At 40.0% G+C, this 518,962-nt stretch overlaps 26 protein-coding genes, 4 long non-coding RNA genes and 1 pseudogene across 40 annotated transcripts; 17 read left to right on the forward strand and 14 right to left on the reverse strand.

Annotated features, from left to right (window-relative positions):
• Positions 1-8,567: 8,567 nt before the first annotated feature.
• On the forward strand, positions 8,568-9,819 carry LOC137136987 (perforin-1-like). The gene is made up of 2 exons (XM_067522819.1): positions 8,568-8,724; positions 9,224-9,819. Exon 2 carries the CDS (start codon positions 9,238-9,240, stop codon positions 9,622-9,624), a length of 387 nt encoding a protein of 128 aa, XP_067378920.1. The 5' UTR covers positions 8,568-8,724; positions 9,224-9,237; the 3' UTR covers positions 9,625-9,819.
• Positions 9,820-12,757: 2,938 nt separating this feature from the next.
• On the reverse strand, positions 12,758-17,654 carry LOC137136977 (zinc finger protein 431-like). The gene is made up of 2 exons (XM_067522803.1): positions 17,376-17,654; positions 12,758-13,939 (listed from the first exon to the last, which is right to left on the reverse strand). The coding sequence occupies exons 1-2, from the start codon at positions 17,652-17,654 to the stop codon at positions 12,932-12,934; spliced, it is 1,287 nt and encodes a 428-aa protein (XP_067378904.1). The 3' UTR covers positions 12,758-12,931.
• A 161-nt stretch (positions 17,655-17,815) lies between these two features.
• Positions 17,816-26,990, forward strand: LOC137136970 (zinc finger protein 665-like). Its single transcript, XM_067522786.1, has 2 exons — positions 17,816-18,615; positions 21,538-26,990. The coding sequence occupies exons 1-2, from the start codon at positions 18,265-18,267 to the stop codon at positions 23,083-23,085; spliced, it is 1,899 nt and encodes a 632-aa protein (XP_067378887.1). The 5' UTR covers positions 17,816-18,264; the 3' UTR covers positions 23,086-26,990.
• A 3,710-nt stretch (positions 26,991-30,700) lies between these two features.
• On the forward strand, positions 30,701-36,878 carry zgc:113176 (uncharacterized protein LOC554708 homolog). Of its 3 annotated transcripts, none has more exons than XM_067522806.1 (11): positions 30,701-31,013; positions 32,193-32,253; positions 32,338-32,355; positions 32,431-32,561; positions 32,686-32,812; positions 32,962-33,095; positions 33,298-33,451; positions 33,556-33,639; positions 33,734-33,904; positions 34,328-34,384; positions 35,701-36,878. In XM_067522806.1, exons 1-11 carry the CDS (start codon positions 30,753-30,755, stop codon positions 35,736-35,738), a joined length of 1,236 nt encoding a protein of 411 aa, XP_067378907.1. In that variant the 5' UTR covers positions 30,701-30,752; the 3' UTR covers positions 35,739-36,878. The 3 variants fall into 3 exon arrangements, with proteins under 3 accessions (XP_067378907.1, XP_067378905.1, XP_067378906.1); XM_067522804.1 differs by having other exon boundaries at positions 30,702-31,013; positions 32,962-33,128; XM_067522805.1 differs by lacking the exon at positions 32,338-32,355 and having other exon boundaries at positions 30,702-31,013; positions 32,962-33,128.
• Positions 36,879-44,263: 7,385 nt separating this feature from the next.
• Positions 44,264-53,228, forward strand: LOC137136968 (zinc finger protein 665-like). The gene is made up of 3 exons (XM_067522783.1): positions 44,264-44,827; positions 48,980-49,915; positions 51,963-53,228. The coding sequence occupies exons 1-3, from the start codon at positions 44,303-44,305 to the stop codon at positions 52,599-52,601; spliced, it is 2,100 nt and encodes a 699-aa protein (XP_067378884.1). The 5' UTR covers positions 44,264-44,302; the 3' UTR covers positions 52,602-53,228.
• Positions 53,229-58,208: 4,980 nt separating this feature from the next.
• Positions 58,209-65,120, forward strand: LOC137136972 (zinc finger protein ZFP2-like). The gene is made up of 2 exons (XM_067522793.1): positions 58,209-58,980; positions 63,017-65,120. The coding sequence occupies exons 1-2, from the start codon at positions 58,354-58,356 to the stop codon at positions 63,923-63,925; spliced, it is 1,536 nt and encodes a 511-aa protein (XP_067378894.1). The 5' UTR covers positions 58,209-58,353; the 3' UTR covers positions 63,926-65,120.
• A 3,258-nt stretch (positions 65,121-68,378) lies between these two features.
• Positions 68,379-73,594, forward strand: LOC137136981 (zinc finger protein 32-like). Its single transcript, XM_067522811.1, has 2 exons — positions 68,379-69,721; positions 72,746-73,594. Exons 1-2 carry the CDS (start codon positions 69,134-69,136, stop codon positions 73,202-73,204), a joined length of 1,047 nt encoding a protein of 348 aa, XP_067378912.1. The 5' UTR covers positions 68,379-69,133; the 3' UTR covers positions 73,205-73,594.
• Positions 73,595-80,913: 7,319 nt separating this feature from the next.
• LOC137136980 (zinc finger protein 239-like) lies at positions 80,914-88,437 on the forward strand. The gene is made up of 2 exons (XM_067522810.1): positions 80,914-81,258; positions 86,286-88,437. The coding sequence occupies exons 1-2, from the start codon at positions 80,956-80,958 to the stop codon at positions 87,072-87,074; spliced, it is 1,092 nt and encodes a 363-aa protein (XP_067378911.1). The 5' UTR covers positions 80,914-80,955; the 3' UTR covers positions 87,075-88,437.
• A 2,468-nt stretch (positions 88,438-90,905) lies between these two features.
• Positions 90,906-98,789, forward strand: LOC137136985 (zinc finger protein 436-like). 2 transcript variants are annotated; one of them, XM_067522816.1, is made up of 2 exons: positions 90,906-91,177; positions 96,697-98,789. In XM_067522816.1, the coding sequence occupies exons 1-2, from the start codon at positions 91,067-91,069 to the stop codon at positions 97,390-97,392; spliced, it is 807 nt and encodes a 268-aa protein (XP_067378917.1). In that variant the 5' UTR covers positions 90,906-91,066; the 3' UTR covers positions 97,393-98,789. The 2 variants fall into 2 exon arrangements, 1 of the variants encoding a protein (XP_067378917.1); XR_010915656.1 differs by lacking the exon at positions 90,906-91,177 and adding an exon at positions 91,184-91,788 and having other exon boundaries at positions 96,697-96,830.
• A 13,629-nt stretch (positions 98,790-112,418) lies between these two features.
• On the reverse strand, positions 112,419-161,880 carry LOC137137009 (GTPase IMAP family member 9-like). Of its 2 annotated transcripts, none has more exons than XM_067522863.1 (2): positions 161,750-161,848; positions 112,419-113,494 (listed from the first exon to the last, which is right to left on the reverse strand). In XM_067522863.1, the coding sequence occupies exons 1-2, from the start codon at positions 161,772-161,774 to the stop codon at positions 112,434-112,436; spliced, it is 1,086 nt and encodes a 361-aa protein (XP_067378964.1). In that variant the 5' UTR covers positions 161,775-161,848; the 3' UTR covers positions 112,419-112,433. The 2 variants fall into 2 exon arrangements, with proteins under 2 accessions (XP_067378964.1, XP_067378965.1); XM_067522864.1 differs by lacking the exon at positions 112,419-113,494 and adding an exon at positions 156,810-158,136 and having other exon boundaries at positions 161,750-161,880.
• LOC137137062 (CD276 antigen-like) lies at positions 135,432-137,928 on the forward strand. Its single transcript, XM_067522947.1, has 2 exons — positions 135,432-135,609; positions 137,579-137,928. Exons 1-2 carry the CDS (start codon positions 135,480-135,482, stop codon positions 137,926-137,928), a joined length of 480 nt encoding a protein of 159 aa, XP_067379048.1. The 5' UTR covers positions 135,432-135,479.
• Positions 137,960-144,242, forward strand: LOC137137004 (butyrophilin-like protein 2). The gene is made up of 5 exons (XM_067522856.1): positions 137,960-138,098; positions 138,327-138,653; positions 139,119-139,448; positions 142,136-142,468; positions 142,762-144,242. The coding sequence occupies exons 1-5, from the start codon at positions 137,975-137,977 to the stop codon at positions 142,851-142,853; spliced, it is 1,206 nt and encodes a 401-aa protein (XP_067378957.1). The 5' UTR covers positions 137,960-137,974; the 3' UTR covers positions 142,854-144,242.
• Positions 161,881-168,296: 6,416 nt separating the features above from the next.
• Positions 168,297-464,605, reverse strand: LOC137136989 (muscle M-line assembly protein unc-89-like). Of its 5 annotated transcripts, none has more exons than XM_067522828.1 (10): positions 419,097-419,378; positions 417,066-417,404; positions 416,232-416,570; positions 415,831-415,938; positions 415,328-415,672; positions 414,913-415,248; positions 414,493-414,816; positions 172,709-173,035; positions 169,481-169,801; positions 168,297-169,404 (listed from the first exon to the last, which is right to left on the reverse strand). In XM_067522828.1, exons 1-10 carry the CDS (start codon positions 419,224-419,226, stop codon positions 169,313-169,315), a joined length of 2,661 nt encoding a protein of 886 aa, XP_067378929.1. In that variant the 5' UTR covers positions 419,227-419,378; the 3' UTR covers positions 168,297-169,312. The 5 variants fall into 5 exon arrangements, with proteins under 5 accessions (XP_067378929.1, XP_067378932.1, XP_067378930.1 ...); XM_067522829.1 differs by lacking the exons at positions 168,297-169,404; positions 169,481-169,801; positions 172,709-173,035; positions 419,097-419,378 and adding exons at positions 283,259-284,300; positions 284,416-284,742; positions 287,471-287,791; positions 464,475-464,605; XM_067522830.1 differs by lacking the exons at positions 168,297-169,404; positions 169,481-169,801; positions 172,709-173,035; positions 419,097-419,378 and adding exons at positions 283,259-284,300; positions 284,416-284,742; positions 287,471-287,791; positions 421,905-422,020.
• Positions 186,823-193,127, forward strand: LOC137137001 (GTPase IMAP family member 6-like). Of its 2 annotated transcripts, XM_067522850.1 has the most exons (3): positions 186,823-186,902; positions 190,548-190,736; positions 192,041-193,126. In XM_067522850.1, exons 1-3 carry the CDS (start codon positions 186,878-186,880, stop codon positions 193,105-193,107), a joined length of 1,281 nt encoding a protein of 426 aa, XP_067378951.1. In that variant the 5' UTR covers positions 186,823-186,877; the 3' UTR covers positions 193,108-193,126. The 2 variants fall into 2 exon arrangements, with proteins under 2 accessions (XP_067378951.1, XP_067378952.1); XM_067522851.1 differs by lacking the exons at positions 186,823-186,902; positions 190,548-190,736 and adding an exon at positions 191,277-191,428 and having other exon boundaries at positions 192,041-193,127.
• Positions 215,181-222,764, reverse strand: LOC137137061 (V-set domain containing T-cell activation inhibitor 1-like). The gene is made up of 3 exons (XM_067522946.1): positions 222,622-222,764; positions 215,561-215,902; positions 215,181-215,481 (listed from the first exon to the last, which is right to left on the reverse strand). Exons 1-3 carry the CDS (start codon positions 222,656-222,658, stop codon positions 215,354-215,356), a joined length of 507 nt encoding a protein of 168 aa, XP_067379047.1. The 5' UTR covers positions 222,659-222,764; the 3' UTR covers positions 215,181-215,353.
• LOC137137014 (uncharacterized) lies at positions 230,716-240,337 on the reverse strand. Its single transcript, XM_067522871.1, has 5 exons — positions 236,050-240,337; positions 235,872-235,970; positions 235,317-235,643; positions 232,496-232,829; positions 230,716-232,202 (listed from the first exon to the last, which is right to left on the reverse strand). Exons 1-4 carry the CDS (start codon positions 236,417-236,419, stop codon positions 232,693-232,695), a joined length of 933 nt encoding a protein of 310 aa, XP_067378972.1. The 5' UTR covers positions 236,420-240,337; the 3' UTR covers positions 230,716-232,202; positions 232,496-232,692.
• On the reverse strand, positions 254,366-263,150 carry LOC137137033 (V-set domain-containing T-cell activation inhibitor 1-like). Its single transcript, XM_067522896.1, has 3 exons — positions 262,546-263,150; positions 258,234-258,569; positions 254,366-256,498 (listed from the first exon to the last, which is right to left on the reverse strand). The coding sequence occupies exons 1-3, from the start codon at positions 262,961-262,963 to the stop codon at positions 256,407-256,409; spliced, it is 846 nt and encodes a 281-aa protein (XP_067378997.1). The 5' UTR covers positions 262,964-263,150; the 3' UTR covers positions 254,366-256,406.
• On the reverse strand, positions 281,244-283,255 carry LOC137137084 (uncharacterized). Its single transcript, XR_010915671.1, has 3 exons — positions 282,850-283,255; positions 282,658-282,756; positions 281,244-282,551 (listed from the first exon to the last, which is right to left on the reverse strand). It is a non-coding gene; the product is annotated as an uncharacterized lncRNA (long non-coding RNA).
• LOC137137063 (CD276 antigen-like) lies at positions 290,216-293,918 on the reverse strand. The gene is made up of 2 exons (XM_067522948.1): positions 293,387-293,918; positions 290,216-290,796 (listed from the first exon to the last, which is right to left on the reverse strand). Exons 1-2 carry the CDS (start codon positions 293,514-293,516, stop codon positions 290,453-290,455), a joined length of 474 nt encoding a protein of 157 aa, XP_067379049.1. The 5' UTR covers positions 293,517-293,918; the 3' UTR covers positions 290,216-290,452.
• LOC137137085 (uncharacterized) lies at positions 330,176-337,511 on the forward strand. Its single transcript, XR_010915672.1, has 4 exons — positions 330,176-330,438; positions 334,935-335,124; positions 335,202-335,263; positions 335,398-337,511. It is a non-coding gene; the product is annotated as an uncharacterized lncRNA (long non-coding RNA).
• Positions 357,100-364,523, forward strand: LOC137137008 (butyrophilin-like protein 2). Its single transcript, XM_067522862.1, has 5 exons — positions 357,100-357,197; positions 357,426-357,752; positions 360,858-361,187; positions 362,971-363,291; positions 363,499-364,523. The coding sequence occupies exons 1-5, from the start codon at positions 357,191-357,193 to the stop codon at positions 363,600-363,602; spliced, it is 1,089 nt and encodes a 362-aa protein (XP_067378963.1). The 5' UTR covers positions 357,100-357,190; the 3' UTR covers positions 363,603-364,523.
• LOC137137020 (uncharacterized) lies at positions 368,187-369,064 on the reverse strand (annotated as a pseudogene).
• On the forward strand, positions 371,516-375,370 carry LOC137137036 (selection and upkeep of intraepithelial T-cells protein 5-like). Of its 2 annotated transcripts, XR_010915658.1 has the most exons (4): positions 371,516-371,950; positions 374,525-374,851; positions 374,952-375,118; positions 375,211-375,370. XR_010915658.1 is itself a non-coding variant. In XM_067522901.1 (3 exons), exons 1-3 carry the CDS (start codon positions 371,542-371,544, stop codon positions 375,041-375,043), a joined length of 828 nt encoding a protein of 275 aa, XP_067379002.1. In that variant the 5' UTR covers positions 371,517-371,541; the 3' UTR covers positions 375,044-375,370. The 2 variants fall into 2 exon arrangements, 1 of the variants encoding a protein (XP_067379002.1); XM_067522901.1 differs by having other exon boundaries at positions 371,517-371,950; positions 374,952-375,370.
• On the reverse strand, positions 378,046-382,731 carry LOC137137088 (uncharacterized). Its single transcript, XR_010915675.1, has 3 exons — positions 382,691-382,731; positions 381,504-381,842; positions 378,046-380,194 (listed from the first exon to the last, which is right to left on the reverse strand). It is a non-coding gene; the product is annotated as an uncharacterized lncRNA (long non-coding RNA).
• On the reverse strand, positions 403,989-408,477 carry LOC137137059 (myelin-oligodendrocyte glycoprotein-like). The gene is made up of 3 exons (XM_067522944.1): positions 408,333-408,477; positions 405,574-405,894; positions 403,989-405,498 (listed from the first exon to the last, which is right to left on the reverse strand). Exons 1-3 carry the CDS (start codon positions 408,475-408,477, stop codon positions 405,407-405,409), a joined length of 558 nt encoding a protein of 185 aa, XP_067379045.1. The 3' UTR covers positions 403,989-405,406.
• LOC137137037 (myelin-oligodendrocyte glycoprotein-like) lies at positions 433,408-435,398 on the forward strand. The gene is made up of 3 exons (XM_067522902.1): positions 433,408-434,487; positions 434,567-434,665; positions 434,894-435,398. Exons 1-3 carry the CDS (start codon positions 434,112-434,114, stop codon positions 435,241-435,243), a joined length of 825 nt encoding a protein of 274 aa, XP_067379003.1. The 5' UTR covers positions 433,408-434,111; the 3' UTR covers positions 435,244-435,398.
• Positions 447,425-454,771, reverse strand: LOC137137007 (butyrophilin-like protein 2). Its single transcript, XM_067522861.1, has 4 exons — positions 454,276-454,771; positions 451,879-452,205; positions 448,647-448,967; positions 447,425-448,564 (listed from the first exon to the last, which is right to left on the reverse strand). Exons 1-4 carry the CDS (start codon positions 454,628-454,630, stop codon positions 448,473-448,475), a joined length of 1,095 nt encoding a protein of 364 aa, XP_067378962.1. The 5' UTR covers positions 454,631-454,771; the 3' UTR covers positions 447,425-448,472.
• On the reverse strand, positions 454,934-460,785 carry LOC137137066 (V-set domain containing T-cell activation inhibitor 1-like). The gene is made up of 2 exons (XM_067522952.1): positions 460,612-460,785; positions 454,934-455,353 (listed from the first exon to the last, which is right to left on the reverse strand). The coding sequence occupies exons 1-2, from the start codon at positions 460,646-460,648 to the stop codon at positions 455,004-455,006; spliced, it is 387 nt and encodes a 128-aa protein (XP_067379053.1). The 5' UTR covers positions 460,649-460,785; the 3' UTR covers positions 454,934-455,003.
• A 6,486-nt stretch (positions 464,606-471,091) lies between the features above and the next one.
• LOC137138039 (uncharacterized) lies at positions 471,092-480,406 on the reverse strand. The gene is made up of 3 exons (XM_067524943.1): positions 480,052-480,406; positions 473,115-473,450; positions 471,092-472,220 (listed from the first exon to the last, which is right to left on the reverse strand). Exons 1-3 carry the CDS (start codon positions 480,404-480,406, stop codon positions 472,129-472,131), a joined length of 783 nt encoding a protein of 260 aa, XP_067381044.1. The 3' UTR covers positions 471,092-472,128.
• A 15,341-nt stretch (positions 480,407-495,747) lies between these two features.
• LOC137138040 (butyrophilin-like protein 2) lies at positions 495,748-510,852 on the forward strand. Its single transcript, XM_067524944.1, has 6 exons — positions 495,748-495,941; positions 504,531-504,869; positions 504,949-505,047; positions 505,276-505,614; positions 510,360-510,680; positions 510,761-510,852. Exons 1-6 carry the CDS (start codon positions 495,905-495,907, stop codon positions 510,850-510,852), a joined length of 1,227 nt encoding a protein of 408 aa, XP_067381045.1. The 5' UTR covers positions 495,748-495,904.
• LOC137137081 (uncharacterized) lies at positions 498,879-499,965 on the forward strand. The gene is made up of 3 exons (XR_010915668.1): positions 498,879-498,938; positions 499,471-499,560; positions 499,655-499,965. It is a non-coding gene; the product is annotated as an uncharacterized lncRNA (long non-coding RNA).
• Positions 510,853-518,962: the final 8,110 nt, after the last annotated feature.

Here is a 518,962-nt window from a genome sequence, read left to right on the forward strand (position 1 = left end):
TAGGATTTTATTTTATTGCTACGTTACCTTCCCACTGTATTGAACTGTGAATTGTTCTTGTACACTAAATAACTGTTTCAGGATATCACTTGTGATCAGTTGCCATTTGCTCCTTAGTGTCACTGCTGGTTTATGCAGGGAGGTTCATTCACTCTGTTATGAGACTCAGAAGCACAGACAGCTTTTGCTTTTATACAGAAACACATGACAAGAGACAACTGATTTTAATTGTATTTATTCTTTTATATATATTTTTTTACCCACTTAACAGGAACTGATCAACATGACCATCACTCCTACACACAACACTTTCCCCCACGGTGCATAAACCACATATAACATAACTAAAACCAATAGCAGAACTAGAACATCTAAACACGCCTACAATCATCAATGCATCACAAATTACACACATTCAACACTTAGACACAACTACTTACACGTTTCTACCCATTGTGCCCTGGGGCCCACTATGTCAGTCTGCTAGCTGGGTAGCTAGCCAGCCTGTTACAATATGTCCTAAAATCTTCACCTCCCATCTTCTTTTCTAAGAAGCTAGTTCTTTACAAGATTTTTTTAAAGTGACTTGTTTTCGTTTTGGACATCATCAAGTTTCTTCTGAAGCAGCTCGATTTCTTTTTTGTTTTCCCCGTTGCCAATGTATCAGCTTCAATGCGCCTTTCAAAACTTTTCAGAAGTTCAGTGTGTTCATCCATTTTTACAGTTAGGATTTGAACTGTGTGTAGAATGGCGGCTCCAGAACTGTCTTCATCTTGCTGTTTCTCACTCTGTGCTTTTATTTTGCTCGGATTAGGGGTTTTTATTGGTGTGAGGTAGGTTGATTTTAAATTATCCACCTCAATTTTCATCAATGACTTCATCACACCTCTGGGAGAGCTGCCCGGTTATAGTTGTGGTCCTCCATGTATTTGCTTTTAATGCTTTTAATGTTCAGATTTTTCTTCACAAATGCATATCAAAGATTTCAGGTTAACTCCAGAGAAGCTTCTTTTAAAGTATGTTTGGTTACTGCATTGAATACAATTTAAAATTGAAGACTAATGAAATATTTGTCTCAGCCTGCAACTTGCTACTGCTGACTCCGCCATCTCGAAACCTCTCTGCCCCAAAATCTTCAGTCTTAAGTTACAGAGCCGTTTTCACACCTTAGCAACAGTAACTAAGGGGGCGGTGTTTAGTGAAGAGACCCCAGCTTCTAGTTAACGCGAGAACACGGAGGTAACGTCTTAGACCCAACGTGACGGCGACAGGGAGACCGGAGAGCTGGTGTATTCATCGACCAGAACCAGAACAAAACGGCAATGAAGAAGGAAAAACAGGACCTAGAGTTTATCGACCAGGACAACTATAGGAGCGAAATGAAACAGGAAAGCCAGGACCTGGACTTAATAACCAGGACGAGTCCAAATCGAGGACCTAAATCTCATCCACCGGGACCAGCTTAAACGCCAAATAAAGGAGGAAAACCAGGACGTGGAAAACCAGGTCCAGTACAAAGTCGAACTGAAGGAGGAGAACAAGGAACCAAATTTCATCCACAACGACCTCGTCGAGAGCGGAGTAAAAGAGGGAAACCAGAACCCGGATTTCATTAATCAGGACCCAGCTGGTCCCAGCGATCAACAGGTCAGTGCTGATGGGTTAATTTAGGTCTTTAAAAGACAGAGCTGTCTCTGTGTGTCCTGGTTTTATGTTGAAGCCAGTGATCCAGGAAACCAGGTCTTTGCTGTTTTGGAGTTTTCCCACGTTGCGAATCCACAGACGTGTTTGTATTTAAGTCTTAAGTTCATCCTGCTTTTCTTCATCTTTTGTTCGTATCAGTGTTAAATCACAGAACAAAAGTGCTACAAGCCTGTTTCAGTCACATGTCAGTGTCACTGAGACATAAATGAATGAATTATTAACTTTATCACAGACTCCATGTTACTTTGGGTAACAAATACATAGGTCACTTAGGCTCCTAGCACTCAGTACTCACTAAACTACTCCCGTGCAAGTATTACCACAACAGCCGTTGAGGACAATGTGACCAAACAAGTCCTCATAGTTATTTAAACACAGCTGCTCCTACACTGAGATTCAGTATCAATGGAAAAACATCAGCACAATAACTGACTTTGTTTATAGATGTGTATTTTTGCATTTCAGGGTTAGATATATGTCACATAATGGTTCTGTCAGAAACTTGGTGTGAAACCAATATAAAAGTGTAGTATTAGACATGAATAAAATACAATAATTTTTTTTTTGGTAAATATTACCTCAGCACTCTGTGTTTGCAGTGTACAGTCTGCTTTTATTTCACTGTGTTCATCGCAGTTATCGATATTCAATAACTAATCAATAACCACTTACCGATGGTGAATGGTGGACCATGGGACAAGCTGGCATAAATATTTTCCATGTATTATTGTTATTTCTTTGTGTCAGGCTTTTCTATTGTAGCAAGCATAGAAGTTATGAAAGTAATTTCTTCTCCCACCTGTGCTGATGCCTCTGTTCTCCTGCTGATGCCTGGATGAAAGCTTAACCCTCAGGTTTAGAAAGGAGGCTGTATAAAATCCTACTATTATCAAACCGCTAATTTACTTTATTGCCATCTTTAGGTGCCAATAAAATTCAAACCATTGAAAACCAGTACAATTGTTAATATTGCTACTCTGATTTACTTCCTCCTCTGCACGAATATACAGTTTCACACTCACACGCTTGTTTGCATTGTACAGCCTGGGCCTGTTATGGTGATTGGTCAGATACCGTCTAGCACTTAATACCTGGGGTTAAGTTAGATGATCTTGCTATGATTGCAGATTGATATGTTGCAGAGTTTAAAAGTACAGGACTTTCACTAAATGGCTTATTAAAGGTTAATTTGGAAAGAATGGATTCAACTAAAGTAACTGGGGATTTTTTTATAGTTTTGGGAGTTTGTAGTATAAAAGCAGTACTAGCTCAAAGTACTACTCTTTCGATTTATAATATGTGTTTTTTTAAGAGACATCATTTCTAATATTAGCATGTTTCAAACTTTATAATTTTATTTTTATTTTTTAACAGCCATTGATTTAGAATGTGGGATCTTGGTATTTTAAACTTTTAGTTTCCACTTTGTAAATTCTGAGCACATTCAATCAATAATGTATCGACTTTTATGTTTAATAATAATGATCAATATATCACAGCCATGTGTGCTGGACAGATGTTCTCAGGAGTGTAAATTTGAAGAAGAATCTCAAAAGCTAACACACAGCACAGAAGAAAATACATTTATTGAAATACTGTACAGTTTTGAAGTACTTGTACTTGACTTGAAAAGCTTAATTTGGAAAGAACTGATCATTCTAAAATAACTGGGGTGATGTTTGCACAAATTACCTGAGCTCTGCAGGGTCCTCTCACACTCACATTTGGGTTAACAACAGTGATGTTTACGCAGTTGAAAATGGAAAATTTTAATTGATCGTTCACCAATAAAACGTGCACATTCAGTTTAGTGTGTCGATCAATATATTACAGCCATGTGTGCAGGACATATTTGCATACATACTTGCATATTTCCAATTTGATAAGTTTGTTGTTACTCCACTGCCATCACAGTTGCTGCACATGAAAGTTCTTAAATGTGTAGATATTGTGAATGTTAATAGATACATTTTCTAATACCAGGACACAAAACTCTATGCCAGAAATATCACAATAAATGTGATGAATAAGCTTCATTAAGGACTAATTTTTCTCACAGAATATAAAGCTCTCTGTGATTCCCTGTATTTTCCTGGCAGATAAACAGTGACGGTCTGTACTGCTGTTCTTATGCCAACTTGGGTCTGTCAGATTTCTGAACAGGTGCATTCGTGACCACTTGTTAAAGTTTGCCATGTCATGCATTTCATTGTACTGAGTGTAATATCAAGCTGATATAAACTTAGAGGACATATTATTAGAAACACATCAGTATCATTTGTAATCAGTCTCAGCAAAAGCTGAACATTAAACCTCGATGACCATCATATTTGACTGCAATAGCTATAACAAGCAGTATCTTTGAATCACTTCTGTGTTTCTGTTAATTTTGTGAACCCACACTGTGCGACTGTGGCGCAGGAAGTAGAGCGGCCGCCTCAGTTGCTGTCGAAGTGTCTTTGAGCAAGACACTGAACCCCAACTTAGTTGTCCCCGGTGAGTGTTGGCCAGCTGGATAGAAGCTCCCCCATCAGTGTGTGAGTGTGTGTGTGTGATTGGGTGAATAAGAAGCAGTGTAAAGAGCTTTGAGTGCCAATAGGTAGAGAATCACTATATAAGTGCAGAACATTTACCATTTATCACAACAGGTGCTACACAACTGCAGGTTGATTATTTACCTGATTAATTTGTTTGTCTGTTCAGAAATGTACCCGTGATAAAATTGCGCAGCTTTCAATAGTGGAAGATTGGTTTCAGGCCACATATGTGAATTACAAATCATTCTTATAATAACAAAGGCACTGAAGGCGAGAAGGGTCAGTTCATCTTTGGACTGAAAAAAAGAGTGTAGATGACATTTAAACCTGATGTAACTGAATGTTAAACCAGTAGAGGACATGAAGTAGTTGGTACCCTACTCTCAAGCGATTAAATTACTCAAATACTTAATACTCAATTATTGTGCTGTTGTGTACAGATGGGACTAAAATACGACCATTTTAAAAAGCTACATCATAAAAATTAATAAGAGTTTAATATATATACTGAAACACTAGTACATTAAGTGCTAAAAGGCCACTGTTGCAAAGGTGCAGGAATTTCACTATTAAGTTGATCATGAATAAATAGCACCCATTTACTGTCTCATCATTTCACTAGCTGCCATTGTGAAAGACCTCTGGGCTTGGACCAGCGGTAGAGGAGAGAAGACTGGGTTGGTTCATTAGAAGTGAGCGACAGTGAGTGAATTAAGTTTAAGATCCAAAAGTATTTGACTGCAGTTCTCTAAACCATAGTTAAAATGACCTGACAGAAGCAAGAGGCAGCAACATGGTAAAGTTCACTTTCTACCTATGTTTACATGCTGCCTCTTCACCAGGACCTGCATGGGCCTGAAACTACAGATACTAATAGTCACACTGGTTAACGGTAGCTTTCTTCTTATACTAAACTTTTCATGATACAGCTTTAACTCACATTTGTGGATTTTACAGCAAACTGTGTTCACATAGAGTGAACAGTTATAACAAGTCATGTTACTGACCTGTTTGATATTAACCTAATTAGTTGTCAAATGCTCCTACATTTGTCTTTGATTTTTGGCAATTATTTTTTTCAGCCTTTTGTTTTACCTCTTCAAACTTTTTTTGAGATGTTTCTGCCATCAAATTCAAAAAGAGCTAATATTTTCCATAAAATGGTAAATTTCTTAGTTTCAACATCTATTACATTGTTTATATTCTATTGTGAATGAAATATGGGTTGATGAGATGTGCAAATCTTTGCATTCTGTTTTATATTTATCCTTTCACATCTTCCAAACTATTTGGGAAATGGGCTGTGGGGAAAAAAAACTGGGCCTCAGGAAGGCTGTGTGTGTCTAATAGAGAAGATTCTTTCATAAGTCAGGCAGTGCTGCTGAGTTTAATTCTCAAACGATTTGAGCACTTTGTTTACTGGTGAAGTCGTAAAAGCACATCTTTCTCATCCACCATATTTCTAGTAAAAGAAAGAATTTAGCTTGCACATACTGCATTGGACGAGTCACATATCCATGAGATATAACTCACTTTCTCTTTTTCTCTCTTTCCTTCACTACAGAAAAAGAAACACACCAGCCAACCCGAACGTCACAGCTTTCAACAACGTGACAAATCTTTCCCAACATCATCACATTTAGAAAAACATCAGAATGTGCACATTGCTGAGAAACCAAGTAGCTGTGACCAACGTGGAAAATACATTGCTGCAAAAAGTTACCAAAAATGTCGAGGGAGATGTATGGGGTTGTATAGTGTATCTATATGTATAGTCTTGACTTATGTATTGTAAATATTCTTGAGATAACCTATTAGCCCATTTTGGCTTTGCATGTCAGCTTTGTCATGTGCGCTGCAATCCCCCTGATGTATTTTTAATTATCAAAATACTATAAATAAATGGCTTCAAAATGTACTAAATAGTGTAACTCTTTCATTAGAAGTTAAATCCCTGCTGGCACTGTTCTAAGAGTCTGGTCTGGGTTTGGACCAAAAAGTGTTTTTAGGAAGCAAAGTGTTACATTAAGTCTTCTTTTGACAAGCTTGTTTAAGAGGCACAGTGTGGCCAACTTGGCAGAAATGTGTGGGTGCTTCTCTTGCTGTACTTTATTCAGAGAGCAGGCTATCAGGCAAGTTTAAACTATAAACATTATATCCCAATGGTTGGGAGTAGTTGGAGGTAACAGGTTAAGGTTGGTACTCTGTTATATGTTTTCGTGATCCTTAGGTATCGTGACCATGGATGGTCATGTACTAAAGATAATACCTGGGTACCTGTGTAGGCTGTGGGCACAACTACCTGATAAACAGCAGACCACTCTGTGTTTTCTGCGACCTCACCCACCCATCTCTGTATAAGTAGTCCCCCTTCACTAAAGTATGCCACTTTCTTGTTGTTGTCTTTTTCAACATACTGAGAATAAATCGTTTGTCTTAAATTTCTGCCCTGGCATTTTTTATTTCTTTTTGGTTGTCTTGTGCTATTGCCCCCACTTGAGGGAGTGTTACACCATTGTGTGGTGGTTGATCAATTCAGTACAAAAAGCAAGAATTGAATCTGGTCTTTGATATTTTCTACACATGTTGGATGTTCCAGTGTTAATTGTCTCTCTTTATTTTTCACTCTGCAGTTCTATCACTCTCCCACTTTCTGAGCTTGAACATTTATATCATGACCCCACTGGATTTATTGCTGTTCCAGTGTTAACCCTACTGAGTTTGTGGCTATTGTTCAGTAATGCTTGAGTTAAACTTTGTTAGCTCCTTCTACATTTAGTTTCTTCTGGTGCTTCATGTGTTGGCTTGTTTCTGTTGTAAAATTCAGCTTTAAAAGAAGCAAGTTTATTTATGCAGGGATGTTTGAAAGTTATTACGATTAAAGTAAGTGATATCAAACAAGTGTCAGAGTGTTTAAACTACAGATTCAAATTTTCTCAGCTTTCCTTAAAAAAAGTTGGCCTCTCAGTAAATTTTCGTTTAGTAATAATGGCTACAACAACATGAAGGTATGAAATGAATGTACATTTTTGTAAATTTTACAATGTGGAGGCCTTCAATCTTCAATATTTCATATTAATGTTGCTACAAGATGTTCTTCAGTCAGACATAGAGACACAATGCCAAGACATATTGAAGCTGTTCTGACCAACACCTTACAAAGTTACTGCCTTTGTTTCTATCACCTTGTTGAATCTATGCCATGAACAATTAAAGCAGTTCCAAAGGCAAAAGAGAGTCCAACCTGGTGCTAGCGAGGTGTACCTAATAAAGTGGCTGGTGAATGTGTTTAGTCTACTCGACAACTACGAGAGTGTTTTGTTATCCCACATGATTTTTTTTTAAATTCACTTATCAACTGACGACCAACAGCAGGATGACAACATCCAACTTGGTTTTCTCTGTCCTGTTTAACGACTGAATTTAAGGCTTTATGCTCACGTAGTGTTAGAAGTAGGAAGTTAAGTAAAAGGAAGGAAAACAGTAACATAAAGCATTTGGTTTATTATTACTGAATTTTCCAAGAGCAGTAATTTACAAATGAATAAAATTGCGAACTAATAAAGTGATTCTTTTCTTGGGTGTGTGATTCAGTTATATTTAAAAGCCATTTACATGAGCTCGGGTTTTGCAACTCTACAAAGATAAGTTAGGACAAGTCTCTAACTATTGAAAACAAAAAACAGGTTAACAACTAAATCAAATTTTAAATCACTTAATCAATAAAAAGATGACAGTTATTTAGTGTGGCAGTAGTTTCAGTCAAGCGGAAAAGATCATTTATGCACTAGTTGTGACAGACTCACAGGGAAAACAGCTTTCCCTTATAAAACTGCTAAACTAAGTCACAAATTCCATTCTGTTCCTACTTTTATGAAGGCCCAACATGTTGTGAATGACTGATGATTGAACTGTGAAATGAACAACAGTCCAAACAATTCCAGGTGTTGTGGAGCTTAGTTTTCACACTCGCTTCTTATCTTACAGAGAAAGGAGCACGTTATGTACAGAAACGTGGGTTTGTTATCTGTAAGTTTGGGGAGATTTTTTTAACTAAGGTGCAAGTGTGAAGAACAAAAACAGCTGCAGCTAGAGGTGGAGTTGATTTTAAGCACTTTATAACAGCTGCTTCAGCCACAATAACACCTCATCATTTATTATATCTACAACTGGATATGCCTACATACTTTGTCTTTGTAATGGAGGAAACAAAATGAAATTCAAACCCTCCAGTTAGGTAAATGTACTCTAACACCTCTGCTCTGAGATTGTACAAATAAAATAAATTTGATGCAGTAACGGCTCAAGTGACCAATGGGCCAAAGAAAGCAGCATGCACCAAAATGTCTAATTCAGTCTTATGTAATATTGAGAGTGGAACATGCTGTTTTGTGGGAGGGTGGGCTGATATGAGCTCTGTTGACCTTTAAAAGCATATGACACAAAAGCCAGTGTGCTGAGACATCAGGCATCAAGACCACAGGTAAGACTTTACACTTTTCTATGAAATGTTGTTCAGCGAAACTTGGGTCTTTTCGTTCTGATCACAGCGCCCAACATTTTTAACATCGAGCTCGCACGTTTGATACAAAAAGTAAAAAAATTATTTGAGTGCATTGGTGTGACTCTGAGTAGGAAATCATATTTATAATTAGTTATAAAGTTCACGGTCCAGTCTTCCTTCCTCCACACACAATGGCCAGAGGAGGCTCAGGTTGAGTGGATCTATGTTTGATAGTGTTCATGATATAAAAGAAAAATGGTAACTTTCACTCTGCTTTGTTTACAATTTGTCCACAATCCCAGGTCTTCTGCTTTTTCTTCCTCTCATACAAACTCAGAACACGCAGTGCAACACGCTTGTTGCCAACATGCACATTGTCTTAACAATGTGTCCACTTGTCATTTGAAATTTCACTTTGTAATTCAGTCGATGCTGTTGCCATGTAAATCCAGATTAAACTGTTGTCCCTCTGCTGCAGCCTCCTGTGAAACCATGGCCTCCTATCTCCCCCTCCTCATTGTGGTCCTGTGTAGTGTGACTGCAACTATAGCCCAGCTGAAGCTGTTTAACCTACGAGCCTCCAAACTTCCCTCCGACATCCTCGGAGTCTCTGACGGCTACGTCAAGGTGTTTTGTGGCTCTGCCTCTCTGGGTCAAACGTCTGTCGTCAACAACAACCCAGACCCTTGGTGGAAGGAGGATTTCACCCACTTCAAGGCCCAGCAGAATGACATCCTGAGGCTTGAAGTTTATGACAGTGATGTGATGTTCGATGATCTGTTGGGGATCTGCCAGAGACAAATCAAGCAGGGAAACCATTCACACGACTGCTACCTGGAGAAAGGTGGAACCCTCCATTACTCCTATACACTTGGCTGAAAAAGTCGTCAGGCTTGTGCAAATGTATGTGACCTCTGACCTTTACAGCTACTCTGTTTTTAAAACAACGTGACTACATCTTGATGTGTGGTGTTAAGAGATTAGTTGTATTGTTCCTGCAATCTGTTCTCCAGGTTATAAACAATATCCAGCCAGATCCAAACTGCTTTATCCAATAAACCCTATAAGCATTTATTTGTTTTGTCTCTTCCTTATTGTTAATCACTCACTGACACGTTAAATGGGCCATAATTACCGACGGCTATTGTGATGTAAAATATTAAGATGTAAAAATTAAAAGTTTTTATTGATATTTTTGATAATGAAATAAAGACTGAAGTGGAATATTTTGATGAGACCTTTTACTAAATAAATTATATATTTGTCAACAACTGAAAGGACCAACATGTGTCTGCAGAACCATGCACTGTAGCTCAGCCGCTTCCTAGGAAATATCTAAGGCTTCAGTTTTATCTTTGTGAGTGTGAATGGTTGTCTGTTTACGTTTGTCTTTTGGTTGGTCCTGAGATAGAGAGGTCCATTGTGTCCCCTGCCTTTCACCCACCTGCGAGAGCTGCGATAGGCTCCATCCACCAGGTGGTAATAAGGTTATGGCGGATGGGAGTACACATGCAGCGCAAGAGCAGGTCAGATAGTTACTGTGGACCAAAGCAGTTTGAAGATTTACAGACGAGGACTAAAGTTTTGGAGTTTATTGTGAAACTGATATAGATATAAGGTTAAGCATTCAATTTCACCTGAACAGAAAAAGGACAGGAAAGAATTTAATTCTACTGACAGAATGAGAAAACAACTTAAATTCTCTGTGGGCACCATCTTTGAGTTCACAAATATGTTTTTGTAACACATGAATGGTCCTGTTACAGCAGGATGTCCTATCTTAACCACCATTATTTAAATTTTCAGATGATCATTCATAAAGAAAGGAGTGAAAGGAGTGTGACTGTAATACAACAAAGGCCAAACCAAACAACTGACTACTTTTGTCCAATTAAAATGGGTTAAATCACTGACATCAACACTAAGATTGTTTTCATCAAATAGGTCAAATTTTATTTGTTGTATTGTTTAAAATAGGTCCAATCAAAAATTAAAAACAAGGTTAGATTTGTGTTTTATTTATTTTTGAAATAGTTTTTCTTTTATTACCTTTGTTTTTGAAATTATTTCAGATACATTTGTGGAGGGGTTCTAACAAATTATGTCTCTAAAAGGAAAACAGTCTTTTCTGCCTCCACATTATCTCTAATTTGGGTTCAGCTTTTATTTTGACAACAGCACTCGAGAGATTGTTCAGTGATGGCAGTTTCCAATCTGGTGTTATTGTCTGAAAAACAATAGAAATTTACTGAGTATTACTCAGCTGTTGATTTTTTTTTTGTTTTGCAGTTAATGACTTAAGACAAACAGCAAAGACATTGTTCAAAAACTGCTGGTCATGTGACAGATGAACAGAGGAGCATTCAAAGAGTTGGAAGGACAAGATTACTTCTGTCTCTTCATCCAACAAGCCATTTCAGAGTTGTTATTCAAGATCAGACAAGATCAGAATCTTGTCATTTCTCCTTGTTCTTCTACCCAGTTTCTGATTCTGCCTGAATGTATTTTGTGGACTCATTACTTTGGTCTGAGGTTTGTTTTACATTTTTTATCTGCCTTGTTGCTTTCTGTGGTGTTTTTCATCTACTGCTTTCCCCCGTACACTTATGTTCAGTAGTTTTCTTGTGTCTGTATCCCTAGTTTATATATTACCATCAAGTTTGGTGTTTTTCAGATTATATAGGGTCCCTAGATTTCAGTTTTTGTAAGCGCCCCCACTGTCTCCTTGGTGTATTGCTTTGTTCTCATTAAATTCTTTCATGTTTTGTTCCCCTATTCAGTTTCTTTGTTTCCATAGCCCTGATTCATGTTTATTTTCTAGTTTCTATGATTGTATTAATGTTCTAAGCCTTTTTATTTTAGTTCTTGCTTATTTTCAAATTTTGATTATTCGGCTTGCCAGCTCCGCCCATCCCTTACTTTGTGTTAGATTCTGTGCCTTGTCCTGTGTCCTAGCATTTATTGTCTATTAATATTTATTTAATTCCTGTTAATCTTCCCTTTTCTTTTTCCCCACTCCCTTTTTTCCCCATGTGTCTCCACTTTTTATAAAAAACCTACAGCTACACCTGATTTCCACAATGTATCTGACACAAATGACTATAACCAATTATCAATCTTAGACACAGTCTGATCTTAACACTCCACTAATTACTGAGATATAATAATCCAATTTTTTAAATCCTACCATGAAACTGAGATATTCGTTTTTCAAATTTGAATTTGACAGGTTTTAAAAAAAGAGCCTTCTCTTAGTGTAACTATAAGTTTTCTGTCTGTTTTCTCTTTTTTCCCCAACCAAGCTTGGGACCAGCGCTCATATATATGCTGCCTTGCACAACCTCCACAGCTGGGGTTGGGCAGTTTCAGGGTTCAATGTCTTGTCCAGAGACAGTGAGCCATGTGGTCAGGTCAGGGTTGAGGGAGCGAGCTGCTGACCCTACAGTTGGACAGCCACTTTGCTAACTGAGCCACTGCAGCCCCCCCCATCTTATTTATTTTTTTTTAACTTTATTCTATTGATCTCGAACTGCCATCAATAAAAATCAGTGCAGGTTGAAAACGAACTGGGATATAATATGTAATATATGCAGTGCTAGGATCTGTTTAATGAATGTCTTTAAATGGACATCCATCTGCTGTCTGCTACAAGACACATTCTGCAGTTTTACTGCTGCATGTAGGTTCTCTATTTCAGATCCACATTCCCGGTCAAATGAGGTAGACCAGAGACAAAATCTGTAATATTTATGAAATATCTTGTGATATTTTCTAAATGTTGTTGATGTTTCTAAAAGCACAATTTTTTGAGGACAGTGGACTTCAAGTCCAACAGCTCATAGTATTAACGTTCAACAACAATTTCCCACTTTATATCATTGTAACTCATTCAAGAACTATTAATTAATCACATAAATTATCATGTCATTCCTCATTGATGTGTTAACTCACATTTCTATTCACCATATCGAACCAAGTTTAAAATATTTTCTTCTTGAAATGAAAGCAAATCTTCTTTTAAAAATGTTTTATTAGGACAATGAATCAGGGAAAAACAGCTAGCGTGCTTAAGACCTATACCTTTCAGGACCCTGTGTCCCAAAATAAAGAAACCATAAATATCAAATGCCTGTATTCTAATTACAAACTTTCAGTAAACATGATGAAATTAAGTTAATGGTAAAGACTAGACATGGAGGTGGATTTTCAGACTTAGGGTTTTTCCACAGTCATTACAGCTGTATTGTTTCTCACCAGTGTGAATACGTTGGTGTACTTTTAAAGTATCTGACAGAGCAAATGTTTTGCCACAATGGTCACAGCGGTGTGGTTTTTCACCAGTGTGAACATGATGTGTTTTTAAGCTATCTAGAGTAGTGTAAGACTTTAAGCCTTTATTACAGGTGTATGGTTTTTCACTGGTGTGAATACACTGATGGATTTTTAAACTCTCTGATGAACTGAAAGCTTTCCCACATTGGTGACAGCTGTTTGGTTTCTCATCAGTGTGAACACGTTTATGAATTTTAAGTGTAGTTAGAGTAAAGAAAGTTTGCACACACTGGTCACAGCTGTATGGTTTCTCACCACCATGAATACGTTTGTGGACTTTAAGTGTATCTAAAGTAGTGAAAGCTTTCTCACACTCGTCACAGCTGTATGGTTTCTCACCAGTGTGCTTACGCTCGTGGATTTTAAGTTTACCTTCACTAGTGAAAGTTTTCATGCACTGGTCACAGCCATAAGGCTTGTCTCCTGTGTGAACATATTGATGGAGTTTTAGGTTACGTAAAGACGTCAAAGCTTTCCCACATTGATCACAGCTGTACGGTCTCTCACTGGTGTGAGTACGTTTGTGATTTTTCAGTAAAGTTAGAGTTGAGAAAGCTTTCATGCACTGGTCACAGCTGTACGGTTTCTCACCAGTGTGAATACGTTTATGGACTTGAAGTTTAGCCACACTTGTGAAAGTTTTCTTGCACTGGTCACAGCTGTATGGTTTTTCTCCAGTGTGTATGTATGAATGGAGATTTAGGTTACGTAGAGTAGTCAAAGCTTTCCCACACTGGGCACAGGTGAACAGTTTCCCCTCAGTGTGTACTCTCTGATGAATCTTTAAATATCGTGATGTTGTGAAGGACTTGTGACAGTGCTGACAGCTGTGCTGTTTGAGTCCCATGCTTCCTTTCAGTTTCTATAGCAAAAGAAAAGAGAGAAATTTAAAGTTAATAAATAATTCATATTAATCCATCTGGAAAAAAATACAGTGGATCCAGAAAGTATTCACAATTCACACTTAACTTTTTCCACATTTTGTTATGTTACAGCCTTATTCCAAAATGGACTACATTCATTATTTTCCTCTAAATTCTACAAACAATACCCCATAATGACGGTGTGAAAGAATTTAGTTTGAAATCTTTGCAAATTTATTAGACATTTTTAAAAAAATGAAAAAAAAGTGACACGTCCCAATGGCACAGTGGCCCCCACCATCCCTAAATGGAAGATGTTTGGAACCACCAGGATTGAGAGAGAAGAGCTTTAGTCTGGCAGGTGACCAAGAACCCGAAGGTCACTTTTTAAGCGCAAAGATCCAATGAGGAGAACCTACCAGAAGAACATCAGTCTCTGCAGCAATCCACCCATCCGGCCGGTATGGTAGAGTGGTCAGACGGAAACCAGTCCTCAGTAAAAGGGACATGACACCCCACCCAAAGAACGTGTTCCTGAGTGCTCTAGACCTGGGGTGATAGTTTATCTTTTAACAGGACAACGAATGTGGCTATGGGAGAACTCTGTAAATTTCCCCGAGTGGCCCAGCCAGAGCCCAGACTTGAACCTGACTGAACATCTCTGGAGACATCTGAAAATAGCTGTGTACTGACACTCCCCATGCAAATTGAAGAAGCTTGAGAGATACTGCAAAGAAAAATGAGAGAAACTGCCCAAAATTAGGTGTATGCTCGTGGAGTCATACTCAAAAAGACTTGACGGTGTTATTGGTGCTAAAGGTGCTTCAACAAAGTACTGAGCAAAGGCTGTGAATACTTATGTACATTTTTTTAAATAAACTGGAAAAGATCTTAAATAAACTTATTTCATGTTGTCATTATTGGGTATTGCTTGTAGAATCTGGAGGAAAATAATGAATTTAATCCATTTTGGAATAAGGCTGTAACATAACAAAATGTGGAAAATGTTATGTGTGAATATATTCTGTATATTCTGCACTGTATACTGTTTTTCACAATAATGACCCAACAACAGGGGAAAGTGAAAAGTAGTTATTACTACAGATGCTCCTCTACACTTCAGTATTAATTGGTCAACACCTCCATTATGAATGGGATGGATTACAGTTCAGGATATTTTGATCTCTGTTGTACAAACAACTTGTCTTAAATCCTGTCTGATTTTTACAGGCAGTTATTTTACTTACGCTGTAGGATCTAATAAAAGTTTTAATCACTTGACTACAATGGCAGTTGAATGATAGAATCATCATCAACATGCCCATTCGCTCGATTTTAACCCTATTGACGATTCGGGACAGAGCAACGTGCTGCACGCAGGAGCTCATGCATATAAAACACATAATATGCTCATAATATGGATTTAATACGAACATTTGTGTTCTCACATATACTCCCCACCCGACAATCTCAGAAGTATGTCAGAATTCCAGTTCATGTGCACTGTCCACAAAGTCTAAAATGAAAAAACCCAAAAGACACAATCATTCTAAAGTGACAACAGACCCCAGAGACAGAGAAAAATTACACAGCCTCTTTCAGCTTGGAGGTCTTTTGCAAGGTTAGGCTTTTATCTATCCAGTGTTTTTCCTACAATTGTACAGGCGGCCCGCCATAACTACACGACAGGCAAAAACATATCTTTAAATCTAGACATGTTATATTCACGACCAATCCTTTTTTTTTTGTTTGTTTGGTTTTTTTTTTTTACATCTCGTGGATAGTTCAGATAGATCTGAGAGCCATTCTTGTTAATATTGCCTGACCTACATCCACTCCCTTTGAGGAGGAGAATGAGGACCAGCCACACACACTGCAGATATACATTACTGACTTACTGAATGCAATATGAATTGTCTGCTGCTCCCCTGAAACGCACCATTTTATGGGCCCTCCTCCCCGGCTCGGTGAGCGCACTGGAATTCTGACAATATCCTGTTTTTGTCAGGAGGGGGTCTATGTGTGTACGCAAATGTCAAACACTGCCGACATTATCCGGACTTTATCCTCTGAGTCCTCTAGTACAACGTCTGTATTATGTGCGTGAGCAGCCCGTTGCTCAGTCCCGAGTCATCAGCAGGATTAAATGCGAGTGAGTGGGCGTGTTTATGATGTTTCAATCACTCAACTGTCATAGTCGAGTGACTGAACCTTTTTTTATTAGATGCACAGCTCGGATCTGATATAAACAAAACACTGTTTCCCACAGCCCAAGTTTTCTACCATGCTGTGCCTCCTTTGATCATGCATGGAAATCGAGCGGATTTTCACACATGATGGCAGTTCTTTCTTAGGCAATCTCCGGTTGTGCGTTACATATCTGAAATGACACTCAGGACAATGAGCGAGGCTAAATTCTCCTAACATTGTCCGGAGTTGATTTATGTAAAACGGGCTAAACTTAATGAAGAGAGGGAGCAGGCTTAGCAAGAAAAAAAAAAATCAGTAAATTGGAGAAAACAAATGTTTTTTTCTGAATGTTACATGTTGTTTAAATTTGAATCTGATGTTTCACATGAAAGGCTCCATTTTGTTGGCCGTATAAACCAAAAATAAGTTGTAAAAATCTTAAATCTTAAACATAAATTTAGTTTTTGATAAGAAATATTTATAAAAAATTTGTTGGCCCAGTTGTACATTGTTTTGCATAACTGATATAATCTTGATTGGTAGAAATCTTCGTTTGTAGAAGAGAAACATCCCAGAGGTCTTTGATTGAGAGAACGAGATACAGGAGAAATTGCACGGATTCAAAAAGTGGCTTTGTTGTAGCTTTTTGCAGCGTGTTTCTTAATGCTATGCCTGTTTAATTTGCTTGCTTTGTTTATTTGAATATGTTCTCTTAAATTGAAGGGCCGTGAGCTCTCAGGGCCACCGTACACGTCTAAAATAAAAAAAATCTTCAGTTGAAGTATCAGGTTATTTTCTGGTATTTTTAAGATTTTAAATAAATTTTTAAAAACGGCATACATTTTTTACAAATGTATAAAATATAAATATATAGTATATACAATTAATACCAATATTTTAGAAAATGTTATAATAAAACACATTAAGCTCGACCTTTTATGGATTTATAAGGTTGAGAAATTAATTATTGTTAATAAAGATTTACCTATGTAAGAAGTCAAAAAGGGCCTACGTCAAGAAAAGTGATTTGGACTTTAATAGTAAAAAACCGCTGTAACACCTCGTTACTGCATGTTACATTATTTCATTCCAAAATCAAAAAAACATCTGCGTGTAATGAGGTTTACAACCTTTCGATTCTCACCTTTAGTCCCAAAGTTTGAGCAAAACCGGAATCACAACCATTAACACTCATCTTTTAAACATATGATACAGGTTTTTACCCGTTAACATATCAAGACTAACCTGTTGATCGCTGGGACCAGCGGGGTCGGGTTGCGTTTCCTCGTTCTCCTCCCGTATTCCGTTCATAGACTGGTCCATCACATCAAAGTCCTCGTTCTCCTCCTTTATTTCGCTCTTGTGCTGGTCGTGGTCGCTAAAATCCGGTTCCTGTTTCTCCTCCTTTATTACGATTTTGTAGTATCCGTGCTCTTTGAAATCCGAGTCCTGGATCTCCTCCTTCATTTCGTTGTTGCAGCCATCCTGAGGAACATAACCCGGATCACGGTCCTCTTCCTTCATTTCGCTCGTGTAGTGGTCCCGCTGGATGAATCTAGACCCAGTTTCTCCTCCTTCAGTCCTTCGTCGTCCCAGTCCTGGTGTATGAAATATGTTTTTTGAACTCTCGGTCTGTCTCCGCCACTTTGTGTCTAAAATGTCGCCTCTGTATTCTCGGAGAGAAATTCTCGCCTTGTCATAGAGTCTCGCGGTAACTAGAATCTCCCTCGAGAAAAACCAGAGTGGGTGAAGAGACAGAGTGACGTCAAGTTAGTTGCCTTTTTTTTTAAACATTCGGTCAAAACATGTAAAAAAAACAAAAAGCTGTCAGTTTTTAATGATTCTAAATTAGGTGTAAACTCCAGAACTACTTCATGGAGGAAAAAGCATGAACAGCTAAGTATTATCAGACCTTTTGGTCTGCGATGAATTTTCTCTTTAATCCCTAAATTATTTGGTCACAGAACCCGGAAGAGTTTTATTCCTCGCTGCTGCAACTCTACTGTCTTTGAAGCTCTGTTTCCGTTACCGCGAGATTTTGTGATAGAGACTGAGGCGACATTTGAGGCGCAACGTGGCGGCTACAGACAGAGAACAAAGGTCCCTCAGCGACCGGGATCAGAACAAGAACGGAATGAAGGAGGAAAACCAGAGCCCAGGTTTTGACGAGCCGGACCAAACTAAAAGCGCAATGAAGGAAGAAAACCAAGACCTGGGTTTTACAGACCAGCACTACGACAAATTTGAGATAAAGGAGGAAAAGCATGACCCGGATTTCTTAGACCAGCACTACGATAAAATTGAGATCAAGGAGGAAAACCAGGACCCGGAATATATAGAACAGGGCTACTACAGGATTGTGATTAAAGATGAGAGCAACGACCTGGATTTCATCGACCAGGACAACTACAAGATTGAATTAAAGGAGGAGGACCAGGAGCCGGACATCCGGACCTCCGACCCCGCTGGTCCCAGCCATCAACAGGTCAGTATCTGTACCTGTTCTAACCGTTCACTTCACCAGTCCGTTCATGTTCTGGATCTGTACACGTACCCAGTTTGCCTGTTGCGGTCTGCAGAACCGTGGAGCACAGTAGCGAAGTGCATTTACTCCGGTGCAGTTCTCAAGCACGACAAGTACTTGCACTTATTTTTGTTTTCTTTTCATGTAGCTTTTCCTCTTCAACGCTTTAGAGTAAAAGTGACGTGTATTTCAAAGCAGATTCAGTTTCTAAGAAAAAGATAGAATCGACCAATAAAAGATCACAGCAGCTCTACATAATTAATACTTTTATAAATTTCTCTATATTTTTTAAAAGTTTTTATTTAACTGTTTTCTGCTGTTTGAATGCAAAAATACATAATATTTTAAGAGCACATTTAGTTGTATTAAACTAAATAACAGTTATGTTATGCCAATTAAGTTATGACCCATCTTCAGACATCCTGATAACACCAGCAGAAATTACAGTCGTGTCCAGTCCTGTCATGTACTACATATGGAGAGTGACTTAGTTTTGATTGTGTCGCCTATGACCACAAAGATTTGCTTAAAGTGTCGATGGGTTTAATGAATTAAAGCAATATTCATTCATTCATTCATTCATTCTTTCATTCCTCTCAGCGCTGAAGCGTTTGCAGGGCATTTTAATGTGAAACTTGGGGTTGAGTTCTTCCTTGACGCTGTGGTTTGGAGTAGGCCCAGGTGCTCAGTTACTACTTTTCTTACAAAGCTTCATTTTCACTTAAAATTAAGAGAAACACATAGAAAGTAATTGTAAAGTCAAATCTACTTTTAAGTGCTGAATCTTAAACCTAAAAACCGTTTTCTGCAAACAGAATTTAAAAAGGTTTTTAATCCATATCATCTTTAGTAGACTATTCACCATTTATGGGATGATGAAGAGATACTGACATGATATAACCAATCACCAATAGCAACATATGAAATAAGTTTACTCATTTAAACCTTAATATTTATATTATAAAACCATGGTATTAATAGGCAATAGTGCAAAATGTACATCAGAAATAAAAGACCTATAACTGTACTAAGTCTAACCACCAGGAGGACACATAAATGAGAGCAAAGACATTGTTGATTCAGTCCACATGACCCACAATATTCATTAAGCCTCATTACACATCCTGTGGTCACACAACTATGAGACCACACACGGTGCTAGATGTGAGCCAGACACATAGGTGGGTCCACACCATTACAGATAGTAGCAGTCTTGAAGATTAGTGGAGCATTTAAAGTCCAGGTTTTAAGGGTGTCTGAAAAAGTATCATTTTCTTTTAAATCTTAAATTTTGTCATAGATTCTCATACTTAATTTCTTAATTTTAACCTGTGCATATTTATGAGGATATATATGTTAAATTACTAAGTACTGTGGTAATGTCCTCTATATGGGAAAGACACTGAACCCCCAACATCCCATTCCCCTCCCGAGCTATGCAATGCCGGTCCAAGCCCGGTAGAAATTGGGGAGGGTTGTGTCAGGAAGGGCATCCAGCGTAGAAACTGTGCCAAATCAACAAGCGGACAATGACCCACTGGTGTCCCTGAACTCACAGGATAAGCCCAAATGGGGGGCGGAAAATAGATAGAGCTATGTATATTCATCATATATAGCTGTAATATATAATTATATATAATTTCTTTTTGTTATTTTTATTTTTTAAAGGGACAAGCTGAAAACTATTGATCTTTTGTGTTATTATGTTTTTGCTTTGTGTGTATTTTTACAGTAAATTACAGGTCCCTCCTAATTCGTTTTTGCTGTACACTGTAGATATAGGTTATAGAGATCAACAGATAGATAATTACATCTTGATATATTGCACAGCATAACAATTAGAACAGTACCTTTCGCATTCACTTACCCAAATTTTAAGTGAGCAAAAGTATTGGAACAGAGTTTTTAAGTAAGCAAAACGTAATATTAGGTTGAATATTATTATTGTTCACGAATATTATTCTTTCACTTCCTCTTTAGCAGGTGAAATCCGTTTTCAGTTGAAATCCATTTTCACCAGAGTTCCTTTGTTTCTCCACAATTGTGTCTTTCCATCACTATGGTAGAGGTTCATCTTGGGTTTTGTCATTCCGAAAAAAATGTTTCAGAACCTTTAGGTATCATCTCTGTAATTTTTTGGCTCATGAAGTTTCCTTCAAATGGTGGCTTGTTTTTTTGCTGATGTCAGTGACAGTTTTTTTCTCTTTACAGTTCTCACAATGTTTCTGTCATCAGCTGTTGTAAGCTTTCCTTGACCTGTTCTTTGTATGTTTGCATCAGACCAGAGTTTTTTTTTCTTTTTAAGGACATTCACAATTGTTATATTGGTTATGACCAACCCTTCATTCCTGAACAGAAAAAGTGGTTACAGATGATGAATGAATGGATGGATGTTTATGACCTAGTTTGCAATGACACTGGTTGATTTTTTGGGAAAATAACAATGTAATGTACCTTATTTGTTTGTTTGTTTTGTCTGGTGTGTGCCACCCGCCATTTTTCCTTATTGGCAGCTTATTATTTTAATTTAATATTCTGTTGTATGTATTGTTTACAAGGCCCAGACCTAGTCTAAACTGTTCTAGCCTCGAACATTATGCTCTTTTATCTGGGATATATGATTATGGTATGTTCTAAAATGTATAGTGTTCATCATTATTTTAATGTAGTGGTGTACAGGGTTGAGAATGGACATTTGGCTACACATACCCATACACAGCATCTGTAATACACTGTGTGTTCTTCTTACAGTGGACACTATTAGATTAAATTTTGAGCCACAACATTAAACCCGATTTAAGCATTGTGGCAGATGTGTATAAAGGGTTGTAGATCACGCACATCAACTTGAAATCTATCTCTGATTCTGTTTGTATTTTGTAGGAAAAGAGAAGGAGAAAGAGACCCAATATTCACCACTGTCAGCAATGTCCCAAAGCTTTCCCAACACGGGCTCGTCTAGAAATTCATCAGAGAAGTCACACTGGAGAAAAACCTTACAGCTGTGATCAGTGTGGTAAAACATTCAATCAGAAGAGTAACTGGAGAAGACATCTACGAATTCACACTGGAGAAAAATCATACATCTGTGACCAATGTGAGAAAGCTTTTACTTGGAAGTGTGATTTAGAAAAACATAAACAACGACATACTAGAGAAAAACGGTATAGCTGTCATCAATGTGGCAAATGGTTTACTCTAAAATGTCACCTAAAAACTCAACAGTTTCATACAGGAGAAAAAGTGTATAGCTGTGAACAGTGTGGAGAAGGCACAGAGAAACTAAATCATCACCGTTGTCAGCAATGTGACAAAACTTTCCCAACACGATCACGTCTAAAGATACATCAAAGAAGTCACACTGGAGAAAAACCACACATCTGTGACCTTTGTGGAAAAGCATTTACTGATATAGGTAATCTAAAAGCCCATCAACTTGTACATACAGGAGAGAAACCATACTGGTGTGACTACTGTGGAAAAACTTTCAATCACAAGAGTAACTTACAGAAACATCTACGAATTCACACAGGAGAAAAACCTTACAGCTGTGACCAGTGTGGCAAAACCTTCACAGGTGTGGGTACATTAAAAGACCATCAACGTGTACATACTGGAGAGAAACCCTTTTGCTGTAGCCAGTGTGGAAAGACTTTTAATCAAAAGGGTAACTTGAAAAAGCATCTACGAATTCACACTGGAGAAAAGGCGTACGTCTGTGACCAATGTGGCAAAGCTTTTACATGGAAGTGTGATCTACAAAAACATACCCTGCGTCATACAAGAGAAAAACTGTACGGCTCTGACAAACGTGGAAAATTGCTTACTCTGAAAAGCAACCTTAAGACAGAGCAACAGTATAACTCACCGCAAAAATTGTTTAGCTGTGACCAATGTGGAGAAGGCACAAAGCGACCCAATCACTACCATTGTCAGCAGTGTGAAAAAGATTTCCCAACACGATCACGTCTAAAGATTCATCAAAGAAGCCACACTGGAGAAAAGCCATACAGCTGTATTCAGTGTGGGAATGCTTTTAGTACTTCAAGTGCACTGGATAAACATAGCCGTGTTCACACTGGAGAGAAACCATACAGCTGTGACCAGTGTGGGAAAGCATTTACTGATACAGGGAATCTAAAAGCCCATCAGCGTGTACATACTGGAGAGAAACCCTACTGGTGTGACTACTGTGGGAAAACTTTTAATCACAATAGTAACTTGAAAAAGCATCTACGAATTCACACTGGGGAAAAACCTTATAGCTGTGACCAGTGTGGGAAAGCTTTTACTCAGAAATGTGATCTCCAAACCCATCAGCGCATTCACTTTGGAGAGAAACCATATAGTTGTGATCACTGTGGAAAATGTTTCACTCAGTCGAATGGCTTAGCAACACATCAGTGTATTCGCACTAGAGACAAAGTGTAAAGCTTTGACCACTGAGATTGAGGTTTCTCTACACCCAAGCTACACCTTACACTGAATCTTTTAAGAGCTCTGAGCTGTTTTCTGCTGCCCTCAGTTTTTACGACCTAAAGTTGTTTTGACTGGCTGAGAATGCTAACAAATCTTCATAACGCATCTCAGGACATAAAGTTTATTTAAATCTTAATTTATTGTGAGACTATGTCATAAAAACAATAGTATTTATAAACGGGAGAGTAATGTAGGTAAGAAATCCAGATTATTTTCACTTATATATTATTCATAAATTTCTTTTTCCAAAATATGAGAACTAATTTGTTTTTGAAATTATGTGGACAGTTTAGGGTTCTACATGTAGTTAAAGTGAAAGTTAGCAGTGTACGACTAATGTATCAAATGCTAATGCTTCTGAATCAAACTACCTCACATTACCACTTAATATTAACATTCTTTGTCAGCTATGTCCTCACAGCAGTGGACACAGCACTTTCTGTGGAATGGCCTAAACACTAACAGCTTTGGAAATAAAACTGGTTAAGCATCTATCTTCAGCTCCCATTATTGTAAATTCCTTTCACTAACCCACATTTATCTTCAACTATCCCTACATTGGCCAGGATCTTGGACAGTATTTCAAATTGACACACAATATAAAGATGAGCTTCATACATTCAGTAGTCTTCTAAAGGAAGAAGAATTTAAATGTATACTGTAACACGTTTAAAAACACACTATACACTAGCTTTCTAACTATACATCATTTTCTAGATTTATTAAAAACTTTCATGTTAAGACGCAGTCAGGTGCTACTGGCCATCTATAAAAGAACTTGCTACCAGAAATGTGATGTTGGCCTTACTGATAAGCTCATAGGTAATAGTCCTTCCGGTTCCCAACAAGACAAATTTATTTCATCACCATTTGAAAGGGACCAGTAGAATAACCCAAACCGACAAAAAATTTAAATTGTTAATTTGTTTGTTTCTTTTTGCCAGTCTTTGCTATAACCTCATCTTTCAGTATATAGGAGAATTCAAACAGAGGCTAATGGGTGAAGCCATTATGTTTCTGCATGCTGCTGAATTTTCCTTTGCTCTGACATGGTTTCTGAGTCCTAGTCTGCTCCTTAACCATTTGTAGCATTATTCATATAACAGTGTAGCTATTTATAAATGTTTGTTGAACCATGTCAGATGTAAGGATTTGCTGTTTTTATATACTTCTACATTCAGTATCTTGGTGTTTAGAACAGATTTAAACAAAACCTGATATTGTTACTGTCATGTTACTACATATCCATTTTGATGTATGTTTGATTTCTTTTTGCCTTTTTATGATTAATTTTTTTTTAAATTTAGTAGTTTCATTTAGATTAACCTTCAGATTCCTGGCCTACATCTAAGCCTCTGGAATTAATTTATATGTTTTGTGATTTTCCGTGTATTTCTGATATATTCAACATATGATTGATTGCTGCTGTGCTTGTAATCCATTACCTTTAGGGGCAAGAACCCACAGGGATAAACAAAGAACCAACCCACACTTCTCAACACAATCCAATGAAACACAAATTATTAATCAGAAAATAGAGAAAAGTCCAAAAATTAATAAGCATTAATCATAAGACCATTTACAAAGAGAAAATAATAATATAAAGTAAATAATAACCTCGTGTCATGAACTTTTTAAAACTAAAGATGTTCAGCTTTTGGTAGCATTTATTTTTCGTGTTTCTCCATTACAATAATTAAGGTGATACCGCTTATGACTGCTCTTATAAATAGAAATAGTTTGCCTGGATAGCGCATTGGTTTGGGATGCAGAAGGCCATGGGATCGAATTCCATCCCACCAGATGTGGCCTAGCCATCAAGTGCCACCTTTGTGCCAGTCCAGAGCCTGCCAAAAGCCAAGTTTTGCTTATCGGTTTTGTGAAAATCAACCTAAGAATTGGGGAAAAAAAACACAGAAGATGGCGACATATGTAGTAAGAACAGTGTTATTTATTTTAAATTACATGTGAAAATGTTGTTTAGACTGACAGAATATTGCTCTTTCTAAATAGCGATAGCGGAGGGCTCGAGTTTTGCAGTATATGAAGCCTATGAAGATTCTGAGGGTATGTTACAGCCAAAACAGTACCATAAATCAAAACTTCACTAATCATAGATACATTATGTAGTTTGCTGGTAATTACTAATGATTTATTAGCTTCATTATAAGCAAAGTCAATATGTTTTTCAATCTGATTTCTCATTAAGTATAATTTGCAGAAAAATATGAGAAACTAAAAAAGTTTTGCTCTTTAAAATATGAACTCCTTTAACGACATTTGACAAGGTCTTATTTATTAGCATTTTGGGGCTGTCATAGGATTTTAAAAATGTTACATGATTAATTCATATAAATCACATCATTTATTTACTGAGAAAATATTAAAATAATTTTGGTAGATGAGTGAAAAAGTTCATTGCAATCCATTCTGAAAGACGGTTAGGTCCGGTCACAGGCTAGACTTGAATTTGTGTCTGAATGCCTGATGGAGTGAGGCTTGACAAGGCCTAACATCTGCAGTGGGCCTGAGCTGGCTTAAAGTTTTTGCTGCTAAATGCTTTGTGTTGAGTTGGGTTAACCGTTCAGTCTGAGTGTTTTTTTTTGTTGTTGTTTTGTTTTTTAAATGTAAAGGTCTTTTCATGTTACAAAGTTACTATGGCCACAATTATTTGACTCATCGGGTCAAAGGACTCCACAGAAGGCAAATAATCAGCATAAATGTTTTTATTTCTTACTGTGATTAATAAAAAGGATTATATTATTTTGAAAGCCCAGTATTGTTAAGTGTTTACATTTGTATTGTACATACAATATTATGAGATAAAGAATTAGGGACAGTTTGTAAATTGATGAATGATTGTGAAAAATACAATGAAACCAAAAAAAATTTGCCTACAAAAATGTATTTGCACTTAGAAAATATACTCAACAAAACAAAACTCATATCTAATATCAAACATGTTACAAATTGTAACCATTAAAGTGTATCATGACCATAAAAATAACTTCTGATTATACTCAAACAACACTGAGTGAGATGTATACCTGTAAATAATGTATATACACATACTATAAAAGTATAAAGCGCCCGGGATTTTGTTTTAATAAATCAATTTTCCAATATTTTATTTAGATTTTACTGTAGATTGAGGGAAAGTGTCCTTGGCTGAGTCCTTGGCTTTATGTGTCAAATATCTCTGGTTGTGACCATTACCATGAAGTTGCTGGTGTGTGCATGGTCACTTGTATAAACCTGTCTGCCAAACGGCTAAATGTAAAAAATTACTAAATTTACTTATAATCATTGGGTTTTCACTGTATTTCTGTGAATTGTATTGCAATGAACAGACATGTCCTGCAAATAAACTGTATATAAAATTGAAATGTCACCCGCTGCTTTGTTCTAGAGCAGATAAGACATAAATCACTCTGTAAACAATATTTCAGTCAATTACATAAGTCGATATCAGAGTTTTTCATGTGGCTAAAATTGAACAATCACAAAGGTTATGTGTGACTGGAAATTATCATTGTCACAAGAAAAGCTGCCTTGTTGGATCTGTGGATTTCTTGACATCCTTGGATTTTTTTTAGCTTTAAACTGCAAGAATAAATGTGAGTTTTTGGAAAAGCCCAATCATGTTGTTAAAGTCTTATAGTCTTATACATGGCACAAAGCATAAACATAAAGGAACTGTTCTGCAAATCCCAAAAAGCCAAATAAAAAAAGAGCCTGAAATGAGATAAAATGCTGTAAAAGCAATTTATATAGCTCATAAGTTTGTATCCACCAGCTGGAAGCTTGAGCCAGAAGTGCTGCTTTATATAGTTTATATATTTTTAAAAATAATTAGGTTAAAGTTTATTTGAATGTTTTCAGCAATGTAGGGACTCTGGTAATTTACCACTAGCTTTGTTTGAAATAAAAGAATATATAATAAATGCATGTTTTATTGGACATTACACAATTTTCAGCGCCCGCGAGTTAGCACTGAGTGTCCCACTTAGGGACACAGCTGGTGTTTGGGCAGGAATTCATTCGGGGATACTTTTGTATTTCAGCGTGAAGCTCTACTCACTGATCCGCCAAGGGCACTGCTGGGATTTGAACCCAGGATCTCGTGTTTACTAGACAGGCCGGCTCCAGCAACTTCTCTACTACTTCTCTTGTATCAAAATCATCGCTCCCCGTTGTTTCTCTGACAACTGAAAAAAAACTTAAAAGGTAAACTACAAAGCCAACCGTCAAAGCCAACTATCAAAGCTATATGATGTCACTAATGACATCACCAGTACACAGAAACAAAACACGACACACAATACAGTACAATTCACAATACACAATACATACTACATAAAACAAAAAACAAAACTTGAGGAGACCGTTGGTTGGCTCATACAGGCGCTTTGACCAACTAAGCCACAGCTGTGCCAGACAGATCAGTTTTCTTCATCACAGGACAGCAACTCTGATTGGACCTCCAAGGTCTTGGTTTCTAAAGCCTTTTGCTGATATAATATTTGAGTCATTAAAAATAAATGGAAACTCCTTTGCCTTGACAGGAAATTCAAAGTGGAAAAATAACTCGCTATAACTAAATGAGGAACCTTGATCACTAAACACTTGTTTTACGCAGATAATGCAATTTTTGTCCAATTATCCGAATAAATAGACCTTATGTATGTTTGAAGAAATCATATAAATTAGTGACCAGGACTGTTTATAGCATCCAGACATTTTGACTGGAACATTTTATGGTTTTACAGCAGTAAAATTCAGGAGCATCAAAAGATAAAAAATAGGATTGGGAACACTGTTACTTATTCATGTGGTATGTTTTAAAGTGCTGCTGTATCCATTCAGACAGATTTTGCATTTGCCATCATCCAGAACATTGGACATGCAAACATAGAAGATGAAATGAGGTACAGTTGCATGTAAGATTAGAGCACTGTTTGCAGTTGACTAGTTTTCTGCATAAATTGGTTGTGAAATGTGATCTGATATTCACCTTACCATTTACCACTTACCAAAGTCACAAATATCACACACAATTAAACACAATCATGACCTTTCATGACTTAATTGAACACACCCATTAAAAATACAAAGTGATTGTGGCTTCTGATGTCACTAAAGGTCAACTTGGGTCAGCAACCTGAAATCTAATAATACAACACTGGAGTTGTTGTTTGGAACTACCTTATAAAAACACTCAATAGTATCAGTGTGCACCGATGTGAGCCATGGCCCACAAACAGAGATCTCAAACCTACGATCAAGAGTTGTTGATTTGCATGTAGCCGAAATGGGTCATAGTGCAATGTCAAAGACGTTTGATAGTAGTCACTCCACAGTAAGACATGTTGCCTACAATTGAAGAAGATATAGTAACAGCTAAAAACTTCATTGGAGTTCGTTTACATCACTGAGTCAACCATATGCAAAACACTGAACAGGCATAGTATCCATGGCAGGAAAACACTAAGGAACCCATTGCTTTTCCAAAACAACATTGCAGCCCTAAAAGTTTGCCGAAGACCATCTTGACACCCCTCAAGACTACTGGGAAAATGTCTTGTGGACAGATGAAACAAAGGTAGATGTGTTTGTTTGCGTGGCATGAAGAGACAATCAACATGAAAGCATCATCCCAACAGTGAAGTACAGTGGAGGGAGCGTCATGATTTGGGGCTACTTTGCTGCCTCTGGACTTGGACTCGTTGTCACTGTGAAAGCAAAAATGAATTCAGGGTTTATCAGGGTCTCCTGCCTGCAAGATGAAACTCAGCAGAAGCTGGGCGATACCACACAAGGATCCTAAACATTAAAGCAAATTTACTACAGAATGGCTATAGAGGCACAAAATTCACCTTTTATAGTGAACCAATCAGAGGCCAGACCTCAACCCGATTAAGACTGACCTCAAGAGAACCATTCACAGCAGACGCCCTAGGAATGTGGCTGAGCTGAAGCAGTTCTGTAAGAAAGAATAGTCCAGAATTCCTCCTGAACATTGTGCAGGTCTAATCCACAGCTACAGGAAATACTTGCTTCAGGTTTTTCCAGTTAATACAATTTCTTACATTTAATCAGTCATTACTTGTTCCACCATCACTTTGTAATTTTAATGGGTGTGTTCAATAAATACACAAAAGATCCTGGTCACATTTCACGACCAATTTATGCAGAAAACCAGGAAGTATAATGCAGGATGTTATAGTAGTAAGTAATAAGTATGTGATATGTGGTATGCTTCCAGATTTATATGACGAAAATGGTTCAGTGTTTTAAAGTGAGGGCAGCATCTGCTGGTAAATCATTGGTATTACATGTGACTGGGCACAGAATTAGAGCAACAATTCATGAGGTCATGTGATTTTTCCGTTTGAAAAACACCTTACATTGTAATAGTTAATGTAAGGTGTTTTATCCTTCCACAGAAAGTCAATGATTCTACAAGTCAGACAGTAACTTGTGGCAGCATAAGTTGAAGACTTGATGAGCCAAAAGAAAAAGATACAGGGAAACACTAAATCTTGCTCCAGCTTTCATTCTAACAGCACTATTACCATTGGAACTTATTCTTTCTCTGGGGGTGGAGAGAAAAAAATGTATCCTCACTTATAACCAGCCATCGTCATGGAAACACCCAACTGAAATGTTTGAATTCACGAGTGTGGTGGGTTGTTGTTTTCAGGCGTAGTTGAACCACGTGCACGTTGTCATATCATTTTCCTGGACTTTTCAGGAACAATAATTAAAGTAAGAACAGTTTTTGGAGCAGGTCCTGCTGTTACATAACACTTGTATGCTCTCTACTGAGTGCAAGACCTCAGGGCATGATGGGAAACACCTGGATCACCTGATCTAAAAGCTGATTGGTTCAAATATTGTAGCAACAGCATGATGCATTATAGAAACTTTGCCTCTTTTATGAACATGAAACATTTCTATTACAGTTTTCACTATAAAGATTCTAAAAACAAAATTATCATTTTCATTTGGCCTAAAAACGAATACACATCTGATTATAATTCACATACTGCAGGGGTTCTGAAGAACCAGATATGAAAACCCCTGCTTTAGACTGCTTACAATCTAGTTCAAGTATGAAATGAATATGGTTAAAAAACTAACTGATATATAAAGATTAAATCAACATCTGCACAGATCTGAAGCCCAGACAGTTTAAAGATCAGATTTTTTTGGTTGATGTATTTTGATTCATCTTTTGCATCAACGTACTTCCATATAAAGTCATTTCCATCATTTATAACCAGCAGCAGATTTTAGGATGGTTTTGAGAATGTAAATCCATTTTAGACTATAAACAGATCACTTATGCAGAATTATAACTCACCCGATGGAAAACCAAAAATATTTATTTAAAATGACGTTTTATTTGATATACTTCAACTTCCTGAACTGAAAGAAGCTTTCAGGTTGTTGGGACAGGTGGAGATGGTCCGGCCAGGCTATTGGGAATTCTGACATCTTGGCAACAGTAACTAAGGGGCGGGTCTTAGCGGGGGTTCATTTCCGTTCTAGCGAGCTATGAATTAGCGCGAGACGTCGGGACGTCGCGAGATCATTGAGCTGACATTTTGGAAATAATGTGGCGGCGAGAAACGGAGAAAAAAACCCTGGATTCCACCGAACAGCAGCCGTGCAAGACCGAAATAAAGGAGGAGAACCAGGAGCATCTCATGGAGGAGAACCCGGAGCCGGACTTAATCGACCAGGACTACAAAATTGAAATGAAGGAGGAAAACCCGGACCCGGATTACATCGACCCATCCATAAGCGGAATTCAGGAGGAAAATCAGGACCCGGACCCCCGGAGCTCAGACCCCGCTGGTCCCAGCGATCACCAGGTTAGTGTTGATTAAATAATGATTTAAAACGGCTTCAGAATGAGACCAAAGACACGAGGACGAGACTCGAGGGGTCCGTGTATGATCCTCTCATTCTGGTTTTAGATCAAATCTGGAAACAACTAAAAAAAAGAAAGAAAACCCGGTCCAGAGTTTGTGTTTAGCAGGGTAGGTCTTTATTTTGGTCGTTAAAAAGACAAAACTGTTGGAATTTCCTGGTTTTATCTTGAAGTCACTAACTTAGGACAAAACCAGGAAATCATGTCGGTTTTTTTTTCTTTTTTCTTTTTTTTTCAATAGGTTTTATTCAGCCAAGAACATATGCGAACAAAACACAGCAGGGGGCTTAACAACAATAACACATAAGAGTACAGACAGGTAACAGCAGCAAAAAAAAAATAAATCAATAAATATTATGACTAGTACTATAACAATCACAGAGCCAATCGAAATATCTTCTAATATCAATTTTGAAGACAATAAACAGTGGTTTATTATTAGTTATTTTACATTCATGAACGAAGATCTGTCACTCTCCTCTTTCTTGTAATTAAAGGTTCCAAAAAAAAGTATTTTAAAGAAAAGCCGAAATTATTGAGCTTTTGATTAGAATGAAAGTAATGTCATCAGACCAAAACACCTCAGTATAATCACAGGTCCAAAACAATTGTCTCAGGACAGGAACCACAGAAAGAGCAGTGGGTGTCCATGAACCTTTCCAGTCCCAAAGGAAAGAGAATGTTTAACTGGGTAGTATTTGTAAGGCAATTTAAAAGAGATTTCTCACTTTATTAGTTAAAATTTATTTTTAAGGTAGAGTCCAAACTTTTTTCCAGGGCAAGTTATGAATAATATCCCAGTAAGACTTCACAAGAGGAACTGATACAATAACCTGTTCTTAACAGACTGGAAAACATATCTTACATTATTTGTCTGGGATCAATATCTGGAAGAACAGGAGCTGAGACAGAAAATGCTGAATAGTATGACCACACCAGGAAGTCAGGTCTTTGTTTTTGAGAACGTGAACTGCTTTGCATGCACAGAAGAACAAAAACAAGGATTGAAGACAAGTTCCCAAAAAGCAGTGACATGTCTCAAGTGCTCAATCTCCTTATGATTCAAATTGTTTACATCAGATCTGAAGAGAGTCATAAATAGTGTGTGTGTGTCTCACAGCTCCACAGATCTTCAGAGGACGACAGCTGCCTTAACTTTGCACTGTCCTGGGAACTGTGCGGTACGTTTTACACTTGTTATGAATGAACTGTTGTTAAAATACGAGCAGCACTAACATGAGTGTTCTCTGTTCTCTCTTCTTTAGGGACAATGGGTCAAAGAGGTGAGTTGTTAACCTGTGTTGTTCTTCAGTGCTCTTTAGTGCTGACTGACTTTCTCTTGATCATTCCCTGACTAGCTAGAACGGTTATAACCGAAGAACAAAGGGAGATCCTGAAATCCTTTTTCCAAGAGGGAATGGCAAGTGTCGGCTCGCCATTGATACCAGCAGCTGCCGAGGCCACTGGGTTGGCCCCAGTTGTCATAGAGGTAACTTTCATTCCATGTGGTCACCACAACACATTTGGACACGCTCCACTACTATGGGATTGGCATTAACGTTGATTCACATCATGACATCCTCTCATCTGTGTTTTTTTTTATGTTAACATAGAACTGGATTGGAAACCACAGAAGGTCTCTGAAATCACCGACTGATCCAAGACCCCTAAAGCCTAAACTTCACACACGGAATCTTTCAGCTTACAATCTTTTTTGCAGAGATCTTCTGCGAAACAAGGGTGAGCGCATTTTTTTATTTTCCAACTATTAGACTATGTGTTCTTTGTTAGTTTAAAACTTGAAAGTACACACTCTAGAACCCTTCTCTGAACTGATGTTTAATAAAAGAAAACCTTCCGTATACTCTAATCTTCTTGTTTCTCCTCAGGCAGACTGAAAGATATCAAGCCAAAGTGGTCCTCGTTGGGGGAGGAACAAAGGAACATCTACTATGAAGAGGCAGCAGCTCTGAAGGCTGAAGGAAAAACACAGCACCTTAGTCCTGAGATGAGAGCACTCAAAGTAAAAAAGCACCTGAAGCAGCTGAAGTTAGAGGTCTGGACCAAAGACTAAGAACTGTTAGGGATATGATGATGTGTTTTAAAAAGTTCAATAACCCTGAATTGTAATCAATCAGTGTAAATGTTTGAATTTGACCAGGTATTGTTGATTTTACTCCTGTTTATTATTTGTGGCTCTAAACTTTCCCTGAACACAATTAAAGGTGTCCAGCCTGGAGGCGCTGGGTGTGGAGACTGCTGTCATTTCATTTGACCGGCACAAAACCAACTTGGAGGTGCATGAAATCTGCAGCAAAGGAGCCTCAGCTTTTCTGGAATCCATGGACATCGCCAACAGTTTTGCTTTGCATTTCAAAGGTTAAAAAAAAACAAAAAAACAAAAAAACGCACTTTCACACAGATAAATGCAAACTCAAGTGTTACTTGATGTCATTAAATCTTTATTTCCATTAAATTTGCAGCTTTCTCGCCACCTGTTTCTTCTACAAAAGAGCCTGTCGATGTCCTGGTCAAGAGGGTGCAGGAAGTTTTCAACCAAAAGTATAGTAAGTACATTCAGAGCTCAGCCATGTTTTACATTCAGATATGGCTCTGTACTATAGGAAAGGTACATTTTCTAAGGTGTGTGTCTAATTTCAGAGGAGGCTGGGGGTGTTGGGCGGCTACCGTACCAATCGCTGCTAAATCAAAGCGTCACCATACATGCTGCTGGACTACCCAACGGCCTAACGCTGAAGAAGCCATCCTTCTATGGACGTAAACAGTTAGAGGAAATACTGAAGGCTGCAGAGCAGATTTCTTTCCAAATAGGTAAGACTCTAAAACATCCTACCGCAGTGCACAGACATGCATAGACATGTACACATGCTTACTGTGAAACATGATGGCAACTCTGGACCGTAGCATCAACTACAAGAAGCTCCTTTGTTTGTTGATTGACGAATTTGACAAAGCGAAAGAAGTAAAACAGTGTGTAAGTGAATAACCTGACATTTTATAAGATCAGTATATGAAATGGTGAAACAACTGATGATAAAATATTTAGCGTCAAACTTGATGTTGTCGACACGACAGAACACCAACCAGAACCCAACCAGGAGAGTGTCCAAAGACGTTTCTTACAAAGTTCTGTGTGACATCTCCTCCTAATACAGAATATCTACAAATAGCTACATTTATGGAAATCAATGTGAGAAATAAAACTACTGACATGTGATGATTTTATGTTTCCAGACAGTGGTGTTGAGACGCAGCCTGTGGAAGAGATGCTAGAGGCTATGTGTGAAAACGGTATGTTTCCTTTGTGTCCTATTTGCCACTGCTGTCCTTTGCCGCTTTGAGGGTGTTTAGGGGGCAGCCCAGCTACTTTACGCATAAAAACACAACTAATAACTAGTGTGGTGCATGTATATCAGTAGCTATTTCTTAAATTCAGGATTTTGTCATTTACAGCATTAACTTAGTGCAGATTTACAGTACATCCTTTGTCTTTGCAACTCTGTTAAAAAAAAACAAACGCACTAACTAGGAACTGCCTTCTGTGATCCAATATGCCAGCCAGTGACACAGGGCAGCGTCACAGCCAGGCTTGTGTGGATAGATACTACTAGTATTACAAGCATTTAGTAGTTACTATTAAAGGCTAGTTCATACATTCCATGTATAAATATCTAAACAGTCTGACTCAAACAAAGAAGCTTCTCATATTTACCAATGTCCATGGTTTCCATCGTTTTTCGCAGTAAGAATGTGTGGGACTTGTACATGTACCCAACTGTAGTATAAATATGTGCAGACATGGGCATGTCAAAAGTATATGATTTGGCCTTAAGCCATGAGTAGTGCTAGTTCACTGAGGATCACTGCTAAAACATCTAGTATTGTGACCGTATAGGCCCACAACCTGATGCATACTTTGGCAAAGCAATGCAGTGATTTGCTTATTCGACCGGAACACTGAATATAAACAGTGGAAAAATGTACTGCATTGGAGGCGCATAAATATAAGTAGTAGAATAACAGTATTACAGAAATACAATTTAATTTATTGATATTTAACTGGGAGAAAGTGGAACAACTGGTTTTCCTGGATACATGGTTTTACTATGTTTTAGGAGGTTTTGGGACTCACCACTCTGATTCTTTAGAGGTGTTACTGCATTTAGACAGTCAGAGTCAGCAGCGTTCAGAGGTGTTTGATACCTCCTACTGCATGTAGTCACTCTTTGGCAACAGTGTTCAAGCCTGTTTTTTCAGAAACCAGCAATATGTTTCAATTGTCTTCAGATTAAATGATGGATTCGATGTTACTGACAAGCAATCGTTTTAAGCGTTAGGAGAAATAGTCCTCTTGTTAATTGATCGCAGATGTTGTCGTTCTCTTGGACAGATTTACAAAAACGAGTGAGCAAATAGACTTTTTTTAAATGTGGGTATGTTCTGATGCCCAATTCCTAAATTGAGATTTAACAATATGATCTGAAGTTTTCTCATCTAAGAAGTGGTTTGAAATCCTAAAATTTACATCATACCTATATGACTTTATAAGGCTTTCACCACCATGAGATCAAACTTTTCTCTCCTTCTTTGTTTGTCTACTTCTGTAGGAAATGGGAGGCACAAAGACCTTCTGCCAAAAATGTGACGAACCTTTCACTTGACCATCAAACCAAAAGACTATTAACGATTTTACGCTGGACACAAACAGTACAGCTGTGAGGTTTTCCAGTGTGAAAAATCTTTTACTCAGCCAGCCACATTTAACCTATACAGCCATTAAGGAAATTATACAGGAGAAAGGCCATACAGGTGCGGGAAACGTGGGAGTACGGTAAAAAGGCACCAGTGAAGGCATACTTGAAAGAGACTGTACAGTTGTGGGATCCTACAGGAGATTTACCTAAAGGTTTGTCAGCATGTTCACACTGGAGACAAACTGTATAGTTGTGGAGACTGTAAGAAAGCTTTTGAGCATGTCAAGTAACCAGTTCAAGCTGGTGAGAAAAAACGTCTTGTGAAATCCTTTCTCTAGTTGCAGTGTTCTTAAAAAAACCACAAGCATTTCACATTGGAGAGAAACTGTACAGCTGTGAGAAATGTTGAAAATAATTTGCTACATCTCTGCTGAAAGGTCACACAGGTGCACACACAGGAGAGAGGCTATAATGGTGTAATCAACATGGGAAAAACAATCACTGTGGTGACTTCACATGTGGAAAACACATAGGACATGAATAAAGAAAGTTTTAACAGTAAACACTCAGTTCAGAAAGATGTTCACTGGCTGGATGATTGCTATTTTATGACCTACTAGATCATTGGCTTGTTATTATTCAGCATTGATCTTTTGTGGTTTTTTATTTTAGTTTTTATTTTATTTTTCAAATAGAACAAGGAAATAATGAATCCACAGTGAAACCTTCACATTGTTTGTTTTGAAAAGCAGGAAATTCTCATAATTTAACAGCTGAAACCATGAAATGTTTAGCATGGTAACATGATCAATTAAAGTCTACTGATATCTTCTTTTATTTATTATTACATGTTTTAATTTATACTCAAGCGTCATATTAAAAGACTTTTAATTATTTATTTGCAATTCTCTTGTCATACAGTGTTATAAGTATTCAGTCATAATCAAAGGTTAACCATAAAATTGTCTTAATAACATGAATTAGATGCAGTTTCAAAAGTAATTTACTGTAAACCCCTGTGACATAAACCTACCTCTGTGGTGTACTGCAGTATCTCTCTTTACATAACAATTACATCTCCTGAAATAACATTTGTCTCTGTGAAATCCTGACTTCATCAAATATGATTGTCTTTTCATTATTTCATTGCATTGTAGCACCTGTTTGTCTTACATTGTTTGCATCATGCCAAATTTGGTGCTTTGATAATACGAGCTGTGTTGGTCGACCCAGAGATTGTTTGACTTCTCATTCATACCTCAAAATTCAATAAACTGTCACATTTACTGTACTAAACATTTTCTGGTACATCAGATGTTAAGATTTGCTGCTTTTGCTGTTTTTATGTATTTATAATACATCAGGTACCATGATGATTGATGCACACACAAACACACACACACACAAAAACACAACCTGGCAAATTGTTTTGAGCAGTTTTCACAATTCAGTTAGTCACGTAACCATTGTGTATTATGTTTGGTTGCTAGTTGCCTTTGTTGTTACACAGATTATAGTTATGAGTGGCTCTTTGATTCCTGACCTTTTATTTAAGCATCTGGACTCAGCTGTATGGACAAAGGTCTACAAGTAGGTTTTTTATGACCTGTAGACACATTTTATTAGTGATTATGTAGTTTTTCTAATAAACATATAAAAATGAGTTCTCTGTAAAAAGAAATGTTATCCATTGTTCTATGATCTATCACCAGTCAGTGAAGAGCTCTAGCTACCGTAAGTCTAAAATGCATGGGACATCATTTGTCCCATAGGAAGAATGACATGGTTATCTAAAAAAAGTTCTTTTTGAGTATTAAGAAATGAATTACGACAGATATCAAGTCTAGTGGTTTAGTGTAAAACCACTTGCACGACCGACTGCAAAATCTCACAGCATGAGGGGAAAAGCCAGGTTCTCACATGATCTAACAGCTAAGTGGTTCATGTGTTGGATCAATTTTTATAGTTACCTCTTTGGTTTAAAGTGAATGAGTTTGATTATTTATTTATTTATTTTTAGTCAGAGTTATAATTAGTAATTAAAGCGTCTGTCAACTAACAGATAAAAGTTAAAAACTAAATACATACATTTTTTTGTCACTCTGGTAACAAAAAGCTGTAGTCAAGACAGATTTTGTAATAAGACGTCCTGACTTCTGTGCCCCCAAGTCTTAGGAAATAATGGTGTCCAATAAATCTTTCCTCCTTCCACAAACAAGTGTTATGCTGGAAACATGTACACACATAATTTGACACCACATCACACACTTCTTTGGACCAACAGGTGTGTTATATGTAAAGGTAAGTTTCTGTACCAACAACACTGGAGAAAATTGTCTGGTCAATATTCCATTTGCTAAATAATCATGGATGTTGGCTAACTTATGAAAACTTCTGCTCCAAATATGACTTTGTTTGCACCCATACTGAATTTGATAGGGCAATCAAAACTATCCATGATTCAGTTAAACAATTAATCCTAACAATGGACAAACAGTCTTTGTAATTGCTATGATTTAATAGATAGAATTTCTCATCTGAAGGAACCTCAAATAAATGGACGCACAGTCAATGAACAACAAACTGTTCCTAATCAGATTAAATACAGACTTCATCATCCAACTGCATTCATTTATTATTTTGCTCCATTTCAGCAAACTATTAACGGTAGTAGTTTGTACTCAGGACAGATACGACAATAATGTCATGGTTTTATGTCCTTTCTTTGTTTCATAGAATAAATAGAATCAGATCATTTTGTTTATAAATGGCATCATGCAAAAATATTCTGAAACTTCAGCATCTTTGAGAACTCGTCACGATTCATTTTGCAGTGATCAAAATTATAAATACGCACCTAAGATTTGGTTACGTTTTCATCATTACACCAAGTGTTTCCAACATTTCACAATTTCACTTATTGTGCAAAATTGTTTCACGTTTTCATCTCCCATCAGCAACACTTCCTTAGTTAAGATCTAAGAAATACAGAGTGTCTAAAGGAAAGAAACACACAAGTCGGAATTTAAAAAATCCCCTTGGGAAGTTAACTTATTAAGACTTGGACAAGGTACTTTGTGTTAGTTACATTGTTTGTTGGACTTTACACAGACTTCATAGTTTCTTCTTTCATTCATTCTTTCAGTTAGCTGCTTGTTTCTATCTGCAGCCTTTTGTTACACACCTGCACAGTTGTATAAAGCCGATTAGAAACCTGGTTACACTCATACATGTCAAAGGAATTTCTGTGCTCAGACCGAAATCTGAGGAAACCACGTTTCTCTACTCCCGAATTCTAAAAGTGCATTTTGCAATGTGAATCCACACACTATAATCTAATATGGCAAATTGAAAGCATTTTTATTCAAAATGCTGCAAATTAATTTAAAATCTAAAACTGACATTTTTCATTTACATATAATTTCAGACCCTTTGTGCACCAGTCAAAATTGTGGTTAGGTAACTTTTGAGTACATTAGAACTTAGTGGCCCATCTGTAGAAAACTGAACTGAATGTTTGTAGTTTAGAAAGGCTCAGACCTGTTTATATATTGTTCCACAATTCACACTGGATGTCAAGACAGAAAACAAGCCACAAAGTCCAAGAAACTCTAGGAACTGCACGTTAACTGCTAATACCTGATACCACTTTGTTTAATACTCAGTCTGAATGATACATTTTAGGCTGACTGACTCACCTTTTTCTCTTTTTAGACCAATGTGTTGTTTTAGCCTGCGTATTAATGAAACCTCTTTCTCCATCTCTGTCTGTCACTTTAGAAAAAAGACAAAGTGAGAGGTCAGCGCTGTCTGCCAAGTGACAAAGCCTTGTTATCCCCAGTGCATCTACAGGCTCATTGTTGTGACCAATGTGGAAAATCGTTTTCTCTTAGAGTAACCTACAGGAGCAACAGCAAATTCATGCTGAAGAAAAACTTTACAGCTTTGACCAATGTGGTAAAGCTTTAGTCAGAAACATCAACTAAATTACCATCAACAGATTCACACTGGCACAAAATCTTACTGCTACGACCGATGTGGTAAAGCTTTGCTTGAGAAACGTAACCTAAAACAGCATCAACTAATTCATACAGTTGAGAAAAAGCACAGAACTCGTCCACCAGACCTTGCTCAGATTTCGGATTTGTAGTAAATTTGGTTACTATTAAATGGTTACTGTACAGTAACCTATGACAATAAGCTTTTGGTTTAACATCTTCACAGTAATTAACAATGAGCCATCAAGTTTGCTGTAATTAACGCTACATGGAGATTACAGGCAGAGATGATTATACTGTTATTGTGAGAGTTTTACTTCTTCAACTTGTGCACTGATAAGATGTTTACTTGTGTCTATTATGCTTAGAGCAATGTATGGTTGTCAAGTTGGTGAAATCTGCTGGATTGACGCCTCCTCCTCTCTGCTCTGTGCGTATGGAGCAGCTCAGCCCCTGTCCTCTGCTAAAAAAGACACACTGAGGAGAGGAGAGATTGCAGCTAAAGTATATTTTCAGGTCTCCTAATCACTGATGTGCCAAAAAAATCTCACCAGGTGCCAAAAAAAGGCACTTGGTTGAGAGACTGAAACTAATTTTCAGTGGCACACATGAGTGAAATGCTTACAGTGTGAGCTGCAGATGTTTTACGGTGACATAATCTGCTCCTAAATTAAAAGTGACAGCATCCCCTACATTTCTAAGCAGCCTAATTTTTATTTAATCTAATTCTATTACATTACACTGACACATTTCTATTATTGAGGCCACCACATATAACAGTGAGGCTAAATAACAGAAATTGTCTGCATGAATAACGGGGCTTAGGACCTGTCTGTACTTGTGAGCAGTGAATAGCAAAATGGAACGATTCACGAAGCACGTTGTAATAAAATAGAACATTGCTAGTTTCACAATGATATGTGTTTACCTGCCTGTGTGGCTGAGCTATTAGCTTGATTTACTGAATTCACATTGTAAAGTGTCCATTTACCATTTACTGTAAGGCTCAACAACCGTGTCTTTCACACTTACCTGTGACTGTGGAGTGAGTTGGGGTCAGCTGAGAGTGATCACACATTTCAACCAATTAGTGTCCAGTATCTATCACACAAATTATTTTTCAGCAGTGAAATATCTCTTTAATATTATGCCTTACAAGAAGGTTCTTTTGAAAGATCTACTATGCCACAGTAGGCGATCACAATTATGAATGAGGTGAACTGTACAGTGCTTTGGATGTTCACAGCCATTCAAAAGATAATAATCTGCTTATTTATCATTTTTAAATGTTTTTAAATGATTTACTTATATTTTTGTGATCATATTTTTGTGTCTGCTTTCGGGTTATCCTGTGAGTTCAGGGCTGCCACAGCGGATCATTTGTTAATGTTAATTTGGGACAGTTTTTTTACGGGGGATGCACTTCCTGAACCAACCCTCGCAAATTTCTTCAGGGCTTGGGACCTGTCTATACTTGTGAGAGAAGAACGTCCAGATGATGTAGCCAAAAATCAGCCTTAATCAGCATGGATACCACTCCGTACTGAAGAGGCATGCCCCTCCCTCTGGACAATGACAGCTGATATTTTAAGACAAGGTCTTGTTAAGTTTTGTGGATCTCTTGTTGTTCAGAGTTGATACAGAGTGATACTTCTTACTGCACTTAGACGATCTTGGTCACAGGAAGCCGCATTGCACACTCCCCTCTGAAAGAATTGGAACAGCTAATTCCTTTATTTTTGCTGTAAACTGAAAACATTTGGGTTTGACATGAAAAGATAAAGAGATCATTTCAGCTTTTATTTCCAGATAGTTACATCTAGATCTGATAACTTGGAAAATAGCTCCTTTTGGCTGATTGTTAAATACTGTGAACATGTTTAACTGACTGCATGTAGGCCTGGGACATGGGGCAGTTTAGTGGTTCACTACTGGTTTCTATATTGTTCATTCTTTTTAAATTTCACTCAGTGACTTTATTGTATTTTGAGTGTTAAGTTTAAGCTGGATTTAGTTCAGGCACATACGCTGGTGTAGAAATGTAGAATTTTCACAGTTTAATTCAAAGTTACTACAATAAATCCTCACTCAATTTAGGTGATAATGATCAGTTTTAGAGGAGTTGTTTAAGCTGCTGTGGGATCATTTTGAAAGATGCTGCTGTTGAACTGTGTCACACAGAGGTGTTTATGTACTTAGCATGTAGTTTCATTATTACACCCATGATAAAATAAATAGCAGACAAAATTCACACTTGAACACATGAACTCTGAATGAGGAATAGAAACGTGTCTTCAGATTCTGACAGAGGGAAACTAGGTTAGGTTTACTATGGTAACTGGTGATGCAGTAGGAAAATAACCCGAAACAATGAAATAAACCTACTACACATTGGCTTCAGACTCCAAATCTATCTTTGCTTCAAATTAATGGACAAAAATTCTCCTCTGAAGGAACCTCAAATAAATGGATGTAACCTGAACATTAACTACTCCCAATTAGATCTAATAGAGACTCCATAATCCATCTTTTTTCAGATTTATTTAAGTAAAAAACCTGAGAACTATTTACACTACGCATCTTGTAAGTCTTAACATTAGACAAAAGAAATCAACTTCAAAATCCTTAACATTATTTATCCATGCAGTGAACTGCCAAGACAAAGATTTAACCTCAATGACAATAACTGTAACTTCTGTGATAATGAAGTTGTGATAATGAGACTACACATCTCTTATTTTTTAATTTTATGTACTTGGAAGCATTTTGGGAAAATGGCAAAATTCAACTACTTTTGCCTCTTAAAAGAGAAAATATTATTTATGATATTACTTTGGAGTATACAGGAAAACCCCTCTTTTCTCCTTTAAAAAGGACCTTGTGGACAGTCACCTCAATGCTTTGAGCCTGATGAAGAGAAGACACAAATCTCTTCTTAGAGGATATGAAGACACAGAAATATTTTGGCGACGTGTAGAGCGATGAAACATACAATCACTGTTTATCTTAGTATTTTGTTATGCAACCATTAAAAGACACAAACAATCCAAAAATAAAGAACCAATGGGCATAGCAAAGATTCATGTAATCTCTAGTAGGACGTCCGATGGAAAGACGGTGGGCTGAGCTACTGGACTTCCTACTAGAGAACTGTTCCTTAATACAATGAAATAATGTATTAAGAACAATAGTTTTAACTATGAATCAAGGGATAATTAGTCTATTGCTAAAAGCAGGTAAAGACATAAAAAATATTGACCACCACACTTTTGAATCTTGATTATAAATTATTTGCTCACGTTTCTGCTAATCCTTTAAAAGAGGGACTAGGAGATAAGTAAGTAGTAAATAAGTAAACTCAATCTGGGTTTATTAAGGGAAGATCAATAGAATCAGATTCAGATTATTTTTATTGTCATTGTACAACAAAATTGAGGCACAGGGTAAAAAAACTGTTTTTTTTAAAAAATGGTTTAAAAAATAGTTTTAAATAGAAAAATAATAATATTAAATTAAATATATCAGAAGCTCAGAATATTTATTCAATATTTATTTATAGAGGTCTAATTAGATCTGCTTTCTTTTTTATGAATACATATATTTTATGTATGTATTCATAAAATCAAATGTATAAATGAACTTATTTTTGCAGCTCTATCTTTATCTTTATCTTTCTTTATGTTTTAATGCCAATTAGCAGTTGTTAAATAAAGATAATTTATTTATAATTTTCCGTATTGCTATAACCCTGATCTATTGATATCTCAGTAATATATCCTAATTTTTGTATCATTATTATTATTATTATTATTATTATTATTATTATTATTATTATTATTATTATTATTATTATTATTAATATTAATATTAATATTATTGTTATTATTACTATTATTATTGTGATATCCATCTGGCTTCTGTACTTTTTGGCGCCTAACTACACCAGCATAATAATAATAATAATAATAATAATAATAATAATAATAATAATAATAATAATAATAATAATAGCTTTATTTCTAAAGCAGTAGAGTACAAATTGCTGTACATTAAAAATAAATAAAATAAAATAAAATCAGGTTAAATATGAAATGAAAGAAAAGGACAAGGTAAAATACATCAAGTGATATAGATAGAACATACTATTTATACTAAAACAAGAATCTCACATCTCAGTCTATAAAAATGCGTTTTCAAACGAGACTTAAAAGATGACACTGAGTCAGGGAGTCTGATTTCCTCAGGCAGGTTATTCCATAGTTTTGGCGCCATGATGGAAAATGCTTATAGACTTTAAAAAATTATTGCCCTTGATGGCGTCATCGATGACGCATTGCATCAAATAACTGCCTTTGAAGTTTTGACTTTGAGGTTTTTAAACCCCAGCTTTTTCCAGCATTCCTTGGAAACTTTTCTCTAAACCGAAGCTTTTCTTTTTGGAAACGTTTTTCTAGTTCAGTTTGTTCTTTAGTGTTTGTTTAATAAAGGCCAAAAAAAAAAAAAAAAAGCAGGAAAAAATGGCGGCGACAGAGAAAAACGGTCCCAATTTTATCATCCAGGATGAGAACAAGAGCGAAATGGACGAGCAAAACCTGGACCTAAGTTGCTTTAGCCAGGACCACTACAGAATCATAATAAAGGAGGAGAACCTGGACCCGGATTTAATCAACCAGGACCAGTACAAACGCGAAGTAAAGGAGGAAAACCAACTTCCGGGCTTAATCGAGCAGGGCCACAACGAGAGCGACACAAAGGAGGAGAACCTGGATCCGGAGTTTGTCGAGCAAAACCGGTACAAGCATGAAGTAAAGGAGGAGAACAAGCTTTCAGGTTTTATCGAGCAAAACCACGACGTGAGCGAAACAAAGGAGGAGAACCAGGACACGGAGTTCATCGACCAGAACCAGTGCAAACTCGAAGTAAAGGAGGAAAACCAGGACCCTTGTTTAATCGAACAGAACCACAGTGAGAGTGAAATAAAGGAGTCGAACCAGGACTCGGGCAACAGGAGCCCGGACCCCGCTGGTCCCACCCATCAACAGGTGAGTATTGAAATGTGTTTTCTGGTTTAGTCGAAGTAGAACTTTGTAAATAATGAGTTCTACTGCAGTGAATTATAACAAACTGATAAGCAGAAAAAAAGGTTTTGGTTGACGAGGGTCCAACAAAATCAGCAACTCACATTGTCGTTTCTACATTTGAAGAGGTTCATTTATTATCTTGATCTGTTTGTGTAAACAGAATATGAACTGTAGTGGTTTGTTTTCAGGACAGATACGACAGTGTCATGGTTTATGTCCCTTATTTGTTTCATGAAAAAAAAAATTAAAACAGAATTAGATTAAATTGTTTATAAATGGCATCATACAAAAATGTTATGAAACTTCAGAATCTTGGAGAAATTGTAACAATTCATTTTGGAGGATCAAAATTATAAATACACACCTAACATTTGATTACATTTTCCAAGTGTGTCCAATGCTTCACTGCACTTCCACAGACACGTCTCAGAAATTGTTGTTCAGTGGCAATGGGACTTTTAGTGTGCAGCAACCTTTCACCTCCCATCTGGAAGGCGTCCGCAGTTCAGATTTAGTTTTTCCAGACAGAACTATTGAAGTCATCTGGATCAAGATTGTCGCTGAACAGCAAATTGTTGGATAACCATGACCTGGATGACAGTTTTGGTGACCGTCAACTTCTTCTGCCAGAACTGTGGTTGGATATTATAACTTCTTTTTATTGGATATGTTTGTATTTGAAGTTTTGGTTCCACCACTTGTTAGTTTGACAGATGTAGGGTTGCGCGATATATTGTTTCAGTTTCATCACTGTGATGTGTGCAAGCACAATATTCAGACAGTAAACCTGCTTATGTGTTTGGTGCTGAAATCTGTTACATAACCAGTGTTGGGTGTAGAATAGGGTTGGGGTGACGCGTTGACATAATAAATTACAAAAACACATGGAATTTATGAAATGTGCGTCGACGCATCACAAGTTAGGCTAGAAATTAATGATAAACAAAGATTTGGTACCTGGGACAATAAATAAATGACCTGACCGTGCACGGATTTAGTTGTTAAAGGTTAACCAGAGCATGAAAATATAAATATTTTTTTCCTGAAATCACTGGTTATGAATTCTTCAAGACACCACAGAGATTAGAGAAAAAGAAAAAAAACTTGTGCAGCAGCTTCTTTTCCCTGTGTATGAGTGAGCTCAATCTAGCGTCCGTGTGCAGCAGAGAGGGAGCAGACAGCTCAAGTGAAGTTGTTGGCTAATCGCTAATTGCTACAACTTGTTAGCTTACATCCACTTCAAACTGGAAGTTACAAAAAGCTGGATGTGCTGCGCTTCATGCACTAACTGTTCAACTTAATGTGCCATGGGGTCTGGTCGACACTGATTACCAGTTAAGACTGGTCTATTTTTGGGTGGAGGAATAATGCCCTGCAGTGGGTAATTTGTATTGTTGTATACTGAAATATAATTGTAATTAATGTATTTAAATGTTTAATTTTATTAAATTAATTGTTATATTGTCATATTATGTTACATTATTGTAGCAAGCCAATGGTTGTGGTTGCTGAGACTGACACTTGTGGGCGCTAGGGATTGTGGGAATTCGGTTGTGTGGGTTATTCTGTTGTGTAGCTATGGTTTAGCCAGTGGGTCACTGTGCCTATTGTGTTGTACTAAAACTAATTTAACCATTGCCAGCTCTTGTTGTAAAGTCTTCAGAATTTCCTTTTTTCGTGCCATGACACACTTCTACAAACTTTTTTGGTAAAGGCCGAGCAGGGCCCCCCAGACTCAAACCTCATTGTTATTTCACTGACTAAAAACAGCTTCTAAATTTTCTTCAAATTAATCGATATAGTCAACATGTAAAGTATTTAGACCATGTTACATTTTTCCAGATAATAAGTAGCAAATTGCAAAAATGTATTTTCAGTATTTTCAGTATGTATTTTATAACCTAAAATGGCAAAATGTTGCAAATGAATTAGAAATCAATAACTGAAGTTTGTCATTTCATAAAACTTCAGACACTGTCCGCCCAGGAGACGGTTTGTAATAATAATATTAGCACAGTGTTTTTCTTTTTAACATATTTTTCTTTGGACTGGTAAAGTCGCCAACAGTCTTAAAATGTAAAAAGGACACTTGTAGTTAGTCCGCTCTGCGGCTCTCCCGCCTCACACCAGGAGTTTCAGCATTCAGTCAAGGCTCAGGTTTGACTTTAGGCCACCTAGTTTTAGGTGGAGCCACCCTGTCCAATACAGTCTGGCAGGTAGAGTGAAAGCAGGTGCTGAGCTCCTCTGTATAGTTGCCCATAGACTCAGGGTGACATAGGTCTGACTGAAAAGGACTGAAAACTGAGTGGCAGTGGAGCTGAGCAGGAGCGCGACTTTTAACCACGTTACAAGGCAAGAAAATGTTAGAAACCACAGGCATATGATCTGAGAATACAGCTTCACAAACCTCCAGATTAAAAACAGGCCATATGATAAAAGCAGATCAAGTGTGTGTCCATGCTCTTGCGTGGGTCCAGACACAGACTGCACCAAATTTAAAGAGTCAATAAGATTTAAAAATTTATAAACCATAGGTTTGTCTGGGCAGCACACGTGAATATTAAAATCCCCAACAAGTAGAACACAATCATATTTGGGCCTGACCTCGGCCATGAAGTCAGCAAAGTCATTTATAAAATCCTTATTGTATTTTTATGGTCTATAGATCACAGCACATAGCACAGGGTGAGAGCAGCCAAGCTCGAAAAAAGAAAGTTCGAAGCTGCTGAAAGAAATGGACAGTGAAAGCTGTTTGCACTTATACACAGTCCGATAAACAGTGGCTATTCCTCCACCTCGACCAGACGTGTGCAGTGAGTTAAAGTAACAACAATCAGGAGGCAAGAGTTCCGTAAATACGCTGGACTGACTGGCATTTACCCATGTCTGTCACACAGAAAAAGTCCAGTCCGCTAGATACAAAGTAATCTTGAAGGACAAAAGTTTTGTTTGCCCGCGATCTGGCCAACCAAGGAGCCCAACCGAGAAATTGCAGGTACCACAGATTCACTCCGCGCTGACGCAGGCGAGGGGAGGATGGGGGGGCGGGGCTAAAACAGCTCATCAGAGACGACGATTGGTACCAACCAAGCGTTGACAGGTTCCAGTGAATGCCGTGAAGGAAATGGGGGATGAACCGCTCCACACTCAGCCAGAGAGGTAACAGCACAGTGAACCAAACAGGCCTTCAGCCTAACCAGCCTCCCACTGAACTTACCACGGCAACGATGGTGTTTGTTTCGTGGAGGTGGCACAGGAGTGCGGCCAAGGTGCGCTGGAATTCCTGATAGTAACGGGGGCAACGTTTTAGGTCAATCCTAAAGAACTACAGTAACTTGAACTGTGAGAGAATGAGAATTTTCATGGGGATTATTATATTTGTTTACCTCAGAGTTTGTAGTTGTCAGGTGTGCGTGCTCCTTTCAGGCTGTCAAATCTGTAACAGTTGGTGGAAACAGTGATTTAATAGCATCTGTCCAGTGTTTGAAAGTCTTGGTCTTCAGGTGTGTCTCCACTACCAGCAGCGTTGGCCCAGTGTCTCTCGTCAGCTTAACTGTACAGTGGATTTATGTGAATCTTTCAGGATATATGTGGAAAACTGCCCATATCCTGGTGTAAAAAGCTTGTAGAGACTTACTCAAGAAGTCCCATATTTACTCCCAAAGGGCTCCTACAAGGTATTGAATAAGGTGAATACCTAAATTAGATATTTCAGTTTTTGGTTTTTATTTTTTAGCAAATTTACAAAAAGTTTTCACTTTGTGATTGTTAGTTATTATGTTTACATAGATGGGGAGAAAACTGATCATTTTAAAATAAATTTACAATAAAGTAAAATATGCAAAAAGTGAATTTCTTTAAAAACATTCCATTGATCACAGTAAATCATCAATGCATGTGTGACTGGATGGTGTTTGCTGTCCTTTAACCATTGAAATGACCTTTTTTCAAAATTCTGCCAACCCCAATAGTACTAAGTTCATAAATCGCTGAACATCAGAAACACTTTAATTTTTTTCTGAACAATAGATTTTAAGCCAAGAAACTAATTTTATGTTTTTTAGGTACCCTGCATCTCAATGAAACCCAATTCTCCTTCTCTTTTTGTTACAGAAAAAAGACAAAGTGACACATCACCACGATCCACCAAGTGACCCAGCACATGCACAGACTCTCCAGACAACGGGGACAGAAGAGAAACCATACAGTTGTAACCAATGTGGAAAAACGTATACTCGGAAATGTAGCTTAATAATCCATCAACGAAATCACACTGGAGAGAAACCGTACAACTGTGACCAATGTGGAAAGTCTTTTAGCTCAACGAGTGCACTACGACACCACACATTTAGTCACACAGAAGACAAACCTTACTGTTGTGATCAGTGTGGAAAATCTTTTATTTCTCCTTATGCCCGGAAAGTTCACCAGCGTTCTCATACTGACAGACCATACGGCTGTGACAAATGTGGAAAATCGTTTTCTCTTGAGACTAACCTACAGGAACATCAGCAAAGTCACGCTGAAGAAAAACTATCCAGCTGTGACAAATGTGGGAAAAGCTTTAGTCAGACATATCTCCTAAAATATCATCAACATAGTCACACTCCCAAGGAATCTTACAGCTGTGACCAATGTGGGAAAACCTTTAATCAGAAATATCGCCTAAATTACCATTACCAACAGATTCACTCCGGCCCAAAATCTTACTGCTGCGACCAATGTGGGAAAACTTTTCTTGTGAGACGGAACCTAAAAAATCATCAGCTAAGTCATAAAGATGAGAAAAAGCACAGATGCGACCAGTGTGGGAAAAGTTTCAACACACCTGGGCAGCTCAAAGGCCACATACGTGTGCACACTGGAGAGAGACCGTACTCGTGTGACGAATGTGGCAAATCTTTCGCTTTAAGTGCCACCCTGAGACTTCACCGGCGTATTCACACTGGAGAAAAGCCATACATGTGTGAGCAATGTGGAAGAGTTTTTGCTTTAAAGATGACCTTAAAAAGACATCTAAACACACACAAAGATGCATCTGCTGTTAAGGTTTGTATATACTAATTTAGTACTCTGAAAACCTTATTATAAACACAGTATACTGCACAACCATAGAGCCAGATGGGCTTTTTTCTCCTGCTTTCAGTGCTTTAAATTTACACTGCAATGAAGTATGATTGATTTAATGTTTTGACTGATATTTATTGTGAAAGTAAATACATTCCCCCTTTTTTTCTATTTCTATTTTGTGCAAAGTAATTCTTAAGTAAAAAACTTGTTTTGTAAATGCAAATCTTCGTTTATGCATATGTGGGTCTTGAGATGCACATTTGTGAATATCGTCCTACAGATACCCTACAGATGTGGGGAAATAACAGCTATTCATATCACTGTTTCCCCAGCCAATCAGAAAGCATTGACATTTAACCTTGTTTAATGTGACAATAATTACTGGGTGAGTTTTAAGAAGAATGAAGAACATAAAAATGTGCCACTATCACTTGACCATCTGCCCTCTTCTCTCTCTCATGTGACTTGCTGAGCAGGTAGTCTAACCCTGGCAAAGGGGTGAGTTTGGGGGTCTGGGCTGTTGTCACACAAGAAGTCAACATGAATTTGCTCAGTTGTAATATATGTAGTCAGTTGGGCTAAATGGTTATTACACAGTAATCTTCACACAGTCAGCTTTTACTTTAGCATGGTCACAGTCATTAACAATTAGCCATCAAGCCTGCAGTAATTAACGCTACATTGAGATCGCAGGCAGAGCTGATATTACTGTTCTGACAGTTTTACTTGTACCACATGCACATCGATACATATTTTACTCATGTCTATTATGCCTAGAGCATTGTACAGTTGTAAATTCAACTTAGTGAAGTCTCAGCAGGACTCCCTCTGTCCATTTTCCTTCCTGCTTTGTGCATATGGAGTAACTCAGCCCTGCCCTTTGTCACAAAGAAGAGAATGCAGCATAAAGTATATGTCCAGGTCCACTTTTCTCAAGTACCCAAACAAATTGAGTTGAGTTTCTGACACTGATCCGTCAAACTATTAAACACTTTAAACCTCTGATGCAGCAACACTGTCATTGGCTGAGCCAGTTATTGTCTATTTCTAACTGAAACAGAGCTTTTTTTTTTATGTAACAGTGAAAACCTTCCTAGTTAGTGTTGTTTGGAGGTTAGTAGTGTCATGCTGATTTAGCTGCTCAGTTGGTGATTTTTTTTTTTTTGCACCTATGGCACATAGATAGATAAGCTGACATGTGGGTGGGTCCTTTCAGCTTATCACGTGAGTTCAGGGTCCCCACATTCAGGGTCGGATCATTGTCCGCATGTTGATTTGGTACAGTTTTTACGCCGGATGCCCTTCCTGACGCAACCCTTCCCAATTTCTACCAGGCTTGGACCGGCACTGCACAGCTGGGGAGGGGAATGGGCTGTTAGGGGTTCAGTGTCTTGCCCAGATACACTTCGGCATATAGCCGGCATATAACCACTGACCTTGTGGTCTGTGGACGACTGCCTTTACCAACTGAGCTACAGCCGCCCCCAGATAGATAGGCTGATGATCAATTTGCAAATATTAACTTACCTGCATATTATCTGCTGTGTTTGTTGAAAGTCTCACTGGCATCTGTTTGCTCCATCTTTACATTGAACGGTCAGAGGTTAAATGTCACTGCATTCTAATTGGCTGGGGGAACAGCTATGTTGCAAACCCCCCTACCCCTCCCCTTTATTACTAGTCAGTAATAAAGGTTTATGTAGAGTTACTACCCTTGAACAAATACGGAATGTTGTAGTTAAAAATGTAATATACTAACAAGGAGAATGTTTAACAACTAAAAGTAAAACCACAACTTGCAACCTGTGCACAAATAACACTAGTAATTAAAACTCATTAAACAAATTCTTTTTATGCTGGTTTTATTCTTAATTGCACATCAAGTACAATCTTTACTGCTTTACCTCTACTGGTGCTAGCACAGAAAACAATAAGATTTTTTACAAGATATCATCAGATTTAAAATCAGATATGGTCTGAATCTAATTCTCTTTTTCCATTTTTCTGTCTTTCACTTTATAAACAGAGAGGACCGAAGAAACCCAAACGTTTTCACTGTCCGCAATGTGACAAAGCCTTCGCCGCACCAACATATCTAAAGATGCATCAGAGAGTTCACACTGAAGAGAGACCTTACAGCTGTGAACATTGTGGGACAAAATACAAACATTTATCAACCCTAAAACTTCACCAACGTGTTCACACTGGAGTTAAACCATACAGCTGTGATCATTGTGGGAGAGCTTTTTTCAGATCAGGTGATCTAAGAATTCATGTACGACGAAAACATACAGAGAATCATATGTACAACTGTAACATGTGTAGGGAAGCTTTCACCTCGCCATATTTTTTACAAATCCATAAACGTCTGCATACTGGGGTGAAACCATACAAATGTGACCAGTGTGAAAAAGGTTACCTCACATTCAAGCTTCTAAAAGTCCATAAAAAACGTATTCACATTCGTGAGCGGCCCTACAGCTGCAGTGAGTGTAAGACAGCTTTCGGAACCTTAAGTGAACTCACTGAACACCAGCGTGGTCACGATAAAGAGAAACTTTACACTTGTGATCAGTGTGGCGACACTTTCTCTGTACTTGGCCACTTACAAAGACACCAGCGTGCCCACACTAGAGAAAAACGTACAAAGGTGACCAAGGTGTGAAAGCTTTCACTACCTTAAAGATCTTAACAGTCTTCAACTTAGGGCCACACGGAGTTCATCCACTGGTTTTAGATTTTGCTTTTGTAAACTCACCTCTCTTATTTGTTGCCTGTTACCTCTTCACAATGTTCTCATTATGCTCCACAATGGTAAAAATACGGCTGTTCCTTCATCCCCTTCTAGGACATGTCTCAGTGTTTTGAGACGTTCTTCAGCGGAGCACAGTGGACTTATTCGTAGTAAAGGAGAAAAACCTGACTATGATTACTGTGAACATATTTGAAATGATTAGTTGTAGGTCAATCTATTGGATTTATTAACACATCTTGCTAAAAATGTTTAAGTCTTAATGCTTTTGTATTTCTTTGCATAGTCCAGATGTATACTGTGTGCTGTAAGTGTGAGCTTTGACGATAGGGGGCTGTTAGAGAGCCAACACCATCAGGGTCCTACCACGTGGGTACCTTTGGGCTTCCCAGAGCTGCGCTAACCACTGAAACATTGGCTTCATTTAAATGAAAAGATTGGATCTATTTTAGTTTTATAGTGATTAAACAAAGACGGTCGCTAAAGACAATGTAGTCTGCAAGGACTGTTTTGAAAAAATAAAGTACAATGGCAACACGACCAACGTGCATGTACATCTTTCTACCCTACGTTAACACTGCAACAGTTACATGGTTACAGCTTCCTTTTTCATAACCAAGCCTCACAGCGGAGTGGAAAATGAAAGTTTTCACTGAACGATGCAAAATGTGAAACCCAGGTATGGTTCCAGAGTCGAAAATATTTCACCCAAAAAGTGATTCCAGCTCTGTACACACAGAGATAAAACTAAGAGAATGTACTCAAAGCTGCTGTGAGAGTTTCCTGCAATTGATGGATGTGAACGGCAATGGAGTTCTATGTGTTAATTATGGTTGATTATATTGACGACAAATGAACGCTATGCCTGATAATTAAGAGATGTTACATACCTTTGCTAAACATAGTTTTGTCACAAACAGTCCTCTCTGGCAGTCTTTTTCTAGTTTAAGGTAGCCTGACAGTTGTGTATGAACTTTTGCACGTATTGTACATTGTATTGTACTCTTTAAAATGGGTATACCATTAATACTTGTACATATTGATACTTTTTTTGAAACTACAGGTATTGTGATTATATTTTGGATCATATGATACATGGTATATCACAGAATCACTGGTGTTTTGCGATATATTGATATTTTGGACAAAATATTGTGATTGTATTGTAAGTTAACCTGTGATTCTCACCCTTTCTTTATAGTATTTTAGAAGTATTACTAGTATTTCAAGGCCAATTTTTCAATAGTGATGCTTAATATTTATACTAGAGTAAAAGTAGTGAATACTGCATTATACTGGAAATCCGTGTTTTTCCTGACCTTCACTACGAATCAGTTATCTGGTACTTACACTTGGCAATACAGTTAGTGTGGCTTTCCAAAACTCTGCATTAGTCTACTTAGGCTTGACATTAGCTCTTGAAACAGAAATTTGTTTTATTACCTAGATTATAGGAAACTATGAGGTTTTTCATGATGACATAATCTGATCCTAAATTAAAAGTGACAACATCCCCTACATTTCTAAGCAGTCTAATTTCAACACTGACACATTTTATTATTTCCTTTATTTGGAGCCCACCGCATGTATGGTGGGCCAACAGCAACATGAAGACGCATGAAGCACGTTTTTAAAAAAATTGAAAAGTAACATTACTACCAATCGACAAATTCAGATAAACCAGTTAAACGTTGGTCCTTGATAAACCTCTGCATTATGTGAAGTAATAACGATAACGTGCTTCAGTGGCTGCATTTTCCGGAGCTGAGCAGAGTTTTGTCTTTGTCCTTGGCTTTGTAAAGGTGTACCATCAAAACAGCAGTCTCTCCTCTGTTTCTTAAAACCCCACCTCGCTATTTCACCCCTCAAACTGCATCACAGTTGCGTGGAGTAGTCCTGTCTGCTGACCGGTGCAGGCCTAACCAGTAACAGCAACTGGGCTGCAGCCTTGGAAATGTTTTAGAGCACGATGCATGATGGGTGTTCTTTACCCATTTGAGTGACAGGGCATAATACAGATTTTTTTTCAATTTTCTGTTGACTTATGATTTCAAATGTGATCACACATTTCAACCAATTAGTGTCCAGAATCTATGATACAACTTGTTTTTCAGCAGTGAATTATCTCTTTAATATTATGCCTTAGCCGCCTTACAAGAAGGTTCCTTTGAAAAATCAATTACAATTATGAATTAGGTGAATTGAATTGTACAGACTTTGGGGGTCCTAAGCCATTCAACACATAATAATCTGCTTATTTGTTATGTTGAAATGATTTTAAATTGTTGACTTACATTTTTGTGATCATATAAAATTATTTAATTAAATGTTTTCAGAGTTACATGAGGCTGTTTAATGTTCTGTTAACAAGAATTTTTGGTGAAGTATATTAATACATTAATAAAACACATGAAACTAGTTTGGTTCTTTTTTCCTCCATTGGCAGTATAAAAACTCAAAATGGCCAAAAAAAAAACTGCTTTTCTTAGAAACTCAGACTATACTTATGAGAAAGAATGTTATTCTAGATATCATTTAGCCAAAACCTTGAAAAGTTTGAACATTATAGTTTTATGGACAGAGTTGCTAAGAATAAAACCCTAGTAAGGTTAGCAAACTGGCACAAACAAGTACTGGAGTTATATCATCATAAATGAATATATGTTGAAATATATAAATAAATGTATCTAATTTGTGGATATCTGCATTGTATTATGTCTACATTCATTTAGTTCTACTTTTCTACGTTTATTTATTTATACATTTCCACATTTATGTATTTCTGTGTCCGTATGCTAATTAAGTGGGTGGTCCTCATCATATGTCAACCTGGAGAACTATGAACATATGAACATATGAGCCTCAGATAATTGATATTGAGCTCGCTGAGGAGAGAGGCCTTCCTAGTGTGTTACACTTAAACAATTCCAAATTCAGTAGAGTACCATGGTCTATACATGCTAATCATTATAAGCCAAATGTTAATGTTTTTACCATTATTACTATGGAAAACTGCTCCAACTCAACGAGAGCAACGAGATTCAAAGAAGACCTTTTCAAACAACATGCAACTGAAAGACCACTAAGGTTTACCATGGAGAAAGTGAAGAGGACAGAGAAAAGAGGGCAAGTGTTGAGTGGACACGTCCCATGTCATGCAAACTTAAGGGTAAAGTGGTTATCCACAAAAGAAAATTGGAGCTTAAGCACTTTGTGATGGTGTGATGCAGCATTTCTTTGCAGCATTTCCAAACTTCAGTATCGTTTTGAAATCACTTTTGTTAAGCAAATTACAATTACATATTTATATCCAATTTTTACATGTGCTTTATGACACACTACTGTTATATCACTGTCGAAAACTAGCAGCAGTTTATTTTGGATTGGTAAAATTTACTTTTTCGAAATTGCTTTTTTATTTCCCCTAAGATTTGTGTCTGATCTGTGCAATTTCCTGGTAGAAAACAGATCTATCTTCCCAGACCGTTGCCATAATCCTAACCTCTAAACTGATTCCCTAAACATAAATGTGACAGTTTAAACAATAGGTGTTCCTCCTGGAACTTGAGAGACACATCATATTTTAGACAACAAAAAGATGGTAAATTAAAGGACAAACATTCAACTCTTCAATTAAGATAGTATGAGGCATTTTTTAAAGTAAGGCTTAATTGATAGGAAGTAGTACTAGAACTAGAAAAGGTTTCTTTTATGGAAAAGGTGAGGTGGGGGTTAGTAACTGAGAGGTCAAGTTGTGCTTACAAGTAAAATTTAGTAATATTTAAATTTTCAGTGTGACCCAAGATCTGTCAGTGCTGTTATTGCCTGATTGGTAATAACTGATAAGTGTGCCAACCCCCAGTGTCCACATCAGATCGCTATGAAATACTGAATCTTGAGAAATTAATAAATTCTTATTTCTAATATTAGCTTGATGGAACAGCACAATTATCATCTGAAGAAAAGCAGATTATGAATGAGCTGGCCCTGTCCTGTGGGTGTCAAGAATTTTTGGGGGCGAAAAAGCTTTTCTGTTAATTTTCCAGGCCATTGGAAGAACTTTCAAGTAAGTCAAGCAACTACGGAGGGGTCTAAAAGAGACATGGATCTGGCCTTTGCTACTTTAACGTTAACAATATAACCCAGAAACATTAATGTAGCCATCATTTCAAGTTCAAGTACAAAATGAGCCATCACAACAAAACTCGCGTGTCCAAATCAAATCTACTTGATTTGATGCAAGTTACAATGTTGTGTTAGCTAATATAGCGAATGCCACGACTGTCTGATTCCATTTCAAAGTAGCAATGTTTCATTCAGCAAACAAAGAGATAACCCCTACAAAATAGCTTGACAGAACTTAGTGGTAAATTTACCTCATCCCATAAAGTGACCTTCTCGGGTGAATTGTTCTCTTGCATACTACAAACAACTGTGCTATGTCCCCAGTGAAGGTGAGCTTCAATTGTATTAGGTGGCGAAAAATGCAATGGAACGTTCAAATGTATAAATTACATAAATAAATAAATGTGGAAAAGTAAATGTAGACATAATGCAATGCAGATATCCACAAATTTCATACATTTTATTTATTCATGTATTTCTGTATTATTTTATTTCTGTATTTATTTATTATTTTATGTAAGCATTTATTTATTTATTCATTCTTTTATTTGTGCATTTATGTATTTATTTCTACATTTATTTGTTTGCTTGTTTATTTCTAAAGAAGTCATTTTTAGTCGTCCATAGGAGTTAACTTTACAGCTGATCTAGTAGCGTGAGGGCAAATAATCCTCTGGTTAATTTATCACAGATTTTTATTTGACAGATTAAGAACATGCCCCCCCACTTATGCACTGAGCCCCCACATTTATATGTCACTATTGCATGAAATTAACTCTATGTCTAGTTTTTCTCTCTGTGGCTCCGTCTGTCTACATTTATGAAGGTGTCCCTGGCTTTGCACTGGTCCTACCAACATTTTCTTTTCTCTGTCCACTTTCCACTGGATTGCCGTCCTGCCTGAGCCTGGTTCTGCTGGAGGTTTCTTTAATAAAATAGTTTTTCCTCCACACTGTTGCTTAGGACTTGCTCAAGGGAGATATATTAAGTTTTTTCTATCTATCTGTATAGTCTTGACTTTATATATGCAAAGTGTTTTGAGAGAAGTCACGTTCTGAACCTGAAATATCCTGAAACCATTAAGAAAACCAGTGTCTTGTTCCCTGTGCTGTGACACCTACATAACAGGTAGCTGAAAAATAGTTCATTTGAATTCGATGCCAGCAACACAACACGTAGTTTCATAAAAGGGGACATTATGTAATTTAATATAATTCTATATAAAGCAAGACTGAAGAAACAAAAAACAACTTCCGGTTCTGTTGCTCGGTGTCAGACGGTCACGAAATAACGTTGTTTCTCTGATGTTCTCTTTGTTCTGTGCGGTGCATTTAAAGACAGCAGGACAAATCAATCTCACTGTGTGTTTAAAGGTTGTAACTCGTCAGCTCTTAGCGCCCGGGGCTCACTCGTTCTCCCTTGTGGACTACATTTAGGACTGACATTCAAATGTGTGCACGACCCTAACGAAGAGTAGATCTCTTCGTTTGTCCATAAGAGACGCTCGAAAGAACCGGATCGTTCGTGAACGTCGCATAACATGATGGAAGAAGGTCTGAGTCACAACATGGCGGCTACAAAGAGCCACCAGAACGTCCTGGAGCAAAACGAAGACGGGATGAAGGAGGAGAACGAGGACTCGGATTTCGTGCCTCAGGACCACTACAACATCATAATAAAGGAGGAGAACCAGGACACGGATTTTATCGACCAAGACCACTACAACATCATAATAAAGGGGGAGGATTCCGACCCGAATTTCATCCAACAGGACCAGTATAAGAGCGACCCGGATGTCATCGACCAGGATCACTATAAAATTGTAATAAAAGAGGAGCACCAGGACCTGTATTCCACTGACCAGAACCAGTACTGTAACGGATTACAGCTGGAGAATTCGGAACCGGGCTTTATCGATCAGAATCGGTACAAGAGCGAAAACGACGACAACCAGGAAACGGATTGTATCGACCAGAACCACTATAGGAGCGAAATAAAGGAAGAAAATTCGGACCCGGTTTTCACTGAGCAGGACCAGTACTATAACGGAATACAGCAGGAGAACCTGCACCCGGATAACATCGACCAGTCAGTGAGCGGAGGACAGGAGCAGGACCAGGACCGTGACCATCGGAGCAGCGACCCCGCTGTTACCAGCGATCCCCAGGTGAGTGTTGATGAGTTAATCGGTAAAAAAAAGGCTTAAGAACCGGACTAAAGACTAATTTCTAATATAGAATCTTCAGCTCGATGCTAACCCATAGTGGTGTTTAGTATTCACCAGTCCCATGTTAGTAGAAGTTAGCATTGGTGGTGGCTGTGGCCCATTGTTGATAATACTGAGGTCTTTTAACCCAGTGGCAAGATAATAATGACACTGTTCACAGTTTCCTGGTTTTCATAAAATCACATCTGGTCAAACACAACACTTCTAAGCTGATAAAACACACGTCCTGATCTCTGTGTCTTTAATAAAGTCACCAATTCAAACACACAAAGTGATTGTGGAAAGTGTGAATTTGTGACCCTGTGACGTCACTAAACGGGGATGATTTAGGAACTAGTTTAACAAACTCTGAGGTTAAATCTGAACGACCAATCTGTCTAACAGCTACACTCTGCGAGACCTCAGAGTCACTTCAGTCAGCTGCATAAAATGGTGGGGTTGTGGCAGGAAGGGCATCCAGCATAAAAACTAATCCCAAATCAACGCGTGGAACCCGTTCTGCTGTGGTGACCCTGATGGGACAAGCAGAAAGTTGAGCAGAAGATCAGCAATTGTGAAATCAATCTGACCCACAAAACTGTAAAGGTCATGGCACAGATGCAGCTGTGGATGCATTTTTCATGAAAATGCATTGAGCTTAAAGGAAAGTGTTTATTATATACTATTAGGCTCTGTAAACTTAAATTGAAATGCTGTTAGACAGATAACCTACAAGCTACAAGCTTCAAACTTTTTTGTATAAAATTTGATTACAGTCGGCTGACGTATGGTAAATATTTCAGTGCAGAATTACTGACAATTTATGTTTATTTACATGCCAGCATTTCACTTGAATACCCTACTGAAAATTAGAGCCTGTATTTGTAAAAACAAAAATATTTGGGATGTTCAGCATCAGTGATTTGTGGTTCTCCAATAGTGACTGCTTTCTATATTGTTCATTCTTTTTAAGTTGCATCCACTGACTTTTATTTTATTTAGGGTGTATTTCTTAGGGTCAGTGGATGCAACTTAAAAAGAATGTTTCTCTTGTTGATTAAGCTGCTCTATGATCATTGTGGAAGATGCTGCTATTGAACTGTGACATACAGAGGTGTTTCTGCACTTGGCATGTAGCCTGATTATGACACATGAAACAATAGATAACAACAGAAAAAAATCTGCATTTGTAAGTGAACTTATTGTATGAGAAAATGAAATGTGCCATTAGACCCTGACAGAGGGAAACTCTGCGACTGGGTAGGCTAGATTTACAGAGTTGGTTACCGTGGTAACTGATTCAGAGTTGAACTGATCACTTTTTCTCAAACTGAAAACCCAGAGTTGCCCTAAGTGCAGGGTGAACAAACTTTTAGTTTTCCCTTAAGCTGCTCCTTAAAATGCTGCCCTGGACTCCAGTCAATATAACAAGAATGGAGCTGTGGTTTAGAACAACTTTTGATTTATACAGTACAACTTTGAGCTTAAAGGGTGCATCATGATTTAAGGCAACTTTGCTGCCTCTGGACTTGGACCACTTGCTATTGTGGTGGGAAAATGAATTCTTAAGTTTATCAAGGTGTCCTACAGGATAATTTCAGAATGTCTGTCTGAGAAGCTGGATAAATGCAGCAGGAAGAAGATCGAAAACACTGTAATACATCTACTACAGAATGCTTTAGAGAAACAAAATCCACCTTTTGGAGTGGACCAGTCAGAGGCCAGATCTCAACCTAATAGAGTGGAATGACCTCTAGAGCGCTGTTCAATGAAGAATTGTCCAAAAGTCCTCCTGAATGCTGTGCAGGTCTAATCGACAGCTACAGGAAGCTCATGCTTGAGTATTTTGCTGCCAAAGGTGGCTCAACCAGTTATTAAAACACTGTTGCCATTGATTTTTCCACCATCACCGTGCGTTTGTAATGCATTTGTTCAATGAAGACATGAAAGATTGTGACTGTGTTTTATCAGATTACAAATAAGGTGTTGATTTGTTTTATGTTTGTGACTCTGGTGAATAGAGAGGAGGGAGAGAGAGAGAGAATGAGACAGATACTTAATTATTGATCTCGAGGGAAACTTAAGATTAAATCAATTTTCATGACAAATTTAATAATATAATAATATTTTATTATTATTAATGTTGCTGTTGTTAATAATCATAACAAAACAAAATCCATTTCATACGTTTTGACACTGTATAAAATGTAGATATAATGCAAATAAAGATAAAAGGAATGTGATTTGCAAATCATTTGAAACTGGTTGTAAACGTTAATGTGAGGATTAACACATTAACACATTATTTTCAAAGCCACAAATTTTTATTAAATTTAATAAAATTTTATTATTATTTAATAAATAAATTAAACAATATTAGCGCACGGAAAGAGTGCACTAAGTTAAAGTAGATGTAAAGGCATAGTTGTACTGCTCATTGTGCAGATTCTCCACTGTCTGCTCTCTGTCTCAGAGCGTGGGTGCAGCTCCTACACCCATACACACAAACAAAACGGAGCTGCAATCTGCATCTAGTAACACAGATCGCACCTGAGGTGAGACGCTGAGGTAGACAACTGTTAATAAGCATACACGCAAAATTGCCTTAATTAAGAACTGTACTACCTCACCTACCAGAATTTCATTGTGCAGGGAAACATGCTTTCTGTCTGTGCATATGACAATAAACACTTTGAACCTTGAATCTTGAAAATGGTAATGTTATGACAGCATATATTTGTTAACTTTAGAGTTTGTCTAACCTCTAATTGCTATGAAAACAACCATGCACAAACCATTTACCCTGGTTTGTAACAGAACTAAATCTAACCTAAACATTAGGTTAGTTCTGCTGGAGTCTCTGTAATAGTCTCCATACTAAACCTGCCCCCCTCCATTTACCACCACCTGCTCGGCAGAGAGAGAGAAGAAAAAGGCATCAGTTAGTGATGTCTAATTTCTACAGTAATTTTAAACTTCACCAAGTGATTGACCAGGATCATTATTTTGTTTTGTTATTTTTATGTTATGCAGATGAAATGATAATATTAGCTATAGATATTCATTCTTTGGCTTTGCAGATTGTAAAAATCACTTAGATCAAATTTTAAATCACCCAGTTGTCAGTATCATTAGTACACTTTGGCCACTCTTATGTGCATAAGAATTTTTAAGTGCATACGATTAAAATCTGATCAAATAAAGAATGTGATTAAATTGCAATAACTACAGTTACAATTGCATTAAAATTTATTGTTTGACAGCCCTATTTGAAACCTATGTTTGATTATAAGCGGTACAAAGAGAACAAACATCAATGTGGGCACTTTTTTTTTCTTTTTTTAACTGCTCATTTTAAATTTGATGCCAGCAACATGTCTCAAGGGTGGGTTGGGACAAACAAAAGACATCACAGACAAGCTAAGAGTTTTATAAGTAAGGATGGGGCTAGGTGTGTGTGTGTGTGGGCAAGTAGTTAGAAGAATTTGGGGTTTTGATTCATTAATTCATTGTCTGCACTTGATAATGTCCTAACGAGCACACATGCACAAGCCTCATTCATTTACAGTGACCGGCAGCCGATAACTTCAGTGATTTTCTAAGTAGAAGTTATTGTTTACAAACACCATTCACGTGACCAAAATTGAATTTTATTTCTAGTAACTTCTGGTTCTCACTCTGCAGCCTTGATTAGCTTGTTCATCCCCTATAACAGTGCCATATACCTTAGATGTTGTTTTAAAACAATTAAAAACACAGCAGCTAAGCTTTTGACAAGCATGTGGTCAACTCCACATCTAAGATCAAGGGTGGAGTTATGCAGTTAGCGCAACTTTGAAAAATACTTATGTTAATATTTAATACTTATGTGACTAGATTAAGTTGCATATTATGGCTGTATGTCTGAAAAGGTCCTCAAAGTTACAGCACACATCTATGGTTTTCCACATTTATGCCACCACAGAATTAAACGGTCTCTATCTTTCTGTCACTTTAGGAACAGAGCAGAACAAGACCCAAACGTCACCGCTGTGAACAGTGTGACAAAGCCTTCACTTCACCATCAAAGCTGAAGACTCATCTGAGAATTCACACCGGAGAGAAACCTTACAGCTGTGACCAATGTGGGGCAGCTTTCACTACATCATACTATCTTAAAGTCCATAAACGTGTACATACGGGAGAGAAACCATACAGCTGTGATCAATGTGGGAAAATATTCTCCTCTTTAAGTCACATAAAAGTGCATCAGCGAATTCATACTGGAACTAGGCCATACAGTTGTGACCAGTGTGGAAAAGCTTTTACTACATTAAGTAGTCTGAAAATCCATAAACGTGTACATACAGGAGAGAAACCGTATAGCTGTGACCAATGTGGTTCAGCTTTCACCTCATCTGGTTATCTTAAAATCCACCAACGTGCTCATACTGGAGAGAAACCGTATAGCTGTGACCAATGTGGGAAAGTTTTCATCAGATTATATTATTTAAAAATCCATCAGCGTGTTCACACTGGAGAGAAGCCATACAGCTGCGATCAGTGTAACAAGGCCTTTGCCATGCCAGATAAATTAAAAATTCACCGATGTGTTCACACTGGGGAGAAACCCTACTGTTGTGATCAGTGTGGAAGAGCATTCTCTCGACATAGTAGCCTACTGTTGCACAAACATGTTCACACTGGAGAGAAACCTTACTTGTGTGATCAATGTGGAAAAACTTTCATAGAACAAAGTAGCTTAAGGAAGCACCAGCGTGTTCACTCCGGCGAGAAACCTTTCTGGTGCAATGAGTGTGGAAAAATTTATTCTCTTCACAGCTCTCTTAAAAGGCACCAGTGTGTACACACTGGAGTAAAAAAGTGTAATTCAATAAATGAACAAATGTATTCAGAAAGATCCTAGAATAAAAAACATTCTGTTCTTAGAATGCAAAGAAAAAAGACAGTTAAAAACAGGAGGATTGGCTTTAGTCTGTGTTTTTAAGTGCTCTGTCTTTTTTCCCCTTGTTCTGTTGCAGACTTGCTTGCTACTGTCAACAGAATAAGAAAAAGGAAAAATTGTAAAAGACTAGATACACACTCTTAAAAATATTTTTCTTTACCATTTTGAAGTCAGATGGGGAATTTGATAAGAACCAAAAAAGATGAGCGGAACTGGAATCTGAATTAATCAAATTCAAACAGTATCCAAACCTACTTGTCTATTAATGCCCGGGTTGGTGGCTTGATTTCCCAGTTCCTGGTATACAGATGTCGAAGTGTCCTTAGACAAGACACTGAACTCCCTTGTTGTAGCGCAATCCTGTGTGCAGCTGTCACCCAGGGATTTACAAATTATTAATTAATTTGCAGCATTTATTTTCATTTTGTTATAACTCAGACCAAGTAATTTAAAGTATCTGAAAAGTTCTTTTTGACACATTTATATATTTACTCTTCATATTAAAGTCCTGTAAAAACAACAATGAACTAGAAGAGGTTTCACAACATAATAGTTAATAGAGGGCACAGAGCCTAACACACTTGCACACCTTAGTCTAAAATTATTGATTGTAGTTGTTACTTATTGTTATTATTAATGCAGGTAGATTTTCTATTTTTCCGAGTGAATTAAAAAAAAAAAAACTATGCCACACTGGCAGGTAAGTCTGTTGTTAGCACGATGCGATCAGGGACAGTACAGAGAGGAGGTCATCTGAATTTCATAAACAACAATTTTGAGTTTCATTCTAGCTAGCAAGTTAAATGTAATTATGAATTAATTATGATTTATTGACTGCTAATGAATATACTAATTAGGCTTAACTTTGGGGGGCTGGGGTCTTCAGTAAATTTGGAACCATTGGAATAGAGAATGAATGGGCATCAGCAACATACAGTGCAGCTTGAAAATTATATGAGATAATTGTTGACTTGACAGTTCAGTTACTTAAGATTAAATTACTGATTTTTTTAAGAATTTTATAAGTGGGTCATTTTCACTCTGTCAGGCTCATCATTTCATATAAAAGTTTATATTCCCTGTATTTTGTGTAATCATCTGTTCTGGTAAATGTAATGAAACAAGTATGAAAATAAATGGATTCAGTTATATCAGATTGGACTATCTTGGTTATTTTCAAAATCCATTCTCTTGTCCACAATCACCACAGAGATACTTGAAAATATAGAATAATTAAAATAAAGATTAAAAAAATATGTCACACAGTGGAGCTGTGTGTCTTGCCGAAGTGTTTTTAATAGTTTTTCCTCAACAGTGAAGGTCTGTAACAAATGAGCGAATCCAGGCTGCAGGCTGACAATAAGCAAACGTGAGTAGAGAAGATTCAGTGTGGATTTAGTATCTGTCCGGTAATTGTGGACAATACAACCATTTTAGATAATGACTCAAAATTGTCCTTTAAGATTTGCTGCTTTCTGTTTTTATTTACTTTTAAATCCTGACGTTGACATTTAGGAAAATTGCAGTGGGCGTCTTTTTATAACTGAAGTTTTGATTTATTAATAATGAAACTTGTATCATACTACTAAGCTCATGAGCGCATGAAAAACACAGATGAGCTTCACTATGTACTGTTCGTGAACATCACTCAAGTTTAACAGAGCAGCTGCTGACAGATGTAACTTCATGTTCTTCACATTCAGACGCAGTGTTGCTTTCCTAACAAAAAGCTTAAAGAAGTGATAGAACGTCTTACACAAGAACAGGGGAGATATCCATTGTTCTGAAAGCTGGAGAAAGCCAGGTGGCAGCCAGTTGAAGCCAGGTGCATCTTGGTTTTGCCTTTTGGAACTGTGACATGAGACTTTGGATGTTTGTGTTGCTGTTTCTGTCTCGGTTTCAGCAGCGTTGAACCCTTTGTTTGTGTTGCCTCTGTAATAAACCAGTAAAACAAACAAGCTCTGCTTTTTCTTTTACTGCAAAACACAATCTGCATTTATTAACATTTTTTATGCACATTTCTTAACGTTAATGTCAACATTTTTAAGTCACATTTATGTCAATAGGAGGTCACACAGAATCTGTGAAGAGCTTTAAATCCACCTGCTGGTTTTCAGAAAAGATGTTTAGTTTGTGTGTCATCTTTTGCTGATTGGGTTTAAGATCAAGAGATGCAAAAAAATAGTTTGTGGACACTGGAAAAGCAAAGACAGCAAACTGGCTTGTTTAGGATTTGGCTTTCCATGTCCAAAATGAAAATGTCCTCCCCAAACGTTTTTACACCCTGTATTACATCCTTGTGGAGGCTGAAATATCTTTGTCATATAATGTAATGACAATTAGTATTTTATTCCTTAAAATGTCTTTGTTTCTATTGCTCGCGGTTCCAGATAAAACTGAATGAATCAGCGATGGAAAAAGATTTATCTGAGTCACTGTCTCAGAAAGCATTTAGTGGGTAACAGGGAAGGGGCCACATTCCTATTCTGCAGAAAGAGAAGAACAGTTTTAAGGTAACTGTGCAGTTCAATCATCACTGCCAGGTGCATTTTGGGGAACAGAGGATATGCTGTCCAATTGTTGCTGCATACAGTAGCACCATCACATTGCCAGTTCAAGCCATGATGTCATATGACAATTTCAAAGTCCTAATAGAGGAATTTCCTCTAGGCCAAGAATTCTCAACAGTGTGGATGTCAAAGGTCTTCATGCAACAGATATAGTTATGGAAGCTGAGGTTTGACTTCAAAAGTTAATGTATAATTTTTTTAGTCAATACATCTCATGGGGATTTTAAAGTTACTCCATGCACAGTCTCATCTAACTGTCAGTGGATCTGTTATAAAGTCAATACTTCAAGTTTAACCAAATAAATGTTCAGCAGTGTCACTACTTTTGTAATAGTTCTAAAGGTCTTAAGAATAAAAGACACTGCCACAGATAGATCTTTTAAATTAGCTTGTGGGTGATGGTCCCAGCCTTCAGTAAAGGAGTGACCCCTTAAGAAAGCAACATATTCCAACCATGTTGATTCATTTTACAACAGTTTTTCTATGCCTAAATTAAAATGTCGCACCACGTCAGTGGCACTTCAGCCACTACTGTACACATACTGTAGCACACAGAAATTACTCACCATCAAGCCTGACTTGAAATCAAGGTCACCTTGCTGTATGTGATTACATTAACACTTTTCAGAAGTAAAACTTGCCCTATCATTTCCTCGCACATTAAACATGAGACAAGAAATGTCAGTGGTCTTCACTCCTTGATCAGCTCTGACCCTTGAATGCAAAAATAAAAAAGAAATAAAATTTACAGTTGCAGTTGCAGAGTTGCAGTGCAATGTGGTGCACGTGATACTGCATAACCTCTTTTAAGTACCACTGAGAGTAAACCATTCCTCTCTCTTGTTCTCAGAGGCAATGAACAAGAGAAGGCCAGGAGATGTTTTATTATTGTTGGGAGGTTCCAAGGTACATGATCTGTACACAAATACAAATAAATTTAATTCAGAACATTGTTAGTCTCACCAGTTGGTAAATCCATTATATGCTACCACATATGGTAGGTTTTATTAAAACTCACTGATAATTATCACTATGACAAAAATAGATAATTTTCTAAATAGATACAGTACCTTTCTGGAGAAGCCATCAATTGTTGTAGAGCTCTCTGTAATTTACAACTAGAATTTAAAAACAAATACCCTTATGAGTTTATGGCTGTTTATTGTATTGTATTGTATTGTATTGTATTAAAATGACAAATTTATTAAGAAAGGAACAGCTAAATGAAGACGAAAAACAGTTACTTGAGGCCCTTGATTTTGCTGGTCCATGTTTGAAGACAAGCTCTAAGGTCACCTGTAGCCGGTAGGTGTCCTGATTTGGAAAAGTATCCGCCCACACAGCGAATGATAATTTCGTTGGTCAGCCACACAGCATGAATACTATTGGCTTGTGAACTTTGATTGGATCATCTTGGGTTATTCACCCAAAAAATCCGAGTGCGAGTGCAGACATTCCGTAAGCGTGCAGCAGTAGCTGAGTGCGGGAGGAAGGTTTGAGGTGAAGCACAGGAAATCTGAGACAGTTTGAAGTGCGAGCAGAGTAAAAATGAATGTGAGCAGGGACATTTTGAGTGTGAGGGCAAAAAAGCTGAACATAAAATAATTTGAGTGTGTTCTCTTAAATAAAAATATGTTTTTGATTTAAGATAGGAAAATCATTTCATATTGGGCTCATCAATCCATAAAACTTTGTTCTAGAACATTTGCAGGTCATCTCTGGACTTTTTTGGCTTTCTGGCTCTTCCTGCTGATGAGGGGTTTCCATCTTGTGGTACAGCCTTTGTAATCTCACTGTTGTTTTTCTGTTTTTCTTCCCAGCTTTCACAGTGTTTCTGTCGTCAGCTCCTGCTTTCCAACGTTGACCTGTTCTGTGGATGTTGCTCATTACACCAGTGGTAAATCTTTATTTTTCAGGATGTTCACAATTGTTGTATCAACTGTGTCCAATTTTTGTGCCGTGTTCCTGATTTGTCTTCACAGGTAAAACTCAACACAAAAACCAGGAGAGGCAATTTAGAGCGATGTATAGTTTAAACAATCAGCATAATGTGATGTAAATACCATCAAATGAACACTTAAATATTAAATGTTGAAACTAAGAAAACACATCACATTTGTGACAATAAGTTGTAAAAACTACAACAAAAGAGGCAGTGAAGTACTGGGCAACTGAAATTCTTCATTAAGCACAAAGTAGGGACAGGACTTTGTTCCAAAGCTAAAATAATTGTTCTCCTCAGTTACCAAACTTTTATTAACCAGACCTGAGACACAGTGACAAATGGCCCCATCCCAACTGTTTTGAAAGGGGTATTTCTACTGTTGAGACCACTTGTGGGTTTGTTAGTTGGGGTCAAACGGTCAAAAGGTAAGTTTGTGTTTCTCTGGTCTTCTCTTTATTCTGAGCGGGTGCGTTTAAAGGATGTAACTCGTCAGCTCGTAGCTCTCGGGTCTCAGTGGTTCCCCTTTCTGGACTGGGTTTAGGACTGACACCTTATGTGAGCCAGAGCTCTTCGTTTGTACCAAAAGGCCGCTGGAAATAACCGGATGGTTCGTGAACGTCACATCACGTGATAGAAGAAGGTCTGAGTCACAACATGGCAGCTACAAACGTCCAGGAGCAGAACAAAGACGGAATGAAGGAGGAGAGCGAGGACCCGGATTTCATGCATCGGGACCACTACAACATCATCATAATAAAGGAGGAGAACCAGGACCCGGAGTTCATCCAGCAGGACCAGTACGAGCCCGACCCAGATGTTATTGACCAGGATCACTACAAACTCGTAATAAAAGAGGAGAACCAGGACTCCGGTATTATAAACCAAGACCATTACAAAAGCAAAATTAAGAGGGAGATCCAGGATCCCGATTTCATAGACAATGTTCAATACAACAGTGAAATAAAGAAAGAAAACCGGGACCCGGATTTTATCAACAAGGAGCAGTACGGCAGAGAAATTAAGGAGGACACCAAGGACCCGGATTTCATAGATGGGAACTACTACAAATTCGTGATAAAGGAGGAAAATCAGGGCCCGTGTTCCGCTGAGGAGAAGCAGTATTTCAGCGGAATACAGCAGGAGAACCCGGACCCCGATTATATCGACCAGTCTGTGAGCGGAGTACAGGACGAGGATCTGGACCTGGGCAACCAAGACCCCGCTGGTCCCAGCGATCGACAGGTCAGTGCTATTAAACCGGCTTAAACAGGGTCCGTTTGCTCTGGTTTTAGATACAAACAGGATAAATTTAAACCGAAACACGATCTGAGCCTAGTTCTAATGTGTTTTGGGGATTTGCAACATATTGTTATTCGCATTTTTGATTAACGAAGGTAATAAATCAAACATTTGTGGCTCAGTGGGTCCAGATTGTGGCCACGCGCTGTCAGACCACCGTAGATGGTTGCTGTGGTTCTAATACTGATGTCAGGTGGCCGCTTTAGATCCGCTCATTAAACGATGCTGCCCGTGTGGACCTGAATCCTGGTGGAGTTGGGATCATTTCATTTGGTTTAAACCCGTGTGTCAAATCAGATTGGAACTAATAAAACAATATTTGAAACGGGTTCTGGCCTGTGGAGCCCTTTGAAACCATTCAATAAAAATGTCATTTAATGCTCAACAAGGAGCAGAACCACCACTTTCCTTCTGGAGGGTTCAAACACTTGTACAGTGACTGAATGTGTGTCAAAGCAGTATTAATAAATGATCCCAGTAAAGCCTCAGTGCTTAAAAAGCACTGTATGAATAGAATGTGTTGTTATTGTTATTATTATTAATATTATATCAACTTCCCCATCAGCCACCTAAATTCCCTTTAACAGCCTTTTTCCGCCCTTGTCACTACGTAACAAGCAGCACACGTGTTGATTTTGACAATTTTACAGCAAACTTTCAAAGCAGCTTCCCATTCAGCTTCAGTTACACATCTTCTCCCCGGTCTCCATTTCAGCTGCTGTGACGATGCAGAACGCATTGTTTTCAGCTCAGTTTTCACTAGTTGGGCACCACAACGTCACCTCCTCAACACACGAGCACACTGACGTACATTTTTAGTGGAAATGTTTAAATAACTTGAAAGTCATTATTTCTCCCTGTACCCCAGTTGCTTCAGTCCATGTAAACCCATTCAGTGTAAATGCTGGAATATGTTTTAACTGTGTGGATACATGTTCTGCAGAGGTCACCGCTCTTTACATTGGAGGACATGACTGCACATTTGTGCTTTGGAAGGAATCAAAATAATAAAAAATTCCAACTATATTGCAAAGTTCTAATAACATAAAGTGCTGTTCCCTCTGTAGAACACGTGACCCCACATTTTTTCAATAAATAAACCATACGCCAGCGGTTTTTGAACACAGAGCCTTAGGCCTTAAGTTTCACATACAAACTTGGGACAATGTTAGGAGGATTCAGCCTCGTTCGTTGTCCAGAGTGGCCTTTCAAACACATAACTAACAGTATATTGCCCGAGTGAGAATAATCCTCACGTGTGATTTCCATACGTGATCAACGCACACAGGAGGCACAACATGGTAGGAAACTTAAGCTGTGGAGAACAGTGTCTTGTTTACAGCACATCAGAGCCCTGCATCTAATAAGAAAAGGTTCTGTCTCCTGGCAAAAACCACAGTTAAGTGATAGAAACGTCATCAACCCACTCGCTTGCTTTTTTCCCCGTTGACAATTTGGGACAGATCAGTGTGTTGCACACACAAGCTCGTGCACCTAATTACACTGGGGGGGGTGTCATAGGATAACTTCCGGGTAATGTCTGCAGCGTCTCACTCGGACACATGCGTTCACACATACACCCCTTCCTAAAAAAAGTCAAAATTCCAGTGCCTGTCTGAACGTGTAGTAATCCATGATTATATGATTATGTTTTATTAACAGGACGCTGGATTCTATTTTTAATATATTTAAAGTTTCTCTCTTCTTAACTTTTTTTATTGAGCACATCTGCTGTTTGTCCAGGTGTTTTCCTCTAGCAGCCTCAATCCCAAACCCAACTCTCCCTTAGACTTGCAGTTTAGCATCGAGTCACATGACAGAGAGACAGAGAGGAGGACAGAGGATCAGTGATAGTGACAGATCTCGATAGCCCTTATTCTTTTTAAACTTTACCCAGTTATTCAAGTCAGGACTATTATTTGTTTATATATATGATGTTTATGCAGGGAGATGTTTTATTGACGCACATGTAGTAAAATAAATAATAGAGACTCCTATTAGTGGAACACAAACTTAAAGAAGTGGATTTATCAGTGTGTATTTTTTAACTTTGTGTAACAAACATAATGTGTTTAATAATTAAAAATTAAAGACGTTTTATCTGATAATACCCCCAAAAGAGCTTCTATTCTAATCCATTCTTAATTCTGCTTGACAAATAATATTTTCAAAATGGAAATTAATTCTAATCCAGTTCTGAATGAATTTAGTTTGCTGAATACTCATGTTTTTTTTATTTTAAATTTCTAGAAATAAATCTGATATTTTTATCAAATGTTTAAGTGGAGCATTTGTTATAAATTAATTGTAATTTATAGAAGAAAAAAGAAAAAAAAACCATACCAACAATAAATATCAGCTATTGGTCTCCCTGCTCTCTTGAAGATCCGCATCAGCCAATTTCAGTCACTAGACACTAGAGAGTCCATTTTTAAACCTCTATGGTGCAGTAGCCTGTTACTCATTGTTAGTATCACTATTCACTATTTTGTGAAAAATATAACTATGTCCAGGCCTAAAGGCCTATATTCTCCACTCACAGGACAACATCTGGACATCAGAAATGTAACAGTACATGAATTCTAAAATCACAAAACATCTTTCCTGTATGTTAAGATTTGTCTTCTTCTCTTTAACTTTAAAAATGAATACATATAAATTACACTTTACATAAATCACTTTCATTTTATTATTCTCATACAGACATTAAAGGAAAGAGGTATCTTAAATACCTTAAAGGTCACCTTGTAGGTGAGTGGGCAACTAAGGGCACAGTACAAAAAACTTTGTCCATTTTTCATTTTACTTGATCAAGATTTCTTGTAACTCAAGAACTCTTGCAAATAGAATGTAACTGAATCCCACGTTGCTAAAGATTCCAACCCCTAAAAGAGGAGTATAACACAGCTAATGCCATGAAATAATCTAACTCTCTCTTTCTCTCTTTGTATATTTGTGTCACTTTAGAAACAGAGTGGAAAAACAAGACTCAAACCTCACTGCTGTCAGCAGTGTGGCAAAACCTTCCCGTCACCGTCAAAGCTAAAGAGTCATCAGAGAGTTCACACTGGTGAGAAACCATACAGCTGCGACCAATGTGGGGCAGCTTTCACACAGTCAGGGCATCTAAAACTTCATAAACATGTACATACAGGAGAGAAACCTTACAGCTGTAATGAGTGCAGGGAAGCTTTCACAACATCAACTAATCTCAAAGTCCATAAACGGGTACATACTGGAGAGAAACCCTACAGCTGTGACCAGTGTGGGGAAGCTTTTACAACGTCAAGTCAGCTCAAAGTTCATACACGTGTGCATACCGGTGAGAAACCGTACAGCTGCCACCTGTGTGGAAAGAAATTCTCTCAACGAACTCATAAAGAAATCCATCAACGAATTCATACAGTAAAAAGGCCGTACCTGTGACATATGTGGACATTTTGAACCATCAGGTGTTTTGGTTCATTACATTAACATATACATGTATACGAAACAAAAACACTTCTCCTAGCACTTTGGTTTATTGGTTATGTTTGACTAAGATTTTTGCTGCCATGTACCTCACTTGTAAGTGTCTGCCAGAAAGTGTCTGTATGGTTGATTTCTTCTTGTCTTTATTGTGGTGTTCTCTTTGAAACTGCTGCATTTTAGAAAAAATGTGAATAACTTTTTGATTCCTCATACTTTCTTTGAGCTGCTGGACTCAACTGTGTGTATATAACCTTATGTAGTTTTATTTCGGAGACAATTAACTTTTAAAATATTTTTTTCAAGCTGTATTTATGTTGTGTTTTCAATAAATCTGTAGAAATCTCTGCTTCTTGTTTTACTTGTCATTATAGGAAGACGTTACTACAATCTAGTAATTCCAGCATTTGAAAAACATCTGTGTCCTAATCCTTCCACCATGAATTTGTAATCCATGCCAACACCATATGCACTTTGCCTGATTTTCACTTGCATTAGGTTAAACTTGTCTGATATTAGAATTTAGTTTTTGCTAGACTTATTCATTGCAGTTTGGTCCTGGACCTGTCGCGATTCATCAGCTGAAACTTTAACCATCCTCTGACATATCAGAACGTTTGGTTGGGTGACCTGAAGTGTGAGCAGTTCCAGAGTCCACATGTTCTGTATGAATGCCCTCAAAATATGGTATAATGTGGAGTGAGCTGGTTTTGAAACTATTAGTTTCTACTCAACCAGCAGGAGCTTTTATTGTTGTGGAGGATTGTTGTATAGACCAAACATAGAAGGAAAGTAGAAGGTCAATAGTTTGAAGCTCAGCCAGCCCACAGGGATATAAAACATTGTATATTTTTTCCATTTAAATTTTAAATAACACACCAGCTATTTTTCTAGATCAAAAGGTAATTCAAGAAAGTGCAGTGAAACAATGTATATGGAAAGTCTTAATTTGTTTAAAATGTCAGAATTGATTATGGAATTTGATGTGAAGCCTTAAATTCTGTCACTGGTGTTACTCATTTCACAGCTCCAGGGGTGAAAATTTGTTCATAAAAATTGGCTACAATTAATGATTTGATATGGCTGTGTGTGGTCTGGCACAAATAAGGTATATTGTTAAAACTGTTTTTTCTTCAGATCATCTGGGTGCAACTATTCTAGTTGGTAACACTGGTGAATGTGTTACTGGTATGGACAGACTCTCTTTGAATGAGTCCATCCCAGCCAAAACTTGTCTGCAGCCCTAACTAAGCATGTACCAGAAAACTAAACTCAACTTGTTTTAATTCCCTGACACTGTTGCTACTGTCCATCATTGCCATCATGTGTGGAACATGTCTGTGTCCATATGCCCCAACTGTAGTATGAATAGGAAAGCCTGCATGTCCATCTCTCGACAAGATTATGTGGAAAGTAAGATGGGACCTTAACATGAAAAATGATGAAGATAATTGTCTTGGATTGCCTGCCTGTCTTTCACAGATTGATGAACTTTCTCTGAGAGGCTCCTTAACACCCAGTCACGATAATCATCTGTAAAACTCATTAGTTTTGAGATGCTCTGTTTGAGCTTTTTATTTAGCATTGCAGAATATTCCCAGCTTTTTTTCCTTTGGCTCAACTTTTTTGGTGAATCTTGCCAGCATCAAATTCAAAATTAGCAGATATATTTTTTTAAGATACTTTAGTACTGCTACTTTGGATGCTTTAATTGTAATTAGTAAATGATGCTCATTCTGTGTTTGAAGCATCAGTTAATGTGTTGACATCTGCAGCTTAAATAAATCAAACTGAATTTTGAACCAGTACCAGTGAGTTGAACAAGTTAATTTGTTACTCAGCACCGTTGTTGCTCGTCCATAGTCTGAAATGTCAAGTTGCAAATCTAAACTTCAAACTTTGAATTTATGTTAATAGTTAAAAAAAAGGTCAAACATTGGTTAGAGATCATGTTGAGGTTGGAAAGACACCACTGTTTACAATTGTAGGGAGCCATGTTTTCATACCTTTGTAACAGTAACTAAGGAAGCGGGGAAATTTAGGATCAAAAAAGGGATGATGTCTTCGTGGACTCGTTGAGGTAGTGACAAGGTGTGACAGCACAGGTGGGGTCGTCCAACGTCATTTACATGGATTTAGTTTGCAAAGCTGTACAGTCATCATAAATGGTTGTTTACTGCTAAATCTGGCTTTTCAATAATCAATCAATCTACAAGAGCGAGATAAAAGAGGGGAATCAGGACCCAGATTTCACGGATCAGGACTGCAGGATTTAGGAGGAGAACCAGGACCCAGACCGCCACCCCACTGGTCACAGTGATCACCAGGTCAGTGTTGATGAGGTAATGGATAAAAGTGGCTTTAGAATGAGACTAGACTCAAGTCTTTCTGGATTTAGATCCAATCTGGGAACAGATTGGATCTAAATCCAATTTAGATCCAAATGAGGTAAAACCCGGTCTGGAGTTTGTGTTCAGGTTTTACTTAGGTCCTCAAAAAGACAGAAGTGTCTCTGTGTTTCCTGGTTTCATCCTGAGATTAGAAACCAAAGAGAAAACCAGGAAATGTGTTTTTTGTCGATGAGTTTTCCTGCGCAGTGCATGCGCTGAAGAACAGAAGCGATAAGACCTAATAGAGATCTGTGAGGAGGATTTACTGCCATGTATTGACAATATCTGAGAATCAGTTCAACATTTGATTTCTATTTTTCAGCAATTATTAATCATCAAGATCTAAACACTAGTGATGGCTAAATTAAGGTTTCTAAAATACTGAAGCTTTTATCAAAAAAGGGTTCATTGCTCAAAGCTTTCCAACACAGTCCTCCTTGGTGTCATCTGGTGGCCAAAAGTATTAAGTGCAACTTGAAATGTAAATGTAAATGAATGTAATTAAACATAATCTACAGAACCACAGATAAATTGAAGTATAAAAAGGAAATAAAAATCTAACAACCAATTTAAAACTAATACATCTAACTAAAATAATTTAGATGCCCAGTCTAAATACTATAGGACAGAAAAGAGGACACAAACCAATCAATAAATAGAAAGACATAAATAGATGAAGGAATAAGTAAAAACACTTAATCACTACACGCCCACACAAAAAAACACAAACTGCACTTTAAGTTCAAAAGTAATTGTGTGATGAACTGCCACACACACTGTACAGCTGGGCACGACTTCTTTAGGCCATTCTTACGTTGTCCGTAGTTTTTCCCATTTCATGTTGTCGGTATTGTTTCTCCTTGAACAAGTCCTAAAGAGGAACCAATGACTGAGGCAAATTCCTTTTGTGCGTTGGCAAACTTGGCCAATTGGATTCTGATTTGTATAGTTTATTTCTTATGAATTTCTTTGACCTAGTGGGTAGAAGTTCATACAAACTGGTAAAACAAACACGTAACGCATATAAGGTTTTTATTTTATTTGTTTTGTATTTAGGAAGAGGATGTCTCGCACAAAGTCATCACCAAAAACATAAAAAAATCCCATCAATGATGCAAACAGCACGTACGCAGCCTCGGCCACCTGGACAATGCTCTTCTTCAAAAACGATCAAGGAGAGTATCCAGAAGATCCAACAAGACATACAGAAAATCAAGTGACAGATGTTTTCCTTCCAGTTGTTGTCTTTCTTCTTCTTTTAATTGTTGTTGTATTTTATTTCTCTTTTGTTTTTGCAGAAATTCTCTCCATTCAATAGCTGAGCAAACCCATGAATGCAGCTGTCAGTCGATGAAGAGGCATCACTCACTCAGTCCAGAAAACAAGTCTCGGCAAAGGTGAATTTATGTTATAGGACTCAGTCACATCCATGGACTATAGTATCTGTAATTTAGTTTTTTAAAAAGATGTGCTTAGACATTTGAGAGTTAACATGTCAGTCAGAAAGAGAATTTAAATTAACAACCCAGTTCTGACCAACACAGGCACCGTGGACGTGGCTGTCATGTTGAAATAGGGCTTAAATTATTTATTTGAAGTTTTTTATTTCACTGAGGAAGAACAATTGTTTAACATACACCTTTAATAAATGAAAACCCCACGAATTTGGTGCACAGGGTTGAATTTTTTTGAGGTTTTCTGACCTCAGCACAGGGTCAAAACTACACAATCACTATTAAATCACTAGTGTTGAAAGTTCTGAAATGTCTAAATTTGCCAGGTCTACACACTTAACTTCCTGTTAGTCATCATGATTGGCTACAGCTAGTAGCTTGTTTGGGTTTGTTTGACAGCACTTACTGGACTGACTACCATAGTCCTAGGAGCCCAGTGCAGATCTGAAAATAATTATTATAATTGTTATATGCTACACATTATTATTAATGTGTAGATTTACAGATGGCAGGAATGTAGATTGGAGCCATTTCTGCACAAGTTCTGTTTCCATTATCGACATCAAACAGTTGTTCATAAATACACATTTTTCAGAAGTGGAGCCTCTTTCCAAGTTTAATTCGACTTTATTTAAATCAATTCAACTTTATTTATATAGCACCAATTCACAACAGAGTGATCTCAAGGTACATAATAATGTCTATAAAGATATCTAGGGAAAACCCACCAAATCCCCCTTGAGCAAGCCCTAGGCAACTGGAGAAACTCTTTTTAATGGAAGAAACCTCCAGCAGAACCAGGCTCAGGGTGGACGACCATCTGCCTTGACGGGTTGGGGTGAGTGGAAAGTGAAGAGAGAAAAGAAAAAGAGCAACAAAAAGCAACAACAAAACATCGGGCAGGTTGGTAGGACCAGTATTTGCACACCTGCAGAAAGGGCAGAGAGAGGGAGACAGAGAGGGAGACGGACAACTACGGGAGAAAAAAAAGACACAAAGTTAATGTTATGTGGTGGTGACAAATAAACTATGAAAGAATCAGGGTTTTAAATTCTATTCTAGATTTTAAGGGAAGCCAATGGAGAGAAGCTAGTGAAGGTGAAATATGATCTGTCTTGCTAGTTCCAGTCAGCACTCTTGCTGCAGCAGTTTGGATTAATTGCAGGCTCTTTAGTTACTGGGGCATCCTGAAAGTAGGGAATTACAGTAGTCCAACCTAGAGGTAACAAATGCATGGACCAGTTTTCCTGTCCTGAGACAGGATGCTCCTAACCTATGTGGAATAAGCCTGTTGTAGATTTGTTTTAAATGTGAGGTAAAGGTATCGAGGTAAAGATGACAAAAAGATTGAGTTATTCAACTAGAGTGACTAGAGATATGTTTGGAAGAATGGAATGGATAAAGCAGGCTAACAGCTGTAGAAAGAGTCTTTGCAAATTCCTGACCTTAACCATATAGAAAATATGTGAATTGTATTCTAGTCAGGCCTGTGCCACAAAACCAACAGATGTAATAGAGCTCCACCAATTCTATCAAGAAGAAAAGTGGTCAAATTTCAACCCAAGATCTGCTAGAAGCACATTGATGGCTAATAGAAGCATCTGCTATATTTAGAAACTAAATATCTATTGAGCTGTGTTGGTATCAGAAAATCACAGGATACAAATATACTAATGACCATAGGTGGGAGCTGAAGAAGAACTGGGCTTTAATTGGAGAAATTGTTCAGAAATGTAACTAGTTTTCCCCACATTTTTATTGTTATTTTGATGTGGCAGATTTTCTCTGACATTTTAATCATCCTGGGTTCAGAGCTACTCCACAGACAGCCTCTGGACATCCTTTGTCCACAGTACCAGCAGGAAAGTACCAACTTCTTGCTCTTTTGTTTGTAGCTCACTGAGACCCAAAGTTACTCAACTTCCCATCAAAGTCAAAATAAATAATCCCAAAGTGCTGTACCACGTTTTGCACATCAGATGGCAGCAAAGACGCACTATAGGAAGATGCCGTTCAGAGTCAACTGGACTTAGCTTGAACCTTTTATGTAAAGGACATTATCAGTTTTGACTAACTGGATTGAAGTCGCAGGCTAATAAAGTCTGTCAGTTGCTGTCCCACCTGGCAGGACCACAGGTGACCATCGAAATATCAACTCTTTAAAGACTCTACAGAGTTTACATGTCTGTCTTTCTAGGTCAGTTAGCCGAAGTGATTAAACCTTTCAGATGAGAAGTGAAACAAACTTTATGACAAGTAGAGTTTCCACTGAGCAGCACTGTTGGGTTAACCATCGTCACAAAACCCATAGATGGGACAGTGAGTCTTTGTCTTTCTGTTGGTAACTTAAGTTAAGGTGAATGTGCTTTTTATCTTTGTTCTATAACATTAATGCTTTGATTCGTCTCTGTAGGTCTTGATACCATAATGGGTCACACCAAGGAACCCTTCTTGTTTACAGACCACCATGTAAGTACCACCCTGATGCAGGGAGACAAGTTTGAATTGTACAAGAGGAAATTGAACATCACCCTGAAGGTCTACCCAATGCTCAATGGTGGCAAACTTAGGACGGACTTTACTAACATCTACAGGAAGAACTAGTTCAAAGCCTGTCGTGCGATTGTGGCCCTATTCAAAGTGTTTAAACTGATCTAAAGCACTGTCAATGTAATAATTTGTTAAGCTTTGAATAACAGCACTGACTTACAGCTGCAGTTTATACCAAAGTATGAGTACAAACTTTTATCCAACAGACATTGCTGTCTAAGACGTTCTTGTTCCATTCAGGTTCTACAGAGCTCTACAGCCACCTGCTGGGACTGGGTTGCCTTTGTGACCTCTGAAGTCAGATCTTAGTCACTTGTTTCTGCCAGAGGAAAATTTCGTGCAGACAACATAAACATGTTTAGATAGAGACACGGAATTTTTATATATCATATTTACAACATGAGCAACAAATACAAACTAGCAAAAAACCTGGACATTACTACTAACAGTAATTATCTTGTTTCTCTGGTCATGACTTCTTAATTATTTCAATGTTCACACCAGCACCCTGCAACCTGGGAAGACCCTACTTTTTTCTTTTTCATTGAATGTTTAGGAGCTTTAATTTCATTATCTATTTAAAGGTTTTTATAACAGAGTTTGGACTGAATACAGGCAAAAATAAGTTTAAAGCCAAAGGAGACGTAATGTTCCAGTATCTCACACTGACAACTGACCCAGTGTCAATCAGTCACAGAATCCCAGAGACCTAACTATTAAAATACGTTACAGTGAATCACATCAGGAGACACCTGTAGTTAGCTGAGCAGAGCTGAGCTACATTACAGTACAGCTGGACACAGCTGCTGGTGAATATCCACTGGACAGGACAGGGATGGAAAAAAGATCATTCCCCTCTAACACATTAAAAGCAAAGTATGAGCCTGTTTTGAAAATGTGAGGAAGAGAAAGTTTCGATATTTGTGTTAAAATGTAGGGAGGAAAAGTAAAAAGCTGTATAAAGTACAGTTACCAAGTATGTGTACTTTGTTTCTTTTCATCTGTATTTAGGGATAAATAATAGTTTTTCTCAGTGTGAATTTGAACTTTTACACGTTTGAACTGGTGAAGTCCAGAAAATTTAAATACATTTTGTGTTTCCTTTCTGTGAATATGTTTCTTTTGTGGCGTTGTACATTTAATAACCGTCTATTATAATTAGTTTTTAAGCAGCTCACGGGGCAAATTATAATGAAGCGAACAGACGAGCTCATCTGACACCTTGGCAACAGTAACTAAGGAGGGCGGGGCTTCAGTTCGTCTTCAGCGAGTTTCATGTTATCGCGAGACTTCTGCGAGATCGAGGGGGCAGAACATGGCGGCGACAGAAAACCACAATAATAATCCGGATCATAGCGACCAAAACCACTACAGCAACGGAATCAAGGAGGAGAACCAGGAGTCGAGTTTCGTCGACTATGACTACTGCAAAATCGAGGTGAAGGAGGAGAACCAGGACCCGGATTTTACCGGCCACGACCTTAACCAGAACCAAGTGAAGGAGGAGATCCAGGACACGGATTCTGTTGACCCGGACCATTATAGCAGCAGAGTAAAGGAGGAGAACCAGGACCCGGACCCCCGGAGCAGCGACACCGCTGGTCCCAGCGATCAGCAGGTCAGTGTTGATGAGCTAATGGGTAAAAACTGCTTCAGAGGGAGACTGAAGACACAAAGACAAGACCGTGTTTCAGTCCAGGATTCACTGCGGTAAAGTGAGCCATCGTTTATGGAACACGGTAAAACCAACGGGCGCTAAAGTTTTGTTGCTCTTTTTCCCCGTACTTACGGTATTGGGTCTAGCAATGGCCAAAAAGGATCCGTAAAAGCTCCGGGATTGTTGCAAGTCAGCATTGGAACTAACGGGGTTCTCATATTTGGATGCTCATAAAAAGTTACCGAGAAATGTCAATGCATTCTGGTTTAGAGTCGTGTACTATAACCATACTAATGTTTAGTTTAATAAATTAAAGGCAAATGTTTTCATGTTGGAATCTTTATAGAGGTGAAACGTTCCGTGCATTCTGGTTTAGACTCATGTCTGCTATAACCATATCACCTTTGAAGCATTTTTACTGCACATTTTGTTTTATAAAGTAAAGGGAAAATTCCCCCGTCAGCATTAAAACTAACAAAGTCCTCATGTTTGGATGCTCATTAAAAGGATTTTTTCAGAAGTTACCAAAAAACTTCAGTGCATTCTCTTTTAGAGTGATGTATATTCTGATCCTGACAATTTTGAAGCAGTTTTAGTGTAAATTTTTAAATATATTTTTAGATTTTGATGAGAATTTGGTGTGTGAAGTAGTCTTAACCTTCCTTGCGATGGATGAAAGGGCAGCGTGAAAAGTGGGAAACAGATTGTGCCTGAGGCCTCCTCTTCTGTTGAGAGAAATATTCTCCTTTTGATGATAGTTCTACTCGCTGTTTATAATTGAGGTCGAAGTAATTAGTGGAGATGAACAGGAGTGTTTTGCCCACCTCATTCATTGTAAATGGGTTTAAACACAGTGGAATTGTCACCTTTCTGACAGTTTCAACTTAAAAAAGGAGAAATTATAGTAGTAAAAGGTAAAAGTAGAATTGATGGCAGAGCTGCTGTATTGCATTGCATTAGATAAAAAATGGTATGGAATGATATGAAATGTAAAGACTTTTCTGATTGGACTTTGCTTTGATGTTTTCTCCTTGACTCAGATTTTTGATGCCTTGGACCTTACTTCTAATTCGCTTTGGATAAAATCGTCTGACAAATGATTAAATGTAAATGTGTGGTTATAGCAGACATCAGTCTAAACCAGAATGCATTGAAAGTTTCAGGTAATCTCTGAAGAAAAGCTTTTTTATAAAGGTTTGAACATGAGAACGTTGTTATTTATAATCGTGTCGGGGGGAACTTTCCCTTTATTTTATTTCAAAACAGTAATGAAAAAATGAATAAGGTTATAGCAGACATGAGTGTAAACCAGAATGCATTTTTATGAGCATGCAAACATCAGGCCTCTGTTAGTTACAAGTAAAACTGTACGTGACAATTGCTTCATATTTGTTACAGTAATAGTTTTTCTTTAACCTCTAAAGCCACCAATGAAAGTTTCAGGTAAACTTTAATGAAAAGGTTTGTTATCAGAATGAAAACATGAAGAAACTTTGTGTTATGGTGTACCTGCCAATATCTTTCACTTTTCTAAACATATTAGTTGAAAAAAAAGTTTCATTATGCATAGGAAACATTACAACTTTCAGCCAAATTTTTATATATAATTATTTTATTTTATTTCAAATACTGTCGGCATCCGGTATAAAAACTGTGCCAAATCAACATGCGGAAACTGAACCGCTGTGGCCCTGAACTTACGGGATAAGCCGAAAAGACAAAAAAACAAACAAACAAAGAAAAAAAAACTGTATTATAATAATAAGGAAGGAACATCATTTTTTTTCACATTTTACATTCTTTTACTGCTTTCAGTAAAAGATGTGAATTAATGCATTAATTGATCGATAATAGCTAGGTGGAAAATTAACATGTATTGCATTTTTCAGTGTGAAACAATCCCAGAGCCTCAGCTTGTCCTAGTACCCACACAGTAAGTACAGGGGAAAGGCCGCAACAAAGCTAAAGCGGTGGGTGGCTTGACCGTGTTCTAAGAAATGACGGCTCACTTTACCGCAGCAGTTTCAAGTGGGTCTGATTGAGACCAGAGAACTTGTTAGATCTGATCCATGTGTTGGAGCCACTGGTTGAGTTTTGGAAAGTATTAAGTTCGTCAGAGGCTTTAATGCGGATATTTTCTGAGAGACGAGTACTCAGTTTATCAAAATACTAAATCAATTCTGATGTTCACGTAGTGCTTCACCTTACTAAGACACCCTGTGCTGTTTTTTCCTTTGATTCGTCAACAATCTGTATGTTGGAGAACAGATGACACTATAACAACCACTATGATTTGTAAGGTCTGGGTTTTAGTTTACTTCAACTCAGTCCTTTGTTTTTTTTTGGGAGAATTTCTTAATCTATCAGATTTTATCAGTAGATAAAACCAAACCCTAAGCAGTTACCTCTGCCTAGTATGGTGGTGCATTAAGGGCTTTTGTGTTTCTCCAACAACGTAGGTCTGACCACACTTGACCTTGTTTGATACCAAATCCCTGACCGCAATCAATACCTTGATGTAGATGATGCACAACAGCTTCTTTATTCACACACAGGTAGTAAAGATCCAAGATGAGCAACACCTCCACAGTAAAGCTGTATCTTCAAGATTAAGTGTCTCTAAATTGTTGTCCATGTCTCTTTTATTTCTTTTATTTATGTTTAGCACCACATGTGCTGTTAGAAGGCTGCCAGTTTGAATGGGACTATGGGAATAGACAAATTAAAATCTGTAAAAATTATAGTATTTTTATAATTATTTTATAATCATTTTAAGAAATGTTTTATGTTTGAACTTCACCTGTATCACATAGTTTGTAGTGCATATGTGCCACCTATTGGTAGAAAAAAAGTCAGTAATCTTCATAGGCATGAGGGAGTAAAGACAGTTGGTCTCAATAGTGTATGACTCAGAGGACTCTGTGGTCTGTGGTAGCCAGCTCCACCTTCTATGCTGTGGTTTGCTGGGGCAGCAATATGAAGGGCCGATAGTAACAGACTGAACAAACTAGTAAGGAGGACCGGTTCTGTTCTGGGGGAGAAGCTGGACCCTCTGCAGGTTGTGGCTGAGAGGAGAATGTTGTCTAAAATCCTCTCAATCCTGGACTTTCCCTCCCACCCAGTCCACTGTGTGCTGGTTGCACAGAGGAGACTGATCACAATCAAGTGCTTCACAGAACACAGGAGATCCTTTCTCCTAGTGGTCATTAAAGTGTTTAACTCACCCCTTTCTGTAAAAAGGAGGGGGACTGAATGGTCCAAACGGACAAACTATTATTGATTTTATCTGTCTTATTTTATTTACCTTATTTATCTTATTTTGTTTTTAGTTGTAATTCAGTAGTTTCTATTTGTTGATTGTCTGTGTGGTTTCTCCTTGGTTTGGTTGAGATGCTTTTTCTTTCTTTTCTACTTTTCCTGCAGAAAGCAGCTGTCACAAGGCAACATAATTTCCTTATGGGATATATGAAGTTCTTTAAATCTTTAATTTACCTTGAAGCTGTCAGTTTGGTACACTGATATTCAACCTTATGCAGTAACTGGTTAAGTTTTATAAATATTTACAGCTTAAACATTGGTTACATGTTTTTATTCTAGTACAATTTCTGTATGATACAGTTGGTTAATTTAGCATTTTCCATTAAGTTCTTAGTCATTGCTGAGCAGCTGCAATGTTTGATTAAGCCACAAGGCGTCACTGTTGCTTTCTTCATTCAGTTGACTTTGAAAGTAGTTATTTAGGTCTTATTTGTTTACTTTTCATTTAACTCCACTTTTGGTCGAAGTACCCATAACAATAGCTGATGTATTGGTAATATCATTACTTCCAGTGATTTCAGTTAGTATTTTATATTTGTTTTCTTTTCTATTTGCCTCTGCAGAACCACACATAGATAAACACCAACCATCGTCCCAAAGTTTTACAAGTTCATATGTCCTCTTCATCAACCTCCGATAAAGTGGACTTAAAGCACATTCAAGTCTTGACTTTTGTGTCCCGTTTGAAACCCAGCAGCAGGCATCAATATTAGGCACCTCATACTAAGACTCTGGCCCTCACTTAAATGTGCTCGCACAATAAATGCAGACCCTTTTTCTAAATGACAAGTAATGAAAAATATTAGAGTACAGTTCACACCCCTTTAGTGGCAACAAAATATGTTGTAGATATTAGGGAAGAGGGGCTCGAATCCATATGACCTGTATCCCACCTGACATCCTGTTCTCACCTGGGCTGATGTCATACAGTGACACGTATCAGGACCACAGGCTGATTTCTACGTTTTGATTCTAAAGGAAGTGGACATTTTTGTGATGTGACACAATTTATTTGAGATCACAGCATCATATAGCTGTTAACTCATCCAGTTTAGTAAATAACTATAAGCTAGATAGACCAGCATGATGAGCTGGAAGTCTGTGTCACAGAAATAGTGCAGAAAAGTTAAACATACAACTTTATGTTACTAATATTTCTGCTTTACACTACTACACCAGTAATGAGTGTAGTGATTAACTTGGCAAACTCTAAAGAGAATTTTGGAATTGCTTAAACTGCTGTTTTAACTTTTTCTCCCACTCTTCACATTCTTTATGTTAAGTACCGGGGTTCTGAAATCAATGTATCCAAAGGCTACGACACAAAAATATTGATCCTGTCATTAGTACAGCTCCTTGTGTATGTCTTTTTCAGAAATCATAACTTAAATCTAAGGAAATGTTCAGTGTCTCACCAAACTGAAAAGAATTCTTACTTCTTATTACTTGTCCATGTCCAAGTCCATAAGACATTTTTAACAAGTTATGGTCAAGTCTGGTTTGGGTCAAATTAGAAATTTATTTCTGCAAAATATGAGTACCCATCTCTGCTGAGAACAGATGTCTGGGTTGTCCTGAATTTGACATATGGGGTAAGATATGCTTTTAGACAGTTTGCTCCACCATGATGTCTTAACTCTGTTTTTCTATCTTTCTGTCTGGTACTTTAGAAACCGAGAGGAACAAAGAGACCCAAACGACACCGCTGTCAGCAATGTGACAAAGCCTTTACCACACCATCAGCACTCAAAATTCACCAAAGAGGGCACACTGGAGAGAAACCCTACAGGTGTGACCAATGTGGAAAGGCATTTGTCCACACAAGTAGCTTAAATATTCATCTACGAATTCACACGGGAGCGAGGCCATACAGCTGTGAACAGTGTGGGGCAGCATTCACCACACTGTATCGTCTAAAAATCCATCACCGTGTTCACACTGGAGAGAAGCTGTACAAATGTGACCAATGTGGCAAAGCCTTCAGTACAGCACGTAGCTTAAAAAGACACAAACATATTCATGCGGGTGAGAGACCGTACAGCTGTGATCAGTGTAAGAAAGCATTCACCACGTCAGGGGAACTAAATCTGCACCAACGTGTTCACACCAGAGAAAAACCGTACTGGTGTGATCAGTGTGGAAAAACTTTCATTCAACACAGTCACCTAAAAATGCACCAGCACATTCACACTAGACAGAAGCCTTACTGGTGTGATCAGTGTGGAAAGATGTTCTCTCAGAACAGTGATCTAAAGAGGCACAAGCGTGTTCACACTGGAGAAAAACCGTACTGGTGTGGTGAGTGTGAAAAAGCTTTCATTCAACAGAGTCACCTAAAAAGGCACCAGCATATACATGCTAGAGAGAAACTTTACTGGTGTGATCAGTGTGGAAAAACCTTTACAACTTTAAGTTTCTTAACAGCCCACCAACACATTCACACAGGAGATGAAATGTAAAGCTGTAAAATAAAAGCACATTGCGTAACACATTACGCTGAACATGGCCAGGCCAGCTGTTGTCTTCCACCTTTAACCTTTATGCTAAATGTTTCCCGACTGAAAAAACAGGCCTGGTAAGTAACTGTATTAAACACAATGCTGTATTAGTAGGCTATTAAATAAGGCCAGTGTTATTATATAAGTAGAAGCTCAGTTTTTCAGCACTGTGTACATCTGGTGTACTAGATGTACACAATTCACATTTTCATATTTTGATTTAACATTTTATCTAACATGAGGTTTCTAGCTTTTTGCCTTTGATGTAACAGATGGTGACCATAGAACCATAAATGTTTAACTATTATAAACACCTTCCAGTTAAATGCTCTCTTTTTGCTCATTTAAACCTGGACAGGCATGTTTCTTCCCATTCACTTACCTTTATAACAGAATATCCAGCTCCACTGCTTCCACTTTTATTTTAAGTAATCTTTACTCTGCAAGTCTCTAAAACTTTGAGCTTTATTCGATTCCTCGTACCCGAGTACTGAGGACCTATGTATTATTTGCTGAGTATGATGTACCGTGATACTTGAGGGTACACAAAAACAACAAGGATGAAGTAGTGGTAAATTCAATACTAGTAAGTCAGTATTCTGTGTAAAAGGAGTAAATAAAGTTCAGGTAACCATGAACTAATGAGTGCCTTCTTAGTAGTTGATGTTACTGCAGTTTGCGCCGCCCAACAGCATATTCTGATTTTAAAAAAAGAAAAGCAGGCTTCATTCGGTTTCAGACACTGGCTTATGAACTAATCATTAACTACTGTTAAGATAATAATTCAGATTTTGTCACCTGTTGTCTGTTGTGTAATAACTTATCATCATCTATTTATTCTCTATTCTGACTTAATGGCTTTACCATACATTCATTATCAGGCAGTTCCTGATATAGTTCTCAGTAACTAGTGGCGTTTTGTGTTAATTGTTAGTTTGCCTAGAAATTCATTAGTCAGCTGAAGATAAAGTTAGAGGATGAACTGATTAATTTGACTATAAAAGATGTTGACTGACCTCAGTGTGAACTATGTGATTACATTGTAATAATTTAATATATTTAATTTAATGTTATTAAATCTAAATAATAATTATTTTTTCTCTTCTAGTGACTGTAAAGATGTTAGCATGTAGATACTCCATTGTCCTACATGTTTGATATTTTGTTGCTTTCATTGTGATGTTTTATTTTTTAAATAAAACAGTAGTGTAACTCTGACTAACTCATTTTCTAGCTACTGGACTTTCATCATGTTATTTTACATGTGAAACGGACTATCTGTGACATTCATTCAGCATTAAATAGTGTTTGTGTTTATAATAAATCTTCGTCTGCTTCGTCTGCTTTTTGAAATGACTGATAAGAATAAAATAGTTTAGGAAAAGCAGCTGTAACAAGGCAAAACAGTTGTGATTAAATCGACTTTGCCATTTTACACCTGTTGGAGCCAGTTATATATGTAGTAGGATGTATCATTTATTGTGTTCTTTGTTTTACTGTGCTGTGTTTGACTTGCTAAGAATTTTGTGCTGCAAGAAGAAGGTTTCAGTAAAATAAAAACACAGAACACACATTTAGAGTTTTTTTTTAAAGCTGGCATCAGCTACATGCTCGGACTCTATGTTTAAATAAACAAAATAAACGGAACCACAGTAATTACACCCAGAGCCAGACATAACAAATTGCCGTGATTTGTTGTAGTTTTTGGAAAGATTTATATATTTTTTAAAAACAATGACAAACTGAAATGCTGAATTCAGTAACTTGAAAATCATGAAAATCGTCATCATCTTTATAAAAAACATAAGCTGATTTATACCAGTTATTTTTCTGCAGGATTTTATTGTCTGTGAAAGTATTAATTTATCACAGATTTGTCATTTAAAATCAAATGTTAATGCTTTAACAGCACTTCCGATTCAAGTGTTCTCTGTGTCTGGGGTGATACATTTTAATGTGTGTGCCATGCATGACCCTACAAACCTCAGTTAAACCAGTGATTTGCCTAAATGAAACTTGTTTATCTTTACTAAAAATAAATGAATATCATCGGTGGTGCTCGTAAAGCAGTCAACTTTGGTTTATGTAAGAACCCAAATCAGCGATATTCTTACTGTTAGTTTCTTTCTGTGGTTTCTTTGTCCACCGTGTGTCTCTCTTGGTATTGCATTTATTATTTTATTAAGTCTTAACCCAAACTAAAACAGGCACCTTTTAGTGTGTCCTGTATAGAAAATACACTAAACTACACATGTAGTGTTGCAAGGGTTTTACATTTTCAGAAGAAATTTCAGACTTTGAATTCATTCTGTGGTTACTAGTGGTGGGAGGATGACGCTTTGTGAATTTTCAAATTTTGCTTCTACTAGTGTGGAAAATTGAGTCACACTTTTGAAGCTTTAAACCAAGAAAGTCTGGCAACATCTTGCTATAATCTTGTTCTATTTTAGGTCAGGTACTTCCCTTTTCCCCCAGGCTGCATCTTTCAGTTTTCACTTCTTCATGATCTAATTTACATGCACACATTGCAGTTGTGTCAAAAATACATTTTTTAATTCTTTTTAAAAATGATTCACTCTAAAGTTAATACTATATAATCAAGATTCATTATATCTGTTTAAAATAATTCCATGGAGTAAATTGTAATAATGTAATATTGTACTGCGTTAATGATTAACCTTTTTATCACAAATTTGTTTCAATCAATATTTAAAAATCACCCATCTATCTAATCTCCATCTCCTCTTGTCCAGTCTGATCCAGAGGTTTGCTCCTCTTCATCCTTTTTCCTCCCTTCTTCTCTTGTTTGATTCGTCCCTGCTGTAATAAATTACCAGTTCTGGCTCATCAGTTGTAGACTTGGCCTGTTTAGGCTCCTCTCTGTCTTCTGTTATTTTAACCCTTTGACTTGAGCCGACTTGCTCTCCTTTCTCTGCACAAGCATAAGAACTTATGATAAAAAAATATATGCAGTAAATCAGCAGAGACAGTTTCACAGTCTGTCAGTGTGAAACAAACACCTCTCCCCTCTGAAAGACCAAACCCTTCTGCTATGCCTATGGATGTCCTGAAGTACTTTACAATAAAATGCCACTGGGGTACCACAACTGTGGTGCCACCATTAAACAGTCGTTTTTTCTTTTTATCATCAATAAAACAGACTCTTATTACATTAAAAGATCATAAATATCACGTGAATCTAATAATAATAAGCAGCCTAGTAAATGTAGAAATACTTTTACTTTGCTTGGTTGTGAGATGAACTGATGACAAAAACACAGCAACTTTCAAATGGTGTCAACTTCACCAAAACCTAAAACCTCCAGAAATCATTATTATTATTATACATTTTTTTTACCAGTTTGATGAAAATGCTGAAACTATTCAAACTTTACTCTGAATTTACTGATCTCTGTAACAAGGAAAACGTTGTGTTAAGAATGATGTAGTTTCTTTTCCTGTTGAAAAAATCTCTTAAATTCACAAACTTACTGTGGGCTCCATTTAATTTAGATATAATAAAAGGGTGTAATAACACTCCTGCCTGTATTTATTATTATGCATTGTTAAGCATTATAAGTTTTAAGCTGCAAAACAAAATCTGTGAATCAGGCTGTTCAGTATTTGGATCAATTAGCCTGTTAAATATAAGGTGTAAAGTCAGACTGCAGTACAGCTGTTTTTTCAATGTGTCAGATTCACATTTAAAGAACTGATTGTGAGTCACACATCACTGACTTTGTTCTGCCTATATTATAGTAAAGAGCACACAGGAAACATCAGGGTATTAGAGAGGGCGTGACCTGCAACGTATGTCTGGGTATTGCTGGTTTAGAACAAGGAAACTTTAAGACCAGCTGTGCTGATCGCAGTAATTCACTGAGTAGGACCGTAACAAAACGGGCAGAACCAAGGCCGGGACTCCATCCACCAGCGTCTCCTACAGGTACCACATGGAGGAGCAGAACCAGACCCCGGATTGTGGAAACAAGAACATCTGCAAAGGGACCAAATCAGGTTCGTCCTCTGGTCCCAGCGATCAACAGGTCAGTGTTGATATGTTAGTAAGTAAAATTTTAATTGATGAAGACTTTAAATGAATGTTTATGATTTTACGCAATAAATAGGAGCTGGACCATTTGAAATCAATATTTAACTGAACGCTACAATAACATGGCTCCCTCCGTGGCAGACGTGTCGAATGTCGCCTTTCCCTCCTTTTTTGTGTGTTTCTTGTTTTTTCTGCAGTGCACAAATGTCATGCACTGCTAACATACAACTGACAGGCATTACTGAACATCACCAACTCACAACACACTGACTTTGCTAGTTTTATTCCGCTGGAGCTACAACTCATTGTTCGCTCCCAGAGTCACCACCGTAACCACCCCGGAGGCCATGAAGCACCGGGCTCGAGTGAGTTAGCTGATCCCGGAAAGCGCTTCGGAGACGGCGACGCAAGCGAGGCAAGAGGGGAGGGCTCCATGCTAGGCTAAAAGCTCGCGCTAGCCGACCACGCTAGCGAATGTGCGGGCCAGGATTACAACCCAACGGGAAATCAGAGAGTGCTGCGCCCTGATTTTCACCGAGACCTGGCTCTCAGACAAAGTCCCAGAGGACGCCATTCAGGTACAGACTCACTCTCTTCACCGAGGCGATCGAACGGCCGCGTCCGGTAACGCTAAAGGGGGAGGTGGGTGTTTGTATGTTAACAACTCGTGGTGTGGAGATATACAGACTGTGGATGAACACTGTTTTTATTGCTGAAGTGCCTCCTTATTATCTACCAAGGGAATTTACTGCTGTGTTTTTGGCCGCTGTTTACATCCCCCGCGAGCTACGTCCACCGCAGCATCAGCAAACTCCATGACGTCATCAGCGCGTTAGAAACCGCTCATCCTGACGCTGTTTTTATTGTTGCTGGCAACTTCAACCAGTGTAGTTTACGGACTGTTTTCCCCAAATACCACCAGCATGTGGACATTCCCCCCGTGATAACAACACTCTGGACCATGTTTACAGCAACATACGTGGTGCATACAGGGCTGCACCCCGCCCCCACTTCGGACACTCAGACCACATCTCTTTGTTCCTGTACCCTGCTTACAGACAAAGACTGAAACAAACACACCCTGTCACCAAACAGGTTAAACTCTGGACCCCAGAGACCGAGAGCACCCTGCAGGACTGTTTTGCTCTGACAGACTGGGATGTGTTTAAAGCTGCAGCCACTCTGGAGGACTCTTCCATCAGCGTACTGGATTATGCTGAGTATGTGACTGGGTACATCAGCACTTGTGTCGATAACATTGTGCCCACCATACAAATCAGGAAGTTTCCAAACCAGAAGCCCTGGATAAACAGTCAGGTACGTCACATGCTGCGTACTCGCTCTCTTGCATTTAGATCAGGCAATGAGACCGAGTACAAAGCTGCGAAGTACGGACTGAGAAAAGCCATCACAGCGGCCAAGAGGCAGTACAGAGAGAAGCTGTACAGCTTCTACTCTACTGCTGACTCAGGGCGGATGTGGCAAAAACTGCGGCACATCACAGACTACAGGAACAACAACACCTCCAACCCCCTCCCCTCCACCAACTGTCTCAACAACCCAGGTACACAAAGCTCTGAGGAAGATCAACCCCCGCAAAGCAGCAGGTCCTGACAACATTCCTGGGCGGGCCCTCAGAGCATGTGCCAACGAGCTGGCTGACATTCTCACCTCCATCTTTAACCTCTCCCTCAGCCAGTGCACTGTTCCTTTGTGCTTCAAGACCACGACCATCGTCCCCCTGCCTAAGAAGAGCCCACCTACCTGCCTGAATGACTACAGGCCAGTGGCACTCACACCAATCATCATAAAGTTATTTCGAGAGAGTGGTGCTGGCCCACATTCAGAGCAGCATACCTGACACTATTGACCCCCTGCAGTATGACTACCGGCCCAACAGGTCCACCTCGGATGCCATTGCTGCTGCCATCCACTACTCCCTCTCTCATCTAGAAAATAAGGACTCATTGTCAAAATGATAGTGGACATGAGAAAGGAGAGGAGAACGCATCAGCCACTGTTCATCCGGGAGCTTGAAGTGGACAGGGTGAGCAGCTTTAAATACCTGGGTGTCCACATCACTGAGGACCTCACTTGGACACCTCACGTCACGCAGCTGGTCAAGAAGGCCCAACAGCGGCTGTATTTTCTGAGGAGGCTGAGGAAGTTTGGCATGTCGCCTAAGATCCTCAGCAACTTCTACAGCTGCGTCATTGAGAGTGTTCTGACCAACTGCATCACTGTGTGGTACGGCAGCACTACTGCCATGGACCGTAAACGCCTGCAGAGAGTGGTGAAGACTGCACAGAAGATCACCAGGACTCCACTGCCCTCTCTGCAGAGCATCTACCACCGCAGAGTCCACAGGAGAGCTGCGTCCATCCTCAAAGACCCCTCCCACCCCCAGCACGGACTGTTCACACTTCTACCCTCAGGACGGAGGTACAGAAGTGTGAAATGCAGAACCTCCAGACTGAAGAACTCTTTCTTCCCCTCTGCCATCAGACTCCTAAACAGCTGACAGGAGTTTGCAACCATGAACATAACATAACATAACATAACTGTTACACGGACACAACTGACACATGGACACAACTGCTCACGAATCACATTTTGTATTTGCACATAAATTGTTTTTTGAATTGCACTACCGCACTGAGAACGCCACTACCTCACTTTATTGCCTACTCAGAACTGCACTACCTCACCTTTATTGCCTTATTGCTCTTATTTGTTTGCTCTTATTATTTTTTTTACTTTTTTATTTTATTTGTATTTAATTTTATTTCTATTTTTTGTAAATTCTCATTTTACTTACTGTGTGACATTCAGAGTGGAGGGCAAAGTAAGAATTTCATTGTACAGGGAAACATGCGTTCTATCTGTGCATATGACAAACACTTTGAATCTTGAATCTTGAATGGGAGAAGCGTCTTCACAGGTTTCACCTGCAGAGACCTGTCCTCTTCCACCTCCAAAGGAAGTGAGTGAGAGTGGGTGAAGAAAGTTTAAGACACAAATAAGTTTAAAGCTGTTGTTTCTAACTGTAGGGAAATGGCCTCAGTAAAACAGTGAAGTCACATTGATCATTTGGATAGATTTTGATTTTAAACGAAAGGGTGTGTGGCAAGAACTTTTGGGCTGAAGTGATGAGGCGAGGTGACCCCAAAAAATGTCCTCCATCAGGCTGTGTTGTCAAGTTTATGATTAAAATCGTGTTTGATAATTCAATGTCCAAACGCTACGTGGATCAGCTGACAGAGGTCAGTGGCCCAAGTGTGTTATAGCACCACTTCCAATTGGATGAAAACACAGAGATAATTTTATGTAGTTTATTGTCAAAGATTACTGTCTGTGTAAAAGAGAGGAGTTAGTCAGCTTCACTCACGACCACATGTTTGCATGTTATTGTTGGTATTTCCTGTTTTTTATACATCAACTAATGTGTAAGGGACAGAGGAGGAAGTGGGGAGAAGAGAGAGAACATCTGTCATTCCCCACTCAGGAAACACACGTTTTTTTCACAGATTTCTGCAGGCACTAGTGGTTGCAAATAAAACCACATCATGGTAGAATTTGAATTAAACACTTGAAAAGTAGTTGTATATAAGTAAAAAGCGTGATTGTTATTTAAGACTTCAGCTAAAGTCTTAAGTCTGTCTGGCAGAAACAGAGACACAACAAGAGAAGTTAGTTATTTGAGAAAGAAAGAGAGAGATACAAATCTTCTATAAGCTTCTAGCCTTGCTACCTTTTCACCCGTTCTCCTGCACACACAGTTATTACACCCTTTTATTATATCTAAATTAAATGGAGCCCACAGTAAGTTTGTGAATTTAAGAGATTTTTTCAACAGGAAAAGAAACTACATCATTCTTAACACAACGTTTTCCTTGTTACAGAGATCAGTAAATTCAGAGTAAAGTTTGAATTGTTTCAGCATTCAGACTACTGAGGGTTTTGGGTTTTGGTAGAGTTGAGTACTCTCCAAGTAGGAGTAGGAGTTATCCTGAAAGAGGAGTTTGTGAGGAATGTTCTAGAGGTGAAAAGAGTATCAGACAGGTGGATTAGAGTGGTGCAGGACATGTATGAGAGCTGTAAGACCGTGGTGAGGTGCTGTAGGTGTGACAGAGGAGTTCAAGGTGGAGGTGTGGCTGCATCAAGGATCGGCTCTGAGCCCCTTCTTGTTTGCTCAGGTGATGGACAGGCTGACAGATGAGGTTAGACAGGAATCTCCATGGACTATGTTTGCAGATGACATTGTGATTTGTAGTGAGAGCAGGGAGCAGGTGGAGGAAAATCTAGAGAGGTGGAGGTCTGCTCTGGAAAACAGAGGAATGAAGCTTAGCCGCAGCAAGACAGAATACATGTGTGTCAATGAGAGGGACCCAGGGGGAACAGTGAGGTTACAGGGAGCAGAGGTGAAGAAGGTGCAGGACTTTAAGTACTTAGGGTCAACGGTTCAGAGCAACGGTGAGTGTGGAAAAGAGGTGAAGAGGCGAGTGCAGGCAGGTTGGAACGGGTGGAGAAAAGTGTCAGGTGGGTTGTGTGATAAAAGAGTATCAGCGAGAATGAAAGGAAAGGTGTTCAAGACGGTGGTGAGACCAGAGATGTTGTTCGGCTTAGAGACAGTGGCACTGAAGAAAAGACAGGAGGCAGAGCTGGAGGTAGCAGAGCTTAAGATGTTGAGGTTCTCTTTGGGAGTGACGAGGATGGACAGGATCAGGAATGAGGACATCAGAGGGACAGCTCATGTTAGATGTTTGGAGATAAAGTCAGAGAGGCCAGATTGAGGTGGTTTGGACACGTTCAGAGGAGAAACTGTGAATATATCGGTAGAAGGATGCTGAGGTTGGAGCTGCCAGGCAGGAGGTCTAGAGGAAGACCAAAGAGGAGATTTATGGATGTAGTGAGGGAGGACATGAAGTTAGTTGGTGTGAGTGAAGAGGATGCAGAGGATAGAGTTAGATGGAGGCAGATGATTGACTTTGGAGACCCCTGAAAGGCCACAGCCCAAAGGAAAAGACGAAGAAGATTAAAGAATGTCCGAGCTTATGACATCCAGCATGTAGCAGTACCAATATCAGTGTACAAGTGTACACATGTAGAAGCCATCAAAAATCTATGATTACAAAAATGATAAATATTCCCACCTCTCACATAGTGCTAAGGTCCTCTGAATAGTAGAGCATCTGTCATCGCCCACACAGGAAACACATGACCTCTTTCATAGATTGCTGAACGCAACTGCACAGTCACATGACTAGTGGTTGCAAATACGTCAGAATTGGATTCAAATTAAACACATAAAAATATGTATATATGTATGTAACTGAAAGGTTTGATTGCTATTTAAGGCTCCAGCTAAAGGCTCAAGTCTGTCTGGCAGAAACTTGAATTGCACAGAGAAGAGCTAAGTCCTACTGAACTGGGTCAAAGGGCTTTTGTCCATTCTGCATCTTTTGTGTGGAATAAATTATAGTAAGACTGGAAACTAACGGATCTAACTCTTTTCTCCATCTGTCACTTTAGAAACTGAGACTTCACCGCTGTCAGCAGTGTGACAAAGCCTTCACCAGACCATCACTGCTAAAGATTCATCTAAGAATTCACACTGAAGAGAATCCATACAGCTGTGAACAGTGTGGGCATATATTTACTAGGTTATATCATCTAAAAATACATCAATTAATTCATTCGGGAGAAAGGCCACACAGCTGTGATGAATGTGGGGCAGCTTTTGCTAGATTGGATGTTCTAAAAAACCATCAGCGTCTCCATATTAGAGAGAAACCGTACAGCTGTGACCAGTGTGGGGCAGCGTTCACTACATTAACTTATCTAAAAATCCATCAGCGTGTTCATACTGGAGAAAGACCATACAGCTGTGATCTGTGTAAGCAAGCTTTCAGTGCAATAGGTGACCTAAATAACCACAGACGTGTTCACACTGGAGAGAAACCTTACCCATGTGATCAGTGTGAAAAAGCTTTCGCTCAGCGGGGTACCCTAAATCGACACCGACGTATTCACACTGGGGAGAAACCTTACAGTTGTGGTAACTGTGGTAAATCTTTCAGTCGGCTCACTACCCTAAGCGCACATCAGCGTCTTCACACCGGATGGAAACCTTACTGGTGTGACCAGTGTGGAAAAACATTCACAGCAAACAGTGGCCTGAAACATCATCAGTGTGTTCATACTGGAGAGAATCCTGTACAGCTGTGACCAATGTGTGAGACGAAAAACAAAGTTCATATTTCACTCTTGGACAGACAGTAAACAAAGCATAAAATAATGTCTATATTTAATATACAGTATCTGCTTATCCATACGTACGTAGTCCCCTTCAAAAGTATTGGTACACTGAAGAAAGTTGGATTTATGATCAAAACATTGAAGTCAGATCAAAAAATCTAAATCTTAGCTTTTCTACAGACGTAGCAGCTCAGAATTGCTGTTGTCAGCCAGTTTTGAACTAATTGTCAGCCAGCTTTCAGCCGCCCCCCTTCTCCTGTTGCATAATAAGAGCTGTATAAGTTGAGTTTAAATATGTTCTGGTTATTGAAGCTACAGATACACAGCTGCACTTGTCTTACTCAGAGTTACAACAGTTACATACTGCAGGTACTGGACAATGTGAAATTATTAGAAACTGGCACTGATCAATTCTCCCACCTCCCTGACCCAGTGAGTAAGACAGAGACTAAATGAAGAGAGGGAGCAGTGGTAGCAAGAACAAAGCAGTAAATCTGAGGGATAAAATGTTATTATCTGATGGTTTCACTGCAATTATGTCCTTAAGTCACGACTCCACCTCTCTGCTCTGCTGGTTGACCTGAATATAAATTCATATGGATTCACACACACTGCTCCACCTGGTGGAACAAAAGCTGCAGTGCCACTGATTTGCCTCTGATTCTCAGAGTAATGATGATTCATGTGTGTAAGAACTTTTATATCATCTCCATGGTTGATTCAAAACTCTTCTTCTTTATTGATTATCTAATTACAAACTAGATTTTTTACCTCCTCCTTACATTTATATTAGTTATTGTGTTATGAGTTTGTCACTTGGTATTATGGACAATAAATGAGTGTAAACCTGAAATTGAACTTTTATGTTTTCGGATTCTCACAGCTCACTTAACCTAAAATTCTGTACCTGGCAAACAACATCTGCCCAAAAAGGGAGAAACGCTTTACGCTGACAGACGAAGATAGAAGATGATTAATGATAAATATAATATAAATATAACTAAAATATTTTTAAATCCCCAATTGACAATTTGGAAATAATAGTGACAGGATACATAAATGAACAATAGCATCAGATTCAGGAGGTTGGATATTTAAAAAAGGGGATTTTAATGGGCTCAAGATGAGAAGGAGCCCAATGAAAGGTTTAAAATGCTGTGCACAGCTCAGACCTGTTCAGACCAGCCTGCACTTTTTCTTTTCTATTCACAATAAATCATTTTGCACTTAGCTTTTTGTGAATCAGCCTGCTGTTTGAAGACATTATTAAGAAGAAGACATAGACTCCATCTGGCCCTGAACTGTTCTCATGTCAGACACCAAAACTGTCTTGACCTCCAAAAAAAAAAAAAAAGAGACCACCTCAACTGGAGCTGTACACTCGTTTTCAATGCCAGATTGACATTTAATTGTGTCTAATTGTTTTAGCATCTGTTCTCACAAACCAAAGTTTACCGGACAAATAACAATTATAAAGTCATTAAAACCTCTTGTCCTCTAAAAGTATCATTATGGTCTCAAACTGACCCCCATACAGATGCAGTGTCAATGATTTGGCTGCACCGCTGTGACACACATGGGGCTACTTTCAGTAGAATAGGTCTTAAAATCCACCAACGTCTTCATACTGGAAAAAAAACGCACAGCTGTGACCCGTGTAGGGCAACTTTCATCACATTAGGTCAAACAGTGGAGCAGCTTCAGCTTCTTCTCCAGAGGCTTCTTCAGCTCTGCTGTGACAGAGAACAGAACAAGAGCTAATTCCTGCCAACAGCCATAAGTCTGTACAATGACTCTCTCTGGTGTTGGGCGACAGATCTTCATGACTTCAATCCACCTCACTAAAATGCAGCATTTACTGTGTTTTTGTTTTTACTTCATTGATAACTTATTACTTAGTGTATATATTAATATCTGTAACAGCTGCTGCAACACACAAATTTCCCTTCGGGGAATAATAAAGTATCTCTCTTTTGCATGTACATTTTGTAGGTGGATTGTGAAGTGACCTTTTTAAAATACTAAAACGCACTTTTCTGCATATTGTGGAAGAAAATGGGAGAGTGAAAGAAAGGAAAAGTTTGAAAGTCTTCATGTGAATTGGTCACTGACCATCAGTGGCCACTTTATGCACATTTGCACTTACATTTGTTATTTAGCAGATGTTTTAATGCAAAGTAATCATTAAATAAATAGGAAGAAAGAAGGAACTATTTTTTCTGCTGTTCTTAGCGTAAGATTAGGTTAAAAAAAATGACTTGAGTAAACATCAAGGAAGTGTGATCCCAAAAACATGGAATTGTGACTTGTTTGCCACAAATAATGCAGTTACAAAATCACATGGCACAGTTCTGCAAACAGAATTTTTCATTTATTACCATTGAAATTGCTCAACATCTATTGGGAAATAATTTACAGTGTTACCATGACATTCATTTTTTCCATTTTTTTGTTTCATGGCATGAGACAAAAAATATTTTTAAAATAAAAAGAAGTGTTATCTAATTGTCTGAGGACCTCACTGACATAATAACCTTTGTCCATGATTACAATCATCCCCCTTTGTCACCAGTTTCAGTGACAATGGATTTTTTTTTCTCCACTTCAGAAAATGCAACACAACGAAAATTGTTATGTCTAAAGTAGTAAATAGTGGAAGACAGTGGGGAAATAAAACCAAAGCCAGAGAACTGGTTCTATGGGTTTAGTTTACATTATTTCTCAGTGACCCATTTTAAAATGTCATATTTACTGTTGTTTTTTTTTGCTTTAGGTCTAAGTAACATATCACTTCTCTTGTCTTTCAGAATAAAATAAAATAAAAATAAAAGAAACAACTATTTACATTTTGCCAGACAGCCAGTCTTGGAAATCCTCCCAAAGGGCTTCAGAGCACATGCAGTAAAAAATAAGTCATCTGTAGTGGCAATTTCATTATTACTGAATTTCAGTTTAAAAAGAAAAACTTTTCTCTTCAGGCTGAAACTCAGCAGCCATTGGCTAAGAGTTTCTGGAGGGAAATCGGACACCTTAGCAACAGGAGAACTATGTTGGGCGGAGCTTTGTCAGTTTGCAGTTACCGCGAGACTCTGCGATAAATAGTGTGGCGGCAGCGGGAAGAGTTTAAACATTTTTGACTACACAGATCAGGACCACAGCAAGAATGACAAGAAGGAGGAAAACCAGGACCTGCATTGCATTGAGCAAAAACACTACAAGGCAGAAACAAAAGAGGAAGACTAGGACTGCTCCAACAATCAAACAAAGGAAGAAAAACCAGGACCCATATTTTATTGACCAGGATCACTACAAGACTGAAACAAACGAGGTAAACCAAGACCCGGATTCATCGACACCGTCTACAGCGAGACGAGGGGAGAGGATGAGGACCAGGACCCCCAGACCAGCGAACCCTCTGGTCCCAGTGATCAACAGGTCATTGTTGATGAGTTAATGAGTAAATGAGAAAACATCTGAACTAAAACCTGATCCAGAGTTCGAGTTCAGGTCTTTGTTTTGGTCTGTCTCAGTGTTTCCATAGACTGGAGTTTGAGCTGATTTCCACAGATCTCAACCTCAGCCTAATGTATCTTATGCAAAGTGTCCAAGTACAACATTTTCTCTTCTCTCAATTTCTTACTTTTCTTTACTTATAAACACTGCAGCTACAACTTAGACTTTCAACTTGTGTTTCATTATGTTTTCAACTTCAAGAGAGCTCAGCTGCTTCCAGCTAATTATATCAAAAGTATGATCCGGTTTGTGGAGTTTCTGATGACAAGGCAAGTTGATGATCAGGACTTCAGGAGCAGCTGTGAGTCCTACAGATTGATGCTGCTGCTGCAGACCCTGAGAACACCAGTAGCAGACGCAAACGGCAAAGTCATCAGGTTAGTATTTGCCTACCAATCCTTTCAATAAGGACTGGTTTCAGTTTAATGATGCTGCTGTGCTGAAGGACTGTGGTTCAGAGACGCCTCTGATTTATTATTGCTGTGTTTCAACCTTCTAGGTGTGAATCTTTTGTGGAGGGGCAGAAAAGTCTTGCAGAGTGCCAGAGAGTTTTGTGTGAATCAAGGAAGAACATGCTGGGGATTTTGGCGAACCTTCAAGAAGACAAGTGTCTGCGGAAGAAAAGACCTTGTTCCGCTATTAGTGTGAAGCTGTCCTTCTTTTTGGGACACGTCCAGAGGCCAGAAGTAGTAGAGGGGATGACTCTAAGTTCTATCTCCACAATAATTTCTCTCTCAGCACACAATGTTACATGTAGACAGACTTGGACTCAGGTAGAACCATGAATTCATGATGTGTCCGCGGTCACACAATGGCTCAACAAGAAACTGGTGAATCTGAGTGTGTGTTGGAGTCAGCCAGCACCAGACCACCACTGTACAGTTGGCCCCATTTGCACTGACGATAAAGGAGTCTGCTGTAAGTTCTGTAGCAAAGTCAAGTTGCTCAAAAAATATTAACTCCTTTCATGCTATGCTTCTACAGATGCTGGATGTTTCATTATTTCATTTCATTGTCAAGTTGGTGAAGTAGTTTTTGTATTTCATTTCGTTGTTTCATTACTTATTACATGCACATCCGCCCCGATTATTTGCAGGAGGATGTTGACAACAATTGGAGGTTTTTCATCAACGCCAGTGAACAACCCATTAGCAGCGCCACTAATGACATTTGCCATCTGCAAGCCCAGTCAGTTAGTATTATTATGTTTAGTGAGGAGACAAGGATGAAGATTAAATTGTTTTTACTTTTTACTGCAGCTGCAAACTGGCCAACATCACCAGCCAGGAGATCAGGAGAGTTGTGGAAACAGAGGTTTCCAAATACTTGTCAGCTGAGCAAAAAGACCATGGCGCTCACTACATGGCCGAGCACATGAAGATCCAGCAAGCTGCTGTAACTGCTGCTAACATCCTGTCCCGCTTAGCAGGGTGCGTGTCGGAATCAGAAACACACCACATTTTGATCCACTTGTATCAAATCTACAACTGCACTGTTTCGGGTTGTCTGTTTGTAGGAAACTGTCTGTGTTTCAGCTTTTCTGATGAATCAGGTGATGATGGGAGGGGCAGGGCACAGAAGAGGAAGAGAAACCGAGGAAGAAGACAGTGGTTTGATGTGATGTGTCTCCAGCGTCTCCTCTCCGCCTTCACCAAGTGCTTTCTCAAGTGCCTTGACATGACTTTAAAACTGAAACCGAACTGAAATTTAATACTCTCAGTAGATGTCTCAGTCTTCAGTTTTCTTAGAATAAATACAATAAACATGCACATCACTTATATTTGCAGATTTTCATGTTAGATGGCACTCTGACCACAAATAACTTCAAATACTACACATATTTCAACCTTTCTTTGTTGAAACGTGCTTATAAGTTGTCAAATACAATCCAGTCCAATCTTACGGGTTGAGAAAACATATGCAAATAGACAAAACACAAGCAAATATACAAAAACTACTTCACCAACTTGACAACACAGGTGCAGCAAAAAGCCACAACTCAACAGAAATGGGTCCAGGAGAAACTAAAAATACTTTTTAGGAATCTAAATATTCATCACTTTTCAGTGACCCCCTGGAAACATTGCTGTGATAATTGTCTACGACGGTTCTGGGGGACACTAAAGTGTTGTGGCTTTTGCAGCCCGTTTTGTCAGTTGGTTGTGTTGTGGCTTTCAGGAACGAATCTGAGTTTACACTAGTGAGGATGTGAATGTGGACTGGCCCTGTTGTGAGGCATTTAAAATTTGTCTTGTCCCATTAGTGACCTAAAAAGTATTAACTACATTCACGCCTTGTGTCTACAGATGCTGGATGCTTATTACCTGCAGGACCTGACAGGACTCCACCTCCTCTGCTTTAGGTACTTTTACAATCTGTGTCATTATTCCACAGAAAGCTGCTCACTTGTAATGTTTCTCAGTTCAGGAACAGTAGGTCAGTTCTCTGGTGGTAATGACAGGAAAGTTGGTCCTTGACTCCTTCTGCTCTCACCAGCTAAAGACGGCAGTGACTCGCCACGAGTTATATTGTTTGCTTGGTTTTTAACAGTCTACAAAGCTCCATGTCTTGCTGCTTGTGAGATCTTAGATTTCAGTAACTCTTGTTTCAACAAATACTTTCAATCTACATCAATCAGACTGAATCCATTTTAGAACAGTGGTAGAGATGTAAAGTTCAAATCTGGGAACAGACTGTTGTTGTTTGGGAGCCACTATGGATCTTGCCATGACAAAGGCTTCTCCACATCCACACATGTGTTCCAGGTTCACACCACAGCTTTTGGACAGTAACTGTGTTTAATTCATTATTAGATTCAATTGGTTTTTCCCAAAATGTAAATAAACCCACTCACTGTTTTAGTCACACGTTAGACCTTGTCCTTACGTATGGAATTGAAACTGATAATTTAATAGTATTTCCTCATAATTCTCTTCTGTCTGACCATTTTTTAATAACATTTGAATTTACAATAACGGACTATATAGCAGTTAGGAAAAAATTCCACTATAGCAGACGCTTAAGTGAAAAAGCTGTCAACAAATTTAAAGAAATTATTCTTTCATCATTTGCTTCACCATATGTTAATACAATGTAAAGTAGCCACCTTTACATTACTTCTGCACAAGTTAATTATTTTTATGATAATTAGTGTTGTCCCTCTGAAAAAGAAGGCAGTAAACCAGAAGAGGTGATCTCCATGGTATAGTTCACAAACACACAACTTAAAACAGGCAACACGAAAGTTAGAAAGGAAGTGTTGTTCCAGAAATTTAGAAGAATCTCATTTAGCCTGGAAAAATAGTTTAAATATGTATAAAAAAGCTATGTGATGCCAGAACAACATATTCTATCTATCATTAATAGAAGAAAACAACAACAACCCCCGGTTTCTGTTCAGCACTGTAGCCAGGCTGACTAAGAGCCATAGTTCTGTTGAGTCTAGTTTTCCCTTAACTCTGAGCAGCAATGACTTCATGACTTTCTTTATGAATAAAATTGTAGCTATTAGAGAAAGAATTCACCAGATCCTCCCCCCAAATATTACAGATAGATCTTCATGTACAGAAGTGCTAGAGTCATCGATAAGGCCCCACTCCCTGTTAGACTGCTTTTTACCCATAGATCTCTCTGAGCTAACTTCAATTATTACCTCATCTAAACCAACAACCTGTCTGCTAGACCATATTCCAACTAAGCTGCTCAAGGAAGCTTTACCCTTAATAGATACGTTCATATTAGATATCATCAGTCTATCTTTAGAAACAGGCTATGTACCACAGGCCTATAAGGTAGCTGTAATTAAACCACTACTTAAAAAACCCTGTCTTGACCCAGGTGTTTTAGCCAATTACAGACCAATATCTAATCTCCCCTTTATTTCTAAAATCATTGAACCCTTGGTTCCTGCCACCAGGTGAAAAGAAGTACAGGTGTCCCATGTCATTGTCTCTGGACTCCTGCATCTTCGTGCCCTCTTTTGCTGTGATTTACATTCTGTGATAATCACAGATTATTCATCCTTTTGGGAACATCTTGGTGCCAGCAACCCCAGTGGAAAAGAGGAAGATGTCATTACAATTATCTTTACCAATTAACTCTGCCACCTTCTTCAGAGTCAGGGGACGTCTGTTACGTTTGCTGTCACAGAGAGTCTTGTCCACACATGAAACGTTATTTACAGGAAGATTGAATCATTCATTCAATCAATGTTCTGGCCCTGTATTTACTTGGTGTCGGATCGATTCCAAATCTTGCAGTATCGCCCATCACTACTGTGTTCTCACGATACCTCAGAGTCTCGCAGTTACATTGGAGATGAACTCTTTTACTTCAGCTCTGCCCTTTGGTTACTGTTGCTGAGCTATTGAAACACGACTCCATCAGCTGAAGTCACCCCTGTGACTGAAACAACCCACTTCCTGCCCAGTGACAGCTGAGACCAACCCTGGATAAGAGGTTACAGATATTAGATGGATGATAATCCGGCTCTTATTCCTACTTATTCATTTGATGTACTCTAGTAGTACTTTTGTGACAATGCTGGTCCAAAACACACACACACACACACACACACACACACACTGGATCTTGTAGTCTGACTACTGACTAACAAATGTAGAACAACATGAATATGATGTACCACACCCTGGATGTCCTCCACACTCTTCCTGTGTCCACACTCACTAAATGTGAGACAGCAGGTCTCCTACTGGACACAAAAGGCATCAAATAAAGCCTCTGAGGTAACTCACCTCTGAGTATCAGTGTGTTTGTAGTAAATGATTAGTTGGACTGTTTTGCTGTTATATAATTTATACTTTTCAATGAGCTTTTTAATGTTAGATCTTGTCACAAAAGTCTGACTTATGCCCAGTTTGTGCTGTATCTTTTGGAGTATAACATGTGCAGGAATCAGAAGCCAGAGAGAGCAGACTTAAAGGTTCAAAGTAATTTTATCAAATCTGTTTGTGTGAACTGACAGAACTGGTGACAAAATTAACAAGGTAAAAACCAAACGCATCAAAATGTGATCATACATGTAAATAACATAGAAGAACAGATTTAAATGCTTTTAAAATACAACAACCATGAGCTGATTAACCATTTGAAGAAGCCAAACTAACTTGGTAAACACCTGATCAATCAGTCAAATTAACCAGACAGTGACCAATCACAGAAATGATAAGTTAATGAATAATTCAGTGTAATTTAGGGCTGATCAGTAAACATTTACTAAACATAATATGAGCAGGTCATTATCGAGGATTTAGAAGCAAATCATTAAAGGAATAACAGGCATAAGAGACAAGCAGTTGCTTAAGACAGAATAAATTCAATTAAAGACAGAATCCGCTATAAAACAAATATAAATGTCTTCAAATCAAAATTTGAATGTAATAGGATGAAAAGGTCAAAGGGCGAGCCGGAGGCCAATGGGAAGAGGAGTCTAGTACTGGATTAGCATACAGCATTGTTATCTTTTGGTTAGTTCACAGATTTCAGGGTCAGTAGTTCAATTCCCGTTCCCTCGTGGCTACATGTTGAGGTGTCCTTAGGATCAGGATCAGCCGCATCACAATAAAACAAATCCTACACTTCAGATATTGCATTCAGAAATCTTTCTGCTCTTGATAGACAAATAGCCACTAGAAATGCATCACAAACATGATCTGGAAAGATTGTTACTACATGAACCCTGTTAGATTTTCATATAACAAGTCTGCTTCAAACTTGTTTTCTTTTTATGGACTTGAATCCTGCTCAGCCTGTTTCTTCACATTCCAACAGCTGCTTCTCTGGAAACAGGTGAAAGTGAAAGCAACGTTTTCTCTGAGTGTCAGTAGATTATCAGGAGGAGGACAGAGACAACTGGCTGTGGACTGATGTCCTGAAGCTGTTTGTGAAGATGAAGATGTTTGTGGTGTTTGTGATCCTCGTACACGGTAAGATCACCTTCCTCCCTCTGATCTGACTGATCCAACGTCTTTAATCTTGATTTGATTCCTCTTGAACTGATCCATGTGTTTGTTGGATGAAATCCTCCTGGATGTGTCATACTGTCCTCAGTTGTCCTCTTCAGGATTCTGTCCCTGTAGCTTCTTCATATTCTCACAGCTTGTGTTCCCAGCAGTAACAATGATCCTTTGCTGTGGTCTTTTTGCTGACAGCAGCATCAGATGTGGATGGAAATGTTGGGCTTCATTCAGACAAATGTTGAGTTTCCAGGCTGCTCACACTGCAGAGGACACATTCACTTTGTCCCAGTCCTTCAACACCTGTCCAACCACAACACCTTCACATCACTTCTTACAAGATTGAAACAAACCAAATCAAAGCTTTGATTTCTTCTACTCACTGAGAGAAACACATGAAGTGTCTCCACGTCTCCATCAGTCCTGTCTTTTCTCTGAGTATTAGTCCTCCTGCTGAAGACGTGATGGACAGATGGAAGGACAAGATGTGAGGAAAGAGGAGTTCAGACATTTTAAAGCCCTGTAGAGTGGATTTCATAAGGCCACTTCCTAATTCTCAAGTCAGGGAACAGGTCGGGAAGTGTCCTTGAAGCTTACCACCTTTCTGTTTCCTGCTGAAACACTCAAACTCACAGGTGGAGCAGATGGTGTAAGGAGACGGGGCAGACTATGGATGTTTTTGGCATTTTATTCCAGCAATGCCCCAAACATTACCATCCTTGGTTTCTCCCAAAGGTAATTGTGCAGCAGCATGCAGGACTTTCCAATCACATCCGTTGACCGTTGTAACATTGGTTCTCTTGAACTGTGATTCATCTCCACGGAATAAGTCAGAATGCAATAGTTGGTTGTAACATTGTGAGCTGTTGAAGAGAACAGACATTGCCAGCAGAAGAGGTCTGGCAGCTGCACACATCACACAAGATGAATTTGTCACTGTTTTGGCTGTAAAGTTCATATAAGTCAACCACAGCTTTTCCGTGGGATTCTTTATTTATCCCCTTCTTCACGGCTTGGGGACTCAGAGTGCAGGCACAGCCAATTGCGCTCGTCCTCCTTATCACCGGGAGAACCTTAAGTGTGAGTAAATTAGTTAGTGTTCTCCTCCGACTGGCTCCCTGGAGGCTATTGCCCTCCAGTGAGCGTCGTGCACAGCCGGGGAGAAGTCGTCCACGTGGCTCTCTCTGCGACTTTCACTGCACTGTGGATGGTCAGAAGCACCTGGAATGGGCCGTTCCACTTTCTTGACTTCCAGTGTTTTGGACGAAGTTCCCTCACAATCACCCAGTCTCCAGGCCTGAATGGATGCAGCTTGGTCTCCGCTGGAGATGGAAGGGCTGCTTTCACCTGTTGAGATATCTGAGACACAACCGTAGACAGAGATTTACAGTATTGTAACATGTCATTCTCACACAGAGTGCTGGAAGGAGGGAGCCTGGTTTCTGGGTTTAGACCCACATGAGGAGGATGTGCAAACAGAATTTCAAATGGGCTCAGATTACTGTTATGTCTGTCTCTCATCCTCATGTACATTAGGACCACAGGCAGGGCTTTTGACCATGTTCAGCCTGTTTCCTCACAACATTTTTTCTATTTTTGTTTCAGAACCCCATTCATTCGTTCTATGCCCCCCCCCCCACTGGCTGGGTGATATGCACAATGTCTTTTCAAGTTTATTCCCAAGAACTCACCAACCTGGGAATTAGCTTCATTTACAAAATGTGACCTGTTATCACGTTACCCCAGCGAGGGACTATCTCAGTTAGGAATGCTTTTGCCACTGTGGCACTGTTTGCATGTTTTGCAGGAAATACTCCCAACCACTTACTCCACATGTCGACCATCGTCAAGCAATATCTCTTCCCTTCTGATGGAGTGAGTTCAATGAAATCCATCATCAAGTGTTCAAATGGTCTTGTAGGCTGTGGATGTGCAGCCTGCTGTTGCGTGTGTGCATCTAGTGTTATGTGTGGCACAGATCATACATGACTGACAAAACTTTTGTGCATAAGAAGTAAAACCTTTTGTGAACCAATGCTTCGTGAGTGCCAAGACCATCCCTCCTTTTGACACGTTATGAAGACCATTTGTCAACTTAGCAAAATGTGAGAAGAAGTGTTTTGGAAGGCAAGGTTTGTTATCAGGCCCCCACCAAACGCCATCCTTGAATACAGATCACAAGCTTTCCAATGTCTCCTCTCCTGCGGAGTAGAGAAAGATTGCATAGCAGTGAGACACACAGGAGGAGAGTCAACAGAGTCATCACAGAAAAGTGCAACTTCCTGAGGAAGTGGCAAGCGAGCCGCAGCCCTAGCAGCAGCATCAGCTCTACCATTGCCCAGAGAAACAGGATCAGTGCCATTGGTGTGAGCGGCACATTTACAGACATCAATAGCCGCTAGTAAAAGGATCACATCCAGAAGTGCTGCCACCTTGTCATGGTGAAGGATGGGTTTTCCATCGGATTTTAAGAAGTCCCTATGTCGCCATAGGGCACCAAAGTCATGTGTTACACCAAAAACATAACACGAGTCAACATATATTGTCACTGACTTACCCGCGGCCAGTTTACATGCCTCCGTTAAGGCTATGAGTTCAGCTGCCTGGGCTGAGTAATGTGATGGTAAAGGACCTGAGGTTAAAACGTCATGTTCAGAACAAACTGTATAACCCACATGTGCTGTACCAGTGGTGGGATCCTTAAATGCAGAGCCGTCTGCAAACAGAACAAGATCAGGGTTAGTCAGTGGCGTTTCTTGAGATCAGGTCTAGGGGTACAGACCTGTTGAAGAGAAGCAATACAGTTATGAGGTTCACCATAATCAGGAGTAGGCAGAAGTGTGGTAGGATTAAGCACAGTGCATCGCTTTACTGTTATGTTAGGCATGTCTAAAAGCACAGTATTATATCTCAGCCAGCGGGCTGTAGACAAATGTGAAGTGTTTTGTTCCAAAAGAATAAAGGAAACAGCATGTGGAACAAGCAAAGTAAGGTCAGAATATCCTACAATGTCACGTGATGCAAGAACAGCTTTTTCTGCTGCTGCCACAGCTCTCAAACAGCGAGGAAGACCAGCAGCCACCGGATCAAGTTTAGAAGAAAAATAGACCACAGGCCTCAGTTTACCACCATGTTGTTGCAAGAGAACAGAAGTCATACAGCTGCTTTTCTCATGCACAGTTTGCACAAACGGCTGTGCAGGATCAGGCAGACCAAGAGTGGGAGCTGACTGCAAGATAAGTTTCATAGCAACTCTCTCCGTAAACTAAAGTTTAGACAAAGTCGCTTTATGGCCTTCATCCTCCTACTGTTTAAGCAGAGCGAATGTATCCGCCTCACACTGTTCACGTGTGGGAGTGAAGATCATTATGTCATCAACATACTGCAACAAGACTTCTGCATAAAGCTTCATTGTATATTTGTGGAGATTCACAGTAACCCTGCCATCCGGCTCCAGGTCCACATACGATCACCAAACCAAAACGCAAACCAGAACTGACTGTCAGGATGAACAGGCTCACTGAAAAATGCATTCGCCAGGTTTACAACTGAGAACCATTGAGCATCCACTGCGGGGTCCAAGCCCCTTTACTTCCCTGGTTTCCCATGGGACTCCGTGCACGGAATTCAACACAGACGTCTCTGTGAGGTAGAGGGTATCTTTTATAAGCTCCCGTTACACAAGCTTTATGACTATCACTTAAAGTCCCTAATCACTGAGACCTGTTGGCCCCTATGTCCAACTTGGTTAATGACACTTACAGACACCCGGTATCTGTATGTATTGACCATTGTTAATTTTGAGTTCATAGATCTGGCGGCACCTAGCAGGGGGCAGTGTCCAGGTTGAGGCTGGATTTTTTTTCTTCCAGGGTGGGCGCTGACCACTGTCCACTGTCCAAGAAGCTTCTACACCCAATATGTCTTTTAGGGGTTTATTATCTTGCAAGAGAGAAGAACATCAACAGAGTTTCAGTTCTCCATCCTATGCAGTTCTAAACTTAATACATCACACATTAGTTTTAGAAGCTTCTGTTGCTGGGCAGAACATTCTCCACCCTCGGGCTACTGGTCCCAGCACTTTTCTCCTTTTCTGGAAACCTTTTCCCTTTTCAGCACTTTGATAAGCACCTGTGAGCATGAAGTGACTCTGGGTCACTACAGTGTGTGATGGTCTGCTGTTAGACAATAACTGACCTTGGAGCAGTTCTGCAAACAATTCAAGACAAAACATATATGTGAGACAAAGTTTGAACAACATAATATCTTTTAAACATTCTTCAAAAGTACACTGAGAACAAGTTGTTATTATAACTAGGTAAAATGCTAAGGATTAAATTTAATCATCATTTAATAATACTTGATTTTCCATCACACGTCACTAAGACTGAGAAGGTCTCATCAACATGGTTCTGGTCTCACTGAAACACTGACTCTGGAATCAAGTCCACACCTGCACAGATCACTTGTGAGGAAAGAGGAGCAGCTTGACTTTCCTCATATTTTCACACCTGTTGATCTACTCTCTTCACACACTCAGCTCTGTCTTCCCTAGTTCCTCATGAGTCACTGACAGACTCAGCTCTGATTGGACACAAACCAGTGTAGTTGTTGATGACAGCTGGTGTCTGCAGCTCCATCAGGAAATAAAGCAGCAGCTCAATCAGTTGATGATAGAGAAGAACAAAGAGTGTGTTTGTGTTCAGATTGGACTGAGTTCTGACTCACAAAGAGAACAAACTTTGTATTTGTGTTTTTCCCTATTGTAGCTGGTAAATTGAGTCCATTTAGTTTGAGTGATTAAAGGGCCTCTTGGTTTGAACAGTGGAGCTGGTGCAGACCTGTAAAGTGCTTTATTACATTCAGAGTAATATACTCAATACCTTTTGACCTTTTGATTTCCTGTCAACACAGAAATAATTATATCCATCACTCTGAGAAAACCAGGTTCACTGAGGACAGAAGTATCAGGAAGACCTTCATTATTTAAACTATGTCCAAAATCTAGTTGAAGTAGGAGACTCCTAATGTTTAAATGGAATAACTTCAGATGATGATTTGGATTTTGAACTGGTGCATTAATGCTCTTAAAATCCACAGAGCACAGACTGGATGTTTTACAGTGTTGATGATGACATAGTTACAGTATATTATGAAGCACATAGCATCGTTTTTTACAATCCACTAATCTGTAGGGACATTGTCTCATCTTCTTCACCCTCATATTGACACATTTGTACAGTTCATTAAGAAAAAGGAGGCTGCTTTCAAAGACTTCATGCTGCAGATAAACACAGACTGAGGTTTTTGGACAGAAAGATTAGTTGGTCTCCAGTGTGGGAGAGGCCTTTGTGAAAACTACAACATGTGACATGTAACAACATGTAATTTGAATCTTAGGACTTGTAGGAAAAAAGTTGAGTTTTATTTGAAGACAAAAATGTCAAACTCAGTTTTTTAAACATGTTTGATTTCAATAAATGAAAACTAAGAACATGTTTTACTGTTTTACATGTGTCATGATTAAGATGTAAAAGCAGTTGGACCAGGTGGGATTTCAAGTCCTTCTGTGTCTCCATCTCTTCCCATCTCCTCCTTTAATGTGTCTGTCTCCATCTTGTCCTCATTCCTCTCTCCATCACTCTCATTGTTGTCTGTCTCTCCCTTCATGTCTTTGTCCTCCTCCCTGTGTTTCCTCTTCTTCATTTCCTCCTGTTTCTCAGCCTCCTGTGGTTTTTCTGTTTGCCTTCCACTGTCTTCTGTCTCATTCTTTGTGTCGTCCCTGTGATCATCTTTCATAGCTTCCCCCTGATTCCTTTGCTGTGTCTCTTTATTCTTCCTCCATCTTTCTTCATCTCCTCTCTCTTCTGCACTGTTTCCTTCTTCATCTCTGTTTCCCTGTGATGATACATTTTCTTTGGAACGATCATCTAAAAGGTTGCAAACCTTTTTCAGAGGGGCAGGTATCAAGGAAAACCACCATGATGGAGCAACTTTCCTCTGATAAAAGTGTTGTCCTCCATTTGAGATGACATCTATTTTATCAAACAGCTGTTGGACCTGATCTCTGTTTCCCATCTGTCTGTTGTTGAACACGTGGTACTGCCCGCTGCATTTGTTCAGCAGCTTCTGCAGGTTCTGGTCCTCTCTGATAAACTGATTTATGTCAATGTCTTCCAGTCTGTCTCCATAGGTGAACAGCACCATGGTGTGTTCACAGACATCAGGACTCAGCATCTTCTCCAGAGTCTTCAGCACTTTCTGTTCCTGTTCAGTGAATCTACCAAGCTGGATGGTGAGGAGGAAGACATGAGGACCTGGACAGCTCAGATCTACAGCTTTTACCAGCTCTGCTTTCAGCTCCTCTTCAGACAGCTGAGTGCTGAAGAGTCCAGGGGTGTCCACCACAGTCACTCTGAGGCCCAGAACATCTTCTTCTCTCTTGTCACTGCTTAGTGTCTGAGGGATGGAACTCATCTTACTCTCAAACACTTTCTTTCCCAGGATGGTGTTTCCTGCTGAACTTTTCCCCACTTTCTCATGACCCACCAGCACCACTCTCCGCACAGAGCTGAGTCCTGAGCCTGAAAACAACAAAGGTTATTAGGGGTGTAATTAAAACACTGTGTAAACATCAGCTATTTTCAAGACGTTAGCACACTTTTATTTTCATTTTCCCATATCTTTACAAAAAGGTGACATTTAGCCTTTTTCCTACAACCACAGAGGTTTGTATGTTCTGCTGCATTTTTGTGCTTGAGATAATTGTGTTGGACAATAAAGGTCTTGGTTCACATGATCATTTCTCAAATATATTTATTGATGTTACATGTTTTCCACAGTCTTCAAAATGTTCCCTCTTTCAACATCAACCTCTGACGGCACAAGAAAAGCTACTTTGTTCTAGATGTTGTTTCCTCTTTTTCATTCATGATGCGAAATTCAACTATGCTGTGTGTCCACACTGTTCTACAACTTTCTAATGACTCAATTTGTTTTGGACTAAAACTTAAAACGTTATCATTAATCACATGATCAGTAATCAATAATGATTAGAAAATGAAGATGCACATTGCTGCTAAAAATACATTGTTTGGATGATCAGGAAAATTAAAAAATGTGATCAAATGAACGCATCACTTTTTCCATCTATCTCCGTTATAATATTATAGTTGTAATTCGGAAATATTTACTATTGTATGTCACAGAGCATTTCTACTGAATGTTCTACTGAACAGATTCTGTTTGTGTCATTTGTCATTCACAAATATCCCTGAATAAATATTTACTCCTTTACTGTGATTTTTTTCTATGACTGTTATGTTATAAAGTTCACTGTTATTCAATAATCATCATTTTAAGGATAATAAAATTAAAGGATTATTAAATTACGTATGAAAGATAAAGTTTAAGAACCGAAAGTATGTGGTGAGTAAAAATTAAAGTGGAAAGTACCTGGGAGGACAAGAACCCATAGAAAGGGGAAGTACAGAGACCAAACAGGATGTCAGTGCTATAAAAAAAGGTGTTTATGAGAATTATGGTTGAATAGTTGTCATGTAATCAGTTATGAAACCATTTGTAAAGTTTAGGTGTGAGTTGTTTCTCATAGATGACCTGCTCTCGTCTTTTCTTGTCTTGTCCCCATTTTTACCAAGGTTGTGTCTTAGGATTTTCTATAGTTTTTTGTGTTGATTGTCCTTTTATGTTGAGTCGGCTGTGTGTTTTGTATAGGAGCCATTGTCTCCTATTAATATCAAATAGAGTCAGTCTTTAATTTACAGCAGGGAACAGAAATGTACCTAAGCTGTTGACCCTGATGTCTCTGAGCTTCTGAGCCATGTAGGACTGGATGTCTCATGCAGATAAATGTCATGTTGCTCTTCACCCCAAAGTCAGTAACCAGCAAACTGGTTTGAGCCGGTTGTACAAACTGTGGTCAGAGAGCAACTACTACAGTTTCCTATGAAAGATTTTTCTACTGCAGCTTTTCTTTTCAGATGCTCTGCAGACACTCTGTTACACTCTGGTTCATTTTCATTTATTTCAGACTCACCAACAAATATAACACAGAAGTGGACACTTCTATGTAAGTTACAAATGATTAGTTTTTTAAAGTACTTTGAGTTTTTATCTACCTAAGAGAGATCACATTATTAAAAACACAAAAGAGGGAAATGCAGTGAACAGTCAGAAAGTTTCTATAAATAAAACAACATTATTAAAAAGTCTTTAAATTATTAACTAGTAAGTCTGTAGCACAACAGCGGAAAAAGTCTAAGACCCCACAAAAAACCTGTTCTGGTCTTGGAAATCTGTCTCTAGTCAACATGCTGCTGTTAATATTGTTCTTCTGATAGAAATGTATGTCACAGAGTGTAACATGTCTTCAACATTATCCTGTAATAACCATTCACAAAGTAACACACAGTGACTTTCTATATGTTCCTACACATTACATCACTCTTTGGATGCAGTACTGACTTTACTGAGCAGATGTGGATGTTTTGTGTTCTGCTTCACTTCTTTTCTGTTAGGAGTTAACACCAGAACCAGTTCTTTACTGATTTTGAGACTCAGAGACAGGAGTCTGCCTCACCCATTCACCCATCTGCTGGAGAGTCCACAGTGGTCCTGCAGCACCACCAGGTAAGGACCCCCCTAAAGAAGGTCAGTGGAAGCAAAGCAGCTGGTCCAGATAAAGTACTTGGCTGGGTGCTGTAGCAGGGGGCAGCCAGCTCCCAGATGAAAATGTTTAACCTTTCATTCCAACAGGCTGCTGGTCCAACATGTGTAAAATCATCCACCATCATTCCTCTGCCTAAAAAGATCAGGTGTGAAGTGTGTGAACGACTTTCGCCCAGTGGCTCCAACACCCATAATCATAAAATACTTTGAGAAACTAGTGCTGTCACACAAACATCCTCCCACCTGACCTGGATAAGCATCAGTCTGTCCACTCGTGCTTCACAAAGGACATGTCATAACTACAGCTCTCTGTACTGCTGGGACTCACTTAAAGGAAACTTATGTTAGGATATTATATCATTTTATAACGTTATATTATATAATGTCCATGAACCTGGAAATCCTGGGACTCACCATATCACAACATTTACATTTAGTCATTTAACAGACGCTTTTATCCACATAGAACAGAGCAGGACATTGTTTTAAGTGCATAGGAAGTTTTTTGAAGTGAGGCTGCTGAGCCTGCAGAGTTTAGTAGCTCGTTCCACCATTGTGAGATCACTGAGCTGAAGAGTTTTGTTGTTTTGTTTGTTTCTTTTTGTTGCTGATACACTAGCAGCAGTTAGCTAACGTGAGTTAGTATTATATTTAATCCTTATTATCTTCACTGCTCCACTCACCACTATCTTGCTTTTTTCTCCTCTTATCTTTTTTTCTCTCCCAGAATAATAACTCTTGCTCATGTTCTTCAGCTGGTTGTCCTTGCTTCATTAGACCTGTTTGTTTACATTGAATCATGTCCTACTTGCTGTGGAGGGTCACATGAAAAGTCACTTTAAGAATAATTTTGCTGCTACTGCTTAAAACCATCAGTGAGTTCATCCTCATCCTTCATACAAACTGGCAGCAGTGGATGAAATCAAACCTATGACACATAAGATCTATGTTTAGATCTCAGAGTGTGACCTCAGTCTGACCTAAAAACTGATGGAGGCAGCTGGTTCCAGCAGGGGGCGCAAACTAAATAATCTACATTTATAACGTTTATCAGTTATGAAAAAAGTTTGTAAAGAGAGAAAAGAAACACAAGAATCCATTTTCCTTATTGATATGTCACATACTGAGACTGTCATAGCTAAAACATCTGTGCAGATGTTGTTAGTAGGATCTTCACATCCCACTTTTAAAACATTTCAGTTGAGTCCAGTCCAGATTTGTTCCACATTTGCCTCATAAGTTTCTGCAGACATCTGAAATCCTCACATCTTGTTCATTTTAATTCATTTATAGATTCAAGGATTCAGAACCTGATTTCTGTCAAAAATTACATTCATTTCATTTCTTTTATTCATTAACTGATCATGTAGTTTAGTAGCAATAAAAAAATCAAATGTTGGAAGCTACAAACCAGAGGAAACAGAGTAAAGTCAGTGTGTTTAAGGCACCAAATGACCCACAGCAGCTCTGAGTCTGTTCAACTGCACAAAAACTACTTTATCTGGATGTTTTTTAATAAATGATGGAACATTCTAAACACAATGTGCAACAGTGAATGACATTATCCTTCAGGCCTGGATCCATGATAACAAATATGATCTAGTGTAGATCTGGATCTGTGGAGGACCAACAACAACACACAGCTCACCAACCATCTCAATTAGATTCATGACAAAAATCTCTGAATGTACAATTAAACAAACACAGAAAAAACACGTCATCACAAACTAGTGGACACAGAGAATCTGGGAACAAATAAATGTCTCAAACAGAAAAAAGGAGACAATTACCAGCTTATTGAAAACAATACATGACAAAAGTAGAACGTAGATATGATCTCAACTCAACAACTGTCATTCAAATCATCTGATAAGAAAAGTGTGAAGCCTCTAAGTTCACCAGCATCTACTCTGTGTCCAACAGTCTTCTTCTGTCTGATCCAGTGTGTCTGTGACGTGTCCTCCTCCAGACGACATGTGGACATGTTCAGTAGCTGTAAAACCTGATGTAGCTACTGATCCATGATCAGTTCTCATGTAATGACGGATCAGAGCAAAGTCTTCTTCTTCTGTCTTCTGTTCTGCAGAGTGTAACTTTAAATCTGTGTTTGTTTAGACGTGAGTCACATGTGAGCGTATAGATTATTATTATGTTAGTGATGCTGCAGTTTATAAAGCTTTTAATGTCAAATGTTTGACCAGTGTTTGAACTTTTTAAATCCATGCAGCTGCACTACAATCATTCTCACTCATCTCCAATATGATCCATAACTATGACAGGACTCTTCTGTCTGTGGGACTAAACATGAGACAGGATCCTTCATATATCACTAAAGTCGTCTCTACAACTGAGAACTCAGGCTTAACTGAGGCTAACACACACACACACACACACACACACACACACACACACTGTTTTTTTTATCACTGTGGTCATAATAAACACAAACCAGGTGACTGTTAATAAATGATCACAATTTCTCCATGCAGCATGTGATGTCATATCCTGTGTGTGATGTCATGTCCTGTGGAGCAGATGCAGGTCAGTGGTCAGTTTAATGTCAAAGTAAAAAGTGAAGAAGAAAAAGTCCATCATGTGTCAGTGAAAGGTGTGGACGTCTGACAGAGACGGCTCAGGTTCACAAACACCACTGTTTAGGACTAAGATTTGGAGTTGGACTTGTCTGTCCTTTCTTCTGTAGTCATATTAATGTTAGAATGTCTCTTCCTGTCCATCAGATCATCTGACCCATTAAAAAACAGACTGACGTTTGTGAAATTTGATGGACGTCATTGTGGTGCTAATGACAGGATTTTACTGAGAAACTACAGACACAGAGACACTTCCTGTGGACAATAGTTGGACATGTAATTGTGATCAGAGTGATGCTCTTGATGATGATGGAGTTGAATGTAAAGAGGGACAGATGTCTTTTTCAGCACAAGCACAGAGGAGACAGTGAGCTGGTGATTGTAGTAAATGTTTCAGAAAATGTGTTGAATCAACTGATTAAAACTGTCACATGTTGAATGTGAGAAGAAAACAAAGATTCAAAGTGTCGAGAGTTTTAGAAAGAGTGAGACGTCTGTCCGAGTTCAGAGGATCTAAAGCAGAAGTCTCCAAAAGACTACATGTGACATCACAGATCAACACTGATCAATAGTGAGTGTGTGAGAGTCAGGAGGAGTCAGGGTGTAGAACAAGAAGACAAAGTGTCCTCCTGTCTTCATCCATCAGCTCCTTCACTTCCATTTTGTCTCTGATCCAAAGTCAGATCAGATCAATAATCAAAGATTGATCAACAGACTGATCAAACTGATTGATCAGCCATCAGAGGAGTTGGATCAGTGGAGCTGCTTCTGTTCCTGATGTCCACTGTCTCATCTTTGTCCTGAGTTCTCTCTGCAGAGGAGACAGAAGACAGTCAGACAGAGAGAGACAACAAGAGAAAAATAAACCGAAACAAATATAAGGAAACTCACTTTTGACCTTGAGCAGCACTGTTTTCATTCTCCAGATGTTCCTGCCAGAGATTCTGCAGACATATGTCCCTGTGTCTCTGACTGTGGGGTGTTTCAGGGTCAGACTGAGGTCTCCAGTTTTCAGCAGGTCTTTCTTCATCTCTGTTCGGTCTCTGTAAATCTGGTTCTGATCTTCAGGCTGGTCAGAACCATTCTGATATATGTGGACAGTCCTGTTGTTCCTGTCCCACCACTGCACTGTAGCGTCCTCAGGCAGGTGGAAACCAGATACAAGCAAAAAGAAACAGAACATAAATCTAAAAACTGGCAGCCTGTTCTCAAAAAGCTCTGCTTTGTCAAGACCTTCTGTGTTATATGCTGACGCTTCAGTTAGTAAATTAATAAATAAATTAAAATATCACGGTAAAAAAATCATAGAAGTTCAAAAGCAGATCTGGACCTGAGCCTCTGGATGAAGTGTCTGTTAATATCACTCAAGTCTATTCAACGAGCACAAAAAGATGCTAAAGGTGTAAAAATAGACATCAAACAGCCACAAAGGACATAAGGAGTCTGACTGGAACCAAAATGACAAGAGAACAAGCACAAAGAGTCTTTGTCCACATTCAGAGTGGGTCTGACTCCTATATGAAGAAGGACTTGAGGACCTTGTCCATTGTCTCATAATCCATCCATGGTCAGTTATCTGATCATTGATCATCATTTGGTGACTGGACTTAGTTTGTTGTGGACTGTGATATGAAATGTGTTTCTGATCCAGGAAAGAACAGAAATAGATGTTGATGTGCAGCTGTTTTTATTTCCTGTATTGTTGCAGTTCAAGCTCCAGTGTGGAACTGGTTTGAATAGATTTGTTAGTAGTAGAAGTCTGCTCCATCTTAATGTGGACAGGTGCTGTGGAAGCTTTCTGGGACATAGAATCATTGACAAGTCTGACAGCAGAGCAGAGACATTCACACTGAGCAGAGATAAGTGTCTTGATTTGGACTTTCATGTTTCCACCTTCAATCCTCCAAGTTGCACATTGCAGCATTAATTTCAAAGTAATTCAACAACCACTCTCTGTTGGACAGAACATTATGCAGTGATGGACATGCTTGGGTGAGTGAGAGGAGGGAGGCGTCCAAAGTTTCTCTCTGTCACAAATATTTACATTACACTGAAATGAAAGTTTGGTTCCAGGAAAATTCATTTCAATTCACTGTTAGAGTCATGAAATAAAGTGAAATACGTTCATAGAAACATACTAACAGTAATACTGCAGTTTCTCTTAGTATAAAGATTAACAACAGTTAGCTTAGCATAAAGACTTTAAACTGACCTTTGACCTGGAGCTTCACATCTTTCTTCATCAGGATGTTTCCCTCCCTGTTGTAGACGGTGCAGCTGCAGGCTCCTCTTTCTTCATCTGTGGGGTATTTCAGGGTCAGACTGAGGTCTCCAGTTTTCAGCAGCTTTCTCTTCATCTCTGTTCGACATCTGTAAAACTCATCCTGTTCTCCAGGCTGGTCAGAGCCGTTCTTATACACATGTATCATACATTCTTCACTGTTCTTCCACTCCACTTTGGCGTCTACAGGCAGACAAACTGTGGTTTTGCAGGGCAGCTGGACAGACTCCACCCCTGAATCCACCTCCACCTGGTAGCCTGAGAGGACAACAAAGCACAGCATCATGTGGACAGACAGCAGCAGCAGCTCTGATGGTAACAGGACCTCACTGTCCCATGAAGACACTCAGGAACTACTTATTGTGACTGATTCTCAGTTTGGTTCTGATTTGTTCCTCACTCTCAGTCTGTCTCAACAGTCAAGGAGCAACAAGAGTAAAGATGTGAACCATCAGCATTATGGGTAATGTAGTAGTAGAGACATACCTGACATGAAATAGTGACGGAAATGTACTAAAAGACCCCCAGCAACAATCAGAAGAAGAACCAGGAGAACCAGGAGAACTTTGGCCCAGGATGGAAATCGTTCTGTGGAGAACATGAATAACAACATGACCTCTGACCTCTGACCTGTATCTACAGCACTGACCTCTGACCTGTCACTGACCTTTGACCTGCAGCTGTACGTCTGTCACTCTCTCTTGTCCTATCATAAACTCTCTGACGGAGCAGGTGTAGATTCCACTGTCAGACAGTTGCAGTTCTGTCAGATTCAGACTGAGGTCTCCAGTTTCCAGAGCATCAGGCATCATCGATGTTCGGCCGCTGTAAAGCTGGTTCTGGTTTTTAAGTTCATCACCTTCCTGCTGACGCTGGTGGACGGTTGAAGGACTGAGATCAGAGCGGCTCCACACCACTGTGGGATTGTTCACGTCAAAAGTGGGAAACTCACAGTGCAGCAGGACAAACTGGTCCCCCTCATACATGTCCACAGCTGAGACATGTTGGGAAACTGTGAGGACACACAGACAGAATGGGTCCATTTGGGAAAATGTTTTGGTCTGTGGCACAAAGACTTCAGCTTCCTACCAGTGACCCATGAGTCAGACAAACCCGAACCAACTGTGTTCTGGTCTGATCTGCTGCTTAAAGGACCAGCAAACCTACAGTACATTCAAAAGGCAAAATACTGCAGTAAACATATCAACATAAATACCCACAGGTAATTTACAGGCCACACCCATAGAATGAACAGAAATACTGAGAGCCATTGAGACTAAAATGTAACTGCTGTATGTCCAGAATATTTTTACTGAGCCAGAGAAACCAGAAATGAGATTGTTGCTTCGTGAACCTAAGCTTTGGATATAAGCAGAGCATTCACCAAAAACAACTTTATCACTCTCCTTCCCTTTTATTCAGCATTAACTTTATAATAAAAGGAAGGACACTTTGTTACTGTGTGGATTCTACCATATTAGTTTTTCCACAGAAATAATCAGAAATGCTGTCATATGATTAAACAGACTTTCTAACCATTGCTGCATAGTGTAACTCCAAGGACACAAAATGATACTTGAGTAAATCAAGTAAACAACTGTACATATCTATTATATTTTCATAGTAAATTACAAAGACAATGCAACTGCAAGGTGACACAAATCGTTGTCTTCTTGTGCCAGTCCCAAGTCTGGATAAATCCAGAGGGTTGTGTCAGGAAGGGCATCCAATATAAAACACATCTGACTTCCATACCGGATCGGTCGGGGCCCAGGTTAACAACGACCTCCACCGGTGCTGTTGACCTACAGGGTACCGGTGGAAATTGGACTACTGTTGGTCGAAGACGAAGAAGAAGAGGAGGAAAGTGTGTTCGTAGGCAGAGAGAGAAGAGGAAAGCTAAGAATGTAGGACTGACAGTAGGGACTTTGAATGTTGGTACTATGACAGGGAAGACCAGGGAGTTGGTTGACATGATGCAGATAAGGAAGGTGGACACACTGTGTGTCCAGGAGACCAGGTGGAAAGGTAGCAAGGCTAGAAGCTTAGGAGCAGGGTTCAAGTTGTTCTACCATGGGTCAGATAGGAAGAGAAATGGAGTAGGAGTTATCCTGAAAGAGGAGTTGGTGAGGAATGTTCTAGAGGTGAAAAGAGTATCAGACAGGTTGATGAGTCTGAAGCTGGAAATTGAAGGCGTGATGTTTAATGTTGTCGGTGGTTATGAACCACAGGTAGGATGTGAGTTAGAAGAGAAGGAGAAATTCTGGAGTGAGTTAGATGAAGTGATGCAGAGCATCACCAGAGGTGAGAGAGTGGTGATTGGTGCAGATTTCAATGGACATGTAGGTGAAGGGAACAGAGGTGATGAGAATGTGATGGACAGGTTTGGTCTTCAGGACAGGAACGCAGAAAGACAGATGGTGGTAGACTTTGCAAAGAGGATGGAAATGGCTGTAGTGAACACTTTCTTCCAGAAGAGGCAGGAACATAGGTTGACGTACAAGAGCAGAGGTAGAAGCACTCAGGTGGACGACATGTTGTGTAGACGTTGTAATCTGAAAGAGATCAGTGACTGTAAAGCATTGGTAGGGGAGAGTGTAGCCAGACAACACAGGATGGTGGTGTGTAAAATGATGCTGGTGGTGAGGAAGATGAAGAGGACTAAGGCAGAGCAGAGGACGAAGTGGTGGAAGTTGAAAAAGGAAGAATGTCGAGTAGTTTTCAGGGAGGAGCTGAGACAGACTCTGGGTGGTTTGGAGGTGCTTCCAGATGACTGGACCACTACAGCTAATTTGATCAGGGAGACAGGTAGGAGGGTACTCGGTGTGTCATCTGGAAAGAGGAAAGTGGACAAGGAGACTGCATCAAGGATCAGCTCTGAGCCCCTTCTTGTTTGCTCTGGTGATGGACAGGCTGACAGATGAGGTTAGACAGGAATCTCCATGGACTATGATGTTTGCAGATGACATTGTTATTTGTAGTGAGAGCAGGGAGCAGGTGGAGGAAAATCTAGAGAGGTGGAGGTCTGCTCTGGAAAACAGAGGAATGAAGCTTAGCCGCAGCAAGACAGAATACATGTGTGTCAATGAGAGGGACCCAGGTGGAACAGTGAGGTTACAGGGAGCAGAGGTGAAGAAGGTGCAGGACTTTAAGTACTTAGGGTCAACGGTTCAGAGCAACGGTGAGTGTGGAAAAGAGGTGAAGAGGCGAGTGCAGGCAGGTTGGAACGGGTGGAGAAAAGTGTCAAGTGTGTTGTGTGATAAAAGAGTATCAGCAAGAATGAAAGGAAAGATGTTCAAGACGGTGGTGAGACCAGAGATGTTGTTCAGCTTAGAGACAGTGGCTCTGAAGAAAAGACAGGAGGCAGAGCTGGAGGTAGCAGAGCTTAAGATGTTGAGGTTCTCTTTGGGAGTGACAAGGATGGACAGGATCAGGAATGAGGACATCAGAGGGACAGATCATGTTAGATGTTTTGAAGATAAAGTCAGAGAGACCAGATTGAGGTGGTTTGGACATGTTCAGAGGAGAAACTGTGAATATATCAGTAGAAGGATGCTGAGGTTGGAGCTGCCAGGCAGGAGGTCTAGAGGAAGATCAAAGAGGAGATTTATGGATGTAGTGAGGGAGGACATGAAGTTAGTTGGTGTGAGAGAAGAGGATGCAGAGGACACAGTTAGATGGAGGCACATGATTCACTGTGGAGACTCCTGAAAAGGAACAGCCCAAAGGAAAAGAAGAAGTAAGAGAAAGTATGTGAAGACTCTGGGTGGATTAAGTTTATGTATGTGGCTGCTCCGATTCACTGGTTCCTTTTTTGACAGATCTGAAATTTCATCAGCAAATCTCTTCCGCTGGCAGTGATGAATTATTTCTACCTCTGCTTCCTGAAGCTCATCCACAGTTAGGTTCTTCTTTCTTGTTTTGTAGTTCAGCTTTTTCAGCCCGCGTGTCCATGATGAGTAGTACCCGGTCAACCTTTGCATTATATAAGTTCTTTCTTCAACTGAAAACATTCACTGTGACATTTCTTTTCACCTCAGGATCGGCTACTTCAATTTCTTGCAAGTCTGGATTCCTTGGCCAATTCTCGACTTCCTGTGTAAGGAAGTCAGGTCCGGATACCCACTTCTTATTACGCAGAAAGGCTTTCACGTTCTGCCCCCTTGATGCACCATCTGAGAGTTAACATAGTGCCACTGTGAGACTGTTGAAGTCTGCTGAATCGCAGACACCCTATTAGCTACAAACGTGTGAAACCTTAATGTCTCGTTGCTGATGTATTTTAGCATCGCTGTACTGTCAGTCCAGTACACAGTCCTCCATTGGTAACTCCAACTCCTTCCTTAGCATTTTATCCATACGAACCGCTAAGGTTGCTGCAGTAAGCTCCAAATGAGGGATAGTCATGGGTTCTAAGGGGGCAACCCTTGGCTTTCCCAACACAAAGGCACAGTGAGCTTGGTTACTGATGTTTTGCTGGACTAAGTATGTTACTGTCCCATAGCCGTCGTCGCTAGCATCTGCAAAGTGATGCAGTTGAGCAGACACGGTCTGACCAAAGCCTTTTGGTTTGTAACATCTATCAATTCCAAGGGGATTTAACTGCTCTAGACTTTGTACCCAAAGAGGCCACCTTTGGGCAAGATGTTCAGGCACTGTCTCATCCCATCCCAATCTCATCCTACAAAGCTCCTACATAATTTTCCTAGCATATAAATTCACAGACGCAAGCATTCTGAATGGATCATACACACCCTGAACATGAACTGATTTGACTGAATGCACCATTGCACGCCCAATAACCTTTTCCATTGGAAGTGCATTTTGATCCAGATCCAGATCCATTATTTCTATCGCCTTCTCCTCCTATGGAATGGCTGCTAACACCATCCAATCATTGCTGATCCATTTGTTTAATCTGAAGCCACCCATCTGACATACAGTCTTCAAACTGTGGTAAAGAGACTCGGCCTTTTCAACAGTGTCAACTGACTTTAGACAGTCATCTACATAGAAGTTTTGCAGCACTGTATTTACTGTGCAGGCATCAAACAGATGTGTGTTGTCTTCTGCACATCGCCTGAGAGCATAGCTAACACAACTGGGTGATGAAGTGGCTCCGAACAGATGCACCTCCATCCTGTATTCTGCCATCGGCTGATTAAAGTCACCATCTGGCCACCACAAGAATCTGAGTAGGTCACCGCCTTCTGACCTTTACCTGGTGGAAGATTGCCTTCTAGTCGGAACATCAATTATTGTGCTAGTAAGATTAGGTCCTTGAAGGAGTTGCTCATTTAATGAGGTTCCCTGATAAGACGCGCCACAGTCAAACACAAAATGAAGCTTAAGCTTTTTAGGGTGTTACACCCCATGATATGGAATATACCAAACCTTCCCATCACTGCGGCCAAGGTCCTTATCTGGAACCCTCACTGCATATTTTTTTGTGATCGTATCAATTATGAAGGCAAGATAATCCATCCTAATTGAGGGATTCCTGAGAAACTTCCTCTTCAGAGTTGTAGCACGTTGTTCTGCTAAGGCCTGATTTTTTGGCATTTTAATGTCCAAATCCTTCAATGGGAGACTAAGGCAGTGGTGTCCATCTACCAATTTAGCAGATTGTGACACTCTCTCCATGACCAGACGATCTGCCTTAGCCATCTCATACTTCTTCTCTTGACCACCCTCAGGAAAGTCATACTTAATCTGTTGATTCCACAGGTCTTCCAGCTTGGCAACGGATATACGATTTGACGCAACTTGCGTTATTTCATCTCTGGTTATGTTGTAACCAGATTCTTTCAGTGGCCCATTGACCGTCCAACCCAGTATGGTTCTGACTGCATAAGGCCCCTTGTTGATGCCAGGAATGACTAAGGGTTCCATCACTTCTGCAACATTAGTTTCAATCAACAGCCCTATGTCTGTGCTGATGAAGGGTATTCGCACTCCTTTAAGGTGTGGCAAAGTAGGGTGCGTCCCTGAGCAGAACTGACAGTTTACCTCCTCATATGTCCTGGCTTCAGACATCTGAACCATAAGCCTTTGCTCTTGTGAAAGTCTATCTTATCCTTGTAAGAAGAATTCTGTAGTTTTTTACAGTGTTTAAAAGTATGCCCCTAATGCAGGGGTGGGCAAACTTTTTGACGGGCCACATTGGGTTCTAAAATTTCACAGACTGGGCCAGGATATATATATATATATATATATATATATATACATATATTACATTAGAGATTTGGCCTGTAACATGTAGCAAAGCATGAACATGCAAGGCTCATTGTACAAATTGTTTTCCAAATGCATTAATTAAATAATTTAATTATTTATTAAATTTCAGTTGAATAAACACAGCAGAAAAACTCAAAACTCAAGTTTAGTGGGAACAGTGTTGAAACTCCTTGTTTTGCCAGTTCATCAAAGTCTGGAGTAAGTTTTGTTGTGGCAATTCTCAGGATAGACCCAAGGTGTTGGTCAGTTAACCTGGATCTGTGAGAGGCTTTGTTGATGTTCATGACGCTGAATGTCCACTCACATACGAAGGTCGAACCAAACAAAGTCAGCATCTTCTGTGCCGTCCTCCGGAGGTTTGGAAACATGGCTTCGTTAAGTGAAGCATAAAAGTCATTCAGTTTAAGAGAGCTGAACTTCTCCTTTAATACGGAGTCAGACTGAAGATTGATCAGTTCCTATTGCACTTCTTGTGGTGTGGTTGCAGGGTCTTGTGACAGGGGACAGGACACCAGCTGAAGTGACTTTTCAATGTTTTCAAAGTCAGAGAAGCGATGGCTGAATTCTCCGTGCAGGTCATCCAGTAATTTGCTGTATTTGTTTACGTTTCACGTCGCCTCTTTCTGCAGGCCAAGTGTGGCGAAATGAGTGAAAGATGTGTTTGCAATTTGTCTGGAGAATAAAGTTAGCTTAGATTTGAAGGCTGTAACATGTTTGTACATGTCGTGCACAAACTGATCTTTCCCCTGTGTGAAAATATGTCCACAGCAAACGCAAAATCACAAATCCAGTTCTTGTTGCTTAGCTCAGGAAATTCGTCAGATTTCCCCACCGACTCCAAAAATACACCAATCTACTCTTTCAGGTCCCACACTCGTTGAAGCACTTTGCCCAAACTCAACCAGCGGACACGAGAGTGGTACAGCAACTCCTGATGATCCGCATCAGTTTCCTCTAGGAACTTGATGAACTGACGATGCTGAAGTCCCCGTGCGCGTATAAAGTTGACAAGTTTTACGACTGGATTCACGACATGATTAAGCTGCAATGTAGACTTGCAAAGCGATTCCTGATGGAGGATGCAGTGAAGGAAAATAAATCCTCTCCCCAAGTTGTTCCCTTCAGGGACTCAATGCTCAAAAATTCGTCCGTTATGTCAAAACTATCATTAATCCCTCGGATGAAAATTAATAGCTGAGCAGTGTCTTTTAAGTCGTTGCTTTCATCCAGTGCTAGTGAATATAACTTGAAGGACTCAGCTTTTTTGTTTATTTGTTGGCTATATCTTCGTCAATCAGTTCCACACGGCGAGTCACAGTTCTGCGTGATTTTTTTAAACTTGCCTTGGCTCTCCGGACACAAGACACCTGCTGCCCCTACCATGCATTCTTTTAAAAACTCGCCTTCGGAGAAAGGCTTGCTAGCTTTTGCTAATTTGAATGCCAGCAAAAACTTGCCTTGGTACTTGACTCTTGAATTGTTGTTTGGCGGTGAAAAAAATGTTGCTGAATCTGTAAATTGGCTGCCAACCTCTGAGCCGTAGCCGCCGTTCCTGCGTTGACTGCTTGCTAGCTTAGTTAGCATGCTTCGTAGCAAAGTGAGGCTGATATTGTACTCTTTAAAAACCGCAACAGTTTCTTGGCATATTAGGCCTACAGCCTTTGATCGGACTTCAGTGAAAAAGTATTTTGTTTTCCACTCTGTATTAAACACTCGGTGCTCGCTATCCACTTTTCTTTTCTTTGACAAGCTCATTTTTGCAGGAGGGCTCATAAGAGAAGAAGAGAGTAATACACGCAAACAAGGTTAATGTAGCTGAAGTGCGCCATCTTTTGGAGAAAACGTGGGCATTGTAGGGGAAAGGTAAACTGAACAAGGTTTACCCACACCCATTTTAATATAATTTGGTCACGATCGGTGGGCCGGATTAATAAGCCCAACGGGCCTTAGTTTGCCCATGTCTGCCCTAATGGCAAAAAAGACACCACCTTGTAGTCAGTTCCTCTGCTCCAGTTATCGTGTCACGTCTGCTCCCTTCAGTAGCTGAGCTGAATGCATCTCTTGTAACAAACCTTGCTATGCAATGTTCCCTTGACCACTGACAACTAAACATAAAAGTTAAACTACAAAGGCAACTATCAAAGCCATATGGTGTCACTATTTAAATACCTTGTTTAACTTTTGTTAAACCTGCTTGTTAGGTCTCAGTTTATTGCTGAGGTTTTGATAATTTGTCTGTCACTGTTTGTTGGTTTTCTGTTTTCTCACAGTTCTCATTAGTTTCCTATTATTCTTTGTTTTAACTATTTAGTCTCAATTCATAGTTCCCCTAGTTTATTTTCTCCTGTCCTCCCTTTTGGAGTAAGTTTCTGTTTCTCATTCTTCTTTTCAATTCACTCTCCTCTTGCTGTCTCTGCCTTCTGGGAACTAATACACAAACCACATTGACAGCAGTGGGAGGTGGTTGTTGTAGTTTAGCCAACAGCTGACAGCAGCTTTCATCTTTCAAAATCACTCATTCTCTGGCAGAGAGGTCTGCATCAAAAACTCAACACAGCGTCAGTCCTGGGATGAAAATTCAACATCTTTGAACCTCAAAGACTCAGACCCTGAGAAGACCCAGACCCATACTGAGTCTTGCACTTGTCCTGCCAGCGGGGCAGCAGACTGAGATCTCTGCTGGCAGCGTGGATCTCACTGGGCTGAAATCTTCAGGTCAAATTTATGGACCCAATTTTGATAAAGTGATATAATCAAACCTACAGCATGTTCAGGTCAGATCTGCAGTTTTAGAGGCCGACTTGCGAACTGTGATCACTTCAGGATAAGAGACGCTTTTAAGTGAATTCTAATACTAAAGTATAAGGAAAATAACTGCATAAGTATTTGTTTAGAAATCATTGTGTCATTGTGTGGAAAAGTCAGTGCAGTACATGTTGAGATGAGAAAGGAGGAGCTGCTAATTCATGTAACATTTAACAATATTTACACACAAACATTTCCACTGCAGCATTTGTGCAGTTTGTATAACACTGGTGATCTGTAGACCTGTGCTTACAACTAGAGGAAGAGAGGAGAACTTATTTTAATAAATAATGAAAAGACTTTAAAACTGATCATTGGTTATGTTTTTGTCATGGAACAACGTTCGAATTAAACTCACAAATCTGACATTAAAGCACATCACTTTACCAGTTCACCACTCTGGTAGAGTGATGGACAAATGTTCACATGTCTGTAGATAAATGTATCAGGTTATTTGTTAAAGACATGTTGCAGTGAGCTATAATCTAAATATCAAATGTTCCCTTCAAAATGATTTTACAGTTTAGATGCTTATGAACCTTTTAGGAAACAGGTTGACTGAACATGTATGAAACAGTAATGTAATCTCATCATGACCCACGTTAAAGGGACAGAGACACAATCTATAAAACATCTTATGTCCATCACATCATCTGACAAAGTCACATAAACAAAGTTATGACAGCAGCTGTGTGACAGATCAGATTTAAAACTAGTTGTCAGTACTAGTTGTTACTGTATCCAGAGACATTAGGATTCATTACTGTGGACTGATGACGAGGACGACACTTTGTGACACCTGGTGGCTGAAACGATGAACTGCATGTTGGATTTAATGAACCTTTTTCTGAATTAAACAGCATTCCTGACAGAACAACACCAGTAGGGTACAGCAGACATACAGCACACAGAAACCATAACACTTTCAATACATCTGTATCAAAAATCTGTGTTTTCATCTGGTATTTTGCCACTTGCTGCTGAAACTGGACAGTGTCTCAGTTTAGTGTGTTCTCTGAATGATAAAGAAAATGAGTTTTTGTTTAGTTTGTTATTGGCCTTTTTATTAGGAACTACACAAACTGTTGTGGTTGGACAGGTGTTGAAGGACTGGGACAAAGTGAATGTGTCCTCTGCAGTGTGAGCAGCCTGGAAACTCAACATTTGTCTGAATGAAGCCCAACATTTCCATCCACATTTGATGCTGCTCTCAGCAAAAAGACCACAGCAAAGGATCATTGTTACTGCTGGGAACACAAGCTGTAAGAATATGAAGAAGCTACAGGGACAGAATCCTGAAGAAGACAACTGAGGACAGTCTGACACATCCGGGAGGATTTCATCCAACAAACACATGGATCAGTGAGTGCTTTCATTTTCATTTGTAGTTGCTGTACTTTTGACCTTGGACCTGTTAATGATCTACCAGCTTCACCCATTTGGACGTGTTTACCTGGACTGTACAATAAAAAGCTGAATAACATCTGTTGCTTTTTATCACTTTATTTTAACATCCTGGACAGAGTCATTGCTGAAACTGAAAATCTGATTTCAAAGTAAAGTCCGGACCTGATGAAGACAGTGCTGTAAACTGTATTTTCTCTCACGTTTCAAACATCAGCCTCTGCTTCCAGACAAAATGCACCGACAATCTGCAAAAATACATGTTTGTTCATCACAGAGGTCTCTCCTCCCCATCCCCTCCCCTCTATCTCCTTACAGTATCAAAAGCCTTTGGAAAACATGGCATATTTTACAGGTGAGTTCTTTTATACAGTCCTATTTTACAATGTATTACTTAAGCCTATATTTAAAAAAAAAAAATAAAGATTTTTCTTTAACAAATTAAAAACTATAATAAGAAAAGTAAAATGTGTAAAATCTACATTTTTGCTAAAGGCCTTGTTCAACAGGAAAGTTCGGTTGCGTAGCGGACACTTTCAAGAAAAAAACAAATACTTTAAAATAGTTGAATAGAGATTCAACTACTTCAGTTATTAGCACTATATTGTTTATATTAATGAATCTTTTATGACAAGTTATTATAGACATTAGGTAACAATGGTGCACTTATGGAAGACTATGATGACAATAAATACATGAAGTATTTGTGAATCCATGTTTATTATGCACAGTATCTGCTGACATTCAAAAACCTATAGTCTAGATTTTTGTGACCTAGTGAGAACTTGATAAGTGTCACAGTGTGTGACGCCTGTGCAAACAGAGGAGACGAGCAGGAAGCTGTCAAACTGTCTCTGTACTGTGACGAGTGCAGAAACACACTGAAACACTACCCAACTTGTTGTATTGTAAGAACTAATTTCTCTAAAAAATGTGTTTAAGAATAGGACGAGAAAGATTCTGAGAAATTGGACTGTGGCTACTGGGTGTGGATAGATCTGAGCTGCTTTTTTAAAAACAGGTTTAATAAGTAAAGAGAGCTGTAGGGAAAACACCCATTTGCACAGAGTGGTTGAGAATAATTAAAACCTCATCAGACAATGAAGGAAAAATGAATAAAAATGTTTTGAAAAGCAGAGGAGGGAATTGGGTTAAAAGCATAGATGGCAGACCACCAGATTTAGGACCTTCTATGTGTTTATTCATGTTTAAAATGTTCTCCATCATGTTAAAAAGCTGTTGTTCTAAATGACACTTTTGATCTGGATCATGGTCCTGTATGAATCATCAGCTGCTGCTTTATGTCATGAAGTGGAAAAACAAGGTGAAATGTGACTTTTGATGGAGCTTTATAAACAGCTACACTTAGTGTGTGTGTGTGTTTTTGTGTGTGTCTATTTAACCAGTGTCACCTCTACTCTACAGTGTGTTTGTATAAAGCCGGTTCACCTGAAGCATGATTGTGTAAATTAACCATGTGCTAAACGTTAAACTGAAGTTTTCACTTTAAGTGTCAGTAGATTAGACCCATTGTGAACCTGCAGTTAGTTTAGGAAGAAGCTGATTTAAGGAGGATTTGTTGCAGTTTTAGCAGGAAGATGAAGATGTTTGTGGAGTTTGTGATCTTCATACACGGTAAGAGAAACTTCCTTTGTCCCACACAACTGACTTTAGTGGACTGTCTGCAGTCATCTGGAATGGAAGCACAGCCTTTGTCATCTGAAGTAACTGCAGCTCTGTGGCTGCTGATGAAGCTTCAGAAAAGAAACATACATATATCTGATCTGTGGGAAGCAACAACTGTTTTTGAAGCAGAAATGGGACAAGCTGCTGGAAACATCCAGAAAATGGGGAAAGTAGATGATCTATTGAAGAATGAAGGTCAGGGACATTGATCAGAGGGGACACAGAGAACCAGTCTGTCAGGTTTGGTATTTAGGGTGGAACCAAGTGCGACAAGGCGAGAGGGGTTTGGTGAGAAGATAAGTTTTAGGCACACACACATTACAGGACTAAACAGGGGTTGAGCTGAAGAACCAGAAGGAAAAGTAAACATGGACTAAACAGATGAGGCAAAAACTAAAACTGAGTCACAGACACTATATATATATATATATATATATATAAATATATATATATATACATGTATATACACAAATATATATATATATATATATATATATATATATATAGTTGCAGTATAGTAGATATAGTGCAGTCTGGCAATACAACATGTCATTTTCCCAAACAATTTTATTATTATTTTTTCCTCTTATCCCCATGTTCATTACAACAACCAGAGAAACCTCAGTCCAAGGAGACTTTCTTCTTCGTACTTATTTAGTTTTGAGTACATGTCAGTTGCTGTAATAAATCAACATTCCCCCTTTGGACACATAGTTTAACCTGTGTGTCAACTTTAGCAGTGTTTAGGAAAACTTTTTTTAAAAAAATTTTACGTTTCTTTCTCAGAGATAGAAAATTTTTGCACTGCAGTGAGTGATGATAAAATGTCTGAGACTGTGTGTGTGTGTGTGTGTGTGTGTGTGTGTGTGTGTGTGTGTTTGAGATACTTCCTGTTGGGCAGCTTCCTTACAGCATCCACTTGCATGTTTCCTGCTGAAGCTAAGTCAGTGTTAGTTTTTATTAAGTTTGAACAACATTTAAACATCCTTCAAAAGTACAAGTTGCCATTATAACCAAGTAAAATGCTGAGAGTCAAATGCATCATTTAATCAGACTTGATTTTCCATCACAAATACATGAATGTTAAAGTCACTATAATGACTTTATCTGTACTAAGCACTAAATTCAATCATAAACTCTGAATAAGGGACTGGAGGACGGTACATGATGATCGTTTATTAAGTCATTTACTAACAGAGATTTAGAAGAGAGAGATCTGATATTTAATAATCCACATTTAATAGTTTTGGGTTTTGGTTCAGACATAGTCTCTATAGGACAAAGAGCAGTGTGGTTAAGATCATAACATTCATTAAAATAATAAAATTCTCTGGGTGAAAAGTTAAAATCCATAACAGCTGCATTTTGTCTGTTGGTAACATCAGATTCTATAAGTATCTCAGACTGTTTATACCTGTGGATGTTGTCGGGTGTTGGAGCTGAGGATGCAGGAGACTGAGTCGCTGTGGACAATGTTCTCAGTCCACATCCGTGATCCCAAGAAGTTCAGGTGCAGTCCATCTTGTTTGAAGTTCTGAGGACGATCCCAGAAAATATTGAAATTATCAATGTCAATGAGTCTGTGTGTGGTTCTTGTGGTTGAAGCCATGTGTGCAGACTGAGGAGTCTGGAGAACCAGCCAACACCCAACCCAGCGTGGGAACTGATGAAGAACCATCTGTGGTGGAGCATCATGTGGATTCCTCTCTGGAGACACGGTGGTGGTGGTGGTGGCGTTTCAGTTCTGGCTCGGCCCCAGCAGCATGTCCTGACCGTGCTGCCCACGGGAGGTGGAGCAGACACCTGTGGGGGTCGAGCCTTCTAGCATCTCATGGGGCAGGCAGTCGGAGGGAACCGCTGCAGGGGAAGTTGGCCTTTCCAGCTTCTCAGTGAACAGTGAACCGGTTCTCCACCTGGACCAGGGAAGTGGTCTGATGGAGCTTTAAGCTGCAGCAGGTGTCGTCCGATGTCTTCTTTTAGCCGGGATCCAGGCCTCCTGTGTCAGGGCAGGACATTGGTCGTCCGACAGGGCCAGAGGATTCCACCAGATGCAGCCGTTTTCCCATTGGAGGCTAATGTATGACATTGTTGTATAGCTGCCAGTTATATTATGGAGGCGTGTGACAACCAGGGGCCCAAGAGTTTGTGTGTGTGTGTGAATATATTTTTAAATCAACATCTGCACCTGTTACACTTGGTGCAGATGGTAGAAGACGTCTTTTTTTAGGTCTTTGCTGTCCACTCACTGTATTTTCAGGAAGCTCAGTGTCCTCTCCACTTTCAGAGGAAGGGTCAGAGCCAAGTGGAGGACTCCAGTGAGCATTCTGTGTCAGACTCCCACTGGAAGCTTGTGTCTTATTCAGATGAGTCCTGCTGCTTGCAAAATGTTGTTGTAAGATGATTTAATAGTAAACACACCAAAGTAGAAATAAACACATGCAGCCTCAAGTCTTCCAAAGATGTGGGGTTTCTGGACATTTTAGTGCAGAAATGTAGATTAAACCACTAATTTATTCAAACTTCTTCAGTAAAGACACTGTGATGAACAAACATGTATTTTTGCAGATTGTCGGTGCATTTTGTCTGGAAGCAGAGGCTGATGATGAAACGTGAGAGAAAATACAGTTTACAGCATCATCAGGTCCAGACTTTACTTTGAAATCAGATTTTCAGTTTCAGCAATGACTGTGTCCAGGATGTTAAAATAAAGTGATAAAAAGCAACAGATGTTATTCAGCTTTTTATTGTACAGTCCAGGTAAACACGTCCAAATGGGTGAAGCTGGTAGATCATTAACAGGTCCAAGGTCAAAAGTACAGCAAGTACAAATGAGAATGAAAGCATGAAGCAGCAGAGACATGTCTGCAGGGATCAGAGATGGTTGCTAGTGGAACTGACACTGTGTCTACACAGACAGTAAAACATGAGCAGCACGTCAGCAGAACTGATGTCCTGAAGCTGTTTGTGAAGATGAAGATGTTTGTGGTGTTTATGATCCTCGTACACGGTAAGATCACCTTCCTCCCTCTGATCTCACTAATCCAACGTCTTTAATCTTGATTTGATTCCTCTTAAACTGATCCATGTGTTTGTTGGATGAAATCCTCCTGGATGTGTCAGACTGTCCTCAGTTGTCTTCTTCAGGATTCTGACTGACCTGACTGAAACATTTCTAACTTGTTGGTTGTGTTAAGAAAATTGCTAGTTATGTAAAAACTAGTTTTCTTCAAAATGGGACATTGGAAATAGGTCTGTAGCTACTGGGTGTGGATGGATCTGAGCTGCTTTTTTAAAAACAGCTTGAACAAGTGCACTTTTAAGAGCTGCAGGGAAAAGTTGGTAACAATAGTTAAAACCTCATCAGAGATTTTTAAAAAGGAGGTGGGAATTGGGTGAAGAGCACAGGTGGAAGACTTCAGTTTAGATAAAACCTTCCTGAGTGTTTCAGCATCAACCAGAACAAAACTGTCCAGTGTGTCTTCACATTGTCCACATGTCTCTGTAATGGGACTGTGTGCTTGGCTGATGTCAGACCTGATGGTGGCTGTTTTCTTTTGGAAGTCGTCTGCAAAGTCCTCAGATTTAAGACCATCTGTGGTTCATATGGTTTTTGATTGGATTTAAAATGTTCTCAGTTGTTTAAAAAGCAAAAACACACCAACATAGATATATTTCTGTGACCACAAACACAGAATGATGCACAGGACTCACACAAGCTTAGAAAATGTGGAGTATGTCTGAAAACTCCCATCTATGGCATCATTATTGTAGCCTAAGCATTTGTCTACATGTGTGGAGAGTTTGTGTAACTGTGTCTTAATCAGTGTGTCTGTGCTGTGACTTGAATTTCAGTCAGTTTGTGTGTCTACACAAATCTGTAACTGTAAATAATTTAAATTGTTTATATGTAAAATCCACTTCCACTCAAAAAACTAAATATCTTTAATTATTTGTGAAAACTCTTAGTTTTTAGCTAAAAGTGCTGGAAAGCTTCACAATTGGGAGATTTGTCTGCATTTGATAAATCGTCTCTGCCCTCAGCTTGGGCTCACAGGCTCACGCTTACAGGCTGTGTACAGTTTCAGCTCAAAATGTGCCTTTAGGCAGAATTATACTTCTCTGCCAGTATGTGTAACTGTTGTTACTTACGCAGAGAAAGGAATTGTGTGTAGCTTGTAATTGCAGAGGCCCCGGTGTGCAAACCTCCCAAATCCCAACAACGCCTTGGGTGGAGATGTGCGTTGAACAAGAATTAGATAAAGTCGGGATTGAAACTGGAATAGAAGCAGAAAAAAGAAGAATGGTAAAGAAAAGGAAAATAAGAAAACTCGGTTTGATAACATACTGTTCTTCACATGGGACACAAACTATTTCGTTAATGAAAACTGAAATAGTTTTACAATTTACCATTTGGTCTTTGAAATGACTTCCTGTTATCTCTTAAAATATTCACAGGTTTCTTCAAAAACAACAAAGGACAGAACATTGCTGTCTATCAAATCCATCACATCCTCATCTGAGCAATGACTGCAGGAAACAAGGGAACTCCAGAGGCTTCACATACTTTCTCTTGTCTTTGTAATTGATTACTATGAAAATATAATAGATATGTTTAGTTGTTTATTGGATTTACTCAAGTATCATTTTGTGTCCTTAGAGTTACTCTATGCAGCAATGTTAGAAATCTGTTTAATCGTATCACAGCATTTCTGATTATTTCTGTGGAAAACTAATGTGGTTCAGTTCACACAGTAACAAATTACTTGTGGGTATTTATATTGATATTTGTACTGCAGTATTTTGCCTTTTGAATGTACTGTATGTTTGTTGGTCCTTTAAGTAGCAGATCAGACCAGAACAAACACAGTTGGTCCAGTTTGTCTGACTCATGGGCCACTGGTAGGAAGCTGAAGTCTTTGTGCCACAGATCAAAACATTTTCCCAAATGGACCCTCTCTGTCTGTGTGTCCTCACAGTTTCCCAGCATGTCTCAGCTGTGGACATGTATGAGGGAGACCAGTTTGTCCTGATGCACTGTCAGTTTCCCACTTCTGAACTGGACGACCCCACAGTGATGTGGAGCCGCTCTGATCTCAGTCCTTCAACCGTCCACCAGCGTCAGCAGGAAGGTGATGAACTTAAAAACCAGAACCAGCTTTACAGCGGCCGAACATCGATGATGCCTGATGCTCTGGAAACTGGAGACCTCAGTCTGAATCTGACAGAACTGCAACTGTCTGACAGTGGAACCTACACCTGCTCCGTCAGAGGTTTTAGATTTCAACAGAGAGTGACAGACGTACAGCTGCAGGTCAAAGGTCAGTGACAGGTCAGAGGTCAGTGCTGTAGATACAGGTCAGAGGTCAGAGGTCATGTTGTTCTTCATGTTCTCCACAGAACGATTTCCATCCTGGGCCAAAGTTCTCCTGGTTCTCCTGGTTCTTCTGATTGTTACTGGGGGTCTTTTAGTACATTTCCGTCACTATTTCATGTCAGGTATGTCTCTACTACTACATTACCCATAATGCTGATGGTTCACATCTTTACTCTTGTTGCTCCTTGACTGTTGAGACAGACTGAGAGTGAGGAACAAATCAGAACCAAACTGAGAATCAGTCACAATAAGTAGTTCCTGAGTGTCTTCATGGGACAGTGAGGTCCTGTTACCATCAGAGCTGCTGCTGCTGTCTGTCCACATGATGCTGTGCTTTGTTGTCCTCTCAGGCTACCAGGTGGAGGTGGATTCAGGGGTGGAGTCTGTCCAGCTGCCCTGTAAAACCACAGTTTGTCTGCCTGTAGACACCAAAGTGCAGTGGAAGAACAGTAAAGACTGGATGATGCATGTGTATCAGAACGGCTCTGACCAGCCTGGAGAACAGGATGAGTTTTACAGATGTCGAACAGAGATGAAGAGAAAGCTGCTGAAAACTGGAGACCTCAGTCTGACCCTGAAATACCCCACAGATGAAGAAAGAGGAGCCTGCAGCTGCACCGTCTACAGCAGGGAGGGAAACATCCTGATGAAGAAAGTAGTGATGCTCCAGGTCAAAGGTCAGTTTAAATGTTAACATGATGTGATCGTCACTATATCAACTAGTTAAACTAGAGCTACAGTAACTAACACTGTGCACCTTTGTGCAACTTTTGTTACTAGTTTCATCTTTCAGAGAAAAAAAAAGACACAGTCAGGATGCTACAGAAACATGGAGAAAGTAAAGACAGTCAACAGAAAATGTTCAGGTCCAACTTAGTGATGTTTGACTTCATATCATTTACTGAGTGTTAGTGAAGTCAGATGATGGGACAGTGATTCTCTGTCAGAGACAGGAAATAAAGGTTTAACAACCAAACTGAGGGACTGAAGACAAAGACAACACTGTCTCTGTTACATGGAGACATGGAGACATTTCAGACTGGAACCATTCAACATGTTTTCACTTCATCCACTCAAAGAAAATGTGTCAGAGCTGCTGCTGCTGTCTGTCCACATGATGTTGAGCTTTGTTGTCCTCTCAGTCACACAGGTGGAGGTGGATTCAGAGATGGAGTCTGTCCAGCTGCCCTGTAAAACCACAGTTCACCTGCCTGAAGACGTCAGAGTGGAGTGGAGACTAAGTCCATATACCTTTAAAGTCCATGTGTATGAGAACGGCTCTGACCAGCCTGAAGAACAACACAATCGTTACACAGGTCGAACAGAGATGAAGAGAAACCTGCTGAAAACTGGAGACCTCAGTCTGACCCTGAAATACCCCACAGACTGGGACAAAAAGACCTACACCTGCACCGTCTACAGCAGGGAGGGAAACATCCTGATGAAGAAAGATGTGAAGCTCCAGGTCAAAGGTCAGTTTAATGTCTTTATGCTAAGCTAACTGTTGTTATACTAAGAGAAACTGCAGTATTACTGTCAGTATGTTTCTATGAATGTATTTCACTTTATTTCATGACTCTAACAGTGAATTGAAATGAATTTTCCTGGAACCAAACTATCATTTCAGTGTAATGTGAATATTTGTGACAGAGAGAAACTTTGAACTGAGCTCCACCAGAAGTAGATCAGGTCCAGGTAACAACAGGTCCTTGATCATGTGAAGCTGCAGACAGAACTTGAGACAAGTGTTGGGATGAACTAGATTGTTGGTCTAATTGGAGACAAAGGTGGAAAAGGTGAGTTTGCTCTGGCTGGATGTCTTTGACATTTTCTGTCTCTCTACCTTATTTCAGTGACAATGAAAATGTCCATCACCACATGAGAGCAGAAAACAAGAAGCTGGGATTAGTTTCAAAAGCTGAAATTGTGTTTAGGTGGACAGATAAGACATGGAGCTGTCCTCTAATGTCTCCACAGACATTGTTCTGTCCTCTCTGACACTGAGAATGTTGCTGTGATCAGGCACTGAAATCAACTGATTCAACAGAGCAAAGTCCAGAGTTTGGTTTTTAAAAAGAGGACAATAGTTAGTGGACACTGGTGACTAGGGTTGTCTCCTTCAATGTGGACAAATATTGAAGCTCTGTCCATGTCTAGAAGGACTTATCAGTCTATAGAGAGTGTGAGCTTTGAATTGACACTGAACTGGACAGAATCTAAATCCAGCAGCAGACATATTAGGATCTTTTTCCTTCATTGGATCTTTGTGTAATAAAATTCTGTAGCTCTGACTGACAGGAATCACAGACTTTGGGTGAATTATTCTCATTTCTGATGAAACCACAGCAGAAAACAAAGCTATGGACCATAACATTACAACAATAGGGAAACTCAGACAAGTGTCCTGTTGTCTTCTGTCCACCTGTTAGACTGGTTGGACTGGACTGGAGCTGTGGTCCTGAATCCACTCTGCTCTGCTCCTCCTCTCTGTTGTCTGCACAGTTACTGCTGCTACATCAACACTTTGAAGCATTTGGATGTTTCTGGAGTCAAACTTCTTCTTCACCTTCATCTTTTTAAACCTTTGTTACTGATGTAAAGTGAGTCAGTATCAGTCCACTGCTGATACAAACACACACATCAGGGTCAGAGGGTGGATGGAGCTGCACTTAGTTCTGGAGGAGACAGACTGAGATGATCGTCCCACAGAACCACAGTGGACATGAATCAGGGACATGCAGGCTTTCATTCCCACAAACACAGTCACTTATCACTGATTGGCTGAAATAAATCTTTTTGGTGGATGATACAAGCAGAGACCTAAAGAGAATTCACTAAAGATCATTTCCTCAGATTTGTTGATTGTTCTGCTGAGACTGTTCTCTAACATGAGCCTAATAGATGTGTCCACAGGGGGATTTAGAACCATGTCCAAACACTTTGGTTTAAAAAGCAAACATCAGCCTGAGAGAGAAACAGTTACTGACCTCAGTGAGCTCATAGCGACTGCAGCTCTGAAGGGACTTGAGTGAAAATCTACCAGTCAAAACATTTCCAGAAGAATTTATTAACATTTGATGTTTGGAGATGGAGGATGGAGTTGCTATGGCAACAGCTTCTAGCTGCTGTTGTTAGTCCACACAGTGAAATGTTTGTGACACAGCTCGTCATCAGTCTGTGTCTGACAGATAAAGACAAAGACAAAGTCCATCCAGCCCCAGGTTCTAAAGAGGCCAAACAGAAGACCAGGTCCTGTCTGTTTCAGAGAGCAACATTTCAGATCCAGATCAGCTGGAAGAACAATGATCAGTCTGAGAGTCTGAAAGCATCAATATTTCCTGATCATCTGATGATTTCTTGAATCATCAGGTCAATATCATGGCAGTTATTGGACATGAAGTCCTGCTCTTTGGACTGATCAGTTCTCTACAGTCCACAGAGATCAGACATGAAAACATCACATCCATCACAAATACTGATCCTCCACAACTTTTCAGATTCACTGGGGATCAATCAAAAGAGGAAGTGACCAAAGAAGAAGACAGGAGCTCATTTCCAAGTAACAATACAAACTGATATCAATAAGTTGATTGATGAGCAATCAGAGTGTGACAGTATTGATCAGGAAGAAGCTGAAAGCAGAAAGAAAAGCAGCTTTAATAGTTTGTATCAGTGAAAATCTTCCAGTTGTGTTGAAGAATGTGAAGAAAACACGGCTGATAGTCGACTGAGTTCTTGTTGCTGCAGAAGAAAAACAGAAAAGAAAAGTTGATCAAAGTCCAGTTGAAGTTTGGAGAAGAAGTGAAAGAGAAGAAATCTTTCACCATCACATGAGGGAATTTCTCTTCTTCCACTTCCTGTACTGACTCTGATCCTCATCTGTTGATCCATCACTGGATCAATGATTGGCTCCATCTTTGCACAGAGACACAGTCACAGATGATTGTGTGAGATGAGACATTACTGTGAAGCAGCACATGGACAAAACATCCCAACAGCATCAAGACTCTGATCAAAAGCTACTTTTAGTTTCTAGATTTCTGTCCCCTGTTACCTTCTGCTCTGATCTGGTTCTGTCCTTCAGCTTTCTCTACAACTGTGTCCTCTAAACTGCTGCTGCTGTCTGTCCAACTGATGTTATGCTTTGTTGTCCTCTCAGACTGTCAGGTGGAGGTGGAGGAGGGAGTGGAGTCTGTCCAGCTGCCCTTCAGGACCATTGGTGACCTGCCTGAGGACGCTACAGTGGAGTGGGAAAAAAAAGAAGGCACACGATGGGTGATGGTGCATAAGATTGTGAACGGCTCTGACCAACCTGACAGTCAACGGAAAAGTTATAGAGGCCGAACAGAGATAAAGAAAGACCTGCTGAAGACTGGAGACCTCAGTCTGACCCTGAAACACCCCACAGTCAGAGACACAGGAACATACAGATGCGACGTCATTTGTGACGTCACTATGCTGAGAAGAAAAACTGTGTTGCTCAAAGTCAAAGGTCAGTTTTCACTGTGTTATCTGTGTTTGGTTTTGTTTTTTTGTCTCTTGTCTTCTGTGTTAAGTTCCACATATTAATATGTGTTCTGGTCTCATGTATGTGTGAATGCAATGTTTGCATTAAGTTCTGCTGCTCAAATAACTTCCCACAGGAAGTAAAAGCTCTTATTCTGAAGAGAGTGGAAGGGAAGTGTGAATGTTGTTGTTGTCATCAATGAAGTCTTTAGTAGTTTCAAAGTGTTTTTGTTGAGTAACACGCTGTTTCTGTCTGACTGTATTCTGTCTCCTCTGCAGAGAGAATTCAGGACAAAGATGAGACAGTGGACATCAGGAACAGAAGCAGCTCCACAGATCCAACTCCTCTGATGGCTGATCAATCAGTTTGATGAGTCTGTTGATCAATCTTTGATTATTGATTTGATCTGACTTTGGATCAGAGACAAAATGGAAGTGAAGGAGCTGATGGATGTAGACACTTTGTCTTCTTGGTCACTCTGACTCTCACTGATGAAGACAGGAGGACACTTTGTCTTCTTCTTCTTGAGTCTGACTCCTCCTGACTCTCTCACACTCACTATCGATCAGTGATGATCAGTGATGTCACATGTCAACCTGTCTGTGGTGAGGAAGAAGAAGATGAAAAGGAAGTGACAGTGAACAGCCTCAGTAAGAGCAGGAGACATAAGGTCCAATGATTAAAGTCCTGTTTGTTTGGGTAAAGTTTTTGTAATTAGTACTTTAACTTGAGTAAAATATTTGAAGTGATACTTGTAGTAGAGTGTTTTTAAGGTAAATACTTATGTACTTCTACAACCTCTGTAAGTATTTTATAAATTAATTAATCAATCAATAATTTAATTAAGCACAATTCATACAAAAGAAGATCTCAGAGTATTTTACAGGTATAAAATCATAATAAAAGTCAAAAACAATGGAGGGACATGAAGAAATGTTTAATACAATGACAAGTTAAAAACAACCATTTAATTACAAGCTGAGGTATAAAGACAGTACTGAGGTTCCTGTTTGATGTCTGCTGGTGGACTAAAGAACTGGATGCTGTTGATAACATGAAGGTACAAGTTTAGTCCAGATTTGTGCCACATGAGCCTCATAAATACAGTTTCTGCAGAAATCTGCTTCAGTTTAATTCATGGACAGATTTAAGGAGAGAACCACTTCAAAATGGAGAATCATCAACATTCTGTGGTTCAGACCTGGACCAGATGAGTCCAAAAATGCATTGTGCAGAGAATCTAAAGAACAAACAATAAATGTTGATGCTGATTCCAGGTGGAGCAGAGCTTGTCTGTTTATACACTTGTCATGTTTCCTCCCACGGTGGAGCTGAAGCCTTTTCATTAGCTCCAGATGCCATCGTTTATTCCTCTTCCTCTGTCATCAGTGTATGACATCAAAGTTTATTCCTTTTTCCTGTCACTGTTACTTCCAAACCCCCACAGGATTCAAATAAAACATGTATTTGTGCAGCTTGTATTCTTCTTTCAGTCTTTACACATGTGGACGTGGTTTTTTCTACTGTTACTTTAGCAGTGAGCTCCTCCTCACAGCAGACCACCCTCCCACATGTTCATGTTACTGTTAGTTGATGACATGACTCCCATTAGAAACTCAACAACCCTGTAATCTTCATCAGTCTGACACACACACAACAGATACACACATGTACTGATTCATAACTTGTTGTCAGAATTTATTCTATTGACTAATTGACTCTTTAATTAGCAGCAATAAAAAAACATGTTTTAACCAAATATTTGTCGGTTTATTTCACATTAGTGCTGTGAATTACAAATAAACTTTTTACATAAATATTTCACCTTTCAATCACTGTGTACCTTCTTTTTCAGATTCTTCACTGGTTAGCACTGAAAGCTCTTATTCTGAAGAGTTCAATGGTTCGATTCCCCGCTGGACAGGACTTTTCTATGTGGAGTTTGCATGGTCTTCCCATGTTTGCATAGGTTTCCTCCGAGTGCTCCAGAGTACGTGTTAGGGACCAGGTCAGGTTGGCTCATAGTGGCAGCGCACTCAGGACTAACCCTCCAATTGAGCATGTGATGTAGGTTTGTTGTACGTAGAATGACAAATAAAGCACTTTACCTTTAACTTAAAAATACTCTATTACCAGTGAACACTACAAACCTGACACCTTAGCAACAGTAACTAAGGGGGTGAGACTTAACAAAGATTTCAAAAGTTTCTGCAAAGCTACAAGAAAACTGTTACAAAATGGCGGCTACACTCAGAGTGGTGCTGCAGGATTTCATGAAGCAGGAACAGAACAAGACCAGAATGAAGGAGAACAACAGTTTGGGCTAATTGTTTTCTTTTCAACATCTAATAGACCAACTGTTTGTAGGTTTGTTGGTTGTCTTTGTCTTTCAGTTTCCCCTGTGTTTTTATTGGTCTGATCAGCCATTACAGCACCTTCTCATTCCCAAGACCTCAAAATGCATCACTTTGTCCAGTTCTCTGGCGTCACATGCTGATGCTCTGTGTCAGTCAAGTACAGTGGAAACCCCGGTACTTGGAAGTAATGACGTGGTACATGAAGTGAAAAGTCATCATAGGGAGGAGGATGGAGTGGTTGGCTGGTACAACACAAAACACAGGAGTTTACCCCAGAAGACCAGGGTTCAACTCCAGAGTGAGATGTTGTGCGATATAATGATGATTGTTACATACTTAAGAAAGTTGTGACTGCAAATTAGTTTTTATGGATTTTATCTTTAAACTTATCTTGACCCTGAAGTTTTTATGCCTCAACCTTATGCAGTTGTGTGTGTTTGTGTGTAAAATCTTTCCTGGGGTGTCCAGCAGTGACATTAAAGGGTACTTGTGGCATCCACATGAGACGTCAAAGAACATGTATATGTTCCCCTTTTCCCCTGTTCATTTTGTTGAGTTTTGTTTTGTTGACGTCTTTTAGTTTAGTACGACATACTTATTTATAAAAAAGTTGTTATTGTTTTGTTGTTTTTTATTTCGGGGGAATAATTAAAACCATCCCTCTGCAACCTCACCTGTTGTCCACTTGTCCGTCTGCTCGGTCCCTCACAATAGTAAATATCATGATCATGAGACAGAAAACAGGATCAAAGGTCAGTTTTCCACACATTTGTCTCTGGTCGTCTTTTTCTAGGCGGCTGTAGCTCAGTTGGTAAGACAGTTGTCCACGGACCACAGGGTCAGTGGTTCGATCTTCAGAACTCAGACAGCCGTCTCACTCTGGAAGAAACTCTCGACTCTTTGTTTTCTTCTCACACTCAACATGTGACAGTTTTAATCAGTTGATTCAACAGATTTTCTGAAACATTTACTACAATCACCTGCTCACTGTCTCATCTGTGTTTGTCCTGGAAAAGACATCTGTCCCTCTTTACATTCAACTCCTTCATCATCAAGAGCATCACTCTGACCACAATCACATGTCCAAACTATTGTCCACAGAAAGTGTCTTTGTGTCTGTAGTTTCTCAGTAAAGTCCTGTCTGCAGCACCAATGTGACGTCCATCAAATCACACAAACGTCTCACAAAGTCTGTTTTTTAATTGGTCAGATGATCTGATGGACAGGAAGAGACATTCTAACATTAATATGACTACAGAAGAAAGGACAGACGAGTCCAACTCCAAATCTTAGTCCTAAACAGCAGCACAGTGGTGTTTGTGAACCTGAACCGTCTCTGTCAGACGTCCACACCTTTCACTGACACATGATGGACTTTTTTTCTTCTTCACTTCTTACTTTGACATTCAAATGTCCATTCAGCTCCATCTGCTCCACAGCTTGTAGGACTGTTAAAGGTGGTTTGATGATGAACAGGACTGAAGTCATTTCTTCAAATCAAAAACATTTCTGAAAACACGTTTGGCTCTTTGTTGTTATGGGTCAATAAGTGGAGATTGATGGACAACAGTGGTCATTTGACCTATTTCAAATAAAATGAACAACACAGTGAAGTTTGTAAAAGGTTAAAGGAGTTGAAACGTTACAGATTTGATTAAATAATGAAATCATCAGAGGAAGATACTGAATTATAAAGGTCACTTCAGAGCTGTATCCTCTAAAGCACAAGACATGTCCTGTAAAATATGAAATATCTACTGTCTGTCAGCTTCACACAGAGAAAAGCTTTATGTATTAAAGTTCTCCTTCTCTAATGGAGGTTATATTATAAATAAAGTTTTATCTCATAACAAATTCAAATAAAGGCATCTATTGAAATACTGCAGTTTCACTTTGCTGTAACCATGACGACATCTGCAGGGTCTGTGCTCTGGTTCCATTGTTCCTACATGTGTCTGCTTTTGCAAACAAACATGATCCATGTTGCCCAAATGCATCAGTCCGAGCGACGTCTAAGATAAAGCGAGTGCACATAGATGATGGTGAACAAGAGGATCTAAAGAAACTAAACACACATCATTGTAAAAGTCTGCTGAGTAGAGCTGGGTACTGAACTATTACAAACTGTACATCTCATTTGGAGAAAAACAATCCTGGTTCCTCCATAACTTGAAGTGATGTTGAGCACCTTGTATGATGGCAGCTACTGACATCGGTGTGTGAGTGTGTGACTGGGAAAATTAGAAGTGTTTTGGATAGAAGAGCTATATAAGCAGAGCATTTCTAAGATTTCAGTGATGTACAGCACAATGTGACAATGTATCTGATGCCTGATGAAATGTGAAGAATTAGAACAGAATGAGTGGTTAAGATGAGGGAAGGTGCTCATCTGGGTTCAGTTACTCAGAGAGTAGGGTCAGCGTTAGCCATAAACCTGGAATAGTTACTTTTAGGAAACAGTGTTGGTTGAAGCTAGTTGTGTTCTAACCAGATCTCAGTTAGAGTTAGACACTAAATTCAAATAAAAGAGATGCAGGTCAGAGTTAGTTACATTTTAATGAGGTTATAGTTTGGATTAGGCTTTAAATTCAGATTCAAGTTGCCTTTCAGTGTCACAGTGGTTAAGAGAAAAGGTGATGGTACATTTATTCTGAGGAGATGAATGAATTAGAGATTAGTTCAATTGGTTGGATTTTTAGATCTGAAAAGTTTGTGGGACACATGATCAATAGTGCATATCAGTGAATGTAGGATGGTTTAGAGTATTAACATCTGACAATGTTAATGAGTTTGTAAGAAGATCAAATGATGAGGAGCTTGTTTGATGCAGGAGCTCAACTCTGCTGGTTCGGTTTTCTGTTCCATGATGCACGTAGCAAGTGACCCCCCCCCCCAAAAAAAGAAAAATAATTTCTGTTCCCTGCTGTAAATTAAAGACTGACTCTATTTGATATTAATAGGAGACAATGGCTCCTATACAAAACACACAGCCGACTCAACATAAAAGGACAATCAACACAAAAAACAATCTAAAATCACAAGACACAACCTTGGTAAAAATGGGGACAAGACAAGAAAAGACAAGAGCAGGACGTCTATGGGAAACAACTCAATTCAATTCAATTCAACTTTATTTATATAGCGCCAATTCACAACAAAGTCATCTCAAGGCACTTTACAGAATAAAGTCAACATTATAAAGATGTATAAAGAGAACCCAACAATTCCCCCTTGAACAAGCCATAGGCAACAGTGGAGAGGAAAAACTCCCTTTACCGGAAGAAACCTCCAGCAGAACCAGGCTCAGGGTGGACGACCATCTGCCTCGACCGGTTGGGGTGAGTGGAAAGTGAAGAGAGAAAAGAACAGAGCAACAAGAAGCAACAACAAAACATCGGGCAGATTGGTAGGACCAGTAGCTGCACGCTGGAAGACACACAGCTTCAAAGCCGGGGACACCTGCAGAAAGGGACAGAGAGAGGGGGACAGAGGAGGACAAAGACAACTACGGGAGAGAACACACAGAGTTAATGACATACAGTGGTGACAATTGCGGGGTGAGGTGAGAGGAGAGATGGTCAAGAGGAGGAAAGGAGCTCAGTGCATTGGGGGGTGGGTCCCCCAGCAGTCTAAGCCTATGGCAGCATAACTATAACTAACTATATGCTTTATTAAAGAGGAAGGTTTTAAGCCTAGACTTAAAAGTACAGAGGGTGTCTGCTTCCCGAATCTGAACTGGGAGCTGGTTCCACAGGAGAGGAGCTTGATAGCTAAAGGCTCTACCTCCCATTCTACCTTTGGAAATTCTGGGAACCACAAGTAGGCCTGCATTCTGAGAGCGAAGTGGTCTACTGGGATGATATGGTGCTATGAGGTCTTCTATATATGATGGAGCCTGACCACTCAGAGCTTTATATGTAAGAAGCAGGGTTTTAAATTCTATTCTACATTTAATGGGAAGCCAATGGAGAGAAGCTAGTGAAGGTGAAATATGATCTCTCTTGCTAGTTCCAGTCAGCACTCTTGCTGCAGCATTTTGGATTAATTGCAGGCTCTTTAGGGAGTTACTGGGGCATCCTGAAAGTAGGGAATTACAGTAGTCCAACCTAGAAGTAACAAATGCATGGACCAGTTTTTCGGCATCACTTTGAGACAGGATGCTCCTAATTTTGGCAATGTTCCGTAGGTGGAAGAAGGCTGTTCTATAGATTTGTTTTATATGTGACTTAAAGGACAGATCCTGATCAAAAATAACTCCAAGGTTCCTTGCAGTAGTACTGGAGGCCAGACTTATGCCATCTAGTGTAACAATATGGTATTGTACATATTTCTGAGATTTTTGGGCCCAAATACTATGACTTCAGTTTTGTCTGAGTTTAAAAGTAAAAAATTGTGGGACATCCAGGCCTTTATGTCTTGTAGGCATGAAGCTTTATTAACTGATTATTTTCATCTGGTTCCATAGATAAATATAGCTGGGTATCATCAGCATAACAGTGGAAATTTATGGAGTGTTTTCTAATAATGTTGCCTAAAGGACACATATATAAAGTAAAAAGTATTGGTCCTAACACAGAGCCTTGTGGAACTCCATAGCTAACCTTTGTGTGCATGGAGGATTCATCATTAACATGAACAAATTGAAATCTATCAGACAGATAAGATTTAAACCAACCTAGTGCTGTTCCTGTAATCCCAATTTCATCTTCCAGTCTCTGTAATAAAATGTTATGATCAATGGTATCAAATGCAGCACTAAGATCTAACAGAACAAGTATAGAGATGAGTCCATTATCTGAGGCCATGAGAAGATCGTTGGTGACTTTTACCAGTGCTGTTTCTGTACTATGATGAACTCTAAATCCTGACTGAAAGTCTTCGTACAAATTATTCCTATGAAGGTGATCACATAATTGTTTTGCGACTACTTTTTCAATTATTTTAGAAATAAAGGGGAGATTAGATATTGGTCTGTAATTGGCTAAAACACCTGGGTCAAGACAGGTTTTTTTAAGTAATGGTTTAATTACAGCTACCTTATAGGCCTGTGGTACATAGCCTGTTTCTAAAGATAGATTGATGATATCTAATATGAACGTATCTATTAAGGGTAAAGCTTCCTTGAGCAGCTTAGTTGGAATAGGGTCTAGCAGACAGGTTGTTGGTTTAGATGAGGTAATAATTGAAGTTAGCTCAGAGAGATCTATGGGTAAAAAGCAGTCTAACAGGGAGTGGGGCCTTATCCATGACTCTAGCACTGCTGTACATGAAGATCTATCTGTAATTTTTGGGGGGAGGATCTGGTGAATTCTTTCTCTAATAGCTACAATTTTATTCATAAAGAAGGTCATGAAGTCATTGCTGCTCAAAGTTAAGGGAAAACTAGGCTCAACAGAACTATGGCTCTTAGTCAGCCTGGCTACAGTGCTGAACAGAAACCGGGGGTTGTTCTTGTTTTCTTCTATTAATGATGAATAATATGCTGTTCTGGCATCACTGAGAGCTTTTTTGTACGTTTTTAAACTATTTTTCCAGGCTAAATGAGATTCTTCTAAATTTCCTTTTTAACTTTTGTGTTTCCTGTTTTAAGTTGCGTGTTTGTGAACTATACCATGGAGATCACCTCTGCTGGTTTAATGCCTTCTTTTTCAGAGGGGCAACAGTATCGAGTATTGTACGTAGTGAGGCTGCAGAATTGTCAACAAGATAATCAACTTGTGCAGGAGTAACATTAAGGAGACTACTTTCCATTGTATTAACATATGGTGAAGCAAATGATGAAGAAATAATTTCTTTAAATTTGTTGACAGCTTTTTCACTTAAGCATCTGCTATAGTGGAATTTTTCCCTAACTGCTATATAGTCCGTTATTGTAAATTCAAATGTTATTAAAAACTGGTCAGACAGAAGAGAGTTGTGAGGAAATATGGTTAAATTATCCGCTTCAATTCCATACGTAAGGACAAGGTCTAACGTGTGACTAAAACAGTGAGTGGGTTTATTTACATTTTGGGAAAAACCAATTGAATCTAATAATGAATTAAACACAGTTACTGTCAGCATCTACATGAATGTTAAAGTCACCCACTATAATGACTTTATCTGTACTAAGCATTAAATCAGATAGAAAATCAGAAAATTCTATCAAAAACTCTGAATAAGGGACTGGAGGACGGTACACGATAACAAATAATAGTGGTTTTTGAGTTTTCCAGTTTGGGTGTGAAAGGCTAAGAGTAAGACTCTCAAATGAGTTATAACTATGTTTAGGTCTAGGAATTATTGATAAGCTACAATGGAAGATTGCTGCTACTCCTCCACCTCGGCCTGTGCTTCTAGGAACATGATCATTAATATGACTCATTTAAACTGACATATTCTTCCTGCTGCAACCAAGTTTCAGTGAGACAAAATAAATGGAATTGATGATCGATTATTAAGTCATTTACTAACAGAGATTTAGAAGAGAGAGATCTGATATTTAATAATCCAGATTTAATAGTTTTGGGGTTTTGTTCTGTAAGAGGAGTAGTCTTAACTTTTATTAGGTTATTATGATTAACTCCTCTTGTTGTCGTTTTTAGTTTATGTAATTTAGGTCGGGGAACAGACACAGTCTCTATAGGTATGTGGGAGTTGTGGGGTGGTGACGGTTGTAAGGACACTGCAGAGAGGCGTGTAGGACTGGATCTCTGTATCCTAGGATCAACTCTGGATTGTCATACTTCTACTACATATTTCTGGATAAGAAAGCTGCACCATCTAAAGTAGGATGGATGCCATCTCTCCTAATCAGCCTAGGTTTTCCCCAAAAACGTTTCCAATTGTCTATGTAGCCCACATCGTTTGCTGGACACCACCTAGACAGCCAGCGGTTGAATGACGACATGCGGGTGTACATGTCGTCACTGGTCAGATTTGGCAGGGGACCAGAGAAAATTACGGTCCACAGCTGAGACATGCTGGGAAACAGTGAGGACACACAGACAGAGAGGGTCCATTTGGGAAAATGTTTTGGTCTGTGGCACAAGGACTTCAGCTTCCTACCAGTGGCCAATGAGTCAGACAAACTGGACCAACTGTGTTTTTTCTGGTCTGATCTGCTACAGGCTGGAATTTGGGGTGGATCCATCAAACTTACAGTACATTCAAAAGGCAAAATACTGCAATACAAATAAAATAAACATAAATAACTACAAGTATTGACAGGCCACACTCTTTTTAAATAACATATCACACTTTGTTTTTCACATTAACACATGAACACACGTTAATCTGTGTATATTTGTTCATTGTAGGTGGTGAAAACATATCAAAGTATTTTTTTAAAGTATCCGGTGAGTTGACACAGGGCTCAGTGGGACGTGACACATTCTGATTTATTTTTTAATTTTTTTGTGTGCAGGCCGAGCCGCAGCCTGTTGCAGTTGCTCTCCTTTTCTTTTAATGTATTCTTCCTTTTTCATATTTTTTATGTATTATTTTAGTATAGTAAAGTATCCAGTTTGCTGTGTAGAGCTTACCGTCTCTGATCATGCGGTTGGAGGAGTTTATATCTTAGTTTTTATCATTGCAAAACTTTTTCTGCTTCAAGCTGTGACCAGCGAGCAACAGCTGTATGGAGCTGTTTAAAGTCGAGAACAGCTGATCGGGCTGCAGCAGACCGGCACCATGGATTTAAGTTTCGTTAGGACTTTAAACATCCCGGACAAAATAAGGAGGAAAACAGAGAGAGGTCGCAGAGCTGCTAAAAAGCGGAAGGTGGAAAAGAAAACAGGCAGGTGAGGGTGACATCCCTGATTATGGGCAATGTGAGGTCTCTGGAGAACAAGGTGGATTTGACTGCACTGGTGAGGAAGGAAAATATATTTCTAGAGTGTAGACTAATGTGTTTCATGGAGACAGGGCTGCGGGACAGTATGTCCGACACATGCATCAGTATTGATGGCTTCAGCACAGTGCGGGCGGATCGGAGGAGAGAGGAGAGAGGAAAGGAGGGAATCACAAATGCCCTGCAGAGATGGTTTGAGGCCACGGATTGGAAAACACTCTGTGACACACATGGTGAGGACATTGATGGACTGACAGGCTGCATTACAGATTACAGCAACTTCTGTGTTGGCATCTGTGTACCAACAAAAACTGTCAGCTGCTTCCCAAACAACCAGACATGGGTCACGAAAGACATAATAATCCTGAATGAGAAGAAGGCAGCGTTCAGATCAGGTGACAGGGCAGCAGTGAGGGAGGTCCAAAGACGGCTGTTGGTAAAGATCAAAGAGGGGAAGGAGTCTTACAGGAGGAAGCTTGAACAGAGACTCCAACAGAAGGATACCAGGGCAGTTTGGACTGACATGAAAAGCATCACTGGATATAAGACATGCAGCCAGAGGACAGAGGGGACTGTGGTTAGAGCTTTTAACACATTATTGAATAGATTTGATGTGCCTCATATCCACCCCCCTAAGGAGCTTCCCCACGTCTCACCCCTTCATGACTCAGACACCACTCCTGTCTCTGCAGCAATGACCATCTCAGCAGAGCAGGTGAGGAGAGAGCTATGCAGGCTTCACCCCACAAAGGCTGCAGGTCCTGATGGAGTCAGCCCCAGGGTACTGAAAGCCTGTGTCCCACAGCTATGTGGCATCCTTCAGCACATCTTCAACCTGAGCCTGCAGCTGGAGAGGGGGCCTGTGGGATGGAAAACATCATGCCTGGTGCCAGTACAGGAAGTTGCCCGTCCCAGTGTCACCAGTTAATACAGACCTGTGGCCCTAACCTCCTACACCATAAAAGTTTTTAAATTTAATTTATGTTTACTCCTCTAGCTGGGTTTTTTTCTTACTTGATCAGCAGTTTGTAATTAAACGTGTTCATTGTCATGGTTTGGTGGAAGTTCTTTTTTCCTTTCTTTTCTAGTTTCACTTTCACTTTTCTACTTTCTACTTTCACTTTCACTGAGAGCAGCTGAAACAAGGCTACACAATTTCCCTATGGATCAATAAAGTTGTTTGAATCTTGAATCTTGAATCTTGATGGACTAAAATGTAACTGCTGTATGTCCAGAACATTTTTACTGAACCAGAGAAAATAGAAATGAGATTGTTGCTTTGTGAACCTTCAATATTCCTCAACCTGAAACAGAGACAACATCTGTGTTCACATGTTGATGAATGGTGTAAAAATGCAGTTTGTTTATTGGCAAAAATAAACTGAAATAATTCACTTCACGACTTCCTCTTCATCTATAACATTTATCAGTTTAAGGTTGGATCATATAACCTGAAGTTTGCAGATTCATATCAATATTTAGGTTTTTATATTGATGAAAATGTGAATGTTATGTTTTCTGCTGAATCAGCAGGTGGAGCTTTGAGAGGATCAGTGGTCAAAGTAAAAACCTCAAAGACATAAGTTAATATAGCAGCTTCATTATTTGTCCACATGTGTGTCAGTCTGTGTGTCTGTGCTGGGATTTGTATTTCAGTCTGTCTGTTTGTCTGTACATACATTTGTAAATATCTACATTTAATATGTGTGTACATGTAAAATAATGTACAAATGTATTCACTCAAAAACTGAATGTAAATGTCTTTAATTCTTTGTGTTTTTAGCTAAAAGTGCTGGAAAACCTCACAATTGGCTCTTTGTAAGTCACGGGTGGGTCACAGCTCACAGTGGGCTACAATAATGATGCCATAGATGGGAGTTTTCAGACATACTCCACATTTTCCAAGCTTGTGTGAGTCCTGTGCATCATTGTGTGTTTGTGCTCACAGAAATATTTCTATGTTGGTGTGTTTTTGCTTTTTAAACAACTGAGAACATTTTAAACCCAATCAAAAACCATATGAATCACAGATGGTCTTAAATCTGAGGACTTTGCAGACGACTTCCAAAAGAAAACAACCACCATCAGGTCTGACATCAGCCAAGCACACAGTCCCATTACAGAGACATGTGGACAATGTGAAGACACACTGGACAGTTTTGTTCTGCTTGATGCTGAAACACCAAGAAAGGTTTTATCTAAACTGAAGTCTTCCACCTGTGCTCTTCACCCAATTCCCACCTCCTTTTTAAAAATGTCTGATGAGGTTTTAACTATTGTTACCAACTTTTCCCTGCAGCTCTTAAAAGTGCACTTGTTCAAGCTGTTTTTAAAAAAGCAGCTCAGATCCATCCACACCCAGTAGCTACAGACCTATTTCCAATGTCCCATTTTGAAGAAAACTAGTTTTTACACAACTAGCAATTTTCTTAACACAACCAACAAGTTAGAAATGTCTCAGTCTGGTTTCTGTCCTCATCACAGTACAGAGACAGTCCTAGTCAAAGTAGTTAATGACATCATGTTTAATCTAGATAACAATAAACCCTCAGTTTTATTACTGCTGGACTTAAGTGCTGCTTTAGATCCAGTCGACCATCAGATTCTTTTAAATAGACTGAGGGAACATGTTGGACTGTCTGGAACTGTTTTACCTGGTTTTCTTCTTGTCTTTCCAGCAGACAGTTCTTTCTTGAAACTAGTGAAAACATATCAAGAACCTCTGAAATAAAGAACGTGTTCCCCAGGGATCAATTTTAGGACCATTACTTTTTAACCTGGATCTGTTAACTCTAGGTGGTGTCATCAGGAGACATGGCATCTCATTCCACAACTATGCTGATGACACTCAGCTTTATGCATCTGTGTCTCCTGATGACACTGGGCCTCTTGATGTCCTTTTAAAATGGATCTTAGACATTAGTGGCTGGATGTCGCAAAATTTCTTGCAGCTTCACCAGAACAAAACTCTCTCAGTGAGGAGAAGAAATCAAAGCTTTGATTTGGTTTGTTTCAATCTTGTAAGAAGTGATGTGAAGGTGTTGTGGTTGGACAGGTGTTGAAAGACTGGGACAAAGTGAATGTGTCCTCTGCAGTGTGAGCAGCCTGGAAACTCAACATTTGTCTGAATGAAGCCCAACATTTCCATCCACATCTGATGCTGCTGTCAGCAAAAAGACCACAGCAAAGGATCATTGTTACTGCTGGGAACACAAGCTGTGAGAAGATGAAGAAGCTACAGGGACAGAATCCTGAAGAAGACAACTGAGGACAGTCTGACACATCCAGGATCCAGGAGGATTTCATCCAACAAACACATGGATCAGTTCAAGAGGAATCAAATAAAGATTAAAGACGTTGGATCAGTCAGATCAGAGGGAGGAAGGTGATCTTACCGTGTACGAGGATCACAAACACCACAAACATCTTCATCTTCACAAACAGCTTCAGGACATCAGTCCACAGCCAGTTGTCTCTGTCCTCCTCCTGATAATCTACAGACACGCAGAGAAAACTTTCCTTTCACTTTCACCTGCTTCCAGAGAAGCAGCTGTTGGAATGTGAAGAAACAGCCAAGAAACCTATTTTGTTGCAGTGGACACAGTTCAGGTGTCCACTATGTCAGAGAGACACATGAGACTAATATAACCGCTGTCACTTGAAAATGTAAGTTGTCTTCTGAATTCCAGAGACCAATTTATAAGGTTTGGAACATTCCATTGTGTATGTAGATCCAGATCTATCAGCTGGATTATTTTTAGGTTTCTCTAATATTTCTTTGCAGAGCTGGACATAGTTTGTACTGTTGACAGCTGTTTTCTGTTTTAAATGTCTAACAAGTCTTTGACTTCCTGTAATTAACCAGTTGTGGTTCATGTGTGTTTTATATAGTTGCGTTTCACAAACTTCAGCTGCACATCTTTGAATCTGTATTGTGGATTGAGACACTGGTTATGTATTTAGATGGAAGTCATATCAGTTAAACAGAAAAAGCAGAAATGAAGACTTTTAGGATCATGTGCATGTGTGTGTGGTGTCATGAATCCCCTCTGGACTCTGTTTACTCTCACTTTTGACCATCTCTGCCCCCTTCTGCACACTCATCTCTCACCTTTAGCCTTTTTCCTACAACCACAGAGGTTTGTATGTTCTGCTGCATTTTTGTGCTTGAGATAATTGTGTTGGACAATAAAGGTCTTGGTTCACATGATCATTTCTCAAATATATTTATTGACAAGTTACATGTTTTCCACAGTCTTCAAAATGTTCCCTCTTTCAACATCAACCTCTGACAGCACAAGAAAAGCTACTTTGTTCTAAATCTTGTTTCCTCTTTTTCATTCATGATGCACAATTCAACTAAGCTGTGTGTCCACACTGTTCTACAACTTTCTAATGACACAATTTGTTTTGGACTAAAAACTTCAAATGTGTTTCATTAATCACCTGATCAATAATCAATAATGATTAGAAAATGAAGATGCACATTGCTGCTAAAAATACATTGCTTGGATGATCAGGAAAATTAAAAAATGTGATCAAATGAACACATCACTTTTTCCATCTATCTCCATTATAATATTATAGTTGTAATTCGGAAATATTTTCTATTGTATGTCACTGTAAAATGCATTTGTCAGCAAGCATCACTCCCGCTGCTGCTCCTGCTGCAGTTCCCACTGGTCCTCCAAAACTTCCCAAAAATCCTCCAGCTAATGCTCCACAAGTGGCTGCAGTCCCCATAACAAAGGCCCTGATATAAGAGTTGTCTTTCTCTGCCTTTTTTCTTGCCTCTTCTTGCCCCATATTGGGATTTTCTTTCTGAAGACGAGTCATTTCTTCTCTTATAGCTCTCTCAGCCTCTTGGAACATTTCATGGGTGTAGTAGTTTCCTCCATTTCTCTGAACCATTGCGTTGATCTTCTTCAGCAGCTCTCTGACTTGAGATGGATCCTTGTCTCTGTTGTCAAGAACATGATAACCTCCATGGAATTCTTTGAGAAAGCCACTGAGATCTGAACTTTGACCAATTAATTCTTCTATGGAGACGTCTTCCTCCTTCAGATCATCTCCATGGGTGAACAAGGCCATAGTGTATGATGCTGCTTTGTCTCCAAACATTTTCTGATGGATTCTTACTGTTTCTTGCTCTTCTTTTGTGAATCTGGTCGGCTGCAGCACAACCAGGAACACATGAGGACCAGGAGCAGCAAATGAGATTGATCTTGCGATTTCTTTCTTCACCTCATCTTGAGTTTTTTTGGTGTCATACAGACCTGGAGTATCAATAACAGCCACCATCTGACTCTCAAACGTTCCTGTTTCCTTCTGACAGTGTCTAGTCGTTGAGGAAGGAGACAACTTTGATTGAAAAGCCTTCCTTCCTAAGATGGTATTTCCTGTTGCACTCTTGCCAGTTCTAGTTTTCCCAACAAGTGCAATTCTGAGCTCTGGCCTCTCTGTGTCTGTTGGAAAAATAAAAGTTTATTTAATAAAATAATACACAATAAAAATGCAGGCAAAGTCCTATTTGTGATGGACAGCATATGAGCACATATCACTTTACAACTGAAGAGAAAAGTTACTCCAGCCACTTGACATTGCAGTAATCCAAACATTTAAGACTTTACTTTGTCACCTTTATAAATAACACATGGTGGATGAAGAGCACAGCTTCACAGCAACATCATCCTGTCAGGATTCACAAAGTCTGCACTAATTGGGACTGATACTCATAATCAGTCTGATGACAACAGAATGGAGGATGACATTCCGATGACATAACCGAATAAACAAACTACAAACATAATGATGGAGTGCATCCTTTTAGAATTTCATTCAAAAATCATCTAAAGGGACTTTGCATAATGAGCAGCCATAGGCAACAGTGGAGAGGAAAAACTCCCTTTAACAGAAGAAACCTCCAGCAGAACCAGGCTCAGGTGAGCAGCCATCTGCCTTGACTGGTTGGGGTGAGTGGAAAGTGGAGAGAGAAAAGAAAAGAGCAACAAAAGAACTACTTGGTCCCACTCTGACAGACAAGTAGTCTATAAGGATAATACAGTAATATGAGGTCTTTAAGATTTGATGCTTGACCATCAGGGGCTTTTGTACCAAACAATTCTTTGCCAATGTTTTCATGTCATTCTCAATTAATTAACTCAATTAATAAACCTGATATGTACATGGAGTCATGCTGATGAGACAAGGTTACTGTACTTTTACTTAAAAATATTGTTTCTTCTAACCATCAGTTCTTTCTTCCACACATGAGCATCTGGGCTGTGTACCCCTCCCCACTTTCTCTCCGTTTGTTTTCCATGTATAATAGAGGAGCTCGTGTGTCCAAGACAATATGTGCTGGTGGTACCAGGAAGTAGTTCATCGCCTCCCAAATGATATGTTTTTCATTGCTTTGCTTCCTGTTGCTCTGTAACTTTTTTCTCTTCACTCTCCACTCACACCGACCAGTCCATACAGATGCTCCCACCCAGAGCTTGGTTCTGTTGGATATTTCTTCTCTTAAAGGGAGTTTTTGGTCTCCACTGTCACCAAGTGCTACTCGAGGGGGATTTGCTGGGTTTCTCTACAATTCTCTATTTCTAATTCTCAAGGCACTTTACATTTTTGTCATTGTTATTTGGCCTCTAACAATGAAACTGAATTGAATTGAATGTAAAGTGGAGGATTTTAAATTCCATTCTGGACTTTGTGGGGAATCAATGCAGACAATATAAGTTTTATGGGGTGAGAGAAGTAACATAACAACCATATGTTACAGCAGTTAACAAACAAAAACCCCACTAGCCTTCACTTCCGTTTGCTGGAAGGTGGGAGTTCACAATGAAATACATGCAGAAGGGAATCAGACTCCAAACCCAAAGGCTGCTGACAGAGAAAACACTTTGAAAGGAGAAATACGTCAGCAAAAATAAAAACTTAAAACTCTTTGACACGTCCTTCATAAGTAAACTGAGTACAAGTTACCATTACAACTAGATAAAACACAAGCAGTAAAATCTAATCAAGCTTGATTTTCCATCACAGTTAGGTCAAAGGTGGAAATGCTCAGTGATCATTAAGATGAAACTAACACCAACAACAACAACAGACCAAATATCCACTTCAGCAGAAGAGCTGAACATTCTACCTACAGTTCTTAACACTGAAAAAACAGACTTAAGTCCCTTTCAGACAAGCACTAGAATTGTGACCTTCTCCTGACTTTTTCAGGAGGTGGTGTATGTGTTCGAGTGAGACACTTCTGAGATGATCCGGACTTTATCCTTGGAGCCCGCTAGTGCAATGTCTGTATTATGTGTGTGAGCTTGTGCAGCATTCTGATCTGTCCTGAATCATCGGGAGGATTAAAAGCGAGCGAGTAGGCATGTGGATGATGTTTGAAGTTTTTTACCATGTTGTGCCTCCAGTGTTCGCTGATCGTGCACGATTTTCACATGCGAGTGTGGTTCTTATGCAGACGATCTCCTGCTGTGAGTTACATGTCTGAAACATCACTCCAGATAAAGTCCGAGACTGAATTCTCCTAACGTTGTCCGGAGTTTATATGTGACACAGGCTTCAATCAGCAGAGAGAAATGACAGGCACTTACTTGTTCAGTGTAGCTCGTGTCCCAGTTGCTGGTAATAATTTATCACAGAAATGATCCAATATCACATCACAGGATGCAAAATGGGCAGTGTGATCTTTGAATATTCATTGGATGTAATGTTCTCTGAATAATATTTCTCTATTTTTGTGCTTGTTAGTACAGACGAGCTTGAAGAAAAATACAAAAGTGATCAGAAATTGCAATTTCTATGTTGACAGTTATGGCAACATTAAGACCTCTGCAGAAAACCAGATTCAGACCCTTTATATGTGTGGGACCAGTAACATGCTGTCTGAACTCAAATGAGTCCAACAGGCTGAGAAAAGATTTCATTTCAGAGCTGGTGCTGTTGTCAAGGTGAACAATGACGTCTCACTGCCTGCATGTCGGCTCGTGTGCCACTCATGATACATGTATGGAAATTCAAGTGTGTGTTTCTGTGTTTACATGTGGAACCACTGTGATTGTGTTTTGGACTTAGATCACTTCCAGAACATGGTTCCCTCTGTGTTCTACTGGATTGGAACGTCTCCTTTGAGACACATATGCAAACCTGAAGCTGCAGCTGTTGCTGTGTTCACATGCTGCTCACGCTACATAGCTGACTAGTCTCTGTCTTTTGTGTCTCCATCATTACTGGACTTTGGCCTTTTGTTCATTACTTCAATTATTCCAAATATATCAGCATCTATCAGTGCATTAGATTTTGGTTTAATAATCTGCCATCTGCAAAGTAACTAACCCCACAATTCCAGTGGGACTGGCTGTGTCACATTCTGGTTTCTGTTTTTCTTGTTAGTCAGGGATGATCAGGTCAGAGTTTGCCCTCTAGAGCATCACACTACACCAGACTCTAGGTGACAGAAAGTACAAGGAAGGATGTGAATTATGGTCAAAAGCAAATCTAGCTCAGCTGGTCAGCTGCTCATGTGACAGTGGACTGTTGCTAATTTTGTGAAATAAATGTAAAAATTTATAAATTAATGTGAAGTAATCAATGATTTAAAACAGGAAATAAACCACATCAGTATTTTTATTACATAATTATAATCCCACCTGATGACCATGAGTTTCAAAGAGACTAAATGCACTGGTTCCAACATTGTTAGGAATAAACTGTTCCATTTTTACCATGAGAAAAAGGATTTAGGACAGATTATAAAGTAGAGAAATGATGCTATGGGATATGTGAGTAAGAGGAGCTTGAGTTGGAGAGTTGCATAAAAGAAGACAAAGAAAATGACCAGTTAACCTGCAGACTAAAGCTCACTGACTAATGCAGCACAGATGTTACTTATCTGCTCGTACAATATTATTATTTAGTTAATAAGTAAATTAGAACCTTCTAACCCTTCAGTCTAACAGATACAAAAGTTTCTGCTACAGTATTAAGAAACAAGCTGTTGGTCTGCAGGTTTTAAATCTTGAATGCTGCCATGAATATGAGAGATGCAAATGTACTTACATGTTGGAAAAGGTTCACTGGCCATATCTGTATTTTACAGGCAGTTGATCTATGAAGTCTTGTCACTGTCAAGGTCTGTTGTTGAAGAGTTGGATTTTCAGTTCATCTCTGAATTATAGTCTGTACATTGTCTCCTCCTCCAGTGGCTCAGTTGGTAAAGTGGCCGCCCACTGGCCATGTTATGAAATAGAGAAATAAAATTCATGATGCAGTAGATAATCTTTAAAGGATCATTGTGGTTTATATTTCTTAGTGGTTTTCCAAAGTTATGATCCACATTTTCTGAGAAGAGACCCTCACATTATGATGTGATGCACCTCACTTTAAAGACGTGGCAGAGCTGCAGCTTTTGACAGAATCAGATGCTATGTGGTGTTTCTTTAATGTAAAACTGGATTTTAAGGTATTAAGCTACAGATGAATATTCATTCAGCTGTTTGCTCGCTGATTAATGTATAATTATTCCTCATGTTCATATAATGTAAAAATTACGCAAGATTCAACATTTTCATGATGTCAAAACTTCAATCCATCCATTAGGCTGGAGCCTAACCCAGCTGTCACTGGGCAAGAGGCAGGGTCCACCCTGGACAGGTCTCCAGTCTCAGGGCCAACACAGAGAGACACACACAGACAGACAAACATCCACAACTACGGGGAATTTGGAGTCAGCACTGAATATGTTTGGACTTTGTTTAGTGCCATGCAGAGCATTTCTACTGAATGTTCTACTGAACAGATTCTGTTAGTTTCATTTGTCATTCAAAAATATCCCTGAATAAATATTTACTCCAAGAAATGTGATTTTTTTTCTATGACTGTTATGTTATAAAGTTCACTGTTATTCAATAATCATCATTTTAAGGATAATAAAATTAAAGGATTATTAAATTACGTATGAAAGATAAAGTTTAAGAACCGAAAGTATGTGGTGAGTAAAAATTAAAGTGGACAGTATCTGGGAGGCCAAAAAGACATAGAAAGAGGAAGTACAGAGACCAAACAGGATGTCAGTGCTATAAAAAAAGGTGTTTGTGAGAATTATGGTTGTATAGTTTTCACATAGTCAGTTATGACTGAAACCATTTGTAAAGTTTATGTGAGAGTTGTTTCCCATAGACGTCCTGCTCTTGTCTTTTCTTGTCTTGTCCCCATTTTTACCAAGGTTGTGTCTTGTGATTTTAGATTGTTTTTGTGTTGATTGTCCTTTTATGTTGAGTCGGCTGTGTGTTTTGTATAGGAGCCATTGTCTCCTATTAATATCAAATAGAGTCAGTCTTTAATTTACAGCAGGGAACAGAAATGTACCTAAGCTGTTGACCCTGATGTCTCTGAGCTTCTGAGCCATGTAGGACTGGATGTCTGAATAATGTTAACTGCCTAAACACCTGCTCTTGCAGATAAATGTCATGTTGCTTATCACCCCGAAGTCAGTAACCAGCAAACTGGTTTGAGCCGGTTGTACAAACTGTGGTCAGAGAGCAACTACTACAGTTTCCTATGAAAGATTTTTCTACTGCAGCTTTTCTTTTCAGATGCTCTGCAGACACTGTTACACTCTGGTTCATTTTCATTTATTTCAGACTCACCAACAAATATAACACAGACGTGAGGACTGGAGTTGGAAAAAGCTGGAATAATACTGTGATACTGAAATTTTCCCTCTTGGAAGAATTGTAGACAGAACTCAGCGTGATGAACCATCTCAGTTTAATACATGCCGGCATGGAGAAGACCACATGGATGTTGGGGTCTTCTGACTTGTATCTCTCAAACCCCTTCTATTTATACTTAAACCCAAGAAAGGAACCACCCTCACAAAACATGAATGAAGAAACAGGTGCAGGCAGTTGACAATCATCACTCTTGTATTTTTTTAGGTTATTTGTTAATTACAGTTGTGAAGCAATAAAACCCTTTCATTGCACCTTCTTGTAGATTCTTGTAGAGGACTCACTATCTACTACACTGCTTTGGGCCTTGTAGCAACAAAGGGCTTACGGTGATCTTGAGCAGTCCTCTAAACATGACACAACCTGCGACTTCTTGTCCACATTGTGACTTCTTCAATAAGCCCATCTTGGCTGAGTGTTTGCTAATTATCCAACCTTATGACTAAATTTACTCTATTCCCCCACATTTGCCCCTTTTGGCACGAAGTGTCAACATGGTAAATTTAGGAATCTCAAAAATATGTAGTGTTCCCTCTTTAGCAGGCTATTTAAACAAAACATAAAAAAATAGGCAAAATTAAATGTAAACAGTATTATAGGAATTATGGTGTTCTGTGATCTAAATCACCATCAGTGTGAGGGTCTCCTGGGGGCCAGTCAGACATGGGATCCAATGTTAGTTCCTTTGTGTGTATTGGGTTGGTTGGTATTTTAACATACAGTGATGTCTGTTCACCACCAATGATTCCCTCTATCCATTTATATATAAGAGCCTGCATCATGTAATAGCACATGTAAAAAACCGTAACATATGAGAATACTTACAATATTCACTACATCATTTACATCTGTATATCTCACAAAGGTCTGTACTAGACTAATAACAGGATCTAAGCATGGACAATGTTTTGTTTCTAGTTTAAATAGTGAATGTCAATTTGACGGTGGACCCTGAATTGTCACAGTTCTGTCCCCGTGTTTAAGTTATCTGGCTTTATTTCCTGTTTTGGCTTTTATTTTATTGATCCTCTTGTGTCTCTTCCACGTTTTGTCCTGGTTTGTTTCACCTGTTCCTCTGACCTTTTATACCCTGCTCTCCCCACTGTTCTCTGCTGGTTTGTGTTATGTGTAAGTGTGTGTTAGTACTCTGTCTGTGTTTGTCACAAGTGTGTATCCTGCCTGATCCCTGTCTGGACTGTCAAGGTTTTGGTCCATGGTTTGGTCTCTCGTTATGTGGTTTTGTATTCCTTGTTATATGGTTTGGTTATTTCTAGTTATAGTGGTTTGGTTCTCAACTCTGTTAGGTTATTATTAATTTATTAGTTGATTTATTTACTTTCCCCTGTTCCCTGTATTAATTACCCCTGTTAATTTCCCATTGCCTCTAGTTTAGTTTGTTTAGGTTTTATTCCCTTCTGTCTATTCCTGTTTAGTTAACTTGTCCCTGTTAATTTACCCTCTTACCTGTGTATTAGAATTAGTTAAGGTCTAGTCTGGTGTCTGAATGTACCTGCTGCCTTGTGTTATTCTTGTATGTTTGCACCCCGTTGTTTGAATAGCTGTCGATTACCCTGTATGTGTTTAGTTGTAGTTTTGTTACCTTTTAGTTCAGTAAGTCTTTACCCTCCTGTTTCTTTATAAATAAATACCCTTTTCTTTATACCTCCTCTTGCCGTCTCCTTACTTGGGTCCTTGCTAAAGTACTTATACTAACCGTAACATGGATAACCAGGATGTTAGACTGTGGTCCATACAACCTGGTCTTGTGCCACTTTAGTAAGAATACCAACTATTAGCATAAACAGAATTTTTGTGATAAAACTAAACCGATGTCAAATTCCCAAGGTTTCCATTCAGATTGTTCAAACAATTGTCCTCTGCATCTTTCTTTCGGGCATTGTGAGTTCATCTTTTTCAGGTGATAAGTCACTATCACTTTTTCATTCATTTGACTCCTCAGTCTTTCCTGTTGGTAGAAAGTGTATGGCTCTTCCTTCTCTGTTGCTGTTCCTTGATGCAACAGTGGATGTGGATTGGTAGATGCCAACCATTTCTATCATTCTGATGATGAAAGCTGCAGTCAGGAACATCCAGGAAAGCTCCTTTCAGCTCCCAGCCACCGCTTTATTGGAGCCATCATTTCTACAAAGATCTACACTGGTATCCCTCTCAACAACCTGGACTGTGGGTGGAGTGGTCAGCAACACACATACTGTGTTATCCCGTCCAACAGGGCTGGTGCCAAAATCCAGTCTTTTGGCTTGATGGGGTAGAGTTGCCCAACTGCAGGCTCAGGAAGGGCAGTTTTTACCTCAGGGAAAATGAGCTTTAAAGTATGGTTTGGTGCACAACAATATCTTAACATCTCATCATCCACTCGTATTAGGCTCAACCCTATTTTATAGGAAGGATGTATTAGTCACATGAGTTTTGTTTTCAGTGTTTGATTTGCTCTTTCCACTGCACCTCCACTGGCTGGATGGTAGGCAACAGTGTGTTTTTAGATTTACCTGAAGACTTTCTGAAAGACAGTGTATTACATTATTTACAAAATGTGAACCATTATCACTACTTAGTTTTGAAGGGAGTCCCCATCTTGGGATTAACTCTCAAAGTAACGTCTTTGTTACTGAGACAGCAGAAGCATTTCTGCAGGGAAAACATTCAATCCTCTTTAAAAACCTGTCTATTATCATTAAACAACATCTATAATCAGAACATGGGGTTAATTCGATAAAATCCATCATTAAATATTCAAAAGGGCCTTCAGGTTTTGGTTGTGCTGACATGGACATTTCTGTTGTCTTGCCAACATTATTAGTAGCTCAAATCACACATTTTTACAGAACCTCTCAGCCTTGTAACAACAAAGTGCCTACGGTGATCTTAAGCAGTCCTCTAAAGATGACCCAACCTGTTTTCTTTGTGTGACTTCTTCAATAAACCCATCTTGGTTGACTGTTTGCTAATTATCTAACCATATGACTAAATTTAATCTATTCCCCCACAAGTCTAAATACAAAAAGCGAATTGAAGAACAGTTTGACAGAAACAGCTACTACAGCATGTAGAATGGGATCAAGGCACTGACTGATAAAACCAACCATCTGCCATCCACTGACCACACCACACTGCCTGAGGTCCTAAGATATAGTACTTGGCTGGGTACTGTAGCAGGGGGGCAGCCAGCTCACAGAGGTGTTTACATAAATGTTCAACCTTTCATTCCAACAAGCTGCTGGTACAAAATCTGTAAAATCGTCCACCATCATTCCTCTGCCTAATAAAATCACGTGTGAAGTGTGTGAACGACTTTCGCCCAGTGGCTCTAACAGCCATAATCATAAAATACTTTGAGAAACTAGTGCTGACACACAAACATCCTCCCACCTGCTTTCACAATTAGTGCAGGTGGACCCAAGTGAGGAGACTGAACTAATAAACACGTTTATTGGTTAAAAGTCGCTCCTAACGGGAGGATACAGAGGAAAACGTAACTGACAATAGAAATATGCTGAGCAACACGGATCCCAGGGAAACAACCTTGAACACAAAACCCGAATGAAAACAAGACAAATTATAAGAAACTAAAATACATTCAACGAAACCTAAATTACTGACCGAGAAACCCAACTAACACTAAAAACTAAGGGGACAAAATGAGCATAAAGCACAACTAACAAAATAAGACACAGATGAGAAAACAAACTACTAAACCAGAATGAACACACGGGAAAAGACTAAGGGAACTAATAAACAGAAACACACCTAACAAAATAAGACATGAACAAGAAGCACAAACTACCAAACCAGAGAGTGGGTGCAAACATCAACGCTGGGACACCATCTTAACTGAAGAACCTAAAACACTAATGTACATGTATAAACACAAAGAACTAGCAGCACTGAACATCAATCTGCAGAGTAAATCGGGAAATAAAATACACAATACAGAAGCAACTAGGTTTAAATGCAAACAATGAACTAAAAGATGTATGCAACAAAAATATGGAGCAAACAATAAAGAGGGATAATGAAGGGTAAAGCTAAAAAACAGGACTAGGAACAGGAAGTGGGGAATAGGGCTACAAAATAAAAGTCCAAAGGGAGGAAGTGTAACAGGAGTGATGCTCAGTCAACCTGAACTAGCTCCTACTTAAGATGCTGTAGGTTTAGAGTGTTGGGAGACTCCTGCAAGTGCAATGAGCTCCTCTCCTCTTTTTCACTATACATTTATTTGTCACCACTACATGTTATTAATTTTGTGTCCTACCAACCTGTATAATGTTGTTGTTGCTTTTTGTTGCTCTTTTCTTTTCTCTCTTCACTTTCCACTCACCCCAACCGGTCAAGGCAGATGGTCGTCCACCCTGAGCCTGGTTCTGGAGGTTTCTTCCATTAAAGGGAGTTTTTCCTCTCCACTGTTGCCTATGGCTTGTTCAAGGGGGAATTGTTGGGTTGCTTCTACATACTTGTGTAGTCTGGACTTTATTATGTAAAGTGCCCTGAGATGACTTTGTTGTAAATTGCTCTGGAGGGACAGTCGGGGTCCTCTTAAGGAGGTCTGGGACTGCTTTGCACACCTTCAGTGCTGTACATAGTTTAACTTTACTGAGCAGTTACCTGCTCTTCCTGCTGGCACAGAGCACCTCTGGCAGCATGGAGAGCATCTTCACAAACTGTGCCACTGTCTGGTTCACCAGCTGCTCAGAAACATCTGCACCGGGTGGTGATGGCAGCACAGCATGTTGTAGGGATGAAGCTCCAAAGACTGAGGAGCAGCTTCTCTGCATCACACCTCTTCCTGTCCTACCACAGAGCAGAAAACAGAATCTGTGCAACACACAAGCTCACATGAAGAAGACTTTGTTGTTTTATTGTTCTGCATTGAGAGAAGTCACATGAAAAGTCACCTTAAGAATAATTTTGCTGCTACTGCTTAAAACCATCAGTGAGTTCATCCTCATCCTTCATACAAACTGGCAGCAGTGGATGAAATCAAACCTATGACATATAAGATCTATGTTTAGATCTCAGAGTGTAACCTCAGTCTGACCTAAAAACTGATGGAGGCAGCTGGTTCCAGCAGGGGGCGCAAACTAAATAATCTACATCAGTTTTCAAAAAAGTTTGTAAAGAGAGAAAAGAAACACAAGAATCCATTTTCCTTATTGATATGTCACATACTGAGACTGACATAGCTAAAACATCTGTGCAGATGTTGTTAGTAGGATCTTCACATCCCACTTTTAAAACATTTCTGTTGAGTCCAGTCCAGATTTGTTCCACATTTGCCTCATAAGTTTCTGCAGACATCTGAAATCCTCACATCTTGTTCATTTTAATTCATTTATAAATTCAAGGATTCAAAATCTGATTTCTGTCAAAAATTACATTCATTTCATTTCTTTTATTCATTAACTGATCATGTAGTTTAGTAGCAATAAAAAAATCAAATGTTGGAAGCTACAAACCAGAGAAAACAGAGTAAAGTCAGTGTGTTCAAGGCACCAAATGACCCACAGCAGCTCTGAGTCTGTTCAACTGCACAAAAACTACTTTATCTGGATGTTTTTTAATAAATGATGGAACATTCTAAACACAATGTGCAACAGTGAATGACATTATCCTTCAGACCTGGATCCATGATAACAAATATGATCTAGTGTAGATCTGGATCTGTGGAGGACCAACAACAACACACAGCTCACCAACCATCTCAAGGAGGAGTCAGACTCAAGAAGAAGAAGAGTGTCCTCCTGTCTTCATCAGTGAAAGTCAGAGTGACCAAGAAGACAAAGTGTCTTCATCCATCAGCTCCTTCACTTCCATTTTGTCTCTGATCCAAAGTCAGATCAGATCAATAATCAAATATTGATCAACAGACTGGTCAAACGGATTGATCAGCCATCAGAGGAGTTGGATCAGTGGAGCTGCTTCTGTTCCTAATGTCCACTGTCTCATCTTTGTCCTGAGTTCTCTCTGCAGAGGAGACAGAAGACAGTCAGAGAGACAACAAGAACAACAACAAAAAAGAAACAAATATAAGGAAACTCACTTTTGACCTTGAGCAGCACTGTTTTCATTCTCCAGATGTTCCTACCAGAGATTCTGCAAACATATGTTCCTGTGTCTCTGACTGTGGGGTGTTTCAGGGTCAGACTGAAGTCTCCAGTTTTCAGCAGGTCTTCTTTAATCTCTGTTCGGCCTCTGTAAAAGCCGTCCTGTTCTTCAGGCTGGTCAAAACAGTTGTCATATTTGTGGACCATCCTGTTGATACTGTCCCTCCACCACACTGTAGCGTCCTCAAGCAGGTCACCAATGGTCCTGAAGGGCAGCTGGACAGACTCCACTCCCTCCTCCACCTCCACCTTACAGTCTGAGAGGACAACAAAGCACAACATCACTGGATGAACAGATGAGGATCAGAGTCAGTACAGGAAGTGAAAGAAGAGAAATTCCCTCATGTGATGGTGAAAGAACTTGTAAAGTTGTCTGGGGATTTCTTCTCTTTCACTTCTTCTCCAAACTTCAACTGGACTTTGATCAACTTTTCTTTTCTGTTTTTCTTCTGCAGCAACAAGAACTGTGTGGATCAACAACAGCAGCTAGAAGCTGTTACCATAGCAACTCCATCCTCCATCTCCAAACATCAAATGTTAATAAATTCTTCTGAAATGCTTTGACTGGTAGATTTTCACTCAGGTCCCTTCAGAGCTGCAGTAACTATGAGCTCACTGAGGTCAGTAACTGTTTCTCTCTCAGGCTGACGTTTGCTTTTCTAAACCAAAGTGTTTGGACATGGTTCTAAAGCCCCCTGTGGACACATTTATTAGGCTCATGTTAGAGAACAGTCTCAGCAGAACAATCAACAAATCTGAGGAAATGATCTTTAGTGAATTCTCTTTAGCTCTCTGCTCGTATCATCCACCAAAAAGATTTATTTCAGCCAATCAGTGATAAGTGACTGTGTTTGTGGGAACCAGAGCCTGCATGTCCCTGATTCATGTCCACTGTGGGTCTGTGGGACCATCTTCAAAGGCAGCTCTGGACCTGAGCATCAAACAGCCACAAAGGACATAAGGAGTCTGACTAGAACCAAAATGACAAGAGAACAAGCACAAAGAGTCTTTGTCCACATTCAGAGTGGATCTGACTCCTATATGAAGAAAGACTCAAGGACATTGTCCATTGTCTCATAATCCATCCATGGTCAGTTATCTGATCATTGATCATCATTTGGTGACTGGACTTAGTTTGTTGTGGACTGTGATATGAAATGTGTTTCTGATCCAGGAAAGAACAGAAATAGATGTTGATGTGCAGCTGTTTTTATTTCCTGTATTGTTGCAGTTCAAGCTCCAGTGTGGAACTGGTTTGAATAGATTTGTTAGATTTGTTACATTTACATTTACATTTCATCATTTAGCAGACGCTTTTATCCAAAGCGACTTACAAGTGAGGTACAAGGCAGCAAAAATCTAAGTCAAGGAGAAAACATCAAAGCAAAGTCCTATCAGAAAAGTGTTCACAGTTCACGAGATACAAGTGCAAGAGAGCAGAAAGGGGTTTTTTTTTTTTTTTTTTTTTTTAGAGATTTAAGTGCATAGGAAGATGCGGAAGAGTTCAGTTTTCAGCAGTTTTTTGAATATTGGGAGAGAGTCAGCTGAGCGTGCAGAGTTTGGTAGCTCGTTCCACCATCGTGGGATCATTGCACTGAACAGTTTTGCTTGGTGTCTTCTATGCGGTGCAGGGACCACCAGACGTTGTTCGTTGGCAGACCGCAGCGGGCGAGAAGGATTGTAAACTTGAATGAGTGAGTTGAGGTAGGCGGGAGCTGTCGAGTTAACCACCCTGTAAGCAAGAGACAGAGCTTTGAACCGGATGCGAGCAGCTACAGGAAGCCAGTGTAGAGATCTAAAAAGTGGTGTGACATGGGTCTTTTTTGGCTGATTAAAAATTAGGCGAGCTGCCGTATTTTGGATCATCTGCAAGGGTTTGATTGTGGATATCGGTAACCCCATCAACAAAGCGTTGCAGTAATCAAGACGAGATGTGACCAGCGCCTGTACAATGAGTTGGGTTGTATATTCCGTGATGCAGGGTCTGATCTTCCTGATGTTGTAAAGAGCAAATCTGCTGCTCTAGAGACTGAGGAGATGTTGGTCGTTGTCAGTTGGTCGTCGATGATGACCCCCAGATTTTTGGCCGAATTAGTGGGGACAATCACTGTAGATCCAATGTTGATGCTGATGTTGTGTTGCATCAAAGGTCTGGCTGGGAAGACAAGGACTTCGGTCTTGGAGACGTTGAGTTGAAGGTGTCTCTCACTCATCCAGGCTGAGATGTCTGAGAGACAGGCAGAAATGCGCGATGAGACAGTGGAGTCGTCCGGTGGAAAGGACAGGAATAGCTGTGTGTCATCAGCGTAGCAGTGATAGGAAAGACCATGTGAGTGAATGATGGCACCTAGGGATGAAGTATAGATAGAAAAGAGCAGAGGACCAAGAACTGAGCCCTGCTGCACACCGGTAGAGAGGCTATGAGAGTGAGAAAGATGCCCCCTCCAGGACACCTTGAAGGTTTGTCCCGATAGGTAAGACTGAAGCCAGTTTAGAACTGATCCAGAGATGCCCAAGTCAGAGAGTGTGGACAAGAGTATCTGATGGTTCACAGTGTCAAAGGCTGATGATAGATCAAGTAGAATTAAGACAGATGATTGACCTGTGGCTTTTGCAGCTCGAAGATATTCCACAACAGTCAGGAGTGTTGTTTCTGTGGAGTGACCCCTCTTGAAGCCAGACTGGTTGACATCGAGGAGGTTGTTCTTGGAAAGGAAGTCTGAGAGTTGTTTGAAGACTGCTCGTTCCATAGTCTTGGCCAGAAAAGGAAGGAGGGAGACAGGTCTGTATTTCTCCACTACAAAGGGATCAAGAGAAGGCTTCTTGAGCAGTGGGGTAATCAATGCCTGCTTTAATGAGGTTGGAAAGGTCCCTGTTTTGAGAGATGTGTTGATGACTTGTGTAATAGCTGGCATTAGTGCGGACAGGTGTTGTGGAATCTGTGGACAGGTGTTGTGGACGCTTTCTGGGACACAGACTCATTGACCAGTCTGACAGCAGAGCAGACACATTCACACTGAGCAGAGACAAGTGTCTTGATTTGAGATTAGAGAAGATTAAATAAAGTGAAATACATTCATAGAAACATACTAACAGTAATACTGCAGTTTCTCTTAGTATAAAGATTAACAACAGTTAGCTTAGCATAAAGACTTTAAACTGACCTTTGACCTGGAGCTTCACATCTTTCTTCATCAGGATGTTTCCCTCCCTGCTGTAGACGGTGCAGGTGAAGGTCATTTTGTCCAAGTCTGTGGGGTATTTCAGGGTCAGACTGAGGTCTCCAGTTTTTAGCAGGTTTCTTTTCATCTCTGTTCGTCCTCTGTAAAACTGGTCTTGTTCTTCAGGCTGGTCAGAGCCGTTCTGATACACATGGACCTTCCTGCAGTTACTGTCCCTCCACTCCACTGTGACGTCTTCAGGCAGGTGAACTGTGGTTTTACAGGGCAGCTGGACAGACTCCACCCCTGAATCCACCTCCACCTGTTGGACTGAGAGGACAACAAAGCTCAACATCATGTGGACAGACAGCAGCAGCAGCTCTGACACATTTTCTTTGAGTGGATGAAGTGAAAACATGTTTGATTGGTTCCAGTCTGAAATGTCTCCATGTCTCCATGTAACAGAGATAGTGTTGTCTTTGTCTTCAGTCCCTCAGTTTGGTTGTTAAAACTTTATTTCCTGTCTCTGACAGAGAATCACTGTCCCATCATCTGACTTCACTAACACTCAGTAAATGATATGAAGTCAAACACATGTTTGTTTCCTATCAGTGAAAGTTACAAACTAAATGTTGACAGGATCAGATTTGATGGAGGATCTGGGAGCAGATTGATAGATATGAAATGAAACAAAGCTTTCAGACATTTCTAGGAGAATCTGGATCAATCTGATCACTCTAATCATTTCTAAATCAGCCTGATCTTTGTAAGATCTCAGACGACTGAAATCTTTCAAACTAAATCCCTCTGAAATATCAGAGACCATAGAGGCTTTAAATGCTGCTGCTGCAGCAGGACCACACTGTCTGTCAGCTGACAACACGTCCTCTTTTGGACATGGATCAGGACTCATATGAGAGCCGCTGCCTTCTGAATTCACTGAGAACTTCCTGATCATGTTCCTGCCAAAGCCTGGTCAAACTAATACACAGTGTGACAACAGGAGTCTGATCAGAAAATGCTGTGTGAGACTCTGACAAAGAGGCTGGAGGTTGGATTAGTCTGCCTGCTGGGACAATACCAAGGTGTCTTTAGATGGAAGAGACGAGGATGTCCTACTGTGAGAATTCATCATGTGGACAGAAAATCAATGTCTCCAAATCATCAGTGATGTTAACATCTGAAAGAAGAAAAAGCCTCCTCTGCTTCAGACCTTCTGACAATGTGGACATGACTCTGAGGAGCTGGAACTGAACCAGTGTCAGGACCTAAACAAAGATGGACGTCTTTCCCTTTGTCTCTAACTGGCAGCTCAAATGTAGTGAAACTGAAGATTGTGTCTAATGTCTTCAACTGGATCTATTTCACCATGTTCCTTCAGCTCCACCACAGGGACACTTTAAGACATGAAGACAAATATGGACTAAGCTTTTAGAGAATAACAGGCCTCATTTCTCACTGTCTTCTATTGGACACAGGGGGTTAAAGTGTCCAAACCTCCAGTTGTTTTCTCAGGTGGCACTTTGAGACATATAATGATTTATTTGGAATCACATGTTATATTCAGTCCAACCCAGTCTCACCTCAGATCCTACAAATAAAACACAACAGCTTTGTTCCAAATCCTGTCCACTGTCTCAGTTGGTGTCAGAGGTTAGAAGAACAGGATCAGTGCTGGACTTCACACCTAACACCACTGATATCAGCTGAGATTTGGTAGAAAACTTTGCTTTGATACAGATGTTCTCAAAGGTCATTTTCCTGTTCTGTCCCTACAGCTGATATGTTGTCTGTTGCCATAGTAACCCTGAAGCTAGTCCCATGGTAAATCTAGTCCAATGAGAGCTTTAGAAATGAACCAGGACACTTGTTTTCAGTGAATGTGATCTTTATCTCAGTGCAGAGGATCAGTGGATCCTGAAGCTGCTGATTTGACCAGGACTGGCTACAGTAGAGACAGAGCATGTTGATCCAGGATCTGTTGGAAGTGCAGTGAAAAAGGAAAATGTATCTTTTTTGTAGTTGGATGCTTCTGTCAACATTTTCACACTTGTGTCTTTTATCCTCAAAATCAATGTAGAAAAAGCTTTTTAAGGCTGATGGAAATTTTTTGTTGCATCATCATGCATGTCCACTAGATAAACTTGTCTGAAGTGTATCCAGTTCTCTGAATACATCCATGTTCCCTTCACTGTGGTCAGCTGCCAGTTCTCCTTCATCCTGCTTCTCCACCATGGTTTACTCTGTCTATGACGTGACCAGACCAGGACCACACGAAGCGTAGGTCAGTTGTGGTTTATAAGAGTCAAACGGCTGATGTCACAGAAGCTGCAGCCACCAACCCAACATACATGCTAGTGTAATTTAACAGACAGTGGTTTACATGATGTAGTGGACTTGAACATTAAATGATAAACTGTGTTTGGAGCATGAAGGAAACAAAACAACCAAATACTTTAACAGACGACTGAAAGACTGGAAACAGTTCTTAAAGATTTTAACTGACCTTTGACTTGCAGAATCACTACTTTCTTCATCAGGATGTTTCCCTCTCTGCTGTAGACGGTGCAGCTGCAGGCTCCTTTGTCTCTGTTTGTGGGGTATTTCAGGATGAGACTTAGGTCTCCAGTTTTCAGCAGGTTTCTCTTTATTGTTGTTCGACCTTTGTAATGATAGTACTGTTCTTCAAAATGGTCAGAGCCGTTCTGATACATGTGGAGCTCATTGTCAGTATCATTCTTCCACTGCACTTTGGCGTCTACAGGCAGACGGACTGTGGTTTTGCAGGGCAGATGGACAGACTCCACCCCTGAATCCACCTCCACCTGGTAGACTGAGAGGACAACAAAGCACAGCATCATGTGGACAGACAGCAGCAGCATCTCTGATGGTAACAGGACCTCACTGTCCCATAAAGACACTCAGGAACTACTTATTGTGACTGATTCTCAGTTTGGTTGTGATTTGTTCCTCACTCTCAGTCTGTCTCAACAGTCAAGGAGCAACAAGAGTAAAGATGTGAACCATCAGCATTATGGGTAATGTAGTAGTAGAGACATACCTGACATGAAATACTGACCGAAATGTACTAAAAGACCCCCAGCAACAATCAGAAGAACCAGGAGAACCAGGAGAACTTTGGCCCAGGATGGAAATCGTTCTGTGGAGAACATGATCAACAACATGACCTCTGACCCCTGACCTGTATCTACAACTTTGACTTCTGACCTGTCACTGACCTTTGACCTGCAGCTGTACGTCTGTCACTCTCTGTTGAAATCCAAACCCTCTGACAGAGCAGGTGTAGGTTCCACTGTCAGACAGTTGCAGTTCTGTCAGATTCAGACTGAGGTCTCCAGTTTCCAGAGCATCAGGCATCATCGATGTTCGGCCGCTGTAAAGCTGGTTCTGGTTTTTAAGTTCATCACCTTCCTGCTGACGCTGGTGGACGGTTGAAGGACTGAGATCAGAGCGGCTCCACATCACTGTGGCGTCGACCAGTTCAAAAGCTGGAAACTGACAGTGCATCAGGACAAACTGGTCCCCTTCATACATGTCCACAGCTGAGACATGCTGGGAAACTGTGAGGACACACAGATAGAGAGGGTCCATCTCAGCACCTTATTTCATGTCTCAATACTCGTCCGTCCTCAGGTGAGTCAGAAACCAACCTGGTCCTGTTTGTGATTGGACGCTGCAGCTGATCAGGCTGCTTTGAAACCACATCACCACAGTTTAACATCAACAACACTGACAAACACCAGAACCAACTCAGGATCCTGGTTCTCACTGGTTGAAGGTTTTCAGTGGGATTTTTAAATAACATATCACACTTTGTATTTCACATTAACACATGAATGTGTATGTTTGTTCATTGTATAAAAGTTATGGGTTATATTTCCTGCTGAATCAGCAGGTGGAACTTTGAGGATCAATGGTCAAAGTAAAAACCTCAAAGACATAATAATATATGAATATGAATATGTTAATATAGCAGCTTCATTATTTGTCCACATGTGTGTCAGTCTGTGTGTCTGTGCTGGGATTTGTAAATATCTACATTTAATATGTGTGTACATGTAAAATAATGTACAAATGTATTCACTCAAAAACTGAATGTAAATGTCTTTAATTCTTTGTGTTTTTAGCTAAAAGTGCAGAAAACATGCAAGTGGATGCTGTAGCTAAGGAAGCTGCCCAACACGGAGTATCTCAAACACACAGACAGATGTTGAACAGTCTCAGACATTTTATCATCACTCACTGCTGTGCAAAAATTTTCTATCTCTGAGTAAGAAATGTAATGAAAAGTGTAAATTGCAAAAGTTCCAAAAGTTTTCCTAAACACTGCTAAAGTTGACACACAGATTAAACCATGTGTCCAAAGGGGGAATGTTGATTTATTACAGCAACAATGGTTTAACAAGGGCTGTGTATCATATGCATAGAAATATTGTCCATCTTGTTTTATCTGTGTGACATTACTAAAACCACAGGGAGCAAATCCTCCATCTGATAAACCATCTGACCATGTGATGATTGATTTCATTGAGTTGATGCCCAATTGAGACAGGAGACATTGTGTTGTTATGACTGATGTACTCAAAACTAAACTGGGACGAAGAAGAAGAAAGTCTCCTTGGACTGAGGTTTCTCTGATTGTTTTAATGAACATGGGGATAAGAGGAAAAAAAAATAATAAAATTGTTTGGGAAATCTACAAATTTGGGAAAATGACATGTTGCAGTATTGCCAGACTGCACTATATCTACTATACCGCAACTATATATATATATATATATATATATATTTGTGTATATACATGTATATATATATATATATATTTATATATATATATATATATATAGTGTCTGTGACTCAGTTTTAGTTTTTGCCTCATCTGTTTAGTCCATGTTTACTTTTCCTTCTGGTTCTTCAGCTCAACCCCTGTTTAGTCCTGTAATGTGTGTGTGCCTAAAACTTATCTTCTCACCAAACCCCTCTCGCCTTGTCGCACTTGGTTCCACCCTAAATACCAAACCTGACAGACTGGTTCTCTGTGTCCCCTCTGATCAATGTCCCTGACCTTCATTCTTCAATAGATCATCTACTTTCCCCATTTTCTGGATGTTTCCAGCAGCTTGTCCCATTTCTGCTTCAAAAACAGTTGTTGCTTCCCACAGATCAGATATATGTATGTTTCTTTTCTGAAGCTTCATCAGCAGCCACAGAGCTGCAGTTACTTCAGATGACAAAGGCTGTGCTTCCATTCCAGATGACTGCAGACAGTCCACTAAAGTCAGTTGTGTGGGACAAAGGAAGTTTCTCTTACCGTGTATGAAGATCACAAACTCCACAAACATCTTCATCTTCCTGCTAAAACTGCAACAAATCCTCCTTAAATCAGCTTCTTCCTAAACTAACTGCAGGTTCACAATGGTTCTAATCTACTGACACTCAGTGAAAACTTTAGTTTCACTTTTAGCTGAAGGGAGGAGTTTAATTACACAATCATGCTTCAGGTGAACCGGCTTTATACAAACACACTGTAGAGTAGAGGTGACACTGGTTAAATAGACACACACAAACACACACACACACACACACACACACACACACACACACACACACTAAGTGTAGCTGTTTGTAAAGCTCCATCAAAAGTCACATTTCACCTTGTTTTTCCACTTCATGACATAAAGCAGCAGCTGATGATTCATACAGGACCATGATCCAGATCAAAAGTGTCATTTAGAACAACAGCTTTTTAACATGATGGAGAACATTTTAAACATGAATAAACACATAGAAGGTCCTAAATCTGGTGGTCTGCCATCTATGCTTTTAACCCAATTCCCTCCTCTGCTTTTCAAAACATTTTTATTCATTTTTCCTTCATTGTCTGATGAGGTTTTAATTATTCTCAACCACTCTGTGCAAATGGGTGTTTTCCCTACAGCTCTCTTTACTTATTAAACCTGTTTTTAAAAAAGCAGCTCAGATCTATCCACACCCAGTAGCCACAGTCCAATTTCTCAGAATCTTTCTCGTCCTATTCTTAAACACATTTTTTAGAGAAATTAGTTCTTACAATACAACAAGTTGGGTAGTGTTTCAGTGTGTTTCTGCACTCGTCACAGTACAGAGACAGTTTGACAGCTTCCTGCTCGTCTCCTCTGTTTGCACAGGCGTCACACACTGTGACACTTATCAAGTTCTCACTAGGTCACAAAAATCTAGACTATAGGCAGATACTGTGCATAATAAACATGGATTCACAAATACTTCATGTATTTATTGTCATCACAGTCTCCCATAAGTGCAACATTGTTACCTAATGTCTATAATAACTTGTGCATAAAAGATTCATTAATATAAACAATATAGTGCTGATAACTGAAGTAGCTGAATCTTTACATTTCACCAAGTGTGTGTCTGTGTGTGTGTGTATGACACCTGTCAGTCATGAGCCATGCGCTCGGTCAGAAAGTAAGTCTGTTCTGAGTCTCAGATGATCAGGGGTCTTAGCTTTAAAGTCTATGAACAGATTCCCGTAAGCAGGACTTGTAGCATCGTTAAAAGTGTCCAGGAGAAATCTGCTATTACCAGGAACATTTGTCCAGCCAATAACATGATTCTGTGTTTGTCACGTGGGAATTTAAATAACACTAAATAGTTTGTGTTTAAACTGATGGTTCTACTTGATTTACCCTGAATAAAAAGATTCTGAACCAGGTACAAACAGCTAAGATTTCTATGATGAACATATTTAGTGAAAACATTTTGTACTTCTACATTGTTGCTGGCATCGTTCATTAAATCATCTATAATTAGTAATATTTCTGGTGTGTGGGGAGAAACACATCGTCACATAAAGAGTCTGTCAGTTCTCTTATTCTCAACAGCTGGTTATAAAGAAGCTGTCAGCGCGAATATATGTACACAACATTATCTATATCCTCTGAAATGAGGCGTGAAGCATTTTCAATAACGCAAAGAAAGTCTTTCCACAGTTTGAAGGGCCGCTCACCACCATACTAAACAGATGTTCCAACCTGGGATCGAATGTTTCTGGCTGATCAGTAGCCATAAGGGAGGGTTGAATAATCAGGCAGCACTGTCCACTTAGTGTCAACAACCTGCACGACGGGAAAGTGTCGAATTTTTTAGAGTAAAGGCCTTTTTATTCTGAACACTGTTTCAGAGTGTTTTCCTCAGGCAGCTCACACACATCACCATCATTAATCTCATCGGTTAGATCACCCAGGTACCAACCCAGTGGTGGGATCCAGTCTCCGTTTTTAGAGGTAAAAACTACGCTGTCAGTGTCACAATTTGTCCATAACATCATATAACATGAGTCTCGCGTGTGCTGTCGTCACGGCTCCTATGAAGACATTGACATCATTAGTTTTAGAAGCTCGTTTGTCAGCATGATGCCATTGAACCAGTGCCACATGTTCTGAGATGAAGCAAAACTGACGCACATCATAGTGGTGGCTGAACATTAGCTGTGTGAATTGAGATTGTTCGAATGTTAATTCATAATTGGCCAAATCACTTCTCATGCTAAACCGACCCCAGAGGGAGTTAAGGAGCAGTTTATTACAGCTTCAAACAGCTTTGTTCACGTTGATATTCATCGGGTCTTATACCATCTTTTTCATAATAGTCATCAATGTATTTTTGTCTCGCTGTGTCGTCATTCACATGTCATATTCCCTAAACAGGTTGTCTGTCTGCTGTGGAAAGTGTCAAACCTCATCAATGCTCATCACTACGTATCAGCCTTTTGAAACTCAAATGACACCCACACCCCTGACAACTGTCTCTCACTGTCTCCGTGACAACACCTGCTAGTCTGATTCAGGGCATCTGCACACGTCCTACAAAGAGGAAACATCAGCTTCTTGTGGGCTCTGTAGGGAAGGACCAGGTGGTACAAGCCACGTGGTGGGAGAACAGTGCATTTCACAAATCCAAAATAATTATTGACGGAATCAAAATCCCTAAAGATAACCTGAGAAAAAAATCTTTACACACTCAAGACCAGTAGCAAACATTTATTCCCCTCATAATCCATAGCACACACAAAGTTAGCCTCGTGTCTCCCATCGTGAATTCTAGTTTCAGAGTCATCAAAGATGTAGGTTCTCTGAGTCTTCTTTTTTTAATAGGCTGTATGAAGCAGCTATGTGGGTCGTCTCCACTAAGCTTTTCCTGACAGTGCAAACATTTAGCAGGCTGACAAACATGACCCCCACTCTTACTATAGGTGTACAGCTTCCCACACTCTGTCACACGGGACTGTGTTGTGTGTGGGGTCATGTTGTTTGTGTCTTTGATGGCACTGAGTAGATTTACAGATGCACTTACAGTCTGTGCACAGTAGCACCAGAACGGTCACACACACATATGGTGTGTAACAATAATTAGAAATATAGGATGAACCAGAAAAGCCTCTGATTCAATATCAAATGGTAGTGGTCACCATGTAAATAGAGCCACACTGTCTGGGGGTGAGGGGCATCAATTGTCTGGAATAAGTCTAATTTTGTACTGTGATTATGATGGAACACTATAATTTTAATCCCCAGGTGTTTTTCAAACTTGGAAATATCTGTTAGAGTTACGTTATGTTTGCTATCAAACCTGTGAAAAGCACAAGTTGTTTTTAAGGGTAGAATCTGGGTGTGAAGAGAAAACATGTTTTCTTCCTAATTATGTCTTCATATGGGATGTTTCCTAACTTTAGACGCCCAACTCTGCTTTTATTAAATCAGCTTAAATCAGCTTCTTCCTAAACTAGGGGACAAGTGCTACTAATCTTAGAGCAGCTCCAAGAAAAGTCAAAGAGCAGTTAGTGTAATCCAACAGTAAACCCACCAGAAACAGGATCTCTGTGTAATTCATTGTTCATTCATCAAGTCTAAATGAGCTCTTGTTCCCTTATTGGACTCATTATTAAAACTGAGCTCCACATATTCATCTGGTCTGAGAGAGAGCAGTGGTCTCACACTATGGGACTGAAACTAAATGGATTATTCTGGTTCATCAGGTGCATTTGATTCACAGGCTGGATGGAAACGTGCACATATTATTTTACTCCACAAGATGGTGACAAACACGAGTCCAATAATTACAGAAATACAAAATCAATGATCACAGCAGATTCACATTATTAAAATCCTATTTCAGTTTCTTTTAGAACAAACTCTTTTGAACTTAATTCTTTTTCTCTCTGCATGTGATAGTGGTAGTAATATGATGCACCACACGTTGAACCAAAGTTAATAGAAAGTTACTTGTTCCTTCATCTACAAAGTTGGATTCATTTCATGAATTAACTGATTTGCTTTGTGCTTCAAGAAATCAGTGTCTCAGAGACAAGTTTGCTTGTTGCTTGTTGCTCGAGATGCTGCTTTACAAATACGATGACAAAGCAGCCGTCAGTACAAGCTGAGCCAACCTGTCACTTGGTACAAAGGAAAACTTCCTCCCTCATCAGTGTGATATCTGACCTCAGCAGAGAATTAACACCTGCAAGGCTGCAGGCCTGGTTAATACACCTGAGCACATTTTTACTAAGGGCCTCAGAATCATACTGAAGGTTACTGTACTGTAGTACTAAAATACTCAGCCTCTTTTAAAACTTAGGGAACAGAAGATGGAATAATTAAAAGTTTATGTGCTTAACAAGTTTCTGATTCCTGTGTGTGAATGGTGAAGTGTTGATAACCATGTTTCTGACTCTGAATCACATCTTCATATCTGTTGAAATCCAACAGATAGTTAAACTTTTAGAACACAGCTCTGTCCTTTGTCTTTCTCTGTCCTCTGAGGCCAAGTACAACAGAGCAACATGCTCAGTCTGTGGGGAGGAGACCACAACTTGTTTAACTAGTTTTTATGTTTTCGGTTTCAGAATCACATCACAGACGTTACAACTGTGTAAATGTTTTCTGCTTAAAACACTGAAAACCAGCATCCTGGTTCTAGAGGCACAAAGGACAAATATCTTCCTCTGATTAAATGTGATAGTTGTTCAAAGCAGCCAGAAAACATTAAACGTTACAGTGAAGCTATTTGAAGATGTGCGGAGTGTTGAGATTTGTCTGCTGGTGGTTTGGATGAACAAGCTGAGCAGTTTTACTACCTGTTGTACAGCAAAGCACTGACAGTTTATTCCAGTATTACTGGATATGATGGGGCCTCCAGCTGTGGGTGTGGTTGCTGGGCTGGGGTTCACATATATTGCTGTCTTCTTCTTTTCCTTTAATGTTTGTTCTTTGCTTTTTAATTAACAGTTAACCCACAATGGTTGTTGAAGCCCCTGTGTTTCATACACACATTTAATATTGATTAAGTATCTCAAGATGCTGATGTTACATAAAGAAAAAAGCAGTTAATGTGATCATCACAGTTTAAAGACCTAAACTCATTCATGATCACAGTAAAATCTGAAATCTTAATTTATAAAGGGGGATTCAAACTTTTGCACTATAATCATTTTCATTATTTTATCCATTTTTGTTACTTCTAATGATAAAAGAACATTTGTACCAGCTGAATGTGCAACATATATTTTGTGTTTATTAAGTTCTGTGTTCTGTTCACCACCAACCTGAATTTGAAATCAAAATACTGGAGGTGTTTGACAAGTGTGTGACATTAACCATCAGGAATCAGAGCTACTTTCCTACTTTTTGTTGGCTCCTAAATGTTGGACATAATGTCTGACAGGCAGTCACACACCACTGGTAACACTCAGGAACAGAAAACATCTAAAAAGAATCATTATGGGAAGTGGAAAAATATGAAGAGGCAGTGTCAGGACATGGTCATGTACTGCTGCCAAAGTAACCAGGTCACTGGCATTGATGAGCTGACTGCTAATAAAAGGAGCAGGATGGAGTCATAAGTGTGTAGGACTATACTCTGTGTGACAGTATTGATCAGGAAGAAGCTGAAAGCAGAAAGAAAAGCAGCTTTAATAGTTTGTATCAGTGAAAATCTTCCAGTTGTGTTGAAGAATGTGAAGAAAACACGGCTGATAGTCGACTGAGTTTTTGTTCCTGCAGAAGAAAAACAGGAAAGAACAGTTGATGAAAGTCCAGTTGAAGTTTGGAGAAGAAGTGAAAGAGAAGAAATCCCCAGACAACTTTACAAGTTCTGTCACCATCACATGAGGGAATTTCTCTTCTTCCACTTCCTGTACTGACTCTGATCCTCATCTGTTGATCCATCACTGGATCAATGATTGGCTCCATCTTTGCACAGAGACACAGTCACAGATGATTGTGTGAGATGAGACATTACTGTGAAGCAGCACATGGACAAAACATCCTAACAGCATCAAGACTCTGATCAAAAGCTACTTTTAGTTTCTAGATTTCTGTCCCCTGTTACCTTCTGCTCTGATCTGGTTCTGTCCTTCAGCTTTCTCTACAACTGTGTCCTCTAAACTGCTGCTGCTGTCTGTGCAGCTGATGTTATGCTTTGTTGTCCTCTCAGATTGTCAGGTGGAGGTGGAGGAGGGAGTGGAGTCTGTCCAGCTGCCCTTCAGGACCATTGGTGAACGGCCTGAGGACGCTAGAGTGGAGTGGAGGGACAGTAACTACAGGACTGTCCACAAATATGAGAACAACTCTGAACAGCCTGGAGAACAGGACCAGATCTACAGAGACCGAACAAAGATGAAAGAAGACCTGCTGAAGACTGGAGACCTCAGTCTGACCCTGAAACGCCCCACAGTCAGAGACACAGGGACATATGTCTGCTATGTAATCGGCAGGAACATCTGGAGAATGAAACCAGTGCTGCTCAGGGTCAAAAGTGAGTTTCCTTATATTTGTTTGAATGAAAGGTTGAACATTTTCATCTGGGAGCTGGCTGCACCCTGCTACAGCACCCAGCCAAGTACTTTATCTGGACCAGCTGCTTTGCTTCCACTGACCTTCTTTAGGTCCTTACCTGGTGGTGCTGCAGGACCACTGTGGACTCTCCAGCAGATGGGTTAGACTCCTGTCTCTGAGTCTCAAAATCAATAAAGAACTGGTTCTGGTGTTAACTCCTAACAGAAAAGAAGTGAAGCAGAACACAAAACATCCACATCTGCTCAGTAAAGTCAGTACTGCATCCAAAGAGTGATGTAGTGTTTAGGAACATGTAGAAAGTCACTGTGTATTACTTTGTGAATGGTTATTACAGGATAATGTTGAAGACATGTTACACTCTGTGACATACATTTCTATCAGAAGAACAATATTAACAGCAGCATGTTGACTAGAGACAGATGTCCAAGACCAGAACAGGTTTTTGTGGGGTCTTAGACTTTTTCCGCTGTTGTGCTACAGACTTACTAGTTAATAATTTAAAGACTTTTTAATAATGTTGTTTTATTTATAGAAACTTTCTGACTGTTCACTGCATTTCCCTCTTTTGTGTTTTTAATAATGTGATCTCTCTTAGGTAGATAAAAACTCAAAGTACTTTAAAAAACTAATCATTTGTAACTTACATAGAAGTGTCCACTTCTGTGTTATATTTGTTGGTGAGTCTGAAATAAATGAAAATGAACCAGAGTGTAACAGAGTGTCTGCAGAGCATCTGAAAAGAAAAGCTGCAGTAGAAAAATCTTTCATAGGAAACTGTAGTAGTTGCTCTCTGATCACAGTTTGTACAACCGGCTCAAACCAGTTTGCTGGTTACTGACTTTGGGGTGAAGAGCAACATGACATTTATCTGCATGAGACATCCAGTCCTACATGGCTCAGAAGCTCAGAGACATCAGGGTCAACAGCTTAGGTACATTTCTGTTCCCTGCTGTAAATTAAAGACTGACTCTATTTGATATTAATAGGAGACAATGGCTCCTATACAAAACACACAGCCGACTCAACATAAAAGTCAATCAACACAAAAACAATCTAAAATCACAAGACACAACCTTGGTAAAAATGGGGACAAGACTAAAAAAGACAAGAGCAGGACGTCTATGGGAAACAACTCTCACCTAAACTTTACACATGGTTTCAGTCATAACTGACTATGTGACAACTATTCAACCATAATTCTCACAAACACCTTTTTTTATGGCACTGACATCCTGTTTGGTCTCTGTACTTCCCCTTTATATGTCTTCTTGTCCTCCCAGGTACTTTCCACTTTAATTTTTACTCACCACATACTTTCGGTTCTTAAACTTTATCTTTCATACGTAATTTAATAATCTTTTAATTTTATTATCCTTAAAATTATGATTATTGAATAACAGTGAACTTTATAACATAACAGTCATAGAAAGAATCTCATTTCTTGGAGTAAATATTTATTCAGGGATATTTGTGAATGACATATGAAACAAACAGAATCTGTTCAGTAGAACATTCAGTAGAAATGCTCTGCATGAGCACTAAACAAAGTCCAAACATATTCAGTGCTGACTCCAAATTCCCCGTAGTTGTGGATGTTTGTCTGTCTGTGTGTGTCTCTCTGTGTTGGCCCTGAGACTGGAGACCTGTCCAGGGTGGACCCTGCCTCTTGCCCAGTGACAGCTGGGTTAGGCTCCAGCCTAATGGATGGATTGAAGATTTAATATGGTGAAAATGTTGAATCTTAATTTTTACATTATATGAACATGAGGAATAATTATACATTAATCAGCAAACAAACAGCTGAATGAATATTCATCTGTAGCTTAATACCTTAAAATCCAGTTTTACATTAAAGAAACACCACATAGCATCTGCTTCTGTCAAAAGCTGCAGCTGTGCCACGTCTTTAATGTGAGGTGCATTCAGGGACACTACAAAGTGTAGGTGTGTGAGGTGTTCAGGCACTTCAGGTACAGTAATACTGTGCTACACTGATTGTAGGATGTACTGCATTGAAAGGTGAAGGGGGTCTATTCTCAGAAAATGTGGATCATAACTTTGGAAAACCACTAAGAAATAGAAACCACAATGATCTTTAAAGATTATCTACTGCATCATGAATTTTATTTCTCTATTTCATAACATGGTCAGTGGGCGGCCACTTTACCAACTGAGCCACTGGAGGAGGAGACAATGTACAGACTATAATTCAGAGATGAACTGAAAATCCAACTCTTCAACAACAGACCTTGACAGTGACAAGACTTCATAGATCAACTGCCTGTAAAATACAGATATGGCCAGTGAACCATTTCCAACATGTAAGTACATTTGCATCTCTCATATTCATGGCAGCATTCAAGATTTAAAACCTGCAGACCAACAGCTTGTTTCTTAATACTGTAGTAGAAACTTTTGTATCTGTTAGACTGAAGGGTTAGAAGGTTCTAATTTACTTATTAACTAAATAATAATATTGTACGAGCAGATAAGTAACATCTGTGCTGCATTAGTCAGTGAGCTTTAGTCTGCAGGTTAACTGGTCATTTTCTTTGTCTTCTTTTATGCAACTTTCCAACTCAAGCTCCTCTTACTCACATATCCCATAGCATCATTTCTCTACTTTATAATCTGTCCTAAATCATTTTTCTCATGGTAAAAATGGAACAGTTTATTCCTAACAATGATGGGGAACCATTGCATTTAGTCTCTTTGAAACTCATGGTCATCAGCTGGGATTATAATTATGTAATAAAAATACTGATGTGGTTTATTTCCTCTTTTAAATCATTGATTACTTCACATTAATTTATAAATGTTTACATTTATTTCACAAAATTAGCAACAGTCCACTGTCACATGAGCAGCTGACCAGCTGAGCTAGATTTGCTTTTGACCATAATTCACATCCTTCCTTGTACTTTCTGTCACCTAGAGTCTGGTGTAGTGTGATGCACTAGAGGGCAAACTCTGACCTGATCATCCCTGACTAACAAGAAACACAGAAACCAGAATGTGACACAGCCAGTCCCACTGGAATTGTGGGGTTAGTTACTTTGCAGATGGCAGATTATTAAACCAAAATCTAATGCACTGATAGATGCTGATATATTTGGAATAATTGAAGTAATGAACAAAAGGCCAAAGTCCAGTAATGATGGAGCCACAAAAGACAGAGACTAGTCAGCTATGTAGCGTGAGCAACAGCTGCAGCTTCAGGTTTGCATATGTGTCTCAAAGGAGACGTTCCAATCCAGTAGAACACAGAGGGAACCATGTTCTGGAAGTGATCTAAGTCCAAAACACAATCACAGTGGTTCCACATGTAAACACAGAAACACACACTTGAATTTCCATACATGTATCATGAGTGGCACACGAGCCGACATGCAGGCAGTGAGACGTCATTGTTCACCTTGACAACAGCACCAGCTCTGAAATTAAATCTTTTCTCAGCCTGTTGGACTCATTTGAGTTCAGACAGCATGTTACTGGTCCCACACATATAAAGGGTCTGAATCTGGTTTTCTGCAGAGGTCTTAATGTTGCCATAACTGTCAACATAGAAATTGCAATTTCTGATCACTTTTGTATTTTTCTTCAAGCTCGTCTGTACTAACAAGCACAAAAATAGAGAAATATTATTCAGAGAACATTACATCCAATGAATATTCAAAGATCACACTGCCCATTTTGCATCCTGTGATGTGATATTGGATCATTTCTGTGATAAATTATTACCAGCAACTGGGACACGAGCTACACTGAACAAGTAAGTGCCTGTCATTTCTCTCTGCTGATTGAAGCCTGTGTCACATATAAACTCCGGACAACGTTAGGAGAATTCAGTCTCGGACTTTATCTGGAGTGATGTTTCAGACATGTAACTCACAGCAGGAGATCGTCTGCATAAGAACCACACTCGCATGTGAAAATCGTGCACGATCAGCGAACACTGGAGGCACAACATGGTAAAAAACTTCAAACGTCATCAACATGCCTACTCGCTCGCTTTTAATCCTCCCGATGATTCAGGACAGATCAGAATGCTGCACGAGCTCACACACAGACATTGCACTAGGGGGCTCCAAGGATAAAGTCCGGATCATCTCAGAAGTGTCTCACTCGAACACATACACCACCTCCTGAAAAAGTCAGGAGAAGGTCAGAATTCTAGTGCTTGTCTGAAAGGGACTTAAGTCTGTTTTTACAGTGTTAAGAACTGTAGGTAGAATGTTCAGCTCTTCTGCTGAAGTGGATATTTGGTCTGTTGTTGTTGTTGGTGTTAGTTTCAGCTTAATGATCACTGAGCATTTCCACCTTTGACCTAACTGTGATGGAAAATCAAGCTTGATTAGATTTTACTGCTTGTGTTTTATCTAGTTGTAATGGTAACTTGTACTCAGTTTACTTATGAAGGACGTGTCAAAGAGTTTTTAGGAAGGAAGAGTTTTTAGGTATCTCGGCCCAAACCTGACTTTTTTATACCACAGGTTTTTATTTTTGCTGACATATTTCTCCTTTGAAAGTGTTTTCTCTGTCAGCAGCCTTTGGGTTTGGAGTCTGATTCCCTTCTGCATGTATTTCATTGTGAACTCCCACCTTCCAGCAAACAGAAGTGAAGGCTAGTGGGGTTTTTGTTTGTTAACTGCTGTAACATATGGTTGTTATGTTACTTCTCTCACCCCATAAAACTTAGATTGTCTGCATTGATTCCCCGCAAAGTCCAGAATGGAATTTAAAATCCTCCACTTTACATTCAATTCATTTCAGTTTCATTGTTAGAGGCCAAATAACAATGACAAAAATGTAAAGTGGCTTGAGAATTAGAAATAGAGAATTGTAGAGAAACCCAGCAAATCCCCCTCCGGCAGCACTTGGTGACAGTGGAGAGCAAAAACTCCCTTTAAGAGAAGAAATATCCAACAGAACCAAGCTCTGGGTGGGAGCATCTGTATGGACTGGTCGGGGTGAGTGGAGAGTGAAGAGAAAAAAGTTACAGAGCAACAGGAAGCAAAGCAATGAAAAATATATCATTTGGGAGGCGATGAACTACTTCCTGGTACCACCAGCACATATTGTCTTGGACACACGAGCTCCTCTATTATACATGGAAAACAAACGGAGAGAAAGTGGGGAGGGGTACACAGCCTGGATGCTCATGTGTGGAAGAAAGAACTGATGGTTAGAAGAAACAATATTTTTAAGTAAAAGTACAGTAACCTTGTCTCATCAGCATGACTCCATGTACATATCAGGTTTATTAATTGAGTTAATTAATTGAGAATGACATGAAAACACTGGCAAAGAATTGGTTGGTACAAAAGCCCCTGATGGTCAAGCATCAAATCTTAAAGACCTCATATTACTTTATTATCCTTATAGACTACTTGTCTGTCAGAGTGGGACCAAGTAGTTCTTTGGTTGCTCTTTTCTTTTCTCTCTCCACTTTCCACTCACCCCAACCAGTCAAGGTAGATGGCTGCTCACCCTGAGCCTGGTTCTGCTGGAGGTTTCTTCTGTTAAAGGGAGTTTTTCCTCTCCACTGTTGCCTATGGCTGCTCATTATGGAAAGTTCCTTTAGATGATTTTTGAATGAAATTCTAAAATGATGCACTCCATCATTATGTTTGTAGTTTGTTTATTCGGTTATGTCATCGGAATGTCATCCTCCATTCTGTTGTCATCAGACTGATTATGAGTATCAGTCCCAATTAGTGCAGACTTTGTGAATCCTGACAGGATGATGTTGCTGTGAAGCTGTGCTCTTCATCCACCATGTGTTTTTCCAAAGTGACAAAGTAAAGTCTTAAATGTTTGGATCACTGCAATGTCAAGTGGCTGGAGTAACTTTTCTCTTCAGTTGTAAAGTGATATGTGCTCATATGCTGTCCATCACAAATAGGACTTTGCCTGTATTTTTATTGTGTATTATTTTATTAAATAAACTTTTATTTTTCCAACAGACACAGAGAGGCCAGAGCTCAGAATTGCACTTGTTGGGAAAACTGGAACTGGCAAGAGTGCAACAGGAAATACCATCTTAGGAAGGAAGGCTTTTGAATCAAAGTTGTCTCCTTCCTCAACGACTGGACACTGTCAGAAGGAAACAGGAACGTTTGAGAGTCAGATGGTGGCTGTTATTGATACTCCAGGTCTGTATGACACCAAAAAAACTCAAGATGAGGTTAAGAAGGAAATCGCAAAAGCAATCTCATTTGCTGCTCCTGGTCCTCATGTGTTCCTGGTTGTGCTGCAGCCGACCAGATTCACAAAAGAAGAGCAAGAAACAGTAAGAATCCTTCAGAAAATGTTTGGAGACAAAGCAGCATCATACACTATGGCCTTGTTCACCAATGGAAATGATCTGAAGGAAGAAGACGTCTCCATAGAAGAATTAATTGGTCAAAGTTCAGTTCTCAGTCGCTTGCTCAAAGAATTCCATGGAGGTTATCATGTTCTTGACAACAGAGACAAGGATCCATCTCAAGTCAGAGAGCTGCTGAAGAAGATCAACGCAATGGTTCAGAGAAATGGAGGAAACTACTACACCCATGAAATGTTCCAAGAGGCTGAGAGAGCTATAAGAGAAGAAATGACTCGTCTTCAGAAAGAAAATCCCAATATGGGCCAGAAAGAGGCAAGAAAAAAGGCAGAGAAAGACAACTCTTATATCAGGGCCTTTGTAGTGGGGACTGCAGCCACTTGTGGAGCATTAGCTGGAGGATCTTTGGGAAGTTTTGGAGGACCAGTGGGAACTGCAGCAGGAGCAGCAGCAGGAGGAGCAATAGGAGCAGCAGCAGGAGTGATGCTTGCTGACAAATGCATTTTACAGTGACATACAATAGTAAATATTTCTGAATTACAACTATAATATTATAACGGAGATAGATGGAAAAAGTGATGTGTTCATTTGATCACATTTTTTTAATTTTCCTGATCATCCAAACAATGTATTTTTAGCAGCAATGTGCATCTTCATTTTCTAATCATTATTGATTATTGATCAGGTGATTAATGAAACACATTTGAAGTTTTTAGTCCAAAACAAATTGTGTCATTAGAAAGTTGTAGAACAGTGTGGACACACAGCTTAGTTGAATTGTGCATCATGAATGAAAAAGAGGAAACAACATCTAGAACAAAGTAGCTTTTCTTGTGCTGTCAGAGGTTGATGTTGAAAGAGGGAACATTTTGAAGACTGTGGAAAACATGTAACATCAATAAATATATTTGAGAAATGATCATGTGAACCAAGACCTTTATTGTCCAACACAATTATCTCAAGCACAAAAATGCAGCAGAACATACAAACCTCTGTGGTTGTAGGAAAAAGGCTAAATGTCACCTTTTTGTAAAGATATGGGAAAATGAAAATAAAAGTGTGCTAACGTCTTGAAAATAGCTGATGTTTACACAGTGTTTTAATTACACCCCTAATAACCTTTGTTGTTTTCAGGCTCAGGACTCAGCTCTGTGCGGAGAGTGGTGCTGGTGGGTCATGAGAAAGTGGGGAAAAGTTCAGCAGGAAACACCATCCTGGGAAAGAAAGTGTTTGAGAGTAAGATGAGTTCCATCCCTCAGACACTAAGCAGTGACAAGAGAGAAGAAGATGTTCTGGGCCTCAGAGTGACTGTGGTGGACACCCCTGGACTCTTCAGCACTCAGCTGTCTGAAGAGGAGCTGAAAGCAGAGCTGGTAAAAGCTGTAGATCTGAGCTGTCCAGGTCCTCATGTCTTCCTCCTCACCATCCAGCTTGGTAGATTCACTGAACAGGAACAGAAAGTGCTGAAGACTCTGGAGAAGATGCTGAGTCCTGATGTCTGTGAACACACCATGGTGCTGTTCACCTATGGAGACAGACTGGAAGACATTGACATAAATCAGTTTATCAGAGAGGACCAGAACCTGCAGAAGCTGCTGAACAAATGCAGCGGGCAGTACCACGTGTTCAACAACAGACAGATGGGAAACAGAGATCAGGTCCAACAGCTGTTTGATAAAATAGATGTCATCTCAAATGGAGGACAACACTTTTATCAGAGGAAAGTTGCTCCATCATGGTGGTTTTCCTTGATACCTGCCCCTCTGAAAAAGGTTTGCAACCTTTTAGATGATCGTTCCAAAGAAAATGTATCATCACAGGGAAACAGAGATGAAGAAGGAAACAGTGCAGAAGAGAGAGGAGATGAAGAAAGATGGAGGAAGAATAAAGAGACACAGCAAAGGAATCAGGGGGAAGCTATGAAAGATGATCACAGGGACGACACAAAGAATGAGACAGAAGACAGTGGAAGGCAAACAGAAAAACCACAGGAGGCTGAGAAACAGGAGGAAATGAAGAAGAGGAAACACAGGGAGGAGGACAAAGACATGAAGGGAGAGACAGACAACAATGAGAGTGATGGAGAGAGGAATGAGGACAAGATGGAGACAGACACATTAAAGGAGGAGATGGGAAGAGATGGAGACACAGAAGGACTTGAAATCCCACTTGGTCCAACTTCATTTACATCTTTATCATGACACATGTAAAACAGTAAAACATGTTCTTAGTTTTCATTTATTGAAATCAAACAATGTTTAAAAAACTGAGTTTGACATTTTTGTCTTCAAATAAAACTCAACTTTTTACCTACAAGTCCTAAGATTCAAATTACATGTTGTTACATGTCACATGTTGTAGTTTTCACAAAGGCCTCTCCCACACTGGAGACCAACTAACTGAAGAATGTGGAATCTTTCTTTCCAAAACCTCAGTCTGTGTTTATCTGCAGCATGAAGTCTTTGAAAGCAGCCTCCATTTTCTTAATGAGCTGTACAAATGTGTCAATATGAGGGTGAAGAAGATGAGACAATGTCCCTACAGATTATTGGATTGGAAAAAATTAAATCAAAAGGTGGTTTCTCTGTAATGTCAAGAGGTATTGAGTATATTGCTCTGAATGTAAGAAGCACTTTACAGGTCTGCACCAGCTCCACTGTTTAAACAAAGAGGCCCTTTAATCACTCAAACTAAATGCATTCAATTTACCAGCTACCAGCTGTCATCAACAACTACACTGGTTTGTGTCCAATCAGAGCTGAGTCTGTCAGTGACTCATGAGGAACTAGGGAAGACAGAGCTGAGTGTGTGTGAAGAGAGTAGATCAACAGGTGTGAAAATATGAGGAAAGTCAAGCTGCTCCTCTTTCCTCACAAGTGATCTGTGCAGGTGTGGACTTGATTCCAGACCCACAAAGGCCTCTGTTGCAGTGGTTCATATTATGTGGATGAGTCACCATCAGGAGAACAGTGAACAACAATGGTGTGTGTGGTTGAGCTGCAAGGAGCAGTGACTCCTCTCCAAAAGAACACAAATGTCCATTTAGAGAACAAGTGAATTCTTTTCAAGTAGTTTGTTCACTTTGTTTCCTTTATCTACTTTTTGGGCTTGTGACAATCTGAGCACATTGTTGGTCTGATTTATGCAGAAATACACTGCAGGAAAAAGTTTAAGAAGGTTTTAAAAAAACAGAAATAAGTCTTTTTCTTTTGAATAGGAACAATCTTGTCAAAATTGTTATTAAAAAAATAATTAGAAAAATAATTAGAAAAATAATCTCATTTTAAGAATATCTGTATAATATGATGTGATCCAACTAATACTGAGCCAGATTTAACCAGTAACAAGCTACAACAATGGTCTGACTAACATCACAGCAGAGGAACAAGCGTTTTCCTTATTTGGAGAATTAAAGCAGTTCAATAAGTTTCTTTGAGGAAACTCAGTGTCTGCAGTCATTAAGTTAGAGAAGAAAACCTGCTGCTTCATATTTCACATTGTTACTATTAAGACAATACACACACAGCATAATATGAATGTCTCATGTTTATGATCTGTACACATTAACCTGGCTATAATACACTTTGACCAGCTCTGAGAGACAGAGGCAGAGACAGAGACAGAGACAGAGACGGAGACAAAGAGATGGCAGAAAGTAGTTGTTGTTCTGTTACAGTAGCAGGTAAAAACTAGGGAACAAGGAGTTCATGGGGAGAATTACAGCGAGGATTTAGCAGGGAATGAATCCTGTGGGGGAAAACAAGGCTGAGGAGAGACAGCAAGTGTGAGAGGTGAGTGGGCAGAAGGGGGCAGAGATGGTCAAAAGTGAGAGTAAACAGAGTCCAGAGGGGATTCATGACACCACACACACATGCACATGATCCTAAAAGTCTTCATTTCTGCTTTTTCTGTTTAACTGATATGACTTCCATCTAAATACATAACCAGTGTCTCAATCCACAATACAGATTCAAAGATGTGCAGCTGAAGTTTGTGAAACGCAACTATATAAAACACACATGAACCACAACTGGTTAATTACAGGAAGTCAATGACTTGTTAGACATTTAAAACAGAAAACAGCTGTCAACAGTACAAACTATGTCCAGCTCTGCAAATAAATATTAGAGAAACCTAAAAATAATCCAGCTCATAGATCTGGATCTACATACACAATGGAATGTTCCAAACCTTATAAATTGGTCTCTGGAATTCAGAAGACAACTTACATTTTCAAGTGACAGCGGTTATATTAGTCTCATGTGTCTCTCTGACATAGTGGACACCTGAACTGTGTCCACTGCAACAAAATAGGTTTCTTGGCTGTTTCTTCACATTCCAACAGCTGCTTCTCTGGAAACAGGTGAAAGTGAAAGGAAAGTTTTCTCTGGGTGTCTGTAGATTATCAGGAGGAGGACAGAGACAACTGCTGTGGACTGATGTCCTGAAGCTGTTTGTGAAGATGAAGATGTTTGTGGTGTTTGTGATCCTCGTACACGGTAAGATCACCTTCCTCCCTCTGATCTGACTGATCCAACGTCTTTAATCTTGATTTGATTCCTCTTGAACTGATCCATGTGTTTGTTGGATGAAATCCTCCTGGATCCTGGATGTGTCAGACTGTCCTCAGTTGTCTTCTTCAGGATTCTGTCCCTGTAGCTTCTTCATCTTCTCACAGCTTGTGTTCCCAGCAGTAACAATGATCCTTTGCTGTGGTCTTTTTGCTGACAGCAGCATCAGATGTGGATGGAAACGTTGGGCTTCATTCAGACAAATGTTGAGTTTCCAGGCTGCTCACACTGCAGAGGACACATTCACTTTGTCCCAGTCCTTCAACACCTGTCCAACCACAACACCTTCACATCACTTCTTACAAGATTGAAACAAACCAAATCAAAGCTTTGATTTCTTCTCCTCACTGAGAGAAACACATCAAGTGTCTCCACGTCTCCATCAGTCCTGTCTTTTCTCTGAGTATTAGTCCTCCTGCTGAAGACATGATGGACATGTCAAGATTTTGGTTAGGGATGGACCCAAGAGAGGAGGCACGGATAAAAATGACCACCAAACAGGAGAGATAAAAACTAAAGCAAATGACACGGATAACAATAACTACAAAACTAGTATGAACACATGGGACCCGACAAGAAAACTAATAAAAATGGAACATGACAAACTAAATAGGAGATGGGTAAGAAAATAAACTACTAAAACAATGAACCAACAAGGAAACACTAAGAAACAAATCAAACCCCAAACCTCAGACCGTCCAAAACCAGGAAGTATGCTGTTACCATGACAGGACAAATGTAAGGAAAAGAGGTCTTTGTGCTGTGATGAGGACAGAAACCAGACTGAGACATTTGTAACTTGTTGGTTGTGTTAAGAAAATTGCTAGTTGTGTAAAAACTAGTTTCTCTAAACTTTTTCTTCAAAATGGGACATTGGAAATAGGTCTGTAGCTACTGGGTGTGGATGGATCTGAGCTGCTTTTTTAAAAACAGCTTGAACAAGTGCACTTTTAAGAGCTGCAGGGAAAAGTTGGTAACAATAGTTAAAACCTCATCAGACATTTTTAAAAAGGAGGTGGGAATTGGGTGAAGAGCACAGGTGGAAGACTTCAGTTTAGATAAAACCTTCCTGAGTGTTTCAGCATCAACCAGAACAAAACTGTCCAGTGTGTCTTCACATTGTCCACATGTCTCTGTAATGGGACTGTGTGCTTGGCTGATGTCAGACCTGATGGTGGCTGTTTTCTTTTGGAAGTCGTCTGCAAAGACCTCAGATTTAAGACCATCTGTGGTTCATATGGTTTTTGATTGGATTTAAAATGTTCTCAGTTGTTTAAAAAGCAAAAACACACCAACATAGATATATTTCTGTGACCACAAACACAGAATGATGCACAGGACTCACATGGCATCATTATTGTAGCCCACTGTGAGCTGTGACCCACCCGTGACTTACAAAGAGCCAATTGTGAGGTTTTCCAGCACTTTTAGCTAAAAATACAGACATTTACATTCAGTTTTTTGAGTGAATACATTTGCACATTATTGTACATATTAAACATATTAAATGTAGATATTTACAAATGTATGTACAGACACACAGACTGACACACATGTGGACAAATAATGAAGCTGCTATATTAACTTATGTCTTTGAGGTTTTTACTTTGAACACTGGTTTCTGACTCACCTGAGGACGGACGAGTATTGAGACATGAAATAAGGTGCTGAGATGGACCCTCTCTGTCTGTGTGTCCTCACAGTTTCCGTGCATGTCTCAGCTGTGGACATGTATGAGGGGGACCAGTTTGTCCTGATGCACTGTGAGTTTCCCACCTCTGAACTGGTCGACCCCACAGTGGTGTGGAGCCGCTCTGATCTCAGTCCTTCAACCGTCCACCAGCGTCAGCAGGAAGGTGATGAAGTTAAAAACCAGAACCAGCTTTACAGCGGCCGAACATCGATGATGCCTGATGCTCTGGAAACTGGAGACCTCAGTCTGAATCTGACACAACTGCAACTGTCTGACAGTGGAACCTACACCTGCTCCGTCAGAGAGTTTATGATAGGACAAGAGAGAGTGACAGACGTACAGCTGCAGGTCAAAGGTCAGTGACAGGTCAGAGGTCAAAGTTGTAGATACAGGTCAGAGGTCAGAGGTCATGTTGTTGTTCATGTTCTCCACAGACGATTTCCATCCTGGGCCAAAGTTCTCCTGGTTCTCCTGGTTCTTCTGATTGTTGCTGGAGGTCTTTTAGTACATTTCCGTCACTATTTCATGTCAGGTATGTCTCTACTACTACATTACCCATAATGCTGATGGTTCACATCTTTACTCTTGTTGCTCCTTGACTGTTGAGACAGACTGAGAGTGAGGAACAAATCAGAACCAAACTGAGAATCAGTCACAATAAGTAGTTCCTGAGTGTCTTCATGGGACAGTGAGGTCCTGTTACCATCAGAGCTGCTGCTGCTGTCTGTCCACATGATGCTGTGCTTTGTTGTCCTCTCAGTCTACCAGGTGGAGGTGGATTCAGGGGTGGAGTCTGTCCATCTGCCCTGTAAAACCACAGTTTGTCTGCCTGTAGACGCCAAAGTCGAGTGGAAGAATGATACTGACAATGAGGTCCACATGTATCAGAACGGCTCTGACCATTTTGAAGAACAGTACTATCATTACAAAGGTCAAACAACAATAAAGAGAAACCTGCTGAAAACTGGAGACCTAAGTCTCATCCTGAAATACCCCACAAACAGAGACAAAGGAGCCTGCAGCTGCACCGTCTACAGCAGAGAGGGAAACATCCTGATGAAGAAAGTAGTGATTCTGCAAGTCAAAGGTCAGTTAAAATCTTTAATAACTGTTTCCAGTCTTTCAGTCGTCTGTTAAAGTATTTGGTTGTTCTGTTTCCTTCATGCTCCAAATACAGTTTATCATTTAATGTTCAAGTCCACTACATCATGTAAACCACTGTCTGTTAAATTACACTATCATGTATGTTGGGTTGGTGGCTGCAGCTTCTGTGACATCAGCCGTTTGACTCTTATAAACCACAACTGACCTACGCTTCGTGTGGTCCTGGTCTGGTCATGTCATAGACAGAGTAAACCATGGTGGAGAAGCAGGATGAAGGAGAACTGGCAGCTGACCACAGTGAAGGGAACATGGATGTATTCAGAGAACTGGATACACTTCAGACAAGTTTATCTAGTGGACATTCATGATGATGCAACAAAAAATTTCCATCAGCCTTAAAAAGCTTTTTCTACATTGATTTTGAGGATAAAAGACACAAGTGTGAAAATGTTGACAGGAAGCATCCAACTACAAAAAAGATACATTTTCCTTTTTCACTGCACTTCCAACAGATCCTGGATCAACATGCTCTGTCTCTATTGTAGCCAGTCCTGGTCAAATCAGCAACTTCAGGATCCACTGATCCTCTGCACTGAGATAAAGATCAAATTCACTGAAAACAACTGTCCTGGTTCATTTCTAAAGCTCTCATTGGGCTAGATTTACCATGGGACTAGCTTCAGGGTTACTATGGCAACAGACCGCATATCAGCTGTAGGGACAGATCAGGAAAATGACCTTTGAGAACATCTGTATCAAAGCAAAGTTTTCTACCAAATCTCAGCTGATATCAGTGGTGTTAGGTGTGAAGTCCAACACTGATCCTGTTCTTCTAACCTCTGACACCAACTGAGACAGTGGACAGGATTTGGAACAAAGCTGTTGTGTTTTATTTGTAGGATCTGAGGTGAGACTGGGTTGGACTGAATATAACATGTGATTTCAAATAAATCATTATATGTTTCAAAGTGCAGCCTGAGAAAACAACTGGACATTTGGACACTTTAACCCCCTGTGTCCAATAGAAGACATTGAGAGACGAGGGCTGTTATTCTCTAAAACCTTAGTCCATATTTGTCTTCATGTCTTAAAATGTCCCTGTGGTATAGCTGAGGGAACATGGTGAAATAGATCCAGTTGAAGACATTAGACACAATCTTCAGTTTCACTACATTTGAGCTGCCAGTTAGAGACAAAGGGAAAGACGTCCATCTTTGTTCAGGTCCTGACACTAGTTCACTTCCAGCTCCTCAGAGTCATGTCCACATTATCAGAAGGTCTGAAGCAGAGGAGGCTTTTTCTTCTTTCAGACGTTAACATCACTGATGATTTGGAGACATTGATTTTCTGTCCACATGATGAATTCTCACATTAGGACATCCTCGTCTCTTCCTTCTAAAGACACTTTGCTATTGTCCCAGCAGGCAGACTAATCCAACCTCCAGCCTCTTTGTCAGAGTCTCACACAGCATTTTCTGATCAGACTCCTGTTGTCACACTGTGTATTAGTTTGACCAGGCTTTGGCAGGAACATGATCAGGAAGTTCTCAGTGAATTCAGAAGGCAGCTGCTCTCATATGATTCCTGATCCATGTCCAAAAGAGGACGTGTTGTCAGCTGACAGACAGTGTGGTCCTGCTGCAGCAGCAGCATTTAAAGCCTCTATGGTCTCTGATATTTCAGAGGGATTTAGTTTGAAAGATTTCAGTCGTCTGAGATCCTACAAAGATCAGGCTGATTTAGAAATGATTAGAGTGATCAGATTGATCCAGATTCTCCTAGAAATGTCTGAAAGCTTTGTTTCATTTCATATCTATCAATCTGCTCCCAGATCCTCCATCAAATCTGATCCTGTCAACATTTAGTTTGTAACTTTCACTGATAGGAAACAAACATGTGTTTGACTTCATATCATTTACTGAGTGTTAGTGAAGTCAGATGATGGGACAGTGATTCTCTGTCAGAGACAGGAAATAAAGGTTTAACAACCCAACTGAGGGACTGAAGACAAAGACAACACTGTCTCTGTTACATGGAGACATGGAGACATTTCAGACTGGAACCAATCAAACATGTTTTCACTTCATCCACTCAAAGAAAATGTGTCAGAGCTGCTGCTGCTGTTTGTCCACATGATGTTGATCTTTGTTGTCCTCTCAGTCCCACAGGTGGAGGTGGATGCAGGGGTGGAGTCTGTCCAGCTGCCCTGTAAAACCACAGTTCACCTGCCTGAAGACGTCAGAGTGGAGTGGAAATATAGTTTATATGCTGATAAAGTCCATGTGTATGAGAACGGCTCTGACCAGCCTGAAGAACAGGATGAGTTTTACAGAGGTCGAACAGAGATGAAGAGAAACCTGCTGGAAACTGGAGACCTCGGTCTGACCCTGAAATACCCCACAGACATGGACAGATACACCTACACCTGCACCGTCTACAGCAGGGAGGGAAACATCCTGATGAAGAAAGATGTGAAGCTCCAGGTCAAAGGTCAGTTTAAAGTCTTTATGCTAAGCTAACTGTTGTTAATCTTTATACTAAGAGAAACTGCAGTATTACTGTTACTATGTTTCTATAAATGTATTTCTCTTTTTTTCATGACTCTAACAGTGAATTGAAATGAATTTTCCTGGAACCAAACTATCATTTCAGTGTAATGTGAATATTTGTGACAGAGAGAAACTTTGAACTGAGCTCCACCAGAAGTAGATCAGGTCCAGGTAACAACAGGTCCTTGATCATGTGAAGCTGCAGACAGAACTTGAGACAAGTGTTGGGATGAATTAGATTATTGGTCTAATTGGAGACAAAGGTGGAAAAGGTGAGTTTGCTCTGGCTGGATGTCTTTGACATTTTCTGTCTCTCTACCTTATTTCAGTGACAATGAAAATGTCCATCAGCACATGAGAGCAGAAAACAAGAAGCTGGGATTAGTTTCAAAAGCTGAAATTGTGTTTAGGTGGACAGATAAGACATGGAGCTGTCCTCTAATGTCTCCACAGACATTGTTCTGTCCTCACTGACACTGAGAATGTTGCTGTGATCAGGCACTGAAATCAACTGATTCACCAGAACAAAGTGTTTGGTTTTTAAAAAGAGGATAATAGTTTCTCTTGAATCTTGAGTTACTGACCTTGTTGTTGTGTTGAAGAATGCGAAGAAAACACAGCTGATAGTCGACTGAGTTCTTGTTGCTGCAGAAGAAAAACAGAAAAGAAAAGTTGATGAAAGTCCAGTTGAAGTTTGGAGAAGTAAAAGGTCAAAAGTGAGTTTCCTTATATTTGTTTCATTTTTTTTATTTCTTGTTGTCTCTCTCTGTCTGACTGTCTTCTGTCTCCTCTGCAGAGAGAACTCAGGACATCAGGAACAGAAGCAGCTCCACTGATCCAACTCCTCTGATGGCTGATCAATCAGTTTGATCAGTCTGTTGATCAATCTTTGATTATTGATCTGATCTGACTTTGGATCAGAGACAAAATGGAAGTGAAGGAGCTGATGGATGAAGACAGGAGGACACTTTGTCTTCTTGTTCTATACTTTGACTCCTCCTGACTCTCACACTGTCTACACACTCATTATTGATCACTATTGATCAGCGTTGATCAGTGACAGCTCATCTAGTTTTTTGGGGACAGACGTCTCACTCTTTATAAAACTCCCGACTTTGAATCTTTGTTTTCTTCTCACACTCAACATGTGACAGTTTTTATCAGTTGATTCAACACATTTTCTGAAACATTTACTACAATCACCAGCTCACTGTCTCCTGTGTATATCCTGAAAAAGACGTCTGTCCCTCTCTACATTCAACTCCTTCATCATCAAGAGCATCACTCTGACCACAGTCACACGTCCAAACTATTGTCCACAGGAAGTCTTGCACCTTGCAGTGCTCACCTGACCCACCGGGAGCAACTTGGGGTTCAGTGTCCAAGGACACTTCAACTTGTAGCCAGGAGTGAGGATTGAACCACTGACCCTGTGGTCCATGGTCAACTATTATGACTACAGTGATAAAAACACTGTGTGTGTGTGTGTGTGTGTGTGTGTGTGTGTGTGTGTGTGTGTTTTAAAGTTACACTCTGCAGAACAGAAGACAGAAGAAGATGACTTTGCTCTGATCCGTCATTACATGAGAACTGATCATGGATCAGTAGCTACATCAGGTTTTACAGCTACTGAACATGTCCACATGTCGTCTGGAGGAGGAGACGTCACAGACACACTGGATCAGACAGAAGAAGACTGTTGGACACAGAGTAGTTTTGTAGAGTTTCTGAGCTTCACACTTTTCTTATCAGATGATTTGAATGACAGTTGTTGAGTTGATCATATGGACGTTCTACTTTTGTCATGTATTGTTTTCAATAAGCTGGTAATTTTCATGTGACTTCTATCAATGCAGATCAATAAAGCAACAAAGTCTTCTTCATGTGAGCTTGTGTGTTGCACAGATTCTGTTTTCTGCTCTGTGGTAGGACAGGAAGAGGTGTGATGCAGAGAAGCTTCTCCTCAGTCTTTGGAGCTCCATCCCTACAACATGCTGTGCTGCCATCACCACCCGGTGCAGATGTTTCTGCATCTGAGCAGCTGGTGAACCAGACAGTGGCACAGTTTGTGAAGATGCTCTCCATGCTGCCAGAGGTGCTCTGTGCCAGCAGGCAAAGCAGGTAACTGCTCAGTAAAGTTAAACTATGTACAGCACTGAAGGTGTGCAAAGCAGTCCCAGACCTCCCTAAGAGGACCCCGACTGTCCCTCCAGAGCAATTTACAACAAAGTCATCTCAGGGCACTTTACATAATAAAGTCCAGACTACACAAGTATGTAGAAGCAACCCAACAATTCCCCCTTGTACAAGCCACAGGCAACAGTGGAGAGGAAAAACTCCCTTTAATGGAAGAAACCTCCAGAACCAGGCTCAGGGTGGACGACCATCTGCCTCGACCGGTTGGGGTGAGTGGAAAGTGAAGAGAGAAAAGAACAAAGCAACAAAAAGCAACAACAAAACAACAACGAAAAGCAACAACAACATTATACAGGTTGGTAGGACACAAAATTAATAACATGTAGTGGTGACAAATAAATGTATAGAGAAAAAGAGGAGAGGAGCTCATTGCACTTGCAGGAGTCTCCCAACACTCTAAACCTACAGCATCTTAAGTAGGAGCTAGTTCAGGTTGACTGAGCATCACTCCTGTTACACTTCCTCCCTTTGGACTTTTATTTTGTAGCCCTATTCCCCACTTCCTGTTCCTAGTCCTGTTTTTTAGCTTTACCCTTCATTATCCCTCTTTATTGTTTGCTCCATATTTTTGTTGCATACATCTTTTAGTTCATTGTTTGCATTTAAACCTAGTTGCTTCTGTATTGTGTATTTTATTTCCCGATTTACTCTGCAGATTGATGTTCAGTGCTGCTAGTTCTTTGTGTTTATACATGTACATTAGTGTTTTAGGTTCTTCAGTTAAGATGGTGTCCCAGCGTTGATGTTTGCACCCACTCTCTGGTTTGGTAGTTTGTGCTTCTTGTTCATGTCTTATTTTGTTAGGTGTGTTTCTGTTTATTAGTTCCCTTAGTCTTTTCCCGTGTGTTCATTCTGGTTTAGTAGTTTGTTTTCTCATCTGTGTCTTATTTTGTTAGTTGTGCTTTATGCTCATTTTGTCCCCTTAGTTTTTAGTGTTAGTTGGGTTTCTCGGTCAGTAATTTAGGTTTCGTTGAATGTATTTTAGTTTCTTATAATTTGTCTTGTTTTCATTCGGGTTTTGTGTTCAAGGTTGTTTCCCTGGGATCCGTGTTGCTCAGCATATTTCTATTGTCAGTTACGTTTTCCTCTGTATCCTCCCGTTAGGAGCGACTTTTAACCAATAAACGTGTTTATTAGTTCAGTCTCCTCACTTGGGTCCACCTGCACTAATTGTGAAAGCAGGTGGGAGGATGTTTGTGTGTCAGCACTAGTTTCTCAAAGTATTTTATGATTATGGCTGTTAGAGCCACTGGGCGAAAGTCGTTCACACACTTCACACGTGATTTTATTAGGCAGAGGAATGATGGTGGACGATTTTACAGATTTTGTACCAGCAGCTTGTTGGAATGAAAGGTTGAACATTTATGTAAACACCTCTGTGAGCTGGCTGCCCCCCTGCTACAGTACCCAGCCAAGTACTATATCTTAGGACCTCAGGCAGTGTGGTGTGGTCAGTGGATGGCAGATGGTTGGTTTTATCAGTCAGTGCCTTGATCCCATTCTACATGCTGTAGTAGCTGTTTCTGTCAAACTGTTCTTCAATTCGCTTTTTGTATTTAGACTTGTGGGGGAATAGATTAAATTTAGTCATATGGTTAGATAATTAGCAAACAGTCAACCAAGATGGGTTTATTGAAGAAGTCACACAAAGAAAACAGGTTGGGTCATCTTTAGAGGACTGCTTAAGATCACCGTAGGCACTTTGTTGTTACAAGGCTGAGAGGTTCTGTAAAAATGTGTGATTTGAGCTACTAATAATGTTGGCAAGACAACAGAAATGTCCATGTCAGCACAACCAAAACCTGAAGGCCCTTTTGAATATTTAATGATGGATTTTATCGAATTAACCCCATGTTCTGATTATAGATGTTGTTTAATGATAATAGACAGGTTTTTAAAGAGGATTGAATGTTTTCCCTGCAGAAATGCTTCTGCTGTCTCAGTAACAAAGACATTACTTTGAGAGTTAATCCCAAGATGGGGACTCCCTTCAAAACTAAGTAGTGATAATGGTTCACATTTTGTAAATAATGTAATACACTGTCTTTCAGAAAGTCTTCAGGTAAATCTAAAAACACACTGTTGCCTACCATCCAGCCAGTGGAGGTGCAGTGGAAAGAGCAAATCAAACACTGAAAACAAAACTCATGTGACTAATACATCCTTCCTATAAAATAGGGTTGAGCCTAATACGAGTGGATGATGAGATGTTAAGATATTGTTGTGCACCAAACCATACTTTAAAGCTCATTTTCCCTGAGGTAAAAACTGCCCTTCCTGAGCCTGCAGTTGGGCAACTCTACCCCATCAAGCCAAAAGACTGGATTTTGGCACCAGCCCTGTTGGACGGGATAACACAGTATGTGTGTTGCTGACCACTCCACCCACAGTCCAGGTTGTTGAGAGGGATACCAGTGTAGATCTTTGTAGAAATGATGGCTCCAATAAAGCGGTGGCTGGGAGCTGAAAGGAGCTTTCCTGGATGTTCCTGACTGCAGCTTTCATCATCAGAATGATAGAAATGGTTGGCATCTACCAATCCACATCCACTGTTGCATCAAGGAACAGCAACAGAGAAGGAAGAGCCATACACTTTCTACCAACAGGAAAGACTGAGGAGTCAAATGAATGAAAAAGTGATAGTGACTTATCACCTGAAAAAGATGAACTCACAATGCCCGAAAGAAAGATGCAGAGGACAATTGTTTGAACAATCTGAATGGAAACCTTGGGAATTTGACATCGGTTTAGTTTTATCACAAAAATTCTGTTTATGCTAATAGTTGGTATTCTTACTAAAGTGGCACAAGACCAGGTTGTATGGACCACAGTCTAACATCCTGGTTATCCATGTTACGGTTAGTATAAGTACTTTAGCAAGGACCCAAGTAAGGAGACGGCAAGAGGAGGTATAAAGAAAAGGGTATTTATTTATAAAGAAACAGGAGGGTAAAGACTTACTGAACTAAAAGGTAACAAAACTACAACTAAACACATACAGGGTAATCGACAGCTATTCAAACAACGGGGTGCAAACATACAAGAATAACACAAGGCAGCAGGTACATTCAGACACCAGACTAGACCTTAACTAATTCTAATACACAGGTAAGAGGGTAAATTAACAGGGACAAGTTAACTAAACAGGAATAGACAGAAGGGAATAAAACCTAAACAAACTAAACTAGAGGCAATGGGAAATTAACAGGGGTAATTAATACAGGGAACAGGGGAAAGTAAATAAATCAACTAATAAATTAATAATAACCTAACAGAGGAGAACCAAACCACTATAACTAGGAACAACAACACACATAACAAGGAACACAAAACCACATAAGGAGAGACCAAACCATGGACCAAAACCTTGACAGTCCAGACAGGGATCAGGCAGGATACACACTTGTGACAAACACAGACAGAGTACTAACACACACTTACACATAACACAAACCAGCAGAGAACAGTGGGGAGAGCAGGGTATAAAAGGTCAGAGGAACAGGTGAAACAAACCAGGACAAAACGTGGAAGAGACACAAGAGGATCAATAAAATAAAAGCCAAAACAGGAAATAAAGCCAGATAACTTAAACACGGGGACAGAACTGTGACAATTCAGGGTCCACCGTCAAATTGACATTCACTATTTAAACTAGAAACAAAACATTGTCCATGCTTAGATCCTGTTATTAGTCTAGTACAGACCTTTGTGAGATATACAGATGTAAATGATGTAGTGAATATTGTAAGTATTCTCATATGTTACGGTTTTTTACATGTGCTATTACATGATGCAGGCTCTTATATATAAATGGATAGAGGGAATCATTGGTGGTGAACAGACATCACTGTATGTTAAAATACCAACCAACCCAATACACACAAAGGAACTAACATTGGATCCCATGTCTGACTGGCCCCCAGGAGACCCTCACACTGATGGTGATTTAGATCACAGAACACCATAATTCATACTGTTTCCATTTAATTTTGCCTATTTTTTTATGTTTTGTTTAAATAGTCTGCTAAAGAGGGAACACTACATATTTTTGAGATTCCTAAATTTACCATGTTGACACTTCGTGTCAAAAGGGGCCAATGTGGGGGAATAGAGTAAATTTAGTCATAAGGTTGGATAATTAGCAAACACTCAGCCAAGATGGGCTTATTGAAGAAGTCACAATGTGGACAAGAAGTCGCAGGTTGTGTCATGTTTAGAGGACTGCTCAAGATCACCGTAAGCCCTTTGTTGCTACAAGGCCCAAAGCAGTGTAGTAGATACTGAGTCCTCTACAAGAATCTACAAGAAGGTGCAATGAAAGGGTTTTATTGCTTCACAACTGTAATTAACAAATAACCTAAAAAAATACAAGAGTGATGACTGTCAACTGCCTGCACCTGTTTCTTCATTCATGTTTTGTGAGGGTGGTTCCTTTCTTGGGTTTAAGTATAAATAGAAGGGGTTTGAGAGATACAAGTCAGAAGACCCCAACATCCATGTGGTCTTCTCCATGCTGGCATGTATTAAACTGAGATGGTTCATCACGCTGATTTCTGTCTACAATTCTTGCAAGAGGGAAAATTTCAGTATCACAGTATTATTCCAGCTTTTTCCAGCTCCAGTGTTCACGTCTGTGTTATATTTGTTGGTGAGTCTGAAATAAATGAAAATGAACCAGAGTGTAACAGTGTCTGCAGAGCATCTGAAAAGAAAAGCTGCAGTAGAAAATCTTTCATAGGAAACTGTAGTAGTTGCTCTCTGACCACAGTTTGTACAACCGGCTCAAACCAGTTTGCTGGTTACTGACTTTGGGGTGAAGAGCAACATGACAGATTTCTCTGCAAGAGCAGGTGTTTAGGCAGTTAACATTATTCAGACATCCAGTCCTACATGGCTCAGAAGCTCAGAGACATCAGGGGGAAGCTGAGATCACTAACAGTCTGTTACAGGTGATTTGATGATGAACAACATTCATTTCTTTCAAATCAAAAACATTTCTGAAAACACGTTGTCACTTTGTTGTTATGGGTCAATAAGTGGAGATTGATGGACAACAATGGTCATTTGACCTATTTCAAATAAAATGAACAACACAGTGAAGTTTGTAAAAGGTTAAAGGAGTTGAAACGTGACAGATTTGATTAAATAATGAAATCATCAGAGGAAGATACTGAATTATAAAGGTCACTTCAGAGCTGTATCCTCTAAAGCACAAGACATGTCCTGTAAAATATCAAGTATCTACTGTCTGTCAGCTTCACACAGAGAAAAGCTTTATGTATTAAAGTTCTCCTTTAATACATCTCCTGCTGTAAATTAAAGACTGACTCTATTTGATATTAATAGGAGACAATGGCTCCTATACAAAACACACAGCCGACTCAACATAAAAGGACAAACAACACAAAAACAATCTAAAATCACAAGACACAACCTTGGTGAAAATGGGGACAAGACAACAAAAGACAAGAGCAGGACGTCTATGGGAAACAACTCTCACCTAAACTTTACACATGGTTTCATAACTGACTATGTGACAACTATCCAACCATAATTCTCATAAACACCTTTTTTTACATCCTGTTTGGTCACTGTACTTCTTCTTTCTATGTCTTCTTGTCCTCCCAGATACTGTCCACTTTCATTTTCACTCACACACAATTTCAGTTTTTAAACTTCATCTTTTATACATATTTTCATAATCTTTCATTTTCATCCTTAAAATGAGGATTATTGAATAACAGTGAACTAGAAAGAATCACATTTCGTGGACTAAATATTTACTCAGTGATATTTTTGTATGACAAACGAAACTGAATCCCTGTAAACATTCAGTTAAAATACACTTACTGCATGAGCACTAAACACCTCAACCCATAAACTTTAAGGAATATCCAGCTACTTCCTGTCTTTTCTTAACTGATGCAAGTGAATAAATTAAGACTGAGGCCTCCAAGAAGGTTAGTGATCCACTATCTTTTGTGTCTCCTGCGTATTTGTTGTTTTAGCCATTTTTCCACGTCTTTCTAGCTTCAGTGTCACTTACAGAAATCAAGTGGATGTTTCAAAGCTCAACAACATTCTGTCTATGTGATGAGTAGACTGTAAATCATGTTAAAACAATTCAGCTTGCTTATCTCCAGATCCCCAGCTGCAATAAATGTGACCAGACTTTTGGCACATTGACATTATGGAAGAAATTGTTTTAAATTATTTATCACTTTTAAAAATGTACATGAGTTATTTTTATTAACTAATGAAAAAATTCAAATGGCCTTAAAACATTTAACATATACTTAAAGTTTTGAGGACAGCACAGCAGTGGAGTGGTTAGACCTCACACCTCACAGCTAGAAGGTCTGTGGTTCGAATCCTCGGTTGGTTTTGGCCTTTCTGTCTGCAGTTTGCATGTTTTCCAGTGCTTGTGTTTGTTTTCTCAGTTAAAAATAATGGATGGATTGAAGTTTTGACATTATGAACATTTTGAATCTTGTGTAATTACATGTGTAGCTACATGTGTAGCTACATGAAGCCATATTACACAATACAATTCTACATTTTTTGTCATTACTTTACTCTGAGGACTTGCACTGAACAGAATCAGCCAGGGCTGCATAGTCAGGACAGTAGCTGCTTCCAAATGATCATCAGTCATGGTGGACGGTACTTGGATTTAATGATCTTCATGTGGGAAAAGGCTGACTCACACAAATATGTGGAGCCGAATAATGCATTCAAGGATGTAGCACGTGAGTAAGTTCCAGAACTGTCCATGAGCTCTGGACTTCAGCTGAATGGCAGATGAGGCAAACACACTTCAAAAATGACCGAGTGAAACAAAAGTCCACCTCCCACTTCGTATGGAAGTGGTAAGTTTTTGACTTCTTACTTTGTCCAGCTCCCCCACTCATTTTCATACCTTTAGTTAAGTTTAATAGAAATTAATTGGAGGCTATGTCGCTAGCTTGCTAGAGTTTGGCAGCACTTGGAGCTGTTGTATACATGCGCATGTGCAGTGAACCATGTGTCAGAAAAGGTCACATGTCAGACTGGCTGCTCTGTACATCAATCAAGTGACAAATGTCATAGTGAGGACAGATGATGGGTTGACGTCTACTTTGTTAATTCCATGAGATCTACCCACACTACCTTTGCGATCGACCGGTAGATGGCGATATAGTATTGGGCTCCCCGTGTTTTAAAGATCTATTCAGAGAACAGAATGAAAAATGTGACATCAGAGCCTGAATACATGAGTTTATATTACAGATAGTTTACATACTGTGTTCTACTCATATTACTAACTACAGGTAACAAAGGGGTTTAGATATAGAACTTTTTAACAATCATGCTTTTACTTTTATTACCTCAAAGCATAAAAACAACAATTTAAAACAGATCCAAGTGTTGGTTGATCAGGTTAGATTCTTCTTTGATTTCATGGGAAAAGACGTCCTGCATAGAGGTGAAAAGACTTGTGTTGCATTGATATGCAGCTTGATGAGCTGCAATGCTGTTTAAACAGAACTGGAGAAGAAGAAGAAAACATGTGTGTTTCATACAATAAGCAATTATATACCTATGTGATATTTAAGAAGTTCCCTTAACTACCAAATACTTCCACTGTAGGTATTTTTCTTCTTCCCCAAAGTTTGATTCTTGTTATCAAGTAACAACTAATATGTATCTCTAGGTTCTGTGGTGGTTCACCGTTGTTACTAATAAGTTCACAGTAAGTTCACTGTACTTCCCCTGTAAGTCGTGGACTGAAATCTAAAGCCTGACAGAGATTTCATCTATGAACTGGACCCAGAAAAGGAACCAGAAGAACAGAAAGAACCAGAACAGCAGCAGTTAACAAAGGGAAACAGAATCAGGACGTTTGATTCAGTGTTGTAGGACAAAATCAGCTGTTCTGGAGACAGTGTTGACCTCACAGAAACATCCTGCTTTAGTCTTTGTTGCTTGTTCCTCTTGTCCACTGTCAGATTCCAGATCTGGTTCCTGCTCCAACATGTGTCTGGATTTCAAATGAGGAAGCAGCTGCAGTTTGTTTCTGTGGCCTCCACAGCCAGACGGGTGGTGCTCAGTCACCGTGTGTTTGGTTCCAGGAGAAGGTGGTTACAGACAAAGATGGTGGAGTTTTTCTGATCGATCAATGATTTACTGATGAACTTTAATCAGTCGACCTTATGTCTCCTCCTCTTACTGAGGCTGTCCACTGTCACTTCCTCTTCATCCTCTTCTTCCTCACCACTGACAGATCGACATGTGACATCATTGATCAAGTGAGTGTGTTAGAGTCAGGAGTGAACAAGAAGACAAAGTGTCCTCCTGTCTTCATCCATCAGCTCCTTCACTTCCATTTTGTCTCTGATCCAAAGTCAGATCAGATCAATAATCAAAGATTGATCAACACACTGATCAAACTGATTGTTCAGCCATCAGAGTGGATCAGTGGAGCTGCTTCTGTTCCTGATGTCCACTGTCTTATCTTTGTCCTGAGTTCTCTCTGCAGAGGAGACAGAAGACAGTCAGAAAGAATTTTCAGAGCAATATTGTGATTTAAAATGTGATTTTTTTCTAAAGTTTCTCTTCTTCTGTAATGTTCAGTGCAAAAAGCCACAAATGATCAAACCCGAGGACAGAATGTCCCATAAACTACTTTTTCATGTTGGCTGTGCAAGAGACAAATGTATTAATTTAACATCTCTGTCTCTCAGTCGTCCTCCTTCTTGCTCACAACATTGTAGAATGTTTTGAGCAGGAAGGAGGTAGAAATAACTGGAACAACAACATGCAACATGTCAAGGTCTCTCTCCCCCTCTCGCTCTCTCTCTCTCCCTCTGAATGTCTCTCTCTCTGTCTCCCTCTCTCTCTCATTCATTTCAATTCACTGTTAGAGTCATGAAATAAAGTGAAATACATTCATAGAAACATACTAACAGTAATACTGCAGTTTCTCTTAGTATAAAGATTAACAACAGTTAGCTTAGCATAAAGACTTTAAACTGACCTTTGACCTGGAGCTTCACATCTTTCTTCATCAGGATGTTTCCCTCCCTGCTGTAGACGGTGCAGGTGTAAGTGTCTTTGTCCCAGTCTATGGGGTATTTCAGGGTCAGACTGAGGTCTCCAGTTTTCAGCAGGTTTCTCTTCATCTCTGTTCGACCTCTGTAAAAACTGTGCTGTTCTTCAGGCTGGTCAGAGCCGTTCTGATACACATGTATCGTCCAGTCTATACTGTTTTTCCACTGCACTGTGACGTCTTCAAGCAGGTGAACTGTGGTTTTACAGGGCAGCTGGACAGACTCCACCCCTGAATCCACCTCCACCTGTGTGACTGAGAGGACAACAAAGCTCAACATCATGTGGACAGACAGCTGCAGCTGCTCTGACACATTTTCTTTGAGTGGATGAAGTTTGGTTGTTAAACCTTTATTTCCTGTCTCTGACAGAATCACTGTCCCATCATCTGACTTCACTAACACTCAGTAAATGATATGAAGTCAAACACATGTTTGTTTCCTCTCAGTGAAAGTTACAAACTAAATGTTGACAGGATCAGATTTGATGGAGGATCTGGCAGCAGATTGATAGATATGAAATGAAACAAAGCTTTCAGACATTTCTAGGAGAATCTGGATCAATCTGATCACTCTAATCATTTCTAAATCAGCCTGATCTTTGTAGGATCTCAGACGACTGAAATCTTTCAAACTAAATCCCTCTGAAATATCAGAGACCATAGAGGCTTTAAATGCTGCTGCTGCAGCAGGACCACACTGTCTGTCAGCTGACAACACGTCCTCTTTTGGACATGGATCAGGAATCATATGAGAGCAGCTGCCTTCTGAATTCACTGAGAACTTCCTGATCATGTTCCTGCCAAAGCCTGGTCAAACTAATACACAGTGTGACAACAGGAGTCTGATCAGAAAATGCTGTGTGAGACTGAAATCAGCTGAGATTTGGGAGAAATCTTCGCTTTGATACAGATGTTTTTAAATTAATTATCTATTCTAATGCTATTCTCACTATACCTTCTCCCATTGGGCTCTATTCTGGAAAAACACAGCTTCTTCTTCCACTGTTATGCAGATGATATTCAAATCTATCTCCCACAGGATCGATTTGAAGATTTTAACTTTGGTTTTTAAGGCACTGAAAGGTCTCGCTCCACCTTATTTATCCGACCTCCTAAACCCACATAGACAATCTAGATCATTGTGCTCACAGGAGCAGAGCCTGCTGGCAGGTCCCTCACAGCAGATAAAGAGATGGGGGGACTGTGCTTCCTCTGTAGTAGCAGCTACTCTCTGGAACAATCTTCCATTACAACTGTGTGTGACTCCAGATTTAATGTCTTTTAAATCAGAACTCAAAACACAGCAGTAAGACGCCATATTTATTCATTTATTCATCTACTTATGTCTTTTTATTTATTGATTGGTTTGTGTCTTTTCTCTTACAGTATTTTAATGGTACGTTTTATTTAGACTGAGCAGCTCAATTATTTTATTCATGTAATAGTTTTAAATTGGTTGTTAAATTTTTATTTCCTTTTAATACTTCAAGCATTTATCTGCAGTTCTGTAGATTATGTTTAATGACATTTCTGCATTTTTTACATTTTAAATCTATTATTATTTTTACTGTAAAGCAGTTTGATCAACCTGCTGGTTGTTGGAAAGTGATTTACAGACGTCTCTTTTATCATCAGAGTCAATGAAGAAAAGGTTTTTGGGCCCCACCTGGATTTTTTTATTGCAGTAACATGAGTGAGCAGCTGTTTTTTCTAAGAGTGAAATGGTCTCTGACAGTCACAGGAGCTGCAGCCCCCTCAACCCCACATCAGTGACACTGTGATATAAACAGGCAGAGTTCAAATAATATTCATTCTAATTTATATTTCAGTGATTCATTCATATCAATCTGATGAGTTGACACCTAATAACTCTTGTTATTTCTAAGCTGCTCACAACTAAAACTACCTGATCATTTTACTGTTGTGATGACAAACTGATGAAATGAACAGTTGTTAGTGTTTGTTCCTGTTTCATTGTATCTGTCAGTTATTATACAGCAGCTTTCAATCTTTGACATTAAACTCGTTTGATTCCAACTTTAAAAACCATCACTAAGTTGGACCTGAACATTTTCTGTTGACTGTCTTTACTTTCTCCATGTTTCTGTAGCATCCTGACTTTGTCTTTTCTTTCTCTGAAAGATGAAACTAGTAACAAAAGTCAAAGGTGCACAGTGTTAGTTACTGTAGCTCTAGTTTAACTAGTTGATATGGTGACGATAACTAGCTGTGAAGTTACTAACAAGAAGATGAGCTGAACTGTTCAAATCACATCATGTTAGCTCACTTTAGACTCACTTAAAGACTCACAACAAACTATTTGGTCTCAGTTTTGGATCTTTCCAGTTCACTCTGATTGGCTCTGTGCTCCATGACACCAGACCCTGCAGTGTTTCCAGCCTGTTAGTTTGACCATGAAGTCTACGTTTGTTTTAAAGTCCTCGTAGCACAAGTGGGCAGTGAATTAGTAGCTCGTGTTAACAGAAAACGTGGTTCTGAGGCAGGATGAACTGGTACAAAAACGAGTGCTCCTACAATCTGCTGGAGGTCTCAGGTCTCATGGTTTGTGCTTCCTGTTCTACATGTGTGAACTGGATTTCTTGAGGTGATGTGACTAAAATAACCAGTCCAACCAGAATTTAAGAAATTTTAACAGTTTTTAAGGACCTGCAGACACAGTGCAAGACTGAAAACAGCTTATCGTAAACATTTAAACTGACCTTTGACCTGGAGCATCACTACTTTCTTCATCAGGATGTTTCCCTCCCTGCTGTAGACGGTGCAGCTACAGGCTCCTCTTTCTTCATCTGTGGGGTATTTCAGGGTCAGACTGAGGTCTCCAGTTTTCAGCAGGTTTCTCTTCATCTCTGTTCGTCCTTTGTATTCCTCATCCTGTTCTTCAGGCTGGTCAGAGCCGTTCTGATACACATGTATCATCCAGTCTTCACTGTTCTTCCACTCCACTTTGGCGTCTACAGGCAGACGAACTGTGGTTTTACAGGGCAGCTGGACAGACTCCACCCCTGAATCCACCTCCACCTGGTAGACTGAGAGGACAACAAAGCACAGCATCATGTGGACAGACAGCAGCAGCAGCTCTGATGGTAACAGGACCTCACTGTCCCATGAAGACACTCAGGAACTACTTATTGTGACTGATTCTCAGTTTGGTTCTGATTTGTTCCTCACTCTCAGTCTGTCTCAACAGTCAAGGAGCAACAAGAGTAAAGATGTGAACCATCAGCATTATGGGTAATGTAGTAGTAGAGACATACCTGACATGAAATAGTGACGGAAATGTACTAAAAGACCCCCAGAAACAATCAGAAGAACCAGGAGAACCAGGAGAACTTTGGCCCAGGATGGAAATCGTTCTGTGGAGAACATGAACAACAACATGACCTCTGACCTCTGACCTGTATCTACAGCGCTGACCTCTGACCTGCCACTGACCTTTGACTTGCAGCTGTACGTCTGTCACTGTCTGTTGAAATCTAAAACCTCTGACGTAGCAGGTGTAGGTTCCACTGTCAGACAGTTGCAGTTCTGTCAGATTCAGACTGAGGTCTCCAGTTTCCAGAGCATCAGGCATCATCGATGTTCGGCCGCTGTAAAGCTGGTTCTGGTTTTTAAGTTCATCACCTTCCTGCTGACGCTGGTGGACGGTTGAAGGACTGAGATCAGAGCGGCTCCACACCACTGTGGGGTCGTCCATGTCAAAAGTGGGAAACTGACAGTGCATCAGGACAAACTTGTCCCCCTCATACATGTCCAAAGCTGAGACATGCTGGGAAACTGTGAGGACACACAGACAGAGAGGGTCCATCTCAGCACTTTATTTCATGTCTCATTACTCGTCCGTCCTCAGGTGAGTCAGAAACCAACCTGGTCCTGTTTGTGATTGGACGCTGCAGCTGATCAGGCTGCTTTGAAACCACATCACCACAGCTTAACACCAACAACACTGACAAACACCAGAACCAACTCAGGATCCTGGTTCTCACTGGTTAGAGGTTTTCAGTGGGATTTTTAAATAACATACTTAATAATAATGTAATGTGTGAAATAATACTTATTTCACACATGAAGATCAGAGCTCTACATTGGAGAAAGCAAACAGTCTCTACACAAGAGGATGGTCCAACACTGGAGAAGCAACATCTCAGGAACAGAATCAGCAGTGTGCCTACACCTGAAGGACAAAGGACATTAGTTTGAGAATGACAATGTCCATATTGTGGACAGAGAACACAGATAGTGTGAGAGAGGAGTACGTGAATGCATTTATGTTCACATGGAGAATTCTTCTCTCAACAGAGCAGGAGGCCTCAGGCTCAAACTGTCTCCCATTTTTCATGCTGCCTTTTCATCCATCTCCAGGAAGATTAAGACCACTTTACACATCCAATAGGAGTCACAACTAACGACCCCCATCTTAGGGGTTTAGGGATTTAGGGTCGTAATAGTTACATCTTGATGACTCCACCCTGTTCCCACCTCCCACGTTAATGAGCCTTTAGAAACCAGGGTAGAACAAAGGCCTAATCTGGAGGATATCACTGGGTTCCCCAGCTACTTTATCCAGACTGAAGAAGCTGCTTGGATAAGTACCGAAACGTTTCTTACCAAAAAGTAAAAAGTCCAGTTGACATGATTCAATCTTGAGATTTTGGTACTGGGGGGAAGTGAACAAGTAATTAAACCAGGGAGGTGAAAACAAGGTAACTGGGTTTGAGCCGACTGGACTCCTGACTCAAAAAACACATTTCCTGAACAAGAAAACACATTTAGGGTGAACTGGGACTAATGATTCTAGATCAACTGAAGAACGATCTTCACACAGGGAAAAAAGCACAAGAACCAAGAGTGGAGAAAACTAAATCTGAGGGTATCAGAGGAAAATCCAAAACAGAGTTTATACAAACCAACAGGAATAAACAATGAATCAAACTGTGAACACATAGAGCAACATAGGAAACCAAGCCTCAGACCAAAGAAATCAGGTAACAGAGTCCTTGAAACAGAATCAGGCAGAATCAGGGACTGAGCATATAGCAGGGAGGAACAACGAGAATCTGTGGGGAGAGCTGGCTACAAGATTTCTTTAAGAAACACTACTTTTGTTTCTTTATTTTCCCAATTTAATCATTATATTTTGGGACATAGTTGTATGTTTGTGTTTAATATTGGTGAACCAGTAATAACTCACAACAAGCTGAATGAGGTGAAATAAAACCTTTAACTGCAACATTAAAACTGACATTTAAAAGAGGAGGTTTCATAAATCAACCAGAGGACAATAAGTCTCTGAACTCAGGGCTCTGTCCTGTGTTTAAAGGACAAAAACTGCCCTACAGTAGTTTTTCTTATGTTTATTATTTTGATAAATTAATTAGGATGATGTGATTTTTGTCTTGTGTAATTATTTGTAACTAAGAATATTTGTAATCTCATTTTGGATGATACACATGTTTTGGTTTGACACCAAAAAAATCTATTTATAACTTTTTAACATTAAGTCAATATATTTAATTTCTGTGTAATAACTTCATATCATGTTTCACTGCTGCTGTGTCTTGGAGTTTGTTCTGTGGATCTTTAAGAATTTTTTTTATTCTTGCTCATCTTCACCTGAGATTTAATCTCCTAAAGTCCAGACCAGGAAAATCACAAACTCAAACCATTTCTGCTTCAACATCCACTTCAAATGACTGCTGACTGTCTGAACTCCTCTTTCCTCACATCTTTTCCTTCCATCTGTCCATCACGTCTTCAGCAGGAGGACTAATACTCAGAGAAAAGACAGGACTGATGGAGACGTGGAGACACTTCATGTGTTTCTCTCAGTGAGGAGAAGAAATCAAAGCTTTGACTTGGTTTGTTTCAATCTTGTAAGAAGTGATGTGAAGGTGTTGTGGTTGGACAGGTGGACTGGGACAAAGTGAATGTGTCCTCTGCAGTGTGAGCAGCCTGGAAACTCAACATTTGTCTGAATGAAGCCCAACATTTCCATCCACATCTGATGCTGCTGTCAGCAAAAAGACCACAGCAAAGGATCATTGTTACTGCTGGGAACACAAGCTGTGAGAAGATGAAGAAGCTACAGGGACATAATCATGAAGAAGACAACTGAGGACAGTCTGACACATCCGGGAGGATCCAAGTCTCATGTAGTGTTGTAAAACACTAACAGCTGAATAACATCTGTTGCTTTTTCTCACTTTATTTTAACATCCTGGACACAGTCATTGCTGAAACTGAAAATCTGATTTCAAAGTAAAGTCTGGACCTGATGATGCTGTAAACTGTATTTTCTCTCACGTTTCAAACATCAGCTTCTGCTTCCAGACAATCTGCAAAAATACATGTTTGTTCATCACAGTGTCTTTACTGAAGAAGTTTGAATAAATTAGTGGTTTAATCTACATTTCTGCACTAAAATGTCCAGAAACCCCACATCTTTGGACGACTTGAGGCTGCATGTGTTTATTTCTACTTTGGTGTGTTTGTGTAATTCAGCTGTGACATTAACAGTCATTAACCCACAAAGCAACAAGCTTTAATCCTTAGTATTTAATTAGTGCAGCACTTGCTCTTTAATTCTGCCCCATGAGAAGAAGTTCAGAGAATCTGCTGGAAGATGAACTTGTGCAAAAAAAGTTTCTCATTCACTTCAGTACAGTCAGTTTGATCAGAGCAGCATCTGGTGGAGATCAGAGGAACTGCAGATCCATGTGCTTTAACCCTTGTGGCCTCCTCACATTTACTACCCTCTGGACACCTCAGTGGCAACAATGTACACGTACAAACAACTATTACATCATCCTACAACAACATTTTGCTTCTGTTTTTTAAATAAATCACCTAAAGAAATTCACAGTTGTTCCAAACTAGCAAAAATTTAAATCATTTTGAGGGATGTGTGTCATGTGCCTCCTGCCCAACAACTGTTAGTGTTTCACAGCCAAAGATAAACCTGCAGCTTGGCTGAGGGGTCATTTCATCAGTGAGCAGAGAAGGAGAAAAGCAGCAAAAATGAAGAGGCATTTTAGAAATGCTCATGCAGCCTTTATCTAGCAACAAGCAGCAGGACTCATCTGAATAAGACACAAGCTTCCAGTGGGAGTCTGGCATAGAATGCTCACTGGAGTCCTCCACTTGGCTCTGACCCTTCCTCTGAAAGTGGAGAGGACACTGAGCTTCCTGAAAATACAGTGAGTGGACAGCAAAGACCTAAAAAAAGACGTCTTCTACCATCTGCACCAAGTGTAACAGGTGCATTTGTAGAGAGCAGCAATTTCCAAGCTGCAGGACAAGAACTTAACTAAACACACACACACACACACACACACACACACACACACACACACACACACACACACACACACACACCTAGGGTTTTTGTTGGCATGTAACTTTTACCTGATAAGTGAACCATCACAACATCCACCACGTGGAGGGAGGAGCAGGGGGTTTGGGGTCTAACGTCACATACACACTCAATACCACCAGTGTTATACTACTGCTGAATGAATCTAAAGATCTAGTTACTAACAGTCTTACTCATGTTTCTCAAGAAGAAAACCTTTAATATTTGCGACTGACATCTGTAACAACAAGGGTTTTATAACTAGAACGTTACATGAAGTTCACCATGTTTTTCAAAGTTCTTTTACCTTCATATTCCTGTTTAGACTCTACAGTCCATGTTGTCCACACTTTTCCACCAGGATCTCACATTAAATCTGTGCTTTGTTTCTCTTTTTACCTTTGCTTTTTGTTATTTTCAGCAAAAGTTGCTCCATTTATTAAACACCTGTCACCGCCATCTTTGATTTGTCAGAGGAATCCATGACAATTTCTGTTGTTGTGGGATTTGTTTAGTTGATGGACGAGCATTTACTGTGCAGCAACTCATACTGGAAGGAAATCAGTTGTAACAGTACTCAGTATTGGCAATGACTAAAATGTAAGTATCTGTTCCTGGTACTTGAAATCTCCACCCCTGATATCCTAAAAACCTCAAGCTGGTGGTTCCCAGAATTTCCAAAGGTAGAATGGGAGGTAGAGCCTTCAGCTATCAAGCTCCTCTCCTGTGGAACCAGCTCCCAGTTCAGATTCAGGAAGCAGACACCCTCTCTACTTTTAAGTCTCGGCTTAAAACCTTCCTCTTTGATAAAGCTTATTGTTAAAACTGCCCATTCACTCTGAACCAGCTCCTAGTTCTGCTGCTGTACACTAAGACTCCTTGGGGAAAATTTAAATATAAATTTTAGATGATTTATGAAGTGAAAAGACTCAAGGATTTTACTGGTCTGTTTAGTGTTTTACTTAATGCTCTGTTCACTCTACTGCGAACAAATGATTGGATCCTGGTGAAGCTGTAGTTCTGTGGTGGTGTTGTGTTGAGCATGTTTCTTTACGTATCCACCACCTTCACTCACCAACCAGGTCAGTGGTTTTTTTCATGTCTCTGCTTCAGTTTCTCCTGAACCAACACACTGGTGATTGGCTCTCAATCGCTCCATCACAGCACTGAAGTTGAGCTTTTCTAAACTTTTCCTTCACCTCATTAGAGTCTGTTGGTCTCTGTCTCACACAGCAGGGGACACTGGCAGCTGACCAACACATATATCTGCATTAGTATGAATGCAGAGTTAGAGAATCTACAAAATCTCCATGTTTAGAGCTTGGTCACCATCATTTATGGCTATGAGCACATTAACGTTAGTTTGCTGCCACGACACAGTGAAAATACACAAACTATAGCACAATTGGTACAAGTTGTACCTCAGTAAGTGGCTGTTTAACTGGCTCTATCCAACACCAGATCCATGTCCATCATTCAAAGTCCAGATCTAACTCCCTTCAGCTACTGACCTGTTAGTGGGCTCCTGTCTCTGGAGGTTGTTTCAGTCATGACTCATAATAATTTAACCTCATAGTTGCCTTTAAATATTCCTTCTTTTATTATCCAGTGCAAACTAACATGTCAAGGTTTCAGGAAATGTACAAAATACTTTTTCAAAAAGTGTACGTGAAGAATAAGAGGTTTTTCATAACCACATAGTTTGTGTAATAGCAAGTTGACATGATGTTTAGATGTTTGAACAAAAAAGAAGCTGTGAAACTTCTTCTATGTTCATCCACCACTATTCACTGAAAGAATTAGAGATCAGAGATTTTTTTCCTGCCACATATCCTGTAGTGGTCTTTCTGTGTGCAGTGGTGGCCAAAGTACACACATTCTTTACTCAAGTAGAAGTAAAAATACCTTTAAATTAAAGTACTGATTAAACTTCTGTACTCAGGTGAAAGTGATAAATGAAATGTAACAAAATGATTAAAGTAAAAAGTACATTTCTATCAGCTAATTCTGTGTAACTGGACCTGATGTCATATAAATAATTTCATTTTAATATTGTTAGACCAACTCACTTGTAATGATATTAAATATGTATATTCTGAAAATACTGAGCATTAACTCAGCTCCAATGTGCCAATCAGTTTTTAGTGTCAGTAACTTTGTGACCAACACATGTCAGAGACCACAGAGACCACAACCACAACCAACAGGTGAAAACAATGACTTTGTCTTTATGCAGTGAATTTCTAAGAGCATTTATTTGATAAAGCAAAATATTCTGCTGTGTTTTGGACAAGACCCCCTGGCTGTATGCACACACACACACACACACACACACACACACACACTGGAACAAAGTCACTATAGGAAACAAACTAACCAGTGTTACAGTTTCTCTTCTACCAACACTACTGACAACAGTCAGACACTTTTATCCAAAGTGACTTACAACTAAGCAGCAGACACTAGGGACAACTGTGATGTTCAGTGTCTTACCCAGGGACACTTGGACTGGGAGTCGAGCCACTGACCCTGTGGTTTGAACTACATGTGGAGAGTAAACTCATTCTATGTTCATACAAACATGTAGGGAGGGTCCTGTAGTTACTGAGCTAACGTTAGGACACAGCTGGACTGTTGAGATAACACACTGCATGAAGCTGCTGGTGTGATGAACTGTTCCTGAGAAACAGCCGAGCAGAGCTGAAGAACAACACTCCATGTTTCCCCTCAAACACAATAGAACAAGTAAGCAGCCTGTTTTGAAGAGGTAACGAGTAGAAAGTTATTTGTGTTCAAATGTAGGAAAAGTACGAAATACTCAAGTACAGAGGTCTGAAAAATCTACTTAACTACAGTGAATGGTGGTCTGTCTGTGTGTGTCTGTCTGTGTGGACACGGAGACAGACTGGAGACCTGTCCAGGGTGGACCCCATTTTCTGGATGTTTCCAGCAGCTTGTCCCATTTCTGCTTCAAAAGCAGTTGTTGCTTCCCACAGATCAGATATATGTATGTTTCTTTTGTGAAGCTTCATCAGCAGCCACAGAGCTGCAGTTACTTCAGATGACAAAGGCTGTGCTTCCATTCCAGATGACTGCAGACAGTCCACTAAAGTCAGTTGTGTGGGACAAAGGAAGTTTCTCTTACCGTGTATGAAGATCACAAACTCCACAAACATCTTCATCTTCCTGCTAAAACGGCAACAAATCCTCCTTAAATCAGCTTCTTCCTGCAGGTTCTAACTGCAGGTTCAGAATGGTTCTAATCTACTGACACTTTAGTTTCACTTTTAGCTGAAGGAGGTGGTTTATTTGAAGCCTTTTGACCTGCTTCAGGTCAAACAGCTTTATACAAACACACAGTAATGTAGAGGTGACACCGATTAAATAGACACACACACAGTTTGCATTTTAGATTTTTCTTGTGTGCGTCACTAAACTATGATTTAGTTGTGTATTAATTGTGCCATTTTTAAATTATTGATTTATCTCTACATTTTACCAAGTATTTGTTTTTACTTGAATGTGTCAGTTCAATCCAGCACATTTATAAAAACAAATTCATCTCAAGGCACTTTACATTGTAAGTTCAAGACCCTAAAGAATTATAGAGACCCCCCCAGTGGAGTGGAAAAAGTTGCTTTAACAGAAGAAACCTCCAACAGAACCAGGATCAGGGTCCAAAGTAAATGTGGGTAAAGAAAGGCTGTCGCTTATTTCTACAGGGAACAAGTGAAGACTGTGAGAAGAAAACTGATAGGTCCGCGCTGTATTGGCAGAGTGAATTAAAGGTGGTTTAAACTGTAGTGTTTGACATGTTTCTTGCTAAGATGAGTTCAATGTGTGATGGCTCCAGCAGCAGACTGGCTACTATGCTGTTACTGCCCTAGTTGCCTGGTTTCTGGCTAACTTGAACTAACAGAAGCAGTTTGGCTGGTTTCTTTAAAGGTTTGTGGGCTCAGGCAGCTGTTTGGGTGACTGCTTGTTAGCAGGCAGGAAAACAACTTGGCCAAGATGGAAGAGGCACTAATGAAACATCAATACTTCCATAGGAAATGTCCTCAGAATTTTCACATGATTGATCAAGTGTCTTTGTGCCTTTGTTTCTCAGTAACATCAGGTTTCCAGCCACACGTGATGATCATCAATCAATCAAAGATCTCACACAATCTTTTTATTGGAGGAAATTCTAAGATGAATATAAGTGAAGAAAAGTCAAAGAGCAGTTACTATAATACAACTGTGGTAAACCACAAACAAAAATTGCCCGCCACTTGTTGACACACACTGAAATTGAACATATTTTATACCTTCCTAAAAAGTCAAAAGAAGGCAGAAGGCTACTGGAAAAACTGCGAAATCAGGGAAACTTCAAACACAACAATGCAGTTTTACGGAGTGGAACAGGATCCCTCAAGGTCAAAAGAAAAACAAAGACCAGCAGTCCAGCTGGAAGACTTATTCACTGCCATGAAAAGCCAGATGATGATGAAGGAAATGAACCTGGTTAAAAAAAAAAGTATTGGGTTTGGGTGCCGCTGTGGAGACCTCGGTTTTTCATGTATCATTTCTGTCTCCTCTGCAGAGAGAACTCAGTACAAAGATGAGACAGTGGACATCAGGAACAGAAGCAGCTCCACTGATCCAACTCCTCTGATGGCTGATCAATCAGTTTGATCAGTCTGTTGATTAATCTTTGATTATTGATCTGATCTGACTTTGGATCAGAGATAAAATGGACAAGAGGAACAAGCTCAGCAACAAAGACTAAAGCAGGATGTTTCTGTGAGGTCAACACTGTCTCCAGAACAGCTGATTTTGTCCTACAACACTGAATCAAACGTCCTGATTCTGTTTCCCTTTGTTAACTGCTGCTGTTCTGGTTCTTTCTGTTCTTCTGGTTCCTTTTAGCAAACACTTGTTTTTCTCCCTTTTCTCTTGAATCTGTTAAATCCAGTTTCCTTCTGTAGTAAAGAGTTGGTTGGTTGGATTGGGACTTTTAGAAGAGGGACATTGTCTCCTGGTGATGTCAATAATCCAGGACTGTGTGTGTCTGGGTCCAGTTCATAGATGAAATCTCTGTCAGGCTTTAGATTTCAGTCCACGACTTACGGGTTGTCTTTTCACCTCTATGCAGGACTTTTCCCATGAAATCAAAAGAGAATCTAACCTGATCAACCAACACTTGGATCTGTGTTTATTGTATCGATAAGTTGTTTAGAAAACTAAAGTTCAACTGATTTAAATTGTTATTTTTATGCTTTGAGGTAATAAAAATAAAAGCATGATTGTTAAAAAGTTCTATATCTAAACCCCTTTGTTACCTGTAGTTACACAGTCAGTACAACAAATGACGGCTTCTAATAAATGTGGTAATAAAAAAAAAAAGCACAAACCACAAAGAACATTCTTTTAAAATATAAGTATTTACTGATTACAAAATAAAAAACTAATTATATGTATTTATTAACTATTATACAATTATAAAGTAACTCAAACTCAAACCAACTTAACGATTTTAAAACTATAAAACAGGAAACATTAACATCATAAAACAATATACAGAAAATCTAAGAACAAGACAGAATTTTTAAAACCATGAAAAATAAATTAGACATTAAAATAAATCAGTGTCTGAATGAGTTTTGTTCTTTTTCATTTCCATGATGTTTTTCTGTAGTAGAGGACGTCCTTCAAGAAATACTTTAAGGGTCTTAACATACTGCTGAAGGTCATGTCTGCAGTGTATGTGGACACTTGAAGACACAGGTGGACATGGATCAGAGGGTCTGATCCATGTCCACCTCTGTCCACAAAGAGGACAAAGTCATTAGTTTGTTGAATCTTAAAAAAAGTTAGAGTTGCTCAAATAGGTCTTTAACAAATTAGCTGCAGTTTTTTTACGTCTTTCATTTTTGTTTCAGTTTCATCAAACACTACAAGTCCTGTTTAACAACAGTTAACAGTGTCAGCAGATTCTTATTAAAGATCCTCAGTCTTCAGAACTTTGATCTGTGTGTGCTTCTATCTGACAGACACATTTCAAGTGATATGCAGGTCATCTTTGTATATGCTTTAACCTCCATATGACTCATATATTAACATCAGTGCAGTCATCATATCAGTTTGCTGCTCTGTGTAAATGATCTGACTGATGGGAAATGAAACCACATACATGCTGAACAACACACAGGGAGAAAAAAAGACATTTTCATTATTGATCTGTCAGATATTTAGACTGTCAGGGCTTCACATCTGTGCAGATGTTACTTTAAGAGTCTTCACCTTCCACTTATCAACACAGTCTGTGTCATTTAATACTTAAAGACTTGGTCAGTGAGCGGAGAAAAAGAAAGTTACAGGAAAATAATGAACATCAGTGCAAAGGTTTGTGTCCCTTCATGAAATGTTCTATAATACTCCTCCAACCTCTGAGCAGTGTTTGTGTTCTGTCACGTGATCTTTTAGCCTTAATGGCAGAATTGTTCCAAGTCCACCAGTTGCTTGGTTTTCTGTAACATACAGTCCATAGGTTTTTAATGATATTTAAGTGTGGACACTGGAAAGATCGTGATCACACATTCACCTTATATTTTAGCTTTTTGACTGACGGTAGAAGGTGAATCATTAATGTTTCTATTCTCTACAAATAGACAAATATGAGTAGAACACAGTATGTAAACTATCTGTAATATAAACTCATGTATTCAGGCTCTGATGTCACATTTTTCATTCTGTTCTCTGAATAGATCTTTAAAACACGGGGAGCCCAATACTATATCGCCATCTACCGGTCAATCGCAAAGGTAGTGTGGGTAGATCGCATGGAATTAACAAATTAGACGTCAACCCATCATCTGTCCTCACTATGACATTTGTCACTTGATTGATTTACAGAGCATCCAGTCTGACATCTGACCTTTTCTGACACATGGTTCACTGCACATGTATACAACGGCTCCAAGTGCTGCCAAACTCTAGCAAGCTAGCGACATAGCCTCCAATTAATTTCTTTTAAACTTAACAAAGGGTATGAAAATGAGTGGGGGAGCTGGACAAAGTAAGAAGTCAAAAACTTACCACTTCCATACGAAGTGGGAGGTGGACTTTTGTTTCACTCGGTCATTTTTGAAGTGTGTTTGCCTCATCTGCCATTCAGCTGAAGTCCAGAGCTCATGGACATTTCTGGAACTTACTCACGTGCTACATCCTTGACTGCATTATTCGGCTCCATATATTTATGTGACTCACCATTAAGTCCAACTACCGTTGGTGGACGGTGACGTCCACCATGACTGATGATCATTGGAAGTGTGATTGAGGCTGCTATCAGCAGCTACCGTCCAGATTATGCAGCCCTGGCTGATTCTATACTGTGCAAGTCCTCAGAGTAAAGTAATGAAAACAATGTAGAATTGTATTGTGTAATATGGATTCATGTAGCTACATATGAAGAATTCTCAATATATTCATTAATAAATATGTTTTGTATTTTTACAGTAGGTAGATTATTTTGATTTGTTCATTTTATAAGTAGCTCACAAGCCAAAAAAGTGTGGGCACCTCTGGTTTAAACTGTAAATTAAATAGACGTTTCCCATCATGTCCTGAGGTTTTGTAGTTGGTGTAGAGCAACTGTGGCGCCTGGATCCAAAAACTTGATGTCACGAGTTTACTGTTGTTTATGTTTGTGTGACATCAGAGAAAGTCGAACAAAAATCTAATCAGCATGTAAAAGTCTGTGTTTACATGTGGAACCACTGTGATTGTGTATTGGACTTAGATCACTTCCAGAACATGGTTCCCTCTGTGTTCTACTGGATTGGAACATCTCCTTTGAGACACATATGCAAACCTGAAGCTGCAGCTGTTGCTGTGTTCACATGCTGCTCACGCTACATAGCTGACTAGTCTCTGTCTTTTGTGGCTCCATCATTACTGGACTTTGGCCTTTTGTTCATTACTTCAATTATTCCAAATATATCAGCATCTATCAGTGCATTAGATTTTGGTTTAATAATCTGCCATCTGCAAAGTAACTAACCCCACAATTCCAGTGGGACTGGCTGTGTCACATTCTGGTTTCTGTGTTTCTTTGTGGAAAAGCAGAGATGTTAGTCAGGGATGATCAGGTCAGAGTTTGCCCTCTAGTGCATCACACTACACCAGACTCTAGGTGACAGAAAGTACAAGGAAGGATGTGAATTATGGTCAAAAGCAAATCTAGCTCAGCTGGTCAGCTGCTCATGTGACAGTGGACTGTTGCTACTTTTGTGAAATAAATGTAAACATTTATAAATTTACTTCCTACGTGCATCATGGAACAGAAAACCGAACCAGCAGAGTTGAGCTCCTGCATCAAACAAGCTCCTCATCATTTGATCTTCTTACAAACTCATTAACATTGTCAGATGTTCATACTCTAAACCATCCTACATTCACTGATATGCACTATTGATCATGTGTCCCACAAACCTTTCAGATCTAAAAATTCAACCAACTGAACCAGTCTCTAATTCAGTCATGTCCTCAGAATAAATGTACCATCACCTTTTTTCTTAACCACTGTGACACTGAAAGGCAACTTGAATTTGAATTTAAGGCCTAATCCAAACTATGACCTCATTAAAATGTAACTAACTCTGACCTGCATCTCTTCTATTTGAATTTAGTGTCTAACTCTAACTGAGATCTGGTTAGAACACAACTAGCTTCAACCAACACTGTTTCCTAAAAGTAACCATTCCAGGTTCATGGCTAACGCTGACCCTACTCTCTGAGTAACTGAACCCAGATGAGCACCTTCCCTCATCTTAACCACTCATTCTGTTCTAATTCTTCACATTTCATCTGGCATCAGATACATTGTCACATTGTGCTGTACATCACTGAAATCTTAGAAATGCTCTGCTTATATAGCTCTTCTATCCAAAACACTTCTAATTTTCCCAGTCACACACTCACACACCGATGTCAGCAGCTGCCATACAAGGTGCTCAACATCACTTCAAGTTATGGAGGAACCAGGATTGTTTTTCTCCAAATGAGATGTACAGTTTGTAATAGTTCAGTCTCAGCTCTACTCAGCAGACTTTTACAATGATGTGTGTTTAGTTTCTTTAGATCCTCTTGTTCACCATCATCTATGTGCACTCGCTTTATCTTAGACGTCGCTCGGACTGATGCATTTGTGCAACATGGATCATGTTTGTTTGCAAAAGCAGACACATGTAGGAACAATGGAACCAGAGCACAGACCCTGCAGATGTCGTCATGGTTACAGCAAAGTGAAACTGCAGTATTTCAATAGATGCCTTTATTTGAATTTGTTATGAGATAAAACTTTATTTATAATATAACCTCAATTAGAGAAGGAGAACTTTAATACATAAAGCTTTTCTCTGTGTGAAGCTGACAGACAGTAGATATTTCATATTTTACAGGACATGTCTTGTGCTTTAGAGGATACAGCTCTGAAGTGACCTTTATAATTCAGTATCTTCCTCTGATGATTTCATTATTTAATCAAATCTGTAACGTTTCAACTCCTTTAACCTTTTACAAACTTCACTGTGTTGTTCATTTTATTTGAAATGGGTCAAATGACCACTGTTGTCCATCAATCTCCACTTATTGACCCATAACAACAAAGAGCCAAACGTGTTTTCAGAAATGTTTTTGATTTGAAGAAATGACTTCAGTCCTGTTCATCATCAAACCACCTTTAACAGTCCTGCAAGCTGTGGAGCAGATGGAGCTGAATGGACATTTGAATGTCAAAGTAAAAAGTGAAAAAGAAATAAAGTCCATCATGTGTCAATGAAAGGTGTGGACGTCTGACAGAGACGGTTCAGGTTCACAAACACCACTGTGCTGCTGTTTAGGACTAAGATTTGGAGTTGGACTCGTCTGTCCTTTCTTCTGTAGTCATATTTATGTTAGAATGTCTCTTCTTGTCCATCAAGTGGACAACAGGTGACGTTGCAGAGGGATGGTTTTAATTATTCCCCCGAAATAAAAAACGACAAAACAACTTTTTCATAAATAAGTATGTCGTACTAAACTAAAAGACGTCAACAAAACAAAACTCAACAAAATGAACAGGGGAAAAGGGGAACATATACATGTTCTTTGACGTCTCATGTGGATGCCACAAGTACCCTTTAATGTCACTGCTGGACACCCCAGGAAAGATTTTACACACAAACACACACAACTGCATAAGGTTGAAGCATAAAAACTTCAGGGTCAAGATAAGTTTAAAGATAAAATCCATAAAAACTAATTTGCAGTCACAACTTTCTTAAGTATGTAACAATCATCATTATATCGCACAACATCTCACTCTGGACTTGAACCCTGGTCTTCTGGGGTAAACTCCTGTGTTTTGTGTTGTACCAGCCAACCACTCCATCCTCCTCCCTATGATGACTTTTCACTTCATGTACCACGTCATTACTTCAAAGTACCGGGGTTTCCACTGTACTTGACTGACACAGAGCATCAGCATGTGACGCCAGAGAACTGGACAAAGTGATGCATTTTGAGGTCTTGGGAATGAGAAGGTGCTGTAATGGCTGATCAGACCAATAAAAACACAGGGGAAACTGAAAGACAAAGACAACCAACAAACCTACAAACAGTTGGTCTATTAGTTGTTGAAAAGAAAACAATTAGCCCAAACTGTTGTTCTCCTTCATTCTGGTCTTGTTCTGTTCCTGCTTCATGAAATCCTGCAGCACCACTCTGAGTGTAGCCGCCATTTTGTAACAGTTTTCTTGTAGCTTTGCAGAAACTTTTGAAATCTTTGTTAAGTCTCACCCCCTTAGTTACTGTTGCTAAGGTGTCAGGTTTGTAGCGTTCACTGGTAATAGAGTATTTCTAAGTTAAAGGTAAAGTGCTTTATTTGTCATTCTACGTACAACAAACCTGCATCACATGCTCAATTGGAGGGTTAGTCCTGAGTGCGCTGCCACTATGAGCCAACCTGACCTGGTCCCTAACACGTACTCTGGAGCACTCGGAGGAAACCTATGCAAACATGGGAAGACCATGCAAACTCCACATAGAAAGGTCCTGTCCAGCCCGGGAATCGAACCATTGAACTCTTCAGAATAAGAGCTTTCAGTGCTAACCAGTGAAGAATCTGAAAAAGAAGGTAGACAGTGATTGAAAGGTGAAATATTTATGTAAAAAGTTTATTTGTAATTCACAGCACTAATGTGAAATAAACCGACAAATATTTGGTTAAAACATGTTTTTTTATTGCTGCTAATTAAAGAGTCAATTAGTCAATAGAATAAATTCTGACAACAAGTTATGAATCAGTACATGTGTGTATCTGTTGTGTGTGTGTCAGACTGATGAAGATTACAGGGTTGTTGAGTTTCTAATGGGAGTCATGTCATCAACTAACAGTAACATGAACATGTGGGAGGGTGGTCTGCTGTGAGGAGGAGCTCACTGCTAAAGTAACAGTAGAAAAAACCACGTCCACATGTGTAAAGACTGAAAGAAGAATACAAGCTGCACAAATACATGTTTTATTTGAATCCTGTGGGGGTTTGGAAGTAACAGTGACAGGAAAAAGGAATAAACTTTGATGTCATACACTGATGACAGAGGAAGAGGAATAAACGATGGCATCTGGAGCTAATGAAAAGGCTTCAGCTCCACCGTGGGAGGAAACATGACAAGTGTATAAACAGACAAGCTCTGCTCCACCTGGAATCAGCATCAACATTTATTGTTTGTTCTTTAGATTCTCTGCACAATGCATTTTTGGACTCATCTGGTCCAGGTCTGAACCACAGAATGTTGATGATTCTCCATTTTGAAGTGGTTCTCTCCTTAAATCTGTCCATGAATTAAACTGAAGCAGATTTCTGCAGAAACTGTATTTATGAGGCTCATGTGGCACAAATCTGGACTAAACTTGTACCTTCATGTTATCAACAGCATCCAGTTCTTTAGTCCACCAGCAGACATCAAACAGGAACCTCAGTACTGTCTTTATACCTCAGCTTGTAATTAAATGGTTGTTTTTAACTTGTCATTGTATTAAACATTTCTTCATGTCCCTCCATTGTTTTTGACTTTTATTGTAATTTTATACCTGTAAAATACTCTGAGATCTTCTTTTGTATGAATTGTGCTTAATTAAATTATTGATTGATTAATTAATTTATAAAATACTTACAGAGGTTGTAGAAGTACACAAGTATTTACCTTAAAAACACTCTACTACAAGTATCACTTCAAATATTTTACTCAAGTTAAAGTACTAATTACACAAACTTTACCCAAACAAACAGGACTTTAATCATTGGACCTTATGTCTCCTGCTCTTACTGAGGCTGTTCACTGTCACTTCCTCTTCATCTTCTTCTTCCTCACCACAGACAGGTTGACATGTGACATCACTGATCATCACTGATCGATAGTGAGTGTGAGAGAGTCAGGAGGAGTCAGACTCAAGAAGAAGAAGACAAAGTGTCCTCCTGTCTTCATCAGTGAGAGTCAGAGAAGACGCTGTCAAGAAGACAAAGTGTCTACATCCATCAGCTCCTTCACTTCCATTTTGTCTCTGATCCAAAGTCAGATCAAATCAATAATCAAAGATTGATCAACAGACTGATCAATCTGATTGATCAGCCATCAGAGGAGTTGGATCTGTGGAGTTGCTTCTGTTCCTGATGTCCACTGTCTCATCTTTGTCCTGAATTCTCTCTGCAGAGGAGACAGAAGACAGTCAGACAGAAACAGCGTGTTACTCAACAAAAACACTTTGAAACTACTAAAGACTTCATTGATGACAACAACAACATTCACATTTCCTTTCCAGTCTCTTCAGAATAAGAGCTTTTACTTCCTGTGGGAAGTTATTTGAGCAGCAGAACTTAATGCAAACATTGCATTCACACATACATGAGACCAGAACACATATTAATATGTGGAACTTAACACAGAAGAGAAGAGGCAAAAAAACAAAACCAAACACAGATAACACAGTGAAAACTGACCTTTGACTTTGAGCAACACAGTTTTTCTTCTCAGCACAGTGACGTCACAAATGACGTCGCATCTGTATGTTCCTGTGTCTCTGACTGTGGGGTGTTTCAGGGTCAGACTGAGGTCTCCAGTCTTCAGCAGGTCTTTCTTTATCTCTGTTCGGCCTCTATAACTTTTCCGTTGACTGTCAGGTTGGTCAGAGCCGTTCTCATATGTGTGGGCCGTCACCCATCGTGTGCCTTCTTTTTTTTCCCCACTCCACTGTAGCGTCCTCAGGCAGGTCACCAATGGTCCTGAAGGGCAGCTGGACAGACTCCACTCCCTCCTCCACCTCCACCTGACAGTCTGAGAGGACAACAAACCACAACATCAGCTGGACAGACAGCAGCAGCAGTTTAGAGGACACCGTTGCAGAGAAAGCTGAAGGACAGAACCAGATCAGAGCAGAAGGTAACAGGGGACAGAAATCTAGAAACTAAAAGCAGCTTTTGATCAGAGTCTTGATGCTGTTGGGATGTTTTGTCCATGTGCTGCTTCACAGTAATGTCTCATCTCAGACAATCATCTGTGACTGTGTCTCTGTGCAAAGATGGAGCCAATCATTGATCCAGTGATGGATCAACAGATGAGGATCAGAGTCAGTACAGGAAGTGGAAGAAGAGAAATTCCCTCATGTGATGGTGAAAGAACTTGTAAAGTTGTCTGGGGATTTCTTCTCTTTCACTTCTTCTCCAAACTTCAACTGGACTTTCATCAACTTTTCTTTTCTGTTTTTCTTCTGCAGCAACAGGAACTCAGTCGACTATCAGCCGTGTTTTCTTCACATTCTTCAACACAACTGGAAGATTTTCACTGATACAAACTATTAAAGCTGCTTTTCTTTCTGCTTTCAGCTTCTTCCTGATCAATACTGTCACACTCTGATTGCTCATCAATCAACTTATTGATATCAGTTTGTGTTGCTACATGGAAATGAGCTCCTGTCTTCTTCTTTGGTCACTTCCTCTTTTGATTGATCCCCAGTGAATCTGAAATGTTGTTGAGATCAATATTTGTGATGGATGTGATGTTTTCATGTCTGATCTCTGTGGACTGTAGAGAACTGATCGGTCCAAAGAGCAGGACTTCATGTCCAATAACTGCCATGATATTGACCTGATGATTCAAGAAATCATCATCAGAAATATTGATGCTTTCAGACTCTCAGACTGATCTTTGTTCTTCCAGCTGATCTGGATCTGAAATGTTGCTCTCTGAAACAGACAGGACCTGGTCTTCTGTTTGGCCTCTTTAGAACCTGGGGCTGGATTGACTTTGTCTTTGTCTTTGTCTGTCAGACACAGACTGATGACGAGCTGTGTCACAAACATTTCACTGTGTGGATCAACAACAGCAGCTAGAAGCTGTTACCATAGCAACTCCATCCTCCATCTCCAAACATCAAATGTTAATAAATTCTTCTGGAAATGTTTTGACTGGTAGATTTTCACTCAGGTCACTTCAGAGCTGCAGTAACTATGAGCTCACTGAGGTCAGTAACTGTTTCTCTCTCAGGCTGACGTTTGCTTTTTTAAACCAAAGTGTTTGGACATGGTTCTAAATCCCCCTGTGGACACATCTATTAGGCTCATGTTAGAGAACAGTCTCAGCAGAATAATCAACAAATCTGAGGAAATGATCTTTAGTGAATTCTCTTTAGCTCTCTGCTCGTATCATCCACCAAAAAGATTTATTTCAGCCAATCAGTGATAAGTGACTGTGTTTGTGGGAATGAAAGCCTGCATGTCCCTGATTCATGTCCACTGTGGTTCTGTGGGACTATCATCTCAGTCTGTCTCCTCCAGAACTAAGTGCAGCTCTGTCCACCCTCTGACCCTGATGTGTGTGTTTGTATCAGCAGTGGACTGATACTGACTCACTTTACATCAGTAACAAAGGTTTAAAAAGATGAAGGTGAAGAAGAAGTTTGACTCCAGAAACATCCAAATGCTTCAAAGTGTTGATGTAGCAGCAGTAACTGTGCAGACAACAGAGAGGAGGAGCAGAGCAGAGTGGATTCAGGACCACAGCTCCAGTCCAGTCCAACCAGTCTAACAGGTGGACAGAAGACAACAGGACACTTGTCTGAGTTTCCCTATTGTTGTAATGTTATGGTCCATGGCTTTGTTTTCTGCTGTGGTTTCATCAGAAATAATAATAATCAAGTCTATTCAACGAGCACAAAAAGATGCTAAAGGTGTAAAAATAGACATCAAACAGCCACAAAGGACATAAGGAGTCTGACTAAAACCAAATGACAAGAGAACAAGCACAAAGAGTCTTTGTCCACATACAGTGTGGGTCTGACTCTTATTTGAAGAAAGACTCGAGGACCTTGTCCATTGTCTCACAATCCATCTATGGTCAGTTATCTGATCATTGATCATCATTTGGTGACTGGACTTAGTTTGTTGTGGACTGTGATATAAAATGTGTTTCTGATCCAGGAAAGAACAGAAATAGATGTTGATGTGCAGCTGTTTTTATTTCCTGTATTGTTGCAGTTCAAGCTCCAGTGTGGAACTGGTTTGAATAGATTTGTTAGTAGTAGAAGTCTGCTCCATCTTAATGTGGACAGGTGCTGTGGAAGCTTTCTGGGACACAGACTCATTGACCAGTGTGACAGCAGAGCAGAGACATTCACACTGAGCAGAGACAAGTGTCTTGATTTGAGATTAGAGAACATGAAATAAAGTAAAATACATTCATAGAAACATACTAACAGTAATACTGCAGTTTCTCTTAGTATAAAGATTAACAACAGTTAGCTTAGCATAAAGACTTTAAACTGACCTTTGACCTGGAGCTTCACATCTTTCTTCATCAGGATGTTTCCCTCCCTGCTGTAGACGGTGCAGCTGCAGGCTCCTCTTTCTTCATCTGTGGGGTATTTCAGGGTCAGACTGAGGTCTCCAGGTTTCAGCAGGTTTCTCTTCATCTCTGTTCGTCCTTTGTAAAACTCGTCCTGTTCTTCAGGCTGGTCAGAGCCGTTCTGATACACATGTATCATCTTGTCTTTACTGTTCTTCCACTGCACTTTGGCGTCTACAGGCAGACGAACTGTGGTTTTGCAGGGCAGCTGGACAGACTCCACCCCTGAATCCACCTCCACCTGGTAGACTGAGAGGACAACAAAGCACAGCATCATGTGGACAGACAGCAGCAGCAGTTCTGATGGTAACAGGACCTTACTGTCCCATGAAGACACTCAGGAACTACTTATTGTGACTGATTCTCAGTTTGGTTCTGATTTGTTCCTCACTCTCAGTCTGTCTCAACAGTCAAGGAGCAACAAGAGTAAAGATGTGAACCATCAGCATTATGGGTAATGTAGTAGTAGAGACATACCTGACATGAAATACTGACGGAAATGTACTAAAAGACCCCCAGCAACAATCAGAAGAACCAGGAGAACCAGGAGAACTTTGGCCCAGGATGGAAATCGTTCTGTGGAGAACATGAAGAACAACATGACCTCTTACCTCTGACCTGTATCTACAGCACTGACCTCTGACCTGTCACTGACCTTTGACCTGCAGCTGGACGTCTGTCACTCTCTGTTGTCGTCCAAATCCATCTCTGACGGAGCAGGTGTAGGTTCCACTGTCAGACAGTTGCAGTTGTGTCACATTCAGACTGAGGTCTCCAGTTTCCAGAGCATCAGGCATCATTGATGTTCGGCCGCTGTAAAGCTGGTTCTGGTTTTTAAGTTCATCACCTTCCTGCTGACGCTGGTGGACGGTTGAAGGACTGAGATCAGAGCGGCTCCACACCACTGTGTCTAGTGCAAAAGCTGGAAACTGACAGTGCAGCAGGACAAACTGGTCCCCCTCATACATGTCCACAGCTGAGACATGCTGGGAAACTGTGAGGACACACAGACAGAGAGGGTCCATCTCAGCAGCTTATTTCATGTCTCATTCCTCGTCCGTCCTCAGGTGAGTCAGAAACCAACCTGGTCCTGTTTGTGATTGGACGCTGCAGCTGATCAGGCTGCTTTGAAACCACATCACCACAGTTTAACACCAACAACACTGACAAACACCAGAACCAACTCAGGATCCTGGTTCTCACTGGTTAGAGGTTTTCAGTGGGATTTTTAAATAACATATCACACTTTGTATTTCACATTAACACATGAATGTGTATGTTTGTTCATTGTAGGTGGTGAAAACATATCAAAGTATTTTTAAAGTATCAGTGAGTTGACACAGGTCTCAGTGGGATGTGACATATTCTGATGGACTAAAATGTAACTGCTGTATGTCCAGAACATTTTTACTGAGCCAGAGAAACTAGAAATGAGATTGTTGCTTTGTGAACCTTCAATATTCCTCAACCTGAAACAGAGACAACATCTATGTTCACATGTTGATGAATGGTGTAAAAATGAAGTTTGTTTATTGGCAAAAATAAACTGAAATAATTCAGTTCACGACTTCCTCTTCATCTATAACATTTATCAGTTTAAGGTTGGATCACATAACCTGAAGTTTGCAGATTCATATCAATATTTAGGTTTTTATATTGATGAAAATGTGAATGTTATGTTTCCTGCTGAATCAGCAGGTGGAGCTTTGAGAGCATCAGTGGTCAAAGTATGAAATATCTATGTTGGTGTGTTTTTGCTTTTTAAACAACTGAGAACATTTTAAACCCAATCAAAAACCATATGAACCACAGATGGTTTTAAATCTGAGGACTTTGCAGACGACTTCCAAAAGAAAACAGCCACCATCAGGTCTGACATCAGCCAAGCACACAGTCCCATTACAGAGACATGTGGACAATGTGAAGACACACTGGACAGTTTTGTTCTGGTTGAAGGTTTTATCTAAACTGAAGTCTTCCACCTGTGCTCTTCACCCAATTCCCACCTCCTTTTTAAAAATGTCTGATGAGGTTTTAACTATTGTTACCAACTTTTCCCTGCAGCTCTTAAAAGTGCACTTGTTCAAGCTGTTTTTAAAAAAGCAGCTCAGATCCATCCACACCCAGTAGCTACAGACCTATTTCCAATATCCCATTTTGAAGAAAACTAGTTTTTACACAACTAGCAATTTTCTTAACACAACCAACAAGTTAGAAATGTTTCAGTCTCCATTTCTCTGTCTGAGTGACACAGAGACTAATGCAGGCTCTTAAATCCAGCAGACTGGACTATTGTAATGCTGTCTCCTCTCTGGTCGACCCAAATACCTCATAAACCAGTTACAGTTGATTCAGAGTCCTGACAGGAACCAGAAGGAGAGAACACATTACACCTGTTTTAAAGTCCTTACACTGGCTGCCTGTCAGCTTCTGTACTGATTTTAAAATTCTCCTCCTTGTTGTTAAAGCTCTTCATGGTCTTACACCAGCCGACTTGTCTGACATGCTTCCAGTGTATGAACCAGTCTGTGCTCTCAGATCCTCTGACTCCAGTCTTTGAGTTGTTCCAAAGTGAAGGACAAAGAGTTTTTGGTGAAGCAGCTTTTAGCCTGGATTTGATTCAAATATTGTATGTGCAATATTCATGTTAGGGTTTGTTAATTGTTTCCAACATTAAATGTAATGTAATGTATGTTTATGATGTGTCTATGCACTGATGATGTCATTAGTGACACCGTGTAGCTTTGATAGTTGCCTTTGTAGTTTACCTTTAAAGTCTGTTGACCAGGGGTCAAGGAAACAATGCAACGCTATATTATCATTATGTGATAATTTCATTTTTCATTGGCCTATTACTTATAAGGAGTTGTTTTTCTGCATTGAACTGTATCTGCTTTGATCTCTGTTTTCCAATAAATAGTGTGGACAAGGAAGAGCCCGGTGGAGTTGGCTGAGTTCGGGTGAAGTGTTAAGTCACTAAGACCCCGCCGGGCTCCCCTTGTGCAAGTAAAAGACTAAAGTCGACTCGTTTTGTTCTTTCACCGTTGTTGAACTGTATCTCCAGGTGTAATCAATTACATTTATTAACACAAAATTTATTTTATCTTTTATTCTCTTTTGTAGTGTAGCCCCTAGAATGACCATGCTACTAAATATAGTTCACTAGTTCATTTAAAATGTATAAGTAGCCCTTTCTGTTACGTTAAATGTATGCAGGTCTATTCTGTTCATTTTTTGTGTTTTGGTTTTTACAGATGATTTATTTTATTCTGCTTTAAGTAGTTTGGTTGAAATGAACCGTGTGCATGTTCTTATGTTGAGTACAACCAATGTTGTTCCCTTTGTCAGCGGCTTTTGTCTTGTCCCTTCAGGGGTCACCACAGTGCAACGTCGATTTGGCATTAGTTGTTTTTTTCCCTTCCTGCCACAACCGGGCTTGGGACTGGCACCAGGGTGGCTGCAGCCCCTTGCATCTGAAGCCAATGCTCTACTCATTGAGCTACCAGATCCCCAACATCACTTGTTGTAAGTTATTGGGAAATTAAGACGTCATGTCTGCGCTCAGACACTGACTGACTGACTTTTATTTCTGCTTGTTTAAGTGAAAGGGCCTCAATATTTGTGGCCACCATGTTTCCAAGCGTCGTTCAGGCCTGAAACAGGGTTTGTTTTATTATTTCTATTTAATTTTCACTAATTAATTCCTGCTTGAATTGAAGTTTAATGGTTCTTTTGCAATTCATTTGAATGTCCTCAACGAGAATCTGTGGGGAGAGCTGGCTAGAAGATTTCTTTAAGAAACACTACTTTTGATTCTTTATTTTCCCAATTTAATCATTATATTTTGGATCATAGTTGTATGTTTGTGTTTAATATTGGTGAACCAGTAATAACTCATAACAAGCTGAATGAGGTGAAATAAAACCTTTAACTGCAACATTAAAACTGACATTTAAAAGAGGAGGTTTCATAAATCAACTAGAGGGGAAGAAGTTTCTGAACTCAGGGCGCTGTCCTATGTTTAAAGGACAAAAACTGTCCTACAGTAGTTTTTCTACTGTTTTATTCTTCATTGTCTTTATCTGTTTTACCTAAATGTTTATTTATTTTCAATTTGTTTTATTGTGTTCTTACCATTTTTGAAAATTACTTTTTATTAATAACCACATAAAACTTTGTTCTTTCATTAAAACACAAATAGGTTTTTGAATATGAATGATGCACAGACTTAATTTACATATAAAACATTTAAATTAGATATTTGCAGGAAGCCTGGGAGAAAAGCGAAAAGCTCTTTATAATGAAAGTTTGTTGATAAATGAAATAGAGGATGTTGTAATGTTTATCTTGTGTGTCTATGTGTAACTAAGAACATTTGTAATCTCATTTTGGATGATACACATGTTTTGGTTTGACACCAAAAAAATCTATTTAGCATCTTTCTAACATAAAGTCAATATATTATCCAATTTCTGTGTAATAACTTCATATCATGTTTCACTGCTGCTGAACTCTTCTATCCTCACATCTTTTGCACTCCATGCACTTTATTATAGCTTGTGTTGTTTGTAGCACCTTGGTTCTTGGAGGAACGTTATCTCGTTTCTACTGTGTACTGTGTACCACTGTGTATAGTAGAAATGATAATAAAAGCCACTTGACTTGATCTTTTCCTTCCATCTGTCCATCAAGTCTTCAGCAGGAGGACTAATACTCAGAGAAAAGACAGGACTGATGGAGACGTGGAGACACTTGATGTGTTTCTCTCAGTGAGGAGAAGAAATCAAAGCTTTGATTTGGTTTGTTTCAATCTTGTAAGAAGTGATGTGAAGGTGTTGTGGTTGGACAGGTGTTGAAGGACTGGGACAAAGTGAATGTGTCCTCTGCAGTGTGAGCAGCCTGGAAACTCAACATTTGTCTGAATGAAGCCCAACATTTCCATCCACATCTGATGCTGCTGTCAGCAAAAAGACCACAGCAAAGGATCATTGTTACTGCTGGGAACACAAGCTGTGAGAAGATGAAGAAGCTACAGGGACAGAATCCTGAAGAAGACAACTGAGGACAGTCTGACACATCCAACAAAAAAAAAAAAAAAAAAAAAAAAAAAAAAAAAAAAAAAAAACGTGGCGTCTAACGATGTGATGAGGCTGCTGCTCAAGGAGCCACGTCACATTTCTGTTAGTGTGTCTGCTACCTGCTGTGTAGTGGAATCTCATGTACAGATTTTCGAAATGTCGGTCTGTTCAAACTGTGTACACGTTTTCACGCAGTTGCAAGAAACCATCACACTTTTGGAAAACGAACTAAGAAAAAAAAATGAACTTATCTTGGGGTTTTCCAACGTTGCCGCCACACAAGCGAAGCACCTCGCAGCTCTTAATACCTCGAGCTACATGGAACAAACAGTTTCTATCCACCCAGCTGTTTGTTCAGTGACCCAGGACACCGATGACACGCTGCCGTGGTCTGGCCCTGTTGCTACTGCTGGAATAGCGATGCCAACCCGCGGCCTTCTGGCCCTGTCGGATGACCAACGGCCTGTCCCGACACGGGCCTGCTCCTCGCCGCTGACACAGGAGGCCTGGATTACGGCTAAAAGGAGACATCGGACGACACCTGCTGCAGCTAATCTTGTCAACCAATCCATTGGACCACCTTCCCCGGTCCAGATGGAGAACAGTTTTACTGTTCTTGAAGAGCTGGAAAGTCCGACTTCCCCGGCGGCGGTTCCCTGTGACTCCCTGCCTCGTGAGATACCACACGGCTCCACCTCCCGCGGGCAGCGCGGTCGGGGCCTGCTGCCGGGGCCTCGCCAGACCAGACGTGCCACCACCACCAACACCATGCCTCCAGAGAGGAATCCACATGCTCCTCCTCGGCGCACCTCTCCACCGCACCGTCCTCCCGGTCCGACCATGCTAATTATTGGCGACTCCATCGTTAGAGAAGTCCGCTTAAAATCAGCTAAAACGTTTTGCTTTCCTGGAGCCACAGTCACTGACATAGCGGAGAAAATTCCAAACCTGATTGAAAGACATCCTACAGCAACAAAAGTAGTGATACACGTTGGCACAAATGACACCAAACGCCAACAGTCTGAGTTGCTGAAACGTGACTTCGTGTCATTTTTCAACTCACTGGAGAATTTCCACGACAGACGGTTCTTCATTTCCGGCCCAATTCCCACGCTGGGTCGCGGTGTTGGCTGGTTCTCCAGACTCCTCAGCCTGCACACATGGCTTCAACCACAAGTCTCCGCACACGGACTCTTCTACGTAGACAATTTCAATCTTTTCTGGGATCGTCCTCAGTACTTCAAGCAAGATGGACTGCACCCGAACTTTCTGGGATCACGGATGTTGACTGAGAACATTGTCCACAGCGTCTCAGTCTCCGGAGACTGACTGACCATTGAAAACACCTGTGGCTCTGATGTGCTCACCTGTCCTGCATCCTCCGCTCCAACACCCGACAACATCCACAGGTATAAACAGTCCGAGATATTTATAGAATCTGACGTTACCAGCAGACAAAATGCAGCTGTTATGGACTCTAATTTTTCACACAGGGAATATTATTATTTTGCTGAATGTTATGATCTTAACCACACTGCTATTTGCCCCATAGAGACTATGTCTGCTCCACGACCAATTAAACTTTTTAAACCAACAATGAACACAAGGAGTTAATCATAAAAATCTAATACAAGTTAAGACTAATGCTCATACTGAACCAAAACCCAAAACTATTAAATGTGGATTATTAAATATTAGATCTCTCTCTTCTAAATCTCTGTTAGTAAATGACTTAATAAATGATCATCAAATTGATTTACTTTGTCTCACTGAAACTTGGTTGCAGCAGGAAGAATATGTCAGTTTAAATGAGTCATATTAATGATCATGTTCCTAGATGCACAGGCCGAGGTGGAGGAGTAGCAGCAATATTTCACTCTAGCTTATCAATAATTCCTAGACCTAAACATAGTTATAACTCATTTGAGAGTCTTACTCTTAGCCTTTCACACGCAAACTGGAAAACTCAAAAACCACTATTATTTGTTATCGTGTACCGTCCTCCAGTCCCTTATTCAGAGTTTTTGATTGAATTTTCTGATTTTCTATCTGATTTAGTGCTTAGTACAGATAAAGTCATTATAGTGGGTGACTTTAACATCCATGTAGATGCTGACAGTAACTGCCTGAGCACTGTGTTTAATTCATTATTAGATTCAATTGGTTTTTCCCAAAATGTAAATAAACCCACTCACTGTTTTAGTCACACATTAGACCTTGTACTTACATATGGCATTGAAACTGATAATTTAATAGTATTTCCTCATAACTCTCTTTTGTCTGACCATTTTCTAATAACATTTGAATTTACAATAACGGACTATACAGCAGTTAGGAAAAAATTCCACTACAGCAGATGTTTATCTGAAAATGCTGTGAATACATTTAAAGAAATTATTTCTTCATCTTTTTCACCACCATGTGTCAATACTATGGTGAGTAGCCATCTTACTCCTGTACAAATTGATTACTTAGTTGACGATTCTGCAGCCTCATTGCGTATGATACTAGATACAGTTGCCCCTCTGAAAAAAAAGGCAGTGAATCAGAGGAGCCGACCTCCATGGTACAATTCACAAATGCACAGCTTAAAGCAGGCGTCACGAAAATTAGAGAGGAAGTGGTTCCACTAATTTAGAAGAATCCCGGTTAGCCTGGAAAAACAGTTTAAAAGTGTACAAAAAAGCTCTCCGTGATGTCAGAACAGCATATTATTCCGCACTAATAGAGGAAAACAAGAACAACCCCCGGTTTCTGTTCAGCACTGTAGCCAGGCTGACTAAGAGCCATAGTTCTGTTGAGCCTAGTTTTCCCTTAACTTTGAGCAGCAATGACTTTATGACTTTCTTTACTGATAAAATTGCAGCCATTAGGGAAAAGGTTCACCAGATCCTCCCTACAAATATTACAGATAGATCTTCATGTACAACAGCTCTAGAATCCTCAATAAGGCCCCAATCCATCTTAGACTGTTTTTCACCCATAGATCTCACTGAGCTAAGTTCAACTATCGCCTCCTCAAAACTAACAACATGTCTTTTAGACCCTGTTCCAACCAAATTGCTTAAAGATGTTCTACCTTTAATAGACACTTTCATATTAGATTTGATTAACCTATCTTTAGAAACTGGCTATGTACCAAAGGCTTATAAAGTTGCTGTAATCAAACCATTACTTAAAAAACCCTGTCTTGATCCAGGTGATTTAGCCAACTACAGACCAATATCAAATCTCCCGTTTATCTCTAAAATCCTGGAAAAAGTAGTTGCAAAACAATTATGTGATCACCTTTACAGGAATAATTTGTATGAAGACTTTCAGTCAGGATTCAGAACTCATCACAGTACAGAAACAGCACTGGTAAAAGTCTCCAATGATCTTCTCCTCGCTTCAGATAATGGACTTGTGTCCGTACTCGTCTTACTAGACCTTAGTGCCGCATTTGACACCATTGACCACAACATTTTATTACAGAGACTAGAACATGGATTTGGGATTAAAGGAACCACATTACATTGGTTTAAATCTTATCTGTCAGACAGATTCCAACTTGTTCATGTTAATGATGACTCTTCTTTATGCACCAAAGTTAGCTATGGAGTTCCACAGGGCTCTGTGTTAGGACCAATACTTTTTAATCTGTACATGTCACCTTTAGGCAAAATTATTAGGAAACATTCCATAAACTTCCACTGCTATGCAGATGATACCCAGCTCTATTTATCTGTGAAACCAGAAGATACTAACCAATTAGTCAAACTTGAAGCATGTCTAAAAGACATAAAGACCTGGATGTCCTACAATTTCCTACTTCTAAATTCAGACAAAACTGAAATCATCCTCTTTGGGCCTAAAAACATGAGAAATATGCTGTCTAACAATATAGTTACTTTAGATGACATAACTTTGGCCTCCAGTACTGCGGTGAGGAACCTTGGAGTTATTTTTGACCAGGATTTGGCATTTACGTCACATATAAGACAAATCTCTAGAACAGCCTTCTTCCACCTACGGAACATTGCTAAAATTAGAAGCATCCTGTCTCAAAGTGATGCCGAAAAACTGGTCCATGCATTTGTTACTTCTAGGTTGGACTACTGTAATTCCCTACTTCTGGGGTGTCCTAATAACTCCCTAAAAAGCCTTCAATTAATCCAAAATGCTGCAGCAAGAGTGCTGACTGGATTAGGAAAGAGAGATCATATTTCACCTTCACTAGCTTCTCTTCATTGGCTTCCCATAAAATCTAGAATAGAGTTCAAAACCCTCCTCCTTACATACAAAGCTCTTAATGGTCAAGCTCCATCATATTTAAAAGATCTCATAGTTCTGTATCGCCCGATTAGACCACTTCGATCCCAAAATACAGGCCTACTTGTGGTTCCCAGAGTTTGCAAAAGTAGAATGGGAGGCAGAGCCTTTAGCTATCAAGCTCCTCTCCTGTGGAACCAGCTTCCAATCCAAATTCGGGGAGCAGACACCCTCTCTACTTTTAAGACTAGGCTTAAAACCTTCCTTTTTGATAAAGCTTATAGTTAAACTGCTCACTCAACCTGAACTAGCTTTTCTCTATACATTTACTTGTCACTACTGTATACCATTAATTCTATATCCTACAACCTGCACGATGCTTTGTTGTTGCTGTTTTGTTGTTGCTTTTTGTTATTGCTTTTTGTTGTTTTGTTGTTGCTTTTTTGTTGTTTTGTTGTTGCTTTTCGTTGTTGCTTTTCGTTGCTCTTTTCTTTTCTTTCTCCACTTTCCACTCACCCCAACCGGTCAAGGCAGATGGCCGCCCACCCTGAGCCTGGTTCTGCTGGAGGTTTCTCCCATTAAAGGGAGTTTTTCCTCTCCACTGTTGCCTATGGCTTGCTCCAGGGGGAATTGTTGGGTTGCTTCTACATACTTGTGTAGTCTGGACTTTATTCTGTAAAGTGCCTTGAGATGACTTTGTTGTAAATTGGCGCTATATAAATAAAGTTGAATTGAATTGAATTGAACAAACACATGGATCAGTTCAGGAGGAATCGAATCAAGATTAAAGACGTTGGATCAGTCAGATCAGAGGGAGGAAGGTGATCTTACCGTGTATGAGGATCACAAACAACACAAACATCTTCATCTTCACAAACAGCTTCAGGACATCAGTCCACAGCAGTTGTCTCTGTCCTCCTCCTGATAATCTACTGACACTCAGAGAAAACTTTCCTTTCACTTTCACCTGTTTCCAGAGAAGCAGCTGTTGGAATGTGAAGAAACAGGCTGAGCAGTTTCCACAGAATCACTTTGTTCTGATGTCAATCACAGACCTGAACTTCATCCAATCAGAGAAGAGAAACAAACAAATGTGAAGGATCAAACTTCGTTTACATCTTGATAAAAACTGGATAAAGAGATGATTCATATGTAACTAGGGAAAGTGGATCCTGACCCACTGTCCTTAGTCTTCAGGCTTCCAAAAGAGAAAAGAGTTGAATTATTACAGATCAGGTGTCCACTCTGTCAGAGAGACACATGAAACTAATATAAATGCTGTCACTTGAAAATGTATTTGTATTTGTCCTCTGATTTGTGACTGTTCTCACTCAGTGTTTGTCACTTGGCTCCTTTTGATTCCCTGTATCCACAGTCCTTTTTCTACACACTGTTTTCTGACAGAATTGGGTTTTGACTGTATGTTCACTCCCTTCATTGTACATTATATTTGTCCCTGTTAGTCCCCCATGTGTCCACACTGTCAGCGTCCCTTCTAGAGACTCTTGTCACTGTCATGTTTTACTTTGGACGTCACCAACCACTTTTTTCTCCTGCATATTTATTGACATAGATTTTATATTTGTTTCTGGTTTGAATGATTTTCCCAGTTGTCTTTTATTTTTAGTTTCACTCTATTTTGCTACTTTCCACGTTACCACATTAACTATACTGATGACTGGGGGGAGGAGTGGTCCAATAAAGGGGTGGCTGTAGCTCAGTTGGTAAGGCAGGATCAGTGGTTCGACCCCCGCTCCTGGCTACATGTCAAAGTGTCCTTGGGCAACACACTGAACCTCAATTTGCTCCCGGTGGATCAGGTGAGCACCTTGTCACTGCCATCGGTGTGAGTGTGAATGGGAATCAACATTGTAAAGCACTTTGAAAAAAGTACTATATAAGTGGCCATTTACCAATTGATCTGTGACATCAAACACCATCATCAGACCAAACAAAATGAACCACACAGTATAAAAACCACCAGAATATGAAGTGAAGCAGTTACTTCCAGCTACAGAGACAAACAGACTCCAGTAACGTTAGTGTCTCACTACAACTTCCTGTAGCTACTGTAACATCACAGCAACTACTTTCTGCCATCTCTCTGTCTCTGTGTCTGTCTCTTTGTCTCTGTCTCTGTCTCTCAGAGCTGGTCAAAGTGTATTATAGCCAGGTTAATGTGTACAGATCATAAACATGAGACATTCATATTATGCTGTGTGTGTATTGTCTTAATAGTAACAATGTGAAATATGAAGCAGCAGGTTTTCTTCTCTAACTTAATGACTGCAGACACTGAGTTTCCTCAAAGAAACTTATTGAACTGCTTTAATTCTCCAAATAAGGAAAACACTTGTTCCTCTGCTGTGATGTTAGTCAGACCATTGTTGTAGCTTGTTACTGGTTAAATCTGGCTCAGTATTAGTTGGATCACATCATATTATACAGATATTCTTAAAATGACATTATTTTTCTTATAACATGTTTGACAAGATTGTTCCTATTCAAAAGAAAATACTTATTTTCCAGAAACAAGTGTTTTTTAAACTTTACTTAAACCTTTTTTCTGCAGTGTATTTCTGCATAAATCAGACCAACAATGTGCTCAGATTGTCACAAGCCCAAAAAGTAGATAAAGGAAACAAAGTGAACAAACTACTTGAAAAGAATTCACTTGTTCTCTAAATGGACATTTGTGTCCTTTTGGAGAGGAGTCACTGCTCCTTGCAGCTCAACCACACACACCATTGTTGTTCACTGTTCTCCTGATGGTGACTCATCCACATAATATGAACCACTGCAACAGAGGCCTTTAGTTTCCTAGACGTTACCCTGGGTTCCATTTATTCATTTACACAAACTGCACATTTAATACAAAATAACACAGGGAACACAACTAAACAGTTACACTGCAGAATAATACTGCTGATAGTAATTATTATAGTAGTAGTAGTAATAGTTATATGTGGTAGAAGTAGTAGTAGGTCTGTGCTCAGGTCCAGATAGTTCAGTACCCTCTGGTTCCTTGTGACCTCCCAGACTATTCCACCCCTGATCTTGATGTGATCTCTGTTGGTGGACCACTCCTGGGGAGGGGAACAGTGGTGTTGAGTGGTCTCCATTTGTACACGATCTGCCTGACAGTCCACTCCTGGACTCCAAACTCTTTAATAATTGTCTTGTAACTCTTTTCAGCCTGGTGGGTATCAACAACTTGTGTTCTAAGGTCTTCAGAAATGTCCTTGTATGAGCCAACCAATGGGGCTAGTTTAGTTACTTGTTTTATGTAATGTTTGCTTGTGATGTGTCTATGTACTGAAGATGTCTTTAGTGACATCGTATGGCTTTGATGATGGTTGCCCTTGTAGGGTCTGATTGCCATCCACTGACTGAAACACTGACTCTGGAATCAAGTCCACACCTGCACAGATCACTTGTGAGGAAAGAGGAGCAGCTTGACTTTCCTCATATTTTCACACCTGTTGATCTACTGTCTTCACACACACTCAGCTCTGTCTTCCCTAGTTCCTCATGAGTCACTGACAGACTCAGCTCTGATTGGACACAAACCAGTGTAGTTGTTGATGACAGCTGGTATCTGCAGCTCCACCAGGGAATAAAGCAAAAATACATGTTTGTTCAACACAGTGTCTTTACTGAAGAAGTTTGAATAAATTAGTGGTTTTGACTTTGTAGAGAGAAGTTTCTCATTCACTTCAGTACAGTCAGTTTGATCAGAGCAGCATCTGGTGGAGATCAGAGGAACTGCAGATCCATGTGCTTTAACCCTTGTGGCCTCCTCACATTTACTACCCTCTGGACACCTCAGTGGCAACAATGTACACGTACAAAAACTATTACATCATCCTACAACAACATTTTGCTTCTGTTTTTTAAATAAATCACCTAAAGAACTTCACACTTGTTCAAAACTAGCAAACATTAAATCATTTTGAGGGATGTGTGTCATGTGCCTCCTGCCCAACACAGACCTAAAAAAAGACGTCTTCTAACATCTGCACCAAGTGTAACAGGTGCATTTGTAGAGAGCAGCAATTTCCATGCTGCAGGACAAGAACTTAACTAAACACACACACACACACACACACACACACACACACACACACACACACACACCACGTATTCAAAGTGTGGACATTTCTGTTTCAAATTTGTTCATATTTCGTCTTATCCCTCTTGTTGCAGTTTGCACAATAAATCTTCACACTGATGAATCAGATGTTGTTGAAAAATATATTCACACACACAAGCGTGCGCACGCACATGCACGCTCATCTCAATCTATGCTTTGTTCTTCTTTTTACCTTTGCTTTTTGTTATTTTCAGCAAAAGTTGCTCCATTTATTAAACACCTGTCACCACCATCTTTGATTTGTCAGAGGAATCCATGACAATTTCTGTTCTTGTGGGATTTGCTTAGTTGATGGACATGCATTTACTGTGCAGCAACTCATACTAGAAGGAAATCAGTTGTAACAGTACTCAGTATTGGCAATGATTAAAATGTAAGTATTTGTTCCTGGTACTTGAAATCTCCACCCCTGACATCCTAAAAACCTCAAGCTGGTGGTTCCCAGAATTTCCAAAGGTAGAATGGGAGGTAGAGCCTTTAGCTATCAAGCTCCTCTCCTGTGGAACCAGCTCCCAGTTCAGATTCAGGAAGCAGACACCCTCCCTACTTTTAAGTCCAGGCTTAAAACCTTCCTCTTTGATAAAGCTCATAGTTAGAACTGCTCATTTACTCTGAACCAGCTCATAGTTCTGCTGCTTTTCATAACCACATAGTTTGTGTAATAGCAAGTTGACATGATGTTTAGATGCTTTAGGAAAAAAGAAGCTGTGAAACTTCTTCTATGTTCATCCACCACTATTCACTGAAAGAATTAGAGATCAGAGATTTTTTTCCTGCCACATATCCTGTAGTGGTCTTTCTGTGTGCAGTGGTGGCCAAAGTACACACATTCTTTACTCAAGTAGAAGTAAAAATACCTTTAAATTAAAGTACTGATTAAACTTCTTTACTCAGGTGAAAGTGATAAATGAAATGTAACAAAATGATTAAAGTAAAAAGTACATTTCTATCAGCTAATTCTGTGTAACTGGACCTGATGTCATATAAATATTTTCATTTTAATATTGTTAGACCAACTCACTTGTAATGATATTAAATATGTATATACTGAAAATACTGAGCATTAACTCAGCTCCAATGTGCAAATCAGTTTTTAGTGTCAGTAACTTTGTGATCAACACATGTCAGAGACCACAGAGACCACAACCACAACCAACAGGGGAAAACACTGACTTTGTCTTTATGCAGTGAATTTCTAAGAGCATTTATTTGATAAAGCAAAATATTCTGCTGTGTTGGGGACAAGCCCCCCTGGCTGTATGCACACACACACACACACACACACACACACACACACACACACACACACACACACACACACACACACACACACTGGAACAAAGTCACTATAGGAAACAAACTAACCAGTGTTACAGTTTCTCTTCTACCAACACTACTGACAACAGTCAGACACTTTTATCCAAAGTGACTTACAACTAAGCAGCAGACACTATGGACAACTGTGATGTTCAGTGTCTTACCCAGGGACACTTGGACTGGGAGTCGAACCACTGACCCTGTGGTTTGAACTACATGTGGAGAGTAAACTCATTCTATGTTCATACAAACATGTAGGGAGGGTCCTGTAGTTACTGAGCTAACGTTAGGACACAGCTGGACTGTTGAGATAACACACTGTATGAAGCTGCTGGTGTGATGAACTGTTCCTGAGAAACAGCCGAGCAGAGCTGAAGAACAACACTCCATGTTTCCCCTCAAACACAATAGAACAAGTAAGCAGCCTGTTTTGAAGAGGTAACGAGTAGAAAGTGATTTGTGTTCAAATGTAGGAAAAGTACGAAATACTCAAGTACAGAGGTCTGAAAAATCTACTTAACTACAGTGAATGGTGGTCTGTCTGTGTGTGTCTGTCTGTGTGGACACTGAGACAGACTGGAGACCTGTCCAGGGTGGACCCCATGTTCTGGATGTTTCCAGCAGCTTGTCCCATTTCTGCTTCAAAAACAGTTGTTGCTTCCCACAGATCAGATATATGTATGTTTCTTTTCTGAAGCTTCATCAGCAGCCACAGAGCTGCAGTTACTTCAGATGACAAAGGCTGTGCTTCCATTCCAGATGACTGCAGACAGTCCACTAAAGTCAGTTGTGTGGGACAAAGGAAGTTTCTCTTACCGTGTATGAAGATCACAAACTCCACAAACATCTTCATCTTCCTGCTAAAACTGCAACAAATCCTCCTTAAATCAGCTTCTTCTTAAACTAACTGCAGGTTCACAATGGTTCTAATCTACTGACACTTTAGTTTCACTTTTGGCTGAAGGAGGTGGTTTATTTGAAGCCTTTTGACCTGCTTCAGGTCAAACAGCTTTATACAAACACACAGTAATGTAGAGGTGACACCGATTAAATAGACACACACACAGTTTGCATTTTAGATTTTTCTTGTGTGCGTCACTAAACTATGATTTAGTTGTGTATTAATTGTGCCATTTTTTAATTATTGAATCTCTACATTTTACCAAGTATTTGCTTTTTACTTGAAGGTGTCAGTTCAATCCAGCACATTTATAAAAACAAAGTCATCTCAAGGCACTTTACATTGGAAGTTCAAGACCCTAAAGAATTATAGAGACCCCCCCCCCAGTGGAGCGGAAAAAAGTATCTTTAACAGAAGGAACCTCCAACAGAACCAGGCTCAGGGTCCAAAGTAAATGTGGGGAAAATAAGGTTCTCCCATAGTTCCACAGGGGACACGTGCTACTAATCTTAGACCAGCTCTGTGTGATTCTGGCTTATGTGACCCAGGTTACCAGGTAAAATATCCTCTGATTTCACAACATACTCAAAGAGCAAGAGACGTCCAAAAGTCACAGAAGATGGGTTTATTAACATATACATTGAATGTGAAGGCAGAATAAATAGTATCCTGCTATCGTGCAATGTTTGGATTCTTTAAGTCAATTTAAGCATTTAAATGTAGGCAAATAAATCACCTACTAACTGGAAGGGCCCACTGCAGGAAGACCCCACACTAAGCCCCAATAAACCCCAACCACACATGCTGAAAAGAACCGACAACACTGCAAACTTGGTTCTGTTCTTTAATTATTGTTAATTACAGTATTGTGTATGTTTATCACTCAGTCTTACCAACATGCAATGAAGAGGGGCTAAGGTCTGGTGTGCCCCCCACACTTCCTTCCTGGATTCTACAAAACAACAGAAGTACAATTGTTAGTATTGTAAGTGCAGCTTACAGAATAGAAATAATAAGAAATAAATATATATATATAATACATTCAAGTAAAAAATACACATTCATTTAACACATTGCTCAGCTGGACAGTTGGTTCCAAACTTCGGCATAAGCAGAACAGTAGACTCGCATTAAGTCCTCCTCAAAGGCTTTTCAGCCTAGGACATGGGACAGGACTGGCTCCACACAGAACTGCACCTGAAGACCAGAGCATTAAAACAACCATTTATCAAATGCAGCCAGAGAACAGCTCCTACAATGTGCAGTGTGCTCAAACAAAGAGAAGCCTTAAGAAGGGCAGCACGACTACTCTGAAGGCCCAGCAATGGCTGGTGCTCTCTGTACTCTATGGAGTACTACCCAGAGTACTAGCCTTCACACTAAGATGAGGTCAGTGTGTGATGGCTCCAGCAGCAGACTGGCTACTATGCTGTTACTGCCCTAGTTGCCTGGTTGCCTGCACATTCAGCAAATGCACATGTTATTAATATTTTACTCTAACTTTTTACACCTCTTGGCTATTTTGTTACTACTTATGAAGAAAGAACATTTGTACCAGCTGAAAGTGGAATATTACATGTTCCCCTCAAAGTCCTCCCCTTCACACTAAAACACTGACAGGAAGTTGTTACTAAAAATTACAAAAACAAACAAAAAAAACTGTAAGAAAATTAATGAGGATTGTCATAAAAAATTTAAAAAGAATAAAAACTATTAAAAAAATGAATAAAGCTATAACCACACAATGAAAATGAACAAATGACAACTTTCAAACTTTGTCTCATCTCCATGTTTAGTCTTGAAGTGTCAGTTATTGTCTAACAGCAGACCATCAGACACTGTAGTGACCCAGAGTCACTTCATGCTCACAGCTGCTTATCAAAGTGCTGAAAAGGGAAAAGGTTTCCAGAAAAGGAGAAAAGTGCTGGGAGCAGTAGCCTGAGGGTGGAGAATGTTCTGCCCAGCAAGCTTCTAAAACTAATGTGTGATGTATGAAGTTTAGATCATTTAATGGTCATTTTTGCCATGACACAGGATCCAGCCGGTGAGCCACAGAAGGTGAAGCTGAGGGATGAGAAGTGTATTGCAGAGGCTGTCCATGGCTGCATCTGCATCGAGGGTGGAGAGGTCCTGTGTTGGGGGCAGAGTTGCAGAGACCAGTGAAGAGAACTGGTCCAGGTTGAGAGACCTGAGCTTACGGCAAAATGTTCCAAGTGTGGTGGGAGAATGAAGGTCTAGGGATGAAGACTGAGAGTTGAATGAAGAAGTGATCTGATACATGCAGAGCAGTGACCAAGATGCTGTCTGTGGTGCAGTTCCAGGTGAGAATGAGTTCAGTTCCACCCCCCGACCTGATGAGCGAGGACTGTGAGAGAAGGACCAATTGTTGGAGACTGCAGTAATCCAAGTTTGTGAACAGCAGACTGGCAGTTCACCAGGGCAAGAGACAAAGAGGCTGGTGACAAAGTGGTCTGGGTGATAGTGGGAAACATGTCCTGTCCTAGTTTGGTGTTTGTCCTGGATACGGACATTTGGACATGTATGGACTCTATTTCCATGAACTGCTGTCAAACAAAAACCCTGAATAGCTGTTACTAAGTTAGCAGTTGTACCAGTCACCAAACATGTTCATTCACCTTTGTTTGGATTCTAGTGAGGACACCAGAGCAGGTCTTCCATCAGTAGAAGAAACTGCTGATGTCTTACAGAAAGTTGAAGAGCGTGTCTGAAACCATGCAAAGACACAGGGTGGATTATAGCAGAGGTGTGTTTAAGACACTAGAAATGAACTGTTACTATCACAGTACTTCAGTATCAATCCTCTGTAACACATTTGCCTTTAAAAATAAATAAAATAACTAATAAAAATAACTCTGGATTTATTATTGAGGATAACAGTTCTTTCTGTCTGATGGAGCACATGTCCACAGCAATAGAACCTCTAGAACCCAAATGAATAATGATGGCAGAGCCTCCCAAGCTGAGCTCATACACTAACATCACACAATGTGTTTAATCACTTTTGAAACCTTCCATATTCAGTAAGAGATAGTAGGTTTAATATGAGGCTAGTTTGAAGTTCTGCACAGATTTGATTGACACACAGTACATGCTGACTCGATTTTTGTCCGACTTTCTCTGATGTCATACAAACAGAAACAACATTGACCTCGTGAGATCAAGTTTTTGGATCTAACAGCTGATTGAATCAACAACAGGATGTTTTCTCTTTGTTTAATGTGAAATGGTTTTATTTGGACAGTTTACTGGAACAATTCTGCCATTAAGGCTAAAATATCACGTGACAGAACACAAACACTGCTCAGAGGTTGGAGGAGTATTATAGAACATTTCATGAAGGGACACAAACCTTTGCACTGATGTTCATTATTTTCCTGTAACTTTCTTTTTCTCCGCTCACTGACCAAGTCTTTAAGTATTAAATGACACAGACTGTGTTGATAAGTGGAAGGTGAAGACTCTTAAAGTAACATCTGCACAGATGTGAAGCCCTGACAGTCTAAATATCTGACAGATCAATAATGAAAATGTCTTTTTTTCTCCCTGTGTGTTGTTCAGCATGTCTGTGGTTTCATTTCCCATCAGTCAGATCATTTACACAGAGCAGCAAACTGATATGATGACTGCATTGATGTTAATATATGAGTCATATGGAGGTTAAAGCATATACAAAGATGACCTGCATATCATTTGAAATGTGTCTGTCAGATAGAAGCACACACAGATCAAAGTTCTGAAGACTGAGGATCTTTAATAAGAATCTGCTGACACATGATTTAATAGATGGGACCTCACAGGCTCTTTAAATAGAGAAGCTTTACTGTCTCACAGAGTTGGGAAAGTGTCGTCTTGACTGCAGCTTTTAGTCAATATATCTGTAATTATTATTAAACAGGACTTGTATTGTTTCATGAAACTGCAACTGGACATAAAAATGAAAAACTTAGAAAACTGCAGCTATTTTCTTAAAGACCTATTTCAGCACCTCTAACTTTATTCTTTAAGATTCAACAAACTAATGACTTTGTCCTCTTTGTGGACACAGGTGGACACTGCATCAGAGGAGTCTTCAAGTGTCCACATACACTGCAGACATGACCTTCAGCAGTATGTTAAGACCCTTAAAGTATTTCTTGAAGGACGTCCTCTACTACAGAAAAACATCATGGAAATGAAAAAGAACAAAACTCATTCAGACACTGATTTATTTTAATGTGTATTTTATTTTTCATGGTTTTAAAAATTCTGTCTTGTTCTTAGATTTTCTGTATATTGTTTTATGATGTTAATGTTTCCTGTATTATAGTTTTTAAGTTGGTTTGAGTTTTAGTTACTTTATACTTGTACAATAGTTAATAAATACATATAATTAGTTTTTTATTTTGTAATCAATAATGTGGTTTTTTTATTACCACATTTATTAGAAGCCGTCATTTGTTGTACTGACTGTGTAACTACAGGTAACAAAGGGGTTTAGATATAGAACTTTTTAACAATCATGCTTTTATTTTTGTTGCCTCAAAGCTTGAAAAACAACTTATTAATAAAATATTCACAGATCCAAGTGATTTCATGGGAAAAGACGTCCTGCATAGAGGTGAAAAGACAACCTGTAAGTCGTGGACTGAAATCTAAAGCCTGACAGAGATTTCATCTATGAACTGGACCCAGACACACACAGTCCTGGATTATTGACATCACCAGGAGACAATGTCCCTCTTCTAAAAGTCCCAATCCAACCAACCAACTCTTTACTACAGAAGGAAACTGGATTTAACAGATTCAAGAGAAAAGGGAGAAAAACAAGTGTTTGCTAAAAGGAACCAGAAGAACAGAAAGAACCAGAACAGCAGCAGTTAACAAAGGGAAACAGAATCAGGACGTTTGATTCAGTGTTGTTGGACAAAATCAGCTGTTCTGGAGACAGTGTTGACCTCACAGAAACATCCTGCTTTAGTCTTTGTAGCTGAGCTTGTTCCTCTTGTCCACTGTCAGATTCCAGATCTGGTTCCTGCTCCAACATGTGTCTGCATTTCAAATGAGGAAGCAGCTGCAGTTTGTTTCTGTGGCCTCCACAGCCAGACGGGTGGTGCTCAGTCACTGTGTGTTTGGTTCCAGGAGAAGCTGGTTACAGACAAAGATGGTGGAGTTTTTCTGATCGATCAATGATTTACTGATGGACTTTAATCAGTCGACCTTATGTCTCCTCCTCTGACTGAGACTGTCCACTGTCACTTCCTCTTCATCCTCTTCTTCCTCACCACTGAAAGGTCGACATGTGACATAACTGATCAAACTGATTGATCATTCATCAGAGGAGTTGGATCAGTGGAGCTGCTTCTGTTCCTGATGTCCACTGTCTCATCTTTGTCCTGAGTTCTCTCTGCAGAGGAGACAGAAGACAGTCAGAAAGAATTTTTAGAGCAATATTCTAATTTAATATGTGATTTTTTTTCTAAAGTTTCTCTTCTTCTGTAATGTTCAGTGCAAAAAGGCACAAATGATAAAACCTGAGGACAAAATGTCCCATAAACTACTGTTTCATGTTGGCTGTGCAAAAGACAAATGTATAAATTTAACGTCTCTGTCTCTCACTCGTCCTCCTTCCTGCTAACAACATTAATCGATGTAGAAAAAACTGGTAACAACAACAACAACATGCAACATGTCAAGGTCTCCCTCTCTCTCTCTCTCACTGTCTCTCTCACTCTCTCTCTATGTCTCCCTCTCTCTCCCTCTCTCTCCCTCTCTCTCTCTCTCTCCCTCTCTCCCTCTCTCTCTCCCTCTCTCCCTCTCTCTCTCTCTCTCTGTCTCTCTGTTTCTGTCTCTGTCTCTCTCTCTCTCTCTCTCTTTCCCTAACTCTCTCTCCTTCTCTCTCTCTCTCTCTCTCTCTCTCTCTCTCTCTCTCTCTCCTTCTCTCTCTCTGTGTCTCTCTCTCTCTCTCTCTCTTCCTCTCTCTAACCCCTCTCTCTCCCCCTGTCTCTCTCTCTCTCTCTCTCTCTCTCCCTCTCTCTCTCCCTCTCTCTTTCTCTCTCTCTCTCTCTCTCTCCTTCTCTCTCTAACCTCTCTCTCTCTCCCTCTCTCTCTCCCTCCCCCTCTCTCTCTCTCTATGTCGCTCTCCCTCTCTCTCTCTCTCTGTCTCTCTCTCTCTCTCCCTCTCTCTCTGTCTCTCTCTCTCTCACTCTCTCTCCCTCTCTCTCTCCCTCTCTCCCTCTCTCTCTCTCTCTGTCTCTCTCTCTCTCTCCCTCTCTCTCTCTCACTCTCTCTCTCACTCTCTCTCTATGTCTCCCTCTCTCTCTATGTCTCCCTCTCTCTCTCTCTCTCCCTCTCTCCCTCTCTCTCTCCCTCTCTCCCTCTCTCTCTCTCTCTCCCTCTCTCTCTCTCTCTCTCTCTCTCTGTCTCTCTGTTTCTGTCTCTGTCTCTGTCTCCCTCTCTCTCTCTCTCACTCTCTCTCTATGTCTCCCTCTCTCTCCCTCTCTCTCCCTCTCTCTCTCTCTCCCTCTCTCCCTCTCTCTCTCTCTCTCTGTCTCTCTGTTTCTGTCTCTGTCTCTCTCTCCCTCTCCCTCTCTCTCTCTCTCCCTCTCTCCCTCTCTCTCTCTCTCTCTGTCTCTCTGTTTCTGTCTCTGTCTCTCTCTCTCTCTCTCTCTCTCTCTCTCTCTCTCCAGGACACAGACAGTGAACTTTGACCTTAAACTCCATGAAATCAAAGTTCATTTGAAGTGATGCTCTCACACACTTCAGCCACTGATCTCTGTCAGCTGATACCTGGATCAGCATTTAGAGGCTGCATTAGCAGATGGGTTTTAATCATGAACTTGGTTTTTGAAATGCTGGATTTGTGCTGTTATCTTGTGTGGTCACTTCAGCACAACACCTGTTCCTGCCAAACATCGTCTCATTTAAAACCTAAATATGTCCAAACACCCAAAATGACTTCACTGTTTCACTTTGGCTGTTTGTCCACATCTGGGTTTGTTTCTGCTGATTTAATAATTATTATTCATTCAGCCCTAAACCAGAGACTAACAGCCAGAGACAGATGGTTAGAGACTAACAGCCAGAGACAGACAGAAACAGATAACCAGAGAAGAACGAGACAAATAAAAAAATAATCTGACCTTTGACCTTGAGAATTACTGTTTTCTTTCTCAGCACTTTTTTCTGTGTGTTGTAGACTCCACAGACATATGTCCCTGTGTCTCTGACTGTGGGGTTTTTCAGGGTCAGACTGAAGTCTTCAGTTTTCAGCAGGTCTTTATTTCTCTCTGTTCGGTCTTTGTAAGATTTGTTCTGATTTTTAGGCTGGTCAGAGCCGTTCTGATACAAGTGGGCTGTCACTTTTGGTTTAGGTTCCTCACGTTTCCACCACACTTTAGCGTCCTCAGGCAGGTCACCAATGGTCCTGAAGGGCAGCTGGACAGACTCCACTCCCTCCTCCACCTCCACCTGACAGTCTGAGAGGACAACAAAGCACAACATCAGCTGGACAGACAGCAGCAGCAGTTTAGAGGACACAGTTGTAGAGAAAGCTGAAGGACAGAACCAGATCAGAGCAGAAGGTAACAGGGGACAGAAATCTAGAAACTAAAAGCAGCTTTTGATCAGAGTCTTGATGCTGCTTCACAGTGTGGAAAATATTATTTGAATGTGCCTTCATATTTTTGTTTTATTTGTATTAATAACTTAGTCTCATATGTAACATGTGTTATTATATCTAAGAGAAGCTCACAGAATATAACATGAGTAGAATGATGTATAAATAATAGTCAAACTGAGCACAGTAGTGTGTGAGTTAGACATATAGGGTGAAGAATGTATGGGAGTTGTTTTGCAGATGGAAGAGCAGGAACCAGCCTTAATGTAAAGTGTCCTAATAAGGAAGACAACCTGGAAAGAGACACTGTAGGAACAGCAAACAGACTGTCTATATAAGATTGGGTCAAGGGAGAGACAGTCAGTCAGACTTCTGCCCTGACACTCTGTGTTGTTAGGTAGAAAAACTCTGACCCGGAGCTCCGCCTCTGTTTTCACATCTGTTCATATTATTCATATTTAGATTACTTGTAACCAGACTTGAACTAAAATAATTAAATCTCGTTTTGAGAATAAAGTCATAGGCCGTCTCATCTATTTTGAACACGCTACAACAGTAATGTTTCATCTCAGTGTTGACCTGCTGTCTGTCGCTTTTCTTTGGGACAAATGAGTCTTAGTTCCACACATCATTTCAAACACATGTCCAACATGGATCCACAGAAACCTTCATCACATCAGTGTCTCAGTGTTTGTGGAGCAGGATTCACTCAGCTCACTTGTCCATTTGTTGGATCAGCAGAAAGTCAAACTCTGGGACTTTGTTGTTAAAGGATCAGTTCCTGTTTTCAGAGGGTTTATCATGAGGACTGGTGGCTGATGGAGCCTGAGTCTGATGGAGCTCTTCTTCTTCCACTTTCTCTCTTTACATTGATCCCATTCAACACTCAGCATCAACCTGATGCAGCTGCTGCCAAACCAAACTCCATGAAGAACTGACTGGATTAAAGCCAATGAGCCTCTTTATGGACTGAGAGCAGATACTGATACAAACTATTAAAGCTGCTTTTCTTTCTGCTTTCAGCTTCTTCCTGATCAATACTGTCACACTCTGATTGCTCATCAATCAACTTATTGATATCAGTTTGTGTTGCTACTTGGAAATGAGCTCCTGTCTTCTTCTTTGGTCACTTCCTCTTTTGATTGATCCCCAGTGAATCTGAAATGTTGTGGAGGATCAATATTTGTGATGGATGTGATGTTTTCATGTCTGATCTCTGTGGACTGTAGAGAACTGATCAGTCCAAAGAGCAGGACTTCATGTCCAATAACTGCCATGATATTGACCTGATGATTCAAGAAATCATCAGATGATCAGGAAATATTGATGCTTTCAGACTCTCAGACTGATCTTTGGTCTTCCAGCTGATCTGGATTCAAAATGTTGCTCTCTGAAACAGACAGGACCTGGTCTTCTGTTTGGCCTCTTTAGAACCTGGGGCTGGATGGACTTGTCTTTTTCAAGGACGGTTTTTCCTCATGTAGGGTGAGCTCAGGAACTTTGACTGCGTTTGAACTTAAACCCATTTCATTGTGTTTGAATTGACCTTCTTCTGGTGCTAAGGGACAGTTTGTTTCTGAATTCAGTGACTTTTTAGCCTCTATAATTACATTTGATTGGTGACTTTAATGTGCCTGTAAATGACGTCACTAATAGCTTTGCTGGTCATTTTTAAAGCTTTGCTGAAGCCTTTAACTTCTGTCAGCAGGTCCGTGGCCCTACACACATTAAGGGGAACACCCTGAACCTGGTTTTTACTTTTGGACTCCAAACTGACTGTGACCGATCGTGGTTGTAGCTGGTAAACGTGTTATATGTTCACTATGTTAAATGAGGTCTCTGCTGAAAAGTTTTCTTCTGTTTTTAATAACTACTGTGTGGCCCTGTGATGATGAGAGTCATGTTCATTCCCCACTTGGATCCTTCAACTCAAATTGTTCTGCTGTTCTAGACGACATTGCTCCTTTGAAAACTGCACTGTTTCCACTGCTATTTCCAATCCTTGGATGAACGAGACTTTCCCAGTTTCAGAAGTAAATGTGGACAGATAGAGCGTCTGTGGAAATCCACTAAGTTCCAGGTCCTTTGCATCTATTCTAAAGATCTTTTAACCGAACTCACCTCCATGGTTAAAGCTGCTGGGGCCTTATTTTGCAGATCTTATTGTCTCTAATAAGCAGAATCCTAAAATTGTTGTTTATGCTATTAACATCCTGGTTTCCTCTCACATATCTATTCCTGTTTTTTCAGTTGATGATTGCAAAGCTTTCTGTCATGTTTCATTGACAGAATTGTTAGTGTTAGGGCAAGTATAACCCCTCATCTCTCACTTCCCCAACTGGTTCTAAACAGCAGCCAATATTAGATTGTTTTGAACTCATTTCCTTGAACTAACTAACTAAATTGATGAGCAGACTGAAGATCTCTTCCAGCCCACTTGATGTTTTACCCACACTTTTTTTAAAAAAATGTCTTGTATCATCACGTCTTGATTATTGTAATTCTCTTTTCACATTTCTCAGTAAAACATCAATAGACTCTCCAGCTGGTGCAGAACACTGCTGACAAAATCACATAAACATTCTCACATCACCCCCATTTTTGCTTCCTCACATTGGCTCCTGTCAGTTTTAGAAATAACTTTAAAGTTCTGGTTGTTACATATAGACCCTTCACGGTCAGACACCTGAGTACCTGTGACTTGCTTCATGCTCCTTGCAGAGATCTCAGCTCTGCCAACCAGAATCTGTTGGTTGGGCCTCACACCAGCCTTAAAACCAAGGGGCACCAGGCTTTAGTTGCACCAAGATTGTGGAATGTTCTTCCACAACAGTTAAGATCTGCTGCTTCAGTAGATATTTTTAATAAACTTCTCACAACATACTTGTATAAACAGGCTTTTCCCAACTCTGACCATAAATTGAACGATAATCAGCTACTTTGACTGATGTTGTACATTTGTCTTTGTTCTCAATATTTGATGTGTTCTATTTTTGTCTGTTCTTATTTTATGTCCTATGGATTTATTGTTTTCATGTGAAGCACTTTGTGAGCTCTTCTCTGTGAAAGGTGCTGTACAAATACATTTTACTTACTTACTAATTAGTCCTTCTAGACATGGACAGATTACTGACTGGGCCACTCAGGCTCAGAGCTTCAAAAGCAGATCTGGACCTGAGCCTCTGGATGACGTGTTAATATCAATCAAGTCTATTCAACGAGCACAAAAAGATGCTAAAGGTGTAAAAATAGACATCAAACAGCCACAAAGGACATAAGGAGTCTGACTAAAACCAAATGACAAGAGAGCAAGCACAAAGAGTCTTTGTCCACATACAGTGTGGGTCTGACTCCTATATGAAGAAAGACTCGAGGACCTTGTCCATTGTCTCAGAATCCATCCATGGTCAGTTATCTGATCATTGATCATCATTTGGTGACTGGACTTAGTTTGTTGTGGACTGTGATATGAAATGTGTTTCTGATCCAGGAAAGAACAGAAATAGATGTTGATGTGCAGCTGTTTTTATTTCCTGTATTGTTGCAGTTCAAGCTCCAGTGTGGAACTGGTTTGAATAGATTTGTTAGTAGTAGAAGTCTGCTCCATCTTAATGTGGACAGGTGCTGTGGACGCTTTCTGGGACACAGACTCATTGACCAATCTGACAGCAGAGCAGAGACATTCAGACTGAGCAGAGACAAGTGTCTTGATTTGAGATTAGAGAACATGAAATAAAGTGAAATACATTCATAGAAACATACTAACAGTAATACTGCAGTTTCTCTTAGTATAAAGATTAACAACAGTTAGCTTAGCATAAAGACTTTAAACTGACCTTTGACCTGGAGCTTCACATCTTTCTTCATCAGGATGTTTCCCTCCCTGCTGTAGACGGTGCAGGTGAAGGTGTCTCTGTCTATGTCTCTGGGGTATTTCAGGGTCAGACTGAGGTCTCCAGTTTTCAGCAGGTTTCTCTTCATCTCTGTTCGACCTATGTAAAACTCGTCCTGTTCTTCAGGCTGATCAGAGCCGTTCTCATACACATGGACTTTATTGTCATATAAACTTACACTCCACTCCACTCTGACGTCTTCAGGCAGGTGAACTGTGGTTTTACAGGGCAGCTGGACAGACTCCACCCCTGAATCCACCTCCACTTGTGGGACTGAGAGGACAACAAAGCTCAACATCATGTGGACAGACAGCAGCAGCAGCTCTGACACATTTTCTTTGAGTGGATGAAGTGAAAACATGTTTGATTGGTTCCAGTCTGAAATGTCTCAATGTCTCCATGTAACAGAGACAGTGTTGTCTTTCTCTTCAGTCCCTCAGTTTGGTTGTTAAACCTTTATTTCCTGTCTCTGACAGAGAATCACTGTCCCATCATCTGACTTCACTAACACTCAGTAAATGATATGAAGTCAAACACATGTTTGTTTCCTATCAGTGAAAGTTTCAAACTAAATGTTGACAGAATCAGATTTGATGGAGGATCTGGGAGCAGATTGATAGATATGAAATGAAACAAAGCTTTCAGACATTTCTAGGAGAATCTGGATCAATCTGATCACTCTAATAATTTCTAAATCAGCCTGATCTTTGTAGGATCTCAGACGACTGAAATCTTTCAAACTAAATCCCTCTGAAATATCAGAGACCATAGAGGCTTTAAATGCTGCTGCTGCAGCAGGACCACACTGTCTGTCAGCTGACAACACGTCCTCTTTTGGACATGGATCAGGAATCATATGAGAGCAGCTGCCTTCTGAATTCACTGAGAACTTCCTGATCATGTTCCTGCCAAAGCCTGGTCAAACTAATACACAGTGTGACAACAGGAGTCTGATCAGAAAATGCTGTGTGAGACAGAAATCAGCTGAGATTTGGGAGAAAACTTCGCTTTGATACAGATGTTTTTAAATTAATTATCTATTCTAATGCTATTCTCACTATACCTTCTCCCATTGGGCTCTATTCTGGAAAAACACAGCTTCATCTTCCACTGTTATGCAGATGATATTCAAATCTATCTCCCACAGGATCGATTTGAAGATTTTAACTTTGGTTTTTAAGGCACTGAAAGGTCTCGCTCCACCTTATTAATCCGACCTCCTAAAGCCACATAGAAAATCTAGATCATTGCGCTCACAGGAGCAGAGCCTGCTGGCAGGTCCCTCACACCAGATAAAGAGATGGGGGGACTGTGCTTCCTGTGTAGTAGCAGCTACTCTCTGGAACAATCTTCCATTATAACTGTGTGTGACTCCAGATTTAATGTCTTTTAAATCAGAACTCAAAACACAGCAGTAAGACGCCATATTTATTCATTTATTCATCTACTTATGTCTTTTTATTTATTAATTGGTTTGTGTCTTTTCTCTTACAGTATTTTAATGGTACGTTTTATTTAGACTGAGCAGCTCAATTATTTTATTCATGTAATAGTTTTCAATTGGTTGTTAGATTTTTATTTCCTTTTAATACTTCAAGCATTTATCTGCAGTTCTGTAGATTATGTTTAATGACATTTCTGCATTTTTTACATTTTAAATCTCTGATTATTTTTACTGTAAAGCAGTTTGATCAACCTGCTGCTTGTTGGAAAGTCATTCACAGACATCTCTTTTATCATCAGAGTCAATGAAGAAAAGGCTTTTTGGGCCCCACCTGGATTTTTTTATTGCAGTAACATGAGTGAGCAGCTGTGTTTTCTAAGAGTGAAATGGTCTCTGACAGTCACAGGAGCTGCAGCCCCCTCAACCCCACATCAGTGACACTGTGATATAAACAGGCAGAGTTCAAATAATATTCATTCTAATTTATATTTCAGTGATTCATTCATATCAATCTGATGAGTCCCACTAATCTAGAGGTCTCACGGCCCAGTGTGACGGCAGGACTCACACACCTCATCAGTCTTTGGTTTCTTTAGTCATTTTAGAGACAGACAAATAAGACCAGTTACATTTAACCAAGTTGATCAAAGGTTCCATAAGTGATTCATTTGACCAGAGCTGCTGCTACTACAGCTGACACCTAATAATTCTTGTTGTTTCTCAGCTGCTCACAACTAAAACTACCTGATCATTTTACTGTTGTGATGACAAACTGATGAAATGAACAGCTGTTAGTGTTTGTTCCTGTTTCATTCTGTCTGTCAGTTATTATACAGCAGCTTTCAATCTTTGACATTAAACTCATTTGATTCCAACTTTAAAAACCATCACTAAGTTGGAGCTGAACATTTTCTGTTGACTGTCTTTACTTTCTCCATGTTTCTGTAGCATCCTGACTTTGTCTTTTCTTTCTCTGAAAGATGAAACTAGTAACAAAAGTCAAAGGTGCACAGTGTTAGTTACTGTAGCTCTAGTTTAACTAGTTGATATGGTGACGATAACTAGCTGTGAAGTTACTAACAAGAAGATGAGCTGAACTGTTCAAATGACATCATGTTAGCTCACTTTAGACTCACTTAAAGACTCACAACAAACTATTTGGTCTCAGTTTTGGATCTTTCCAGTTCACTCTGATTGGCTCTGTGCTCCATGACACCAGACCCTGCAGTGTTTCCAGCCTGTTAGTTTGACCATGAAGTCTACGTTTGTTTTAAAGTCCTCGTAGCACAAGTGGGCAGTGAATTAGTAGCTCGTGTTAACAGAAAACGTGGTTCTGAGGCAGGATGAACTGGTACAAAAACGAGTGCTCCTACAATCTGCTGGAGGTCTCAGGTCTCATGGTTTGTGCTTCCTGTTCTACATGTGTGAACTGGATTTCTTGAGGTGATGTGACTAAAATAAGTCAGATCTGTCCAACCAGAATTTAAGACATTTTAAGGACCTGCAGAAACAGTGCAAGACTGAAAACAGCTTGTCGTAAACATTTAAACTGCCCTTTGACCTGGAGCATCACTACTTTCTTCATCAGGATGTTTCCCTCCCTGCTGTAGACGGTGCAGCTGCAGGCTCCTCTTTCTTCTTCTGTGGGGTATTTCAGGGTCAGACTGAGGTCTCCAGTTTTCAGCAGGTTTCTCTTCATCTCTGTTCGACCTTTGTATTCTTCATCCTGTTCTTCAGGCTGGTCAGAGCCGTTCTGATACACATGTATCATCCAGTCTTTACTGTTCTTCCACTGCACTTTGGCGTCTACAGGCAGACGAACTGTGGTTTTACAGGGCAGCTGGACAGACTCCACCCCTGAATCCACCTCCACCTGGTAGCCTGAGAGGACAACAAAGCACAGCATCATGTGGACAGACAGCAGCAGCAGCTCTGATGGTAACAGGACCTCACTGTCCCATGAAGACACTCAGGAACTACTTATTGTGACTGATTCTCAGTTTGGTTCTGATTTGTTCCTCACTCTCAGTCTGTCTCAACAGTCAAGCAGCAACAAGAGTAAAGATGTGAACCATCAGCATTATGGGTAATGTAGTAGTAGAGACATACCTGACATGAAATAGTGAAGGAAATGTACTAAAAGGCCCCCAGCAACAATCAGAAGAACCAGGAGAACCAGGAGAACTTTGGCCCAGGATGGAAATCGTTCTGTGGAGAACATGAAGAACAACATGACCTCTGAGCTCTGACCTGTATGTAAGCATTGACCTCTGAGCTCTGACCTGTCACTGACCTTTGACCTGCAGCTGTACGTCTGTCACTCTTCGTTGTCGTCCAAATCCATCTCTGACGGAGCAGGTGTAGGTTCCACTGTCAGACAGTTGCAGTTCTCTCAGATTCAGACTGAGGTCTCCAGTTTCCAGAGCATCAGGCATCATCGATGTTCGGCCGCTGTAAAGCTGGTTCTGGTTTTTAAGTTCATCACCTTCCTGCTGACGCTGGTGGACGGTTGAAGGACTGAGATCAGAGCGGCTCCACATCACTGTGGGATTGTCCAAATCAATAGTGGGAAACTGACAGTGCAGCAGGACAAACTGGTCCCCTTCATACATGTCCACAGCTGAGACATGCTGGGAAACTGTGAAGACACACAGACAGAGAGGGTCCATCTCAACACCTTATTTCATGTCTCATTACTCGTCCGTCCTCAGGTGAGTCAGAAACCAACCTGGTCCTGTTTGTGATTGGACGCTGCAGCTGATCAGGCTGCTTTGAAACCACATCACCACAGTTTAACACCAACAACACTGACAAACACCAGAACCAACTCAGGATCCTGGTTCTCACTGGTTAGAGGTTTTCAGTGGGATTTTTAAATAACATATCACACTTTGTATTTCACATTAACACATGAATGTGTATGTTTGTTCATTGTAGGTGGTGAAAACATATCAAAGTATTTTTTAAAGTATCAGTGAGTTGACACAGGGCTCAGTGGGATGTGACAGATTCTGATGGACTAAAATGTAACTGCTGTATGTCCAGAACATTTTTACTGAACCAGAGAAACTAGAAATGAGATTGTTGCTTTGTGAACCTTCAATATTCCTCAACCTGAAACCGAGACAACATCTATGTTCACATGTTGATGAATGTTGTAAAAATGAAGTTTGTTTATTGGGAAAAATAAACTGAAATAATTCACTTCACGACTTCCTCTTCATCTATAACATTTATCAGTTTAAGGTTGGATCACATAACCTGAAGTTTGCAGATTCATATCAATATTTAGGTTTTTATATTGATGAAAATGTGAATGTTATGTTTCCTGCTGAATCAGCAGGTGGAGCTTTGAGAGGATCAGTGGTCAAAGTATGATATATCTATGTTGGTGTGTTTTTGCTTTTTAAAAAACAACATTTTAAACCCAATCATGAACCATATGAACCACAGATGGTCTTAAATCTGAGGACTTTGCAGACGAATTCCAAAAGAAAACAGCCACCATCAGGTCTGACATCAGCCCAGCACACAGTCCCATTACAGAGACATGTGGACAATGTGAAGACACACTGGACAGTTTTGTTCTGGTTGATGCTGAAACACTCAGGAAGGTTTGATCTAAACTGAAGTCTTCCACCTGTGCTCTTCACCCAATTCCCACCTCCTTTTTAAAAATGTCTGATGAGGTTTTAACTATTGTTACCAACTTTTCCCTGCAGCTCTTAAAAGTGCACATGTTCAAGCTGTTTTTAAAAAAGCAGCTCAGATCCATCCACACCCAGTAGCTACAGACCTATTTCCAATGTCCCATTTTGAAGAAAACGTTTAGAGAAACTAGTTAAATATCTCATAAACCAGTTACAGTTGATTCCTGACAGGAACCAGAAGGAGAGAACACATTACACCTGTTTTAAAGTCCTTACACTGGCTGCCTGTCAGCTTCTGTACTGATTTTAAAATTCTCCTCCTTGTTGTTAAAGCTCTTCATGGTCTTACAGCAGCCGACTTGTCTGACATACTTCCAGTATATGAACCAGTCTGTGCTCTCAGATCCTCTGACTCGAATCTTTGAGTTGTTCCAATGTGAAGGACAAAGAGTTTTTGGTGAAGGAGCATTTAGCCTGGATTTTGATTCAAGTATTGTATGTGCAATATTCATTTATTGCATTTATTAACATGTCGTTTATTTTATCTGTTACTTTCTTTTATTCTCTTTTGTAAATTTTCTCATGTTTTATTCATCATTGTCTTTATCTATTTTCAATTTTTTAAATTATTTGTCTTTATTATTTTGCCCTTTATATTAGCAACTACACAATTTAAAAACTCAAATAGATTTTTGAATATGAATGATGCACAAAGACTTTTTTACATGTAAAACATTTAAATTAGACAGATATTTACAGAAAACCTGGGAGAGAAGAAAATTAATTCTTCTTTATCAATTAAATAGAGAATGTTCTAATTTTTGTATATGTGTAACTCAGAGAAGTATCTTTGTGATCTTATTTTAGATGATACACAGGTTTTGGTTTGACACCAAAAAAATCTATTTACCAACTTTCTAACATAAAGTCAATATATTATCCAATTTCTGTGTATTAACTTCATATCATTTTTCACTTCTGCTGAACTCCTCTATCCTCACATCTTTTCCTTCCATCTGTCCATCACGTCTTCAGCAGGAGGACTAATACTCAGAGAAAAGACAGGACTGATGGAGACGTGGAGACATTTCATGTGTTTCTCTCAGTGAGGAGAAGAAATCAAAGCTTTGATTTGGTTTGTTTCAATCTTGTAAGAAGTGATGTGAAGGTGTTGTGGTTGGACAGGTGTTGAAGGACTGGGACAAAGTGAATGTGTCCTCTGCAGTGTGAGCAGCCTGGAAACTCAACATTTGTCTGAATGAAGCCCAACATTTCCATCCACATCTGATGCTGCTGTCAGCAAAAAGACCACAGCAAAGGATCATTGTTACTGCTGGGAACACAAGCTGTGAGAAGATGAAGAAGCTACAGGGACAGAATCCTGAAGAAGACAACTGAGGACAGTCTGACACATTCAGGAGGATTTCATCCAACAAACACATGGATCAGTGAGTGCTTTCATTCTCATTTGTACATCCTGTACTTTTGACCTTGGACCTGTTAATGATCTACCAGCTTCACCCATTTGGACGTGTTTTTAAGTTGGTTTGAGTTTTAGTTACTTTATACTTGTACAATAGCTAATAAATACATATAACTAGTTTTTTATTTTGTAATCAATAATGTGTTTTTTTTATTACTACATTTATTAGAAGCCGTCATTTGTTGTACTGACTGTGTAACTACAGGTAACAAAGGGGTTTAGATATAGAACTTTTTAACAATCATGCTTTTATTTTTATTGCCTCAAAGCTTGAAAAACAACTTATTGATAAAATAAACACAGATCCAAGTGTTGGTTGATCAGGTTAGTTTCTCTTTTGATTTCATGGGAAAAGACGTCCTGAGTAGTATAAGACCGATACCAAAGCGCGTGCACGTGCGTATGCATGAGTGTGCATGTATCGTGCGTGTAGTGCATGAGTGTGCATGAGGCCTATTGACCGTTAGTAACCCCATAACCCCTCCTCCTCCTTCCTAATCACATGAAGGTGCATGTACCACCACTAGGGTTGTTCGCGTGCTGGTTCATAGTAAAATGACATCTGTCAGTTACAATAAAATCTTTGGGTCCAATCAACTGTTTTCAACGTCACATGTTAAAGGGAAACACCTCTTTTAAAACTTGTATATAGTTTAAGAAGTATCCTCATTATTATCGACCTAGCAATTGTTGCCGCTAATATTTTTCTCCACACAAGATCAAAAAATTGCATACGGACCTACAGGTATGTCTCACGGAGATCTGTCTACTATCGAACCTGTTTTAGATGCTGTGCGCCGCGTAAAAAGAGACGCGTTGAGAAGCGTACAACTCCCGTGGAGTTAAATCTAGAACATCGGGGAAATCAGGGGTATGTTTACAATGTTAAATACAATTTGGGAGATATTGAGCTAAGTGTTGCTAACTGTATTGATGGAGATGATTGTTCATCATGCGTTTTTCGGTAAAAGACTGGAGACTCTTCCGTACATCAGTGTGCACCGACCTGAATCAACCCGGCTTCCCAGAGTCGATGTATGTAGTGCAATGGCTCAGTGCCACAATGCCTGTGATGTACAGAATTGAGACCGATCGTTTTAACAAACCACGTGAAGGATTTATATTTTTTCGTATATGTGAGGATGTGGATGGTATGATAGCCGCCAGAGGCCGTTCAGATTGGCTGGAACGCCCATACCCCATTTCATTGGAGGAATGTGACACATGGTTTGAAACTGTGTTTTTTATACAGTGGAGCGACTGGCGAACCCTGCAACAACTGTTTGGTTATATTGATAACGCGATACAGAAAGACACGGTCTACACGTATTATGAAGCTGTTAGAAAACGTCTTTTTCTCACTACTAATCCGAGCACTGCGCAGCATGGGCTGCCTACCCTCAGTTGTCTGTCTATGCCCCGAATCATCAGGCACGTTGACTACTACTGAAAATTAAATGGTAATTATTGACTTGTTTATACTTTAATGTATGTAATGTGTGTGTGTGTGTGTGTGTGTATTGACCAAAATGTTATATTTTTTTATAGAGAGGCTGTATTATGAAGAGGAGACAGCCCGAAGTGGTTTTATGGATGACGCTGTGGTACCCATCACCCCTACGCTAACAGATCCTTCACCCGTGTATAATGTATATACTGACGACCAACCGGATGATCAACAGGAGGTCTATTTAGCATTCAGACGTGGGTGCGTGGAAGAAGAAGAACTCCCCCCAAACATGAACGAATCATCCGAGAGGCCTACGATCTCTGGCGTCGTTGAAAATAAATAAAATAAATAAATAAATAAAAGAGATATTATTGTGTGTGTGTGTTATAGTATAGGATATAAAAACAATTGTATTAATCTTTTAGTTATAATGTTGATGACGTGAAGAAATTGTTCTCTAAGTGACAGTTGTTGAAGTATGAACGATAAACGCAATTGTTTGTGTCATCGTTGAAATAAAAGAGGTGTTAAAAGAATTATTAGTTCATTTATGTTTTCTGAAGCGATCATGGAAAGCACTCTGGATAAAATATATTATGATCCATCCCACCCCGGAGGTTTAGGCAGTATACAGAAATTGTATAATGCAGCGAGAGCAAACACAGAGGAACAGCCATCTCTCTCAGAGGTGAAACAGTATTTACTGAAACAGGATGTGTTTACTCTTCACGCCAATGCAGCCAGACATTTTCCAAGAAACAGAATCCTGGTCAGTGGTATAGACAAACAGTTTCAAGCTGACCTGGTGGACATGAGTGCCTATGCCACACAGAATGACAACGTGAGGTACCTGTTGACATGTATTGATGTTTTCTCCAAGTTTGCTTGGGTGAGGTGTCTTAAAGATAAATCGGGGGCTTCTGTAACGAATGCATTTCGGGACATACTCAGAGAGGGGAGGATTCCTCATACTCTGATGACAGATTCTGGTAAAGAATTCTATAATAAAACTTTCCAGAGAATGTTAAAGTCTTTTAATATTCGTCATTTTTCAACTAAAAATGAGACCAAAGCATGTGTTGTTAAACTGCTCACTCAACCTGAACTAGCTTTTCTCTATACATTTACTTGTCACTACTGTATACCATTAATTCTATATCCTACAACCTGCACGATGCTTTGTTGTTGCTTTTTGTTGTTTTGTTGTAGCTTTTCTTGTTGTTTTGTTGTTGCTTTTTGTTGTTGCTTTTTGTTGTTTTGTTGTTGCTTTTTTGTTGTTTTGTTGTTGCTTTTCGTTGTTGCTTTTCGTTGCTCTTTTCTTTTCTTTCTCCACTTTCCACTCACCCCAACCGGTCAAGGCAGATGGCCGCCCACCCTGAGCCTGGTTCTGCTGGAGGTTTCTCCCATTAAAGGGAGTTTTTCCTCTCCACTGTTGCCTATGGCTTGCTCCAGGGGGATTTGTTGGGTTGCTTCTACATACTTGTGTAGTCTGGACTTTATTCTGTAAAGTGCCTTGAGATGACTTTGTTGTAAATTGGCGCTATATAAATAAAGTTGAATTGAATTGAATTGTTGCAGAGCGGTTTAATAGAACTTTACACACCAGAATGTGGCGCTATTTCTCTTCTGTTAATTCGCAGCGATACAAAGAAATCATACAGGATCTTGTTGGCGGATATAATAACTCTCACCACAGATCGATAAAGATGGCTCCTGTAGACGTTAATAAGAGTAATGAGTCTATGGTCTTTAAAACTCTTTACAAAACAAAGCCCAGGAGCATTGTCTGTTTCAAGTACAATGTGGGAGACACTGTGAGGATATCGAAACAGCGCACTGTTTTTAGGAAAGGATATGAACAGACATTCAGCGATGAATATTTCACAATATATGAATGTATAGCTCGAGAGCCACCGGTGTACAGATTAGCAGACTGTACTGGCGAAATATTGCAGGGGACATTTTATGAAAAGGAGCTGCAGCGTGTGATTGTCGATAAAAATAAGGTTTATAAAATTGAGAAAATTTTGGAGAGAAAAAAAGTAGGATGTGAAAATTATGTTTTGGTAAAGTGGTTAGGATGGCCTGAAATGTTTAACTCTTTAATACCTGAAAAGGATATAATTGATCTGCATTGAAGTGCTTAACAGCAGGACACGCCAGTCCAACTGAGCATTACATAGCGTACAGTTGTGAGGAGCAGATCATTGTTTAACCATCATGGATAAAAATGGATTTTACATCACACTCCCGAGCAACTCATCATCACATATATACCCAAACAATAAAATATGGAATTACAGAACAAAACTCGCTAGACCCATAGTTCTTAAGGAACCCCACGAGGTGGGGCTTATCGAGGTGCAGTTTCCTCGGGTCTGGAACACCTTTTTACGCAAGGATGCCGTTATAAATATCTATAACACCGAAACAAGAGAGGTGTACCACATTACACTGTCTGTGGGATTTTACGAAACCGTCACTAAAATAGTGAAAGAATTTAACGCTCGTGTTACTGAGAACCCATCTACAGCCAGAGTGTCCATGCAGTATAACAATATTACAAATCATGTCTACTTCATGGGGGCTAACGGTCTAACGTTCATATTCAAGGGAAAACTCGCTCAGATATTGGGATTCAAACCGGGAGTAGCTTTTATCATCCCCGTAGATGCCGAAAAGAAAAAGATCCATATAGCTCCTTACCCTGCAGACATCCACGGTGGTGAATATAATATATTTATTTACAGCGACATTGCGGATTACCAGCTGGTGGGGGACAGTCACGTCCCACTCCTAAGAAGTATAAACATATGCGACGACGAGCGTAGGATGCCCACTCTGAGTTATGATAAGCCGCACTACACATCTCTCTCCAAATCAGTCATAGACGACATAGAAATTTCTTTAAAAAACGATCAGAATCAATATATACCATTTACATATGGAAAAGTAATCGTTAAACTCCATTTTAGACCTTTAAAACAATATTTCTGAAACACAGAGGGGTTAAAATGACCTATAATCCATATACACACGAGGATGGGCGATACACGGCTTATTATCTAAATCAGGCAGGTGGTGAGTTACCAGGATTTATAGGTAGTAGTGCTCAATACGGTAATGGACTTGGAGGTGTTTTCCGGAGTCTCTTCAGAATGGCCATGCCTTTACTAAGACGGGGATTCAGTCTTGCCACTCCTCATCTGAAGAAAGCAGCGACGGGGATTTTCGCCAAACCCTACACATAGACCAGTATTGAAAAAGCCACATATGTTGAAATACCGCCAGTCTCCGCGATCACTCCCCACGGGCCTCTGGAATTCTACATTTCATCAAGTGGAGAAGACTATCTAGACCTAAATAATACATACCTGTACACCCGCGTCAAAATCACCAACCCTGACGGGTCAAATATTGCAAATGCTGCAAATGTGGGATTTGTGAATTATCCGGGAGCATCACTTTTTTCACAGGTGGATGTAACGTTAGGAGATCGTTTGATTACTCAGGCATCAAATACATATCCATACAGAGCCATTCTGGAACTGCTTACAAACTATGGAAGAGACACTCTACACACACAATTCAGCACGGCTCTGTTTTGCATGGATACAGCTAACAACATGGACGATTCATCGATAGATGGCGACAATGAGGGCCTTGCATTGAGGGCTGATTACACCCGAGAGAGCCGTATCGTGGAATTATTAGCACCGATACACGCTGATCTGTTCTTTCAAGAGAAACTATTATTGAACAGAACTGATATAAAGATAAAATGTATACGTTCAAAAAACGAATTCTGCCTAATGACGTCTACAGACACTCAGTTCAATGTCAGCATTGTGTCCGCGAGTTTATTCATCAAGAAAGTAGCAGTCTCCCCCAGTGTGAGACTGGCTCACAGCAGGGCCCTGCAACACACTAATGGGAAATATGCTATAGACAGAGTGTGTGTAAAAACCTTTTCAGTACCTGCTGGTACAAGAGTGTGCAACCAGGAAAAACTTTATAAAGGTCAAATCCCTAAATTTGTCATAATAGCGTTTGTTGACAACGAGGCTTTCACAGGGAGTTATGCTCACAATCCTTTTAATTTCCAGCATTACGATGTTGAATTTATGAGTCTTTACGCCGACGGGGTGCGGTATCCAGCCAAACCTTTACAACCGTTATTTAATAGGGGCCAGTGTGTTTGCGAATACTACCAGCTGATACAGACAACGGGGAGACACCTAAAAGACCGTTCGCTGGCGATATCACGTCAGGATTTTGCTAGAGGATACACCCGCTTTTGTTTTAATATGGATCCGGACGAGGGATGCGCCAGTCACGTGTCTCTGGTTAGAAGCGGAAATGTCAGACTGGAAGTACGCTTTAGACAACCTCTGCCTCGCACAGCTACAATTTTGGCCTATTCTGTGTACGACTCGATTCTGGAAGTGTCTGCAAGAAGGCAGATTTTGATGGACTTTTATTAGACATCATGAATACTATAGAGTTGACGAGTATTCTTAAAAGAATAACCAGCAAAGAAACTGATTTCTTAGGCGTCTTTCCATGCAACCACTTAAAGGATAAGAAAATAAGCAGATTACCCGCCATGCTGGTTGTGAACACACACCCTTCTCATATGCCTGGAGAACATTGGTTAGGAGTCTATTTTACAAACAAAGGACGCTGTTATTTTTTTGACAGCTTTGGTAACCCTCCCACACACGTTCAATTCCCACCTGTTATTAACAAATTTCTTAAACAGAATTGTACAGAGGTGTTTTACTCTACAAAGCAGGTGCAGGATAATAATTCGACGGCTTGTGGTCAACACACAGTGTTTTTTCTGTATCATATGCAGAGAGGGGTGTCTTATGACTTTATGGATAAATATGGCTCAAATCTGAATTGTAATGATGTTATGGTTTATAAATTTCTCAACAAAATACGACCTGGTATTTGTCAAAAATATGACTTTACCTGTGTTCAGTGTGTAAAACCTCACATGTGAATGATTGTTTTATATCTGTATCCATGTTCGTTTGCAATTGTATTGGTTTTATTGATAATGTATTTCTCAATGACAATAAAGTATACAATACAAAACATAATGTGTAAATAAAGACTCTTTATTCATACATTGTGTGTTTATACATATTGTTATAATCACAGATTTTAAAAACATGTATTAGATACAATAAGTAATATCAAAAGCTGTATATAAACATTATTAGATGGGAAAATAACAAAACACATTAGAAATTGGTCACAATAAACAAAATGTTGAAAAATTAAACAAAAAGACACAATGTAATACAAATAAATCAATAATATCTACATGAAATTAAAAATTAATCCATACATTTGACTTCCTTTTACGCCTTGGGGTATGACTTAATGCAGGGTTATGCTCACTCAAGGACATTTTAGAAGGTGTTTGACAATCACCCATTTTAATCCCTGTAATGAGCCGTCTAACCTGAGTGTTTGGGATAGACGATAACGGCACATTGAGTGTGGCCATGACCTGCAAAAACTTGTCCCAACCCAGAGGTCTTTTGTCATCAGACACACCCTGAGGTTGTGTAATGCTTTTCACTAGATCGTATATGTGCGATCCCTTTAAAACCTCCCCGTCGACAATAAGCTCCCCCTGACCAGTCCATGAGACAGAGTTTTTAGCCATAGTGTCTAATACGTGCTGTGCATGTCTCTCATGTTTAACGGGCATGTGTTTAAGAATGTCCTCCAACATTAAGTCAGAGGTGCCGTAGGCACCAGCATCATAGACTTGCGTGACCTTAGGATGTACAACGTCGCTGGGTTCACCACCAGATAGTGTCAAGTTGATCACACCTTTTTCACGATCACCGTGTTTCACTAGTGACAAGTACCGTTGTAAAACACTAGAGTACTTTTTGGCCTTTTCATACAAATCTGTGTCAGGTAGACTCAAAATATTGGCCATAGCTTTATCTAGCTCATTTTCCACCGACTGTCTGATAGAACCCGTATTTTGATTCTGCTGATGCTGTTTTAAAGCATCCAGCTGGTGCTGTGGGATCAAATACATTTTCTGGGCATGCTCCATTACTTCAGAGTAAAAAAAGACACTCAGCTACGCGTAATGAGACTGGCGATGAATGGAATAGCGGCTCCTAAAAGAGCCGGTAAGAAGCCTCCACTCTGATTAATTGTTTTTTTCTTTTGTGAAATCCCTGCTTTCTTGTTTGCCACTAATCTAACACCGGCTTTGTTCCTCTTGAGCGGTATTGTTTGTCCGACAGCGGAATGTTCCCCCGTAACACGTTGACGGCAATTTCACACAGAGCATTAATAAAGTCAGTCCCTGCATTGTTCACAATGGCTAATCTGACCCTAGGAGGTGCTTTATATAAAGCCTCCAAAAGAACCAGATTTCTACGCATGCGCGCTGACATTATCAGGATCTCCGGCTTTTAGACATGTATATGACTTGACAATCAGAAAGCAAGTCTGTTCTGAGTCGTAGATGATCAGGGGTCTTGGCTTTAAAGTCTATGAAAAGATACCCGAAGGCAGGACTTGTAGCATCGTTAAAAGCATCCAGGAAAAATTTGCTATTGCCGGGAAACATCTGTCTAGCCAATAATGTGATTTGGTATTTGTCACGTGGGTTTTTAAATAACACTAAATAGTTTGTGTTTAAACTGATGGTCCTACTTGATTTACCCTGAATAAAAAGATTCTGAACCAGGTACAAACAGCTAAGATTTCTATGATGAACATATTTAGTGAAAACATTTTGTACTTCTACATTGTTGCTGGCATTGTTCATTAAATCATCTATAATTAGTAAATTTTTCTGGTGTGTGGGGAGAAGCACATCGTCACATAAAGAGACAGGCAGTCCGTTTACAAAATGAATTTCTCTTATTCTCAACAGCTGGTCATAAAGAGGTTGCCAGCATGAATAAACGTACACAACATTGTCTATATCCTCTGAAATAAGGCGTGAAGCATTTTCAATAACACTCTTGACAAAGAAAGTCTTTCCACAACTTGAAGGGCCGCTCACGACCATGCTAAACGGATGCTCCAGCCTTGGATCGAATGTTTCTAGCTGATCAGTAGCCATAAGGGAGGGTTGAATAATCAGGCAGCACTGTCCACTTAGTGTAAACAACCTGTACGCGACGGGATAGTGTAGAATTTTTTAGAGTAAAGGCCTTTTTATTCCGAACAATAGTCTCAGATTCGGTGGTCAGGTGATCACCATCTGAAACCCCATTGGCCACGTATGACCTAACAAGACTCTGCAGTGACTGGGGTGTGACGATAGAGGCGTTTTTAGCATTTAGAGTGACACCTTTGCATTTCACCTGCGTCTTCCCACGTTTGGTGACATATGCGTAACACTTAGGACGTCCCGAAACAAACTCTGTGATAAAGTCTTCCTCAGCCAATCCACACACATCACCATCATTAATCTCATCGGTTAGGTCGCCCAGGTATGGACCTAGTGGTGGGATCCAGTCACCGTCTTTAGATGAAAAAACTACGCTGTCAGTGTCACAATACAACACCCGCTCCTGCAATTTGTCCATAAGATCATATAACATGAGTCTCGCGTGTGCAGTGGTCATGGCTCCTATGAAGACATTGACATCATTCGTTTTGGAAGCTCGTTTTTCAGCATGACGCCACTGAACCAATGCCACTTCTTCTGAAATAAAAAAAAACTGACGTACATCATAGTGATCGCTGAACATTAGCTGAGTGAATTGAGAGGACTCAGTTATTAATTCACAATGGGGCAAATCACTTCTCATGCTAAACCGACCCCAGAGGGAGTTAAGGAGCAGTTTATTACAGCTTTGTACAGCTTTACTCACTTTTATATTCATCGGATCTAGTCTTATACCCTCTTTTTCATAATAGTCATCAATGTATTTTTGTCTCGCCGTGTCGTCATTCACATGCCCCGGGTAGCCCGATGCCTCTTGTTTACACTTCAGAAAAGTCTTGACATATTCCCTAAACAGGGTGTCTGTCTGCTGTGGAACCTGTGAAACCTCATCAATACTTATCACTACGTAACCTTTTTCAACAGCCTTCTGAAGCTCAAATGACACCCACACCCCTGACAACTGTCTCTCACTGTCTCCATGACAACACCTGCTAGTCTGATTCAAGGCTTCTGCGCATGTCCTACAAACATCAGCTTCTTGTGGGCTCTGTAGGGAAGGACCGGGTGATATAAGCCTCGTGGTGGGAGAACAGTACATTTCACAAATCCAAAATAATTATCGATTGAATCAAAATCCCTGATAACCTGAGGGTGTCCTACCGGGTACGGCTTTTGCGATTGCACAGTCGGGTACAGACTTGTAAAGTCGTAGTACCTGATTTTCTCACCCTCTTCAGCTTTGTGATAAAGCTTCATGGCGTTTGTGCACCCGCCAAACAATGCTTGTCGTGGGTCGAGACGTTCGGGCATTTTGTATCCCGCCATAAATTCTTGCACTCTGGAGTCTCGTTTTTTAAGCATCTCCCTTTCACATTCCCACATCACAACAACATGCACACAGTGCCGTCTCCTCAAGACCATAAGCTTCTCATTAAATTGATGGTAGAGCACGCTGTTTGGGATCTTACTGAGAGGGTTCAACTCTGCGTGATTTGTACACTTTGTACAACCATGAAACAGGCATCCTGCAAACTCATAACACGTGTTTGAGTGTGCGTGGTAACCATCTACATAATAACACCCAAACTTCTGTTCGCCGTGATTTAGAGCGTGTCTGATTTCTATTTGTTTCACATGCGCAACATACTCCAACCACTGTATGGAGACACTCGAATATGTTTTATGTTGATTTGTGTAGGCACCGTCATATGTCAGAGCTACTGTGTCTTTGGGGAGAAAGTGTGTCTTGAACACTCCCATGCAACTGGATGCCAGTGTGGTGAAGTTAAATGGATCCAGTTCTGTACACTTGATAAAAGTGTTGCGATATATCAGACATGCCTGACGCAACACTTCCACGTCATTCACACCATAAAGTCTCAGCTCTTTTTGAAAATCAAACACCCCATCACTGACAGAACCGTAACACTCCATGAAGCTTTTCTTTTCACTCTCATTCATCCTATCATAACCATAAAAACTCGCATCTGGATATGGACCCACATAGTGTTCGTTTTCCCTGGTGTTAAATTTATGAGGGAAGTTACCTTTTGCTAGTTTATCGCTAAACCCTAGTGATTCAGGCGTTTTGGATAAACGCATTGGTAGAAAACTGAAACTATCGATCCACCGCTGTTTGTAAGCGGCATCGTGCATTATTATGACTCTGCTCCCTCTCATGGTCAGAGTGGGTGTGATACCCTGTTTGACCAAATACTCCACCACAATGTAAGAATCAAATCCTGAAGCATTATGCGCAATAAATGTGTAGCCTTTGTATTTAGGACGCCTGTAATGCTCTAAAAAAATCTTTACACACTCAAGACCAGTAGCAACCATTTATTCCCCTTAAAATCCATAGCACACACAAAGTTAGCCTCGTGTCTGCCATCGTGAATTCTAGTTTCAAAGTCATAAAAGATATAGGTGTTCTGAGACTTCTTTTTTTTAACAGGTTGTATGAAACAGCTATGCGGGTCGTCTCCAATAAGGTTTTCCCGACAGTGCACACATTTAGCAGGCTGACAAACACGCCCCCCATTCTTACTATAGGTGTACAGCTTCCCACACTCTGTGCAATATTTTAACCTATCACACGGGACAGTGTTGTGTATGGGGTCGTGTTGTCTGTGTCTTCGATAACATTGACTAGATTTACAGATGCGCTTACAGTTTGTACATTGCACGGTAGCACCAGAACGGCCACACTCTGTAAAACACACATTACAGAGATGTCTACAATTATGACGCAGTGGCTTCTCATATGGTGTGTAACAATATTCACAAATATAGGGTGAACCAAAAAAAGCCGTCTTATTCAATATCAAATGGTAGTGGTCACCGTGTAGATAGAGCCACACTGTCTGGGGGTGAGGTGTGTCAGTTGTTTGGAATAAGTCTAATTTTTTACCGTGATTATGATGGAACACTATAATTTTAATTCCCAGGTGTTTTTCAAACTTGGAAATATCTGTCAGAGTTACCCTATGTGTGCCATCAAATCCCACATCAATGTGTAGCTTTTTTGCAGTTGCCAATCTTTCTGTGGGGGTTTGTGTGGGAAATACATAATATGCCAGACAATGTGAAAAGCACAAGTTGTTTTCAACTGTTGGATCTCTAGGTGTGAAGAGAAAACACGTTTTCTTCATAATTATATCATCATATAGGATGTTTCCTAACTTTAGACGCACGCCACCGCTTTTATTACGAGCTACTGTAACAACGAATTCCAACGCATCGTCAGTCAGCGTAGTGTCATTACTCTGCATCACCTGTGCAATATGTTCCAGAAACATGTCTGCATTATACTGATCGCTGGCGCGTAAAACAGTTTGAACATCACTCGCCAGTGAAGGTCCTGTCAACACCACATTTAGACAACTATCTGCTGGTGAAATCTGCAACGCTCTGTTTATCACTTCTGTTAACATGTTTCTAATCCTGTCTGGTTCATCCTGCAGATTAGTTAAATCAATATCACGCAAGTCCACATGCTGACGCAGCTCGACAGAATTAAATGTTGGTATCTCTCGAATGTTTATCTGATTACCTAGCTGCGTGTTAGAACCCCCAGCTCCCCCTCACTGGGTGATATTTACTCTATCAGGATTATCACTCTCATACTGTCTCACACACTCTGTTAATTGACTATCTGACACATCAACATCGGCGTCGTTCTCAGTAACCATAGCATTCAATGATGTTTCATACTGTCTCACACACTCTATTAATTGACTATCTGACAACCCCGCGATACTTCCCCTGGAATAATCACGCAAAACAGCGGTCAGCAGATCATGATAAACTCTGCTCTGATTAAGCGATCGCTCCCCCGCGGCATCAGAGTCGACACCCTGTAGCAATGTAGGCATATTTAACTCCGCCTCTCTGTGCCACTCAGAGATACTCGTGGGTGTAATTTCATCATCATCATCGCTGGGGGGGCGATCACGTGAAACGGCATTAGGCAGCGGATGAAATTTTTTTCGCGGTGGTGCCATTTCACTGACTATTTAGGATTATTTATTTAACAGATATAATCTCCCTCAACTTCTTTAACTCACTATGTATCATGGACGATATGTAAAGATGTGTCTTGTGGTCCCGTGTAAGGTCATTTATGCATTTAGCATGATGGTTTATAGCATCTGTGGTGTTTTTATATATTTCATTAGTGTTTTTATTTATTTCACTCTGTTTCTGAATGAACTGGTTTAGGGTGCTTACCATCTGATCACATACTTGTAATTGTGATCGTTTAAAAAGTGCCAGGGATCTCGACAGCGTAAAAACAGCTTTAAGCACAATGTGATCATCTGAGTTTACAGTGGTGCTATCATTAGCATAACCACTATGACCGTCATCGCTAGGGCCCGAAAAGTCTATAGCATCTGTCTGAACAGACGCATCTACAACCCTCACATTCACGCTAGCTTCCCTGTCTGTCGGAAGACCCTCCTCGTGGTTATCAGTAGGTGTTAATACATCAAAGATCTCATCCAAGCCAAGCTGGTACTCACTGTCTACTGCCCAGTTTTGGAGATAGATGCTGATGAATTGGTCAGCTCCTAGATCCTCGAAGTCCGCGGTTGTGAACCCTGTGTCGCCTTGTAGATCGTTAAAGTGTGTTGTTGGTAATATGTCATTCATGAAGATTTCTGAAGGAATCAACGGTACAGCATATGCTAGCGGATCGTCTCCATCGTTTCTTCTCCTTTTAGCACTGGGTAGCCCTTCGCCATGTTGGAGGTTTTCTATTTAAAAACAAAAACAACAAATATCACATTACCATATATCCTACTAATGACACTGTATTAATAATCTGATAAATAATATTATTTATTTAAGATATACACACACCGTTTTCACACTCCTGTCTATGAACTAAAACATTCCTGAATTCATGTAATGGGGATTCTGTAATAGGCGGGTCGGCCCGTATCTCTTCAGCTTCTTCAGCTAGAGACATAAAAACCCAACATAATATAAATGTTAAAAATAAATAAATAAAATATCCGACCAACTTCTAAATATGTTATGAGTATTACACACCTGTCGTAATGACACACGCCAGCGACTCGTCCGCTACGTATCCGTACTGCCCTGTTGAAGGAGGCCTTTAGCAAGAACGCATATAACACTTTTAAACATTTCTTAATATAGTTTTAAATATATATGTATAAGTACTATATTGTATATGGCTTATTAAAAACAAACAAAAACAAAAAAAACTTACCCGTAATGTATGCCATTTTTTGATCTTGTGTGGAGAAAAATATTAGCGGCAACAATCGCTAGGTCGATAATAACGAGGCTACTTCTTAAACTATATACAAGTTTTAAAAGAGGTGTTTCCCTTTAACATGTGACGTTGAAAACAGTTGATTGGACCCAAAGATTTTATTGTAACTGACAGATGTCATTTTACTATAAACCATCACGCGAATAACCCTAGTGGTGGTACTAACGGTCAATAGGCCTCATGCACACTCATGCACTACACGCACGATACATGCACACTCATGCACACGCACGTGCATGCGCTTTGGTATCGGTCTTATACTACTGTCCTGCATAGAGGTGAAAAGACAACCTGTGAGTCGTGGACTGAAATCTAAAGCCTGACAGAGATTTCATCTATGAACTGGACCCAGACACACACAGTCCTGGATTATTGACATCACCAGGAGACAATGTCCCTCTTCTAAAAGTCCCAATCCAACCAACAAACTCTTTACTACAGAAGGAAACTGGATTTAACAGATTCAAGAGAAAAGGGAGAAAAACAAGTGTTTGCTAAAAGGAACCAGAAGAACAGAAAGAACCAGAACAGCAGCAGTTAACAAAGGGAAACAGAATCAGGACGTTTGATTCAGTGTTGTAGGACAAAATCAGCTGTTCTGGAGACAGTGTTGACCTCACAGAAACATCCTGCTTTAGTCTTTGTTGCTGAGCTTGTTCCTCTTGTCCACTGTCAGATTCCAGATCTGTTTCCTGCTCCAACATGTGTCTGGATTTCAAATGAGGAAGCAGCTGCAGTTTGTTTCTGTGGCCTCCACAGCCAGACGGGTGGTGCTCAGTCACTGTGTGTTTGGTTCCAGGAGAAGCTGGTTACAGACAAAGATGATGGAGTTTTTCTGATCGATCAATGATTTACTGATGAACTTTAATCAGTCGACCTTATGTCTCCTCCTCTGACTGAGACTGTCCACTGTCACTTCCTCTTCATCCTCTTCTTCCTCACCACTGACAGGTTTACATGTGACATCACTGATCAATAGTGAGTGTGTGAGAGTGAGGAGGAGTGAACAAGAAAACAAAGTGTCTTCATCCATCAGCTCCTTCACTTTCATTTTGTCTCTGATCCAAAGTCAGATCAGATCAATAATCAAAGATTAATCAACAGACTGATCAAACTGATTGTTCAGCCATCAGAGGAGTTGGATCAGTGGAGCTGCTTCTGTTCCTGATGTCCACTGTCTCATCTTTGTCCTGATTTCTCTCTGCAGAGGAAACAGAAGACAGTCAGAGACAGAATGTTAAATACTTTATTGACAGACGACCAGAGACAAACAACAAGAGACAGATAATTAAGAGAAAATTACGAAGAAAACTAACCTTTGATCCTGAGCTGAACTGTTTTCTTTCTGAGTATGTTTCCCTCCTTGTTCCAGACTCTGCAGACATATGTCCCTGTGTCTCTGACTGTGGGGTGTTTCAGGGTCAGACTGAGGTCTCCAGTTTTCAGCAGGTCTTCCTTCATCTCTGTTCGGTCTCTGTAAATCTGGTTCTGATCTTCAGGCTGGTCAGAACCATTCTGATATTTGTGGACAGTGCTGTTGTTAGTGTTCCACCATGTCACTGTAGCGTCCTCAGGCAGGTCACCAATGGTCTTGAAGGGCAGCTGGACAGACTCGACTCCCTCCTCCACCTCCAACCGACAGTCTGAAAGGACAACAAACCACAGAATCAGCTGGACAAACAGTGGCAGCACTTTAGAGGAAGGTGAAGGACAGAACCAGATACAAGCAAAAAGAAATGGAACAGAAATCTAGAAACTGGTAGCCTGTTCTCATTCCTGAGGTGTCAAAAAACTCTGCTTTGTCAAGACCTACTGTGTTAGATGGTGATGCTTGAGGTCTTGACACCTACATCAATAACATAAAATATGAAGTGAAAAAGTTTCACAGTGAGGTGGATGAGGTGGTGGATGGTACAACAAGAAACTGAGGTTCTGCTCTAGTGCGAGATGTGCATTTTAGTGATGGTTGTCTCTGAAACAGACAGGACCTGGTCTTCTGTTTGGCCTCTTTAGATCCTTGTACTGGATGGACTTTTTCTTTGTCCTTTTCTGTCAGACACAGACTGATGACGAGCTGTGTCACAAACATCATGTCATGTCATGTCGTGGCAAAAACTGTAAGGCAAGTTAGGAGGCAAAAGGCAACTCACAAGTGAATGATAATGGTGAATTTAATCAGCAAATAGAGAAACATGCAGAGCAGAACAGAGCTACACTCATGAGTGGGTCAATCTGATTGACCCAGATGTGTAGGTTGTTCAGCCTTTTATACATTTAACTCAACAGCTGGGTTCACACAAAGAACAAAGGGATGAGTCAATGCAAATCAACCTTCATACAATGTGGTCAGGAGTCTTAATTAGCAAGTTCATGTTACTTTGTCCTTTTGTCTTCATTGTCTTTTAAGTCCTTGAGATTGATGATTTGTGCTGGTTCCCGTGGGCTCCCTTCTGGGAAGCAAATGTTCAGGTGTAGGTAGTTTTATAGTTGATATCTACCTAACACACTTCTTTGTGTGGCCAGAGACATGATGTCTTGCTGGGGAGCAAAAGGTGAGGAGGCACTGGTGTAAGCAAGTTTGATAGTGGGTCTGTGAGAAGTGTGAAAACAGTGAAACAGTGTTACCTAGATCTTGAAATTTCCCTCACATCTCACAAACATTTCACTGTGTGGATCAACAACAGCAGCTAGAAGCTGTTACCATAGCAACTCCATCCTCCAGCTCCAAACATCAAATGTTAATAAATTCTTCTGAAATGTTTTGACTGGTAGATTTTCACTCAGGTCCCTTCAGAGCTGCAGTCGCTATGAGCTCACTGAGGTCAGTAACTGTTTCTCTCTCAGGCTGACGTTTGCTTTTCTAAACCAAAGTGTTTGGACATGGTTCTAAATCCCCCTGTGGACACATCTATTAGGCTCATGTTAGAGAACAGTCTCAGCAGAACAATCAACAAATCTGAGGAAATGATCTTTAGTGAATTCTCTTTAGTTCTCTGCTCGTATCATCCACCAAAAAGATTTATTTCAGCCAATCAGTGATAAGTGACTGTGTTTGTGGGAACCAGAGCCTGCATGTCCCTGATTCATGTCCACTGTGGTTCTGTGGGACCATCATCTCAGTCTGTCTCCTCCAGAACTAAGTGCAGCTCCGTCCACCCTCTGACCCTGATGTGTGTGTTTGTATCAGCAGTGGACTGACACTGACTCACTTTACATCAGTAACAAAGGTTTAAAAAGATGAAGGTGAAGAAGAAGTTTGACTCCAGAAACATCCAAATGCTTCAAAGTGTTTATGTAGCAGCAGTAACTGTGCAGACAACAGAGAGGAGGAGCAGAGCAGAGTGGATTCAGGACCACAGCTCCAGTCCAGTCCAACCAGTCTAACAGGTGGACAGAAGACAACAGGACACTAGTCTGAGTTTCCCTATTGTTGTAATGTTATGGTCCATAGCTTTGTTTTCTGCTGTGGTTTCATCAGAAATGAGAATAATTCACCCAAAGTCTGTGATTCCTGTCAGTCAGAGCTACAGAATTTTATTACACAAAGATCCAATGAAGGAAAAAGATCCTAATATGTCTGCTGCTGGATTTAGATTCTGTCCAGTTCAGTGTCAATTCAAAGCTCACACTCTCTATAGACTAATAAGTCCTTCTAGACATGGACAGATTAGTGACTGGGCCTATCAGGCTCAGAGCGTCAATATTTGTCCACATTGAAGGAGACAACCCTAGTCAGCAGTGTCCACTAACTATTGTCCTCTTTTTAATAACCAAACTCTTGACTTTGTTCTGTTGAATCAGTTGATTTCAGTGCCTGATCACAGCAACATTCTCAGTGTCAGTGAGGACAGAACAATGTCTGTGGAGACATTAGAGGACAGCTCCATGTCTTATCTGTCCACCTAAACACAATTTCAGCTTTTGAAACTAATCCCAGCTTCTTGTTTTCTGCTCTCATGTGCTGATGGACATTTTCATTGTCACTGAAATAAGGTAGAGAGACAGAAAATGTCAAAGACATCCAGCCAGAGTAAACTCACCTTTTCCACCTTTGTCTCCAATTAGACCAACAATCTAATTCATCCCAACACTTGTCTCAAGTTCTGTCTGCAGCTTCACATGATCAAGGACCTGTTGTTACCTGGACCTGATCTACTTCTGGTGGAGCTCAGTTCAAAGTTTCTCTCTGTCACAAATATTCACATTACACTGAAATGATAGTTTGGTTCCAGGAAAATTCATTTCAATTCACTGTTAGAGTCATGAAATAAAGTGAAATACATTCATAGAAACATACTAACAGTAATACTGCAGTTTCTCTTAGTATAAAGATTAACAACAGTTAGCTTAGCATAAAGACTTTAAACTGACCTTTGACCTGGAGCTTCACATCTTTCTTCATCAGGATGTTTCCCTCCCTGCTGTAGACGGTGCAGATGTAAGTGTCTTTGTCCCAGTCTGTGGGGTATTTCAGGGTCAGACTGAGGTCTCCAGTTTCCAGCAGGTCTTTCTTCATCTCTGTTCGACCTCTGTAACGATACAACTCTTTTCTAGAGCCGTTCTGATACACATGCAGTTTACTGCTATATAAACTTCGTCTCCACTCCACTCTGACGTCTTCAGGCAGGTGAACTGTGGTTTTACAGGGCAGCTGGACAGACTCCATCCCTGAATCCACCTCCACCTGTGGGACTGAGAGGACAATAAAGCTCAACATCATGTGGACAGACAGCAGCAGCAGCTCTGACACATTTTCTTTGAGTGGATGAAGTGAAAACATGTTTGATTGGTTCCAGTCTGAAATGTCTCCATGTCTCCATGTAACAGAGACAGTGTTGTCTTTGTCTTCAGTCCCTCAGTTTGGTTGTTAAACCTTTATTTCCTGTCTCTGACAGAGAATCACTGTCCCATCATCTGACTTCACTAACACTCAGTAAATGATATGAAGTCAAACACATGTTTGTTTCCTATCAGTGAAAGTTACAAACTAAATGTTGACAGGATCAGATTTGATGGAGGATCTGGGAGCAGATTGATAGATATGAAATGAAACAAAGCTTTCAGACATTTCTAGGAGAATCTGGATCAATCTGATCACTCTAATCATTTCTAAATCAGCCTGATCTTTGTAGGATCTCAGACGACTGAAATCTTTCAAACTAAATCCCTCTGAAATATCAGAGACCATAGAGGCTTTAAATGCTGCTGCTGCAGCAGGACCACACTGTCTGTCAGCTGACAACACGTCCTCTTTTGGACATGGATCAGGAATCATATGAGAGCAGCTGCCTTCTGAATTCACTGAGAACTTCCTGATCATGTTCCTGCCAAAGCCTGGTCAAACTAATACACAGTGTGACAACAGGAGTCTGATCAGAAAATGCTGTGTGAGACTGAAATCAGCTGAGATTTGGGAGAAAACTTCGCTTTGATACAGATGTTTTTAAATTAATTATCTATTCTAATGCTATTCTCACTATACCTTCTCCCATTGGGCTCTATTCTGGAAAAACACAGCTTCTTCTTCCACTGTTATGCAGACGATATTCAAATCTTGCTTTCTCTGTAGTAGCAGCTACAATCTGATGAGTCCCACTAATCTAGAGGCCTCACGGCCCAGTGTGACGGCAGGACTCACACACCTCATCAGCCTTTAGTTTCTTTAGTCATTTCAGAGACAGACAAATAAGACCAGTTACATTTAACCAAGTTGATCAAAGGTTCCATAAGTGATTCATTTGACCAGAGCTGCTGCTACTACAGCTGACACCTAATAACTCTTGTTGTTTCTCAGCTGCTCACAACTAAAACTACCTGATCATTTTACTGTTGTGATGACAAACTGATGAAATGAACAGCTGTTAGTGTTTGTTCCTGTTTCATTCTATCTGTCAGTTATTATACAGCAGCTTTCAATCTTTGACATTAAACTCGTTTGATTCCAACTTTAAAAACCATCACTAAGTTGGACCTGAACATTTTCTGTTGACTGTCTTTACTTTCTCCATGTTTCTGTAGCATCCTGACTTTGTCTTTTCTTTCTCTGAAAGATGAAACTAGTAATAAAAGTCAAAGGTGCACAGTGTTAGTTACTGTAGCTCTAGTTTAACTATTTGATATAGTGACAATAACTAGCTGTGAAGTTACTAACAACAAGATGAGCTGAACTGTTCAAATGACATCATGTTAACTCACTTTAGACTCACTTAAAGACTCACAACAAACTATTTGGTCTCAGTTTTGGATCTTTCCAGTTCACTCTGATTGGCTCTGTGCTCCATGACACCAGACCCTGCAGTGTTTCCAGCCTGTTAGTTTGACCATGAAGTCTACGTTTGTTTTAAAGTCCTCGTAGCACAAGTGGGCAGTGAATTAGTAGCTCGTGTTAACAGAAAACGTGGTTCTGAGGCAGGATGAACTGGTACAAAAACGAGTGCTCCTACAATCTGCTGGAGGTCTCAGGTCTCATGGTTTGTGCTTCCTGTTCTGGATGTGTGAACTGGATTTCTTGAGGTGATGTGACTAAAATAACCAGTCCAACCAGAATTTAAGAAATTTTAAGAGTTTTTAAGGACCTGCAGACACAGTGCAAGACTGAAAACAGCTTATCGTAAACATTTAAACTGACCTTTGACCTGGAGCATCACTACTTTCTTCATCAGGATGTTTCCCTCCCTGCTGTAGACGGTGCAGCTGCAGGCTCCTGTTTCTTCATCTGTGGGGTATTTCAGGGTCAGACTGAGGTCTCCAGTTTTCAGCAGGTTTCTCTTCATCTCTGTTCGACCTTTGTAACGATAGTACTGTTTTCCAGGCTGGTCAGAGCTGTTCTGATACACATGTATCATCTTGTGTTCACTGTTCTTCCACTGCACTTTGGCGTCTACAGGCAGACGAACTGTGGTTTTGCAGGGCAGCTGGACAGACTCCACCCCTGAATCCACCTCCACCTGGTAGACTGAGAGGACAACAAAGCACAGCATCACATGGACAGACAGCAGCAGCAGCTCTGATGGTAACAGAACCTCACTGTCCCATGAAGACACTCAGGAACTACTTATTGTGACTGATTCTAAGTTTGGTTCTGATTTCTTCCTCACTCTCAGTCTGTCTCAACAGTCAAGGAGCAACAAGAGTAAAGATGTGAACCATCAGCATTATGGGTAATGTAGTAGTAGAGACATACCTGACATGAAATAGTGACGGAAATGTACTAAAAGACCCCCAGTAACAATCAGAAGAACCAGGAGAACCAGGAGAACTTTGGCCCAGGATGGAAATCGTTCTGTGGAGAACATGAACAACAACATGACCTCTGACCTCTGACCTGTATCTACAGCACTGACGTCTGACCTGTCACTGACCTTTGACCTGCAGCTGTACGTCTGTCACTCTCTGTTGAAATCTAAAACCTCTGACGGAGCAGGTGTAGGTTCCACTGTCAGACAGTTGCAGTTCTGTCAGATTCAGACTGAGGTCTCCAGTTTCCAGAGCATCAGGCATCATCGATGTTCGGCCGCTGTAAAGCTGGTTCTGGTTTTTAAGTTCATCACCTTCCTGCTGACGCTGGTGGACAGTTGAAGGACTGAGATCAGAGCGGCTCCACATCACTGTGTCCAGTTCAAAAGGTGGAAACTCACAGTGCAGCAGGACAAACTGGTCCCCCTCATACATGTCCACAGCTGAGACATGCTGGGAAACTGTGAGGACACACATACAGAGAGGGTCCATTTGGGAAAATGTTTTGGTCTGTGGCACCAAGACTTCAGCTTCCTACCAGTGACCCATGAGTTAGACAAACTGGACCAACTGTGTTTGTTCTGGTCTGATCTGCTGCTTAAAGGACCAGCAAACATACAGTACATTCAAAAGGCAAAATACTGCAGTACAAATATCAATATAAATACCCAAAGTAATTTACAGGCTACACTTATAAAATGAACAGAAATATTGACTTTTTTAATATTATATCACACTTTGTATTTCACATTAACACATGAATGTGTATGTTTGTTCATTGTAGGTGGTGAAAACATATCAAAGTATTTTTTTAAGTATCAGTGAGTTGACACAGGACTCAGTGGGACGTGACATATTCTGATGGACTAAAATGTAACTGCTGTATGTCCAGAACATTTTTACTGAAACAGAGAAACTAGAAATGAGATTGTTGCTTTGTGAACCTTCAATATTCCTCAACCTGAAACAGAGACAACATCTATGTTCACATGTTGATGAATGGTGTAAAAATGAAGTTTGTTTATTGGCAAAAATAAACTGAAATAATTTACTTCACTTCAAGTTTTGGACAAAAGCTTTTTATAAGCAGAGCATTCATCAACACATTGTAATCAAACATTGCCTTTATGACTCTCTAATTGTTTTTATTCAGCATAAACCAAGATTCCATTCTAATAAAAGGAAGGACACTTTGTTAATGTGTGAACTGAACCACATTACTTTTTCCTCAGAAAATATCAGAAATGCTGTGATATGATTAAACAGACTTTCTAACTATTGCTGCATAGAGTAACTCCAAGGACACAAATTGAAACTTGAGTAAATCCAATAAACAACTGTACATATCTATTATATTTTCATAGTATTCAATTACAAAGACGAGAAAGTATGTGAATTTCTGCTTCTATTCCAGTTTCAATCCCGACTCCCGACTTTATATAATTCTTGTTCAACGCACAAGGCGTTGTTGGGATTTGGGAGGTTTGCACACCGGGGCCTCTGCAATTACAAGCTACACACAATTCCTTTCTCTGCGTCAGTAACAACAGTTACACATACTGGCAGAGAAGTATAATTTTGCCTAAAGGCACATTTTGAGCTGAAACTGTACACAGCCTGTAAGCGTGAGCCTGTGAGCCCAAGCTGAGGGCAGAGACGATTTATCAAATGCAGACAAATCTCCCAATTGTGAAGCTTTCCAGCACTTTTAGCTAAAAACTAAGAGTTTTCACAAATAATTAAAGATATTTAGTTTTTTGAGTGGAAGTGGATTTTACATATAAACAATTTAAATTATTTACAGTTACAGATTTGTGTAGACACACAAACTGACTGAAATTCAAGTCACAGCACAGACACACTGATTAAGACACAGTTACACAAACTCTCCACACATGTAGACAAATGCTTAGGCTACAATAATGATGCCATAGATGGGAGTTTTCAGACATACTCCACATTTTCCAAGCTTGTGTGAGTCCTGTGCATCATTCTGTGTTTGTGGTCACAGAAATATTTCTATGTTGGTGTGTTTTTGCTTTTTAAACAACTGAGAACATTTTCAACCCAATCAAAAACCGTATGAACCACAGATGGTCTTAAATCTGAGGACTTTGCAGACGACGTCCAAAAGAAAACAGCCACCATCAGGTCTGACATCAGCCAAGCACACAGTCCCATTACAGAGACATGTGGACAATGTGAAGACACACTGGACAGTTTTGTTCTGGTTGATGCTGAAACACTCAGGAAGGTTTTATCTAAACTGAAGTCTTCCACCTGTGCTCTTCACCCAATTCCCACCTCCTTTTTAAAAATGTCTGATGAGGTTTTAACTATTGTTACCAACTTTTCCCTGCAGCTCTTAAAAGTGCACTTGTTCAAGCTGTTTTTAAAAAAGCAGCTCAGATCCATCCACACCCAGTAGCTACAGACCTATTTCCAATGTCCCATTTTGAAGAAAACTAGTTTTTACACAACTAGCAATTTTCTTAACACAACCAACAAGTTAGAAATGTTTCAGTCAGGTTTCTGTCCTCATCACAGTACAGAGACATCTTTTCCTTCCATCTGTCCATTACATCTTCAGCAAGAGGACTAATACTCAGAGAAAAGACAGGACTCATGGAGACGTGGAGACACTTCATGTGAAGAAATCAAAGCTTTGACTTGGTTTGTTTCAATCTTGTAAGAAGTGATGTGAAGGTGTTGTGGTTGGACAGGTGTTGAAGGACTGGGACAAAGTGAATGTGTCCTCTGCAGTGTGAGCAGCTTGGAAACTCAACATTTGTCTGAATGAAGCCCAACATTTCCATCCACATCTGATGCTGCTGTCAGCAAAAAGACCACAGCAAAGGATCATTGTTACTGCTGGGAACACAAGCTGTGAGAAGATGAAGAAGCTACAGGGACAGAATCCTGAAGAAGACAACTGAGACTGACAACTGACAGTCTGACACATCCAACAAACACATGGATCAGTTCAAGAGGAATCAAATCAAGATTAAAGACGTTGGATCAGTCAGATCAGAGGGAGGAAGGTGATCTTACCGTGTACGAGGATCACAAACACCACAAACATCTTCATCTTCACAAACAGCTTCAGGACATCAGTTCTGCTGACGTGCTGCTCATGTTGTACTGTCTGTGTAGACACAGTGTCAGTTCCACTAGCAACCATCTCTGATCCCTGCAGACATGTTACTGCTGCTTCATGCTTTCATTCTCATTTGTACTTCATGTACTTTTGACCTTGGACCTGTTAATGATCTACCAGCTTCACCCATTTGGACGTGTTTACTTGGACTGTACAATAAAAAAGTTTGATCATAAGTGTTATAAAACACTTATGATATGTCAGGTCTGCATTTACACACAACACCAGTATCCAGATGTAAATGTTACGAAACCTGTTAGTTGTATCCAGGTGTCATATGCTTTGTATTTAGACTTGGCTTCATAAAAGCTCTGGTACTCTTTGTTTTTTTGTTCTCTGTAGGAGAAAGAGATCAGAAACGGATCAGATAAACTAGAAATTAAAATGAGGCTGAAATGAGAATCTCAGTTTAGTCTCAGAGCAGAACATTTCTCTCTGATTAACTCTACAGCAGGAAGTACACAAACTACAACGTCACCTGTTTGACAGCCTCCTTCACCACATGTTTCAAATGCTTAGCTGGACTCTAAGCTGACTGTGGGTCAGTGTTCTCCACTGGAACAAAGACCGTGGCTGTAGGAGCAAAGCTCACAGGAAAGAAAGTGAAAAGCTGGGAGTTTCAAACTTCAGCTTCTCTGAAGTTATCTGCAGTTATCGAGTTATCTCTTCTGTTATGTGTTTTTTGGGGGATTTTGTATTTATTCTCCAAGTATCTGAGTTTCTGTTTGTTTTTGACACTTTGTTGCCTCCCTGCCCGGTGGTTGTGTTCCCGAGGATGCCTGTCTATTTTTCAGGAAGTGACTTTTGTACTCTCTGCATGCAGATTAAGAACTTTGTGGACTAATTATTTAAGAAGAGGATTTTTGCGCAAGTCTATGAATCAGGGTTTGAGTTTCCTTCTCCCCTGCATTTTTTCAGTTGATACTTTCCTTTATTTTTCCTTTATTTTCCTTTATCTTTGTCTTTTAGTTGTTACTTTGTTAGCATCCTTCTGTGTTTTGTCTCCCTGGTTTCTTCCAGTCGCTTTTAGTTGCACTTCCCACCCAGAACCACCACCTCTCTTCCAAGACGAGTAAGAGATTTAACCCTTTAGAATCATCCCGATTATTATTCACCTGACCCCTTGTCCTTAGTCTTCAGGCTTCCAAAAGAGAAAATAGTTTTCTCTTTTGGAGAGTTAGAGTTTACATTTGTTTCTGGTTTGAATGATTTTCCCAGTTTTCTTTTATGTTTAGTTTCACTCTATTTTACTACTTTCCATGTTACCACATTAACTATACTGATGACTGGGGGGAGGAGTGGTCCAATAAAGGGGTGGCTGTAGCTCAGTTGGTAAAGCAGGATCAGTGGTTTGACCCCCGCTCCTGGCTACATGTCAAAGTGTCCTTGGGCAAGACACTGAACCTCAATTTGCTCCCGGTGGGTCAGGTGAGCACCTTGTCACTGCCATCAGTGTGTGTGAATGGGAATCAAAGCTTTATATAAGTGGCCATTTACCAATTGATCTGTGACATCAAACAGCATCATCAGACCAAACAAAATGAACCACACAGTGTAAAAACCACCAGAATATGAAGTGAAGCAGTTACTTCCTGCTACAGAGACAATCAGACCCCAGTAACGTTAGTGTCTCACTACAACTTCCTGTAGCTACTGTAACATCACAGCAACTACTTTCTGCCATCTATCTGTCTCTGTCTCTGTCTCTGTCTCTGTCTCTCAAAGCTGGTCAAAGTGTATTACAGCCAGGTTAATGTGTACAGATCATAAACATGAGACATTCATATTATGCTGTGTGTGTATTGTCTTAATAGTAACAATGTGAAATATGAAGCAGCAGGTTTTCTTCTCTAACTTAATGACTGCAGACACTGAGTTTCCTCAAAGAAACTTATTGAACTGCTTTAATTCTCCAAATAAGGAAAACACTTGTTCCTCTGCTGTGACGTTAGTCAGACCATTGTTGTAGCTTGTTACTGGTTAAATCTGGCTCAGTATTAGTTGGATCACATCATATTATACAGATATTCTTAAAATGAGATTATTTTTCTAATTATTTTTCTAATTATTTTTTTAATAACAATTTTGACAAGATTGTTCCTATTCAAAAGAAAAAGACTTATTTCTGTTTTTTTAAACTTTCTTAAACTTTTTTCTGCAGTGTATTTCTGCATAAATCAGACCAACAATGTGCTCAGATTGTCACAAGCCCAAAAAGTAGATAAAGGAAACAAAGTGAACAAACTACTTGAAAAGAATTCACTTGTTCTCTAAATGGACATTTGTGTCCTTTTGGAGAGGAGTCACTGCTCCTTGCAGCTCAACCACACACACCATTGTTGTTCACTGTTCTCCTGATGGTGACTCATCCACATAATATGAACCACTGCAACAGAGGCCTTTAGTTTCCTAGACGTTACCCTGGGTTCCATTTATTCATTTACACAAACTGCACATTTAATACAAAATAACACAGGGAACACAACTAAACAGTTACACTGCAGAATAATACTGCTGATAGTAATTATTATAGTAGTAGTAGTAATAGTTATATGTGGTAGAAGTAGTAGTAGATCTGTGCTCAGGTCCAGATAGTTCAGTACCCTCTGGTTCCTTGTGACCTCCCAGACTATTCCACCCCTGATCTTGATGTGATCTCTGTTGGTGGACCACTCCTGGGGAGGGGAACAGTGGTGTTGAGTGGTCTCCATTTGTACACGATCTGCCTGACAGTCCACTCCTGGACTCCAAACTCTTAATAATATAATTGTCTTGTAACTCTTTCCAGCCTGGTGGGTATCAACAACTTGTGTTCTAAGGTCTTCAGAAATGTCCTTGTATGAGCCAACCAATGGGGCTAGTTTAGTTACTTGTTTTATGTAATGTTTGCTTGTGATGTGTCTATGTACTGATGATGTCTTTAGTGACATCGTATGGCTTTGATGATGGTTGCCCTTGTAGGGTCTGATTGTCATCCACTGACTGACACATCTGACTCTAATTCCCCCTTCAAACGTACTGAGAATCCTAGAGGTTTATTCCCCACACAAATATTTAAGATGAGATAATTTTCCTTAATTAATGAAGGGACAAGTGTCTCATTAGTTTAACTGGTTTCCCTTTATTCAGTTTCAGTTGCCACTGTATGTCTTTGGTGTCATGACACTGATAGTAAATGATTGTGTTTCTTCTTAGTGTTACACCTGACAGCTCCACCTTTCACCTTTCTTGTTAGTGTCCATTGACCTTTTTACTCTGCTTGATATTTGGCTAAGCTGTCTCACTGTTAACACCACATACAACTACTACTTTTGAGGTACTACTACTACTAACTAGTGTTTTCAACAAAGACACATTTTGTTTCCATGTGTAAAATCTAAAATCCACACACACAATCACATTACTGTTCACAAACATCATCAGACACATTAACATGGTGGTTTTAATGTTGTGGTGGACAGAGGTCAGGACTCCAAATGTGAAGTGTCCCAGGACCATAACACTGTCTGAGTGAGCATGTAGTTAACAGAGGTCATGGTCTCTACTTGGTTTTCTTCATCAGCTCTAGAAGCCATTTGTCCAGGTGTCCCCGAGTGTGGGGTCTTTGTAAGAGACAATGACTTTGTCTTTGTCACGTCACTAAGACTGAGAAGGTCTCATCAACATGGTTCTGGTCTCACTGAAATACTGACTCTGGAATCAAGTCCACACCTGCACAGATCACTTGTGAGGAAAGAGGAGCAGCTTGACTGTCCTCATATTTTCACACCTGTTGATCTACTGTCTTCACACACACTCAGCTCTGTCTTCCCTAGTTCCTCATGAGTCACTGACAGACTCAGCTCTGATTGGACACAAACCAGTGTAGTTGTTGATGACAGCTGGTATCTGCAGCTCCACCAGGAAATAAAGCAAAAATACGTGTTTGTTCATCACAGTGTCTTTACTGAAGAAGTTTGAATAAATTAGTGGTTGAATCTACATTTCTGCACTAAAATGTCCAGAAACCCCACATCTTTGGAAGACTTGAGGCTGCATGTGTTTATTTTTACTTTGGTGTGTTTGTGTAATTCAGCTGTGACATTAACAGTCATTAACCCACAAAGCAACAAGCTTTAATCCTTAGTATTTAATTAGTGCAGCACTTGCTCTTTAATTCTGCCCCATGAGAAGAAGTTCAGAGAATCTGCTGGAAGCTGAACTTGTGCAAAAAAAGTTTCTCATTCACTTCAGTACAGTCAGTTTGATCAGAGCAGCATCTGGTGGAGATCAGAGGAACTGCAGATCCATCTCTGTTAGTAAATGACTTAATAAATGATCATCAATTCGATTTATTTTGTCTCACTGAAACTTGGTTGCAGCAGGAAGAATATGTCAGTTTAAATGAGTCAACTCCCCCAAGTCATATTAATTATCATGTTCCTAGAAGCACAGGCCGAGGTGGAGGAGTTGCAGCAATCTTCCATTGTAGCTTATCAATAATTCCTAGACCTAAACATAGCTATAACTCATTTGAAAGTCTTACTCTTAGCCTTTCACACCCAAACTGGAAAACTCAAAAACCACTATTATTTGTTATCGTGTACCGTCCTCCAGTCCCTTATTCAGAGTTTATGATTGAATTTTCTGATTTTCTATCTGATTTAGTGCTTAGTACAGATAAAGTCATTATAGTGTGTGACTTTAACATTCATGTTGATGCTGACAGTAACTGTCTCAGCACTGCGTTTAATTCATTACTAGATTCAATTGGTTTTTCCCAAAATGTAAATAAACCCACTCACTGTTTTAGTCACACGTTAGATCTTGTCTTTACTTATGGAATTGAAGCGGATAATTTAACCATATTTCCTCACAACTCTCTTCTGTCTGACCATTTTTTAATAACATTTGAATTTACAATAACGGACTATACAGCAGTTAGGGAAACATTCCACTATAGCAGATGCTTAAGTGAAAAAGCTGTCAACAAATTTAAAGAAATTATCCCTCCATCATTTACTTCACCATATGTTAATACAATGGAAAGTAGTCTCCTTAATGTTACTCCTGCACAAGTAGATTATCTTGTTGACAATTCTGCAGCCTCACTACGTACAATACTCGATAGTGTTGCCGCTCTGAAAAAGAAGGCAGGCATCTCCATGGTATAGTTCACAAACACGCAACTTAAAACAGGAAACACGAAAGTTAGAAAGGAAGTGGTTCCAGAAAGTTAGAAGAATCTCATTTAGCCTGGAAAAATAGTTTAAAAACGTACAAAAAAGCTCTCAGTGATGCCAGAACAGCATATTATTCATCATTAATAGAAGAAAACAAGAACAACCCCCGGTTTCTGTTCAGCACTGTAGCCAGGCTGACTAAGAGCCATAGTTCTGTTGAGCCTAGTTTTCCCTTAACTTTGAGCAGCAATGACTTCATGACCTTCTTTATGAATAAAATTGTAGCTATTAGAGAAAGAATTCACCAGATCCTCCCCCCAAATATTACAGATAGATCTTCATGTACAGCAGTGCTAGAGTCATCGATAAGGCCTCAAACCCTGTTAGACTGCTTTTTACCCATAGATCTCTCTGAGCTAACTTCAATTATTACCTCATCTAAACCAACAACCTGTCTGCTAGACCCTATTCCAACTAAGCTGCTCAAGGAAGCTTTACCCTTAATAGATACGTTCATATTAGATATCATCAATCTATCTTTAGAAACAGGCTATGTACCACAGGCCTATAAGGTAGCTGTAATTAAACCAGTACTTAAAAAACCCTGTCTTGACCCAGGTGTTTTAGCCAATTACAGACCAATATCTAATCTCCCCTTTATTTCTAAAATAATTGAAAAAGTAGTCGCAAAACAATTATGTGATCACCTTCATAGGAATAATTTGTATGAAGACTTTCAGTCAGGATTTAGAGTTCATCATAGTACAGAAACAGAACTGATAAAAGTCACCAACGATCTTCTCATGGCCTCAGATAATGGACTAGTCTCTATACTTGTTCTGTTAGATCTTATTGCTGTATTTGATACCATTGATCATAACATTTTATTACAGAGACTGGAACATGAAATTGGGATTACAGGAACTGCACTAGGTTGGTTTAAATCTTATCTGTCTGATAGATTTCAATTTGTTCATGTTAATGATGAATCCTCCATGCACACAAAGGTTAGCTATGGAGTTCCACAAGGCTCTGTGTTAGGACCAATACTTTTTACTTTATATATGTCTCCTTTAGGCAACATTATTAGAAAACACTCCATAAATTTCCACTGTTATGCTGATGATACCCAGCTATATTTATCTATGGAACCAGATGAAAATAATCAGTTAATAAAGCTTCAAGCCTACAAGACATAAAGGCCTGGATGTCCCACAATTTTTTACTTTTAAACTCAGACAAAACTGAAGTCATAGTATTTGGGCCCCAAAATCTCAGAGATATGATGTCCAACCATATTGTTACCTTAGATGGCATAAGTCTGGCCTCCAGTACTACTGCAAGGAACCTTGGAGTTATTTTTGATCAGGATCTGTCCTTTAAGTCACATATAAAACAAATCTCTAGAACAGCCTTCTTCCACCTACATGCATTTGTTACTTCTAGGTTGGACTACTGTAATTCCCTACTTTCAGGATGCCCCAGTAACTCCCTAAAGAGCCTGCAATTAATCCAAAATGCTGCAGCAAGAGTGCTGACTGGAACTAGCAAGAGAGATCATATTTCACCTTCACTAGCTTCTCTCCATTGACTTCCCATTAAATCTAGAATAGAATTTAAAACCCTGCTTCTTACATATAAAGCTCTGAATGGTCAGGCTCCATCATATATAGAAGACCTCATAGCACCATATCATCCCAGTAGACCACTTCGCTCTCAGAATGCAGGCCTACTTGTGGTTCCCAGAATTTCCAAAAGTAGAATGGGAGGTAGAGCCTTTAGCTATCAAGCTCCTCTCCTGTGGAACCAGCTCCCAGTTCAGATTCGGGAAGCAGACACCCTCTCTACTTTTAAGTCTAGGCTTAAAACCTTCCTTTTTAATAAAGCATATAGTTAGTTATAGTTATGCTGCTATAGGCTTAGACTGCTGGGGGACCCACCCCCCAATGCACTGAGCTCCTTTCCTCCTCTTAACCATCTCTCCTCTCCTCTCATCCAGCAATTGTCACCACTGTATGTCATTAACACTGTGTGTTCTCTCCCGTAGTTGTCTTTGTCCTCCTCTGTCCCCCTCTCTCTGTCCCTTTCTGCAGGTGTCCCCCGGCTTTGAAGCTGTGTGTCTTCCAGCGTGCAGCTACTGGTCCTACCAATCTGCCCGATGTTTTGTTGTTGCTTTTTGTTGCTCTGTTCTTTTCTCTCTTCACTTTCCACTCACCCCAACCGGTCGAGGCAGATGGCCGTCCACTCTGAGCCTGGTTCTGCTGGAGGTTTCTTCCGTTAAAGGGAGTTTTTCCTCTCCACTGTTGCCTATGGCTTGCTCCAGGGGGAATTGTTTGGTTCTCTCTATACATCTTTATAATCTTGACTTTATTCTGTAAAGTGCCCTGAGATGACTTTGTTGTGAATTGGCGCTATATAAATAAAGTTGAATTGAAAAATTGAATTGAAAATGTGCTTTAACTCTTGTGGCCTCCTCACATTTACTACCCTCTGGACACATCAGTGGCAACAATGTACACGTACAAAAACTATTACATCATCCTACAACAACATTTTGCTTCTGTTTTTTAAATAAATCACCTAAAGAACTTCACACTTGTTCAAAAGTAGCAAACATTAAATCATTTTGAGGGATGTGTGTCATGTGCCTCCTGCCCAACAACTGTTAGTGTTTCACAGCCAAAGATAAACCTGCAGCTTGGCTGAGGGGTCATTTCATCAGTGAGCAGAGAAGGAGAAAAGCAGCAAAAATGAAGAGGCATTTTAGAAATGCTCATGCAGCCTTTATCTAGCAACAAGCAGCAGGACTCATCTGAATAAGACACAAGCTTCCAGTGGGAGTCTGACACAGAATGCTCACTGGAGTCCTCCACTTGGCTCTGACCCTTCCTCTGAAAGTGGAGAGGACACTGAGCTTCCTGAAAATACAGTGAGTGGACAGCAAAGACCTAAAAAAAGACGTCTTCTACCATCTGCACCAAGTGTAACAGGTGCATTTGTAGAGAGCAGCAATTTCCATGCTGCAGGACAAGAACGTAACTAAACACACACACACACACACACACACACATACACACACACACACACACACACACCTAGGGTTTTGGTTGCCATCTAACTTTTACCTGATAAGTGAACCATCACGATATCCACCACGTGGAGGGAGGAGCAGGGGGTTTGGGGTCTAACGTCACATACACACTCAATACCACCAGTGTTATACTACTGCTGAATGAATTTAAAGATCTAGTTTCCAACAGTCTTACTCATGTTTCTCAAGAAGAAAAGCTTTAATATTTGCGACTGACATCTGTAACAACAAGGGTTTTATAACTAGAACGTTACATGAAGTTCACCATGTTTTTCAAAGTTCTTTTACCTTCATATTCCTGTTTAGACTCTACAGTCCATGTTGTCCACACTTCTCCACCAGGATCTCACAGTAAATCTGTGCTTTGTTTCTCTTTTTACCTTTGCTTTTTGTTATTTTCAGCAAAAGTTGCTCCATTTATTAAACACCTGTCACCACCATCTTTGATTTGTCAGAGGAATCCATGACAATTTCTGTTCTTGTGGGATTTGCTTAGTTGATGGACGAGCATTTACTGTGCAGCAACTCATACTAGAAGGAAATCAGTTGTAACAGTACTCAGTATTGGCAATGACTAAAATGTAAGTATCTGTTCCTGGTACTTGAAATCTCCTGTTTCTTTACGTATCCACCACCATCACTCACCAACCAGGTCAGTGGTTTTTTTCATGTCTCTGCTTCAGTTTCTCCTGAACCAACACACTGGTGATTGGCTCTCAATCGGTCCATCACAGCACTGAAGTTGAGCTTTTCTAAACTTTTCCTTCACCTCATTAGAGTCTGTTGGTCTCTGTCTCACACAGCAGGGGACACTGGCAGCTGACCAACACATATATCTGCATTAGTATGAATGCACAGTTAGAGAATCTACAAAATCTCCATGTTTAGAGCTTGGTCACCATCATTTATGGCTATGAGCACATTAACGTTAGTTTGCTGCCACGACACAGTGAAAATACACAAACTATAGCACAATTGGTACAAGTTGTACCTCAGTAAGTGGCTGTTTAACTGGCTCTATCCAACACCAGATCCATGTCCATCATTCACAGTCCAGATCTAACTCCCTTCAGCTACTGACCTGTTAGTGGGCTCCTGTCTCTGGAGGTTGTTTCAGTCATGACTCATAATAATTTAACCTCATATTTATCTTTAAATGTTCCTTCCTTTATTATTCAGTGCAAACTAACATGTCAAGGTTTCAGGAACTGTACATCACACTTTTTCAAAAAGTGTACGTGAAGAATAAGAGGTTTTTCATAACCACATAGTTTGTGTAATAGCAAGTTGACATGATGTTTAGATGTTTTAACAAAAAAGAAGCTGTGAAACTTCTTCTATGTTCATCCACCACTATTCACTGAAAGAATTAGAGATCAGAGATTTTTTTCCTGCCACATATCCTGTAGTGGTCTTTCTGTGTGGAGTGGTGGCCAAAGTACACACATTCTTTACTCAAGTAGAAGTAAAAATACCTTTAAATTAAAGTATTGATTGAACATATTTACTCAGGTGAAAGTGATAAATGAAATGTAACAAAATGATTAAAGTAAAAAGTACATTTCTACCAGCTAATTCTGTGTAACTGGACCTGATGTCATATAAATATTTTCATTTTAATATCGTTAGACCAACTCACTTGTAATGATATTAAATATGTATATACTGAAAATACTGAGCATTAACTCAGCTCCAATGTGCAAATCAGTTTTTAGTGTCAGTAACTTTGTGACCAACACATGTCAGAGACCACAGAGACCACAACCACAACCAACAGGTGAAAACAATGACTTTGTCTTTCTGCAGTGAATTTCTAAGAGCATTTATTTGATAAAGCAAAATATTCTGCTGTGTTGGGGACAAGCCCCCCTGGCTGTATGCACACACACACACACACACACACACACACACACACACACACACACACACACACACACACACACACACACAGAGAGAGAGAGAGAGAGACTGGAACAAAGTCACTATAGGAAACAAACTAACCAGTTTTACAGTTTCTCTTCTACCAACACTACTGACAACAGTCAGACACTTTTATCCAAAGTGACTTACAACTAAGCAGCAGACACTAGGGACAACTGTGATGTTCAGTGTCTTACCCAGGGACACTTGGACTGGGAGTCGAACCACTGACCCTGTGGTTTGAACTACATGTGGAGAGTAAACTCATTCTATGTTCATACAAACATGTAGGGAGGGTCCTGTAGTTACTGAGCTAACGTTAGGACACAGCTGGACTGTTGAGATAACACACTGTATGAAGCTGCTGGTGTGATGAACTGTTCCTGAGAAACAGCCGAGCAGAGCTGAAGAACAACACTCCATGTTTCCCCTCAAACACAATAGAACAAGTAAGCAGCCTGTTTTGAAGAGGTAACGAGTAGAAAGTTATTTGTGTTCAAATGTAGGAAAAGTACCAAATACTCAAGTACAGAGGTCTGAAAAATCTACTTAACTACAGTGAATGGTGGTCTGTCTGTGTGTGTCTGTCTGTGTGGACACGGAGACAGACTGGAGACCTGTCCAGGGTGGACCCCATTTTCTGGATGTTTCCAGCAGCTTGTCCCATTTCTGCTTCAAAAACAGTTGTTGCTTCCCACAGATCAGATATATGTATGTTTCTTTTCTGAAGCTTCATCAGCAGCCACAGAGCTGCAGTTACTTCAGATGACAAAGGCTGTGCTTCCATTCCAGATGACTGCAGACAGTCCACTAAAGTCAGTTGTGTGGGACAAAGGAAGTTTCTCTTACCGTGTATGAAGATCACAAACTCCACAAACATCTTCATCTTCCTGCTAAAACTGCAACAAATCCTCCTTAAATCAGCTTCTTCCTAAACTAACTGCAGGTTCAGAATGGTTCTAATCTACTGACACTTTAGTTTCACTTTTAGCTGAAGGAGGTGGTTTATTTGAAGCCTTTTGACCTGCTTCAGGTCAAACAGCTTTATACAAACACACAGTAATGTAGAGGTGACACCGATTAAATAGACACACACACAGTTTGCATTTTAGATTTTTCTTGTGTGTCTCACTAAACTATGATTTAGTTGTGTTTAATTTTGCCATTTTGAAATTATTGAATCTCTACATTTTACCAAGTATTTGTTTTTACTTGAATGTGTCAGTTCAATCCAGCACATTTATAAAAACAAAGTCATCTTAGACCCTAAAGAATTATAGAGACCCCCCGAGTGGAGCGGAAAAAAGTCCCTTTAACAGAAGAAACCTCCAACAGAACCAGGCTCAGGGTCCAAAGTAAATGTGGGAAAATAAGGTTCTCCCATAGTTCCACAGGGGACACGTGCTACTAATCTTAGACCAGCTCTGTGTGTTTCTTGCTAAGATGAGTTCAGTGTGTGATGGCTCCAGCAGCAGACTGGCTACTATGCTGTTACTGCCCTAGTTGCCTGGTTTCTGGCTAACTTGAACTAACAGAAGCAGTTTGGCTGGTTTCTTTAAAGGTTTGTGGGCTCAGGCAGCTGTTTGGGTGACTGCTTGTTAGCAGGCAGGAAACAACTTGGCCAAGTTTCCAGCCACACGTGATGATCATCAGTCAATGAAACATCTCGCACAATCTGTTTCTTGGATTGGTCAGCTGATCCCATGGATCACAAAAGGAAATTCTAAGATGAATATAAGTGAAGAAAAGTCAAAGAGCAGTTAGTGTAATCCAACAGTAAACCCACCAGAAACAGGATCTCTGTGTAATTCATTGTTCATTCATCAAGTCTAAATGAGCTCTTGTTCCCTTATTGGACTCATTATTAAAACTGAGCTCCACATATTCATCTGGTCTGAGAGAGAGCAGTGGTCTCACACTATGGGACTGAAACTAAATGGATTATTCTGGTTCATCAGGTGCATTTGATTCACAGGCTGGATGGAAACATGCGCATATTATTTTACTCCACAAGATGGTGACAAACACGAGTCCAGTAATTACAGAAATACAAAATCAATGATCACAGCAGCTTTAACTTAATTCCTTTTCTCTGTGCATGTGATAGTGGTAGTAATATCATATGCGCCACATGTTGAACCAACCTGTTAAAAGAAAGTTACTTGTGCCCCATCTACAGCTGCTGACACTGAGCAGCAGAAAGAGGCTGTGAACTAACATCCTGAAGCTGTTGGTGAAGCCTCAGGTTAGAAGAAGCAGATTCAAGGAGACTTTGCTGCAGTTTTTAAAGGGAGATGAAGAGATTTGTGGTGTTTGTGATTCTCCTGCACATTAAGATCACGTCTTTAATCTCTGTTCAACTGCACCATGAGCATATTTTCACGAGATACAAATTCTTATATAATGTGTGGAACCTATTGGCCTTTGTGTGTTATTACTTGTGTGGTCCATGACAAATAGAAGGGGGGTATAATTGTTTACAGCACATTCACTGACGCTGGTGCTGGGTCACATGTTCATCCAGATTTTACCCGAGCGGAAATTCTCCCAGATCACCTTAAAAACTGTCAAATCATTTACAGTACTGTACTGTAGTGTTTGATCTGCTCAGTCCACACTGACTCTGATCTCTGTCCTCAGAACAAGCAGCTGGACACAGTATGTCTGTATTTTATCACAAAACCTATTTCCTGTGCAGTTATTCACATACATGTAAGACCAGACAAATCAACTTAATAAAGCAACATGGCTGAAGAAATCCTGACATTACAATCATAGGATGAGGTTAAGTTGGAAAGACATGATAAACTTAGACGTACAGTAACACCAGTGTCTGGTCTGTGATTGGATGAAGTTCAGGTCTGTAGTGATTCTGTGGAAAATGCTCAGCCTGTTTCTTCACATTCCAACTGTCATGAACCCACACGCTTCCAGTCCTTGGACTTTTATTTTGTGGCCCCTTCTCCCCACTTCCTGTGCCTGGTTCTTTTCCCCAGCTTTACCTTTGTTGTCCCTTATTGTTTGCACCTGTTCCCCCCACTTCTCTGCCAGATCCTTGTCGTTGTCATTAACTAACCTACAGACTGTGTGAACGCTTGGAAAATCTGGACTCTTGTATCCTGGACTCTGTGTTTCTGTATCATTTGGTTTGAGGTTTGGTATTATCTTGTTTAGTAGTTCATGCCGATCCATTTGTCATTTGTTTGGTGTATCTCTGTTTTATTAGTTTCCTTAGTTTCTCCCCGTGTCCCCATTTAGATTTAGTATAAGTTTCAGATCCCTGTTTTCTCTCCCCTATGGAACACCCTGCCTTCTGGTTTGCCTCGTGTTATTTGTACCCTGTCTGCCTGTGTATCTTTGGTCTGAGGTCTGGTGGTCGTGTTCTGTATTGTCCTCTGTTTAGTGTGTCTTAGTTAGCTGTTTCCCTGTTTGTCCTGAATGTTCATCTACCTTATCTGGTTTGTTTTTCTGTAATCCCCTTTGGAAATTCTAGTCCCACCTTGTGTTAGGTTCCCTCTTATTTGTGTTGTATTTGTTATTTTCTTACAACCGGGTCAGTTTTACCCTCCTCTCAGGAGTGAATTTTAGTTCTATCTTGTGTTCCAATCCATACTAGCCCTTTCAAAGTTTTGTTAAGTTTCCCGGTCATCTGTTGTATTCCTGTCTATTGTGTTTTTGAGTATCTGATTAAAGACCCCTTCTTCCCACTCAGTCTCATCTCTGGGGTCTTCCCTAACCAAAATCCTGACCTCAACAGCTGCTTCTCTGGAAACCGAGAAGCAGTGAAAGTAAAGACCTGCTGAAAACTGGAGACCTCAGTCTGACCCTGAAACACTCCACAAACAGAGACACAGGGACATATGTCTGCAGTGTCTTCAGCAGGGACATCAGGAGAAACCAAACAGTGCTGCTCAAGTTAAAGGAGAAGAAGGTATTTATACCATGTCAGATGTGAGGACTTGACACTTGCAGCGATGGCTTCCTAAAAAGTGATGTGTGTGGTGACTCTGCTGACTCTGCTGACACCAGGTAAGAACCTCCTCACTGTCCACATCTGAACCAATCAGGTTTCAGATCTACTTACTGCTGTGTGAGGGAAACACTGGGGAACAAGTAAAACCTCTTAATCAAGTAAAATACTAGGTGCAATACTAATGTTTCTTTAGATCAAAGTGAGGACAGAAGGGAATAAAAACTGTCCAAACTGAGTCACATTTTAAATTCTGTCAATTATTTATTGATTCATTCATCTACTTAAAAATAATTTGAATTAAAATAATGCTTATACTTCTGAAGCAAAAATGTAGTTATTCAATTCATTTAGATTAACAAAAAAATTTCCATGTTGTCCATGTTTTGTCTTGAAGTGTTTGCAGAACTGCTCCAAGGTCAGTTATTGTCTAACAGCAGACCATCCCACACTGTAGTGACCCAGAGTCACTTCATGCTCGCAGCTGCTTATCAAAGTGCTGAAAAGGGAAAAGGTTTCCAGAAAAGGAGAAAAGTGCTGGGAGCAGTAGCTTGAGGGTGGAGAATGTTCTGCCCAGCAACAGAAGGTTATAAAACTAATGTGTGATGTATTAAGTTTAGAACTGCATAGGATGGAGAACTGAAACTCTGTTGATGTTCTTCTCTCTTCCTGGATGTTGAAGCCATGACACAGGATCCAGTCGGTGAGCAGCGGATTAGAAGCTGAGGGATGAGAAGTGTATTGCAGAGGCTGTCCATGGCTGCATCTGCATCGAGGGTGGAGAGACCTGAGCTTACGGCAGAATGTTCCAAGTGTGGTGGGAGAATGAAGGTCTAGGGATGAAGACTGTTGAATGAAGAAGTGATCTGATACATGCAGAGCAGTGACCAAGATGCTGTCTGTGGTGCAGTTCAAGGTGAGAATGAGTTCAGTTCCACCCCCCAACCTGATGAGTGAGGACTGTGAGAGAAGGACCAATTGTTGGAGACTGCAGTAATCCAAGTTTGTTCACTGCAGACTGGCAGTTCACCAGGGCAAGAGACAAAGAGGCCGGTGACAAAGTGGTCTGGGTGATAGTGGGAAACATGTCCTGTCCTAGTTTGGTGTTTGGCTGTGCTTTTCTACAGCTTCAGTTAACAATATAGTTGTGGTTCAATTATGGCAGAGCCTCCCAAGCTGAGCTCATACACTAACATCACACAATGTGTTTAATCACTTTTGAAACCTTCCATATTCAGTAAGAGATAGTAGGTTTAATATGAGGCTAGTTTGAAGTTCTGCACAGATTTGATTGACACACAGTACATGCTGACTCGATTTTTGTTCAACTTTCTCTGATGGAGGAGTATTATAGAACATTTCATGAAGGGACACAAACCTTTGCACTGATGTTCATTATTTTCCTGTAACTTTCTTTTTCTCCGCTCACTGACCAAGTCTTTAAGTATTAAATGACACAGACTGTGTTGATAAGTGGAAGGTGAAGACTCTTAAAGTAACATCTGCACAGATGTGAAGCCCTGACAGTCTAAATATCTGACAGATCAATAATGAAAATGTCTTTTGTTGTTGTTCAGCATGTATGTGGTTTCATTTCCCATCAGTCAGATCATTTACACAGAGCAGCAAACTGATATGATGACTGCATTGATGTTAATATATGAGTCATATGGAGGTTAAAGCATATACAAAGATGACCTGCATATCATTTGAAATGTGTCTGTCAGATAGAAGCACACACAGATCAAAGTTCTGAAGACTGAGGATCTTTAATAAGAATCTGCTGACACATGATTTAATATAGATGGGACCTCACAGGCTCTTTAAATAGAAAAGCTTGCAGCAGCTGCATCACAGCAAATATCTGTAATTAATATTAAACAGGACTTGTAGTGTTTGATGAACATGTAAAAAAACTGCAGCTATTTTGTTAAAGACCTATTTGAGTAACTTTTTTTTAAGCTTCAACAAACTAATGACTTTGTCCTCTTTGTGGACACAGGTGGACACTGTATCAGAGGAGGAAAGTCTAAAAGTGTCCACATACACTGCAGACATGACCTTCAGCAGTATGTTAAGACCCTTAAAGTATTTCTTGAAGGACGTCCTCTACTACAGAAAAATATCATGGAAATGAAAAAGAACAAAACTTATTCAGACACTGATTTATTTTAATGTGTATTTTATTTTTCATGGTTTTAAAAATTCTGTCTTGTTCTTAGATTTTCTGTATATTGTTTTATGATGTTAATGTTTCCTGTTTTATAGTTTTAAAATTGTTAAGTTGGTTTGAGTTTCAGTTACTTTATAATTGTATAATTAATAAATACATATAATTAGTTTTTTATTTTGTAATCAATAAATACTTATATTTTAAAAGAATGTTCTTTGTGGTTTGTCCTTTTTTTTTTATTACCACATTTATTAGAAGCCGTCATTTGTTGTTCTGACTGTGTAACTACAGGTAACAAAGGTGTTTAGATATAGAACTTTTTAACAATCATGTTTTTATTTTTATTGCCTTTAAATCAGTTGAACTTTAGTTTTCTTAACAACTCACTGATAAAATATCCACAGATCCAAGTGCTGGTTGATCAGGTTAGATTCTCTTTTGATTTCATGGGAAAAGACGTCCTGCATAGAGGTGAAAAGACAACCTGTAAGTCGTGGACTGAAATCTAAAGCCTGACAGAGATTTCATCTATGAACTGGACCCAGACACACACAGTCCTGGATTATTGACATCACCAGGAGACAATGTCCCTCTTCTAAAAGTCCCAATCCAACCAACAAACTCTTTACTACAGAAGGAAACTGGATTTAACAGATTCAAGAGAAAAGGGAGAAAAACAAGTGTTTGCTAAAAGGAACCAGAAGAACAGAAAGAACCAGAACAGCAGCAGTTAACAAAGGTAAACAGAATCAGGACGTTTGATTCAGTGTTGTAGGACAAAATCAGCTGTTCTGGAGACAGTGTTGACCTCACAGAAACATCCTGCTTTAGTCTTTGTTGCTGAGCTTGTTCCTCTTGTCCACTGATTCCAGATCTGGTTCCTGCTCCAACATGTGTCTGGATTTCAAATGAGGAAGCAGCTGCAGTTTGTTTCTGTGGCCTCCACAGCCAGAAGTCTGTCTTTAACTATTGTCCATCAGCTCCTTCTCATCTATTTTATCTCTGATCCAAAGTCAGATCAGATCAATAATCAAAGATTAATCAACAGACTGATCAAACTGATTGATCAGCCATCAGAGGAGTTGGATCAGTGGAGCTGCTTCTGTTCCTGATGTCCACTGTCTCATCTTTGTACTGAGTTCTCTCTGCAGAGGAGACAGAAATGATACATGAAAAACCGAGGTCTCCACAGCGGCACCCAAACCCAATACTTTTTTTTTTAACCAGGTTCATTTTCTTCATCATCATCTGGCTTTTCATGGCAGTGAATAAGTCTTCCAGCTGGACTGCTGGTCTTTGTTTTTCTTTTGACCTTGAGGGATCCTGTTCCAATCCGTAAAACTGCATTGTTGTGTTTGAAGTTTCCCTGATTTCGCAGTTTTTGCAGTAGCCTTCTGCCTTCTTTTGACTTTTTAGGAAGGTATAAAATATGTTCAATTTCAGTGTGTGTCAACAAGTGGCGGGCAATTTTTGTTTGTGGTTTACCACAGTTGTATTATAGTAACTGCTCTTTGACTTTTCTTCACTTATATTCATCTTAGAATTTCCTTTTGTGATCCATGGGATCAGCTGACCAATCCAAGAAACAGATTGTGTGAGATGCTTGATTGATTGATGATCATCAACCTGATGTTACTGAGAAACAAAGGCACAAAGACACTTTGTGTTGATCAATCATGTGAAAAATATGAGGACATTTCCTATGGAAGTATTGATGTTTCATTAGTGCCTCTTCCATCTTGGCCAAGTTGTTTTCCTGCCTGCTAACAAGCAGTCACCCAAACAGCTGCCTGAGCCCACAAACCTTTAAAGAAACCAGCCAAACTGCTTCTGTTAGTTCAAGTTAGCCAGAAACCAGGCAACTAGGGCAGTAACAGCATAGTAGCCAGTCTGCTGCTGGAGCCATCACACACTGAACTCATCTTAGCAAGAAACATGTCAAACGCTACAGTTTGAAGAACCTTTAATTCACTCTGCCAATACAGGGGGGTCTCTATAATTCTTTAGGGTCTTGAACTTACAATGTAAAGTGCCTTGAAATGACTTTGTTTTTATAAATGTGCTGGATTGAACACGTTCAGGTAAAAAACAAATACTTGGTAAAATGTAGAGATTTAATAATTTAAAAATGGCACAATTAACACACAACTAAATCATAGTTTGGTGACGCACACAAGAAAAATCTAAAATGCAAACTGTGTGTGTGTCTATTTAATCGGTGTCACCTCTACATTACTGTGTGTTTGTATAAAGCTGTTTGACCTGAAGCAGGTCAAAAGGCTTCAAATAAACCACCTCCTTCACCTAAAAGTGAAACTAAAGTGTCAGTAGATTAGAACCATTCTGAACCTGCAGTTAGTTTAGGAAGAAGCTGATTTAAGGAGGATTTGTTGCAGTTTTAGCAGGAAGATGAAGATGTTTGTGGAGTTTGTGATCTTCATACACGGTAAGAGAAACTTCCTTTGTCCCACACAACTGACTTTAGTGGACTGTCTGCAGTCATCTGGAATGGAAGCACAGCCTTTGTCATCTGAAGTAACTGCAGCTCTGTGGCTGCTGATGAAGCTTCAGAAAAGAAACATACATATATCTGATCTGTGGGAAGCAACAACTGTTTTTGAAGCAGAAATGGGACAAGCTGCTGGAAACATCCAGAAAATGGGGTCCACCCTGGACAGGTCTCCAGTCTGTCTCCGTGTCCACACAGACAGACACACACAGACAGACCACCATTCACTGTAGTTAAGTAGATTTTTCAGACCTCTGTACTTGAGTATTTGGTACTTTTCCTACATTTGAACACAAATAACTTTCTACTCGTTACCTCTTCAAAACAGGCTGCTTACTTGTTCTATTGTGTTTGAGGGGAAACATGGAGTGTTGTTCTTCAGCTCTGCTCGGCTGTTTCTCAGGAACAGTTCATCACACCAGCAGCTTCATACAGTGTGTTATCTCAACAGTCCAGCTGTGTCCTAACGTTAGCTCAGTAACTACAGGACCCTCCCTACATGTTTGTATGAACATAGAATGAGTTTACTCTCCACATGTAGTTCAAACCACAGGGTCAGTGGTTCAATTCCCAGTCCAAGTGTCCCTGGGTAAGACACTGAACATCACAGTTGTCCCTAGTGTCTGCTGCTTGTTTGTAAGTCACTTTGGATAAAAGTGTCTGACTGTTGTCAGTAGTGTTGGTAGAAGAGAAACTGTAACACTGGTTAGTTTGTTTCCTATAGTGACTTTGTTTCAGTGTGTGTGTGTGTGTGTGTGTGTGTGCATACAGCCAGGGGGGCTTGTCCCCAACACAGCAGAATATTTTGCTTTATCAAATAAATGCTCTTAGAAATTCACTGCATAAAGACAAAGTCAGTGTTTTCCCCTGTTGGTTGTGGTTGTGGTCTCTGTGGTCTCTGACATGTGTTGATCACAAAGTTACTGACACTAAAAACTGATTTGCACATTGGAGCTGAGTTAATGCTCAGTATTTTCAGTATATACATATTTAATATCATTACAAGTGAGTTGGTCTAACAATATTAAAATGAAATTATTTATATGACATCAGGTCCAGTTACACAGAATTAGCTGGTAGAAATGTACTTTTTACTTTAATCATTTTGTTACATTTCATTTATCACTTTCACCTGAGTAAAGAAGTTTAATCAGTATTTTAATTTAAAGGTATTTTTACTTCTACTTGAGTAAAGAATGTGTGTACTTTGGCCACAACTGCACACAGAAAGACCACTACAGGATATGTGGCAGGAAAAAAATCTCTGATCTCTAATTCTTTCAGTGAATAGTGGTGGATGAACATAGAAGAAGTTTCACAGTTTCTTTTTTGTTAAAACATCTAAACATCATGTCAACCTGCTATTACACAAACTATGTGGTTATGAAAAGCAGCAGAACTATGAGCTGGTTCAGAGTGAATGGGCAGTTTTAACAATAAGCTTTATTAAAGAGGAAGGTTTTAAGCCGAGACTTAAAAGTAGAGAGGGTGTCTGCTTCCTGAATCTGAACTGGGAGCTGGTTCCACAGGAGAGGAGCTTGATAGCTAAAGGCTCTACCTCCCATTCTACCTTTGGAAATTCTGGGAACCACCAGCTTGAGCTTTTTAGGATATCAGAGGTGGAGATTTCAAGTACCAGGAACAAATCCTTACATTTTAGTCATTGCCAATACTGAGTACTGTTACAACTGATTTCCTTCTAGTATGAGTTGCTGCACAGTAAATGCTCGTCCATCAACTAAGCAAATCCCACAAGAACAGAAATTGTCATGGATTCCTCTGACAAATCAAAGATGGTGGTGACAGGTCTTTAATAAATGGAGCAACTTTTGCTGAAAATAACAAAAAGCAAAGGTAAAAAGAGAAACAAAGCACAGATTTAATGTGAGATCCTGGTGGAGAAGTGTGGACAACATGGACTGTAGAGTCTAAACAGGAATATGAAGGTAAAAGAACTTTGAAAAACATGGTGAACTTCATGTAATGTTCTAGTTATAAAACCTTCATTTTTACAGATGTCAGTCACAAATATTAGAGGTTTTCTTCTTGAGAAACATGAGTAAGACTGTTGGAAACTAGATCTTTAAATTCATTCAGCAGTAGTATAACACTGGTGGTATTGAGTGTGTATGTGACGTTAGACCCCAAACCCCCTGCTCCTCCCTCCACGTGGTGGATATCGTGATGGTTCACTTATCAGGTAAAAGTTAGATGGCAACCAAAACCCTAGGTGTGTGTGTGTGTGTGTGTGTGTGTGTGTGTTTAGTTAAGTTCTTGTCCTGCAGCATGGAAATTGCTGCTCTCTACAAATGCACCTGTTACACTTGGTGCAGATGGTAGAAGACGTCTTTTTTTAGGTCTTTGCTGTCCACTCACTGTATTTTCAGGAAGCTCAGTGTCCTCTCCACTTTCAGAGGAAGGGTCAGAGCCAAGTGGAGGACTCCAGTGAGCATTCTGTGTCAGACTCCCACTGGAAGCTTGTGTCTTATTCAGATGAGTCCTGCTGCTTGTTGCTAGATAAAGGCTGCATGAGCATTTCTAAAATGCCTCTTCATTTTTGCTGCTTTTCTCCTTCTCTGCTCACTGATGAAATGACCCCTCAGCCAAGCTGCAGGTTTATCTTTGGCTGTGAAACACTAACAGTTGTTGGGCAGGAGGCACATGACACACATCCCTCAAAATGATTTAATGTTTGCTAGTTTTGAACAACTGTGAAGTTCTTTAGGTGATTTATTTAAAAAACAGAAGCAAAAGGTTGTTGTAGGATGATGTAATAGTTTTTTGTACGTGTACATTGTTGCCACTGAGGTGTCCAGAGGGTAGTAAATGTTCTGGACATTTTAGTGCAGAAATGTAGATTAAACCATTACTTTATTCAAACTTCTTCAGTAAAGACACTGTGATGAACAAACATGTATTTTTGCTTTAATTCCTGGTGGAGCTGCAGATACCAGCTTCTCAGTCTTAGTGACGTCACAAAGACAAAGTCATTGTCTCCTACAAAGACCCCACTCTCTGGGACACCTGGACAAATGGCTTCTAGAGCTGATGAAGAAAACCAAGTAGAGACCATGACCTCTGTTAACTACATGCACCTCTGTTAACTACACTTCACATTTGGAGTCCTGACGTCTGTCCACCACAACATTAAAACCACCATGTTAATGTGTCTGATGATGTTTGTGAACAGTAATGTGACTGTGTGTGTGGATTTTAGATTTTACACATGGAAACAAAACGAGTCTGTGTTGAAAACACTAGTTAGTAGTAGTAGTACCTCAAAAGTAGTAGTTGTATGTGGTGTTAACAGTGAGACAGCTTAGCCAAATATCAAGCAGAGTAAAAAGGTCAATGGACACTAACAAGAAAGGTGAAAGGTGGAGCTGTCAGGTGTAACACTAAGAAGAAACACAATCATTTACTATCAGTGTCATGACACCAAAGACATACAGTGGCAACTGAAACTGAATAGGAACAATATTGTCAAACATGTTATTAGAAAAATAATCTCATTTTAAGAATATCTGTGTATGATGTGATCCAACTAATACTGAGCCAGATTTAACCAGTAACAAGCTACAACAATGGTCTGACTAACATCACAGCAGAGGAACAAGTGTTTTCCTTATTTGGAGAATTAAAGCAGTTCAATAAGTTTCTTTGAGGAAACTCAGTGTCTGCAGTCATTAAGTTAGAGAAGAAAACCTGCTGCTTCATATTTCACATTGTTACTATTAAGACAAAACACACAGCATAATATGAATGTCTCATGTTTATGATCTGTACCTGGCAATAATACACTTTGACCAGCTCTGAGAGACAGAGACAGAGACAGAGACAGAGACAGAGACAGAGAGATGGCAGAAAGTAGTTGTTGTGATGTTACAGTAGCTACAGGAAGTTGTAGTGAGACACTAACGTTACTGGGGTCTGATTGTCTCTGTAGCAGGAAGTAACTGCTTCACTTCATATTCTGTTGGTTTTTATACTGTGTGGTTCATTTTGTTTGGTCTGATGATGGTGTTCGATGTCACAGATCAATTGGACCCCAGAGTCTCTAGGAGGGACACCGACAGTGTGGACACATAGGGGACTAACAGGGACAAATATAATGTACAATGAAGGGAGTGAACATACAGTCAAAACCCAATTCTGTCAGAAAACAGTGTGTAGAAAAAGGACTGTGGATACAGGGAATCAAAAGGAGCCAAGTGACAAACACTGAGTGAGCACAGTCACAAATCAGAGGACAAATACAAATACATTTTCAAGTGACAGCATTTATATTAGTTTCATGTGTCTCTCTGACAGAGTGGACACCTGATCTGTAATAATTCAACTACTTTCTCTTTTGGAAGCCTGAAGACTAAGGACAGGGGGTCAGGATCCACTTTCACTAGTTAAATATGAATCATGAAGTTGGATCCTTCACATTTGTTTGTTTCTCTTCTCTGATTGGATGAAGTTCAGGTCTGTGATTGACATCACAACAAAGTGATTCTGTGGAAACTGCTCAGCCTGTTTCTTCACATTCCAACAGCTGCTTCTCTGGAAACAGGTGAAAGTGAAAGGACAATTTTCTCTGAGTGTCAGTAGATTATCAGGAGGACAGAGACAACTGGCTGTGGACTGATGTCCTGAAGCTGTTTGTGAAGATGAAGATGTTTGTGGTGTTTGTGATCCTCGTACACGGTAAGATCACCTTCCTCCCTCTGATCTGACTGATCCAACGTCTTTAATCTTTATTTGATTCCTCTTGAACTGATCCATGTGTTTGTTGGATGTGTCAGACTGTCCTCAGTTGTCTTCTTCAGGATTCTGTCCCTGTAGCTTCTTCATCTTCTCACAGCTTGTGTTCCCAGCAGTAACAATGATCCTTTGCTGTGGTCTTTTTGCTGACAGCAGCATCAGATGTGGATGGAAATGTTGGGCTTCATTCAGACAAATGTTGAGTTTCCAGGCTGCTCACACTGCAGAGGACACATTCACTTTGTCCCAGTCCTTCAACACCTGTCCAACCACAACACCTTCACATCACTTCTTACAAGATTGAAACAAACCAAGTCAAAGCTTTGATTTCTTCTCCTCACTGAGAGAAACACATGAAGTGTCTCCACGTCTCCATCAGTCCTGTCTTTTCTCTGAGTATTAGTCCTCCTGCTGAAAACGTGATGGACAAATGGAAGGAAAAGAGGTCTCTATACTGTGATCAGGACAGAAACCAGACTGAAACATTTCTAACTTGTTGGTTGTGTTAAGAAAATTGCTAGTTGTGTAAAAACTAGTTTCTCTAAACGTTTTCTTCAAAATGGGACATTGGAAATAGGTCTGTAGCTACTGGGTGTGGATGGATCTGAGCTGCTTTTTTAAAAACAGCTTGAACAAGTGAACTTTTAAGACCTGCAGGGAAAAGTTGGTAACAATAGTTAAAACCTCATCAGACATTTTTAAAAAGGAGGTGGGAATTGGGTGAAGAGCACAGGTGGAAGACTTCAGTTTAGATAAAACCTTCAACCAGAACAAAACTGTCCAGTGTGTCTTCACATTGTCCACATGTCTCTGTAATGGGACTGTGTGCTTGGCTGATGTCAGACCTGATGGTGGCTGTTTTCTTTTGGAAGTCGTCTGCAAAGTCCTCAGATTTAAGAACATCTGTGGTTCATATGGTTTTTGATTGGGTTTAAAATGTTCTCAGTTGTTTAAAAAGCAAAAACACACCAACATAGAAATATTTCTGTGACCACAAACACACAATGATGCACAGGACTCACACAAGCTTGGAAAATGTGGAGTATGTCTGAAAACTCCCATCTATGGCATCATTATTGTAGCCCACTGTGAGCTGTGACCCACCGTGACTTACAAAGAGCCAATTGTGAGGTTTTCCAGACCTTTTAGCTAAAAACACAAAGAGTTTTCACAAATATTTAAAGACATTTACATTCAGTTTTTTGAGTGAATACATTTGCACATTATTGTACATGTACAAACATATGAAATGTAGATATTTACAAATGTATGTACAGACACACAGACTGACACACATGTGGACAAATAATGAAGCTGCTATATTAACTTATGTCTTTGAGGTTTTTACTTTGAACACTGGTTTCTGACTCACCTGAGGACGGACGAGTATTGAGACATGAAATAAGGTGCTGAGATGGACCCTCTCTGTCTGTGTGTCCTCACAGTTTCCCAGCATGTCTCAGCTGTGGACATGTATGAAGGGGACCAGTTTGTCCTGCTGCACTGTCAGTTTCCAGCTTTTGAACTGGTCGACCCCACAGTGATGTGGAGCCGCTCTGATCTCAGTCCTTCAACCGTCCACCAGCGTCAGCAGGAAGGTGATGAACTTAAAAACCAGAACCAGCTTTACAGCGGCCGAACATCGATGATGCCTGATGCTCTGGAAACTGGAGACCTCAGTCTGAATCTGACAGAACTGCAACTGTCTGACAGTGGAACCTACACCTGCTCCGTCAGAGGGTTTGGATTTCAACAGAGAGTGACAGACGTACAGCTGCAGGTCAAAGGTCAGTGACAGGTCAGAGGTCAAAGTTGTAGATACAGGTCAGAGGTCAGAGGTAATGTTGTTCTTCATGTTCTCCACAGAACGATTTCCATCCTGGGCCAAAGCTCTCCTGGTTCTCTTGGTTCTTCTTCTGATTGTTGCTGGGGGTCTTTTAGTACATTTCCGTCACTATTTCATGTCAGGTATGTCTCTACTACTACATTACCCATAATGCTGATGGTTCACATCTTTACTCTTGTTGCTCCTTGACTGTTGAGACAGACTGAGAGTGAGGAACAAATCAGAACCAAACTGAGAATCAGTCACAATAAGTAGTTCCTGAGTGTCTTCATGGGACAGTGAGGTCCTGTTACCATCAGAGCTGCTGCTGCTGTCTGTCCACATGATGCTGTGCTTTGTTGTCCTCTCAGGCTACCAGGTGGAGGTGGATTCAGGGGTGGAGTCTGTCCAGCTGCCCTGTAAAACCACAGTTTGTCTGCCTGTAGACACCAAAGTGCAGTGGAAGAACAGTAAAGACTGTATGATACATGTGTATCAGAACGGCTCTGACCATTTTGAAGAACAGTACTATCATTACAAAGGTCGAACAACAATGAAGAGAAACCTGCTGAAAACTGGAGACCTAAGTCTCATCCTGAAATACCCCACAAACAGAGACAAAGGAGCCTGCAGCTGCACCGTCTACAGCAGAGAGGGAAACATCCTGATGAAGAAAGTAGTGACTCTGCAAGTCAAAGGTCAGTTAAAATCTTTAAGAACTGTTTCCAGTCTTTCAGTCGTCTGTTAAAGTATTTGGTTGTTCTGTTTCCTTCATGCTCCAAACACAGTTTATCATTTAATGTTCAAGTCCACTACATCATGTAAACCACTGTCTGTTAAATTACACTATCATGTATGTTGGGTTGGTGGCTGCAGCTTCTGTGACATCAGCCGTTTGACTCTTATAAACCACAACTGACCTACGCTTCGTGTGGTCCTCGTCTGGTCACGTCATAGACAGAGTGAACCATGGTGGAGAAGCAGGATGAAGGAGAACTGGCAGCTGACCACAGTGAAGGGAACATGGATGTATTCAGAGAACTGGATACACTTCAGACAAGTTTATCTAGTGGACATTCATGATGATGCAACAAAAAATTTCCATCAGCCTTAAAAAGCTTTTTCTACATTGATTTTGAGGATAAAAGAGACAAGTGTGAAAATGTTGACAGGAAGCATCCAACTACAAAAAAGATACATTTTCCTTTTTCACTGCACTTCCAACAGATCCTGGATCAACATGCTCTGTCTCTACTGTAGCCAGTCCTGGTCAAATCAGCAACTTCAGGATCCACTGATCCTCTGCACTGAGATAAAGATCACTTTCACTGAAAACAAGTGTCCGGGTTCATTTCTAAAGCTCTCATTGGACTAGATTTACCATGGGACTAGCTTCATGGTTACTATGGCAAAAGACAACATATCAGCTGTAGGGACAGAACAGGAAAATGACCTTTGAGAACATCTGTATCAAAGCAAAGTTTTCTACCAAATCTCAGCTGATATCAGTGGTGTTAGGTGTGAAGTCCAGCACTGATCCTGTTCTTCTAACCTCTGACACCAACTGAGACAGTGGACAGGATTTGGAACAAAGCTGTTGTGTTTTATTTGTAGGATCTGAGGTGAGACTGGGTTGGACTGAATATGACATGTGATTCCAAATAAATCATTATATGTCTCAAAGTGCCACCTGAGAAAACAACTGGAGGTTTGGACACTTTAACCCCCTGTGTCCAATAGAAGACAGTGAGAAATGAGGCCTGTTATTCTCTAAAAGCTTAGTCCATATTTGTCTTCATGTCTTAAAATGTCCCTGTGGTGGAGCTGAGGGAACATGGTGAAATAGATCCAGTTGAAGACATTAGACACAATCTTCAGTTTCACTACATTTGAGCTGCCAGTTAGAGACAAAGGGAAAGACGTCCATCTTTGTTTAGGTCCTGACACTGGTTCACTTCCAGCTCCTCAGAGTCATTTCCACATTGTCAGAAGGTCTGAAGCAGAGGAGGCTTTTTCTTCTTCCAGATGTTAACATCACTGATGATTTGGAGACATTGATTTTCTGTCCACATGATGAATTCTCACATTAGGACATCCTCGTCTCTACCTTCTAAAGACACTTTGGTATTGTCTCAGCAGACAGACTAATCCAACCTCCAGCCTCTTTGTCAGAGTCTCACACAGCATTTTCTGATCAGACTCCTGTTGTCACACTGTGTATTAGTTTGACCAGGCTTTGGCAGGAACATGATCAGGAAGTTCTCAGTGAATTCAGAAGGCAGCTGCTCTCATATGATTCCTGATCCATGTCCAAAAGAGGACGTGTTGTCAGCTGACAGACAGTGTGGTCCTGCTGCAGCAGCAGCATTTAAAGCCTCTATGGTCTCTGATATTTCAGAGGGATTTAGTTTGAAAGATTTCAGTCGTCTGAGATCCTACAAAGATCAGGCTGATTTAGAAATTATTAGAGTGATCAGATTGATCCAGATTCTCCTAGAAATGTCTGAAAGCTTTGTTTCATTTCATATCTATCAATCTGCTCCCAGATCCTCCATCAAATCTGATCCTGTCAACATTTAGTTTGTAACTTTCACTGATAGGAAACAAACGTGTTTGACTTCATATCATTTACTGAGTGTTAGTGAAGTCAGATGATGGGACAGTGATTCTCTGTCAGAGACAGAAAATAAAGGTTTAACAACCAAACTGAGGGACTGAAGACAAAGACAACACTATCTCTGTTACATGGAGACATGGAGACATTTCAGACTGGAACCAATCAAACATCCACTCAAAGAAAATGTGTCAGAGCTGCTGCTGCTGTTTGTCCACATGATGTTGAGCTTTGTTGTCCTCTCAGTCCAACAGGTGGAGGTGGATTCAGGTGTGGAGTCTGTCCAGCTGCCCTGTAAAACCACAGTTCACCTGCCTGAAGACGTCACAGTGGAGTGGAGGGACAGTAACTGCAGGAAGGTCCATGTGTATCAGAACGGCTCTGACCAGCCTGAAGAACAGGACCAGTTTTACAGAGGACGAACAGAGATGAAGAGAAACCTGCTAAAAACTGGAGACCTCAGTCTGACCCTGAAATACCCCACAGACATGGACAGATACACCTTCACCTGCACCGTCTACAGCAGGGAGGGAAACATCCTGATGAAGAAAGATGTGAAGCTCCAGGTCAAAGGTCAGTTTAAAGTCTTTATGCTAAGCTAACTGTTGTTAATCTTTATACTAAGAGAAACTGCAGTATTACTGTTAGTATGTTTCTATGAATGTATTTCACTTTATTTAATCTTCTCTAATCTCAAATCAAGACACTTGTCTCTGCTCAGTGTGAATGTGTCTGCTCTGCTGTCAGACTGGTCAATGAGTCTGTGTCCCAGAAAGCGTCCACAACACCTGTCCACAGATTCCACAACACCTGTCCGCACTAATGCCAGCTATTACACAAGTCATCAACACATCTCTCAAAACAGGGACTTTTCCAACCTCTTTCAAACAGGCCTTGATCACCCCACTGCTCAAGAAGCCTTCTCTTGATCCCTCTGTAGTGGAGAACTACAGACCTGTCTCCCTCCTTCCTTTTCTGGCCAAGACTATGGAACGAGCAGTCTTCAACCAACTCTCAGACTTCCTTTCCAAGAACAACTTCCTCGATGTCAACCAGTCTGGCTTCAAGAGGGGTCACTCCACAGAAACAACACTCCTGACTGTTGTGGAATATCTTCAAGCTGCAAAAGCCACAGGTCAATCGTCTGTCTTAATTCTACTTGATCTATCATCAGCCTTTGACACTATGAACCATCAGATACTCTTGTCCACACTCTCTGACTTGGGCATCTCTGGATCAGCTCTAGACTGGCTTTGTTCTTACCTATCAGGACGAAGCTTCAAGGTATCCTGGCGGGGGCATCTTTCTAACTCTCATAGCCTCTCTACCGGTGTGTCGCAGGGCTCAGTTCTTGGTCCTCTCCTCTTTTCTATCTATACTTCATCCCTAGGTGCCATCATTCACTCACATGGTCTTTCCTATCACTGCTACGCTGATGACACACAGCTCTTCCTGTCCTTTCCACCGGACGACTCCACTGTCTCATCGCGCATTTCTGCCTGTCTCTCAGAGATCTCAGCCTGGATGAGTGAGAGACACCTTCAACTCAACCTCTCTAAGACCGAAGTCCTTGTCTTCCCAGCCAGACCTTCGATGCAACACAACATCAGCATCAACATTGGATCTACAGTGATTGTCCCCACTAATTCGGCCAAAAATCTGGGGGTCATCATCGACGACCAACTGACAACGACCAACATCTCCTCAGTCTCTAGAGCAGCAGATTTGCTCTTTACAACATCAGGAAGATCAGACCCTACATCACGGAATATACAACCCAACTCATTGTACAGGCGCTGGTCACATCTCATCTTGATTACTGCAATGCTTTGTTGATGGTGTTACCAGTATCCACAATCAAAGCTTTGCAGATGATCCAAAATGCGGCAGCTCGCCTCATTTTTAATCAGCCAAAAAAGACCCATGTCACACCACTTTTTAGATCTCTACACTGGCTTCCTGTAGCTGCTCGCATCAGGTTCAAAGCTCTGTCTCTTGCTTACAGGGTTGTTAACTCGACAGCTCCCGCTTACCTCAACTCACTCATTCAAGTCTACAATCCTTCTCGCCCGCTGTGATCTGCCAACGAACGACGTCTGGTGGTCCCAGGACCGCACAGAAGACACCAAGCAAAACTGTTCAGCGCAATGATCCCACGATGGTGGAACGAGCTACCAAACGCTGCACGCTCAGCTGATTCTCTCCCAATATTCAAAAAACTGCTTAAAACTGAACTGTTCCGCATCTTCCTATGCACTTAAATCTATTTTAAAAAAAAAAACAAAAAAAAAAACTTTCTGCTCTCTTGCACTTGTATCTCGTGAACTGTGAACACTTTTCTGATAGGACTTTGCTTTGATGTTTTCTCCTTGACTTAGATTTTTGCTGCCTTGTACCTCACTTGTAAGTCGCTTTGGATAAAAGCGTCTGCTAAATGACTAAATGTAAAATGTAAATGTAACAAATCTAACAAATCTATTCAAACCAGTTCCACACTGGAGCTTGAACTGCAACAATACAGGAAATAAAAACAGCTGCACATCAACATCTATTTCTGTTCTTTCCTGGATCAGAAACACATTTCATATCACAGTCCACAACAAAGTAAGTCCAGTCACCAAATGATGAACAATGATCAGATAACTGACCATGGATGGATTATGAGACAATGGACAATGTACTTGAGTCTTTCTTCATATAGGAGTCAGACCCACACTGTATGTGGACAAAGACTCTTTGTGCTTGTTCTCTTGTCATTTTGGTTCTAGTCAGACTCCTTATGTCCTTTGTGGCTGTTTGATGCTCAGGTCCAGAGCTGCCTTTGAAGATGGTCCCACAGAACCACAGTGGACATGAATCAGGGACATGCAGGTTCTGGTTCCCACAAACACAGTCACTTATCACTGATTGGCTGAAATAAATCTTTTTGGTAGATGATACGAGCAGAGAGCTAAAGAGAATTCACTAAAGATCATTTCCTCAGATTTGTTGATTGTTCTGCTGAGACTGTTCTCTAACATGAGCCTAATAGATGTGTCCACAGGGGGATTTAGAACAATGTCCAAACACTTTGGTTTAGAAAAGCAAACGTCAGCCTGAGAGAGAAACAGTTACTGACCTCAGTGAGCTCATAGCGACTGCAGCTCTGAAGGGACCTGAGTGAAAATCTACCAGTCAAAACATTTCAGAAGAATTTATTAACATTTGATGTTTGGAGATGGAGGATGGCGTTGCTATGGTAACAGCTTCTAGCTGCTGTTGTTGATCCACACAGTGAAATGTTTGTGACACAGCTCGTCATCAGTCTGTGTCTGACAGAAAAAGACAAAGACAAAGTCCATCCAGCCCCAGGTTCTAAAGAGTCTAAACAGAAGACCAGGTCCTGTCTGTTTCAGAGAGCAACATCTCAGATCCAGATCAGCTGGAAGAACAAAGTATATTATTATTAATATTTCCTGATCATCTGATGATTTCTTGAATCATCAGGTCAATATCATGGCAGTTATTGGACATGAAGTCCTGCTCTTTGGACTGATCAGTTCTCTACAGTCCACAGAGATCAGACATGAAAACATCACATCCATCACAAATATTGATCCTCCACAACATTTCAGATTCACTGGGGATCAATCAAAAGAGGAAGTGACCAAAGAAGAAGACAGGAGCTCATTTACATGTAGCAACACAAACTGATATCAATAAGTTGATTGATGAGCAATCAGAGTGTGACAGTATTGATCAGGAAGAAGCTGAAAGCAGAAAGAAAAGCAGCTTTAATAGTTTGTATCAGTGAAAATCTTCCAGTTGTGTTGAAGAATGTGAAGAAAACACGGCTGATAGTCGACTGAGTTCTTGTTGCTGCAGAAGAAAAACAGAAAAGAAAAGTTGATCAAAGTCCAGTTGAAGTTTGGAGAAGAAGTGAAAGAGAAGAAATCCCCAGACAACTTTACAAGTTCTGTCACCATCACATGAGGGAATTTCTCTTCTTCCACTTCCTGTACTGACTCTGATCCTCATCTGTTCATCCAGTGATGTTGTGCTTTGTTGTCCTCTCAGACTGTAAGGTGGAGGTGGAGGAGGGAGTGGAGTCTGTCCAGCTGCCCTTCAGGACCATTGGTGACCTGCTTGAGCACGCTACAGTGTGGTGGAGGGACAGTATCAGCAGGATGGTCCACAAATATGAGAACTGCTCTGACCAGCCTGAAGAACAGGACGGCTTTTACAGAGGCCGAACAGAGATTAAAGAAGACCTGCTGAAAACTGGAGACTTCAGTCTGACACTGAAACACCCCACAGTCAGAGACACAGGAACATATGTTTGCAGAATCTCTGGTAGGAACATCTGGAGAATGAAAACAGTGCTGCTCAAGGTCAAAAGTGAGTTTCCTTATATTTGTTTAATTTTTTTTATCTCTTGTTGTCTCTCTCTGTCTGACTGTCTTCTGTCTCTTTTGCAGAGAGAACTCAGGACAAAGATGAGACAGTGGACATCAGGAACAGAAGCAGCTCCACTGATCCAACTCCTCTGATGGCTGATCAATCAGTTTGATCAGTCTGTTGATCAATCTTTGATTATTGATCTGATCTGGCTCCTCCTGACTCTCACACACTCACTATTGATCAGTGATGTCACATGTAGTTTTTCGGGACTTCTGCTTTAGATCCTCTAAACTTGGACAGACATCTCACTCTGGAAGAAACTCTCAACACTTGATTCAACACATTTTCTGAAACCTTTATTACAATCACCAGCTCACTGTCTCCTCCATGCTTGTCCTGAAAAAGACATCTGTCCCTCTCTACATTCAACTTCTTCATCATCAAGAGCATCACTCTGAACACAAATACATGTCCAAACTATTGTCCACAGGAAGTGTCTTTGTGCCTGTAGTTCCTCAGTGAAATCCTGTCATTAGCACCAATGTGACGTCCATCGAATCACACAAATGTCTCACAAAGTCTGTTTTTTAATGGGTCAGATGATCTGATGGACAGGAAGAGACATTCTAACATTAATATGACTACAGAGAAAAGGACGGACGAGTCCAACTCCAAATTTTAGTCCTAAACAGCAGCACAGTGGTGTTTGTGAACCTGAACCCTCTCTGTCAGACGTCCACACCTTTCACTGACACATGATGGACGTCTTTTCTTTTTCACATTTTACTTGGACATTAAACTGACCACTGACCTGCATCTGCTCCACAGGACATGACATCACACACAGGATGTGACATCACATGCTGCGTGGAGATTATTTATTAATTATTGTTTATTATTGTTTATTATGACCACAGTGATAAAAACACAGTGTGTGTGTGTGTGTGTGTGTGTGTGTGTGTGTGTGTGTGTGTGTGTGTCTGTGTGTGTTAGCCTCAGTTAAGACTCAGTTAAGTCTGAGTTTTCAGTTGTAGAGACAACTTTAGTGATTTATGAAGGATACTGTCTCATGTTTAGTCCCATAGACAGAAGAGTCCTGTCATAGTTATGCATCATATTGGAGATGAGTGAGAATGATTGTAGTGCAGCTGCATGGATTTAAAAAGTTCACTAAATGTTGTGTAACAGTGAGTGTTTTCACTAGAACTGGTCAAACATTTGACATTAAAAGCTGCAGCATCACTAACATAATAATAATCTATACGCTCACATGTGACTCACGTCTAAACAAACACAGATTTAAAGTTACACTCTGCAGAACAGAAGACAGAAGAAAGAGACTTTGCTCTGATCCGTCATTACATGAGAACTGATCATGGATCAGTAGCTACATCAGGTTTTACAGCTACTGAACATGTCCACATGTCGTCTGGAGGAGGAGACGTCACAGACACACTGGATCAGACAGAAGAAGACTGTTGGACACAGAGTAGATGCTGGTGAACTTAGAGGCTTCACACTTTTCTTATCAGATGATTTGAATGACAGTTGTTGAGTTGATCATATGTACGTTCTACTTTTGTCATGTATTGTTTTCAATAAGCTGGTAATTGTCTCCTTTTTTCTGTTTGAGACATTTATTTGTTCCCAGATTCTCTGTGTCCACTAGTTTGTGATGATGTGTTTGTTCTGTGTTTGTTTAATTGTACATTCAGAGATTTTTGTCATGAATCTACTTGAGATGGTTGGTGAGCTGTGTGTTGTTGTTGGTCCTCCACAGATCCAGATCTACACTAGATCATATTTGTTATCATGGATCCAGAACTGAAGGATAATGTCATTCACTGTTGCACATTGTGTTTAGAATGTTCCATCATTTATTAAAAAACATCCAGATAAAGTAGTTTTTGTGCAGTTGAACAGACTCAGAGCTGCTGTGGGTCATTTGGTGCCTTAAACACACTGACTTTACTCTGTTTCCTCTGGTTTGTAGCTTCCAACATTTTTTTATTGCTACTAAACTACATGATCAGTTAAAGAATAAAAGAAATGAAATGAATGTAATTTTTGACAGAAATCAGGTTTTGAATCCTTGAATCTATAAATGAATTAAAATGAACAAGATGTGAGGATTTCAGATGTCTGCAGAAACTTATGAGGCAAATGTGGAACAAATCTGGACTGGACTCAACAGAAATGTTTTAAAAGTGGGATGTGAAGATCCTACTAACAACATCTGCACAGATGTTTTAGCTATGACAGTCTCAGTATGTGACAGATCAATAAGGAAAATGGATTCTTGTGTTTCTTTTCTCTCTTTACAAACTTTTTTGACAACTGATAAATGTTATAAATGTAGATTATTTAGTTTGCGCCCCCTGCTGGAACCAGCTGCCTCCATCAGTTTTTAGGTCAGACTGAGGTCACACTCTGAGATCTAAACATAGATCTTATGTGTCATAGGTTTGATTTCATCCACTGCTGCCAGTTTGTATGAAGGATGAGGATGAACTCACTGATGGTTTTAAGCAGTAGCAGCAAAATTATTCTTAAAGTGACTTTTTATGTGACTTCTCTCAATGCAGATCAATAAAGCAACAAAGTCTTCTTCATGTGAGCTTGTGTGTTGCACAGATTCTGTTTTCTGCTCTGTGGTAGGACAGGAAGAGGTGTGATGCAGAGAAGCTGCTCCTCAGTCTTTGGAGCTTCATCCCTACAACATGCTGTGCTGCCATCACCACCCGGTGCAGATGTTTCTGAGCAGCTGGTGAACCAGACAGTGGCACAGTTTGTGAAGATGCTCTCCATGCTGCCAGAGGTGCTCTGTGCCAGCAGGAAGAGCAGGTAACTGCTCAGTAAAGTTAAACTATGTACAGCACTGAAGGTGTGCAAAGCAGTCCCAGACCTCCCTAAGAGGACCCCGACTGTCCCTCCACAGCAAGTAGGACATGATTCAATGTAAACAAACAGGTCTAATGAAGCAAGGACAACCAGCTGAAGAACATGAGCAAGAGTTATTATTCTGGGAGAAAAAAAAAGATAAGAGGAGAAAAAAGCAAGATAGTGGTGAGTGGAGCAGTGAAGATAATAAGGATTAAATATAATACTAACTCACGTTAGCTAACTGCTGCTAGTGTATCAGCAACAAAAGAGCCCGAGCAAAACTCTTCAGCTCAGTGATCTCACAATGGTGGAACGAGCTACTAAACTCTGCAGGCTCAGCAGCCTCACTTCAAAAAACTTCCTATGCACTTAAAACAATGTCCTGTTCTGTTCTATCTGTTAAATGACTAAATGTAAATGTTGTGATATGGCGAGTCCCAGGAATTTCAGGGTCATGGACATTATATAATATAACATTATAAAATGATATAATATCCTGACATGAGTTTCCTTTAAGTGAGTCCCAGCAGTACAGAGAGCTGTAGTTATGACATGTCCTTTGTGAAGCATGAGTGGACAGACTGATGCTTATCCAGGTCAGATGTCATGATCCGACACTCAATTCTATTCAACTTTATTTATATAGCGCCAATTTACAACAAAGTCATCTCAGGGCACTTTACATAATAAAGTCCAGACTACACAAGTATGTAGAAGCAACCCAACAATTCCCCCTTGAACAAGCCATAGGCAACAGTGGAGAGGAAAAACTCCCTTTGACGGAAGAAACCTCCAGCAGAACCAGGCTCAGGGTGGACGACCATCTGCCTCGACCGATTGGGGTGAGTGGAAAGTGAAGAGAGAAAAGAACAAAGCAACAAAAAGAAACAACAACATCATACAGGTTGGTAGGACACAAAATTAATAACATGTAGTGGTGACAAATAAATGTATAGAGAAAAAGAGGAGAGGAGCTCATTGCACTTGCAGGAGTCTCCCAACACTCTAAACCTACAGCATCTTAAGTAGGAGCTAGTTCAGGTTGACTGAGCATCACTCCTGTTACACTTCCTCCCTTTGGACTTTTATTTTGTAGCCCTATTCCCCACTTCCTGTTCCTAGTCCTGTTTTTTAGCTTTACCCTTCATTATCCCTTTTTATTGTTTGCACCTCTTCCCCTCAGTATTTACGTCCAGCCTTCCCCACAGTTCCCTGCCAGATCCTCATCATCTCACTCCCAGCCAATGTGCTGAACTCTTGGTTAGATTCTTCTTTGATTTGATGGGAATAGACGTCCTGCATAGAGGTGAAAAGACTTGCATTGATATGCAGCTTGATGAGCTGCAATGCTGTTTAAACAGAACTGGAGAAGAAGAAGAAACGTGTTTAAATGCCATAAATATTATTTATGTAATTTTCTATGTCGTTTACATATTATTTAAATGTTTGTGTGATTTATTTAATTGTTGTAGGTAGGAACTATAGGTCTTCTCTTTGTTGCACACGGACACTTTTTTAAGACAAGTGCTCGATAAATAAGAACATGTGGAGCGGTAATTTAAAGAGCTGAAGTTATGGTGTCTTACGTGATGTGTTGAGTTTTATAAGTTGTTTTTGTTTGTTATTTGATTGATTTGAATTCATTCTCTCCTGGATGTGCAGCCAGCGAGGTATGTGTAATAAGTTTGCATCCCGTTTTACATTTTATTTACGTATTTGATGTTTATGTTATCCACTTCGTGTACAAACGTGATTTGTCTATATGATGTTTTATATGTTTAATAGTTCGACGGTGGATATACAGTACCTAAAGCAAGAGCAACAAGTGCTAATTAAGAGGGAATAAATCCATCAGTTGCAAAGAGCTTCGGTGTTGTGTATTTCCTGGAGGGAGTGATAACGTGTGTTTCATAAAATAAGCAATTATATACCTATGTGATATTTAAGAAGTACCCTTAACTACCAAATACTTCCACTGTAGGTATTTTTCTTCTTCCCCAAAGTTTGATTCTTGTTATCAAGTAACAACTAATATGTATCTCTAGGTTCTGTGGTGGTTCACCGTTGTTACTAATAAGTTCACAGTAAGTTCACTGTACTTCCCCTGTAAGTCGTGGACTGAAATCTAAAGCCTGACAGAGATTTCATCTATGAACTGGACCCAGACACACACAGTCCTGGATTATTGACATCACCAGGAGACAATGTCCCTCTTCTAAAAGTCCCAATCCAACCAACCAACTCTTTACTACAGAAGGAAACTGGATTTAACAGATTCAAGAGAAAAGGGAGAAAAACAAGTGTTTGCTAAAAGGAACCAGAAGAACAGAAAGAACCAGAACAGCAGCAGTTAACAAAGGGAAACAGAATCAGGACGTTTGATTCAGTGTTGTAGGACAAAATCAGCTGTTCTGGAGACAGTGTTGACCTCACAGAAACATCCTGCTTTAGTCTTTGTTGCTTGTTCCTCTTGTCCACTGTCAGATTCCAGATCTGGTTCCTGCTCCAACATGTGTCTGGATTTCAAATGAGGAAGCAGCTGCAGTTTGTTTCTGTGGCCTCCACAGCCAGACGGGTGGTGCTCAGTCACCGTGTGTTTGGTTCCAGGAGAAGGTGGTTACAGACAAAGATGGTGGAGTTTTTCTGATCGATCAATGATTTTCTGATGAACTTTAATCAGTCGACCTTATGTCTCCTCCTCTTGCTGAGACTGTCCACTGTCACTTCCTCTTCATCCTATTCTTCCTCACCACTGACAGATCGACATGTGACATCATTGATCAAGTGAGTGTGTTAGAGTCAGGAGTGAACAAGAAGACAAAGTGTCCTCCTGTCTTCATCCATCAGCTCCTTCACTTCACAACAAGATGAGCTGAACTGTTCAAATGACATCATGTTAGCTCACTTTAGACTCACGTAAAGACTCACAACAAACTATTTGGTCTCAGTTTTGGATCTTTCCAGTTCACTCTGATTGGCTCTGTGCTCCATGACACCAGACCCTGCAGTGTTTGCAGCCTGTTAGTTTGACCATGAAGTCTACGTTTGTTTTAAAGTCCTCGTAGCACAAGTGGGCAGTGAATTAGTAGCTCGTGTTAACAGAAAACGTGGTTCTGAGGCAGGATGAACTGGTACAAAAACGAGTGCTCCTACAATCTGCTGGAGGTCTCAGGTCTCATGGTTTGTGCTTCCTGTTCTACATGTGTGAACTGGATTTCTTGAGGTGATGTGACTGAAATAATTAAGATCTGTCCAACCAGAATTTAAGACATTTTAAGAGTTTTTAAGGACCTGCAGACACAGTGCAAGACTGAAAACAGCTTATCGTAAACATTTAAACTGACCTTTGACCTGGAGCATCACTACTTTCTTCATCAGGATGTTTCCCTCCCTGCTGTAGATGGTGCAGCTGCAGGCTCCTCTTTCTTCATCTGTGGGGTATTTCAGGGTCAGACTGAGGTCTCCAGGTTTCAGCAGGTTTCTCTTCATCTCTGTTCGACCTTTTTAACGATAGAACTGTTCTTCAGGCTGGTCAGAGCCGTTCTGATACACATGTATCATCCAGTCTTTACTGTTCTTCCACTGCACTTTGGCGTCTACAGGCAGACGAACTGTGGTTTTACAGGGCAGCTGGACAGACTCCACCCCTGAATCCACCTCCACCTGGTAGCCTGAGAGGACAACAAAGCACAGCATCATGTGGACAGATAGCAGCAGCAGCTCTGATGGTGACAGGACCTCACTGTCCCATGAAGAAACTCAGGAACTACTTATTGTGACTGATTCTCAGTTTGGTTCTGATTTGTTCCTCACTCTCAGTCTGTCTCAACAGTCAAGGAGCAACAAGAGTAAAGATGTGAACCATCAGCATTATGGGTAATGTAGTAGTAGAGACATACCTGATATGAAATAGTGACAGAAATGTACTAAAAGACCCCCAGCAACAATCAGAAGAAGAACCAGGAGAACCAGGAGAGCTTTGGCCCAGGATGGAAATCGTTCTGTGGAGAACATGAACAACAACATGACCTCTGACCTCTGACCTGTATCTACAGCGCTGACCTCTGACCTGCCACTGACCTTTGACTTGCAGCTGTACGTCTGTCACTCTCTGTTGAAATCCAAATATATCTCTGACGGAGCAGGTGTAGGTTCCACTGTCAGACAGTTGCAGTTCTGTCAGATTCAGACTGAGGTCTCCAGTTTCCAGAGCATCAGGCATCATCGATGTTCGGCCGCTGTAAAGCTGGTTCTGGTTTTTAAGTTCATCACCTTCCTGCTGACGCTGGTGGACGGTTGAAGGACTGAGATCAGAGCGGCTCCACACCACTGTGGGGTCGTCCATGTCAAAAGTGGGAAACTGACAGTGCATCAGGACAAACTTGTCCCCCTCATACATGTCCAAAGCTGAGACATGCTGGGAAACTGTGAGGACACACAGACAGAGAGGGTCCATCTCAGCACCTTATTTCATGTGTCATTACTCGTCCGTCCTCAGGTGAGTCAGAAACCAACCTGGTCCTGTTTGTGATTGGACGCTGCAGCTGATCAGGCTGCTTTGAAACCACATCACCACAGTTTAACACCAACAACACTGACAAACACCAGAACCAACTCAGGATCCTGGTTCTCACTGGTTAGAGGTTTTCAGTGGGATTTTTAAATAACATACTTTATAATACTTATTTCACACATGAAGATCAGAGCTCTACATTGGAGAAAGCAAACAGTCTCTACACAAGAGGATGGTCCAACACTGGAGAAGCAACATCTCAGGAACAGAATCAGCAGTGTGCCTACACCTGAAGGACAAAGGACATTAGTTTGAGAATGACAATGTCCATATTGTGGACGGAGAACACAGATAGTGTGAGAGAGGAGTACGTGAATGCATTTATGTTCACATGGAGAATTCTTCTCTCAACAGAGCAGGAGGCCTCAGGCTCAAACTGTCTCCCATTTTTCATGCTGCCTTTTCATCCATCCCCAGGAAGATTAAGACCACTTTACACATCCAATAGGAGTCACAACTAACGACCCCCATCTTAGGGATTTAGGGATTTAGGGTCGTAATAGTTACATCTTGATGACTCCACCCTGTTCCCACCTCCCACGTTAATGAGCCTTTAGAAACCAGGGTGGAACAAAGGCCTAATCTGGAGGATATCACTGGGTTCCCCAGCTACTTTATCCAGACTGAAGAAGCTGCTTGGATAAGTAGCGAAACGTTTCTTACCAAAAAGTAAAAAGTCCAGTTGACATGATTCAATCTTGAGATTTTGGTTATTGGTTCAAAGGCTCAGAGAGACAAACTGTCCACAAAATTAAATTGTCTTGGACTATCCCAATGCCAACAGACCAGAAACCTTGGTGTCATCCTTGATTCAGAGCTGATCTTTAAGGCTCATGTGGGCTCTGGCACCAAATCAGCTTTTTATCACCTCAATAATATTGATAAAATTCGATCATTTCTCTGTCTGAGTGACACAGAGACTAATGCAGGCTCTTAAATCCAGCAGACTGGACTATTGTAATGCTGTCTCCTCTCTGGTCGACCCAAATACCTCATAAACCAGTTACAGTTGATTGAGAGTCCTGACAGGAACCAGAAGGAGAGAACACATTACACCTGTTTTAAAGTCCTTACACTGGCTGCCTGTCAGCTTCTGTACTGATTTTAAAATTCTTCTCCTTGTTGTTAAAGCTCTTCATGGTCTTACAGCAGCCGACTTGTCTGATATGCTTCCAGTGTATGAACCAGTCTGTGCTCTCAGATCCTCTGACTCCAGTCTTTGAGTTGTTCCAAACTGCAGGACAAAACTTTTAGAGAGGCAGCTTCTAGCCTGGATTTTGATTCAAATTCTTTATGTGCATTATTCATTTATTGCATTTATTAACAAGTCATTTATTTTATCTTTTATTCTCTAAATATAGTTCACTAGTTCATTTAAAATGTGTAAGTAGCCCTTTCTGTTATGTTAAATGTATGCAGGTCTATTCTGTTCATTTTTTGTGTTTTGGTTTTTACAGATGATTTATTTTGGTGTAAAATTCCTTTATCTGTTTTAAGTAGTTTGGTTGAAATGAACCGTTTGCATGTTCTTATGTTGAGTACAACCAATGTTGTTCCCTTTGTTTGTCAGCGGCTTTTGTCTTGTCCCTTCAGGGGTCACCACAGTGCAACGTCGATTTGGGACGAGTTGTTTTTTCTCCCTTCCTGCCACAACCGGGCTTGAGACCGGCACCAGGGTGGCCCTTGGTGGGTCAGGATTCAAACGGCCCCTGCCCCTGCTGCCCCTTGCGTCCCAACCCAATGCTCAACTCATTGAGCTACCAGATCCCCACCATCACTTGTTGTAAGTTATTGGGAAATTAAGACGTCGTTTTTGTGCTCGGACACTGACTGACTGACTTTTATTTCTGCTTGTTTAAGTGAAAGGGCCTCAATACTTGTAGCCACCACGTTTCCAAGCATCGTCCAGGCCATCAAACGGGGTTTGTTTTATTATTTCTATTATTATTATTTCACTAATTATTTCCTGCTTGAATTGAAGTTTAATGGTTCTTTTACAATTCATTTGAATGTCCTAAGGATTTCTTGTGATTTTGTCATGTTTTGTATTAAATAGGAACCGAGTGTAACAGGCAAAGAAAACTTTAAGCACAAGGGAGAAAAAGGAAACTAACAAAATCACATCAAGGAGCAGAAATGAAACAGAGCAGACAGCAATCGACTAGAAGCTTAACGGAAGACAGAAACTGCACATATTGCTATAATAAGGGAGTTAGTTTGATAGAAGAATCAGTATAAAAAGGCACAAATACAACTAACTGGGGGGGAAGTGAACAAGTAATTAAACCAGGGAGGTGAAAACAAGGTAACTGGGTTTGAGCCGAATGGACTCCTGACTCAAATAACTTGAACAAGAAAACACATTTAGGGTGAACTGGGACTAATGATTCTAGATCAACTGAAGAACGATCTTCACACAGGGAAAAAAGCACAAGAACCAAGAGTGGAGAAAACTAAATCTGAGGGTATCAGAGGAAAATCCAAAACAGAGTTTATACAAACCAACAGGAATAAACAATGAATCAAACTGTGAACACATAGAGCAACATAGGAAACCAAACCTCAGACCAAAGAAATCAGGTAACAGAGTCCTTGAAACAGAATCAGGCAGAATCAGGGACTGAGCATATAGCAGGGAGGAACAACGAGAATCTGTGGGGAGAGCTGGCTACAAGATTTCTTTAAGAAACACTACTTTTGTTTCTTTATTTTCCCAATTTAATCATTATATTTTGGGACATAGTTGTATGTTTGTGTTTAATATTGGTGAACCAGTAATAACTCACAACAAGCTGAATGAGGTGAAATAAAACCTTTAACTGCAACATTAAAACTGACATTTAAAAGAGGAGGTTTCATAAATCAACCAGAGGACAATAAGTCTCTGAACTCAGGGCTCTGTCCTATGTTTAAAGGACAAAAACTGCCCTACAGTAGTTTTTCTTATGTTTATTATTTTGATAAATTAATTAGGATGATGTGATTTTTGTCTTGTGTAATTATTTGTAACTAAGAATATTTGTAATCTCATTTTGGATGATACACATGTTTTGGTTTGACACCAAAAAAATCTATTTATAACTTTTTAACATTAAGTAAATATATTTAATTTCTGTGTAATAACTTCATATCATGTTTCACTGCTGCTGTGTCTTGGAGTTTGTTCTGTGGATCTTTAAGAATTTTTTTTATTCTTGCTCATCTTCACCTGAGATTTAATCTCCTAAAGTCCAGACCAGGAAAATCACAAACTCAAAACATTTCTGCTTCAACATCCACTTCAAATGACTGCTGACTGTCTGAACTCCTCTTTCCTCACATCTTTTCCTTCCATCTGTCCATCACGTCTTCAGCAGGAGGACTAATACTCAGAGAAAAGACAGGACTGATGGAGACGTGGAGACACTTCATGTGTTTCTCTCAGTGAGGAGAAGAAATCAAAGCTTTGATTTGGTTTTTCAATCTTGCAAGAAGTGATGTGAAGGTGTTGTGGTTGGACAGGTGTTGAAGGACTGGGACAAAGTGAATGTGTCCTCTGCAGTGTGAGCAGCCTGGAAACTCAACATTTGTCTGAATGAAGCCCAACATTTCCATCCACATCTGATGCTGCTGTCAGCAAAAAGACCACAGCAAAGGATCATTGTTACTGCTGGGAACACAAGCTGTGAGAATATGAAGAAGCTACAGGGACAGAATCCTGAAGAAGACAACTGAGGACAGTCTGACACATCCAGGATCCAGGAGGATTTCATATAACAAACACATGGATCAGTGAGTGCTTTCATTCTCATTTGTTGTTAATGATCTACCACCTTCACCCATTTGGACATGTTTACCTGGACTTTACAATAAAAAACTGAATAACATCTTATTTTAACATCCTGGACACAGTCATTGCTGAAATTGAAAATCTAATTTCAAAGTAAACTCTGGACCTGATGAAGACAGTGCTGTAAACTGTATTTTCTCTCACGTTTCAAACATCAGCCTCTGCTTCCAGACAATCTGCAAAAATACATGTTTGTTCATCACAGTGTCTTTACTGAAGAAGTTTGAATAAATGAATGGTTTAATCTACATTTCTGCACTAAAATGTCCAGAACATTTACTACCCTCTGGACACCTCAGTGGCAACAATGTACACGTACAAACAACTATTACATCATCCTACAACAACATTTTGCTTCTTTTTTTTTTAATAAATCACCTAAAGAACTTCACAGTTGTGTGTCATGTGCCTCCTGCCCAACAACTGTTAGTGTGTATATGCACCTGGCTGCTTTCACAGCCAAAGATAAACCTGCAGCTTGGCTGAGGGGTCATTTCATCAGTGAGCAGAGAAGGAGAAAAGCAGCAAAAATGAAGAGGCATTTTAGAAATGCTCATGCAGCCTTTATCTAGCAACAAGCAGCAGGACTCATCTGAATAAGACACAAGCTTCCAGTGGGAGTCTGGCATAGAATAACTCTAACTCTTCTGCATCTTCATATGCACTTAAATCTCTTTAAAAAAAAAAGAAAAGAAAAATAAATCCTTTCAGCTCTTTCTCACACTTGCATCTCGTGAACTGTGAACACTTTTCTGATAGGACTTTGCTTTGATGTTTTCCTCCTTAGATTTTTGCTGCCTTGTACCTCAGTTGTAAGTCGCTACAATGGTTTAACAAGGGCTGTGTGTCATATGCACAGAAATATTGTCCATCTTGTTTTATCTGTGTGACATTACTAAAACCACAAGGAGCAAATCCTCCATCTGATAAACCATCTGACCATGTGATGATTGATTTTATTGAGTTGATGCCCAATTGAGAGAAGAGACATTGTGTTGTTATGACTGACATCTACGAAGAAGAAAGTTTCTTTGGACTGAGGTTTCTCCGATTGTTTTAATGAACATGGGGATAAGAGGAAAAAAAAATAATTGTTTGGGAAATCTCCAAATTTGGGAAAATGACATGTTGTATTGCCAGACTGCACTATATCTACTATACCACAACTATATCTCCTGTCCTAGTTTGGTGCTGGTCCTGTGCTGACTGGAATTAGCAACATCATATTTCTCCGTCACCAGCTTCTCTCCATTTGTTTCCCATAAAATCTAGAATAGAATTTAACTTTCATTTTCTCCACTTCCTGTCCCCAGTTCCTTTCTCCACCTTTACCACTCATCAACGTTCACAATTGTCTTCACCTGTTCCTGCCTTTGTAAACCCAGCTCTCCCCTTGGTTCCCTGTCACATCATTGTCTCTGTGGTCCATGCCACACCCTGTCTTCAAGTTTACCCGTCTCATGGTTTTTAGACTCCTGACTCTTGTTCATCTGTGTCTTGGTCTGAGGTTTGGTTTGGTTTGCATTCGTTGTCTTAGTCCCCTTTTCTGTGCTCGTGTTCTGTTTTGGAGAATCCTTGTTTCCTTGTTCATGATTCGTCTCTCTAATGATTTCACATTGATGTTTTAGTTTTAGGTTCTATTCCCTTATTGAGTTCTGCAGTTTCTTGAGCCTTTGTTCATGTTTAGGTCCTAGTTTTCCTGTGTTAATATTAAGGTTTATGTTTTTGTTCCATGGTCCCTAGTAATGGTTGTCTTCTGGTTTCTAGTGTCTGTGACTCACTTTTAGTTTTTGCCTCATCTGTTTAGTCCATGTTTACTTTTCCTTCTGGTTCTTCAGCTCAACCCTTGTTTAGTCCTGTAATGTGTGTGTGTGTGTGTGTGTGTGTGTGTGTGTGTGTGTGTGTGTGTCTATGGCAGAGTTAATTTCTCGTCTTTAGTTTAATTGTCTCCTTCTGAAATGGTCCCAGTTTAGTCGTCCTTGTGCAGTGAATTAGTGTTAGTAGTTCTTATTGTCTTTCTTTATAATTATTAATAAAACTTATCTTCTCACCAAACCCCTCTCGCCTTGTCGCACTTGGTTCCACCCTAAATACCAAACCTGACAGACTGGTTCTCTGTGTCCCCTCTGATCAATGTCCCTGACCTTCATTCTTCAATAGATCATCTACTTTCCCCATTTTCTGGATGTTTCCAGCAGCTTGTCCCATTTCTGCTTCAAAAACAGTTGTTGCTTCCCACAGATCAGATATATGTATGTTTCTTTTCTGAAGCTTCATCAGCAGCCACAGAGCTGCAGTTACTTCAGATGACAAAGGCTGTGCTTCCATTCCAGATGACTGCAGACAGTCCACTAAAGTCAGTTGTGTGGGACAAAGGAAGTTTCTCTTACCGTGTATGAAGATCACAAACTCCACAAACATCTTCATCTTCCTGCTAAAACTGCAACAAATCCTCCTTAAATCAGCTTCTTCCTAAACTAACTGCAGGTTCACAATGGTTCTAATCTACTGACACTTAAAGTGAAACTTCAGTTTAACGTTTAGCACATGGGAGGAGTTAATTTACACAATCATGCTTCAGGTGAACCGGCTTTATACAAACACACTGTAGTGTAGAGGTGACACTGGTTAAATACACACACACACACACACACACACACACACACACACACACACACACACACACACACACTAAGTGTAGCTGTTTATAAAGCTCCATCAAAAGTCACATTTCACCTTGTTTTTCCACTTCATGACATAAAGCAGCAGCTGATGATTCATACAGGACCATGATCCAGATCAAAAGTGTCATTTAGAACAACAGCTTTTTAACATGATGGAGAACATTTTAAACATGAATAAACACATAGAAGGTCCTAAATCTGGTGGTCTGCCATCTATGCTTTTAACCCAATTCCCTCCTCTGCTTTTCAAAACATTTTTATTCATTTTTCCTTCATTGTCTGATGAGGTTTGAATTATTCTCAACCACTCAGTGCAAATGGGTGTTTTCCCTACAGCTCTCTTTACTTATTAAACCTGTTTTTAAAAAAGCAGCTCAGATCCATCCACACCCAGTAGCCACAGTCCAATTTCTCAGAATCTTTCTCATGTCCTATTTTTAAACACATTTTTTAGAGAAACTACTTCTTACAATACAACAAGTTGGAAGTGTTTCAGTGTGTTTCTGCACTCGTCACAGTACAGAGACAGTTTGACAGCTTCCTGCTCGTCTCCTCTGTTTGCACAGGCGTCACACACTGTGACACTTATCAAGTTCTCACTAGGTCACAAAAATCTAGACTATAGGTTTTTGAATGTCAGCAGATACTGTGCATAATAAACATGGATTCACAAATACTTCATGTATTTATTGTCATCACAGTCTCCCATAAGTGCAACATTGTTACCTAATGTCTATAATAACTTGTGCATAAAAGATTCATTAATATTAACAATATAGTGCTAATAACTGAAGTAGTTGAATCTCTACATTTTACAAAGTGTGTGTCTGTGTGTGTTTGTATGACACCTGTCAGTCACGAGCTATGCGCTCGGACAGCTGGAGAGAGACGGGTCGACCCACGTGTCACAGAAGATTCAGGAATGTGGTATTTCATAGACAGGTGTGTGTATATCTTACATGAATAATAATCTTTTATCAGATTATTAATACTGTGTCAGTAGTAGGATAGTTCAGACACACAGGGAAGCTAGTGGGGGTGAGGAGTTTCCCTGTAAACCGGAGGTTGCAGATGCGTGTGTTCAGACAGATGCTATAGACGGCTCTGGTCTTGTGATGACAGTCATAGTGGTTATGATAATGATATGAATATTGTAAACTCAGAGAGACACATTGTGCTTAAAGCTGTTTTTACGCTGTCGGCACTTTTTAAACGATCGTATTCACATGCACATGGTCAGTTGGTAAGAACCCAAAACCAGTTCATTCAGATGTCCATGATACAGAGTTTTCAGCCATGGTGTCTAATATGTGCTGTGCATGTCTCTTATGTTTAACGTGCACGTGTTTTACAATGTCCTCCAACATTACGTCAGAGGTGCCGCTGGCTCCAGCATCATAGACCTGTGTGACGTTAGGAAATACACTGTCGCTGTTTTCATCATCAGATAGTAACAAGTTGATGATATTTGTTTTCATGATCATCCTGTTTCACCAGTGACAAGTACAGCTGTAAAACACCTGCGTACTTTTTGGCCTTTTCATACAAATCGGTGTCAGACAGGGTTAAAATATTGGCCACAGCTTTATCCAGCTCATTTTCCACAGACTGTCTGATAGAACCTGTATTTTGATTCTGGTGAAGCTGTTTTAAAGCATCCAGCTGCTGCTGTGGGATCAAACACATTTTCTGGAAAGTCAGGTCCTGCATTGTTCAATGTGGCTAATCTGACCCTAGAAGGTGCTTTATATAAAACCTCCAAAAGAATCAGATTTCTACGCATGCACGCTGTTCTGAGTCTCAGATGATCAGGGCTCTTAGCTTTAAAGTCTATGAACAGATTCCCGTAAGCAGGACTTGTAGCATCGTTAAAAGTGTCCAGGAAAAATCTGCTATTACCAGGAACATTTGTCCAGCCAATAACATGATTCTGTGTTTGTCACGTGGGAATTTAAATAACACTAAATAGTTTGTGTTTAAACTGATGGTTCTACTTGATTTATCCTGAATAAAAAGATTCTGAACCAGGTACAAACAGCTAAGATTTCTATGATGAACATATCTAGTGAAAACATTTTGTACTTCTACATTGTTGCTGGCATCGTTCATTAAATCATCTATAATTAGTAATATTGTGGGGAGAAGCACATCGTCACATAAAGAGTCTGTCAGTTCTCTTATTCTCAACAGCTGGTCATAAAGAAGCTGTCAGCGCGAATATATGTACACAACATTATCTATATCCTCTGAAATGAGGCGTGAAGCATTTTCAGTAACACAAAAAAGTCTTTCCACAGTTTGAAGGGCCGCTCACCAACATGCTAAACAAATGTTCCAACCTGGGATTGAATGTTTCTAGCTGATCAGTAGCCATAAGGGAGGGTTGAATAATCAGGCAGCACTGTCCACTTAGTGTCAACAACCTGCACGACGGGAAAGTGTCGAATTTTTTAGAGTAAAGGCCTTTTTATTCTGAACACTGTCTGAGAATGTTTTCCTCAGGCAGCTCACACACATCACCATCATTAATTTCATCGGTTAGATCACCCAGGTACCAACCCAGTGGTGGGATCCAGTCTCCGTCTTTAGAGGTAAAAATCTTTTGATAGTTTTAAGATTATATATATATATATATATATATATATATATATATATATAAACGTGTACAGAGGTGAACTGACCAACAGGAGTGTGAATATAGACAAAGTCTGTTCATGTTTGAATTCACATTTAACAGGAAACTGGTGCATATAAAGTATCAACACAAATGACATGATGGTTTGTTTCAGTAGAAAATTTCCATTAATTAAATGGTTGTTTTCATAGCACTGATGCAGCTAAAGAAGATGGGTCTCATGGTAAACTTGTAAATGATGATCACATTACTCCAAATGCCAAGATGAAATGTATAACAACAAAGCTGCCACATATACAGAAAACACATGCAAAACAATTGTATATTAACATGAGTAGAACATGGTTTGTAGAACAACTGTGTGTTAAGACATTTTTTGAATTTGCTTTTTAAACTAATTCATAAAAAATCATTGTGTTTCTTTAAGAAATGTAAGATGTGGATTGTGACAAGTGTGGTAAGTGAGAAAGCCGTCGACAGAATGCTGGATGCATAATTCTGAAACTGGTGTTTATGATCGAGGTTGTTCAGCAAACCTGTCATGAAGCACAGATACAGGACTTTTGACAGCAAGTAACGGTGAGACTGTTAAATCAGTTCTGTCCTGGGGTTCACTCATGTCCTGTAGAGATTAGGTACATGTTCCTTATCACACACTAGTATCACCAGTTCTATTAGTTTTAATACATCCTCTAAAAGCCCTTATTTCTCTGATGCTTAGCAAATGTTCACCTGGGCTCCACTACATCTACCAACAGGTCACAAACAGGAAGTGGGTCTGAAATGTTTTCATAGCAGGGGGAACTGGGCTGTACCATCCAGAGATGAAATGGGGAGTTTTCTGATTTTATTGGGAAAATAATCTTAAAGGTGCTCGTACTGATATTTAATGTTAACCTTCCCCTATGGGATGAATTGAGTGAACGTACATAAGACATTTATATAGTTTTCTATAGAAAGAACTAATAGATTGACTTAATAGTAGCAATGGCCCAGCTTAGTTTTTCTTTTCTGGTGTTTAGTTTTCTTATTTGTTTGATCAGTTTTTGGTTTATTTTGTTGTTTTTCTTTTATGTTTTGTATATAATTTTCCATAAAATCAGTTTGAGCTGCTGTTTTTGGGTTCACGGTGAATAAATCCCACACTGAGTGAAGTTTTATCTCATGTCATTATCGTTTCTTTAGCAGAATCTGGATGAGGAGATGCCTCAGAAAGTTTCCGGAGCCTCAGACTCCCAACCTACAATTCCAGTTCCAGAAGAGCTGCAGAATTTCTTGATGCAAGTGGTTGTTCAGAAATCAGTTGCACTGAACAACAGGCTCACATTATAATTCAGTGAGGGAGGGATGTAGTTTCATAAAATCATAGTAAATAAAATGATAAACTTGCAGACTTATTGTGTGTAAGTATCAATTTAATGGATTTCAGTGTCATTTAATTGTAACGAGCATAACTTCAGAATTATGTAATGTGTGTATCCTGGTGAACTAACTAATGTGTGTTTTTCATCATCAGAACCCATTTTAAAATCAGATGTTTCTTTATTTTATTATTCTTTCTACTATTAGTATTTTCAATTTCCAGGCGATGAGCTACAGGATTATAACACTGCAGATGAAGATCAGTATTCATCCGATAAAGAATAAATTGCAGAGTCTGAAGACGATGCTGATTCAGGTACAAGTGTCCCTCCTATTCCTACCATGTCTAATAATGGAGCGACTCATTCAGAAGCACCACCTCCTAATGCTACTGTGAAACTGGCAAATAATCTAGATGTGAGCAGCACTGTAGACTTTGTGCCAAGTGCTGCTGAAACATCTGATTCTTTGTGGTGTTTCCATACATGTAGTGAGGGTGCAGGACCTATCAGTCCTCTGTATGCCTGGATGAGAGGGCAACGATTCAGCCCAGCTTTCCTAAGCTGCCTGATGAAGTATAGTTGCTGCTGGGAAGCTCAGGACAGATGTCACCTACAAGCCCAGGACCTTGTGGCCTTTTGATGATCAGAGGCTGCAGAGGGGAAGAGTTCTTCCTAAAGTCTATTATTTCTTTTGTCTTGATTATAATGAGGATGAGGTCATTCTCCTCCCCAAAGACAAGTATGTGGTTCACCTGGCCTCTGTAACCCGTCTCGTCCCCTCCTTGATGAGGCCCAGGATGGTGTTGTTGTCCTGGGAGGAGACACCGTCATAGTTATACATGGTGAAAGGTTTGGGCTGAGACAGCAGCCCTGCAGTCATCCTGTGCTGATTGTGAGCTCGGCAGATACCTGCCCTCCCATTCTTACCACTTGTGGGGTCTTTCAGTCAGGAAGTGACTTTACAGCTTTTTGAAATTTCGGGGACTGCTGCCTGGGTTAAAGACAGGTTGAAGATGTCTGCATATACACTAGCAAGATGATCCCCACAGGCTTTCAGAAGTCTAGGAGAGACTCCATCTGCTCCTGAAGCATGTGAGGATTTACCTGTTTTGGGACCTGTGAGTGTGTCACCTGAGCTCCAGGGTGCAGGGGGATTTTGAAGGGTATCTATGTTCAGCCTGTCAAATCTGGCAAAGAAGGAATTAAGACTGTCAGGGAGGGTGACGTCTCAAGAGACCATTTGTTGGCTTAGTCCTGTAGTTTGTGCTGCCTGGATTCCCTGGATCTGCAAGTTTGTTGGTGCCATAGATATCAGTTTAAAAGCACTTTAGCCAGACACTGCTCAACCGGGTGAGGTGTTTCTTCAGTCCGAAAACCAAAACTCTTGCACTCATTGGAGCGTCAGTAGTTTCACATAACTATTGCACATGTGCAGTTCAATAGCCACAATACAGGAAATGCTGAATTGTAGCATATGAAACATTGGTTAAAAATGAAGCTTGCTGCTTTGGGATTGAAAAAGCATCATCCAGTGGAGTTGTGGGTCTAGAGGATGTACTTTAACTAGCATTAGTACAGCAATGGAATTGTGGCACAAACAAATGAGTGAATCCAGGCTGATAAGTAACCAAACATGAGTGCAGAAGATTAAAACCATACATTTAGAAAATGACTGAAGTTATCTTTTAGTATTTGGGTATCGTCAGTATTTAAATGTCGTCATACGTCATGTTTTATTTTAGCTTAGGCATTTTCATTTTTGTACTGTGGATAATTTTTAGATGTTGCTGCAGACAAACATTCCAGCAGAGCACCAAGGAGAACATGGTCTAAGGCTGAGATGACACTTCAGAGCTCACATTCTTAAAGGAAACTGGCCACACAAAATGAATGCAAACAGTGTGAGCTGGCAGAAGGTGCAGCTTGAAGGAGGAACCTTGCAAAATCTACGGGACTGTGACTAAAAAGACACTCACAGAAACACAAGCCATAAACCTGATGTGTTGACCCCCCAAATGTTGATATCCTGGCAGCTCGTGTTGTTCCACTCATGCATAATGTTCAAAATGATGTGCGACAGCTTTAAGGCTTTAGTTGTGTTGCATTTGCAGGCTGCTGTGTAAATGTTGTGTTAAGTCAATGTGAGTATTAGTTGTATTAAAGCTCACTCAGCACTGAGTTTTTATTGTAAGTAAAGTGAGATCAAGCACAGAGCTGGTTAATCACCATCACCAGCAACTGTTTGGGTTGTATTTTTTGTTTTAAGCCCTTTTTAAATCAACCATGCTTCAAATAGACACTCAGTAGATAATAATAATAATAATAATAATAATAATAATAATAATAATAATAATAATAATAATAATTCATTTTATTTATAAAGCACTTTACATTTGCTAACACATTTCAAAGTGCTACACAAGCGGATTAAGACCAAGAATAAAACATAATAAACATGTAAAGCCTAAAAACATATAAAACAAAGAATAAGACAGCAATGATCACTTTAAAATGTTTTTCTAAACAAAATAATAAACATAAAAGTCATCTGTAGTTTAAATTGATGGCTTCTGTGTTGTGTAGCAGGCTGCTCCTGTAATACAGTAACACAGTTTTTTGAGTTTTGATTATGGCTGTGGTTTATTTATGACCAGGGGCTTTTTTTGTTGTTGTTGTAATACTGTGTGTTGTTTTGGAAGCAACATAAGGGCAGTTTGATTGTTAATTAAATGACTGTGTTCTATCAGGTTTGTGTATATATGCAAATGAAGTCCAATTTAAAGACCCAACAATGTTTATTTGGACCATGTAAACCACATAATCAGCCGTCTGTACAAACCACTGTAGTGTCAGGTTGGTGTGTATGAGCTTCTGTAGGTTGTATCTAAAATTGTTTCAGATTTTTTGCAGCGTTTTAATTTTACTTCCATGTCTCTACGATATCTAAAAGTATTAGTCTGTAGAAACCACCACTGGACAGGTTTTTCAAGACCTGATCTTGAAGTTCATGTATATCTGTGTGTGTGTGTGTGTGTGTGTGTGTGTGTGTGTGTGTGTGTGTGTGTGTGTGTGTGTGTGTGTTTAATCTGCGTCACCTCTACACTACAGTGTGTTTGTATAAAGCCATTTCACCTGAAGCAGGATTGTGTAATTAAACTCCTCCCTTCAGCCAAAAGTGAAACTAAAGTGTCAGTAGATTAGAACCATTCTGAACCTGCAGTTAGTTTAGGAAGAAGCTGATTTAAGGAGGATTTGTTGCAGTTTTAGCAGGAAGATGAAGATGTTTGTGGAGTTTGTGATCTTCATACACGGTAAGAGAAACTTCCTTTGTCCCACACAACTGACTTTAGTGGACTGTCTGCAGTCATCTGGAATGGAAGCACAGCCTTTGTCATCTGAAGTAACTGCAGCTCTGTGGCTGCTGATGAAGCTTCAGAAAAGAAACATACATATATCTGATCTGTGGGAAGCAACAACTGTTTTTGAAGCAGAAATGGGACAAGCTGCTGGAAACATCCAGAAAATGGGGAAAGTAGATGATCTATTGAAGAATGAAGCTCAGGGACACTGATCAGATGGGACACAGAGAACCAGTCTGTCAGGTTTGGTATTTAGGGTGGAACCAAGTGCGACAAGGCGAGAGGGGTTTGGTGAGAAGATAAGATTTATTAATAATTATAAAGAAAGACAATAAGAACTACTAACACTAATTCACTGCACAAGGACGACTAAAGTGGGACAATTTCAGAAGGAGACAATTGAACTAAAGACAAGAAATTAACTCTGCCAACTGTGCCACTCTGACACACACACACACACACACACACACACACACATTACAGGACTAAACAAGGGTTGAGCTGAAGAACCAGAAGGAAAAGTAAACATGGACTAAACACGTGAGGCAAAAACTAAAAGTGAGTCACAGACACTAGAAACCAGAAGACAACCATTACTAGGGACCATGGAACAAAAACATGAACCTTAATATTAACACAGGAAAACTAGGACCTAAACATGAACAAGGGCTCAAGAAACTGCAGAACTCAATAAGGGAATAGAACCTAAAACTAAAACATCAATGTGAAATCATTAGAGAGACGAATCATGAACAAGGAAACAAGGATTCTCCAAAACAGAACACGAGCACAGAAAAGGGGACTAAGACAACAAATGCAAACCAAACCAAACCTCAGACCAAGACGCAGATGAACAAGAGTCAGGAGTCTAAAAACCATGAGACGGGTAAACTTGAAGACAGGGTGTGGCATGGACCACAGAGACAATGATCTGACAGGGAACCAAGGGGAGAGCTGGGTTTACAAAGGCAGGAACAGGTGAAGACAGTTGTGAACGTTGATGAGTGGTAAAGGTGGAGAAAGGAACTGGGGACAGGAAGTGGAGAAAATGAAAGTTAAATTCTATTCTAGATTTTATGGGAAACAAATGGAGAGAAGCTGGTGACGGAGAAATATGATGTTGCTAATTCCAGTCAGCACAGGACCAGCACCAAACTAGGACAGGAGATATAGTTGTGGTATAGTAGATATAGTGCAGTCTGGCAAAACTGCAACATGTCATTTTCCCAAACAATTTTATTATTATTTTTTCCTCTTATCCCCATGTTCATTACAACAACCAGAGAAACCTCAGTCCAAGGAGACTTTCTTCTTCTTCGTACTTATTTAGTTTTGAGTACATGTCAGTTGCTGTAATAAATCAACATTCCCCCTTTGGACACATGGTTTAACCTGTTTGTCAACTTTAGCAGTGTTTAGGAAAACTTTTAAAAAAAAATTTTACGTTTCTTTCTCAGAGATAGAAAATTTTTGCACAGCAGTGAGTGATGATAAAATGTCTGAGACTGTGTGTGTGTGTGTGTGTGTGTGTGTGTTTGAGATACTTCCTGTTGGGCAGCTTCCTTACAGCATCCACTTGCATGTTTCCTGCTAAAACTAAGTCAGTGTTATTTTTTTTAAGTCTGAACAACATTTAAACATCCTTCAAAAGTACAAGTTGCCATTTTAACCAAGTAAAATGCTAAGAGTCAAATGCATCATTTAATCAGACTTGATTTTCCATCACAAATACTTAAGCATCTACATGAATGTTAAAGTCACTATAATGACTTTATCTGTACTAAGCACTAAATCAGATAGAAAATCAGAAAATTCTATCAAAAACTCTGAATAAGGGACTGGAGGACGGTACACGAGAACAAATAATAGTGGTTTTTGAGTTTTCCAGTTTGGGTGTGAAAGGCTAAGAGTAAGACTCTCAAATGAGTTATAACTATGTTTAGGTCTAGGAATTATTGATAAGCTAGAATGAAATATTGCTGCTACTCCTCCACCTCAGTCTGTGCTTCTAGGAACATGATCATTAATATGACTCATTTAAACTGACATATTCTTCCTGCTGCAACCAAGTTTCAGTGAGACAAAATAAATCGAATTGATGATCGTTTATTAAGTCATTTACCAACAGAGATTTAGAAGAGAGAGATCTGATATTTAATAATCCACATTTAATAGTTTTGGGTTTTGGTTCAGACATCGTCTCTATGGGACAAAGAGCAGTGTGGTTAAGATCATAAAATTAAAATAATAAAATTCTCTGGGTGAAAAGTTAGAATCCATAACAGCTGCATTTTGTCTGTTGATAACGTCAGATTCTATAAATATCTCAGACTGTTTATACCTGTGGATGTTGTCGGGTGTTGGAGCTGAGGATGCAGGAGACTGAGACGCTGTGGACAATGTTCTCAGTCCACATCAATGATCCCAAGAAGTTCGGGTGCAGTCCATCTTGTTTGAAGTTCTGAGGACGATCCCAGAAAAGATTGAAATTATCAATGTCAAAGAGTCCGTGTGCGGAGACTTGTGGTTGAAGCCATGTGTGCAGGCTGAGGAGTCTGGAGAACCAGCCAACACTGCGACCCAGCGTGGGAACTGATGAAGAACCATCTGTGGTGGAGCAGCATGTGAATTCCTCTCTGGAGGCACGGTGGTGGTGGTGGTGGAGTTTCAGTTCTGGCGAGGCCCCGGCAGAATGTCCCGACCGCGCTGCCCACGGGAGGTGGAGTGGACACCTGTGGGGTCGAGCCGTCTGGCATCTCACGGGGCAGGCAGTCAGAGGGAACCGCTGCCGGGGAAGTTGGCCTTTCCAGCTTCTCAGTGAACAGTGAACCGGTTCTCCACCTGGACCAGGGAAGTGGTCTGATGGAGCGTTAAGCTGCAGCAGGTGTCGTCCGATGTCTTCTTTTAGCCGGGATCCAGGCCTCCTGTGTCAGGGCAGGACATTGGTCGTCCGACAGGTCCAGAGGATTCCAGCAGATGCAGCCGTTTTCCCATTGGAGGCTGATTTATAACATTGTTGTATAGTTGCCAGTTATATTATGGAGGCGTGTGACAATATGTGTTATTATGTATTACAATATATATTTTTAAATCAACATCTAATTCATCAATGTGAACATTTATTGTGCAAACTGCAAATAGAAAAGAGAACAGAAGAGTGTGTGTGTGTGTGTGTGTGTGTGTGTGTGTGTGTTTAGTTACGTTCTTGTCCTGCAGCTTGGAAATTGCTGCTCTCTACAAATGCACCTGTTACACTTGGTGCAGATGGTAGAAGACGTCTTTTTTTAGGTCTTTGCTGTCCACTCACTGTATTTTCAGGAAGCTCAGTGTCCTCTCCACTTTCAGAGGAAGGGTCAGAGCCAAGTGGAGGACTCCAGTGAGCATTCTGTGTCAGACTCCCACTGGAAGCTTGTGTCTTATTCAGATGAGTCCTGCTGCTTGTTGCTAGATAAAGGCTGCATGAGCATTTCTAAAATGCCTCTTCATTTTTGCTGCTTTTCTCCTTCTCTGCTCACTGATGAAATGACCCCTCAGCCAAGCTGCAGGTTTATCTTTGGCTGTGAAAGCAGCCAGGTGCATATACACACTAACAGTTGTTGGGCAGGAGGCACATGACACACATCCCTCAAAATGATTTAATGTTTGCTAGTTTTGAACAAGTGTGAAGTTCTTTAGGTCATTTATTTAAAAAAAGTTGTTGTTGTAAGATGATTTAATAGTAAACACACCAAAGTAGAAATAAACACATGCAGCCTCAAGTCTTCCAAAGATGTGGGGTTTCTGGACATTTTAATGCAGAAATGTAGATTCAACCATTATTTATTCAAACTTCTTCAGTAAAGACACTGTGATGAACAAACATGTATTTTTGCAGATTGTCGGTGCATTTTGTCTGGAAGCAGATGCTGATGTTTGAAACGTGAGAGAAAATACAGTTTACAGCATCATCAGGTCCAGACTTTACTTTGAAATCAGATTTTCAGTTTCAGCAATGACTGTGTCCAGGATGTTAAAATAAAGTGATAAAAAGCAACAGATGTTATTCAGCTTTTTATTGTACAGTCCAGGTAAACACGTACAAATGGGTGAAGCTGGTAGATCATTAACAGGTCCAAGGTCAAAAGTACAGAAAGTACAAATGAAAATGAAAGCATGAAGCAGCAGTGACATGTCTGCAGGGATCAGAGATGGTTGCTAGTGGAACTGACACTGTGTCCACAAAGACAGTACAACATGAGCAGCACGTCAGCAGAACTGATGTCCTGAAGCTGTTTGTGAAGATGAAGATGTTTGTGGTGTTTTTGATCCTCGTACACGGTAAGATCACCTTCCTCCCTCTGATCTGACTGATCCAACGTCTTTAATCTTGATTTGATTCCTCTTGAACTGATCCATGTGTTTGTTGGATGTGTCAGACTGTCCTCAGTTGTCTTCTTCAGGATTCTGTCCCTGTAGCTTCTTCATCTTCTCACAGCTTGTGTTCCCAGCAGTAACAATGATCCTTTGCTGTGGTCTTTTTGCTGACAGCAGCATCAGATGTGGATGGAAATGTTGGGCTTCATTCAGACAAATGTTGAGTTTCCAGGCTGCTCACACTGCAGAGGACACATTCACTTTGTCCCAGTCCTTCAACACCTGTCCAACCACAACACCTTCACATCACTTCTTACAAGATTGAAACAAACCAAGTCAAAGCTTTGATTTCTTCTCCTCACTGAGAGAAACACATGAAGTGTCTCCACGTCTCCATCAGTCCTGTCTTTTCTCTGAGTATTAGTCCTCCTGCTGAAGACGTGATGGACAGATGGAAGGAAAAGATGTGAGGATAGAGGAGTTCAGCAGCAGTGAAACATGATATGAAGTTATTACACAGAAATTTGATAATATATTGACTTTGTTAGATATTTGATAAATAGATTTTTTTGGTGTCAAACCAAAACATGTGTATCGTCCAAAATGAGATTACAAATATTCTTAGTTACACATAGATACACAAGATAAACATTACAACATCCTCTATTTCATTTATCAACAAACTTTCATTATAAAGAGCTTTTCCCTTTTCTCCCAGGCTTCCTGCAAATATCTAATTTAAATGTTTTATATGTAAATTAAGTCTGTGCATCATTCATATTCAAAAACCTATTTGGGTTTTAATGAAAGAACAAAGTTTTATGTGGTTATTAATAAAAAGTAATTTTCAAAAATGGTAAGAACACAATAAAACAAATTGAAAATAAATAAAAATTTAGGTAAAACAGAGAAAAACAATGAAGAATAAAACATTAGAAAAACTACTGTAGGACAGTTTTTGTCCTTTAAACATAGGACAGAGCCCTGAGTTCAGAGACTTATTGTCCTCTGGTTGATTTATGGAACCTCCTCTTTTAAATGTCAGTTTTAATGTTGCAGTTAAAGGTTTTATTTCACCTCATTCAGCTTGTTGTGAGTTATTACTGGTTCACCAATATTAAACACAAACATACAACTATGTCCCAAAATATAATGATTAAATTGGGAAAATAAAGAAACAAAAGTAGTGTTTCTTAAAGAAATCTTGTAGCCAGCTCTCCCCACAGATTCTCGTTGTTCCTCCCTGCTATATGCTCAGTCCCTGATTCTGCCTGATTCTGTTTCAAGGACTCTGTTACCTGATTTCTTTGGTCTGAGGTTTGGTTTCCTATGTTGCTCTATGTGTTCACAGTTTGATTCATTGTTTATTCCTGTTGGTTTGTATAAACTCTGTTTTGGCTTTTCCTCTGATACCCTCAGATTTAGTTTCTCAGTTTTCCCATTGTGTCTTGGCTTTGTACTTTGTTTTCCTCATTTCTGGTTAGTGCTTTGTGTTTCTTTTGGTTTAATACCTCATTAGTGTTTATGAGTTTACATTGTTACTCAGATCATTTTGTTTTGCCAATTGTGGTTCACATTTATTTCCTAGCATAGCTGTTAGTATTCACATTCTGATTTAGGTTTCTCCACTCTTGGTTCTTGTGCTTTTTTCCCTGTGTGAAGATCGTTCTTCAGTTGATCTAGAATCATTAGTCCCAGTTCACCCTAAATGTGTTTTCTTGTTCAAGTTATTTTGAGTCAGGAGTCCAGTCGCTCAAACCCAGTTACCTTGTTTTCACCTCCCTGGTTTAATTACTTGTTCACTTCCCCCCCAGTTAGTTGTATTTGTGCCTTTTTATACTGATTCTTCTATCAAACTAACTCCCTTATTATAGCAATATGTGCAGTTTCTGTCTTCTGTTAAGCTTCTAGTCGATTGCTGTCTGCTCTGTTTCATTTCTGCTCCTTGATGTGATTTTGTTAGTTTCCTTTTTCTCCCTTGTGCTTAAAGTTTTCTTTGCCTGTTACACTCGGTTCCTATTTAATACAAAACCTGACAAAATCACAATAAATCCTTAGGACATTCAAATGAGTTGTAAAAGAACCATTAAACTTCAATTCAAGCAGGAAATAATTAGTGAAAATTTAATAGAAATAAGAAAACAAACCCTGTTTCAGGCCTGAACGACGCTTGGAAACATGGTGGCCACAAATATTGAGGCCCTTTCACTTAAACAAGCAGAAATAAAAGTCAGTCAGTCAGTGTCTGAGCGCAGACATGACGTCTTAATTTCCCAATAACTTACAACAAGTGATGTTGGGGATCTGGTAGCTCAATGAGTAGAGCATTGGCTTCAGATGCAAGGGGCTGCAGCCACCCTGGTGCCAGTCCCAAGCCCGGTTGTGGCAGGAAGGGAAAAAAAACAACTCATACCAAATTGACGTTGCACTGTGGTGACCCCTGAAGGGACAAGACAAAAGCCGCTGACAAAGGGAACAACATTGGTTGTACTCAACATAAGAACATGCACACGGTTCATTTCAACCAAACTACTTAAAGCAGAATAAAATAAATCATCTGTAAAAACCAAAACACAAAAAATGAACAGAATAGACCTGCATACATTTAACGTAACAGAAAGGGCTACTTATACATTTTAAATGAACTAGTGAACTATATTTAGAGAATAAAAGATAAAATAAATGTTGTGTTAATAAATGTAATTGATTACACCTGGAGATACAGTTCAACAACGGTGAAAGAACAAAACGAGTCGACTTTAGTCTTTTACTTGCACAAGGGGAGCCCGGCGGGGTCTTAGTGACTTAACACTTCACCCGAACTCAGCCAACTCCACCGGGCTCTTCCTTGTCCACACTATTTATTGGAAAACAGAGATCAAAGCAGATACAGTTCAATGCAGAAAAACAACTCCTTATAAGTAATAGGCCAATGAAAAATGAAATTATCACATAATGATAATATAGCGTTGTATTGTTTCCTTGACCCCTGGTCAACAGACTTTAAAGGTAAACTACAAAGCTACATGGTGTCACTAATGACATCATCAGTGCATAGACACATCATAAACATACATTACATTACATTTAATGTTGGAAACAATTAACAAACCCTAACATGAATATTGCACATAAAATACTTGAATCAAAATCCAGGCTAAAAGCTGCTTCACCAAAAACTCTTTGTCCTTCACTTTGGAACAACTCTGACTGGAGTCAGAGAATCTGAGAGCACAGACTGGTTCATACACTGGAAGCATGTCAGACAAGTCAGCTGGTGTAAGACCATGAAGAGCTTTAACAACAAGGAGGAGAATTTTAAAATCAGTACAGAAGCTGACAGGCAGCCAGTGTAAGGACTTTAAAACAGGTGTAATGTGTTCTCTCCTTCTGGTTCCTGTCAGGACTCTGAATCAACTGTAACTGGTTTATGAGGTATTTGGGTCGACCAGAGAGGAGACAGCATTACAATAGTCCAGTCTGCTGGATTTAAGAGCCTGCATTAGTCTCTGTGTCACTCAGACAGAGAAATGGAGCTTTTTCTTCAAAATGGGACATTGGAAATAGGTCTGTAGCTACTGGGTGTGGATGGATCTGAGCTGCTTTTGTAAAAACAGCTTGAACAAGTTCACTTTTAAGAGCTGCAGGGAAAAGTTGGTAACAATAGTTAAAACCTCATCACATTTTTAAAAAGGAGGTGGGAATTGGGTGAAGAGCACAGGTGGAAGACTTCAGTTTAGATAAAACCTTCCTGAGTGTTTCAGCATCAACCAGAACAAAACTGTCCAGTGTGTCTTCACATTGTCCACATGTCTCTATAATGGGACTGTGTGCTTGGCTGATGTCAGACCTGATGGTGGCTGTTTTCTTTTGGACGTCGTCTGCAAAGTCCTCAGATTTAAGACCATCTGTGGTTCATATGGTTTTTGATTGGGTTTAAAATGTTTTCAGTTGTTTAAAAAGCAAAAACACACCAACATAGAAATATTTCTGTGAGCACAAACACAGAATGATGCACAGGACTCACACAAGCTTGGAAAATGTGGAGTATGTCTGAAAACTCCCATCTATGGCATCATTATTGTAGCCCACTGTGAGCTGTGACCCACCGTGACTTACAAAGAGCCAATTGTGAGGTTTTCCAGCACTTTTAGCTAAAAACACAAAGAATTAAAGACATTTACATTCAGTTTTTGAGTGAATACATTTGTACATTATTTTACATGTACACACATATTAAATGTAGATATTTACAAATGTATGTACAGACACACAGACAGACTGAAATACAAATCCCAGCACAGACACACAGACTGACACACATGTGGACAAATAATGAAGCTGCTATATTAACTTATGTCTTTGAGGTTTTTACTTTGACTATTGATCCTCTCAAAGCTCCACCTGCTGATTCAGCAGGAAACATAACATTCACATTTTCATCAATATAAAAACCTAAATATTGATATGAATCTGCAAACTTCAGGTTATGTGATCCAACCTTAAACTGATAAATGTTATAGATGAAGAGGAAGTCGTGAAGTGAATTATTTCAGTTTATTTTTGCCAATAAACAAACTTCATTTTTACACCATTCATCAACATGTGAACATAGATGTTGTCTCTGTTTCAGGTTGAGGAATATTGAAGGTTCACAAAGCAACAATCTCATTTCTAGTTTCTCTGGTTCAGTAAAAATGTTCTGGACATACAGCAGTTACATTTTAGTCCATCAGAATATGTCACGTCCCACTGAGCCCTGTGTCAACTCACTGATACTTTAAAAAATACTTTGATATGTTTTCACCACCTACAATGAACAAACATACACATTCATGTGTTAATGTGAAATACAAAGTGTGATATGTTATTTAAAAATCCCACTGAAAACCTCTAACCAGTGAGAACCAGGATCCTGAGTTGGTTCTGGTGTTTGTCAGTGTTGTTGGTGTTAAACTGTGGTGATGTGGTTTCAAAGCAGCCTGATCAGCTGCAGCGTCCAATCACAAACAGGACCAGGTTGGTTTCTGACTCACCTGAGGACAGATGAGTAATGACACATGAAATAAGGTGCTTAGATGGACCCTCTCTGTTTGTGTGTCCTCACAGTTTCCCAGCATGTCTCAGCTGTGGACATGTATGAGGGGGACCAGTTTGTCCTGCTGCACTGTCAGTTTCCTACTTTTCGACTGGACGACCCCACAGTGATGTGGAGCCGCTCTGATCTCAGTCCTTCAACCGTCCACCAGCGTCAGCAGGAAGGTGATGAACTTAAAAACCAGAACCAGCTTTACAGCGGCCGAACATCGATGATGCCTGATGCTCTGGAAACTGGAGACCTCAGTCTGAATCTGACAGAACTGCAACTGTCTGACAGTGGAACCTACACCTGCTCTGTCAGAGATGGATTTGCATTTCAACAGAGAGTGACAGACGTACAGCTGCAGGTCAAAGGTCAGTGACAGGTCAGAGGTCAGTGCTGTAGATACAGGTCAGAGGTCAGAGGTAATGTTGTTCTTCATGTTCTCCACAGAACGATTTCCATCCTGGGCCAAAGTTCTCCTGGTTCTCCTGGTTCTTCTGATTGTTGCTGGGGGTCTTTTAGTACATTTCCGTCACTATTTCATGTCAGGTATGTCTCTACTACTACATTACCCATAATGCTGATGGTTCACATCTTTACTCTTGTTGCTCCTTGACTGTTGAGACAGACTGAGAGTGAGGAACAAATCAGAACCAAACTGAGAATCAGTCACAATAAGTAGTTCCTGAGTGTCTTCATGGGACAGTGAGGTCCTGTTACCATCAGAGCTGCTGCTGCTGTCTGTCCACATGATGCTGTGCTTTTTTGTCCTCTCAGTTTACCAGGTGGAGGTGGATTCAGGGGTGGAGTCTGTCCAGCTGCCCTGCAAAACCACAGTTCGTCTGCCTGTAGACGCCAAAGTGCAGTGGAAGAACAGTAAAGACTGGATGATACATGTGTATCAGAACGGCTCTGACCAGCCTGAAGAACAGTTCTATTGTTACAAAGGTCGAACAGAGATGAAGAGAAACCTGCTGAAAACTGGAGACCTCAGTCTGACCCTGAAATACCCCACAGAAGAAGAAAGAGGAGCCTGCACCTGCACCGTCTACAGCAGGGAGGGAAACATCCTGATGAAGAAAGTAGTGATGCTCCAGGTCAAAGGTCAGTTTAAATGTTTACGATAAGCAGTTTTCAGTCTTGCACTGTGTCTGCAGGTCCTTAAAATGTCTTAAAATGTCTTAAATTCTGGTTGGACAGATCTTCACTATTTTAGTCACATCACCTCAAGAAATCCAGTTCACACATCCAGTAGAGGAAACACAAACTATGAGACCTGAGACCTCTAGCAGATTGTAGGAGCACTCGTTTTTGTAACAGTTCATCCTGCCTCAGAACCACGTTTTCTGTTAACACGAGCTACTAATTCACTGCCCACTTGTGCTACGAGGACTTTAAAACAAACGTAGACTTCATGGTCAAACTAACAGGCTGGAAACACTGCAGGGTCTGGTGTCATGGAGCACAGAGCCAATCAGAGTGAACTGGAAAGATCCAAAACTGAGACCAAATAGTTTGTTGTGAGTCTTTAAGTGAGTCTAAAGTGAGCTAACATGATGTGATTTGAACAGTTCAGCTCATCTTGTTGTTAGTAACTTCACAGCTAGTTATCGTCACTATATCAACTAGTTAAACTAGAGCTACAGTAACTAACACTGTGCACTGTGCAAGAAACAGGAACAAACACAAACAACTGTTCATTTCATCAGTTTGTCATCACAACAGTAAAATGATCAGCTAGTTTTAGTTCTGAGCAGCTGAGAAACAACAAGAGTTATTAGGTGTCAACTGTAGTAGCAGCAGCTCTCGTCAAATGAATCCCTTATGGAACCTTTGATCAACTTCGTTAAATTGGACTATGATGTTTGCAGATGACATTGTGATTTGTAGTGAGAGCAGGGAGCAGGTGGAGGAAAATCTAGAGAGGTGGAGGTCTGCTCTGGAAAACAGAGGAATGAAGCTTAGCCGCAGCAAGACAGAATACATGTGTGTGAATGAGAGGGACCCAGGTGGAACAGTGAGGTTACAGGGAGCAGAGGTGAAGAAGGTGCAGGACTTTAAGTACTTAGGGTCAACGGTTCAGAGCAACGGTGAGTGTGGAAAAGAGGTGAAGAGGCGAGTGCAGGCAGGTTGGAACAGGTGGAGAAAAGTGTCAGGTGTGTTGTGTGATAAAAGAGTATCAGCGAGAATGAAAGGAAAGATGTTCAAGACGGTGGTGAGATCGGAGATGTTGTTCGGCATAGAGACAGTGGCACTGAAGAAAAGACAGGAGGCAGAGCTGGAGGTAGCAGAGCTGAAGATGTTGAGGTTCTATTTGGGAATGACAAGGATGGACAGGATCAGGAATGAGGACATCAGAGGGACAGCTCATGTTTGATGTTTTGGAGATAAAGTCAGAGAGGCCAGATTGAGGTGGTTTGGACATGTTCAGAGGGGAACCAAAGAGGAGATTTATGGATGTAGTGAGAGAGGACATGAAGTTAGTTGGTGTGAGAGAAGAGGATGCAGAGGACAGAGTTAGATGGAGGCACATGATTCACTGTGGAGACACCTGAAAGAGAACAGCCCAAAAGGAAAAGAAGAAGAAGATCAATGTAACTGGTCTTATTTGTCTGTCTCAGAAATGACAAAAAAAACTAAAGGCTGATGAGGTGTGTGAGTCCTGCCGTCACACTGGGCCGTGATGCCTCTAGATTAGTGGGACTCATCAGATTGATATGAATGAATCACTGAAATATGAATTAGAATGAATATTATTTGAACTCTGCCTGTTTATATCACAGTGTCACTGATGTGGGGTTGAGGGGGCTGCAGCTCCTGTGACTGTTAGAGACCATTTCACTCTTAGAAAACGCTTGTTTTCCAAAAAAGGTTGAGCCTGATCGAGTACAAGCTAAAACTGCTGACATATCAGCTGTAGGGACAGAACAGGAAAATGACCTTTGAGAACATCTGTATCAAAGCAAAGTTTAATACCAAATCTCAGCTGATATCAGTGGTGTTAGGTGTGAAGTCCAACACTGATCCTGTTCTTCTAACCTCTGACACCAACTGAGACAGTGACCCTGTCTGTCCAATGGAAGATAGGACAGTGAGAGACGAGGCCTGTTATTGTCTAAAAGCTTAGTCCACATTTGTCTTCATGTCCCTGTGGTGGAGCTGAGGAACATGGTGAAATAGATCCAGTTGAAGACATTAGACACAATCTTCAGTTTCACTACATTTGAGCTGCCAGTTAGAGACAAAGAGAAAGACGTCCATCTTTGTTTAGGTCCTGACACTGGTTCACTTCCAGCTCCTCAGAGTCATTTCCACATTGTCAGAAGGTCTGAAGCAGAGGAGGCTTTTTCTTCTTTCAGATGTTAACATCACTGATGATTTGGAGACATTGATTTTCTGTCCACATGATGAATTCTCACAGTAGGACATCCTCGTCTCTTCCTTCTAAAGACACTTTGCTATTGTCCCAGCAGGCAGACTAATCCAACCTCCAGCCTCTTTGTCAGAGTCTCACACAGCATTTTCTGATCAGACTCCTGTTGTCACACTGTGTATTAGTTTGACCAGGCTTTGGCAGGAACATGATCAGGAAGTTCTCAGTGAATTCAGAAGGCAGCTGCTCTCATATGATTCCTGATCCATGTCCAAAAGAGGACGTGTTGTCAGCTGACAGACAGTGTGGTCCTGCTGCAGCAGCAGCATTTAAAGCCTCTATGGTCTCTGATATTTCAGAGGGATTTAGTTTGAAAGATTTCAGTCGTCTGAGATCCTACAAAGATCAGGCTGATTTAGAAATGATTAGAGTGATCAGATTGATCCAGATTCTCCTAGAAATGTCTGAAAGCTTTGTTTCATTTCATATCTATCAATCTGCTCCCAGATCCTCCACCAAATCTGATCCTGTCAACATTTAGTTTGTAACTTTCACTGATAGGAAACAAACATGTGTTTGACTTCATATCATTTACTGAGTGTTAGTGAAGTCAGATGATGGGACAGTGATTCTCTGTCAGAGACAGGAAATAAAGGTTTAACAACCAAACTGAGGGACTGAAGACAAAGACAACACTGTCTCTGTTACATAGAGACATGGAGACATTTCAGACTGGAACCAATCAAACATGTTTTCACTTCATCCACTCAAAGAAAATGTGTCAGAGCTGCTGCTGCTGTCTGTCCACATGATGTTGAGCTTTGTTGTCCTCTCAGTCCCACAGGTGGAGGTGGATTCAGGGGTGGAGTCTGTCCAGCTGCCCTGTGAAACCACAGTTCACTTTCCTGAAGACGTCACAGTGGAGTGGAGACTTATTTCATTTCTAAGTAAACTGCATGTGTATGAGAACGGCTCTGACCAGCCTGAAGAACAGGACAGGTTTTACAGAGGTCGAACAGAGATGAAGAGAGACCTGCTGAAAACTGGAGACCTCAGTCTGACCCTGAAATACCCCACAGACAGAGACAGAAGAATCTTCACCTGCACCGTCTACAGCAGGGAGGGAAACATCCTGATGAAGAAAGATGTGAAGCTCCAGGTCAAAGGTCAGTTTAAAGTCTTTATGCTAAGCTAACTGTTGTTAATCTTTATACTAAGAGAAACTGCAGTATTACTGTTAGTATGTTTCTATGAATGTATTTCACTTTATTCATGTTCTTTAATCTCAAATCAAGACACTTGTCTCTGCTCAGTGTGAATGTCTCTGCTCTGCTGTCAGACTGGTCAATGAGTCTGTGTCCCAGAAAGCGTCCACAGCACATGTCCACATTAAGATGGAGCAGACTTCTACTACTAACAAATCTATTCAAACCAGTTCCACACTGGAGCTTGAACTGCAACAATACAGGAAATAAAAACAGCTGCACATCAACATCTATTTCTGTTCTTTCCTGGATCAGAAACACATTTCATATCACAGTCCACAACAAACTAAGTCCAGTCACCAAATGATGATCAATGATCAGATAACTGACCATGGATGGATTATGAGACAAGGTCTCATAGGTCCTCGAGTCTTTCTTCATATAGGAGTCAGACCCACACTGTATGTGGACAAAGACTCTTTGTGCTTGTTCTCTTGTCATTTTGGTCCCTGTCAGACTCCTTATGTCCTTTGTGGCTGTTTGGTGTCTATTTGATGCTCAGATCCAGAGCTGCCTTGGACATGAATCAGGGATATGCAGGTTCTGGTTCCCACAAACACAGTCACTTATCTCTGATTGGCTGAAATAAATCTTTTTGGTGGATGATACGAGCAGAGAGCTAAAGAGAATTCACTAAAGATCATTTTCTAAGATTTGTTGATTGTTCTGCTGAGACTGTTCTCTAACATGAGCCTAATAGATGTGTCCACAGGGGGATTTAGAACCATGTCCAAACACTTTGGTTTAGAAAAGCAAACGTCAGCCTGAGAGAGAAACAGTTACTGACCTCAGTGAGCTCATAGCGACTGCAGCTCTGAAGGGACCTGAGTGAAAATCTACCAGTTAAATCATTTCCAGAAGAATTTATTAACATTTGATGTTTGAAGATGGAGGATGGAGTTGCTATGGTAACAGCTTCTAGCTGAAATGTTTGTGACACAGCTCACAATATTGATCAGGAAGAAGCTGAAAGCAGAAAGAAAAGCAGCTTTAATAGTTTGTATCAGTGAAAGATTCTCAGTTTCAATGATCCAGTTTTCTGTGGGCTTTTGCCCCAAACTCTTCATTTGGAAAGAAGAAGGAAAAGAAAAAGAAAAAGAAGAAAGATCATCTTCTGCTTGAAATGAGCTTCAGCTGCTCTCAGTCCATAAAGAGGCTCATTGGCTTTAATCCAGTCAGTTCTTCATGGAGTTTGGTTTGGCAGCAGCTGCATCAGGTTGATGCTGAGTGTTGAATGGGATCAATGTAAAGAGACAAAGTGGAAGAAGAAGAGCTCCATCAGACTCAGGCTCCATCAGCCACCAGTCCTCATGATAAACCCTCTGAAAACAGGAACTGATCCTTTACAACAAAGTCCCAGAGTTTGACTTTCTGCTGATCCAACAAATGGAGAAGTGAGCTGAGTGAATCCTGCTCCACAAACACTGAGACACTGATGTGATGAAGGTTTCTGTGGATCCATGTTGGACATGTGTTTGAAATGCTGTGTGGAACTAAGACTCATGGACAAAACATCCCAACAGCATCAAGACTCTGGTCAAAAGCTGCTTTTAGTTTCTAGATTTCTGTCCCCTGTTACCTTCTTCTCTGATCTGGTTCTGTCCTTCAGCTTTCTCTACAACTGTGTCCTCTAAACTGCTGCTGCTGTCTGTCCAGCTGATGTTGTGCTTTGTTGTCCTCTCAGACTGTCAGGTGGAGGTGGAGGAGGGAGTGTATTCTGTCCAGCTGCCTTTCAGGACCATAGGTGACCTGCCTGAGGACTCTAAAGTGTGGTGGTGGGACAGTAACTACAGGATGGTCCACAAATATGAGGAGGGCTCTGACCGACCTGAAGAAGAGCACCAGTTTTACAAAGGCCGAACAGAGATGAAGACAGACATGCTGAAAACTGGAGACCTCAGTGTGACCATTAAAAACCCCTCCGTCAACGACACAGGGACATATGTCTGTCATGTAAATAGCAGAAACATCTGGAGAATGAAAACAGTGCTGCTCAAAGTCAAAAGTGAGTTTCCTTATATTTGTCTCGTTGTTGTTGTCTCTCTCTGTCTGACTGTCTTTTATCATTTGTCGCTTTTTGCACTGAACATTACAGAAGAAGAGGAACTTCTTCTGTAATGAAGAAAAAAAAATCACAACATTGTTCAAAAAATCTGAATTTGATTGTTTTCATGTATCATTTCTGTCTGACTGTCTTCTGTCTCCTCTGCAGAGACAACTCAGGACAAAGATGAGACAGTGGACATCAAGGACAGATGCAGCTCCACTGATCCAACTCCTCTGATGGCTATGAACACTTTGTCTTCTTCTTCTTGAGTCTGATTCCTCCTGACTCTCACACCCCCACTATTGATCAGTGTTGGTCAGTGATGTCACATGTCGACCTGTCTGTTGTGAGGAAGAAGAGAATGAAGAGGAAGTGACAGTGGACAGCCTCAGTCAGAGGAGGAGACATAAGGTCGACTGATTAAAGTTCATCAGTAAATCATTGATCGGTCAGAAAAACTCCACCATCTTTGTCTGTAACCAGCTTCTCCTGGAACCAAGCACACAGTGACTGAGCACCACCCGTCTGGCTGTGGAGGCCACAGAAACAAACTGCAGCTGCTTCCTCATTTGAAATCCAGACACATGTTGGAGCAGGAACCAGATCTGGAATCTGACAGTGGACAAGAGGAACAAGCTCAGCAACAAAGACTAAAGCAGGATGTTTCTGTGAGGTCAACACTGTCTCCAGAACAGCTGATTTTGTCCTACAACACTGAATCAAACGTCCTGATTCTGTTTCCCTTTGTTAACTGCTGCTGTTCTGGTTCTTTCTGTTCTTCTGGTTCCTTTTAGCAAACACTTGTTTTTCTCCCTTTTCTCTTGAATCTGTTAAATCCAGTTTCCTTCTGTAGTAAAGAGTTTGTTGGTTGGATTGGGACTTTTAGAAGAGGGACATTGTCTCCTGGTGATGTCAATAATCCAGGACTGTGTGTCTGGGTCCAGTTCATAGATGAAATCTCTGTCAGGCTTTAGATTTCAGTCCACGACTTACAGGTTGTCTTTTCACCTCTATGCAGGACGTCTTTTCCCATGAAATCAAAAGAGAAACTAACCTGATCAACCAACACTTGGATCTGTGTTTATTGTATCGATAAGTTGTTTAGAAAACTAAAGTTCAACTGATTTAAATTGTTGTTTTTATGCTTTGAGGCAATAAAAATAAAAGCATGATTGTTAAAAAGTTCTATATCTAAACCCCTTTGTTACCTGTAGTTACACAGTCAATTCAATTCAATTCAACTTTATTTATATAGCGCCAATTCACAACAAAGTCATCTCAGGGCACTTTACAGAATAAAGTCAAGATTATAAAGATATATAAAGAGAACCCAACAATTCCCCCTGGAGCAAGCCATAGGCAACAGTGGAGAGGAAAAACTCCCTTTAACGGAAGAAACCTCCAGCAGAACCAGGCTCAGGGTGGACGGCCATCTGCCTCGACCGGTTGGGGTGAGTGGAAAGGGGAGAGAGAAAAGAACAGAGCAACAAAAGGCAACAACAAAACATCGGGCAGATTGGTAGGACCAGTAGCTGCACGCTGGAACACAGCTTCAAAGCCGGGGGACACCTGCAGAAAGGGACAGAGAGAGGGGGACAGAGGAGGACAAAGACAACTACGGGAGAGAACACACAGAGTTAATGACATACAGTGGTGACAATTGCGGGGTGAGAGGAGAGGAGAGATGGTCAAGAGGAGGAAAGGAGCTCAGTGCATTGGGGGGTGGGTCCCCCAGCAGTCTAAGCCTATGGCAGCATAACTATAACTAACTATATGCTTTATTAAAAAGGAAGGTTTTAAGCCTAGACTTAAAAGTAGAGAGGGTGTCTGCTTCCCGAATCTGAACTGGGAGCTGGTTCCACAAGAGAGGAGCTTGATAGCTAAAGGCTTTACCTCCCATTCTACTTTTGGAAATTCTGGGAACCACAAGTAGGCCTGCATTCTGAGAGCGAAGTGGTCTACTGGGATGATATGGTGCTATGAGATCTTCTATATATGATGGAGCCTGACCATTCAGAGCTTTATATGTAAGAAGCAGGGTTTTAAATTCTATTCTAAATTTAATAGGAAGCCAATGGAGAGAAGCTAGTGAAGGTGAAATATGATCTCTCTTGCTAGTTCCAGTCAGCACTCTTGCTGCAGCATTTTGGATTAATTGCAGGCTCTTTAGTTACTGGGGCATCCTGAAAGTAGGGAATTACAGTAGTCCAACCTAGAAGTAACAAATGCATGGACCAGTTTTTCGGCATCACTTTGAGACAGTATGCTCCTAATTTTGGCAATGTTCCGTAGGTGGAAGAAGGCTGTTCTAGAGATTTGTTTTATATGTGACTTAAAGGACAGATCCTGATCAAAAATAACTCCAAGGTTCCTTGCAGTAGTACTGGAGGCCAGACTTATGCCATCTAGGGTAACAATATGGTTGGACATCATATCTCTGAGATTTTTGGGCCCAAATACTATGACTTCAGTTTTGTCTGAGTTTAAAAGTAAAAAATTGTGGGACATCCAGGCCTTTATGTCTTGTAGGCATGCTTGAAGCTTTATTAACTGATTGTTTTCATCTGGTTCCATAGATAAATATAGCTGGGTATCATCAGCATAGCAGTGGAAATTTATGGAGTGTTTTCTAATAATGTTGCCTAAAGGAGACATATATAAAGTAAAAAGTATTGGTCCTAACACAGAGCCTTGTGGAACTCCATAGCTAACCTTTGTGTGCATGGAGGATTCATCATTAACATGAACAAATTGAAATCTATCAGACAGATAAGATTTAAACCAACCTAGTGCAGTTCCTGTAATTCCAATTTCATGTTCCAGTCTCTGTAATAAAATGTTATGATCAATGGTATCAAATGCGGCACTAAGATCTAACAGAACAAGTATAGAGATGAGTCCATTATCTGAGGCCATGAGAAGATCGTTGGTGACTTTTACCAGTGCTGTTTCTGTACTATGATGAACTCTAAATCCTGACTGAAACTCTTCATACAAATTATTCCTATGAAGGTGATCACATAATTGTTTTGCGACTACTTTTTCAATTATTTTAGAAATAAAGGGGAGATTAGATATTGGTCTGTAATTGGCTAAAACACCTGGGTCAAGACAGGGTTTTTTAAGTAATGGTTTAATTACAGCTACCTTATAGGCCTGTGGTACATAGCCTGTTTCTAAAGATAGATTGATGATATCTAATATGAACGTATCTATTAAGGGTAAAGCTTCCTTGAGCAGCTTAGTTGGAATAGGGTCTAGCAGACAGGTTGTTGGTTTAGATGAGGTAATAATTGAAGTTAGCTCAGAGAGATCTATGGGTAAAAAGCAGTCTAACAGGGATTGGGGCCTTATCCATGATTCTAGCACTGCTGTACATGAAGATCTATCTGTAATTTTTGGGGGGAGGATCTGGTGAATACTTTCTCTAATAGCTACAATTTTATTCATAAAGAAAGTCATGAAGTCATTGCTGCTCAAAGTTAAGGGAATAGTAGGCTCAACAGAACTATGGCTCTTAGTCAGCCTGGCTACAGTGCTGAACAGAAACCGGGGGTTGTTCTTGTTTTCTTCTATTAATGATGAATAATATGCTGTTCTGGCATCACTGAGAGCTTTTTTGTACGTTTTTAAACTATTTTTCCAGGCTAAATGAGATTCTTCTAACTTTCTGGAACCACTTCCTTTCTAACTTTCGTGTTTCCTGTTTTAAGTTGCGTGTTTGTGAACTATACCATGGAGATCGCCTCTGCTGATTTACTGCCTTCTTTTTTAGAGGGGCAACACTATCGAGTATTGTACGTAGTGAGGCTGCAGAATTGTCAACAAGATAATCTACTTGTGCAGGAGTAACATTAAGGAGACTACTTCCCATTGTATTAACATATGGTGAAGCAAATGATGGAGAAATAATTTCTTTAAATTTGTTGACAGCTTTTTCACTTAAGCATCTGCTATAGTGGAATTTTCCCCTAACTGCTATATAGTCCGTTATTGTAAATTCAAATGTTATTAAAAAATGGTCAGACAGAAGAGAGTTGTGAGGAAATATTGTTAAATTATCCGTTTCAATTCCATACGTAAGGACAAGGTCTAACGTGTGACTAAAACAGTGAGTGGGTTTATTTACATTTTGGGAAAAACCAATTGAATCTAATAATGAATTAAACGCAGTGCTCAGACAGTTACTGTCAGCATCTACATGAATGTTAAAGTCACCCACTATAATGACTTTATCTGTACTAAGCACTAAATCAGATAGAAAATCAGAAAATTAAATCAAAAACTCTGAGTAAGGGACTGGAGGACGGTACACAATAACAAATAATAGTGGTTTTTGAGTTTTCCAGTTTGGGTGTGAAAGGCTAAGAGTAAGGCTTTCAAATGAGTTATAGCTATGTTTAGGTCTAGGGTTTATTGATAAGCTACAATGGAAGATTGCTGCAACTCCTCCACCTCGGCCTGTGCTTCTAGGAACATGATAATTAATATGACTCATTTAAACTGACATATTCTTCCTGCTGCAACCAAGTTTCAGTGAGACAAAATAAATCGAATTGATGATCGCTTATTAAGTCATTTACTAACAGAGATTTAGAAGAGAGAGATCTGATATTTAATAATCCACATTTAATAGTTTTGGGGTTTTGTTCTGTAAGAGGAGTAGTCTTAACTTTTATTAGGTTATTATGATTAACTCCTCTTGTTGTCATATTTACTTTATGTAATTTAGGTCGGGGAACAGACACAGTCTCTATAGGTATGTTGGAGTTGTGGGGGGGTGACGGTTGTAAGGATACTGCAGAGAGACGTGTAGGACAGGATCTCTGCATCCTAGGCTTAACTCTGGATTGTCATACTTTTGGTTGTTTAATAAAACCAGCCATATTTCTGGATAAGAAAGCTGCACCATCTAAAGTAGGATGGATGCCATCTCTCCTAATAAGCCTAGGTTTTCCCCAAAAACGTTTCCAATTGTCTATGTAGCCCACATCGTTTGCTGGACACCACCTAGACAGCCAGCGGTTGAATGACGACATGCGGGTGTACATGTCGTCACTGGTCAGATTTGGCAGGGGACCAGAGAAAATTACGGAGTCCGACATTGTTTTTGCAAAGTTACACACCGATTCAACATTCATTTTAGTGACCTCCGATTTACGTAATCGGGCGTCATTAACTCCCACGTGAATAATAATCTTACTGTATTTACGTTTATCCTTAGCCAGGAGTTTCAAATATGATTCAACGTCTCCCACTCTGGGCCCAGGAAGACATTTGACTACGGCCGCTGGAGTCTCTAACTTCACGTTTCTGACTATGGAGCTGCCAATTACCAGAGTTGGTTTCTCAGCGGGTGTGTCGCTGAGTGGGGAAAATCGGTTAGAAACGTGAACCGACTGGTGGTGAACCTCGGGCGTCTGTTTAGCATTAGATCTCTTACGAACCGTCACCCAGCCGGACTGGCTTCCCGGCTGCTCGGGAACTGCCGGGGGACAGCTAGCAGGGGCTACGCTAGGTCGGCCCGCACCAGTTACCAGCCCAGACTATCTGAGTTATTTTCCATGGTGCGGAGCCGTGCTTACAATTCCGTGAGCTTCGCCTCCAAAGCTGCAAAAACCTTACACTTGTTACATAAACCATTATCACTAAAGGAGGCAGAGGAAAAACTGAACATGAGACACACCGAGCAAGTGAGAGAAGGAGAGACAGAGGGAGACAGAGAAGCCATTGCTAACGGATAACTGCTAAACTAACGAAGATAATATAGGTGAAATCTGGAATTTGTAAACTTTAGCTGGTTATGTTTTACAAGAGCAGGTGCTTGTGTAATACAAGCGTATGTTACGACTCAAGTATTAATTCTTGTGTGAAGAAATCAATTATTTAAGTAAAAATAACAGCTACTGATGAAATGTGTCTTCCACATCCAGGATGTCTTTAAGGGTTTTATTTTCTTGCAAGAGAGAGGTGCACCAACAGAGTCTCAAGCCTTCGTCCAGTGCAGTTCCAAGGACTTAACATGTCAAACATGAATTTATATCTTGCTGTTGCTGGGTAGAATAGTCTTCACCCCCCCAGGCTGCTGCTTCCAGCTTTTCCCTTTCATGGTAACTTTTACAACAACAAGACCTTTCAGACTAGGTAATGTTTGTCTAATCTTCTGTCATGGAATTGTAGTGAGCCTTTGTGAATTGGAGCATCAACCTCCATCTGGTTTGGTTTTCTGCTCCTGTAGCTCATCTGCTTAAAGGTTTGACGCATTGTGCATTCAGAGATGCTCTTCTGCATACTGTACCTCAGTTGTAACAAGTGGTTGTTGGGTTACTTTTTCTTTTTTATGAGCTTGAACCGAGCCTGGTCATTCTCCTCTGACATCTGGCATCAACAAGCATTTTTGCCCTGCTGCTGCTCAATGGATATTTTCTCTTTTTCAGACCATTCTCTGTAAGTTATGCATTAAAATCCCAGTAGATCAGCAATTTCTGAAATCCTTAGACCAGCCTGTCTGACACCAACAACCATGCCACGTTCAGAGTCCTTTAAACCATCTTCCCCATTCTGATGCTAGGTTCTAACTTCTAAGGGTTTTAGGATAGGACCCAAACGCTGAGGGAGACGGCTTGACAGGCTACAGGTCAGATAGATAGAATATAATTTACTAAGAGGCCGATGGGCAAATAGATAGTTTTATTTAACAAAAAACTAAAATATCAGCGGGCCAAGTCATCATGGGGAGAGCTACATCAAATAAAACTATAGGGTTTGAGTGTGAATAAAAGTTTAATGAATGAAAACACTGAGACAAGCAGGTAGTGACGGAAAAGGAGAGAGCAAAAGAAAGCAGGTATCAGCTGTAGGGACAGAACAGGAAAATGACCTTTGAGAACATCTGTATCAAAGCAAAGTTTAATACCAAATCTCATATCAGTGGTGTTAGGTGTGAAGTCCAGCACTGATCCTGTTCTTCTAACCTCTGACACCAACTGAGACAGTGGACAGGATTTGGAACAAAGCTGTTGTGTTTTATTTGTAGGATCTGAGGTGAGACTGGGTTGGACTGAATATGACATGTGATTCCAAATAAATCATTATATGTCTCAAAGTGCAGCCTGAGAAAACAACTGGACATTTGAACACTTTAACCCCCTTTGTCCAATGGAAGATAAGACAGTGAGAGGCCTGTTATTCTCTAAAAGCTTAATCCATATTTGTCTTCATGTCTTAAGTGTCCCTGTGGTGGAGCTGAGGGAACATGGTGAAATAGATCCAGTTGAAGACATTAGACACAATCTTCAGTTTCACTACATTTGAGCTGCCAGTTAGAGACAAAGGGAAAGACGTCCATCTTTATTTAGGTCCTGACACTGGTTCAGTTCCAGCTCCTCAGAGTCATTTCCACATTGTCAGAAGGTCTGAAGCAGAGGAGGCTTTTTCTTCTTTCAGACGTTAACATCACTTATGATTTGGAGACATTGATTTTCTGTCCACATGATGAATTCTCACATTAGGACATCCTCGTCTCTTCCTTCTAATCACACTTTGGTATTGTCTCAGCAGGCAGACTAATCCAACCTCCAGCCTCTTTGTCAGAGTCTCACACAGCATTTTCTGATCAGACTCCTGTTGTCACACTGTGTATTAGTTTGACCAGGCTTTGGCAGGAACATGATCAGGAAGTTCTCAGTGAATTCAGAAGGCAGCTGCTCTCATATGATTCCTGATCCATGTCCAAAAGAGGACGTGTTGTCAGCTGACAGACAGTGTGGTCCTGCTGCAGCAGCAGCATTTAAAGCCTCTATGGTCTCTGATATTTCAGAGGGATTTAGTTTGAAAGATTTCAGTCGTCTGAGATCCTACAAAGATCAGGCTGATTTAGAAATGATTAGAGTGATCAGATTGATCCAGATTCTCCTAGAAATGTCTGAAAGCTTTGTTTCATTTCATATCTATCAATCTGCTCCCAGATCCTCCACCAAATCTGATCCTGTCAACATTTAGTTTGTAACTTTCACTGATAGGAAACAAACATGTGTTTGACTTCATATCATTTACTGAGTGTTAGTGAAGTCAGATGATGGGACAGTGATTCTCTGTCAGAGACAGGAAATAAAGGTTTAACAACCAAACTGAGGGACTGAAGATAAAGACAACAGTGTCTCTGTTACATGGAGACATGGAGACATTTCAGACTGGAACCAATCAAACATGTTTTCACTTCATCCACTCAAAGAAAATGTGTCAGAGCTGCTGCTGCTGTCTGTCCACATGATGTTGAGCTTTGTTGTCCTCTCAGTCCAACAGGTGGAGGTGGATGCAGGGGTGGAGTCTGTCCAGCTGCCCTGTAAAACCACAGTTCACCTGCCTGAAGACGTCAGAGTGGAGTGGAGACGAAGTTTATATAGCAGTAAACTGCATGTGTATCAGAACGGCTCTAGAAAAGAGTTGTATCGTTACAGAGGTCGAACAGAGATGAAGAGAGACCTGCTGGAAACTGGAGACCTCAGTCTGACCCTGAAATACCCCACAGACTGGGACAAAGACACTTACAGCTGCACCGTCTACAGCAGGGAGGGAAACATCCTGATGAAGAAAGATGTGAAGCTCCAGGTCAAAGGTCAGTTTAAAGTCTTTATGCTAAGCTAACTGTTGTTAATCTTTATACTAAGAGAAACTGCAGTATTACTGTTAGTATGTTTCTATGAATGTATTTCACTTTATTTCATGACTCTAACAGTAAATTGAAATGAATTTTCAATGGAACCAAACTATCATTTCAGTGTAATGTGAATATTTGTGACAGAGAGAAACTTTGAACTGAGCTCCACCAGAAGTAGATCAGGTCCAGGTAACAACAGGTCCTTGATCATGTGAAGCTGCAGACAGAACTTGAGACAAGTGTTGGGATGAATTAGATTGTTGGTCTAATTGGAGACAAAGGTGGAAAAGGTGAGTTTGCTCTGGCTGGATGTCTTTGACATTTTCTGTCTCTCTACCTTATTTCAGTGACAATGAAAATGTCCATCAGCACATGAGAGCAGAAAACAAGAAGCTGGGATTAGTTTCAAAAGCTGAAATTGTGTTTAGGTGGACAGATAAGACATGTAGCTGTACTTTAATGTCTCCACAGACATTGTTCTGTCCTCACTGACACTGAGAATGTTGCTGTGATCAGGTACTGAAATCAACTGATTCAACAGAACAAAGTCCAGAGTTTGGTTTTTAAAAAGAGGACAATAGTTAGTGGACACTGCTGACTAAAGTTGTCTCCTTCAATGTGGGCAATTATGGACCCCCCACTTTCCACAGCACCTTTCCACATTAAGATGGAGCAGACTTCTACTACTAACAAATATATTCAAACAAGTTCCACACTGGCTCTTGAACTGCAACAATACTGGAATAGAAACATCACACACATCAACATGTATTTCTGTTAACAATTAACAATTTAACATTTTTAGGATTCTGCTTATTAGAGACAATAACATCAGCCAAATAAGAGACCCCAGCAGCTTTAACCATGGAGTTGAGTTTGGTTAAAAGATCTTTAGGTGTGATGGACCTGGAGCTTAGTGGATTTCCACAGACGCTCTATCCGTCCACATTGACTTCTGAAACTGGGAATGTCATCGTTCATCCAAGGACTGGAAATAGCAGTGGAAACAGCTGCTTTTGAAGCTCTGAGCCTGAGAGGCCCAGTCACTAATCTGTCCATGTCTAGAAGGACTTATCAGTCTATAGAGAGTGTGAGCTTTGAATTGATACTGAACTGGACAGAATCTAAATCCAGCAGCAGACATATTATGATCTTTTTCCTTCATTGGATCTTTGTGTAATAAAATTCTGTAGCTCTGACTAACAGGAATTACAGACTTTGGGTGAATTATTCTCATTTCTGATGAAACCTTAGCAGAAAACAAAGCTATGGACCATGTCCTGTTGTCTTCTGTCCACCTGTTAGACTGGTTGGACTGGACTGGAGCTGTGGTCCTGAATCCACTCTGGTCTGCTCCTCCTCTCTGTTGTCTGCACAGTTACTGCTGCTACATCAACACTTTGAAGCATTTGGATGTTTCTGGAGTCAAACTTCTTCTTCACCTTCATCTTTTTAAACCTTTGTTACTGATGTAAAGTGAGTCAGTATCAGTCCACTGCTGATACAAACACACACATCAGGGTCAGAGGGTGGATGGAGCTGCACTTAGTTCTGGAGGAGATAGACTGAGATGATGGTTCCACAGAACCACAGTGGACATGAATCAGGGACATGCAGGCTCTGGTTCCCACAAACACAGTCACTTATCACTGATTGGCTGAAATAAATCTTTTTGGTGGATGATACGAGCAGAGAACTAAAGAGAATTCACTAAAGATCATTTCCTCAGATTTGTTGATTGTTCTGCTGAGACTGTTCTCTAACATGAGCCTAATAGATGTGTCCACAGGGGGATTTAGAACCATGTCCAAACACTTTGGTTTAAAAAGCAAACGTCAGCCTGAGAGAGAAACAGTTACTGACCTCAGTGAGCTCATAGCGACTGCAGCTCTGAAGGGACTTGAGTGAAAATCTACCAGTCAAATCATTTTCAGAAGAATTTATTGACATTTGATGTTTGGAGATGGAGGATGGAGTTGCTATGGTAACAGCTTCTAGCTGCTGTTGTTGATCCACACAAATGTTTGTGCCACAGCTCGTCATCAGTCTGTGTCTGACAGAAAAAGACAAAGACAAAGTCCATCCATCCCCAGGTTCTAAAGACGCCAAACAGAAGACCAGGTCCTGTCTGTTTCAGAGACTATAATCAATAAAATGCACATCTCGCACTAGAGCAGAACCCCAGTCTCTTGTTGTACCATCCACCACCTCATCAACCTCCCCTGTGAGACTTTTTCACCTCATAGTTTATGTTATTGATGTAGGCATCAAATATTGAAGTGCTAATGTTTATAACGACCTACACTGAAAGCCCATCGATCACCAACATGAACAGGTACCTCAAGTTTCAGCATGTAACACAGTAGGTCTTGACAAAGCAGAGCTTTTTGACACCTCAGGAATGAGAACAGACTGCCAGTTTCTAGATTTCTGTTCCATTTCTTTTTGCTTGTATCTGGTTCTGTCCTTCACCTTCCTCTAAAGTGCTGCCACTGTCTGTCCAGCTGATTCTGTGGTTTGTTGTCCTCCCAGACTGTCGGATGGAGGTGGAGGAGGGAGTCAAGTCTGTCCAGCTGCCCTTCAAGACCATTGGTGACCTGCCTGAGGATGCTAAAGTGCAGTGGCAGGACAGTCACAACAGGACTGTCCACAAATATCAGAATGGCTCTGAACAGCCTGAAGATGACAACCAGATTTACAGAGACCGAACAGAGATGAAAGAAGACCTGCTGAAAACTGGAGACTTCAGTCTGACCCTGAAAAGCCCCACAGTCAGAGACACAGGGACATATGTCTGCAGAGTCCGGAACAAGGAGGGAAAAATACTGAGAAAGAAAACAGTTCAGCTCAGGATCAAAGGTCAGTTTTCTTTGTATTTTTCTCTTGTTGTTTGTCTCTGGTCATCTGTCAATAAAGTCTTTAACATTCTGTCTCTGACTGTCTTCTGTTTCCTCTGCAGAGAGAACTCAGGACAAAGATGAGACAGTGGACATCAGGAACAGAAGCAGCTCCACTGATCCAACTCCTCTGATGGCTGATCAATCAGTTTGATCAGTGATGTAACATGTCGACCTGCCAGTGGTGAGGAAGAAGAGGATGAAGAGGAAGTAACAGTGGACAGCCACAGTCAGAGGAGGAGACATAAGGTCGACTGATTAAAGTTCATCAGTAAATCATTGATTGATCAGAAAAACTCCACCATCTTTGTCTGTAACCAGCTTCTCCTGGAACCAAACACACAGTGACTGAGCACCACCCGTCTGGCTGTGGAGGCCACAGAAACAAACTGCAGCTGCTTCCTCATTTGAAATCCAGACACATGTTGGAGCAGGAACCAGATCTGGAATCTGACAGTGGACAAGAGGAACAAGCTCAGCTACAAAGACTAAAGCAGGATGTTTCTGTGAGGTCAACACTGTCTCCAGAACAGCTGATTTTGTCCTACAACACTGAATCAAACGTCCTGATTCTGTTTCCCTTTGTTAACTGCTGCTGTTCTGGTTCTTTCTGTTCTTCTGGTTCCTTTTAGCAAACACTTGTTTTTCTCCCCTTTCTCTTGAATCTGTTAAATCCAGTTTCCTTCTGTAGTAAAGAGTTGGTTGGTTGGATTGGGACTTTTAGAAGAGGGACATTGTCTCCTGGTGATGTCAATAATCCAGGACTGTGTGTGTCTGGGTCCAGTTCATAGATGAAATCTCTGTCAGGCTTTAGATTTCAGTCCACGACTTACAGGGGAAGTACAGTGAACTTACTGTGAACTTATTAGTAACAACGATGAACCTCCACAGAACCTAGAGATACATATTAGTTGTTACTTGATAACAAGAATCAAACTTTGGGGAAGAAGAAAAATACCTACAGTGGAAGTATTTGGTAGTTAAGGGAACTTCTTAAATATCACATAGGTATATAATTGCTTTTGTATGAAACACACGTTTTCTTCTTCTTCTCCAGTTCTGTTTAAACAGCATTGCAGCTCATCAAGCTGCATATCAATGGAAAACAAGTCTTTTCACCTCTATGCAGGACGTCTTTTCCCATGAAATCAAAGAAGAATCTAACCTGATCAACCAACACTTGGATCTGTGGATATTTAATCAATACGTTGTTTAGAAAACTAAAGTTCAACTGATTTAAATTGTTTTGTTTTTTTTATGCTTTGAGGCAATAAAAATAAAAGCATGATTGGTAAAAAGTTTTATATCTAAACCCCATTGTTACCTGTAGTTACACAGTCAGTACAACAAATGAGGGTTTTTAATACATTTAGTAATAAAAAAGGCACAAATACAAAGAACACAAAATAAAGTAAAAAAAAAAAGTAAAAGTATTTATTGACTACAAAATAAAAACACTTATATGTATTAACGATTACACAATTATAAAGTAACTCAAACTAACTTAAAAATGATTTTAAATCTATAAAATAGGAAACATTAACATCATAAAACAATATACAGAAAATCTAAGAACAAGACAGAATTTTTAAAACCATGAAAAATAAATGACACATTAAAATAAATCAGTGTCTGAATGAGTTTTGTTCTTTTTCATTTCCATGATGTTTTTCTGTAGTAGAGGACGTCCTTCAAGAAATACTTTAAGGGTCTTAACATACTGCTGAAGGTCATGTCTGCAGTGTATGTGGACACTTGAAGACTCCTCTGATGCAGTGTCCACCTGTGTCCACAAAGAGGACAAAGTTTGTTGAATCTTAAAAAATAAAGTTAGAGTTGCTCAAATATGTCTTTAACAAAATAGCTGCAGTTTTCTACGTCTTTAATATTTGTTTCAGTTTCATGAAACACTACAAGTCCTGTTTAACAACAGTTAACAGTGTCAGCAGATTCTTATTAAAGATCCTCAGTCTTCAGAACTTTGATCTGTGTGTGCTTCTATCTGACAGACACATTTCAAATGATATGCAGGTCATCTTTGTATATGCTTTAACCTCCATATGACTCATATATTAACATCAATGCAGTCATCATATCAGTTTGCTGCTCTGTGTAAATGATCTGACTGAAAAAAAGACATTTTCAATGTCCATCAAATCTGTGCAGAACTTTCTCAACACTGTGGTTCTGATGGTTCTGACAGGGTGTGTTTTGGATGTTAGTGTATGAGCTCAGCTTGGGAGGCTCTGCCATCATTATTCATTTGGGTTCTAGAGGTTCTATTGCTGTGGACATGTGCTCCATCAGACAGAAAGAACTGTTATCCTCAATAATAAATCCAGAGTTATTTTTGGCTAAATCCACCTAAAGGCAAATGTGTTACAGAGGATTGATACTGAAGTACTGTGATAGTAACAGTTCATTTCTAGTTTCTTAAACACACCTCTGCTATAATCCACCCTGTGTCTTTGCATGGTTTCAGACACGCTCTTCAACTTTCTGTAAGACATCAGCAGTTTCTTCTACTGATGGAAGACCTGCTCTGGTGTCCTCACTAGAATCCAAACAAAGGTGAATGTACATGTTTGGTGACTGGTACAACTGCTAACTTAGTAACAGCTATTCTGGGGGATTTTGTTTGACAGCAGTTCATTGTCATGGCAAAACTGTAAGACAAGTTAGGAGGCAAAAAGGCAACTTACAAGTGAATGAACTCAACAGCTGGGTTCACACAAAGAACAAAGGGATGAGTCAATGCAAATCAACCTTCATACAATGTGGTCAGGAGTCTTAATTAACAAGTTCATGTTACTTTGTCCTTTTGTCTTCATTGTCTTTTAAGTCCTTGAGATTGATGATTTGTGCTGGTTCCCGTGGGCTCCCTTCTGGGAAGCAAATGTTGAGGTGTAGGTAGTTTTATGGTTGATATCTACCAGAGACATGATGTCTTGCTGGGGAGCAAAAGGTGAGGAGGCACTGGTGTAAACAGGTTTGATAGTGGGTCTGTGAGAAGTGTGAAAACAGTGAAACAGTGAAACAGTGTTACCTAGATCTTGAAATTTCCCTCGCATTCATGAAAATGTCCATACACGTCCAAATGTCTGTATCTAGCACAAACACCAAACTAGGACACGACATGTTTCCCACTCTCACCCAGACCACTTTGTCACCAGCCTCTTTGTCTCTTGCCCTGGTGAACTGCCAGTCTGCAGTGAACAAACTTGGATTACTGCAGTCTCCAACAATTGGTCCTTCTCTCACAGTCCTCACTCATCAGGTCGGGGGGTGGAACTGAACTCATTCTCACCTGGAACTGCACCACAGACAGCATCTTGGTCACTGCTCTGCATGTATCAGATCACTTCTTCATTCAACAGTCTTCATCCCTAGACCTTCATTCTCCCACCACACTTGGAACATTCTGCCGTAAGCTCAGGTCTCTCAACCCGGACCAGTTCTCTTCACTGGTCTCTGCAACTCTGCCCCCAACACAGGACGTCTCCACCCTCGATGCAGATGCAGCCATGGACAGCCTCTGCAATACACTTCTCATCCCTCAGCTTCTAATCCGTGGCTCACCGACTGGATCCTGTGTCATGGCAAAAATGACCATATCTGGTCTTAGACACATCAATCGAAGCTTTTGCTGCTGGGCAGAACATTTTCTGGAAACCTTTTCCCTTTTCAGCACTTTGATAAGCAGCTGTGAGCATGAAGTGACTCTGGGTCACTACAGTGTGGGATGGTCTGCTGTTAGATAGTAACTGACCTTGGAGCAGTTCTGCAAACACTTCAAGACTAAACATGGACAACATGGACATGGCAACACAAAAAATAATCATTACATATATTTTTTTGTTGAATAACTACATTTTGCTTCAGAAGTATAAGCATTATTTTAATAAAATGTATTTTTAAGGAGATGAATGAATCAATAAATAATTGACAAAGTTTAAAATGTGTCTCAGTTCGGACACTTTTTATTCCCTTCTGTCCTCACTTTGATCTAAAGAAACATTAGTATTACACATAGTATTTTACTTCATTAAGAGGTTTTACTTGTAGATCTGAAACATGATTGTATCACGCTTTAATGAGGGTTTTAGATTGGACCCAGAAAAGAGCAGAGGACAAAGGACTTATTTATGGGGAATGAAGGTAACCGGGGGAGAAGACTCGGGACCGGAGAGGGAGGTGGAAGTGGCTGGGAAGTGTTAGGGAACTCTGGGGAGAATGGAGACAGAGGTGAATGACAAATAGCACGAGGAAAAATAGGCAGGATAAGACTTACTGTGGGCGGAGGTGCAGAGCTACGACGTAGGGCAGGAGATGAGCACAGTAGGAGACCAGGAAGCGGGGGAGGACAACTTAAGGTGGCTGGCAGAAACCAGGAGGACAAAAACGGGAAGACCCGAACAAAGTACAACTAAAAAACAAAGTGACAACTAAGGGAAGTGGCAACAGAAGAGACGCAGGGAAGCAGACAATAACTCAGACCCTGATTAAAAGGTTAATACAAAAAATCTTCTTCATAAATAATAAATTCACCAGCTAGGAAACAGATGTTCAAAAGCACTGGTTAAACAGACTTAAACAGACGTCCACTGGGACACTGTCATCAGGCAAGCGGGTAACAGAGTAGCAACACAACATAGACTCTCAAAAACTAACATAGGAATCTCAGAACAGAAGAGCAGACAGAAACTCAAACTAGACCTTTAGCGAGGATTGTTTCAGGACCAGGGATAAGCTTGTCACTAGGAAGGTAGGAAAGACAATCTGGCAGAGAGGGACAGGTGAATGGAATGAGGCTGATTGGACATCAGGAGAGAGAGAAACAGAGCAGAGGAGAGAGTGCTGATCACCAGGGCAACAGGAGCCTGTCTCACAGCTGTGACAGATTGGTTCAGGTGTGGACAGTGAGGAGGTTCTTACCTGGTGTCAGCAGAGTCACCACACACATCACTTTGTAGGAAGCCATTGCTGCAAGTCTCAAGTCCTCACATCTGACATGGTATAAATACCTTGTTCTCCTTGACCTTGAGCAACACTGTTTGGTTTCTCCTGATGTCCTTGATGAAGACACTGCAGACATATGTCCCTCTGTCTCTGACCGTGGGGTTTTTCAGTGTCAGACTGAGGTCTTCAGTTTTCAGCAGCTCTTCCATCATCTCTGTTCAGTCTCCATAAACCTGGTTCTGTTCTTCAGTCTGGTCAGAGCCATTCTGATACACGTGGTTGATCATTGGTGGCTTTGGTTCCTCACGGCTCCACTATAGCATCCTCATGCAGGTTCCCTGTGGTTCTGAAGGGCAAATGGAAAGACTCCACCAGTAATAACACACAAAGGCCAATAGGTTGCACACATTACACAAGTACTCTGATGTACTCAAAGTATAAACAGAGTTAAAATGTGCATTCATATATGGAACACACTTAGGGGGGAAGTGGCTGCAGCTGCAGCCTGATTGACGCATTCCTCAATAATTCCTATTATTTTTTGGACACTTGCCAAAGTGCTGCATTAGACAGGTTTGTAGTTCACGGACAGAGAACTGTAGGGATGTCAGCGTTTTGTAGGCCAACGCAGAAGTTAGCTTCTTCCTGATTCCCTGAACAAAAAGATAACAGTCTTTTTTCATTGGCTTTTGGATTTTAGTGGAAAGAAGCTCCATGACAAACAACATTCTAAAATATTCATAATATCTTTCAGCAACATAAACTTCACAGATGAAACTGCTTTTATGTTACTGAAACTAAAGTACAATCACCACAAGTAAAGAGCTGCTGTTAGGCTGAAAACAAATCACACCATGGGCATGTGACCACTACACCTCTAACTTCTAATTTGATTTAGTTCACTTTCGCCTTCTTCTTATCGTGATCTGGTAAAGACAGTGACAAACAAGGTTGTAAAGAGTAGTTGAGTCCTATGCTATGACTAATTCAAAAAGCTTTTAGACAGAGACATTTCCCACAGTTATTTCACCTTTTCTCTTAATGACATTTTTGAATCGTTTGGGAACTGAGGATACCAACTGTTGCCATTCTGTGCCTTAACCCTGGGCACTTTCAGGATGTATTTCTGGAGACCATGGCAGTTTCAGTTAAACTGGCCTTTTCACACTTTCACATAACATTTAACGCACAATTGTTATTACTGTTATTATTACAATTATAGAAATGAGGTCATTTTTAAATAATTTATCAAGCTGCACATGGGATCATCTTTCCCTGAAGTCTGTTACTGGTCTGACACACATCTCACTCCTATTTGTTGAAAATCTGCAGGTGATCAAACTAATACGAAACCACAGTATGGACAGTTTTCTTTACTTAAATAAATGAATATTGATTGAATAGAATTAAGACTCCCGGACTCTCTGTGCCTATGATGGTAACTGCACAGTCTAATTTTCTGACGTATAATTTTTAGAACTTTCTTTTATTGCACAATGTGCATATGGGCAAATATAAACTCTGAATGTCACCTCAGTAAAGTCTGACTGACAGCTGAACCAGAAACTGATATTACTGCACATTTTGTTATTGTCACCTCATCTTATGCTCTGAGCAGTCCAACTACTTAAAGCTACAGTAATGTAGGTGCTGACCTTTGACCTCCAGCTGTTCTTCTGTGAGTGTCTGTTCTTCTCCATACATTCTAGCGATGCAGGCATATGTTCCACTGTCAGAGGGTCTTGGTTTCCTCAGGTTCAGGCTGAAGTCTCCACTTGTCAGAGCGTCTTTCCTCATTGATGTTCAGCTGCTGTAAAGCTGGTTTTGGTCTTTAAGATCATCACCGTTCTCCAAACGCTTGTGGATAGTTCAGGGATTAAGATCCTTGCGACTCCACATCACTGTGGTGCCCTGAGGAACAAAAGAGGTCCTACAGGACAGCAGGACAGACTCCTCTCCTGCATTCACCTCCACAGTGAAGACCTGCTGGGAAACTGTGACGACACAGACAGAAACATGAGTCACCTTTGTGCTGTGTCCTAATGTCCAGTGTGAACTGCAGGTCACATGATTATAGAGTGAGAATAGTGACTTTAAAAGTTAATTGAAAATGTCATTGAAATCAAAGCCTCAATTGAAAAAAGAAAAACTGACACAACTGTATTTCATAAAAGTTGTATGGTGCTGAAGAAATAGTTTGTGTAGACAAAAGCTGCATTAAAGAATAAAACATATTTTTAAAAAGATCCAATTTTAAAAATATTTAAAAAATGTCATTGTGTGGTTATAGTCTTATTTGTTTCTTTAATAATTTTATTCTTTTGAGGTTTTTTATGACAATCCTCATTATTTTCTTTCAGTTTTTTTTTTTTTCTTTTTGTAATTTTTAGTCATAACTTCCTGTCAGTGTTTTACTGTGAAGGGGGGGACTTTGAGTGGAACATATAATATTCCACTTAAAAGTCAGTGTAAAATATTAATAACATGTGCACTTGCTGAATGTGCAATAAATGTTATGTTGATGAAAAGAGCTTTTCCTTTTTTTGACAATTTAAAATAAATCAAACTTCAAACTTCAAAAGCAGATGCTTTTATCCAAAGTGACTTACAAGTGAGGTACAAGGCAGCAAAAATCTAAGTCAAGCAGAAAACATCAAAGCAAAGTCAGAAAAGTGATCACATTCTCTGAGATGTAAGTCGAGAAAGAGCAGAAAGGACGTTTTTTAATAGATTTAACTGCACAAATTTGCACAAGTTCTTAGTTTCCATCTGAATAAGAATTTGTATCTCGTGAAAATATGCTCATGATGCAGTTGAACAGAGATTAAAGACGTGATCTTACTGTGCAGGAGAATCACAAACACCAAAAATCTCTTCATCTCCCTTTAAAAACTGCAGCAAAGTCTCCTTGAATCTGCTTCTTCTAACCTGAGGCTTCACCAACAGCTTCAGGATGTTAGTTCACAGCCTCTTTCTGCTGCTCAGCGTCGATACTTTAGTTTGTATTTGTGAGAAAACCTTGTGCTACTTTCACTTTAACCTGATGCAGCTGTTGGAAACACTTGATGCAGGTTTCCTCACATGTATTTGATATATTTCTTCATAACTTAAACACCAGAAATGCAACAATCACGACTTCAAATACCAAAACTTTAACTCTTCACTGTTTCTGGCTGCTCCACACAACTATCACATCATATCATCAAGGTAAAACATTTCACTCAACAGCACATATTTGGCCTTTGTGTCGTTACAGTATCATCAATCAGATCCAGATCCACCTCCAGGCTCCAGAACCAGGATGTATTGTGACCAGCTGTTTCTCACTGTGGTTTATGAGCTTAAGCAGAAACTAGATCTATACACACATGAACACAAAGAACGTATTATGATTCCAAAGCTAAAATATCAAAATATAAAAAGCAGCCAAACAGACTGAGCTGCTAAATGAGCATGTTGCTCTGTTGTAGTTTGCTCAGAGGGGAAACAAAGACAAAGAGCAGAGCTGCCAGTTCAACCATCTGTTGGTTTTTTGGTATTTCTGTAATTATTGGACTCGTGTTTGTCACCATCTTGTGGAGTAAAATAATATGCGCATGTTTCCATCCAGCCTGTGAATCAAATGCACCTGATGAACCAGAATAATCCATTTAGTTTCAGTCCCATAGTGTGAGACCACTGCTCTCTCTCAGACCAGATGAATATGTGGAGCTCAGTTTTAATAATGAGTCCAATAAGGGAACAAGAGCTCATTTAGACTTGATGAATGAACAATGAATTACACAGAGATCCTGTTTCTGGTGGGTTTACTGTTGGATTACACTAACTGCTCTTTGACTTTTCTTCACTTATATTCATCTTAGAATTTCCTTTTGTGATCCATGGGATCAGCTGACCAATCCAAGAAACAGATTGTGTGAGATGTTTGATTGATTGATGATCATCAACCTGATGTTACTGAGAAACAAAGGCACAAAGACACTTTGTGTTGATCAATCCTGTGAAAAAATGAGGACATTTCCTATGGAAGTATTGATGTTTCATTAGTGCCTCTTCCATCTTGGCCCAGTTGTTTTCCTGCCTGCTAACAAGCAGTCACCCAAACAGCTGCCTGAGCCCACAAACCTTTAAAGAAACCAGAACCAACTGCTTCTGTTAGTTCAAGTTAGCCAGAAACCAGGAAACTAGGGCAGTAACATCATAGTAGCCAGTCTGCTGCTGGAGCCATCACATATTGAACTCATCTTAGCCAGAAACACACAGAGCTGGTCTAAGATTAGTAGCACGTGTCCCCTGTGGAACTATGGGAGAACCTTATTTTCCCACATTTACTTTGGACCCTGAGCCTGGTTCTGTTGGAGGTTTCTTCTGTTAAAGGGACTTTTTTCCGCTCCACTGGGGGGTCTCTATAATTCTTTGGGGTCTAAGATGACTTTGTTTTTATAAATGTGCTGGATTGAACACGTTCAAGTAAAAAACAAATACTTGGTAAAATGTAGAGATTCGATAATTAAAAAATGGCAAAATTAATACACAACTAAATCATAGTTTAGTGACGCACACAAGAAAAATCTAAAATGCAAACTGTGTGTGTGTCTATTTATTAATCGGTGTCACCTCTACATTACTGTGTGTTTGTATAAAGCTGTTTGACCTGAAGCAGGTCAAAAGGCTTCAAATAAACCACCTCCTTCAGCTAAAAGTGAAACTAAAGTGTCAGTAGATTAGAACCATTCTGAACCTGCAGTTAGTTTAGGAAGAAGCTGATTTAAGGAGGATTTGTTGCAGTTTTAGCAGGAAGATGAAGATGTTTGTGGAGTTTGTGATCTTCATACACGGTAAGAGAAACTTCCTTTGTCCCACACAACTGACTTTAGTGGACTGTCTGCAGTCATCTGGAATGGAAGCACAGCCTTTGTCATCTGAAGTAACTGCAGCTCTGTGGCTGCTGATGAAGCTTCAGAAAAGAAACATACATATATCTGATCTGTGGGAAGCAACAACTGTTTTTGAAGCAGAAATGGGACAAGCTGCTGGAAACATCCAGAAAATGGGGTCCAGTCCCTGGACAGGTCGCCAGTCTGTCTCAGTGTCCACACAGACAGACACACACAGACAGACACACACAGACAGACCACCATTCACTGTAGTTAAGTAGATTTTTCAGACGTCTGTACTTGAGTATTTCGTACTTTTCCTACATTTGAACACAAATAACTTTCTACTCGTTACCTCTTCAAAACAGGCTGCTTACTTGTTCTATTGTGTTTGAGGGGAAACATGGAGTGTTGTTCTTCAGCTCTGCTCGGCTGTTTCTCAGGAACAGTTCATCACACCAGCAGCTTCATACAGTGTGTTATCTCAACAGTCCAGCTGTGTCCTAACGTTAGCTCAGTAACTACAGGACCCTCCCTACATGTTTGTATGAACATAGAATGAGTTTACTCTCCACATGTAGTTCAAACCACAGGGTCAGTGGTTTGACTCCCAGTCCAAGTGTCCCTGGGTAAGACACTGAACATCACAGTTGTCCCTAGTGTCTGCTGCTTAGTTGTAAGTCACTTTGGATAAAAGCGTCTGACTGTTGTCAGTAGTGTTGGTAGAAGAGAAACTGTAACACTGGTTAGTTTGTTTCCTATAGTGACTTTGTTCCAGTGTGTGTGTGTGTGTGTGTGTGTGTGTGTGTGTGTGTGTGTGTAAGCATGTCCTCATTGCAGTGTGTGTGTGTGTAAGCATGTCCTCATTGCAGTGTGTGTGTGTGTGTGTGTGTGTGTGTGTGTGTGTGTGTGTGTGTGTGTGTGTGTGTGTGTGCATACAGCCAGGGGGGCTTGTCCCCAACACAGCAGAATATTTTGCTTTATCAAATAAATGCTCTTAGAAATTCACTGCATAAAGACAAAGTCAGTGTTTTCCCCTGTTGGTTGTGGTTGTGGTCTCTGTCTAACGCACTTTAAAGCTCAGTTAGACCTGACAGTGAATAGTGGTGGATGAACATAGAAGAAGTTTCACTGCTTCTTTTTTGTTAAAACATTTAAACATCATGTCAACCTCACATGTAAGTCACTTTGGATAAAAGCTTATGACAAATCACTTAATGTAAATGTTAAATAGAATCATGACTAAAATGAAACAGATGACATCAGGGGGTCACCCAGGAGTCTTAGTGTACAGCAGCAGAACTATGAGCTGGTTCAGAGTGAATGAGCAGTTTTAACAATAAGTTATTAAAGACGAAGGTTTTAAGCCTGGACTTAAAAGTAGAGAGGGTGTCTGCTTCCTGAATCTGAACTGGGAGCTGGTTCCACAGGAGAGGAGCTTGATAGCTAAAGGCTCTACCTCCCATTCTACCTTTGGAAATTCTGGGAACCACCAGCTTGAGCTTTTTAGGATATCAGGGGTGGAGATTTCAAGTACCAGGAACAAATACTTACATTTTAGTCATTGCCAATACTGAGTACTGTTACAACTGATTTCCTTCCAGTATGAGTTGCTGGACAGTAAATGCTCGTCCATCAACTAAGTAAATCCAACAACAGCAGATATTGTCATGGATTCCTCTGACAAATCAAATATGGCGGTGACAGGTGTTTAATAAATGGAGCAACTTTTGCTGAAAATAACAAAAAGAGAAACAAAGCACAGATTTAAGGTGAGATCCTGGTGGAGAAGTGTGGACAACATGGACTATAGAGTTTAAACAGGAATATGAAGGTAAAAGAACTTTGAAAAACATGGTGAACGTCATGTAACGTTCTAGTTATAAAACCCTTGTTGTTACAGATGTCAGTCGCAAATATTAAAGGTTTTCTTCTTGAGAAACATGAGTAAGACTGTTAGTAACTAGATCTTTAGATTCATTCAGCAGTAGTGTATGAGCCAAACAAGGGGGTTAGTTAGTTACTTTTTTTATGTAATTTTTGCTTGTGTGTGTAGTGTAATTGTTTATGTAATGTGTGTTTGTGATGTGTCTATGTACTGATGATGTCTTTAGTGACATCATATGGCTTGATAGTTTGCCTTTGATGATTGCCTTTAAGTTTGTTGACCAGTGGTCAAGGAAACAATGCAATGCTAAGGGTTTGTTAAGGACAGATGCAGTTTTTAGCTCAGCTACTGAAGGGTGCAGACGTGACACAGTAACTAGAGCAAGAAAGGTGTGGACTGCAACAAGGTAGAAGAAAAGGGTTCTGTGTTTAGCTGTGGAGGCACATGGTTTCTTACCGAGTTCTACGAGTCCTGCAAGTCCTGTCAGTTCAGACATACTTTGGGAAACTTGTTTGATGAAACAGTGAGTGAACGTGCTTGTGAGATCACTGTGCTTAAAGTTGTATGTACAATTGATCCGTCATCGGCTAAGTTGAGAAGCAAGTACAATAAATGTTTGTCTAACAACGATCTCTGGAGTGAAGTATGTGCTGAAGAGTCAGGAGCGTCAGATTCGAGTAAGATCACCTCTACAAGTAGTATAACACTGAACGTGCGTGTAGAGCATCGTGACTGTTAGACAGTTAGACAGCCCTAACCCCCTCCTCCTCCCCTCCACGTGGTGGATGTCATGATGGTTCACTTATCAGTTAACAGTTAGATGGCAACCAAAACCCTAGGGGGGGGGGGGGGTGTGTGTGTGTGTGTGTGTGTGTGTGTGTGTGTGTGTGTGTGTGTGTGTGTGTGTGTGTGTGTGTGTGTGTGTGTGTGTGTGTGTGTGTGTGTGTGTGTGTGTGTGTGTGTGTGTGTGTGTGTGTGTCACCTGTCAGTCACGAGCCATGTGCTCGGGCACCCCCACTGCTACAGCGATTGTTGCTGCTGCATTTAAAAAAACGACCTCGGTTATTATCATACGTGCTATTGCTGCTACTGCTCCTTACAATATCAAATATCTTTGGAAAAAATGGCATATTTTACAGGTGAGTGTTTTTCCAGGCTAAATGAGATTCTTCTAAATCTCTGGAACAACACTTCCTTTCTAACTTGTGTTGCCTGCTTTAAGCTGTGAACTTGTGAATTGTACCATGGAGATCATCTCCTCTGATTCACCACTTTCTTTTTCAGAGGGACAACTGTATCTAGTATCATACGCAGTGAGGCTGCAGAATCGTTGACTAGATAATCAAGTTGTGCAGGAGTAACATTAAGGTTGAAAGATGATGATAATGAGGAAAGAATCAATTCTTTAAATTTGTTGACAGCTTTTTCACTTAAGCATCTGCTATAGTGGAATTTTTCTATAACTGCTGTATAGTCCGTTATTGTAAATTCAAATGTTATTAAAAACTGGTCAGACAGAAGAGAGTTGTGAGGAAATATGGTTAAATTATCCATTTCAATTCCATACGTAAGGACAAGGTCTAACGTGTGACTAAAACAGTGAGTGGGTTTATTTACATTTTGGGAAAAACCAATTGAATCTAGTAATGAATTAAACGCAGTTACTGTCAGCATCTACATGAATGTTAAAGTCACCTACTATAATGACTTTATCTGTACTAAGCACTAAATCAGATAGAAAATCAGAAAATTCAATCAAAAACTCTGAATAAGGGACTGGAGGACGGTACATGATAACAAATAATAGTGGTTTTTGAGTTTTCCAGTTTGCGTGTGAAAGGCTAAGAGTAAGACTCTCAAATGAGTTATAACTATGTTTAGGTCTAGGAATTATTGATAAGCTAGAGTGAAATATTGCTGCTACTCCTCCACCTCGGCCTGTGCTTCTAGGAACATGATCATTAATATGACTCATTTAAACTGACATATTCTTCCTGCTGCAACCAAGTTTCAGTGAGACAAAATAAATCGAATTGATGATCATTTATTAAGTCATTTACTAACAGAGATTTAGAAGAGAGAGATCTGATATTTAATAATCCACATTTAATAGTTTTGGGTTTTGGTTCAGACATAGTCTCTATGGGGCAAAGAGCAGTGTGGTTAAGATCATAACATTAAAATAATAAAATTCTCTGGGTGAAAAGTTAGAATCCATAACAGCTGCATTTTGTCTGTTGGTAACGTCAAATTCTATAAGTGTCTCAGACTGTTTATACCTGTGGATGTTGTCGGGTGTTGGAGCGGAGGATGCAGGAGAGGTGAGCACATCAGAACTACAGGTGTTTCCAATGATTCAGTTCTGGCGAGGCCCCGACAGGTCCAGAGGATTCCACCAGATCCAGCCGTTTTCCCATTGGAGGCTGATTTATAACATTGTTGTATAGCTGCCAGTTATATTATGGAGGCGTGTGACAACCAGGGGCCCAAGAGTTTGTGTGTGTGTGTGTGTGAATATATTTTTAAATCAACATCTGATTCATCAATGTGAACATTAATTGTGCAAACTGCAACAACAAAAGAGAACAGAAGAGTGTGTGTGTGTGTGTGTGTGTGTGTGTTTAGTTAAGTTCTCGTCCTGCAGCATGGAAATTGCTGCTCTCTACAAATGCACCTGTTACACTTGGTGCAGATGGTAGAAGACGTCTTTTTTTAGGTCTTTGCTGTCCACTCACTGTATTTTCAGGAAGCTCAGTGTCCTCTCCACTTTCAGAGGAAGGGTCAGAGCCAAGTGGAGGACTCCAGTGAGCATTCTGTGTCAGACTCCCACTGGAAGCTTGTGTCTTATTCAGATGAGTCCTGCTGCTTGTTGCTAGATAAAGGCTGCATGAGCATTTCTAAAATGCCTCTTCATTTTTGCTGCTTTTCTCCTTCTCTGCTCACTGATGAAATGACCCCTCAGCCAAGCTGCAGGTTTATCTTTGGCTGTGAAACACTAACAGTTGTTGGGCAGGAGGCACATGACACACATCCCTCAAAATGATTTAATGTTTGCTACTTTTGAACAACTGTGAAGTTCTTTAGGTGATTTATTTAAAAAAAGTTGTTGTTGTAGGATGATGTAATAGTTGTTTGTACGTGTACATTGTTGCCACTGAGGTGTCCAGAGGGTAGTAAATGTGAGGAGGCCACAAGGGTTAAAGCACATGGATCTGCAGTTCCTCTGATCTCCACCAGATGCTGCTCTGATCAAACTGACTGTACTGAAGTGAATGAGAAACTTCTCTCTACAAAGTCAGTGCAGTTTTTCCACAAGTTCAGCTTCCAGCAGATTCTCTGAACTTCTTCTCATGGGGCAGAATTAAAGAGCAAGTTCTGCACTAATTAAATACTAAGGATTAAAGCTTGTTGCTTTGTGGGTTAATGACTGTTAATGTCACAGCTGAATTACACAAACACACCAAAGTAGAAATAAACACATGCAGCCTCAAGTCTTCCAAAGATGTGAGGTTTCTGGACATTTTAGTGCAGACATGCAGATTAAACCATTGATGTATTCAAACTTCCTCAGTAAAGACACCAACCTCTGTGATGAGCAAACATGTATTTTTGCAGATTGTCTGGAAGCAGAGGCTTCATCAGGTCCAGACTTTGACTACTTTGAAATCAGATTTTCAGTTTCAGCAATGACTGTGTCCAGGATGTTAAAATAAAGTGAGAAAAAGCAACAGATGTTATTCAGCTGTTAGTGTTTTACAACACCACATGAGACTTGGAGGTAAAACTTATTTATTGTACAGTCCAGGTAAACACGTCCAAATGGGTGAAGCTGGTAGATCATTAACAGGTCCAAGGTCAAAAGTACAGGAAATACAAATGAAAATGAAAGCACTCACTGATCCATATGTTTGTTGGATGAAATCCTCCTGGATGTGTCAGACTGTCCTCAGTTGTCTTCTTCAGGATTCTGTCCCCGTAGCTTCTTCATATTCTCACAGCTTGTGTTCCCAGCAGTAACAATGATCCTTTGCTGTGGTCTTTTTGCTGACAGCAGCATCAGATGTGGATGGAAATGTTGGGCTTCATTCAGACAAATGTTGAGTTTCCAGGCTGCTCACACTGCAGAGGACACATTCACTTTGTCCCAGTCCTTCAACACCTGTCCAACCACAACACCTTCACATCACTTCTTACAAGATTGAAACAAACCAAATCAAAGCTTTGATTTCTTCTCCTCACTGAGAGAAACACATCAAGTGTCTCCACGTCTCCATCAGTCCTGTCTTTTCTCTGAGTATTAGTCCTCCTGCTGAAGATGTGATGGACAGATGGAAGGAAAAGATGTGAGAAAAGAGGAGTTCAGACAGTCAGCAGTCATTTGAAGTGGATGTTGAAGCAGAAATGGTTTGAGTTTGTGATTTTCCTGGTCTGGACTTTAGGAGGTGAAACCTCAGGTGAAGATGAGCAAGAATTAAAAAAATTTGTAAAGAGCCACAGAACAAACTCCAAGACACAGCAGCAGCAGTGAAACATGATATAAAGTTACGTTACACAGAAATGGGATAATATATTGACTTTATGTTAGAAAGTTGGTAAATAGATTTTTTTGGTGTCAAACCAAAACCTGTGTATCATCCAAAATAGGATCACAAAGATACTTCTCTGAGTTACACATATACACAAATGAAAACATTCTCTATTTAACTGATAAAGAAGAATTATTTTCTTCTCTCACAGGTTTTCTCTAAATATCTGGCTAATTTAAATGTTTATATGTAAAAAAAAAAAAGTCTCTGTGCATCATTCATATTTAAAAATCAGTGTAGTTCCTAATAAAAAGGCCAATAACAAACCAAACAAAAACTCATTTTCTTTATCATTCAGAGAACACAGTGAACAAATTTGCTTTTCTTCTTCTAAACTGAGACACTGTCCAGTTTCAGCAGCAAGGGGCAAAACAGCAGATCTGAGCTGAAAACACAGGAACTTTTTCTCTTTAATACAGGTGTATTGAAAGTGTTATGGTTTCTGTGCTGTATGTCTGCTGTACCCTACTGGTGTTGTTCTGTCAGGAATGCAGTTTAATTCAGAAAAAGGCTCATTAAATCCAACCTGCAGTTTGTGTTTTCAGCCACCAGATGTCACAAAGTGTCGTCCTCATCCTCAGTCCACATCAATGAATCTTAATGTCTCTGGAGACATTAACAACATCTTGGTGAAAACTAGTTTTAAATCTTATCTGTCACACAGCTGCTGTCATAACTCTGTTTATGTGACTTTGTCAGATGATGTGATGGACAAAAGATGTCTTATAGATAGTGTCTCTGTCCCTTTAACGTGGGTCATGATGAGATTACATTACTGTTTCATACATGTTCAGTCAACCTGTTTCCTAAAAGGTTCATAAGCAACTAAACTGTAAAATCATTTTGAAGGGAACATTTGATATTTAGATTATAGCTCACTGCAACATGTCTTTAACAAATAACCTGATACATTTATCTACAGACATGTGAACATTTGTCCATCACTCTATCTGAGTGGTGAGCTGGTAAAGTGATGTGCTTTAATGTCAGATTTGTGAGTTTAATTCGAACGTTGTTCCATGACAAAAACATAACCAATGATCAGTTTTAAAGTATTTTCATTATTTATTAAAATAAGTTCTCCTCTCTTCCTCTAGTTGTAAGCACAGGTCTACAGATCACCAGTGTGATGAAATGCTGCACTGTAAATGTTTGTGTGTAAATATTGTTAAATGTTACATGAATTAGCAGCTCCTCCTTTCTCATCTCAACATGTACTGCAGTGACTTTTCCACACAATGACACAATGATTTCTAAACAAATACTTATGCAGTTATTTTCCTTATACTTTAGTATTAGAATTCACTTAAAAGCGTCTCTTATCCTTAAGTGATGACAGTTCGCAAGTCGGCCTCTAAAACTGCAGATCTGACCTGAACAGTAGGTTTAGGTTTGAGTATATCACTTTATCAAAATTGGGTCCATAAATTTGACCTGAAGATTTCAGCCCATTGAGATCCACGCTGCCAGCAGAGATCTCAGTCTGCTGCCCCGCTGGCAGGACAAGTGCAAGACTCAGTATGGGTCTGGGTCTTCTCAGGGTCTGAGTCTTTGAGGTTCAAAGATGTTGAATTTTCATCCCAGGACTGACGCTGTGTTGAGTTTTTGATGCAGACCTCTCTGCCAGAGAATGAGTGATTTTGAAAGATGAAATCTGCTGTCAGCTGTTGGCTAAACTACAACAACCACCTCCCACTGCTGTCAATGTGGTTTGTGTATTAGTTCCCAGAAGGAAGAGACAGCAAGAGGAGAGTGAATTGAAAAGAAGAATGAAAAACAGAAACTTACTCCAAAAGGGAGGACAGGAGAAAATAAACTAGGGGAACTATGAAGTTAAAACAAAGAATAATAGCATTATAATAGTATTAATAATAATAGCAAAAACATCATAGTCCATGGAGATTCCTGTCTAACTTCTTTTGTCAGCTTGTCCATCACCAGAGCAAACAAGAAGGGGCTCAGAGCTGATCCTTGATGCAGTCTCCTTGTCCACTGTCCTCTTTCCAGATGACACACCGAGTACCCTCCTACCTTTCTCCCTGATCACATTATCTGTAGTGGTCCAGTCATCTGGAAGCACCTCCAAACCACCCAGAGTCTGTCTCAGCTCCTCCCTGAAAACTACACAACATTCTTCCTTTTTCAACTTCCACCACTTCGTCCTCTGCTCTGCCTTAGTCCTCTTCATCTTCCTCACCACCAGAGTCACTTTACACACCACCATCCTGTGTTGTCTGGCTACACTCTCCCCGACCAACACTTTACAGACACTGATCTCTTTCCGATTACAGCGTCTACACAAGATGTCGTCCACCTGAGTGCTTCTACCTCCACTCTTGTACGTCACCCTATGTTCCTGCCTCTTCTGAAAGAAAGTGTTTACTACAGCCATTTCCATCCTCTTTGCAAAGTCAACCACCATCTGTCCTTCTGCGTTCCTGTCCTGAAGACCAAACCTGCCCATCACATTCTCATCACCTCTGTTCCCTTCACCTACATGTCCATTGAAATCTGCACCAATCACCACTCTCTCACCTCTGGAGATGCTCTGCATCACTTCATCTAACTCACTCCAGAATTTCTCCTTCTCTTCTAACTCACATTCTACCTGTGGTTCATAACCACTCACAACATTGAACATCACCCCTTCAACTTCCAGCTTCAGACTCATCAACCTGTCTGATACTCTGTTCACCTCAAGAACATTCCTCACAAACTCCTCTTTCAGTATAACTCCTACTCCATTTCTCTTCCTATCTGACCCATGGTAGAACAACTTGAACCCTGCTCCTAAGCTTTTAGCCTTGCTACCTTTCCACCTGGTCTCCTGGACACACAGTATGTCCACCTTCCTTATCTGCATCATGTCAACCAACTCCCTGGTCTTCCCTGTCATAGTACCAACATTCAAAGTCCCTACTGTCAGTCCTACATTCTTAGCTTTCCTCTTCTCTCTCTGCCTACGAACACACCTTCCTCCACTTCTTCTTTGTCTTCGACCAACAAGTAGTCCAATTTCCACCGGTACCCTGCAGGTCAACAGCACCGGTGGCAGTCGTTGTTAACCCGGGCCCCGACCGATCCGGTATGGAAGTCAGATGTGTTTTATATTGGATGCCCTTCCTGACACAACCCTCTGGATTTATCCAGACTTGGGACTGGCACAAGAAGACAATGACTTGTGTCGCCTTGCGGTTGCATTGTCTTTGTAATTTACTATGAAAATATAATAGATATGTTTAGTTGTTTACTGGATTTACTCAAGTATCATTTTGTGTCCTTGGAGTTACTCTATGCAGCAATGGTTAGAAAGTCTGTTTAATCATCTCACAGCATTTCTGACTATTTCTGTGGAAAAACTAATGTGGTTCAGTCCACACAGTAACAAAGTGTCCTTCCTTTTATTATAAAGTAACTTTGGTTACTTTAGCAACAATGTCATTTCTAGTTTCTCTGGCTCAGTAAAAATATTCTGGACATACAGCAGTTACATTTTAGTCTCAATGGTTCTCAGTATTTCTGTTCATTCTATGGGTGTGGCCTGTAAATTACTTGTGGGTATTTATGTCGATATGTTTACTGCAGTATTTTGCCTTTTGAATGTACTGTATGTTTGCTGGTCCTTTAAGCAGCAGATCAGACCAGAACAAACACAGTTGGTCCAGTTTGTCTGACTCATGGGCCACTGGTTGGAAGCTGAAGTCTTTGTGCCACAGATCAAAACATTTTCCCAAATGGACCCATTCTGTCTGTGTGTCCTCACAGTTTCCCAGCATGTCTCAGCTGTGGACATGTATGAGGGGGACCAGTTTGTCCTGCTGCACTGTCAGTTTCCCACTATTGATTTGGACAATCCCACAGTGGTGTGGAGCCGCTCTGATCTCAGTCCTTCAACCGTCCACCAGCGTCAGCAGGAAGGTGATGAACTTAAAAACCAGAACCAGCTTTACAGCGGCCGAACATCGATGATGCCTGATGCTCTGGAAACTGGAGACCTCAGTCTGAATCTGACAGAACTGCAACTGTCTGACAGTGGAACCTACACCTGCTCTGTCAGAGATGGATTTGGACGACAACGAAGAGTGACAGACGTGCAGCTGCAGGTCAAAGGTCAGTGACAGGTCAGAGGTCAGTGCTGTAGATACAGGTCAGAGGTCAGAGGTCATGTTGTTGTTCATTTTCTCCACAGAACGATTTCCATCCTGGGCCAAAGCTCTCCTGGTTCTCCTGGTTCTTCTGATTGTTGCTGGGGGTCTTTTAGTACATTTCCGTCACTATTTCATGTCAGGTATGTCTCTACTACTACATTACCCATAATGCTGATGGTTCACATCTTTACTCTTGTTGCTCCTTGACTGTTGAGACAGACTGAGAGTGAGGAACAAATCAGAACCAAACTGAGAATCAGTCACAATAAGTAGTTCCTGAGTGTCTTCATGGGACAGTGAGGTCCTGTTACCATCAGAGATGCTGCTGCTGTCTGTCCACATGATGCTGTGCTTTGTTGTCCTCTCAGGCTACCAGGTGGAGGTGGATTCAGGGGTGAAGTCTGTCCAGCTGCCCTGTAAAACCACAGTTTGTCTGCCTGTAGACGCCAGAGTGGAGTGGAAGAACTTTAAAGACAAGATGATACATGTGTATCAGAACGGCTCTGACCAGCCTGAAAAACAGTTCAGTCATTACAAAGGTCGAACAGAGATGAAGAGAAACCTGCTGAAACCTGGAGACCTCAGTCTGACCCTGAAATACCCCACAGATGAAGAAACAGGAGCCTGCAGCTGCACCGTCTACAGCAGGGAGGGAAACATCCTGATGAAGAAAGTAGTGATGCTCCAGGTCAAAGGTCAGTATAAATGTTTAAGATAAGCTGTTTTCAGTCTTGCAGGTTCTTAAAATGTCTTAAAATGTCTTAAATTCTGGTTGGACAGATATTAATTATTTTAGTCACGTCACCTTAAGAAATCCAGTTCACACATGCAGAACAGGAAGCACAAAATATGAGACCTGAGACCTCCAGCAGATTGTAGGAGCACTCGTTTTTGTAACAGTTCATCCTGCCTCAGAACCACGTTTTCTGTTAACACGAGCTACTAATTCACTGCCCACTTGTGCTACGAGGACTTTAAAACAAACGTAGACTTCATGGTCAAACTAACAGGCTGGAAACACTGCAGGGTGTGGTGTCATGGAGCACAGAGCCAATCAGAGTGAACTGGAAAGATCCAAAACTGAGACCAAATAGTTTGTTGTGAGTCTAAAGTGAGCTAACATGATGTGATTTGAACAGTTCAGCTCATCTTGTTGTTAGTAACTTCACAGCTAGTTATCGTCACTATATCAACTAGTTAAACTAGAGCTACAGTAACTAACACTGTGCATCTTTGACTTTTTTTGTCATCACAACAGTAAAATGATCAGGTAGTTTTAGTTGTGAGCAGCTGAGAAACAACAAGAGTTATTAGGTGTCAGCTGTAGTAGCAGCAGCTCTGGTCAAATGAATCACTTATGGAACCTTTGATCAACTTGGTTAAATGTAACTGGTCTTATTTGTCTGTCTCTGAATTGACTAAAGAAACCAAAGACTGATGAGGTGTGTGAGTCCTGCCGTCACACTGGGCCGTGAGGCCTCTAGATTAGTGGGACTCATCAGATTGATATGAATGAATCACTGAAATATAAATTAGAATGAATATTATTTGAACTCTGCCTGTTTATATCACTGTGTCACTGATGTGGGGTTGAGGGGGCTGCAGCTCCTGTGACTGACTTTATTCAGCTGTTGCTATGGTGACTCACACAATCTGAGATCTGCTGATTAACTCAGAATGAGAAACTCAGAATGAGAAAAATAAAGTTCACTGAACTGAAAACAGTTTCTCTCTCAGGGTTTGTCAAAACTGCTTTCTGAAATATCAACTTTAGATCCTCAGTAAAACCTGGATCCTGTCAACATTTAGTTTGTAACTTTCACTGATAGGAAACAAACATGTGTTTGACTTCATATCATTTACTGAGTGTTAGTGAAGTCAGATGATGGGACAGTGATTCTCTGTCAGAGACAGGAAATAAAGGTTTAACAACCAAACTGAGGGACTGAAGACAAAGACAACACTGTCTCTGTTACATGGAGACATGGAGACATTTCAGACTGGAACCAATCAAACATGTTTTCACTTCATCCACTCAAAGAAAATGTGTCAGAGCTGCTGCTGCTGTTTGTCCACATGATGTTGATCTTTGTTGTCCTCTCAGTCCCACAGGTGGAGGTGGATTCAGGGGTGGAGTCTGTCCAGCTGCCCTGTAAAACCACAGTTCACCTGCCTGAAGACGTCACAGTGCAGTGGAAAAACAGTATAGACTGGACGATACATGTGTATGAGAACGGCTCTGACCAGCCTGAAGAACAGTTCTATCTTTACAAAGGTCGAACAGAGATGAAGAGAAACCTGCTGAAAACTGGAGACCTCAGTCTGACCCTGAAATACCCCACAGACTGGGTGGAAGACACCTACACCTGCACCGTCTACAGCAGGGAGGGAAACATCCTGATGAAGAAAGATGTGAAGCTCCAGGTCAAAGGTCAGTTTAAAGTCTTTATGCTAAGCTAACTGTTGTTAATCTTTATACTAAGAGAAACTGCAGTATTACTGTTAGTATGTTTCTATGAATGTATTTCACTTTATTTCATGACTCTAACAGTGAATTGAAATGAATGAGAGAGAGAGGGAGACAGAGAGAGAGAGAGAGAGAGAGAGAGAGAGAGACAGAGAGAGAGAGCGAGAGGGGGAGAGAGACCTTGACATGTTGCATGTTGTTGTTCCAGTTTTTTCTACCTCTTCCTGCTCAAAACATTCTACAATGTTGTGAGCAGGAAGGAGGACGAGTGAGAGACAGAGACGTTAAATTAATACATTTGTCTTTTGCACAGCCAACATGAAACAGTAGTTTATGGGACATTCTGTCCTCAGGTTTTATCATTTGTGGCTTTTTGCACTGAACATTACAGAAGAAGAGAAACTTTAGAACAAAATCACATATTAAATTATAATATTGCTCTTAAAATTCTTTCTGACTGTCTTCTGTCTCCTCTGCAGAGAGAACTCAGGACAAAGATGAGACAGTGGACATCAGGAACAGAAGCAGCTCCACTGATCCACTCTGATGGCTGAACAATCAGTTTGATCAGTGTGTTGATCAATCTTTGATTATTGATCTGATCTGACTTTGGATCAGAGACAAAATGGAAGTGAAGGAGCTGATGGATGAAGACAGGAAGACACTTTGTCTTCTTGTTCACTCCTGACTCTAACACACTCACTTGATCAATGATGTCACATGTCGATCTGTCAGTTGTGAGGAAGAAGAGGATGAAGAGGAAGTGACAGTGGACAGTCTCAGTTAGAGGAGGAGACATAAAGTCGACTGATTAAAGTTCATCAGTAAATCATTGATCGATCAGAAAAACTCCACCATCTTTGTCTGTAACCAGCTTCTCCTGGAACCAAACACACAGTGACTGAGCACCACCCGTCTGGCTGTGGAGGCCACAGAAACTAACTGCAGCTGCTTCCTCATTTGAAATCCAGACACATGTTGGAGCAGGAACCAGATCTGGAATCTGACAGTGGACAAGAGGAACAAGCTCAGCAACAAAGACTAAAGCAGGATGTTTCTGTGAGGTCAACACTGTCTCCAGAACAGCTGATTTTGTCCTACAACACTGAATCAAACGTCCTGATTCTGTTTCCCTTTGTTACCTGCTGCTGTTCTGGTTCTTTCTGTTCTTCTGGTTCCTTTTAGCAAACACTTGTTTTTCTCCCTTTTCTCTTGAATCTGTTAAATCCAGTTTCCTTCTGTAGTAAAGAGTTGGTTGGTTGGATTAGGACTTTTAGAAGAGGGACATTGTCTCCTGGTGATGTCAATAATCCAGGACTGTGTGTGTCTGGGTCCAGTTCATAGATGAAATCTCTGTCAGGCTTTAGATTTCAGTCCACGACTTACAGGTTGTCTTTTCACTTCTATGCAGGACTTTTCCCATGAAACCAAAGAAGAATCTAACCTGATCAACCAACACTTGGATCTGTGGATATTGTATCATTAAGTTATTTAGAAAACTAAAGTTCAACTGATTTAAATTGTTGTTTTTATGCTTTGAGGTAATAAAAGTAAAAGCATGATTGTTAAAAAGTTCTATATCTAAACCCCTTTGTTACCTGTAGTTAGTAATATGAGTAGAACACAGTATGTAAACTATCTGTAATATAAACTCATGTATTCAGGCTCTGATGTCACATTTTTCATTCTGTTCTCTGAATAGATCTTTAAAACACGGGGAGCCCAATACTATATCGCCATCTACCAGTCGATCGCAAAGGTAGTGTGGGTAGATTTCATGGAATTAACAAAGTAGACGTCAACCCATCATCTGTTCTCACTATGACATTTGTCACTTGATTGATGTACAGAGCAGCCAGTCTGACATGTGACCTTTTCTGACACATGGTTCACTGCACATGCACATGTATACAACAGCTCCAAGTGCTGCCAAACTCTAGCAAGCTAGCGACATAGCCTCCAATTAATTTCTATTAAACTTAACAAAAGGTATGAAAATAAGTGGGGGAGCTGGACAAAGTAAGAAGTCAAAAACTTACCACTTCCATACGAAGTGGGAGGTGGACTTTTGTTTCACTCTGTCATTTTTGAAGTGTGTTTGCCTCATCTGCCATTCAGCTGAAGTCCAGAGCTCATGGACAGTTCTGGAACTTACTCACGTGCTACCTCCTTGAATGCATTATTCGGTTCCACATATTTGTGTGAGTCAGCCTTTTCCCAAATGAAGATCATTAAATCCAAGTACCGTCCACCATGACTGATGATCATTTGGAAGCAGCTACTGTCCTGACTATGCAGCCCTGGCTGATTCTGTTCAGTGCAAGTCCTCAGAGTAAAGTAATGACAAAAAATGTAGAGCTGTATTGTGTAATATGGCTTCATGTAGCTACACATGTAATTACACAAGATTCAAAATGTTCATAATGTCAAAACTTCAATCCATCCATTATTTTTAACCGAGGAAACAAACACAAGCACTGGAAAACATGCAAACTGCAGACAGAAAGGCCAAAACCAGCCGAGGATTCGAACCACAGACCTTCTAGCTGTGAGGTGTGAGGTCTAACCACTCCACTGCTGTGCTGTCCTCAAAACGTATATGTTAAATGTTTTAAGGCCATTTAAATTTTTTCATTAGCTAATAAAAATAACTCATGTACATTTTTAAAAGTGATAAATAATTTAAAACAATTTCTTCCATAATGTTAATGTGCCAAAAGTCTGGTCACATTTATTGCAGCTGGGGATCTGGAGATAAGCAAGCTGAATTGTTTTAACATGATTTACAGTCTAATCATCACATAGACAGAATGTTGTTGAGCTTTGAAACATCCACTTGATTTCTGTAAGTGACACTGAAGCTAGAAAGACGTGTAAAAATGGCTAAAACAACAAATACGCAGGAGACACAAAAGATAGTGGATCACTAACCTTCTTGGAGGCCTCAGTCTTAATTTATTCACTTGCATCAGTTAAGAAAAGACAGGAAGTAGCTGGATATTCCTTAAAGTTTATGGGTTGAGGTGTTTAGTGCTCATGCAGTAAGTGTATTTTAACTGAATGTTTACAGGGATTCAGTTTCATTTGTCATTCAAAAATATCACTGAGTAAATATTTAGTCCACGAAATTTGATTCTTTCTAGTTCACTGTTATTCAATAATCCTCATTTTAAGGATGAAAATGAAAGATTATGAAAATATGTATAAAATATGAAGTTTAAAAACTGAAATTGTGTGTGAGTGAAAATGAAAGTGGACAGTATCTGGGAGGAAAACAGGAAAACACAAACAGGATGTAAAAAAAGTGTTTATGAGAATTATGGTTGTATAGTTGTCACATAGTCAGTTATGAAAACATTTGTAAAGTTTAGGTGAGAGTTTTTTCTCATAGACGTCCTGCTCTTGTCTTTTGTTGTCTTGTCCCCATTTTTACCAAGGTTGTGTCTTAGGATTTTCTATAGTTTTTTGTGTTGATTGTCCTTTTATGTTGAGTCGGCTGTGTGTTTTGTATAGGAGCCATTGTCTCCTATTAATATCAAATAGAGTCAGTCTTTAATTTACAGCAGGACATGTATTAAAGGAGAACTTTAATACATAAAGCTTTTCTCTGTGTGAAGCTGACAGACAGTAGATACTTCATATTTTACAGGACATGTCTTGTGCTTTAGAGGATACAGCTCTGAAGTGACCTTTATAATTCAGTATCTTCCTCTGATGATTTCATTATTTAATCAAATCTGTAACGTTTCAACTCCTTTAACCTTTTACAAACTTCACTGTGTTGTTCATTTTATTTGAAATAGGTCAAATGACCACTGTTGTCCATCAATCTACACTTATTGACCCATAACAACAAAGTGACAACGTGTTTTCAGAAATGTTTTTGATTTGAAAGAAATGAATGTTGTTCATCATCAAATCACCTGTAACAGGGGGACTGTTAGTGATCTCAGCTTCCCCCTGATGTGTCTGAGCTTCTGAGCCATGTAGGACTGGATGTCTGAATAATGTTAACTGCCTAAACACCTGCTCTTGCAGAGAAATCTGTCATGTTGCTCTTCACCCCAAAGTCAGTAACCAGCAAACTGGTTTGAGCCGGTTGTACAAACTGTGGTCAGAGAGCAACTACTACAGTTACCGATGAAAGATTTTTCTACTGCAGCTTTTCTTTTCAGATGCTCTGCAGACACTCTGTTACACTCTGGTTCATTTTCATTTATTTCAGACTCACCAACAAATATAACACAGACGTGAACACTGGAGCTGGAAAAAGCTGGAATAATATTGTGACACTGAAATTTTCCCTCTTGCAAGAATTGTAGACAGAACTCAGCGTGATGAACCATCTCAGTTTAATACATGCCAGCATGGAGAAGAACACATGGATGTTGGTGTCTTCTGACTTGTATCTCTCAAAGCTTTCTATTTATACTCAAACCCAAGAAAGGAACCACCCTCACAAAACATGACTGATGAAACCAGGTGCAGGCAGCTCACATCACTCTTGTCCCTTTCTAGGTTATCTGAAGATTGTTGAGCTTCTCAGTTGAGAAGCAATAAAACCCTTTTTTTGCACCTTCTTGTAGATCTTGTGACCCCAGGACTCAGTATCTACTACATTGTTTTGGGCCTTGTAACAACAAAGTGCCTACGGTGATCTTGAGCAGTCCTCTAAAGATGACACAACCTGTGTCCTCTTGTCCTCTTTGTGACTTCTTCAAAAAGCCCATCTTGGTTGAGTGTTTGCTAATTATCCAACCATATGACTAAATTTACTTTATTCCCCCACAAGTCTAAATACAAACAGCGAATTGAAGAACAGTTTGACAGAAACAGCTACTACAGCATGTAGAATGGCATCAACGCACTGACTGATAAAACCAACCATCTGCCATCCACTGACCACACCACACTGCCTGATGTCCTAAGATAAAGTACTTGGCTGGGTACTGTAGCAGGGGCAGCCAGCTCACAGAGGTGTTTACAAAAATGTTCAACCTTTCATTCCAACAAGCTGCTGGTCCAAAATGTGTAAAATCGTCCACCATCATTCCTCTGCCTAATAAAATCACGTGTGAAGTGTGTGAACGACTTTCTCCCAGTAGCTCTAGCAGCCAGAATCATAAAATACTTTGACCTAAGTCTGACCTAAAAACTGATGGAGGCAGCTGGTTCCAGCAGGGGGCGCAAACTAAAAAATCTACATTTATAACATTTACCAGTTGTCAAAAAAGTTTGTAAAGAGAGAAAAGAAACACAAGAATCCATTTTCCTTATTGATCTGTCACATACTGAGACTGTCATAGCTAAAACATCTGTGCAGATGTTGTTAGTAGGATCTTCACATCCCACTTTTAAAACATTTCAGTTGCGTCCAGTCCAGATTTGTTCCACATTTGTCTCATAAGTTTCTGCAGACATCTGAAATCCTCACATCTTGTTCATTTTAATTCATTTATAGCTTCAAGGATTCAAACCCTGATTTCTGTCAAAAATTACATCATTTGATTTCTTTTATTCATTAACTGATCACCACTGTCTGGTTCACCAGCTGCTCAGAAACATCTGCACCGGGTGGTGATGGCAGCACAGAAGACTTGGTTGTTTTGTTCCAACTGCATTGACAGAAGTCACATGAAAAGTCACCTTAAGAACAATTTTTCTGCTACTGCTTAAAACCATCAGTGAGTTCATCCTCATCCTTCATACAAACTGGCAGCAGTGGATGAAATCAAACCTATGACACATAAGATCTATGTTTGGACCTCAGAGTGTGACCTCAGTCTGACCTAAAAACTGATGGAGGCAGCTGGTTCCAGCAGGGGGCGCAATCTAAATAATCTACATCAGTTATCAAAAAAGTTTGTAAAGAGAGAAAAGAAACACAAGAATCCATTTTCCTTATTGACCTGTCACATACTGAGACTGTCATAGCTAAAACATCTGTGCAGATGTTGTTAGTAGGATCTTCACATCCCACTTTTAAAACATTTCTGTTGAGTCCAGTCCAGATTTGTTCCACATTTGCCTCACAAGTTTCTGCAGACATCTGAAATCCTCACATCTTGTTCATTTTAATTCATTTATAGATTCAAGGATTCAAAACCTGATTTCTGTCAAATATTACATTCATTTCATTTATTTTATTCATTAACTGATCATGTAGTTTAGTAGCAATAAAAAATCAAATGTTGGAAGCTACAAACCAGAGGAAACAGAGTAAAGTCAGTGTGTTTAAGGCACCAAATGACCCACAGCAGCTCTGAGTCTGTTCAACTGCACAAAAACTACTTTATCTGGATGTTTTTTAATAAATGATGGAACATTCTAAACACAATGTGCAACAGTGAATGACATTATCCTTCAGGCCTGGATCCATGATAACAAATATGATCTAGTGTAGATCTGGATCTGTGGAGGACCAACAACAACACACAGCTCACCAACCATCTCAAGTAGATTCATGACAAAAATCTCTGAATGTACAATTAAACAAACACAGAACAAACACGTCATCACAAACTAGTGGACACAGAGAATCTGGGAACAAATAAATGTCTCAAACAGAAAAAAGGAGAAAAATACCAGCTTATTGAAAACAATACATGACCAAAGTAGAACGTACATATGATCAACTCAACAACTGTCATTCAAATCATCTGATAAGAAAAGTGTGAAGCCTCTAAGTTCACCAGCATCTACTGTGTCCAACAGTCTTCTTCTGTCTGATCCAGTGTGTCTGTGACGTGTCCTCCTCCAGACGACATGTGGACATGTTCAGTAGCTGTAAAACCTGATGTAGCTACTGATCCATGATCAGTTCTCATGTAATGACGGATCAGACCAAAGTCTTCTTCTTCTGTCTTCTGTTCTGCAGAGTGTAACTTTAAATCTGTGTTTGTTTAGACGTGAGTCACATGTGAGCGTATAGATTATTATTATGTTAGTGATGCTGCAGTTTATACTAAGACTAATCTCTCCTTTAACACTTTTGTAGTCATATTTATGTTAGAATGTCTCTTCCTGTCTATCACATCATCTGACCCATTAAAAAATAGACTTTGTGAGATTGTGTGATTTGATGGACGTCATAGTGATGCTAATGACAGGATTTTACTGAATTTACTACAGACACAAAGACACTTCCTGTGGACAATAGTTTGGAAATGTCATTGTGATCAGAGTGATGTTCTTGATGATGAAGGAGTTGAATGTAGAGAGGGACAGATTTCTTTTTCAGGACAAACACAGAGGAGACAGTGAGCTGGTGATCGTAGTAAATGTTTTTCTCAAAATGTGTTGAATGAACTGATTAAAACTGTCACATGTTGAGTGTGAGAAGAAAACAAAAATTCAAAGTGTCGAGAGTTTTATACAGAGTGAGACGTCTGTCCAAGTTCAGAGGATCTAAAGCAGAAGTCCCCAAAAAACTACATAGTGAGTATGTAGACAGGGTGAGTCAGGAGGAGACAGAGTGTAGAACAAAAAGACAAAGTGTCCTCCTGTCTTTATCCATCAGCTCCTTCACTTCCATTTTGTCCCTGATCCAAAGTCAGATCAGATCAATAATCAAAGATTGATCAACAGGCTGATCAAACTGATTGATCAGCCATCAGAGGAGTTGGATCAGTGGAGCTGCTTCTGTTCCTGATGTCCACTGTCTCATCTTTGTCCTGAGTTCTCTCTGCAGAGGAGGCAGAAGACAGTCAGACAAAGACGGACGACAAGAGACAAAAGGGGGGAAAAAAATGAAACTCACTTCTGACTTTAAACATAACTGTTTTTTCTCTCCAGATGTTACTGCTGTAGACACAGCAGACATATGTCCCTGTGTCTCTGACTGTGGGGTGTTTCAGGGTCAGACTGAGGTCTCCAGTCTTCAGCAGGTCTTCTTTCATCTCTGTTCGGTCTCTGTAGATCTGGTTCTGTTCTCCAGGCTGTTCAGAGTTGTTCTTATATTCGTGGACAGTCCTATAGTTACTGTCCAACCACTCCACTGTAGTGTCCTCAGGCAGGTCACCAATGGTCCTGAAGGGCAGCTGGACAGACTCCACTCCCTCCTCCACCTCCACCTGACAATCTGAGAGGACAAAAAAGAACAACATCAGCTGGACAGACAGCAGCAGCAGTTTAGAGGACATAGTTGCAGAGAAAGCTGAAGGACAGAACCAGATCAGAGCAGAAGGTAACAGGGGACAGAAATCTAGAAACTAAAAGCAGCTTTTGATCAGAGTCTTGATGCTGTTGGGATGTTTAGTCCATGTGCTGCTTTACAGTAATGTCTCATCTCACACAATCATCTGTGACTGTGTCTCTGTGCAAAGATGGAGCCAATCATTGATCCAGTGATGCATCAACAGATGAGGATCAGAGTCAGTACAGGAAGTGGAAGAAGAGAAATTCCCTCATGTGATGGTGAAAGAACTTGTAAAGTTGTCTGGGGATTTCTTCTCTTTCACTTCTTCTCCAAACTTCAACTGGACTTTCATCAACTTTTCTTTTCTGTTTTTCTTCTGCAGCAACAAGAACTTCAGTCAAGTCGACTATCAGCCGTGTTTTCTTCACATTCTTCAACACAACTGGAAGATTTTCACTGATACAAACTATTAAAGCTGCTTTTCTTTCTGCTTTCAGCTTCTTCCTGATCAATACTGTCACACTCTGATTGCTCATCAATCAACTTATTGATATCAGTTTGTGTTGCTACATGGAAATGAGCTCCTGTCTTCTTCTTTGGTCACTTCCTCTTTTGATTGATCCCCAGTGAATCTGAAATGTTGTGGAGGATCAATATTTGTGATGGATGTGATATTTTCATGTCTGATCTCTGTGGACTGTAGAGAACTGATCAGTCCAAAGAGCAGGACTTCATGTCCAATAACTGCCATGATATTGACCTGATGGTTCAAGAAATCATCAGATGATCAGGAAATATTGATGCTTTTAGACTCTCAGACTGAACTTTGTTCTTCCAGCTGATCTGGATCTGAAATGTTACTCTCTGAAACAGACAGGACCTGGTCTTCTGTTTGGCCTCTTTAGAACCTGGGGCTGGATGGACTTTGTCTTTGTCTTTGTCAAGAACGGTTTTTCTTCATGTGAGCTCAGGAACTTTTACTTCGTTTGAACTTAAAACCATTTCACTGTGTTTTAATTGACCTTCTTCTGGTGCTAATGGACAGTTTGTCTCTGAATTCAGTGACTTCTTAGCCTCTATAATTACATTTGATTGGTGACTTTAATGTGCCTGTAAATGACGTCACTAAGAGCTTTGCTGGTCATTTTTGAAGCTTTGCTGAAGCCTTTAACTTCTGTCAGCAGGTCTGTGGCCCTACACACATTAAGGGGAACACCCTGGACCTGGTTTTTCTTTTGGACTCCAAACTGACTGTGAGCGATCATGGTTGTAGCTGGTAAACGTGTTATATGTTCACTATGTTAAATGAGGTCTCTGCTGAAAAGCTTTCTTCTGTTTTTTTACTGTGTGGCCCTGTGATGATGAGAGTCATGTTCATTCCCCACTTGGATCCTTCAACTGAAATTGTTCTGCTGTTCTAGACGACATTGGTCCTTTGAAAAATCGCACTGTTTCCACTGATATTTCCGATCCGTGGATGAACGATGACATTCCCAGTTTCAGAAGTAAATGTCGACAGATAGAGCGTCTGTGGAAATCCACTAAGTTCCAGGTCCACTGCATCTATTATAAAAATCTTTTAACCGAACTCACCTCCATGGTAAAAGCTGCTGGGGCCTCGTATTTTGCTGATCTTATTGTCTCTAATAAGCAGAATCCTAAAATTGTTGTTCATGCTATAAACAGCCTGGTTTCTAGATTTCCAACTGTTTCTAAACAGCAGCCAATATTAGATTGTTTTGAGCCCATTTCTTTGAACTAACTAAATTGATGAGTAGCCTGAAGATCCAGCCCACTTGATGTTTTACCCACACTTTTTTTGAAAAATGTCTTATGGTGCATCAGCCCTGCTCTACTGCATATTGTTAATTGTTCTCTGGTCTCCAGCTGTTTTCCCTCCAACTTTAAGTAAGCAGCTGTTCACCCTCTCCTTAAAAAGCCCAATCTCAACCCCTCTATTTCAAACAATTTTAGACCTATTTCAAAACTTTGTAACAACTCAGCTGCTCACTGTTTTGAACAGACATAATATTTTTGATCAATTTCAATCTGGTTACCGTCAGAAGCCCAATTAGACCAACAATGTAATTCATACCAACACTTGTCTCAAGTTCTGTCTGCAGCTTCACATGATCAAGGACCTGTTGTTACATGGACCTGATCTACTTCTGGTGGAGCTCAGTTCAAAGTTTCTCTCTGTCACAAATATTCACATTACACTGAAATGATAGTTTGGTTCCAGGAAAATTCATTTCAATTCACTGTTAAAGTCATGAAATAAAGTGAAATACATTCATAGAAACATACTAACAGTAATACTGCAGTTTCTCTTAGTATAAAGATTAACAACAGTTAGCTTAGCATAAAGACTTTAAACTAACCTTTGACCTGGAGCTTCACATCTTTCTTCATCAAGATGTTTCCCTCTTTGCTGTAGACGGTGCAGGTGTAGGTCTTTTTGTCCCAGTCTGTGGGGTATTTCAGGGTCAGACTGAGGTCTCCAGTTTTCAGCAGGTTTCTCTTCATCTCTGTTCGTCATGACGTCATTTCCGTAGTTTCGAAATGGCGGTCTGTTCAAACTGTGTACACGTTTTCACGCAGTTGCAAGAAACCATCACACTTTTGGAAAACGAACTAAGAAAAAAAAATGAACTTATCTTGGGGTTTTCCAACGTTGCCGCCACACAAGCGAAGCACCTCGCAGCTCTTAATACCTCGAGCTACATGGAACAAACAGTTTCTATCCACCCAGCTGTTTGTTCAGTGACCCAGGACACCGATGACACGCTGCCGTGGTCTGGCCCTGTTGCTACTGCTGGAATAGCGATGCCAACCCGCGGCCTTCTGGCCCTGTCGGATGACCAACGGCCTGTCCCGACACGGGCCTGCTCCTTGCCGCTGACACAGGAGGCCTGGATTACGGCTAAAAGGAGACATCGGACGACACCTGCTGCAGCTAATCTTGTCAACCAATCCATTGGACCACCTTCCCCGGTCCAGATGGAGAACAGTTTCACTGTTCTTGAAGAGCTGGAAAGTCCGACTTCCCCGGCGGCGGTTCCCTGTGACTCCCTGCCTCGTGAGATACCACACGGCTCCACCTCCCGCGGGCAGCGCGGTCGGGGCCTGCTGCCGGGGCCTCGCCAGACCAGACGTGCCACCGCCACCAACACCATGCCTCCAGAGAGGAATCCACATGCTCCTCCTCGGCGCACCTCTCCACCGCACCGTCCTCCCGGTCCGACCATGCTAATTATTGGCGACTCCATCGTTAGAGACGTCCGCTTAAAATCAGCTAAAACGTTTTGCTTTCCTGGAGCCACAGTCACTGACATAGCGGAGAAAATTCCAAACCTGATTGAAAGACATCCTACAGCAACAAAAGTAGTGATACACGTTGGCACAAATGACACCAAACGCCAACAGTCTGAGTTGCTGAAACGTGACTTCGTGTCATTTTTCAACTCACTGGAGAGTTTCCACGACAGACGGTTCTTCATTTCCGGCCCAATTCCCACGCTGGGTCGCGGTGTTGGCTGGTTCTCCAGACTCCTCAGCCTGCACACATGGCTTCAACCACAAGTCTCCGCACACGGACTCTTCTACGTAGACAATTTCAATCTTTTCTGGGATCGTCCTCAGTACTTCAAGCAAGATGGACTGCACCCGAACTTTCTGGGATCACGGATGTTGACTGAGAACATTGTCCACAGCATCTCAGTCTCCGGAGACTGACTGACCATTGAAAACACCTGTGGCTCTGATGTGCTCACCTCTCCTGCATCCTCCGCTCCAACACCCGACAACATCCACAGGTATAAACAGTCCGAGATATTTATAGAATCTGACGTTACCAACAGACAAAATGCAGCTGTTATGGACTCTAATTTTTCACACAGGGAATATTATTATTTTGCTGAATGTTATGATCTTAACCACACTGCTATTTGCCCTATAGAGACTATGTCTGCTCCACGACCAATTAAACTTTTTAAACCAAAAATGAACACAAGGGGAGTTAATCATAAAAATCTAATACAAGTTAAGACTAATGCTCATACTGAACCAAAACCCAAAACTATTAAATGTGGATTATTAAATATTAGATCTCTCTCTTCTAAATCTCTGTTAGTAAATGACTTAATAAATGATCATCAAATTGATTTACTTTGTCTCACTGAAACCTGGTTGCAGCAGGAAGAATATGTCAGTTTAAATGAGTCAACCCCCCCAAGTCATATTAATTATCATGTTCCTAGATGCACAGGCCGAGGTGGAGGAGTAGCAGCAATATTTCACTCTAGCTTATCAATAATTCCTAGACCTAAACATAGTTATAACTCATTTGAGAGTCTTACTCTTAGCCTTTCACACGCAAACTGGAAAACTCAAAAACCACTATTATTTGTTATCGTGTACCGTCCTCCAGTCCCTTATTCAGAGTTTTTGATTGAATTTTCTGATTTTCTATCTGATTTAGTGCTTAGTACAGATAAAGTCATTATAGTGGGTGACTTTAACATTCATGTAGATGCTGACAGTAACTGCGTTTAATTCATTATTAGATTCAATTGGTTTTTCCCAAAATGTAAATAAACCCACTCACTGTTTTAGTCACACGTTAGACCTTGTCCTTACATATGGAATTGAAGCGGATAATTTAACAATATTTCCTCACAACTCTCTTCTGTCTGACCATTTTTTAATAACATTTGAATTTACAATAACGGATTATACAGCAGTTAGGGAAAAATTCCACTATAGCAGATGCTTAAGTGAAAAAGCTGTCAACAAATTTAAAGAAATGATTCTTTCATCATTTGCTTCACCATATGTTAATACAATGAAAAGTAGTCTCCTTAATGTTACTCCTGCACAAATAGATTATCTTGTTGACAATTCTGCAGCCTCACTACGTGCAATACTCAATAGTGTTGCCCCTCTGAAAAAGAAGGCAGTAAACCAGAAGAGGTGATCTCCATGGTATAGTTCACAAACACGCAACTTAAAACAGGAAACATGAAAGTTGGAAAGGAAATTTAGAAGAATCTCATTTAGCCTGGAAAAATAGTTTAAAAATGTACAAAAAAGCTCTGTGATGCCAGAACAGCATATTATTCATCATTAATAGAAGAAAACAAGAACAACCCCCGGTTGCTGTTCAGCACTGTAGCCAGGCTGACTAAGAGCCATAGTTCTGTTGAGCCTAGTTTTCCCTTAACTTTGAGCAGCAATGACTTCATGACCTTCTTTATGAATAAAATTGTAGCTATTAGAGAAAGAATTCACCAGATCCTCCCCCCAAAAATTACAGATAGATCTTCATGTACAGCAGTGCTAGAGTCATCGATAAGGCCCCACTCCCTGTTAGACTGCTTTTTACCCATAGATCTCTCTGAGCTAACTTCAATTATTACCTCATCTAAACCAACAACCTGTCTGCTAGACCCTATTCCAACTAAGCTGCTCAAGGAAGCTTTACCCTTAATAGATACGTTCATATTAGATATCATCAATCTATCTTTAGAAACAGGCTATGTACCACAGGCCTATAAGGTAGCTGTAATTAAACCACTACTTAAAAAACCCTGTCTTGACCCAGGTGTTTTAGCAAATTACAGACCAATATCTAATCTCCCCTTTATTTCTAAAATAATTGAAAAAGTAGTTGCAAAACAATTATGTGATCACCTTCATAGGAATAATTTGTATGAAGAGTTTCAGTCAGGATTCAGAGTTCATCATAGTACAGAAACAGCACTGGTAAAAGTCACCAACCATCTTCTCATGGCCTCAGATAATGGACTCATCTCTATACTTGTTCTGTTAGATCTTAGTGCTGCATTCGATACCATTGACCACCATTAGAAAACACTCCATAAATTTCCACTGCTATGCTGATGATACCCAGCTATATTTATCTATGGAACCAGATGAAAATCATCAGTTAATAAAGCTTCAAGCCTACAAGACATAAAGGCCTGGATGTCCTACAATGTTTTACTTCTAAACTCAGACAAAACTGAAGTCATAGTATTTGGGCCCAAAAATCTCAGAGACATGATGTCCAACCATATTGTTACTCTAGATGGCATAAGTCTGGCCTCCAGTACTACTGCAAGGAACCTTGGAGTTATTTTTGATCAGGATCTGTCCTTTAACTCACATATAAAACAAATCTCTAGAACAGCCTTCTTCCACCTACGGAACATTGCCAAAATTAGGAGCATCCTGTGTCAAAGTGATGCCGAAAAACTGGTCCATGCATTTGTTACCTCTAGGTTGGACTACTGTAATTCCCTACTTTCAGGATGCCCCAGTAACTCCCTAAAGAGCCTGCAATTAATCCAAAATGCTGCAGCAAAATCTAGAAAATCTAAATCTAGAATAGAATTTAAAACCCTGCTTCTTACATATAAAGCTCTGAATGGTCAGGCTCCATCATATATAGAAGACCTCATAGCACCATATCATCCCAGTAGACCACTTTGATCTCAGAATGCAGGCCTACTTGTGGTTCCCAGAATTTCCAAAGGTAGAATGGGAGGTAGAGCCTTTAGCTATCAAGCTCCTCTCCTGTGGAACCAGCTCCCAGTTCAGATTCAGGAAGCAGACACCCTCTCTACTTTTAAGTCTAGGCTTAAAACCTTCCTCTTTAATAAAGCATATAGTTATTTATAGTTATGCTGAGCCTGGTTCTGCTGGAGGTTCTACTGTTGCCTATGGCTTGCTCCAGGGGGAATTGTTGGGTTCTCTTTATACATCTTTATAGTCTTGACTTTATTCTGTAAAGTGCCTTGAGATGACTTTGTTGTGAATTGCCGCTATATAAATAAAGTTGAATTGAATTGAATTGAAGATTCAGGTGTCTGTTACCAGTAATTGTCGAATATTTCATCACCTCTCCAAATGTCCACAGTTAAAACTAGTTTCCCTCCCTGTAACCTTTTTCTCACATCTGTTTTTATTTAGTTCTTTAACACTTGCACACACAAATCTGAAACGCACCTCTTCTGACTGCTTATCACTGAATTCACAACCATTAAATAAAGGACTCACACACACTCAGTCTGCACTAAAATAAAGAATAAAGAAGCAGCAAAAGAAAGAGCAGGTTAATGTGTCAGTTTGAACTCCGTGATCACTCAGTGCAACATAAGCAGGGGATGATGATGAAGGAAGCAGTAGGTGCTGGTGCTGGTTTCTATTAGAAACTCAATGTCACTTCGTGGAGGTGGTTATGAACAGGGTGAGGTGGACTTGGAATGAGTTTTTGGCACTACAGCAGTTTGTGCTGGGTGGGTGTGGTTTCTGTTCCATCCATCGGCACATAACATGGAAAGTCCTGCTTGTGCCGACGTGAAGTCGCCTGCACCATTAAACTGTACATATTGTCCTCTCATCTGTCGAAGGAAGAGGAACTAAAACTGGACAGTCGTGTTTTCCTGTCAAATTTTTGTGTCACATCATCATAATTATTACTGATGTCATCCTACATCACTGCTCGTTCATTATATGCCCTGCATACCACTTGTTTTTTTGTTTTTTTATATCTTCAGAAGTTTTATACTTTTCTGTTGATGTAATTATTTTTCTTTCTTTTGGAGCAGTGATAAACTGCAAAACAATGTCCCTCTGGATTAATACAATTTTTACTTAATTCTTCATCTAGAGTCTAAAACAATAATTTGACATCTTTTGCTTTAAAAAGTAAATAATTAGCTTTCTGAGCCGTAGAGGAAGCTATTGCAGCTTGTGAGCTCCAGCTGTCAAGTTGCTGATCCAACACCACATACATACACAGAAGCATTATTAAGAAAAGATCATATCAGTCACACTGACAGAACTAAATCAAATGCACACAGCACCTGGTGAGGAGCATCTTCCCTCACAAACTCTGTCTGAGTACAAACACCAGCTACAAAGTGACTTTACAACGAGTTCCTCACAGAATTCATGTTCATTAGTGAAGCAGAAACCACATTTTTTTTAAGTTGAACCAGTAAATGCAGCATCAGCACTGGTTAAACATGAAAGGCTGCTGCTAAATATCTTCTACTCATTTGATCAGGGATCAGTAGAGTTTAGTGAATCCATGTATTTTAACAGAATTAGTGTCTGAATTCACCCGTTGCTGTTTCACATTGACACCCTCTAATGTGGACTTTGCAGCAGGAAGCTGCTCTGTAGATCTCTGCTCTGAAGGAGAGCAGCAGCAGGTTGACACTGAATACATTCAAGTTCAGTCCAGAAAGAATCAGATTCTGATCTGGTTGGTTTGAGCTGATACTGATCAGTTCGCTTATGCCCAACACCATGAGACTGATCCTTAACATTAGCTCAGGAAAAGAGCTCTCTAATAGAAAACTAGATGAGTGATGTTAATGATGTACTGGATGAAGCTGTTGATACTTGATCAGTGCCATAAACACATCAGTACCAGATGTCAACATTTGGATAAAAATGTTAAGAATTTAAGAAGTTAAAATTATTATTATTATTATTTTTTTTTTTTTTACGTTGATTTAACTTCAAACTGACCTTTGATGCAGAGCTTCACTTTCTTCTTCAGGATGTTTCCCTCGCTACTGAAAACGGTGCAGGTGTACGTTCTGTTGTCCCAGTCTGTGGGGTATTTCAGGGTCAGACTGAGGTCTCTACTTTCAAGCAGGTCTCCCTTCATTTCTATTCGGCCTTTATAAACCTGGTTCTGTTGGTCAGGCTGGTCAGAGCCGTTCTGATACACACTGATATTCCTGTGGTTACTGTCCTCCCACTTCATTGTGACGTCTTCAGGCAGGTGAACTGTGGTTTTACAGGGCAGTTGGACAGACTCCACCCCTGAATCCACCTCCACCTGTTGGACTGAGAGGACAACAAAGCACAACATCAGCTGGACAGACTGATCTGTATCTACACCACTGACCTTTCACCTTTTCACCATGAATGTATGTCACTGACCTCTAACATGTAGCTGCACTTGTTGCTTCATCAGGATTTCTTCATCCCTAATGACAGTACAGGTGTAGGTTTTTTCATCACTGTTACAGGGGTATTTCAGGGTCAGACTGAGGTCTCCAGTTTTCAGAAGGTCGTTTTTCATCTCTGTTCGTCTTCTGTAAAACCTGTGTTGTTGCTGCGGCTGGTCGGCTCCATTCTCATACACATGAATCTTTGTGGTCTTGGGTCCACAGTGCTTCCACACTACTGTAGCATCCTCAAGCAGGGGAATTCTGCTCTGGCATGGCAACTGGACAGACTGAACTCCCTCCTCCACCACCACCTCCTCCTGGCAGACTGAGAGAACAAAGACATTGTATTAAAAAAGGGTATTTACAAAAATATTGAACATGTGATTTGTTTCTGCAGAACTGACCTCTGACCTGAAGCCTTATTACTTTCTGTACCAGGACATTCTTCTTCCTGTAGACGGTGCAGATGTAGGTGCCACTGTCAACATAGCTGGGATTAGTCAGGGTCAGACTGACATCTCCAGTTTGCAGTGGTTTTATTTTCATATGTGTCCGGTTGTGGAAGAACTCATCCTGTTTGTCTGGGTCGTCGCGTTCATTTTGATGCACGTGGACCATCATGAGTCTGGGTTCAGAGCACTTCCACTCAATTCTGGCATCCTTAGGAAGCTTTACTATGGTTGTGTAAGGTAACACAACACAGTCCACACCTTCCTGGACCTCCACCTCCTCCACCTCTATCTTAGAGCCTGAGAGAACAACAAATAATATCAGTTTGTACAGAGAGCAGCAGCAGTGACATGTCTGAAGTGATCACACAATATTAAAAAAAAATGCTGTGTAAAGCGTAAATGAGACAAAGGTAAATTCTGCACTAAACCCACTGAATCACACACCAAACTTTTACCTTTGATGACATACAACCAGAAATAAGTTGCCAGGCCTCCAAACAGCAAAACAACTAGACCCAGAAGAACCAGAAGAACTCTGGCCTCAGTTGGGAAGATGTATGGTTCTGTGGGAAACATAAAATACAATCTTTATATGGCTCCTAAAACTCCACAACACATTCAGATTCATTCATTCACTTTAAGAGATTTCTGAAAAACAGTCATTAGACGTTTCAACAGGAAACATAATGTAGTCTAAGTTTTCATTTCCTGTCAAATAACTAATCAATTAACTGATTCATCTATTATTATTTTAGCTTTTCCATCTCTCATAGAGGCTCCTTTACTTCATTTTGTTGTAATATTTCTACACCTTTACACATTCCAAGCTTTTATCCTGTTTCTCAGCAGCACTGACCTTTGACCTGAAGCTGTACATCTGTCAGTCTTGGTTCTTCTCCAAAAGGCCTGATGGTGCAGGTGTAGTTGCCATTGTCACAGGTTTGGGGTTTTATCAAAGTGAGGCTGAAGTTTCCAGTTTCTAGAGCGTCAGGCATCATCGATGTTCTGCCGACATAACGCTGGATTTGGTTTTTAAGTTCGTCACCTTCTTCCATAAGCTGGTGGATAGTTGAAGGGTTGAGATCAGAACGGCTCCACACCACTGTGGTGTCCTCGGGCACAAAAGGGATTTGACAGGGCAGAAGGACTGACTCCAACCCCTCATACACCTCCACAGTGAGGAATTGCTGGGAAACTGAGAACATACAGACAGAAACATCCATCAGCTTTGCGCTGTGCTGAACCACAGGTCACATGACCCACTGGGAAGCCAGGATTGTAGTGAAGAGTCAGTATAGTCACATACCATGAATGTTGCTTAGTAATTGGTTTTATTGCAAAATGCCAGATTTTTCAAAATAAAAGTAGTTCGTTTCTGTTATAATTCATGTGGGTGTCTTTATTTTTGAAATGGATAAGCAGGAAATAGACTGGGGCATTGCACAAAACTGAAATTCAAATGTTCCAGTCATCAAATCAATGCTCTCACAGAATACATGTGACTATGAAAATGTAGAGAGAGGCTGTTTGAGATGGTCTTAAATAATTTCTAGCTTTTTTTAGAGAAAACCACATAGTCTGAAGTCAGCAGAGATGTTACTAACATTTTTTAGAGACTGGAGCTCAGAAAACCGATGTAAAGAACCTGATCTCTACACATCTACAGTAGGTGTTGAAGTTTGTTGTTGACCTTTGACCTGTAGCTGTACGTCTGTCAGTCTTTGCTCATTTCCAAATGCACTGATGGAGCAGGTGTACTTTCCACTGTCAGAGAGTCTGGGTTTTCTCAGAGTCAGGCTGAAGTCTCTAGTCCCCAGAGCGTCAGGCATCATTGATGTTCGGCCGCTATAAAGCTGGTTCTGGTTTTTAAGTTCATCGCCCTTCTGCTGACGCTGGTGGACAGTTGAAGGACTGAGATCAGAGCGGCTCCACACCACTGTGGGTAATGCAGGAACATAAGAGGTCTGACAGGGCAACAGGACCAACTCTGCCCCCTCATACACCTCCACACCCAAGACGTTCTGAAAAACTGAGAGGACAAAGAGACAGAAACATGAATTATCTTTGTGCTGTGTCCTGGTGTCCAGTGTAAACCACAGATCTATTAAGACTTGTATAGAGTTATGTGAGAACACCGACTACGTCATTTGTTCAGAAAAATGATCATAAAAAAGTGTTAAAAGTCTGATTATTACATTCCAAAGTGGCTTGTTGCTTTTTGTTGCCATTTTAATATAACTGTTATAATGTTAAACTGGATTATCACAGAATAAAGTTAATGATATGTTATTGATACTGGTTTAGAAAGACAGGAGAAGAGAAGGCAGTCACACAAAAGAATGGACAGTTTATGTTGAACTGCTTGATGAGCCACAGCTAATCAAAGTTAACAAAGAAGAGCTTGATGGCAGTAAACCACAGGAGTATTTCAGTCACCAGGAACATGAACGATACTGCAAGGAGGGAAAACTACAAGACCAAAATGAAATGAATGTGCCAGAGAAGGAGAATATTTATCTCTTTCCCAGATGTGATGAAGGACCTGGCTAACAGGAGAAACGTTTCTGAAGTTGGAGGAAACTTTCCCTACTATTCTACAGGCTTCATGTTCATCATTGGCCTTGATCCCTGAGGAGCCCACATGGCCCCGATAATATATGATAAATATATTTCTGAGCGGTTTAAACTACTATAAACCCAACAGTGCTTGAAAATTTGTGAAACCCTTGAAACTTTTCTCTGTTATATATATATAAATGACCTAAAACATGATCAGACATTCATTATATAGACAATGTTGTAATTTTTGTCTTTTGTATTTACATGTGTAACTCAGAGTAGTAGTATATTTGTAATCTTTGGATGTTTTGGTACGACCCAAAGCAATTTACCAATATAAAGTCAATATACAATAATATTTCATTTCTGTGTAATAACTTCATATCATGTTTCACTGCTGCTGCTGTGTCTTGGAGTTTGTTCTGTGGATCTTTAAGAATTTTTTTTAATTCTTGTTCATCTTCACCTAAAGTCCAGACCAGGAAAATCACAAACCCAAAACATTTCTGCTTCAACATCCACTAAAAATGGTAAATGTTCTGTGCTTTTCTACCTATTGGCACTCAAAGCACACAGTGCTCCTTATTCACACTCACAATCAAACACACACACATACACCAATGGGGGAGCTGCTATGCAGCTGGCCAATGCTCACCAGGAGCAACTCAGTTGAGGTTCAGTATCTTGCTTAAGGACACTTCGACGTGTGACCAGAGGAGCCGGGGATTGAACTAACAACTGCGAGATTGGTGGACAACCACTCTACCTTCCTGCGCCACAGTCGCAGGAAATGACTGCTGACTGTCTGAACTCCTCTTTCCCCACATCTTTTCCTTCCATCTGTCCATCATGTCTTCAGCAGGAGGACTAATACTCAGAGAAAAGACAGGACTGATGGAGACGTGGAGAAGCCCAACATTTCCATCCACATCTGATGCTGCTGTCAGCAAAAAGACCACAGCAAAGGATCATTGTTACTGCTGGGAACACAAGCTGTGAGAATATGAAGAAGCTACAGGGACAGAATCCTGAAGACAACGGAGGACAGTCTGACACATCCAGGAGGATTTCATCCAACAAACACATGGATCAGTTCAAGAGGAATCAAATCAAGATTAAAGACGTTGGATCAGTCAGATCAGAGGGAGGAAGGTGATCTTACCGTGTACGAGGATCACAAACACCACAAACATCTTCATCTTCACAAACAGCTTCAGGACATCAGTTCTGCTGACGTGCTGCTCATGTTGTACTGTCTGTGTGGACACAGTGTCAGTTCCACTAGCAACCATCTCTGATCCCTGCAGACATGTCACTGCTGCTTCATGCTTTCATTCTCATTTGTACATCCTGTACTTTTGACCTTGGACCTGTTAATGATCTACCAGCTTCACCCATTTGGACGTGTTTACCTGGACTGTACAATAAAAAGCTGAATAACATCTGTTGCTTTTTATCACTTTATTTTAACATCCTGGACAAAGTCATTGCTGAAACTGAAAATCTGATTTCAAAGTAAAGTCTGGACCTGATGAAGACAGTGCTGTAAACTGTATTTTCTCTCACGTCTCAAACATCAGCCTCAGCTTCCAGACAATCTGCAAAAATACATGTTTGTTCATCACAGTGTCTTTACTGAAGAAGTTTGAATAAATTAGTGGTTGAATCTACATTTCTGCACTAAAATGTCCAGAAACCCCACATGTTTGGAAGACTTGAGGCTGCATGTGTTTATTTCTACTTTGGTGTGTTTGTGTAATTCAGCTGTGACATTAACAGTCATTAACCCACAAAGCAACAAGCTTTAATCCTTAGTATTTAATTAGTGCAGCACTTGCTCTTTAATTCTGCCCCATGAGAAGAAGTTCAGAGAATCTGCTGGAAGCTGAACTTGTGCAAAAAAAGTTTCTCATTCACTTCAGTACAGTCAGTTTGATCAGAGCAGCATCTGGTGGAGATCAGAGGAACTGCAGATCCATGTGCTTTAACCCTTGTGGCCTCCTCACATTTACTACCCTCTGGACACCTCAGTGGCAACAATGTACACGTACAAACAACTATTACATCATCCTACAACAACATTTAATAAATCACTTAAAAACCTTCAGACTTCCAAAACTCTAATTCTTCTGCATCTTCCTATGCACTTAAATCTGTTTTTTTTAAAAAAGAAAAGAAAAAAAAAAATCCTTTCTGCTCTTTCTCACACTTGCATCTTGTGAACTGTGAACACTTTTCTGATAGGACTTAGATTTTTGCTGCCTTGTACCTCAGTTGTAAGTCACTTTGGATAAAAGCTTCTGCTAAATGACTAAATGTAAATGTAAATGTGTCCAAAGGGGGAATGTTGATTTATTACAGCAACAATGGTTTAACAAGGGCTGTGTATCATATGCACAGAAATATTATCCATCTTGTTTTATCTGTGTGACATTACTAAAACCACAGGGAGCAAATCCTCCATCTGATAAACCATCTGACCATGTGATGATTGATTTCACTGAGTTGATGCCCAATTGAGAGAAGAGACATTGTGTTGTTATGACTGACATCTACGAAGAAGAAAGTTTCCTTGGACTGAGGTTTCTCCGATTGTTTTAATGAACATGGGGATAAGAGGAAAAAAAAATAATTGTTTGGGAAATCTCCAAATTTGGGAAAATGACATGTTGTATTGCCAGACTGCACTATATCTACTATACCACAACTATATCTCCTGTCCTAGTTTGGTGCTGGTCCTGTGCTGACTGGAATTAGCAACATCATATTTCTCCGTCACCAGCTTCTCTCCATTTGTTTCCCATAAAATCTAGAATAGAATTTAACTTTCATTTTCTCCACTTCCTGTACCCAGTTCCTTTCTCCACCTTTACCACTCATCAACGTTCACAATTGTCTTCACCTGTTCCTGCCTTTGTTAACCCAGCTCTCCCCTTGGTTCCCTGTCAGATCATTGTCTCTGTGGTCCATGCCACACCCTGTCTTCAAGTTTACCAGTCTCATGGTTTTTAGACTCTTGACTCTTGTTCATCTGTGTCTTGGTCTGAGGTTTGGTTTGGTTTGCATTCGTTGTCTTAGTCCCCTTTTCTGTGCTCGTGTTCTGTTTTGGAGAATCCTTGTTTCCTTGTTCATGATTCGTCTCTCTAATGATTTCACATTGATGTTTCAGTTTTAGGTTCTATTCCCTTATTGAGTTCTGCACTTTCTTGAGCCCTTGTCCATATTTAGGTCCTAGTTTTCCTGTGTTAATATTAAGGTTCATGTTTTTGTTCCATGGTCCCTAGTAATGGTTGTCTTCTGGTTTCTAGTGTCTGTGACTCACTTTTAGTTTTTGCCTCACGTGTTTAGTCCATGTTTACTTTTCCTTCTGGTTCTTCAGCTCAACCCTTGTTTAGTCCTGTAATGTGTGTGTGTGTGTGTGTGTGTGTGTGTGTGTGTGTGTGTGTGTGTGTGTGTGTGTGTGTGTGTGTGTGTGTGTGTGTGTGTGTGTCTATGCAGAGTTAATTTCTTGTCTTTAGTTTAATTGTCTCCTTCTGAAATTGTCCCAGTTTAGTCGTCCTTGTGCAGTGAATTAGTGTTAGTAGTTCTTATTGTCTTTCTCTATAATTATTAATAAAACTTATCTTCTCACCAAACCCCTCTCGCCTTGTCGCACTTGGTTCCACCCTAAATACCAAACCTGACAGACTGGTTCTCTGTGTCCCCTCTGATCAATGTCCCTGACCTTCATTCTTCAATAGATCATCTACTTTCCCCATTTTCTGGATGTTTCCAGCAGCTTGTCCCATTTCTGCTTCAAAAACAGTTGTTGCTTCCCACAGATCAGATATATGTATGTTTCTTTTCTGAAGCTTCATCAGCAGCCACAGAGCTGCAGTTACTTCAGATGACAAAGGCTGTGCTTCCATTCCAGATGACTGCAGACAGTCCACTAAAGTCAGTTGTGTGGGACAAAGGAAGTTTCTCTTACCGTGTATGAAGATCACAAACTCCACAAACATCTTCAGCGTCCTGCTAAAACTGCAACAAATCTTCCTTAAATCAGCTTCTTCCTAAACTGCAGGTTCAGAATGGTTCTAATCTACTGACACTGAGGGAAAACTTTAGTTTCACTTTTAGCTGAAGGAGGTGGTTTAATTACACAATCCTGCCTCAGGTGAAATGGCTTTATACAAACACACTGTAGTGTAGAGGTGACACTGGTTAAATACACACACACACACACACACACACACACACACACTAAGTGTAGCTGTTTGTAAAGCTCCATCAAAAGTCACATTTCACCTTGTTTTTCCACTTCATGACATAAAGCAGCAGCTGATGATTCATACAGGACCATGATCCAGATCAAAAGTGTCATTTAGAACAACAGCTTTTTAAAATGATGGAGAACATTTTAAACATGAATAAACACATAGAAGGTCCTAAATCTGGTGGTCTGCCATCTATGCTTTTAACCCAATTCCCTCCTCTGCTTTTCAAAACATTTTTATTCATTTTTCCTTCATTGTCTGATGAGGTTTGAATTATTCTCAACCACTCTCTGCAAATGGGTGTTTTCCCTACAGCTCTCTTTACTTATTAAACCTGTTTTTAAAAAAGCAGCTCAGATCCATCCACACCCAGTAGCCACAGTCCAATTTCTCAGAATCTTTCTTGTCCTATTCTTAAACACATTTTTTAGAGAAATTAGTTCTTACAATACAACAAGTTGGAAGTGTTTCAGTGTGTTTCTGAACTCGTCACAGTACAGAGACAGTTTGACAGCTTCCTGCTCGTCTCCTCTGTTTGCACAGGCGTCACACACTGTGAAACTTATCAAGTTCTCACTAGGTCACAAAAATCTAGACTATAGGCAGATACTGTGCATAATAAACATGGATTCACAAATACTTCATGTATTTATCGTCATCACAGTCTCCCATAAGTGCAACATTGTTACCCAATGTCTATAATAACTTGTGCATAAAAGATTCATTAATATTAACAATATAGTGCTAATAACTGAAGTAGTTGAATATCTACATTTTACAAAGTGTGTGTCTGTGTGTGTGTGTATGACATATATATATATATATATAAACCTTATGTCATTTGTGTACAGAGGTGAACTGACCCAACAGGAGTGTGAATATAGACAAAGTCTGTTCATGTTTGAATTCACATTTAACAGGAAACTGTGCTGGTGCATATAAAGTATCAACACAAATGACATGATGGTTTGTTTCAGTGGAAAATTTCCATGAATTAAATGGTTGTTTTCATAGCATTGATGCAGCTAAAGAAGATGGGTCTCAACAACAAAGCTGCCACATATACAGAAAACACATGAGAAATAATGGTATATTAACATGAGTAGAACATGGTTTGTAGGACAACTGTGTGTTAAGACATTTTTCGAATTTGCTTTTAAAACTAATTCATAAAAAATGTTTGTGTTTCGTTAAGAAATGTAAGATGTGGATTGTGACAAGTGTGGTAAGTGAGAAAGCCGTCTACAGAATGCTGGATGCATAATTCTGAAACTGGTGTTTATGATCGAGGTTGTTCAGCAAACCTGTCATGAAGCACAGATACAGGACTTTTGACAGCAAGTAACGGGGAGACTGTTAAATCAGTTCTGTCCTGGGGTTCACTCATGTCCTGTAGAGATTAGGTACATGTTCCTTATCACACACTAGTATCACCAGTTCTATTAGTTTTAATACATCCTCTAAAAGCCCTTATTTCTCTGATGCTTAGCAAATGTTCACCTGGGCTCCACTACATCTACCAACAAACAGGAAGTGGGTCTGAAATGTTTTCATAGCAGGGGGAACTGGGCTGTACCATCCAGAGATGAAATGGGGAGTTTTCTGATTTTATTGGGAAAATAATCTTAAAAGTGCTCGTACTGATATTTAATGTTAACCTTCCCCTATGGGATGAACTGAGTGAACGTACATAAGACATTTATATAGTTTTCTATAGAAAGAACAAATAGATTGACAGAATAGTAGCAATGGCCCAGCTTAGTTTTTCTTTTCTGGTGTTTAGTTTTCTTATTTGTTTGATCAGTTTTAGGTTTATTTTGTTGTTTTTCTTTTATGTTTTGTATATAATTTTCCATAAAATCAGTTTGAGCTGCTGTTTTTGGGTTTACGGTGAATAAATCCCACACTGAGTGAAGTTTCATCTCATGTCATTATCGTTTCTTTAGCAGAATCTGGATGAGGAGATGCCTCAGAAAGTTTCCGGAGCCTCAGACTCCCAACCTACAGTTCCAGTTCCAGAAGAGCTGCAGAATTTCTTGATGCAAGTGGTTGTTCAGAAATCAGTTGCACTGAACAACAGGCTCACATTATAATTCAGTGAGGGAGGGGATGTAGTTTCATAAAATCATAGTAAACCAAAGCATATATCTTTTGGCTGAACATATCAAATTAGTGTCTTTAGTGTTAGTTTTTGCAGTGTTGTGGCCATTCACACATCCTAGTGTCCCTAAAATGACTGTGTCTCCTCAAACTGTGCTGCACAAATCATTTTTTTAGTAATATTGTTCCAACAGCCTCAAAGACACAAGCTACTGTGCACAACATCATCGTCTTTGGAGAAGAGTATTCAGTGTGTAGGACCTGCTTCTACTTTCAAGGGGCTTGACTCTAAATGTCCAGGTGAGTGTTTTTAGTTTACAGTGTGGTGACAGAGACAGAAGGTGCATATTTGTGTCATATTTTAAGGTTTTTGTGGTAGTTTTTAAATCATGTCTTAAACTCATTTTTATTCTCTGGCTTTTAAAAAACAAAAGCTTTGCGTTTTATTTATTTCATTTATATTATATTGTTTGTTAAAAACAACTGTGTTACGAGAGTCAAACCATCCTAGAGGAAGGACCTGATTGACACAATGGGCCTGACAAACCACATTAGGGTTGTTTTGAGTGTCACTTAACAGCCAGGTTTGGTTTTAAGCCAAGATAAATGTTTTGAGGTGGATTTTGTAGATCTTGCAAAAGCATTTAAGAACAGCTTGAAGTTTGGGTTGTGATGAAGCTTCGAGGAAAAAAAATTGCAGATTTCAGGAAACAAGTTGGATCAACATGGAAAAGCCATAATCCAGTTTATACTAAAATGTGTTACAGTGTGCTCAGGGGTCTGACACAAATCCTGCCTCAGACGAATTGGAAATGATGAACTTGCAGACTTATTGTGTGTGTAAGTATCAATTTAATTATTTTAATTTAACTTCAGAATTATGTAATGTGTGTATCCTGGTGAACTAACTAATGTGTGTTTTTCCATCATCAGAACCCATTTTAAAATCGGATGCTATTCTTTCTACTATTAGCATTTTCAATTTCCAGGCGATGAGTTACAGGATTATAACACTGCAGATGAAGATCAGTATTCATCCGATAAAGAATAAATTCCAAAGTCTGAAGATGATGCTGATTCAGGTACAAGTGTCCCTCCTATTCCTACCCTGTCTATTAATGGAGCGACTCATTCAGAAGCACCACCTCCTAATGCTACTGTGAAACTGGCAAATAATCTAGATGTGAGCAGCACTGTAGACTTTGTGCCAAGTGCTGCTGAAACAGCTGATTCTTTGTGGTGTTTCCATACATGTAGTGAGGGTGCAGGACCTATCAGTCCTCTGTATGCCTGGATGAGAGGGCAACGATTCAGCCCAGCTTTCCTAAGCTGCCTGATGAAGTATAGTTGCTGCTGGGAAGCTCAGGACAGATGTCACCTACAAGCCCAGGAACTTGTGGCCTTTTGATGATCAGAGGCTGCAGAGGGGAAGTGTTCTTCCTAAAGTCTATTATTTCTTTTGTCTTGATTATAATGAGGATGAGGTCATTCTCATCCCCAAAGACAAGTATGTGGTTCACCTGGCCTCTGTAACCTGGCTCGTCCCCTCCTTGATGAGGCCCAGGATGGTGTTGTTGTCCTGGGAGGAGACACCGTCATAGTTATACATGGAGAAAGGTTTGGGCTGAGACAGCAGCCCTGCAGTCATCCTGTGCTGACTGTGAGCTCGGCAGATACCTGCCCTCCCATTCTTACCACTTGTGGGGTCTTTCAGTCAGGAAGTGACTTTAAAGTTTTTTGAATTTCGGGGACTGGGTTAAAGACAGGTTGAAGATGTCTGCATATACACTAGCAAGATGATCCCCACAGGCTTTCAGAAGTCTAGGAGAGACTCCATCTGTTCCTCAAGCATGTGAGGATTTACCTGTTTTGGGACCTGTGAGTTTGTCACCTGAGCTCCGGGTTGCAGGGGGATTTTGAAGGGTATCTATGTTCAGATTGTCAAATCTGGCAAAGAAGGAATTAAGACTGTCAGGGAGGGTGACGTCTCAAGAGACCATTTGTTGGCTTACTCCTGTAGTTTGTGCTGCCTGGATTCCCTGGATCTGCAAGTTTGTTGGTGCCATAGATATCGGTTTAAAAGCACTTTAGCCAGACACTGCTCAACCGGGTGAGGTGTTTCTTCAGTCCGAAAACCAAAACTCTTGCACTCATTGGAGCGTCAGTAGTTTCACATAACTATTGCACATGTGCAGTTCAATAGCCACAATACAGGAAATGCTGAATTGTAGCATATGAAACATTAGGTAAAAATGAAGCTTGCTGCTTTGGGATTGAAAAAGCATCATCCAGTGGATTGGTGGGTCTAGAGGATGTACTTTAACTAGCATTAGTACAACAATGGAGTTGTGGCACAAACAAATGAGTGAATCCAGGCTGATAAGTAACCAAACATGAGTGCAGAAGATTAAAACCATATATTTAGAAAATGACTGAAGTTATCTTTTAATATTTGGGTATCGTCAGTATTTAAATGTCGTCATACATGTTTTATTTTAGCTTAAGCTTTTTCATTTTTGTACTGTGGATAATTTTTAGATGTTGCTGCAGACAAACATTCCAGCAGAGCACCAAGGAGAACATGGTCTAAGGGTGAGATGACACTTCAGAGCTCACATTCTTAAAGGAAACTGGCCACACAAAATGAATGCAAACAGTGTGAGCTGGCAGAAGGTGCAGCTTGAAGGAGGAACCGTGCAAAATCTACGGGACTGTGACTAAAAAGACACTCACAGAAACACAAGCCATTAACCTGATGTGTTGACCCCCCAAACGTTGATATCCTGGCAGCTCGTGTTGTTCCACTCATGCATAATGTTCAAAAAGATGTGCGACAGCTTTAAGGCTTTAGTTGTGTTGCATTTGCAGGCTGCTATGTAAATGTTGTGTTAAGTCAATGTGAGTATTAGTTGTATTAAAGCTCACTCAGCACAGAGCTGGTTAATCACCATCACCAGCAACTGTTTGGGTTGTATTTTTTGTTTTAAGCCCTTTTTAAATCAACCATGCTTCAAATAGACAGTCAGTAGATAATAAACATAAAAGTCATCTGTTGTTTAAATTGATGGCTTCTGTGTTTTGTAGCAGGCTGCTCCTGTAATACAGTAACACATTTGTTTGAGTTTTGATTATGGCTGTGGTTTATTTATGACCAGGGGCTTTTTTTGTTGTTGTTGTAATACTGTGTGTTGTTTTGGAAGCAACATAAGGGCAGTTTGATTGTTAATGAAATGACTGTGTTCTATCAGGTTTGTGTATATATGCAAATGAAGTCCAATTTAAAGACCCAACAATGTTTATTTGGACCATGTAAACCACATAATCAGCCGTCTGTACAAACCACTGTAGTGTCAGGTTGGTGTGAATGAGCTTCTGTAGGTTGCATCTAAAATTGTTTCAGATTTTTTGCAGCGTTTTAATTTTACTTCCATGTCTCTACGACATCTAAAAATATTAGTCTGTAGAAACCACCACTGGACAGGTTTTTCAAGAACTGACCTTGAAGTTCATGTATATCTGTGTGTGTGTGTGTGTGTGTGTGTGTGTGTTTCATCTGCGTCACCTCTACACTACAGTGTGTTTGTATAAAGCCATTTCACCTGAAGCAGGATTGTGTAATTAAACTCCTCCCTTCAGCCAAAAGTGAAACTAAAGTGTCAGTAGATTAGAACCATTGTGAACATGCAGTTAGTTTAGGAAGAAGCTGATTTAAGGAGGATTTGTTGCAGTTTTAGCAGGACGCTGAAGATGTTTGTGGAGTTTGTGATCTTCATACACGGTAAGAGAAACTTCCTTTGTCCCACACAACTGACTTTAGTGGACTGTCTGCAGTCATCTGGAATGGAAGCACAGCCTTTGTCATCTGAAGTAACTGCAGCTCTGTGGCTGCTGATGAAGCTTCACAAAAGAAACATACATATATCTGATCTGTGGGAAGCAACAACTGTTTTTGAAGCAGAAATGGGACAAGCTGCTGGAAACATCCAGAAAATGGGGTCCACCCTGGACAGGTCTCCAGTCTGTCTCCGTGTCCACACAGACAGACACACACAGACAGACCACCATTCACTGTAGTTAAGTAGATTTTTCAGACCTCTGTACTTGAGTATTTCGTACTTTTCCTACATTTGAACACAAATAACTTTCTACTCGTTACCTCTTCAAAACAGGCTGCTTACTTGTTCTATTGTGTTTGAGGGGAAACATGGAGTGTTGTTCTTCAGCTCTGCTCGGCTGTTTCTCAGGAACAGTTCATCACACCAGCAGCTTCATACAGTGTGTTATCTCAACAGTCCAGCTGTGTCCTAACGTTAGCTCAGTAACTACAGGACCCTCCCTACATGTTTGTATGAACATAGAATGAGTTTACTCTCCACATGTAGTTCAAACCACAGGGTCAGTGGTTCGACTCCCAGTCCAAGTGTCCCTGGGTAAGACACTGAACATCACAGTTGTCCCTAGTGTCTGCTGCTTAGTTGTAAGTCACTTTGGATAAATGTTTGCTAGTTTTGAACAAGTGTGAAGTTCTTTAGGTGATTTATTTAAAAAACAGAAGCAAAATGTTGTTGTAGGATGATGTAATAGTTTTTTGTACGTGTACATTGTTGCCACTGAGGTGTCCAGAGGGTAGTAAATGTGAGGAGGCCACAAGGGTTAAAGCACATGGATCTGCAGTTCCTCTGATCTCCACCAGATGCTGCTCTGATCAAACTGACTGTACTGAAGTGAATGAGAAACTTCTCTCTACAAAGTCAGTGCAGTTTTTGCACAAGTTCATCTTCCAGCAGATTCTCTGAACTTCTTCTCATGGGGCAGAATTATCTTTAATTCAAGTGCCGTATCTTTAGTGCAAGTGCTGCACTAATTAAATACTAAGGATTAAAGCTTGTTGCTTTGTGGGTTAATGACTGTTAATGTCACAGCTGAATTACACAAACACACCAAAGTAAAAATAAACACATGCAGCCTCAAGTCTTCCAAAGATGTGGGGTTTCTGGACATTTTAGTGCAGAAATGTAGATTCAACCACTAATTTATTCAAACTTCTTCAGTAAAGACACTGTGATGAACAAACACGTATTTTTGCTTTATTTCCTGGTGGAGCTGCAGATACCAGCTGTCATCAACAACTACACTGGTTTGTGTCCAATCAGAGCTGAGTCTGTCAGTGACTCATGAGGAACTAGGGAAGACAGAGCTGAGTGTGTGTGAAGACAGTAGATCAACAGGTGTGAAAATATGAGGACAGTCAAGCTGCTCCTCTTTCCTCACAAGTGATCTGTGCAGGTGTGGACTTGATTCCAGAGTCAGTATTTCAGTGAGACCAGAACCATGTTGATGAGACCTTCTCAGTCTTAGTGACGTGACAAAGACAAAGTCATTGTCTCTTACAAAGACCCCACACTCGGGGACACCTGGACAAATGGCTTCTAGAGCTGATGAAGAAAACCAAGTAGAGACCATGACCTCTGTTAACTACATGCTCACTCAGACAGTGTTATGGTCCTGGGACACTTCACATTTGGAGTCCTGACCTCTGTCCACCACAACATTAAAACCACCATGTTAATGTGTCTGATGATGTTTGTGAACAGTAATGTGACTGTGTGTGTGGATTTTAGATTTTACACATGGAAACAAAACGAGTCTGTGTTGAAAACACTAGTTAGTAGTAGTAGTACCTCAAAAGTAGTAGTTGTATGTGGTGTTAACAGTGAGACAGCTTAGCCAAATATCAAGCAGAGTAAAAAGGTCAATGGACACTAACAAGAAAGGTGAAAGGTGGAGCTGTCAGGTGTAACACTAAGAAGAAACACAATCATTTACTATCAGTGTCATGACACCAAAGACATACAGTGGCAACTGAAACTGAATAGGAACAATATTGTCAAACATGTTATTAGAAAAATAATCTCATTTTAAGAATATCTGTGTATGATGTGATCCAACTAATACTGAGCCAGATTTAACCAGTAACAAGCTACAACAATGGTCTGACTAACATCACAGCAGAGGAACAAGTGTTTTCCTTATTTGGAGAATTAAAGCAGTTCAATAAGTTTCTTTGAGGAAACTCAGTGTCTGCAGTCATTAAGTTAGAGAAGAAAACCTGCTGCTTCATATTTCACATTGTTACTATTAAGACAAAACACACAGCATAATATGAATGTCTCATGTTTATGATCTGTACCTGGCAATAATACACTTTGACCAGCTCTGAGAGACAGAGACAGAGACAGAGACAGAGACAGAGACAGAGAGATGGCAGAAAGTAGTTGTTGTGATGTTACAGTAGCTACAGGAAGTTGTAGTGAGACACTAACGTTACTGGGGTCTGATTGTCTCTGTAGCAGGAAGTAACTGCTTCACTTCATATTCTGTTGGTTTTTATACTGTGTGGTTCATTTTGTTTGGTCTGATGATGGTGTTCGATGTCACAGATCAATTGGACCCCAGAGTCTCTAGGAGGGACACCGACAGTGTGGACACATGGGGGACTAACAGGGACAAATATAATGTACAATGAAGGGAATGAACATACAGTCAAAACCCAATTCTGTCAGAAAACAGTGTGTAGAAAAAGGACTGTGGATACAGGGAATCAAAAGGAGCCAGGTGACAAACACTGAGTGAGCACAGTCACAAATCAGAGCACAAATACAAATACATTTTCAAGTGACAGCATTTATATTAGTATCATGTGTCTCTCTGACAAAGTGGACACCTGATCTGTAATAATTCAACTACTTTCTCTTTTGGAAGCCTGAAGACTAAGGACAGGGGTCAGGATCCACTTTCACTAGTTAAATATGAATCATGAAGTTTGATCCTTCACATTTGTTTGTTTCTCTTCTCTGAATGGATGAAGTTCAGGTCTGTGATTGACATCAGAACAAAGTGATTCTGTGGAAACTGCTCAGCCTGTTTCTTCACATTCCAACAGCTGCTTCTCTGGAAACAGGTGAAAGTGAAAGGAAAGTTTTCTCTGAGTGTCAGTAGATTATCAGGAGGACAGAGACAACTGCTGTGGACTGATGTCCTGAAGCTGTTTCTGAAGATGAAGATGTTTGTGGTGTTTGTGATCCTCGTACACGGTAAGATCACCTTCCTCCCTCTGATCTGACTGATCCAACGTCTTTAATCTTTATTCGATTACTCTTGAACTGATCCATGTGTTTGTTGGATGAAATCCTCCTGGATGTGTCAGACTGTCCTCAGTTGTCTTCTTCAGGATTATGTCCCTGTAGCTTCTTCATCTTCTCACAGCTTGTGTTCCCAGCAGTAACAATGATCCTTTGCTGTGGTCTTTTTGCTGACAGCAGCATCAGATGTGGATGGAAATGTTGGGTCTTCATTCAGACAAATGTTGAGTTTCCAGGCTGCTCACACTGCAGAGGACACATTCACTTTGTCCCAGTCCTTCAACACCTGTCCAACCACAACACCTTCACATCACTTCTTACAAGATTGAAACAAACCAAGTCAAAAATTTGATTTCTTCTCTTAACTGAGAGAAACACATGAAGTGTCTCCATGTCTCCATCAGTCCTGTCTTTTCTCTGAGTATTAGTCCTCCTGCTGAAGACGTGATGGACAGATGGAAGGAAAAGATGTGAGGATAGAGGAGTTCAGCAGCAGTGAAACATGATATGAAGTTATTACACAGAAATTGGATAATATATTGACTTTATGTTAGAAAGATGCTAAAGGCCAATGAAAAATGCAATTCATCACATAATGATAATATAGCGTTGCATTGTTTCCTTGACCTCTGGTCAACAGACTTTAAAGGTAAACTACAAAGGCAACTATCAAAGCTACATGGTGTCACTAATGACATCATCAGTGCTTAGACACATCATAAACATACATTACATTTAATATTGGAAACAATTAACAAACCCTAACATGAATATTGCACATACAATATTTGAATCAAAATCCAGGCTAAAAGCTGTTTCACCAAAAACTCTTTGTCCTTCACTTTGGAACAACTCAAAGACTGGAGTCAGAGGATCTGAGAGCACAGACTGGTTTCCACATACTGGAAGCATGTCAGACAAGTCGGCTGCTGTAAGACCATGAAGAGCTTTTACAACAAGGAGGAGAATTTTAAAATCAGTACAGAAGCTGACAGGCAGCCAGTGTAAGGACTTTAAAACAGGTGTAATGTGTTCTCTCCTTCTGGTTCCTGTCAGGACTCTGAATCAACTGTAACTGGTTTATGAGGTATTTGGGTCGACCAGAGAGGAGACAGCATTACAATAGTCCATTTAAGAGCCTGCATTAGTCTCTGTGTCACTCAGACAGAGAAGTGGAGCTAACAGATACAAGTTAAAAACTATTGGTCCTAAAATTGATCCCTGCAGAACACCGTAAGTTATTTCAGAGGTTTTTGATTTGTAATACTAGTTTCAACAAAGAACTGCTGGAAAAATAAGAAGAAAACCAGTTACACTGACCGTTCCAGACAGTCCAACATGTTCCCTCAGTCTATTTAAAAGAAGCTGATGGTCGACTGTATCTAAAGCAGCACTTAAGTCCATCAGTAATAAAACTTAGGGTTTATTGTTATCTAGGTTAAACATGATGTCATTAACTACTTTGACTAGGACTGTCTCTGTACTGTGATGAGGACAGAAACCAGACTTAGACATTTCTAACTTGTTGGTTGTGTTAAGAAAATTGCTACTTGTGTAAAAACTAGTTTTTCTAAACGTTTTCTTCAAAATGGGACATTGGAAATAGGTCTGTAGCTACTGGGTGTGGATGGATCTGAGCTGCTTTTTTAAAAACAGCTTGAACAAGTGCACTAAGAGCTGCAGGGAAACGTTGGTAACAGTAGTTAAAACCTCATCAGACATTTTTAAAAAGGAGGTGGGAATTGGGTGAAGAGCACAGGTGGAAGACTTCAGTTTAGATAAAACCTTCAACCAGAACAAAACTGTCCAGTGTGTCTTCACATTGTCCACATGTCTCTGTAATGGGACTGTGTGCTTGGCTGATGTCAGACCTGATGGTGGCTGTTTTCTTTTGGAAGTCGTCTTCAAAGTCCTCTGTGGTTCATATGGTTTTCGATTGGGTTTAAAATGTTCTCAGTTGTTTAAAAAGCAAAAACACACCAACATAGATATATTTCTGTGACCACAAACACAGAATGATGCACAGGACTCACACAAGCTTGGAAAATGTGGAGTATGTCTGAAAACTCCCATCTATGGCATCATTATTGTAGCCCACTGTGAGCTGTGACCCACCCGTGACTTACAAAGAGCCAATTGTGAGGTTTCCAGCACTTTTAGCTAAAAACACAAAGAATTAAAGACATTTACATTCAGTTTTTGAGTGAATACATTTGTACATTATTTTACATGTACACACATATTAAATGTAGATATTTACAAATGTATGTACAGACACACAGACTGACACACATGGGGACAAATAATGAAGCTGCTATATTAACTTATGTCTTTGAGGTTTTTACTTTGACCATTGATCCTCTCAAAGCTCCACCTGCTGATTCAATAGGAAACATAACCCATAACTTTTATACAATGAACAAACATACACATTCATGTGTTAATGTGAAATACAAAGTGTGATATGTTATTTAAAAATCCCACTGAAAACCTCTAACCAGTGAGAACCAGGATCCTGAGTTGGTTCTGGTGTTTGTCAGTGTTGTTGGTGTTAAACTGTGGTGATGTGGTTTCAAAGCAGCCTGATCAGCTGCAGCGTCCAATCACAAACAGGACCAGGTTGGTTTCTGACTCACCTGAGGACGGACGAGTAATGAGACATGAAATAAGGCTGCTGAGATGGACCCTCTCTGTCTGTGTGTCCTCACAGTTTCCCAGCATATCTCAGCTTTGGACATGTATGAGGGGGACCAGTTTGTCCTGCTGCACTGTCAGTTTCCCACTTTTGACATGAACAATCCCAAAGTGATGTGGAGCCGCTATGATCTCAGTCCTTCAATCGTCCACCAGCGTCAGCAGGAAGGTGATGAACTTAAAAACCAGAACCAGCTTTACAGCGGCCGAACATCGATGATGCCTGATGCTCTGGAAACTGGAGACCTCAGTCTGAATCTGACAGAACTGCAACTGTCTGACAGTGGAACCTACACCTGCTCTGTCAGAAATGGATTTGGACGACAACAGACAGTGACAGACGTACAGCTGCAGATCAAAGGTCAGTGACAGGTCAGAGGTCAGTGCTGTAGATACAGGTCAGAGGTCAGAGGTCATGTTGTTGTTCATATTCTCCACAGAACGATTTCCATCCTGGGCCAAAGTTCTCCTGGTTCTCCTGGTTCTTCTGATTGTTGCTGGGGGTCTTTTAGTACATTTCCGTCACTACTTCATGTCAGGTATGTCTCTACTACTACATTACCCATAATGCTGATGGTTCACATCTTTACTCTTGTTGCTCCTTGACTGTTGAGACAGACTGAGAGTGAGGAACAAATCAGAACCAAACTGAGAATCAGTCACAATAAGTAGTTCCTGAGTGTCTTCATGGGACAGTGAGGTCCTGTTACCATCAGAGCTGCTGCTGCTGTCTGTCCACATGATGCTGTGCTTTGTTGTCCTCTCAGGCTACCAGGTGGAGGTAGATTCAGGGGTGGAGTCTGTCCAGCTGCCCTGCAAAACCATAGTTTGTCTGCCTGTAGACGCCAAAGTGCAGTGGAAGAACAGTAAAGACTGGATGATACATGTGTATGAGAACGGCTCTGACCAGCCTGAAGAACAGGACGAGTTTTACAAAGGACGAACAGAGATGAACAGAAACCTGCTGAAAACTGGAGACCTCAGTCTGACCCTGAAATACCCCACAGATGAAGAAAGAGGAGCCTGCAGCTGCACCGTCTACAGCAGGGAGGGAAACATCCTGATGAAGAAAGTAGTGATGCTCCAGGTCAAAGGTCAGTTTAAATGTTTACGATAAGCTGTTTTCAGTCTTGCACTGTGTCTGAGGGTCCTTAAAAAGTCTTCAAATGTCTTAAATTCTGGTTGGACAGATCTTAATTATTTCAGTCACATCACCTCAAGAAATCCAGTTCACACATGCAGATCAGGAAGCACAAAATATGAGACCTGAGACCTCCAGCAGATTGTAGGAGCACTCGTTTTTGTACCAGTTCATCCTGCCTCAGAACCACGTTTTCTGTTAACACGAGCTACTAATTCACTGCCCACTTGTGCTACGAGGACTTTAAAACAAACATAGACTTCATGGTCAAACTAACAGGCTGGAAACGCTGCAGGGTCTGGTGTCATGGAGCACAGAGCCAATCAGAGTGAACTGGAAAGATCCAAAACTGAGACCAAATAGTTTGTTGTGAGTCTAAAGTGAGCTAACATGATGTCATTTGAACAGTTCAGCTCATCTTGTTGTTAGTAACTTCACAGCTAGTTATCGTCACTATATCAACTAGTTAAACTAGAGCTACAGTAACTAACACTGTGCATCTTTGACTTTTGTTACTAGTTTCATCTTTCAGAGAAAGAAAAGACAAAGTCAGGATGCTACAGAAACATGGAGAAAGTAAAGACAGTCAACAGAAAATGTTCAGCTCCAACTTAGTGATGGTTTTTAAAGTTGGAATCAAACGAGTTTAATGTCAAAGATTGAAAGCTGCTGTATAATAACTGACAGATAGAATGAAACAGGAACAAACACTAACAACTGTTCATTTCATCAGTTTGTCATCACAACAGTAAAATGATCAGGTAGTTTTAGTTGTGAGCAGCTGAGAAACAACAAGAGTTATTAGGTGTCAGCTGTAGTAGCAGCAGCTCTGGTCAAATGAATCACTTATGGAACCTTTGATCAACTTGGTTAAATGTAACTGGTCTTATTTGTCTGTCTCTGAATTGACTCAAGAAACCAAAGACTGATGAGGTGTGTGAGTCCTGCCGTCACACTGGGCCGTGAGGCCTCTAGATTAGTGGGACTCATCAGATTGTAGCTGCTACTACAGAGAAAGCAAGATTTGAATATCATCTGCATAACAGTGGAAGAAGAAGCTGTGTTTTTCCAGAATAGAGCCCAATGGGAGAAGGTATAGTGAGAATAGCATTAGAATAGAAAATTAATTTAAAAACATCTGTATCAAAGCGAAGATTTCTCCCAAATCTCAGCTGATTTCAGTCTCACACAGCATTTTCTGATCAGACTCCTGTTGTCACACTGTGTATTAGTTTGACCAAGCTTTGGCAGGAACATGATCAGGAAGTTCTCAGTGAATTCAGAAGGCAGCTGCTCTCATATGATTCCTGATCCATGTCCAAAAGAGGACATGTTGTCAGCTGACAGACAGTGTGGTCCTGCTGCAGCAGCAGCGTTTAAAGCCTCTATGGTCTCTGATATTTCAGAGGAATTTAGTTTGAAAGATTTCAGTCGTCTGAGATCCTACAAAGATCAGGCTGGTTTAGAAATGATTAGAGTGATCAGATTGATCCAGATTCTCCTAGAAATGTCTGAAAGCTTTGTTTCATTTCATATCTATCAATCTTCTCCCAGATCCTCCATCAAATCTGATCCTGTCAACATTTAGTTTGTAACTTTCACTGATAGGAAACAAACATGTGTTTGACTTCATATCATTTACTGAGTGTTAGTGAAGTCAGATGATGGGACAGTGATTCTCTACAGCAGGGAGGGAAACATCCTGATGAAGAAAGATGTGAAGCTCCAGGTCAAAGGTCAATTTAAAGTCTTTATGCTAAGCTAACTGTTGTTAATCTTTATACTAAGAGAAACTGCAGTATTACTGTTAGTATGTTTCTATGAATGTATTTCACTTTATTTCATGACTCTAACAGTGAATTGAAATGAATGAGAGAGAGAGAGGGAGACAGAGAGAGAGACATTCAGAGGGAGAGAGAGAGAGAGAGAGAGCGAGAGGGGGAGAGAGACCTTGACATGTTGCATGTTGTTGTTCCAGTTATTTCTACCTCCTTCCTGCTCAAAACATTCTACAATGTTGTGAACAGGAAGGAGGACGAGTGAGAGACAGAGATGTTAAATTAATACATTTGTCTCTTGCACAGCCAACATAAAACAGTAGTTTATGGGACATTCTGTCCTCGGGTTTTATCATTTGTGGCTTTTTGCACTGAACATTACAGAAGAAGAGAAACTTTAGAAAAAAGTCACATATTAAATCACAATATTGATTTAAAAATTCTTTCTGACTGTCTTCTGTCTCCTCTGCAGAGAGAACTCAGGACAAAGATGAGACAGTGGACATCAGGAACAGAAGCAGCTCCACTGATCCAACTCCTCTGATGGCTTATCAATCAGTTTGATCAGTGTGTTGATCAATGTTTGATTATTGATCTGATCTGACTTTGGATGAGAGACAAAATGGAAGTGAAGGAGCTGATGGATGAAGACAGGAGGACACTTTGTCTTCTTGTTCACTCCTGACTCTAACACACTCACTTGATCAATGATGTCACATGTCGATCTGTCAGTGGTGAGGAAGAAGAGGATGAAGAGGAAGTGACAGTGGACAGCCTCAGTAAGAGGAGGAGACATAAGGTCGACTGAGTATCTGGGAGGACAAGAAGACATAGAAAGAAGAAGTACAGTGATCAAACAGGATGTAAAAAAAGGTGTTTATGAGAATTATGGTTGTATAGTTGTCACATAGTCAGTTATTAAAACATTTGTAAAGTTTAGGTGAGATTTGTTTCCCATAGACGTCCTGACGCTCTTGTCTTTTGTTGTCTTGTCCCCATTTTTACCAAGGTTGTGTCTTAGGATTTTCTATAGTTTTTTGTGTTGATTGTCCTTTTATGTTGAGTCGGCTGTGTGTTTTGTATAGGAGCCATTGTCTCCTATTAATATCAAATAGAGTCAGTCTTTAATTTACAGCAGGACATGTATTAAAGGAGAACTTTAATACATAAAGCTTTTCTCTGTGTGAAGCTGACAGACAGTAGATACTTCATATTTTACAGGACATGTCTTGTGCTTTAGAGGATACAGCTCTGAAGTGACCTTTATAATTCAGTATCTTCCTCTGATGATTTCATTATTTAATCAAATCTGTAACGTTTCAACTCCTTTAACCTTTTACAAACTTCACTGTGTTGTTCATTTTATTTGAAATAGGTCAAATGACCACTGTTGTCCATCAATCTACACTTATTGACCCATAACAACAAAGTGACAACGTGTTTTCAGAAATGATTTTGATTTGAAAGAAATGAATGTTGTTCATCATCAAATCACCTGTAACAGGGGGACTGTTAGTGATCTCAGCTTCCCCCTGATGTGTCTGAGCTTCTGAGCCATGTAGGACTGGATGTCTGAATAATGTTAACTGCCTAAACACCTGCTCTTGCAGAGAAATCTGTCATGTTGCTCTTCACCCCAAAGTCAGTAACCAGCAAACTGGTTTGAGCCGGTTGTACAAACTGTGGTCAGAGAGCAACTACTACAGTTACCGATGAAAGATTTTTCTACTGCAGCTTTTCTTTTCAGATGCTCTGCAGACACTGTTACACTCTGGTTCATTTTCATTTATTTCAGACTCACAAACACATATAACACAGACGTGAACACTGGAGCTGGAAAAAGCTGGAATAATACTGTGATACTGAAATTTTCCCTCTTGGAAGAATTGTAGACAGAACTCAGCGTGATGAACCATCTCAGGTTAAAACATGCCAGCATGGAGAAGACCAGATGGATGTTGGTGTCTTCTGACTTGTATCTCTCAAACCCCTTCTATTTATACTTAAACCCAAGAAAGGAACCACCCTCACAAAACATGAATGAAGAAACAGGTGCAGGCAGTTGACAATCATCACTCTTGTATTTTTTTAGGTTATTTGTTAATTACAGTTGTGAAGCAATAAAACCCTTTCATTGCACCTTCTTGTAGATTCTTGTAGAGGACTCACTATCTACTACACTGCTTTGGGCCTTGTAACAACAAAGTGCCTACTGTGATCTTGAGCAGTCCTCTAAACATGACACAACCTGCGACTTCTTGTCCACATTGTGACTTCTTCAATAAGCCCATCTTGGCTGAGTGTTTGCTAATTATCCAACCTTATGACTAAATTTACTCTATTCCCCCACATTTGCCCCTTTTGACACGAAGTGTCAACATGGTAAATTTAGGAATCTCAAAAATATGCAGTGTTCCCTCTTTAGCAGACTATTTAAACAAAACATAAAAAAATAGGCAAAATTAAATGTAAACAGTATTATAGGAATTATGGTGTTCTGTGATCTAAATCACCATCAGTGTGAGGGTCCCCTGGGGGCCAGTCAGACATGGGATCCAATGTTAGTTCCTTTGTGTGTATTGGGTTGGTTGGTATTTTAACATACAGTGATGTCTGTTCACCACCAATGATTCCCTCTATCCATTTATATATAAGAGCCTGCATCATGTAATAGCACATGTAAAAAACCGTAACATATGAGAATACTTACAATATTCACTACATCATTTACATCTGTATATCTCACAAAGGTCTGTACTAGACTAATAACAGGATCTAAGCATGGACAATGTTTTGTTTCTAGTTTAAATAGTGAATGTCAATTTGACGGTGGACCCTGGATTGTCACAGTTCTGTCCCCGTGTTTAAGTTATCTGGCTTTATTTCCTGTTTTGGCTTTTATTTTATTGATCCTCTTGTGTCTCTTCCACGTTCTGTCCTGGTTTGTTTCACCTGTTCCTCTGACCTTTTATACCCTGCTCTCCCCACTGTTCTCTGCTGGTTTGTGTTATGTGTAAGTGTGTGTTAGTACTCTGTCTGTGTTTGTCACAAGTGTGTATCCTGCCTGATCCCTGTCTGGACTGTCAAGGTTTTGGTCCATGGTTTGGTTCTCCTTTGTTCGGTTTGCATTAGTTTATTAGTTGATTTATTTACTTTCCCCTGTTCCCTGTATTAATTACCCCTGTTAATTTCCCGTTGCCTCTAGTTTAGTTTGTTTAGGTTTTATTCCCTTCTGTCTATTCTTGTTTAGTTAATTTGTCCCTGTTAATTTACCCTCTTACCTGTGTATTAGAATTAGTTAAGGTCTAGTCTGGTGTCTGAATGTACCTGCTGCCTTGTGTTATTCTTGTATGTTTGCACCCCGTTGTTTGAATAGCTGTCGATTACCCTGTATGTGTTTAGTTGTAGTTTTGTTACCTTTTAGTTCAGTAAGTCTTTACCCTCCTGTTTCTTTATAAATAAATACCCTTTTCTTTATACCTCCTCTTGCCGTCTCCTTACTTGGGTCCTTGCTAAAGTACTTATACTAACCGTAACATGGATAACCAGGATGTTAGACTGTGCTCCATACAACCTGGTCTTGTGCCACTTTAGTAAGAATACCAACTATTAGCATAAAGAATTTTTGTGATAAAACTAAACCGATGTCAAATTCCCAAGGTTTCAGTTCAGATTGTTCAAACAATTGTCCTCTGCATCTTTCTTTCGGGCATTGTGATGTCATCTTTTTCAGGAGTCTTTGACCTTACATAGGTGATAAGTCACTATCACTTTCTTTCTCATTTGACTCCTCAGTCTTTCCTGTTGGTAGAAAGTGTATGGCTCTTCCTTCTCTGTTGCTGTTCCTTGATGCAACAGTGGATGTGCATTAGTAGATGCCAACCATTTCTGTCATTCTGATGATGAAAGCTGCAGTCAGGAACATCCAGCAAAGCTCCTTTCAGCTCCCAGCCACCGCTTTATTGGAGCCATCATTTCTACAAAGATCTACACTGGTATCCCTCTCAACAACCTGGACTGCGGGTGGAGTGGTCAGCAACACACATACTGTGTGATTGAAGAGAGTCCCCATCTTGGGATTAACTCTCAAAGTAATGTCTTTGTTACTGAGACAGCAGAAGCCTTTCTGCAGGGAAAACATTCAATCCTCTTTGAAAACCTGTCTATTATCATTAAACAACATCTATAATCAGAACATGGGGTTAATTCGATAAAATCCATCATTAAATATTCAAAAGGGCCTTCAGGTTTTGGTTGTGCTGACATGGACATTTCTGTAGTCTTGCCAACAATATTAGTAGCTCAAATCACATATTTTTACAGAAACTATCAGCAAAAATGGAAAAATCTGCATACCACAATCTATTTACAATGTCCATCATACCCCCTTTTGAGACATGGTCAGAACCATGAGTCAATTTAGAAACTCAATAGGAATTTTGGTGGTACTGGGAGACCTAGTAAAGCCACCCAGACTCCAGAAGAAAGGTTAGTGCACCCTTCTTCCAGGTAGTTTGCTCACCTACATGAACTCCTGCTTGTTACAAGGAGACATCATTTAAGGGAAAAAACATTGTTCTCGACAGACAGACATTTGTAAAATTGGGGAAAGAGCAGCCGACTGCTGTGCAGCTCCTAAAATGAAAACACAGGTTAGAGCAACCGAGTCTGCTACATAAGAGAGTGACAACTGGCATAAGCCACACAAGGTGAGACATTTGAGGGAGTCCACATTGTAGATCTATCTACAAAAAACACAGTCAGGTCATTAAATGAATAGGAATGTGGTTCTCCATCTTCAGCTGTAGGGAGTAAAGTTGAAGTAAAGTTTAAGGACAGTACAATGTAATATAAGACATTGTTAGTAAGACATTTTACCAGTGCAGTAACTTAGATGCTGTTAGATGAATAACATGCACTGTCAGCAGACACATAATAGCAATGGTAGTTGTAGACAAAACACCTTTCAGTAGCAACTGCTACAGCTCGTAAACCTGCAACCATACATGTTGAGAGGTGGTTTGAATAATATCCTATAAGTATTTGATCATTTGCTATGGTCTGATAGTCCTAAGCACAGGGTGCTTGACAGAATCTTACTTAAGTCAGTAAAGTCAGTAAAAGTCAGTCTCTGCTTCTACAGACCAAGTCAGATAGTCACTCAGTCACACATGTTTTTCCCCATGTGTGATGTCATACAGGGGTTGGGAGATTTTCACATAATTATAATCATGGACAGCAATAACTTGCTAAACCTTAAAATACATCAATTATTTTTTCAATTTTCTTTTTCTTTTTCTTTTTTTTTTGCACATCCAGAAGTGATTGGATGTGTGTAGGACCCAATTATGAACCTCCAGAGTTATGATGTGGCCAAGATAGCACACAGATTGTGAGACAAGTTGTAACTTGTCTTTCAAAACCTTGTGGCCATTTTCTGCCAGAAAAAGTAGAGACACTCTGTCGGTTTGGCCATCTGAGTTTGTGAACAAACTAACAAGTCATCAACATATTGAACTACTACATGGGAGCTCCCTATGTGATATTTTCTACCACTGCCACAGAAAATACTGTAGGACTGGAAGAAAAACCCTGCACCAACCATGTCCAACTATACCCAGTGAAAGTGAAAGTAAACCAGAATTGTGAATCAGGATGGACAGGAATCATAAAATATGCATTAGCTAAATCAATAACGGAGAAACAGCAGGCATTTCCTGGAACCTGACACATCAGAGTTTGTTATATTAGGCACTGTTGGACCCGGATGGTGAACTGCTTCATTTACAGCCTGATGGAGACCAGGTCTTGGACTGGTCTCCATCCCCCATTTGGTTTCTTTACAGGCAAGACGGAGATGTTGCATGGGATCATTCCACTACGGCACCTTTATCTATTAATGATTGAATGAATGCTTACATGGTCTAAAATTAAACTTTGTCTGTACAACAACAGGAGTTTTACCCTGAATATCTTCGAATCTAATTTGCTTATAGCCCACAATTTGTCAGGTACGATGTAAAGCATAAACATCTTCTCAGCTGTCAGTGTCATAAGTGTTATGCTTAGTTCTGATTGAGAATATAAGCTATGAATACATCTAACTTGTATGTTGAGTTATTCAAGGTTTTGTAATCTGATGTTAACTGTAGATATCGATTATATGTGGTAACTCACTAAAAATCACTAAAAGATTGTTCCTTTGAATGTGTCAACATGCTGCTTAATACTCTAACCTACCTCCCCTGTCTCCTATGGTTGGGAGGCCTGCAGTCCTGGAGAATGAACAGCAAGTCCCTGAGGAGGTGCCTGTGGCCAAAACTCCTCTGTGCCTCCTCCCTCTTGTTGGTTTGTCCTTGTGAGACAGACTTGAGACTTGTCCATAGCCATCACAGATGTAATAGCAATGGTTGACTTACTCCCCAACCTGGTGGTGTCCATGAAGCCAGTTATGGTGTTGAATGTTTGCAATCCCATGGTGCAGTCTTGGACCAGTTAGCAGGTCAGATGTTGGGCCTTCGTAGCTTGAAAAATCTACAACACACTGCTTCCACCTCCTGCAAAGTTGGGTTATACATAGCAAGTAGTTGTCGCATTGCTGCAACCTACTTCCCACCACCAGTTCTTTGGGGATCAGGTAATTCCTCTATCACCTCCTTCAGTTCATCCGGCTGCCACAGTCTGTAGACGAGCCCTTGTGCTTGAGGATTTTGTGGCAGTAAATTCTCTGCCTTGCTTTCCTAATTTTGAAAGAGTGCCAATCTGTTTTGTTCTTCCCTACTTTCTTTCCCTTTCTTTTTACTTCCTCTTCTCCTTCTTATAACATTACTTTACGGCATTGTAAACAGTCTGTACTTAGTGTAGCATACAAGGGAAACACTTGTTTTATATGGTGCCAAAGTGGAACATCCTTAATCACACTTTCTCCCCATTTATCTGCTATTTCATTAGCAGGGCCTGTAAGAGGATCAGATCATTTTTCTAATTTCCCCATTTTTTGACTCACTTTGGTTTGTGCTTAAACTTTCAATGGGCTTATCAATTACACACAACTTACTCTCTCATACTGATCTTCCCATCTCATCGTAGGGTTGGATCTTATCACACATACACTAACTTCAACTTCAGCCAGGAAGTTTGTATGAAACATTCGTTCCGAGCAACTACCTTATAGTTAGCACAGTGGGTTGTGCACACTAGACACTGAAGGAGTCATCACAAAGCTCATATATATTTTTTCCTGTATTGTCTCAGTCATATGCCCATTGTATTCAAATGGAACCTAAATCAAACTTTATACTTTCATATATCTAAGATAACATATCTAGGTATTTATTTATTTACATGTATCATATGTATTTTTGATTCATTTATTTACTTATTCAGGATGGTACTTCTTAGTAGTATACATGTATCTATTTCCCTGACTTCACCTTTTTACTTTATTTTTCCTTTTTCTTTCAGAATACATGGAATTACACAGACAATTGTTCGTTACCACACAGGCTTTACACGAATCTAAATGTATATTCTAGACCACGCAGTCTTTACACAACCTCAGTGACCTACTACTAAAAAGAAATGGTTCATAACGCTGTACTCACTTTATTTATTTCTTTTTTTTTTTTTGAATGGAGCATTCTCTGTCCACCACCTGTCCCTGACATCAGGCAAGATCCAGACCTCCGTTTGTCAGAGCAGAACTTTCCCAGTAACCTTCAGTCTGGACTCAGGCAATGATCAGCAGAATGTCCATCCCATCCTCGTCGCCAAATTGTGATAGAAATTTTCCTTCTTGGAAGAATTGTAGACAGAACTCAGCGTGATGAACCATCTCAGTTTAATACATGCCAGCATGGAGAAGAACACATGGATGTTGGTGTCTTCTGACTTGTATCTCTCAAAGCTTTCTATTTATACTCAAACCCAAGAAAGGAACCACCCTCACAAAACATGACTGATGAAACCAGGTGCAGGCAGCTCACATCACTCTTGTCCCTTTCTAGGTTATCTGAAGATTGTTGAGCTTCTCAGTTGAGAAGCAATAAAACCCTTTTATTGCACCTTGTTGTAGATCTTGTGACCCCAGGACTCAGTATCTACTACACTGCTTTGGGCCTTGTAACAACAAAGTGCCTACGGTGATCTTAAGCAGTCCTCTAAACATGACACAACCTGTGACCTCTTGTCTTCTTTGTGACTTCTTCAATAAACCCATCTTGGTTGAGTGTTTGCTAATTATCTAACCATATGACTAAATTTACTTTATTCCCCCACAAGTCTAAATAGCGAATTGAAGAACAGTTTGACAGCAACAGCTACTACAGCATGTAGAATGGCATCAACACACTGACTGATAAAACCAACCATCTGCCATCCACTGACCACACCACACTGCCTGATGTCCTAAGATAAAGTACTTGGCTGGGTACTGTAGCAGGGGCAGCCAGCTCACAGAGGTGTTTACAAAAATGTTCAACCTTTCATTCCAACAAGCTGCTGGTCCAAAATGTGTAAAATCGTCCACCATCATTCCTCTGCCTAATAAAATCACGTGTGAAGTGTGTGAACGACTTTCGCCCAGTGGCTCTAACAGCCATAATCATAAAATACTTTGAGAAACTAGTGCTGTCACAAAAACATCCTCCCACCTGATATCACAATTAGTGCAGGTGGACCCAAGTGAGGAGACTGAACTAATAAACACGTTTATTGGTTAAAAGTCGATCCTAACGGGAGGATACAGAGGAAAACGTAACTGACAATAGAAATATGCTGAGCAACACGGATCCCAGGGAAACAACCTTGAACACAAAACCGAATGAAAACAAGACAAATTATAAGAAACTAAAATTCATTCCACGAAACCTAAATTACTGACCGAGAAACCCAACTAACACTAAAAACTAAGGGGACAAAATGAGCATAAAGCACAACTAACAAAATAAGACACAGATGAGAAAACAAACTACTAAACCAGAATGAACACACGGGAAAAGACTAAGGGAACTAATAAACAGAAACACACCTAACAAAATAAGACATGAACAAGAAGCACAAACTACTAAACCAGAGAGTGGGTGCAAACATCAACGCTGGGACACCATCTTAACTGAAGAACCTAAAACACTAATGTACATGTATAAACACAAAGAACTAGCAGCACTGAACATTAATCTGCAGAGTAACTCGGGAAATAAAATACACAATACAGAAGCAACTAGGTTTAAATGCAAACAATGAACTAAAAGATGTATGCAACAAAAATATGGAGCAGGAATTAACAACTAAACAAAATTGCACTCAGACCTAAAGGACTAAGAACAAAGCCTATCAAAAAATGCACACACAGAAAAATAACTAGGAGACAGGATGAAAAAACAGACCACACCTCAGATCAAAAGTTGCTAGAAAACAGAGTCCAATATACAGGATTGCTACAATCAGCTAAACCAAGAGTTCAGCACATTGGCTGGAAGTGAGATGATGAGGATCTGGCAGGGAACTGTGGGGAAGGCTGGACGTAAATACTGAGGGGAAGAGGTGCAAACAATAAAGAGGGATAATGAAGGGTAAAGCTAAAAACAGGACTAGGAACAGGAAGTGGGAAATAGGGCTACAAAATAAAAGTCCAAAGGGAGGAAGTGTAATGAGACTGATGCTCAGTCAACCTGAACTAGCTCCTACTTAAGATGCTATAGGTTTAGAGTGTTGGGAGACTCCTGCAAGTGCAATGAGCTCCTCTCCTCTTTTTCACTATACATTTATTTGTCACCACTACATGCTGTTAATATTGTGTCCTACCAACCTGTATAATGTTGTTGTTGCTTTTTGTTGCTCTTTTCTTTTCTCTCTTCACTTTCCACTCACCCCAACCGGTCAAGGCAGATGGTCGTCCACCCTGAGCCTGGTTCTGGAGGTTTCTTCCATTAAAGGGAGTTTTTCCTCTCCACTGTTGCCTATGGCTTGTTCAAGGGGGAATTGTTGGGTTGCTTCTAAATACTTGTGTAGTCTGGACTTTATTATGTAAAGTGCCCTGAGATGACTTTGTTGTAAATTGCTCTGGAGGGACAGTCGGGGTCCTCTTAGGGAGGTCTGGGACTGCTTTGCACACCTTCAGTGCTGTACATAGTTTAACTTTACTGAGCAGTTACCTGCTTTGCCTGCTGGCACAGAGCACCTCTGGCAGCATGGAGAGCATCTTCACAAACTGTGCCACTGTCTGGTTCACCAGCTGCTCAGATGCAGAAACATCTGCACCAGGTGGTGGTGGCAACACAGCATGTTGTAGGGATGAAGCTCCAAAGACTGAGGAGCAGCTTCTCTGCATCACACCTCTTCCTGTCCTACCACAGAGCAGAAAACAGAATCTGTGCAACACACAAGCTCACATGAAGAAGACTTTGTTGTTTTATTGTTCTGCATTGATAGAAGTCACATGAAAAATCACTTTAAGAATAATTTTGCTGCTACTGCTTAAAACCATCAGTGAGTTCATCCTCATCCTTCATGCAAACTGGCAGCAGTGGATGAAATCAAACCTATGACACATAAGATCTATGTTTAGATATCAGAGTGTGACCTCAGTCTGACCTAAAAACTGATGGAGGCAGCTGGTTCCAGCAGGGGGCGCAAACTAAATAATCTACATCAGTTGTCACAATAGTTTGTAAAGAGAGAAAAGAAACACAAGAATCCATTTTCCTTATTGATCTGTCACATACTGAGACTGTCATAGCTAAAACATCTGTGCAGATGTTGTTAGTAGGATCTTCACATCCCACTTTTAAAACATTTCTGTTGAGTCCAGTCCAGATTTGTTCCACATTTGCCTCATAAGTTTCTGCAGACATCTGAAATCCTCACATCTTGTTCATTTTAATTCATTTATAAATTCAAGGATTCAAAACCTGATTTCTGTCAAAAATTACATTCATTTCATTTCTTTTATTCATTAACTGATCATGTAGTTTAGTAGCAATAAAAAAATCAAATGTTGGAAGCTACAAACCAGAGAAAACAGAGTAAAGTCAGTGTGTTCAAGGCACCAAATGACCCACAGCAGCTCTGAGTCTGTTCAACTGCACAAAAACTACTTTATCTGGATGTTTTTTAATAAATGATGGAACATTCTAAACACAATGTGCAACAGTGAATGACATTATCCTTCAGACCTGGATCCATGATAACAAATATGATCTAGTGTAGATCTGGATCTGTGGAGGACCAACAACAACACACAGCTCACCAACCATCTCAAGGAGGAGTCAGACTCAAGAAGAAGAAGAGTGTCCTCCTGTCTTCATCAGTGAGAGTCAGAGTGACCAAGAAGACAAAGTGTCTTCATCCATCAGCTCCTTCACTTCCATTTTGTCTCTGATCCAAAGTCAGATCAGATCAATAATCAAATATTGATCAACAGACTGGTCAAACGGATTGATCAGCCATCAGAGGAGTTGGATCAGTGGAGCTGCTTCTGTTCCTAATGTCCACTGTCTCATCTTTGTCCTGAGTTCTCTCTGCAGAGGAGACAGAAGACAGTCAGAGAGAGATAGACAACAAGAACAACAACAAAAAAGAAACAAATATAAGGAAACTCACTTTTGACCTTGAGCAGCACTGTTTTCATTCTCCAGATGTTCCTACCAGAGATTCTGCAGACATATGTTCCTGTGTCTCTGACTGTGGGGTGTTTCAGGGTCAGACTGAAGTCTCCAGTTTTCAGCAGGTCTTTTTTAATCTCTGTTCGGCCTCTGTAAAAGCCGTCCTGTTCTTCAGGCTGGTCAGAGCAGTTCTCATATTTGTGGACCTTCCTGTTGATACTGTCCCTCCACCACACTGTAGCGTCCTCAAGCAGGTCACCAATGGTCCTGAAGGGCAGCTGGACAGACTCCACTCCCTCCTCCACCTCCACCTTACAGTCTGAGAGGACAACAAAGCACAACATCACTGGATGAACAGATGAGGATCAGAGTCAGTACAGGAAGTGAAAGAAGAGAAATTCCCTCATGTGATGGTGAAAGAACTTGTAAAGTTGTCTGGGGATTTCTTCTCTTTCACTTCTTCTCCAAACTTCAACTGGACTTTGATCAACTTTTCTTTTCTGTTTTTCTTCTGCAGCAACAAGAACTGTGTGGATCAACAACAGCAGCTAGAAGCTGTTACCATAGCAACTCCATCCTCCATCTCCAAACATCAAATGTTAATAAATTCTTCTGAAATGCTTTGACTGGTAGATTTTCACTCAGGTCCCTTCAGAGCTGCAGTAACTATGAGCTCACTGAGGTCAGTAACTGTTTCTCTCTCAGGCTGACGTTTGCTTTTTTAAACCAAAGTGTTTGGAAATGGTTCTAAAGCCCCCTGTGGACACATCTATTAGGCTCATGTTAGAGAACAGTCTCAGCAGAACAATCAACAAATCTGAGGAAATGATCTTTAGTGAATTCTCTTTAGCTCTCTGCTCGTATCATCCACCAAAAAGATTTATTTCAGCCAATCAGTGATAAGTGACTGTGTTTGTGGGAACCAGAGCCTGCATGTCCCTGATTCATGTCCACTGTGGGTCTGTGGGACCATCTTCAAAGGCAGCTCTGGACCTGAGCATCAAACAGCCACAAAGGACATAAGGAGTCTGACTAGAACCAAAATGACAAGAGAACAAGGACAAAGAGTCTTTGTCCACATACAGTGTGGGTCTGACTCCTATATGAAGAAAGACTCAAGGACATTGTCCATTGTCTCATAATCCATCCATGGTCAGTTATCTGATCATTGATCATCATTTGGTGACTGGACTTAGTTTGTTGTGGACTGTGATATGAAATGTGTTTCTGATCCAGGAAAGAACAGAAATAGATGTTGATGTGCAGCTGTTTTTATTTCCTGTATTGTTGCAGTTCAAGCTCCAGTGTGGAACTGGTTTGAATAGATTTGTTAGATTTGTTACATTTACATTTACATTTCATCATTTAGCAGACGCTTTTATCCAAAGCGACTTACAAGTGAGGTACAAGGCAGCAAAAATCTAAGTCAAGGAGAAAACATCAAAGCAAAGTCCTATCAGAAAAGTGTTCACAGTTCACGAGATACAAGTGCAAGAGAGCAGAAAGGGTTTTTTTTTTTTTTTTTTTTTTTTTTTTAGAGATTTAAGTGCATAGGAAGATGCGGAAGAGTTCAGTTTTCAGCAGTTTTTTGAATATTGGGAGAGAGTCAGCTGAGTGTGCAGAGTTTGGTAGCTCGTTCCACCATCGTGGGATCATTGCACTGAACAGTTTTGCTTGGTGTCTTCTATGCGGTGCAGGGACCACCAGACGTTGTTCGTTGGCAGACCGCAGCGGGCGAGAAGGATTGTAAACTTGAATGAGTGAGTTGAGGTCAGCGGGAGCTGTCGAGTTAACCACCCTGTAAGCAAGAGACAGAGCTTTGAACCGGATGCGAGCAGCTACAGGAAGCCAGTGTAGAGATCTAAAAAGTGGTGTGACATGGGTCTTTTTTGGCTGATTAAAAATTAGGCGAGCTGCCGTATTTTGGATCATCTGCAAGGGTTTGATTGTGGATATCGGTAACTCCATCAACAAAGCGTTGCAGTAATCAAGACGAGATGTGACCAGCGCCTGTACAATGAGTTGGGTTGTATATTCCGTGATGTAGGGTCTGATCTTCCTGATGTTGTAGAAGGCAAATCTGCTGCTCTAGAGACTGAGGAGATGTTGGTCGTTGTCAGTTGGTCGTCGATGATGACCCCCAGATTTTTGGCCGAATTAGTGGGGACAATCACTGAAGATCCAATGTTGATGCTGATGTTGTGTTGCATCAAAGGTCTGGCTGGGAAGACAAGGACTTCGGTCTTGGAGACGTTGAGTTGAAGGTGTCTCTCACTCATCCAGGCTGAGATGTCTGAGAGACAGGCAGAAATGCGCGATGAGACAGTGGAGTCGTCCGGTGGAAAGGACAGGAAGAGCTGTGTGTCATCAGCGTAGCAGTGATAGGAAAGACCATGTGAGTGAATGATGGCACCTAGGGATGAACTATAGATAGAAAAGAGCAGAGGACCAAGAACTGAGCCCTGCTGCACACCGGTAGAGAGGCTATGAGAGTGAGAAAGATGCCCCCTCCAGGATACCTTGAAGGTTTGTCCCGATAGGTAAGACTGAAGCCAGTTTAGAACTGATCCAGAGATGCCCAAGTCAGAGAGTGTGGACAAGAGTATCTGATGGTTCACAGTGTCAAAGGCTGATGACAGATCAAGTAGAATTAAGACAGATGATTGACCTGTGGCTTTTCCAGCTCGAAGATATTCCACAACAGTCAGGAGTGTTGTTTCTGTGGAGTGACCCCTCTTGAAGCCAGACTGGTTGACATCGAGGAGGTTGTTCTTGGAAAGGAAGTCTGAGAGTTGTTTGAAGACTGCTCGTTCCATAGTCTTGGCCAGAAAAGGAAGGAGGGAGACAGGTCTGTAGTTCTCCACTGCAGAGGGATCAAGAGAAGGCTTCTTGAGCAGTGGGGTAATCAAGGCCTGTTTGAAAGAGTTTGGAAAAGTCCCTGTTTTGAGAGATGTGTTGATGACTTGTGTAATAGCTGGCATTAGTGCGGACAGGTGTTGTGGAATCTGTGGACAGGTGTTGTGGACGCTTTCTGGGACACAGACTCATTGACCAGTCTGACAGCAGAGCAGACACATTCACACTGAGCAGAGACAAGTGTCTTGATTTGAGATTAGAGAAGATTAAATAAAGTGAAATACATTCATAGAAACATACTAACAGTAATACTGCAGTTTCTCTTAGTATAAAGATTAACAACAGTTAGCTTAGCATAAAGACTTTAAACTGACCTTTGACCTGGAGCTTCACATCTTTCTTCATCAGGATGTTTCCCTCCCTGCTGTAGACGGTGCAGGTGAAGGTCATTTTGTCCAAGTCTGTGGGGTATTTCAGGGTCAGACTGAGGTCTCCAGTTTTTAGCAGGTTTCTTTTCATCTCTGTTCGTCCTCTGTAAGAACTGTGCTGTTCTTCAGGCTGGTCAGAGCCGTTCTGATACACATGGACCTTCCTGCAGTTACTGTCCCTCCACTCCACTGTGACGTCTTCAGGCAGGTGAACTGTGGTTTTACAGGGCAGCTGGACAGACTCCACCCCTGAATCCACCTCCACCTGTTGGACTGAGAGGACAACAAAGCTCAACATCATGTGGACAGACAGCAGCAGCAGCTCTGACACATTTTCTTTGAGTGGATGAAGTGAAAACATGTTTGATTGGTTCCAGTCTGAAATGTCTCCATGTCTCCATGTAACAGAGATAGTGTTGTCTTTGTCTTCAGTCCCTCAGTTTGGTTGTTAAAACTTTATTTCCTGTCTCTGACAGAGAATCACTGTCCCATCATCTGACTTCACTAACACTCAGTAAATGATATGAAGTCAAACACATGTTTGTTTCCTATCAGTGAAAGTTACAAACTAAATGTTGACAGAATCAGATTTGATGGAGGATCTGGGAGCAGATTGATAGATATGAAATGAAACAAAGCTTTCAGACATTTCTAGGAGAATCTGGATCAATCTGATCACTCTAATCATTTCTAAATCAGCCTGATCTTTGTAGGATCTCAGACGACTGAAATCTTTCAAACTAAATCCCTCTGAAATATCAGAGACCATAGAGGCTTTAAATGCTGCTGCTGCAGCAGGACCACACTGTCTGTCAGCTGACAACACGTCCTCTTTTGGACATGGATCAGGAATCATATGAGAGCATCTGCCTTCTGAATTCACTGAGAACTTCCTGATCATGTTCCTGCCAAAGCCTGGTCAAACTAATACACAGTGTGACAACAGGAGTCTGATCAGAAAATGCTGTGTGAGACTGAAATCAGCTGAGATTTGGGAGAAAACTTTGCTTTGATACAGATGTTTTTAAATCTCCCACAGGATCGATTTGAAGATTTTAACTTTGGTTTTTAAGGCACTGAAAGGTCTCGCTCCACCTTATTAATCCGACCTCCTAAAGCCACATACACAATCTAGATCCTTGTGCTCACAGGAAAAGATCCTACTGGCAGGTTCTTCACACCAGATAAAGAGATGGGGGGACTGTGCTTCCTGTGTAGTAGCAGCTACTCTCTGGAACAATCTTCCATTATAACTGTGTCTGACTCCAGATTTAATGTCTTTTAAATCAGAACTCAAAACACAGCAGTAAGACGCCATATTTATTCATTTATTCATCAATTTATGTCTGTTTATTGATTGTCTTTGGTTCTTTATACATTTCAGAGACAGACAAATAAGACCAGTTACATTTAACCAAGTTGATCAAAGGTTCCATAAGTGATTCATTTGACCAGAGCTGCTGCTACTACAGCTGACACCTAATAACTCTTGTTGTTTCTCAGCTGCTCACAACTAAAACTACCTGATCATTTTACTGTTGTGATGACAAACTGATGAAATGAACAGCTGTTAGTGTTTGTTCCTGTTTCATTCTGTCTGTCAGTTATTATACAGCAGCTTTCAATCTTTGACATTAAACTCGTTTGATTCCAACTTTAAAAACCATCACTTAGTTGGACCTGAACATTTTCTGTTGACTGTCTTTACTTTCTCCATGTTTCTGTAGCATCCTGACTTTGTCTTTTCTTTCTCTGAAAGATGAAACTAGTAACAAAAGTCAAAGGTGCACAGTGTTAGTTACTGTAGCTCTAGTTTAACTAGTTGATATGGTGACGATAACTAGCTGTGAAGTTACTAACAACAAGATGAGCTGAACTGTTCAAATCACATCATGTTAGCTCACTTTAGACTCACTTAAAGACTCACAACAAACTATTTGGTCTCAGTTTTGGATCTTTCCAGTTCACTCTGATTGGCTCTGTGCTCCATGACACCAGACCCTGCAGTGTTTCCAGCCTGTTAGTTTGACCATGAAGTCTACGTTTGTTTTAAAGTCCTCGTAGCACAAGTGGGCAGTGAATTAGTAGCTCGTGTTAACAGAAAACGTGGTCCTGAGGCAGGATGAACTGGTACAAAAACGAGTGCTCCTACAATCTGCTGGAGGTCTCAGGTCTCATAGTTTGTGTTTCCTCTACTGGATGTGTGAACTGGATTTCTTGAGGTGATGTGACTAAAATAATTAAGATCTGTCCAACCAGAATTTAAGACATTTGAAGACTTTTTAAGGACCTGCAGACACAGTGCAAGACTGAAAACAGCTTATCATAAACATTTAAACTGACCTTTGACCTGGAGCATCACTACTTTCTTCATCAGGATGTTTCCCTCCCTGCTGTAGATGGTGCAGCTGCAGGCTCCTCTTTCTTCATCTGTGGGGTATTTCAGGGTCAGACTGAGGTCTCCAGTTTTCAGCAGGTTTCTCTTCATCTCTGTTCGACCTTTGTAACAATAGAACTGTTCTTCAGGCTGGTCAGAGCCGTTCTGATACACATGTATCATCTTGTCTTTATTGTTCTTCCACTGCACTCTGGCGTATACAGGCAGACAAACTGTGGTTTTACAGGGCAGCTGGACAGACTCCACCCCTGAATCCACCTCCACCTGGTAGCCTGAGAGGACAACAATGCACAGCATCATGTGGACAGACAGCAGCAGCAGCTCTGATGGTAACAGGACCTCACTGTCCCATGAAGACACTCAGGAACTACTTATTGTGACTGATTCTCAGTTTGGTTCTGATTTGTTCCTCACTCTCAGTCTGTCTCAACAGTCAAGGAGCAACAAGAGTAAAGATGTGAACCATCAGCATTATGGGTAATGTAGTAGTATAGACATACCTGACATGAAATAGTGACGGAAATGTACTAAAAGACCCACAGCAACAATCAGAAGAAGAACCAGGAGAACCAGGAGAACTTTGGCCCACGATGGAAATCGTTCTGTGGAGAACATGAAGAACAATGTGACCTCTGACCTCTGAACTGTATCTACAGCACTGACCTCTGACCTGTCACTGACCTTTGACCTGCAGATGTACGTCTGTCACTGTCTGTTGAAATCCAAACTCTCTGACGGAGCAGGTGTAGGTTCCACTGTCAGACAGTTGCAGTTCTGTCAGATTCAGACTGAGGTCTCCAGTTTCCAGAGCATCAGGCATCATCGATGTTCGGCCGCTGTAAAGCTGGTTCTGGTTTTTAAGTTCATCACCTTCCTGTTGACGCTGGTGGACGGTTGAAGGACTGAGATCAGAGCGGCTCCACATCACTGTGGGGTCGACCAGTTCAGAAGTAGGAAACTGACAGTGCATCAGGACAAACTGGTCCCCTTCATACATGTCCACAGCTGAGACATGCTGGGAAACTGTGAGGACACACAGACAGAGAGGGTCCATCTCAGCAGCCTTATTTCATGTCTCATTACTCGTCCGTCCTCAGGTCAGTCAGAAACTAACCTGGTCCTGTTTGTGATTGGACGCTGCAGCTGATCAGGCTGCTTTGAAACCACATCACCACAGTTTAACACCAACAACACTGACAAACACCAGAACCAACTCAGGATCCTGGTTCTCACTGGTTAGAGGTTTTCAGTGGGATTTTTTAATAACATATCACACTTTGTATTTCACATTAACACATGAATGTGTATGTTTGTTCATTGTAGGTGGTGAAAACATATCAAAGTATTTTTTAAAGTATCAGTGAGTTGACACAGGGCTCAGTGGGATGTAACATATTCTGATGGACTAAAATGTAACTGCTGTATGTCCAGAACATTTTTACTGAACCAGAGAAACTAGAAATGAGATTGTTGCTTTGTGAACCTTCAATATTCCTCAACCTGAAACAGAGAAAACATCTATGTTCACATGTTGATGAATGGTGTAAAAATGAGTTTGTTTATTGGCAAAAATAAACTGAAATAATTCACTTCACGACTTCCTCTTCATCTATAACATTTATCAGTTTAAGGTTGGATCACATAACCTGAAGTTTGCAGATTCATGTCAATATTTAGGTTTTTATATTGATGAAAATGTGAATGTTATGTTTCCTGGTCGAGCTTTGGTCAAAGTATGATATATCTATGTTGGTGTGTTTTTGCTTTTTAAAAAACTGTGAACATTTTAAACCCAATTAAAAACCATATGAACCACAGATGGTCTTAAATCTGAGGACTTTGAAGACGACTTCCAAAAGAAAACAGCCACCATCAGGTCTGACATCAGCCCAGCACACAGTCCCATTACAGAGACATGTGGACAATGTGAAGACACACTGGACAGTTTTGTTCTGGTTGATGCTGAAACACTCAGGAAGGTTTTATCTAAACTAAAGTCTTCCACCTGTGCTCTTCACCCAATTCCCACCTCCTTTTTAAGAATGTCTGAGGTTTTAACTATTGTTACCAACTTTTCCCTGCAGCTCTTAAAAGTGCACTTGTTCAAGCTGTTTTTAAAAAAGCAGCTCAGATCCATCCACACCCAGTAGCTACAGACCTATTTCCAATGTCCCATTTTGAAGAAAAAGTTTAGAGAAACTAGTTTTTACACAACTAGCAATTTTCTTACTCCTCTCATCGTCATGGGAGACCTGAATATTCACCCAGAGAAACCACATGCAGCTGATGTGTTTGCTCTTGTAAACACATTTTACCTGAGTCTGGTCTCCACTCCTCCGACCCACAAAGCTGGCAACAACCTCGACCTCATCCTCACCCGGAACTGCACCACAGACAACATCTTGGTCCCTGCTCTGCATGTATCAGATCATTTCTTCATTCAACTCACAGTCTTTATCCCCAGACCTTCCCACACTTGTAACATTCCGGCGCAACCTCAGGTCTCTCAACCCGGATCGATTCTCCTCGCTGGTCTCCGCAACTCTGCCCCCAACACAGGACCTCTCCATCCTCAATGCAGATGCAGCCACAAACAGCCTTTGCAATACAGTTTCATCATGTCTGGATTGTCTCTGTCCCATGTCTTCGAGACCTGCTCGTCTCTCACCTTCTAATCCGTGGCTCACTGACAGGATCCGTGAACACCACAACACGCTCAGGAGTGCTGAGAGGAAGTGGCGCAAATCCAAGACTCCATCTGCCCTTGCTGAGTATCAGAATCTGCTTGTACCTTTTTCTCACAGTGTCACCAGGGCAAAGATTAATTACTACCAGGAGAAGCTCAGCAACACCACGGACACCAGAAAGCTGTTCTCCACTTTCAAATCACTCATCTACCCACCTTCACCTCCACCATCTACCTCTCTCACTGCTGACAACTTTGCCAACTTCTTTACCAACAAGGTGGCAGCCATCAGCTCACAGTTCTCTCCTCCAGATGATGACATCCATCTAACCTCTTCCAACACTGCATTGCTCTCATCATTTGCAATTCTGACTGAGGATGACGTATCCACCCTCCTCCTCTCTAATCATCCGACCACCTGCACTCTGGATCCAATCCCTTCCACTCTTCTTCAAGCAGTTGCACCTGCACTAATGTCAGCTATTACACAAGTCATCAACACATCTCTCAAAACAGGGACTTTTCCAACCTCTTTCAAACAGGCCTTGATTACCCCACTGCTCAAGAAGCCTTCTCTTGATCCCTCTGTATTGGAGAACTACGGACCTGTCTCCCTCCTTCCTTTTCTGTCCATGACTATGGAACGAGCAGTCTTCAACCAACTCTCAGACTTCCTTTCCAAGAATAACCTCCTCGATGTCAACCAGTCTGGCTTCAAGAGGGGTCACTCCACAGAAACAACACTCCTGACTGTTGTGGAATATCTTCGAGCTGCAAAAGCCACAGGTCAATCATCTGTCTTAATTCTACTTGATCTATCATCAGCCTTTGACACTGTGAACCATCAGATACTCTTGTCCACACTCTCTGACTTGGGCATCTCTGGCATCGAGATGAACCTTCAAGGTGTCCTGGCGGGGGCATCTGTCTCACTCTCATAGCCTCTCTACCGGTGTGCCGCAGGACTCAGTTCTTGGTCCTCTTCTCTTTTCTATCTATACTTCATCCCGAGGTGCCATCATTCACTCACATGGTCTTTCCTATCACTGCTACGCTGATGACACACAGCTCTTCCTGTCCTTTCCACCGGACGACTCCACTGTCTCATCATACATTTCTGCCTGTCTCTCAGACATCTCAGTCTGGATGACTGAGAGACATCTTCAGCTCAACCTCTCCAAGACCGAAGTCCTTGTCTTCCCAGCCAGACCTTCAACGCAACATCAGCATCAACATTGGAGCTACAGTGATTGTCCCCAAAAATCTGGGGGTCATCATCGATGACCAACTGAGCTTCAAGGACCACATCTCCTCCGTCTCTAGGGCAGCAGATTTGCTCTCTACAACATCAGGAAGATCAGACCCTACATCACGGAATATAGAACCCAACTCATTGTACAGGTGCTGGTCACATCTCGTCTCGATTACTGCAACACTTTGTTGATGGGGTCAACACCGGACAGAAGACACCAAGCTAAACTGTTTAGCGCAATGATCCCACGATGGTGGAACAAGCTACCAAACTCTGCACGCTCAGCTGACTCACTCCCAATATCCAAAAAACTGCTGAAAACAGAACTCCTCTGCATCTTCCTATGCACTTAAATCTATTTTAAAAAAAATAAAATAAATAATAATAATCCTTTCTGCTCTTTCTCGCACTTGCATCTCGTGAACTGTGAACACTTTTCTGATAGGACTTTGCTTTGATGTTTTCTCCTTGACTTAGATTTTTGCTGCCTTGTACCTCACTTGTAAGTCACTTTGGATAAAAGCGTCTGCTAAATGACTAAATGTAAATGTAAATGTCTTAACACAACCAACAAGTTAGAAATGTCTCAGTCTGGTTTCTGTCCTCATCAAAGTACAGAGACAGTCCTAGTCAAAGTAGTTAATGACATCATATTTAACCTAGATAACAATAAACCCTCAGTTTTATTAATGATGGACTTAAGTGCTGCTTTAGATACAGTCGACCATCAGCATCTTTTAAATAGACTGAGGGAACATGTTGGACTGTCTGGAACGGTCAGTATAACTGGTTTTTCTTCTTATTTTTCCAGCAGTTCTGTCTTGAAACTAGTATTCCAAATCAAAAACCTCTGAAATAACTTACGGTGTTCTGCAGGGATCAATTTTAGGACCATTAGTTTTTAACTTGTATCTGTTAGCTCCATTTCTCTGTCTGAGTGACACAGAGACTAATGCAGGCTCTTAAATCCAGCAGACTGGACTATTGTAATGCTGTCTCCTCTCTGGTCGACCCAAATACCTCATAAACCAGTTACAGTTGATTCCGAGTCCTGACAGGAACCAGAAGGAGAGAACACATTACACCTGTTTTAAAGTCCTTACACTGGCTGCCTGTCAGCTTCTGTACTGATTTTAAAATTCTCCTCCTTGTTGTTAAAGCTCTTCATGGTCTTACACCAGCCGACTTGTCTGACATGCTTCCAGTGTATGAACCAGTTTGTGCTCTCAGATCCTCTGACTCGAGTCTTTGAGTTGTTCCAAAGTGCAAGACAAAAACCTTTAGAGAGGCAGCTTCTAGCCTGGATTTGATTCAAGTATTTAATGTCCACTATTCAGTTATAGCATTTATTAACATGTCGTTTATTTTATCTTTTACTTTCTTTTATTCTCTTTTGTAAATTTTCTCATGTTTTATTCATCATTGTTTTTATCTATTTTCAATTTTTTAAATTATTTGTCTTTATTATTTTTCCCTTTATATTAGCAACTACACAATTTAAAAACTCAAATAGATTTTTGAATATGAATGATGCACAAAGACTTTTTTACATGTAAAACATTTAAATTAGCCAGATATTTACAGAAAACCTGGGAGAGAAGAAAATAAATTCTTCTTTATCAATTAAATAGAGAATGTTCTAATTTTTGTATATGTGTAACTCAGAGAAGTATCTTTGTGATCTTATTTTGGATGATACACAGGTTTTGGTTTGACACCAAAAAAATCTATTTACCAACTTTCTAACATAAAGTCAATATATTATCCAATTTCTGTGTATTAACTTCATATCATTTTTCACTTCTGCTGAACTCCTCTATCCTCACATCTTTTCCTTCCATCTGTCCATCACGTCTTCAGCAGGAGGACTAATACTCAGAGAAAAGACAGGACTGATGGAGACGTGGAGACATTTCATGTGTTTCTCTCAGTGAGGAGAAGAAATCAAAGCTTTGACTTGGTTTGTTTCAATCTTGTAAGAAGTGATGTGAAGGTGTTGTGGTTGGACAGGTGTTGAAGGACTGGGACAAAGTGAATGTGTCCTCTGCAGTGTGAGCAGCCTGGAAACTCAACATTTGTCTGAATGAAGCCCAACATTTCCATCCACATCTGATGCTGCTGTCAGCAAAAAGACCACAGCAAAGGATCATTGTTACTGCTGGGAACACAAGCTGTGAGAAGATGAAGAAGCTACAGGGACAGAATCCTGAAGAAGACAACTGAGGACAGTCTGACACATCCAGGAGGATTTCATCCAACAAACACATGGATCAGTTCAAGAGGAATCAAATAAAGATTAAAGACGTTGGATCAGTCAGATCAGAGGGAGGAAGGTGATCTTACCGTGTACGAGGATCACAAACACCACAAACATCTTCATCTTCACAAACAGCTTCAGGACATCAGTTCTGCTGACGTGCTGCTCATGTTATACTGTCTGTGTAGACACAGTGTCAGTTCCACTAGCAACCATCTCTGATCCCTGCAGACATGTCACTGCTGCTTCATGCTTTCATTCTCATTTGTACTTCATTTGTTGTATGAACCAACCAATGGGGCTAGTTTAGTTACTTGTTTTATGTAATGTTTGCTTGTGATGTGTCTATGTACTGATGATGTCTTTAGTGACATCGTATGGCTTTGATGATGGTTGCCCTTGTAGGGTCTGATTGTCATCCACTGACTGACACATCTGACTCTAATTCCCCCTTCAAACGTACTGAGAATCCTAGAGGTTTATTCCCCACACAAATATTTAAGATGAGATCATTTTCCTTAATAAATGAAGGGACAAGTGTCTCATGAGTTTAACTGGTTTCCCTTTATTCAGTTTCAGTTGCCACTGTATGTCTTTGGTGTCATGACACTGATAGTAAATGATTGTGTTTCTTCTTAGTGTTACACCTGACAGCTCCACCTTTCACCTTTCTTGTTAGTGTCCATTGACCTTTTTACTCTGCTTGATATTTGGCTAAGCTGTCTCACTGTTAACACCACATACAACTACTACTTTTGAGGTACTACTACTACTAACTAGTGTTTTCAACAAAGACACATTTTGTTTCCATGTGTAAAATCTAAAATCCACACACACAATCACATTACTGTTCACAAACATCATCAGACACATTAACATGGTGGTTTTAATGTTGTGGTGGACAGAGGTCAGGACTCCAAATGTGAAGTGTCCCAGGACCATAACACTGTCTGAGTGAGCATGTAGTTAACAGAGGTCATGGTCTCTACTTGGTTTTCTTCATCAGCTCTAGAAGCCATTTGTCCAGGTGTCCCAGAGTGTGGGGTCTTTGTAGGAGACAATGACTTTGTCTTTGTGACAAAGACTGAGAAGGTCTCATCAACATGGTTCTGGTCTCACTGAAACACTGATTCTGGAATCAAGTCCACACCTGCACAGATCACTTGTGAGGAAAGAGGAGCAGCTTGACTTTCCTCATATTTTCACACCTGTTGATCTACTCTCTTCACACACACTCAGCTCTGATTGGACACAAACCAGTGTAGTTGTTGATGAGAGCTGGTGTCTGCAGCTCCACCAGGGAATAAAGCAAAAATACATGTTTGTTCATCACTTACTCTGTCTTTACTGAAAAAGTTTGAATAAATTAGTGGTTTTGACTTTGTAGAGAGAAGTTTCTCATTCACTTCAGTACAGTCAGTTTGATCAGAGCAGCATCTGGTGGAGATCAGAGGAACTGCAGATCCATGTGCTTTAACCCTTGTGGCCTCCTCACATTTACTACCCTCTGGACACCTCAGTGGCAACAATGTACAAGTACAAACAACTATTACATCATCCTACAACAACATTTTGCTTCTGTTTTTTAAATAAATCACCTAAAGAACTTCACACTTGTTCAAAAGTAGCAAACATTAAATCATTTTGAGGGATGTGTGTCATGTGCCTCCTGCCCAACACAGACCTAAAAAAAGACGTCTTCTAACATCTGCACCAAGTGTAACAGGTGCATTTGTAGAGAGCAGCAATTTCCATGCTGCAGGACAAGAACTTAACTAAACACACACACACACACACACACACACACACACACACACACACACACCACGTATTCAAAGTGTGGACATTTCTGTTTCAAATTTGTTCATATTTCTTCTGATCCCTCTTGTTGTTGCAGTTTGCACAACAAATCTTCACACTGATGAATCAGATGTTGTTGAAAAATATATTCACACACACAAGCGTGCGCACGCACATGCACGCTCATCTCAATCTATGCTTTGTTCTTCTTTTTACCTTTGCTTTTTGTTATTTTCAGCAAAAGTTGCTCCATTTATTAAACACCTGTCACCACCATCTTTGATTTGTCAGAGGAATCCATGACAATTTCTGTTGTTGTGGGATTTGCTTAGTTGATGGACGAGCATTTACTGTGCAGCAACTCATACTAGAAGGAAATCAGTTGTAACAGTACTCAGTATTGGCAATGACTAAAATGTAAGGATTTGTTCCTGGTACTTGAAATCTCCACCCCTGATATCCTAAAAACCTCAAGCTGGTGGTTCCCAGAATTTCCAAAGGTAGAATGGGAGGTAGAGCCTTCAGCTATCAAGCTCCTCTCCTGTGGAACCAGCTCCCAGTTCAGATTCAGGAAGCAGACACCCTCTCTACTTTTAAGTCTCGGCTTAAAACCTTCCTCTTTAATAAAGCTTATTGTTAAAACTGCCCATTCACTCTGAACCAGCTCCTAGTTCTGATGCTTTTCATAACCACATAGTTTGTGTAATAGCAGGTTGACATGATGTTTAGATGTTTTAAGAAAAAAGAAGCTGTGAAACTTCTTCTATATTCATCCACCACTATTCACTGAAAGAATTAGAGATCAGAGATTTTTTTCCTGCCACATATCCTGTAGTGGTCTTTCTGTGTGCAGTGGTGGCCAAAGTACACACATTCTTTACTCAAGTAGAAGTAAAAATACCTTTAAATTAAAGTACTGATTAAACTTCTTTACTCAGGTGAAAGTGATAAATGAAATGTAACAAAATGATTAAAGTAAAAAGTACATTTCTATCAGCTAATTCTGTGTAACTGGACCTGATGTCATATAAATATTTTCATTTTAATATTGTTAGACCAACTCACTTGTAATGATATTAAATATGTATATTCTGAAAATACTGAGCATTAACTCAGCTCCAATGTGCTAATCAGTTTTCAGGGTCAGTAACTTTGTGATCAACACAAGTCAGAGATCCCAGAGACCACAACCACAACCAACAGGTGAAAACAATGACTTTGTCTTTATGCAGTGAATTTCTAAGAGCATTTATTTGATAAAGCAAAATATTCTGCTGTGTTGGGGACAAGCCCCCCTGGCTGTATGCACACACACACACACACACACACACACACACACACACACACTGGAACAAAGTCACTATAGGAAACAAACTAACCAGTGTTACAGTTTCTCTTCTACCAACACTACTGACAACAGTCAGACACTTTTATCCAAAGTGACTTACAAACAAGCAGCAGACACTAGGGACAACTGTGATGTTCAGTGTCTTACCCAGGGACACTTGGACTGGGAGTCGAACCACTGACCCTGTGGTTTGAACTACATGTGGAGAGTAAACTCATTCTATGTTCATACAAACATGTAGGGAGGGTCCTGTAGTTACTGAGCTAACGTTAGGACACAGCTGGACTGTTGAGATAACACACTGTATGAAGCTGCTGGTGTGATGAACTGTTCCTGAGAAACAGCCGAGCAGAGCTGAAGAACAACACTCCATGTTTCCCCTCAAACACAATAGAACAAGTAAGCAGCCTGTTTTGAAGAGGTAACGAGTAGAAAGTTATTTGTGTTCAAATGTAGGAAAAGTACGAAATACTCAAGTACAGAGGTCTGAAAAATCTACTTAACTACAGTGAATGGTGGTCTGTCTGTGTGTGTCTGTCTGTGTGGACACTGATACAGACTGGAGACCTGTCCAGGGACTGGACCCCATTTTCTGGATGTTTCCAGCAGCTTGTCCCATTTCTGCTTCAAAAACAGTTGTTGCTTCCCACAGATCAGATATATGTATGTTTCTTTTCTGAAGCTTCATCAGCAGCCACAGAGCTGCAGTTACTTCAGATGACAAAGGCTGTGCTTCCATTCCAGATGACTGCAGACAGTCCACTAAAGTCAGTTGTGTGGGACAAAGGAAGTTTCTCTTACCGTGTATGAAGATCACAAACTCCACAAACATCTTCATCTTCCTGCTAAAACTGCAACAAATCCTCCTTAAATCAGCTTCTTCCTAAACTAACTGCAGGTTCAGAATGGTTCTAATCTACTGACACTTTAGTTTCACTTTTAGCTGAAGGAGGTGGTTTATTTGAAGCCTTTTGACCTGGTTCAGGTCAAACAGCTTTATACAAACACACAGTAATGTAGAGGTGACACCGATTAAATAGACACACACACAGTTTGCATTTTAGATTTTTCTTGTGTGCGTCACTAAACTATGATTTAGTTGTGTAATAATTGTGCCATTTTTTAATTATTGAATCTCTACATTTTACCAAGTATTTGCTTTTTACTTGAAGGTGTCAGTTCAATCCAGCACATTTATAAAAACAAAGTCATCTTAGACCCTAAAGAATTATAGAGACCCCCCCAGTGGAGCGGAAAAAAGTATCTTTAACAGAAGGAACCTCCAACAGAACCAGGCTCAGGGTCCAAAGTAAATGTGGGGAAAATAAGGTTCTCCCATAGTTCCACAGGGGACACGTGCTACTAATCTTAGACCAGCTCTGTGTGTTTCTGGCTTATGTGACCCAGGTTACCAGGTGAAATATCCTCTGATTTCACAACATACTCAAAGAGCAAGAGACGTCCAAAAGTCACAGAAGATGGGTTTATTAACATATACATTGAATGTGAAGGCAGAATAAATAGAATCCTGCTATCGTGCAATGTTTGGATTCTTTAAGTCAATTTAAGCATTTAAATGTAGGCAAATAAATCACCTACTAACAAATAAACAAAAAAAAAAAACTGTAAGAAAATTAATGAGGATTGTCATAAAAAATTTAAAAAGAATAAAAACTATTAAAAAAACGAATAAAGCTATAACCACACAATGAAAATGAACAAATGACAACTTTCAAACTTTGTCTCATCTCCATGTTTAGTCTTGAAGTGTCAGTTATTGTCTAACAGCAGACCATCAGACACTGTAGTGACCCAGAGTCACTTCATGCTCACAGCTGCTTATCAAAGTGCTGAAAAGGGAAAAGGTTTCCAGGAAAGGAGAAAAGTGCTGGGAGCAGTAGCCTGAGGGTGGAGAATGTTCTGCCCAGCAAGCTTCTAAAACTAATGTGTGATGTATGAAGTTTAGATCATTTAATGGTCATTTTTGCCATGACACAGGATCCAGTCGGTGAGCCACGGATTAGAAGCTGAGGGATGAGAAGTGTATTGCAGAGGCTGTCCATGGCTGCATCTGCATCGAGGGTGGAGAGGTCCTGTGTTGGGGGCAGAGTTGCAGAGACCAGTGAAGAGAACTGGTCCGGGTTGAGAGACCTGAGCTTACGGCAGAATGTTCCAAGTGTGGTGGGAGAATGAAGGTCTGGGGATGAAGACTGTTGAATGAAGAAGTGATCTGATACATGCAGAGCAGTGACCAAGATGCTGTCTGTGGTGCAGTTCCAGGTGAGAATGAGTTCAGTTCCACCCCCCGACCTGATGAGCGAGGACTGTGAGAGAAGGACCAATTGTTGGAGACTGCAGTAATCCAAGTTTGTGAACAGCAGACTGGCAGTTCACCAGGGCAAGAGACAAAGAGGCTGGTGACAAAGTGGTCTGGGTGATAGTGGGAAACATGTCCTGTCCTAGTTTGGTGTTTGTCCTAGATACGGACATTTGGACATGTATGGACTCTATTTCCATGAACTGCTGTCAAACAAAAACCCTGAATAACTGACACTAAGTTAGCAGTTGTACCAGTCACCAAACATGTACATTCACCTTTGTTTGGATTCTAGTGAGGACACCAGAGCAGGTCTTCCATCAGTAGAAGAAACTGCTGATGTCTTACAGAAAGTTGAAGAGCGTGTCTGAAACCATGCAAAGACACAGGGTGGATTATAGCAGAGGTGTGTTTAAGAAACTAGAAATGAACTGTTACTATCACAGTACTTCAGTATCAATCCTCTGTAACACATTTGCCTTTAGGTGGATTTAGCCAAAAATAACTCTGGATTTATTATTGAGGATAACAGTTCTTTCTGTCTGATGGAGCACATGTCCACAGCAATAGAACCTCTAGAACCCAAATGAATAATGATGGCAGAGCCTCCCAAGCTGAGCTCATACACTAACATCACACAATGTGTTTAATCACTTTTGAAACCTTCCATATTCAGTAAGAGATAGTAGGTTTAATATGAGGCTAGTTTGAAGTTCTGCACAGATTTGATTGACACACAGTACATGCTGATTAGATTTTTCTCTGATGTCACACAAACAGAAACAACATTGACCTTGTGAGATCAAGTTTTTGGATCTAACAGCTGATTGGATCAACAACAGGATGTTTTCTCTTTGTTGTTGTTCCAGTTTACTGGAACAATTCTGCCATTAAGGCTAAAAGATCACGTGACAGAACACAAACACTGCTCAGAGGTTGGAGGAGTATTATAGAACATTTCATGAAGGGACACAAACCTTTGCACTGATGTTCATTATTTTCCTGTAACTTTCTTTTTCTCCGCTCACTGACCAAGTCTTTAAGTATTAAATGACACAGACTGTGTTGATAAGTGGAAGGTGAAGACTCTTAAAGTAACATCTGCACAGATGTGAAGGCCTGACAGTCTAAATATCTGACAGATCAATAATGAAAATGTCTTTTTTTCTCCCTGTGTGTTGTTCAGCATGTATGTGGTTTCATTTCCCATCAGTCAGATCATTTACACAGAGCAGCAAACTGATATGATGACTGCATTGATGTTAATATATGAGTCATATGGAGGTTAAAGCATATACAAAGATGACCTGCATATCATTTGAAATGTGTCTGTCAGATAGAAATGCAACCGCAAGGGGGCACAAGCCAGTGTCTTCTTGTGCCAGTCCCAAGTCTGGATAAATGCAGAGGGTTGTGGCAGGAAGGGCATCCGACGTAAAACACATGCCAAACCAAACATGCGAATCATGACAATGACTTCCATACCGGATCGGTCGGGGCCCGGGTTAACAACGACCGCCACCGGTGCTGTTGACCTACAGGGTACCGGTGGAAATTGGACTACTGTTGGTCGAAGACGAAGAAGAAGAGGAGGAAGGTGTGTTCGTAGGCAGAGAGAGAAGAGGAAAGCTAAGAATGTAGGACTGACAGTAGGGACTTTGAATGTTGGTACTATGACAGGGAAGGCTAGAGAGTTGATCGACATGATGCAGAGAAGGAAGGTGGACATACTGTGTGTCCAGGAGACCAGGTGGAAAGGTAGCAAGGCTAGAAGCTTAGGAGCAGGGTTTAAGTTGTTTTACCATGGATCAGATAGGAAGAGAAATGGAGTAGGAGTTATATTGAAAGAGGATTTTGTGAGGAATGTTCTAGAGGTGAAAAGAGTATCAGACAGGTTGATGAGTCTGAAGCTGGAAGTTGAAGGGGTGATGTTCAATGTTGTGAGTGGTTATGCCCCACAGGTAGGATGTGAGTTAGAAGAGAAGGAGAAATTCTGGAGTGAGTTAGATGAAGTGATGCAGAGCATCCCCAGAGGTGAGAGAGTGGTGATTGGTGCAGATTTCAATGGACATGTAGGTGAAGGGAACAGAGGTGATGAGACAGTTATGGGCAGGTTTGGTGTTCAGGACAGGAACGCAGAAGGTCAGATGGTGGTTGACTTTGCAAAGAGGATGGAAATGGCTGTAGTAAACACTTTCTTTCAGAAGAGGCAGGAACATAGGGTGACGTACAAGAGCGGAGGGAGAAGCACTCAGGTAGACTACATCTTGTGTAGACACTGTAATCTGAAAGAGATCAGTGACTGTAAAGCATTGGTAGGGGAGAGTGTAGCCAGACAACACAGGATGGTGGTGTGTAAAATGATGCTGGTGGTGAGGAAGATAAGGAGGACTAAGGCAGAGCAGAGGACAAAGTGGTGGAGGTTGAAAAAGGAAGAATGTCGTTTAGTTTTCAGAGAGGAGCTGAGACAGACTCTGGGTGGTTTGGAGGTGCTTCCAGATGACTGGACTACTACAGCTAATGTGATCAGGGACACAGGTAGGAGGGTACTCGGTGTGTCATCTGGAAAGAGGAAAGCGGACAAGGAGACTTGGTGGTGGAACGAGGAAGTTCAGGAGTGTATACAGAGAAAGAGGTTAGCTAAGAAGAAGTGGGACACTGAGAGGACTGAAGAGAGTAGACAGGAGTACAGGGAGATACAGCGTAAGGTGAAGATAGAGGTGGCAAAGGCCAAACAAAGAGCATATGAGGACTTGTATGTTAGGTTGGACACTAAAGAGGGAGAGGTGGATTTGTACAGGTTGGCCAGACAAAGAGATAGAGATGGAAAGGATGTGCAGCAGGTTAGGGTGATTAAAGATAAGGATGGAAATGTATTGACAGGTGCCAGGAGTGTGATGGGAAGATGGAAGGAGAACTTTGAAGAGTTGATGAACGAGGAAAATGAAAGGGAACGAAGAGGAGAAGAGGTGACTGGTGTGGAGCAGGAAGTAGCAAAGATTAGTAAGAGTGAAGTGAGGAGGACATTGAAGAGGATGAAGAGCGGAAAGGCAGTTGGTCCTGATGACATACCTGTGGAGGTATGGAAGTGTCTAGGAGAGGTGGCAGTAGAGTTTCTGACTAGTTTGTTTAACAAGATCTTGGAGAGTGAGAGGATCCCAGAGGACTGGAGGAAAAGTGTACTGGTACCAATTTTTAAGAACAAGGGAGATGTGCAGAGCTGTGGCAACTACAGAGGAATAAAGCTGATGAGTCACACAATGAAGTTGTGGGAAAGAGTAGTGGAAGCTCGGCTAAGGACAGAGGTGAACATTTGTGAGCAGCAATATGGTTTCATGCCTAGAAAGAGTACAACAGATGCAGTATTTGCTTTGAGGACGCTGATGGAGAAGTACAGAGAGGGTCAGAGGGAGTTGCATTGTGTCTTCGTAGATTTAGAAAAAGCGTATGACAGGGTGCAGAGAGAGGAGCTGTGGTATTGTATGAGGACGTCTGGAGTGGCAGAGAAGTATGTTAGAGTGGTGCAGGACATGTATGAGAGCTGTAAGACAGTGGTGAGGTGTGCTGTAGGTGTGACAGAGGAGTTCAAGGTGGAGGTGGGTCTGCATCAAGGATCGGCTTTGAGCCCCTTCTTGTTTGCTCTGGTGATGGACAGACTGACAGATGAGGTTAGACAAGAATCTCCCTGGACTATGATGTTTGCAGATGACATTGTTATTTGTAGTGAGAGCAGGGAGCAGGTGGAGGAAAATCTAGAGAGGTGGAGGTCTGCTCTGGAAAACAGAGGAATGAAGCTTAGCCGCAGCAAGACAGAATACATGTGTGTCAATGAAAGGGACCCAGGTGGAATGGTGAGGTTACAGGGAGCAGAGGTGAAGAAGGTGCAGGACTTTAAGTACTTAGGGTCAACGGTTCAGAGCAATGGTGAGTGTGGAAAAGAGGTGAAGAGGCGAGTGCAGGCAGGTTGGAACGGGTGGAGAAAAGTGTCAGGTGTGTTGTGTGATAAAAGAGTATCAGCGAGAATGAAAGGAAAGGTGTTCAAGACGGTGGTGAGACCAGCAATGTTGTTCGGCTTAGAGACAGTGGCACTGAAGAAAAGACAGGAGGCAGAGCTGGAGGTAGCAGAGCTTAAGATGTTGAGGTTCTCTTTGGGAGTGACGAGGATGGACAGGATCAGGAATGAGTACATCAGAGGGACAGCTCATGTTAGATGTTTTGGAGATAAAGTCAGAGAGGCCAGATTGAGGTGGTTTGGACACGTTCAGAGGAGAAACTGTGAATATATCGGTAGAAGGATGCTGAGGTTGGAGCTGCCAGGCAGGAGGTCTAGAGGAAGACCAAAGAGGAGATTTATGGATGTAGTGAGGGAGGACATGAAGTTAGTTGGTGTGAGTGAAGAGGATGCAGAGGATAGAGTTAGATGGAGGCACATGATTCGCTGTGGCGACTCCTGAAAGGGAGCAGCCGAAAGGAAAAGAAGAAGAAGAAGAAGATAGAAGCACACACAGATCAAAGTTCTGAAGACTGAGGATCTTTAATAAGAATCTGCTGACACATGATTTAATAGATGGGACCTCACAGGCTCTTTAAATAGAGAAGCTTTACTGTCTCACAGAGTTGGGAAAGTGTCGTCTTGACTGCAGCTTTTAGTCAATATATCTGTAATTATTATTAAACAGGACTTGTATTGTTTCATGAAACTGCAACTGGACATAAAAATGAAAAACTTAGAAAACTGCAGCTATTTTCTTAAAGACCTATTTCAGCACCTCTAACTTTATTCTTTAAGATTCAACAAACTAATGACTTTGTCCTCTTTGTGGACACAGGTGGACACTGCATCAGAGGAGTCTTCAAGTGTCCACATACACTGCAGACATGACCTTCAGCAGTATGTTAAGACCCTTAAAGTATTTCTTGAAGGACGTCCTCTACTACAGAAAAACATCATGGAAATGAAAAAGAACAAAACTCATTCAGACACTGATTTATTTTAATGTGTATTTCATTTTTCATGGTTTTAAAAATTCTGTCTTGTTCTTAGATTTTCTGTATATTGTTTTATGATGTTAATGTTTCCTGTATTATAGTTTTTAAGTTGGTTTGAGTTTTAGTTACTTTATACTTGTACAATAGTTAATAAATACATATAAATAGTTTTTTATTTTGTAATCAATAATGTGTTTTTTTTATTACTACATTTATTAGAAGCCGTCATTTGTTGTACTGACTGTGTAACTACAGGTAACAAAGGGGTTTAGATATAGAACTTTTTAACAATCATGCTTTTATTTTTATTGCCTCAAAGCATAAAAATAACAATTTAAATCAGTTGAACTTTAGTTTTCTAAACAACTTATTAATAAAATATCCACAGATCCAAGTGTTGGTTGATCAGGTTAGTTTCTCTTTTGATTTCATGGGAAAAGACGTCCTGCATTGAGGTGAAAAGACAACCTGTAAGTCGTGGACTGAAATCTAAAGCCTGACAGAGATTTCATCTATGAACTGGACCCAGACACACACAGTCCTGGATTATTGACATCACCAGGAGACAATGTCCCTCTTCTAAAAGTCCCAATCCAACCAACCAACTCTTTACTACAGAAGGAAACTGGATTTAACAGATTCAAGAGAAAAGGGAGAAAAACAAGTGTTTGCTAAAAGGAACCAGAAGAACAGAAAGAACCAGAACAGCAGCAGTTAACAAAGGGAAACAGAATCAGGACGTTTGATTCAGTGTTGTAGGACAAAATCAGCTGTTCTGGAGACAGTGTTGACCTCACAGAAACATCCTGCTTTAGTCTTTGTTGCTGAGCTTGTTCCTCTTGTCCACTGTCAGATTCCAGATCTGGTTCCTGCTCCAACATGTGTCTGGATTTCAAATGAGGAAGCAGCTGCAGTTTGTTTCTGTGGCCTCCACAGCCAGACGGGTGGTGCTCAGTCACTGTGTGTTTGGTTCCAGGAGAAGCTGGTTACAGACAAAGATGGTGGAGTTTTTCTGATCAATCAATGATTAACTGATGAACTTTAATCAGTCGACCTTATGTCTCCTCTTCTTACTGAGACTGTCCACTCTCACTTCCTCTTCATCCTCTTCTTCCTCACCACTGAAAGGTCGACATGTGACATCACTGATCAAACTGATTGATCATCCATCAAAGGAGTTGGATCAGTGGAGCTGCTTCTGTTCCTGATGTCCACTGTCTCATCTTTGTCCTGAGTTCTCTCTGCAGAGGAGACAGAAGACAGTCAGAAAGAATTTTTAGAGCAATATTGTGATTTAATATGTGATTTTTTTCTAAAGTTTCTCTTCTTCTGTAATGTTCAGTGCAAAAAGGCACAAATGATAAAACCTGAGGACAAAATGTCCCATAAACTACTGTTTCATGTTGGCTGTGCAAAAGACAAATGTATAAATTTAACGTCTCTGTCTCTCACTCGTCCTCCTTCCTGCTAACAACATTAATCGATGTAGAAAAAACTGGTAACAACAACAACAACATGCAACATGTCAAGGTCTCTCTCTCCCTCTCTCTCTCTCTCTCTCTCTGTCTCTCTGTTTCTGTCTCTGTCTCTCTCTCTCTCTCTCTTTCCCTCTCTCTCTCTCCCTCTCTCTCTCTCTCTCTCTCTCTCTCTCTCTCTCTCTCTCTCCAGGACACAGACAGTGAACTTTGACCTTAAACTCCATGAAATCAAAGTTCATTTGAAGTGATGCTCTCACACACTTCAGCCACTGATCTCTGTCAGCTGATACCTGGATCAGCATTTAGAGGCTGCATTAGCAGATGGGTTTTAATCATGAACTTGGTTTTTGAAATGCTGGATTTGTGCTGTTATCTTGTGTGGTCACTTCAGCACAACACCTGTTCCTGCCAAACATCGTCTCATTTAAAACCTAAATATGTCCAAACACCCAAAATGACTTCACTGTTTCACTTTGGCTGTTTGTCCACATCTGGGTCTGTTTCTGCTGATTTAATAATTATTAATCATTCAGCCCTAAACCAGAGACAGATGGTCAGAGACTAACAGCCAGAGACAGATGGTTAGAGACTAACAGCCAGAGACAGACAGAAACAGATAACCAGAGAAGAACGAGACAAATAAAAAAATAATCTGACCTTTGACCTTGAGAATTACTGTTTTCTTTCTCAGCACTTTTTTCTGTGTGTTGTAGACTCCACAGACATATGTCCCTGTGTCTCTGACTGTGGGGTTTTTCAGGGTCAGACTGAAGTCTCCAGTTTTCAGCAGGTCTTTATTTCTCTCTGTTCGGTCTTTGTAAGATTTGTTCTGATTTTTAGGCTGGTCAGAGCCGTTCCGATACAAGTGGGCTGTCACTTTTGGTTTAGGTTCCTCACGTTTCCACCACACTTTAGCGTCCTCAGGCAGGTCACCAATGGTCCTGAAGGGCAGCTGGACAGACTCCACTCCCTCCTCCACCTCCACCTGACAGTCTGAGAGGACAACAAAGCACAACATCAGCTGGACAGACAGCAGCAGCAGTTTAGAGGACACAGTTGTAGAGAAAGCTGAAGGACAGAACCAGATCAGAGCAGAACGTAACAGGGGACAGAAATCTAGAAACTAAAAGCAGCTTTTGATCAGAGTCTTGATGCTGCTTCACAGTGTGGAAAATATTATTTGAATGTGCCTTCATATTTTTGTTTTATTTGTATTAATAACTTAGTCTCATATGTAACATGTGTTATTATATCTAAGAGAAGCTCACAGAATATAACATGAGTAGAATGATGTATAAATAATAATCAAACTGAGCACAGTAGTGTGTGAGTTTGACATATAGGGTGAAGAATGTATGGGAGTTGTCTTGCAGATGGAAGAGCAGGAACCAGCCTTAATGTAAAGTGTCCTAATAAGGAAGACAACCTGGAAAGAGACACTGTAGGAACAGCAAACTGTCTATATAAGATTGGGTCAAGGGAGAGACAGTCAGTCAGACTTTTGCCCTGACACTCTGTGTTGTTAGGTAGAAAAACTCTGACCCGGAGCTCCGCCTCTGTTTTCACATCTGTTCATATTATTCATATTTAGATTACTTGTAACCAGACTTGAACTAAAATAATTAAATCTCGTTTTGAGAATAAAGTCATAGGCCGTCTCATCTATTTTGAACACGCTACAACAGTAATGTTTCATCTCAGTGTTGACCTGCTGTCTGTCGCTTTTCTTTGGGACAAATGAGTCTTAGTTCCACACAAACACATGTCCAACATGGATCCACAGAAACCTTCATCACATCAGTGTCTCAGTGTTTGTGGAGCAGGATTCACTCAGCTCACTTCTCCATTTGTTGGATCAGCAGAAAGTCAAACTCTGGGACTTTGTTGTTAAAGGATCAGTTCCTGTTTTCAGAGGGTTTATCATGAGGACTGGTGGCTGATGGAGCCTGAGTCTGATGGAGCTCTTCTTCTTCCACTTTCTCTCTTTACATTGATCCCATTCAACACTCAGCATCAACCTGATGCAGCTGCTGCCAAACCAAACTCCATGAAGAACTGACTGGATTAAAGCCAATGAGCCTCTTTATGGACTGAGAGCAGATACTGATACAAACTATTAAAGCTGCTTTTCTTTCTGCTTTCAGCTTCTTCCTGATCAATACTGTCACACTCTGATTGCTCATCAATCAACTTATTGATATCAGTTTGTGTTGCTACTTGGAAATGAGCTCCTGTCTTCTTCTTTGGTCACTTCCTCTTTTGATTGATCCCCAGTGAATCTGAAATGTTGTGGAGGATCAATATTTGTGATGGATGTGATGTTTTCATGTCTGATCTCTGTGGACTGTAGAGAACTGATCAGTCCAAAGAGCAGGACTTCATGTCCAATAACTGCCATGATATTGACCTGATGATTCAAGAAATCATCAGATGATCAGGAAATATTGATGCTTTCAGACTCTCAGACTGATCTTTGGTCTTCCAGCTGATCTGGATTCAAAATGTTGCTCTCTGAAACAGACAGGACCTGGTCTTCTGTTTGGCCTCTTTAGAACCTGGGGCTGGATGGACTTGTCTTTTTCAAGGACGGTTTTTCCTCATGGAGGGTGAGCTCAGGAACTTTGACTGCGTTTGAACTTAAACCCATTTCATTGTGTTTTAATTGACCTTCTTCTGGTGCTAATGGACAGTTTGTCTCTGAATTCAGTGACTTTTTAGCCTCTATAATTACATTTGATTGACTTTAATGTGCCTGTAAATGACGTCACTAAGAGCTTTGCTGGTCATTTTTGAAGCTTTGCTGAAGCCTTTAACTTCTGTCAGCAGGTCCGTGGCCCTACACACATTAAGGGTAACACCCTGGACCTGGTTTTTCTTTTGGACTCCAAACTGACTGTGACCGATCATGGTTGTAGGTGGTAAACGTGTTATATGTTCACTATGTTAAATGAGGTCTCTGCTGAAAAGCTTTCTTCTGTTTTTAATAACTACTGTGTGGCCCTGTGATGATGAGAGTCATGTTCATTCCCCACTTGGATCCTTCAACTCAAACTGTTCTGCTGTTCTAGACGACATTGCTCCTTTGAAAACTGCACTGTTTCCACTGCTATTTCCAATCCTTGGATGAACGATGACTTTCCCAGTTTCAGAAGTAAATGTGGACAGATAGAGCGTCTGTGGAAATCCACTAAGCTCCAGGTCCTTTGCATCTATTCTAAAGATCTTTTAACCGAACTCACCTCCATGGTTAAAGCTGCTGGGGCCTTATTTTGCTGATCTTATTGTCTCTAATAAGCAGAATCCTAAAATTGTTGTTGATGTTATAAACATCCTGGTTTCCTCTCACATATCTATTCCTGTTTTTTCAGTTGATGATTACAAAGCTTTCTGTCATGTTTCATTGACAGAATTGTTAGTGTTAGGGCAAGTATAACCCCCTCATCTCTCACTTCCCCAACTGGTTCTAAACAGCAGCCAATATTAGATTGTTTTGAACTCATTTCCTTGAACTAACTAACTAAATTGATGAGCAGACTGAAGATCTCTTCCAGCCCACTTGATGTTTTACCCACACTTTTTTTAAAAAAATGTCTTGTATCATCACGTCTTGATTATTGTAATTCTCTTTTCACATTTCTCAGTAAAACATAAATAGACTCTCCAGCTGGTGCAGAACACTGCTGACAAAATCACATAAACATTCTCACATCACCCCCATTTTTGCTTCCTCACATTGGCTCCTGTCAGTTTTAGAAATAACTTTAAAGTTCTGGTTGTTACATATAGACCCTTCACGGTCAGGCACCTGAGTACCTGTGACTTGCTTCATGCTCCTTGCAGAGATCTCAGCTCTGCCAACCAGAATCTGTTGGTTGGGCCTCACACCAGCCTTAAAACCAAGGGGCACCAGGCTTTAGTTGCACCAAGATTGTGGAATGTTCTTCCACAACAGTTAAAATCTGCTGCTTCAGTAGATATTTTTAATAAACTTCTCACAACATACTTGTATAAACAGGCTTTTCCCAACTCTGACCATAAATTGAACGATAATCAGCTACTTTGACTGATGTTGTACATTTGTCTTTGTTCTCAATATTTGATGTGTTCTATTTTTGTCTGTTCTTATTTTATGTCCTATGGATTTATTGTTTTCATGTGAAGCACTTTGTGAGCTCTTCTCTGTGAAAGGTGCTGTACAAATACATTTTACTTACTTACTAATTAGTCCTTCTAGACATGGACAGATTACTGACTGGGCCACTCAGGCTCAGAGCTTCAAAAGCAGATCTGGACCTGAGCCTCTGGATGACGTGTTAATATCAATCAAGTCTATTCAACGAGCACAAAAAGATGCTAAAGGTGTAAAAATAGACATCAAACAGCCACAAAGGACATAAGGAGTCTGACTAAAACCAAATGACAAGAGAACAAGCACAAAGAGTCTTTGTCCACATACAGTGTGGGTCTGACTCCTATATGAAGAAAGACTCGAGGACCTTGTCCATTGTCTCAGAATCCATCCATGGTCAGTTATCTGATCATTGATCATCATTTGGTGACTGGACTTAGTTTGTTGTGGACTGTGATATGAAATGTGTTTCTGATCCAGGAAAGAACAGAAATAGATGTTGATGTGCAGCTGTTTTTATTTCCTGTATTGTTGCAGTTCAAGCTCCAGTGTGGAACTGGTTTGAATAGATTTGTTAGTAGTAGAAGTCTGCTCCATCTTAATGTGGACATGTGCTGTGGACGCTTTCTGGGACACAGACTCATTGACCAATCTGACAGCAGAGCAGAGACATTCAGACTGAGCAGAGACAAGTGTCTTGATTTGAGATTAGAGAACATGAAATAAAGTGAAATACATTCATAGAAACATACTAACAGTAATACTGCAGTTTCTCTTAGTATAAAGATTAACAACAGTTAGCTTAGCATAAAGACTTTAAACTGACCTTTGACCTGGAGCTTCACATCTTTCTTCATCAGGATGTTTCCCTCCCTGCTGTAGACGGTGCAGGTGAAGGTGTCTCTGTCTATGTCTCTGGGGTATTTCAGGGTCAGACTGAGGTCTCCAGTTTCCAGCAGGTTTCTCTTCATCTCTGTTCGACCTATGTAAAACTCGTCCTGTTCTTCAGGCTGATCAGAGCCGTTCTCATACACATGGACTTTATTGTCATATAAACTTACTCTCCACTCCACTCTGACGTCTTCAGGCAGGTGAACTGTGGTTTTACAGGGCAGCTGGACAGACTCCACCTCTGAATCCACCTCCAACTGTGGGACTGAGAGGACAACAAAGCTCAACATCATGTGGACAGACAGCAGCAGCAGCTCTGACACATTTTCTTTGAGTGGATGAAGTGAAAACATGTTTGATTGGTTCCAGTCTGAAATGTCTCCATGTCTCCATGTAACAGAGACAGTGATGTCTTTGTCTTCAGTCCCTCAGTTTGGTTGTTAAACCTTTATTTCCTGTCTCTGACAGAGAATCACTGTCCCATCATCTGACTTCACTAACACTCAGTAAATGATATGAAGTCAAACACATGTTTGTTTCCTATCAGTGAAAGTTACAAACTAAATGTTGACAGAATCAGATTTGATGGAGGATCTGGGAGCAGATTGATAGATATGAAATGAAACAAAGCTTTCAGACATTTCTAGGAGAATCTGGATCAATCTGATCACTCTAATCATTTCTAAATCAGCCTGATCTTTGTAGGATCTCAGACGACTGAAATCTTTCAAACTAAATCCCTCTGAAATATCAGAGACCATAGAGGCTTTAAATGCTGCTGCAGCAGGACCACACTGTCTGTCAGCTGACAACATGTCCTCTTTTGGACATGGATCAGGAATCATATGAGAGCAGCTGCCTTCTGAATTCACTGAGAACTTCCTGATCATGTTCCTGCCAAAGCCTGGTCAAACTAATACACAGTGTGACAACAGGAGTCTGATCAGAAAATGCTGTGTGAGACAGAAATCAGCTGAGATTTGGGAGAAAACTTTGCTTTGATACAGATGTTTTTAAATTAATTATCTATTCTAATGCTATTCTCACTATACCTTCTCCCATTGGGCTCTATTCTGGAAAAACACAGCTTCATCTTCCACTGTTATGCAGATGATATTCAAATCTATCTCCCACAGGATCGATTTGAAGATTTTAACTTTGGTTTTTAAGGCACTGAAAGGTCTCGCTCCACCTTATTAATCCAACCTCCTAAAGCCATATAGAAAATCTAGATCATTGCGCTCACAGGAGCAGAGCCTGCTGGCAGGTCACTCACACCAGATAAAGAGATGGGGGGACTGTGCTTCCTGTGTAGTAGCAGCTACTCTCTGGAACAATCTTCCATTACAACTGTGTCTGACTCCAGATTTAATGTCTTTTAAATCAGAACTCAAAACACAGCAGTAAGACGCCATATTTATTCATTTATTCATCTACTTATGTCTTTTTATTTATTGATTGGTTTGTGTCTTTTCTCTTACAGTATTTTAATGGTACGTTTTATTTAGACTGAGCAGCTCAATTATTTTATTCATGTAATAGTTTTCAATTGGTTGTTAGATTTTTATTTCCTTTTAATACTTCAAGCATTTATCTGCAGTTCTGTAGATTATGTTTAATGACATTTCTGCATTTTTTACATTTTAAATCTCTGATTATTTTTACTGTAAAGCAGTTTGATCAACCTGCTGCTTGTTGGAAAGTCATTCACAGACATCTCTTTTATCATCAGAGTCAATGAAGAAAAGGCTTTTTGGGCCCCACCTGGATTTTTTTATTGCAGTAACATGAGTGAGCAGCTGTGTTTTCTAAGAGTGAAATGGTCTCTGACAGTCACAGGAGCTGCAGCCCCCTCAACCCCACATCAGTGACACTGTGATATAAACAGGCAGAGTTCAAATAATATTCATTCTAATTTATATTTCAGTGATTCATTCATATCAATCTGATGAGTCCCACTAATCTAGAGGTCTCACGGCCCAGTGTGACGGCAGGACTCACACACCTCATCAGTCTTTGGTTTCTTTAGTCATTTTAGAGACAGACAAATAAGACCAGTTACATTTAACCAAGTTGATCAAAGGTTCCATAAGTGATTCATTTGACCAGAGCTGCTGCTAATACAGCTGACACCTAATTAGTGTTAGCTCACTTTAGACTCACTTAAAGACTCACAACAAACTATTTGGTCTCAGTTTTGGATCTTTCCAGTTCACTCTGATTGGCTCTGTGCTCCATGACACCAGACCCTGCAGTGTTTCCAGCCTGTTAGTTTGACCATGAAGTCTACGTTTGTTTTAAAGTCCTCGTAGCACAAGTGGGCAGTGAATTAGTAGCTCGTGTTAACAGAAAACGTGGTTCTGAGGCAGGATGAACTGTTACAAAAACGAGTGCTCCTACAATCTGCTGGAGGTCTCAGGTCTCATGGTTTGTGCTTCCTGTTCTACATGTGTGAACTGGATTTCTTGAGGTGATGTGACTAAAATAAGTCAGATCTGTCCAACCAGAATTTAAGACATTTTAAGGACCTGCAGACACAGCACAAGACTGCTTGTCGTAAACATTTAAACTGACCTTTGACCTGGAGCATCACTACTTTCTTCATCAGGATGTTTCCCTCCCTGCTGTAGACGCTGCAGCTGCAGGCTCCTCTTTCTTCATATGAGGGGTATTTCAGGGTCAGACTGAGGTCTCCAGTTTTCAGCAGGTTTCTCTTCATCTCTGTTTGACCTTTGTATTCTTCATCCTGTTCTTCAGGCTGGTCAGAGCCGTTCTGATACACATGTATCATCCAGTCTTCACTGTTCTTCCACTGCACTTTGGCGTCTACAGGCAGACAAACTATGGTTTTGCAGGGCAGCTGGACAGACTCCACCCCTGAATCCACCTCCACCTGGTAAACTGAGAGGACAAAAAAGCACAGCATCATGTGGACAGACAGCAGCAGCAGCTCTGATGGTAACAGGACCTCACTGTCCCATGAAGACACTCAGGAACTACTTATTGTGACTGATTCTCAGTTTGGTTCTGATTTGTTCCTCACTCTCAGTCTGTCTCAACAGTCAAGCAGCAACAAGAGTAAAGATGTGAACCATCAGCATTATGGGTAATGTAGTAGTAGAGACATACCTGACATGAAATAGTGACGGAAATGTACTAAAAGACCCCCAGCAACAATCAGAAGAACCAGGAGAACCAGGAGAACTTTGGCCCAGGATGGAAATCGTTCTGTGGAGAACATGAAGAACAACATGACCTCTGAGCTCTGACCTGTATGTAAGCATTGACCTCTGACCTGTCACTGACCTTTGACTTGCAGCTGTACGTCTGTCACTGTCTGTTGAAATCCAAATATATCTCTGACGGAGCAGGTGTAGGTTCCACTGTCAGACAGTTGCAGTTCTGTCAGATTCAGACTGAGGTCTCCAGTTTCCAGAGCATCAGGCATCATTGATGTTCGGCCGCTGTAAAGCTGGTTCTGGTTTTTAAGTTCATCACCTTCCTGCTGACGCTGGTGGACGGTTGAAGGACTGAGATCAGAGCGGCTCCACATCACTGTGGGATTGTTCAAATCAATAGTGGGAAACTGACAGTGCATCAGGACAAACTGGTCCCCTTCATACATGTCCACAGCTGAGACATGCTGGGAAACTGTGAGGACACACAGACAGAGAGGGTCCATCTCAGCACCTTATTTCATGTGTCATTACTCGTCCGTCCTCAGGTGAGTCAGAAACCAACCTGGTCCTGTTTGTGATTGGACGCTGCAGCTGATCAGGCTGCTTTGAAACCACATCACCACAGTTTAACACCAACAACACTGACAAACACCAGAACCAACTCAGGATCCTGGTTCTCACTGGTTAGAGGTTTTCAGTGGGATTTTTAAATAACATATCACACTTTGTATTTCACATTAACACATGAATGTGTATGTTTGTTCATTGTAGGTGGTGAAAACATATCAAAGTATTTTTTAAAGTATCAGTGAGTTGACACAGGGCTCAGTGGGACGTGACATATTCTGATGGACTAAAATGTAACTGCTGTATGTCCAGAACATTTTTACTGAACCAGAGAAACTAGAAATGAGATTGTTGCTTTGTGAACCTTCAATATTCCTCAACCTGAAACAGAGACAACATCTATGTTCACATGTTGATGAATGGTGTAAAAATGAGTTTGTTTATTGGCAAAAATAAACTGAAATAATTCACTTCACGACTTCCTCTTCATCTATAACATTTATCAGTTTAAGGTTGGATCATATAACCTGAAGTTTGCAGATTCATATCAATATTTAGGTTTTTATATTGATGAAAATGTGAATGTTATGTTTCCTGGTTGAGCTTTGGTCAAAGTATGATATATCTATGTTGGTGTGTTTTTGCTTTTTAAAAAACAACATTTTAAACCCAATCATGAACCATATGAACCACAGATGGTCTTAAATCTGAGGACTTTGCAGACGACTTCCAAAAGAAAACAGCCACCATCAGGTCTGACATCAGCCCAGCACACAGTCCCATTACAGAGACATGTGGACAATGTGAAGACACACTGGACAGTTTTGTTCTGGTTGAAGGTTTTATCTAAACTGAAGTCTTCCACCTGTGCTCTTCACCCAATTCCCACCTCCTTTTTAAAAATGTCTGATGAGGTTTTAACTATTGTTACCAACTTTTCCCTGCAGCTCTTAAAAGTGCACTTGTTCAAGCTGTTTTTAAAAAAGCAGCTCAGATCCATCCACACCCAGTAGCTACAGACCTATTTCCAATGTCCCATTTTGAAGAAAACGTTTAGAGAAACTAGTTAAATATCTCATAAACCAGTTACAGTTGATTCCTGACAGGAACCAGAAGGAGAGAACACATTACACCTATTTTAAAGTCCTTACACTGGCTGCCTGTCAGCTTCTGTACTGATTTTAAAATTCTCCTCCTTGTTGTTAAAGCTCTTCATGGTCTTACAGCAGCCGACTTGTCTGACATGCTTCCAGTATATGAACCAGTCTGTGCTCTCAGATCCTCTGACTCGAATCTTTGAGTTGTTCCAATGTGAAGGACAAAGAGTTTTTGGTGAAGGAGCATTTAGCCTGGATTTTGATTCAAATATTGTATGTGCAATATTCATTTATTGCATTTATTAACATGTCGTTCATTTTATCTGTTACTTTCTTTTATTCTCTTTTGTAAATTTTCTCATGTTTTATTCATCATTGTCTTTATCTATTTTCAATTTTTTAAATTATTTGTCTTTATTATTTTGCCCTTTATATTAGCAACTACACAATTTAAAAACTCAAATAGATTTTTGAATATGAATGATGCACAAAGACTTTTTTACATGTAAAACATTTAAATTAGCCAGATATTTACAGAAAACCTGGGAGAGAAGAAAATAAATTCTTCTTTATCAATTAAATAGAGAATGTTCTAATTTTTGTATATGTGTAACTCAGAGAAGTATCTTTGTGATCTTATTTTGGATGATACACAGGTTTTGGTTTGACACCAAAAAAATCTATTTACCAACTTTCTAACATAAAGTCAATATATTATCCAATTTCTGTGTATTAACTTCATATCATTTTTCACTTCTGCTGAACTCCTCTATCCTCACATCTTTTCCTTCCATCTGTCCATCACGTCTTCAGCAGGAGGACTAATACTCAGAGAAAAGACAGGACTGATGGAGACGTGGAGACATTTCATGTGTTTCTCTCAGTGAGGAGAAGAAATCAAAGCTTTGACTTGGTTTGTTTCAATCTTGTAAGAAGTGATGTGAAGGTGTTGTGGTTGGACAGGTGTTGAAGGACTGGGACAAAGTGAATGTGTCCTCTGCAGTGTGAGCAGCCTGGAAACTCAACATTTGTCTGAATGAAGCCCAACATTTCCATCCACATCTGATGCTGCTGTCAGCAAAAAGACCACAGCAAAGGATCATTGTTACTGCTGGGAACACAAGCTGTGAGAAGATGAAGAAGCTACAGGGACAGAATCCTGAAGAAGACAACTGAGGACAGTCTGACACATCCGGGAGGATCCAAGTGTCGTGTAGTGGTTTAAAACAATAACAGCTGAATAACATCTGTTGCTTTTTATCGCTTTATTTTAACATCCTGGACACAGTCATTGCTGAAACTGAAAATCTGATTTCAAAGTAAAGTCTGGACCTGATGAAGACAGTGCTGTAAACTGTATTTTCTCTCACGTTTCAAACATCAGCCTCTGCTTCCAGACAATCTGCAAAAATACATGTTTGTTCATCACAGTGTCTTTACTGAAGAAGTTTGAATAAATTAGTGGTTGAATCTACATTTCTGCACTAAAATGTCCAGAAACCCCACATGTTTGGAAGACTTGAGGCTGCATGTGTTTATTTCTACTTTGGTGTGTTTGTGTAATTCAGCTGTGACATTAACAGTCATTAACCCACAAAGCAACAAGCTTTAATCCTTAGTATTTAATTAGTGCAGCACTTGCTCTTTAATTCTGCCCCATGAGAAGAAGTTCAGAGAATCTGCTGGAAGCTGAACTTGTGGAAAAACTGCACTGACTTTGTAGAGAGAAGTTTCTCATTCACTTCAGTACAGTCAGTTTGATCAGAGCAGCATCTGGTGGAGATCAGAGGAACTGCAGATCCATGTGCTTTAACCCTTGTGGCCTCCTCACATTTACTACCCTCTGGACACCTCAGTGGCAACAATGTACACGTACAAACAACTATTACATCATCCTACAACAACAACTTTTTTTAAATAAATGACCTAAAGAACTTCACACGTGTTCCAAACTAGCAAACATTAAATCATTTTGAGGGATGTGTGTCATGTGCCTCCTGCCCAACAACTGTTAGTGTGTATATGCACCTGGCTGCTTTCACAGCCAAAGATAAACCTGCAGCTTGGCTGAGGGGTCATTTCATCAGTGAGCAGAGAAGGAGAAAAGCAGCAAAAATGAAGAGGCATTTTAGAAATGCTCATGCAGCCTTTATCTAGCAACAAGCAGCAGGACTCATCTGAATAAGACACAAGCTTCCAGTGGGAGTCTGACACAGAATGCTCACTGGAGTCCTCCACTTGGCTCTGACCCTTCCTCTGAAAGTGGAGAGGACACTGAGCTTCCTGAAAATACAGTGAGTGGACAGCAAAGACCTAAAAAAAGACGTCTTCTACCATCTGCACCAAGTGTAACAGGTGCATTTGTAGAGAGCAGCAATTTCCAAGCTGCAGGACAAGAACTTAACTAAACACACACACACACAGACACACACACACACACACACACACACACACACACACTGGAACAAAGTCACTATAGGAAACAAACTAACCAGTGTTACAGTTTATCTTCTACCAACACTACTGACAACAGTCAGACACTTTTATCCAAAGTGACTTACAACTAACCAGCAGACACTAGGGACAACTGTGATGTTCAGTGTCTTACCCTGGGACACCTGGACTGGGAGTCGAACCACTGACCCTGTGGTTTGAACTACATGTGGAGAGTAAACTCATTCTATGTTCATACAAACATGTAGGGAGGGTCCTGTAGTTACTGAGCTAACGTTAGGACACAGCTGGACTGTTGAGATAACACACTGTATGAAGCTGCTGGTGTGATGAACTGTTCCTGAGAAACAGCCGAGCAGAGCTGAAGAACAACACTCCATGTTTCCCCTCAAACACAATAGAACAAGTAAGCAGCCTGTTTTGAAGAGGTAACGAGTAGAAAGTTATTTGTGTTCAAATGTAGGAAAAGTACGAAATACTCAAGTACAGACGTCTGAAAAATCTACTTAACTACAGTGAATGGTGGTCTGTCTGTGTGTGTCTGTCTGTGTGGACACGGAGACAGACTGCAGACAGTCCACTAAAGTCAGTTGTGTGGGACAAAGGAAGTTTCTCTTACCGTATATGAAGATCACAAACTCCACAAACATCTTCATCTTCCTGCTAAAACTGCAACAAATCCTCCTTAAATCAGCTTCTTCCTAAACTAACTGCAGGTTCAGAATGGTTCTAATCTACTGACACTTTAGTTTCACTTTTAGGTGAAGGAGGTGGTTTATTTGAAGCCTTTTGACCTGCTTCAGGTCAAACAGCTTTATACAAACACACAGTAATGTAGAGGTGACACCGATTAAATAGACACACACAGTTTGCATTTTAGATTTTTCTTGTGTGCGTCACTAAACTATGATTTAGTTGTGTATTAATTTTGCCATTTTTTAATTATTGAATCTCTACATTTCACCGAGTATTTGTTTTTTACTTGAAGGTGTCAGTTCAATCCAGCACATTTATAAAAACAAAGTCATCTTAGACCCTAAAGAATTATAGAGACCCCCCCGAGTGGAGCGGAAAAAAGTCCCTTTAACAGAAGGAACCTCCAACAGAACCAGGCTCAGATTGTCCAAAGTAAATGTGGGAAAATAAGGTTCTCCCATAGTTCCACAGGGGACAAGTTCTACTAATCTTAGACCAGCTCTGTGTGTTTCTTGCTAAGATGAGTTCAATGTGTGATGGCTCCAGCAGCAGACTGGCTACTATGCTGTTACTGCCCTAGTTTCCTGGTTTCTGGCTAACTTGAACTAACAGAAGCAGTTTGGCTGGTTTCTTTAAAGGTTTGTGGGCTCAGGCAGCTGTTTGTGTGACTGCTTGTTAGCAGGCAGGAAAACAACTTGGCCAAGATGGAAGAGGCACTAATGAAACATCAATACTTCCATAGGAAATGTCCTCATATTTTTCACATGATTGATCAACACAAAGTGTCTTTGTGCCTTTGTTTCTCAGTAACATCAGGTTGATGATCATCAATCAATCAAGCATCTCACACAATCTGTTTCTTGGATTTGTCAGCTGATCCCATGGATCACAAAAGGAAATTCTAAGATGAATATAAGTGAAGAAAAGTCAAAGAGCAGTTAGTGTAATCCAACAGTAAACCCACCAGAAACAGGATCTCTGTGTAATTCATTGTTCATTCATCAAGTCTAAATGAGCTCTTGTTCCCTTATTGGACTCATTATTAAAACTGAGCTCCACATATTCATCTGGTCTGAGAGAGAGCAGTGGTCTCACACTAAATGGATTATTCTGGTTCATCAGGTGCATTTGATTCACAGGCTGGATGGAAACATGCACATATTATTTTACTCCACAAGATGGTGACAAACACGAGGCCAATAATTACAGAAATACAAAATCAATGATCACAGCAGAGTCACATTATTAAAATCCTATTTCAGTTTCTTTTAGAACAAACTCTTTTGAACTTAATTCATTTTCTCTCTATAAAAAATAATGAATTTTCCTCAAAATGTGTAACTTTCTGCTTCAGCCTTAGGTCTCTAAGACCATTTTAACACACACCTGAATGGTTTTATAGATGTCTGCAGATCTGCTGCCAACTTTTGAACATGACTGTAAGAAAAAGAAACAGTTTCAGTCATTAAGCTTCTGAAACCCCAAAACTATTAAATGTGGATTATTAAATATCAGATCTATCTCTTCTAAATCTCTGTTAGTAAATGACTTAATAAGTGATCATCAATTCGATTTATTTTGTCTCACTGAAACTTGGTTGCAGCAGGAAGAATATGTCAGTTTAAATGAGTCATATTAATGATCATGTTCCTAGATGCACAGGCTGAGGTGGAGGAGTAGCAGCAATATTTCATTCTAGCTTATCAATAATTCCTAGACCTAAACATAGTTATAACTCATTTGAGAGTCTTACTCTTAACCTTTCACACCCAAACTGGAAAACTCAAAAACCACTATTATTTGTTATCGTGTACCGTCCTCCAGTCCCTTATTCAGAGTTTTTGATAGAATTTTCTGATTTTCTATCTGATTTAGTGCTTAGTACAGATAAAGTCATTATAGTGGGTGACTTTAACATTCATGTAGATGCTGACAGTAACTGCCTGAGCACTGCGTTTAATTCATTATTAGATTCAATTGGTTTTTCCCAAAATGTAAATAAACCCACTCACTGTTTTAGTCACACGTTAGACCTTGTCCTTACGTATGGAATTGAAGCGGATAATTTAATAGTATTTCTTCACAACTCTCTTCTGTCTGACCATTTTTAATAACATTTGAATTTACAATAGCGGACTATACAGCAGTTAGGGGAAAATTCCACTATAGCAGATGCTTAAGTGAAAAAGCTGTCAACAAATTTAAAGAAATTATTTCTTCATCATTTGCTTCACCATATGTTAATACAATGGAAAGTAGTCAACTTAATGTTACTCCTGCACAAGTAGATTATCTTGTTGACAATTCTGCAGCATCACTACGTACAATAGTCGATAGTGTTGCCCCTCTGAAAAAGAAGGCAGTAAATCAGCAGAGGCGATCTCCATGGTATAGTTCACAAAAACGCAACTTAAAACAGGAAACACGAAAGTTAGAAAGGAAGTGGCGTTTCAGAAATTTAGAAGAATCTCATTTAGCCTGGAAAAATAGTTTAAAAATGTACAAAAAAGCTCTCAGTGATGCCAGAACAGCATATTATTCATCATTAATAGAAGAAAACAAGAACAACCCCCGGTTTCTGTTCAGCACTGTAGCCAGGCTGACTAAGAGCCATAGTTCTGTTGAGCCTAGTTTTCCCTTAACTTTGAGCAGCAATGACTTCATGACCTTCTTTATGAATAAAATTGTAGCTATTAGAGAAAGAATTCACCAGATCCTCCCCCCAAATATTACAGATAGATCTTCATGTACAGCAGTGCTAGAATCATCGATAAGGCCCCAATCCCTGTTAGACTGCTTTTTACCCATAGATCTCTCTGAGCTAACTTCAATTATTACCTCATCTAAACCAACAACCTGTCTGCTAGACCCTATTCCAACTAAGCTGCTCAAGGAAGCTTTACCCTTAATAGATACATTCATATTAGATATCATCAATCTATCTGTAGAAACAGGCTATGTACCACAGGCCTATAAGGTAGCTGTAATTAAACCATTACTTAAAAAACCCTGTCTTGACCCAGGTGTTTTAGCCAATTACAGACCAATATCTAATCTCCCCTTTATTTCTAAAATAATTGAAAAAGTAGTTGCAAAACAATTATGTGATCACCTTCATAGGAATAATTAGTATGAAGACTTTCAGTCAGGATTTAGAGTTCATCATAGTACAGAAACAGAACTGGTAAAAGTCACCAACGATCTTCTCATGGCCTCAGATACTGGACTGGTCTCTATACTTGTTCTGTTAGATCTTAGTGCCGCATTTGATACCATTGATCATAACATTTTATTACAGAGACTGGAACATGAAATTGGAATTACAGGAACTGCACTAGGTTGGTTTAAATCTTATCTGTCTGATAGATTTCAATTTGTTCATGTTAATGATGAATCCTCCACGCACACAAAGGTTAGCTATGGAGTTCCACAAGGCTCTGTGTTAGGACCAATACTTTTTACTTTATATATGTCTCCTTTAGGCAACATTATTAGAAAACACTCCATAAATTTCCACTGCTATGTTGATGATACCCAGCTATATTTATCTATGGAACCAGATGAAAATAATCAGTTAATCAAGCTTCAAGCCAACAAGACATAAAGGCCTGGATGTCCCACAATGTTTTACTTCTAAAAACAGACAAAAGTGAAGTCATAGTATTTGGGCCCAAAAATCTCAGAGATATGATGTCCAACCATATTGTTACTCTAGATGGCATAAGTCTGGCCTCCAGTACTACTGCAAGGAACCTTGGAGTTATTTTTGATCAGGATTTGTCCTTTAACTCACATATAAAACAAATCTCTAGAACAGCCTTCTTCCACCTACGGAACATTGCCAAAATTAGGAGCATCCTGTCTCAAAGTGATGCCGAAAAACTGGTCCATGCATTTGTTACTTCTAGGTTGGACTACTGTAATTCCCTACTTTCAGGATGCCCCAGTAACTCCCTAAAGAGCCTGCAATTAATCCAAAATGCTGCAGCAAGAGTGCTGACTGGAACTAGCAAGAGAGATCATATTTCACCTTCACTAGCTTCTCTCCATTGACTTCCCTTAAAATCTAGAATAGAATTTAAAACCCTGCTTCTTACATATAAAGCTCTGAATGGTCAGGCTCCATCATATATAGAAGACCTCATAGCACCATATCATCCCAGTAGACCACTTCAATCTCAGAATGCAGGCCTACTTGTGGTTCCCAGAATTTCCAAAAGTAGAATGGGAGGTAGAGCCTTTAGCTATCAAGCTCCTCTCTTGTGGAACCAGCTCCCAGTTCAGATTCGGGAAGCAGACACCCTCTGTACTTTTAAGTCTAGGCTTAAAACCTTTCTTTTTAATAAAGCATATAGTTAGTTATAGTTATGCTGCCATAGGCTTAGACTGCTGGGGGACCCACCCCCCAATGCACTGAGCTCCTTTCCTCCTCTTGACCATCTCTCCTCTCCTCTCATCCCGCAATTGTCACCACTGTATGTCATTAACTCTGTGTGTTCTCTCCTGTAGTTGTCTTTGTCCTCCTCTGTCCCCCTCTCTCTGTCCCTTTCTGCAGGTGTCCCCCGGCTTTGAAGCTGTGTGTCTTCCAGCGTGCAGCTACTGGTCCTACCAACCTGCTGATGTTTTGTTGTTGCTTTTTGTTGCTCTGTTCTTTTCTCTCTTCACTTTCCACTCACCCCAACCTGTCGAGGCAGATGGCCGTCCACCCTGAGCCTGGTTCTGCTGGAGGTTTCTTCCGTTAAAGGGAGTTTTTCCTCTCCACTGTTCCCTATGGCTTGCTCCAGGGGGAATTGTTGGGTTCTCTTTATACATCTTTATAATCTTGACTTTATTCTGTAAAGTGCCCTGAGATGACTTTGTTGTGAATTGGCGCTATATAAATAAAGTTGAATTGAATTGAATTGAATTGATTAAAAATAGATAAATCTGTTTCTGCTACTTAAATATTTCAGCCAGAGCTGCATCAAGCTGTGAAAAAGCATTATATTCTCAACTGGCAATATGACTAAGACCATATAGATCAGTTATTTGATTGTTATTAAAAGTTAAACAAGCCTAATGTGTGAAACCAATCCGACTAGTCTCTATACTCCCTGTTATTCTAGTTCTTGCCGTCACAGAAGCATCTGTCACACACATCTTTTCAACAACTTTCATCCAAAAGAAGGAGTCTGGGGTTCAGTGGGAGATGGCCAGTTTTTTTTTCACTTGGAATGTGGAATCCTATAGTATTAATACTTTCCTGTCAAAACTGTTGCAGTGAGACAGGTCAGACTCTATAGCTTAGTGGTAGAGAGCAGAAACAACAAGCTGTGTAAAGCCACACAAAAAACTAGCATGTGGTCCTGTACGACCAAAGAGACAGATGCATTGTGATAATAGTGGCAAGATTCAGTGATACTGTGATTAAATTGATATGCAAACTAATAATCTTGTAGATTTCCAGTGTATTAAACATTAGAGACATGTTGGTGCTGCTCCGTGATGCACTGTCACCATCTGCTGGTGTTGCTCAGTACTTCACTCTGAAGTCACAACTCACTCACTGTCAATCATTCTTGTGTTATAGACATGTTGAAGCAAAGATGATGTGAATTAAACATTGTATTGCACATGTCATTATTTTCTTTGAAGACTGAGGAAATGATTATCAATGGCACAAGAACATTGTGACCAGGGAAGCGAATAGAACCATTTTTCAACAGTCATAAAGAGCTTTCCAGGAAGTAAAATATGAAATAAATGCATTCACTTTATTTGATGTTGAAAGTTTGTGCATTGAAGGATCAATTAACATTTTAATACAAAACACAAGTGAACATTTGGGGTCTGTATTGAATGAGCCGTTTTGTAATAGTTGCCTCATCAATAATGAATATGAATGAGAAGAAATTGTTACAGAGACCAAAAAACATGGAGTGAATATTGTTGAAATAAAATTGAAAAATGTCAACCTACTTTAGAAATTCATCTTCCCACCTTTCAGTTTTATTATTACTGAATAATAAAACTGCAACTTAATCACATGATTTAAAAAAAATCTTAAATTACAGACGACACTCATTCTCCTTGTTTGTGAGTTGGAAGTTACAATAAATCACACTTTCTCTAGTTAATTTTTAGACTGTGATCAGCTTCTAAAAATCATGCTCATACATGCACATCTTTAAGTTTTAAGCTCAGCTCAAAGAAATGTTTCTTAGAGTCAACATCAGCAAAGAATCACACAGGGAATGATCAAAGAAACAGTTGAGGGTCTTTAAAACTAGAATCAAAATTCTTTAGAACATTAAATCCATAAAGCCTTAACTCTCCATCGTTCTCTTATCTCTCAGTAACAGTAGTAAGAAAGTAGCATTTTACCAGTGATGTCATGTTTTTGTTCACATTAAATATTCTAGTGATTAACACGTTTTCTATTTTTCCATCAGAATAGAAAGGATCTGGACAGATGTTCACCTGACAGTATTTGATCTCTTCCACACCATCTTTACCCACCAAGGCCCAGTCAGACCCTTTACAGGTAACTGTACTTTTACTTTGAGGTTCCTGCTGTACCTGGTGTCATTACTCAGATGTTGTCCAGTGTTCTCATAACCTGTTGAAGTGGGACATTATGATAGAGGCTGTGTGTATAATATATATAAGAGGGACTTTCAGTTAAGGTGTTGCTACAATTATTTTGATCAAACAAGAACTGTAAAATATTACTGCGTTTGCTTCTGCAGAATTGTAGACTAACTGATACATTGTGCTGTGCAGATGTTTAAAGGACACTGATGAAATCTGACATAATAAAACAAGTGATATATGTGGATAAAGCTGCTGGTAACCTTCCATTAACCAGCTGATAAAACCAGCAAAACTAATTTAGAAAAAAATATATACAAATCTGAGTTGCTATTGAGTTGATGATTGAATCAGCTGAATATTATTAAAAGAAATGACACTGGCTCAGACATATTTATTAGGAAAGATCACACATAACTGAATTAATTATATTTCAATCTGTTTCCTATAGTTAGAGTCACACATCTTCAATCTTGCAATCATTCACTAACCTGTTTAAATGGGTAGAAAGCACCTACTCCATTGTTTGATTTCACCTTTGTTGTATTATTCCAAATATTTTTTCTTATGTTTTCTTTCCTTTTATTACTTTTTCAGTTTTAACTTATTTCAGAGAAAATATATGTACATTTTAATTCTTGGAATGGTACCAACTATTTCACCTACATCTATTTCAAACTACGTTCTGTAAATGGAAGAAAGTCCTTTGAGATAACTTATTGTTTTGCACAGATATTTGAGACACAACTGAAAAACTGAATCTTTTTAACACAGGTCACAGGTTGACATGGAGTATGGAGTTCATTGGTTTGGACCATGTGGCCATCATCAACCCTGTGATCCCTGAAGTTCAGTTACATCGTTCACTGATTGAGCAGGAAACTAAATGTCTTCCAGACCTCGACGGCCGTGTTCAAACTTTGAGTTTATCTGAACTGCTACAGTAGATTCCTGCTTAAAAAGCTGTGTTCACTTTGTAGATCATTGATGTTCTAGGCCTTTGCACTTCTGTTACCAGAGTTGAATTATGATATTTATGATTTAGCACTTAGTAATTTAAACACCAACATAAAAACAGAATTAAAACATTTGCAGACACATTTTCTATGGATTGATTTCCATCTTTTTTATTAAATAAAAATCTTCGGGTCTAAACATTGGAAAACCTTATGGTTATGTAACAAAGTGAAAGTCATAAATCAAATGTTTATTTGCCATGTGTGCATCTTCTATCAGAACCAAGTCATGAACAAAGAATTGTCACAGTTCTGTCCCTGTGTTTAAGTTATGTAGATTTATTTCCTGTTTTGGCTTTTATTTTGTTGATCCTCCGGTGTCTCTTCCTGTGAGTCTGTTTGTTCTTTACCTTCCTCGTCCTGATTTGTTTCACCTGTTCCTCTGACCTTTTATACCCTGCTCTCCCCACTGTTCTCTGCTGGTTTGTGTTATGTGTTAGTGTTTGTTAGTGCTCTGTCTGCATTTGTCACAAGTTTGTATCCTGCCTGATCCCTGTCCGGACTCTGTCAAGGTTTTTGGTCTATGGTTTGGTCACTCGTTGTTACCTGGTTTTGTTATTCCTCATTATAGTGGTTTGGTTCTCCTTTGTTAGGTTATTAGTTTATTAGTTTATTTATTTACTTTCCCCTGTTCCCTGTATTAATTACCCCTGTTTATGGTTTATTCCCTTCTGTCTATTCCTGTTTAGTTTATTTGTCCCTGTTAATTTACCCTCTTACCTGTGTATTAGAATTAGTTAGAGTCTAGTCTGGTCCCTGGCTGTACATTGTGTTAGTCTTGTATGTGTGCACCCCCTTGTTTAAATAGCTGTCATAGTCTGTCACTTACCCTGTGTGTGTTTAGTTTGTTGTTACCTTTAGTTAACTAAGTCTTTACCCTCCTGTTTCTTTTTCAATAAATAGCCTTTTCTTTATACCTCCTCTTGCCGTCTCCTTACTTGGGTCCTTTCTAAAATACTTATACTAACCGTAACAAGAATAGCAACAGCGTCCTAGTAATTAAAACAACTGAACAACTGGATTAAACATAAGCAAATTGTATTGAAGAAGTTATTACATTTGTCCAATCGAACATTTAATTTTATTGAAGTAGTGCTGCACAAAGAACTAAACACCAGTTAATCATTTTGTCTGGGCAGGTCAATGAGCGGTGTACTGGGTGATATCTGCATTACAGTCTCCTTAGAGTAGATCCAAACCCTGACAGGGCTCCAATGGCAGCAAGCAATTCTCCTTCAAAAAGCCTGTATTCTATGTAATGCCCCAAGTTTCCCAAGCAGATTTGGAGATGCTGAAAAATAAACAATAAATATTCTGTAATTGCTTGATCTCACTTAGTAGCATAATAATGTGAAATGAATTTTATACTTTGACTTGTATTTGTTACTGACCAACATCATGTTCTTCAGTTAAACTAACAGTAACAATTAAAGTGAAAAACAATTTTGCCATTCTCAGTATATGTGTGAAGGAATCCTGTGGTCCTACATGTGTCCTCCAAAGACATTTTCTTTGTCTCTGTTCTGTGTTGGTCACTTTAACTTGTCCATGACCATCTGACAGGACAATTTCTTTTCAACACTCAGTTTTTAATAAAGCCTGGACATAATAAAACACAAGAAAATGAGACCATAGTCGCTTGACTTGCTTGGAGGTTCTTCCAGTTTCCTGCTAAATTATCAGTAAAACCCAGCAGATTTAATAATCTTAAACCTTTTTGGCCCAAACAAGTCTTGACAGCAACAACCATGTTTGAGGTATTTCACAAAAAATGCAATTTGAAAGTGTGAAAATCTTTTTTTAAATTTTATCTTATTACTGATTAGTCAGGCTGATAAAAGGCTTTATGCATGAAAAGGGACCTGCTCTCTACACATGATACATTTCTTAGGTGGTCAGTCATGTTAGTTAATCTATTAATGTTCATTAATGTTTAAACTGTTTACTAATTATATGTTTATAATGTTATGGTGTTGGCAGGTCGTCTTCTTTTCCTTTCAGCTGCTCCTGAATCATGTCACCTTCATCTGCCTCGTTCTAACCCTGTCCTCTGCATAAATCTCCTCTTTGCTCGTCCTCTACACCTCCTGCCTGGCAGCTCCAACCTCAGCATCCTTCTACCGATATGGTGTCGACAGGTTTGGCAGCCAAAATGAATCCGGTTCATTAGAATTCTTAAGTGTTTAAAGTTCTCTGCTTAGATTCAACCAAATGCTTCGAAACTCACTGATCAGTGCTTCACAGTGTAGATGCACAATGACACGAGAAAAGACTTTTTAAGACAAAACACTAGACTGATATTTACATATGGACAAATCAGCTGGTATATGTTATTTCTACATGGTCATTTTAATTATCCAACTTTTAAAGGACATAAAATTAACAATAATGTGTTTGTGTTTTCTAAATTTACAGCTGATGGAGACAGAAGCTCTAATTTCAAATGTGTGCAGTTAAGTTAAAGCTAGAATTTGCATGATACTCGGAATCAATCCACTCTCCTCCACCTGTCCCTGCTCTGCTACACTCTATGAACAAATTACAATAAATGAGAGCGATCATTGTTAATCAGGGACAAATTGAAATCCTCAGATTTTTGCTTTGTGCTGCGCTTATAAAAACGGGACCTTTATTTTGAAATGTGTAACGTGAAGCTTGATGATTTTTCCTCACATAGAGGAGACGTCCTGTTAAAATCGAAAGTTAACGTTTCTTTGTGCATCAGTGTTTCATCAGGAGGAAGAAAGATAAAAGTGTCTGTAAAGTGACTTAGTGAAGCCGTTTCTGAATCTTCAGGTCAATAAGCAGCAGATTTAAGGAGAATCTGCGGATGTAGTTTGTACTGAAGATGAAGATGTTGGTGGTGGTTGTGATTCTGCTACACGGTAAGAAAACGGCTCCAATGTGGGTTAAGACTCTTTTATGTTTCACACACAGCTTCAACACTGGGACACGGTCCTGTAAAAACTACAAAACAGTGAAAATGATCACGGACATCATGACATTAGCGGACCGTTACATCAGCTCCTGTTTCTCTGCTTCAAGTTGGGCGGATTCCCGCAGTTTCAACGGGTCAGTGTTGGTCACGTGTTTAACATCTGTTAATAATTAGTCATATTACATGGTGTTTGTTGGGATATGATTAATTCAAAGTACACAAAGAGTAAAAACGATAATAATTTCTTGAATAATAATTTCGCTTGAATCACGTACCAATATAACTATACAACATTTATGTTGGGGTTACTGTTAAAGACATAATATAAATTAATAATCAGAAGTCAATGAATGTCACTTCAGTGTTAGTTTATTATCAGTTTATTATAACCACGTCTTTTCAGCAGCGGGAGACGTCACTTGCCGCTGCTTTGATCATGTTCTTCCTCTTTCTTCTTCATCTTCATCATCCTTTGGGGCACGTTCCTCCTCTGTAATCCTCAGGCTGTTCTCTCTATTTTCCACCTTATTCCTGCACAAGCTTCATGTCTTTTACCTTTGCTGGCATCAATGAACTAAAATTCAGTTGACAAGTAAACACATTTACAACATCTACATTAATAAAACAATAACTATAACTGTCATTATATAAAACACCAGCATCTAGGTTGTAAACTACAATTCAGATATGGACCAGACTATAATGTAATATTAATTATTTGGCTGATGTAAAAATGTGGGTGGGGCCATGTGTAAATAAAGAAATGAGCTCAGATATTAGTGAATAAGAAAATAAACTGCTGATGATATGAATATGGTCAAACTTATATTTTAGCGTGTTTACTGAGGAAACATAGATGCATCACATTCCTTTAACTTGAATGGAAAAAGCTTTTGCTTTAATTACATTGTGCAGAGACTAAATATCCATTAGGTGCAACATATCTAAACATCAAATACCATGAAGGCTGAATAATTCCATTACTTCAGTGAGCAGGGATTTATTGAAACTTAGTAGGTGGTTATGATTTTTACAAAAAGAATTTATAAAGCAACAGAGTAAGTGCCAAAGAAGTTATACATATGACGAGAGGATGATCTGTAATAACCTCTACACAGAATCACAACAGCTTATAGTAGTACAGCCCTCAAAAGGAAAAGTATAACAAATGACTTTATATTATAATGATATATTTGAAGTTGTGTGTGGTCCTTTACCTCCTGTTGTCTGACACATTTGAAAAAACAGTGAGGACGGAGCTCAGCCAAGTGTCTCTGTCTGCAGCAGAGAGGGACACAGCTCAGGTGAAGTCAAAGTTCCTCCTTAACTCGAGCAGACATCAGTGCTTGTTCCACAAATTAACAATCTATAAGAGGAAATGATCCAAACTCTGGTTAAACGATCAGAAACGTGGAGAAAAGTGATCATTTCAGCTGTGCTCACAGTTCCCATCCACCCACATATCTTCACAGGGTTTCTGTGGGGCATTAAAAAGCATTAAAAGACATTAAATTTGATTCTCACTAGCATAAAAATTCTTTGACTACACACAGAAAAAAAATGGTTCTGAAACGGTTCTTCAGAAGCCTGGATGGTTCTTTGAAAATCCATGCAGGCTTAAAGAACCATTTTTGTTGGTCAGTGGTTCTTTGGCTCCTACAAATGGTTCTTTGAAGAAGTAAAGTTCTTCATTCTTAGCTATTTGGGTTATTTGATGGTGGACAATGGTATAAACATTCACTGAACGTTTAATACTTTATCTAGCTACCTAAAAGTGGAATTTAACACTAAAAAAAAAAAAAAAAAACCTCCTTGGAAAAAAATCCTTGGAAATTCATAGGCCATCCAGCAGTATTTAAAGTAATAATCAGCTTATCTCTATCATTGCCAGCTGACATATTAATGAACCAATAATGTTATTCCAATAAAACAACATTCATTTATATGATGTCTAATGTCACAAAAGTAGTTTGAGCTAATAATATTGTGCTTTTACTTAAGTAGCATTTTGAATGCAGGACTTTTCCTTATAGTATTTATATACTGTGGTATTGCTACTTTTACTAAAGTAAATGATCTGAGCGCCTCTCCAGCCACTAATTCATGATTAAGTGTACTGCCAGAGAGAGAGAGGGATTACATCATACCCAGGCTGCGCACGCGAAAAAAAAAAGGAAGAGGCGCGCACACGCAGAATGTCAGCGAGCTACGAGAACTTTCTTCCAAATTAAATTTCTTGGTGACGGCAGTTACTGTCATCGGTATTTGTACTGCGGTTTTTCCACTGCTCGTCTTCATCTCTGGATTCCGAGATAGATAAGGTAAAGTATTTTCACACAAACGTTTTTACGTGTTGTTGTTAATACAAGTATTTTGAATAGCTAAGATTCATTGGTTCTTAACCCTGGTCCTATCTTCTAGTTTCTGATTGACATAAAACAGCAAATTCAATAAAATTAATAGCATAATTGTTTTTATCACCTAATCTTTTTACCCTGGATGCCCTTCCTGACACAACCCTCCCCAATGTCTTCTGAGCTTGGACCGGCTCTGCACAGCTGGGGAGTGGAATGGGCTGTTAGGGGTTTAGTGTCTTGCCCAGAGACACTTCAACATATAGCTGGGACCGGGGATCGAACCACTGACCCTGTGGTCAGACAGTACTAGGGTCAACAAACACAAAGGCATTACATGACTGAGTTTTTGTATAAATATTAATTGATGTTTGAAATTATGTATTTTTTAATTTTTGGTACTATTTTGCTACTGCATGATATTATGGTAGAATCCTAATATATTATTTTTATTTTAGGTTCTTGAAGAGGCATCAACTTTGCCTAAAACGGCTGTGGACAAAACAGTCAGAGGATTCAGTAAGCTGGCAAACTCAAACGTCTCTGCCTACAGTCAGTTGACAACAGCCAAACAGACACAGAAAGAAATGGTCAGCAAATATGTTAATAACATCCTAGAATGATTTTTCAGCTTCATCCCAAATGCCACTTTTTACGGCTCTGACATGAAGATCTGATAGGAAACGTCTTTTAATTTGCCAGCCCCAAGGCCTCTTAATCATGATCTGTAACAGGAAGTTGACAGGCTAACACTAATCTTTTGGATTGTTTTTCCCAAATTCTCGACTTTAAACCTATTGAAATAATGTTGATCATGCTTAAGAATCACGTCTGTGCCACAAAAGCAACACATTTTATTTAGCTCTACCAAAAGAAGAGTTGTTAAATATCTAACCAGAGTTCTACCACAAGCTTGGTTATGGCTACATATTAAACATGTTTGTTGTATAACTCATCTTCATAGCATAACTCCTCAAAGAAATAATTTTAAATCCTAATGTTGTCATGACAGTCATGCCCATGATGATAGTATGTAAACTTTCATTCACAACTGTTTACAGTATCCAAAATGTGTAAAGGCTCTTCTCCTGCCCTGTGATCTCTACATTGGTTCATCTTTAGGTCAGATGGTGAACACAGCGATACTTTTCTTGCCTTCTGTTTTCAAAGAGACTGCCTGCCATCTGTTTGTCATTAATTGAATTTTTCAAGGTGATTTTTAATAATTAAAAAAAATAATAATTATGATTTCTAGAAAATTATATTCTATGGAGCTATGAGTGTGATTTGTCATTTATTGTTTCAGGATCCACTCAGCCCAGTGCCCACAATTGTCCTTAGCACCAGTGATGGCAAGACCCAGAATGACTGCACTGAGCTCAATGTCCAGATGGATGGACACAAAATGATATTGGACAGTGGGGAAGTAAACATTTCTCTGGCTCTGAGTATTGCGTTGTCCCTTTTACTATGTCTACAATGTTGCCTATCCAGGTCCGCTGAAAAATACTTTTTGGAAGTATTTGTTCTGAAGCTTGAAACTTTGACGACAACTGCACCAATAGCTGTGCAAAGAGTGGCACATGCACTTAATGTGTCCTAGTCTCCTAGTGCCAGCAAATTGTCCTGAAATGGACTTATCTTGAACAATAATTCAAACATGAAAGTCTTGATACAGAAAAGCTGTGATATATAATTAATTGATTGGTAAGTCCATCTTTAGATAATAATTCTGCAACTGTTTTAATTTTCATATTAAAGTTGATGTTTAAATTGGCATAGAAAATGAAATTTTATATTTTGCTGTTTCTTAAACTGTTTTGTTTAACAAAAGAAATATTTGTGGAGGCCACATTAGATTCCAGGATGTATTTTTTGTTAATTTATTTATTGTTAAAAGGTGCTAGACAGATTAACCTAAAATATAAATTCTTGTTTTAGTACTAAATAAGTTTTATATTATACTCATGAGATCTTACATTATTTGTATGTGGTACATTTTAAAAAAATATATATAAAAGGGTTTGCATATAAAAAAAACAGTGCAAGCCAAAGTTGAAAATGTGTTCTGTCATGTTTTACTGTGAATTTATGAATTCCCTGTATATGACAGCTTGGACTGCCAATATGTTAATAGCTGTGCTGAGGGTGGAAATTGTTTTATTGTTTCTGTGTATGCTAAGTCTGGTCAGTAAACTTTTTACATCAATGTTCTTGTACTTATTTTCCCTGACAGATTAATTCATGATATATTTTATTTTGAAAGGTTTCTTAAAATTGGTTCTTCAAAGAACTATTTTTAGAAAAGTTATTTAAGCAACCATATAAAGTTCCTTAAAGAACCTGTTTTTGGTAGTTCTTTGAGGCACCATTAGGGGTTCTTTGAAGAACCATCTTCTGAAAGGTTCTTAATGGCACCATTTATGGTGCCTCACAGAACTATTGTTGGATGGTTCTTTGAGGCACTTTTAAGGGTTCTTCAGTGAACCACTGAAAAAAAATGGTTCTTCAAAGAACCATTTTCTAAAAGGTTCTTTGTGGGACCAAAAATGGTTCTTCTATGGCATCAGTCTCAAGAACTATTTTTGGTTCCAGTTAGCACCTTTATTTTTCTGTGTGTAGCTTTCAAGAAAAAACATTGATCCATTGTCTGCTGCTTATCCAGGGGAGAATAATACTTAATAAGCTCTGGTTCTCTCATGATTTGATCTGTACATTAGCGTAGACATTCAGAACTCAACACGTGGAACCATTGTCTACAGCCGTACAATGCAGAATTATCAGACAACCAGATGTATTTAGTGAGTTTTCAGACCCGTCTAGCAACTCTGTTTTTTATTAAAGCGACTAGCGACTTTTTCTGGTGTTACTGGAGACTTTTGGAGACTCTGACGTGAAAGCATGTATCATTCTTATTCTCCTAAACATGATGATATGACAGTGGATGCTGTCAAAGGCCCCTCTCAGGTGTCTCCACACTCCTCATGCAGCTGCTGTCTGATTCTGATGTAAATGTAAAAATGTCTTTTCGAAAATAAATAACTCTTGGATCACTTTGCCTGAATAAAGGAGGACGGTTGGAATTGTGACATAAAAAAACAACAATCAACAGAAGAAAGTTAATTTGTAGTTCTAAACATATTTAGGGTGAATTTTACTCACTGCCTGTTTCTCCCACATGTTATTCTTCTGTCTTACAGCACAATACAATGACATGCAAATGACTAATTATGCAACTAAAGTGATGACACAATTTAGTGACTTCTAGAAACCAATAGCTACTTTCCCTACTGAGGATTTGCAACTCTGAGTGGCAGGCAGGCTGGTTGGAGCAGGAGGAGGAAAACTTAAACCGGCATAAGCAAATTCCAGCATAAGTGGAATTCAGGGCATAGCTGCAGCTCGTTGATGGTCAAGATGGAGAAAGGTTTTGGAGAGTTTGTAGAAACTAACAATGTAAGTTGGTACAATGGGTGTCAGTGCTGTGAAATCTCAGCAGCCACAAATCAGCAGTTAGAGGCAGATAGCAGTTTCCTGTGCTTAGTTACTTTTCTGTGACCAATGACGTATCATCTTCAGCATCTACAGTGACGGCTGCTTCAAGCGGAGCTGCCACCATCACAAAAATGAACAGTCTTCAAGTATCTTTTGGATCGAATGCAATTCTCCGGTGCCTGAATACTGCAGCACCACTCATACTCATCCATCGAAGGTGTTTCACAGTTGTTTCCAGATTCATAAATAGCCAAATCTTTCATCTGTGGAAAGGACAAAACTAGCATTAAAGTTTGAAATTGTCACACACTTCAGAAGTTTCATTCCGCACCTTCTGCTCTTATCTCATGGGCAAGATATGATAAGATGAGATGAGGCCCAGATACTAGTCTGTGACCATTAGAGCCTGTGGGGGGGTTTTCAAAGTGCCCCTCACAAAGGAACTACTGGCTTTGTAGCCTCAGCTAGGACCAGATTCAGGATCTACCTTGATGAAAGCGACGGTAAAGACAGGGTGTGATGATGAGCTGAGAGAACAGAAAAAGAACAAGGAGGTTGATTGTTGATGGGGGTGTGTGACAGCCTTCAGAAGGATGCTGATCAACTAGATGAGCTGGCTGAAAAAAAAATCCAGCACACTCATCGCTCAAATGATTAGAAAATCTAATATTCTAAGGAAAAGATACAGGGACAAATGCATGAACAGAAAAATGTCAAGTCAGAATTGGAATCAAGTTTGTGAACTAAGACACATAAAATCCATGAGTGTGCTGGATCTTGCATGTTCCCCTGGGGAACATCAGAGGTTCAGAGGTTCCTGATATGTTTTCACTAGTTTCAAGAAAGAACTGTCTGCTGGAAAGACAAGAGAAAACCAGGTAAAACAGTTCCACACAGTCCAAAATGTTCCCTCAGTCTATTTAAAAGAATCTGATGGTCGACTGTATCTAAAGCAGCACTTAAGTCCAGCAGTAATAAAACTGAAGGTTTATTGTTATCTAGGTTAAACATGATGTCATTAACTACTTTGACTAGGACTGTCTCTGTACTGTGATGAGGACAGAAACCAGACTGAGACATTTCTAACTTGTTGATTGTGTTAAGAAAATTGCTAGTCGTGTAAAAACTAGTTTTCTTCAAAATGGGACATTTGAAATAGGTCTGTAGCTACTGGGTGTGGATGGATCTGAGCTGCTTTTTTAAAAACAGCTTGAACAAGTGCACTTTTAAGAGCTGCAGGGAAAAGTTGGTAACAATAGTTAAAACCTCATCAGACATTTTTAAAAAGGAGGTGGGAATTGGGTGAAGAGCACAGGTGGAAGACTTCAGTTTAGATAAAACCTTCAACCAGAACAAAACTGTCCAGTGTGTCTTCACATTGTCCACATGTCTCTGTAATGGGACTGTGGGCTTGGCTGATGTCAGACCTGATGGTGGCTGTTTTCTTTTGGAAGTCGTCTGCAAAGTCCTCAGATTTAAGACCATCTGTGGTTCATATGGTTTTTGATTGGGTTTAAAATGTTCTCAGTTGTTTAAAAAGCAAAAACACACCAACATAGAAATATTTCTGTGACCACAAACACAGAATGATGCACAGGACTCACACAAGCTTGGAAAATGTGGAGTATGTCTGAAAACTCCCATCTATGACATCATTATTGTAGCCCACTGTGAGCTGTGACCCACCGTGACTTACAAAGAGCCAATTGTGAGGTTTTCCAGCACTTTTAGCTAAAAACACAAAGAATTAAAGACATTTACATTCAGTTTTTGAATGAATACATTTGTACATTATTTTACATGTACACACATATTAAATGTAGATATTTACAAATGTATGTACAGACACACAGACAGACTGAAATACAAATCCCAGCACAGACACACAGACTGACACACATGTGGACAAATAATGAAGCTGCTATATTAACTTATGTCTTTGAGGTTTTTACTTTGACCACTGATCCTCTCAAAGCTCCACCTGCTGATTCAGCAGGAAACATAACATTCACATTTTCATCAATATAAAAACCTAAATATTGATATGAATCTGCAAACTTCAGGTTATGTGATCCAACCTTAAACTGATCAATGTTATAGATGAAGAGGAAGTTATGAAGTGAATTATTTCAGTTTATTTTTCCCAATAAACAAACTTCATTTTTACACCATTCATCAACATGTGAACATAGATGTTGTCTCTGTTTCAGGTTGAGGAATATTGAAGGTTCACAAAGCAACAATCTCATTTCTAGTTTCTCTGGTTCAGTAAAAATGTTCTGGACATACAGCAGTTACATTTTAGTCCATCAGAATATGTCACGTCCCACTGAGCCCTGTGTCAACTCACTGATACTTTAAAAAATACTTTGATATGTTTTCACCACCTACAATGAACAAACATACACATTCATGTGTTAATGTGAAATACAAAGTGTGATATGTTATTTAAAAATCCCACTGAAAACCTCTAACCAGTGAGAACCAGGATCCTGAGTTGGTTCTGGTGTTTGTCAGTGTTGTTGGTGTTAAACTGTGGTGATGTGGTTTCAAAGCAGCCTGATCAGCTGCAGTGTCCAATCACAAACACGACCAGGTTGGTTTCTGACTCACCTGAGGACGGACGAGTAATGAGACATGAAATAAGGCTGCTGAGATGGACCCTCTCTGTCTGTGTGTCCTCACAGTTTCCCAGCATGTCTCAGCTGTGGACATGTATGAGGGAGACCAGTTTGTCCTGCTGCACTGTGAGTTTCCACCTTTTGAACTGGACACAGTGATGTGGAGCCGCTCTGATCTCAGTCCTTCAACCGTCCACCAGCGTCAGCAGGAAGGTGATGAACTTAAAAACCAGAACCAGCTTTACAGCGGCCGAACATCGATGATGCCTGATGCTCTGGAAACTGGAGACCTCAGTCTGAATCTGACAGAACTGCAACTGTCTGACAGTGGAACCTACACCTGCTCTGTCAGAGATGGAGTTGGACGACAATGGAGAGTGACAGACGTACAGCTGCAGGTCAAAGGTCAGTGACAGGTCAGAGGTCAGTGCTGTAGATACAGGTCAGTGGTCAGAGGTCATGTTGTTGTTCATGTTCTCCACAGAACGATTTCCATCCTGGGCCAAAGTTCTCCTGGTTCTCCTGGTTCTTCTGATTGTTGCTGGAGGTCTTTTAGTACATTTCCGTCACTATTTCATGTCAGGTATGTCTCTACTACTACATTACCCATAATGCTGATGGTTCACATCTTTACTCTTGTTGCTCCTTGACTGTTGAGACAGACTGAGAGTGAGGAAGAAATCAGAACCAAACTTAGAATCAGTCACAATAAGTAGTTCCTGAGTGTCTTCATGGGACAGTGAGGTTCTGTTACCATCAGAGCTGCTGCTGCTGTCTGTCCATGTGATGCTGTGCTTTGTTGTCCTCTCAGTCTACCAGGTGGAGGTGGATTCAGGGGTGGAGTCTGTCCAGCTGCCCTGCAAAACCACAGTTCGTCTGCCTGTAGACGCCAAAGTGCAGTGGAAGAACAGTGAACACAAGATGATACATGTGTATCAGAACAGCTCTGACCAGCCTGGAAAACAGTACTATCGTTACAAAGGTCGAACAGAGATGAAGAGAAACCTTCTGAAAACTGGAGACCTCAGTCTGACCCTGAAATACCCCACAGATGAAGAAAGAGGAGCCTGCAGCTGCACCGTCTACAGCAGGGAGAGAAACATTCTGATGAAGAAAGTAGTGATGCTCCAGGTCAAAGATCAGTTTAAATGTTTATGATTTTTGTGCTCGTTGAATAGACTTGAGTGATATTAACAGACACTTCCAGAAGCTCTGAGCCTTACTAACCATTACTTAAAACCATTACTTAAAAAACCCTGTCTTGACCCAGGTGTTTTAGCCAATTACAGACCAATATCTAATCTCCCCTTTATTTCTAAAATAATTGAAAAAGTAGTCGCAAAACAATTATGTGATCACCTTCATAGGAATAATTTGTATGAAGACTTTCAGTCAGGATTTAGAGTTCATCATAGTACAGAAACAGCACTGGTAAAAGTCACCAACGATCTTCTCATGGCCTCAGATAATGGACTCATCTCTATACTTGTTCTGTTAGATCTTAGTGCCGCATTTGATACCATTGATCATAACATTTTATTACAGAGACTGGAACATGAAATTGGAATTACAGGAACTGCACTAGGTTGGTTTAAATCTTATCTGTCTGATAGATTTCAATTTGTTCATGTTAATGATGAATCCTCCATGCACACAAAGGTTAGCTATGGAGTTCCACAAGGCTCTGTGTTAGGACCAATACTTTTTACTTTATATATGTCTCCTTTAGGCAACATTATTAGAAAACACTCCATAAATTTCCACTGCTATGCTGATGATACCCAGCTATATTTATCTATGGAACCAGATGAAAATAATCAGTTAATAAAGCTTCAAGCATGCCTACAAGACATAAAGGCCTGGATGTCCCACAATTTTTTACTTTTAAACTCAGACAAAACTGAAGTCATAGTATTTGGGCCCAAAAATCTAAGAGACATGATGTCCAACCATATTGTTACTCTAGATGGCATAAGTCTGGCCTCCAGTACTACTGCAAGGAACCTTGGAGTTATTTTTGATCAGGATCTGTCCTTTAAGTCACATATAAAACAAATCTCTAGAACAGCCTTCTTCCACCTACGGAACATTGCCAACATTAGGAGCATACTGTCTCAAAGTGATGCCGAAAAACTGGTCCATCCATTTGTTACTTCTAGGTTGGACTACTGTAATTCCCTACTTTCAGGATGCCCCAGTAACTCCCTAAAGAGCCTGCAATTAATCCAAAATGCTGCAGCAAGAGTGCTGACTGGAACTAGCAAGAGAGATCATATTTCACCTTCACTAGCTTCTCTCCATTGGCTTCCCATTAAATTTAGAATAGAATTTAAAACCCTGCTTCTTACATATAAAGCTCTGAATGGTCAGGCTCCATCATATATAGAAGATCTCATAGCACCATATCATCCCAGTAGACCACTTCAATCTCAGAATGCAGGCCTACTTGTGGTTCCCAGAATTTCCAAAAGTAGAATGGGAGGTAGAGCCTTTAGCTATCAAGCTCCTCTCTTGTGGAACCAGCTCCCAGTTCAGATTCAGGAAGCAGACACCCTCTCTACTTTTAAGTCTAGGCTTAAAACCTTCCTCTTTAATAAAGCATATAGTTAGTTATAGTTATGCTGCCATAGGCTTAGACTGCTGGGGGACCCACCCCCCAATGCACTGAGCTCCTTTCCTCCTCTTGACCATCTCTCCTCTCCTCTCACCCCGCAATTGTCACCACTGTATGTCATTAACTCTGTGTGTTCTCTCCCGTAGTTGTCTTTGTCCTCCTCTGTCCCCCTCTCTTTGTCCCTTTCTGCAGGTGTCCCCCGGCTTTGAAGCTGTGTGTCTTCCAGCGTGCAGCTACTGGTCCTACCAATTTGCCCGATGTTTTGTTGTTGCTTTTTGTTGCTCTGTTCTTTTCTCTCTTCACTTTCCACTCACCCCAACCGGTCGAGGCAGATGGTCGTCCACCCTGAGCCTGGTTCTGCTGGAGGTTTCTTCCGTTAAAGGGAGTTTTTCCTCTCCACTGTTGCCTATGGCTTGCTCCAGGGGGAATTGTTGGGTTCTCTTTATACATCTTTATAATCTTGACTTTATTCTGTAAAGTGCCCTGAGATGACTTTGTTGTGAATTGGCGCTATATAAATAAAGTTGAATTGAATTGAATTGAATTGAGAGGCCCAGTCACTAATCTGTCCATGTCTAGAAGGACTTATTAGTAACTAAGTAAAATGTATTTGAATAGCAATTTTCAAAAAGAAGAGCTCACAAAGTTAAAACAATAAAAACAATAGGACATAAAATAAGAACAGACCAAAATAGAACACATCAAATATTGAGAACAAAGACAATGATATTATGATCACGATTTATATCCTGATCAAAAACAACAGCAATACTTCTCAGGGAGGAAAGTACATTTGAGCTTAGAGACCCAATACAGCAGGACACCTTAGAGACAGTACTATTAGGGGCCACAATGAGAACTTCAGTTTCAGCTGTGTTTAACTGTAAGAAGTTATTGACCAACCAGGCTTTAACTGCTGACAGACAATTATACAGCAAAGTGAGATTGTCAGTTTTGTTAAGGTTGAAATAATAATATAGCTGGAGATCATCTGCATACATGGGATGTGATACAACTTTAACCTTTAACCTTAAACCTTGCTGATGATGCCTCCAAGGGGCAGCATATAAAGTGCAAACAAAATATGTCCTACAACTGAAGCTCCCCACAATATAGGAGGCCAAAGCGGACATGAAAGAACCAATAGCTACAGAACAGGATCTACCTGAGAGGTATGAAGTGAACCAGTCAAGTGCAATACCTGAGATGTCCACATGGCTGCTAAGTCTGTCTAATAAAATACTGTGGTCAATAGTGTCAAAGGCTGCACTAAGATCAAACAGGACCAGGACAGAGCATTAACCACTGTCAGAAGACATTGGATACTCTGAGGACAACAGGTTCGGCACAGTGCTTCTGACGGTAACCAGATTGAAATTTATCAAAAATATTATGTCTGTTCAAAACAGTGAGCAGCTGAGTTGTTACAAAGTTTTGAAATAGGTCTAAAATTGTTTGAAATAGAGGGGGGGGTTGAGATGGGACTTTTTAATTAACAATATGCTGTAGAGCAGGGCTGATGCACCATAAGACATTTTTCAAAAGAAGTGTGGCTAAAACATCAAGTGGGCTGGAAGAGATCTTCAGGCTGCTCATCAATTTAGTTAGTTAGTTCAAAGAAATGGGCTCAAAAGGATCTAATATTGGCTGCTGTTTAAAAACAGTTGGAAATCTAGAAACCAGGCTGTTTATAGCATGAACAACAATTTTAGGATTCTGCTTATTAGAGACAATAAGATCAGCAAAATACGAGGCCCCAGCAGCTTTAACAATGGAGGTGAGTTCGGTTAAAAGATCTTTAGAATAGATGCAGTGGACCTGGAGTTTAGTGGATTTCCACAGACGCTCTATCTGTCGACATTTACTTCTGAAACTGGGAATGTCATCGTTCATCCAAGGATTGGAAATAGCAGTGGAAACAGTGCGATTTTTCAAAGGAACAATGTCGTTTAGAACAGCAGAACAGTTTGAGTTGAAGGATCCAAGTGGGGAATGAACTTGACTCTCATCATCACAGGGCCACACAGTAGTTATTAAAAACAGAAGAAAGCTTTTCAGCAGAGACCTCATTTAACATAGTGAACATTTAACACATTTACCAGCTACAACCATGATCGCTCACAGTCAGTTTGGAGTCCAAAAGTAAAAACCAGGTCCAGGGTGTTACCCTTAATGTGTGTAGGGCCACGGACCTGCTGACAGAAGTTAAAGGCTTCAGCAAAGCTTCAAAAATGACCAGCAAAGCTCTTAGTGACGTCATTTACAGGCACATTAAATTCACCAATCAAATGTAATTATAGAGGCTAAGAAGTCACTGAATTCAGAGACAAACTGTCCATTAGCAACAGAAGAAGGTCAATTAAAACACAGTAAAATGGGTTTAAGTTCACACAAAGTCAAAGTTCCTGAGCTCACATGAGGAAAACCGTTCTTTAAAAAGACAAGTCCATCCAGATTTATTGAATCATCAGGTCAATATCATGGCAGTTATTGGACATGAAGTCCTGCTCTTTGGACTGATCAGTTCTCTACAGTCCACAGAGATCAGACATGAAAATATCACATCCATCACAAATATTGATCCTCCACAACATTTCAGATTCACTGGGGATCAATCAAAAGAGGAAGTGACCAAAGAAGAAGACAGGAGCTCATTTCCATGTAGCAACACAAACTGATATCAATAAGTTGATTGATGAGCAATCAGAGTGTGACAGTATTGATCAGGAAGAAGCTGAAAGCAGAAAGAAAAGCAGCTTTAATAGTTTGTATCAGTGAAAATCTTCCAGTTGTGTTGAAGAATGTGAAGAAAACACGGCTGATAGTCGACTGAGTTCTTGTTGCTCCAGAAGAAAAACAGAAAAGAAAAGTTGATGAAAGTCCAGTTGAAGTTTGGAGAAGAAGTGAAAGAGAAGAAATCCCCAGACAACTTTACAAGTTCTTTCACCATCACATGAGGGAATTTCTCTTCTTCCACTTCCTGTACTGACTCTGATCCTCATCTGTTGATCCATCACTGGATCAATGATTGGCTCCATCTTTGCACAGAGACACAGTCACAGATGATTGTCTGAGATGAGACATTACTGTGAAGCAGCACATGGACAAAACATCCCAACAGCATCAAGACTCTGATCAAAAGCTGCTTTTAGTTTCTAGATTTCTGTCCCCTGTTAACTTCTGCTCTGATCTGGTTCTGTCCTTCAGCTTCTCTACAACTGTGTCCTCTAAACTACTGCTGCTGTCTGTCCAGCTGATGTTGTGGTTTGTTGTCCTCTCAGACTGTCAGGTGGAGGTGGAGGAGGGAGTGGAGTCTGTCCCCCTGCCCTTCAGGACCATTGGTGACCTGCCTGCGTATGCTACAGTGTGGTGGTTGGACAGTAACTACAGGACTGTCCACAAATATGAGAACAACTCTGAACAGCCTGGAGAACAGGACCAGATCTACAGAGACCGAACAAAGATGGAAGAAGACCTGCTGAAGACTGGAGACTTCAGTCTGACCCTGAAACACCCCACACTCACAGACACAGGGACATATGTCTGCTATGTAATCAGCATGAACATCTTTAGAAAGAAAACAGTGCTGCTCAGGGTCAAAAGTGAGTTTCCTTATATTTGTTTCGGTTTATTTTTCTCTTGCTGTCTCTCTCTGTCTGACTGTCTTCTGTCTCCTCTGCAGAGAGAATTCAGGACAAAGATGAGACAGTGGACATCAGGAACAGAAGCAGCTCCACAGATCCAACTCCTCTGATGGCTGAACAATCAGTTTGATCAGTCTGTTGATCAATCTTTGATTATTGATTTGATCTGACTTTGGATCAGAGACAAAATGGAAGTGAAGGAGCTGATGGATGTAGACACTTTGTCTTCTTGGTCACTCTGACTCTCACTGATGAAGACAGGAGGACACTTTGTCTTCTTCTTCTTGAGTCTGACTCCTCCTGACTCTCTCACACTCACTATTGATCAGTGATAATCAGTGATGTCACATGTCAACCTGTCTGTGGTGAGGAAGAAGAAGATGAAGAGGAAGTGACAGTGAACAGCCTCAGTAAGAGCAGGAGACATAAGGTCCAATGATTAAAGTCCTGTTTGTTTGGGTAAAGTTTGTGTATTTAGTACTTTAACTTGAGTAAAATATTTGAAGTGATACTTGTAGTAGAGTGTTTTTAAGGTAAATACTTGTGTACTTCTACAACCTCTGTAAGTATTTTATAAATTAATTAATCAATCAATAATTTAATTAAGCACAATTCATACAAAAGAAGATCTCAGAGTATTTTACAGGTATAAAATCATAATAAAAGTCAAAAACAATGGAGGGAAATGAAGAAATGTTTAATACAATGACACAAAGTTAAAAACAACCATTTAATTACAAGCTGAGGTATAAAGACAGTACTGAGGTCCCTGTTTGATGTCTGCTGGTGGACTAAAGAACTGGATGCTGTTGATAACATGAAGGTACAAGTTTAGTCCAGATTTGTGCCACATGAGCCTCATAAATACAGTTTCTGCAGAAATCTGCTTCAGTTTAATTCATGGACAGATTCAAGGAGAGAACCACTTCAAAATGGAGAATCATCAACATTCTGTGGTTCAGACCTGGACCAGATGAGTCCAAAAATTCATTGTGCAGAGAATCTAAAGAACAAACAATAAATGTTGATCCTGATTCCAGGTGGAGCAGAGCTTGTCTGTTTATACACTTGTCATGTTTCCTCCCACGGTGGAGCTGAAGCCTTTTCATTAGCTCCAGATGCCATCGTTTATTCCTCTTCCTCTGTCATCAGTGTATGACATCACAGTTTATTCCTTTTTCCTGTCACTGTTACTTCCAAACCCCCACAGGATTCAAATAAAACATGTATTTGTGCAGCTTGTATTCTTCTTTCAGTCTTTACACATGTGGACGTGGTTTTTTCTACTGTTACTTTAGCAGTGAGCTCCTCCTCACAGCAGACCACCCTCCCACATGTTCATGTTACTGTTAGTTGATGACATGACTCCCATTAGAAACTCAACAACCCTGTAATCTTCATCAGTCTGACACACACACAACAGATACACACATGTACTGATTCATAACTTGTTAACTAATTGACTCTTTAATTAGCAGAAATAAAAAAACATGTTGGAGACTAAACACCACAGAAATTAAACTTTTTAACCAAATATTTGTCGGTTTATTTCACATTAGTGCTGTGAATTACAAATAAACTTTTTACATAAATATTTCACCTTTCAATCACTGTGTACCTTCTTTTTCAGATTCTTCACTGGTTAGCACTGAAAGCTCTTATTCTGAAGAGTTCAATGGTTCGATTCCCCGCTGGACAGGACCTTTCTATGTGGAGTTTGCATGGTCTTCCCATGTTTGCATAGGTTTCCTCCGAGTGCTCCAGAGTACGTGTTAGGGACCAGGTCAGGTTGGCTCATAGTGGCAGCGCACTCAGGACTAACCCTCCAATTGAGCATGTGATGCAGGTTTGTTGTACGTAGAATGACAAATAAAGCACTTTACCTTTAACTTAAAAATACTCTATTACCAGTGAACACTACAAACCTGACACCTTAGCAACAGTAACTAAGGGGGTGAGACTTAACAAAGATTTCAAAAGTTTCTGCAAAGCTACAAGAAAACTGTTACAAAATGGCGGCTACACTCAGAGTGGTGCTGCAGGATTTCATGAAGCAGGAACAGAACAAGACCAGAATGAAGGAGAACAACAGTTTGGGCTAATTGTTTTCTTTTCAACAACTAATAGACCAACTGTTTGTAGGTTTGTTGGTTGTCTTTGTCTTTCAGTTTCCCCTGTGTTTTTATTGGTCTGATCAGCCATTACAGCACCTTCTCATTCCCAAGACCTCAAAATGCATCACTTTGTCCAGTTCTCTGGCGTCACATGCTGATGCTCTGTGTCAGTCAAGTACAGTGGAAACCCCGGTACTTGGAAGTAATGACGTGGTACATGAAGTGAAAAGTCATCATAGGGAGGAGGATGGAGTGGTTGGCTGGTACAACACAAAACACAGGAGTTTACCCCAGAAGACCAGGGTTCAACTCCAGAGTGAGATGTTGTGCGATATAATGATGATTGTTACATACTTAAGAAAGTTGGATTTTATCTTGACCCTGAAGTTTTTATGCCTCAACCTTATGCAGTTGTGTGTGTTTGTGTGTAAAATCTTTCCTGGGGTGTCCAGTAGTGACATTAAAGGGTACTTGTGGCATCCACATGAGACGTCAAAGAACATGTATATGTTCCCCTTTTCCCCTGTTCATTTTGTTGAGTTTTGTTTTGTTGACGTCTTTTAGTTTAGTACGACATACTTATTTATAAAAAAGTTGTTATCGTTTTGTTGTTTTTTATTTCGGGGGAATAATTAAAACCATCCCTCTGCAACCTCACCTGTTGTCCACTTGTCCGTCTGCTCGGTCCCTCACAATAGTAAATATCATGATCATGAGACAGAAAACAGGATCAAAGGTCAGTTTTCCACACATTTGTCTCTGGTCGTCTTTTTCTAGGCGGCTGTAGCTCAGTTGGTAAGACAGTTGTCCACGGACCACAGGGTCAGTGGTTTGATCTTCAGAACTCAGACAGACGTGTCACTCTGGAAGAAACTCTCGACTCTTTGTTTTCTTCTCACACTCAACATGTGACAGTTTTAATCAGTTGATTCAACAGATTTTCTGAAACATTTACTACAATCACCTGCTCACTGTCTCATCTGTGTTTGTCCTGGAAAAGACATCTGTCCCTCTTTACATTCAACTCCTTCATCATCAAGAGCATCACTCTGACCACAATCACATGTCCAAACTATTGTCCACAGAAAGTGTCTTTGTGTCTGTAGTTTCTCAGTAAAGTCCTGTCTGCAGCACCAATGTGACGTCCATCAAATCACACAAACGTCTCACAAAGTCTGTTTTTTAATTGGTCAGATGATCTGATGGACAGGAAGAGACATTCTAACATTAATATGACTACAGAAGAAAGGACAGACGAGTCCAACTCCAAATCTTAGTCCTAAACAGCAGCACAGTGGTGTTTGTGAACCTGAACCGTCTCTGTCAGACGTCCACACCTTTCACTGACACATGATGGACTTTTTTTCTTCTTCACTTCTTACTTTGACATTCAAATGTCCATTCAGCTCCATCTGCTCCACAGCTTGTAGGACTGTTAAAGGTGGTTTGATGATGAACAGGACTGAAGTCATTTCTTCAAATCAAAAACATTTCTGAAAACACGTTTGGCTCTTTGTTGTTATGGGTCAATAAGTGGAGATCGATGGACAACAATGGTCATTTGACCCATTTCAAATAAAATGAACAACACAGTGAAGTTTGTAAAAGGTTAAAGGAGTTGAAACGTTACAGATTTGATTAAATAATGAAATCATCAGAGGAAGATACTGAATTATAAAGGTCACTTCAGAGCTGTATCCTCTAAAGCACAAGACATGTCCTGTAAAATATGAAATATCTACTGTCTTTCAGCTTCACACAGAGAAAAGCTTTATGTATTAAAGTTCTCCTTCTCTAATGGAGGTTATATTATAAATAAAGTTTTATCTCATAACAAATTCAAATAAAGGCATCTATTGAAATACTGCAGTTTCACTTTGCTGTAACCATGACGACATCTGCAGGGTCTGTGCTCTGGTTCCATTGTCCCTACATGTGTCTGCTTTTGCAAACAAACATGATCCATGTTGCACAAATGCATCAGTCCGAGCGACGTCTAAGATAAAGCGAGTGCACATAGATGATGGTGAACAAGAGGATGTAAAGAAACTAAACACACATCATTGTAAAAGTCTGCTGAGTAGAGCTGGGTACTGAACTATTACAAACTGTACATCTCATTTGGAGAAAAACAATCCTGGTTCCTCCATAACTTGAAGTGATGTTGAGCACCTTGTATGGCAGCTGCTGACATCGGTGTGTGAGTGTGTGACTGGGAAAATTAGAAGTGTTTTGGATAGAAGAGCTATATAAGCAGAGCATTTCTAAGATTTCACTGATGTACAGCACAATGTGACAATGTATCTGATGCCTGATGAAATGTGAAGAATTAGAACAGAATGAGTGGTTAAGATGAGGGAAGGTGCTCATCTGGGTTCAGTTACTCAGAGAGTAGGGTCAGCGTTAGCCATAAACCTGGAATGGTTACTTTTAGGAAACAGTGTTGGTTGAAGCTAGTTGTGTTCTAACCAGATCTCAGTTAGAGTTAGACACTAAATTCAAATAGAAGAGATGCTGGTCAGAGTTAGTTACATTTTAATGAGGTCATAGTTTGGATTAGGCCTTAAATTCAAATTCAAGTTGCCTTTCAGTGTCACAGTGGTTAAGAGAAAAGGTGATGGTACATTTATTCTGAGGAGATGAATGAATTAGAGACTGGTTCAGTTGGTTGAATTTTTAGATCTGAAAGGTTTGTGGGACACATGATCAATAGTGCATATCAGTGAATGTAGGATGGTTTAGAGTATTAACATCTGACAATGTTAATGAGTTTGTAAGAAGATCAAATGATGAGGAGCTTGTTTGATGCAGGAGCTCAACTCTGCTGGTTCGGTTTTCTGTTCCATGATGCACGTAGCAAGTGACCCCCCCCCCAAAAAAAAGAAAAATAATTTCTGTTCCCTGCTGTAAATTAAAGACTGACTCTATTTGATATTAATAGGAGACAATGGCTCCTATACAAAACACACAGCCGACTCCTCTTTCTATGTCTTCTTGTCCTCCCAGATACTGTCCACTTTAATTTTTACTTACTACACAATTTCAGTTTTTAAACTTCATCTTTTATACATATTTTCATAATCTTTCATTTTCATCCTTAAAATGATGATTATTGAATAACAGTGAACTAGACAGAATCACATTTCGTGGAGTAAATATTCACTCAGTGATATTTTTGAATGAGAAATGAAACTGAATCCCTGTAAACATTCAGTTAAAATACACTTACTGCATGAGCACTAAACACCCCAAACCATATCCAGCTACTTCCTGTCTTTTCTTAACTGATGCAAGTGAATAAATTAAGACTGAGGCCTCCAAGAAGGTTAGTGATCCACTATCTTTTGTGTCTCCTGCGTATTTGTTGTTTTAGCCATTTTTACACGTCTTTCTAGCTTCAGTGTCACTTACAGAAACCAAATGGATGTTTCAAAGCTCAACAAAATTCTGTCTATGTGATGAGTAGACTGTAAATCATGTTAAAACAATTCAGCTTGCTTATGTCCAGATCCCCAGCTGCAATAAATGTGACCAGACTTTTGGCACATTGACATTATGGAAGAAATTGTTTTAAATTATTGTGTTTGTTTCCTCTGGGTGTTACAGTTTCCTCCCACAGTCCAAACATATTCAGTGGTGACTCTAAACTGCCCATAGTTGTGAATGTTTGTCTGTCTGTGTGTGTCTCTCTGTGTTGGCCCTGAGACTGGAGACCTGTCCATGGTGGACCCTGCCTCTTGCCCAGTGACAGCTGGGTTTGGCTCCAGCCCCTCATGACTCTGAACAGAATAATGGTTAAAAATAATGGATGGATTGAAGTTTTGACATTATGAACATTTTGAATCTTGTGTAATTTTTACATTGTATGAACATGAGGAATAATTATACATTACATGTCAGTTGTTACCATTAACACTAACACTTCACTATAATAAGCAACAGTTAATGCAGTAAGAAGCTAAGTAACTGTAACTAATTATTACTAATGGTAACAAAACCTAGAGATAGTTCTGTCACAATATTCACACTAATGATTTATTGTAATTTTAATCAGTGATACATTGTACTTTACTTACAGTTTGTTGATATTGTTTTTGTGGAGCGTCTTCGCATTCATCTGTAGCTTAATACCTTAAAATCCACTTTTACATTAAAGAAACACCACATAGCATCTGATTCTGTCAAAAGCTGCAGCTCTGCCACGTCTTTAATGTGAGGTGCATTCAGTGAGGTGCATTCAGGGACACTACAAAGTGTAGGTGTGTGAGGTGTTCAGGCACTTCAGGTACAGTAATACTGTGCTACACTGATGTAGGATGTACTGCATTGAAAGGTGAAGGGGGTCTCTTCTCAGAATTGTAACATAACCCTAACACAATGGGGGGTTAGGGTTTATTCCTAACAATGATGGGGAACCAGTGCATTTAGTCCCTTTGAAACTCATGTTCATATGGTGAGATTATAATTATGTAATAAAAATTCTGATGTGGTTTATTTCCTGTTTTAAATCATTGATTACTTCACATTAATTTATCAATTTTTACATTTCACAAAATTAGCAACAGTCCACTGTCACATGAGCAGCTGACCAGCTGAGCTAGATTTGCTTTTGACCATAATTCACATCCTTCCTTGTACTTTCTGTCACCTAGAGTCTGGTGTAGTGTGATGCACTAGAGGGCAAACTCTGACCTGATCATCCCTGACTAACAAGAAACACAGAAACCAGAATGAGACACAGCCAGTCCCACTGGAATTGTGGGGTTAGTTACTTTGCAGATGGCAGATTATTAAACCAAAATCTAATGCACTGATAGATGCTGATATATTTGGAATAATTGAAGTAATGAACAAAAGGCCAAAGTCCAGTAACGATGGAGCCACAAAAGACAGAGACTAGTCAGCTATGTAGCGTGAGCAGCATGTGAACACAGCAACAGCTGCAGCTTCAGGTTTGCATATGTGTCTCAAAGGAGACGTTCCAATCCAGTAGAACACAGAGGGAACCATGTTCTGGAAGTGATCTAAGTCCAATACACAATCACAGTGGTTCCACATGTAAACACAGACTTTTACATGCTGATTAGATTTTTGTTCAACAGCAAACTCGTGAGATCAAGTTTTTGGATCCAGACACCACAGTTGCACTACACCAACTACAAAACCTCAGGACATGATGGGAAATGTCAATTTAATTTGGTTTTAATCATCTAAATATCTGACAGATCAATAATGAAAATGTCTTTTTTTCTCCCTGTGTGTTGTTCAGCATGTCTGTGGTTTCATTTCCCATCAGTCAGATCATTTACACAGAGCAGCAAACTGATATGATGACTGCATTGATGTTAATATATGAGTCATATGGAGGTTAAAGCATATACAAAGATGACCTGCATATCATTTGAAATGTGTCTGTCAGATAGAAGCACACACAGATCAAAGTTCTGAAGACTGAGGATCTTTAATAAGAATCTGCTGACACTGCTAACTGTTGTTAAACAGGACTTGTAGTGTTTCATGAAACTGAACCAACAATGAAAGACGTAAAAAAACTGCAGCTATTTTGTTAAAGACATATTTGAGCAACTCTAACTTTATTTTTTAAGATTCAACAAACCAATGACTTTGTCCTCTTTTTGGACACAGGTGGACACTGCATCAGAGGAGGAAAGTCTTCAAGTGTCCACAAACACTGCAGACATGACCTTCAGCAGTATGTTAAGACCCTTAAAGTATTTCTTGAAGGACGTCCTCTACTACAGAAAAACATCATGGAAATGAAAATGAACAAAACTCATTCAGACACTGATTTATTTTAATGTGTATTTTATTTTTCATGGTTTTAAAAATTCTGTCTTATTCTTAGATTTTCTGTATATTGTTTTATGATGTTAATGTTTCCTGTTTTATAGTTTTAAAATCGTTTTTAAGTTGGTTTGAGTTTTAGTTACTTTATAATTGTATAATAGTTAATAAATACATATAATTAGTTTTTTATTTTGTAATCAATAAATACTTATATTTTAAAAGAATCTTCTTTGTGGTTTGTGCCTTTTTTATTACTACATTTATTAGAAGCCGTCATTTGTTGTACTGACTGTGTAACTACAGGTAACAAAGGTGTTT

Source organism: Channa argus, chromosome 12 (genome assembly GCF_033026475.1).
Source record: "Channa argus isolate prfri chromosome 12, Channa argus male v1.0, whole genome shotgun sequence".
In the NCBI taxonomy this organism is placed as follows: Eukaryota; Metazoa; Chordata; class Actinopteri; order Anabantiformes; family Channidae; genus Channa; species Channa argus.

What these genes read in the sequence shown, in the direction of transcription:
- LOC137136987 (XM_067522819.1), top strand. Translation starts at nt 9,238, where the DNA reads ATGGCCTCCTATCTCCCCCTCCTCATTGTGGTCCTGTGTAGTGTGACT.
- LOC137136977 (XM_067522803.1), bottom strand. Translation starts at nt 17,654, where the DNA reads ATGAAGGAAGAGGACCGTGATCCGGGTTATGTTCCTCAGGATGGCTGC. An exon ending in CTGGTCCCAGCGATCAACAG is followed by an intron (nt 13,940 to 17,375) that starts GTTAGTCTTGAT and finishes CTTTTGCTATAG; the next exon opens with AAACTGAAAGGAAGCATGGG.
- LOC137136970 (XM_067522786.1), top strand. Translation starts at nt 18,265, where the DNA reads ATGAAGGAGGAAAACCAGAGCCCAGGTTTTGACGAGCCGGACCAAACT. An exon ending in CTGGTCCCAGCCATCAACAG is followed by an intron (nt 18,616 to 21,537) that starts GTCAGTATCTGT and finishes TGTATTTTGTAG; the next exon opens with GAAAAGAGAAGGAGAAAGAG.
- zgc:113176 (XM_067522804.1), top strand. Translation starts at nt 30,753, where the DNA reads ATGTGGCGGCGAGAAACGGAGAAAAAAACCCTGGATTCCACCGAACAG. An exon ending in CTGGTCCCAGCGATCACCAG is followed by an intron (nt 31,014 to 32,192) that starts GTTAGTGTTGAT and finishes TGTGTCTCACAG; the next exon opens with CTCCACAGATCTTCAGAGGA. An exon ending in TGGCCCCAGTTGTCATAGAG is followed by an intron (nt 32,562 to 32,685) that starts GTAACTTTCATT and finishes ATGTTAACATAG; the next exon opens with AACTGGATTGGAAACCACAG.
- LOC137136968 (XM_067522783.1), top strand. Translation starts at nt 44,303, where the DNA reads ATGGCGGCGACAGAGAAAAACGGTCCCAATTTTATCATCCAGGATGAG. An exon ending in CTGGTCCCACCCATCAACAG is followed by an intron (nt 44,828 to 48,979) that starts GTGAGTATTGAA and finishes TTTTTGTTACAG; the next exon opens with AAAAAAGACAAAGTGACACA. An exon ending in AAGATGCATCTGCTGTTAAG is followed by an intron (nt 49,916 to 51,962) that starts GTTTGTATATAC and finishes CTTTATAAACAG; the next exon opens with AGAGGACCGAAGAAACCCAA.
- LOC137136972 (XM_067522793.1), top strand. Translation starts at nt 58,354, where the DNA reads ATGATGGAAGAAGGTCTGAGTCACAACATGGCGGCTACAAAGAGCCAC. An exon ending in CTGTTACCAGCGATCCCCAG is followed by an intron (nt 58,981 to 63,016) that starts GTGAGTGTTGAT and finishes CTGTCACTTTAG; the next exon opens with GAACAGAGCAGAACAAGACC.
- LOC137136981 (XM_067522811.1), top strand. Translation starts at nt 69,134, where the DNA reads ATGGCAGCTACAAACGTCCAGGAGCAGAACAAAGACGGAATGAAGGAG. An exon ending in CTGGTCCCAGCGATCGACAG is followed by an intron (nt 69,722 to 72,745) that starts GTCAGTGCTATT and finishes GTGTCACTTTAG; the next exon opens with AAACAGAGTGGAAAAACAAG.
- LOC137136980 (XM_067522810.1), top strand. Translation starts at nt 80,956, where the DNA reads ATGGCGGCGACAGAAAACCACAATAATAATCCGGATCATAGCGACCAA. An exon ending in CTGGTCCCAGCGATCAGCAG is followed by an intron (nt 81,259 to 86,285) that starts GTCAGTGTTGAT and finishes CTGGTACTTTAG; the next exon opens with AAACCGAGAGGAACAAAGAG.
- LOC137136985 (XM_067522816.1), top strand. Translation starts at nt 91,067, where the DNA reads ATGGAGGAGCAGAACCAGACCCCGGATTGTGGAAACAAGAACATCTGC. An exon ending in AGGTCAGTGTTGATATGTTA is followed by an intron (nt 91,178 to 96,696) that starts GTAAGTAAAATT and finishes CTGTCACTTTAG; the next exon opens with AAACTGAGACTTCACCGCTG.
- LOC137137062 (XM_067522947.1), top strand. Translation starts at nt 135,480, where the DNA reads ATGGTTGCTAGTGGAACTGACACTGTGTCTACACAGACAGTAAAACAT. An exon ending in GTTTATGATCCTCGTACACG is followed by an intron (nt 135,610 to 137,578) that starts GTAAGATCACCT and finishes GTGTCCTCACAG; the next exon opens with TTTCCCAGCATGTCTCAGCT.
- LOC137137004 (XM_067522856.1), top strand. Translation starts at nt 137,975, where the DNA reads ATGTTGTTCTTCATGTTCTCCACAGAACGATTTCCATCCTGGGCCAAA. An exon ending in CCGTCACTATTTCATGTCAG is followed by an intron (nt 138,099 to 138,326) that starts GTATGTCTCTAC and finishes TTGTCCTCTCAG; the next exon opens with GCTACCAGGTGGAGGTGGAT. An exon ending in AGTGATGCTCCAGGTCAAAG is followed by an intron (nt 138,654 to 139,118) that starts GTCAGTTTAAAT and finishes TTGTCCTCTCAG; the next exon opens with TCACACAGGTGGAGGTGGAT.
- LOC137137009 (XM_067522863.1), bottom strand. Translation starts at nt 161,774, where the DNA reads ATGGCCAGTGAACCTTTTCCAACAT. An exon ending in CAGTGAACCTTTTCCAACAT is followed by an intron (nt 113,495 to 161,749) that starts GTAAGTACATTT and finishes TGTTGTTTTCAG; the next exon opens with GCTCAGGACTCAGCTCTGTG.
- LOC137137001 (XM_067522850.1), top strand. Translation starts at nt 186,878, where the DNA reads ATGGCCAGTGAACCATTTCCAACAT. An exon ending in CAGTGAACCATTTCCAACAT is followed by an intron (nt 186,903 to 190,547) that starts GTAAGTACATTT and finishes TTTTTCCAACAG; the next exon opens with ACACAGAGAGGCCAGAGCTC. An exon ending in GGCTGTTATTGATACTCCAG is followed by an intron (nt 190,737 to 192,040) that starts GTCTGTATGACA and finishes TGTTGTTTTCAG; the next exon opens with GCTCAGGACTCAGCTCTGTG.
- LOC137137061 (XM_067522946.1), bottom strand. Translation starts at nt 222,658, where the DNA reads ATGAAGATGTTTGTGGAGTTTGTGATCTTCATACACG. An exon ending in GTTTGTGATCTTCATACACG is followed by an intron (nt 215,903 to 222,621) that starts GTAAGAGAAACT and finishes GTGTCCTCACAG; the next exon opens with TTTCCCAGCATGTCTCAGCT. An exon ending in CGTACAGCTGCAAGTCAAAG is followed by an intron (nt 215,482 to 215,560) that starts GTCAGTGGCAGG and finishes TGTTCTCCACAG; the next exon opens with AACGATTTCCATCCTGGGCC.
- LOC137137014 (XM_067522871.1), bottom strand. Translation starts at nt 236,419, where the DNA reads ATGGACCCTCTCTGTCTGTGTGTCCTCACAGTTTCCCAGCATGTCTCA. An exon ending in CGTCCAGCTGCAGGTCAAAG is followed by an intron (nt 235,971 to 236,049) that starts GTCAGTGACAGG and finishes TGTTCTCCACAG; the next exon opens with AACGATTTCCATCCTGGGCC. An exon ending in CCGTCAGTATTTCATGTCAG is followed by an intron (nt 235,644 to 235,871) that starts GTATGTCTCTAC and finishes TTGTCCTCTCAG; the next exon opens with TCTACCAGGTGGAGGTGGAT.
- LOC137137033 (XM_067522896.1), bottom strand. Translation starts at nt 262,963, where the DNA reads ATGTTTTCACTTCATCCACTCAAAGAAAATGTGTCAGAGCTGCTGCTG. An exon ending in TGTGAAGCTCCAGGTCAAAG is followed by an intron (nt 258,570 to 262,545) that starts GTCAGTTTAAAG and finishes TTGTCCTCTCAG; the next exon opens with ACTGTCAGGTGGAGGTGGAG. An exon ending in AGTAATTCTCAAGGTCAAAG is followed by an intron (nt 256,499 to 258,233) that starts GTCAGATTATTT and finishes TCTCCTCTGCAG; the next exon opens with AGAGAACTCAGGACAAAGAT.
- LOC137137063 (XM_067522948.1), bottom strand. Translation starts at nt 293,516, where the DNA reads ATGGTTGCTAGTGGAACTGACACTGTGTCTACACAGACAGTACAACAT. An exon ending in GTTTGTGATCCTCGTACACG is followed by an intron (nt 290,797 to 293,386) that starts GTAAGATCACCT and finishes GTGTCCTCACAG; the next exon opens with TTTCCCAGCATGTCTCAGCT.
- LOC137137008 (XM_067522862.1), top strand. An exon ending in TGTGAAGCTCCAGGTCAAAG is followed by an intron (nt 361,188 to 362,970) that starts GTCAGTTTAAAG and finishes TTGTCCTCTCAG; the next exon opens with ACTGTCAGGTGGAGGTGGAG. An exon ending in AGTGCTGCTCAAAGTCAAAA is followed by an intron (nt 363,292 to 363,498) that starts GTGAGTTTCCTT and finishes TCTCCTCTGCAG; the next exon opens with AGACAACTCAGGACAAAGAT.
- LOC137137036 (XM_067522901.1), top strand. Translation starts at nt 371,542, where the DNA reads ATGTTTTCACTTCATCCACTCAAAGAAAATGTGTCAGAGCTGCTGCTG. An exon ending in TGTGAAGCTCCAGGTCAAAG is followed by an intron (nt 371,951 to 374,524) that starts GTCAGTTTAAAG and finishes TTGTCCTCCCAG; the next exon opens with ACTGTCGGATGGAGGTGGAG. An exon ending in AGTTCAGCTCAGGATCAAAG is followed by an intron (nt 374,852 to 374,951) that starts GTCAGTTTTCTT and finishes TTTCCTCTGCAG; the next exon opens with AGAGAACTCAGGACAAAGAT.
- LOC137137059 (XM_067522944.1), bottom strand. Translation starts at nt 408,477, where the DNA reads ATGAAGAGAAACCTGCTGAAAACTGGAGACCTCAGTCTGACCCTGAAA. An exon ending in TGTGAAGCTCCAGGTCAAAG is followed by an intron (nt 405,895 to 408,332) that starts GTTAGTTTAAAG and finishes TTGTCCTCTCAG; the next exon opens with ATTGTCAGGTGGAGGTGGAG. An exon ending in AGTTATGTTTAAAGTCAGAA is followed by an intron (nt 405,499 to 405,573) that starts GTGAGTTTCATT and finishes CCTCCTCTGCAG; the next exon opens with AGAGAACTCAGGACAAAGAT.
- LOC137136989 (XM_067522828.1), bottom strand. Translation starts at nt 419,226, where the DNA reads ATGGTTGCTAGTGGAACTGACACTGTGTCCACACAGACAGTACAACAT. An exon ending in TGTACAGCTTCAGGTCAAAG is followed by an intron (nt 415,939 to 416,231) that starts GTCAGTGCTGCT and finishes TGTTTCCCACAG; the next exon opens with AACCATACATCTTCCCAACT. An exon ending in AGTGAAGCTCTGCATCAAAG is followed by an intron (nt 173,036 to 414,492) that starts GTCAGTTTGAAG and finishes TTGTCCTCTCAG; the next exon opens with TCCAACAGGTGGAGGTGGAT.
- LOC137137037 (XM_067522902.1), top strand. Translation starts at nt 434,112, where the DNA reads ATGGACCCTCTCTGTCTGTGTGTCCTCACAGTTTCCCAGCATATCTCA. An exon ending in CGTACAGCTGCAGATCAAAG is followed by an intron (nt 434,488 to 434,566) that starts GTCAGTGACAGG and finishes TATTCTCCACAG; the next exon opens with AACGATTTCCATCCTGGGCC. An exon ending in CCGTCACTACTTCATGTCAG is followed by an intron (nt 434,666 to 434,893) that starts GTATGTCTCTAC and finishes TTGTCCTCTCAG; the next exon opens with GCTACCAGGTGGAGGTAGAT.
- LOC137137007 (XM_067522861.1), bottom strand. Translation starts at nt 454,630, where the DNA reads ATGATGCTGTGCATTGTTGTCCTCTCAGGCTACCAGGTGGAGGTGGAT. An exon ending in AGTGATGCTCCAGGTCAAAG is followed by an intron (nt 452,206 to 454,275) that starts GTCAGTTTAAAT and finishes TTGTCCTCTCAG; the next exon opens with TCCAACAGGTGGAGGTGGAT. An exon ending in AGTGCTGCTCAAGGTCAAAA is followed by an intron (nt 448,565 to 448,646) that starts GTGAGTTTCCTT and finishes TCTCCTCTGCAG; the next exon opens with AGAGAACTCAGGACAAAGAT.
- LOC137137066 (XM_067522952.1), bottom strand. Translation starts at nt 460,648, where the DNA reads ATGAAGATGTTTGTGGTGTTTGTGATCCTCGTACACG. An exon ending in GTTTGTGATCCTCGTACACG is followed by an intron (nt 455,354 to 460,611) that starts GTAAGATCACCT and finishes GTGTCCTCACAG; the next exon opens with TTTCCCAGCATGTCTCAGCT.
- LOC137138039 (XM_067524943.1), bottom strand. Translation starts at nt 480,406, where the DNA reads ATGATGCTGTGCTTTTTTGTCCTCTCAGTTTACCAGGTGGAGGTGGAT. An exon ending in AGTGATGCTCCAGGTCAAAG is followed by an intron (nt 473,451 to 480,051) that starts GTCAGTTTAAAT and finishes TTGTCCTCTCAG; the next exon opens with ACTGTCAGGTGGAGGTGGAG. An exon ending in AGTAATTCTCAAGGTCAAAG is followed by an intron (nt 472,221 to 473,114) that starts GTCAGATTATTT and finishes TCTCCTCTGCAG; the next exon opens with AGAGAACTCAGGACAAAGAT.
- LOC137138040 (XM_067524944.1), top strand. Translation starts at nt 495,905, where the DNA reads ATGAAGATGTTGGTGGTGGTTGTGATTCTGCTACACG. An exon ending in CGTACAGCTGCAGGTCAAAG is followed by an intron (nt 504,870 to 504,948) that starts GTCAGTGACAGG and finishes TGTTCTCCACAG; the next exon opens with AACGATTTCCATCCTGGGCC. An exon ending in CCGTCACTATTTCATGTCAG is followed by an intron (nt 505,048 to 505,275) that starts GTATGTCTCTAC and finishes TTGTCCTCTCAG; the next exon opens with TCTACCAGGTGGAGGTGGAT.